The 573,165-nt window shown below is 40.0% G+C and overlaps 3 protein-coding genes, 1 non-coding gene and 2 pseudogenes across 4 annotated transcripts; 1 reads left to right on the top strand and 5 right to left on the bottom strand.

The window, feature by feature from the left end:
* Positions 1-4,448: 4,448 nt before the first annotated feature.
* KCNMB4 (potassium calcium-activated channel subfamily M regulatory beta subunit 4) lies at positions 4,449-79,772 on the top strand. The gene is made up of 3 exons (XM_052640759.1): positions 4,449-4,784; positions 37,965-38,092; positions 79,251-79,772. Exons 1-3 carry the CDS (start codon positions 4,449-4,451, stop codon positions 79,417-79,419), a joined length of 633 nt encoding a protein of 210 aa, XP_052496719.1. The 3' UTR covers positions 79,420-79,772.
* Positions 9,686-11,025, bottom strand: LOC128048382 (protein Mdm4-like; annotated as a pseudogene).
* On the bottom strand, positions 58,489-58,560 carry TRNAR-ACG (transfer RNA arginine (anticodon ACG)). Its single transcript has one exon. It is a non-coding gene; the product is annotated as a tRNA-Arg (tRNA).
* A 29,233-nt stretch (positions 79,773-109,005) lies between the features above and the next one.
* PTPRB (protein tyrosine phosphatase receptor type B) lies at positions 109,006-229,984 on the bottom strand. Its single transcript, XM_052639583.1, has 34 exons — positions 229,930-229,984; positions 228,301-228,696; positions 218,471-218,721; positions 195,605-195,878; positions 182,191-182,466; positions 181,245-181,496; positions 179,188-179,451; positions 176,030-176,299; positions 174,408-174,668; positions 169,402-169,668; positions 165,507-165,770; positions 161,331-161,594; positions 160,535-160,798; positions 159,472-159,735; positions 155,508-155,777; positions 152,136-152,399; positions 148,418-148,681; positions 147,198-147,479; positions 142,595-142,873; positions 141,912-142,061; positions 139,073-139,316; positions 133,728-133,834; positions 129,590-129,689; positions 128,397-128,480; positions 128,279-128,296; positions 128,077-128,158; positions 127,391-127,481; positions 126,595-126,671; positions 124,212-124,346; positions 122,848-122,970; positions 122,278-122,441; positions 120,492-120,627; positions 112,409-112,529; positions 109,006-110,269 (listed from the first exon to the last, which is right to left on the bottom strand). Exons 1-34 carry the CDS (start codon positions 229,982-229,984, stop codon positions 110,247-110,249), a joined length of 6,636 nt encoding a protein of 2,211 aa, XP_052495543.1. The 3' UTR covers positions 109,006-110,246.
* Positions 229,985-231,470: 1,486 nt separating this feature from the next.
* On the bottom strand, positions 231,471-507,364 carry PTPRR (protein tyrosine phosphatase receptor type R). The gene is made up of 14 exons (XM_052640206.1): positions 507,295-507,364; positions 479,525-479,823; positions 362,792-362,905; positions 359,973-360,128; positions 351,084-351,194; positions 338,236-338,498; positions 289,771-289,957; positions 286,883-286,967; positions 279,860-279,939; positions 279,296-279,433; positions 265,404-265,514; positions 263,927-264,084; positions 255,908-256,021; positions 231,471-231,849 (listed from the first exon to the last, which is right to left on the bottom strand). The coding sequence occupies exons 1-14, from the start codon at positions 507,362-507,364 to the stop codon at positions 231,756-231,758; spliced, it is 1,980 nt and encodes a 659-aa protein (XP_052496166.1). The 3' UTR covers positions 231,471-231,755.
* LOC128049222 (uncharacterized) lies at positions 433,135-433,255 on the bottom strand (annotated as a pseudogene).
* Positions 507,365-573,165: the final 65,801 nt, after the last annotated feature.

Below are 573,165 nucleotides of genomic sequence, written 5' to 3'. Positions count from 1 at the left end.
AAGAATTAAGAGGAGTAAGTTCAGCTCAGTCGCTCAGTTGTGTCCAGCTCTTTGCGACCCCATGGACTGCAGCACCCCAGGCTTCCCTGTCCATTACCAACTCCTGGAGCTTATTCAAACTCATGTCCATCGCATCCGTGATGCCATCCAACCATCTCATCCTCTGTCATACCCTTCTCCTGCCTTCAATCTTTCCCAACATCAGGGTCTTTTCCATTGAGTCAGTTCTTCACATCAGGTGGCCAGAGTTTTGGAGTTTCAGCTTCAGCATCAGTCCTTCTAATGAATATTCAGGACTGATTTCCTTTAGGATTGACTGGTTGGATCTCGCAGTCCAAGGGACTCTCAAGAGTCTTCTCCAACACCACAGTTCAAAAGCATCAATTCTTTGGTGCTCAGCTTTCATTATAGTCCAACTCTCACATCCATACATGACTACTGGAAAAACCATAGCTTTGAATAGACGGACCTTTGTTGGTAAAGTAATGTCTCTGCTTTTAATATGCTGTCTAGGTTGGTCATAGTTTTTCTTCCAAGGAGCAAGTGTCTTTTAATTTCATGGCTTCAGTCACCATCTCCAGTGATTTTGGAGCTCAATAAAATAAAGTTTTTTCACTGTTTCCATTATTTCCCCATCTATTTGCCATGAAGTGATAGGACCAGATACCATGATTTTAGTTTTTTCAATGTTGAGTTTTAAGCCAACTTTTTCACTCTCCTCTTTCACTTTCTTCAGTTCTTCGCTTTCTGCCATAAGGGTCGTGTCATCTGAATATCTGAGGTTATTGACACTTCTCTGGAAAATCTTTTTCCAGCTTGTGCTTCATCTAGCCCAGCATTTCGCATGATGTACTCTGCATGTAAGTTAAATAAGCAGTGTGACAATATACGGCCTTGACATACTCCTTTCCCAATTTGGAATCAGTCTGTTGTTCGATGTCCAGTTCTAACTGTTGCTTCCTGACCTGCATATAGGTTTCTCATGAGGCAAGTCAGGTGGTCTGGTATTTCCATCTCTTGAAGAATTTTCCGTTTGTTGTGATCCACACAGTCAAAGGCTTTGGCATGGTCAATAAAGCAAAAGTAGATGTTTTTCTTGAACTCTTGCTTTTTCAATGATCCAGCGGATGTTGGCAATTTGATCTCTGGTTCCTCTGCCTTTTTGAAACCTAGCTTGAACATCTGGAAGTTCACAGTTCACACACTGTTGACGCCTGGCTTGGAGAATTTTGAGCATTACTTTGCTAGCGTGTGAGATGAGTGCAATTGTTTGGTAGTTTTAACATTCTTTGGCATTGCTTTTCTTTGGGATTGGAACTTTTGGGATTGAAAACTGAACTTTTCCAGTCCTATGGCCACTGCTGAGTTTTCCAGATTTGCTGGCATATTGAGTACAGCACTTTCACAGCATCATCTTTTTGGATTTGAAATAGCTCAGCTGGAATTCCATCACTTCTACTAGCTTTGTTCGTAGTGATGCTTCCTAAGGCCCACTTGACTTTGCATTCCAGGATGTCTGGCTCTAGGTGCTTGATCACACCATTGTGGTTATCTGGGTCATGAAGATCTTTTCTGTATAGCTCTTCTGTGTATTCTTGCCACCTCTTCTTAATATCTTCTGCTTCTGTTAGGTCCATACTGTTTCTGTCCTTTATTGTGCTCCTCTCTGCCTGAAATGTAGATGCCGTGTAGGGCCATCCAAGACGGATGATGGCTGAGAGTTCTGACAAAACGTGGTTCACTGGAGAAAGGAATGCCAAACCACTTCAGTATTCTTGCCTTGAGAACCCCATGAACAGTATGAAAAGCCAAAAAAGTATGAAGAAATGAGTAAAGAGCAGAAGGCTAGATGCCAACAGTTTCTTCAAATACTTTTAGAATAATTATAAAGAAGGAAAGTGACTAAATGCAGAACTTGAAAAAAATGGATTTAAAAGCCTTTAAGAATTTAAGAATATTTTCTGTTGTTTGTTCTCTAGATTTACTTGGAAGACCATCTTGCCTCAGTTTTGAGGCAAAGGTTACATTCACACAACTCTCTGAGCTTTAGAATCATTGAAAAGTGAATCATATTCATTAAATTATTTTTAGACAACCCCATCCCTGTGTTTCATGAACAGCTATAGGAATTAATTCTGCCTCAAGGTTAAGTTGCTCACCATATCAGAGCTATGAGATCCAAAAAATCTAATCTGTTCACCACCGCCTCAAGAAGGCTTTATAATTATAACCTACTGTAGGAAAGAGATTCACACTGAAAATCTGTAATCTTAGGTTAATATGCTTCAACTAATAAACTCACTTTTTCTTTCAGGTAGTGTGTGTAATCACTAACAATTGTCTCTATGCCAACAGAAAGGGAAGAAAATAATAAAATAGTCTCTCAAAACTTGAAAGGTATTAAAGTACAAAGAGTCTTCCTGACTTGGAAAATTTCCAAACCCTGCATCTTCTTAATTTATTCAGAAAAACACTTGGGGTCTTCCTGTAATTAAATTTGCTTTTACCCCTTGCTTGGAAATACCACATAAAGGAGTGCTTCAAAGTAACAGATCAGGACCTCAGTAGAAAAGTACTATACCAGTAAACTAACATTTGAAATCCAAGAAAGAGAAGTCAAGAATTTGGTGTTTCCATATTCATCAGGAACGGAATATGAATATATGACAGAATTTAATTGAGAATATATTCATTTGGGACTTGCAAGTCAAGAAAAAGACATGTTTATATGTTTTGCCAAGTGAATACTCTGATGCTTCAAAATGTAGGTCGAAATAGTTCTCCAAGTTTGATATTTTGATAGCAGTGTGATTTTAAAAAGATAATCTTCTTTTTAAAAGTCAAGAAAAGAGCAGAGACTGAGGTATGCACAGGCGAGGTGGGGAGGTGGCATGGAGGGAGCGGCAGAAAGAATTAGGAGAGCAGGGCGCAGCTCTAGAAACGGTACCTGTCCCAGAGTGGGTCGGCACGCCGCTGTCGCTTCGTACAGCGCTCCTGGAAAGCTCATCTACAAATTCCGAGATGGGCCAACGGTGGCAAGACTCCTGAGGATGGAGCCAGAACAGAGAGGATTCTGCTCTCGGTTTGGAGCGAGAAGACGGCCCTTATGGGGAACATGGTGTCTCCTTCCAGGGCTGTAAGCCTCTGCACTCGCTCCCTTGGGTCCCTACTCAGTCAGCCCCAGCCTTGGGCACATAGAGTTGGGGTCGGCCCGGCTGCCCGAAGACCTGCATTGCAGCGTGGTCCACCCAGGACCCAGGAAGCGAGTTTCCTGGGTCGGGGAGGGAGGATCGCAGGCTCCTGCCCCCCACGCGCGTTGCCTCCACCGCAAACTCCGTCTGAGTCAGCCTGTTTCACTTCTGACCTGCTGCCCTCCAGGACCGGCTGGGGTCGGCGAGGTGGGCGGTGTCGCGGGTGGGGGTGATCGTGGGATGCTCCCGGGCAGTTGGGAGCGCCGGGACCCCGAAGCCGGACGGTTACCGCGCTCGCCCGAGGGAAGGGGGCCGGCGGCAGGTCACGCCTCCCGCGCTGCGGCGCACGCGCCCGCCCCAAGCATGGGAACCGGCGGCCCGGGTCTCTCTGGGGCACACGCACGGGCGCACGCCGCTCGCCCCGGGGGCTTCCATCCCTGTCCGCCTGGTGCCGGCGGCCAGTCTCCTCGAGACCGCACGCCTCCCGGCCGCTGGCTCGCCGCTGGCTGACCAGTCCCCCCTTTGGAGTTCAAAATTCCCGCCGCTCCACTTGCACGGCACCGTCTCCCTCGTTTGTTTTTTGTTTTGTTTTTTAAACTTTCACTTCGTTAAGTTATATTGATCCTAACCTCTTATCGCTGATGTCCCTCCCAGGGGAATGTAACGAGAATCCCGGGCGCCAACGCCGCGATCCCCAGCGCCTGCCAGCCCCTCGCCCACGGGAAACGCCCCGGGGCGGGGCGGGAGGAGCCGGGTCGGCGGCGGGTGGGGCCCGGCGGAGCTGCCTCCCGCGCAGGGGAGCCCCGGGGCTCGCCTCAGCCCTGCAGCTTCTGCCCTCCGGGCACCTGCCAGGCGAGTCCGCGGAGCGGCGGCCGGCGGGCGATGGAGACTGGGAGCCACCGGGCGAGAGGAGGCGGGGTGGGGGAGGCGGGGAAAGCGCGGGGGCGGAGGCTGGCAGGGGGCGCCGGAGGCAGGAGCCGCCCGTGCACTCCTCGCGCCCGAGGGTGCAGGAGGCTCTGAAACCTCGGCCGCGCTGCGAGCCTCTAGGGCTCGGGCGGCGGCGGGGAGGTGGAAGGGGGGCGCTGCCGCCGCCGGGGGGCGTCGCCGGCCTCGGCCCCTTTGTTCTCGCGCGCTCCCCCTGGCCGCCCACTCCCCTGCTGTCGTGCGGCGGCGGCTCCTCCCGCCGAGGCAGTCGGGCTCGGCGCCGGGGGCGGGAGGGGGCGGGGGGAGCGCGCCCGCCGCCGGGAGTGGGGGGCGATGGCGAAGCTCCGGGTGGCTTACGAGTACACGGAAGCCGAGGACAAGAGCATCCGGCTCGGCTTGTTTCTCATCATCTCCGGCGTCGTGTCGCTCTTTATCTTCGGCTTCTGCTGGCTCAGTCCCGCGCTGCAGGATCTGCAAGCCACGGCAGCCAACTGCACGGTGCTGTCGGTGCAGCAGATCGGCGAGGTGTTCGAGTGCACCTTCACCTGTGGCGCCGACTGCAGGGGCACCTCGCAGTACCCCTGCGTCCAGGTCTACGTGAACAACTCCGAGTCCAACTCCAGGGCGCTGCTGCACAGCGACGAGCACCAGCTCCTGACCAACCCCAAGGTAAGGACGCCCCAGGAGGATTGCCTCGCTCCTACGGAGATGCTGGGGTTTGGGGGAGCCTCAGTGTTAAAGCCTGCGCGGGGTGGCTCGGAGTATGCAGACGTTACCAGGAGGCGACAAGACGTCGCGGACTATGCTTAAACCGGGAGTGAGTACACGGCGGAGCCCGGGCCCCCCCGGTCCTTCAGGAGGGTTTGTGTGCAGCGACCTGTGATACCCGGAGGCTTTCTTTACACACCTGTCTTGCCTGGTCTCAGATTCTGAGGCCTTGGCCCAGCTTCGGTTCGGGCCCTACCGGACGGGCTTTGCAGAGATGCGAGGAGCCGAAAGTTAACTTTTCCTCAGATTAAATCCAGTGCGTAGCGGGGATACCACCAACTCCGGCGCATGGTCAAGGTCCGAGCTCCCATTGGCCGCGTCCAGAACTCGCCTTTGGAGGTTGCAGGGGGTCCTTTAGCCCTTTGAGAGGTGTTAGAGGTTTCCTTACCTTTTCACTCTAGACAGATGTTTTTAACTTGGGGTACAAAGATGAGCTTTCGTGGGTGGACAAACGACGTGGAATCAAATGTGAAATTCTGTGGAGATCCATCTTGGGCGGGTACTGTGGACTCCTAGTTGTCACGAAATAGATTCTCAGAAGCGTCTAGAGGAAGCCTAGGTTCTCCGTGTGTCTAAGAACAATTGGGAGCCATCTGGGGAACGGTAAAACTTTCTGAAAATAGAAAAGCCTCCGTGAAATGTACCGAATATGCCTGCCTTGGCAACTTTTTCCGTTCTCGCAAGCAAAAAAGAAAAAAAAAAAAAACCTGGTTAGGACTCGAGGGATGGAAAGCAGAGAAAGGGAGACTCAGAAGACCGTTCCCAGTGGAGAAAAAACTTATAAAAAGCAGTGTCCTCAGTCTGTGAACTAGTTGAGCTTTGTAGTACACCTGCTTTTGCAAGAAGGCTTTTCTTTCTTTTGTTTTTTTCTTCTCTTGGCCTTTTTTCACTCTTCTGATTACTTAACTATCAAAGAAAAGGTATGTATCTTCTTTAAAGTTACTGACATCTTCCCAGTTTGTTAGAGCAGTGCTTGAAGATCAAGAAAACTGTCCAAAAGGGAATGAGTCTTGTGTACACAGGAAAACTTTTGTTGCATGTGACAGGATATAATTATAACAATCCAAAAGAAGAATCCTATATCAATATTTTTCAAGTATTTAAAAATAAGCTTATCATTTCTCTGCAGCAAAACTCCCGTTCTTGTCTCCTAAATAGTTAATTCTTGAATTTGGGACATTTTTAAAAGAGAATTCCTTTAAAAAAAAAAAAAAAAAAAAAGAATGACTTCTCTTAAAAAAAAAAAAGTGCTCTTGCTGACAAAGGAAGAGTATCTTAAAAATGAAGATAATAAATGAGTAGTAAGTATAGAAATACAGAATTTAGAGTATAAACTTCAAAGTCTCAAAGAAGCAATCAGATCTCAAAGACAGATGTTTTAAGTTAGGCAGCTCAGTGCTCAGTAATTTCAAAACAAATTGCAAGGCTTTAGGAATGTCACTTTTTTTTTTTTTTCAAGATTAAGCCATTAATATAAAAGAAAGGTGTAGAGCAGTAGTAGTGATTTAGAAATTATATGGTAGTTTAACATTTAGAAGGTGTTATAATTGGTGAAACATTGCAGTTAGTTTAAGATTGTGGCTCAGGCACTAATAAATTATATATACATATTCCACTAAGTAGCTAATACCTAATCAAGACTTCGAGAAGATAGAATTTACTATACAAAGAATGCTTCACAGTTTCCAGGTAATTTTGTAGAATTTGGCTGAAAAAGTAAATTTGGATCATTAGGACATAGATTATTAGGACATAGGTTGCCCACTCCAGTGTTCTTGCTTGGAGAATCCCAGGGACGGGGGAGCCTGGTGGGCTGCCGTCTATGGGGTTGCACAGAGTCGGACATGACTGAAGTGACTTAGCAGTAGCAGTAGCAGTAGCAGTAGCAGCAGCAGGACATAGATTTCTAAATCACTTGGAAAGAGTGGTAATGGCTTATATGTAATCCTAAGATTTGATCTCTTTTTGTTGCAAATAAGCAGTTTCCTTCCTGTGCCAGTTTGGATCCTGGCAATGATTACTTTGAAGAAATATCTGAACAAAATAAGATTTTTTTAAAGTAAAGCATTAAAGAAATGACAGAACTGGAGAAAGATACATTAATGTTACAGAAAATGATCCCATTCGATTTAGTCAAGTTTTCCTCAGCCAAAGCAGTATATATCTCTTTATCCAAATTATGATTGCATTGGACCATTTATAGAACATTAGACATGTTCTTTTGGAGTCACCTTTCCACTTTTGAGCAATGAAATGCTCAGTTTGGAAATTCTGGTAAGCAATTAGTGATGGAAAAATTCAGTGTAACCAAAATATTGTGCCAGAGCCCATCACATGAGCAGAATGTTTCCACCGTGCCCTTGCAGTTAAGCAGTACCCACCACCAAGGGCTGTTGCATCTTGGCTACCCAGGAGTTACCTCTTTATTGAAGGTCTGGGTTCCCCATCCATTCTCTTTGCAGAATGTCTAGATTCCCTACAGTGTATTGGATCCTGATCACCTCCAACCTTCTCTGCTTTATGACCCACTGCAACAAGAAGCCATTTGGGAGATCTCTTCTTAGAAAAAGAGAACAAGGGCTTTCTCCTCTCCCATGAGTTTACTACATTAGTTATAGTAAAAAGCAGGGAAGGGGAAAGAATAATGCAAATATATAACTTCTTATGCTGCAGACTACTAAAGAGATAGTGTGAATAAATTTGACCTTTGACTAATAATTTATTTAAAATATCTTTAAGTCCTATTCAACTTATGTTTTGAAATGTATCCTTGTTTCCAAAGCAGAGACTATATCCAGTCATGTAATGTAGTTCAGTTCAGTTGTTCAGTTGTATCTGACTCTTTGCAACCCCATGGACTGCAGCATGCCAGGCTTTCCTGTCCAAGCTTACTCAAACTCATGTCCATCGTGTCCATGATCCATCCAACCATCTCATCCTCTGTCATACCCTTCTCCTCCCGCCTTCAATCTTTCCCAGCATCAGGGTCTTTTCCAGTGAGTCAGTTCTTCACATCAGGTGGCCAAAGTTTTGGAGTTTCAGTTTCAGCATCAGTCTTTCCAATGAACATTCAGGACTGATTTCCTTTAGGATGGACTGGTTGGATCTCCTTGCAGTCCAAGGGGCTCTCAAGAGTCTTCTCCAACACCACAGTTCAAAAGCAGCAATTCTTTGGCGTTCAGCTTTCTTTATAGTCCAACTCTCACATCCATACATGACCACTGGAAAAACCGTACTTTGACTAGACAGACCTTTGTTGGCAAAGTAATGTCTCTGCTTTTTAATATGCTGTCTAGGTTGGTCATAGTTTTTCTTCCAAGGAGCAAGCGTCTTTTAATTTCATGGCTGCAGTCACCATCTGCAGTGATTTCGGAGCCCAATAAAATAAAGCTTTTCACTGTTTCCATTGTTTCCCCATCTATTTGCCATGAAGTAATGGTACCGGATGCCATGATGTTAATTTTCTGAATGTTCAATTTTAAGCCAACTTTTTCACTCTTCTCTTTCACTTTCATCAAGAGGCTCTTTAGTTCTTCTTTGCTTTCTGCCATAAGGGTGGTGTCATCTGCATATCTGATGTTATAGATATTTCTCCCAGCAATCTTGATTCCAGCTTGTGCTTCATCCAGCCCAGCATTTCACATGATGTACTCTGCGTATAAGTTAAATAAGCAGGGTGGCAATATACAGCCTTAACGTACTCCTTTCCCGGTTTGGAACCAGTCTATTGTTCCATGTCCAGTTCTAACTGTTGCTTCTTGACCTGCATACAGATTTCTCAGGAGGCAGGTCAGGTGGTCTGGTGTTCCCATCTCTTGAAGAATTTTCCGCAGTTTGTTGTGATCCACACAGTCAAAGGCTTTGGTGTAGTCAATAAAGCAGAAGTAGATGTTTTTCTGGAACTCTCTTGCTTTTTCGATGATCCAACGGATGTAGGCAGTTTGATCTCTGGTTCCTTCAAGTAATGTAGTACTTCATGTAATGTAGTACTCAAGTCAGTTATCCTAATTATCAAGTCAAGTCCTAATTATCCACAGGGCAGTGAACTGCTCTTTGAGTTGACCACTGCAAAAAAAAAATCTAAATTTGGGGTCAGCTTCCTCTGACTACGGTTCTTATCACTGAATTATCTCTTTGTGACTAGCTGTTGTGTATGCTAAGGGTTTTGGTTCTCAACCATGACAATCCATTAGAATCACTGGGGGAACTTTATTTTATTTTTTCAGCAGAAGGGAACACTTTATTGACTTTATTTTTTGCTAACTACACCTCAATTTCTAAAAGGTGCAAAAAGTCGTATGTACTTTTTCAAAATTGTTTTTTGAGGTATGTTAGCAAAAATGTTGGATATCACTGTTCTAGGCTCTTTACAAAAATAATCGTTTCTCTGAACCACACAACATAAAGTAATCTACTTTATACATTGATAGCTTTGATATATTTCTAATAGCCACCTTGGATTTTGATGCCCAAGAACATTCCCTACCAGAAAAGAAAGTAAGAAATTAAATTAAATAAAAATGAATGTATTTCTGTCTGTACTGCTCCCTCCCAGATCCTCATCTTTGAAGACAGAATGATTAACTTCTCTTTTAATGTTAATAGTCTCCAAATTGATAATCTAGTTCTAAAGAACTCATTCTCAAATTCTATAAGTTTAGAGGTAAAAATGTCCTAGAACATAGAAGTTCACATGAATAAATGAAAGTATGAAATGGGTCACCCTGCGTAGAGATGCTCAATACTGACATTTGGATACATGACCAGCTCTGTTAATATCTGTCTGTAATTCACTGATTCAGCTATGCTACAAAAACCTTCATAACCAAGTGAATCTCTTTCTTGCAAATAGGACAAGAAGCCCCAGCCTTCTTTAGTCTTCTGGCACAATGGAAACAAGTGACAAGATGGCCTGTCCTCCCGTGAATAATGTTCCCGTTTCGTGGTCTTTTCTCACACAGACTACATGGCTTCAAAAGGTTCTGGCAATCCTCCATGTTTCCTGTATCTTTCCTCTGTTCAAAAAGGTTATCTGATTGTCCTACCATGCTTGATATGGTCTCTTGGCTTTCAGAACTATGAGCCAAATCCAAGAATTCCACCGAGTTGCAAGGATCAAAATGTTTCTAGCTTTCTTCCTTTATGTATGTATCTTTAGGTCTAACAGCTGGAGCTGATACAGTTCTTCTGCAGTCAGGGACATCAGTTCCTTCCCTTTCTTGCTTTTCAGGTATGGCAGTGATATCAGATGTGGAGAGAGACTGGGTTAACTTACAACAATCTGAATACCAATCCTTCCTCAAGGCCCAGCAACGAAAACAGTACTTCTTGCTTGGAGAGTTAAATTTCTTGTACTCAGTACACTACCACTCACCCTCAGAGGTAACTTCTATATCAGTATCGTCATTTATGGATTTAGGGTCCTCAAGGTCATCATTTTTTCCCACTTCAATCACCTGTTTGTCTCTCACTTTCCCTACTTCTTCACTTGTTTGTTCAGGATCAGCAGCTTCAACTTTTATTCCAACACCAAATTGCTCTGACACTGACTCATTCAAAAACCACAAGTCATCTGTGGTGTCTGAAACAATGGCAGTACCTGTATCCTGATTTGTCTGTAAATCAGTTGAGCCATTACTTCTAGGTATATAGTTATTTCTCAGGTTTCCTAAAAGCCGCCAAGGCAAACCAGCTACATCCCACTCCTCAAACCTGAGGTCCAGTCTTGACGTCTCTTCTTGAGTTAAATTTGCTACCAAGTCTTCATCTTCTCTAGAATTTCTGCACTTATACTGTGAGGTAGGCAGCGTGGGAATATTGCCTTCTTCAGTTCTTTTCCTGGAATTGGAACTTTCCTCTATACTTTGCTTCAGTTGATCTTGACCTGGAATATCCATACTGTGCTGTTGTGCGATAGCGAGAGTCTGAGCAGCATCTGTAGTAGCAGTAGCTAATGTGACAAGATTCTTTCTTAGCATATCATAGAGAGGGCTCTTTAACAGTGAACATTTTACCTTGTGCACCTGCTGCTTGCAAAATCTTCAAAAGAGGCAGTTTTGGTCGTACCCGATTGGTTTGTTCTAGAGATCCTGCCAGCACTGTCAGATGCTGAACACTGGGCAGAGGTGGAAAATGACGTCATTTTGGCAGTGAAGTGACGTGAAGTCTGCTCACGGCTGTTCCATGAGTCGCTTTCCACCGAGCCTGGCGGGTATGGGGGTGTCACTCAACTGTCCCTAAGGTCTTAGCAGCATTTTGAAATGGCGAGTAGTCTGGGGGAACTTTAAAAAGAAGTTCAGATGCCTGCGTCCAGCCTTTAGAGATTCACACTCAGTCTTTGGTGTGTCCTGGGTATTGGTAATTTTTAAAAAGTTCTACAAGTAATTCTAGTCTGTAGACGGAGTGAAAATAAACACTGGCTTAGAAAATATCTTCATCTGTTGTTCAAGAAAAGTAAAATAAGAACCCAAAGGATTCATCATGATTAATATTTGTGTGTTTAGGTTAAAAGATGGTACTGATGCTACTGAATATAGAGAGTTGGTATGAATGGAAGGACTCAAATTCTGAAGGAAAAGAAGAGAATCCTTTAAAATTAGTTTAAATGAAATGAACTTACGGAGTTCCAAACATTTGCCTTTGCCTCATTGTAGATATTGGATGGCCAAGAAAAGATGGATTATTAAAACTGGCCTCTTGAAAGATCAGAGAAAGTAGGTGATTAGAGGCTGTATGTTTTATTTTTGAGTTTTCTTTCTCTGATAAGAAAAACCTAAAAAGAGAGGACAAATGTCTATTTCTAAGAAATCAGTACTACTAAAAACCTAAGAGAAATGCGTTGAAAAGAAGAAAAACTTAGAACAGAACTGGAAGAGGCTTCAGGCTCTAAGAATATCCCCTGAAATTGGATGTAATTAACTATAGGCCTTTGTGGCTTAGTCACCTTCTTGGTACCCTTCTCATCCATTCTAGTGTGCCCCTTCCCCCAACACACACACTCCCTGTATAGACAGTAAGGCCTGCTGGGGTTAATTTCTGAGCTCCATTCTTGAGTCAGATGTTCAACGTGATATACTTTGTGCTCTAGGGAGTCCATCATGTCAAAATTAATAAAAGACTAATCTGAATTGTGACAACTTATCTGTAGCCTTTATTTCTCCATGAAAAAGTGACTTACTGTGGTTGTTTTTCCTCTGGTGATAATATGAAGTAATATTGGGGATGTACATCAAATTTGAGTCCACAAATACTTCTTCAGCATCTATTATGATCAAAGAACTGGGCAAGAAATGAGAGGATGTACAAAGATGAGTTCATTTAACAAATATTTATTAAATGCCTGCTTAGGTTCTAGGTGTGTTTCTAGGTTTTAGGACTGGAATAGAGATCAAAAGAAGATTTCTGGAGCTTACATTTTGGTGGAGTGACTGACAAGAAATCAATTCATAATGTAATGAATTGATAATGATTGATAGATGGGCAAAGAAAATTTAAGCAGCATAAAGGTACAGAAAGTTATGGAAGGAATGAGAGCTGTTCTTTTACATAGGATGGCCAGGGAAGGTGGCTCTGATGAAGTGATATTTCCACAGAGACCCAAAGGACATGAGAGGGTTATCAGTGACCTAAGGGACATAGAGGAATGAATCATGTGGCTCTCCAGAGAAAGACTGTTCCACAAGCTGCAGGAACAGCAAGTACAATGGCACCGAGGCAAGTGTGAGGAATAGTGAGGACGACGGTGAGTGAACAGAGAACGGTGGGGGATGAGACGAGGGTCTCAGAAAACTTTGTAAGGACTTTGAATTCTAGTCTAAGTGTGATGGTGAGTTATTTGACACTAGGCCGGACCAAGATATAATCAGACTTAGACTTTTAAACAATTTGAATGATCCATCTGGATGCTGAGATGAGGACAGAATTTGTATGGGGGGAGAAGTGTTTGTGTACACACGCATGCTCACTTGCGCACGGTGAGAGCATCAGAGGCAAGATTGGAAACAAGGAGTCCAGTAGGACCAACAAAAGGTGGTGGTGACTTAGATCAGGGAGTAGCGTTGATAAGGCCCACTGATGGACCGGATGTGAGGAATGAAGGAGAGAAAATGAAGATGGCTCCAAGGCCTGTGGCAGTCACAACTGAAAGAGAGGTGGTTTTATCATTATAAATAGAAAAACTGAAGGAGGAGTAATTTTGGAGGTCGGACACAACTGAGCACACACACACAAACACACTGCATGAAAAGCAGGTGTTCAGTTTTAGATACGCCTAGTGGAGAAGGCACTGGCAACCCACTCCAATACTCTTGCCTGGAAAATCCCATGGACTGGTAGGCTGCAGTCCATGGGGTCGCTAAGAATCAGACACGACTGAGCAACTTCACTCTCACTTTTCACTTTCCTGCATTGGAGAAGGAAATGGCAACCCACTCCAGTGTTCTTGGCTGGAGAATTCCAGGGATGGCGGAGCCTGGTGGGCTGCCGTCTATGGGGTCACACAGAGTCGGACACGACTGAAGTGACTTAGCAGCAGCGGCAGCAGCTAACTTATATTGGAGAAGGAAATGGCACCCCACTCCAGAATTCTTGCCTGGAGAATCCCAGGGATGGGGGAGCCTGGTAGGCTGCCGTCTCTGGGGTCACACAGAGTCGAACACAACTGAAGAGACTTAGCAGCAGCAGCTGACTTATGGGCTTCTCCGGTGGTGCAGAGACTCGGGAGATACAGGTTCAATTCCTGAGTCAGGAAGATCCCCTGGAGTAAGAAATGACAACCCACTGCAATATTCTTGCCTGGAAAATTCCATGGACAGAGGAGCCTGGTAGACTACACTCCATGGTGTTACAGAGTCGGAAACGACTGAACACCCTTGGAGGCAACTGATGTACACTGAGGATGAATTCTTGAGTTTCTGCCCTCAAGGAGATCATTACCTAGCAGACGAGATAAGAACACAATAACTATCAAACAAAGCAAAACATCATGTTCTACTGGGAGGTGCAAAGAATATGATAAACATCTAAAGGGGAATGACTAGGGGGAATGCTTCCTGGAGAAGGAAGCATTTGCCATGAAATTTTGAGAATGAATAGAATTTTTATCTTGGGAGGAAAGTTGAGGAAAAATGAAGAGAACGTCAAGGAAGAGAAGAAGGCCAGGAGCAAGGCTCTGGAGCTGTGGAGTATGAGGTGTGTTGGGGAACCAGCAGGTAGACTGGTGTGGCTGGAACCTAGGGGCCAAAGAGCAGAGGTCTGGGGAAAAGGTGTGCATGCATGCTAAGTCACTTCAGTCGTGTCTTTGCAACCCTATGGACCATATCCTGCCAGGCTCCTCTGTCCATGGGATTCTCCAGGCAAGAGTACTGGAGTGGGTAGCCATGCCCTCCTCCAGGGGATCTTCCCAACCCAGGGATCGAACCCATGTCTCTTAGTCTCTTGCATTGGCAGACAGGTTCTTAACCACTAGTGCCACCTGGGATAAGGCAGGAGAGTAAATTGGGGCCAGTAATGTAGAGGTCCTTGACAGACAGGGTGGGTTTAGTGAACACTGGGAACCCATGGTAGGAAGAATCTATGCCTATCTATCAAAGATGGTCACATACTAATCCCTAGAATCCGTGAATATCTTATGTTATACAGCAAAGGGGAGTCAAGGTTGCAGACGCAGTTAAATTTGCTAATCAGCTGACCTTAAAATAGGGAGATGTGCTGGTGGGCTCTAGAATCACAAGCACCCTTAAATGTGGAAGAGGAGGTTGGAGTGATGCAATGTGAAGACCACTCAACTGACTGTTGGCAGCTTTGAGTACAGAAAAGGGACATGAGCCAAAGAATGCAGGCGGGAAAAGGCAAGAAAATGGATCCTTTCTTAGAGGCTTCAGAAAGGAGTATAGCCCAGCTGGTGTCTTGATTTTAGCTCAGTGAGACCCATTTTGGAATTCTGTCCTCCAGAATTGCAAGTTAATACATTTGTTTTGAGCCACTAAGTTTCTGCTATAGCAGCAATAGGAAACTAACACAGAAGCCAAGTAAGGCTTTTGAGTAGGTGACTAATATGATTAGATATTTGAAAGCTTGGTCAGATTATGTGCACCTATTACAGCTCTTTGCAAACAATCTACTCTGCAGACTGCTAGGATCTTCCTGTCTGACAGTACTTAACCATGAGCCACCTCTGGCATCCATTTGTGGATGCTGTTTATGAAGGTCTTAATTATTTGTAAGAACTCTCAAATTATGTATCTCAAACTCTAATCAGAAACTTTTTACTTTTACATGAGAGGTTTGTAATATTACAATATATTTCAGTTTAAGTTTTGGGGAAAATGCATATATTTTCCATTATTACAAACTTACCTCAGAATTATAAAGCTTTTTATAAGTTGTCAGTTTTGTTTATCTGTACTGTTTTTTAATACTCATTTATGAGTGAAGATGTCACTCGTTTTATTTACCTTGGGTTTAAATTTTTTTTCTCTGTCTTAAGCAGAATTTCTTATTAACAATTGAGTTCCTAGATAAACAGTACATTTATATTACAATTACCATAAATACTCACAGTATAATACTGAACAGAATGGTTTTCAATATTACATATGTTTCTAAATGTTCCTCATGCTGTGCTTTTGGTATTCTCTAAGACACATAAACTAATGTGTAAAAATTTGTAATTTGAGTTGTGGTAATATCCTCTTTTCTTTTAAAATAATTGGTTATAAAATTGAAAACCATATGTTTATTAAATTATTTAAATCTGTGACCATTTTGGTAAATAAACTAATCAAATATTTATTTCATGTATTTGCTTGCTTGGTTAGCAGAATCCAGCAGATTGGGTCACTGAGAGTTCTCTGTACCTCGAAGCACATGTGAAGAAATATCCATTCATCTAACTGATGCAATTGACCAAATGGACTTTGAAACCTTATCTGATGTCCAATATACCAGTTATAATTTAACAACATTGTAGAAGCACTTGATGTTGTATCTCATTAGTGGAAATTATCAATCAGTTCAGTTCAGTTCAGTCACTCAGTCATGTCTGACTCTTTGCGACCCCATGGACTGCAGCACGCCAGGCTTCCCTGTCCATCACCAACTCCCAGTGTTTACTCAAACTCATGTCCATTGTGTTGGTGATGCCATCCAACCATCTCATCAATATATCCTGTAAAATTAAATTCTAATCTCGGAAGTTTAATACTTTTTTCCTGTGTAATAAACACATTTATGTAATTGTCCTTATCAACACAACTTTATTTTAAGATAATTCTCAAGAATTAAAAGCCAGAAAATAATACTGCTTACTGAGACTAAAGTCTTCCATTCTGATTATAATTATCTTCTATTTCCTTTATTACAAGGATAAAAATGGCAAAAGAATATCATGTTTATCTCTCTAAAACCAGCTTCTGTTCTAGAATCTTTTGTTTCTAGCAATGGTATCATTATTCTCTGGTATTAATACTTTGTCTGATTTTTACTGCCACTGTCTGGGTCAGTTTTCGTTCCAATCCCAAAGAAAGGCAACGTCAAAGAATGTTCAAACTACCACACAATTGCACTCATCTCACACACTAGCAAAGTAATGCTCAAAATTCTCCAAGACAGCCTTCAACAGTACGTGAACCATGAACTTCCAGATGTTCAAGGTGGATTTAGAAAAGGCAGAGGAACCTGAAATCGAATTACCAACATCTGCTGGATCATTGAAAAAGCAAGAGAATACCAGAAAAACATCTACTTCTGCTTTATTGATTATGCCAAAGCCTTTGACTGTGTGGATCACAACAAACTGTGGAAAATTCTTCAAGAGATGGGAACGCCAGACCACCTGACCGAGAAATCTGTATGCAGGTCAAGAAGCAACAGTTAGAACTGGACATGGAACAACAGACTGGTACCAAATCGGGAAAGGAGTACATCAAGGCTATATATTGTCACCCTGCTTATTTAACTTATATGCAGAGTACATCATGAGAAACACTGGGCTGGAAGAAGCACAAGCTGGAATCAAGATTGCTGGGAGAAATATCAATAACCTCAGATATGCAGATGACACCACCCTTATGGCAGAAAGCAAAGAGCCTCTTGATGAAAGTGAAAGAGGAGAGTGAAAAAGTTGGCTTAAAACTCAACTTTCAAAAAATGAAGATCATGACATCTGGTCCCATCACTTCATAGCAAAATAGATGGGGAAACAGTGGAAACAGTAAGATACTTTATTTTGGGTGGTCCAAAATCACTGCAGATGGTGATTGCAGCCATGAAATTAAAAGACGCTTACTCCTTGGAAGAAAAGCTATGACCAACCCAGACAGCGTATGAAAAAGCAAAGACATTACTTTGCCAACAAAGGTCTATCTAGTCAAAGGTACGGTTTTTTTAGTGGTCGTGTATGGATGTGAGAGTTGGACTATAAAGAAAGCTGAACACCAAAGAACTGCTGCTTTTGAACTGTGGTGTTGGAGAAGACTCTTGAGAGCCCCTTGGACTGCAAGGAAATCCAACCAGTCCATCCTAAATGAAATCAATTCTGAATATTCATTAGAAGGACTGATGCTGAAGCTCAAACTCCAATACTTTGGCCATCTGATACTTTGCCACCTTTTCATTGGAAAAGACCCTGATGCTGGGAAAGATTGAAGGCAGGAGGAGAAGTGGATGACAGAGGATGAGATGGTTGGATGGTATCACTGACGTGATGGACATGAGTTTGAGTAAGCTCTGGAAGTTTTTGATGGACAGGAAGGCCTGGCGTGCTGCAGTCCATGGGGTCGCAAAGAGTCGGACACAACTGAGCTACTGAAGTGAACTGAACTGTTCTGGTCAAAGATATTACAGTTTTCTTTGGTTATTATGATATATTTTCACTGATCCCCTTTTTCTAGTTAATTTCTTCCTTCAAATCAGTGATTCTCAAAGTGCAATCAGTGGACAAGAAACATCAGCATTATTTGTGAGCTTGTTAGTAATGCATATTCTCAATACCCGTCCTAAACCCACTGAATCAGAGATTCCACCCTAGTTTCTGATTTAGTAGTTCTGTGTTGGAGTCGAAGAATTTGTATAGCAGAAAATAACTACCAAGCTAATAGGTGGGGAAAATGAAGTAATGTAAAACAGTAAGTTTAGAAGAATGCAATAAAAGAGAGTAAAAAGGCTGTAGACAGGTAGAATAAATTTTAAAAAGTAATAATCTACTCAATGTTATTTGGCAGCCTGCATAGGAGGGGAGATGGAAGAGAATGGATACCTATATATGTATTGCTGAGTTCCTTTGCTGTCCACTTGAAGCACTGAAGAATTGATGCTTTTGAACTGTGGTGTTGGAGAAGACTCTTGAGAGTCCCTTGGACTGCAAGGAGATCCAACCAGTCCATTCTGAAGGAGATCAGCCCTGGGATTTCTTTGGAGGGAATGATGCTAAAGCTGAAACTCCAGTACTTTGGCTACCTCATGTGAAGAGTTGACTCATTGGAAAAGACTCTGATGCTGGGAGGGATTGGGGGCAGGAGAAGAAGGGGCCAACAGAGGATGAGATGGCTGGATGGCATCACTGACTCGATGGATGTGAGTCTGAATGAACTCCAGGAGTTGGTGATGGACAGGGAGGCCTGGCGTGCTACGATCCATGGGGTTGCAAAGAGTCGGACACGACTGAGCGACTGAACTGAACTGAACTGAACTGAACTGAAGCTATTATAAGATCATTAATCGTCTATACTCCAATAAAAAGTTAAAAAATAAGATAGAGTTAAACCCAAATTTATAATTATATTGAATAGAAATGGACTAGCTCTTCCAATTTAAAGGTAGAAATCACAGACTGGAAAACACACTATACAAACATCAATACTTCCATCAAAAAAATGAAGAAAGAAAAACTGGAGTACTTGTATGATATGAAACACTGGAGACTTTGAAACAAAAATGTGTCACTAGAGCTAAAAAGAGACATAGTTATAAAAGTTAATAAAATATAACGATTCTGTACTAGGATGTACCTAAAATACTAACTCAAAATACATAAAAACAGAAAAGTAAAATAGAAATATATAGAAATATCTTGAGGGAGAAATATACATGTCTATCACGATGAGAGATTTTAGGACCTTTCTGTTTCTAACTGATAAATCTCAGACAACAGTAATATTAAGACACCTCCAACAGATTTGAGTAACATGTTTAACAATGGACCCAAGTGATATTTATAAATTAATATATCCAGTAACAGCACAGTGCACATGGTTTCAAGTGCCCACATAAATATTTCCCAAAACGGATCACATTTGGGCTATAAAGCAAGCCTTAACAAATTTCAAAGGAGTGAAATAATGAACATTATATCCTCAGTGAAATTAAGGTAGAAATGATTAAATTTTACTGAGAGGCATAGATAGTATAGGAACTTCATCAGTAAAAGTGTGAGATTATGAATACATGATACCTGAGCAATTTTTAAGGAATCGCCACACTGTTCTCCCTAGTGGCTGTACTAGTTTGCATTCCCACCAACAGTGTAAGAGGGTTCCCTTTTCTCCACACCCTCTCCAGCATTTATTGCTTGTAGACTTTTGAATCGCATCCATTCTGACTGGCGTGAAATGGTACCTCATTGTGGTTTTGATTTGCATTTCTCTGATAATGAGTGATGTTGAGCATCTTTTCATGTGTTTGTTAGCCATATGTATGTCTTCTTTGGAGAAATGTCTATTTAGTTCTTTGGCCCATTGCAGAACTGTTTGTAGTAGTGAAAAAATAGGAACAATCTAACTGAATTAATTAGGATATTGGATGGGATGCTTTAATAAGAACCTAACAAAAGTAACCTAAACAAACAATCAAAAAAAACCCTAAGGAAGTACCACATCCTAAGTTGTTCCAGTCGTGTCAGACTCTGACACTCCCTGGGCTATAGCCCACCAGGCTCCTCAATCTGTGGGATTTCCCAGGCAAGAAGCTGGAGTGGGTTGCCATTTCCTCCTCCAGGGGATCTTCCCCATCCAGGGATCGAACCCATGTCTCTTCCATCTAAGGAAGTACTAGGTTTTTTCTTTTGTAAATGTCTGAGCTTGTAAGCAGCCTATGGGGCTAAACCATTCTAATCTGGAAGGTCATTCAAACACCCTGTTTCTTACTGTCTTATTGCTCTTAACATGTCCCTTAACATGTTTTTCCTAACTTGCATCACATCTGCCTTGTGGGCAGAAAGAAGAATGAAAGAGGAAAAATAAAGGAAAGACAGCTTCCTGTAAAAAAGATATATTTCAAATATTGTAATGTTTGCCCTTTTAATGTGTACAGTTTTTTGGTATGTTCACAAAGTTGTGCAAGCATTATTGCTAATTTCAGAATATTTCCATTGCTCCCAAAGGAAATCTCATGCATATTATTTCTCACTCCCAATTCCCCCAACTTGGTTGTGATATATAATTCTTTTTATATATTCCAAAACTTGGTTTACTAGCATTTTGTTGAAGATTTTTGCCTCTATATTCATAAAGTATATTGGTCTGTAGTTTTCTTATGATATCTTTGTCTGCTTTTTGGCATCATAGTAACAGAATGAATTGGGATGTATTCTCTCCTTTTTCTTTTTTGTTTTGAGAAGAGTTTATGATATTGCACCATGGTCAAGTGGGATTTATTTTAGGAATGCAAGCTTGGTTAAACATAATAAAATCAATACAGCATGTTAATAGGATAAATGACAGAAATCACATGCATATATATATGCAGAAAAAAGTTGACAAAATCCTTTCATGACTTAAAACATCAACAGACTAGGAATTGAAGGGAACTTTGTCAGCCTGATAAAGGGGAACTATGAAAAACCCACAACTAGTATCATACTTAATGATGAAAGACTGAAAATTTCCCTCTGAGATCAGAAACAAGATGAAGATGTCCATTCTTCCTTCTCCTGTTCGACATAGTACTGGGGGGTTTTGGTCAGGACAGTTAGGTAAGAAAATGAAACAGAAGACATCCAGATTGGAAAGGAAGAAATAAAACTCTCTCTATTCACAAATCACATGATCTTGTATACAGAAACTCCTGAAAACTCCAGCAAAAAGAAAAAGCTACTGGGCCAAATAAATTTAGCAAGACTGCAGGATATAAGATCAATGTGCAAAAATCAATTGTATTTTTGTTTTTGTTAAGCTTTGATTTGTAATAGCTTTATTGAGATCTTCATAAAGATACATCCATTTTAAGTGTACAATGTCAGTATTTTTAGTACAAGTATAATTGTATTTTATACAGTAACAATTAACAATACAAAAGTGAAATTAAGAATACAATTCTACTTATAGTAGCATCAAAATAATGAAACAATTGGAAATATATTTGACAAAGTTAACAAAACAGTGTAAGACTTGTACCCTGAAAACTACAAAACACTTGAAAGAAAGAACTAAATAAAGATAACTTTTGTTCATAAATTGGGAAACTTAGTATTGTAATGATGGCAACACTTTCCGAATTGATCTATAGATTCATCACAATTCCTATGGAAAAAAACTCAGTAGGATTTTCTTTTTCAGAAATTGACAAGCTGATCCTAAAATTCAGATACAAGTGCAGAGGAGCCAGGATAGTCAAAACAATGTTGAAAAACAAGAACAAAGTTGGAAGGCTCACACTTTCCAATTTCAAAATTTACTTGAAAGCTACAGTAATCAAGACTATGGCACTGGCATAAGGAATAGATTCCAAATCTATGGAATAGAGGTGAGAGTCCAGAAATAAATGCACATGTTTATAAGTAATTGATTTTGACAAGGGTGTCAAGAGCATTCAATAGGAAAAAAAACAAAGTCTTTTCAACCAGTATGCTGGAACAATTGTATATGCACATGCGAAGGAGAGAAGTTGGACTTCTACTTCACATCATAATACAAAAATTAATTCAAATCGATGAGAGACCTGAGTGTAAGAGCAAAACTAAAAAGCTATTGGAAGAAAACACAGTTGTCAATCTTTGTGACTTTAAATTAGGCACAGTTTCTTAATAGGATGCAAAAAGCACAAGCAACCGAAGGAAAAATAGATAATTGGACATAATAAAAATTTTTTAAATATTTGTGGTTTTGTGCTTTGAAAGATACTATCAAGAAAGTGAAAAGATAACCACAAAATGAGAGGAAATATTTTCAAATTATGTGTCTAGTAAGGATTAAATATCCAGGATATATAAAGAACCTATACAACTCACTAACAACAGTAACACAAAAACAACCCAATTTATAAATAGACAAAAGTTAGAAACGGATATTTTTCCAAAGAAGTATACAAATGAGCAACAGGCACATGAGAAGATGCTCAGTATCATTAGTCATAGCATGCATGTGTGCTAAGTCACTATGTCACGTCCAAAGTGTGCACAGTTGTGTCCAGCTCTTCACAACTTTATGGACTGTAGCAACTAGCCTCCTCTCTCCATAGGATTCTCCAGGCAAGAGTACTAGAGTGGGTGGGCGTGCTGTCCTGTAGGGAATTTTCCTGACCCAGGGATCGAACCCTAGTCTCATGTCTCCTGCACTGACGAGAGGATACTTTCCCACTAGTGCCACCTGGAAAACCCTCGTTAGTCATTGGTGGTGCTGTAGTTGCTGAGTTGTGTCTGACTTTTGCAACCCAAGGCCTGTAGCCTGCCAGGCTCCTCTGTCCATGAAATTCTCCAGGCAAAAATACTGGAGTGGGTTGCCATTTCCTTCTCCGGGGGAATTGACCCAGGGATTGAACCCAGGTCTCCTGCATTGCAGGCAGATTCTTTACCAACTGAGCTACAGCGGAACCGCCCCCCGCTTAGTCATTCAGTTCAGTTCAGTTCAGTTCAGTTCAGTCGCTCAGTCGTGTCTGACTCTTTGCGACCCCATGAATCGCAGCACGCCAGGCCTCCCTGTCCATCACCAACTCCTGGAGTTCACTCAGACTCGCGTCCATTGAGTCCGTGATGCCATCCAGCCATCTCATCCTCTGTCGGCCCCTTCTCCTCCTGCCCCCAATCCCTCCCAGCATCAGAGTCTTTTCCAATGACTCAACTCTTTGCATGAGGTAGCCAAAGTACTGGAGTTTCAGCTTTAGCATCATTCCCTCTGAAGAAATCCCAGGGTTGATCTCTTTCAGAATGGACTGGTTGGATCTCCTTGCAGTCCAAGGGACTCTCAAGAGTCTTCTCCATCACCATAGTTCAAAAGCAGCAATTCTTCGGCACTTAGCCTTTTTCACAGTCCAACTCTCACATCCATACGTGACTACTGGAAAAACCATAGCCTTGACTAGATGGACCTTTGTTGGCAAAGTAGTGTCTCTGCTTTTGAATATGCTATCTAGGTTGGTCATAACTTTTCTTCAAAATCACTGCAGATGGTGACTGCAGCCATGAAATTAAAAGACACTTACTCCTTAGTCATTAGGGAAATGCAAATCAAAACTGCAGTAAGATACTTAGCCCACCAAGTGGCCATTAAAAATTAAAAGACAATAACTTGTGGAGAAAGACAGTAAGGGTGTGGAGAAATTAGAATCCTCATACATTGTTGATAAGAATGTAAAAGATTTGTAGCTGCTTTGGAAAACAGTTGACAGTTCCTCAAAAAGTTGAACAGAATTACCATTAGACCCAGCAACTCCATTCCTAGGTATATACCCAAGAGAAATGAAAACACATGTCCACAGAAAAACTTGTACATGACTATTCATAGTAGCATTATTCTTAATAGCCAAAAAGTGTAAATAAATCATATGTCCATCAACTGATGAATGGACAAATAAAATGTGCTATATTCATGCAAGGAATTTTATTTGGCTATAAGAAGGACAGTAAAGAATATGCCTGCAATGCAGGAGACCCAGGTTCAATCCCTGGATGGGGAAGATCCCCTGGAGAGGGGAATGACTACCCATGCCAGTATTCTTGCCTGGAGAATCCCCCGGATAAAGGAGATGGCACGCTACAGTCCATAGGGTCACATAGGTTCGGACATGACTGAAGCAACTAAGCATGGATGTGCAATGTTTATCTGTTAATCCCAAATTCCTAATTTTTCCCTCCCCCCTCCCCCTGAGGTAGGATTTCTACTCCTAAGAATCAATGCCACACTTGTTAGCAAAATTTAATGAGCATTGTATATAGTGATTTAAAAAAATGGGAGATGATGTCTGTTGATTAAAGGTGAAATAGATGAAGATGCAGCCAAGAAGCACTGCCATCAAAAAGGATAATGCAGGGTATACTCACTAATAGTGAATGAGGGAAGCAAATGCGAAATACAGTTTTTACTTTTATGTAATTTGTGGGAAACTGTTGGGGAGGGGAGCAAAGGAGAAAGTCCAGTGGTAAGAGTTCTGGGTGGTAGGAGTCCAGGAGATTTTTTGTTGTTTTTTTAAATTAATTTTTATCGAAGTGTAGTTGCTTTAGAGGACTCCAGCAGTAAAGAATCTGCCTGCGACGCAGGAGATGCAGATTCGATCCCTGGGTCGGGAAGATCCCCTGGAGGAAGGCATGGCAACTCACTCCAGTATTCTTGCCTGGAGAATCCATGGATAGAGAAGCCTGGAGGGCGACATACAGTCCACAGGGTTGAAAAGGACTGGGCAACACTGAAGCGCCTGAGCGCACGCACACGCAGAGTTACTTTACAGTGTCGTGTTAGTTTCTGCTGTACAGAATCCGCTATATGCATACAAATGCCCCCTCTTGTCTTAGATTTCCTTACTGCTCAGTTCGCCAGAGCATTGTCACGTTCCCCATGCCGGGTGGTAGGTTCCCATTAGTTATCCATTTTATGCATAGTGGTGTGTACATGTCAATCCCAGTCTCCCAATTCATCCCACCTCGCCTTTGCCCTTTGATATCCATATGTTTGTTCTCTCTGTCTGCATCTTTATTTCTGCTTTGCAAGTTAAGTTCATCTGTGTCCGTTTTTCTAGATTCTACACATACAGGTGATATTATACGATATTTGTTTTTCTCTTTCGGACTTAACTTCACTCAGTATGACAGTCTCTCAGTCTGTCCACGCCTCTGCAAATGGCACAGTCTCATTGTTTCTAATGACCGAGTAATACAGTTTCATTGCGTCTATGTACCGCGTCGTCTTCATCCACTCTGTTGATGAACATTTAGGTTGCTTTCACATCCTGGCTATCATAAATAGTGCCGCAGTGAACTTTGAAGTACATGCATCTTTTTGACTTACGGATTTTCCTCTAGGTTTATGTCCAGAAGTGGGTTTTCTAGGTCATCTGGTAGTTCTGTTTTCCCTGGAGCTCCTGTAGGCAGTGCCCTGCCACCCGTAGGCACACACAGAAAGAAGCTCCTGTGGCAGACCCCCCTGTCTCCATGCACACCCTCCAACAATGGCCCCTTGCCTCTCTAGTGGGAGGCTTCTTCCCGGACTCCCTCATTTGTGGTGCTCTACAACCTAGCCCCTTCAAGCCGTCTTCACACAGTGAACCCCAGTCCTCCCCCTGGCATCTGACCTTCGAAGCTGAGCCTCAGTACTCAGCCCTCACCCGCTCCACTGGGCGAGTGGACAAGCTTCTCAGGCTGGGAAGTGTGGGTCAGCACCCACGCTCTATGCAGGTCTCTCTCTGCTTTGCCCTCAGCACACTTGCTGCTGCGCTCTCCTCCAAGACTCCAAAGCTCCCTCTCTGTCCCCACCAGTGAGGGGACTTCCCAGTGTGTGGAAACCTTTCCTCCTTCACATCTCCCTCCCAAAGGTGCAGATCCCATCCCAATTTCTTTCTCTGTCTTTTTTTTTTTTTTCTTTTGTCTTACCCAGTTACTTGGAGATTTTCTCTTTTGAAAGTCTGAGGACTTCTGCCAGTGTTCAGCAGATGTTCTGTGAGAGTCGTTACACACGTAGATATATTTTGATGTATCTGTAGGGGAGAAGGTGAGCTCCATATCATACACCTCTGCTATTTTGATCTGATCTCTGAATGTTATATATTTTTAAATAGTAATTTTCCAAATAAAATTTATTGGCAAAATACTCAAAATTATTCTGAAAATATTTAATTAAAAATTATAATTTTGATGGGATGAACTTTTAATTTACAAAAACTGTGAAAGTCCTAAAAATATAGGTAAATATTTACATAATTTTGTCACTGGACAAAGCCTTTTAAAGCAAGAGCAAATATGAAATAATACACTTTTTTAATGACACAGTAAGAAAAAAGTTAACATATTTTTCAAAAATATTAAAATTGAAAAAAAAATGACCAATTTGGGAGAATATTTGCACTATGGTAGAGCAGTGATTCAAAACTCATTACGTGAAGAGCTTTTGGCAATAAATGGCTTTCTCTTCAGTGGGAGACTTACAGATGTGATGGTTAATTTCCTGTGTCAACTTAACTGGGCTAAAGGATGTCCAGATATTTATAAACCGTTTTTTCTGTAATGAGAGACATTCCAGAAATATTGCTGTAAAATGAATTCTCTGAGGACTTCACTGGCGTCCATTGGTTAGGATTCCGGGCTTCCACTGCTAGAGGCGCGGGTTTGATCCCTGGTGGGTGAACTGAGATCCTGTATGCTGCATGGTGTGGTTAAGAAACAAAACCAAAACAAGTTGCCTGTTATTCTATACTGATTCCTGAATACTTGGATGAAATACTATGCTAGTAGATTTGAAACCATAGGATGATATGGTGATTCTCTAGGATAATACAAACTTCCAAACTAAAACAACCTAGTAATGATTTTTTCTTTTTCAAAGTAGACCAGTTACTAGGGAGGAAATAGAAAAAGATCTCAATAGAACTACAAGAGGACTCCTCTGTCCCAATCCCTTTTGGCATCCAGAGACAACTATATTTCACTTTTCTCTTTTTCCATTGTTTAAATCCATGTTCAAACAATAGTCTCTCCACTGTATATATTTTAGACAATCACCTGCCAATGGTTGAATCTGAGCATTTAACTTTCTTACACCATCCCAGTCCATCTCATTTTTCAGCCATTCATCCCTCAGATATCATAGTTTTGGGCCAAATTAACATGGAGTGCTTAACATTATTTTAACTACATAATGTTCATTTTTATTGCTACTTTTTCTTTATGCGAATAACCATGCTTTTAATATTTTCTTACTTCCTTATGTACCTTTCTCTTACTTTTACAAAATTCTCCCACAGAATTGTAAGACTCCTTTGTATACTGTTTTTCACGTATGTGCTATGCTAAGTCACTTCAGTCATGTCTGACTCTTTGCAACCCTGTGGACTGTAGCCCACCAGGCTCCTCTGTCCATGGGATTCTCCAGGCAAGAAAACTGGAGTGGGTTGCCATGCCCTTCTCCGGGGAATCCGCACCACCCAGGGATAGAACCCTCGTCTCTTATGTTTCCTGCACTGGGAGGTGGGTTCTAGTGCCGATACCTGGAGAGCCCATATACTTATTCATAATGTGTAACTGTTTCATACTACTTTTTCTCTTTTAAAACACTTTCCTCTCTGGACTCCTTCAGCCTACTGCCCCAAACTGTGCTGGCTGCACCGTGGGCCTGCTGTGTCTCTCCTCTATTAGGTATTCTGTTTCCTTGACCCTATGCCATTGTCTGTATACCTTTGCTTTGGTGAGACACATCTTCAGGTAGCTTCCCGAGAAAGGGTGCATGGGAAATACAACTTTTGAATCTTATGTACTGATCAGAGTTCTTTTTCTGAGGCTGTAAGATACTCTAATCAGTTTAGTCAAAATGCAATTTATTATTTATCTATTGCCCATAAATCAGTATAGGCCTGTATGTCCAACATCATTCCTTTAAAGAGAAATCAACGATTAGAAGTTCTGCTCAAAGTTATGCTAAACTGAGGTCAAATGTTTTCTTCGACCAGAACTGGTCACAGGCTTTAAACACTCTCAAGCCCACTGCAGAGTACTCCTAGAGGGATGAAAATCTTGTTGTTGTTCAGTCACCTAGTCATGTCCAACTCTTTGCAACCCCATGTTCTGCAGTATGCCAGGCCTCCCTGAATATCTTAGTCTGAGAAAAATAAGCCAAGATTAACAACTGCACATTACAATAAGTTGAGAAGGCCATGGTACAAAAGTGAAGAGGTGTCGGGAATGCAAAGCATTTTCTTATGACTCTTGTTTGCCTGCAGGAGCTGCGTTAGCCCTGAAAACCCCACCTCTATGTCTAGGTGGGTCGAATAGCCCAATATACAGTGAATGACATGGTGATTGGACATTCCATGCTTAGGCATCAGTAACAAACCAAGAGTTTCTTGAAAGGAGAATAGCAATTTGTCAAAGAAAGCATGGGTTTGATTTACACTATGAGAACTCCACAGGCTCCATCTATCCCTCCCATCTGGCACTCCTTGGATACCATTTGAGGTCCTGGGCCACAGAAGTCAATGAAAGGAGCAGGTTCTCCTGCTCTGGCTGCCACTGAAAGGGGTCAGGTTTGTGGATTGCTCAGTAAGGGATCAGAGGTACAGTCCCAAATATGGGTAAGTGTTTCCTCCAAAATGTCAAGGGTCCATCAAGCACTGTTCCTCTTAGTTTTAACGAGTGAAAGGGACAGCAATCTGTTTCACTTTGGAGGAGACATCCAGAAATTCCCTGTGCCATGATACCCCCAGAGGCATCACTTAGGTAACAGACCACTGCATTGCCCACCCTCTGGCACACCTGTACTTTACCGAGGAATCTAGGGCACTTTGTACTCCCCAATTTCTGATATCAGCAGTGTGTATCATCAGCATGATATCATCCGCCTGCAGTGCAGGAGACACAGGAGACCTGGGTTCAGTTCCTGCATGGGGACAATCACCTGGAGGGGGAAGATGGCAAACCACTCCAGCATTTTTCTTGGAAAAGCCCATGGACAGAGGAACCTGGCGGGCTACAGTCCAGTCACAAAGAGTCGGACACAGCTGAGCAACTACACAGGAGCGTGTATCGTTTTTATTATGATCACAAATTTTGTGGATCATAAATATAGACAGGGCGTAATGGGACAGTTTATCTCTGCCCTGTGATGTCTGAGGTTCTAGTAAAATACTCGAAGCCTGGAAGCAAGAACCATCTGAAGGCTCATTCACTCACGTATCAGAGAGTTGATGTTGGCTGTTGAGTGGGGGGCCTTGGTTCCTCTCCACACAGGCTTCTCCGTGGTGTCTTTGCATGGACTACTCTGGGCCTTCGCACAGCATAGTGTCAGAACTCCAAGGGCAAGCATTCCCAAGAGAAAGATGCAGGCAGAAGCTATGCCCTCTTTTTCTGATTTAGCCTTGGAAGTCACACAGCATCACTTCCTCTGTAATCACAGACTCAACCATATTCTAGGGAAGGGAAACCCACGACACTGAGTAGAGGAGGGTCAATGTCACATTGTAAGAGCATGTAAAATAGGATAGATATTGGTGGAGCCATCTATGGAAAAATACATTCTGCCACAAATAGGAAGCATCAATTTTTCATCACCACTATTTATCAATTCTGGTTCTAGGGGACTTACCACAGACAGGACTTGTTGTTTTCATTCATGCAGAAATGATGGTTGTTAATATTTTATTTTATACACACACACACACACACACACACACATATGTATATACAATGAATCCCAGGTGGCTCAGTAGTAAAGTATCCACCTGCCAGTGTAGGAGATGCAGGAGATGTGTGGGTTTGATCCCTGGGTTGGTAAGTTCCTCTGGAGGAGCAAATGGCAACTCATTCCAGTATTCTTGCCTGGAGATTCCCATGGACAGAGGAGCCTGGTGGGTGGCAGTCCGTGGGGTCACAGAGAGTTGGACATAACTGAGTGACCAAACACACTCACATATACACACATTATGAGGCATTTCTGAAGGCATGCAAGAGCATTTAACACATTTCATTTCAGTGTTCTATATGGTCATAAGAGGATTGGCCATCTCAAGGATTTTAAATTATCAGCATAAGCCATTGAACACATCTTTACATATACTGCCATGCTTATTATAAATAATTATTGTTGAGCATCTTCCAGATTAAAACTTCTTGTTTGGGTCTGACTTCTATTGAGATTCAACCTCTATTTTTTGGCAAAGACACTGCATTTTTATTTCCTGACTTTCCAGCTGAATGAAATATTTTCTCTTGAAAATGGAATGTTATTCCAAACTTTTTTCAGTTTTCATAATGTCACCAACTTTAGCAGTCTATTTGAATCCAGAAGTTAAATAAATAATGTCAAATTACAAAAATGCAGATGTAGTCTCAACACGTAATAATACAGTCCAACTAAAGGAGAGTTGGGGGCAGGTGGGAATACTCTGTGGTGGGTAGTGAGTTGTGTTTTACAGAAACTGGTAAGGCTAGAACAATTCTTAATGAGTAGTGAGTGGTTCAGATAATTGGGGCATTTTCCAATGTCTTCTTCCATGTCCCTCACCTTCAAGCACATTAGATGATTCAGTCTTTCTGGAACATCCATAACATTCCATTTCTTCTTCTTGGAATGTCCCCTTCCCAACCTATTCTCTGAGAAACAAACTCCCATTCAACCTTAAAGACACAATCATGTTGTCTCTTTTGTGAAGCCTTCTATTTCCCCTCAAAGCCAGAATTTTCACTTCCTCTTTTGTAACTATAAAGCACTATTACTGCACTACATGTTCCTGGGAAGGGAGGAAGAAGAGGGCTAGGGAGTAACATCTAAGCTTTGTATCCTGTACTGAGCAATCCAGAATGGTTTAGTGCGTAAATGATCAATTCCCCAAACCTGTCATTCCAAGGAAGAAAGAAAGCTGTTAAAAATGCAGGTTCCTAGTGCCTCGGAATGAAATTCTCAGAAGGGTGGATCTTTGGACAGTCTAGGGGTCTGTGGGACCATTCTTGGATGAACCCTATTCTAGGCTGGGCACCGCTCTGTACCTGTCCAGCCTGCTCTCTCTGAAGAGCTCATTTTAGCGCCCCTTTGTTCTTAGCCCTACTTTTCACATTTTCTAAGCCATTTATTTGGCCTTTGGATTCCTCCATAAGATTATTTCCATTTAGCTTTCAGATGTGTGTGCGCATACTGGAACCAACTGCCCTAGAATTTAGCTTCAGTTCAGTTCAGTCGCTCAGTCGTATCGGACTCTTTACAGCCCCATGAATCACAGCACACCAGGCCACCCTGTCCATCACCAACTCCTGGAGTTCACTCAGACTCATGTCCATCGAGTCAGTGATGCCATCTAGTCATCCCATCCTCTGTCGTCCCCTTCTCCTCCTGCCCCCAATCCCTCCCAGCATCAGAGTCTTTTCCAATGACTCAACTCTTTGCATGAGGTGGCCAAAGTACTGGAGTTTCAGCTTTAGCATCATTCCTTCCAAAGAACACCCAGGGCTGATCTCCTTCAGAATGGACTGGTTGGATCTCCTTGCAGTCCAAGGGACTCTCAAGCGTCTTCTCCAACACCACAGTTCAAAAGCATCAATTCTTCGGCGCTCAGCCTTCTTCACAGTCCAACTGTCTCATCCATACATGACCACTGGAAAAACCATAGCCTTGACTAGACAGACCTTTGTTGGCAAAGTAATGTCTCTGCTTTTAAATATGCTATCTAGGTTGGTCATAACTTTTCTTCCAAGGAGTAAGCGTCTTGTAATTTCACGGCTGCAGTCACCATCTGCAGTGATTTTGGAGCCCCCCCAAAATAAAGTCTGACACTGTTTCCACTAGCTGACACATAATTCTGTATGTGTTTGTTCAGTTAACCTACATTCATAAAGAATTTGTGTTTGCATGCAGTGCACACGTTTGCAAGCAATTAATGAAGTCATGAGGCATGTGAAATATTGTAGGGTTTATAAATGACTCATTTAAACTTTTTATTCTACAGAGCTTTTTTTTTTTTTCTTTTTGGCTGTTCAGTTCAGTTCAGTTCAGTTCACTTCAGTTGCTCAGTCGTGTCCGACTCTTTGTGACCCCATGAATCACAGCACGCCGGGCCTCCCTGTCCATCACCAACTCCTGGAGTTCACTCAGACTCACGTCCATCGAATCAGTGATGCCATCCAGCCATCTCATCCTCTGTCATCCCCTTCTCCTCCTGCCCCCAATCCCTCCCAGCATCAGAGTCTTTTCCAATGAGTCAACTCTTCACATGAGGTAGCCAAAGTACTGGAGTTTCAGCTTTAGCATCATTCCTTCCAAAGAGATCCCAGGGCAGATCTCCTTCAGAATGGGCTGGTTGGATCTCCTTGCAGTCCTAGGGACTCTCAAGAGTCTTCTCCAACACCACAGTTCAAAAGCATCAATTCTTCGGCGCTCAGCCTTCTTCACAGTCCAACTCTCACATCCATACATGACTACTGGAAAAACCATAGCCTCGACTAGATGGACCTTAGTCGGCAAAGTAATGTCTCTGCTTTTGAATATGCTGTCTAGGTTGGTCATAACTTTTCTTCTAAGGAGTAAGTGTCTTTTAATTTCATGGCTGCAGTCACCATCTGCAGTGATTTTGGAGCCCCCAAAAATGAAGTCTGACACTTATTTCCCTGACCAGGAACTGAACCTGGGCCATGGCAGTGAAAGCAATGAATTCTAACCACTAGACCCCAAGGAATTCCCCCCCTTTGTTTTAAGTGCTTTTCTGATTGTATGTTTATATTTTCAGAAATGTCATTAAAACTATACACCAGAGCTGACACAGAGAGGTCTTACGGGATTTCAGAAAATAGGAAAGTATGGTATTAAATATAATTAAATCTATGTTCCAGTAGATAATGTTTTAAGAATTCATTTTCTAACCAAATTTACTTTGGAAATTATTTAATCTACTAAACCCATTCCAATATTATGTCTTTCAATAATTACCTCCCTAACCAAGTCAAGTCAAGAAAGAAACTGGAACCAAAACAATGTCTTCATTTCTCTTTCTTAGGTAATGCCTAACATAAGAACCCAGCCCCCAGTGTTTAGTTAAGTAGATGGTGTGTTTTGTGCAGTGGTTTTTTTAAAGTGACTCAGTAAAGGAAGAAAGTGAATTTTGCCTACTCTGCCCACAGGATTGAAACGCAATCCTCAAGACACATTACAAAGAACCCACTCAAGAAGTGTTCTATTAAAATACAAATTCATTGTGGTAGGCTGAAAAAGAATGCTGTTATGAATCTTGATAAGCCCTAAAATAAGATAATGTAAAATAAGTGATAATGCATACATAATCAGATATTTCACTTCAAGTGATGATAGTTTCTTCCCTTTATAAACTCCCTGAAAGTTTTTACATTAATACACTCAGAATAGCCCATTCAGTTCCATCAATTTCCTTCATGAATGCAAAAGTCACATTTCCTTTCTAAAAGATAGGCATTAAACAAATATATTTTATCATGTACCTCTTTTTCTCCTGACTTTTTAAAGAGAGTGATTTCATGCAATTTTAGGCAGCAAATGACACAGCCTCTAGTGAAGGTTATTTGGGCAATAATGGTATTAGAAGTTGGGAAATGCAGCCTTTGCAAATGAAAAACAAGGAAAGGTCATAACAGCATGAAGAAGTTTCTCCAAGGGAATGCTCAGTGTCCTCCATGACCGAAGACGTTGTGTCTATAAATTCACCTAAGTGAAATTACATCTGTGGCACCAAAAACCAACCCTGAAGCCAAATTGAGACAGGAGGGAACAAGCAAAGACTTACAATACATTTCTCTGAGAATGTACGGGAAACCAAAGGGCTGCAACCTCAGCCCGCCAATCCACAGGAGGACTTCACAAAGTCCATTCCCAAGAAAACATTACACTAGTTCTCCAAGAGAGGGGTGTGGAAGTCGGGCCATCTCCCTGACCACTAAATCAGGGGGCTCCAAAAAGGGAAAACTGGGAAGCCCTAAAGTGAGGCACTGTGGTGCAGTGGTTGAGAATTCTCTGTAGGGAATTCCTCAGCAGTCCAGTGGTTAAGACTCTGCACCCTCACTGCAGAGGGTCCCGGTTCAATCCCTGGTCAGAGAACTAAGACCCCACAAGCAGCAAAAGAAAAAAAAAAAATTTAAATTAAATTAAAAATAATAAAATGACTCAAGAAGCTCAGGAAAAAAAGAATTCTCTGTAATTTGAATCCCAGCTGTTCCATTTACCATTGTAATCTAAGAAAAGATTTTTTTTTTAAATTTTTAATTTTTTTTTTTTGGCTGTGCTGGGTCTTTGTTGCTGCTCAGGCTTTTCCCTAGTTGTGACAAGTGGGTGTTATTCTTTAGTTGCAGTGAGCAGGTTTCTCATTTCAGCGGCTTCTCTTGCTGTGGAGCACAGGCTCTAGGTGCAGGAGCCCAGTAGTTGCTGCTCCTGGGCTCTAGAGCACAGCCTCAGAAGTTGCAGCACGCAGGTTTAGCTGCTCCATGGCACGCTGGGCCAGGGATCGAACGCGTGTCTCCTGCATTGGCAAGCGGATTCTTCACCGCTGAGCTATCAGGGAAGCCCTTAGGAAGGTTTTCTGAAACCCCTCTGTCCCTTTGTTTCCTCATCTGTAAAATGAGGGTGATTATAATATTTGCTCATTTGAATTGAATGAGATTTGGATTAATTAAATGTTTGACATATAGTCAATAAATGTTAACCATGCTGGTGATAGTGATGATAATGGTGATAACACACACATTGTTTGTGCCCCTCCTCCAAAGGAGAGAGATTTATGAGGATGCTATTTGGTACCAGGAAAACCTTGAACAATTTGAACAACCCAGAAAAGAAAATCTCTATGACTGATTTTTGAATTCTTTTTTCTGGAACACTGCTTTGAATTTTCACTTATACCTTATTTTAAAATTCTAACAATCTACACTGATCCACCAAATTGAGAAAGAATCTAAAGCAAATCTGAGTTAGGCTTCATAGAAATTTTAAAGACCAATTAAATGGACAATCAAGGTATAACAAAAGAGATAATAATGATTTTTAAGAGCGCTAAAGTTTAGCCTTTTAACAATTTTCCCAATTTTCCTTTCAAGGAGATGTGCACTTTAGAAGTTACTGGAGTATTGTAAACTCATTATTTAATCTATGATACTCTTTGGAAAGAATGCAGTCCTTGGAAAAAATACTTAAATTTTGATCACAGCTTATTTTCCCCAATGTGAGAGAGTACTTTGCTTCCAAAAATCCATCTATACTAGCTCAAAGTCTCCTAGAGGCAATAAACGTTCCTTTTATCCCACATAAAATCACAACATACCTAATATAAAACTTTACGCCCTCAGTGAAAGTTTTAGTCTGACTTTTTCAGAAATGTGTAGCTGTAATTCTCGTGGTCAGACTACAGAGCTGTCATTCAGTAGAGACATTTCTTTTAAATCCACTTCTTTCCACCTCCTCCCAAAAGTGAATAGTAAAGTTTTCAAACTGAGATAATTACAGAATTTAAAAATCTGCTTTAATTACACTTGGTTGTTGGTTATTATTCCCCAAAATGTTTAGCTTACCTCTTGTTTTGAGTATCAGTTGTTTTGTTGCTAAATCACGTCCGACTCTTGCAACCCCATGGACTGTAGCCTACCAGGTTCCTCTGTCCATGGGATTTCCCAGGTAAGATTACTTGAGTGGGTTTCCATTTCCTTCTCCAGGGGCTCTTTCCAACCCAGGGATCGAAACTGCATCTCCTGCATTGGCAGGTGGATACTTTATTGCCGAGCCACTAGGGAAGCCCTGTGTTGAGCGTGCCTGTTGCAAAAAGAGCTCTGATGAGTTTTTCAAGTTTCACACCTCATGGCTTCTACCTCCAGATCTATAAACTTCTGTTCCTACAAAGAGCATAGTCATTTGACACAAGTACTCTCACTTCATAAACTAGTTGACCATGATACAGAAAATGAATTTTTAATAGAAGGAAAGGAGACATCTGTCACATTATAGGAAATAAGAAGCCCTTGATAAACATTTTCCTAATGTAAAATACATGTCTCCAAGTAAAGACTAACCACACTTGTCCTCCTTGCTGGCTGGAATGGTGGTTTCATCAGGCTTCCTGACCATCTCCCCAGTGGGCAGGATCTCTTCTGGAGAAAATACGCAACAGTGTTTGCAGTCCTGCCTTCTTGCTGTATCTCCAAGGAGAGAATCACAGAGATATAGAGCTAGAATTTATTTTGGAGACTTAGCAGATTAGGAAAAATGAAATTCAGAAAAAAAGTAATTTACTTCAGGCCCAAACATGTAGCAACTGATAAGACTGAAACCCTATCTAACGGTCTCCATTGCTTCTAAGCCCAACTGCTGCTTTGAAGAGCTCAGGATTCGTAATTTCGCAGAATTTTCTAGCTATATATTATTGTTATTAGTAGAAGTGAAACTATATATGCAGAGGGTAAATATGCATTGAGACAATATTTGTACAACATGAATTTTGTTACATATAATAGAAGAATATTTTAAATTTAAATAAATAAAACTTTAAACTTTAATCTAAGAAATTTTAAAATATTTAAAAAATTCATTTAAAATTTAGTTTTTAAAATTAAAAATTTAGTTTTAAACATTTTAAATAAAAATATTTAAAATTTAAATGAAATAAAATTTAAAACGTGTTTATATATACTTTAAAATGTTTAACTGCTATAAAAAAATATCTTCCTCTTCTTGAATAAAGATGTATCCACATGTGTTATTATTAATTAATTTTACCAACATTTCTGAAACTTCCATGTTAACCAGGTATAGTCCTAGGTTTAAAGATACAGAAGAGAAAATAATAGCCCTTGTCCCAGCTTGCCAACAAATTGGAGAGGCTGACATAAAACAGACAAGCATGATACTGTGGATTCTACATGGCAGATTTGGGAGCAAAAGCTTCTGTACGACTACATCCCAGGCTTGAGTGAGAATGAGGACCAGGCAGGGACCAGATCATGGAGAGCTTTGTACATCATACTAAAATGTTTGTATTTTACCCCCAAATGGCTAGAAGACATTGAGAAAGTAGATGCTCTAAAATCATGTGACTCAAATTTTTCTATAGAGCTAGTGGATTTTTTTCTGCTTCTTAATACTGAACACCTTGACACAACATCCGAGAGTGGAATGTGATGAGTCACCAGACTCTAGTTGCAGCTATAGAACTGACGGAAATCTCAGTTTCCTGATCTGTAAGGTGGGGGTCATTATAGGGCTGTTGTAAGAAGTAGCGGAAAGGCTACTAAACATTTATTACCATGTCTGGCATAGTAAGGACTTGCCCTGTGGCTCAGCTGATGAAGAATCCGCCTGCAATGCGGGAGACCTGGGTTTGATTCCTTGGTTGGGAAGATGCCCTGGAAAAGGGAAAGGCCACCCACTCCAGTATTCTGGCCTGGAGCATTCCATGGACTATATAGAGTTGGACATGACTGAGGGACTTCCACTTCACTGGCATAATAAACATTCAATAGCTGTAAACTGGCATCGTCTTCGCCATGATCATCATCATAAAAGACTGAAATGGAAAAAATGGATTAGAATGCTAAGGGTTAATTCTAACATCTAGGGTTAAGAGCAGTCTTCTAACTCTGCTGAGTATATTGCTTCAAGTAATAAAGTCCCTTCACAGAGAACTACTTTGTCAGAGGCATGGCTAGAAAGGGCAACAGTTAGCAAAATGCGCTGATTATGTAATTGAGATGAACTTTCCCTTTGATTTTGCTGTTCAAGAACATGTAAGAAAAGAAAACGAGTTTCATCGGCTGAGATCAGTATCAGAGGAGAGCTGTGTGCTTGCTTTGTTAGTTAAAAGTAGAAGAGGAAAATGTCAAAGTCCGCTGGAGACTGGGGATAAAAATCAACTTTTGTGTTACCTCCCTTTATTGATCAGCAGGCCCATATTATGCTTTCAACCCACTAGTAGATTGTAACTAATTGTTTATAAAGTATCTTTATAGTGTAATGGCTGAAAGTTATTGTTGGCTGTATCTTTATTATTGGAATACTTCCTGTAATTGCGCCAAATTCAAAATTTGAAATATAGTTTAGCAATTCCAATTTGGTTAAGTTGAAAATTAAGTAGGTCAAATTAGATTTACCATAAGCATAATGCCATCTATCTAATAAAAACAGCCTATATTTCAATATTCTATAGAATAATAGGTTTACTTTCTGTGTTCTGTTTTGTTAGTGCTCCTATATTCCTCCCTGTAAGAGAGAAAATCAGAAGAACTTGGAAAGTGTCATGAATTGGCAACAATACTGGAAAGATGAGATTGGTTCCCAGCCATTTACTTGCTATTTTAATCAATTTCAAAGGTAAGCGAATATTTACATGTGCATATTAACATTGTTTGTAGCCTCAGTAGCTAATTATATTAATAAATCATAGGTTGTGCTCACTTGACAAAACATACAACATGGAGACAGATAGTCTCGGCTCTTCCTAGCATGTAGTTAGGGTAGCCCCTTCTTACTCTATAGGATGGGGGCATGTAAAGAACCTGCTAGCCAAAAAAGATGAGAACTTGTATCATGCATCATAGAGTTTACCCTCTGGATACACTAAGAGAGTGCCTTTAGGTCGGAGGACGGTATATTAGGAGTGTTCTCCCGAATCATTTGTGATTAATGATCACAAACTGAACAACATTCAGATTTATCGTCATTTTGGGCTGCATCAAATCTTATCTTTCTTTTCCCTTTCTATTCTGACCAGATATCTTCAAATGTTTCCATCATTAAAACTTTACTTGACCTAGAGAGAACTCAAGTTATAGCATACAGCAACAGTTCCTTGAACTAGAATACTCCAGTATCCACCCAGATTAATCATAGTAATTTGTTCATCAAATGTTGAGTATTCTCAGCTCTTTGCTGTCCCTCTCGATTTGGGTGTTCCACACTTAAGTCAGACTTTCTCTCTTCTTCCCATAATCCCTCTTAGTGAATGGCACTATAGTCTACTCATTTACTGAGTCTAGAAACTTTGAGTAATTCTTAACTCACTTGTCTCTTTTATGCTCTATAACCTATATTTATCATCCTGTTGATTTTATCCTGTATAAACTCTTTTGTGTCTTCCCTCTGCCACTGTTTTAGTTCAGATTCATGTTATTTCTCATGAATCTGAGAGCACAATAGTCTTCTAACTATTAACACAACAATAGTCTTCTAACTAGCCCTTCTACTTTCACCCTTTGCCCCACTCCAAGACATTCTCCACATTGCTGCCAAGACTGTCTTTCTTAAACTTGGAAGCAAGAACAGGCAGGTAGGATCTACACCTGAGGCATGGATATGGCAGAGTCTCCTAATTCATGTAGAGGAAGGAGGTACATAAAAGGGGCAGTTTGTAGAACATCCAGAAGTGCCAGCTACAAGATATACCTCTCTGTGCTATCTAGAGCTGTTTCTCAATCCTCACTGTCCTAACTATACCAAAAGAACTTAAAAAAAAAATGCATCACAGATGAATTAACTTAGAATCTTTGGTGGTTGAACCTATATATTAACATTTAAAAAATCAATTCTAAGGATTCTAATATACGGTCAGGATTGAGAACCATTGCTCTATCCTCTCACCCATAACCCTCTACTGGAATTGTTTGTATGCCCATCTTCCCAACCAGATTGCCTACTGGTTAATGGTATGGACCATATCTTCTTTGGCTTTGTATCCCTAGTACTTAACACAGTGGCTGGTTCTCAGTTAAGAAATGTTTGGTGAAGGAATGAATCAATGAACACAATGTGCCAGAATAATAAGGAGGGTTCTTTGCTTCCAAGGAATTAGACTTTCTTGGGGGAAACAGAGCTTATGCAATGTAAAGGCGCAATAAAGGACAGAAATGGTTTACTTATCAGAAGCAGAAGATATTAAGAAGAGATGGCAAGAATTTCATGCAAAGTATGATTTCATCAGTTAGAAATGAAAGGGAGGAAGACCTTGAAGATGGGGTGGCTGTGATAAAAAAAAACAAGTTTGACAGTATAAGTTACATGCAGTGCGTAGGTTATATATAGCAAGGAGTGGTGAATTTGTAAGCTGGAAACGTAGCTTAGGGTTAGATTTCCAAAGGGTCGTAAATGCCATGTTAAGGAGAATGATCTTTGTCATTTGGGCAATTAAAATTTGTGAAAAGATTTTCTTTTTTTGAACCAAAGACTCACTTGAGTAGATCTCTGATATAGAAAGTAAGGGGTGTGAGAGTTGAATGTGTATTGGAGAGGAAAGATGGCTGAAAGCAAGGAGCTCCAGCTCAGAGATGGGGGGGAAGGAAGAAGAGTACTGAGTGAAAAACGTAGCATTTCTGAGTGGCTACCTGTGCCAATCATTGTGAATAACATTTTGGTTAGATCACTAAATTTCTTATAATAGTTCTAAATACTGGCCCCACTTGACAAGTGGGAAAACTGAGTCTTAAAGACTCCAGCTGAAGTCTTGAAGTGAAAAAAACAGAATGCAGCTTGAAACCAGCTCATCTGATTCCCTGAGCTCCTTCTGTTAGCCATCTTCTTATCCCAATAAAGCAGTTTGAGAGTAGCGGTAGTGGCAGTAGCCCATGGAGGGATGTATCAGAAAAGACATTTAGAATCACAGTCAACAGAACTTAGCAGCCATGTGAGTGATGCGGAAAAGGGAGGTATCACATTTGACTGAGTGTGAGAAAAGGATAGTCTAGCTCTGACTATGCTGAATTTGAGAGTCTCAAAATATCCAAAAGAAAGAGGTAGAAGCACAGACTTTCAGTTCAAGAGCAAGAAGTCAGGGTCAATGTTATACGGATCTGGGAATCGTTGGCACCCAAGCCACAGTTGAAGCAAAGAGAAAGAATGCGCACTGGGAAAGAATGCGCGCTGGAGTGAGGAGAGGAATGTGGGCAGAATCTTGGGATCCTCTGTGTTGACGGTATGAGGGGGAGGAGATGGAGAGAGAGTGGCCAGATGCTGAGGGGAAAGTGAACAGATTTGGAAGGGCGAGTGTTTTAAGGGGAAAAGAATAATCAGGACCCACTGCTGAGAAGTCGTCAACTGTGGCAGCTCCGAGTGTGTAAGTGATCTTTGTGAACACGGGTTAGGCACTGCCTTAAAGCGAAGGGTTTGCAATCACTTTGTCTTAGGCTGAGATGAGCCTGTGAAGGCTTTACCAAGTACAGACTACTTTTTCAAGAAGCTTGCCGTGACTGGAAAAAGAATTGGAGGGAGGAGATGAGTAATTGAGAGGGAAATAGGAATGGGTACAGAGAAATGAGATGGAGTATGGACTAAAACTGCTGAGGAAGAAGGAAATATTGACTACACATAGGAAATACGGAAAAAGGGAACACTCCCTGAGGAAAACAGGGGAGGAATGAAATACAAAGGTGATGTGGGGATATGTTTTTCAGTGAGACGGGGAGCCCAGCCACAGGAAATAGGCCCTAGCAGTCAAGACAGTTTGATACTGAACCCACCACAGTCTGCACCAGGTGATCCTTTAGGCTCCCAACCCCTGGACCCGAAGCTGGTTTCTGAACGTGCATGACCTTGAGCTTGCAAAAGGAAGCCAAGAGGCACCCCCTCCCACGGGCTGTGCTACCCAGCTGCTGGTCATCTTGGTAACTTGCCCTCACTCCACACTCAGGTACCAAGTTTTCTAAAGGCTTCCTCCTCCAAATAGGGCTGCCTTCTGCTAGGGCACAAACTCTGAACATCCTCAGTACGAAATCAAACAGGACCATTCCCTGGCATGCTGAGAATTATCTGTAAAGAACTCACCCTGCATTATGCTGGGTTGGCCAAAAAGTTTTGGGGGTTTTTCTGTAACATCTAATGGAAAAACCTGAATGAACTTTTTGGCCAACACAGTATATCAATTATAGTATATCAACTTCAGTAGTGGTACATTTAAATTCATCATTCCTTCTTTGGAACAGATACCCACTCCCCATCCATCATCTCACTGCCCAATTTTCAAATTGTTGGGGTATAGACAGAAGTAGGGGTGGTCTCTCACAACTCGGAAGCACTCCAGACATGATTTTAAGTGACTTCGAGAAAACAGAAGTTTGAAGTTTGGCTCTTTTATCATGACATTTGCAAGAGGAAACAAGAGTGCCGGTTGGAGGTGTGAAAAATGGCAGCTCCTTGGTGCCATCTACTCTTAGTACTCTTTTTACTACCGCAAAATATGCAATAAAAATAGACTCACTGTAAAGACTCCCAGATGCTCTTGATAAGGTGAACTTTATATTTAAAGTAACCTTTAGATTTCACTCAAATGCAGGATTGGGGAGAAAATTTACCAAGAAGTTTCCGTTTTCAAGAAAAGGATGTTATTTTTAAAATCTAAGACAAAGATGATTGGAGTCTTAGGTTTCCATTGTTGAAGGCTTATTTAGGTGAGTTACACTAAGGAATAGAATCTGCAGTGGCCAGAGCAGCCGTCAGTAGCCATGCCTGCCCTAGAAGGATGGTCCCCATGCAATCACCCCTTCCTTCTGTGCCACCCAAGAAGCACAACATGGTGTGGTGACTTCATGCCCAGGGCTCGTGGAACCAGCCCCTGGCTGCCTCTATTCATGATCTTCCCATACACCCTTTTGGCTCTATGACTCCTTCAACCTTGAAGCATCGAATCTGCATACAATGGGTAGATTTTTATTTTACACCCTTTACTATAGGCAAGGTCACAGTTACTTTCCCTATATATTTTTGTCTCTTGTTAGCCTTTCCTTGGCTTATCTTTTCTCAGCAAAACCCTAGCAGTGCCCACTTCTCTCTCTCTCTCAAAGCCTCTCAGTAATGTCCGGCTCTTTGCCACCCCATGGACTGTAGCCCACACGGCTCCATGCCCCCTTTCCACAGTTTTTTCTCTTTTGGCTGTGCTGGGTCTTCATTGCTGCGTGGAGTTTTCTCTAGTTGCGGCGATTGAGGGCTACTCTTCAGCGGCAGTGTGCAGGCTTCTCGTTGCAGTGGCGTCTCCTGTTGCGGAGCACGGACTCTAAGAGCTCAGGCTTCAGTAAGTGTGGCTCCCGGGCTCTGGAGCACAGGCTCAGTAGTTGTGGCACACAGGCTTAGTTGCTCCGAGGTATGTGGGGTCTTCCCGGACCAGGAATGGAACCCGTGTCTCCTGCATTGGCAGGTGGATTCTTTACCACTGAGCCACCAGGGAAGCCCACCAAGTTTGTTTTGAAATCTCCATTCAGTTGCTCGAAAACATCTCTGAGTCTCACTTAGTCTTTCCATTCAATTTTCCTCCCTCATCTTTGCCTTCCCCAGCTTCCCCTTGACGAGGACATGTCCCTGGAAAATGGGCACTCATTCCTTAATTCCCTTTGGATATAGAGACAAGGAAGAGTGGTCCGTCCTTAGTTTTTGAACTTTCCCTCTTAAGGAAAGCATTGTGTTTTTCTATACGGGTTTACTTTTTAATACTTAATTTTTTTGTCCTAAGTGGATTATAGTTCACAGAGGGCACAGAGTAGGCTTACACATGCACATGTGTGCACCCCCACACCCCCACGCGCCCCACTCCCCCCCCCACACGCAATTGTCAAATGAACAGGTCCAGCCACTTCACCCGTGAAGCCTTGAATTCATTCTCAGTTGGGGCCCTCACTGTTTTCCATCTAGATTGTTGAAGTGCCCCTCAACTGGTCTTTTAGGCCTGGCCTTTCTTTCATCAGTCATCTACACTACACTAAGTTTTGTTGTACTTCATTTAAGTCTTACTTGATTTTGTCACAGTCCTTGATTAAATTTTTCTGCCTTCTTATTGTTCATTGGATGAAGACTGTGCCCTTCCAATTCCAGGTTCAACTTCTGCTGTTTACTCACATGTCCATAAGCTGGAAAAAGAAAAACAGACGTGATCCATGCCTTCATGGAGCTTATAGCCTATCGTCACATTAGATAGATAATTGCAAAGTGGAGTAAACACCATGAAGGAAAAGCCAGGGATGCTGCGATGAGATCTTATAACAAGGTGGGGAATTTCAAAGGCCTGTATGCATAAATCATAGTTAGGTGGAGACCAGAAGATGGTCAAGAGTTAGGTGGGCAAAAAACAAGGGGAACAGTATTTCAGAATGAGACACCACTGTGTGCAGAGGTTCTGAGGCAAGAAGGTTTGGTGAGTTTTAGGACCCAAAAGGCCCCCATGACAGACGAGCTGTTAGGGAGACGAAAGTGGTGAGTGTTGATTCTGGAGAGAATAGGCAGGGTTTACATTTCTCTTAAACTCAGTGAGTAGCCAGTGACGGGGAGTGGTGACCTGACCTGATTTAAAAGTTTGCACATTCATTCCACCTAGGCCAGTCACCTCAGAGGGCGCCCTGTTTCACATACACATTCATGCCTTTGCCCTGTCTCTCTCTCCTTCCTTCGGCTTTTCCCTTTGGTAGGAATTAGCACACTACAGTGGTAGGGAGGCTGAAACTAGCCACTTTCTAACATGTGGTATGTTACTCTGTCCTATGTGTGCCCCCATTCCCTTTGTAGAGGGAGAAATAATAAGGTTATTATGAGGTTATCAATGAGATGGCACATGCCTAACCCTGAGTAATTCCTATGGAAGTGTTTGCCATTTTTATTTTTGTTACTATTAAGACTTGCCTCAAAGGCCACTGTGTAAACTTCTCTCACCTTTTCAGGTATAATCAGTCCCTCTCTCTTCTGAGTTCCTACAGGGCTATGATTGCTTTTATCTCTCTGTTAGAGAGTTGGCTGAATATGTCTCTTTCTCCTTGGATAGGTTATGACTTCCTTAATGCAGCAACCATGTGGCCTTAGGTGTCTGGTTTACATTTCTTCTTTACCACTTAATAACTATGTGACCTAGGGTAAATTGTGGAACTTCTTGCTCTTGATTTTGTTATCTGTAAAATGAGACAACATGGTCTGTCTTAAGGATTTTACTTTTTATTTGTTTATTTTGGTAATGATCATATCTGCACAAGAATGAGTACTTGGTATATGTATATGCTTTTCTTTCCTTGCCCTTTAAATTTCTAACATCAATGGTGGAAACAACTAGTCAGAGCATAGCCTAATTATTCACTGATTAGATGCTGAGTGAGATCTTGAATGAATACATAATAGAAATTTGATTAATGAGTAAAGTGATGGAACACACAAAAATAACTCCAAGGAAAGAATTCTATTGTGAAATAAAATAAATATGTTGTACTTCTGATCCTGAACAAATATATCCTAATTTTTAAGTTCACCCAGAGTATGTTTGTCCTGTGATATATATTTTCCAAATTCAATTTGTCCTTAGCATTTTAGACAAAGATGAACAAAATGATCTGAGCTAAAGTTGAATAGAAAGCTCTTTAGAGTACAGTTTGAAAGTCATAGAAAAGGAATGCTCACTTACTTAGGGCTTAGTTTTCTTATCTACAAAATTTCATAGATTAAATGATCTCTAAGAGTCCTCTAAGTTCTCAAGTTTTATGATTTTGTAATTCCCTGATTCTGAAGGTGTGTACAATACAATAGCTTAAAATGATGGATCAAATCCTAATGGTGAAAGAGAAAGAAAATTAACAAAGAACCAAATGGTTAACAGTCTGGAGCCATTAAGTGGAGGAGCAAAGTGTCCTACCTCAACAGTAATTGAGTTTCATAATGATGACACTGAGTCATCAAAAAAGTTAAATTTGGTTCAATATACTCTCTTTAATAGGTAAGGAAATGTGTAATGGCACTTTTAGAAAGATGTTACCAATTATATTTTAATATATATATATTTTTTAAACAACAAATATTTATTGGTATTTCTCACAGTTCTAGAGGCTGAGGAGTCCAAGACAGGTTCCATAGTGTCTGGTGAGAGCCCTCTTCCTGGTTTGCAAATAACTCTCTTCTTGTTGTATCTTCACGTGGTGGAGGAAGAGAAGACTCTAGTTTCTTCCTCTTCTTTTTTTTTTTTTTATTATTTACACATTTCAATATTTAATTTCCTGTCTCCATTACACAGATTTTAGTATGCAGATTATTGGTTTTTATTCAACTTAAAAGGTTAAACTTCAATTATTTGGAAGAATCACTTCTGTGAATACCTACCTCCTTCCCTTGAAATAAACAATATTGTTTTAGGGAGTCCAAAATCTTCCTGCCACAAAATAGCTAATCACTCTTCTATCATGGTATTACCCTTCCCAGTGTCCTCGATTTCATCCATTGAATTACCATCATTTTAGTCTATTACTCTTAAAAAATTTTTTTTTTATTGGCGGATAATTGGTTTACAATATTGTATTGGTTTCTGCCATAGATGACAAACAAACATGTGAAAAGATGCTCAACATTGCTCATTACTAGAGGAATGCAAATCAAAATTACAATGAGGTATCACCTCACTCTGGTCAGAATGGCCATCATTTAAAAATCTATAAGCAATAAATATTGGAGAGTATGTGGAGAAACAGAAACCCTCTTGCACTGTTGATGGGAATGTAAATTGATACAGCCACTATGGAGACAGTATGGAGATTCCTTAAAAAACTAGGAATTAGAACTACCCCCATGGCTCAGTGGTAAAGAATCTGCCTGCCAGTGTAGGAAACTTGCAGGAGACAAGAGTTCTATCCCTGGGTCAGGAAGATCCCCTGAAGGAGGAAATGGCAACCCACTCCAATATTCTTGCCTGGAAAATTCCATGGACTGAGGAATTCAGTGGGCTACAGTCCATGGGATTGCAAAGAGTTGGACAGGACTGAGCACCTGAGCACACATACCCTATTACTCTTTTATTCAAGTATTTATTAATGACTAGCCTTACACCAGGTGATGGTAATCAGATATAATAAGACTTAATTTCTGTCTTCAGGGAACTCACTGAGTACTATGAAAGACCAACATGTAAACAAACACTTGAAAGGTAATTTATTCAGTGGTAAGTGCCATAATTACACACACACACACACACACACACACACACACACACACACACAGTATAGTGCTTAGACCTACTTGAATGGAGAAAAGGAGTGGAGAGAGAAAAACCTTCATAGAAGAAAGTCTGAATTGTGTTTTCTTAAAAAATGAGTATTTTCTGAATTGTATTTTCTTAAAAAATGAGTAGGAATTTTCCAGATAAATGAGTAGGAATTTTCCAGATAAATGAAGGCTGAGGAAATTGGTCCTGAATATTCCTAAAGGAAATCAGTCATGAATATTCATTGGAAGGACTGATGCTGAAGCTGAAACTCTAACACTTTGGCCACCTGATGTGAAGAACTGACTCATTTGAAAAGACCCTGATGCTGGGAAAGGTTGAAGGTGGGAGAAGAAGGGGATGATAGAGGATGAGATGATTGGATGGCATCACCGACTCGATGGACATGAGTTTGAGTAAGCTCCGGAAGTTGGTGTTGGACAGAGAGGTCTGGCGTGCTGCAGTCCCTGGGGTCACAAAGAGTTAGATAAGACCGAGTGACTGAACTGAACTGAAGGAAAGAGATTTTGGGTAAAATAAAGAATGTTCAGAGGCATGAAGATTTGAAATGTCATAGACAACTGAATGAAATGTAAGGCTCAACATATTCTTGGAGAGTACATTTAGGGGAAAAGTGATAGGTGAACTCGAAGAGGGTGAGTCAGATAGTGCTCTGCTTTTGTGGCATGCTGAGGTTTTAGACTTTACTCTGTATGCAGTGGAGGAGCAACACTCACGTTTGTGATTTAGGGAGACCAGTCTTGTGACTGCATGGAAGATAGACAGGATATAAGGTTAAACAATTTGGAAATTATTGAGTCAGTCTAAACAAGGGATGAAAAGAGCTTGGGCAAAGGCAGAATTAGTGGAGGAGTGAAGGAGGGATTGGGTATAAGACTGTATGGAAGTGGAGCTCACAGACTTAGAGATACACCTGTGCATGACTGGGAGTCAGATTCAGAGGAGGATGGATTGCATGACTCTGGTTTGCTGTCCTGGGTATTGGAGGCAACATCAGTTAGGGGTCTCTGGGAAGACTTTTGCTTTCCTAATAGAAGCACCATCCCCTCGTGTTTCTACTACTTTTGTCCTGGCAGAGAATTGGTAGAAGTGGCTTGATGGCAGAAGTGCAGAAGCCATATTCCAACTTTGAGGTGATATGAATCAAGGTGGGCATGCATATGTTATAAAAGATAGAGCAAAAAAGATAGAAAAAGTCAGCTCTCCCACACCATCATTGAGTAGCTGCCCCTGCCCTGGCCCACCTACCTCTGGATTTCTTATTATGTGAGAGTAATAATATATGTTTATATATATGTCTCTGAATGCATTTATAACCAATATGGTGAAAAATGATTGGTCAGTTATAGTTGATTTTGGCTATGTCTTTGCATCTGTTTTTGACTTATGAAGCTCTAAAACCAGATTTCTATTTTTGGCAATGCTTCTCGTCTTGCAGGATCTAGTTTCCCTATTGAGGATTGAATTTTGGCCCCCAGAGTGAATGAACTAAGTCCTAACCACTGAACTGGCAGAGAATCTGCCAGGTTTCTTTTTAATATATTTATGGTTGAGTTTAATTGTTCCAATGGCTTCTAAGCTTTCCTTTCATTTTTTTATAAGACAAATTAATAAAGAAATAAACTTATTTTTACTGGTAGACCCCTTAGGATACAAATGGGGAGAAATGTGCATATAAATGTGGAAAAGGATATTTTGAATAAATTATATAGGGAAATTTTATTGACTTTTGGATGAATTACTACATACTAGACTTATTTAACAAAAATTTAATTTTTAATAGAGCTTTTTACTTTGGTTTTCTGTTTACTCTGAAAAATATTTCTTATAATCTTTCATTAAATAAGAGACTGATTCGAAAGTTGTTTTTTTTTTAAGGAGTATGGCTTTCTTTTTAGACATTAAGTCCAATGATATATTTTTGAGTCTTAAAAATTAACGCAATGAATCTGTATTCTTTTCTGTGTACATTTGTGTCTGGTTCCAATTGAAAGCTCTGTTTGGTCACAAAACCTGTACTTTTTTAAAAACAAGCAATGATTTCTGTGGCTTCTCTAGCATGCTATAGAATATGTATGGAATTCATTTCAGTGTTCTTCCAAAATCTGACATCCAAATGGCCATACATTACTTAGGATATAAATTTGAGAGTCTGTTTTCTGATGGTTATTCAAAGTGTTCTTAATGCTTGCAAATTCATCTCCTAACAGTTTTTATCATCATGGCAGTAAAGTCAAGAATTTGATGTTATTAAATCACTTTTCATTTAAGATAGTTTATGCAGCTATTAAACAAAGTCCTGAGGGTATTTGGGAGGAAAACTACAGGAACCAAAGGACAAGTAGGTCACAGAGAGCAGTGCCGTCAGAGGGTGGAATGCAGGGCAGGGCTGTGCGTCAGGAGACTTGAGTTCTATCCATAGCTCTCTTCGTGACTCGGAGGATGACCTTGGGCTACTTACTGAAGAGCTCTTGCCTCAGTTTCATCTTGGACAAAATGGGAGCAGAATAAGCCTCTCACTAACAGAAGCAGAAGATCTTAAGAAGAGGTGGCAAGAATACACAGAAGAACTATACAAAAAAGATCTTTATGATGCAGATAACTATGATGGTGTGATCACTCACCTAGAGCAAGACATCCTGGAATGTGAAGTCAAGTGGGCCTTAGAAAGCATCACTACGAACAAAGCTAGTGGAGGTGATGGAATTCCAGTTGAGCTATTTCAAATCCCAAAAGATGATGCTGTGAAAGTGCTACACTCAGTATGCCTGCAAATCTGGAAAACTCAGCAGTGGCCACAGGACTGGAAAAGGTCAGTTTTCATTCCAATCCCAAAGAAAGGCAATGCCAAAGAATGCTCAGACTACCACACAGTTGCACTCGTCTTACTCACATGCCAGCAAAGTAATGCTCAAAATTCTCCAAGCCAGGCTTCAACAGTACATGAACTGTGAACTTCCAGATGTTCAAACTGGATTTAGAAAAGGCAGAGCAACCAGAGATCAAATTGCCAACATCCACTGGATCTTCGAAAAAGCAAGAGAGTTTCAGAAAAACATCTACTTCGGCTTTGTTGACTATGCCAGAACATTTGACTGTGTGGATCACAACAAATGGTGGAAAATTCTTCAAGAGATGGGAATACCAGATCACCTGACCTGCCTCCTGATAAATCTGTATGCAGGTCAAGAAGCAACAGTTAGAACTGGACGTGGAACAACAGACTGGTTCCAAATTGGGAAAGGAGTACATCAAGGCTGTATATTGTCACCCTGCTTATTTAATTTATATGCTGAAATGCTGGGCTGGATGAAGCACAAGCTGGAATCAAGATTGTCAGGAAAAATATCCATAACCTCAGATATGCAGATGACATCACCCTTAGAGCAGAAAGCGAAGAGGAACTGAAGACCCTCTTGATGAAAGTGAAAGAGGAGAGTGAAAAAGTTGGCTTAAAACTCAGCATTCAGAAAACGAAGATCATGGCATCCAGTCCCATCACTTCATGACAAATAGATGGGGAAATAGCAGAAACAGTGAGAGACCTTATTTTGGGGGGCTCCAAAATCAGTGCAGATGGTGCCTGCAGCCATGAAATTAAAAGGCGCTTTCTCCTTGATAGAAAAGCTATGGCCAACCTAGACAGCATATTAAAAGCAAAGACATTACTTTGTCAATAAAGGTCCATCTTGTCAAAGCTATGCTTTTTTCCATTAGTCATGTATGGATGTGAAAGTTAGACTATAAAGAAAGCTGAGCACTGAAGAATTGATGCTTTTGAACTGTGGTGTTGAAGAGTCTTGAGTCCCTTGGATTGCAAGGAGATCCAACCAGTCAATCCTAAAGGAAATCAGTCCTGAATTGGAGGGACTGATGCTGAAGCTGAAACTCCAATACTTTGGCCACCTGATGTGAAGAACTGACTCATTGGAAAAGATCCTGATGCTGGGAAAGATTGAACGTGGGAGGAGAAGGGGATGACAGAGGATGAGATGGTTGGATGGCATCACCAACTCAATGGACATGAGTTTGAGTAAGCTCTGGGAATTGGTGATGGACAGGAAAGCCTGGCATGCTGCAGTCCATGGGCTTACAAAGAGTCAGACATGACTGAGCAACTGAACTGAACTGAACATGTAGAGGGTATCAAATCTAGGCGACATCTTCTAGCCATTTACTACAACCCAGAGTGACTCTCTAGCCATTTTTTTGAAGGTATTAATAGTTTCCATTCTCTAACAACTTGGTGATAGTATATGTCACGTCCCCTGAAGCAACCCACTCCATTTCCCAATGTCTTTAGTTGTCCATAATTCATTTAAGGAAAATACCTAGAATAGGAACATAAGTAGAGATGGATAGGTTAGAGTTTATTAAGGACTCGGGGGAAGAGGAAAAGGGGAGTCATTGCTTAATGGTTACAGAGCTTCTGTTTGGAAATAGATAATGGTGATGATTGTACAGCATTGTCAATTTAATTAATGCCACTAAATTTTATACTTCAAATGGCAAATTTTATCATGTGTGTATATATGTGCTTAGTCACTCAGTAGTGTCAGACTCTTTGCGACCCCATGGACTGCAGCCCACCAGGCTCCTCCTTCCATGGGGATTCTTCAGGCAAGAATAGTGGAGTGGGTTGCCATGCCCTCTTCCAGGGGATCTTCCTAATCCAGGGATTGAACCCAGGTCTTCCGTGTTGCAGGCAGATTGTGTGTGTATATATATATATTTTGTGTGTATATATATATAAAACATATATATATATATGTGTGTGTGTATATAAAGTAAAGTGTTAGTCACTCAGTCATGTCCAACTGTTTGCAACCCTATGGACTGTAGCCCACCAGGCTCCTCTGTCCACAGGATTCTCCAGGCAAGAATACTGGAGTGGGTTGCCATGTGCTCCTCCAGGGAATCTTCCTGACCCAGGTATTGAATCCGTGTCTCTTTATGTCTCCTCCATTGACAGGCAGGTTCATTACCACTAATGCCACCTGGGAAGCCCCCATATATATATGTATGTATGTATATGTATGTTTTAACCACACACACAAAAAAACTTCATCCTGGTTAGCACTATGGTCTTGGAAGGAAGGTAGACCATATTATCTGAATTTACAGAAGAAGAAACAGCCTTTAAGGTCATACTACCTGGGAAGAGCAGAGTAAGGATCTGAATCCGAGTCCTTGAGCCTCAGACCGAAGGCGTCCTCCGTTCCACATGCCGTTGCTGTGGAGATTAGACTTGTTCTCACTGCTTGTGATGCTGTTCTTACTATTGCTTTGAGCTGGCCTGTACAGAGGAAGGCAAAACACTTCTGCCCCCATTGTTCAACCTAGAGACTAAAACTCAGTTAATGAGGCCTGACATGGCATTATTATTATTTTGGAAGCAACAACACACTGTTGACTCATACAGAGCTTATGATTAATCAAACTTACTTGACCCACATCTGTTTTATACATGCTACTCTTGAAGTCTCTCCCTATACTCATTTCTAACATTTCTCTGTAAGAATGATGTTCTGAATTTCAGTGCAAGAATTTTATATCTATATAAATACATACCATTGCTGTTTTCCTGTTTGTTCCATTCTTTTATGATTATTTTGAATCTTGATTCTGGAACACAGTTGTTATTTCTTCCATTGAAAAATGTTATTCTAATTTTAAACCTAAGTGACTTCAATTTTCTTATGCAAGTTATTGATAAAAATGCTGGAAAATACTGAGTCACGGACAGAGATGTGACTATTTCCCTGGTAATCTGGCCCTCTGTCCTTACCCAATCAGTAGCCAACGCCTTCATATAGTGCTTACTCTGTTCCAGAAACAGTTTAGGTGCTTTACACATTGAATCTCATTAAATCTGCACAGCATCCATATAAAGCATTGTTGTCATAGTTTTCATATTCTGCATAAAGGAATGAAACACAGAGAGGTAAGGCAATTTGCACAGATCACACAGCTAGCAAGTAGCAGAACCAGGATTCAAACCTCTGTGGCCCAGGCTCTTATGCACTCTGCTATACAGCTGCTGACATCAGCCAGGATTCTAGCCCATACTGAGGTCGGATAACATCAGGGACTCCATGGAATCTTATCAGTGACATTGCAATTATAACATTCTTTAATTGTACCATTGGTGGCAAAATAATCTGAAATGGCAGACAAGGGAACTTGTGCCTTTGCATGTGCTGCGTCCTCTGCCAAGAAACTTGTACTCCATACTCCTCTTCTTCTTTTGTGTTTGCTCAAATAATACTTCTCTTTCCCCAGACACGTGGAAGTTCTCCTTCCCTTTTATCGCCTCTGCATTTGTACAAATGCATTTTGAAATATATCTCAACAGTAAACAAACAACAGACATTTACAGAGCACCTGGAGTATGTGCCTGGCATTGGTCGATGAGAATACAGGAGCAGACAGTGTCCTGCCCACAGGCTTACCGCTAACTCATAAGAACCGACACACAGGCACCGCCCTGGGGCTGGCCACGCTGTGGCTGCTGCAAGTGTTGTTGAATGGCTGAATGGAAGGGAACAGAGTACCGGGAAATTCATTTAAGATACTCAGATGTGCACCTCCAAACTGTGTTTGAGATTAAGAGAAGGCTAGTTTACTTGGTGAAATTTTAGGATCCCCAACCTGTACCTGTGTGATTCAGTTAGCTGAGGCTAAATTGCAATGGGATAGCAACCTGAAAATCTTAGTAGCTTATAACAATGAGAGTTTATCTTCTGCTTACAGTGCCTGTCTGTCTGGGGCCCCATGCAGCTTCAACCCCTGCCTTTATCACTGCAGCACCCCAGCTGAAGGGGTGTCCCCCTCTCTGGGACGTTAATATTAGTCTTGTGACAGAAGAAAAGAACACACGTTTCCTTAGAAATACTCATGCTGAAAGTTTTTAGTGATTTTCAAACTCTTTATCATGTTCAGTCCAACAACCTGATGGCTGTGTATGTGTACTTTCTTGAATCTTGAAAATCACCTGCTACCAAGGTAACGTTAAGTTACTGGCACATCCAAGAGAGACTTAATGATTGCCTGATAGGGTCTTTTTAATTTCTCAAGTTTAAAAACTTCTACAATTGTACTGTAAGTCATAACTTTCATTGTTATACACACTTCTTTATAAAACTTTTGTCCTCCAAACATATATATATATAATAAGCAATTTACTAGTTAGGAAAAGAGCTTGACAATTAATTTAGCTAATTTTACTGGGCTGAACTATTACAATATCTCTTCAGTGCACTTCTACCAAGAAAAATAACTGCATTACAGACTGCAACAAAACAGAACGTAAAGCTATTATTCATGTACTCTTGACTGTATAATTTAGGGGTTAGGTTGAAGGATTCACTGCTAGCCTTGATAGAAATGCTAGCCTGTTTCTATTTTCCAACATGCAGCAGCAAAGTATAGATCCTCTGTGAATTAGTCAATTAAAAAAATAACTGTTTAGTGCATAATACATTTTAATGAAATGGGTTTTTAACAGTTGGGAAACTTCTAGAATGACAATATTATAATAGGCAGTAACCCTGTTTCCTTCAGCTTTTGTAATAATCAGAAGGACTTGCAGTTCACTCTTCCCCGACCCGGGGTGTATTTGTTAGATCTTCTCTTCAAAACTGCCAAAATAATGAAGCGAGGCTGATGGGAGAGAGGTGGAAAGGAAAAGAAAGTGTGATGACTGGCTGATTTTTCTTCATTGAGGATCTAATTATAGGGAATTGGACTTCACCTGCTGCTGCTGCTGCTGCTAAGTCACTTCAGTCATGTCCAACTCTGTGTGACCCCATAGATGGCAGCCCACCAGGCTCCCCCCAGTCAGACATTAATCGTGATTTCTTGAGAGTAAGTTGTGAAATGAGTTACAGGATCCTTTTCCGAGGTTTGGAAAAAGTAGAGTGTCTGTTCATCTGCTTGGGCTCATCTGGTATTGGCTTTATTAGGTCCTGGCAGCATTTCCAAGCATGCTAGTCCTGAAGCAGCGTCATAGGAACAGCAGCGCTGGTAGGCTTCTCAGGAAGGGTAATGAGACCAAGCAGGGCTGGAGCAGATGAGTCGAAGGAACAGGAACCACTAATGACAGTAGTTACATGCACATATATTGGTTGGACAGGCTAGAGATAGATTTTTAAATAACCAAGCATGAAGGGAAGAAAAGAAATTTTGTGATGACAAAAAGCATAGTGTACACGATCACTCTTGGAAATTATCTGGAAATAGTTGGCACAGTTGGTAAAAACACAAGCAAATACACTTGACTGTTTATGCAACTACATCGATGGTATTTATAATTCCAAACAAATATACATGGCCTTTGAAAGAATTCCCATGAAGTCTAGGATCCTGCCCCCCATCCCCCCATCCCATTTCCCCATCCCCCAGATTTGCTTAACTTAAACTCTGTGTTGCTGGATTTTCACTCCCTTCTTATTCCATTGACATTTACCGAGCTTTCCTTTTGAGCTTAGCTCAGTGTCACGCTCTTCTAGGTGTGGGAACCACTGGAAGAAAATCCAGGCTTTGTTGAGTTGGGCAGACGTCCTGAGATCACGCTTTGTGGGGGCGTTTGCATTCGAGCTGAAGGTGGGTGAGTGAGCCCTCGTTGCTCTGCCTCTCCTTCAGTTTTGCTAGTTAAGGAACCCCTGCCATCTTGATTGTGTATCAGAAATCATGGGGGCAATGTTTTCTCTACTGCCCTTTAAGTGCCACTGTTCAAACTGTATACAATATGCCCAGCATATTGTAGATGGGAAGAAGACACATTGACATTTGGGGAGATTCCTTACCTGCCTCATTTCCTTGAGACCAAATTCTGAGGCTCTTGCCAGCCTTACAAATACCCGATGGGATCCCTGCTTATATGCATATCTCGGGTGCATCAGAATGTTTGTCATCTTCTCCCTGGAAACGGTTTCTCACACCCACGTTGCAAGTGTGTGATCTGAGATTCTGTCTCCTGCTACTTCTCATGTCCTCTTTGCCTGGAGGGAGGGCTGCGAATATGATTCAGCTTAGGGAAATGATACAAAGTATGGCTGTTAAAGTGATCTGTCAAAAGAGTCCTTTTCTATGTGTGCAGTTACTATGCTGGGTGCAGCCAAGTCTTCCTTTACCTGAAACAGCAGAGTAACTTTGAATATGAGAATCTCAGAATCACGAAATCAGATGGCCTGGGGGACACTAGCTCAACTGTAGGCCTTTGGATATCATTTTATTTCATTTCAAAGGGGAGCCTCTACCCTGTTTTTGAAGATTTTGAAAAAAAAGGCACTTAATAAAATCTGTGATTTTTTTTTAATATAGTGTTTTCAGCCTTTTCTATAAAGAGAGCTTCTCTTTCTACTTTGGTATTGGCTTCACAAAGTGACTAAAGAGTCCTGTTACCTGTCAGCAGGAGGAATATTGAGATATCCTGGTTAATCAGTACTGTTGTTCTTAGTCCCTCCCAGTCCCTGGCTTGCTAGGAAGTCTTGTTTGTATCACTGAATGCTCAGGCATGCTAGATCACAACAAGCATCTTTTGATGTTTAAGAATTAGTTAGTCCAGGCATTTCCCTGGCAGTCCAGTGATTAAGACTTCACCTTCCAATGCAAGGGGTGTGGGTTTGATCCCTCATCAAGGAACTAAGATCCCACATGCTGCACGCCAAAAAACCAAAACATAAAACAATCTATATTGTAACAAATTCAATAAAGATTTTTAAAATAATCCACATCAAAAAATTATTTTAAAAACTATTAGTCACTCTAAATAAGAAATTGAAAAGCCAAAGAGCATTTTGACCATTGGCATCATAAATCAACATTTCTAATTTCTAAGGATTTCTCTCCAGGAGTAGGCATTGCTGAAATGGAAAACAGGTTCTGAGAGACTTCCTTTGGAACCATAAAGGCCCACTCTTCAACTTCCCCATTTCTGATTAAAATCTGTTTAATATGAGATTAAATCATTAAATATGAGAAAAATAATTGTATGGAAGAATGCATGCTTTTAGGAATGTGTTGGATAGAAATTATGAAACTGTTTTTATAAACTAGAGATAAAAGGACCAGAAATCAACAATATTAACATGACATGATCAAACTTATGCACTTATTATCTCTGAATTTCTCTGGAAATTCTACCTCAGTTTTAAAATTCAGAGCTTTGAAAAGACTTGAAGGAAAGATAATGGAGAAAAAGTTCAAGAGGGTCAAATTTATAATGTGGTATGGCATTGTAGTTAAAATTAATACAGAGAATTACTCATGACATTGTTTCATGAAAGACTGAGTAAAGAAGAATCAAGAATCTTTGGACACATTTGATAAAGTGTAAAGTTGAAAGGAAAACAGAAAAGATGTATTATTTTATTATTATTAATGTATTAGTTGATGTGGTATTATATTAATGTATTATTAAGATGAAATAAAGTTTATAAAAAATAAGGAGGCAGTTCCTTAGGGAGGATTAAAGTGGAGGATTGAAATTTTTGGAGCTCTATTAATGATTAGGAACAGTGGGTACTGGGGGATGTGCTGGAACTCCAGGAAAACAGTGCAGGAAAATGGTGTGGATGCAGGAAAGAGAGGTGTTTTGTAATATCTTTCGTCATGTGTGTTTTGTGTGTAAATGCCTTTGTCATAAAAGAGCAAATGTTGAAAAAAATGAAAAAAGTAGATTTTTTTTTTTTTATAATTCAAGTTGGGATATTAGAAAAGAATTTATTCTTTAGTTTTTTTGTCTTGTTTTTAACTTTTGTTTTTTGACTGTGTCACATGGCACCTGGGATCCTACTTCCCCGACCAGGGATTGAACCCACGCTCCCTGCATTGAAGTCTTAACCACTGAATCTCCAGGGAAGTACTCCCTCGCCTTTTTAAATAGTTCCTTCTGTTGATGATTTAATTCTGAATGACTAATTGGGGAAAGGAATAGATAATTTATGTAACTGTCTAAATAATGGCCCCTAAAGATATCCACAGCGCTTCCCAGGTGGCACTAGTGGTAAAGAACCTGCCTGCCCATGCAGGAGACATAAGAGATGTGGGTTCCATCCCTGGATCAGGAAGATCCTCTGGAGGAGGACATAGGAACCCATTCCAGTATTCCTGCCTGGAGAATGCCATGGACAGAGGGGTCTAACGGGTTACAGTCCATGGGGTCACAGAGAGTTGGACACGATTGAAGTGACTTAGCACACATACATGTGAAGATGTCCACATCCTAGTCTCCATGGATTTATGGTACCTTACCTTGTTACCTTATGTTACCTTGTATAGTAAAAGGGACTTCACAGATGCAGTTAAGTAAAGGGTCTTGAGATGAACGGTTTATTTGCGTTATCTGGGCAGAGCTGAATTGACAGGTCTTTATAAGAGAGTGATGAAGATCCAAGGAGTGGCATAAAATGTGACAGTGGAAGCAAGAGGCTGGAGTGATGCTGAGGAGGGGCCAGGAGCCGAGGGATGCGGGGAACCTCTAGGAACTGGAAAAGGCAAAGAAACGGATTCTCCCCAGAGCCTTCAGAAGGAACAGCTCTGCTAACACCTCCGTTTCAGCACAGGGAATCAGAGTTCAAACTTCTAACCTGCAGAACTAGAAGGGAATGAATTTGCATTGTTTGAAGTGAAGTGAAGTGAAGTCACTCAGTCATGTCTGACTCTTCGCGACCCCCATGGACTCTAGCCTACCAGGCTCCTCCGTCCATGGGACTTTCCAGGCAAGAGTGCTGGAGTGGGTTGCTATGTCCTTCTCCAGGGGATCTTCCCAACCCAGGGATCGAACCTGGGTCTCCCGCATCGTAGGCAGACGCTTTACCGTCTGAGCCACCAGGGAAGCCAAAGTGAGAGTGAAGTCGCTCAGTCGAGTCCGACTTTGCGACCCCATGGACTGTAGCCCACCAGGCTCCTTAAAGCTGCTAAATTTGTTAGAGCATCAATAGGAAACATACTGGTAGTAATCTGTAGATAGTATTAAGGGTAATTATCTTTTACAATGAATGGCTATGAGCCTCTCTTCAATTCTAAAGCTTTTAAATTGCCCCAAGTTTCTAAAGATTTTGAATCTGTGTTGTGTTCTGTGGATTGACGAATTCATTTCTCCAAGTTAGGGAACTTGGGTATGGCCTTGGTTTGAAGCTTTAATAGAAAATCTCAGTTCAGTCTCCTTCCTGTGTGTCTCCTTCATTCTTCATACAAAAATTTCACTTCTGACCACTAAATGTATGTGGGTTTTTCCCCACATCAAGCAATTTTCCACCATTCCAGCTGGTGTCCTCCAATTTATTAATAACTCAGTTCTGACATTATATACTTGGAGACAGAATCAGAGCCCAAAGGTTAAGGGCTCAATAGCACCAGATGGCTTCTAGGCCGCTTCAGATGCCAATTATTAGTAGGTCTTACTTTTTCACTCTCTTCTTTCACTTTCATCAAGAGGCTCTTTAGTTCTTCTTCATTTTCTGCCATAAGGGTGGTGTCATCTGCATATCTGAGGTTATTGATATTTCTCCCAGCAATCTTGATTTCAGCTTGTGCTTCTTCCAGCCCAGTGTTTCTCATGATGTACTCTGCATAGAAGTTAAATAAGCAGGGTGACAATATACAGCCTTGATGTGCTCCTTTTCCTATTTGGAACCAGTCTGTTGTTCCATGTCCAGTTCTAACTGTTGCTTCCTGACCTGTGTACAGGTTCTCAAGAGGCAGGTCAGGTGGTCTGGTATTCCCATCTCTTGAAGAATTTTCCACAATTTATTGTGATCCACACAATCAAAGGCTTTGGCATAATCAATAAAGCAGAAATAGATGTTTTTCTGGAACTCTTGCTTTTTCGATGATCCATTGGACGTTGGCAATTTGATCTCTGGCTCCTCTGCTTTTTCTAAAACCACCTTGAACATCTGGAAGTTCACGGCTCACATATTGCTGAAGCCTGGCTTGGAGAATTTTGAGTATTACTTTACTAGCGTGTGAGATGAGTGCAATTGTGTGGTAGTTTGAGCATTCTTTGACATTGCCTTTGGGCATTGGGAAATTGGAAGGAAAACTGACCTTTTCCAGTCCGATGAGATGGTTAGATGGCATCACTGACTCAATGGACATGAGTTTGGGTAAACTCTGGAAGTTGGTGATAGACAGGGAGGCCTGGCTTGTTGTGGTTCTTAGGGTTGCAAAGAGTCAGACACAACTGAGCGACTGAACTGAACTGAACTAGGTTACCCACAGTTTCTGTGTGTGCATGCCAAGTCGCTTTAGTTGTGTCCAACTCTTTGCAACCCTATGGACCATAGCCTGCCAACTCCTCTGTTCATGGGATTCTCCAAGCAAAAATACTGGAGTAGGTTGCTATGCCTTCTTCCAGGGGACCTTCTGAACCCAAGGATCGAGCCCACATTTCTTAAGCCTCCTGTGTTGACAGGCAGGTTCTTTGCCACTAGCACTAGCTGGGTTCTGTTGTTGTTGTTCCGTCTCTAAGTCCACCGCATGGACTGCAGCACGCCAGGCTTCCCTGTCCTTCACTATCTCCTGGAGTTTGCTCAGACTCATGCCCATTGAGTCAGTGATGCCACCCAACCATCTGTCACCCCCTTCTCCTCTTGCCCTCAATCTTTCCCAGCATCAGGGTCTTTTCCAGTGAGTCGGCTCTTTGCATCAGGTGGCCAAAGTATTGGAGCTTCAGCTTCAGTTCTTCCAATGAATATTCAGGGTTGATTTCCTTTGGGATTGACTGGTTTGACCTCCTTGTTGTCCAAGGGACTTTCCAGATCCACAATTTCAGCCTTCTTTATGCTCCAACTCTCACATCCATACATGCTGCTGCTGCTGCTGCTGCTGCTGCTAAGTTGCTTCAGTCGTGTCCGACTCTGTTGCGACCCCATAGACGGCAGCCCACCAGGCTCCTCTGCCCCTGGGACTCTCCAGGCACGAATACTAGAGTGGGTTGCCATTTCCTTCTCCAATGCATGAAAGTAAAAAGTGAAAGTGAAGTTGCTCAGTCATGCCTGACTCTTAGCGACCCCATGGACTGCAGCCCACCAAGCTCCTCCATCCATGGGATTTTCCAGGCAAGAGTACTGGAGTGGGGTGCCATTGCCTTCTCCCATCCATACATCACTACTGGAAAAATCATAGCTTTAACTGTACTTGGAGTCTGACTTGGCTACAAATCAGGTTTCTATGACCTCCACATCAGGCTTGATTTGCTAGAGTGGCTCACAGAACTCAGGGAAACACTTACTTAGATTTACCAAGATGACATCTCATTGTGGCTTTAGTTTGCATTTCCCTGATGATTAATGATGTCAAGCGTCTTTTCATGTGCCTATTGGCCATGTTTTCTTTTAAAAAGTGTCTGTTCAAGTCCTCTGCCCATTTTTAATCAGGGTTTCTGTTTGTTTGTTTTTGATGTTGAGTTGTAGGAGTTCTTTGTGTACTTTGGATATTAACCCCTTGACAGATATATCACTAGCAAATATCTTCTCCCATTCAGTAGGCTTTTGTTTTTGTGTGTGTGTGTGCAAAAGCTTTTTAGTTTGGTGTAGTCCCATTTGTTAGTTTTTCTTTTGTTTCCCTTGCCTGAGAAGCCTTATCCAAAAGAAGTGTTGTTAAGATCCGTGTCAGAGAGCATACTCCCTGTGATTTCTTCTAGGAGTTCTAAGGTTTCAAGTCTTACGTTTTAAGTTTATGGTGTGAGAACATTGTCTTTTAGCCATTTTAATCACAGTGTCTCTCAGCGCGAACTTCTTTGGATTCCTCTTGTTGGGACTTTGTGATTCTTGTACTTAGATGTCTGTTTCCTTTTATAGTTAAGGATGTTTTTAGCTAATATTTCTTCAAATAAGTTTGCCCCATTTCTTTCTTTCTTCTCCTTCTAAGACTCCAAAAATGCAAATGTTAGTTTGCTTGATGTTGTCCCAGAAGTCCCTTAAAATATCCTAATGTTTGAAAAACATTATTTTCTTTTTCTGTTCAGTTTGGGTGGTTTTCACTACTTTGCCTTCCAGGTCACTCACTGATCTGTTCCTCCGTATCATTTTGTTGCTGTTTAGTCACTAAGTCATTTCCAACTCTTTGCAACTGCATGCATCGTAACCCCTGCCCCCCAGGCTCCTCTGTCCATGGGATTTCCCAGGCAAGAATACTGGAGTGGGTTGCCATTTCCTTCTCCAGGGGATCTTTCCAAATCAGGGATCAAACCTCTGTCTCCTGCACTGCAGGTGTATTCTTCACTGCTAAACCACCAGGGAAGCCTTCTGTATCATCTACTCTCCTGTGGACTCCTTCTAGTGTATTTTTTCTTTCAGCTCTTGTATTCTTCAGCTCTGTGTGGTTCTTCATGTTTTCTAATCCTTTGTTAAGATTCTCACTTGGTTCATCCATCCTTCTCTTGAGTTTGTTGATCTCATGATCATTACCTTTAAATATTTGTAGCTTGCTTTCGCCACTTTAAAAAGTTCTCTTTCTAAGGTTATATCTTATTCCTGCATTTGGAACGTATTCCTCTGTTGCCTCATTTTACCTCATTCTCTGTGTTGATTTGTATGTATTAGGTAGGTGGGTTGTTTCCTGATTGTGGCTCAGCTGGTAAAGAACCCACCTGCAATGCGGGCGACCTGGGTTGGGAAGGTCCCTTGGAGAAGGGAAAGGCTACCCACCCCATGGCCTGGAGAATTCCATGGACTGTGTAGCCCATGGGCTTGCAAAGGGTCGGAGCGACTGAGCAACTTTCACTTTCAGGTAGGTGGGTTGTTTCCTGATTTGGAAAAATGGCAGTATGTAAGACATCTCATGAGGTTCGATCCTCTGATCCTAGGAAATTCTATCCTGTGGAAGAGAGGTCCTAGGAGGTCCTGTGAGGTCCATGAGGTTTGATGAGCCACACCCCTATCTAGCCACCAGAGCTATACTCTGAGTTACATACATCCATCTGCTGTGATAGGGCCGACTACTGTGGATGCAGTGGTAAGTGGGGCTAGCCCCACCCCAACTGACTGTCAGACCCTGCCTTATAAGACAGCCATCCTGCCGTGGAGGACTCGGGGCTTGCCCTGGCCTGCTGGTGGGGACATACTCCCCTAGCAGTAATAGGCTAGGGAAGACTCCAGAACGGCACTCACCAGCACCAATGTCCTCATGGGAGAATGAGCTCCCCCAGATGGCTCCTACCAGTGTTGGTGTCCCCAGGGGTAGTTCCAGTTGCTTTCTTCTTCTCCAGGAGGCTCTCCAGGACCAGCAAGTGGGTTTTTCTAGGTTCCTTTCAAAGCACTGCCTCTGTGCTGGCCCTCATGGCACAATATTTTTTTGTGCATCTTTAAGGACAGAGTCTATGTTTCCTATAGTGCTGCAGCTCTCCTGTGGTCAGGTCCCACTGTCTTCACTGCCAGATGTTCTGGAAGCTTGTCTTCTCAGTGCAGGACCCCCAAGCTGGGGAGCTCAGTGTGGTGCTCAGACCTCTCACTCTTTGGGAAGAGTCTTTGCGACTGTGATTATCTTTCTGTTTGTGAGTTGTCTACCCGAGCTTGTTGGAGAAGGAAATGGCAACCCACTCAAGTACTCTTGCCTGGAAAATCCCATGGACGGAGGAGCCTGGTAGGCTGCATTCCATGGGGCCATAAGAGTCGGACACGACTGAGTGACTTCACTTTCACTTTTCACTTTCATGCATTAGAGAAGGAAATGGCCACCCACTCCAGTGTTCTTGCCTGGAGAATCCCAGGGGGACCTGGTGGGCTGCCGTCTATGGGGTTGCACAGAGCTGGACATGACTGAAGCGAATTAGCAGCAGCAGCTGCACCTGAGCTTGTGGATTTTGACTGTGTGTCAGCTCCATTCCTCCCACCCATCTTGTGTGGTTCCTTCTTTATATCTTAAGCCGTGGAAAATCGTTTCTGCTTGTCTTCACATTGTTCTCATGGATGGTTGCTCTGTAAATAGTTGTTATTTTGGATGCTTTGGGGAGAAGGTGCGCTCAGGGTCTTCCTACTCCACCATCTTGGCCAATGACACTACCCTGTTCTTTTATTAAAGAATTGAGTATCTTTTTCATATGAAAAAAAATTTATTTTTATTAGCTAGTTGCTTTTATTTTACCTATGGGTCTTCGTGGAGTTTTTTGGCTATTAAAAAATGTATATTCTATAATTGGATCATTCATATTTTCTCAGTAATTTCTATATTTCATGTCTTAGAAATTAGGGTTGCTAAATTTAGTGAACTGAAATACAAGAAACCTAGTTAAATTTTAATTTCTGATAAACAATTAGTAACTTCTTAGTATAAGTAAGTCCAGTAGAATACTTGGGACATATTTGTATCAAAAAACTCCATTACAAAGACTTTTTGTGTTTCTCATTCCAGTGTTATTTTTAAACATTCAGGTGTTCTTCTAGAGCATTCATGGTTTTCAGTCCAACTGGAATTTTTCTTTTCTTTTTTGGTAAAGAATAAGATGGAGAACCAATGCCTTTTCCCCAAATGATCAGTATTGTCCCAATACAATTTATTGAATAACCCATCTTTCCCATGGTGATTTCTTTTTAATGGCATAGCTTTTCACTTTAAAATTGGAACTACCAAGTAGGGTACACAGGTAAGAACTATTATGGGAACAGTTTGTCTTAAATAGAATGTAGATGTCTTCCTTTCTCTAGTTTATTTCTGTTTAAATCTTAAATTTAAGCACTCTGGCCAGAAAACACAGCTCTGTGTGAAATAAATAGCTTACCTGGTAATTCAGAGGCCCACAAGCCAAATTACCCCAAAGAACAGCTTTTCTTAGGAAAAGCTCAGAGGAAGTACTGGGCCAAAACCGTCATCCACTTTACAGACTCATCCTCTTTGGTGCTGTCAGGGAGCTGAAAGTCATGCTCTCCAGCAGTCACAGTTGCAGGTACAGGTGACTCTTCCTGAACAATTCACAGAGGTGGGTGGAAAAGGAAAGGATTTCATGCAAATGTAATGCAGTCTTAGGTTTCTGCCTTAGAAACTATCTGGATAGTTTAAATTATTTTTCCATTTTTTAAATGGAACAACACAAAGGATCTAAACAAAGACTTACTGCATAGGACATGGAGCTCTGCTCAAGGTTATATGGCATTCTGGGTGGGAGGGGAATTGGGGGGAGAATGGATACATGTATATGTATGGCTGAGTCATACTTCGCTGTTCACGTGAAACTGTCACAATATTGTTAATCGGCTATACCCCAAAACAAAACAAAAAGTTTTTTTAAGGAACAAAACAAACAACAAAAACAGAGGATTTGTAATTATGCCAAGCTGAATGTAGGATAAAATCAGTTCCTTGATTTGCCCTTTTTAAAGGCAAAAAGTAATAAGCATCCTCTTGGTTTGCAAGTCTTGACAGTAATTCCTCTTTTTTTCTTGAAAATGCAGGAGAGATTTTCTCAGGCAAGGATTATCCCTAATGACTTCAGGGTTCTTAGACTCAGGCTGCAAAAATAGACAGATGTACAAAAAATAATTACTACCTAGTGTGAATAAAAACTTAAAAGAAGTTTTTTACTCTGGGAGCACAAGATTGCCATGGTTTTCCTAGGCCTCTACTTTAGAAGAGCTGGATTGAGACAGTTACTTGTCTGGGCTGCATCTGTAGGGACAATCATTGTAATGAGTAGGAAAATGTTTGCTAAATAAACCCAACCACTATAATAATTTAATGTTGCTAAATGATGGCTTGGGATAAATTTAAGGGATAATTTCTATTTGTGTTCCTAATCAAGCAACTAGTGTTACTGATTTTTTTTCCCCTTGCATATCTCTATTCAAGATACATATACCAGAATGGAAAGTATAGTTGACCCTGAACAACACAGGTCTGAACTGCAAAGGTCCACTTATACATGGATTTTATTTCAATAAATACTGTGGTACCATATTATCTGCAGTTGGCTGAATCCATGGATGAGCAACTTGGGATAGAATGGCTAACTGTACAATTATATAGGGATTTTTGACTGTGTGGGTATTAGTACCCCTAAGCCCTGAGCTTTTCGGGGGCAATTGTAACAATTAGCTTGTTAAATGAATTCTCTTTCTTGTCTTTCTTTTTTAAAAAATTGTTTTGGCCTCACTGTATGGCATGCAGGATTTTAGTTCCCCCACCAGAGACTGAAACCGGGCCCCCTGCAGTGGAATCACAGAGTCTTAACCACTGGACCTCCCAGGAAGTCTTCCTCTATCCTCTTTCTTCACACTGCTACCTTTAAGCCTGTCTGTATAGGACTGGAATGATGACTACAAGGGGCAAAGAAGCCTGAAGGAAATGAGGTTATCTATACCAAAAGGAGGAGAAGGCAATGGCAAGCCACTCCAGTACTCTTGCCTGCAAAACCCCATGGACAGAGGAGCCTGGTAGGCTGTAGTCCATGGGGTCGCTAAGAGTCGGACACGACTGAGCGACTTCACTTTCATTTTTCACTTTCATGCATTGGAGAAGGAAATGGCAACCCACTCCAGTGTTCTTGCCTGGAGAATCCCAGTGACAGGGGAGCCTGGTGGGCTTCCATCTATTGGGTTGCACAGAGTCGGACACGACTAAAGCGACTTAGCATGATACCAAAAGGAGTTCTAATTTGATTAAAAGGGTTTGCTATGACTTCAGCCTGGGAGTCTTAGACTGAAGAAGATATTTGTGGAAGATATGTTACTGCCAACATTTTAAAATCATTTTCTGAGCTGTGTGCCTCAAATTTGTAATGACAGTCATTAATGATACCACCTCTTATGGAATGTTGAATGTTCACTATTAGGCAGCTATCTGCCTACATACCTCGTGTGCATTATCTCATTTACTCCTCAGGAGAACCCTTTACGGTAGATATTATTATACCCATTTTACAGGTGAAAAAATTAAGACTCAAAGGTATTAAGTATTTTTCTTCAGACCATGTAGTTAGCAAGTTATAAAGCCCATATTTAAGCCCAGGATTTTCTAATTCAAGTTCATATGCTGAAAGATGGTGCTATATTTGCAGCTTTGCGTAGAACTCTCCATCAAGGTGGACTTAAAGTCTAATCTTCCCTATTTATAATTAATGTAACCCTTTATTGCTCCAAAATATCACACCTGCCTGTTTGCTGAATATCCTGCCAACGCTCAGTGCAGATTTTTCTTTCTGAAAAATGCAGATTTGAGTCTGGATGTAATTTCCTCCATGAAGAATAGGCAAGCTGAGGAACAACTCTTATACAATTAAACATTACTGTTGGACTTCCCTGGTGGTCCAGTGACTAAGACTCCGAGCTCCCAATGAAGGGAGTCCATGTTTGATCCTGCTGAGTGACTTTACTTTCACTTTTCACTTTCATGCATTGGAGAAGGAAATGGCAACCCACTCCAGTGTTCTTGCCTGGAGAATCCCAGGGACGGGGGAGCCTGGTGGGCTGCCGTCTATGGGGTTGCACTGAGTCAGACACGACTGAAGCACCTTAGCAGTAGCAGCAGCAGTGAAGACCGATGATCCCTCACGGCACATCTAAGACCCCGTGCAGTCAAATAAATAAATATTTTTTAAAAAAAACATTACTACTCCAGACAACCTAGAAGGATGGGATGGGGTGGGAGGGAGGATCAAGGGCGAGGGGACATATGTATACCTATGGCTGATTCATGTTGATGTATGGCAGAAACTAACACAACATTGTAAAGCAATTATCCACCAATTAAAAATAAAGAAAACATTTACTTCTCTAAGTTCATCTAATTGGAGAAAACAGCTAAGAAAATATAAGGATGTTTACCCATTCCAGTGTTCTTGCCTGGAGAATCCCAGGAACGGGGGAGCCTGGTGGGCTGCCGTCTATGGGGTCGCACAGAGTCGGACACGACTGAAGCGACTTAGCAGCAGCAGCAGCAGCATAACACTTATAGACCTATAATCAACCTTTCACCCTAATAGATGCCATCTCTGGAGTAAAGCTGTGATGTCAATAGAATACCTCTCAAGCTTTTAAAAGCCCCTTAAAGGACTTCCCTGGTAGTACAGTGGATGAGAATCCGCCTGCCAGTACAGGGGACATGGGGTTGATCCCTGGTCTGGAAAGTCTCCACATGCCATGAAGCAATGAAGCCTGTACACTTCAACTGTTGAGCTTGTGCTCTAGAGCCCAGGCACTGTAAGTACTGAAGCCCGTGCTCCACAGCAGGAGAAGCCACGACAATGAGAAACCTGGGCACCACAGCTAGAGAGTGTTCCCTACTCGCTGCGGCTAGAGAAAGCCCACATTCTGGAAGGAAGATACAGAGCAACCAAAAAAAAAAAAAAAAGCCCATATCACAATATCGTAGCTGAAAGCAAGTGGACAAAGATGGGCTCACCATACAGCAAATCACCCTAAAGAATACTACAAAGGGTCTGTATTCTGGTCCCCGTTTCCTACTGTAATTTATAGCAATAACTTGATACAGCTTCTGGATCAGCTGTTCAGGTGCCTTCCTGAGATTGTATAAGAAGATATACAATCATTTATAAGAGAGGACAATTAACATGCTTTGTCCTCTCTTGCCAAGTTCTTATGTTTGCTTCAGACAGTAACTAAATAAACACATTGGTTAATTACTCTTAGTAAGGACAGCTCAACTATGCCAAAACCAAATTCAGTGTTTTTATTGGCTAATCTTCAACATCTATAGGTAGAAAGCAATTTTTTAAAAAATCACTAATCAGTGGATCAAGTCAGTTTCTTCATGGGGTACATTTTAATTTGGTCTTCTAGATGGCACCCCACTCCAGTACTCTTGCCTGGAGAATCCCATGGACGGAGGAGCCTAGTGGGCTGCAGTCCGTGGGATCGTAAAGATTCGGACACGACTGAGCGACTTCACTTTCAATTTTCACTTTTCACTTTCATACATTGGAGAAGGAAATGGCAACCCACTCCAGTGTTCTTGCCTGGAGAATCCCAGGGATGGTGGAGCCTGATGGGCTGCCGTCTATGAGGTCACACAGAGTGGGACACAACTGAAGCGATTTAGCAGCAGCAGCAGCAGCAAGCACAGGTTATAGAGCCATGTGCTCTGAAACTTGAAACATTTGAGTTTCAATGTTGCTGAAAACAGAAACATTTAAGAATACCCACATTAAAGTTTCCCAGATTAGGTATCAATGATTAAATAAGTTCCTACCTGAAAATCTTGTGTGCCATAGCCACCTCGCACCTGTGGCAATTCAACTGAATATTTGGATTGTTTTTATTTTATTCATTTATTTATTTTTGGCCATGCTGCACAGCTTGTGGGATCTTAATTCCCCAACCAGGAATCAAACCCAGGGCCCACGACAGTGAGAGCACCAAGTCTTAACCACTGAACTGCCAGGGATTTATATCAACTGAATATTTGTCTATACATTAGAGACTTTTATAGAAAACTTTCAAACACTGAAGCCCAACTTCATGCAAAGTTCTCTGGGAATGAATACATGTCAGGTTCTTCAGTATTAGATATAAAATGTGTTGTCACTTCAATGTCAGGAATCTAACCTGACAGAAGACTCTCCTTTCAACCCATAACCGAGACTGCTTTTCAGTGATTTCAGTCTTGAATGACTTGCTCTTGTTATTGTGGAAAACCAGACTGATACATTTGATATTTAAAAAACGTTGTTGGTAGGAGGTGTGGGTATGAGTGACTGCTGCTGCTGCTAAGTCACTTCAGTCGTGTCTGACTCTGTGCGACCCCAGAGACGGCAGCCCACCAGGCTCCTCCATCCCTGGGATTCTCCAGGCAAGAACACTGGAGTGGGTTGCCATTTCCTTCTCCAATGCATGAAAGTGAAAAGTGAAAGTGAACTTGCTCAGCCATGTCCGACTCTTATGACCCCATGGACTGCAGCCCACCAGGCTCCTCTGTCCATGGGATTTTCCAGGCAAGAGTACTGGAGTGGGGTACCATTGTCTTCTCCGGGGTATGAGTGACAAGGAGGGCTTATCGGAGAGTACAAAGAAACTTTGGCAGCAAGGGATACATCTACCAGCTTGATTTTGGTGATGGTTTCACAGGTGTATACTATGAAAATCATCAGACTGTGTACTTTAGGTGTGTGCTGTTTAGTAAAACTGGGAGTGAAATAATGTTTAGGTCATGTATTACCAAATGTGAGTAATCATCAACCTCACCTGAAAACTTATTTAAAACCTCAGGAGAACTGAGACCTTGAAATCAGTGTTTGAAAAGCCCTAACATGGTTTCATTAACCAGCTTTGTAAACCTGCTGTTAAGGGACTTTAAATGTGTTATACAGATTGCTTCATGTAAAAATGCACACAACCTAATTTATGGAGGTTAGCCTTAGCAAAAAGTTCAATCTGGTGAACTGACACATTTCTTTTTTTTAATATAATGACAATGTGTAACTCATCTCTGTTCTTTTTTCCTTGGGCACTGGGATGCTCAAGAGGTAAGTTCTACTTATGCTTTAAGGCAGGAGCTTTTCTTAGCCTGGGATTTCTGTTTTATCTCTATCCTAATTACATTGTACTTGTTCTTTACTGTCAATTTAAAGATTTTATTGTATTTAAGTTTTTTTGTTTTTATTTTTATCTGTTTCAGATTTTTTTTTTTTTTTCAAAAAAGTAGGTCATGTTACCAATAATAAACAAGATTTAGAGCAGGAATAGATAGAATCTCTTCAAAAGGTTCAAAAGATGAAATCATGACCTTTTTTATGTCATTTGGCTATGCTGCTATACCAGAGGCCTGGCATATATGAACTGACATTATGCCTGCAGAATTATTCTGTGATTGTGATAATGGTGAGGCATTTGTAGACTTTGAAATGAGATTTCATCAAAATACTTAAGTGCAATTTTCAGTAGTGAGGTAGCATATTCTTTTTCATAAAAATATGGGTAAAGCTTGGCAACTAAAATAATTTCCAATGTTTATTGTATACCTGATGTGTAAATGTACATAATTGATACACGCCTATTCTAAGAAAGGTTCAATGAGTGCTCTAAAGATTCACAGAATTTTGCAAGATAAATTAGAAAGGTGTGAAGAAAATAAGACAAAGCATGAAAGGTCTGATTGGCACCAAAAAAGTCAACATAGTCTTGCTGGAGATGGGAAAATTTTAATGTTCTGGCGGCCCATATGAAAAGGAAGTTTCTGTGCTCAGATAAGAAGTATGTGTGATCGTAAATCTAGAAAGATCTCTGTTTCCTATAAGATCTTCATGGAGAAAGCACTTTGAAGGAGATCGTCTTGTCTTTCAGTGGGGACTGTTACCATCATGTGATGCTGCTGCTGCTGCTAAGTCGCTTCAGTCGTGTCCGACTCTGTGCGACCCCACAGATGGCAGCCCACCAGGCTCCTCTGTCCCTGGGATTCTCCAGGCAAGAACACTGGAGTGGGTTGCCATTTCCTTCTCCAATGCATGAAAGTGAAAAGTGAAAGTGAAGTTGCTCAGTCGTGTCCGACCCTTAGCGACCCCATGGACTGCAGCCTACCAGGCTCCTCTGTCCATGGGATTTTCCAGGCAAGAGGACTGGAGTGGGGTGCCATTGCAGTTCGGATTTTTATGTGAACTGGTTAAGATAAGTTTAAGAAATTTTCCACTCCATTAAAAAAAAGAGATTATCAACATTCTTTCTCCCTGTTAGCCAAAAACAAGCATTGTGGGGTGGAAATCTCCTTTGGTGAGACAAAGTCAAAGGGAATCAGTTTTTTATATTGAGCATGATAGACACCAAATCTTTGTCTTCCTGTCTGGTATCGCTAGGTCAGTTGCTAGGCTATAGGATGCTTTTTTACCAGTTACAACAAAGGACCACCCCCCTAACCCTAGGCAAATCTAGCATTCAGATCTAGATTTCCACCCCATCTCTCCTCCCATAGCCAGCCCTCCTGCTCCCCACTCCTGTCTTATCTCAGGGCACCTTTATTGTATTTAAAAAAAACTTTTTTTAATGTGACCACTTTTAAAGTCTTTATTGAATTTGTTACAGTATTGCTTCTGTTTTGTGTTTTGGTTTTTTGGTGGCAAGGCATCTGGGATCTTAGCTCCCTGACCAGGAATCTCACCTGCAACCCCTGCGTTGGTAGGCAAAGTCTTAACCTCTGGACAACCAGGGAAGTCCCCCAGGGCACATTTTGTGCAGTGCACATGCGCAAAAGTATGAGGCAGTCATGAAAATGGACTGAAGGATCAATTAGGTAGTTTCAGAAATAGCCAGCTAAACAACCTCATGTTTCACCCTCATTTTTTTTAACTAATAGAATTTTTCACAGTGCTTATTAAACTTTATTAGGTATTAGAATCACATAGGAGCTTCTTAAAAATGCATATTTCTGTATACCACAACCTCCAATTCTGATATACTGAACCAGGGATTGAAACCCAGGAAGCTACATTTCAACAAAAATCAAGGTGATTCCAGTTTGAGAAAAGCTGGCCAAGGAGTAAGTAGTACAGGTTTAAAAATCATACTGATAGAGTTTCAAATCAGTGTGTCATTGTAAGTTGTGTAAACTTGGGAAAACTAACCTTTCCTTCTTTATGTTCATTTTAATATTTATTTTTTTGCCTGTACCAGGTCTTAGTTGCAGCATGTGAACTCTTAGTTGCGGCATGTAGGATCTAGTTCCCTGATCAGGGATCGAATTTGAGCCCCCTGTATTGGGAGTGTGGAGTCTTAGCCACTGGACCACCAGGGAAGTCTGGGAAACCAATTTTTCCTTGCCTCAGTTTCTTTGATTGTAAAGTGTCAATTAAAAATTCTTCCAACACAGGGTTATTTTAAGGATGAAGTCAGATTAAATATTCTACCAGAGTACCTGGAGGGTAGTAAGCACATAATAAATGCTGGCTACTGTTTTCACAATATACTTTCAAAGCTCTATTCAGGGTAAGTCCAACCCTTAGGAAAGTATTTTTAAGGGAACGCACAGACAGCACTTACTCTCATTTTATGGTATTTGTCTGCACCCTCCTCGGGGCATAGAAGTGCTTTCATTAGCATCTCTATACAACCCCAGAGAAATCTCTTGCTTACTTCTTTGAAGTCTTCAGATACAAAGTAGTCATCCTTTTTTGATTTTTTTAATTTTTTGCTTATTGCCTATATCTTCATCAACATGCTGATTTTAATACATAATATTCAGATCTCATCAAGCCATTTATCTAGTTTGCAAATGCTGAAAATAATGATTCTTTTTTTTCCCCAATGTTTCCCTTTAGTCTCACTATTATGGAATTATGGAAAGCTGAATTCTAAGTCCAAATCCCCTGGGGAATAATTTTTGATAACTCATTTGAAGTCTGCCTCATAAAATTGCAGGTAGCTGGGGCAGAGTTGGGGGTTCCCTTCCATTAAGGCACTAACTGCCCAATTTGAAAGAGCCAGACTTTATATCATGAAGACCATTTAGAGATAATCTCAGTAAAACCTAAAACTGAATGTGGACTTAAGCATTACTCTGCAGAGAAATAAGTTTTTCCTATAGTGGAGGAAAAACTGTTTTTCCTTATACCCATCTTAGGTTCCTTTCTTGTGTTTATGTGCATGTTCAGACTCTGACTCTTTGAGACACCATAAACTCTAGCTCACCAGGCTCCTCTGTCCATGGAGTTTTCTAGGCAAGAATACTGGAGTGGGTTGCCATTTCCTACTCCAGGGGTTCATTGTCTGGGGCCCTGTAAATTAACCTGAAAAAAGACTGATTAAACAGAGAAGTCTAGTAACATGCGCACCATATGTATGCAAGGGAGCACTCAGTGGTGAGATTCAAAGAGATGGTTAGAACTTGAGCTTATGCATCTTTAAAAAAAAGGAAATGAAAGCAATAAATGATTAGAGAAGTGGCAAGATGAAGGAGAAGGACCTTGAGTTTCTAGGGCAGCATATTGTAGGGAGGTAAATATTTGAGGAGCTAATAGAAGATAAGTGCTGAGTTAATAAAGTTCATTTTATAGATTCCATTGGTGCCATCCCTGGGCTATTAGGGTCTAGAGTTGTCTCCAGTGATTAACTTCTGTCCTTCCAGGAAGAGAAAGGAGGGGGATACCTTTACAAATTTATGTCCTGCTTTCAGGCAAACAGGGAAAGTGTGGAGAGCTTTCCTTGAATATGATTCTTCTCAGTTGTCTTCATTTCAAAATAATCCTTATGCTAAAGTAGGATGTTCTGTACCCTTCATTCCCATTGAAGGAGACCGTGGAGCATTTTAGGACCATGTGAAACGGAAACAGATACTAGTTATTTTTAAAGACACCAGGTACATTTTTATATAATATTTCTACCTCAAAGAAGGCTTTTGAAGCATTTACAAATTCAACATGGCTAACTCAAGTGAATGATGTTGTTTTGTCATTTGAAATATTAAAATCAAATTTTCCCCCAAGGGCTTTAGTAGGTGTGGAATGCTAAACAGTTTTTAAATAAAGCAAATATCTGGGTCCAGCAATTTCCAGTTATTGTTTCTTTCCTCCTTTTATTCATTCTTTTTCTCAAAACTATGTTTCAGAAATATGTTTAATGCTTCCAACCACCTTTCATCTGTGACTGTTTTCCTGGCTGAGTTGTACAGTACAGTGGTGCCCCTTACCTGCAGGTGGGGGATATGTTCCAAACCCCTAGTGAGGGAGTACTTCAAAGTAAACCCTATACAGCTATGTTCCAAACCCCTAGTGGGGGAGTACTTCAAACTGAACCCTATATATGCTATGTTTTTTCCTATACATAATACCTATGGCAATTGTAAATTAGGCACAGTAAGAGAATATCTGAATTGCCAGTGTCACTACTCTTGTGCTTTGGGGTTAATATTAAGTAAAATAAGAGTGACTCAAACACAAGCACTGCAATATCGTGACAGCAGATCTGATAACCGTGACAGCTACTAAGTGGCTATCAGGTAGGATATTCTGGACAGAGGAATGATTTACATCGTGGGTCGGACAGAGCAGGATGACAAGCGATTCTACCATGACACTCAGCACAGCACACAATTTAAGGCTTATGGATTGTTTATTCTGGGACTTTCCATTTAATATTTTCAGATCTCAGTTGATTCAAGGTAACTGAAACTATGGAAAGCAAAACTACAGGTAAGGGGAGGGGACGCCTGTACTGTGGTAAAGGATTCAACCTCAAGAATAATGTCTAGAAAAAGCATAGAAAAGATACTGGATTATTTTACTAGAAAATTCGCTGCAAAACACATTAATTATGGAAATCACATGCAAATTAATTAAACAGCATTAAAAATCCAAGTCCCCTTCCACCAACCTCCCCCTTTTTCAACTATTTCAGCCATGTATAATTACATGGTCCATGGTGTTAAGTACATTCACATTACTATACACTCACCTTTTGATGAAAACTCTAGATCATCTTTGTACAAATCTGCATGAGTAGAACAATCCAAGAAAGAAGGGGAGGGAAGTAGAGGGGAAAGGAAAGTAAGAAGGCAGCTAGGTAGGAGGAAAGGTAAGAAGGAAGGGAAGGGACTTCTCTGGTGGTCCAGCGGTTAAGAATCTGCCTGCCAGTGCAGAGGACGTGGATGGGTTCAATCCCTTGTCTAGGAAGATCCCACATGCTGCAGAGCGATTAAGCCCATGCACCACAACTGTTGAAGCCTGCCTGCTCTGGAGCCCATGTGCCACAACTGCTGGGTCCATGTGCTGCAGTTACTGAAGCCTGTGTGCCTAGAGCTTGTGCTCAACAACAGGCGAAGCCACCGCAATGAGAAGCCCGCACACTGCAACTAGAGAGCAGCCCCAATTCGCCACACCATGCAGCAATCGAGACCCATGCAGCCATAAATAAATCAGAAAGAAGGAAGGGAAGAAGGAGGGTCATCCCAAGGTAGCTTTAGCTTTCACTTGCCTTACGCACTTAGATGGAGAGTTTGACAGCTGTGAGCCCTCATAGCTGAAAAAAGAACCATGGCAGTGCTATACGTGGGATTTCAAAGACTGTAAAATATGACTCAAACTGTGTTGCACCCTATTTTTGGGCCTAGGTCTCTACTTTTTTACATTGAAGGCTTGAAGTTTGTTGAAATTTTGCATGGATAACAAGACTGCAATTGGGATGGTTTTCCCCTGATCAGTGGGAAGTTGTTACTAAGCACCTTCTATGTTTAGAACAACAGACAATGACACAGTCAAGGGTCTTACAGGAGTAAAGGATATGCACATTAATATAAATCACAAATCAGTGGTAGCAGAAGTCTTTTTTTAAAAAAAACTTTTTATTTTATGTTGGAGTATAGCAGATTAACAATGTCCTGATAGTTTCAGGTGGAGAGCAAAGGGAACTCAGCCACACATACACATGTATTCATTCTCTCCCAAACTCCTCTCCTATCCATGCTGCCACGTAATAGTGAGCCGACTTCTCTGAATGGTAGCACAAGTCCTGAAGACAATGTTTTGGTACCAGAATTCAGAAAAAGGAGTAACTTCTGCAAGCTGGAATGATTTTTGCTTAATTGTTACAATGACTCTGCATTCACTTAGTTCAAATTGTAATTGAAATCAAATGTCAATAAAAATCTCACTTTGTTTATAGAATTTGAAACACTATGCACAAAAAAGGGCCAGAATTATGTAATTTCAAAGCCAATCTGCCAAACCAGTGTTATTAATGCTACATGATGACTGCACTGTAGATAGAAGAGACATACCCAGCATTCTTTGTCAGTCTTCTGGGAAAATAGGTCTTGAATTATGAGAGCTGTGATTAGTGAGAGCGCCTCAGGAATGCCTTCTGTTAAATGCACTGCTTTTGTACTCTAAAGCCTCTGATGTTCTTGAGGGCAATTAGACTGATTTTACTGGATTATTTTATTTTCTAGTGGAAGCATTGCTACTCCAGTATAATGGGACAAACTTTTCCATGGACAAAATAGAAATATTGGGTTGGCCAAAAAGTTCCCTCAGGCATTTCTGTACCATTTTATGGAAAAATATGAACGGACTTTTTGGTCAACCCAACACCTTGAAAATGTAAACCTCTTGTATGAAAGCAAAATTCCCAGTATCTCTTTCTAAGTGACCAAAGATGACATATCATGGTTTGTGGAAGATATTGTTACTTCATGTGAATGAGACCAATGTTGGAATTGCAAAAAGAACCCCCACATTTTAAGCTATGTTGTTAAGACTTTGCAAAATTTATCAAGAAAGTGGTCAGTAGTTTCAAATGGGAAAATGCATTAAATCCAACTATTCACTGTTTGTTCGTGGTGAAGCTGACCCAAAGACTACACCATAGGTCTTCATGACTAAATTCAGATAGTGACTTTAGTTGACTTTTTTAAAATCTATGTGAAGGTTTTGTTAGAGGGTATGAGTGTTGATGCATAATTATTGCTTCTAATCTTTGATTCTAGCACACTTACACAAGTGTTTCTTTTTTAAAATTAATTTATTTATTTTAATTGAAGGGTAATTACTTTACAATATTGGGATGGTTTTTGCCATTCATCAGTATGAATCAGCCATGGGTACACCTGTGTCCCCCCATCCTGAACCCCCCTCCCACCTCCCTCCCTACCCTATTCCTCTGGGTTGTCCCAGAGCACTGGCTGTGGGTGTTCTGCTTCATGCATCGAATTTGCGCTGGTCATCTGTTTTACACATGGTAATATGCATGTCTCAGTGCTATTCTCTCTAATCATCCCACCCTCGCCTTCTCCCACAGAGTCCAAAAGTCTGTCCTTTACTTCTGTGTCTCTTTTGCTGCCCTGCATATAAGATCGTCGTAACTGTCTTTCTAAATTCCATATATATATACGTTAATATACAATATTTCTCTGGAGGAGGGTACAGCAACCCACTCCAGTATTCTTGTCTGGAAAACCCCATGGACAAAGGGTTCAGTCCATCGACTGCAAAGAGTCGGACATGACCGAAGTAACTGAGCACATACAGTATTTTTCTTTCTCTTTCTGACTTACTTCACTCTACATAACAGGATCCAGTTTCATCCACCTCATTAGAACTGACTCAAATGTGTTCCTTTTTATTAGCTGACTTTTTGTGTAAATTAAGACCATTTGGCAGTTACATGAAAAGATGCTCAACATCACTCATCATCAGGGAAATGCAAATCAAAAGCACAATGAAATATCACCTCATACCTGTCAGAATAAATCAAAGAGACAAAAATAATAAGTATTGGTAAAGATGTGGAGAAGGGAAAGGTTCACATACTGTTGAAGCCTTGCTTGGAGAATTTTGAACATTACTTTGCTAGCATGTGAGATGAGTGCAGTTGTGCAGTAGTTTGAACACTCTTTGGCATTGCCCTTCTTTGGGATTGGAACAAAAACTGTTTGTGTACTGTTGAGGGGAGTGTAAATTAGAGCAACCGCTATGGAAACAGTATGAAGTATGGAAAACAGTATGGAAATAGTATGGAAATATTTCCTCAAAAAATAAAAATTAGAACTATCATGGATTGCAGCCATTTTGACTGGTGTGAAATGGTACCTCATTATGGTTTTGATTTTCTCTGATAATGAGTGATGTTGAGCATCTTTTCATGTGTTTGTTATCCATCTGTATGTCTTCTTTGGAGAAATGTCTATTTAGTTTTTTGGCCCATTTTTTGATTGGGTTGTTTATTTTTCTGGAATATTGTAAAGTAAAAAATAATAATAATAATTTTTTTAAAAAGAACCATCATATGATCCAACAGTTTCATTCCTGGGTATTTACCTGATGAAATTGAAGACACTAATTTGAAAAGATGTATGTACCTGGCATGTTTAATACAGCATTATTTACAATAGCCAAGACATGGCAACAGCCTGTGTCCAACAATTGGAGGAACTAAAGAAAATGTGATTTTATATATATATATATATAGTACATATAGTGGAACACTATTCAACCATAAAGAAACACAAAATCTTGCCTTTTTAGACAACATGAATGGACCTTGAGGGTATTATGCTAAGTGAAATAAGTCAAAGAAAACCAAATGTCTTTATATGTGTCATGCGATTTTACTTACATGTGGAATTATATCTACATATGTCAACACGTATAAACAACAAAAACAACAAACAACCAAGTTTATAGATTTAGAGATTAGATTGGTGGTTTCCAGAGGTGGAGCGTTGGGGAGGTGGGCAAAATGTGTGAAAGGGTAAAAAGCAAAACATCCTTTGGGTCTGGTTTTGTTTGACAGCGCCAGCTCATAAGTAATTTTTAGACTGAGTCAGCAGACGTTAAAGGATGAGTGAGAAAATGGAATATGTTAAGCAACTAAGAATGGGGGAAAATAATAGAAAAAGAGATCGCTGCACTTTTGACATTTCACATGTAAATTGCATTATAAATAATATGCACCAGTTACTTGATTCAGGACCTCAGACCTTTCTGTAATGGATTTGAAGCACAAAATACAGTATTTATAGCCAGCGTGGAGTCTTCATTTTCCAGGATGGTGATACCCTTGGGGCTAGAAAGCAAGCTGAGCTCCACTTGTGAAGAGTTCTGCCATGCCCAGGCAGTTGACTGCTCTTTCTTTCCTCTTCTCCACTGTCTTGCAGACCAGACGACGTGCTCCTGCATCGCACGCATGACGAGATAGTCCTCCTGCACTGCTTCCTTTGGCCCCTGGTGACGTTCGTGGTGGGTGTTCTCATTGTGGTCCTGACCATCTGTGCCAAGAGCCTAGCAGTCAAGGCAGAAGCGATGAAGAAGCGCAAGTTCTCTTAAGGGGAGTCGGCTCGTGGGAAGTGAAGCCCAGCAGCTGCTCTCGTCTGCACACATCTACCTGCAGAGCCTGCTTCCCGGCCCAGGAGATGGAAGGGGCTGTGAGAGGTCTCCGAGAGGCTTCCCCTCAATGACAGCAGAAGCAGGCACAACTGGAAGACCTGGAACCTCATCGATTGTTTTCCACGTGTCGTAGCAATAGCTGCAGGGTCAAGCTCTGAGCTGTATGGAGCATCTGTTTCAGAAGATCCTATAGAAGTTAATTTTCTTCGGGGAAGTAACAGTATATAATTGTACAGTGTAGAATACAAACTATTATGATTTATGCTACCTAAAAATATTAAAGTAGAGTGGTCTGTGTTCTTTTCTAGTTCCTTTTTTATGCTTTGAACACCAGGGTTTTAAAAAAGGGTCTTATGGGTTTCATTTGATTTTGCTAGGTGAAACTTTTACTTGGACACAGGGATTCCTGCACAAATCTTGACCTCACAATGTAACCCCCAGTCTCTAGTATGAAAGAGTACCTTTAGACTCCTATTTGAAAAGGAAAAACTGCATTGTTAACTCAGTGTCCAGTCACTTCTGTGACTCTCCAACAAGGAACCCTCAAAGAGGAAAACATTCTCCCTACACTCCATGTTTCTCACCAGATTATTTCTTAAGTTACGGAGGTGATTCTGAACAAGGCCTGTCCCAGCTCTAAGAGCACTGTGCCTCGTTATTCATCTGTTCAGGTTATTTTTGATGGATTTTTGTCTCTCTGCAGTAGAATGTACATGATGTGAAGGACACATTTCAGCTTAGTTAAATGCTGTTTTCATTTTTCTTTTAGGTCAGGAAAAAAAATGATCAAAATCAGTTAATTTTATTTTCTTTGTCCTTGCCTTGATGTTTTCAGTTTTAAAATGAGAATATTGCTGCAGTTGTTAATGTTTGCCTAGACAAGCCTGGAGATGCAAGCCAGCTCACATCACTCTGCTGCTGAGCTCTTTGTGCCTTTATCAAAAGTTCATGGAGGAGACAACACTTCTTTGCATCTGTTCATAAACTCAGATTCCAAATATCAATCACATCTAAGTGACTATCTAAGCTCCTCTATTTATTTACCATGTAGAATCAAACCTTTGCTTACAAGAGATGTACAAATTTTTGGTTGAGGAAAAACTGACAACATACACTCTATTTGCTTTCTTCTTATATTCTTCAGACGTGTTTCTGTTAGAATAAAGCCAAATTGGAATGTAAGGACAAGCTTCCCTCAATTATTTTGCTCAGCATTCTAAGAAAGATACTAGTGGCTTGATGATTTCCTGACTTTGGGTCCACATAGCAATGTTTTCTTAAATTTAAAACTCGACTAACTGAAAGAACCATTGTCATCTGTGGAAGACTAGGGTGTTGGATGAGTAAGATATTTTTCTTCCATTTCAAGTGTTACAGATTTCACTGTGAAAAAAGCCTTGAACACACTATTTATGACATCCTTTGAGGCAGCTACAGTGCCTTGACTTCAATCCCAGTTTTCTGTTGCAGCATCCCCGTTGTCTCAGCAACAAAGTGAACCATTCTGAAGCACAGAGTAACATGAAACTGGGCCTCAGAGAAAGTCAACGTCTTTGCATTACATTGTGGGAGATATATTGTGTAGATGAAGTCTCTTTATCCATTTTATCTAAATCCAATAATGTGTAATTAATTGATTACAGGGAGTTGATAAAAACAGTGCGTGAACATACGTGTTGGTAAGGGAAGTTGATATATATTGATGTGAGTTTTTATTTACCAGTTTTTTACTCATCCATTTATATTAAATAAATGCTTCTATTTAGGCTCAAAGAGTATACCTGGTTATATTCTGTAGGTTGATTTTTGGAAAAAAGGAGAAGCACGCTGAATTACTGAGTTCACATATAGTTTTAAAGTCTTCCTTGCTTGTAGCCAGTTAAATTTGAGGTACTCTATTTATACTTATCATTAAAGATAAAATTCAATGGAACAACATTTTTAAGATCACAGAAGACAAAGAAGCTTAAACTTCTTAATATTTCAACTCTCTTTTTTGTAAATATAAATGAGGAAATGGTATAAGCTGCTGGAGCAGAAACCCCCAAATATGATGACTCATGTAAGACAGAAATTTCTTTCTTTCTCATATGGCAATCCAGACATAATTGAGAAGTCATCCAGGTCAGGGAGGGCAGGTCTGTTTCTTAAGGTAATGCAGGAACCCAAGTTTGTCTACTTTGTCCTCTCATTACCAAAGGTGTTATTCATCTCGTGGTCAAAGCTGGCTCAAAGATACTCACCCATCCTGCAGACCATGAAAAGCGAGCAATTTGGGAGCTAGCTATTGGGTTGACCAAAAGTTCATTCTGGTTTTTTCATAAGGTATTAACCTTTTGGAGAAATCTGTACAAGCTTTTTCGGCCAACCCAAAGCTTCCTTTTTAGGAAGTTCCAGCCATCACTTTGCTCATAGTCCATCCGTGAATACTGATTACATAAGTATACCTTGCTTCAAGGAAGACTGGGCCATGTTGTCCCCAGCTAGAGGGACATATGTCCTATTAAAGCTCCAGGTAAAAAGGAAAAGGGAAGAATGATACTAGAGTTAAAGACAGGAATGATGGGCAGCTGTCAGTAGCCCATGCTACAATGAAAATCTGGGCAGGGATGACAAAGATCTGCTGCCCTGGCAGATGTACAGTCCTTGGTTAGACCTTTCTCTCTGGGAGAAACTCCCTTGTCCACGGTCCTCTCTGGCCTCTACTTGGACTTCTAGGGGATGCTTGCTCATCAGACTCCATAGCCACATCTGAAGCTTTTGGGAGGCATCACAGCTATTGCAGGCCCTCACCTGCTGGTGCAGATTTGTGGAGTAGACCTAGATTTCTTTAGAGACTGAACCGATGTAGATTTTTCAAGTTTATAGGGTTGGTGTTTAATTGACTGCAGTAAGGAGTCTGACTCTGTTTTTGATGTTGGGGTGCTAACACCTTTCCCTTTCTGCTCCTCTTTTCCTTTCCCCTTCTGCTCCATATCTGGGCAAGCTGATTAGTGAGCCTGGGTACCCCTTCCTTTGGACTCGGTGGGAAGTTCAAATCATACAAGCCCTGGCCTGCTCGCAGGAGCCCTCTCCCTGCCCCACACCCTAAGAATAATAAAGCCAACCCAGTCAAGTCATTTTTGGATCTGCTTGGGAACTGCTCCACTCTCCTAGAAAGTCTCATTCATTATGTGAATAATAAACCTTTTCATTCCCTCTTGATGTGTGTATGGTTATTAGTCTCAACATTCAAACCAAATTTTGGGTAATGGGTTTTCATGTGGCCTCTGAAGGGGTGCTTACAACATTGGTGATGAAATTTCATCAAAACATGGTTTTTGGTATTTTTGCTTTTAGTTTTGTTAGTTCACACAAGAATATTCATAGCCAAAGAGCTACTCTTGTTATGCTTCTTAAGGCAGCAGCATCTTATTTACTAGTTTCTGTGCTTGGCCCACGTCTCCATCCCTCAATTGAGTGGCAGCCACTTTGAAGCCGTCTGGAAAACCGGGTTTACGTGAGAATGCAGCACCCTTTAGCTGGTCTTTTCTGCTCAGCTGACTTCCGTTGTCTGGCCAATAATATTGGGATACTCAGTGGAGACTTTTAGAGAGACTGCATAGTAATTTGCTTTTTGGTGCATAGAAACGGTTGGGCTGCAGGGTATGGTCTTAGTTCATAAAACAAGGCTGAATTACCTACTTGTAAGTCGTTTTTCTTGTTTCACTATTTTTCGTAGTTCCTTGCCAAAAAACAGCAATAAAGCAGCCAATGCACATCATCACTCTTTTTTTTTTAAATTAACTTTGTTGTTGCTTTAAATATTTATTGATTGATTTATTTCTGGCTATACTGGATCTTTGTTGCTGCATGCAGGGTTTCTCTAGTTGCAGAGAGCAGGGGCTACCCTAGTGGTGATGCGAGGGCTTCAGTAGTTATGGCTTGAGGGCTCCAGAGCATAGGCTCAGTAGTTATGGTACCCAGGCTTACTTGCCCTGCGGCATGTGGGATCTTCCCTGACCAGGGATCAAACCCTTGTCCCCTGCATTGCAAGGTGGATTCTCAACCTCTGGACCCCAGGGAAGTTCCACTCTGCTTTTTTCTAACTACTTGCCCCAATGCTATAGGTTTGCCTTTTAAGTCATCACAAGTGCCAGTTTTATCTAATGGTTAGCCAAAGCACAACAAGGGTCTCTAATTTTCCATCCTGTAATATCTGTTTCCTTGCTGCCTGGCAACAATACATAGCCACATATTTTGTTATGACAGGGATATAATTTACATTGCCTTTCTCTCTTTTTTTATGGAGTATCATTGCTTTACATTGTTGTGCTAGTTTCTGCTGCACAACACAGTGAATCAGCTATTATACATGTACCCCTTCCCTCTTGAGCCTCCTTTCCATCCCACCTCCCCCGCCCCCACCCCTCCAGGTCATCACAGAGCACTGAGCTGAGCTCCTTGTGCTACACAGCAGCCCCCACTAGCTAGCTATTTTCCACATGATAGTCTATATATGCCGAGCCTAATCTCCCAATTCATTTCACCCTCCCCTTCCCTCACTGTGTCTACACATCTGTTCTCTCCTAGAGTCTGTCATACAGAGCGAAGTAAGTCAGAAAGAGAAAAAACAAGTACCGTATATTAACGCATGTATGTGGAGTACAGAGAAACGGTGCAGTTGAACCTAGTTCCAAGACAAGAACAGACATGCAGACATACAGTGCCTTTTTCTGAATGGTCTCATCTGACGATCCCAGCTGGTGATTCCCACATCTATTCTCTCCTGCCCTTTCCTCTTTGGAGCCCCGAATGTATTTGCAGTGGCTCCAATGCATTCTTTATTAAGCATTGTGATGGGTAGACAATGCAATGATGACAAATAATGCTGGTGGCTCAGATGGTAAAGAATCTGCCTGCAATGCAGGAGACCCAGGTTTTATGCCTGGGTCGAGAAGACCCCCTGGAGAAGGAAATGGCAACACATTCCAGTATTCTTACCTGGCAAATCCCATAGACAGAGGAGCCTGGTGGGCTACAGTAAATGGGGTCGCAAGGAGTCCGACACAACTGAGCAACTAACACTTTCAATGTGACAAAATATTACCAAACAATATGGATAAGGAACCATTTCCCGGCTCAGATAATTTGTCCAGAAAATTTACTGAAATAACCAATCCATTGTAACAACGTTTTCCTAACATCTCAATGTTCCTGGCACACGCTCTGCAGTTCAGATGTACCGGTCCTGTCCCACGACTTAGACCTTGCTTTTCACCATGTTTGTAAATCTGTTTTTCACTCATCAGATCTGAGCATAAATACTGATTTTTCCTAGAAGCCTTCCCTAAATCCTGTTTAAGTAGATTTCTCCTGTCATCCTCTTCCTCTCCATCCTTCTTTCTTCCTTTGTAGTACCTATTACTGCTTATACTTATCTCTTTACTTATCTATTATTTTTCTCTTCCATTAGATGATAAGATCCATAAGAACAGTGTTGGTGGAATAATTCTGCCCATGACTGGCATAGTGCCTGACACATTAAGATGCTAAATAAATGAATAAGTGCTCCCCAGATCCATTATGTCCTTTGTACATACTGTTTCCACATCCTTTCCAACAAGAAACTTACTGATCTTTCTATCCATAACAACAATGATAATAATGCCCAATTAACTCTTATTAAGTGGTTTCCATGTGAGTCTAAATGCCTTATCTAACATCTTTCTAAGTTCTTCATCAAAGCTGCGCAGAGTACCCAGGGCATAATTAACCCTGGAAAAAATTAAAATTAATGAATAAACAAATAACTGTTGCAGTTTTAGCCTTTAAATGAAAAGTTATAAAACAGACACAATAATGTTTTTGTATATAAATATAATATGTGACCCGTTAAACAAATGAAAAGAAGAATAATCACTCCATTCATTATCAAATTATCCTAAAACTGAAGAAGCTTATTACAACAAGTATTTATTATCTCATATCATTCCTGAAAGTTAGGAATCAGGAAGTAGCTTAACTGTAATTCTAATTTATTCCTGGTGAAATCTCATCACTTAGGAATATAAGTGCATGGGTTAGGATTATAGTGGAATAAACTCAGAAGCAGGGGTCCAGCAGAATGATAGTGGGGAGCTTCTGATAAGAACACAATTGTTCATTAGACAGGCACCTTAGAACAAAAAGTGAGCAAATTTCAATCATCTGTGTTTTTTGATTAACATGAAGAAGCTTCCAAAGAAGTCATTGGAATAGATTTTAAAATTTTATTATTATTTAAAAAAATTTGGCCTCACTCTGCAGCATGTAGGACCTTATTTCCCAGACCAGGGATCAAACTGGCACCTTCTGTGTTGGAAGGTGGAGTTTTAACCACTGGACCACCAGGGAGGGGCTTCCCTGGTGGCTCAGTAGCAAAGAATCCACCTGCAATGGAGGAGACGCAGGTTCAATCCCTCCGTTTGGAAGATTCCCGGGGAGATGGCAACCCACTCCAGTATTCTTGCCTGGAGAATCCCTTGGACAGAGGAGCTTAGTGGGCTACAGTCCATGGGATCACAAAGAGTTGGCCATGACTGAAGTGACTTAGCACACACCACCACCAAGTCCCAGGAATAAACTTTTTGATAGTGCTCAGTTCAGTTCAGTCGCTGATGCGATCCCATGAACTGCAGCACACCAGGCCTCCCTTTCCATCACCAACTCCCGGAGTTCACTCAAACTCCATTGTCCCAACTCCATTGTCCATTAAGTCGGTGATGCCATCTAACCATCTCATCCTCTGTCGTCCCCTTCTCCTCCTGCCTTCAATCTTTCTCAACATCAGGGTTTTTTCAAATGAGTCAGCTCTTCACATCAAGTGGCCAAAATATTGGAGTTTCAGCTTCAACATCAGTCTTTCCAATGAACATCCAGGACTGGGTCCTGGATGGACTGGTTGGATTTCCTTGCAGTCCAAGGGACTCACAAGAGTCTCCTCCAACACCGCAGTTCAAAAGCATCAATTCTTCGGCACTCAGCTTTCTTTATAGTCCAACTCTCACACCCATACATGACTACTGGAAAAACCATAGCCTTGACTAGACAGACCTTTGTTGACAAAGTAATGTCTCTGCTTTTTAATATGCTGTCTAGGTTGGTCATAACTTTTCTTCCAAGGAGTAAGCGTCTTTTAATTTCATGGCTGCAGTCACCATCTGCAGTGATTTTGGAGCCCCCCAAAATAAAGTCTGACACTGTTTCCACTATTTCCCCATCTATTTCCCATGAAGTGATGGGACCGGATGCCATGATCTTAGTTTTCTGAATGTTGAACTTTAAGCCAACTTTTTCACTCTCTTCTTTCACTTTCATCAAGAGGCTCTTTAGTTCTTCACTTTCTGCCATAAGGGTGGTGTCATCTGCATATCTGAGGTTATTGATATTTCTCCCAGCAATCTTGATTCCAGCTTGTGCTTCATCCAGCCCAGCGTTTCTCATGATGTACTCTGCATATAAGCTAAATAAGCAGGGTAACAATATACAGCCTTGATGTACTCCTTTTCCTATTTGGAACCAATCTGTTGTTCCATGTCCAGTTCTAACTTTTGTTTCCTGACCTACACACAGGTTTCTCAAGAGGTAATAAAAATGCTCTGAGTGTGTTAGTCACTCAGTCATGTTTGATTCTTTGTGACCCCATGAACTGTAGCCCACCAGGCTCCTCTGCCCATGGAATTCTCCAGGCAAGAAGACTGGAGTGGGTAGCCATTCCCTTCTCCAGGGGATCTTCCCAACCCAGGGATGGAACCCAGGTCTCCTGCATTGCAGGCAGATTCTTTACCGTCTGAGCTACCAGGGAAGCCCAAAAGTGCTCTGCAGGGGGAACCAAGTACCCACTTAGCCCTCTACTCTTAAATTCACAGGTTGAAATTTCTTTAACTATTGAATGACAGTTTTGCAAAGAAATTTTTGATAATGGACTGTGGGAGAAGAAAGTTTTTCTCAACACTATTAGGGTCCTTGGTTGGGTCTGAAAATTAAACTGACAAGACAGATTAACACATTTTATCAAATTTTTACATGGACCTGAGAGCCTTCGCAAAGGAATGAAGGCCTGAGAGGTGACTAGTGCAGGAAGCTTTTATAGCTTTTAGACAAAGAAACAATTCATTTGTGAAGAGTTGACAAGACAAGGGGATTTGGGTTAAATGTAGTAAATGATGAATGATAACTAGGAAGATAAGGGTTAGCTTAACAAAGTTTGTTGGTGCAGATTTCTTTCTCCCAAATGTCTTCCTTCTTCCTGGTACAGGGAGGGTACCTTTTATAAGGGAAATTTATATCTTGCTTTTAGGGGAGAAGGACAAGTGAAGGGGAGGTCAGAGTGACCTTCTTGCTTCTGCTGTTTTCTCAGACTCTTTCAGCTCAAGACACTTAATATGCCAAGGTGCCATAGCACATCCTGAATACCAGCTGGATGCCACAATAGCAGCCTGAAATTTGGTGGGTGAGAATATAGACATGCTTAGGATCTTGGAGTCATACGTAAAATAGCCTTTCCTTACTTCCCTGTGATACTCAACCCAAGTGTTATTTTATCATGGGTTTACATATTTTAGACTTATAAATCTGTGTTATGAGTACAAATCTGCTTTCTTTAGTAGTTCCTTAGTTTAGATTGAAATATTTAATCCTACTCATCCTTTCCTGGAAAACTCAGCAATATGTCTTGACAGTTATGCTTCAGTGATTTAATGAAGTACCCTCCTGATTTTCTTTTTTTATAAGACCCTGCCTAGGACATTTTGGATCTTAACTTTCCTTGCAATTCTATTACTCAATATGTGGATGACCTCTTATTAGATTCTGAAGATGAGTTGAGCCCTCTTAATTAACTTCATTAATCTTCTTAAGAGTTTTAACTCAGAAAGGGCTTTAAGTTAGAAGGAATGTTACAATTTTGTCAAAACAAAATATATCACCTATGACAAGATCTATCCTAAACGCGGATTTACTGAGTTACCCTCATTTTGGACAGACTAAAAACCATTCAAAAATTTTCCAGGCCAATTATTCAGACTTAATTCAGAGTAAATTAAGAGGATTTCTGAGGTGTGATAGCTATTGCAGGCAGTTAGTTACCAGCTGTTCTAAAATCACCAGATCTCTTTGTGATTTAATCAAATTATTGGAAATAAAATCTCTGCCTTGGAACCTAAATGTGAGCTGGCATTTTGTGATTTTAAAATTAGCTCTTCAGATGCAAACTATTATATATAGGATGGGTAAACAAGGTCCTACTGAATTGTACAGGGATCTATATTCAATATCCTGTGGTAAACCATGATGGAAAAGCAAACGGAAAAAGAATATATGTGTGTATATACATATATATATATACACACACACACATATGTATACACCTCAAGTGCTTTGCAGAAATTAACACAGCATTGTAAATCAAGTATCAGTTCAGTTCAGTTCTGTCGCTCAGTCGTGTCCGACTCTTTGCGACCCCATGAATCGCAGCACGCCAGGCCTCCCTGTCCATCACCATTTCCCGGAGTTCACTCAGACTCATGTCCATCGAGTCCGTGATGCCATCCAGCCATCTCATCCTCGGTCGTCCCCTTCTCCTCCTGCCCCTTATGACCAACCTAGATAGCATATTCAAAAGCAGAGATATTAATTTGCCAACTAAGGTCCGTCTAGTCAAGGCTATGGTTTTTCCTGTGGTCATGTATGGATGTGAAAGTTGGACTGTGAAGAAGGCTGAGCGCCGAAGGATTGATGCTTTTGAACTGTGGTGTTGGAGAAGATTCTTGAGAGTCCTTTGGACTGCAAGGAGATCCAACCAGTCCATTCTGAAGGAGATTGACTCTGGGATTTCTTTGGAAGGAATAATGCTAAAGCTGAAGCTCCAGTACTTTGGCCACCTCATGCAAAGAGTTGATTCATTGGAAAAGACTCTGATGCTGGTATACTTCAATAAAATAAATTTTAGAAAAATAAAGTGATTAGTTTTTTGGCATCTTCTTACCCTGGGTCAGCTTAATATCTTAAGCCTTTCTACATAACCATGCATAAACAATTTGGACAAACCCTTATCATTTTGACTCAGTTTCATGTTATTTTTCAGACAGAAGTTTGCTATAGTTTTTCTCTTGACCCTGTGTTTTAAAGTTCAACTTCCTGGTTGTAGGTTAATAGTCACTGCAGGTAAATTGGTAGAAAAGTGAAGTCACTCAGTCGTATCCGACTCTTTGCAACCCCATGTACTATAGCCCACCAGGCTTCTGCATCCATGGGATTTTCCAGGCAAGAGTACTGGAGTGGGTTGCCATTTCCTTCTCCAAGGGATCTTCCCAACCCAAGGATTGAACCCAGGTCTCCCAAACTGTAGGCAGATGCTTTTACCATCTGAGCTACCAGGAAAGAAATTAGTAAAGGCTACTGCTAACTAAGTCCTCCTTCCTTCTCATGATATACAATCATTGTCACCTACTAAAAAGACACTTTATTTCTTAGCAGGTAGACTTACCTCACATGAAATTCTATTATTTTCTTCCTCACTCATTTTCTTCCTTGATAGTAATACTTGAAATCCTGCTAGTTTCCTTCTTTTGTCAGAAGGAATAATTCATGACTATCTAACCTCTGTCCAAGACCAGTCCATCCCCTGAACAAATAGATTAGAAACTCATCTAGAAAAGTCAGAGTTAACCTTGTTGACAAGTCATACCTTCCAAAAGAAAAGAAAAGAAAATTATTAAGCTGGATATGCCAAAACAGATCCTAACTCACTCCTAAAAATAATGACCCTTTGTGATCAATCTCAATCAACTCTTTTCGGCCCCATGGACTGCAGCCGGCCAGGCTTCTCTGTCCATGGAATTTTCCAGGCAAGAATCCTGGAGTGGGGTGCCATTTCCTTTTCCAGGGGATTTTCCCAACCCAGGGATCAAAGCCACTTCTCCTAGGTCTCCTGCACTGGCGGGTGGATTCTTTACCACTAGCGCCACCTGGGAAGCCCAATGATCCTTTTTCCCAAGGACCTTTCACTGGAACCAAAGTCAACGAGAAGGTGGAATTCATTGTACTCACCAGGACTTGTCAACTGAGCAGAAAAAGGAGTGTTAAGTTAATAGCAATGGCAGGAAGTATAGAATGTTTTGGAAATAACAAAACAAAATGGTGGGAAAAGCAAACAAAAATGGTTAAAAGACTAAGAAATTCTAAAGTGCTCTAATGTTTCTTAAGGAGGTAGAATGCCATATAAAAAGGATTAACTTGAAGGTTAATAGAAATGCACTACCAGGTTATTATGCGAGACAGACATCTAAGAATCCTGTTTCCATAATGCACCAGAGGGCCAAATCTTTGGAGAAGTTTTACTGGCAAAACAAACAAACAAACAAAACCTCCCGAAAACAAATCTATTACAAAATACCAGGGATTGGCTCCAAAATTGGGAAAAAAGCTCCTTTATTAAGAGCAATAATCAAGATTTATCTCATGACCTTCACCTTCAGTTCAGTTCAGTTGCTCAGTCATGTCCGACTATTTTCAACCCCATGGACTGCAGCACACCAGGCCTCCCTGTCCATCACCAGTTCCCAGAACTTACTCAAACTCATGTTCATTGAATCGGTGACGCCATCCAACCATCTCATCCTCTGCCGTCCCCTTCTCCCACCTTCAGTTTTTCCCAGCATCAGGGTCTTTTCAAAGGAGTCAGTTCTTTGCATCAGGTGGCCAAAGGATTGGAGTTTCAGCTCTTGCATCAGTCCTTCCAGTGAATATTCAGGAATGATTTCCTTCACGATGGATTGGTTGGAGAGTCCAAGGGATTCTCAAGAGTCTTCTCCAACACCACAGTTCAAAAGCATCAATTCTTCAGTGCTTAGCTTTCTTTATAGTCCAACTCTCACATCCATACACGGCTACTGGAAAACCCAGAGCTTTGACTACATGGACCTTTGTTGACAAAGTAATGTCTCTGCTTTTTAATATGCTGTCTAGGTTGGTCATAACTTTTCTTTCAAGGAGCAAGCATCTTTTAATTTCATGGCTGCAGTCACCATCTGCAATGATTTTGGAGCCGAAAAAAATAAAGTCTGTCACTGTTTCCATTGCTTTCCCATCTATTTATCATGAAGTGATGGGACCAGATGCCATGATCCTAGTTTTCCAAATGTTGAGTTTTAAGCCAACTTTTTCATTCTCCTCTTTCACTTTCATCAGGAGGCTCTTTAGTTCTTCTTCACTCTCTGCCATAAGTGTGGTGTCATCTGCATATCTGAGGTTATTGATATTTCTCCTGGCAATCTTGATTCCAGCTTGTGCTTCATCCAGCCCAGTGTTTCTCATGACATACTCTGCATATAAGTTAAGTAAGCAGGGTGACGATGTACAGCCTTGATGTACTCCTTTCCCGGTTTGGAACCAGTCTGTTGTTCCATGTCCAGTTCTAACTGTTGCTTCTTGATCTGCATACAGATTTCTGAGGTGGCAGGTCAGGTGGTCTGCTATTCCCATCTTTTGAAGAAGTCAAGTGGGCCTTTGGAAGCATCACTATGAACAAAGCTAGTTGAGGTGATGGAATTCCAGTTGAGCTATTTCAAATCCTGAAAGATGATGCTGTGAAAGTGCTGCACTCAGTATGCCAGCAAATCTGGAAAACTCGGCAGTGGTCACAGGAATGGAAAAGGTCAATTTTCATTCCAATCCCAAAGAAAGGCAATGGCAAAGAATGCTCAAACTACCACACAATTGCACTCATCTCACACACTAGCAAAGTAATGCTCAAAATTCTCCAAGCCAGGTTTCAACAGTACGTGAACTGTGAACTTCCAGATGTTCAAGCTGGATTTAGAAAAGGCAGAGGAACCTGAAATCGAATTGCCAACATCTGTTGGATCATCAAAAAAGCAAGAGAGTTCCAGAAAAGCATCTACTTCTGCTTTATTGACTATGCCAAAGCCTTTGATTGTGTGGATCACAACAAATGGTGGAAATTCTTCAAGAGATGGGAATAGCAGACCACCTGACCTGCCACCTCAGAAATCTGTATGCAGATCAAGAAGCAACAGTTAGAACTGGACATGGAACAACAGACTGGTTCCAAACCGGGAAAGGAGTACATCAAGGCTGTACATCGTCACCCTGCTTACTTAACTTATATGCAGAGTATGTCATGAGAAACACTGGGCTGGATGAAGCACAAGCTGGAATCAAGATTGCCAGGAGAAATATCAATAACCTCAGATATGCAGATGACACCACACTTATGGCAGAGAGTGAAGAAGAACTAAAGAGCCTCCTGATGAAAGTGAAAGAGGAGAATGAAAAAGTTGGCTTAAAACTCAACATTTGGAAAACTAGGATCATGGCATCTGGTCCCATCACTTCATGATAAATAGATGGGAAAGCAATGGAAACAGTGACAGACTTTATTTTTTTCGGCTCCAAAATCATTGCAGATGGTGACTGCAGCCATGAAATTAAAAGATGCTTGCTCCTTGAAAGAAAAGTTATGACCAACCTAGACAGCATATTAAAAAGCAGAGACATTACTTTGTCAACAAAGGTCCATGTAGTCAAAGCTCTGGGTTTTCCAGTAGCCGTGTATGGATGTGAGAGTTGGACTATAAAGAAAGCTAAGCACTGAAGAATTGATGCTTTTGAACTGTGGTGTTGGAGAAGACTCTTGAGAATCCCTTGGACTCTCCAACCAATCCATCGTGAAGGAAATCATTCCTGAATATTCACTGGAAGGACTGATGCAAGAGCTGAAACTCCAATCCTTTGGCCACCTGATGCAAAGAACTGACTCCTTTGAAAAGACCCTGATGCTGGGAAAAACTGAAGGTGGGAGAAGGGGACGGCAGAGGATGAGATGGTTGGATGGCTTCACCGATTCAATGAACATGAGTTTGAGTAAGTTCTGGGAACTGGTGATGGACAGGGAGGCCTGGTGTGCTGCAGTCCATGGGGTAGGAAATAGTCAGACACGACTGAGTGATTGAACCGAACTGCACTGAACTGAACTGTAGAAATAAAAGGTGATATAGCAAGGAGGATACTCGAGGTTTCCACACTGTCCCATACATCACAGACCAAGAAACACCAACAACACTGTAGAATTCTCATTATTTCCTAGTATTCTCCTTTCTGAGATAGCATACCTTAAATGCTAACTCCATATTATAATATCCAAAGTTACTCTGAAATTTAAAGAGGAAACAGATGATGTATAAATGTGTGAATAAACCTTCCAAGCCAAAAAAAAAAAAAAAAAAGTTTAAAGAAAAAAATCCTAGAGAGGTTTACTTTCCCTTTATAATTATTGGATGAAATGATGTAGCTGATGTCTTCATGTCTTCACTAGGTGAGCGGGCTGCAGTGTTTTGTGTGGTGCAGGGTGGAAGGATGTACTGATGGGAAGTGATGCGCTGGTAAATGTTTGACACTCAGCCAGGGGTGAGATAGATGCCCTCATTCACAGGATTTACTGACATCTGTGGAATAAATCCACCCACCATGGCTGATTGTAAAGCCATCAATGTGACATTGCTGAACTCAGAATTTGAGAGAGCTATTCAGTGGCACACTGTTATAGTTTTTCAATCATATAGATCTAGCAACAGAAATAACCTGAAGAGAAGGGATAATAGTAAAAGGTGGTAAAATAATGAGGAAGCAATGAGCTTTGAGTGTTTCTTGCCTTTGTTTTTAATATGATTTATAGTTTAATAGATTTATATAAGTTGCAAACTTATATAATTTTTAATAATGGCTGTGTTTAACAGCTGGTTCAGAACTTTACATTTGGCTCCCATGGACTCAAGCTAAGCACCTCTATGAGAAATGAGTGTGTCCGTTTATCTATGCTTCCCCAGCCGTGAGGTATTTTCAGTTCTTATTGGCCCTGTTGGTTATTTCAGAGCTGAAGGCTCAATCTTCCTCCCACTTTTTCTTATAGGATGGATCTTACAGAGGCAGGGAAGACTTTGTCTCTAATATAAACATGCGGTACTATTGAACCTCAGTTGCAGGCAAAATTTAATGTCTCCAGGTGGGGCAAAGTTCGGAGAAGGCAATGGCACCCCACTCCAGTACTCTTGCCTGGAAAATCCCATGGACGGAGGAGCCTGGTAGGCTGCAGTCCATGGGGTCGCTAAGAGTCGGGCACGACTGAGCGACTTCACTTTCACTTTTTACTTTCATGCATTGGAGAAGGAAATGGCAACCCACTCCAGTATTCTTGCCTGGAGAATCCCAGGGACAGAGGAGCCTAGTGGGCTGCTGTCTATGGGGTCGCACAGAGTCGGACACGACTGAAGCGACTTAGCAGCAGCAGTAGCAGCAGGGCAAAGGTGGCAAGTTGGACTCTCAAATGCACTCTTCTAAAAGGGTGTTATTACCTCCAGCATCTGAGATTTCAGGTGGGAGGGCAAGAAGGAAGCCTGAACTATTACTACTCTAGTCAGGTGCTGAGACCATTAGGGGATGATCTGTGTAGGGACAGAGCAATGGCATTTTCTCAGAGTCATGTGGACCCAGCTGCTCAAATAAATTAATGTTCCAATTCAAATGACTCATTTTTTAGGAACATTAAGTTCGCAGCCAATTTGCCAATAAAAGAAAACTACCACCTCATTTTTCTAATTCAAAGAGTAATGCTTAAATTTTATGAGTTATAAATGCCACTTTTCAAAGGACGAATTGAGACATACAAAGGTGGCGCTGCAGCCTCGTTGGCACCCTGTTCAGCTTGGCCGCCATGTTTTCCAGGAGGGTCAGGGTACCTCCTACTGTCTCCTGAGGCTTACAGAAACTTTTGGTTTTCCTAGGGAAGACTAAGGGAAGACATGGTATCTACTTACAAATATTTGAAAAGCTGTCATGTAAAAGAGATTAGAATTTGTTTTACAAATTATCGTAGTAGTAGAAATAGGGGCTCTGAATATAGAGGCTTGAGTTTCAGTTTTAGTTTCATCATTTACTGGTTGTATGACCTTGGACAAATTTTATAAACTCTCTCAGTCTCAGATCCATTATCTGTGATTTAGAGTACATTAGTTTCCCATCACTATTGTAACACATTTTCATGAGTTTGGTGGCTTTGTTGTTGTTCAGTCGCTCTACTGCTGCTGCTGCTGCTGCTGCTGCCAAGTCGCTTCAGTCGTGTCCAACTCTGTGCAACCCCATGGACGGCAGCCCACCAGGCTCCCCCGTCCCTGGGATTCTCCAGGCAAGAACACTGGAGTGGGTTGCCATTTTCTTCTCCAATGCATGAAAGTGAGAAGTGGAAGTGAAGTCGCTTAGTCATGTCTGACTCTTCGCGACCCTATGGACTGCAGCTCACCAGGCTCCTCTGCCCATGGGATTTTCCAGGCAACAGTACTGGAGTGGGGCCATTGCCTTCTCTCTCTGTCGCTCAGTCATATCCAACTCTTTGCAACCCCATGGACGGCAGCATGCCAGGCTTCCCTGTCCTTCACTCTCTCCCAGAATTTGCTCAAACTCATGCCCATTGAGTTGATGATGCCAACCAACCATTTTATCTTCTATTGCTCCATTCTCCTGCTCTCAATTTTTCCCAGCATTGGGGTCTTTTCCAATGAGTTGGCTCTTTGCATCAGGTGGCCAAAGTACCAGAGCTTCAAATTCAGCATCAATGCTTCCAATGAATATTTAGGGTTGATTTCCTTTAGGATTGACAGGTTTGATTTCCTTGCAGTCCAAGGGACTCTCAAGAGTCTCCTCCAACACCACAGTTCGAAAACATCAACTCTTTGGCACTCAGCCTTCATGGTCTATCTCTCATATCCATACATGACTACTGGAAAACTGACTTAAAACAACCTAAATTTGTTATCTTACAGTTCTTGAGGTCAGACTCCACAGAATGGGCTTCGTTGTGCTAAAATCAAAATGTCAGCATGGTTGCATTCCTTCTGGAAGCTCTAGGAAATAAGCCACTTCTTTTCTCAGCTTCTGGAGCTCACCTGCATTCCTTGGCTCATGGCCCTTTTCTTTCATTTTCAACATCAGAAATATTAGACCAACTTCTCACACTGATATCTCTGGTTCTCTTTACCTCGCCTCTGTCTTCAATTTATAAGAACTTTTGTAGTTGGGCCCACCCAAAGAATCCAAGACAGTCTCTCCATCTCAGGGTTAGCTGATTAGCAGCTTAATTCCATTGGCAACTTTGATTCCCCTTTGCCATGAAAATTAAATTGAAATAATGTGCTCAGTCACATCTGACGCTTTGCAGCCTCAAGGATGGTAGCCCACCAGGCTCCTCTGTCCATGGAATTTTCCAGGCAAGAATATTGGAATGCATTGCCATTTCTTCCTCCCTGGATCTTCCCAACCCAAGGATTGAACTCCTGCCTCTTGTATCTCCTGCACTGGCAGGCGGGTTCTTTACCACTAGTGCCACCTGGGAAGCCCCGCCTTTGCCATGTAACCTAACATACTCATATTCACAGGTTTCAGGGATTAGAAAGTGGCTATTTCAGTATCCATTATTCTTTCTACTAAATGAGGATAAAAATATCATGAGTGTGGATCTAAAATTGCATGCAGGTGAGAAATCATTCACATTTTGAAGCAAATCCAGACTAGAATCAAGTTCAAAACAAATCCAGACTTAGGTAAGGAGACACTCTATTCGAAAAAAAAATATTGCCAATGGTGAGTCGGGTGGGGGAGAGATGGTTGTAATGGGAGAAGTGGATCATTGCAAGAGGAGTTCCATCCATCAGATTTGCAAGCATCACAAGTGCCAGGCAGCAAAGGACTTTTCTTTTTACAGAGGAATAAACCAGGCTGGAAAGAACTGGGTGTGGGGAAGTGTGCTGAGCTGGTGATGGTGTAACTAGACAGTTGATCGGAGAATGTTCTGTCCTGAGCTCAGCCTGTTCTCAGGGCAGCCACTCTGGAGGGGTTGTTTGCTGGCTCAGCAACTTGAGTCAGTTATTTATTTCTCTAAACTCATTTCCTCATTGTGAAGTTGTGCAAATGCAGAGCTTGTCAGCAGGCTTTTGTTCTTGAACCCAATTGGTCTCAAAATTCTGTGCTCTCTTCCAGAGAAAAAGACCAATGACTACAAATGAAAACTCAATCTTTGCAAAGTCCTCTTTAAAGCTGAATTCTGTTAAAAAGCTACAAACTTATTTTCTGATCATTATCTAGTTAATGAGATGAAACCACCCTCAGAGAATTATATGAAATAGCTTTCAAATTTTTGCTTCACTATTTTTCATAACACCAGAACATAGTATGAATGCATTGATTTAGAAGCTCTGTTAATGGGGCCTAGTTAAACTGTGCTTTATTAATATTTCTCCAGGTGATTCTGGTGGTGGTTTAGTTGTTACGTCATTTCTGATTCTTTTGTGACCCAATGAACTGAATCTTGTCAGGTTCCAAGGTCTGTGGGATTTCCCAGGCAAGAATACTGGAGTAAGTTGCCATTTCCTTCTCCAGGGGATCTTCCTGACTCAGGGATCATACCCATATCTCTTGCTTGACAGGTGGATTCTTTACCAGTGAGCTACCACTCCAAAGCTTGAGAACTGCTGGTAGAGTGGTTGACACTAGCTTTGAAGCTGGATTGTCAGGGTTTGAATCCTGGTTCTGCTGTTAATTGGCTGTGTTATTAAGGCTTGATTTCTCATCTCACAGGGTTTTCGGGGGGGACTGACTCAATTAAAATGTGTGAGAAAGCAATGAATGATGCCCAGCACTTTGTTGAAATGCATCTCTTTCTATTATATAATTATTCCATGCTCATGCTCAGTCATGTTCAACTATTTGCAACACCCTGGACTGTAGCCTGCCAGACTCTTTTGTCCATGGGATTTTCCAGGCAAGAATATTGGAGTGGGGTGCCAGTTCCTCTTCAAGGGACCTTCCTGACCCAGGGAATGAACTTGCATCTCTTGCATTGTAGGTAGATTCTTTACCTGTTGAGCCATATTGTGTTATTATCATTACTATTATAATAACATCTGAAGTCAATCTCATATTCATTCACCTGGTGCCTTGGAGAACTTGTTCTGGAAACTATGAAGTCTCAGGGGGAAGACAGAACAAATTATTTTGACATAATATGCCATTGTGCATGAAAAATGGAAAATGTTTCTGTGGGTACAGAAGTAACCCTAAGTTGGAGCTGAGTTTCAGAAGACAAGTTTGGGAACTGGTCAACAGCCATCTCGGGGTCAAGAGAAGGTCACTGCCAGTTTTTGATACTTCTGGTATAATAAAAAAAAATTTAAGTTTAGAAAAATGTCTAAAGAGGTTTATAGAAATTGTTTAAATCACAAAATAATGAAAGGATTTCTTTAAAAATATTTCTTTATAAAACACTCCCAGCAGATTGATCTAATAACAGGCCTGAGTTGAAAGTTATCTGAAGCTTGTCTTCATCTCTCACTTCTGTCTGCATCTCTGTGACTACATTTAACTTTATGTGTAGACAAGTCAGACTTCCCCAGCGGCCCAGAGGTAAAGAATCCGCCTGCAACACAGGAGACATAAGAGATGCAATTTGATTCCTGGGTTAAGAAGATTCCATGGAGGAGGGCATGGCAACCCACTCTAGTATTCTTGCCTGGAGAATCCCATGGGGGGAGCTTGGTGAGCTACAGCCCACAGGGTAGCAAAGAGTCAGATATGACTGAAGCAACTTACACACACACAAACACAAGCACATAGATAAATCAAAGGGCTATGTTTGCTACCCTTTGTGAGGGTGAAGCCTGAGCTAATGACCTTCCTGCCCCCTGTGCTGGGTCCTGGGTTTCAGAGAAGAGGTAAGAACTATTTCAGGGAGGAGACAAAGAATATATCAGAGCAAAAATGTATAGAACAGCAGCATGCACCCTAGAAACCACAAGGGTTTGAATGATAAAATGTAAATTGCAGGGAGAAGAGGGGCTACATTTGCAGCTGGGGAAGAAGACATGGGCCAAGTCATCAAAGACTTTCTATGGCCACAATTATCTTGTGGATAATTGAGAGTCACTGGTCAGTTTCAGGAGGACCATGGTTTGGGGCTTCTCTGGTGGCTCAGCTGGTTAAAAATTTGCCTGCAATATGGGATACCTGGGTTCGAACCCTGGGTTGGGAAGATCCCCTGGAGAAGGGAACGGCTACCTACTCCAGTATCCTGGCCTGGAGGATTCCATGAACTAGACCATGGGGTCACAAAGAGTCAGACATGACTAAGCGACTTTCACATCACATCACATGGTCACTTTCATATTTTAGATCAGTCACTCAGATGGCAGTGTAGAAGGGGGACTGGAGTGCCAGACAGAGGCACAGGGACAACACAGAGGACTTCTGCATTTGCTGGGGTGATGAGATATGAAGCCAGGCAGACAGCGATCAAGAGAAGGGTTAGCTATCTTGTATCTAGAAGGTTAATAGAAACAGTAACACAGAGAAACTGCTGATGACTTCCTGTCCTGGAGGTGTGGATGGAGAAGACAAATGGTCCTTGAAGCTTAATAAAGTCACACAGCTTTTAAGCGGGTCTCAGTGTACTGCTCTACCCCAAACCCTTGGCATGTTGTCCCACCAAGTGTGTGCACGGCCTTGAGTGCTGAGGCCCTGGGAAATTCCAGTGGAGCCAGGAAGACTGTCCACTTCTTGGGCATTGGTTCCTTTGTTGAGCTCTGCTCATACCCTTTTGAGTATGCCTTCCATTTCCTGCCAGACCTCTGTCTGTTGGACTGATGCTATCTTTACCCAAGTGAAGGTGATGAGTGAGCATTCAGTCCCACCTGCCTTGCTCATGGCTAGGGCTTGGGGGATGGAGTAGAAGTGGCACCTTTGAGGTCTTTGCTTCCCTGTCCTTCATTCCTTCTCACTCTTCACGTGCTTGCTTTTTCAGCCTTGCTTATTCTAAATAGTATCATAGGTGGTTCAGGGGTTAAGAATCTGCCTTCCAATGCAGGGGATGTGGGTTCAGTCCTAGACTGGGGAACTAAGATCCTAAATGCCATGGGGGAACTAAGCCTCCATGAAGCAACTACAGAAGCCCAGCACAGACAAAAACTAAATAAATAATAAAATAAATAAATAAACAGTGTCATAGAGGCCTGTTCCTGTTCTCCTTTCTCTGCTGGTTCAGCAGTCATCTAGGACTGAACTTTGTAGCCTCTGGTTGTTAGAATCTTTGAGAGTTTGCAGCTGCCTTTTAAGGCATCTTCCCATTTCTTTCACCTTATTTAGGGATTCCTCCCTGTGGTGACTTCCTGTTCTTGGTGTCTCCCATTCTGTGTTGACCTGCCATTTCTACATGGGACAGCCAGTATCTCTTTGCCCTAAGAATTTACTGCCACCTTGAGAACTGTTTACTAGCTTTTCCTGGGCCCCAGAGGGAACAGATAGGATGGCATTTAGGGTCCATGATGGTGCTATCACGTTCAGTCTGCAAAACTGGGAGGGAAATAAATGTCAAGGCTATTGGACTCATGGTCCTTTGAGCAAGAGTCAGCAGGGTCAGGCTGGAGGAAAGTGATGTGCAGCACATAAATGAGTCTTTGAAGCTGAAGTGAAAGCTGGAGGCTCAACATTGAATTTGAGCTGTGGGGGTTAATCAGCCTTTTCTCCAGCCTGTGGTATAGGAGGAAGTGGTTATGAACACAGGCTTCAGAATTACGCTGTTCCTGCTCAGTGTTAGGCTCTGACATTTGCCAGCTCTGTGACCTAGGTCCAGATATTTACTCTGAGTCTCTCACCTTCTGTGTGCCTCAGTTTCTATATCTGTAGAATGGGAATAATTGTAATCCCTGCCTTATCTACTTTTTCAAGAATTAAATGAGATACCGCAGGTAAGGCTTTACAGAGTGCTACCTGGGACACAATAGTAATAGTTGCTAACATTTATTAACTGCTTTTTATGTGCTAAGGGTCAAAAATGTTACACATTATTCTTCTTCTTTGTCACACAGGGTTTGACAAAATTTCTTCTCAAAGAATTAGATTTGACTAATAAGAAGCTGCAAAGCAAAGAGGCTCCACACAGAACAGCACGTGTCCAATCACCTGGGAGGCTTGTTATACACACATTGCTGGGCTTCACCCCCAGAGTTTCAGATTCAATAGGATTACGGGGGCGTGAGTTTGAGAATTTGCATTTGTAACCAGCTGATATCAGTGCTGCTGGTCTGGGAACCAAACTTTGGAATACTCCGGTAGAGAGGTTTGTTGTTTAGTCCCCAAGTCATGTCCTACTCTTTTTGACCCCATGGACTGTAGCCACTAGGCTCCTCTGTCCATGGGATTTCCCAGGCAAGAATATTGGAGTGGGCTGCTGTTTCCTTCTTCAGGGGGTATTCCTGACCCAGGTATTGAACCCAGTCTCCTGCCTGGCAGACAAAGTTTTTACCACTGACCCATCAGAGCACAGAGGTTAAGTAGCCACATTTTGAAGTCAGAAAGATTCACCTTGGAAACTAAGTAGGGGGTAGTGTGGGGCCTTGGGCAAATTACTCTCTCTTTAAACTTCAGTTTCCTTATCTCCAACGTTAAGTCTGATAACTAGGCTGTGTGAAGAGTTAAATTAGATGATGCTATATTTAGTGCATCGTATGCATTAGCTATTGTTCCTATTCTTCCGCTAAGTTTTGGGCAATATCTTGGTCTTCTCTGTGCCTCTGCTTTCTAATCTATAAAGTGGAAACAATCATTGACTGATAGTATATGATGGGCGAAGGCACTCACTAAGATAATAGCCTGGAGTCAAACTTTAAGTAATAACCTAGAGATTAAACATGCAGTCCCTGGGACTTCCCTGATGGTCCAGTGATTAAGAATTCACCTTCTAACTCAGGGAATGTGGGTTCCATCCCTGGTCCAACTCACTGGAAAAGACCCTGATGCTGGAAAAGACTGAGGGCAGGAGGAGAAGGGCATGGCAGAGGATGAGATGGTTGGATGGCATCACTGACTCAAAGGACATGAGTTTGAGCAAGCTCTGGGAGATGGTGAAGGATAGGGAAACCTGGGGTGCTGCAGTCAATGGGACTGCAAAGAATCAGACATGACTGACCCACTGAACAACAACAGGGAACTAAGATCCCCCCTGCCCCGGAGCAACTTAGCCCAGCACACCACAACAAAGACCTAGCACAGCAAAAAAAAAAGAACAAAAACAAAAGTGAAAAAAATGAAGTCCCCATCTATAGCACTTTAAACAGAACTTAGAATGTCTTCCTCTTAAATGAGAAAACCCTCTGTAACTGCAAGGGGTCTAAGACTCCCAATGTCACCTTCATAGCTCTCACCTTTCTCTGTACTTTTGCCTTCTTCCTCCCAGTTTTCCACCAGCATGGGCTCATTCATGTTCTTCTGTCCTGTTTCATCTTTGTTTATTGCTGATGTGGTATTCTTCGCAGGTAGACAGTTGTTGACCCCTCCATCCCACCCGCCCCCCCGCACCCCCCCCTCCCCGCCCTGTCATCTGTCATGAATGGGGAAGGAGTACCTACTTGGGTGAAGACTGGATCAGGGGTCATTGGAAAGTTCTTTAGGAATGAAATATGGCTTGAATCTTGAATTTATGACTCCTACAAATGGTATTTTCTGATGGAGGTTAGATTTAGGAATGCTCCCAAGCTTCTGAACGTTTCCTCTTTAAACGCCCTTTGTTTCTGTAGCTGTCTTGTCAGCTTTTTGTTTTTACTTTTGTTGTTGTTTTTATTTACCTCCTTGGCAAACCTTCAGACACAGAAACTTCTTGGCCGCCAACAGCTAGCAGCAGGGTCACAGAGACAGGAAACATATTTCATTGTTAGTTCTTTCTTAAAGACTGAAACAGATGCCAAGTTTCTTCCTGGGGTCAAGAGCTCCAAGAGCAAAATAATTTAATATTAAGATACTCTACACAAAGGTTCTTGTATCATTACAATAAACCCTAGGATAAAAAGGGCAAGCCTTATCTAGATCTACAGTTCTCTAAAATAATGATACAATATTCTTTGGGAGATGCTGGGTTGGGGAGATATTTTAGTTAAGCTTGGCCTTTGGCAAGTGTTAACTCCTACACAGAACCATCCCTGCATGGTTTTCTCTATTACTCAAGCTTGAATTTTACCAGTTAATTTTTATCCTTGTATTATGAATGCTCCTTTTACTGGCAACATCAAAAGCTTTGCCAATTCTTTCCAAATCTAGTGGTAGAAATTTTGGGGGTTTTAGGTGGTTTGATTTTATCAGCTTCAATAAAAAATGTTTTATAATACTATTATGTTTTTTAAAAAGCATGTTTTTCTCCTTTACTGTTCAATAGTACTTCAGCTTTAAGATGGTGATAACTTTTGCTAAGGTATGACTCTAAAATATAGTCTGAGATTTGTTTGGCAAATGAGTGTCTCCAAACATAAAAAATTAAAGCAATAATCACATAAAATGTTGAAAGTTCCACTCAGGGTTCTGTCTCAGTGTGCAAAATGGCAATTACATGCCCTGGATCTGAGAATCATTCTTCTTCATTTTTTCTATATTTACATGTAGGCAGGTCCACCCCCACAAGTGATAGGAAGATAGGATTTGGTTCTAGCATTGTCCTATTTTGCTCTATAATCTTAAACTTGGTCTTGGTTTCCATCATTGTCCATCCTAAAGTGGCCCTTTCAGTTCTAACACTTTATGATTGTGGAGCATACTCCAGCAGAATTACTAAGTGATAATTTCATATGCTCATATTTCCTTTTCCTTTAGGAGTAAATTCCATCAAACAAACAGCTACTTTGGGAATAACAAGGTCAAGCCTCAGAGGTCAAATTATTTTTGCTAACACAATTTGAATCCAGAAATTGTTTCTAAATGAAGGATGGATTTGATTTAATGGTTTTACATGTAAATCTGTTATGGTACTTTTTTTTTTTTTTAAATGAAGATTTCTATAAGTAAGTTGTAGAAAAATGAAACACTGGAGTTGTGAAGGGCAGTGAGTTTTTTCAACTGAAATATGAAAAAGTAAAAAAAATAAAAAAGGCAAAATAATGATTCTGGAAATAGACACAGCAGCTCTTAACCAAATGTCACACCACCCGCTTATGTGTGAAGTGCCTCTAAAGGGCTCAGGGGATCCAGCTGGGGCAGCGCCTCTGAGAATACACAGACACTGTTGGTGATAGATGACATTTTGGTTACCAATGAATTAGAGAACTGAAACCAAGAATTTAGCTGGAGACAGTCAACCAGAGAGTCTATTATATGTTCGTGATACCCTAGGTAACCAACTAGGAATTCACAGGAGCAAAGGTTAAAACAACCAAGTTCTTCATGATAATGGCTTGCAAGATTTTTCTCATTTAGAAGCAGTCACTTCTGACCTTTCTCCTGAGCAGTCAGATGACAGAAATTGATAAATGAGATACAGGCAAATAGAAGACAGAACATTTTCCTTCAACAAATAGCAGTTTTATTCACTAGTGGGAAGGTGTTTATGACACTATATAGATTGTTTTTGGCCACAGTTACAGTATGAAAATATATTAAGTGAATACATAAATTAAATACAAAGACTATGGAAGCGCTTTCTTTAAACAGAGTTGGTTAGAAAATACAACAATTTGGAGAGGTACTATCATAAGAAAAAAACAGAACCATTGACTGCCATTTTAAATGACCAGATTTGCAGACTAAGAAAACATAATATAAAAAACATAAAAAGTGCTCTATTAAAGAACATAACACATTCAATTGCTAGATGTATTTGCCTTGTTTATTTAAGCTTCACACAAATCAAGGAACAGCCAGACGAGCCTCCATGAACACTAGCGTTATTAGATACTGACTACCTAAATACCCAAAGTACTGGGCCAGGAGCAATTTCCACTCAAAAGGTATATGTTGAATGTCTATGAGTTGTGTACTAATTTCTATTAGGTGGGAGTATAAAAGAGATCAAAGACTTGGTTCTTATCCTTGCAGAATTGATCAGCCTGATGGGTCCTACCTGGGAAACTAAAGATTAAGGACTCTTGAGGCCGGAACTTTGGTGCACCTTGTGTTCAGGGTGGTTGAAATCGGGAGATTTCATGAAGGCCACTGGAGACTCTCACTTCAGCTTGCAGGGGAAAGCCACCCAACTCTATGGCACACTCCGAAAGCCACAACTGCACGTGCTCCTTTCTGTGGGAAGGCTTACTTGCTCACTCACAAGATGTTATGAAAACACAACATCTCCAACATAACAGAAAGCTTACTCTTAGGATGAAGATAGTTTTTCTTAAAAGAAATTCCTTACTGCAGAAAACAGCCATAACTAAACTTTCTTGTGAATATTCTAGAAGAAACATACTACTTTTGTCTGACATTATTCACCATTTCAACAGCTTATTTTGATATCTTACATAAGATCATGTACACTGGCATATAGGTTACAAAAATCATTTTTGGTAGGTCTGTTAATAGAGCTTTTTATTTCCATTACATAAGCCTTTATTTTAGGAGCATTCACCAACCATTTTCTTATGTCATGAATGCATCTATATAGACAACCTTTTAAAAAAATAAAATGCCTTATTTTTGTGGCACATATTTATTCCTAGGGAGCCTCCCTACAAGTCAAGAGTAGTCTTTTAGTCAAAAATATTTCCATTGCTAGAAACATTTTTAGAACAGAACAGATTTTTGCTATTATCATGGCTGCATTAAATGTTACCCTGCATTTTGACTAAAATGGCCAAACATTTCAAAGGCACCATCCATTAAAATAATCTAAGGTAGTGTGTTCAGAATTCCAAACTCAGTTTTGTCAAACACCTGGTCAATTCACAAAACTAAATGAATCAACTCAATTGCTTAATCAGCTATATTATCTGGCTGACATAGTCCAAGTGAATCCTTCAAAGGATAATGCATCTTAACAGAAGCATATGACATCCCCAAGAAACAGTCTGGACACAGAAGGAATGCTATTTCTTCTTTCTGATGATGTCTGCTTAGATCCCCTCTTTTCAAACATTTTTCCTTCTTTGTATTATTTCACTCATTTTCTGCAGTCATAGTTTATAAATTTTCCCTTGAGTGAAATAATCTTTGAATACTTGATATGATTTGAAATCTCAGGTTAAAAATACTCTGAACCTTAACAGAACATTTGGGCTGATAACAGCCTTTTCCACTCTGTCTCATTGGAATGAGGTACCATTGAAGCCTTGCTCATAGCCACTTCCAGGAGGATCCTTTTTGCCACTCTCGTGAGTCATCAGTTACTTCGATTTCCTCAATGAAATGGAATGTGGAGAATCCTTGAACTGCTACATCAAACAAGCAGCTTATTACCTCCCCCCCCACCCCCAATCAGGTCAGATTTGGTCTGGCTCATTTGTGTGAACTAAAACTCTAGAGCACCCCAGAGTTGGTGCTTAGATTCTGCTACTTGCTGTTATTCAGATCTGGCAGGTTTATTAATTTAGGATTCCAGCCGTAGAGACCCAGAAGCCTAAGTGAATGAGAATTTAGTGCATAGTCAACAATTTTCTTCCAAGAGGTAAGGAAAGCGTTTAAATACAAGAGCCTGGATCCTGAGACACTAGAAGAAGCAGAGTGTGAAGTATGAGAGGTGAAGCCTATTTTTGTATTGCTGGACATCTGCTTAGCGGTTTCATATTATTTTCAAATGTCATTTTGGGCTTTATTCCAAGAGATAATAAAATTAATTAAAGACCCTACCAAATAAAACTGTCCCCAATATATTGTGTGCTGTGGCCATTTTAGTGTTCAAAAGTGAAATCATTATCATCTCTTCTAAAATGTGGAGACAGAAAAGACTATGACATACCAATGGGTATGAGGAGATAAGGTGAACAGAAAATAAAATGACCTTCTACTGGGAAAGCAAACATATTCAAAAAGGAGAAGGGGAAATGTAGTGAAAAAGAGGGGCTTGGAAGTGTGAAGTGCTGCTGAATTTCCTAGGACAAGTGCAGACCCAGAAAGGGAGAGGAGCCTTGGAAAAATCTGACTCAAGAGCTGAAAAATTGGCTGCTATCCAGAGAAGACAGAATAATACGAAATTGATTTAATGAGTAGAGATTAAAGGAGTTAATTATAAAGGACTTGGATAAATAATTATTAAGATGCAAGACAGGAACCTTCCAAGATGTGATCGCTCAAAAGCACTTTGAAGGCTTGATGATTAAAGTGTACTGCACAGGTGCACAGCCAGGATGCCCAGCGCGACAGGAAGTGGAGTGTTTACCAAGACGTAACACATGATGGGGTTTAATTAATTGAGCTGAATGTCAAGGAAACCTGTTTTTCCCTCCTCCTAAATTTAATAAATAGATCAACTAGATTATGTATTTAGTCTTTGATGGCGGTGGGAGGGAAGACAGTGAACTATTTGTTGCTAAGGAGATTTAAAATTAGACAGGTGGAGGGTAGAAATAAATTTGTCCTGCATTACACTAAAAGAACATACAGTTTTCCCTTGTCATGTCCATTTCCATAACTCTGATTCCACCCCAGATATGCCAGGGTATGTACTGTGACAGCCGTGTAGGTTTGCTTTGGTTTTAATTCTTGATTTGTGCAATTAATTGCTTTCTTTCTCTTTTTGGTTCGGAGATTTGCTAGAGAAGCAGAATCAGCGCTTGCCAGTTTGTGGCCCAAGGAAGGCTGCCACTGCCCTGCTTCTAGGTAATGCCACTGCCTTGCTGAGGCCCTCTTTCAGGTTTAATTGAAAATAGTAACAACAATCCCACCATTATCACTGTGATGTATTCTCTTTATTGAATAGAAATGTGTAGTTTCTAGGACAGTGCCTAGCAAGTTGCAGGCATTTAAACTTTCCTAAATGAGTGAGAAGCCAAAAATGAATTTCTTTCCATGTAGTTGGATGTGCTTCGTACCCAGTGATGTTGGCTTAAAATTCTGGTTTTTAAGAATTTATTGCTTTTTCTTATTAATACAGGGAAAGTTATTCCTAATAGACATATCATCTCATATATCTCCGATCTTTATTTTCACTCCAGTGGTACCTCTGCCACACTTACATGTATGTTGTTCCTTTTCATTTCTAGAAGAGCCATCTGGTTTCCTGAAACAGGATCAGACCCTAACACTGTCATTTCACAAGGCATTGAGCATGATAACACTGTGAAGATTTGGAATCCTCTTCCCATTCATTCTTATAAAGGTTTTTCCTGTTTCCACAAACTTCAAGAAGCCCTGGAAATTTTTCCATTTTGGGTGTAGCCTTAATTTACTACAACTATATTAGGTATATTTAATGATTTTTCCACTTACTATGGCAATTACACCCATTATAGTACTTATGGGGCTCAACAGTTTGTAGCAAAAAATATACATTTTGAAAAGAAACATACTCTTCCTGCAAATGAAGCTATGAGACCAACAACCTGGATCTCTAAATCTTAAATTTATTACAGAGAAATCTGTAGTGAGAAAAAGGCAAACATTCCTGACTCATCTCTCAGGTAGCCATGATGATACCATACAGGTGTGTTTCAAATTTTCTCCAGGAAGACCCTTGGAACTGGAACTTGGAGAGGGCAATGCTCACTTTTTGACTCACTGAAATTTATGATAGGCAAAATTGGTCAACTTGGCAGAGTATGAGTGCCTTTTATAGTAAATGCAACTGAAGGTGACTACTTGATATTTTGACCTCAATGATTTACTAAAAAAAAAGGTGTCTGGGAAATTTTATACTAGGCACCACTGAACGTTTGTTTCAGTATTTTTTAAATTAGTGATATATGATGTTTGTGGATATTTCTCTAGAGGTATTAACATTAGGCCCTTTGATCAGTAGCATAATATGTCACCACAATCTTCTTTTAATGGGAAATCCAAGTATGACCAGTGCGATTTTGACTTTTCCAGGAGTGCAGCCTCCTAGCAATGAGACAAAGATGAGTGTGTGTCCACTGGCCAAAACACACATCCCAGTGTGAGATGCATGCTCACACACAGCATACTGTGGATGCAGTGGAACGGTCTCCCATGGCTGCGGATGGTGCTTTGCATGTTGACTGTGTTTCCAGTCAGGGCAGCAGGTGGCATGCCTCTGGATAAGAGGAATTCATCACTTCTGTTCTGGTCGTCCTCTCTCAGAACCCTCAGCCCGGCAGCCTGGACTTGCCTTGCAAGTTACGTGGCCCCTAAGCTGACCACGTTGGCTTGGAGCTTTGGCAGGACAAAGGGGAGACACTAACCACATGAGGCACAAACACCTACTTCAGCTTTGGTGCTGCTTAATCTCATCTCTTCAACCCTTTCTTTTGATTGTGATATTATTACATTGTTACATATATTAATTGCTTTTGGATCATCTTTGGGTCCCAGCAATGCCCTCAAACCAGCTGTACTCTCTGCCCTCTCCAGCCCTACCCTGTATCCTGCCCAGTAGGTATCAAAACTGGCCTAGGGGATCACCCCTGCAACCACCTCCATACGCTTTTTACCACTTGTCCTGTTATACAGGGTGAATTAGTTTAGGTAGAACAAGCCATGAACACTTTGGTGTGGAAAAATAGTATTATATAAAGCTTAATATTAAACATTATGAAAAATACATATTTACAGAGGAAACTACAAATTACAACTATGTACAATAATATCTGTTACCTTTAAATTACATAAAATCTTTAAAATTCTCCTGATTAATAAATTATACATAATATCAACAGAAATAGCTGGCACCTCTGTAGGGCATGAAGCAAGTTTTTCTTTTTTTTTAAATAAAATCACACAGTGAATAGTTTTGATCCAGGAGATCTTCGGGTGCATTCTCAATGCCTTGAATAGCCTGAATCTGAAAGGAAAGACACTGGAATTAGAGGCTGTAGCGGGGTATGTCATAGTTGTTTGTTCTATTTATGAAAATGATGAATGGCAAATACTAGCAGAAATGACGGAAACTCAATATGGTTAGGATGAGACCATCCCTGTGGGGACCAGGTCACTGCATTCAGGATTGTAGATTACTAGAACTGGAAAAGACTAGTGATTCCAGTCTAACCCTCTGGTTTTCCAGATGAGCCCATAGGCCCAGAGTGGTACAGAAATTCACTCAGGGCTACCCGGCTTGTGAATGCTAGCTAGTTCCAGAGCTAGGACCTGAATCCTAACTTTCAGATGCCTGAAGCTAACCATACCATAATTAGCTTCCTTTAAACGCACCCAAGATCACACTAATAAAAGACCCTTAAACAAGCCAAAACAAGACAAGGAAACTCCAAGATCCCCCAGAGCTTCCTCTATCCTGGGCTTCTTAAAGAATCTCACATGCAAAACCTATTAATTTACTATCCTGATAAATTAGGGGGTAATTACTTACAAAACAAAAGGATTATCTGATTTACAAAGAACTCATTTAAATAGCAGCCCTCTCATGTATGTGTGCTTTACACACTATTAACTATTTAATATATTGGCTAGGTGGGTGGGTACAGAGAACTAGATAAAACTGAAGAGCATTTTGAAATAGAGATAAAAGAGCTCTGAAATAATGTTTGTCCAAAAGAAAAAAAAAGATCTATGGGTGGACATTGGTCCATGTGGCAAGAAACTGAAACTTATGCTAACAACCACAGAATGAACAATCTTGAAGTGAACACTCTAGCCCCAGTCAAACCTTCAGATGACTGTAGCCCTGGCCAATGTCTTGACTTATGAGAGACCCAGGACCAGACCACTCAGCTAAGCCCCTTCCAAATTCCTGATCTACAGAAACTATGACATAATAAATGTACAAGTCAGCTAACAAATTTTGAGGTAATTTGTTAGCTGGAAATAAATTACAATGTAACTTCAAATTTGCAATTAGCCAGTGTGATAAAATAGATTTTAATGATGGTCCTGAGTAGGAAAAAGCAGACCCTTCACATGTCAATTAATTATTGTCTGATCAAAGCAGTGTCTTACAAAGTTTATACATTTTCTTCTACTGAATTTTTCATTTAAAAATTACATGTTACATGCTTGTTCTATAAAATTTAGAAAAAACATAAAATGGAAGAAAAATGAAATGTTATTTTACTGCTCAGAGAAATTTCATTTACTACTGTGATATATTTCTTTCTCTCTGGCTTCCCGGGTGGCTCAGTGGTAAACAATCTGTCTACCAATGCTGGAGACATAGGTTCGATCCCTGCATCAGGAAATCTCAAGGAGAAAATGGCAGCTCACTCCAGTATTTCTGCCTGAAAAATCCCATGGACAGAGGAGCCTGGTGGGCTGCAGTCCACAAGGTCACAAAGAGTCAGACACGACCAAGTGACTGAGCATGTGTATTTCTCTCCAGTCTTTTTTTTGGTTTGTTTTTGCCCCATGTGCTGTTTTTGTTTGTTTAACATTCTGCATTTCTTACTTATTTATGAGAAAATCTATACTATTATAATATCCTTAAAGATATCATTCTTAATGACTGCATTGTGTTCCACTCAGTGAATGCACCACAGTATGCTTAGTCCTCCACTGTTGAACATTTATGTTTTTTTCACTCAGACCTTTAACTATGAAAAGCTTCACACATAAAGCTTTTTCAGTACTTAGGGTGGTAGTAGAAATACTGGGTGACAAGAACGTAATAAGGACCTTCATACATATGGCCAAGTTCTCCAATGGGATTTTACAATTTGAACTCCCAGTTGCTATTTCAAAGCATCCTCTTTAGTAGTAAGCCTTATTCCTTAGATGTATTAAGCCAAGTCCTGAACAGAGGGCGCCCCAAGCCTAGGAGGAGATACCACGTGAAACCTGTGCTCCACCGTGGGGGTTCCCTCCCCACTCAGCCTCTCTTCCCTGTTGCCACTTTTTGAGGGCCTTTCCCTCAAACCTTTGGGGAGAAGAAATGATCAGTGTGTGTTAGGAAAGCGTGAGGTTTTTAATGGCTTCCAGATAGACTGTGTTTTGCTAAATAAACTTATAAAGTAGAGCAGTAAGCTCCTACCTCTGTGATACTCTGGATTCACATTTTCGTAGATTGGAAACAAAGGGTTTTCTTGTTCACTCCGTAGCTTCCTTGCTCTGAGAACATCTCTTACACACTGATGTAGGTACACATACTGACACTATGAAAAAGCAGAAGACATGTCAGAGGAAGGCAGATTCTCAAGCATAAGAAACTTGAGGGACACTACTATATATAAAATGGATAACTAATAAGGACCTACTGTATTAAGCATAGGGAACTCTTCCCAATACTCTGTAATGGCCTATATGAGAAGGAATCTAAAAAGCAGTGGATATGTGTATACGTATAACTGATTTACTTTGCTGTACACCTGAAATTAATACAACAAATGTAACTCCAATAAAACTGTTTTAAAAAAAATTTTTTTAAATGACAAGATACTTATAAAAGAGAAAGACAGACAAGGGACTCTTACCAAACCTCAACAGTAATGGGATTCTATAATGGTTAGCAAATTTCATGATAACCCTTCACTAATGGCTTCTAGTATGTAGAAGAGTGACTACTTTCTATTACCACAGAGAAGAGAATGATGAAAAAGGGCAGAAAGGCAGTGTTTATTCATCTTTTTTAGGTACATGCATATTTATAATATGTCCTATGAGGGCCAACAACTATGTCTGACCATAGTAGGTCCTCCACAAATAGTTATTAAATATACAAAATGAATGCCAAACACTGTGTTATGCATTTTATATGAATTATTTAATTATTTTGACAACCTCATATAGTAGATATAATCATCTATATGAATAGAAACTAAGAGAAGATAAGTAACTTCTCCAAGGTCACACAGCTAAGAAATGAGATCCTAAGATTTAATCTGGGTATGTGAGCCCAAACTTTGTGCTTTTTTCATTACATCAATTTTCTTAGATGAAACCTAAAATCATTGCATTATTGAATGTGAAAATAATGTCACTGCATACTGTGCTGTTTCATTCCTTTTTGGTGGGGGTGGTATGGTGAGAAAAAAGAGGTTGTACAATAGATGTGCATATCTTGGTTCTCAGTATCTGAGTCTGACTCATTAAAGAATCTCAAAGATGTTGGCTTACTGCAGAAAACCATAGAGGCTTTGCTGTTGTTCAGTTGCTAAGTCATGTCCAACTCTTTGTGACCTTCTGAACTGCAGCATGCCAGGCTTCCCTGTCCTTCACCATCTCCTGGAGTTTGCTCAAACTCATGTCCATTGAGTCAGTGATGCCATCCAACCATCTCATCTTTTGCTGCCCCTTCTCTTCCTGCCCTAAGTCTTTCCCAGCATCAGGATCTTTTCCAATGAGTCAGGTCTTAGCATCAAGTGACCAAAGTTTTGGAGCTTCAGGTTCAGTATCAGTCATTCCAATGAATATTTAGGGTTGATTTCCTTTACGATTGACTGGTTTGATCTCCTTGGTGTCCAAGGGACTCTCAAAAGTCTTCTCCAGCACCACAATTTGAAAACATCATTTCTTCAGTGCTCAGCCTTCTTCATGGTCCAGCTCTCACATCCATACATGACTATTGGAAAAACCATAGCTTCGACTATGTGGACTTTTGGCAGCAAAATAATGTCTCTGTTTCTTAATACACTGTCTAGGTTTGCTACAGCTTTTCTTCCAAGGAGCAAGGGTCTTAATTTTGTGGTTGCAGTACCATTCGCAGTGATTTTGGAGCCCAAGAAAATGAAATCTGTCACTGCTTCCACTTTTTCCCTATTTGCCATGAAGTGATGGGACCAGATGCCATGATCTTTGTTTTTTGAATGTTGAGTTTTAAGCCAGCTTTTCACTTCCCTCTTTCAACTTCATTAAGAAGGCTTACACAGTGAGAATAGCCCCACCTGTTAGCTATCTGGGAACTACTTTTTTTTTTTTTTCCTGTCCCTTTGGAGAAGTTGTGTTCTCCTTTGTGCAGTTTTTTTTTTTTTTTTAACATTTTAGATGTTGGAAATGCTTAAATTCTTTACAAATAGAGTGACATTTTGAAATATTTTTATTCACAGTCTGCTGATAATGGTTCTGTTTAAAAAGATAAGAATTCTTATAGTTCAAATTTCTAATCTGCTTTGATATGTTTCCTTGGGTCAGAATTTGAGCAAGAAGTTAACCAAATGTAACGTATAAAGTCAGTTATAAAGAACAAGACAAAATTAGATTTCAGCCAAATTTTAAGCCATGAAATTTGGTCATATATCAGATTATTTTCATAAAAAGAGTCATGGAGCAATTCAGCACATTGTCATTTCAACCTGTTTGAAAGCAAGTAAAACGTATTGGGTTGGCCAACATGTTTGTTTGGGTTTTCCATAAGATGTTATGAAAAAACCCAAATGAACTTTTTGGCCAACCCAATGATTATGTTTGTGTGAGAAAGTGACAGATTTTGTGTTACTCTGAAGCCTAATCAGACTCTTCTAGGTTGGAAAAGAAACTGGTCTCCTCTGGATGTCTGTTTGTGCCATTTACCAGGGCACAATGATGTGGGTTGGTTGTTCCTGCCCTAAATCACCTTTTGGGTAAGGAGCGTGGTGTATCTTGTCTGTGGTTTAGAAACTACCTTTGAAACAGAAACAAATATGGAAGAGTCAGTGTTTCCGTGACCAAAAGGACACCATAGAGACCTTCCCTGACCACAGAAGCTCAGCCACAGGCAGCTAAACGTGTGCACTGGGCTCCTTTCCTTACTACCAACCAAGCTGCGTGATAACGGAATGAATGTGTGATGTTAGCGCTCAGCCTTGGGCTCTCCTTCCTCAGACGAGGACTCTGGGCTTGCGGTCTGCCACCAGCTGGCCTAGATAGAGATCTCAGTTTCTGCATCTGTAAAACAAGGAGGCAAGGGTCTCTTCTACAGCTAACTTCTTTTGACCACTGAAGATTTATATTAGATTTTGTGATGCTGTCAATTAGATGGATATCAAAAAACATTCCTAGACTCTATGTTTAAGGTGATCCATGTGGTCAGTTTTAGAGTATTTTCAAGGTTTGAGACACAAAGGGAGACTATAAATCTGTCTTCAGCAATGACCTTTAAAAGTGGACAGGTATTTATTTTTATGTGTTGGCACTAGGCACTGTCCCTGGGTGCATGGTCATCTACTCAAGGGAACCCATCATCTAGGTCTGGTATCATCATTAGATTAGAACATTTCAGAGAAACAAACCAATCATAAGTGATGTCTGTGCTAATATTAATAATGATCCTCTGCAATCCTGCTCACAAACTCAGCTTACTTGTTATGAGTATCTTATGATCTTGAAAATTCGAGAAGGGTACTCTCCTGAAAACGGTTGTTTGTACAGGCAGTCATTTTCCTCATCTTGAAAACTACCACATTAGAGACTGACACTTCCCTCATTCCTCCCATCCAAAGCATAAATCTCATTTTAAGTTCCAGTTGGATATTAAATGAGTTTGGGACCTTGGAGTTTGGCTGCGAATGAGTTCTCGTATGCTATGCCTTATTAATAAGTTCTTCAACAATGATCTACTCTGGGCTTTGAAACCAGTTAATATTCATTAATTTGCCTTGTCTTAAATATAAATTCTTCTTTTCCCAACAGAATACCCCTTTGAGAATGATTACTTCTAAAACCTTTCAGTTTGTTAATGTGCTCCCCACTTTATTCTTAATGAAAAGTAGACAAAGTCTAATGTATGAATTTCACATCATAAAAGCTCATTTTTTCTCTCTGTCCAGCAAGCTGGTGAAGCCTTAGTTCCATTCAATTTCACCAATATCTGTAGTATGAGATAATATTTATAGGATTGTACTTAGAGCCTTTCATGGTCTCTGAGTGCACAGTTTAGCAGAGGGGCAGGTATGTGAACAAGTAAGGTGATAAACATAAGACAGAATTGTATATAAGGCTTCATACATGAAAAGAAGCCATCAGGTTCACTTTTGGAGGAGGAAAATATAGAGCTAGAGAGAAAAGGTGACATTTGTTAAGAATTTGAGCAAAGAAATAGGACATTCCAAATGATATAAATTACACAAAAGTGTACATATATTCTGGAAACTGTGAGCAGTCTAGTGTAGTTAAAAGGTAGGGTGCATAAGTCATGGGAAACTCCCAGGAGAATCCCCCAAATGTGCACTGAGTGCCACAACATTCCACCGTTTCCTCCTCATGGGAAGCAGATGACATTGACAGATGGTGACTATCAGCTCTTTTTCTTTAACAAGAGCATTTGAGTGTCTCTCTCAGAATCAGGCAGGAAACATGCCCCCAAGTTAGGCTAAAAGGAGGAGGGTCACACTCACAAATCCCTTATCTAATGTCTTTTATTTAAAGGCCTTTGCTCTTTAATATACTGATCAAAACTTGCGAAGCTCCACACCCCTTTGTCTCTCAAATAAAGCAGAATAAAGTTGATGCTGACTCTCTCTGTGGACCCAGAAAAGAAATACAAGGGATGTCAGAATGTCCTTTTTCTTTGGCTGAAATCATCACTCACAGGGGCTCAGCTGTGGCTTGCACCCCTCTGCCCTCACTCTCATATCCAAGTGAGTGGTATTGGGTCTGAGTGTCTGAGACTGTAGAAGGAGCCCACCTTCAGCAGAGCCTTAAAGCAAGACAGATAATGTCTGGATATTTTTTGGGATTTTGTTTGCTAGAGAAAAAAGGAAAGAGAAAATTTCTATCTTATTGAAATCTTTATTCAACATGATCAAAAGAATCACTGTTTCTGGACCAGAGAAGGAAAACTTCCTTAATTTTTATCTTAAAAGAGTGGGGGTGGGTGTTATTATGACATGAAACTGGTGAAGTAAGTTGGAGCCAGGTTCTAAAGAACTTGAAAATCATTTTAAAGCAATGAAGAGTTTTCCACAATTTTTATGCAGGGGGCTGACACAGTGACAGAGCGCTTTGTTGGTGGCAGTGGTGATAAAGAGCTGTTAGAGCAGAAGCTGGGGGCAGGAGACCCATGAGCAGGCTACTGTGAAGGCTCACTGGGAGGTGATAAAGGGCCAGGCAAGGGCAGAGAGTCTAGAACAAGAAGGAAGATGCTGAGTAGAATGGACAGGGCTTAACGATTGCTCGAATGTGTCTGTGGGAACAGTGAGATCCCCAGCCTGGGCAAACAAGTGAAGGTCAAGATGAATGGCAACACCATCACCTAAAACTAAAAGAAGAAACAGCAGAAGTGCTTCTCTTGTTTGTTTTTCAAAAAAAATGACTATAAGACTTCCTGGTGGAACTGTCCATGAAGCAGGTACTTGGGTGAATGCTGGGGTAGGAGAATGAGATCTGGGAGATCTGAGCAGGTATGTGGTTCCCGAAGCCATGGAAATGGAAGAAATATGAAGAATGAAGATGGGGAGAAACAAGAGTAGTGCCTTGAGTAGAGACTCTTGGGAACTTGAACACTGAAAAGGCAGGCTGAAGAATAAGAACCTCAGAATCCCCAGAGAGGTTAGGAGGAGGAAGGGGAAAGGATAGGTGAAAGAGGAGTTATGTCCAAGGAGGAAGAGGGAGAGCTTTGGTACATTATGTTGCCCCTGCCCTGGATGTCAGCCAGTAATATTTATAGTAGGGTGGGGTTGCCTGTTCTTTGCCGAAATGCATCTCCAGAGTTCTGGGCAGGTGTACAGCAGTGATACATGGCCCAAGAAGCCTCTAAAAATAGCTATGGTAGCCTGAGTCCCCTCCCCCAACACCTCTTAAGATTATTTATAATATGATGATCTCCTCCTCTCCAAATCACAATGAAGTATGGCTTGAGTTTGTGAAAATGAAAACAAATTTGTAATGGAACATTGATGCCTTGACTTTTTAGCAACATGATTGTAGGATATTTGTTCATTTAATAGATTTTAAAAGAATATTGAGGCTAGAGCAAAGGAAACAAGTTCCTACCCTCTAGGAACGTGTAGCCTTGTACAGAAAGTTGAAGGAAAACAATTATTATATAATGTGATGTAATTCTACAACACTTAATGAAAGAACAGAACTAGACAGTGGTCATCAGTGGCTGCCCAGACCATTAAGCGAAAGGCTGATTGGAAATGTTATAGTGGATGGTCACTGTCAGTTTCATCAGCACAGGGAAGAGACACAAACAGGAAGTGCCTCCTGATGTGATGAACAGGAAGTACGCAGGACCACCCATGAAGCATGTGATGGTAAAAAGGATCTGAGACTTAATTAAGCCTCTAGATCCAATGAACTGCTGACAAAAATTATGAAAAATAGAGGATTATATCACCTTACATTATGAAAAATAGAATACATTATGAAAAAGCAGTCAGCCACATTTACAATGTAGGAAAATCTATGGAACAAATGAACTGATTTCTTTAACAAATAAATGGCACAGGAAACAAATCAGAGGGAAGGTTATTATAGATTAAAAGAAATTTAGAAGAGGCTTCAACTAAATGCAATGTATGGACTTTTTATTCTAATGCAAACCAAGTGTAAAAAGCAATTTTTGAGATAAATTGGGATATTTAAACATTGACTAGATATTGGATGATATTAAGGGATTATGATTAAAACTGTCAGGCATGATAATGGTATTGTGGTCATGATTTTTGAATAAGTCCTTAACTTAAAAAATATATATAACTGTAAAACATATATGGAATAAAATATACATTATTAATAATATATAATATTAATATGTATGTTTTAAGATACACAGTATTTAAGGAAGAAATGATGTGAAAAGTAGGATTTCCTTTAAAACAGTGCAGTAAGTCATGGGGTAGGGGAACAGTGTGTGTGGGTTATGAATGGAAAAAGAACAAAGAATACTGATGACTGCAGAAACTGGGGTTTGGGTATGGAAATTCATTATACTATTTTCCTTACTTTCATGTATTTTTTTTAAAAAAAAACATAATAAAATATTTAAAATGTAGTGCAATAATTGTTATAATGAAAGGACAGTGGGGATAGAAGATCCTGGGTGTGGGCACTGCCCATAGGAGGCAATGATGACAGTGTTCTCCCAAATGTGTTACATAATATGAGGGTCTGCAGGATATGAATATGTTCTGCACAAGAAGAGGATGTGGGGGTCAAAGTGGTTTTAGGAACAGTGGGCTCAACAAAGCTCAAGGGGAACCTTTGCTATGGGACATCTCCATTCTGTGGAGCGGGGCCACCTGCAGTTCTCATGCGTCCCATGACTCTGCCAGGGCAGAGCAGCACACAGAACTTTCCACCTTTTTGAGTGCAGGCATTTTTTTAAAAGTAGAAGATTTTGCACAGTTACTTGGGAAACAGGAGGGCAGGAGAACTTGGCCCTGGTAAGGCAATGATGCAGGGAGGGAGGTTTGTTCTGTGCGGGGACACAGATTTGACTCTCAGGCTGCAGGCCAGGGCACTTGGGAATTAGGACTTGGGACTTGGGATTCTCTAGAACAGGCTTTAAGTCCCTGCTCAGCTACTTCATAGCTGTGCAAAGTCCTTTAGCCTCTGAACTTATCCTCTATTCTGGAAATGGAAAATAATTCTCTCTTATCTATGTTTTTGTGTGTGTGTGTGTGTGTGTGTGTGAAAATCTAATGAGATGACATGTTTAGAAATACCTTGTAAATGTCAAAGGACTATATAAATGGAAGCATTTATCCTCCACAATTAATGTCAAAGGACTATATAAATACAAGCATTTATCCTCCACAATTAATGTATACTCTTCAGTGTCTCCAGAGATGCGGGTGCAGCTGGGGTGGGCTGGAGGAGAGAAGAGATTAGAATCTGCTTCCTTTTTACTAATTGAAGTTCTTGGGCTCAACCACCAGCCTATCTTAAAATGATCTTCAAGATGAACTAGCTGGTTTTCCCCCATGTTCATATATTGATTTCTTTTTTTAATTCATCTTTCCTCCTACCCACCTAAAGAAGATGGACAACTAGTTCAGTAAAGATAAGAATACACATCATCCTCAAGGTCACTGAAATTTCTTTTAAAATAAAAAGTCTTAGAAAACATTGATATTCAATTCTCTTTCTCCTCTTGATGAATCATAGTTCTTTCCCTTTATCAGATTAAAGCCCTGAACATTTGGGGGCGGAGGGAGACAGACAGGGTGATCTGTGTCCTTCAGCTGAACTCTTACCTCGGTCTGGACCATGTGAACCCTGTGAAGTCTTAGGTCATGCACAGCTCCATAAATGTCCACAGAATCTTTGGAGTCTAATTGCTGGAGGATTCGATCCAATGCAATAAAGGTTCCAGTCCTACCCACACCAGCACTAGAAAAGAGAGTGAAGAAAGACCCCCTTTTTCATTAAACTGGACTTTCTGAACTGCGTCCAGTGACTCTAGCACAATCTTTCCTTTCCCTTCCCTTCCAAGTTAGAGAATATAGGATACTTCTTTCTCTCAATGTGCTCTCTCAAAGAAATAAAACCCAGGGTTCTGAACTTCCATCCTTTCCTCCCTTCTTCCTCCACCTCTCCATTCCAGCCAGGGTAAGGATTTGCTGTGTATCATTTTCAAGCATGCTTCCATACTCTTCCTACATTCATGTAAATCTATACACAATATACTCATTTAATGTGTTTCCAAAATTTCCTAAAATGGTACTAAACAAGTTTTATGTATTCTCATGTCAACTTTTCTACTCAATATTGTTTTTGAGATTTGTCTACATTTGTTACATGTAGACATAATTTCTTTTACAGAGGTCATAAACCACCGTTCCCTACTGATAGACAATGAGATTGTTTTAGTTTTTCTCTATTACAAATTGTATTGCAGTGAGCATCGTCATGCACACGTGTGGGATTTCTCAAGGGTTGATATCTAGAAGCAGAACTGCTGGGTTATAGTGTATGAACACCTTCAGCTTCACCAGGAATTGTCAAATTGTTCCCTAAAGTGATGGCATAACCTGGGGGGTTTTGATGCATGTATTTATAAGATAAAGAAAAACAGGTTTTCGGTGTTACTGGGTGAAAATGCCTGCCATTTTCAGAATGCAGGAAACTCTTGAAAGTCTCACATTCCTATAAAAAGCATCATGGTTCCGATGACATATAAAAGCAGGGCTCCTAGGGTGCTGGGCAGATTGAGAGAAAACAACTGCGCATGACATTTCTTTTACTGTAGCAATTCCCTGCTCTTTGTTTATTAGTGCCGTTCAGTTCGGGCTGTCCAAGTGTTTCTGCAAACATTAATTAGCTAAACACTAGGCTCCCCAGGGAGAAAGAGAGTGAGAGACTGCTTGTTAGGTTGATTTTATGGTTGTACAGGCTGAAGCAAAGAGAAGTCCAGAGAGTTGGGAACACATGTACACCCGTGGTGGATTCATGTCAATGTACGGCAAAACCAATACAGTATTGTAAAGTAAAATAAAGTAAAAATAAAAATTAAAAAAAAAAAGAAGTCAAGAGAGAACAGAAATTTAAGAGTGAAATTGGATTGCCACAGATGCAGTGCTACTCCATGGGAAGGTGAGAGCCGTGATCTTAAAGGCTGGTTATGGTTTATACAGGTGGAGGAGAGAGAGGGGGCCACTCCAAGGAGAAAGAATGGCAGGAGGCAGGGAGGACCATGAGCAGTCTCCTCCCCAGCTAAAGGGGGAGATGAGTTTCTGGGAACTTGGATTGAGGGGGTGAGATGGGGCCCAATGATGAGGGACCTGGAAGTCACATAAGGGCTTTGCACTGGATACAGTAGGAAAAAAAGCAAGAGGGAGAGAAGGGGATGGAGAGCCAGAGAGAAAAATGGGAGGTGAAGAGACGGCAAAGGAGTGAGGTTGGGGAGCAGTGGGTGGAAGAGGGCGTAAGAATACCTGCTGGGCCCAGGCAGCCTGGTTGGGCACACAGACCCTCCACCCTCCCCCTTCCCCACGCCTAGACACCCGGCTGCCATACTGCCGGCTCGGGGTGGAAGAGTACCTGCAGTGCACCACAGTGGGCCCGGCCCCGGGGGTCCTGTCGATGTAGTCCCTGACAGTTCTCACAAACTGGATCAGGGACTGGGTGCTCTCCGGGACACCATGGTCTGGCCATACCGTGTAGTGGAAGTGGCGGATGAGTCTGTGTGCATCCAACTGTTCCTCCTGGAAGAGCAGAGTGGTAAGAAGGGGAACGGCTCAGGGCAAACCTTCAAACCTGACAACCGTGCCCGGGCAGGGATTCCTAGGAGCCAAACTACAGGAGAGGAAACCAGCAGAAATGGGATTCACAGGTCTTCTTCACCTTCCTATGTGGCGCTAGTGGTAAAGAACCCACCTGCCAGTGCAGGAGACAGAAGAGACGTGGGTTCGATCCCTGGGACGGGAAAATCTCCTGGAAGAGGGCATGGCAACCCACTCCAGTGTTCTTGCCTGGAGAATACCCGTGGACAGAGGAGCCTGGAGGGCTACAGTCCATGGGGTCACAGAGTCGGACACGACTGAAGCGACTTTAGCACATACTTCATCTTCCCAGCTTTGTTAGTCAATGAAGTCAAACGAACAAACATACGCTGCATATCCGAAATTCCCGGATGGTCCACTCAGGCAGCACGGATTCCGACAGCATCTGCAGAATGAGGTCCCCATAGTAGAGGGAATCTTGGTCCGCTGGCCAATAATGGTCACACTTTACCTAGAGGAAGACAGGCAGAAAAAAAAAAAAAAGTGAATCTGGAAACGCGCTTCTACCATGAACCTGAACTTTCCCTCCTGGAAATGTCTTCCTGGGTTGGAATCCAGGGTCAGCTGCTAAAGCAATTTGACCATCTGCTTTGCCCTAACCTGCTCATGGGCAGGGCTGAAGCCGGGCTGCTGCTCCCAGTGAGGGAGAGACATCGTCAAGGGGCAAATCCCCCACCTTTAGATTCATTTCCCTTTCGGGTTCATGTTCTGGGGCTTCAGTTTTTGTGAATTTTCTCAGCCTTTCAATTTCATGGACACATAAACCATGTCTTACAATTTCTTGTGCTCTTTTATTGTTTGTTTTTGCTTTGTTTTGTTTTCTGAAGAAAGATCTAGCTGGGAAGATGAAGGCGCTGTCTCCCTGACCCTTTTTTGTCCATGTTTTTCTGTTGTTCCAACCTGGATCCAATGCCATGGTTCAGGTGATCTTTGAAAAGTCAGAACATTTAGCTAAAATCACATTCACAGGTGAAGACAGGAGAAAGAGTATTGTGAACATATATAATTGTTAAGCACAGACACTGGGCAATTCATGTAATCTTTCTTTTTAACCATCAACATAACCATATAAATCATTTAATCAGATAACTATTTTACTTTGTGTCTGCAGACACAGCCTAAAATTCACTACTCCTTACTTCCTGAAATTAGGGGTAGAGCCAGTGACTCTGCCAACATACCTCTTCTCCCCATACAACAGAGGATGGTGCTGGCAAGAGGCCAGGTAATCCTTCTGCATCCTGAACACTTCTGATAATCCCACTTGTTCAGTGGAAACATCTTTGACTGAAACTTCGGATCCAGCATCTGAATGCAGCATCACCTGAGTTTACTACAGAGCTTTTTATAACTGAGTGGCTTTAATTCACTAACAGTGTTCTTGTATGATCCCTACTTGGTTTTCATGGGGTTTCTTTTAAGATTTTTTTTTTTTTTTGATGAGGACCATTTTTAAAGTCTTTAATGAATTTGTTACAATATTGCTTCTGTTGTATGTTTTGGGGTTTTGGCTGCTTGGTATGTGGGAATTTAGCTTCCTGACCAGAGATTTTCCTACATTGGAAGGCGTGGTCTTAACCACTGGACAGCCAGGAAAGTCCCTGCGGGGTTTCATTTCTATGGGGCAGGGAGTCAAACTCCATCCAAGGGGTGGGAAGCAAGGTTAGTATGACAGGAAGACCGTGTACTCACTCGGCCCTTCTCCACACACTGGGTCACCATGACGATGTTGTGAACATTCTGTTCCCACGCCATTTTCCAGAAGTCATCCTTGGTGCCAGGAAGAGGTCCCTGAGTTGCGATGTATTCTCTCCTGAAGTTGTTGCCCTGCAATGAATTTACAATATGGGGACTCACAAACAATGGGCCTCTTCAGAACTCTAAACATAAGGGGTTAGCTCTGTAGATTAGGTGAGATGTAAGTCTTTGCCAGGTCCCTGATTTGAAAAAGAGATACTAACGCGTGGCAAGGCTTGGGAGCAGGAAGGACAAAGGCCGGAACACTGACCTATTGTGAAGAGCCAAGGTCTTTTTTTATTAGGTTGGGTTTATTCTTAAAGGCAATGGAGGACTTGGGCCATCATTTAGAAACTACTTCACCCTCAGTTATGTGTGTGTATACACAATGTGGATTGTCTGAGGAACTGACGATGAGGCTCTTGCCCTATTTAACAAAGAAGAGTTTTACTCATTTTGGATACTTGGCTTTGGGATGTTGGTAAGAGCTAAAATGCAAAGGAAATTGAAGGGAAGAGAACCCAATGTTTATTGAGCATCTACCCTATCACAAGCTCTGGTGGTGGTTTAGTCGCTAAGTTGTGTCTGACTCTTTGTGATCCCATGGACTATAGCTTGCCAGGCTCCTCTATCCATGGGATTCCCCAGGCAAGAATACTAGAATGAATTGCCATTTCCTTCTCCAGAGAATCTTCCCAACACAGGAATCGAACCCAGGTCTCCTGCCTTGCAGGCAGATTACCAACTGAGCTACAAGGGAAACCCATGACAAGCTGTGGGTCAGGATTTTCACAGATCTTACTGAATCGTAACCATAGCTCTATGAGCTAGGATATTTTCGCCCACATATCCTGCATTCTAGCAACACTACGGTATTACTTGCAGATCCCAGCTGAAGCTCTTTCTCCTCTTGTCATTCCCCTGGGCCTCTGCTCTGTCACCTCTGCTACCCCCACCCCAATCCCGCCGACCCAAACACAGCCTCTCTTCTGGCGAATCCTTATTTATCCTCCAAGTCTCAGCATGTTGCCTGCTCTACTGAACTTTCCTTTATCTTCATCTCTGCTGGAGGATGTTTTCCCAGAAGCTCCTGTGGCAACCTCTAGCCTCTTGCTTATTCAGAGAGGGATCCTCAGACCAGCAGCAGGGGATCATCAGGCAGCTTGTTAGAGATTCAGAATGCCAGGTTCCACCCCAGTCCTGCTGAATCAGAAGCTGCATTTTTTTTCCTTCTGGCATGTGGGAACTTAGTTCCCCAACCAGAGATCAAACCCACTCCTCCTGCCATAGAATGCAGAGTCTTAACCACTGGGCTGCCAGAGAAGCCCCAATCAGAAGCTGCATTTTAACAAGACCTGCAGATGATGCAGGTGTGCGTTAATGTTGGTGAAGAACCGCTCTATCCCGTCAAGGGCATCGCCTGGTCATTTTCTGATGTTCCAACTCTGCTGAGAGTTCCCTGGGGTCAGGACTCCATCAGACCCTGTCTCTGTACACAGCACAATGTCCAACTTACAGTTAGCACTTCATTATATAGTGCTTAGGGCTTCCCGGGTGGCTCAGCAGTGAAGAATCCACCTGCAATGCAGGACTCACAAGAAGCCATGGCAACCCATTCCAGTACTCTTGCCTGGAGAATCCCATGGACAGAGGAGCCTGATGAGCTACAGTGCATAGGGTCACAGAGAGTCTGACATGAGTGAAACGACTTAGCATCCACACATATAGTGTTTATGGAGTGAATGGAGGATTATTTAAGGTAAATATTATTCTTAGATTTTTTGGAAAAGGAAATGAAGGTCCAAAGGATTGACAAAACTTGCCCAAGATCCTAGAGTTAGCAAGGAGCAGTCAAACGGGATCTACCTAACCTGAAGCTTTTTCCACTGGAGGTGCTGTAGGAATCTGGTGAATTGCTAGCCAGAATCTGAGCCCAGAGGTGTGACACAGCCTTTGAGTTGTGTCTGTGGTTTTTAGAAATCCAAATAACTTTGAATTAGCTTCCCTAGCTAGGCCGCCTCAGCTGTGGAGCTTCAGCTTCCTTAGTGGAGCTCTAATCTTGACTAAGGGCTGCAGAGAGGAAATGACCTTTGAAAATGCCTCCTGGGCCCATTATAATCCTGTGTGACTATAGCCATTGGGAAAGCTGGGTCTTAGCAGCAATTGACTAGGACAGCCTGCATTTTATGGCAATCAGACATGGCCATTTGTTTTTTTCTTCTAAAACATCCATGTTTCCAGACCTGAGAACAGTGGGAGTGTGTTGGACGAGAGGTGTCTCCAGCATAACCTCCTGTCAAAGCCTCATCCCAGTTGCTATGGCCCCAGGTTCACTTACAGGGATGTAGCTGGCATTGATGTAGTCAGAGCACGGGTCATCATCCACATTGGACAGCTTCACTCGAGAGGAATCATCTGGAAGGAAGTTTATTGAGAAAGATGTATCAGTGAGCCATGGGGTGATTTTTCTACCGTTTACAGATCGCTTTGCATTTGACGTGTGCTAGCTCTGACCTCCCCCACAACCCCCCATGGGAGACAGTCTCAGCTCCATTTTGCAGGTGAAGCTCACACAGAGTTGCACAAGTGGCCCAGAAACATACAAGCAAATGAGCCAAATGCTCTTTTAAGTCCATCTGTGCTTCCCTCTGTAACACTAACAACATTTGCTTGATGGAGTGGCCAGCTTTTTTTTTTTTTCCTTTTCATTGTTGTAACGAATACAATTCAGAAAAGCTACCTTCAATTGCTTCACCCAATTAGATAAGGATAATAAGAATAATATATATCTTTCTATATGAAATAATTGCTAACTAGAGACTTTAAGTAAACCCAGGTTGACCCTTACTGTTAACCCTGTTATAGCTCTTAACCCTCCAAGGAGAAGCATCAGGACCATGTGATGAAATGTCAACAGCATAAGAGGTTTCTCTCTCACAGCCAGAATTTCAGCTGGCTGTTACCCTCTGGAGAGAAGTACAGTAACGTCCAAGTCATTTGTTTTTAAAGACATTTAGAGCCTCAGATCTCCCATATCTAGCTATACCATGTTGCTTTAGCCCCATTTTTAATCACAGAAAAGGAAAGAAATGGCGAGAGGAAGGTGGTATTACAGATTTCAACACAAAACTTACAGGGCAATATATTGTTGTATCGATTTTTCCCTCTGTTCTCCGGCAAGAGTGCAATGTCACATGATTGGTTTCGACCCACGTCTTTTAAATCCTGTTAGGTCAAAAATTTGCATGTGGATAATGTAAAACAGAATATGGCAAACCGGACAGTCCTTGAGATACATAATAATATAACAATGTGTTACACTAGCTGCATTTGTGGAATGTCTCCTATTCGACCAGGGGCATCGGCTGTCATCCCCACAACAGCCCCAGAGGAGGTGGTCTCATCTCCATTTCACAGAGGAGGCTCAGAAAGGATAATTCACTTGCCTCGGGTCACACAGATTGCAAAGCTGGGAACTGAATCCAAAGCCTGGGCACTTTTCACCCAACCACATTATCTCCTAAGCAAGCAAAAGGCCAGGTTAAATAACTGACAGCATCAGTTTGCATTTGAAGTCTGTTCATTCTTCTTACCATCCGATCTGTGTAGCACTTTGCTGGTTATTCTGGAGATCAAACTGGCTTCTAGAGACTGGGTGGTATATTGTGCAGGGAATGGATTCAGGCATAGAAGAACACTCAGTGAGACCCTAAGTGCCATTCTAACTCCTGAGCCCAATTGGGATGTGATTCCACAGTGAAGGCTGAAAGGAAATTCTGCTAAGAACCAGGGATGCTAAAACATTGCATCTGAGTTGTACCTCGTATTCCTTGGATAGAAGATAGTTGGAGTCAGCCTGCAGCTTCATGAAGTGCCCTTCAAACTGATTTACTTTTATTGGGCTATGGTTAAAAACATAACAGAAAGAGAAGAAAATTACTGAAGAACAGGGAAAATGCCTTACCCAGCCCCAGTTATATTTCAAAAGCAGACAATAAAGTAATTAATGAGCTCTTTCTTACCAAGAAGTTTTCCTGTTACTGTGAAGAGAAGCCAGAAGTAGAAAGATCTTGTTAGCAAATTTCATGTAAGGCAAGCAACTCCTCTTTCAATAAATAAAGTGAAGGAAAATGTGCTCACCCTTTCTGGCCCAAGTTCAAGTGGACTGACAGTGGTCGATCCCGACGAATGCTCAGACGGGCAGAGGGCCTTTCTCGACCATGGCTGAAACACAAGGGAGAGGACTGATATTTTGATTATGAAATAATTTAAACAGATTTCTCCGTCTATGGTAAGGCTGGGCTTGCTTAGTCGCTTAGTTGTGTCCAACTCTTTGCAACCCCATGGACTGTAGCCTGCCAGGCTCCTCTGTCCATGGAATTTTTCAGGCGAGAATACTGGAGTGGATTGCCATTCCCTTCTCCAGGGGATCTTCCCAACCCAGGGATTGAACCCAAGTCTCCTGCGTCTCCTGCCTTGCAAATGGATTCTTTACCCGCTGAGCCATCAGGGGAGCCCAGATTTTTCCACTTACGGTAAGGGTGTGCATGTTTGTACAAATATGGATTTTTCAGTACATGTATATTTTACACTCAGCCAACATCCCTTTGAGGGAGGGAACAGAGAGGAAGAACATAAAGAAACAGATTTTCCCCACTCAGAAACAGATCTTTGCAATAGCTGAAGATGTGTCTTCTGTTTTTGGCTACAGGTCATAATCACTTCCCACACTCTCAATAAAGCTTTCCTTTGGGAAAAAAAAAAAAAAAAAGACACACACACAGTAAACCTTAGATGCAAGACACGACTGCAAAAGAGAGGACAATGTGCCAAAGAAATTCTCTAAGGAAAGAGGGCATGGCATTGGGACCACACATGTTTAGTTCTTTTTGCTCCCTTCTTAGCTTAGCATGGCGGATAGGAACCACAAAACTGAGATGGCACCCATACTTTTGAGAATAGTTCAGAAAAGCATTTTGGAAACATTAATTCATAGACATCTCTGTCTTCACAAGGTAAACCACACACATACCCTTGCCCTCCCCCCGCTCCCCCCCCTCCCCGGCCGCCCCGCCCTTGCCAAAGGAGCTATTTCACATTCAAATGAAGATACAGATGGCCCCTCATTCCTTTGGTAAGGATAAGACTCAGCAATGGGATGCAAAAAAGTGAGTCATGGTTCTAGGGTTTGACTCTTGTTTTTCTTAAGAAACAAAGTGACTTAACCTGGAGAAATTAAATGATTTCTCCATTCTTACTTTTCAGGCGAAAGAGCATTTTCAGTTGCATCTTTAAAATTGGGAACCCAATTACCAAGGGAACTTGGTACTCACCTGGCTTTCCGTCTGCAGATGAATAAGGCAACAACAGCGACAAGCATGCCAATTAAGAACAGACCAGCACTCACACCTTCAATAACTCCAAACAGAGGCTCTACAATGATCCAGAGGGCAACAAGAAACCCAGGTGGGAAAATTAGTGTTAAAAAACCAATAAAAGAGCTATGGGAACCCGTCTCCCTAGTGATGTTATTGTAGAAGAATTCAAATGATGCCCACATTAAGGCATTTACGGTCATTTAGTCACTAAGCTGTGTCCAGCTCCTTTTGTGACCCCGTGGACTGTAACCCATCAGGCTCCTCTGTCCATGAGACTTCCCAGGCAAGAATACTATAGTGGGTTGTCTCCATGGTATCTTTCTGACCCAGGGATCAAACCCATGTCTCCTGCATTGTCAGATAGATTCTTTACCACTGAGCCACCAGGGAAGCCCAAGGCTTTTACTATCTAAAGCTTAGGAGTATACAGCTGAGAAGATGAAACATGAGCTACTACTATGTAATGGTGGGTTGGTCATTATACTTTCAAAATTAATGATGTTCAGCTTATAAATTAATTGGGACTTCATTTGTGCTTGTATGCACAGCTTGGGGCACTTGAGGTAAAGGCCAGGAGTTTGCCAACAAGGTTAAAATGCTATTTCATTTGTTACACAGCATCTGGGACATTAGCAAATCCAGTGAATTGCTCAATTATTTTAATGAAATTCCATGTTTATTAAATGATCTGATATTGTCACTAAGAGTTTATAAGAAGGTAGCCCATTTTAAAAACAGTTTTTGAAATGTACTTCACATTCCATACTATTCACCAATTTAAATTGTACAATTCAATTATTTTACATTCAATTTTGTAACATTTTTATCATCCCACTTTGCCAACAAAGGTCTGTCTAGTCAAAGCTATGGTTTTTCCAGTAGTCATGTATGGATGTGAGAGTTGGACTGTGAAGAAGGCTGAGCACCAAAGAATTGATGCTTTTGAACTGTGGTGTTGGAGAAGACTCTTGAGAGTCCCCTGGACTGCAAGGAGATCCAACCAGTCCATTCTGAAGGAGATCAGCCCTGGGTTTTCTTCGAAGGGAATGATGCTAAAGCTGAAACTCCAGTACTTTGGCCACCTCATGCGAAGAGTTGACTTATTGGAAAAGACTCTGATGCTGGGAGGGATTGGGGGCAGGAGAAGGGGATGACAGAGGATGAGATGGCTGGATGGCATCACTGACTCGATGGACGTGAGTCTGAGTGAACTCCGGGAGTTGGTGATGGACAGGGTGGCCTGGTGTGCTGCGATTCATGGGGTTGCAAAGAGTCGGACACGACTGAGCAACTGAACTGAACTGAACTGAAAAGAAACCCCATGCCCCTTAGCAGTCATTCTCCATTCCCTCTCTCTAGACCCTGGCAACCACTAATCTACTTTGTCTTCATAGATTTGCCTTTTCTGGACATTTCGTATAAACTGAGCAATAAACATGCTTTTTTGTAACTGGCTTCTTTCACTTAGCGTGTTTTCAAGGTTCACCCATGTTGTGGCATGTATTTCATTCCTTTTTATGCTGAATGCTGCCACTGCTGCTGCTAAGTTGCTTCAGTCGTGTCCAACTCTGTGCGACCCCATAGACGGCAGCCCACCAGGTTCCTCTGTCCCTGGATTCTCCAGGCAACAATACTGGAGTGGGTTGCCATTTCCTTCTCCAATGCATGAAAGTGAAAAGTGACAGTGAAGTCACCCAGTCGTGCCCGACTCTTAGCGACCTCACGGACTGTAGCCTACCAGGCTCCTCCGTCCATGGGATTTTCCAGGCAAGAGTACTGGAGTGGGTTGCCATTGCCTTTTCCATTTATGCTGAATAATATTCTATATTTTGTTTAGCTATTCAGCCATTGACGGACATTTGGGGTATTTCTATTTTTTTTTGGTTATTTTAAATAACGCTGCTATGAATCTCCATATACAAGTTTTTGTTTTCATTTTTCATGGGTATATACTAAAGAGTGGAATTGCTGAGCAAGGTGTAACATTATGAGAAACTACAAAATGTTTTCCATAGAAACTACATCATTTTACATTCTACAAACGATGTATAAGGGTTCAGATTTCTTCATATCCTTGCTAACACTTGTTATTATCTTTTTGATGATAGCCATTCTAGTGGGTGTGAAGTGGTATATTATTGCAGTTATGATTATGTCTAATGATGAGCAACTTTCCATGAGTTTATTGGACTTATGTGTATCTTTTTTGGCAAAATGTCTACTTGGAACCTTTGTCCATTTTTAAATTGTGTTGTTTGTCTTTTTATTATTGAGTGGTAAGTGTTCTATATATTCTGGATACTTGACCTTTATCAGATACAAGATTTGCTAATAGTTCCTCCCATTCTGTGGGTTATCTTGTTTCACTTTATGGTGTCCTCTGAAGCTCAAGAGCTTTTAATTTTAATTAGGTCCCATTTATCTGTTTTGTTGTTGTTGCTTATGCTTTTGGTGTCACAGCTAAGAAACCATTTCCTAACTCAAGGTCACAAAGACTTCCTCCTATGTTTTCTTTTAAAAGCGGGATCATTTTAGCTCTTACATTTACGTCTATGGAGTAATTCATTTTTGAAGTGCATTTTAAGCACTCGGATTTGTTTATTCAATGTTGATTTTCAAGATTTAACAAATCAACATAATCATCTTTCTTTTAAAGTGGTTAATATTCTTTTTTTTGGATATCTGTTTACTATCTTTCTTTACTGGACTACATACAATTTTTGTTGTATAACAATAATTTAAATAGCGAAGAATAATGTTTACAAATCCCATAGTTAAACATTAACTTGTAAGCAAACACATCTAAATCCTCTTAACTGTGTTCTGATTCCTTTTTGGTCTGAAAAGTGGGAGATTATCCTATATTTGGCATAAATAGATGGGAGTGTTTGTGAGGCTGAGTCATCTTTTGTCATGCAGCATGAGAGACTGTTTTAGCTCTAAAGAAGAACTTCCTGAGACCAAGCACTGTGAAAGGCTGGGTACAGGGAAAGGCTGGACAGACAATGGTACCAAAGAACAATGTGCTAAAAAATAAATCTATTCTCAGCATGTTGGAACTATTCCAAATCAGTGCAGTGCAGAAGTTAAGAGGTCAGGCAGAAAGTGCTAGAACCCAGCTCTGCTATCTTGGGCAAGTTACATAAACTCTTGCTATCGCAAATCCTCACCTTTAAAATGGGGGATGGTAATAATATCTACCACAAAAGGCCGTAGTGAGGATTAGATAAATTATTCTAAGCGCAATGCTTAAAACTGCAGCTCCACAGAGAGGACAAACAGTCAATATTAGCTATTATTATATTCAGGGGCTTCCCTGGTGGCTACCTGGTAAAGAATCCACCTGCTAATGCAGGAGATACAGGTTCGGTTCCTGGGTCAGGAAGATCCCCTGGAGAAGGAAATGACAACCCAGTCCAGTATTCTTGTCTGGGAAATTCCATGGACAGATGAGCCTGGTGGGCTGTTGTCCATGAGATGGCAAAAGAGTTGGATAAAAGTTAGCAGCTAAAAAACAATGTTATTCAGGCTTTCCTTCTGATACAGTTTAGAAAAGTTTCTTTCAGAAATTTATGTAAAGCCAAGTTAACATTTTTTTTTAATCAGGTAAAAGCAACATATAATAAACAAAAGGAAAGAAGTTCCTTCTAGTCTTTTTTTTTTTCCTATGCGTTTCTATGTATATATTTCATATCCACATTCCCATTTACAACTTGAAAGCTTTTTATACCTACTTCTGTTTTGGCCTGTGTCAGCTCTTCATCTGAATGTTCTTCATCCACTATTTTTTAAAAAATTCATTTTTAATAGATAAAAAAAAATCTGGTACCTCTTTCTACCTTCTTGACAAGATAAATCTCCTTTCAGTCCACTCTGCTACAGAAGTTGTGCAATTTCTCTAATCTACATCAAATCATGATCATATACGGATTACGTTCCAAGCAAAAATAAATGATCCTCCCAACAGCCAAGTCCCCCAATCTCTTCTGGGTTGAGAAGCAGGGAGTCTGAGGTCTAGCCTCTTACTAGAGGCTCTTGTAGGTGACGTGGTGGTTGGCAGACTATGTCAGATGGATGAAAAGGTTAGCCTTACCTGACTCAGTGGTGATGGGCAAAGAGAAAAATGTGTCTGAATAGAGTGGTTTTGTGAATTCCTTCAGGTCCTCATCAAATAGCTGGGTGAAAGCCCGAATGCTGATTCTGAAAAGAAAACCAATTTATTTAAGTACCAATTAGTGACTGACCACAGTAGGGCTGACTGGAGAATGTTTTCAAGGAGAAACCGGGTGGTCATCTGGTCGATATGCATGTAGGAGAGGGTATGAATTATGAAATCAGAAGGCCCTGGCATCATGCATTCATGCATCATTCATCAAATATTTATTGAGCCTCTACTGTGTGCCAGTGCCTGTCCAGGAGCTAGATATACAGCAAAGAATAAGTCCCTATCATCTCAAGGTTTACATTCTTGAATATAGAACTGAGCTTAGTAGGCTGAAGTCATAGGGCAGCGTGGGAACAAAAAATCACTTTCTAACATCTAGAGTATGAGCTGCCACATAGGTAGTGAGCTCCCAGTCACTGAGGGGGTTTAAGCAGAGACTGGAGAACCAATTCTCAGGGGATCTGTAGGATAGCAGCCTCACAACTAAGTTAAAGATTGGCTTGGGCAACCTCTTGAGCCCATTCTAACCTGAAGTTTCCCAGACTGTAGGTTTACTGAGAGTAACAGGATTGGTCTATAGGGGGAAACTTTTTCTAGGGTTAATTTAAATCATATGAGAATGAATGAATGACTCTTTTTTCCCTTAAAAAAGAAATCTAGATTTGCTTAACCCATGAGTATCTGGGCACATCCTGTAATAATGCTGAAGCAGTACCAGCATTAGCCAGCTGGAATAAACTGTTCTGACCTTTTCCCCTCTCCTTCTAACTCATGCCCAGGTCTAAGTATAATCTCCTCAATATCATCAAGATTATATTGATCAACCACGTCTATAATTTCCACATCTAAAAGACACCTTCCAAGCCAAAAGTGGTACTTTCAGGGATAACAGGCTATTGGTGGAGGTATTATGCAATGTCCCCAGAGAGTAACAAGCAGTCAACATGTACTACATGGAGGGGAAGGAGCTGGTGCGTGTTGATAGTGTAACAATGCTTTGGATGTTGAAAAGAGTCTCTCCAAAGAAAAGAGTTTCTTTTATTTGTATGGTGATTTGTTAAGTGTGAAGAACTTTTACAAACATGATTCTATCTGACCATCTCTAACCTTTCCAGTGGATTTGGAACCTGAAGCTTGGGGAGATTCCATTTCTCACTCAAGATTATAGAGAAAGCTGGTGAAAGATAACCAAACTCAGGATTTTCTGACTCCTAGTCCAGATCTCTTCCTCTTGGCTTAACTTTGGTTTAACAGCAGTGACTTCTGTTGGAGGGCTGTAAAAGGGCCTGGGCTGGGAAACAGGGAGTCTGAGGTCTAGTTCTCACTATCGCTGATTAGATGAATGGTTCCTAAAGTTCTTTATGATTCAGTTTTCTCATCTGTGAAAATAAAAGCACTGGGGGTGTAACAACCTTGACAGGTTCTGCTCTGGAATTCTAAGATTCAAAGGTGCAAATGCAAAACACAAAATGGGTCTAGATGAATCAGGGCCTTTAGGAACCCAGGAAGGAGATAATACAAGAGCTCACTGCATTTACTACAGCTCTTGCAGTTACTGTAGGCTTGGCTTAAAATTAGGCTATCAACAGGAACTCTGCCCTTAGAACCCTTCCAGTAATGGATGTCACAACCACATTCCCTAGCCCAGCACTTAGCACGCATCTGGAATCTTGCCCCATCCTATCTTCTCATTTTTGTCTTCCTTACTACCCCTCGATATGACCCTCACTTTGAAACTTGATTATTTGGGTTTGTTCTTCTCTAAACAATTTGTGTATTTCTGCCTCTGCACTATGACTGTTTCCTGAACCGTGAATCTACTTTTGTCCCTATATCCACATTTTCAAACCCTTCCCTACTTTTCAGTAGCCAGCCAAAATGATACCTCCTTCAAGAAGACTTTTGGACCTTCAGAGCATTTATTTACCTACAGCCCTCTTAGGTCCTTCAACATTTCTGCTATATTTTATAGACAGGTCTTCTCTATATGCATATAAGATTATTTTAATGAACTGATATGTAATGGTGAGTTTTTCAACTTTAAATATGTCCAGAATCAGAGTTCTACAAAGCTATAGATCATGTGGTTCAATTTCCTTCGTTTGAGGAAAATGAGCTCAACAGAAGCAGATTATCTGATCGTGGTCACATTGCTATTCTATTTAGAATAGAAAACAAAGCCAGATCAGCACTTCCCCAACCTCTGTGCTGTTTCTTGCCCATCATGATGTATCCATTCTCTTCCCATATGGAACAACACTAATCATATACCCAGATAACAGGAACCCAACAATGAATGGGAAGACATTAAACATTTGTTGGTATAATAAACTTGCATATAAGTTAAACCTAGTATTTTCCATTTCTTGGCAATCCTGATTTTTATTTTTCCATGTTCCTTCCTGTCTACCTATTCTCTCTGGGAAAAAGATGCCTGATAGCACTGCGGGTCACTATGGTGATTATCATTGTGAGACAGGCATAATTCTGCCAGCACGGAGCCTGGGTTCAGCAGCTACCACACAGGTGGCTACTCGGCATATGGTTCTCCATGCTCATATCAGGTATTATCTGCCTGGCATGCTTTTCACAGGAGTGAACTAAATACAGAGAGAGGAAAGCTGTATCCTGGAAAACACATTAATGCAGCAGGAGTTGATTAAGCTATAATCAGAATGTTTAACTTTTCATAGAACATCTTGGCTCATTCCCCTATTTGCTCATAAACATTTAATGGCATCTCTTTTGTGCCAGGTACTTCCCATATCGTTTTGTAACCAATATCATGTCTGTCTCCACAATTTAGTCTGTGAGCTTTTGCAGTCTTGTGAAGAAGGTGAAAGTGAAAGTGTTACTCACACAGTAGTGTTCAACTCTTTGCGACCCCATGACTGTAACCTGTTAGGTTCCTCTGTCCATGGGATTCTCCAGACAAGAATACTGGAGTGGGTTGCCATTCTCTTCTCCAGCGGATCTTCCCAACCCAGGAATCGAAGCTAGGAATTTCCTGCATTGCAGGTGATTTCTTTACCGTCTGAGCCATCTGCCATTGCAGGAGATGCAAGAGATGTGCGTTCCATCCCTGGGTTGGGAATATTCCCTGGAGGATGGCATGGCAACCCACTCCAGTATTCTTGCTGGAGAAAATCCCAAGGACAGAGGAGCTTGGCGGGCTATAGCCCATGGGATCGCACAGAGTCGGACATGACTGAAGCGACTTAGAACGCAGACACAGAGACTGGGCGCGTTCAGTGGAGCTGAGGGCCCCACTGCCCAGGTGTGGGTTATCAGGGGTAGCTCAGGGCTAGTTGTGGGTTGAGCTGGCTTTTGAAGTGTATGAAGGAATTCATCAGTCAGACAAGAGAGTGGAAAGCTTCCCAAATAGAGTAAAAAGAATGTGTAAAGCCTCAGAGGTATAAGAGAGACACGTCCGATTTCAGGGAACTCTGAGGAGGGAGGAGTAGTAAATGGGTGGAGGGTATCAATACTTGGAGCGAATGGTGGGGGACAAAGCTGGTGGGCAGGTGGGAGCGAGAAAGCTGGGGCTTTGTGTGCCCTACTCTGGGATCTTCACTTGCTCCTAGAAGTGAATGGGAACCACTGAAGGACATTAATCTGGAAGGGACATGACCAGGTTTGACCTGTCATCTATATGACTCCTCAGGATAGTCCTGTGATGTTTTGCAGATGAGAAAAGTGAGGATCAGGGAACTGAAATGCTGTTTACAAAGTGACACAGTTAAACAGTGGCCACACTGGAAGCTGAATGCAGGGGCTCTTCCTCAGACCTTGGCTGCTGTGATGGACAGGAAAGAGTGTGCTGGGTAACCGGGCCCTGGTCCATGCATGAACTCTCTCTAGCTTCTTATTCTCTTTCTTAAATGTGGTAATCACTCATCTTCTCTCCTCTCTCAAAAAGCAAACAAACAAAAACAGCTCAGCTTTCCAACTCACAAAGAGAAAAGAGCCTTTGGGAGAAATTTCCTCAAATTTTCCAGAGCCCAGTTGACCGAGGGGCTGAGGTTTCTTGATTCTAATAAGAACTAAAGTATCCTGGCTTTCTGATCTCTTTTATATTTCTCCTTTGCTCTGAGATCTCGTCTCCTTCAGGTAGGCTCATACAGCTTCTTCTTGAAGCAAACATCGCTAGTGAGTTTGTGTGTGTTCACTCTGGAGGTGCCAACCTTGGTTGGGGCGCAGTAGCACTTTTGTGGTGAGTCCTGGGTGGAGGTATCTATGCGGAATTACTGTCCAAAGGGAGCCATCTGTTTTAGGCAAGATGTTGGCTTGACCGTGCTGATGCAAGGGAGGGGTGAAGAATGTTCTCGGGTATGATGCCATGTCACTGTCTCCTTTCAGAGCTGGCAGAAAGGTTTCTGCTGAATTCAGGGGTAATACTCAAAACATGTAAGGGTTAATTAGACCTGGACCCTGACCAACCAGAATGGACACTGGCCCATAGAGAACCTGATTGGCTGCCATCTGGCTGGACATCAGGTCTGCCAACACCTAACGGAAGGCACATCGTCTGCAAAAGCAGTAATCCTGGATTCCTGCAGTCTTGTTTCCAAGATGGCAGCCTACGTTCCCTATCTCTTGGGGACTCAGGTGTGGGATGCTGTGTATGCTTATTCTGCTTTCCGGGAACATGGTGTACATGAAGGGTACGGCTAGTTCCTACAGCTGGAAGGGCCTGTTGGCTGTAGGAGTATTCCCTGAGGCCAAACCAATTAGCTGCTCCTTTTTATCTGCCATCTTACTGGGAGGAGAGGGTGCTTCCATTCATTAAGGGGCCTTTCCCTTCAACAGTTCTGTCTGGACCAAAAAGAACATTCATCTTGTTATGCCTTAGCAGACAAATAAATAAGTGTAATTCCAGTCCTCACTAAAAGTGGGGAAAAAAAAAATCTCATATTTCTTGAGTCTCCCTAAACTTAATCTTTATACATGGACATTTTCACGGGTGTTAACATGGTAAATAAATCACCTGATTCATCCTAGAGAAGTTTTAGGAGAAAGAACAACCTATTAAAAATCCTCAATTCTTCATATAATGAACTGGAGCTTTTGTACAAGGCCAAAGGCCCTCTTTACCCATTCCCTGTGAATGGAGGCAGGAATACAACCTTTATAAATTAGCCAGTAAAATGCAGAGCACTCTTGTAATGTAGGTCATTAATCTACAGGAACTCATGGGCATCAGACGCCCCGACAGCTGAGCGCCCAGTGATGGAGCACGTCCCTCCTGGTGAAATGATGGTAATACATCTAACCTGTAGGCCGTGCGCGGCTTCAGTGGCCCGTCACAAAATTTTTGCTGATTGGGATCACATTTTCCACCCAGGCTCTCCATCTCTGCTCCAAGCTTAATGTTGAAACTCTTAGAGTTGCTGTCAGGACTTTCGGCACATTTGCTGGCAAAGTAATCGGTCTGATACACCCGAATGGAGGCGTTGTGCCTGTATTCCAGGTAGGAGGGCAGGGGGTGCTGTGGCTCTGGCTTCAGCTCGTCATTGCCTGGAGGAAGAACACTCACAGTGAGGGACTGACTTTCTTGTGACTTCAGGGATTTCTAACTAGGTTTCTGAGGTTACCTTCCCCACCCACTATATCCCTAGTCATCTCTGGAGTGCAGACTTTGTGATACCGAAGGGTGCTGTGAAATTTTCCCAATGAAATTAATCTAATTCACTTTTTCTAAAATAAATAAAAAATTAAACATAAATAGTGTATATACGACATTTTATATATGCATATGCCAAACACAGGGGCTTCCTGGATGGCTCAGTGGTAAAGAATATGACTGCAGTGCAGGAGACACAGGTTCAATTCCTGGGTCAGGAAGACCCCCTGAAGGAGGAAGTGGCAACCCACTCCACTATTCTTGCCTGGAGAATCCCATGGACAGAGGAGCCTGGCGGGCTACAGTCCATGGGGTCACAAAAGAGTCAGACACGACTGAGCAACTGAACAGCAGCAGCAGCGGGAGATACACCAACACACACACGCACACACACACACACACACAATCATTTTTCTAGGAAATAAAATATGCATATGTGAAAGGGTGGCTCATGCATCAGACGGTAACGTGCCACAACTCCAGAAAGTTGGGTACTCCCCATTGTGAAAGTCAACCCACTCAACAAGCTCTCTACTTGCCAATAACCATTGTAGCTGAGCGAATAAGGAAATCCCTGTGACCTGGGAAATGGGGAAAAGATAAGAGAAATCAGGTCTGAGGCCAGCGCAGTCGCCCTACATGCATGCTTCCTGCACCACGCCCAGTCTGATAACTACTCCTTGTCCCGCTCTGTTATCTTGAGTACAATTTAATCCTGGCTCAAATCTGGGCCCTTGTGCAGAACACTTCCCAGAACTCTTCTCCTGTCCACCCAGCTGCTGTGTGTTTTGGCAGGGCAAACTCACTTTGATGTTGGCCAGAGGAAAGCATAATTAGGAAGAAAAATATTAATAGAGATTGGATCCCATGTACAGTGAACTTTAAGGAGTGATATGGTGGGGGTTCTTTGTGTCCTGGACTCTTGTTTGATAAAATTTGCTCAGGATGAGTGGCTCTCGGAAATATTATCTTGTTGGACATAGTTAAAAGGAAGGTTGCCTTGAGGGAGAGTATATATGCTATAAATGACACTTATGTGAGCCGGTTTGTTATCTTAGATCACCAGGGGAGCACAGCCCATCTCCATGGACATCAGTCGTTGAAACCCACCTGGCTGGAGAACACAAGGCTAAATTTTGGGGTGTTATTTTTTTTGGCTGCTGACATATTTAGGTAGCAAAACACTATCTTCATTGCAGCCTACTTAAATTTAAAATCTCTTCACAGTTCACCTATTTATCTCCAACTACTATGTGTGAGGAAATCTGGGATGCAACACTGACCCTTGAAATTATTGAATCAATTATGCATAACTGGCTTTAGTACAATCAATAAAATATAAAAGTACATGTGTGCTGAATCACTTTAGTCATGTCTGACTCTCTGCAACCCTATGGACTGTAGCCCCCCCAGCTCCTCTGTTCATGGGATTCTCTAGACTGGAGTGGGTTGCCATGCCCTCCTCCAGGGGATCTTCCCAACCCAGGGATCGAACCCACGTCTCTTACATCTCTTGTATTGGCAGGTAAGTTCTTTACCACTAGTGCCAGCTGAGAAACCCTAAAAGTACCTAGTGAGACTAAAATACCATTCAGCTCCAACATTTGTCATGGCAGGTTTAAACCTTCCCATTGCCCACCAATGAGTTAAAATATCAGGGATGCTCGAGAAACTCCAGTGCGGCATCTCAAACAATTATGAAAAATATATGACATGCAGGATATATTAATATCATTCCAGACACAAACATCTGTTGTGGAGAAATAACACACAGGACCTCAGTGGCAAAAAACAGATAGGGACATGTGTGTCCCCAGATGCAAACAACTGAGGATGATCTGATAGATGCTGATGTCATAAGCACTAGAGCTCTTACTTGGTTGAATGGAATGTTATTTTAAGAATCACCTAGAATTTGCCTGTTACATAAGAGTTAGGTAACACTGAATAATTTAGTAGACTAGATAATGAACCATATTGAAAATTCAGTAGAGAAAGGAGGGATGCTTTTCATGATCATTTTTTCCCTCTTTCAAGCGTTTGAGCATTTTTGTGAATTGGTGAGTGGTTTGGGAGTATATGATTGGTAGAGGTATTCGAGACAGGGAGTGGGGAAGACAGACAAAGCACGTTACTGCTTAATGGCAGAATAATGGAGCTGAATGGGACTGAATGAGTAGTAAAGACTGAATGAGTCAGCAAATGCAATGCATTTCCAACAGTGCCGGCAACAGCAACAAGCAAATGATGGTTATTGTGATTATTGATATAGTTGCTATTATTACCCATTTAATAATTAAATCCTGCAAATAATAGGCTTCCAGTAGGTTTTCTTTTTCTTGTTACATCTCACTGCAATCAGCAGAGATACAGCGAAATGATATAAAAATTAAGTTTTCTTCTTTTAAAAACTTGTCACAGAAGGAGCCCCCACAGCTGACTTTCGAGAAAGTAATCCTGTGTCTTGGAGTTAATTCATGATCACTTACCATCAGCCTCTCTCACCACCACTGTGAAGTATTTCACAGCTCCATTGGCGTCGCTGAACCAGCTGCAGTTGAAAGTAAAGTTGATGGAAGATTTGCTAATTAGCACATCCTTTTTATTCACACGAATATGTGGAGGTGGAGGAGGGGGGCCTGGAAGAAGGATGGGAAAGGAACCAAGAAGGGTCACAACTATGCTTTTGAATATAAAATATTAGTGAGATGAAGGTTTTCACTCACCTACATCAGGCTGCACCTGTGTCGTGTGTGTGTGTGTGTGTGTGTGTGTGTGTGTGTCTCTAACGCTTGAAATCAAGGAAACCTCCTCCTCTCCTGAAGGGAAGCCGGCAGAGGAAGTGACTTGCCGGTGGCACATTGAACATAACGAAAGAGGCAGCTCCTCAGCAGGATTTCCTGGAGTTTTAGCATCAGATTGCTTAAAAGCTCTATTATGGCTCTTTCTACATCAGGCAAAGAGATGTATTTAAACACTAATTCATTCAGGTTCTTTAAGACCATTTAACTTGTTTGCTGCCAGGATGCTTTACACAGAGAAATGTTTATACTTTTCAGAGCCTTTTAGTCCTCTTCAAGTGACAACAGGACTCGCTAATGTGGAAGTGAGCCACACACACGCGAACAAGGGTGATGGAAGCACAGAGGAAGGCACATCCAGGGACACTTACGGTCTATCATGGTGATGGTGCTGTCTTCAACCACCTCGCTGGTCATGCCGGCCGACTGCACCTTGATAGACACCAGGTACCTCTTATGAGGTACCAACATCATGATGTTAAGCAGAGATTTTTCTTTCTCCAGCTTTCTGGAGAACTCAACTTCTTGAGTGTCCATTTTCCGGCACTCAATGCTGTACCCATCAAAGTCAGAATCGGGAGGGATCCAAGAACAGGCAATGGCTGTAGAGTTCTGAGGGCGGCAATGCAGGTTCTGTATCTTGTCTGGCTCTAAATAAAAGAGAGGGAGAGACACTTCACAACTCTGGGAGACACATTTTTAGTTCCTTTGACTCCAGCTAGCTCAGAGATCTAAATAAATAACTCTCGATCTTCATGTGAACAGCTTTTCATAGGTCTCCAAGGCAATTTCTGCCTACTAGGCCGCCTCACTTTGAGAAACAGTGAAAGTTAAAATGCTGTCCCTTTAGAAAAATCCACCAGGTGCCAATGTGATTGCAAACATAAATGTAAACAGGGACCCTGAAACCAAGCGTCAGATAGAAGGCAGGAGTCAGACAGAAGGTGGGGCTGAGTAGCCTAGAGGTTAACAATGCAGCCTGATCTGCCTGAATTCAAATTCTGTTTATCAGCAATGCAATCCTGGGCAAGTGATTTAACATATCTGTGGCCCACCTGTAAAGTGGGGAAGTTAAGAATATCTACTTCTTGTGGTTGAGCTTCCCTCCTGGCTCAGTGGTAAAGAATCCGCTTGCCAATGCAGGAGATACGCGTTCATTGTCTGAGTCAGGAAGATCCTCTGGAGAAGGAAATGGCAACCCCTCCAGTATTCTTACTTGGGAAATCCCATGGATGGAGGAACCTGGTGAGCTACTGGCAGTAGGGTTGCAAAAGAGTCAGACGTGGCTTAGCAACTAAACAACAGACACTTCATGTGCTTGGTGGAATGACTCAATGAGTTGAAATGTGCACAGACACCTAGCACAGGGGCTTGCGTGGTAACTGCTCAATAAATTTCAGTTCTTTTTTAAAGATTTATTCTATTTTGGGCTGCACTGGGTTTTCTTTGCTGCACACGGGCTTTCTCTACTTGAAGCAAGTGAGGGCTACTTTTTAGTTGTGCTGCACAGGCTTCTCTTTGTGGTGGCTTCTCTTGCACTGGGTCAGTAGTTACGGTGCACAGGCTTAGCTGCTCCACCTTGTGTGGGGTCTTCCCAGATCAGGGATCAAACCCATGTGCCCTGTGTTGGCAGGCGGACTTCCAACCACTGGACCACCAGGGAAGTCCAGATGTTAGTTCTTACAATAAGGACAGTAAGAAATGGCATTGCTGCCTTGCTACCTTCTATGTCTGGCTTCTGTCCCTCTCTTCCATTTTTGCCTGCCCTTCCCCACTCACATGCCATACTCCAGGCACTGAAACCTCTGTGGTTCCCCGCATACACCAGACTCTTCCACGCCCCTGTTTCATGGCCCTGTGCATACGGTCATTCACTTTCTTCTGCCTGACACAGTGCCTGACTCAGGGGGGACTTGAATTGCAGCTGATTTTATTTGTTCTTGTGAGTGACACACCCATAAAGAAAGATTCAGTCTGAAAGAAAACCAGTCATATGACTGTGCAGGTTAGTAACCAACCTGTTATTAACAAAGGCTACCCCGTTATGTAAGATCTTCTGGGAACTACGTGTAGACCTACCTGGCACTCCCAGAGCCACACCCATTGCTCTGATTTGGAGGACAGCCCACCTTCTCCTGACCCCTACTTTGTTACAGAAGTTCTTGTCCTCAGTAAACACACAGCATTGGTGTGCCACTGAGTGAAGTCTTGTTTCATATCAGGGCCTATCTATCTATTGATGCTTTTGAAATGTGGTGCTGGAGAAGACTCTTGAGAGACCCTCAGACAGCAAGGAGACCAACCAGTCAAACCTAAAGGAAATCAACTCTGAATACTCACTGATGCTGAAGCTCCAATACTTGGGCCACCTGATGCAAAGAGCTGACTCATTAGAAAAGACCCTGATGTTGGGAAATGTTGAGGGCAAGAGAAAGAGGCAGCAGAGGATGAGATGGTTAGACAGCATCACTGACTCAATGGATGTGAATCTGAGCAAACTCTGAGAGATAATGAAGGACAGAGGAGCTTAGCGTACTGCAGTCCATGGGATCACAAAGAGCTGGACACAGCTAAGTGACTGAGCAACAACAATCAGGGTCTACAGATGTGAGATGAGTCACCGCAGGTCAGATGAGGATGATTTAGGGGAAAAACAATCAAACGGAGAATTTTTCAGAACAGAGGAAGAATTGGCCTTTGAGGCAAACAATTTTGAACTCCCTTCAAACCAAGTCACAGCTGAGATCTAAAGACATCTCTCTTTCAGCTTTGGAGAAAGTCTTTTACAACATCCAGCCTAATCCATCATTCTGATAATTTACACAAAGTATGGAAGTATATGGGAATTTGCTTCAATTTGATCTCTTCCTTCAGCTCCTTCTCTCTCCTTTTTACCTCTAAATCCTGCTTGTCTACCAAGACTCAGGTCAGGTCTCCATTTCACTAAGAAATGAGTATCTACTGCATACAAAGTGCCCTTCTAGGGTCTGTGAACAGTATAGAAATGAATAAGATATTAGCTGTAACCTCTCGGAAAGTGAGATGAATCCTAAACATAATACAAGGTAGAAACGAGATAGAGAAAAGGATGCTCTATGGAGTAAGAGACAACTTCCTGTTGCTGGCGTTAGTGCTGGGCAGGACTTAGCAAAGCCTTTCTGGTAGAGACGACACTTCACCAAGATACTGGGAAAGAGGCATTTTAGGCAGAGACAACCATGAACCCGGGCATCAAGGGTGGGTGGAGCCATGCACAGTGTTTATCACGGCTGGAATGTTTTTGCAAGAAATAGGGCACTGGAAAGATTTTACATGAGAATTCTCAACGTCTGTTTTGTTTAATCCTCTGTTATCTTGGGTTTTCTGTTGCTGCTGCTGCTGCTGCTGCTGCTGCTAAGTCGCTTCATTCGTGTCCGACTCTGTGCGACCCCAGAGATGGCAGCCCACCAGGCTCCCCCGTTCCTGGGGTTCTCCAGGCAAGAATACTGGAGTGGGTTGCCATTTCCTTCTCCAATGCATGAAAGTGAAAAGTGAAAGTGAAGTCACTCAGTCGTGTCTGAGTCCTAGCAACCCCATGGACTGCAGCCCACCAGGCTCCTCAGTCCATAGGATTTTCCAGACGAGTACTGGAGTGGGGTGCCGTTGCCTTCTCCCCAGAGCCAAACCTGATCCTAACTAATGCAATCCTCAAAGTTCACTCTGACACTCCCCATAAAACTCATTATCAAGTCCCTCTTGGTGTTGGCTGCTCTCCTCTTGAGGAAGCCCCATTTGGTAAATGCCTCTCTTACATGCTAGCATCTAGGACCGGATATAACTCTCCAGATGTGATCTGACCAGCCCAGCCTCAACTGAGTTCTTAGACTGAACACCTGGGATTCAATTCCACAGCCTACAGTAAGTCACTGAAAACTCTTCCTGATCTTGCTATAAATGAAAAGTCTTAGTTCTTTTCCACATGTTTCTCTCAACACACAGTTATCTGATCCCAAACTACTTTTTGGATAAAATATAAAACACAAGCTAAAACTATTGTAGCATTAATGTTTGTTGAATTAACAAAATAGCTACTGGCTTAAATTTCTAATTTTCAGCTTTGTATTTTATCAATAACCAATAACTATCTGGCCTGATCTCTGAATCTACATTTACTGGGTATCATTGAGCAATAAATATTTAGATTGAGGTTCCTATACCAAAAACTTCTGTTTCTTTATTTGTGGTACTTATCTCAAAATGCCTTGGGGAAGAAACTGATATGTATTTTATCAGTGAGGTATTTTCATCCTTAGACTTTACAGCATTATGCTCTAACCAGTCCCTCTGCTTCTAGTTTGCCCCTTTCAATCCATTCTCTGTACCACCCCCACAGTGACTTTTATAAAATGCAAATCTATTATATCTCAGCCAAAAAGCCTTCAGTGGCTCCAATGGATTGAGGTTCAAAGTCATTACCATGGCTCACAAGACATTTCATGACCTGATTTTCCCAATCCTCACCTTTTATCTTCTGGTCAACTGAACTCCTTTCTATTTCTGTCTCCTGCCTGGTTTTAGAATCTTTTATTCTCTCTACCTGGAATATTCTTTACTTCTTTCCTCATCTCCACCTGCAAGTCTTACTCTTTCCTTAAGTTTTGATTTGGATGCTTCTCCTTCTAGGAAGTTCCCTTGTATTGGGTCAGATGTCTTTGCCGTGTGCTTTTCTAGGGCCAAATACTTCATCACACCCAAAATGTCCTTTTAATGATAGTACCTCCCACTGAGTTGTAAGCTCCATGAAGGCAGAGACGATTTCTTCTTGTTAAAGCTGAATAAATGAATAAGTCTATGTAGAACTTCTGTCTGAATTCAAATCTAACCAATTCCAGGTAAAAATGTGGATTTAAACCAATCCCCAATGCAATAAGATGTTGGAACACATACTTCCTCCCCATTTCATCTGAGAACCAAGAGTAGCAAAACATGTCATACTTGTCCTCACAGATCCAAAAATTGGTTTGCTGTAGGTTTTCCAGGAATCACCACTGACGGTCTTGACGCTAAATTGATAAGATCTCCCTGGACGGAGACCATGCACGATGCGTCCTTCTGATTTTCTGTTGCTGTAGGGGTTGAAGACTGTGATGGCATCTCTGGGGAACCACTGCAGCTCAAAGTCATCATAGTCTGTCCAGTCTGGTGGGCCTTTCCAGGTGACGGCCAGTGATGTGTTTGTGACATCAGCAAATGACATAAGACTGGGAGGACTTGGGGCTATACGTACGAGAAAGTGAAAAATCACGCAATTATCTCTGCACCAGACACAAATAAGATAGCTGAGTGACATCAGACATACTTTTAATGTACTTTGTAGGAAGAGGTAATATGATACCATAATAATAAAAGCTTCCATTTATAGTCTTTACTATGTGTAAGACACTGTCCTCAAATGTTTTATGTACATTTTGTTTAATTTTTATAATCAGTTGTTTTTTTTTAAACAGGGTGCTATGGAGCATGAGTGTGCCCTGAATGGTTTATAAGTGTGAAAGTGAAGGCCAGAGTTAACAATTACATCCAATTGAGAGAGCCTTGTTCATTGATTCCAGGGTGGCACACAGATATCAATGTTATCTGTATGTGCCCAAGAAATATTTAGAAAGCTCTGCTGGACTTCCCTGGTTATTAAGAATCCACCTGCCAATGCAGGTGGTTCAGTCCCTGGTCAGCAAAGATTCCACATGCTGAGAAGCAACTAAGCCCTGAAGCTGGTGGGTCCTAGAGTCAGTGCTCTGCAACAGGAGAAGCCCCCACAATGAGAAGCTGAGAAGTCTTCATACCACAACTAGAGAAAGCCTGAGTGCAGCAACAAAGACCTAGCACAGCCAAAAAAATAAACCATTGCTCATAGTAATTTAATGATGATATATATGACCATCCCCATTTTACAGATAAGAAAGCTGAGGCTTAGAGGTGCTCAGTGACCTGCCCAGGTTCACATAGCTAAGTTGGAGGAGCTATGTCAACTACCCAGCTGTTTTTTACCCAAAGTCTGTCTCCTTTATCCACTCTACCATAGACCCTTCCCAAGTTCGGGGCTGAACACATAGCACATCGCTGATTTGATTTCTTATTAATAAGATCACAGTTAAAACATGCCTGTGGAAGCCACCTCCCGCCAGGGCTTGGCCACTGGTAACTGAGCTTCTTACCTGTTCTGCTCTCCCCCGTGGCCCTGTTGCTGAGATCTCCACTGTGAGTTATCACACACAGAGTATACTTCCTTCCGGGAACGAGGCCATGAAAACGCCACTCTGTCAGGTCCTTGTCTTTCCAGTTTTCCTTCTTTGTGCCATTGGGGTTATAGAGAATCAGTTCATAAAAGTCAAAGTCCCCAGGGGCTGGACTCCAGCTGAACCAGAGGCTGTCTGTCATGTTTTGATTGGATCCTTTGAGGTTACTCACAGTGGCTGGGACTTAAACAGAGGGAAAACCTTTACTGAAAACAAAACAGCTGGAAACAAAAGCATCTGGCCCCACAGATGAACACGTGAGCTATGCTGGGCGTATGGATGAGCAGCACCTATTGCAGTCAGATCTTGCTTCTATTTCAGGTCACCTGAGTTTAAGAGCATGTGATCTAGAGACTTGGCACAAATGAAAATAAAATTTAAAAAAGCAAAATAGGAGATGACCTCTATTAATATATGCTTGTTACATGTCCTCTGATAAACATATAAAGTGAAATTTTTAGAAATGATTAATTAAGACAGGTCAAATAGTTTATAACTTAGCTTACCAAAAACCCTGAAAGTATTCATAAAAAGTCCCTGCCTCTTCCAGTCTGGCTCATCTCACTCATGGCCACCATCCCATAATACCCTTCTCTGGGCCACTTTACTTCCTCTCCATCCTCTTTTAGGCTTTCAGTTCTTTCTTCCCAAAAACCTATACTGACGGAACCTCAACTGGGAAAAGAAGTGTTGACAGTCATTTCTACCACAGTATAAGTTAGTCAGACTGGTACCTGTCCCATGGGTATGTAAGTTTCGTGATTCCTTGGAGAATGAAGACTGTTGTTCCTGTTTGGAGGAACTTTAAACATTAATGGGCAGATCAGGGACCATGTGCATAGGCAGATGGCCCTGAAAACAGTAACACCTAGGCAATTCTACTTATGGCTCATCTGCTGCTATTTTTAAAAAATTCTTCTTTCTTTCTTTATTTTTGGCTATGCTGGGTCTCTGTCGCTACACATGTACTTTCTCTGCAGTGCTTGAGCTTCTCATGGTGGCAACGTCTCTTGTTGCAAGGTGGGCTTCAGTAGCTGTGGTGCATGGGTTTAGTTGCCCCGTGGCATGTGGAATCTTCCCAGGCCAGGGATCGAACCTATGTCTTCTGCACGGGCAGGCTAACCACTGGACCCACCAGGAAGTTCCTGCTGCTCTTTTCCATTCCCTCAGAAGACAAACTGAGAAATCCTGATGGGTGCCTAGAATGAGCTCTTCCCACGGTTCCTTCCACCTCGAGGTCTCAGCTGGAAGCCTTCTCTGTTTAAAGTGGTCTCTAAGTCTAGTCTTGCCAAGTCACTCTCCATCACAATGTACTGCATATTTCCTTCAGAGGATTGAAGGCATTCCAAAATCAGCTTCCTTTAACATCTGCCATCCTGCCCCTTCTCCCTCTTGGTAAGGAAGACCCCTATGAAGTCAGGGACTCGTGTAAGTCTTGTCCGCTGTCCTAGTCCAGAAGTGAGCTCAGTGCCTGGCACACAAGAGTGCTCAAAAATGATTATCAATTGAGAATGAGAGTTGAATAGAAAAATGAGACAATAGACTCAAAAGAGGTGGCAAGAATACACAGAACTATATAAAAAAAGATCTTAATGACTCAGATAACCACAATGGTGTGATCACTCACCTAGAGCCAAACATCTTGGAATCATCACTATGAACAAAGCTAGTGGAGGTGATAGAATTCCAGCTGAGCTATTTCAAATCCTAAAAGATGATGCTGTGAAAGTGCTGCACTCAATATGTCAGCAAATTTGGAAAACTCATCAGCAGCCACAGGACTGAAAAAGGTCAGTCTTCATTCCAATCCCCAAAAAGAACAATGCCAAAGAATGTTCAAACTATCACACAACTGCACTCATTTCACATGCCAACAAAGTAATGCTCAAAATTCTCCAAGCTAGGCTTCAACAATACATGAACCATGAACATCCAGATGTTCAAGCTGGATTTAGAAAAGGCAGAGGAATCAGAGATCAAATTGCCAACATCTACTGGATCATAGAAAAAGCAAGAGAATTTCAGAAAAACATCTACTTCTGCTTCATTGATTATGCTAAAGCCTTTGACTATGTGGATCATAACAAACTGTGTAAAATTCTTAAGGAGATGGGAATACCAGACAACCTTACTTGCCTCTGTGAAACCCATATGCAGGTCAAGAAGCAATAGTTGGAACCAGACACGGGACAATGGACTGGTTACAAACTGGGAAAGGAGTATGTCAAGGCTGTATATTGTTACCTTGCTTATTTAACTTACATGCAGAGTACTTCATGTGAAATGCCAGGCTGGATGAAGCACAAGCTGGAATCAAGACTGCTGGGAGAAATATCAATAATCTCAGATATGCAGATGACACCACCCTTATGACAGAAAGTGAAGAGAAACTAAAGAGCCTCTTAATGAAGGTAAAAGAGGAGAGTGAAAAAGCTGGTTTAAAACTCAGCATTCAAAAAACTAAGATCTTGGCATCTAGTCCCATAACTTCATGGCAAATAGATGGGGAAACAGTGGAAACAGTGACAGACTTAATTTTCTTGGGCTCCAAAATCACTGCAGATGATGACTGCCTCCATAAAATTAAAAGATGCTTGCTTCTTGGAATAAAAGCTGTGACAAACCTAGACAGCATATTAAAAAGTAGATACATTACTTTGCTGACAAAGATCCATATAGTCAAAGCTATGGTTTTTCCAGTAGTCGTATATGGATGTGAGTTGGACTATAAAGAAGGCTGAGCATGGAAGAATTGATGCTTTTGAACTGTGGTGTTGGAGAAGACACTTGAGAGTCCCTTGGACTGCAAGGAGATCAAACCAGTCAGTTGTAAAAGAAATCAATCCTGAATATTCTTTGGAAGCACTGATGCTGAAGCTGAAGCTCCAGTACTTTGGCTACCTGATGCAAACAGCCAAGTCCTTAGAAAAGACTCTGATGCTGGGAAAGATTGAAGAAAGGAGGAGAAGGGGGACGACAGAGGATGAGATGGTTGGATGGCATCATCGACTCCATGGACATGAGTTTGAGCAAGCTCTGGGAGACGGTGAAGGACAGGGAAGCCAGGTACACTGCGGTCCATGGAGTCACAAAGAGTTGGACATGACTGAGCAACTGAACAACAACAATGGAGAAAGTAGATGCAGTTTCTTATGGGAAACCCAGAGATGCTTCTTTTGCATTTTCCTGGAACGCTTGTGTTCACTGCATCTAGTGCTGTGTTTCTGATTCACAGCGGTCATTGCTTTTTGTCCCATTTGTAGCTGCCCTCCTTCGCACCTGCTCTCCACTCCATCTATTTCTTGTACAAAGCTGAAAGGCACAGTTTGAATTGAACCCAATGTATTATAACCCTCTTGTAGTGGTTTGCTGGCAAGTGGAGGAGCCAGATGCATTTTTCCACCAAACTCTAATGAGGTAAACACACGGTGGAAACAACGCAGAAACAAATGCAGAAACTATTTTGACATATAAATCAAATGTCTGATTTAGGGTTAGAAATTTCATATAAATGTCACAAATTTCATATAAAGCTACACCCTGCGTAGAGTAGGAAACTAAAATCAAATCAAGGAAAAGCCAGTGAGTACTGTGACAATTTCCCTGCTGTTCATTACAGATTGAGTCCAGGTCTTACCTGTTCTCCCAAATATGAAAGACTCATTTGACAGCTCCCCACTGTGAGTTACAATCACCATTCTGTACATTCGACCTTGTAGCAAGTTCTGGAAGGAGAAGCTCTGGACTTGCGGGTCAACTTGAGCTCGATCCTTAAGAGTTCGATCTGGGTTGTACAGAAAGATGTTGTAGGAGTTGAGCTCCCCCTCTGAGGGGGTCCAGCTAAAGGACAGGTGTCGCGTGGAGTTCTCTGTGATCCTCAGATTGGTGACAGCTGCTGGGACTAGAAAAATCAGAAAGCAAAAGAGTGAGACTGAGTTTTGGCACATTTCTGACACAGCCCCAGATTGACGGCTAGATGGGCACACTCCAACAAGAAGCACAAAACATGTGGTCCCTTCTTTTGAAAATACCTGACTTCATGGAGACTCCAAAGCAAATAAATCTGAATATTGTGAACTATTGATGCTGGAACTGTTAATGTTAAAAAACAAAACTTCAAGAGAACAGAAAAAAAACCACTAATGGAATACTATACTCAAAGACATTTTAAAATATTTGTAATATTTATAATATAATTATATAATATAATTTAAATATAAAATATATTTATATATTTTATAACATTTATAAAATAAATGTTAGTCTGACTTGTGTAACTAAATGTTTTTCCAATACTAAGAGCTAGATCAGAGACAAAAAAAACTATCCCTGAATGCCATCTGAGAGCTAAAAAGTGACCACTGGAGGGAAGAGCAGAGTGGAGGAGAGAGTGAGCAGGCAAGGAAAGGAAAATCAAGCAGGAAGAAAATTCTTTTAGGGATATAGGAAAGAGATAGTGGAGGACAGAGGAGCCTGGTGTGCTACAGTCCATGAGGTCACAAAGAGCTGGACTTGACTGAACAACAACAATGGGAAAGAGAAGGAAGAGGAAAAGCCAAAACTATATATATGAAAAAAAGATTTACATCAGGATTTTGCAGTCCCTTTGCCCTTCCTGCTGGCAAGGTGATCGAGTGCCACCAGGAGCAACCTGCTTCCAGACTGTTGGCACGGATGCTGCCTGACACCCAAGAAGTCTTAAGATGCCAGTGGAAATGACAGGACACCTGTCTCAGTTTCTCTTGGGTCCTCCACTCCAAACACTTTCTCAGGCTCTTTTGCTTTTCCCCTCTCTTTATGCCAGATCCTTAAAAGTTGGTATTTCCCATGGTATCATCCTCTGTCCCCTTCAAAATCCATAATATTAGCTCAGCAATCAATCCCAGTCACTTTATAGATTGCTGTGGTCTGCAAGTTTGTGCTCCTCTCTCCCCCCACCAAATTCATATGTTGAAACCTAGCGGGTGTAGCCAGTGGGAGATAATTAAGTTTTAAGGGTGGAGACCTTGTGAGTGGGATCAGTGCCTTATGAAGGAGACCACAGAGGGTGCTCTTGTCCTCCCTGCCACGTGAGGACACAGTGAGGAGGTGTCCTCCCTAAGCCAGAAAATGGGCCCTCACCAGACACCGAATCTGTTGGAGTCTTGACCTTGACCTTCCAGCCTCCAGAACTGTGAGCATTAATGTCTGTTGTTCAAACCATTTAGTTTATGGTATTCTCAGTACAGAATCCTGAACAGACTAAAACATGGAGAATTTGCCTAGAATTTTTATCCCAGTCTTTGTCCCCAGCTCACTTTTCTGAGGTGGGTCCCTATTTTCAATGACCTATTGCTCACCTCTCTCTACACATCATCCAGACATCTCAAACTAGTCTGGAACTGAGCCCTGTGTCTTTTTCCCTGACACTCTCTCTTTCAGCTTCTCTTATCTCAGTTAACAGAATCATCTTCCACCAGATACCCCATGGAGAAACTCTAGAATCTTCTTCTCTTACACTCCACTCAGCCACTCGGTGCCATCTTATCGAACACAGGACTATTTCTTCATTGTATCTCCTACTCTTCATCAGGCCCCTGAGTTAGTTTAGCTCTGGACCCTTACTGTTTCCATGGCTGCCATCAGCTTAGGATCCCAGTCATCGCTCTAACCCCTCCTCCCACTCTGCTATCACTCACTGCGTCTGCCAACAGTGGCCTCATCGCTGTTCCTCCAACTGGCCTCCACCCTCCCGCCTCAGGATCTTTGCCTTCCTGTTTGCTCTACTTGGGGATGGGCTAAGTAGCTCAGTCATGTCTAACTCTGTGTGACTCCATGAACTATAGCCTGCCAGGCCCCTTTGTCCATGGGATTCTCTAGGCAAGAATACTGGAGTGGATTGCCACTCCCTTTCTCCAGGTGGTGCTACTTGGGGATACTTTTCCCCAAATGTCTATACCATCCTCTTTCTCATTTTTTAAAAAATTTTTACTCAACTGTCACCCTCTCAACAAAACCTTTCAGGACTGTACTATCTAAAATGTTAAGCTTCTAACACTTGCTAACCCACTTTCCTGCTTTAATTTTCTTCTCAGTGAAAAGTGAAAGTTGCTTAGTCATGTCCAATTCTTTGTGACCCCAGGGACTGTAGCCCACCAGGGTCCTCTGTCCATGGGATTCTCCAGGCAAGAATACTAGAGTGGGTAGCCGTTTCCTTCTCCAGGGGATCTTTCCAACCCAGGGATTGAACCCAGCTCTCCTGCATTGCAGGCAGATTCTTTACCCTCTGAGCTACCAGGAAAGTCCTTTCAGACCTAGGTACTTTATAAATAATCATTAGACCAGTGGTGCTGCCTGAATAATGGCTCCCAAAGACATCCATGTCCTGATCTCCAGAACCTGTGAATATGTTACTTTCTGTGGCAAAACGGACTTTGCATGTGTGACTGAGTAAAGGATCTTGAGGTGACAAGATTATTCAGGATTGTCCAGGTGGTGACCAATGGAATCACAAGAGTCTATAAAAGATGGAAGAAGGAGGCGGAAGAGCAGAGAACTTGGAGTGAAGTCACTCCTGGAGGAAATGTGAGTGACCTCTAGAATTGAAAAGGCAAGGAATAGATTCTTCCCATAAGGTCTCTAGAATAGAAACACAGCCCTTCTTTGACCTGACACGTTGAATTTAATGCCATGAAGCTTATTTTCCGATTTTGATCTACAGAACTGTAAGATGATATATTTGTGTTGTTTGAGCTACAAAGTTAGTGACAATATATTATAGCAACATTAAGAAATGAACAGAGCCAGTTTTGATGAAGAATCTTGAATTGGAGTGCGGTGAGCTGAAGGCTGTGTGAACAGGCCTTCAGCTGTACACAGGTGTGGAAGTGGCAGATCACCGTGAATGTTCCTGCTGTGTCAAGAAATAGACTTCATCTCCCAATGTTACTTCATCCCTTTGAGTCCGCGGTTCTTAAAGAATGACAGACAAGGATGTATCTTGCACAAAACAGTAAGCTGTGTGAATTACCTGTTCGGCCTTCTGTTTGGGCTTCCTTGCTAAAGAGGCCTCCGCTGACAGTTTGGATCTGTATCTTGTACTTCTTTCCTGGTGTTAGGTCTTCAAACTTGTGCTGCTTCGTGCTGGCTGCCTCTGATGTGTTACTTAGGAGGATCCCATTTTCACTCAGAAGTAGGATGTCATATCTTTCTGCCATGCCAACAGCTTTTTGCCAACTTACTATTAAGGAATGACTACTGTATGCATTGTCTGCAGTTATTCCCTGGACAGATGCTGGGACTGCAAAAAAAAAAAAAAAAAAAAATTAGAGAGAAACAGGTTCCATCACTTAGGGCAAAGTAATCAATTGAGAAAAACTTCCCTAAATCAACTGCAGATGGAAGATAATGCCTCATGGTTGCATTGACACTCTTCATGTGCCCTTCGGAGAAAGTGTTGGTCTGGCCAAAAAGCTTGTTCAGACTTTTTGTAACACCCTATGGAATGGACTTTTGGGGCCAACCCAGTATTTCTTGATCTGAATTATCTACATAACTGCTTGCTGCTGCTGCTGCTAAGTCACTTCAGTCGTGTCTGACTCTGTGCGACCCCCTAGATGGCAGCCTACCATGCTCCTCCGTCCCTGGGATTCTTCAGGCAAGAACACTGGAGTGGGTTGCCATTTCCTTCTCCAATGCATGAAAGTGAAAAGTGAAAGTGAAGTCGCTCAGTCGTGTCCGACTCTTAGCGACCCCGTGGACTGCAGCCCACCAGGCTCCTCCGTCCATGGGATTTTCCAGGCAAGAGTACTGGAGTGGGGGTGCCATTGCCTTCTCCACCATATAACTGCTTAGATTCTCTATTTTACCCCCTCTGATTTAGAGAGGATCTTGAAGTCAAACAAGTAGAAAAATTAGTGAGAGTGACACTAAGAGATATGCAGAGTGATACGTATCTAAGTATTTACAAAATGGAAGAATGCTGAACAAACTTACATTAAGTGAATATAGTTTGGATGACTGAATTATGTTGTTTAGACTTTCCTTCCCAAGGTTAACTCAGGTCAAAGCTTCAAACCTTGACCTAAGCACTAGCGTATAAGTCTTTGTCCTACGTCTTCTGATGTGCAAGGCCAGATAGTATTGTTTATTAATAATATTTAGTGTTCTATGCTTATATTTTTTTCTCATTCTACCCCATCTCCTCAAGAGACCTCATCCACTCCCATGATTTGAACTGTCACTCATGTGGTGATGACTCCCAGATTTAAACTCAGTTCAGATCTCTCTTCTAGTTTTGCCAATGACATTCCTCTCTGGATGTTCCACGGACTCCCAGCTCTCAAGATGCCCAGATCGAACTCCTCATCTCCCTTCCACCACCTCCTTAGTGCTCTTTGTTTCTATCTCTTGGTCCAAGTCAGAAACTTGACTTGTCACCCTCACCCTTCGACATAATCAAGCATGAGTCCTGTCATTCCTGCATCTTAAATCTTACATCTTTTGGGTCTCTCCACTTCTCTCCTCCTCTACTACACTAGCGTAGGACACTGTCATTTCTCACTCACACCACTGCAAGTGTCTCTTGACCAGAGTTTCCTCATGTCCCACTGCTCCAAACTGCACTGTTTGGCAGATTCTCAGAGCACACAATGCTGATGCCCCTTCATGCCTCTCTGTAATTCTATAACCTTAACAATGAGGCCCTTGGCAATTAGGTCCATCTACCTACTTGGCCTCATGGCTCACATCTTTATTCTAGAAACAGTGGTGTGTAGCTCCTCAAATGTGCCATGCATCCTCTTCCCTCCAGGCCTTTGCTTTTCTCCTTGAACCAGATCAACATATACTTCACCAGGATGATTTCCTAGTGTCTTTTTAAATGTTACTTTCTCCTGGAAGCCTTCCCTGACTCTTTTTTCCCCCAAAAAATATTTATTTATTTATTTGGCTGTGCCAGGTCTTAGTTGCAATATGCAGGATCTTTAGCTGTGGCGTGTAGGATCTAGTTCCCTGACCAGGAATTGAACCCAGGCCCCCTGTATGGGGAGCATGGAGTCTTAGCCATTGGACCACCAGGCAAGTCCCCCTGACTCTTCTTGTTCGCTTCTATAATATCCCATTTTTACTTTACTTTTAACAAGTATGGTGTTGTACTGTAATTGCCTTTTCACTTCTCTGCTTCCTTCTCTAGACTGTAGACTTCTTTGGTCAAGGGCTCTATTGTGCTGTTAAGTTCCCATTTTCTAACATGGTGCTTGACGTATAGTTGGAGATACATATGAAACAGAGACAGCAGGGCACAGTACAGAGGCCCAGGCCCCACAGCTAAATAAATGGTCATGAGGGTAGAAGATATCTAGCACATAGTGTGTCGTGGTAGAGAGACCATAAGGTTTGGAGTCAGAGACGTGAATTATAGTTCTAGGTCTTATTACATGTATCCTTGATAATGTTTCATAAACTTTCTGAGCCTTACTTTCCTCACCTATAAAATGAAGATAATGATCTCTACTTTGTAATGTGGCTAAAGATCATTATTATTATTTTTTAGATTTTTTTTTAATTGATGTGGACTGGACCATTTTAAAAGTCTTTACTGAATTTGTTACAATATTGCTTCTGTTTTATGTTTTGGTTTTTTGGCTCTGAAGTATGTGGGATCTTAGCTCCCTGACCAGGGATCAAATCTGCACCCCTGCATTGGAAGGTGAAGTCTTAAACACTGGACCACCAGCAAAGTCCCGAAGGATCATTTTAGATGCCTGGCATTTACAGGGCGCTTCTAGCTTATTTTTGTGTTGAAAGGACTATATGAATAGTGTTATTAATATAAATGCAGATGGTGACTGCAACCATGAAATTAAAAGATGCTTACTCCTTGGAAAAAAAGCTATGACAAACCTAGACAGCATATTAAAAAGCAGATACATTACTTTGCTGACAAAGTTCCGCCTGGTCAAAGCTATGGTTTTGCCAGTGGTCATGTACAGATGTGAGAGTTGGACAATAAAAAGAGCTGAGTGCCAAAGAATTGATGCTTTTGAACTGTGGTGTTGGAGAAGACTCTTGAGAGTCCCTTGGACTGCAAGGAGATCAAACCAATCATTCCTAAAGGAAATCGGTCCTGAATATTCATTGGAAGGACTGATGTTGAAGCTGAAACTCCAATACTTTGGCCATCTGATGTGAAGAACTGACTCATTGGAAAAGACCCTGATGCTGGGAAAGACTGAAGGAAGGAGGAGAAGGGGATGACAGAGGATGAGATGGTTGAATTGCATCACTGACTTGATGGACATGAATTTGAGCAGGATCCAGGAGTTGGTGATGACAGGGAGGCCTGGTGTGGTGCAGCCCATGGAGTCACAAAGAGTTGGACATGACTGAGTGACTGAACTGAACTGATTAAAATATAAATAAATGGTCTTCCCAGGTGGTGCTAGTGGTAAAGAACTTGCCCGCCAAGGCAGGAGATGTACGAGATGTTCAATCCCTGGGTCAGGAAGATCCCCTGGAGGAGGACATGGCAACCCACCCCAGTATTCTTGCCTGAGAATCCCATGGACAGAAGAGCCTGGCAGGCTATGGTTCATAGGGTAGCGAAGAGTTGGACATGACTGAAGTGACTTAGCATGCATTAATATAAATAAACAATATTATTAATTTATCACAAATGAAATAGATGACATAAGCGTATTTTTCTTTAAAGAATTTATAGAAAGGAGTAAACTTTAGAAAAATGCATAGGTTAGAAAATCAGCTATTTATACTCCTTGAGTGAGAAAAAAGTCTATTCATATGATTTGGTTTCTAATTACCTTTCATTTGCTTTGAACATCTCTATTGAAAAAGGAAAATGCAAAGAAAAAAATATGAGAAAAGCTCTTGAAACCACATTGAACAGTATAAATTTTGTGGTTTTGAATTTGGATATTGTCCATTTGTGAATGGCCCTGGAGAACTATCTGGCCCTTTCCCAGGTGGACACTTACTTGTCCGCCCAAGCGCATCGATCTGGTTCTTCTGGGACCCGCTGACAGAAGCGATCACAATCCGGTACTGCTCGCCAGCCTCCAGCCTCTGGAACGTGTGCTCAGAGACATGCTTGAGGACAGTCTGAGACTCGACCATTTGATTCTGCCTGAATGCTGACACCACATAGGAATCCACATCACCCCCACCAGGAGTCCAGTTCACTGTCAGGCTATCTGTTGCTCCACTGGGAGAAATGTGAATATTTTTGACCACACTAGGAACTAAGAAAAGACAGTAAATTAAAAAAAAATCACTTAGAGAATGAGTTGTGGAAATTTTCAACTAAAATTTTCATGCTTCCTACCTTTGGCATCTACTGAAAGAATACATACGAAAAAACTGCTATCAGTCTACATTTTTCTCTGCCTTTTCTGCATGAACTGAAGTTGATAGGGGAAATTTAGAGGGACTTTAAGGCCAGTGAGTGGAAATGAAGAATGCAGTTATACAGAGGGTGCTAGTTAGACTGTCTGGGTCCAAGTCTTGGTTTCCTCATTTACTAGCTGTGGGACTATAGGCAAATTACTCAACGCCTGTAAGTTTTAATTTCCTCATCAGAAAAACAGCAGTGATAATAATAGTAACCAGTCCATGAAATTGTTAGGACTGAACAAAATTTACACATAAAGTTCTTTGCTGTGGGTCCAGTTCACAGTAAACTCAATAAATGTTAGGTGTTATAGCAACACTCCCAATAGAGTTCCAAAGAAGGAGTACACAACCAACCAACCAACCGACCCAGTTATTTCTACTTAATTTGTATGACTCCTAGGCAACAGCTATTCACATCAACTCAATGCTTTTTTTTTCAGAAACTTTTTCTTCTTCCCTACGTCATACTTCAGTTTTGTTAAACCAGCTTGGACAACATCATTGTCACTATCGAGATAAACTTCTCCTTTCTTGCCACTCCTTCCTCACCGCTTAGCCCTTCAAATCCTCAACCAAAACGCTTGGCTACCCAGCATGCTAAATACACAGCTCTATCTAGTCAGGTTCGAGAGCCAGATTTCCAATTACCTGTGAAGCCCTCAATGAAGGCTGACTGCTGGACGTCTCCACTAATCGTCAAGACAAGAATTTTATACTTGCGCCCTGGTGTGAGGGAGGTGAATCGATACTCAGTCGCAGTGCTGACGAGGTGGAAAGGAGGAAATACTTTCATATCGTTGAAGAGCAGCTGGATCTCGTACTGGTCGACATCCCCATCAGCTCGTGTCCATGTCACCCAAAGGTCCTCAGTGCTCCTGTTCTTCAGCATGAGATCCTTAACAGCCTCTGGGACTACAAGAAGACATTTCGAGAAAGTGACTGATTAGAGTTTACTCCACAATAATTTATGAATCACATTCACAGAACTGGCAAACATCTCTGTTCCCCAAATAAACCACGTCAGCAACTTCACGCATAATTAAACAAGAAAAATTGGAAGCCACTATTAAAATTGAAATTTTTTTCCTTACATAAATCTTATATGCTAAGTGTTGGTAGAATGTAATTATAAAATGAGTTATGATCTCAATCATAAGAGAAAACAAGAAGTCTAGAACTTTAAATGCATGATGCAGAAGGACAGGGAAGAAAAATGTGAAATCTGGCCTTCCTGCTTGTCCACTATGCTTGCTTTTATCTGTCAATAAATGTTCTGTGATTACAAGGTCCTGGCTTGGTCGAATGATGTTAGTTCCAAGTGAGACTAACTGGGAATATAATTTACTGATCAGTAAGTAGATAAAATGCAAGGTTCAGATAAATTATATACTCAATGACCTTTAAAGTCCCAACCAGCCATCAAATTTTGCATCTTTCCACTTACTTGTTCTTCCATTCCCTTGTTCACTGGCTTCATATTGTCCACTTTTTGTACTGACAGTAACACTGTACAACCGTCCAGGGACTAGTTTAACAAATATACACTCATTTTCAGACTTGGGAACGCTTTTTGTTTGAATGAAGTTGTTTTTGTTTTTAATGGTGACTTCATAGTGATCAAAGTCTCCAGAGGCATGTACCCAGGATACCTTTAAATAGTCACTCCTGGCCGAGTTGCTGATACTGACTCCCTGGACCTTGTTAGGCACTGAAAAAAGAGAACAGAAAACAGCTAGATATAGAATGATTCTGAGGGAGCCACTGATCACAGATGACAATCTCAGATGATAAAGGAAAGGGAGTAGATTTTTACTGTGTGCATTTAAAAGAAAAAAATCTTAGACCTTCAGATTACAAACTTCTGGAGAGGAAAGATGGTTACACTATTTGGAATGATTAAATGGATCTTTTTATACAGAACCTGATGAATGAATTCTAATCCTATTGTTAGCCTATACAAAGTGTCAAGTACAAGATGGAACATTAAATGTAATAACTGATGATTAATATGAATGACAGTGAAAACATTAATAATTCCAGCATACCTTGGTAACTCAATATATGACAATAAGTTACCAACATGAGTATAAACAATCCAAAAGAAAATGGAAGAAGAGGAAGGACATGTGGTAATTGATACATGAAAATATGTTCAGCATCACTGGTGATCAAGGAAATGCTAGTTAGGGCCATGGTAAAATACCATTTTACATACATGTGGTTGACAAAATTTAAAAACCTGATAAAACCCAGTGTGAGAGAGGGTGCTCATTCACAGAAGACTGAATGAATGAACTGGTAAATAAAGACAGTGAAACAGTATATGGAAGTCATAATTAATTTTTCTTAACTCAAAGCACAAAAATCTAGATTTCTTATCCTTAATAGCAAAACACAAAATATGGATGAATTTAATATTAAGTGAAAAAAATCTAAGTCCCAGAAGATTACATATTGCATGAAAATACCTATTTTATATCAAAACAACTGAAAATTTAAAAATATATATAATTTTAGGATTACATAAATAATAAAATTGCAACATGGAAGGCAAGAGAGAAAAATGAGAGTCAAGATGATGGCTATTGTGGGATGGATAAGTGAGGAGGGAATCTCATGATTTGATGTAGATTATTAAGTCCCTAGCTTTTGTTCTGGGTAGTGCTTTCTGATGTACACATTAAATTATTAAAAATTATTAATTAAATGCCTAAAAAACAAAACTGGCAAAGTGGCAACTGACACATAGGACCCTGAGCCAAGAATTATGATTAATTCAATTTTGTGCAACTGATGTTCCCCATAACTATATAAATAAACGATACTATGAACCTACAGTTTTCCTCTTAATTGACCGATCAATCCATGAATGCTTGTTAACAGGAGCACTGTAAAATAAGCCAATTCTGTATTTAGAGCATGATATCATGGATATTCTGTTTTTTTTATTTGGAGCTGTATTTTAATTCAAAAATAGGTCCCAGATGAATTACTATTTGGCATAACTGGATTTTATAAATATTAATGAGAAGGAGAATTGAGACGAGATATGAACTCAGTCGGATCCAGGGTGCTAAGCTCTACCTCAATGCCACCAGGTCTCTGGATCTGGGCAATCTCTGTGTTTGGTGTATGTCAAGGGATTTCTGCTCTGATCACATGCTAAGCCTATGTCCAAGTTTTCTCTCCCATGCTTCCCCGAGCATGAAATGATCCAGAAATTTTAATATTTTGGTATCTAAGCTACATTTTTCATGATGCTTCTCACATCGACAAGTTGCACTACTATCCTTTGTTGGCTTATGTGTGCTGGGCTTTATATTGGAATACATCACACTCCAGATGTGGAGCAAGAGCAGGCATGCTTTCTTTCCCCAAGATGTTTACCTGGAACCAATCAGCATGTTGCTAGAATTTAGTCATCACAGACTTATAGAGAATACATTCCAGAGTGACGCTGTTTGTATGAGCTAAGAAAGGTTGATGATCCAGGCAATTTACTGAAGACAAAGCAACTCTTCCAGGGAGAAAAACTAGGCTGAATACCACGAGAAGTCAATAAGGGGCTCTCCAGGTGGAACTGAGGGTAATTTGTGAGAGATGCCTTGATGCACAGTGAGATGATGTGGTATAGAATTAGAAATACTGACATTATGACCAGAAATGTAGAACAGGAGCATTAGAAAAGGAAAACGGCATTGAGACAATCAGCCAAAATCAACAAGGCAACAACTCAGACACGATACTCCAGTTAAACTGATTTGTCAGGGGCAATGGTCTACCTTGATTAGTCATGCGCCAAATCCAAGTTCATGCTGATAAAGAATCAAAAAGATGCTTTGAGTAAAGACTCACTTTCTTGCATTTAAAAACAGTCTGAGCACAAGACCTTGCAATATGGAAGTCATGGACAGGGAACAGTCATGAACTGACACCAAGGGAAAGAAAAGGGTGAGTGACTGGATGACATATCCTTTAATTTCTGGCAATTTTTAGGCTCCAAGTTAAATCAACATAGAACTCTGACATGAGGCTGCTTTGTAAATAGAAATCTGCTTTTCAGACCTAAGACAGTGTTGTGCTTATCAGCATAATTAAACTTTGAATCATTTGAGGGTAAGGACTATCTCTTTATATCCCTGACTAGAGCTTTCAGAGAGAACGTGATGTAATGGAAACAGCCCTCGAGTATGGTTGAGCTTGGGTACTGGTCAGCCATGTGACCTTTAGGAAGCCACAGTTTCTTTCTGGGGCTTTATCTCAAATGAGAAGGAATTAGACTACTCTTTGCTAGCAGCTAGCATGCTGCAGCAATGTGAATTGGTGGTTCTTAACTTTCTGAGGTTACAGAAATTGTAAGACTCTGATAAAACGCCATCCACTCTCTTTCCAAAGAAATGCACATACTTCTCTTGTCCCCAACAACTTCACAGAAAATTTTGGGGGTACTACTTTCCAAAAGTCTACCTAATAAAGCACTGGGTAAAAACCTCCAGTCTAAGTGATTTCTGATTACTCATTCATCAAACATTCACTGAGTGCCTGCTACTAGGCTCGAGATTTTGTGCTGGGGCATTAAATGATATTAGTTGTCCCAGATCCTCATGGAAAACTGACATTTTAAAATGTAAATATCAGCCCATAGCTCAGCAGGAAAGATCTGACAAAACATTAACAGCACCTTAAGCAGTAATCACAGATGTAAGCCCCAGGAGGTATAAGTAAATTGGGAAAATGGTATCTGTCTAAATTTAGTTCTTTATAGCACAATGAAGACCAGGCCTTCAATGCCTTTGCTAAGATTTTGCTTCTAGCCTCAGAACTATAAAGTTTCAAATTTTCACCTTATCTGGAAAAGGATTAACCAACAGACATTTCAGGAAGAATTTCAGGACAGAGAACATTATAGGCTCTTGGGTCATTCAGAACTGAGTTTAAAATCCAGGATGTGAAATGCCCTGGCTGTTTAACAAGTTAAATAACTGGGCAAGTTACCTTGGACTTTGGTTCAACACTTATCACAGCCTGTAAGATGGGAATAATAACAACTACCTCAATAAGGACTTTATAAGGATTAAATTAGTGAACATATATAAAGCCAGAGTCTAGGAACCAAAAAGCACCCCCTAAACAGAAATACTTGCTACTATATCTAAATATACTATGAACTCTAGCCACAAACATTGTGTTCATCTTATTCTGAAGGTATCATGTGCTCACATAAAGAACTTGTTGGGTCAGAATATGAGGACTCTATAACACTGTTGTGATCTCAGCAGTCTTTAATCCCGTCCTTACAGAATTGCTGCAGATCTGTATGTCCTGAGGAGCTTCCCAGGTGGCACTAGTGGCAAAGAACCCGCCTGCCAGTGCAGGAGACATAAGAGATGTGGGTTCAATCCCTGGGTCGGAAGATCCCCTGGAAGAGGGCATGGCAACCCACTCCAGTATTCTTGTCTGGAGAATCCCATGGACAGAGGAGCCTGGTGGGCTACAGTCAATGGACTCACAAAGAGCTGGACATGACTGAAGCGACTTGGCACACACACATGCATTCCTGATGCCCTGAACCACTTAGGCGGCTGGTTCTTAGAGAGTCTGTATCTCATGAAAGCCTCACCTGTCCGTTCTTGGCTGAAGGAATGACTTTCATACTTGCCGCTCCTCGTAGTTATGGTCACGTTGTAGAGGCGGCCTGGGGTGAGGGAGCTGAAGGAACATTCACCGACAGACTTGGCAGTCACGAGGGACTGGACCACCCTGCCGCCGTGGGAGAGCATCACCACATAGCTATCCACGTCTCCGGGAGCCGGCAGCCAGGATATGCTGAGGTAGTCACTGCGGCCAGAGTTGTTTACCGTTACTCCACTCACACTGGAAGGGACTGGGGTTTTAAAGAGGGGGAGAATATTTAAAAAGAAAAGCACAGTCAAATTGTGAATCATTTACTGCGGTCAGCACAAACGGCGTGGACTCAGATCTGATTACCTAGGAAGTGTCAAGGAAGTGTAAGGATTTCACGTTAGCTTTGGGAAGCTGAGAGTTCTTACCTCAGAAGGCTAACCCAAATGAAAATGCAAGAAGTCTTTTGGATGCCTCATCAATATAAGGATGCTGCTATTGAATTTTCATGGTGTGACTGTTTGCAGAGTATTTTAAGTGGAGGCATTTTTATGTGAGTGTGTCAGGACGTTCCCTTTGTAGGACAGGGAACAAACATTAACATCTTAAATGTAAGAGCTTGAATCCAAACCCATTGGTAAAGAAAAGAAGTTTGAGGGGAAAGGTACTCAAGATACAATGGCTTTTCTAAAAGTCTTACTTAGACACTGGATAGCTTCGATCTTCTTGTGATTAAGTTATTTATTTCTGGGGTGTCTAATCATGAACACAGGTGAAGGGGTTATATTTCCCTTTGCAAAGCATCTCCTGCCCTCTAGTGGTGAGAAATAAACTTTAACATCTATTCCGTAAGCAACTAGTCTTGTGGGCACAAAGACCTGTCGTGGAGATAATGACTTTTTTGGTGTCCACCGTAATTGTACAAAAATAGAAAAGATGCGGATGCCTTCCAGGAGTTCCCCAGCTACTAGTACAGTCTGAACATTAATCATTGTGATGCTGAATAATAGTTATTCCCTGTATTAGAAGTAAGCACACAAGAAATAGTACTGTCAGTAGTGAGTTTCAGAATAAAACATTATAGTATATATGAGCTCCCCTGCAGTTTTCATCATTGGTTGACTGACTTCAGGTAAATATTTTCATATAGTTTCATAAAATCCGTACATCACATATAATTGATGGGATTTGGCTAGATGACCTCTGAGAATCCTTCTTATCTAATATGCTCTGACTTTGTGATTTAAGCCCCAAAGTCTTTTTTACATCTATAAGCACTTATCTATCACCAAAGATATAAACAGCACTCTATTGAATAATTCTGCTGACGCTGTTCCATGTATATGGACATTTCCTAGATATAACCTTGAACTTGTAGCCATATTATTTGTGTATTGATGACTTCCCTCCTTCCCGTCCTTCTTTTCTTTATTTTCTGTCCTTCCTACTATCTGCACATCACATCCCTTGGTAGCTCTCAAAATAACTATCCTTGTTTTCCAAAACTGCTGGAAATATTTGCAACTACTAACATTTTATTAGAAAAGATATAATTATCAAAAATATTACCAAAAATTCATGGTTTAAAAAGACAAATACAAAATTAAAAGACAGATATAAAACTTATTTTTCTTTAGAATTAGCATTTTTTCAGGTTATAACTAGATTTGTTAAATACATTTGATATTTTAAATTTTAAATATTTTGCCACCTTATCTAAGCTGGGAGGTTATATATATATTTAAAATCTGTAGAAGTAAAATGAATTATTTCAACCTTGACTAATACTTCAGCAGTTTGAATAGATGGTAATGATTATCAAGGCTTTAGCCACCGAATTATTTTTATAATCTACCATGTTCAAAATATACTAACCAAAGCACCTTTCAAAATTCTCATTATTGTGTTTCTATAGTAATATCCCATTTTCTCCTTTTTCATTATAATGTCTGCGCTCAATGTGTTTGAATAAAATAACTGATGCTTATATTTATGCATATCTTCTCTCCTAAAAACTTTACAATCATTTTTCAAATAATTTCTTGTTTACTTTCTGCATACTTCTATTATATAATGTTGGCCAAATGCTGATACCTCTGTTGCCATTAAAATATAGTATAAAATAATTACAAGTCCTATTTATCAAGTGATCTCAGACACCAAGCTATTTTATTATAGCACAATAAGCTGGGTAGCCCTTGGGGTATTTTAAGATGGGAATTAACCTATGTAGCAGAGTCTGACTACTTGCTCACCAAACCATTTCCTTTTCCTCTTGGACACATAGCTAGACTAGATTGCCCAGCCACTCCTGCAGTGCAGTGTAGTCATACAAATGTTCCCGTTAAAGGAATGTGGGTGGAAGTGATGTGTTTACTTCCAGCTTTGGTAGTCTTTCTCCTCCCTATAACCTCTATCCTCTGGAGAAATGAAGAGACCTCCGAGGATCTACAGGAAGGAAGAACCACAGATGGTAGGACCCTGGGTCCCTAAATTACTGCTTGGAGAAGAACCAACCAAAAGAGTTGTCCAATCAGGAACACCTACATTGTACAGTTGTATAAGCAGGAAATAAGTCAGTGTAATCTGACTAATGCAACTGCAACTCAATGGGAAATGGATGCAAGTTCCTTCTCAACTCTTCTTCTCAACTTATTTCTCCTTCCCCATTCTGATACCTGGTGTTGGCATGAATTACTGGGGATGGAAGAGAAAATGAAGGATGGAGAGCTAGGGCCAGAATCTAGGCCTCTTGATCCCAAACTAAGCTTTTGGGTCCCCCAATCCAATTATGCTACACTGATGGATAGTGCCAAGAATCACTAAAGGAGAAGAAGGAAGATATCGGGAAGAATAGCATCAGTTGCCACAGAATGACAGAAAAGAGCAGACATCAGTGAATTTCTACCTAGACAAGAAATATCTTTTCAGTGACTTAGTTGATCTTTTGGGAGAGTTAGTGAAGTTAATGGTTCTTGGATTCAATAAGCAGATGAGATTCATGATTTTAGAAAAGGACATAACTGTGGATATAGGCTGCTGATACACAGAATCTGAGCATTGGAAATACAGAGGGATGAGCCTGACATCCAACTTCTTATAATCATATGAAATTAAATAGGCAAAGTCACTGACCTGATTCTGAGGTCACTAATAATTATTAAAGCTTCTATTGGATTTATTTAACTGTTTTCCTTTCTAAGAAACTGGAACATACATTTTATATTGTATTTACATTCTTTCTTTGTGTTGTGTAGAAAATTATATTCCTTTCTTTGGTGCTGCAACTCTGTCTGACACATATTGCCATAAGATATAGATTTGCTTACTTAGCTCTCTGCCCTATTTGACTATGAGCTCTTTAAGGTCAAGGAACACTGTTTACTGTAGGTGGCATACAGTATTAAACACTGTTTAATGTTGCCCATGAAAATATATGGGATTAGGGAATTTTATTAACTTTCAACCTCAGAAGTTGGAGACCATTGTTTTTTTCTGTCTTTAAACTAAGAATAAAAAAGAGAATGGAAGATATGTTTTTTTAAAAAAGTTTATGACTTGCTTACCTTAATCTGACATAAAAATTTCAAAGAAAATCAGCTGGATGAAGGAATAAACTTAGGCAGCAAATGACTACTGTGTCATCATTAAGGTTTTCTAGGAGTTCTGACACAAGTATTGGAGATTTTAGAAAATTTAGCATTCATTCTCTCCTCTCTCACTCATCCTCCAGTTTCCATTCCTGGGAGATCACCATGTACCGTCTAAACAGTATTGAAACTTGGCTTTTAGGAAGGTCTGAGTTGGGTCTGTCTTTAGGATGTTTTAAGGCTTCTAGGATATACTCTGGAGGTTCCATGTGCTCAGATATCTGTAGGTCACACTCTTCTTACCTGTCCTTCCCTCCACCACCACTTGTCGGGAAGAGATCCCTCCGCTTACTGTTGTTACCACCACGGAGTAGAGGCTGCCTGATTTGAGCGAGTGGAAGCTGTATCTGCTAGTCTCACTGGAGACACTTTCATTTTTGATGACCACATTTTCATGGATCAGTAAAACTTGGTAGAACTCTATGTCTCCCAAGGCCTGGGTCCAGTTAGTAAACAGACTGTTTGTTGTCCCTTGGTTGGCCACATGCAAACCAGTCACTTGGGCAGGCACTAAAACAGAGCAGAGAGGGAAGAAAAAACAGATGACACTTCATTACCCTAAGGAAGTGTGACAAAAAGGAGTAAAAAATGGAGGCAGTTTTGAAAATGCTAATATATATGCATATACTTTGATATAGACAGTCAGCTTTATTTCCTGTGACATATGGAGAACTAGTCCCCTACAGAGACTCTAGCATTCTGAAAAAGCTGCTTATGTGGAAAATCAAAATTATTTCATATCCAAGGATAAGATGTATGCCTATTAAGTATTTTTTATTTTAAATTTTAAATAATAAAAGGGTGCTATTTTTGACAATTGCTTACCTAATGGGATTTCACCTGTCCCTACTCAATGAGAACTGAAAGTCACATTATTTACGGGATGGTTGTTATGGGGTGGTATTGGGAAATCCCTTCAATCTGATGATTAGATTGTAGTCTAGGAAGCTGGTAATTCTTTACTGGCACATTCTCAAGAGGCCCATTCTTATTATACATGTTTGAGTGAGTGAAAGTCGCTCAGTCATGTCTGACTCTGTGACCCCACCGACTGTACAGTCCAGAATTCTCCAGGCCAGAATACTGGAGTAGGTAGCCTTTCCCTTCTCCAGCGGATCTTTGCAACCTAGGGATTGAACCCAGGTCTCCCGCATTACAGGTAGATTCTTTCCCAGCTGAGCCACAAGGGAAGCCCTGTTATACATGAAAATGTTACAATAATATAAGTTATAGTATTAAATAATAATAATAATGATAAAAACTGAATCAATTATCAAAAAATGTAATTGGCCTATACAACAGTGCTAGGAAAGAGTCATTCTGGGGTCCAAAGCCTGATCTGTCTCACCTGTGAGCCTGTGCCCTTTACCTAATTAACAACCATTGTGATTTTTAACCTGCCTATTAACAAATCTTTTTACACAGATCTTGAAGTTGGCACTTGATAAACATTTCCTTTGTGCCTCTTCCCAGAATTATGATAGATAAGCAAAGGGATTAGAACCTTGGCACAACCTTTCTCAGAAATCACTGACTTTTTGATTAAAATATAAACATATTCATTAAAATATTTTACTGTACATGGGTTGAAAGATTCAATTCTAATTCTAAATTACCTGTGGAAAGCAAAGAAATTATATGCCAAAATAATTTTGAAAAACAAAAATAAAGTTGAAGGACTAACATCATCTGATTTCAAGACTTCTAGAAAGCTACAGTAATGACGACAGTGTGATGTTGGAAAAAAAAGTAGACAGACAGACTAACAGAAAAAAATTGAGGATCCAGAAATAGGCCATGTAGACTGATGTTTTTTTAAAGATGCAAGGGCAATTCAATAAAGAAAGGAGAATCTTTTTCAACAAAGAGGATTACAACTACTGGCTGTTCATGTGCAAAGAAAGAAACCTTGCTTCATATCTCACATATATACAAAAATTCAAAATTGATAATACACCTAAATTCATAACCTAAAACTATGAAACTTCTAAGAGAAAATTTTGATGACCTTGTATTAGACAAAGATTTCTTAGATATGACACCCAAAGCATATTTATGGAATAAAAAATTGACAAATTGGACGTCAAAGTTAAAAACTCATGTTTTGCAAGACACACTAATAAATTAAGGAAAAGACAAGCCAGAGGAGGAGACCAAGATGGTGGAGCAAGAGGACAGAGAGCACAGCGAAAAAGCGGAGGACTACTCTCAACTGAAAAGAAAGAGTAAATCCCTGAAAAAGTGAATGAAACAGAAATCAACAGTTTACCAGGCAAAGAATTAAAAACATTGGTAATAAAAATGTTAACTGAATTAGGGAAAAAGTTTATCTAAACAGTGAACATTTTACCAAGGAACCAGAAAATATAAAATAGATCCAACCAGAAATGAATAACTCAACAGCTGAAATAAAAGGGGGGAAAAAAAACACTAAGAAGGAATGAGGAGCAGACTTAGAACACATAAGTCAGCTAGAAGACAGAATAATGTAAACTACTCAGTCAGAACAAAGAAAGAAAGAAAAATAATTTTAAAAAATGAAAGCAATTTAAGAGATGTCTGGAATAACATTAAGTATTCCAATACTTGCATTATAGGGGTCCCAGAGGTGAAGAGAGAGAAAAGAGGATTGAAAATGTATTTGATGAAATTACATCTGAAGACTTCTCAAGCATGAAGAAAGAAACAGATATGCAGGTTCAGGAAGCACAGAGGGTCCCAAATAAGATGAACCCAAATAAAGCCACAAGACATAGCATAATTAAAATGGCAAAAGCTAAAGAGAAAATTCTAAAGGCAACAAGAGAAAAATAAAGACTCATACACAATGGAATCCTTATAAGGCTCTCAGCTGATTTTTGTACAGAAATATTCCAGGCCAGAAGGCAGTGGCATGATATATTCAAAGTGCTGAAAGGGAAAAACATCTAACCTAAGATTGGATGATTATCAGTTAAAATACCCAGCAAAATTATCAGTTAAAATAGAAGTAGAGATAAGCAAAAACTAAAGACAAGCAAAAACTAAAAGTTCATCAATACTACACATACCCTAAAAGAAAAGTTGAGGGGTCTTCTCTAAATAGAAAACAAGTAAGAATCTATAGGAAATGAAAAACTCCCACTAAAAGAAGGCAAATATATAATAAGAATGAAGGGTCAACCACTTAAAAAGCCAGTATGTACATTAAAAGACAAAAAAATTGTAAATGCGACTATAATAACAATATACAATTAAGGGATCAGCAAAAGATGTAAAATATGGTATCAAACCCACAAAATGTGGGGTAGGAAAGTAAAAAGCATGGGTATTTCAGAATGCATGTGAACTTAAATGACTACCAGTCTAAACCAAGCAGATATAATTATAGGTCAGTACATACGTGAATCCCATGACAACCACAAATCAAAAAGGATAAAATATCAAAGAGTAAACTTAATCAAGGAGGTGAAATATAGTCTGAAAACTATAAAAACATTGATGAAGGAAACTGAAGATGATACAAAGAAATGGAAAGATATCCCATGCTCTTGGATTAGAAGAATTAATATTGTTTAAAATGGCCATACTACTCAAAGTAATCTATAGATTTAATGCAATTACTACCAAAATATCCATGACATTTTTTACAAAGCTAGAAAAAAAAATCCTAAAATTCACATGGAATCACAAAAACCATGAATTATCAAAGCAATCTTGAAAAACAAGAACAAAGCTGGAGATATTAAGCTTCCAGAATTTAGATTATACTAACACATAGATCAATAGAACAGAACAGACAGCCCAGAACTAAATCCACACACTTATGGCTATTTAATCTATGGCAAAGGAGGCAAGAATATACAATGAAGAAAAGATATTCTTTTCAACAAGTGGTGCTAGGATAACTAGACAGCTACATGTACAAAAATGAAATTAGAATATTTCATCACACTATACACAAAAATAAACTCAAAATTGATTAAAGACCTAAATGTAAGATTGGAAATCATAAAACTTCTAGAACAGAACATAGGCAGAACACTCTTGACATAAATTGTAATAATATTTTTCTGGATTTGTCCCCTAAAGGCAAGAGAAATAAAAGTAAAAACAAATGAGACGTGATTAAACTTAAAAGCTTTTGCACAACAAGGGAAATCACTACAAAAACACTTTCATTTCTGGCACAACCATGAAAATCCCCTCAATAAACACAACTGCACATGCTGGACAAAACATAAAAATGTAAATATATGAATGAGTTGTCAAGAATGTAATGAATTCTCAGAAACCTATAATAAAGTGAGAGAGGTAACTGGATAGCTGAAGCAGACTTTCACCATGAGGGCACCTTTCAAATATAAACCTAAGCTTTGATTTTATAGCTTTGCTGGAACTATGAATAGGACTTTCCCAGGGTGAGGAACCTCATAGGTGACTCTGCATAATACTGAATCCTGAAAGCTTACATTCTAAATGTAAGTGAAATAAATATTTTCTCCCTGTTCCCCATGTACTTCAGCCTCCTTAGTATTGGGAGAAAAAACTTCCACTGAGAATTCATCACATTTTCAGCGAGTTTGCAACCCAACTTCATAAAACCTGGGTGATCAAAAACCTCAAGCTGATAATTTCGATTAAATGTCTGAGTTGCTAGAGATCCTGTGCACCTGAAAGAATCTCAAGAAAAGAAAATTCTTTCTGAAACCTATCTCAAAGAATTCCCACAAAATAAAAATCCAAGATATATGAGTTTAAAGTAAAGATCACAAACATTTGAGGAAGTAAAGCACCATGGGCAAAGGCAGACAACTCGATAAACAACAGGACTGAACTCCTGATGATTTCAGATACTGGACTAATCAGACATAGATTGAAAATGAAAGTCATTAATTTACTTAAAGTAATAGAAGCGGGAGAATGGAAAAGCAACTGAATACAAAACAGATTTGAAAGACAACCAAAGAAAATATTTAAAAGTGAAGAACATAACAATTAAATTTTAAAACTCAATGGGTGGACTTTCAAATAGATCAGATAAAACTAAAAAAAGAATTAATAAACTAAAACTAAGACCTGAGGAAATTATCCAGACTATAGCCCAGAGAGCAAATATACGGAAAACATGAAACATGAATGTATAGATATATACAATGCCCAGTATGCCCAGTACTGAATAGGCTCTTAATGAACATTTATAAGATGAATGTTACATAATTCAGCAGACAGGATACTTTTAAAGTCTAACATTTATTTTAAAATATCACCTGTTCTTCCTTTTGTTAAAGATGAATTTTTGAGGTCTCCACTAATACTGGTGACTGTAGCTATGTATTTTCGTCCAGGCACCAGGTCAGTGAAAGTGAATTCTTTGGCATCTCTGGGAAGCAACTTATGGACGAGTAAGAGGTCTCTGTCGATGAGTGAAATGATGTATTTCTCCCATTCTGCTGCAGGGGTCTGCCACATGATGGTCAGTGAGGTTTCATTGGCATGTTTGACACGAAGATGAAGGACAGCCAGGGGAACTGAGAAAAAAGCAGTAGACATTTGGGTCATTTGGGTGCTGGAGGAGACTCTTGAGAGTCCCTTAAACTGCAAGGAGGTCAAACCAGTCAATTCTAAAGGAAATCAATCCTGAATATTCACTGGAGGGACTGGTGCTGAAGCTCCAACAGTTTGGCCACCTGATATGAAGAACTGACTCATTAGAAAAGACCCTGATGCTGGGAAAGACTGAGGGCAGGAGGAGAAGGGGATGACAGAGGATGAGATGGTTAGATGGCATCATTGACTCAATGGCCACGAGTCTGGGCAAGCTCTGGGAAATGGTGAAGGACAGAGCATGGTGTGCATGGGGTAGAAAAGAGTCAGACACGACTGAGCAACTGAACAAGAACAATGTCTGGGTCATTGATTTACTCGGATACATTTGAGTATTCTTTAGAGATCTGCTCCTTTCTACCCACAGGAGTGTTCTAGTCGAACATTTCTTTTCTGAATGCTTATAAGCATTTATCAAAAAAAAAAAAGAAGCTAATCACAAAAAACGTTGTTTGTGTAACATAACCAGAAATAAGGATTCAAAAGAGTACTCTTGGAAATTACTGGGTCATTTATTTTTGATCATCATCCAGGAGATATTAACAGTTGGAAAATGAAGAGATGACTGGAAGACACAGTTGGCAAGCTAAAGACATGGTCCTTGGTCCTTTTCTTTGACATTCTTCTAAGAACACTGCATCAGTGTAGTTATTTCCTTATTATCACGCGAGACTAAGAGAGAATATATTTGAATTTCCCTCTAAGTGTGGCATATTCCACACCACAGGGATTTTCATAGAAACGTTGAGCTTAGAGGTCAACTCTCTTACTTGAAAATTGAGGAAATGGACTCAGAGAGGTTGTGACTTGCCCATGGAATTACAGTGTAATGGTGACAGCAAGAACACTGAAATCCATGTCTTAGAAACCTCACTCTCCTCTGCCCTAAAATCTGAATATATCCCTCATTGCTTTAACAACTCTTTTGTGGTACCTGAAACTCTCCCATTAGTCAGCAGTGGGTCAAGGCAGTGGTTCTCTAACACTAACTACCAAGAAATAGTTATCAAATATCTACTTTGTGGGGAGGATTCACCCAGATTGTTTCCTTATTCTTTTGATGTTAAAAAAGGTCTTTCTTTTATACAATGGACTTACTAGCGGAAGTGATTTCTGTTGTTCTAATTTGACAAAATTAAACATTACCAACCTATTTCAGTCTACCAGTTTAAAATGTCTCAAATCCAGGGAATGCTGGGGTAAGATATTGATGGTTACCTGAATTACTTGGATGAAGGTCCAAATTAAGGTTCTGTCAGTCATTAACACCATAATATTTGCGTACCTGTCCTGCCTTGGCAACGCATAGAATTCTTCAGATTTCCGCTCTCAACAGTGACTTCTATCTCATACTGTCTTCCCGGTATAAGCCCCACGTCAGCTATGACATAGTGTGTTTCCTCCTTTCCCACGGTGATGTTGAGCAGCACCGAAGAATCATTCCAGAGCAGGATACGATAGCGCTCCCAGTCTCCAGCAGGGGGCGACCAGCTTACCACCAGGGACTTCGTAGAACCATTGCTGTTTGCCTCCAGTTCCTCAACTTTCTGTGGAACTAAACAGTGAAATGATGTCACAAGGAGATACCAAAATCCAAAGGTAAGGATACTTGTTCACTTTTCATGGCAGACAGTAGATAAGAAACCTAATAGTAGCAATTCAAAACATTTCTATCTCCTCCTGATGTTTGTGAATTGCAAATGAGTCATTTGGAGCCATCTGACATGTGAGACATGTTTGCGAAAATCATTTTAGCAATATATCAGTAGTGTGATCTTCTGTAACACTATTAATAACCTGGTGATACGAATGCTGTTTTTTTTTTTTTAATTACACACCAGCCCTAGAGACAATTGATATTGCTTCTAATGACAGTGACACTGATGGATATGGTATCTATCAGAAGATAGTGGTCACAAAACTTTCCTTTCTTTTCCAGTTGAAAAGATTAACCTTCTAGCAATATAACTCTGATCTTATTATTCCTTTGCTCAAAAACATTCAAGGTTTCTCCATTAACTACAGAATAAAACATCAAGTCTTTGTTGCAGAGTTTGTAGCTCTCCCAAGTCAAAGCCCAGTTCCTGCCAGTCTTCACCCTGACGTCTCCTTGCAGGGCCCCTCCCTGATTCCCCACTAGTGAATGCTGGCCTCCAGTTTCTCATCCTTAGACCTTAGATCGCCTGGGCTCCTCTGCCACTGTGTCTTTGTTTTTATTATTCCCTATACCTCAAATGCCCTTCCCTCCTTTCCCTCTTAACTTGCCAAGAGCTTCATATTTTAAAAATCCCAGTTAAAGGCCATTGCCTCCCCAGAATCTTTACTGATCTTCTGAAAGAGAGCTTCTCATTTCTTTCTTACCACATTTATGGCTTTTATCTGGCATCTCCAATAACATAGACAATGGACCCTGGAATCAGACAGCCTGGTTTAAACTCCATCACTTACTGGTTGGATGACTATGGACAAGTTATTTGACCTCTCTGAATTATCTATAAACTGGTGATAACAATAAGGCATCTAGTGATTTTGGTGAAAACTGAATGAAATAATGCTGTATTCAGTCAGTGCCTGATCCATGGAAACATCAATATAATTACATCATTAAAATGTAATATTTTTAAAAAATTGTGTGCATATTCTACCTTTGTGTGATTAAAATATAACTTCCTTAGAAACAAGGGTTAGCAAAGTAAATATTGATATTTCAGAATTTTCAGGCCATATATTTCTATTTTTCTTTTGTTTTCTTTCTTTTTAAAGCTGCTTTAAAATGTAAGAACCACTCAGTTTGGTGTTGCACAAAAATAGGTCACAGACCATATTTGGCTGAAGGACCATCTTAATAACTCTGAAAGTGCATGATACTATAATTTATACAAGGAAGGCACTGCATAAATGTTTGGTGGCATAATAAAATAATTTATGGAAAACATGGTTAAGACTCTGACGCTGGGAAAGATTGAAGGCAGGAGGAGAAGGGGACGACAGAGGACAAGGTGGCTGGATGGCATCACCAGCTCAATAGACATGAGTTTGAGCAAGCTCCAGGGTATAGCAAAGGACAGGGAAGCCTGGTAAACATGGGGTCACAAAGAGTTGGACACAACTGAGTGACTGAACAACAAACAACAACAAAGCCCTCATTATAAGAGTTGATCAGAAATGTTTTATTGATTAGTATCAGTTCTAATTCATTTATGCTACTGAAGTAGTGTGACATGAAAGAGCACAGGGCAGAGCCAGTAATACAGACTGTTCAGAAATCAATCCATATCCATTTGCTTAAAAAGCTCATAAAATGCAATCAACCCTCTGCTTGACTCTGCACAGGGGGCCCTCACTCATAGGCGCTCTCAGTCTCCACAGGAATTATGCAGACTATACTCCCCAAGGTGGGGAACTTTCCCTCTGCCTTATTTTGAGAAATCCATATGCAGGTCAGGAAGCAACAGTTAGAACTGGACATGGAACAACAGACTGGTTCCAAATAGGAAAGGAGTACGTCAAGGCTGTATATTGTCACCCTGCTTGTTTAAATTATATGCAGAGTACATCATGAGAAATGCTGGGCTGGAGGAAGCACAAGCTGGAATCAAGATTGCTGGGAGAAATATCAATAACCTCAGATATGCAGATGATACCACCCTTATGGCAGAAAGCGAAGAAGAACTAAAGAGCCTCTTGATGAAAGTGAAAGAGGAGAGTGAAAAAGTTGGCTTAAAGCTCAACATTCAGAAAACAAAGATCATGGCATCCAGTCCCATTGGTTCATGGCAAACAGATGGAGGAACAGTGGAAACTTTATTTTTGGGGGCTCCAAAATCACTGCAGATGGTGACCACAGCCATGAAATTAAAAAATGTTTACTCCTTGGAAGGAAAGTTATGACCAACCTAGACAGCATATTGAAAAGCAGAGACATTACTTTGCCAACAAAGGTCCTTCTAGTCAAGGCTATGATTTTTCCAGTAGTCATGTATGGATGTGAGAGTTGGACTATAACGAAAGCTGAGTGCCGAAGAATTGGTGGTTTTGAAGTGTGGTGTTGGAGAAGACTCTTGAGAGTCCCTTGGACTGCAAGGAGATCCAACCAGTCCATCCTAAAGGAAATCAGCCCTGAATGTTCATTGGAAGGACTGATGTTGAAGCTGAAACTCCAATACTTTGGCCACCTGATGCGAAGAGCTGACTCATCTGAAAAGGCTCTAATGCTGGGAAAGATAGAAGGTGAGAGGAGAAGGGGACAACAGAGGATGAGATGGTTGTATGGCATCACCAACTCAATGGACGTGAGTTTGAGTAGACTCCGGGAGTTGGTGATGGACAGGGAGGCCTGGAGTGCTCATGACTGAGCGACTGAACTGAACTATTTTATCCCATTCTAAGATGGATCAGAGAGTGATTTGAGCAACTAAGGAATTTATGGAGCCTTAGACTCACCTGTTCTGCCCACTGCTGTCTTGTGAGCAGATAATTCACCAGACACACAGCTGATGGTGACTTGATAAAGTCGTCCAGGGGCCAAGTCTTTAAATTGACTTTCAGTAATCTGGGATGCTAATATTCTGGATTGTTTGATGGTCCCTTGGTAAGACAGGGTAATGTTGTAGAAATCCACATTTCCGGAAGGCCTTTGCCACTTGACTTTTAGAGAAGTCATAGTGCCTTCATTCGTCACCTTCAGATTTGAGACTTCCATGGGGGCTAATTAGGAAGAACAGGAAAGAGATTTTATTTCAGGATGTCATATCACTCTTATGGCCAAATTCTGACCTGTATTTTAATCTCTACAAGCCACAGTCTCTGCTCTGAAGAAAATGACTTCACGATGTTAAAAAAAATACTACAAAACCAAAGAAAGGTTGTCTGGTTAGTGAACAGTTCTGTCTATCTCACTAAGCCTAGAGGCCTTTAGCTTAATGATGGCTTGGGTCAAAAAAACTTAAAATGGTCTTTTCCAGTTCTGAAATTCTTTAAGTGGACTCCTCAAAGAAGTCGGTCATCTGCCTAATTTCCACCCATCTTTTTTATGTATTTAATAACAGCAAGTACATAATAAATAGATTGGTTGATTGATTGGGTATCATAAATTTTTGTGCTAAAAGTACTTTCTTTTTTATATTAAATCATGATAAAGCTAAAGCTTAAGAGTTGTCCTATTATTTCATCAAAGGAAATGATAACAAAGAGGAGATACTTTGGTGAATATTTTTTCTAACTTTTGCCTATGCTATAATTTTTGGCTTCACTAATGGCATAATATAAATTAATAATGTTTCACTAAAATAACAGATATAGCACACTGTTTTTGCACAGGCAAATTAGAAATGTAATTGCTCTTGATATACATAAATAATAAGATATATAGTACTTTTTTTGCTAATATATATATATATATATACACTTTTTTTTTCAAGTGTGATATAAAAATATGTAAATATATAGGTGTCTTCAAATATCTTTCCTACCAACCTCCTATAGTTTCAGGAACTCTCCCCACTAGAATAATGTCTGCTGCTGCTGCTGCTAAGTTGCTTCAGTCGTGTCTGACTCTGTGTGACCCCATAGATGGCAGCCCACCAGGCTACCCTGTCCCTAGGGTTCTCCAGGCAAGAACACTGAAGTGGGTTGCCATTTCCTTCTCCAATGCATGAAAGTGAAAAGTGAAAGTGAAGTCACTCAGTCGTGTCTGACTCTTAGCGACCCCATGGACTGCAGCCCACCAGGCTCCTCTGTCCATGGGATTTTCCAGGCATTAGTACTGGAGTGGGGTGCCATTGCCTTGGGCACTACATATTTTAGAGTTTCTCTTAAACATACATAGCTTCCCAAAGGAGGGGATTTTTTAACACAGTAGACTGACTAGAAGCATTAGAATCCACTTGAATGGAAGCTCCATGAAGGCAAAGACATTGTCTTTCTTGGACACTGTTGCATCTACAATGTCGACTATATCGTTTGCACCTTACAAATACTGATTAAAAGAACAAATGAATGAGTATGTGTGTATATACACGATTCATTAAAACTTAGCAGAGCACAGATGAGCTTTCTTGCTATGTCAGCCTATGCAAACAACTATAGAATTGGGTCTCAGTAGATGCTTCATAGAAGAGAAGGTTTGGGAAATGGCTGGTTCACAGGAGTAGGTGTTTGTATAGCACTGAGAAGAGTAATCCTGGTTCATTGTGAGTGATGTCACAAAGGCAGTGGATGCTGGTTTAAGAGAAGGAAGTAACAATCCTTAAATAAAAAGAGAAGCTGAGACTATATCCATGATTAATTTTGCTATTTCATAACGCTGCCAAGGGCTAGCCTAAACTTTAGAATAAAAGGGAATCCCTCTTTAAGTAGAAATATGGATACATATTAAGGTCTTTTATAATTTATGGATTTTAATTTGTCCTATACTGCCACTATTCAAATAATAAACCTTATTTATTAAAGATTTCTTTGAATTGAGCTTATTACTGTACAGAAAAGCTAGGGAAACTTACTTGTCCTGGCTGATTTCCACCTGTAGTTTTGCAGCCCTGCAGCGTCACTAACAATGGTGACATTATAGAGGTGACCAGGCGTCAGTCCATGAAAAGTGTAGAAAGTAGTGTCCACAGCATTACTATGAACTAGAATCCCTTTATCCATTAACATCAGCTGGTATCGTTCCACGTTCCCAGAGCCACGTGACCAGGAAATCAGGAGCGAATTAGTTTTCGCCAAAACACCAATGTCTTTCACTGGGGATGGCACTAGTGGGATAGAATGCATTTCCAAAGTGTTATTCATAATTTCCTTATAAAATATATAAACACATTTTATTTGAAACCACACATTCATTTTTGCTTCTCTGTAATTTGTGTAATAACTAATGAAAATAGCACCCTTGACATTTTACTGGGATCTGGATTAATGCTCTTTTCAAATCCCACAGCCTAAAGCTACATCATAGTGTACCTATCTCCCCCATTTAACAGGTATCAAGGTAGATTTTGCCAATGGAGTATGATGTGGCATAGTAGTAAAAAGAAAAGAGAAAAGAAAGAACTATAGAAGATGAAAAATTGAAAGAGCAACAAAGCAGGAGAGAAAATCAGTGGCGAGTGAATGATAAGACAGTGTGTTATGGAAGGAAGTGGTAATGTGCCACTGATACTGAGAGGCATGGGTTCAAGCAAAGACTTGTTAGGAAATATCTTCATTTTGGAGAAAGTTCCGGTCCCAGAGAAGCTCCATGACTTGTTCAAAATCACCTGGCAAGGTGGCAGCCCAATCCCACCTCCTTGTTTCCAGTCCAGTCTTTCCTCTATATCAAACAGTTTCGTTGTCTGTCTGTCTATCTATCGTTGATCTCACGGCATTCTTACTGCTTTTTACTTCTTACTAATATAATTTCAAAAGGAGTATAGACTATTAACTACTCAACTACATGTAAACAAATCTTACCTGTTGATCCATTGGCATACATTGTAGAGGAACGTTTATCCCCAGAAATAGCTGTGATGGCAATTTTATACTTATTACCAGCAGTGAGGTTGAAAAACGTGTATTCATTTCGTGAAGCTCTTTCTTGAATTTGGGCCATCTGTATCTTTTGGTTATCATCAAGTAACTGTACCTCATACCAGGTGACTTTTCCCGAGGAAGGAGTCCACCAAACATGCAAACTGGTAGAAGTTGTTTTCTCTTTACTGACTTCAAACCTAGCAGGAGGTAAAGGATCTATGGGGCAAAAACCAAAAAGGAGAAGGTGGCTTGAGGACTGTTGCAGATGCACTCTTACCTTGCTACAATCCAGACTCAGTTTCCTTCAACACTTTCAGAACTCTGCTGCCCATGATATGAATGGGCATTTTACACTACTTCCAAACCACTGCAGTTAAAAACGGAATCTACCTTAGCTATTAGTCATATAAACTCCTTTTTTTCTAATAAAACTTTTTTGTTTCAACAGCTCTGAGCTTGGAGATCCAAGCAAGGTTACATTTTCTTTGGCTTGCAGGTTTTGCATTTTTCAAACATTGACAAACATCCAGGCTCTTCCTGGATAAATACTGAAAATCTCAACAGAAAATATAGATATTAAGAAATAATTTTAAAATTTCTGCTAAATGTTCTCTTTTTTAGGTTGTGGGGCTTAGGGGCTTACATTTACAAAACTTTGGGTTGTTCTTAGATATCAGAAAATCACAAAAGATACAAACCTGGTAATGAAGCCAAGGTTAGGTATGTTCACCAAAATGAATACTCCCAACAACAGGGATTCCCTGGGACTTCCCTGGTAGTCCAGTGGTAAAGAATCTGCTTGTAATGCAGGGGGTGTGGGTTTAATCCCTGGTCGGGGAACTAAGATCCCACATGTCCTGGACCAACTAAGCCCATGCACCACAACTAGAGAGTCTGTGCACCACAAGGAAAGATCCCACATTGTGCAGTGAAGATCCTGTGTGCTATAATTAAGACCCAACTCAGCCAAATAAATATTTTTAGAAACTGGGATTCCTTATGTCCCTAGATTTTTTTAAACTTGAGTTCTGGGACATTTTGGAGCTGCCAGAACTCTTAGAGCAGACAGGAATGGGTTAGTCCTGGACCTGGCTGTGCACTTAATTTCAGTTCTCAAAGCCATGGGTCAGTTTGAGGAGTCCTGTTTCCTGTGTACTGAATCTTCACTGTAGAACTTAAAATAGGATGACCGGGACATCTCCAGGTTAGGAACTAAGGGAATAAGATTTAGAGAGCAGATGATGCTGTGTGACCATCTGAGTAATGAGGCTCTCCTCACCCTAAATATGGGGAGAAGAAATGCTGACAGTGACGTATACAACGTTTTCAGAAATCCTACCTGGCTTTTGTTTTAGGAAATGAGCTCAAGATACTGGAGACTAAATTTCAAGAGGCAGGTTAACTGTTTTAGTGGCATGGCAGAGTGATCTCAGTTCTTATCTACCACCTGGTAAATTATATTTTACTCACGAAATAAGAAATTCTAGCATCTTCCTAGAACAGTATATGTTTTAAGAAAGTCTTCACTTGTCATTAGCATAAATACAAATAGGAACAAGGTAATCTTACTCTATATTCAAAAGGCATTTATAGCCAAACAGCTCAGTAGACTGTGGGTCACCCAGAGATGTCACACATAGGCTAAATACAGCCAAGTCAAGGCAGCAAACTTTGGGACTCCACAGCACAGGTGAGCTAGGAGGCCAAGGTTCTATGGTTTATACCCCAGCAGCACAGGTTCACAGCTGCTAAACAGTGTAGACTCTAGAGTCTTGAATCGGGTCTCCCGCTTTGCAGCTGTATAGCAATTCCTTCACCTCCCTGTGCCTCAGCTGTGTCCTCCACGCAATGCTGATAACAATACTATCTTTTCAGTAGATCTGTTATGAAGATGAAATTGAGTATTTTATCTAGAGAACTTAAAAAAGTGTCTGGCACATGGTGTTCAATGTTTGCTGTTATTTCTATTACTATTATTCCTCTTCTAGTTGGGACAATCTTGTCATAGAAGTAGTGGCAGAGAGAGCAGGCTTTGGAGTCCGAACTCCATTTCTCCCCCTGTCTGGGGAGCATAACAACAGTACCTATATTCTTTAAATGTTTGGAGGAATCACAAGATATACCAGAGACTGCACCTGGTATACAATGTATTCTGTCTATGAGATCATAAAAAAGAAATTTTCTCCGAATCACTGACAGAATGGAGGCAAAACTGGAATACCATCTTTTTAAGAGACTAAACTGATAATAGCATTAATTGCTTTTCTTAAGAAAAAAAAAAACTTGGAAAAATCTTATCAATTTATTCCCATGAACTAACTTTCTAACCCTTAAGATAAAATTAAAAAAAAAAATTCCCAAGATGATTCTCATTTATGAGTTCTTGAGGAAAAACAGTATGGGTTTGTGTCTGTGTGTATGTGTGGCAATATTATTTAAATTTTCTACCCTACATAACAATCTACAATTAAAGACACCATAATAAAAGGAAAGAATACAATTTCCCCTCACAAAAAGTTTTCTTGTTATCATGAGATTCTCATAACCCGAGAAACTCAAGAGCAACCTTGTCATAGCCAACGGAGGTGATGCGTTTTTGCTGAAGAGGCATTTTAAGGACAAGAACGAGAGAAAGAGATGCTTTCCAATGATTGTTCAAATGGGATCAATACTGTCACCTACATGCACAGTGCAGCCAGGTAAAGGTTAAAGAAAGTAATGTTATGATCCTTATGATATAAACACATATAATTTGCAAAATAAAAGCTATAAAAAATGAATTTTAAGGTTGCGTGCCTAGAGGGTGAAGTTCAGAAATGCAGGCTTTATCTAATCTCTCTGAGCCAGAAAACAAAACAGTCAACCCTTTGTACATCCGCTAGAACAAAGAAACAATGAGATTGGGAAGTGCCTGGGCTGCAAGAACCTGCACTGGAAACAAACACTTAAAACCCCATTTATGCTGTGATAAAGGCCTTTGCTGGCAGAGGTCCACTATTGCTATGCATACAGCAGGAGTGCGATAGTTTTCAAACTTTTCAATCTAAGACCAAGGAACACTCTGCTGTATTAAATTTTTAAAGTTTTCAATATTTTATTAGAAACAAATTAGATACTTCCATCAGGATGCTAGTTTCATCAATCTCTCTATCTGTCTATCTATCTACCTATCCATCTATATATCATCTACCTATGTAGGTAAGTATCTATCTAGATATCTAGATAGATATATGAAAGAGAGTTTTTTTATTTTATTTTATTTTTTTACTTTACAATGCTGTATTGGTTTTGCCATACATTGACATGACTCCACCACAGGTGTACATGAGTTCCCAACCCTGAACTCCCCTCCCACCACTCTCCCCATATCATTTCTCTGGGTCATCCCAGTGCACCAGCCCCAAGCATCCTGTATCCTGTATTGAACCTAGACTAGCGATTTGTTTCTTACATGATAGTATACATGTTTCAAGGCCATTCTCCCAAATCATCCCACCCTCTCCCTCTCCCACTGAGTCCAAAAGTCTGTTCTTTACATCTGTGTCTCTTTTGCTGGCTCACATACAGGGTTATCATTACCATCTGAAAGAGAGTTTTAATGCTATTTGAAAATTTAGTCATATGTCTGTAATATTATCATATGAAGATCATATGTAATTAGAAAACCCTACTTGACTTATATAATTTACGCTGATGGCTAAAAGTTATCAATGTATACATGTATGCATGTATAGTCTTTCTGGTTTTTCCATCCACAGCTCTCATACATACAGTAACCAGTGAAGTATTATTAAGCTATGAGAACTATTGGAAACCATAAATCAATAATTTAATCTCAATCAATATATCAAAATTTATCATTAGCCATAAAATTAAGACATCTTTGTATTTCTTGGTTCCAGACAGGCCTGAAATGTGGAGTGAGTGCCAAATGCAAAATTCTGCAGTATTCACCTGCTCAGTTTCAGTGAATTTCATTATCAGGAAGCCCTAGAATTTCATAAGTAGGTTTGCTATCGATCTGCTTTTGCTGATAAAGTTTAGTCAAATGCCTGAACCAAAACAGATTCTTCCTTTTTTTTTCTTTTTTTTTAAATTGACTTAAGGAGAGAGAAAAACCCTTATGTATAAAATGGAAGTGATATCTAAAAAATTCTTTGTATAGGCCATGAAAGCATTATTATCTATTGCTATAAGAATTTGAGGAGTGTTTAGAATTCAAAATGTTAGTATGTATTTTGGAAATAAATTTAGCCTTATAACAAGAGAGCAGACAATTCATAAGTTAGTGTCAAAAGCTTTTTTTGAAATCATATAGCACAGAGTATACATGCATACGATCTGGTCATTTACAATGTGCTTTGGAGAAGATGAGAGGCATTAAGTGACTCATTTACATTACACAGGTAATTCAGCTGAGCTTCTAACATCTGGCTCCCAGTGAGTTCTTTTCTATCACACCTTAGTTGTTCCAGGGTGGAAAATGATGACCATGAGTCTCATGGTCAGTATAACAAAAAATCAAACCAGATGTCTAAGAAAAATAATAGACAAATGTACAGAAGCTTCATTTGATGAAGCTTTGATGATGGTTTGGATACTGTAATACAGAAAAATGAATAACAACATTAATAAAAGCTAAATCTAATTCCACATACAGGAACATTCTATCAATTTTTAAAAATTATTTCGTGTGTCTATTCCTTTTTCTCTCCTACTGCCTTAACCTGGTATTCCTTGTGTTGTGTCGGATTACTGCAAGTGTCTTGCTTATTTTCTGTCTTTCTCCCACTATTGCCAAATAATTGCTTTGTATATCTCTCCCATCTGCCATCCTGATTTCCAAGGAAGCACCAAGAATTCTTCATGAGATGAAGTCTGAATTTCTCCACAGAAACTCAAGGTCTTCTCAAGCAGGATACTATCCTCCACCCACCTCTCCAACACACACCTTATGTTTTAGCACTAACTCCAGTCCAAGAGATCTATGTGATTTTATGTGATTACAGAGTCAACTTCTGTACCTTTACAGGAATTATGATACTATTCTAGTTAAAAGCAGGGTGGCTAGGAGACCAGAAGCTGCACTTAGTAGCCCTCTACATAAAACGGTGTGAACATCAACTGTTCATATAAAGTAATTGGGAATTTTATCATGGAAACCCAGTAAGGGTGAGGCAAAGCCACAAAGCATTCCTCGGTACAGGTTTTTGAAAATAGGCAGAAGAAGAAAATGAGAAAGCAACTGCTCTCACAATCTGTAGTTAATTAAATACACTTATAAAGAGGAAGAGCTTCCCAGGTTGCACTAGTGGTAAAGAACCCACCTTCCAATGCAGGAGACATGAGACTCAGGTTTGATCCCTGGGTCAGGAAGGTCCCCTGGAGGAGGGCATAGCAACCCACTCCAGTATTCCTGCCTGGATAATCTCGTGGACAAAGGAGCCTGGCGGGCTACAGTCTGCAGGGTCTCAGTGTGACACAGCTGAAGTGACTTCGCACGCATGCATAGAGAGGAAAATCTCTTTCAAAGGGCTTCCCTGGTAGCTTTGTGGTAAAGAATCCGCCTGCCAGTGCAGGGAACACGGGTTCGATCCCTGGATAGGGAAGATCCACTGGAGAAGGAAATGGAAACCCACTCCAGTGTTCTTGCCTGGGAAATCCCATGAACATGGGAGTCTGCTGGGCTACAGCACACGGGGTTGCAAGAGTCAGACAAGACTTAGTGACTAAACAACAGCAACGATTTTATTTTACTTTGTTGCAGTTTGACTATAGTCAGCTTTTTGACTTAGAAGATGATGTATACCATATTATGCTAATAAAACATTTCATTTTATCCACTTTATACACTAGACAGAAAGTTCAGGTAGTAAAGAACTTTCAAAGTTTTAACAGCCTTAAAATTAAATCAGGTTAGAAAATTATTGCATCATGATTAACAACAGTGAGGAATACCATATTATTTGGCTTCTGAGAGTCTACAGCTTACTCAGGCATATAGGACATGTGAAAAAAGCTAAACGCAAAGGTGACCTATCAGGGAGGCTGACTTTGAGGTCACACTATACCTGTGTTCAAATCCCAACAATGTCACTTCAAACAGTGACTTTAGGCAAGCCACTTATCTGCACCGAGGCTAAGTTTCCTCATCTGTAAAATGGGACACCTGCTTTACAGAGTTGCAGTGTTAGGAGGTAATGGAGGCAAAGTGTTCGGCACAGCCCAGGCATGTGGTGAGGCCTCAGAAAATGGCACTTGCTGTGAGTACTGCTACTGTTCTTGCTGTTCAGGGTAACAGGTCAGTGTCAATGCTGAAAATGCAAAAGGGGAATGACATTCGAGGATGAAGATCTCAGAGGTGGGCTTCATGAAGGAAATGAGCTTGAGCAAATTGGAAGGTCAAGCAGGACTTAGAAATCAGAGAGAGGAGAGGCCAATGCAGAGTGAGAGGGCAGCTGAAGCTGCTGCTGCTGCTGCTGCTGCTGCTAAGCTGCGTCAGTCATGTCCGACTCCGTGCGACCCCATAGACGGCAGCCCACCAGGCTCCGCCGTCTCTGGGATTCTCCAGGCAAAAACTACTGCGCTGAAAAGCTCACTTCCATTGAGTATTAGAGAACTGTGTCAACACCGAGGGGACCCTGACAGCTGATAGAAACTTTAATACCCTCAGGATATCCTTCAGCAGTCCCACTCTTCTCTTTGATATTAACAGGAGAGGTTTTCTTGAGAATTCCCTGCGGTCCAATGGTTAACAGTCAGTATTTTCATTGCTGGGGCCCTGGGTTTGATCCCTGGATGGGGAACTAAGATCCTGCATGCCACACAGTGTGGCCGAAAAGCAAAACCAATTGAGATTTTCTCAATATTATATGAATGCAGTATAAAGGGAAGTCCTTTTGCTCTTCTTCCAGATTGCTGCCCAGAAGTCTCTCTTACGTCGAAATTCATGCTCTGTTGCTTGATATGTGCTTCTGAACCTGGACATCCCAGTACCAGGAATTACTGTTAATATTAGGTACGATATTGATACTGTGGTTATGTTAAAAATAATGCTTATCATTCAGAAATGCATACCGAAATATTTATAAATGAAATTAAACAATGACTTGGGCTGTGTTGATATGATACATGGTTAGGGAGTGAGTGGGGATATAGATGAAACAAGATTGTCTGTCAGTTGGTAACTGTTAACAGTAGGTGATGTGTAAGTATATGGTTGTTCATAATACTATTCTGCTTACTTTTTATGTATGTGGGTTCTTCCATTCAGAAGAAGAACAAAATCAAAACCCCCAACCCCTGGAAATCTGTATGTGTATCTACCATGTTAATTTCAGTTGCATAGATTCCCCTTTGTTTATATACATTCCTACATACAGAATGGCCTTGACTTCTCCTACAGTTTTAAAGAGTAGTCAGTAGTCAGAATCCCCCCAGGGGGATTCCAGGGAATTGACGTCTGGGAATGGAAGACATAATGAATTTTCTTCCATTTTGTCTGGGCAAGTTAGATTTTACTTTTTGGTAATGTGCAGAATGCCATGCCTACCTACAGAAGTCAGACTAATGGCAGAAGCTTCCACACACACAAAAAGTCACATTCAGAGAACTAGGTTGGTCCATTTCATATATGGAACTCAACTTGGCCTTAAAATTCCTGAAATAAATGCATTGCAAATGGCTGATTCCTAATACTGAAGCCCATCACTAGAAGTACAACACAATCAAAATCAATATTATTTCATCACACTAACACACTTTTAATCATTATTCTACCCTTGAGTAGGCTAAGTATCTATAGATTTAAAGTATTTTGTAATATATTTTCTTCTCTTTAAAAGTTGATTTGAAAAGTAACAACAAACTATCACAGGTAATTTGAAAGAACAAAAGCCAACTTAAAAATTATATCCATTCTACAGAGGAATAGACAGAATAGGAGTAGGAGTTGGGGCCAGTAAGTCAGGTTTCAAGGTCTATGTTTGTTAACAGTATGGGTTTGTGATTAGTTAATTCTTATGAACATCAATCTCATCTCCAACCTCAAAGTAATAACAGGAAACATTTCACACTTAGTATGTGACAAAAACGGTTGTAGAATTTATGTCTGAAGCAAAACCTCAAAACAACCCTATGAAGTGAGTGTTACTTTTATTATTGTCCCCATTTTAGAGATTAGAAAAAGTGAATAACTTGCCCAAGGCAACTTGGTTAGTAAGTAATGGAGGCAGCTGCTTTCAGAACTCATCTCTTAATCACTGTGTAACCTGTGCCTCATGACACTCCCTCCACGGGATTGCCATGTGGATATAATTAAACAATATATGTTTAAATATATTAAATATATATATAAACAATATATTTAACATAAACAATTTTTATATATTAAATATATATATAAACAATCAGTTAAATATATATATATTTTATGCTTTTACTTATGAAACAAGGTAGATGAAAGTATTTTAAATACTATAGGAATACAGGACAAATATTAGAGTATTATTTTCTTCTTGGGAAAGACAATAAATATTTCTAAGCATTATAGAATTAACCAGGCATAAAAAGAAACGGTTACCAAAATCTTAATGCCAATGAATAATAGAAAAACTATATCATTATCTCTTGAACTTCAGTATGCAATGATTCACTTTGATGTTTTTTTAAAATCAGATACCCTAGGCTCTACTTTTAAATTCATTGCATATGAGGTAGAAGCCAACAATTTGCTTTTATAACAAACCCTGCAACAGATTTTAGTGCCATAGGTTACAGACAGTGCTGAGAAATAATGACCTGTGTTCAAAGCCACATGAGTGTTATGAACTGAACTGCATCTCTCTAAAATTCATATGTTAAAGCCCTAACTACCAATACTTCATAATGTGACTGTATTTGAAGATAAGATCTCTAAAGGGGTAACTGAGTTAAAATGGGGTCTTTAAGGTGCCTCCTACTCTAATATGACTGGTGTCCTTATAAGAAGAGGAGATTAGATCACAGGCAACACAGATGAAGGGCCAAGTAAGGACACAGTGAGGTGGTCATCTGCAAGACAGAGGAGCCCTAGAAGAAGCTTGCTGACAACTTGATCTGGGACTTCTAGGCTCTAGAACCATGAGAAAATAAATTTATTGTTAAAGCCACCCAGTCTGTGGTATTTTGTTATGGAAGCCCTGGTAAACTAATAAAACGTTGAGGTGGAAATAATAACTGACATAGAAATTTGGTAATTAAAGCTTTTCTAAAAGTTAAAAACACAGGAGCTAATTTTAAAGAGCTAACTTTTTTGCCTTTTTGATCTAGGCTGATTAGCAGGGTTTCCCAGGTGGCGTTAGTGGTAAAGAATCCACCTGCCAATGCAAGAGATATAAGAGACTCAGGTTTGATCCCTGAGTTGGGAAGATCCCCTGGAGGAGGGCATGGAAACCCACTCCAGTATTCTTGCCAGGAGAATCCCTTGGACAGAGGAGCCTGGTAGGCTATAGTCCATAGGGTTGCAAAGAGTTGGACAGGACTAAAGCGCACTAGGCTGATTGATAGGAACCTGACAGTGACTAACAAGAAAGTATATGAGACAAAGATATTCTTCCTATAGGTAAAGTTCCCTACCATCAGATTACTTCCCTGGGCTCCATAACTTACCTATAACCCAAGGAAAATAGACCATATTTTTACATACATTCAGCTTTCCTGGTGGCTCAGACAGTAAAGCCTCTGCCTGCGATGTGGGAGACCTGGCTTCAATCCCTGGGTTTGGAAGATCCCCTGGAGAAGGAAATGGCAACCCACTCCAGTACCCTTGCCTGGAAAATCCCATGGACAGAGGAGCCTGGTAGGCTATAGTCCATGGGGTCACAAAGGGTTGGACGCAACTGAGCAACTTCACTTTCACTTTCTTTATATACATTTCCCCCCTAAAGTATTAATTTCATTTTATAATATTTGTCTATCATCTATTTATTCATTCATAGGTCCACCCATTCATCTCTCCATTCATCAATCCATCTTTCCATCCAATTAATCAATATTTACTGAATGCCTACCATGGGCTAGATGCCATTTTAGGTCCTGAAGAACTACTTCTTATTCATGGAAAGATAAATATTCCCCCAAATTTCTAAATGAAAACTCTACAGTTTCATGTAAGCAAACACTAATGTCCTTAGGATACTTTAAGGTAAGGAAATAAATAATCCCCAGTCCAGGGGATTTGGGGGAACTGGTATCTGAAAGGAGAAAAGCCACAGTTCAGCTTTAGAGAGGTCCAGGCAGAATGATCAAGTTTGGCCAAATCTTCCAATATTTTAAGGTAATCAATATGTCTGGTATTTATATGAATTTTCAGCTCAATGCTGGCGAAATAATCTGAATTTTTCACAAACATTACATGAACCAAACAAAATCTATCGAAATAAATTATGCAGATAACAAATATTGAAAACCTCCACACTTTTGCGAACACTGGGTCCTCAGAGTCTAGATTAGAGGCTGTGCACTGGTGGCCCCCGGGGGTGTCAAAGAGCCTAAATAATAGATTTTGTTTGGCTCACATAATGTTTCGACACCCCAGAGGCTACCAGTTTGCAGCCTCTGATCTACATTCCGAGGACAGAGTATTAACAGAAGTCTTGAGGTTTTCAAATTTATAATCTGTTTCTAATGATTTACAACTAGATAATTTGGCTTTCAAATTATTACAGTTCTTGCATTGATTGTTTATGACCAAATACATCCAAGAGAAGCAGAGCAGGGTATTCAACAGGAAGAAGTGGTAAAGCTCTGTCACCACCCTTATCTTGAACTTCTCTCACCTCTACTGAAGACTACAAGCACAGAGACCATGCTTTGTCATCTTTATTAATCACTACCTGGCCTAATTCCCTACAGTATCCATGCCTGATAAATGTTTGTTGAACTGAATTTGAATCCACATTGGTTTTCCGATTCTAATTTTAAATTTGGAGTGAAAACTGACTGTTGCTGAAATAGTTCCTATTTAGTTAAATTTTATTTTAAGGTCATGTCTACATTACTAAAATAACTATTTTTAGATAATTTACCAGGAAAAATAACCAGACAAATCCCACTTGGAATGACACAGAGATAATCTAAGCAACTGGTCTATCTCCAGCCATATCATGCCTTGCCCTCACTCTATTTTACTCTATAATGATAAGACAGGCATTACGGAATAAGAAAAGGACAACGTATCTGAATGACTTTTTTGGTCTGAAGTTACATTTCAGACTCAATATTATGCGACTAGTTGATCTTGCTTTTATAACAATAAAATATGATTTGTGGCATTCATCTCTGTAGCTTACCAATTAATACTAGAGGGATACCAGTACTTTCTCTGAACTTAGAATCAAAACTCACATATGTCCTTAAAATATAGAAAGCACAAAAAGTGCTGACAAAAAATAAACAGCAATCAACCAAAAATATTCTCTGAAACATTTGTAAAAATATCTTAATTAAAAATATTTAGTTAAGTAAATTATTTTTAAATATAGAGAATCATAAGTAAGGTTATACCATCATACAAATAACTATGAAAAACTTATCATTATACAAACATCACCATTGATCAAATTTCATTCTTCACATTTAGCACGGAGCTCATAAAATTTGTGGTGAAAAGTCTATTTGTAGTACTGTAAAAGCTAAATCCTTAAGGAAAATGATGGACACTAAATGCTAACAACTGTGAATGCTGATTGTCTTTTTTTTAAATTCAACATTATCAGTAAAATGCAAATATTTCTGACATTTCACAAATGTCTCTGGACTTGAAACACATGCACTAATTAACTCTAAACATATTCTAACTAGTGACACCACAGTGAGTTCATTTTTATCAATTTTGTTTTTCCAAAAAAGTAAATCCTCTGGGTTAAATCAATGTATTCTTGCTTAATGTCTTCATCTTTTCTCCTTTAAGCTTCTGAAGGCTCACCTGTTTCTAAAAATCATTCTGTTCCATTCAGCACAGACACCTTATCAAATGTAAACAACACATCATAAATTCCACAGTATTAGCAATCTGAGTGTTCATGGAACTACCTTCATATACCAAGAAATTAAGAACTTTACAACTAAAAAACCCAGCCACTAAAACTTCTGTAAAATGTTCTTATTATGTCAATGATTTTGGACTGTCTTTGATTCTATATAAAAACACAACCGTGTTCTTAACAAGTGGTGTCTCTTTTCAATTCAAGTTCCTGCAAATCTCAGAAAATATCTTTCATCTGAAGTAACTGGGCAGTCTTAATAAGAGAATAATTAATTAGCTTATCATATGAATCTGTTTACATTTCCTGACTCTGCTGTAACAGCCCTGATAACTCACCATTCTCACACCTCTCAAAGGACTATAGCTGAAGAAGTGATCTTTGTTCAGGCTGAAAGTGAAAGACTAGCGAGGAAAACACGTTTCTAAATTTAACTTCTGGAATTTTTCAGTTAAATTTGACTTTCTGGATGAAAGTCAGGTTTCTCTATGGCAACAAATAAAGATAATGTTAAGAGGAAGACTAATAAGGTCATAAAACATGGAAGTCATTAGCGGATTTACAGCATATCTGAGGGTGACTCTGGGGATTAATGAGGTAACATGCACAACAGCCCCCGCCTAAGTAAGCTGTTGGTTGGAACCTGGACCTCAATGACCAAGTCTAATACTCTCATTTTACAGATAAGAAAACTGAGGCAGGAAAGACACTCTTACCATGCATGGAAGGTTTTACCAAAAGCGAACAGAAAATGATTGATTTAAGTTGCAGAGTAACCAAAAGATGTTCTTTGATATTGTATGGTTTTAGTTACTCAAGTGATAAAAAAATTAAAATTTTCACATCTTAATTTCAAGGGACTTTTTCTAATTTCCCCCTAAGAATGATTCTATCCCTGATTATTTTTATGTTCTGTTTCCAAAAATAAAACTAAGTTGAGGAAAGTCATATCCCTAATCACTGCACTTCCGTTATTTATTCTAAAAATACTGACTTAAAATTATTCCAGGGCTTGACACTTCAATGTGTTGGAAGCTCAAACCCCATCACTTGAACAAACTCCCTCCACAGCCCACTTATTCTCTCTGCTGCTCTCCCTGTTTAAGTGGCTAGTTCGCTGTTTTCAGCACTAAGGACATCTCTGAAAGTCAGCCAAGCTGTTTCTTGCCAGATCTGAGGAGACTAGAAATCTTTGTCAATAGTTCTTACAGATGTTTTTACCTTTATTATCATTACTTTGTATGCCTGGAACTCAAAGGAAGCATTGGCTTGAAAAGGCAGGTCTCAGCCAGGAGTGGCCTGGACTTCCAGCTGCACCTGTCACTTTTTACCTGTTTGCAAGACCATAGTTTTCTTTTCTCCATCCAGAGACATAATAGTGAAATTATAGATGGTTCCTGCTTGTAAATCCTTGGAGTTACATCCATAGGTGGTGTTGTCTATCCGTACAGGGTGGCACCACGCGACCCCCGACGTGTCACTGCTGTAGGTGAGGTTAAAGTTACAGGGGAACGCCAAAGTTCTCCACTGGAGAGACACGGACCGGCTGGAGACCCTGGACTCTGTCAAGGTGAAGTTGCATCTCACTGGCTCCCCCAGTCCAGTCTGCAAAGGAACCAGAACAATAGCTGAAGCCCACCATCTATCCCTGCCCAGGGACGAGTCCGTAGCAAGCTCCCCAAGCTGCCTCCACTCACCCCTGGCCCCAGCCTCAGCCCATGCATCCTTTCGCCCTCCAGTCAAGAGAAAAGAAGTGCGTGGCCACTTTCCCCCTAACTGCTTTTTCTCCCGAGCAGCTGGAGAGAGAAGGTGGCTTTTTGCCTTCTGTGGCACGAGTTGTTAGGCTGGCTGGGGACTCAGAAGAGGATCACCGTTCCCCAAGCAGAGGAAGAAATTCTTCCACCTCCCTCTCCAAAACGCAACCCAGGAGACCAGAGAGCGGAGTGAGAATCTGGTCCTCGGCGGGGAGGGGCGCGTCCGCCCGCGGGGACCTCTTCGCGGCCCCTCACCTGCAGCAGGCTCAGCGCGGTCCACAGGGCCAGCCCGGCTCCATGGCTCCGCATGGCGCTCGGCGGTTCCCCCAAACTCTATTGCCGGGCTGGGACGCGCCGCGCGGCCCGACGGCCGGCGGAGCCCGGACCACTTGTTGTGCGCACTTAGCGCGCCCCGCGGGCGCAGAGCGCGGGCCTCCGGGCTAGGGACGCGCGGGGGCCGCCGCAGCCGCTGCTGCTGCTGCCGCCCCGGGCGGGCTGCGGACGCGAGAGGCGGCTGGGGCCGGCAGCGCGCCGCCCTTCCCACGCTGCCATTCTGACCCGCGCTGCCTCGCCCCGGGCCCCGGCCGCGGACTTCCGCAATCAAAAGGCAATTTCCTCGTCTCCCGGCAAAGGAACAATGCGCTGGCGAGGGAGGGAGCCCCGCGGAGCAAAGGCTTGAGGCTGCCAAGGGGGCACGAGGTGGGCCAAGCTGCCCCCGCCGCCCCGCGCCGCCGCCTCCCCCTCCAGGGGTCCCGGCCGCGTCCGCGGAGGTCTGCCTCCTTCTGCCCCGACTTGAACTTTTTTCCCACTCTGTGGTCCTCAACCCCACCGTCTTCACCACAATCTGGACTCGCCCCTCTCACTTTCCAGCTCCCCACCCCGCCCTCTTCCTCCCCCCACACCCTGCGCCTCCCCCTCCCTGTCTTCCTTCCTATCTTCCTCATCTGCTTTCTCCAGGGTCTCTTTTCCCAGGATTAAACTTGACCACAGCAGATTTTCCTAGGTCGCCTCACTCTTTCCTAAAGCCTTTTATTAAAGTACTATTGCCTTTCTCACCTCAAAGCATTCATTTGTCTCAACGCGCATCCCCGACACCACCAAGAGAAAGACCCTAAAATGGTGGTGTCCATTGTCAACTTGGCCAGAGGTCTGTGCCCTCCCCAAGTGATATGCAAATAGTGCTAACCAAGAACATACATAATCACCACCATTTGTTCAGCCCACAAGCAAAGCAGTTTCATTACGGATGGTTCAGTAGTTAAAGTCGTTTTCATCTGTAATTGAATATAAGAAAGCAATATGAACTCTGGTTTGAGGGAAATACCTTTAATGGCCCAGCTCCCCATATATTACAAAAAAGCAAAATTCACTTAGTTTCAAGCACTAACTTTGTGCTAACTTTTAGCAGTTGCCTCAGTACCTGAGTGATCATGTATCTGAAAAATTTTAAAGTTCCCAATAAACGAAGAGCAAATGGCAGTCCACTCCAGTATTCTTGCCTGGGAAATCCCATGGACAGAGGAGCCTGGGGATTTATAGGCCATGGGGTCCCAAAGAGTTGGACAGGATTGAGAGACTAAACACAGATGATAGTAGCAAAGTATTGCAACAAGCTTCTAATGTTTGGTTACTTTTCTTTGAGTGCCATCTCTGACAATTGCTAAGAGGAGATTTTCAAAACAGAATGGTAGAGCTACATTAATGGGAAAGATGATATTCTTTTCTTTTTCAAATAGATTATACATAAATGTATATTATTGACCATTATATCAAATGTATCTACTTTGAGGAAAAAAAGGAAAAAAGTGAAAATTATTTCAATTCTTTCAGAAATCATGTTTTCTTTTGTTTAATTAGTGAAAAAATGAAGTTTCTACTCCTTGGAAGATTCTATGGGTTGTTACTCTGCAGCTAGACTGCTGCTGCTGCTGCTGCTAAGTCGCTTCGGTCATCTCCGACTCTGTGCGACCCCATAGACAGCAGCCTACCAGGCTCCTCCGTCCCTGGGATTCTCCAGGCAAGAACACTGGAGTGGGTTACCGTTTCCTTCTCCAATGCATGAAAGTGAAAAGGGAAAGTGAAGTCGCTCAGTCGTGTCCAACTCTTGGAGACCCGATGGACTGTAACCTACCAGGCTCCTCTGTCCATGAGATTTTCCAGGCATTAGTACTGGAGTGGGGTTCCATTGCCTTCTCCAGCAGCTAGACTAGAGATCTCAAATCTCCTTTTCAAGTCACGAATACTCAAAGAAGGTCAAACCTAAAATATGTATGTATTTTTGGGAAAGTGGAATTTTTCTTATTTATTTGCCCAGGTCACTGGGCTTAATAAAGAACCTTTACCCTCCATATTTTACCCCTCAAGTTCAATGGCTATTCACAGCCTAGCATGCCTTTCAGCATCATCAGAGACACTCCTCTCCTCTCTCCGCATTAGATACTGTAAACCTACAAGCTGCCTTTGGCCTTTACAGGAGTCTTTTTGAGCTTTATTCCTTTTTAACATCACTATTTCCCTTTCTGGTGTATTCAGAAAGCAATGTGATTTCCTTGTCTGTAAAACTGGAATAATGCCTACTCTAAATACTTCCCGGAGATATTATGAAGAATAAGATTACATGTGTTAAAGCACCTTTGCAAACTTTAATGTGCTGCCAGTTAACCTAGTAACAGACTGCATCCAAATCACACACTTCACTCTTTTTTAAGTTCATCCATCGCATAGGATCCACTTACCTAACTTCAGCTGCCCATCCTTCTTCGTCTTTTCCAGTGAGGTTTTTGCAGTTTTTTTCATAGATTGGCCCCTCAATTTGGAATCTTTCCACTCCAATTTACTAAATACTCCTCTTTCCTTTGCACAAAACTTCACTAAATCTTATTTTTAAGTTCTCCACACTTTCTCATTCTTTATTTAAAAAAAAATACTACAATTCCAACTTACTGTACCCTATCAGTTAACTTCAAAATTGTATTTTTAATACATAATATACTGTCTGAATATGATGCTATATACTGCCTTATAATAGAGGCAACTATACAAAAAAAAAAAATGAAAAGGACTAGTCAAACAAAGCAATAACAAAATATCCCCACCACACTCTTCAAATGCTTCTAAACTCTATAATTAATAGTGACCTGCTAATAATAACCCTGGGGATAAGAATTAGGAAAAGGAGGAGCAATTTCTTTAAGTACAATGATTTTATTATTGATCTATCAAAGAGAGACATTGTACATTTAAGATTGTGTGTCTTTTATCTATTTTGGTACCAATGTGTATGAAGAATTACAGCAATCTATGAAGGAAAGGACTAGGAGTCAGAGATTTTTTTCCCAAAGATATATAATTACTATTTTGTTTTGTTTTGTTTTGAGACTCTTAAGGCTCATGGCAAAGCCCCCAATTAATTAGTGGGTCCTAAATAACCCATAAAAATGAATATATTATGAAACAAGGAGAGAAAGTTTAAACTCAGGTTTTTACTGATTACATTTTAAAGGCTGATTTTCCTTTTAGAAACCCTTATATGAATATGAAAAATTAGAGAGATGTGTAGTAGATTCAAGGCAGTAAGGGACTGGGAAAATCTGCCAGATAACATCTTTTACAAAAGGAGTTTATTTGAAACTACTGTACAAAGTATAAATAAAAGAATTCATTTTCTTCTTTGTTCTCATCTTTGTTTGGAATTCCTCACCTTCTTTGAAGCTATTTATCCTGTTTAATTAGTGAAGAACAGAGCCTGGCACACTGCAGTCCATAGGGTCACAAAGAATCAGACACGACTTAGCGACTAAACAGCAACAAATCCTGTTTAATGCCACTGCATTTGCTTTATACCTTACTGCATTCCAGAAATTCGTAGTCAGCCTCTGTAACTTTTCAGGGAGAACTTGTCTGCCACTATGAAATCTTTCCCAGACTGCATGGGAAGGGTGGGGCTGTTTTTTTTTTTATTAGATATATGTCTAAAATCAAACTGTTGGTTAAACAGCTGCCTTTTAAACAAATAGTCATAACAATTAATGAATAATTTCTCTAAGTGGCATTCATTATGAATTCATAGATGATAGCATGATTCTTTTCACGTTATGAATATACATGTTGAATGATACAACTGATCATCAGGGGTCCTGGGGCCATGTTTTGAGAATTGTTACTTTACATCCACGTTTGAGCAGGGTGCAGAGAAGTTTGAGGGGATGCAGGGAGAGTGGATTGGTAAATCTGATTGGTTAATTCAAAGTTCTCACTCATAACCTGAAAGGTCTTTCATGACCTGGCCTCTGCTCACTCCATGCCTCTCTCTTGCTTGCCTCCTATTCTCCAGCACCCTGAGTCTAATAATCCATTTACTCATTCATTTAGCAAATACTGACTGAGCACCTACTGTGTGCCAAGCCTTGTTATAAGTTATGGAGACACCCTAAGGAGCTGACTCTTTTCTGCCCCAGGGCCTTTGTGCTCGCAGCTTTCTCTTGGAACACTCCTGCCCACAAGCTCTGCTTAGCTATCTTCTCAGTCTTTATATCTCAGCCTAAACACATCCCTGTGGGGCCAGACCCTTTCTGACCTCCTGGGGTTAAGTGTGCCGTTATCAATTTTCATCTCAGCAACCCATTTATTTAATTCTGCACATTAATGACACTTGGTAATAATCTAATTATTTATACATCTGTATACTGTCTGTCTTCCCTGGCCATGCAGAGAATTCCTTGTGGGCAGAGTCTTTGTCTGTCTTGCTCCTCTGCATGGAACTTGGCAGTATGGTGGAGTTTCAACAAGTATTTTTTGAATGAGTAGATGAATGAATGAATGAGTGAGTCTTTGTAGCTGCTCAATAAATATTGTCATCTGAATAAATACTTTAAACAAGCCCTTCTAGACATGTTCCTGCTATATACCTCAAAGATCATCTTGAAAGGCAGGGAGTGTGAGAGAAGAGAGAAGAAGAGAAGATCGATTTTGAAGAAAAAGAGGTGGGAAAAGATGAGTGGGAGAAAAAGAAGAAAGGGGAGGGAAGGAGTAATCTTTAGGACAGTGGTTCTCAAAGGCTAGAATCAGCATCATCTGAGGACTTGCTAGAAACACAAAATCTTACGGCTCTACCACAATCTGAAGAATCTGAAATATTCCGGTGGAGCTCAATAATGTGCGTGTGGTGTTTAACAGGCTTTCCTGCTTTAGTTGGTGAGAAAGAGCTATCCAAATTCCAAAGTCTTAGATTGTCAGTCCTGAACACCGAATCCTGAATCAGATCATTTTATATTAAAGAAAGTTAGTGATACTTCATTCTTTTAAATTTCACTGAGCTCTCTGGTTACAAGAAATATATTGGCGGTTTAAAAGGTCTTGAACAGTTTTAGAAGGTGTCAAGTAAAGTGGTGACATAATATATAATATAGTATATATTTTATATAGTATATTTACAATACGTATTAGATGCACATTTTGATATTTAACACTTCTCCATAAAGTACAGATGCTAAAGGGAAAATGATCAACATGCAGCGAACAGCAGATGACAGGCCAGTTCTGATGCCTTTTTTATGCAGCTCTCATGTCTGTTTCCTCAGAGATTTTTAAAAAGAAGAAAGCCTAGCAATTAGGGAATGTATCAATTAAAAACAATTACAAGATGGCAAATCCTTTCCTCTGTTTAAATTTGAACTGGCTCTATAAGTAAATGACAGCAGAAGTGAATACAATTTTAACCTGCCACAGGTGTCATGCATTTAAAAAGGGGTTTACTAAAATTTAGGTAAGATAATTTTGATAAACAGTTTTCTGAAAAGGACCGTGACTTTTGTGTTTAGAGATGCTATTTTGGGATGCTTACATTTCAGGGAAGCTTTCTAGCTTCCTAGATCCTAACCTTACTAGGTCATAGGTCTCCAGGAAAATGGAAACAAATAGAAACATTTGGAAGTGGTTTAATGAGGAGGTGGACTAAATGAGAAGGTACATGTTGTATGACTAGCACTTCCTTGGCTAAAGGGCACAAGTGTTAGACAGTGTGAGTAGTAATAATAGTATATGAAAGCAATAAATCATGGATGCGAGCACCCAGCAATGCTAGGGAATGACAAAATCCACGAATGAGAATGTCCTTCTGAGCACATCCAAATAATAATAAACTACCCTCTCTATGTCAATCCCATACCCAAGAGGAATTCTTCAGTAGATCGACACAAAAGACCTTCTCTGGCTGCTCTGACTGTTGGCCATGCCAAGATTTTTTTTAAATCCTGGAAGGGAGGGGTGGGAGTGCCGGATGTGTCTCTAGCAGCAGCCCCATCATCTCTCCCAGACACATCTCTAAGGTTTCCTGGTATTTTTTTTTTTTTCCTACATAAATTTCTCACCCTCTTCCCTTCCCCCACTTTTTTATTTTAATCTAGAGGAAATGGGCTTTGCATAGCTTTTGTCAGAGCTTTATAACTGTACACAGAATGACTTAAAGCCAGATGTGACTGTAAACGAATCACTTTTCCAATCTCAAGCGATTCTGTTGCATCTTCGTTCCCACGTTTCACGTGCTGTCACCACACCCGCGGAAATGAATTGGCTCACACATGCACCAAATCAAGAGGTTAATGTGGCCAGTGGGGATGTCTGTATGGGAGTGACTGCTATACATTCCGCTGTCAGGAGCTAGGTCATGATTCTCAAAACATGGCTAACACTGGCTTTAAGGAAAAGAAGAACAAAACCAAAAATCACACATCTCGTCTCCCTTAGAAAGAGATGACTGGAGGGTAAGGGGTTTTTTTCTGTGTATCATATTAGACTGTTGACTAAGATCATGTGTAGTATGGGGGCTTCCCAGGTGGCACAGTGCTAAAAAATCTGCCTGCCAATACAGGAGATGCAGGAGACGCAGTTTTGACCCCTGGGTCGGGAAGATCCCCTGGAGTAGGAAATGGCAACTTGCTCAGATATTCTTGCTTGAAAAACTACATGGACAGGGAAGCCTGGTGGGCTGCAGTCCTTGGGGTTGCAAAGAGTTGGACACAACTGAGCAGCTGAACACACATCATGTTAGAACATTATTTCTCAAGAATTCTCTGGAGGTTGTAAACAGAGGACTCTATTTGGTCAGCACATATTCCTTTTCTGGCTTTTATAGTGTGATCTTAATACTGTTTTTAAAAAATGGAATAAGCAGATAATTTTGAGAAAAATAGGAGATATTTTTCATGGTAAAAAGTCCACATTTTGACTTTTCATTTAAAACAATTAAAAAATGGAGGCTTGCTGGGCCCCCATCCTGCCCACCTCTTCCATATAGCTTTCCCATTCCACCCTTCTCTATTGGATGAGGCAGACACAGGGCATCTCAGAGTCCTCTGAATGTTGGAGCTGACAGTTACCATAGTGAAAAATCAAAGGGGCCTTACCACATTTTTCAAAAATACAATGATAAAACCATCAGCTACATTAGAAAACTCTTGAAGGAAGAAGTCTTGGCTCTTTGTTATCTCCCCATGCCCATGTTGTGGAGACTCAATGACTATTCATTTATCTAACACAGTAAATATTCATATTTCACCACTCAACAAGGACACGGCTAAGTATTGGGGAATCTTAAAATAATTGTATTCTTCAGTTGTTCCATTGCAGATGTGGAACCCTCAGTTCAGTTCGGTTCAGTTCATTTCAGCTGCTCAGATGTGTCCGACTCTTTGTGATCCCATGGACTGCAGCATACCAGTCCTCCCTGTCTGTCACCAACTTCCAGAATTTACTGAAACTCATGTCCGTTGAGTTGGTGATGCCACACAACCATCTCATCCTCTGTCATCCCCTTCTCCTCTAGCCTTCACTCTTTCCCTGCATCAGGGTCTTTTAAAATGAGTCAGTTCTTCGCATCAGGTGGCCAAACATTTGGAATTTCAGCTTCAACATCAGTCCTTCCAGTGAATATTCAGGACTGATTTCCTTTAGGATGGACTGGTTTGATCTTCTTGCAATCCAAGGGACTCTCAAGAGTCTTCTCCAACACCACAGTTCAAAAGCATCAATTCTTCGGCACTCAGCTTTCTTTATACTCCAACACTCACATCCATACATGACCACTGGAAAAACCATAGCCTTGATTAGACGGACCTTTGCTGACAAAGTAATGTCTCTGCTTTTCAATATGCTGTCTAGTTCGGTCATAACTTTCCTTCCAAGGAGTAAGCGTTTTTTAATTTCATGGCTGCAATCACCATCTGCAGCGATTTTGGAGCCCAAAAAAATAAAGTCTGACACTGTTTCCACTGTTTCCCCATCTATTTCCCATGAAGTGATGGGACCAGATGCCATGACATAGTTTTCTGAATGTTGAGCTTTAAGCCAACTTTTTCACTGTCCTCTTTCACTTTCATCAAGAGGCTCTTTAGTTCTTCTTCACTTTCTGCCATAAGGGTGGTGTCATCTGCATATCTGAGGTTATTGATATTTCTCCCAGCAATCTTGATTCCAGCTTGTGCTTCTTCCAGTCCAGCATTTCTCATGATGTACCCTGCGTATAAGTTAAATAAGCAGGGAGATAATATACAGCCTTGATGTACTCCTTTTCTTATTTGGAACAAGTTGTTCCATGTCCAGTTCTAACTCTTGCTTCCTGTCCTGCATAGAGGTTTCTCAAGAGGCAGGTCAGGTGGTCTGGTATTCCCATCTCTTTCAGAATTTTCCACAGTTTATTGTGATCCACATAGTCAAAGGCATTGGCATAGTCAAGAAAGCAGAAATAGATGTTTTTCTTGAACTCTCTTGGTTTTTTGATGATCCATTGGATATTGGCAATTTGATCTCTGGTTCCTCTGCCTTTTCTAAAACCAGCTTGAACATCTGGAAGTTCACAGTTCATGTATTGCCGAAGCCTGGCTTGAAGAATTTTGAGCATTACTTTACTAGCGTGTGAGATGAGTACAGTTGTGTGGTAGTTTTGAAATAGCTCGACTAGAATTCCATCACCTCCACTAGTTTTTCATAGTGATGCTTCCTAAGGTCCACTTGACTTCACATTCCAAGATGTCTGGCTCTAGGTGAGTGATCACACCATCTTGATTATCTGGGTCATGAAGATCTTTTTTATATAGTTCTTCTGTGTATTCTTGCCACCTCTTCTTAATATCTTCTGCTTCTGTTAGCTCCATACCATTTCTGTCCTTTATTGTGCCCATCTTTGCAAGAAATGTTCCCTTGTTATCTCTGATTTTCTTGAAGAGATCTCTAGTCTTTCCCATTCTATTGTTTTCCTCTCTTTCTTTGCACTGATCACTGAGGAAGGCTTTCTTATCTCTCCTTGCTGTTCTTTGGAACTCTGCATTCAGATGGGTATATCTTTCTTTTCTCCTTTGCCCTTTGCTTCTCTTCTTTCCACAGCTATTTGTAAGGCCTCCTCAGATAACCATTTTTCCCTTTTGCATTTCTTTTTCTCGGGGATGATCTTGATCCCTGACTCCTGTATAATGTCACGAACCTCCATAGTTCTTCAGGCACTCTGTCTATCAGATCTATTCCCTTGAATCTATTTCTCACTTCCACTGTATAATTGTGAGGAATTTGATTTAGGTCATACCTGAATGGTCTAGTGGTTTTCCCTACTTTCTTCAATTTAAGTCTGAATTTGGCAATAAGGAGTTCATGATCTGAGCCACATCAGCTCCTGGACTTGTTTTTGGTGACTGTATAGAGCTTCTCCATCTTTGGCTGCAAATAATATAATCAATCTGATTTTGGTGTGGACCATCTGGTGATGTTCCTGTATAGAGTTTTCTCTTGTGTTGTTGGAAGAGTTTCTATGATCAGTGCGTTCTCCTGGCAAAACTTTATTAGCCTTTGCCCTGCTTCATTCTGTACTCCAAGGCCAAATTTGCCTGTTACTCCAGGTATTTCTTGACTTCCTACTTTTGCATTCCAGTCTCCTATAATGAAAAGGACATCTTTTTTGGGGTGTTAATTCTAGAAGTTCTTGTAGGTCTTCATAGAACTGTTCAACTTCACCTTCAAGGGGCATAGGCTAGGATTACTGTGATATTCAATGGTTTGCCTTTGAAATGAACAGAGATCTTTCTGTCATTGTTGAGATTGCATCCAAGTACTTCATTTCAGACTCTTTTGTTGAGGTTTTGTGGAACCCTCAACATGACAGAATTCAAGAGTACCTAGTACCTAAGCCTTCAGATAAACTAGTGCCTAAGCCACCTCTGACTCCACGAAAGATCTAATCCTTCTGGAATTATCCAGAGGTCATTGGTTTCAGACCACCAAGATCAAAACTCATAGCAAATCATCTATTGTGGCATTCTCTTGTCAACTCTGCTGTCCTGGGCTGGAATCACAGCCTTGTGCAAAGAGGCGCAAGAGTAAATGTTCACAGATACAGCTGAAGGGCAAGCACCTGATAAAGCTGCACTGGCAGTGTGTGCTCATTGACCCAGGTCTACTTGAGATCCAGATAAGAAGAGCTCTGACCAGAAAACAGGCACCTCCTGTGTACTTCCCAAACAGGCAGTACCCCAGTGGTGACCTCATCTGGATTTAGCAGTGGTAGGATTCTGTTGCCAGCTCACCCAAAGAGTGGGAAGAATCAAAAAAATTTTCCCTTCAGAGACATTCCCTAGAATTCATGGAGTTTCCCCTTTCAGTGACTTTTCACCATATTTCATAATAACTGGTTTTCAAAGCTGTTGTCCTGTGAGTGGGCTATGTGAGTAAAACCAGTATGTAACTGGGGTAAATTGCAGAGATTTAAAGAACTTAGCAGTCTTTCCCAGAGCATCTTTATCTTCATACTTATCAGCTGGCTCACCCACCAGTTCAGACCCCTGGATTTACTGTTCTTTCTCGCAAATTCATCATCATTTCTCATGATGTTTGCTATCCTCTTCCCCAACCCAATCCTCTCTCCTTCTGGTCCTTGAAGAAGATGGACAGGTCTTCTTAGGTCTGAGCCACTGGTCTACCTCTAACTCAAGAGCATCCCTTGGATTCTGCCCTATACAAGCCCTTAAGCAAATCACTCCTTTTATTTTTTTTAACTTTTTTTGTTTTGAAATAATTTCAAACATATGGATAAGTTGTAAAAATTATAAGAGTGAGTACTATGACATATCCTTACCAAGACCCATTCATCTTTTTCTAAGATTCTGCCACAATTTCAGAGTAAACTGCATATCTCCTGAATGAATTGTTTAATATCAGTAAAGACATCAAATTTAAGAAATGCAAAATTGATATAATGCTTTAATCCATAATCCATATTTCAGTTTCACCAGTTGACCCAAGCATTCTTTTTGGCATTTGTTGTTGCTGTTTTTTCTCTAAGAAGGATCCCACCCAGGATTCTGTGTTATATTTAGTTGTCAAGTCTCTTAATCTTCCATAATCTGGAACATTTCCTGTCTTTAAAACCATCCTTATGACATTGACCTTATTGAATAATATGTCAGTTATCTCTATGGTATGTATTTCCCTCCATTTGCAATTGTTTGATGTTTCCTTATGATTAGATTCAAGTTATAGGTACCTTGTCAACAGAGCTGTTCCTCTTCTCTTGGGTTCAGTGTTTTTTCTCTAACAGATTAATTATTCAATTATTTCCCAATGGATCACAAATATAACTGCACATTAGAATCCATGAGAAGATCTTTACACTCTGATGCTGAGGTCCTGTGTTGGTAAATTCTAATTCAATAGGTCTGAGGGAGAATTTGAGAATCTGTATTTTTTAAAAAGCTTCCTAGGTGATTCTGATGTGTAAGACCAGGACTGAGAGCCACAGACTTCCCATCTCAATTTGCACATCCCGGCTTCTCCTTCAATCTCACTTTCCTTCCTTTGCTACATTCTCTCCCCTCTGCATCAACCCTCACCTGGGCTCCTCCTCATCTGCCAAACGGAATCCATGTGCTAGACAAATACTGGGAGGTTAAAAAGCTCATGTCAATTCACATGCTCTGTTTTATGGGTTGCATTTTATGTGCATGTGACTCATATTGGGACAATATATGAACACAGCCTTTTGGTGCACCAAATGGAGAGTCAGGCAAATCCCCTATAATTAAAAGAAAATGAAAGGAAAGAAAAATCCTAGAGATTTTAAAGCCAGAGAGGGTTGAGTGAATCATAAGCCATATTATGCTATTGGCACATAACAGTCCACGTTAGCGGGGAATCTGAGAGAACTACAGCCCTTTGTCAGAATTAGACTTAAATGATGCCAATTATAAATTAGGGTTGTCAAGGACACATCCCTCCCACAATATTGTACCCCCTTGCATGAGCTCCTGTGCTATGACCAGTCTTAGCATCTGTTTATCTTTTCTCCTATTCACTCTAGACAATCTAAGAATCTCTTGATTACAAGGAATCATTAGGGGATGGTTTGGAATGTTTCTTTTTACTGTATGTTTGCACTTCTGCTTCTAGGTTTTTGTCTCAGAAAAGGGGAATGTTATCCCATTTTTAGTTGTGGCCACAGAGGAGTGGGGCAGTGGGGAGGTGCCCCTGTGTTTATGTAACATGATAAAGGAGTTGACCCCAGACTTGCTAGGGGGGGGTTTTTTTTTTTTTTTTTTTGCATTTGTCTCCTCAATTATTTGGAGACTCATGTTGGGCGGTGATGTCTCTGAGGGCCAAATGAAAGGAAGCACAGAGCCATTAAACCTGCACCAGCACCACAATGGCTATTCATGAACTGAGGAAATGTGGTCCCTTTCGCAGGCCTGGCCAGGGCAGGATGGCGGTGGGGGAAAGAAAGGGGTGTGTCTCCAAACAAAACTGATGGGTGCTTAGTGCAACCAGCCAGTAACATTTTTAATGCATGTTCAATGCTTCATTCCTTTGAAAGCATTGTCACGTGATAATGCTAGCTCATCTGGTTCTTACAACAACCCTGTGACATAGGCAGGGTAGCAAAAATGAGACAAAAACAAGATGCTAGTGTTAATTTCTAAATTAGTCAACATTACTGAATACTTACTGTGTATAGACAACGCACTAAGCCCTTTTCTTAATCCGATTGTAATCTTCATAGCTGTTTTATGTGGCAGATAGAGTACCTTAATTATCCTTATTTTAAAGAGGAAGCAAGTATGACTTGAGTAACTACTAGTTGATACCACTTGGATTTAAACCAGGTTTCTCTGACACGAAAGCCCTGGCTCTTTACCACTTTATCAATCCATCTCCCTCAAGGTCACATGGCTGAGAGACGATCCAGATCAGTCCTTTCTTGAGAACCCACGACTCAAATGATAAATGAACTCTGCTCAGAGTTTGAAGAGAAACACAGTTCCGTGGCCTGCCTTCTCTTCTTTTGAAGGCCATTTCTGCACATGTAATTTCCGCCTGCACCTCATGCTCAGGGCCCCAAAAGATTGACTTCCTGCTACCTCCACTCCTGCCTGTCTCTCCTTGCCCATAGGAAATGGCTAATACATGAAGGGTGAGCCTCTGGCATCCACCTCTAGCCTGATCTACACCTGGGCTTGTGTACAAGGACAGAGTATATCTCTGTGGATGTGGCACACAGGGGTGCCTGGATGAAGGTATGTGCAGGGGCTGAAATCCAGCCAGTGTTCCAATATGGAGCCTCGTGCATGCCTGCTAGATCCATGTGCCTGGAAATGCCTTTTTTTTTTTGAATGAACACAAAGAACCTGGAGTCCAGCAGCAGTTCAGTGTCTTCTCAGGTTCCACTTACCCACCCTGGGCCCCCTTCCTTCAAGATTGTACACTTTGCTAAGTTACAGCAGAAGACTGAAATTAGATGCATTAATTCTGCTACTTGATTATTTAGCTTTTATGGCACCATACCCTCCCACCCACTGACTTCCCAGGTGGCTCAGATGGTTAAGAATCTGCCTGCAATTCAGGAGACCCAGGTTCGATCCCTGGGTTGGTTTCAATCCCTGGGTTGCGTTTGATCCCTGGGTTGGGAAGATCCCCTGGAAAAGGGAATGGCTACCCACTCCAGTATTGTTGCCCAGAGAATCCTATAGATAGAGGAGCCTGGTGGGCTACTGTCCATAGGGTCGCAAAGTGTTGGACACACCTGATCGACTAATACTTTACTTTCACTTTCCTCTCACCCCATCATAACACATGCACAAAAGTGCCATCAATGTGGGAAACTAAGGCATTTAGTGAGTCCATGAGAAAGATATTGTGGATGAAGGATGAGATTTATCTAGATCAGTTGTTCTGGAATTTAAAAGTACATCCATGTGACTTGGAGGGTTTGTTAAAACAAAGATTGCTGGGCCGTACACTCAGAGACTCTGATTCACTTGGTCTATGGTAGGGCCATAGTCTCTGCATGCCTAACAAGTTCTGGATCTGGTCTCCATACTTTGAGTACCACTGAGCTAGACTGGACATGGAACAACAGACTGGTTCCAAATAGGAAAAGGAGTACGTCAAGGCTGTATATTGTCACCCTGCTTATTTAACTTCTATGCAGAGTACATCATGAGAAATGCTGGGCTGGAAGAAACACAAGCTGGAATCAAGATTGCTGGGAGAAATCTCAATAACCTCAGATATGCAGACGACACCACCCTTATGGCAGAAAGTGAAGAGGAACTAAAAAGCTTCTTGATGAAAGTGAAAGAGGAGGGTGAAAAAGCTGGCTTAAAGCTCAACATTCAGAAAATGAAGATCATGGCATTTGGTCCCATCACTTCACGGGAAATAGATGGGGAGACAGTGGAAACAGTGTCAGACTTTATTTCTTGGGGCTCCAAAATCACTGCAGATGGTGATTGCAGCCATGAAATTAAAAGACACATACTCCTTGGAAGGAAAGTTATGACCAACCTAGACAGCATATTGAAAAGCAGAGATATTACTTTGCCAACAAAGGTCCTTCTAGTCAAGGCTATGGCTTTTCTAGTGGTCATGTATGGATGCGAGAGTTGGACTGTGAAGGAAGCTGAGCACCAGAGAATTGATGCTTTTGAACTGTGGTGTTGGAGAAGACTCTTGAGAGTCCCTTGGACTGCAAGGAGATCCAACCAGTCCATTCTAAAGGAGATCAACCCTAGGATTTCTTTGGAAGGAATGATGCTAAAGCTGAAACTCCCGTACTTTGGCCACCTCATGTTGACTCATTGGAAAAGACTGATGCTGGGAGGGATTGGGGGCAGGAGAAAAAGGGGACGACAGAGGATGAGATGGCTGGATGGCATCACGGACTTGATGGATGTGAGTCTGAGTGAAAACTCCAGAAGTTGGTGATGGACAGGGAGGCCTGGTGTGCTGCGATTCATGGGGTCGCAAAGAGTTGGACATGACTGAGCGACTGAACTGAACTGAACAGAACTGAGCTAGATATTTCTTGACTCATACCATAGGCAAGCTTCTTATTCCATCAACTTTGTCCTTGTAAAGACACACACAAACACACAGACACACAATCACATAATACTGTAATGGTAACAATAATAGCAATAGCTAATATTAATTGAACACTGTTTTCCAGGCAATATTGTAGGCACGTAATACAGATTGATTCCCTTAATTCATGTCCAGGATAAGAAAAAGAGAGTCTTGAAGCCAAGTACTGGCTCAGGTTTACAATCCTCCAAACTGACATAAGAGGATGTGAGGAAAGAGAAGGAAAAGGACAAAGGCAGGGAAAAATCTGCTCTGAAAAGAACCAATTTAGGACAGCTTTGCAGGAGCATCAGTGAGTGATGTTGGGTTCCAAATCATTTCTTTCTTGGCCTTCATCTTCATAAATAGGAGCTCTATGCAAGAGAATAAGGTGACTAGCTGGGCAGGAGTGTGTATGTGTGTGTCTACTCTCCTCTTTGCTCTGCTACTGTTTAACCATGGTGAGTCCTTGGGTGAGTCCTTGCCTCTTTAAGCTGCTGCTGCTAAGTTGCTTCAGTCGTGTCCGACTCTGTGCAACCCCATAGATGGCAGCCCACCAGGCTCCCCATCCCTGGGACTCTCCAGGCAAGAACACTGAAGTGGGTTGCCATTTCCTTCTCCAATGCATGAGAGTGAAAAGTGAAAGTGAAGTCACTCAGTCATGGCCGACTCTCTGCAATTCCATAGACCATAGCCCACCAGGCTCCTCTGTCAGTAGAATTCTCTAGGAAAGAATATGAAATGGGTTGCCATTGCCTTCTCCAGGGGATCTTCCCAACCTGGGGATTGAACTCGGGTCTCCCGCTTTACAGGCAGAATCTTTACCATCTGAGCCACCAGGGAAGCACAATAAATACTATGGTAGATTGTTTAATGACCACAGATTCATCTCACCCAATATGTGCCCCTTTTCAAGGAGACTTTGCAGCTCTTTCCCATGAAGAAGTGATTTCTACCTATCCACCTCAGTCTGGCCTGGCTCAGGATTCCATTGACTGATTGAATGTGGCAGAAGTAATGTGTGGTCACAGACCCTAGGCCTCAGTAGGCTTGTAGCTTCCACCTTTCCTCTCTTGCAAAGCTTTCCAAAACCATCCGGTAAAAAAGCTGGTATCATCTAATGGAGGCTGAGAGGCCAGGTAGAGAACCAAGCATGCAGCTAGTTCAAAAGCTAGCCATGGAAGAGGCTACTGTGAAGCTTCCAACACATCTCAGCCCCCATGCTGAAGGCAACTGCAAGAGTGAGCCTGGGTGAAACCAGCAAAGGATGCCTCCAGCCCCACCATCCAACTAGCAAAACCATCAGAAATAGTAAGCTGTCATTGTTTTAAACTACTAAGTTTTGGGCTTGTTTGTTACACAGTGATGGAAAATAGATACAAGCACCCACCTCCCAGAATATATGAAAGTACTTAGCATAGTTGCTGGCAGACAAATTTTAGCTATTACTTGTTATCCCCTGGACTCTCTTCTTTGTAGATAGTGAAGCATCTCTTCACGTTTCCTTCCTCATTACTCAAAGGAACTCTTGATGGGAGAAAAAACACAAAAACATCCCACTTTCTCATTTTAAGTTTTCTGTGACAGCCTACCCTCCATTCCCAGTCCTGTGTTCTAATCCCAACTCATCCTTTGCTTGTAGATCTAGAACATATGGTTACTTCATAAACGGGAGTTAGTAGTGATGTCATTGCCTTTCCAAGCAAAAAATCTTACTATTTCAGTTCTTGTTCTTTCTTTGCTAGATCTCTTTCAGGTCAAGTGTGCTAACTGCTACCTAGTGGCTACATATGTATGGGAACAAAAGGAATAACAGATAATCTAAGCACGTCACTAATTAAAATAACAAGTAGGAACCAGTGTCTGTTTCTGGATGAAGACTGCATTAAAAATATGAGATGTTCATCAGTATATATCCAACTTCCACACATGTGAAAATTAATACAGAGCTCTTATACTGTCTCCAGTACTCTTGCCTGGAAAATTCCATGGATGGAGGAACCCAGTGGGCTGCAGTCCATGAGGTCGCTAATGGTCGGACACGACTGAGTGACTTCACTTTCACTTTCTTACACTGTCTAAGTCATTTATTCATTAGGGGGCAGCAGAGGATGAGATGGTTAGTTAACATCACCAAGTCAGGATGCACATGAGTCTGAGCAGCTCCAGCAGATAGTGAAGGGCAGGGAAGCCTGGTGTGCTACAGTCCATGGGGTCACAGAGTCACTTAGCGACTGAACAGCAACAGAGTACTGATCCTGTGCTCAGTGATTTTGACGACAACATGCTCTCTATGTGCCTCTGTAACACCACCTTTGGTTTCAGACGCCCCACAAAGTCTGGCAGATAGTAGGTGCTCAATGAATTAGCATGGAATCATGACTGGATTGAAGTGATAATAATTCCGAAGTTTCTTTAAAATACTGATCTTGGGTGAAAGTTGGAATCATGTCCAACTTTCCATCCTGTCCCATCTCAGCTCCTCCATGCCCATCCCTTCCTCCCTCCTCCCCACCTGTTATTAGGTTAATTCCTGTACTCTGTGAAGCTCAAATCAGATATTCTGTCCACCAGAAGACGTTACTTAAAACCTCCGCAAGGCCAGGAACCTCTCTTTTGTATTCCACCCAAACCCAAGTAATCTCCATCCCCCTCATCACCGCAGCAGATGGTGAGTTTCTTCAGGGCAACAACCTGTCATTCACCTTTGAGTCCCAGTAAATACAGCAACCACAGCTATTACTTCTTAAGTGCTTACTAAGGATCAGGTACTGTGTTAAGCATTTTATAGGCCTTCTCTCTCCCAGTCCTCACAATAGCCCTAAGAGGTAGAGATTCATTTTAATAGATGAGGAAACTGAAGCTGGTCACTAGCTAGTAAGAGGAATTCAGGCCTTTGACTTCAAAGCCTGAGTTCTTTTTTTTTTTTTCTTCACTATTTTTTTTTTAATTTTTATTTTTACTTTATTTTACTTTACAATACTGTATTGGTTTTGCCATACATTGACATGAATCCACCACGGGTGTACATGTGTTCAAAGCCTGAGTTCTTAACCACTGTGTTTTGATACTAGTTAAGTTTTCAAGAAATATTATTATTTGTTGAATGTATGAACATTTTCCAAAGTCACTAGACAGTCATTTTTTTTTTTTTTTTTGGTGGGTGAGGGTGGAGAGTTGAAGAGTAATTGAGAGATGAAACAGGAGAAATTACGAAGGAAAAAATGTGTATATAATTAGTCCCTGAATAAAATTCTCTCTCTCTCTCTCACTCTCTCCTTATATATCATAAAAGAAACATATTGAACACTAGATACACATAAACTTCCAACACTTGGTGCTTCATCTGGAAGCTCATATAAACCTTAGCATGAATTTCCCTTAGGAAAAATTAAAACTCAAGAGACAAAAAAACCCAACAGAGTGTTTATCACAATCCAAGGCTGCAAACCCAGCTCTGGGCTGGATCACATGAGCTCTGTAACACAGGACTGGGTTGCTCCTGGAACTCTAGAGCTGGCTGTCCTTGATTCATCCCGGTAAAGCTCAGCCACATCTAGGAGCTTCCTATATGTTTGTTTCACAATGGTAAAACTTGGGCAAAAATGAGGCAATATTCTTTTTTGCTAAAATACAGCCTTATAGTGTTCAGGCAGATATGTTTCTATTGATTATAGTTTTTATTTGGCATGTGTTTTATTTGATGCCTTTTTTTTTTTTTTTGGTACTGATCTTTCTCTCTCTCTCTCTCTCTATATATATATATATGCTTGCTGTTGTTGTTGTCGTCTTGCCACTAAGTTGTGTCTGACTCGTTTGTAACCCCATGAACTTAGCCCTCTAAGCTCCTCTGTCCATGAAATTCTCCAGGCAGGAATACCGGATTAGGTTGCCATTCCCTTCACCCGGGGTTCTTCCTGACCCAGGGATCTAACCTGCGTCTCCTGTACTGCAGGCAGATTCTTTAACATTTGAGCCACCTGCTGCTGCTGCTGCTAAGTCGCTTCAGTCGTGTCCGACTCTGTGCGACCCCATGGGCTGCAGCCTACTAGACTCCTCCATCCATGGGATTCTCCAGGCAAGAGTACTGGAGTGGGGTGCCATTGCCTTCTCCATTGAGCCACCTGGGAAGCCTATAAGTTCTAAGTAAGTTCAGTCGCACAGTCATGTCTGACTCTTTGTGATCCCATGGACTGCAGCACGCCAGGCTTCCCTGTCCATCACCAACTCCCGGAGCTTGCTCAAACTCATGTCCATAGAGTCAGTGATGCCATTCAACCATTTCATCCTCTGTTGTCCCCTTCTCCTCCTGCCTTCAATCTTTCTCAGAATCAGGGTCTTTTCTAATAAGCCAGTTCTTCACATCAGGTGACCAAAGTATTGGAGTTTCAGCTTCAACATCAGTCCTTCCAATGAATATTCAGGACTGATTTTCTTTAGGATTGACTGGTTTGATCTCCTTGCAGTCCAAGGGACTCTCAAGAGTCTTCTCCAACACTACAGTTCAAAAGCATCAATTCTTCAACACTCAGCTTTCTTTATAGTCCAACTCTCACATCCATACATGGCTACTAGAAAAGGCTTATATATACGGATAAAAATAGTACATATATACTGATATCAACACACACACACACACACACACACAGCCTCTTGATGAGGATGAAAGAGGAGAGTGAAAAAGCTGGCTAAAACTCAACATTAAAAAAACTAAGATCATGGCATCTGGTCCCATCATTTCGTGACATAGAAAGGGAAAAAAGTGGAAGCAGTGACAGATTTATTTTCTTGGGCTCCAAAATCACTGTGGACAGTGACTGCCACCATGAAATTGAAAGACACTGTACCTTGGAATGAAAGCTATGACAAACCTAGACAGTGTATTAAAAAGCAAAGACATCACTTTACTGACAAAGATTCATATATTCAAAGCTATGGTTTTTCCAGTAGTCAAGTATGGATGTGAGAGTTGGACCATAAAGAAAGGTAACCACTGAAGAATTGATGTTTTCGAATTGTGGTGCTGAAGAAGATTCTAGAGAGTCCCTTGAACTGCAAAGAGATCAAACCAGTCAATCCTAAAGGAAATCAACCCTGACTCTTCATTGGAATGACTGATGCTGAAGCTGAAGCTCCAATACTTTGGCCACCTGATGTGAAGAGCTGACTCATTGGAAAAGACCCTGATGCTAGGAAAGATTGAAGGCAAAAGAAGAAGTGGGTGGCAGGTGAAGAGATGTTTAGATAGCATCACTGACTCAGTGGACATGAGTTTGAATAAACTCTGGGAGATGGAGAAGGACAGAGAAGCCTGGAGTGCCTGGGGTGCCCCGTGGGGGTCTCAAAAGAGTCAGACATGACTTAGGGACTGAACAACAGCAACATATACACAAAATACACACATCAGAACAGAAAAAAAGTAGGTATAAATATTCAAGCTCAGCTCTAAGAATCCTCTTATAAACTGGTGTTAGAATGCAGTTTTAGTCAAGGCACATTCAGCCAGAATGAGAAGGTGCTTCACCAGAAAGTGTTCAATTTCCCAAGCAAGCAGTGAAACTGTCACTGACATCAGTGGTTGAAAGGGCTCAGGGCTTGGAGATTTAGGGAGACCCCAGGGCCAGTTCATGATGACACCCTTAAGTAACAGCTCTCCTGCTCCTTTTCCCTGTCTTTCCTTCCCACTTTCCAAGCCCAGATATATCTGAAACCATGAAGATCAAGCTTGGAGAGGTGAGTATATAGCTGGTGAGATGTGAGAGAATTTGAAGATACTCCCTTTTCCCCTATTTCAAGACCAAGCTTGGTGGGGTGATGGAAGGGAGAAGCTAACATTTCAATTGAATTTAGGGTTTGAGTTTTTTCTTGAAATGCTATTTATGCTAATAGGCTGACAGTGATTATTGAGCTTTAAATTGATTAAAGAGTGTCCAGAAAAGTCATGAGGCCTTCTGAACTCTTCAGAGACAATGCAAGAAATAGGCTGGAGGGCAGATTTATAGCACTGGCTCTATTTGTTTTGCAATCAATAATGAGGTATGGGTTCACTAGCCAGGAGTCATGTGCAATTTTAATTTCTGCACAATGCAAAAGAAAACAGAGCACTAAAATGGTTAAGTCACATGCATAGTGTTGAGCTTTTACTTTCTTTAAATTACTTGGGTTGCTTTTGTGTGTGTTGATGTGCTCAGTCATGTCTGACTCTTCGTGACGCCACAGACTACTGGCAGCCAGCCTCCTCTGTCTATGGAATTTTCCAGGCAAGAATACTGGAATGGGTTGCCATTTCCTCCTGCAGAGAATCCTCCCGACCTAGGGATCGAACCCACTGTCTCTGCATCTCTTGCATTGGCGGGTGGATTCTTTACTGTTGCACTCCCTGGGAAGCCTTCAGGTTGCTTATTATGAAACAGCTAAATACTGCCAAATGAAACCTTAGCTTTTAAAATGTGCTTTAATTACAGCTATTGTCTAAAATGATGGCCTAAAACCCTGAATGGAAAGCAAAGCCAAAGAGGTGAACACCTGAAATGGAAACGCTATGTGAGCAGATTCTACAGCCGTGTCCTGGCTGCTCCTCAGCCATTTACCTGTCCTCTTGTGGATGCTGATGTAGAATTGCTATGTGACTCAGCTTATCCTTGTCCATCTTCACAAATCTGTTATAATGATTCCTGAATCTTCCATTGCTTTGTGACTCTCTCCCCTCCCTTATAAGCATAAATGATTGTGACCTATATGCAGGGGGACCTGCAAGTTACTGACTGTAATTTTTACTTCCTGATTTTAATTCTTGTAAGACTATGAACCCTGACTTCAGTTCAGAAATGTGGCCAGTCTACAGGAGTTATAATTATCTTCAGCTTATAAAGGGGTAGCCATTTAAATTCTACCTCCAAGATTGTCTCATTATGCAAAATGCCTTCATATACAATTAACAACAAAGACACAGAGTACCTCATCACCCACTTGAGTAGCATTATTTCCAGCAAAGCCAGTCTTTTCAAGCAATGGGCTTTCTGAGGCCCTCCCAAGACACACTCCATACACTCCTTTCTCCTCACTTACCTCTTCCGTGGTGCTGGAGAAGGGTGGAGTAGTCCAGGGAACCCAAGATGTCATTCCAGCCATCCATAGACTGGGATGCTCCCTCTGGCTGCTGTTCTGGCTGTAGTTTTCCGGGGTACTTCTGGTGAAGGCCTCGGTGGTATTTCTAATAATGTGTCCCGGGCTATATGGAAGTGCATTAAAAGTAGTGGGGGTCTGGGGAGGAGCTGTGTTTCTAATGCTCCTTACCGAGACTTCAGTTCCTGGGCCAGCTGAAGTAAAGAAAGGACAGGAGCTAAAATTACCCTCATGTTCTATACAGTCTTCATATAAAAACAGTTTTTCTTAGAAAAAGACTGCTTTGACAATGGGCATGTATTTTTCAGTTACACGAAAAATAGAAGATAGTTGGAGTGTGACCATACTCACTTGCCCTGTCTGTGTCACCTGTCTTTTATCCATCTCTCCAGTTTACAAGGTGCAGGGAGAATTATGGAAACTGTGCTATCACGGATAAACACAAAAAGAGGCTCAAGATGGAAAAGGTCTTTTTATAATTTAGCAAGATGTAAATATCAGCTGTTCTCTTAAATGTTAATAAAATAACCATGACCATTAAGCATCTTTTCCTTGAGATGTGGAGGATTGTTCAGGGTACCCTGTATATGCGGTTGCCAGATGTAGCAAATAAAAATATGTGATGCCCAGTTAAATTACTATTTCACATAAATAACCAAAGGCTCAGTATATTTAATATATCCTCAATATACAACATTACAAAGATTATATTATATTGTATGCTAGGAATATGCTTATACTAAAAATTGTCATTTATCTGAAATTCAAACGTACCTGAGTATGGTATATTTTATCCAGCAACCCTACCTGTACATCTACTAAAGCTTTGATAAATGTTTGGACATTCTCCCTAGTTTCTGTTTGCTTTTATCTTCCTGAATTCTGTGCCACTAACTATCACTGCCATTGTGCCTGGCATATCTAGAGATGTACTCATTCCTGGGATGTCTTCTATAGGACAGATCCAACTGTACTATTAGTAATATGCCTTTACAACAGACTCCAAGAAGCAGTCTTAATTCTGCACTATTAATTGATTTAAGTGCTAGAATGTCCTTTTACACAGATACTATTGTTGGAATGCAAAAAACTCTATATGTGGAGATTAGTATTTTGGCTATTTCGAGCTTTGGCCAGTGTCAGTCCCCTGAGTTGATTACTACCTAAAACAATTTTAGCTCTCATATCCTCAGAAAGAAAAAAGGTTTAATGGTGAGGTGAGGGCAGAGACAAGCTTCCATATACCTAGCATGTAATTACGTGCCTTCGCATGTCAACCTATGTTTACTCTTCTTCACTAAGCAGCAGTTGGTAAGTTCTCTTCTTGAGAACTATTTTTTTTAGTCAGTTTATAGAATTAATTCAATGGATGAAACAAGACTTTCCTCAAGTTAGGCAAATGATCAAAGCACTCCTGAAATTTCTTTTGCAAATAACATAGTTTATCACCATTGCAAGTAGCTTTGGGATGGATTTCTTATGGACAAAATTCTGCTCTTCTGTAACTGTCTTTAATTAACCTTCTAAATGTATTTTTAAAACACTCCAAACCAAACAAGTTCATTTTCCAGTTTAGGACACCACCTTTTTCCAAAGAAAGAACCTACAGAATATTCAAGTCTGGTACCCCTTCATTTTGTGTCTATGTTTTAACTTGTGCTATTTAAAAAAACAGGAAGGAAACTTTAGTCTTAACATTTAATTTCCAAATTTTGTGAATTTCAAAACAAACTTTGTTAGGCATCACAATCTCCTTTGGAACTTGCTGGAATATTGAAGCCTTACTACCCCACTCCCTACCTCCAAATTATGACCCAGTATATCTGGCGTGGGATTTAGCACACGCATTTCTAATACATTTCTCAGGTGTAATATACATCTAAGTATATAATTTTGTCCATATGTACAATATGAGCCAAAGCTGAATTCTAATCATGTCTTATGTGGGAATTGAAGAATTATGAAGCGGATGAAAAGAAAGAAAAATCCATCATAGAAATATATAAGGTGATTAAAATAATTTCACCTTTCCATTGCCTGAACTCTTTGTTGAAATGAGTGTTATGAAATTATACTAAAAATAGTAGATCTCTGTGTGTTTTGGGTTCTATAATTCTTCTGATGTTCTTTTAAAAGATATATACATTTTACAGTTTATGAAATAACAAGATGTGTTTTGACAAATGCAAGGAAAAGTTCCTACACAATGGAACAATATGTTGAAGCTATTTTTAAAAAGCTTTATTGTACCATTGCTATTACATTGTTTCCACATTATACACAATTCCTCTTAGAACACAATTCAAAATAAGGCGGACCATCCTAGGTCCAATCTAAGAACTTTAGTACTTAATGTAGAAAAAATAAAGCTTAGCACTTAGAGCTCACCTATAAGATGATTTGCAATGACTATGTCATATCAAGACCATATTTCTAATGAATTTCTTTAAAAAGCAATATGCATTTTAATTTATTAATTCATCTATGATTGCCTCAGAAATAATCAATAATAGAAATGGAATTTTTGTATAATGATAGTGGAGACAATACACACTTTGTTAGTTTCCCTCTTTTAAATGATTTAAAAAAAAGTTCAAGCATATTGAAAGCAAGAACTTGAATAAAACTCATTTTGAAGATATAAAATTTAAATTATATTGATACTTTCTATTCTGTAGGAAGATGCCAAATGTAATGTGCCCTTTAAAAGTGGGAAAGCAATCTGGAAAGGAGATAAATGAAACAGAAGATACCTTAGAAAATTGATTATTTGTATATATATATTTATACATAAATATTTAAATTGATATACAAGATATATTAAATAAGATTTGACTAGAATAAGGTGAAAGGTCTGGGCATTATAATATTCTGAATAATTATTAGAAATGTTAAAATGAATAAAATTTCAGAAAATGTAGTCAATGAAATAAAGAATACATTTAAAAATACACACGCCTAAAATTTGAAAAAGTGAGTTAGAAAGTAAAAAAATTTGAAAAGAGTACCAAAGATGGAGAATTTACAAAAAATAGGAGGCATAACAATCAAGAAGGCATAATCAGGGGTTATTTTTTTTTAAGAAACTTAAAAAAGATGCAAGATTAGGAAAAAGTAAAATTAATAAATGGAAATTGATACCAAGACATAGGACAGTAAAACATCAAAGCATAGCATAATAAAAAATTTAGATTAAAAAATGAAAGTTTAGCCAATCAAAGAAATGCTTTTCAATAGCCAATTACTACTCAACTACTGTACTATGGTTTGTTATATGACGAGGAATCTGGTTTATCCTAATGTCCCATGTTTTCTTTTGGGAAAATGCACACACAAACAATGGAAAAGGATGAAATGGTGGTGTAGAAGGATGGAAGGATAAGAATGGTTTATTAGTTCATGGCTATGAGGCTTTGGGGGAGACATGCTCAGCCAGAGCCTAAACAGGGTTAGGGCAAAAGCAGGTGGAAAGTGGGTGAATAACTTGGTGTGCCCAGGGCTGGCTCATCTGTTAGGCACAACACAAACACTGCCTAGGGCTCATGATTTTTAGGGTCCATCACATGATTTAATTTCTTTGAAAATAATTTTTAACAAAGAATGTTCAGGGTCAAAGAAAATGTAAAATTTTTTTCACACATTGTGAATAAATGAGAATGCTAGGACCCATGATAATCTATTAATTTATTTCATTTCTTTTTTCCCAATGGAGGAAGGAACCCACAAAGATGTAAGAGCACAGGACCCATGAAAGTCATATGCAGCCTTGGGTGTGCCCTGGTAAGTTTAATGATGTGTCACAGGCTGAAAATCGTTGAGCAACTCCGGATGCTATGTTAGACATTTTTCAATGATCATAGAAAGCATATATTAATACTCAATGACCAGATGATTTTCAATGATCATGTAAATAAATGGTTAATTGCAAAGTCTATGTTGTTATAATGATGCAAGGAGGAAACTCTAAAATGTCTGTGACAGCCAATTTGGTCAGAGTCTGTGTATACAAAGACACTTTCTGTTTTGCTTTGTTCATTTCCCATCAAGCTCTCTGTATTTACAAGCACTACTACCAATCACTAGAGGAAATAGCTGCTAACACCCAGTGTCCCAAGAGCATATATGATTGCTTACCTAGTACAATGCTTATGCATTTTATACCCTCATCCATATGACTACAATGAAACAATTACTTTAACCAGCAGGTATATCAAGCCAGCCAACAATACGATTTACTTCAGCAGTGAGATCTCAGTAGTGATTTTACTAACTCAGCCATATCAGGGACACTTGAAAATATGTCTGGAAAAATTTGCTTGTCCTCAGACAAAAATGAAATCTGAATGAATGAATCTGTAGCAGATGTGGAATAAATGTTGATTGGTTGGCTGACATATACAATGTTACTCTTCATACAATATGAAACATCTTAGTGAAAGTAACAATTTTAGACAGTCATCCTGGATGTTTATACTTGTAAGGAGACTTGGAATTCCTTGGAAAAGGTATCCAAACCACAGATGGAATTTTGTACTCTTCATTTGGAAGTCCTAGAACTATTTGAGTGTGGTCTACCGTCAGTAGATTGGTGCTGGTGTTGTGGAACCCCTTTTCAAGTTTAGAATGTTTTAATTTTCCTGTCTTAAGGATTATTTGCTTAGATATGCTTGCAGATATGTAATATCCCTTGAGAAGATTTCTCTGTTACTCATGTAAAAGAGGGGGCCCAATGAATGAGTTATTTCCCATATCGTGTAGGTCCATAAAACTTCAATAATTCGGTCCCCGTAACCTGTGTTGTCTATTTGTGGGGCTAAGACTTTTCTTGTTGGAATAGATAATACTGTAACTGTTAATGGCTTGGTGGGTTTAAAAATTCTGCTTGATATGGGAAGAAGAGAAAACCAATAATCAGGACTTCATTAGTGGTATAAAAATATCCTTAGCTTTCCTTAATTGTTCCTATTATTCTGATGTGCATGCTCAGTCGCTCAGTTGTGTCCAGCTCTTTGTGACCCCATCCACGGGACTTTCCAGGCAAGAGTATACTGGAGTGGGTTGCATTTCCTCCTCCACGAGATCTTCCCAACCCAGGGATCAAACCCTTGTCTCCTGGATTTTCTACCACAGAAGAGCCACCTGGGAATTATTGTAATTCTGATATTTAACACCTTTTAGAAGTTGAGACACATTTAGCCAGCACTTGTTGACCATGGGAACCATGATTACCTTAAAAGGAGATAAAGATTTCTAAGTTATGATTCCTGCTCTAAAGAGGTTTATAGCATAATAGTTGAGTCTTTCTAACTTTTTTCTTTTGCATCTCCTGTATATACAAACGACTTAGTCATGGAGAAAAAAAATGTTTAACTGAATTTTAAGTGAACTTTCCTAGGAATGTACAAGTACCGCTCGCCCAAAGTGTAGGCTGATATAATTTTCCTTTTAGTTTATAGGATTTTTCCTAGCAGGAAGCCCTTAGGAGTGCCATCTTTCAAGAGTTTGTAAATTAGAAATTTGGACCTCAGAATGCATTTTTACTCTCAGAGCAATAATAATCTTAAAAAGTCAAATGTGTCATTATATAAAATTGCTATATGCTTGGGAGTAGAATAAAATTTGGTTTTTCCTTATTGCTTTATTGATGATTGCCTTGCGTGAATTTATAGAGACTGAGAAATGATGCACAAAACATTTCTAAATGCTATACTCAGCACAGTGACTCCAAAGATGTGGCTATACGGAGGAAATATTTGAATCTGTCAATCACTTGTTTTATTGACATATTGCTGAAGGTAAGATGGTTCCCAGAGAGCTGGATATCTGGCAACTGACTGACAAAAGAATATATAGGAAAAAGGAAATTTTGTCATTTTAGCCAGATATATTGGCATTTTGGAAGCAATGCTTTTTATTACTCTCTACTCAGAATAAGAGCTATAAGGCTCTAATTTAAAAAATTGATCTTAAAAGTTTTTTTTAAAATAAGAGTCTGTCTACCATATACATTATTTTTTTTTTGTAGGAGGGGATCCAAAATGAATTTGTGTAGTATATTCTTTAAGGGTAAACTTAAAATTCAGAGGGAATGGTAAAAAATCTACATCCATCTTTTCTTTAACTTGGTAATCTACTATGATCCTGGTGATCCTGGTTCTACATAATCTATATATTCTTTTTAATTGGATTCCCACGAATTAGGTCCCATTAAACTCTATTCTGGGCTTCCCTTGTGGCTCAGCTGGTAAAGAAGCTGCCTGCAATGTGGGAGAGCTGGCTTCAATCCCTGGGTTGGGAAGATCCCCTGGAGAAGGGAAAGGCTACCCACTCCAGTATTCTGGCCTAGAGAATTCCATGGACTCTATAGGCCATGGGGTCGCAAAGAGCGACAGGACTGATCGACTTTCACTCACAAACTCTATTCTATTTGTTCCATAAATGGTTGTTTTAAGGGGTTTTACAGAAATATATGAAAAGTTGAAAAGATAGGTTAATTTTACATTCCTCTCCTAATAAAAATCATTGCAGTAGCACTGATTATTTGAGGAAATCTGACCCTAGTACAGTTTCTTCTCTTAAAAACCTTCTTATTAACTTTTGAATCTAATTTTGACCCACTTTGGAAACCTATTTGATTCATCCTATTATAGAGGGGCTTGAGTAAAGGAGAGGAAGAAGAAAAAAGACATCTTAGAATGAAGCACAGTTAAATTATGACAAAATTCAGTGGGCATTCAAAGAAATGTTTAAAAAATTTAAGAAGTATTGAGTTAGAAAAAAACACTATCATTTAATGTGACACCCTGGCAAGAATATATATTGGAGGAAGGGATATTTTTTTTCTACTCACACTCTATTATAACCAACTATTTACTTATTTGCCTTCCCATTATCCTAAGGAGCAAGATATATTTAGTGATTCTCAGGTTTGGCTGCATATTGGAAGTATTTAAAAATATAATTCCTGAGTTAGTTGACCTAGAGGATGAAGCCAGGATATTAATACTATTTCACGTTCCTATTGTATTCTGATGTAAAGCTTGGGTTGAGAATCACTGGTGTAGGGTACTTCGGTTACTAGCACAAGTTCTGGCACCTAGTAGGTAGTAGAGAAATATTACTTAAATACTTGAATGGCATTATGAATGTTTATTCTATGAAACAAATAAGAAATATGTAGCCCAGGTTTTGACCTTCACAAGTATGCTTTTACTGATGAGCCTAATAAAAACAATACATCCTCTGCATGAACAACATGCATATTTGTGCTACTTAAAAGTATAGTATTTATTAACTCTTAAGAAAAGGCATTGGAGTTCATTCATTACAAACATCTACATGAAATTTAACATTTCACAATGAACTCTCTAGAAAATCAGTGAGTGTTCATGCTGTGGGTCAACCAATATCATTCTGTACAGTTAGAGAAGAAAAAAGTCTGTTGGCAAAAGTATATGTTGCACCTATGTATATTCAAATATAAGATACTTTTTTGTATTGGAATTGTTCATATTTTAACTCTGCTTTTTCTAGAGGTCCATTTTTTTCCCCCAACACACATTATCAGGCATTTTGGATATGGCATGTTCAGTGGTTAACTGCAAGTAGTCTATTATATCTGGTTTACTTTTGAAATGAAATATATCATTAGACATGTTTTGTGTGAAGGTTAAAAGAAATAGTTTTTCCATGGATTATCTTCCATCTTGAATAACCCATATCTATTGAATTCATATGTGCTTTTTAAAAGTTCTAATGAAAGAATATTCTTCTAAGGTTTGATTGGGAGTTGGGGAGGAATCTCACTGCTTGGGTATAACCATACACCATACAACCGAAATATTTACAATGTTCCTGTGTTGTTTGGCTTCCCTAGTGGCTCAGAGGTTAAAGCGTCTGCCTGAAATGCGGGAGACCCGGGTTCAATCCCTGGGTCAGGAAGATCCCCTGGAGAAGGAAATGGCAACCCACTCCAGTACTCTTGCCTGGAGAATCCCATGGAGGGAGGAGCCTAGTAGGCTACAGTCCATGGGGTCGCAAAGAGTCGGACACGACTGAGCGACTTCACTCACTCACTCTGTGTTGTTTAGGATAGGCCTAGCTAGATGAACTACAGGAAAGGAACTGTTTGGATGGTGCTATGTGATGTATTCTCCCTGATAAAGTTGAATTTCATAATTAAATTTTATATTTTCTATCTTATTCTCATATCAGAAGTTTTTATAAGAACAGATACTCTTCTTGTACTGTAGAAGAGCCCATTTAATTGGCACCTACTTAGATGTTTAATTTATCAAGTGAGTGAGTGAGTGATGTAAAACTGTTCAAAGATCAGTGTGGTGAAAAAACTCATATAAGTCTCAAAAATTAAGACCTAATAAAAAGATTTAAATGTACAGTGGATGCTGATCCTGAAATGAGGCTATGAATCAAAATTATTTGGGGAACTTTTTAAAAAACATCCAGTATCTTGCCCAAATATAGGTTTCTTGGAATCAAATCTTGGAAACAACAATAAAGGAAGAAATGATAGCAATGACTCATTTTACTCCTTCTTTACACCAGGTGATTCTGAATGTAGCCAATTGGGCAAGAATCCTATGGATGAGCATTTGGAAACTACTATAAAATGGGACATATATTGGACAAGGTATCAAGAATTGGGTCTCAACAAAGTCCTACTGTATAGCACATGGAACTCTGCTCAGTGTTATGTGGCAATCTGGATAGAGGGGAATTTGGGGGAGAATGGATACATATGTATCTATGGCTGAGTCCCTTCACTGTTCAGCTGAAACTATCACAATGCTGTTTGCTAATCAGCTATACTCTAACGTAAAAAAAAAAAGGTAAAAAAAAAAAAAACAACCTGGGTTCTAATCTATACCTCTGCTTCTTAATTATTTGGGACAATTCACTTTACCTTGACAAATTTTAATCTTAAGGAAGGGCTTCATTTCTAGATAATTCTCCAGTTATTTATAGCTAGTGTGTAGCAATTCTTTTATCCTCCATGACTTCCTAAAGCAAACCTCTAATAAAGGAGTAAAAAAGCAATAAGATGATTAAGTAAAATAGAAAATTAAGCTGTATCGACAAATAAAAATTCCTAGTCTAGGACTGAACTGTATGTTGTACCAGAAATTTATGCATGTGTATACAAGTTTTGATATGTCCATCATCTAGGTTATATTCATCAATGATCAACAAATTAGAAGATTCTATGGCTGCACATTAGTTCATAACATTTCAAAGATACTGCCTCCAGAAAAACTACCCCTAAACATTAGTACAAGAGATTTGCAAAAGCATAACTTATTATCTTCCCAGTTTTATCAAGCACCATTTTGATGTTCTAATAGCTCCTCATAATCAGAGAACAGAAGTGTCTACATCAGCAAAATTATTAATTTCCTTATCATTGCCTTTAGTTATTACCTGTGTATGCTATACACAGATTTACATTCCCATATCTAGTAATAAGTGCTTAACGTTTGACACAAAAGAGAAGCTCAAGAAATATTTGTTGAATTAATAGAAGAAGCAAGAAAAAAAAAGGAAGGAGGCATGAGAGATAGACAGAAAAAGGAAAGTTGGGCTTATTTTAACGAAGATAATGAAGTTTTCCAAGTTGGTGTGTACCACACAATCCATTTCCATTAGCTTATGAATCTTCCATTAGAATTTTGTTGGAGCATGTGGACTTCCCTTGAATGCAAAACAGCAAGATATTTAACAGAACTTTCAGAATCAATTCTGAAAGAAGAACTCACCTTTTTTAGAGCAGAGGCTTTCATTGACTGGCTTTCCCTCCTCGTTGACATCTATTTTCATCCAGCTATGGAGGTACTTTCTGCCCTTCTTGACCACTACCCTGGAGCCTTGTTTCTTGAGAAAGAGAGAGGCATTTTCCACCTCAAGGAACCCTTCCTTCTCATAGCAAGTCCATCGAGGAGCCTGGGAGCAGGGGGCAAAGATGGCGGCCCGGCCAGGGCCACCAGAGGAATTGGAGATGCCCAGGCACAGAGCAGATTTAACATGAAGGAGCTTTCCATCCTCAGTCCACATCCACTGCTGGTTCTGGTTTGTCCTACTGCACAAGTCCATGACCACTCTCTTATTTTTGAAAAGACACTGTTGTTTCTGGACATGGACAATCTGAAAACCCTCTGGAAGATGAGAAGCTCATCAAGTGCTATGCAGCAAACCATAAAACCCACCAGAAAACAAAGCAACCCACCCACAAATCAGCCTGGTCAAAATACAAGGTTTACTTATCTTTTGCAATTGCTATCATTTAAAGTGAATAGTTCCAGATTCAACACATGTGATTTAAAAATCCCAAAGCAAACAATGCAAAAATGTCACACTTAGCTTCTTTTCTTTTCCTTTCACATGGTTTAGGGAAGAAAATACGCCCCCATTGAAATAATGAAAGGAAGCTTGGAAAAGAAACTAAACCATCCAAAGAATACGGTGAGATATTTTAGCCTAAATATTTAAATGCTAAAGTTATATAAAATCCAATTCCCATTTTAACCATTTCACTCCTCCCACCTCACCTCCATTCTCCACTCTAAAGAAACACTCCATTTTCCAATTCTTAAGTTACCACTGCAATAAGTGTTTGTATACAAATGGATGAGTTTGAATACAGTTTTTGAAAATTAAGTATATTTATCCCAAAATAAAACAAAATTTTCCCTTTTTATAAGCACATTCTCCTAGCTAATAGTAACTAATTAAAGTATTGATTACACAAATCAAGTTTTTATAATACTATAGAGAGGAATTTTTCTATTTTGTGACAGTATCTACAGTCTTCCCTCAAATGCTAATAAGAGAAAACTGAATACCCAATTGTTAAACATCAGATTAAAAAGTGAAATATTTAGGCTCAAAAGCCATCTTCAAGGTGCTTTTACTTAATTTTCTCAGCTATTCCATTAAAATATTCAGACGTTCCAAATAACAACTCCCAAATAAAACCCACCACAGTTCCTCAACTCCCTTTAATTATATATATTTTCTTTATTTAACACAAAGGAAACCAAACTATAACTTGACAGAGAAAAAGCAGAAAGATGCCACAGACAGTTGCATAATAATATGTTTTCCCCACCTTGGGGTTGCTTTAGTTTCTGCTGTTCAGATGCCATTTCAGGAGCTGCCTGAGGCATTTGGAGGACACCAGAGGAGGCCATTTATTTTCTTTTGGGGAGAAATCTCAGCAGTGTGGGCATCACAGGCTCCTTTTATTCCCCCTCCTCATCGTCTCTGGCTAAACTGCCATGGAGACCTGGCTCCATTTCCGCTTTGTTTCACACACTTCTCAAAGGACAGAGACTCCTTTGCTGGCTATTGAAGAAATGCCTCAGGAAACTTGAGGCAGACCCACTCACCTGAGTTCACGAAGATGAAGCAGGTAAGAATCGCCATGTAAAATTCAGCCTCCATTTTCCACTTAACGACTGTTCATGCTTTGCTTGGGGGGAAAAAAAATTCTCCCAGATAAGAGAAGCAAAGACTAGGAAGGAAATGTGCCTTCATGGTGGGGGGAAAAGTCAGTGACGAGCACTTCCTCCTATTGAATTGTTTGGGGGAAGTTTTACACCAGTTGTCCTTTTGTCTGTTTCCTTAGAAAGAAGGGATTATGATTACTTCTCTTTTTTTTTAACGTCAAAAAAAATTCCAGCCCCCAGGAGCAGAATGAAATGTGTAAGTTTTCTTCTACCATCCCTTTGCCACACGACTAAGCTCAAGAGGGAAGAAAAGAATTGTAATCTTAGGTAATTCAATGTTCCTACAGCATTACATCTCTTCAGGTGATGTGATTCTGCCGAACAAACACCAACCACGTAATTTATGAGGGTCTCTGACGACGGATATGAAGACATAAACATGTACTGTGTGTATAATGACAGCTGGAAGTCTATCGAGGAAAACCACATAATGATGGCACTTCTAGATCACTATCACTCAAGTGATGGCAATACTACATTTTAAAATTGTCGTCTCTACTGGGGAGAGGCAGACTAAAATTACACCCATCACACTGTTGACTTCAGGCTTTCCCCCAAAGATAATGGTCTCTCTCCAAAGAAGAAAAAAAAGCACATGCCTTACTCAGCATTTAGTATTAAGAGTAGTTTATTGGCAGTAGGAAACAAAGTCAACATAGCTGCATTAAAAATTCATATGTGAGCAGAACATCTAGTGTTTGCTGAGTGTAGTTTTTTTTTTTTTTTTTAAACTTTGTCTCTTGAGGAGTAAATCGTTTCAGAGATTTAAGGATATCCATGGCAGCATCCTTTTAAAGAACCACTGGAAATGGGACAGGTTACATCAATTTCAAAGGCATCTGCCTTTTACTGGGAGAGAGATTTCAGGTAAACATTATATTCAAAAATTCTTTCTTAGTAAAAGAGAGACAAGTATTTAAAATTCTTAATACATCATAGTTGCTACAAATTTGTTTTTCCCTTTGAAAGTAAAATGACTCACAATGTAGAAATACAGTGGATAGAATTCTGAAGCAGAAACCACCTCAATGCTCAATAGTAGAGAGTAAATACATATATACCCAATGACAATCATTGTGCTCTGTAATTGTTTGATAGGAGGTACTGATAAATACACATTTAATAGGTAATATTTCAAGACACATTTCCATATAAAATAGTTACTGCTTTTGATTTTTTTTCAAAAACATGGACTTATTTGTTAAAAATCCATCATCAATCACTTGCAACTTTAGCGGCAAGATTCTGGTAACTGAGAAGGAATTAGCACTTAAAATAGGAACAGTTTAACAACTGACAGTCCATTCACAAGACAGATTTTGCAAACATTAAAGCATCTAAACACACAATAATAATTTCTTCAGCAGCTCTTCAAGGTATCATCTGATGGCATATATTTCATACATATATTCTGTGTGGCAGATAGTCAATACAGACCAAACAAATTCCTCCTTAGTAGTGTGAGAAATCAACCAAACCTCCATCAGCAGAGGACCTTCAGAATAATTTAGGGGATGCTTACAAGTGTATTCATATACACAAGAGGCTGGAGGACTTGAATATGTTGCCATCTTTCACAATCCATGCCCTGACTTGGCTTCATGGCTTCTCTTCCCTTCCACTGCAGGAAGCTCCTTCCAGAAGCCTTGAGTGGGTAATCAGCTAATCACCCCTAGAGATCAAAGGTCTGCTAAGTCTTCAGAGAATCACTGGACAGTCTCTGCTGAAAGTCTGCTCTCGTACAGGCACAGAGCATGATGCACAAATTCATACTGCTCACTGGTTTGGACCATTCCACCCCTGCAAGGAAGAGATAGTATAAGTTATTGCTAACATCCCACCATCTCAAGTAATGCAGAGACCACATTCAAGTGAAAGTGCTGTGCCAAAGACACACAGAACAGTTGGCATGGTAATTCCTTTGTTGTCCCTCTTTCCTATGTCCAGATGACCTGATAGATGATTTTAATATGCTAATATATATGAAGGGATTAACAAGTGTCTGCTACACAGTAGGCATTTGATTAATTCAACCAACATCATTATTGGGGAGGCAGTACAGCCTTATGGTTAAGTACTTGGACTTTGGAACCAGACTGTCTGAGTTCAAATCCCTCCGATGCCTGTCTTAGCAAAGGCAAATTGATCTTGGGCAAGTTCCTTAAAATGCTTTTATCTCAGTTTCATCTGCTATTGAAGTAGGAGAATAATGGGATTATTCTCACAGGATTATTGCTAGGGTTAAATAAATTCACTTCTATTTGGAGTGTTAGTATTACTTCTAATGTGCCTTATCATTCTTCTTATGTTATACATATTTATGCACTTGGATTTGATTGATGTAGGTTTACTAAACAAAACTCAACTGTAAAATGTTGCTCTTTCTACAAGTTTAAAGAACTACCTTGCAATGGTATATTTGAGTATGTTATGGGGAAAAAACTTTTGGGTGTGGTGTGCTGGGTATTTAAACACAGTGGCAGGAGATCCTTAAATGAGTTGGAAAAAGAGAATTGGTTCTTGCTTTTCCCCCTTAGTTAATGTCACTATCATCACTAGTTATTCCATGTACCATATGTTTAAGATTAGTGGAAGGTACCTAACTTCATGAGAAGTAATAACACTGCTCCTTATACGTTTATACATAAAGGAGGCATATTGAATTTTTTTTGATAATGGTTCCTTTACCTAGCAAAGCTGCTATAGTTATATAAATGTTATTTTTCCTGCTCTCTGAGTAACTGCATCCCTATTAGTAACTATGTGAAGTCTTATAAAGTCTACATAACTCTATAACCAATACTACAACAAATTTTAAACTTATTAGTTCTTCCTAGTGGCTGTTGTTACCATTCGAAATAATTGTTTTTAGGACTTTCAGCACTTCAACTTTAAAAATGAGATATATTGCTTCACTATAATGTGACTTCTAGTTAATGGTAATAGCTAAACTTGGGCTTATATCTAGGTTTACTTGCCCACTTCTATAAATATAAGCTTACAAAGTATTGAAGCAGTAAGATTTCACCCTCTTAAACAGTAGTGTTAAGTTAGAAACACTTCATCCTTCAGAACTACACTAAACAGGTCAAGCAATTCAGTTCAGTTCAGTCGCTCAGTCATGTTTGACTCTGCGATCCTGTGAACTGTAGCACGCTAGGCCTCCCTGTCCATCAACAACTCCCAGAGTCCACCTAAACCTATGTCCATTGAGTCGGTGATGCCATCCAACCATCTTATCCTCTGTCGTCCCCTTCTCCTCCTGCCCTCAATCTTTCCCAGCATTAGGGTCTTTTCCAATGAATCAGCTCTTTGTATCAGGTGGCCAAAGTATTGGAGTTTCAGCTTTAGCATCAGTCCCTCCAATGAACACCCAGGACTGATCTCCTTTAGGATGGACTGGTTGGATCTTCTTGCAGTCTAAGGGACTCTAAAGAGTCTTCTCCAACACCACAGTTCAAAAGCATCAAATCTTTGACACTCAGCTTTCTTTACAGTCCAACTCTCACATCCATATATGACCACTGGAAAAACCATAGCTTTGACTAGACGGACCTTTGTTGACAAAGTAATGTCTCTGCTTTTCAATATGCTGTCTAGGTTGGTCATCACTTTTCTTCCAAGGAGTAAGTGTCTTTTTATTTCATGGCTCCAATCACCATCTAGAGTGATTTTGGAGCCCCCAAAATAAAGTCAGCCACTGTTTCCAGTATTTCCCCATCTATTTCCCATGAAGTGATGGGACTGGATGCCATGATCTTAGTTTTCTGAATGTTGAGCTTTAAGCCAACTTCTTCACTCTCCACTTTCACTTTCATCAAGAGTTCTTTAGTTCTTCTTCGCTTTCTGCCATAAGGGTGGTGTCATCTGCATATCTGAGGTTATTGATATTTCTCCCAGCAATCTTGATTCCAGCTTGCGCTTCCTCCAGCCCAGCGTTTCTCATGATGTACTCTGCATACAAGTTAAATAAGCAGGGTGAAAATATACAGCCTTGACGTACTCCTTTTCCTATTTGGAACCAGTCTGTTGCTCCATGTCCAGTTCTAACTGTTGCTTCCTGTCCTGCATACAGGTTTCTCAAGAGGCAGGTCAGGTGGTCTGGTATTCCCATCTCTTTCAGAATTTTCCACAGTTTATTGCAATCCACACAGTTAAAGGCTTTGGCACAGTCAATAAAGCAAAAATAGATGTTTTTCTGGAACTCTCTTGCTTTATCGATGGGATACCCAAATGATGTACTTGGTAATAGAGAGGCAAATGCATGATTTTTTTGGCGACTGCAACTCATTGGCAGAAATATATCATCATTCCTTTTCCATAGAACTGCACATTTTGTTGTACTAAAGGCCACTTTCTGGTCAAAGTGTTCTTTGATCCTAAGTCGACAACAGGAGTAGCCAGCTGAGGTGATGACTTTTCTCAGCTGGATGATGACATCTGGGCACACCTAAAAACAGCAGGTGTCCGGAAGATGCTGGCTTAGACTGTGAGGCTTGGGAGAGCCAGCCACAGGAAATATTGAGGCCGCTCTAGGGAGCTGAGGGGGCACCTCCCTTCCTTTGGCGTCTGCATAGCCCATTAGGCTCCCTCTTTAAGCTGCAGACTGTCTATGGAGCCTTATACATGCTCAGTCTCCTGGGCTCTGGGTCTGTGAATTTCCTCTCACCATTTACTTCACTTTGAGACAAGATTTTCCCCTTCTTATATGTTCTGGTGAGCACTGGTATCTACATGTCCAACTGTTGAATGAATGAAGGTCAAGACTAGGTTTAATCACCGTCTTACCCCAAAAAAGTCAGCAGTGTAATTTTAAGGCTTGGAGTATACTTACTATGACATTCAGTTAACTAAGTCAAATGTTGTTTCTGCCAGTGAAGGTGGAGAAGATGTGGAAACAAACTCATTAGTTTCAGGCTAGCAAAACTCTTGTGGATATCAAGGCTTAAGGGAGGTGTATGAAAAGTGAGGTTACTTCTCACTTGTTTTGAAAAATAAAAGGGAAAGATTCGGCATCTGAGGGATCCTCAGAGGGCATGCATTCCAACTGCCAACAAAATGCTACCTTTCCAGGAGGGAGAGGTCTACACGGTAGATGGTCAGCTATTTTCTGCCGGGGGGTAGTTAGCTTTTGCCAAGGTTGGCAGGAAAACTTTTGAAGACATCAGAATGAATCTGCTCCTCTTTAACTTTCACCCGCCCCATTGGTTAAACTGAAATAACCCTAAAAGCCTTAAGGTTCCTCTTAAGAGTCATACAATAGCTCTCTAAGTGTTGGAAAACAACCATCAAAGTCTCATAATCTTTTCTTCTCTAGACTAAACATCCTGTGGTCACTCAATATTTCTATGCAGCCTGGTTTCCCTGTCACTCCCCAGTCTAGCCTCCCCTTTCATAGGCTGTTTTTATCAAGTATGACCTTCTTAGAGTGTTGTGTCTACTCCCAATGAGATCAGGTCAGTGGGAATATTTCCCTCTCTAGCTGCATGTTATAAACCAAAGAGTCTGCTTCTGCAGGTATACTGGGTGGAAAGATCCTGCAGTGCCTACCGAGTGCCTGGTGCTCAGCAAGTATTTTAGGATATTGAGTTAAGGTTTGGGTTAAAGAAAAAGCCCACAGTATTATTTCTGAATGTGAAAATCACAGCTCTCTTCCATTTTGTACTTATTTTTTTTCAGACTAAGTGCAGAACTTTGTTTATTCCTATTCAAATTGTTGATTTCAGCACAAAGTTCTTATTTACTGACATCACTATTTCTATCATTCAGTATATTAGCCTTTATTTCTCACCCCCAGATTGGTGTCTCCCAGATAGTTAACAAGCATGCCTGTGTCTTTTTATCTGTCATTTATAAAGGAGTAGAAAAAGACAGGGCCAAGACAGGGTCTTGACTACAAGTAATTTGATATCATGTGATATACTGTCTAATTCCATTTCAAAATTATTTCTAACTAGATTTTAGGTCCTTTAAGAGCAGGCATGATGTTACAGTTTATGCATATTTCCAAAAGTGGAAAACATTTACTAGTCTGAAGTAAATACTTGTCAAGTAGGTTACTGAGGCCAGGCTGTCTCATGTAGTATGAAAACATATAAGCTCTAGCATAAAAGAAGGGAAGGGGCATCACAGTTAATGCATTAACTGGAAGTTGACTCAAAAGCAGGAACTGATTACAATCATCTTTTAAAATATTATTTCCAATTACATGTATTGGTATGTAGAACACTGCCGATCTTTTTAGACCTTAAATTCTAATAATTTAACCTGCAGATTTTATTTATCCTGTTAATGGACAAATACAGTCTCTTATAGGCTGACCATAGTGCCTAAAACAAAATATATTTATGGAATAAATGAACATAGCAAGATTAATCATGAACCCTTAAGAGAGCCCCGTACTAATTCAGCCTCCAGGAGAACTCTGACTCAGATTGCAGGTACTTTTCGGGTCAGACAGGGCTCCAAGGACTTGCTGAGGTCTGGATCTATATTACTGATGCAACGTTTCTGAGCAAGCTGGTCTTTAAAGGTAAGAAGCAGGAATTCTCTTTTTATTACTTTAAAAGGCATCATCCAACATTTTCTTTTTATTATGTTAAAAGGCATCAGTCAGTTCAGTCGCTCAGTCATGTCTGACTCTGCGACCCCACAGACTGCAGCATGCCAGGCTTCCCTGCCCATCACCAACTCCTGGAGCCTACTCAAACTCATGTCTATCCTGTTGGTGATGCCATCCAACCATCCCATTCTCTGTCATCCCCTTCTCCTCCCGCCTGCAATCTTTCCCAGCATCAGGGTCCTTTCCATTGAGTCAGTTCTTTGTATCAGGTGGCCAAAGTATTGGAGTTTCAGCTTCAGCATCAGTCCTTCCAATGAATATCCAGGACCAAGTTCCCTTAGGATGGACTGGTTGAATCTCCTTGCAGTCCAAGGGACTCTCAAGAGTTTTCTCCAACACCACATAAAAGGCATAAGCAAACTCAATTACCAAGGCACTAAATAATCCTTGATCTCCAACAGATCATAGTTAAAAACTCAACCAAGGTTAAGAGTTCCATGGTGATCAAGATGATGTTTCCGTGGAGAAAGGCTGTCATCAGTCAGGCAGCATGCCAAAATCACCACCATTACCCAACATACTGAATTTAAAGCACTATCTCTCCTTGGAGAATCCTGTTTAGATACAAATCTTTTCCTGGGGGGTATAACACATTAAGGTACAATCAGTCAGTTCAGTTCAGCCACTCAGTCGCGTCCGACTCTTTGAGACCCCATGAATCGCAGCATGCCAATACCTATTGCCAAATGGGAATTAGATTATCAAAAATGAGTAAGTGCATATAAAAGCAGGGCAAGGCAACCCAGTTAACCATGAGAGCCATTGTGAGTTTGAAAAAACTTGAGATGCCAAAGCATCAGGTTCATTACCAGTAGGGACCAAAGAGTGTTAAGAGGTAAAAAGACATCATACACTGTTGTCAAGACAAATTGTCTCCACCACTTATTAGCTGCTTCACCCTTATTACATAATCTTTGCTGTGCTGTTTTCTCATCTGCAAAATAATGAGTAATCATCTAACCATATCTGCTTGATAGTACTGTTGTGAGAAATAAATGAACAGTCCATTTAAAAATATTTATTACTATACAGCTAAGCACGTGCAGATACCATAGTGTTAGCTATTTTTTGGTGCTATCTGGGCTGGATGGTAGGCTATGGACTGAGCCCTCTGAGGACCTTATAGAACTAAGAGCACATCGGGCAGAAGACTGCTCTGCCAGACTGCTCAGGCTGGGCAAGCCTAGATGTGCTTAGTTGCTCAGTCACGTCCAAATCTTTGTGATCCTTTGGACTGTAGCCCACCAGGTCTATCCATGGGATTTTTCCCACAAGCATAGTGGAGTGGGTAAGCGTAGATGGAAGAATTCAAATATGTTTTTAAATAGGAACCAGCCTAGAAGTCACCTACTAGTGAAGAGGCACCTACAGTGGAGGTACATGACCTAGTAGAAAGAAGGAAGCCTGGAGTCAGACAGATTTAAGTTTGAAACCTTGAATTCAAACCAGCTACATGCTTTTGAACAAATCACTTATTCTGTCCCAGCTGAATTTTCCTGACCTGTAAAATGAAGTTAATGGCAAACCTCATCAGGATCGTGAGGATCAGATGAGTCAGAGCCTGTCAACGTCTAGCCAAAGGCTATTCACAGAATTCCCAGGAGCCCAGGGTTCTACCACAGTGTCTGTGTGGGGAAGGAGGGTGTCCTTAGACTGGTTCCTAATTCCAGTTTTGACCAAGGCATTTCTCTTTACTCTTTCTTCTTTCTTTCTTTTACAAATTATTGTTATTGGTTTTCCTTATCAGTGTTTTGTGGAAGATTTTGTCTTCCCACTGTTTTGTTTCCCCCCCAAAACCACTGGTTTAAAACCGGTTTTAAACCGGTTTAAAAACCACTGGCCTGGCAAAGAGTGTTTACCTAATAGGCTTCAAAATTTGCAAGGTTTAAATGAGATAATCCACAGAATGCTTAGCACAGTTGTGAAATGAAAACATCTCCTGCCATATCAATAAACAAGCAATAACATAGCCAACAGCAATTTCTGGCCTCCAAATGTGAATGAAAGTGAAAGTGTTAGTCGACCTCATGGACTGTAGTCCACCAGGCTTCTCTGTCCATGGAATTTTCCAGGCCAGAATACTGGAGTAGGTTGCATTCCCTTCTCCAGGGGATCTTCCCATACCAGAAATTGAACCAGATTCTTTAACTTCTGAGCCACCAAGGAAGCCAAATGTGAATGAGGGCTCCTAAAACTGTGACCTCTCTGATCCCCTCACCTCGCTCCCTGCCCCACTGAGGAGCTGGGGGGGGGGGGGGGGGGGAGGGGCGCGCGGGGGAGGGGCGCGCGGGGGAGGGGCGCGTGGGGGGGGGGGAGGGGCGGAATGAAGCAGCTATCTACCACTCCTCAAGATGAACGAGTAAACAGGATTTGGCTCCAGATAGCTGAGGTGCCTAAGGATGGAATGAATTCAGTGAGCCCAGGGGCTTGCAGGTAGATGTAAGAGATGTGGGTTCGATCCCTGGGTCAGGAAGATCCACTGGAGGGCATGGCAACCCACTCCAGTATTCTTGCTTGGAGAATCCCATGGACAGAGGAGCCTAGTGGGTTACGGTCCCCAGGGTCACAAAGAGTCAGACATGACTGAAGTAACTTAGCAGCAGAGCCTTGCATCTTCTCAAGCGTAGATTGCTAAATTCCTTAACTTGATATCTGATCTTTGATGTTCGGACTACCTGCTCCCTTCGTTGTAAACTTGTATATAGCCTGACTCCCCTTCCACCTTCTTGGAACAGTTTTCTCAGAGCTACTGAGATGCTGTCTCTGTGGGGCTGGGAGTCCTAAGCATTCCCACCAAATAAAATAACTCTCTACTTTCAGGTTGTGACTGTATTTTTTAGTGGACACAGTGGCTGTCACTTAGTGAGTATTAAATAAATGTCACATAGTCTATTTTTTATTCTTTTGGTAAATGCTTGGTTAACACAAACCCTTAGGGTGATCACGCACCTGATTTGCTTGGGACAGACCCAGTTTACTCCTGCTGTCCTGGTCTAATTATTAATAAAGCCTCCTTTTCACCCTCAGAAGTACGTTGGTTTAGACAAACTATCTTTTCATTCTAATTATGCCCCGCTTTGGAAGAAAGTCACTTCTATTGCAAAAATGGTGTTGGGTGCAAGGCTCTGATTTCTTTGAGGCCACAGAATATGAACAGTGTGCATGGCCAGGCCAGAAAGAACTCAGACCAACTGCCCTTCCAGAAATGTCAGATAACTCAAGTCACATCAGCCCTGCCAAACACAAAAATCCATATCATCTTGGTCTCCATGCACAAAAGCACGTAGCCATGTCAGCAGAGAGTAATCTCAGGTTAGAAGGGAAAAAACTGTATATTTTTTCCCCTTTGCTCCTGGGAGGGTGTGTTGAAAAAAAAAAAAAAAAACAACGCTGCCAGATGCCCAGGAGAGAGATTTGGTTTTTAACATGTTAAAATTGTGACCTTTTGTGACTATTAACTCACACATACAAAGAGCAACAAGCCTTTCCTGCTGCACCGCCCAGCGCGTATCCGGTCTAATCAGTAGACAGAAGAAATTCTGCAGCAGTGACTCATTTCTGGGCTAACAATGGAACTGACGCTCCTTGGCTTTTTATTATTTTCAAATCTGGAATTCTTTTGGTAAAGTTTGGTACAGTAAATTTAGAACAAAAGGTGTGGATGATAATGTGCCTCCTGGGTAAAGCTCTTATAGCTTGGGCATGAGTCAAACACAGCTAACGTTTGGAGCTGAACTCAGGATATCTTGGACAGACGTTTTCTCCATGTCTAAACACCATGTCATTTCAAGGACTGAGAATGTAAACTAAACGTTTTGATTGATTCTGACCAGGTATTTTGAATGTGGATGTTTTCTCTACAGAGTATTTGTAGGGCATAAAAGCCAACACAAGTCAAATGATAATTTAATGCCCTAGCAGATCTTGAGTTCCCCATATTTTTTTTTTCCTTAAAGCTGGTCAATTTTCTTCTGAACATCCAGGTTAACACTCAGTTGAATCCTAGCTGAGAAGAAGGAAAAGTTGTCCTGACAACCATTTGGAAGATTCGGTTTGCATAATCTGTTTTACAAGAGGACATCTTGTTACGGCCTAGGAACTGTGATGTCAAGGAAATCCAAACCAGGTTTTAAGCTTTATCTTCAAGTGTTCTTAAAATAAGTAAACTAAAGTGTTCAATTCCTGATCTTCCAATGAGATTGTTGAAATTCACTAATTAAGGGGATCTCTGTGATGAGTCGGGGTTGCAAAAGGTTATGGTTCAATGCAAGACAAAAGTTAACAACAACAACAAAAAAAACTAAGAGGTGGAAATTTTAGCTTTGGAATTATTTTAACCAAGTTTTGGAAACAAAGAATTTTCTGGGGACACATATCAGCTAAGGAAACTGATGGCATATGTATTCCTCCTCTTAGGTTGTTATAGTTAAAAAAACCCCATCAAACTAAAGTGATTAATCAAAACATTTAAACAATGATATGACGCACACTGGAAGCATTTTTCTATCCTGTCTGGGAAGCCACAAGTAAGGACTTTGGATGTCATTACAATTTAAGGTCCCCAAGGTAAGGATGTACAAAGACAACTGCAGATTTCACTACTGACTCTCAAAAGGGAGGATTAGACAGATTGTTTCCTGTTTCTGGGGAAGGAAAAAAGGGGGGAGGGGGAAGAAGAAAAAAAAAAAGCCTTTGAGATCACAAATTATTTTATGTGTTTCACTTCCCAAACTCTGTTTTCAAGTTCTTCCAGAGTTCAGAGGTGCCAAGTGGGATGAAAAGAAATACAATGAGGAAAAAACTGCCTGACGTCAGCCTGCAATGGAGCACATTCCTTTCCTCCCTGCCTAGATGTTTTTCAATGGTCACATATGGCTCCTTAGTCATTCTCCATAAGCATATGAGGCAGTCTCTGAGTATCCTAGGCCATTTTATTACTAGGTATTATTATTTCTTTTAAAGGACAAGTATCTCTCCTACTCAATGTGTAAATGACCTTCATCACTATCTCACACCACAAACACATCATCTGAAGTGAAAGCTGCTCAGTCATATTCGACTATTTGTGACCCCATAGACTATATAGTCCATGGAATTCTCCAGGCCAGAATACTGGAGTGGGCAGCTCCTCCCTTCTTCATGGGATCTTCCTGACCCAGGAACTGAACTGGGGTCTCCTGCATTGCAGGCAGATTCTTTACCAGCTGAGCTACCAGGGAAGCCCAAAACATGGTATCAGTTCAGTCGCTCAGTTGTGTCTGCCTCTTTGCGACCCCATAAATTGCAGCATACCAGGCCTCCCTGTCCATCACCAACGCCCAGAGTTCACTCATGTCCATTGAGTCGGTGGTGCCATCCAGCCATCCCATCCTCTGTCGTCCCCTTCTCCTCCTGCCCCCAATCCCTCCCAGAATCAGAGTCTTTTCCAATGAGTCAACTCTTCGCGTGAGGTGGCCCAAGTACTGGAGTTTCAGCTTTAGCATCATTCCTTCCAAAGAAATCCCAGGGCTAATCTCCTTCAGATGGACTGGTTGGATCTCTTTGCAGTCCAAGGGACTCAAGAGAGTCTTCCCAACACCACAGTTCAAAAGCATCAATTCTTCGGCGTTCAGCCTTCTTCACAGTCCAACTCTCACATCCATACGTGACTACTGGAAAAACCATGGTTTTTGACTAGACGGACCTTTGCTGAAAAAGTAATGTCTCTGCTTTTGAATATAGGTTGGTCATAACTTTCCTTCCAAGGAGTAAGTGTCTTTTAATTTCATGGCTGCAATCACCAGCTGCAGTGATTTTGGAGTATACATAAGCCTAAATGAATCTATTATGGCAGGCTCTAAATATGGTGAAATCTGGTTGGTTTAGCTTTAATAGCAACTGGAATTCTTAATTAGGTGGTATCGTCACAACAACTTAGTGATATTTAGTAAGATAATAAGGGCTTTCTAAGTAATAAAATAGGATAATTTATAAGCACTAAGATATTCAAAGTATAACCATCAGGTTGAGGTCCATGAAATATTCTACTCTTAAAAAGAGATCTTTGCACCAGAAACAGGTTGGAGACCTCTGATAAGTACCACTTCTCCTTCTACATACGGAGACTCAGAGGCCTAGAGTGACAAGTGGTCACACAGGAAATTAGGGACAGAGCTAGGACAAGCTTCAGGCTCCTTAACATCTGCTCCAGCAATCCCTGCCACCTTTCTCTAGTTGTTGCCTGCTTCCCAGTCTCACCAGTGTGTGTGTGTATGTGTGTGTGTGCATGTGCGCACACGCATGCTCAGTCCCTCAGTCGTGCGTGACTCTTTGCAACCCCATGGACTGTAGCCCATCAGCCTCTCCCGTCCATGGACTTCCTACACAAGAATACTAGAGCAGGTTGCCATTTCCTACTGTCGGGGATCTTCCCACATCAGGGATAGAACCCCTGTCTCTTGTGTCTTCCTGCATTGGCAGGCAGATTCTTTACCACTGTGCTACCTGGGAAGCCCTGAGATGCACCAGCCAGTGCTCTGTCCCAACTGCCTGTTACCGACTTCATCTTTTAATCAAAAATGAACACAGTGGCAATGAAGGAATGATCCATGAATGCACTTCTAAATAAAACACCTGTGGGTGCCCAGCACTGAATTTGAACTCCCATTTGGAAAAAAAAAAAATCCTATTTTAGTTCAAAATATGCTCAAAAGTATTATTAATAGGAGAATCACAGACTCATGGATCTTCAGGGAGAACTATAACATCTATTAATAGATGTTGCCCAAAAGCCAATAAAAATAATATCTTGCCAGAGAATGAGGAATCCACCAAATGGCTTCATCACTGTTGTTACACTGGAAGCATCCATTCAGCATAACACACTCATCTCTAAATCAGACCATTTGAATTTATTGCTAAAATGCAGACTTGTGATCTGAGTACAAATTGCCTGTTTATGTTATGTTGAATAACAATGATCAAGCATTGTCATTACTTTTTTGTTTTCTTTTGATTAGGTTTTTGATCCTACTCAATCCTCAGACTCTTGATTTATCAGTCACGTAACCCATTTCCAGTATCCAAATCACTTTTTTTCTTTGCTGTTACCCAGGCCTTGGGCTTCTCAGAGGAGGCAGGTAAAAGTGGTGGGGGATAAACTATAAAGAAGATGTAGTGTCCAGCTTTGGATCACTAGTGGATAGAGGCTGTTGTTAAAAAAGGTATGAGAGGATAGGAAAAATCTGGTGGAGCTTGAACTCTCAAGAGTTCAAAATATTAGCCTTATGATATATTGATTCCATCTTTTGTAGCCCTTTTATACTAAGCTAGATGCTCCAATTAGTCAGTCCTGCCCTTTCCTTCGGAGAAGGCAATGGCAACCCACTCCAGTACTCTTGCCTGGAAAATCCCATGGGTGGAAGAGCCTGGTAGGCTGCAGTCCATGGGGTCGCGAAGAGTCGGACACGACTGAGAGACTTCACTTTCACTTTCCACTCTCATGCACTGGAGAAGGAAATGGCAACCCACTCCAGTGTTCTTGCCTGGAGAATCCCAGGGACGGGGGAGCCTGGTGGGCTGCCGTCTCTGGGGTCGCACAGAGTCGGACACAACTGAAGCGACTTAGCAGCAGCAGCAGCAGCCCTTTCCTTTCACCTTTTTAATGGTCTCCTCCCAGGCTTACATTCCTCTGCCATCTCTAGTTTTCTCTTTGGCACCAAACTTGGAAAGAACAGCTTATATTTATTATTTTATAATTTCTTTCCCTTTCATTTAGATAGTCTCAGGAGGTGTTACGTGGTCAAATAAATGTGAAAGAGCGCTTCAAGTAAGTGAAATGGATTACCATGCTGGGGGATGCTTTGTATCTTTTAACACTTTAATACTTTTTGTGACTATCCAGGTGGAGACGGGTTCTAAGAAACATAGCATAGAGATTTTTTCCTCAAGATTGAGAAACTTTTAATTATTTATTTATTTTTTGCCTCAGTATAGGCTAATCTGTACTGTAGCTAATCTGACATGTAGCAGGTTCTCAGAGTTTAACTAATCATTAAAACATGACCTGAGGGACTTCCCTGGTGGTCCAGTGGTTAAGAATCTGCCTGTCAATACAGGGGACATGGTTCGATCCCTGGTCCAGAAAGATTCCACGTGGCTCAGGGCAATGAAGCCTGTGCACCACAACTCCTGAGCCTGTATGCTGCAGCTGCTGAAGCCTGCACACCTCACGCCTGTGCTCTGCAAGAAGAGAAGTCGCCACAATGAGAAGCTCAAGCACCACAACTAGAGAGAGTCCTGGAGCAGCAGTGAAGAACAAGTGCGGCCAAAAATAAAATAAAGAGTTTTTTAAAACCTTTACCTAAAAAAAGAGAGGCCCTGAGAAACATAGTCTGGAAAAATCTGTTAAGCAATCCATCTTGCTTTACCCAAAGTGGGGGCTTCCCAGGTGGTGCTAGTGGTAAAGAATCCACCTGCCAATGCAGGAGATGTAAGAGATACAGATTTGATCCCTGGGTGGGGAAGATCCCCTGGAGAAGGAAACGGCAACCCGCTCCAGTATTTTTGCTGGGAGAATCCCATGGACAGGCAAGTGGAGCCCGGCGGGCTATAGTCCACAGGGTCACAAAGAGTTGGACACGACCGAGGCGACTCAGCATGCATGCATGCTCCCCAGGCACCTGATGCATGTTCAGCAGTAATGTTCAGTAAACCTTTGTCAAATACATGAACGCATGTGTGATTCAGGGGGACTGCTCGCAGCAGAGATCTTGGGTGAATGTTCCACAGCACACAGAATTCACACCCACTTACAAACACCCACCCTGAAATATCCCTTGACAGGGGCGACTCCATCGGTTTGACACGCTCAGTCACATCAGCCTCTCTCCCTGTCCTGAGGAAGACCCTGTGTTGGTTTCATGCTCTGCTGTCACCATCTTGAAAGAGTTAATCATTTTTTCAAATAGGGCTCCACATTTTCATTTTTACTGGTCCCTGCAAATCAGGTAGCTGCTCTTGCGAGAGGTGTCTTCTGCCTCTCACCTTCACAGTGCACAGAGCTGTCTGGCAGTCTCAATGGCAGAACCTCTTCTGGGGCCCTCTCTTCAATTCCCTTCATCAAAACCTCTGTTCTGAATGCCTTCCTCATGTGTGGACTTACACTCTCTAGCTAACATACCCTAAGCTGGAAAAGGCTAGGTCACCCTGTTTAATGTGTTAATGGCAACCTACTCCAGTGTTCTTGCCTGGAGAATCCCAGGGACGAGGGAGCCTGGTGGGCTGCTGTCTATGGGGTCGCACAGAGTCGGACATGACTGAAGTGACTTAGCAGCAGCCAGGAAGATATAGGGGTTTCCCTGGTGGCTCAGAAGGTAAAGAATCTGCTTGCAATGCAAGAGACACGGGTTCAGTCCTTGAACTGGGATTATCCCTTGGAGAAGGGAATGGCTACTCACTTCAGTATTCTTGTCGGGAGAATCCCGTGGACAGAGGAGGCTGGCGGGCTATAGTCCATGGGGTCTCAGAGAGTGGAACATGACTGAGTGACTAACACATAGACACTTCTCACCTCTCAACTCTAGGCTCAAGAAACTTTAAAAGAATAGCTCTTTAAACAAAAAGATTGGCTCTCTAATAGTAGTGTTTTAGACATTTGCCACACAGAGATATTTTAGGCACCGTCTATAGATAGATATTTTGGAACAAGGCAACATCGCTATGTTCCTGAAATTATATTCTTAAGACAACTGCTGACAATATCACTCTATTCATGAAACAGCTGTCCTTCATGTTAACCATTGTTTTAAAAATTGTGGTGTCACTGCATTTTTCATTGACAAAGAATTTTCAAAGAGCTATGTTTTTGTGTAGCAATTTTGCAATAAACATACTCCAAAAACTTATTTACTTTTAATCAAGAGTCATACCTTGAGTTAGAAATCAGAAGTCCCAGATGCCAAAGAGGTCTACTTTGCCAATTTTCTTAGCTAAATTTTATCGGACTTATTTTTTAAAAATGAGGCTAAAGAATATCTGTTTTCTGACTCTTGTGTTCATTTTTGGAGTTAAATGAGATGTGCTTTGATGACTATGGTGGAATGGTCATGCTTAAATAAATCTCTGTAATTAATAGCACATTTGGGAATGTCTGAAGACACACCCCAAACTGAAGGTAAGGATGACCACAGAGACCAGGATTGCAGACAGGTTTGAAGAACTGATGAAGAACAATAAGCTGCAAAAGCAGGAGGGCAGATATTCAGATTTTCTAAAGCCAGTTTTCCATTTACTGACATAAGTTAAAACATGGTCAACAGCAGCAGTCACCTATAAATTGGGAATTTTGAAAATGAAATATGACAATAAATGGATGAAATAATGAAGCAAGACACAAGAAGTATTGGAAGAAGTTGGATGGGGTCAAAGAAAGAAGTGAGGTTTTCTGTTTTGCTTTTTATAACAACTAAGAAAGTGCAAATTGTATTCATTTCACATGCTAGCAAAGTAATGCTCAAAATTCTCCAAGCTAGGCTTCAACAGTATGTGAATCCGAGAACTTCCAGATGTTCAAGCTGGATTTAGAAAATGCAGAGAACCAGAGATCAAATTGCCAACACCCATTTGAACATAGAAAAAGCAAAAGAATTCCAGAAAACATCCACTTCTGCTTCATTGACTTAACTAAAGCCTTTGATTGTGTGGATCACAACAAACTGTAAAAAATTCTTCAAGAGATAGGAATATCTGACTACCTTACCTGCCTCCTGAGAAACCTGTATGCAGGTTAAGAAGCAACAGTTAGAACTGGACATGAAACAACAGACTGGTTCCAAATAGGAAAAGGAGTACGTCAAGGCTGTATATTTTCACCCTGCTTATTTAACTTATATGCAGATACATCATGTGAAATGCTGGGCTGGATAAAGCACAAGCTGGAATCAAGATTGCTGGGAGAAATATCAATAAGCTTAGATATGCAGATGACACCACCCTTATGGCAGAAAGTGAAGAGGAACTAAAGAGCCTCTTGATGAAAGTGAAAGTGAAGTCACTCAGTCATGTCTGACTCTTTGCGACCCCTTGGACTGTAGCCTACCAGAATCCTCGGTCCATGGGATTTTCCAGGCGAGAATACTGGAGTGGGGTGCCATTTCCTTCTCCAGGGGATCCTCCCGACTCAGGGACTGAACTCTGGTCTCCCACATTGTAGGCAGACAGTTTACTGTCTGAGCCACCAGGGAAGTCCTGACGAAAGTGAAAGGAGAGTGAAAAAGCTGGCTTAAAACTCAACATTCAAAAACGTAAGATCATGACATCTGGTCCCATCACTTCATGGTAAATAGATGGGAAAAAAATGGAAACAGTGACAGACTTCATTTTCTTGGGCTCCAAAATTACTGCAGATGATGACTGCAGCCATGATATTAACAGATGCTTGCTCCTTGGAAAAAAAGCTATGACAAGCATAGACAGCATATTAAAAAACAGAGACACTAATTTGCCAACAAAGGTACATCGAGTCAAAGCTATGGTTTTTTCCAGTAGTCATGTATGGATGTGACAGTTGGACCATAAAGAAGGCTGAGCACTGAAGAACTGATGCTTTTGAACTGTGCTGTTGGAGGAGACTCTTGAGAGTCCTTTGAACTGTAAGGAGATCCAACCAGTCCATCCTAAAGGAGACCAGTCCTGAATATTCATTGGAAGGACTGATGCTGAGACTGAAGCTCCAATACTTTGGCTACCTGATATGAAGAACTGACTCATTTGAAAAGACCTTGATGCCAGGAAAAGATTGAAGGCAGTAGGAGAAGTGAATGACAGAGGATGAGATGGTTGGATGGCATCACTGACTCAACTGACATGAGTTTGAGCAAGTTCCAGGAGACGGTGAAGGACAGGGAAGCCTGGTGTGCTGCAGTCCATGGGGTTGCAAAGAGTCGGACACGGCGGAGCGACTGAACAAAGGAAGTTCACAAGAGAAGGAAAAAACAAGAAAACCTATATTAATCCAGAGAATGTTCAAACTACCACACAATTGCACTCATCTCACATGCTAGCAAAGTAATGCTCAAAATTTTCTAAGCCAGGCTTCAATAGTACATGAACTGTGAACTTCCAGATGTTCAAGCTGGATTTAGAAAAGACAGAGGAACCAGAGATCAAATTGCCAACATCCACTGAATCATAGAAAAAGCAAGAAAATTCCAGAAAATCATCTACTTCTGCAGATCAAACAAACTGTGGAAAATTCAAGAGACAGGAATAGCAGACTACCTTATCTGCCTGTTGAGAAATCTGTATGTAGGTCAAGAAGCAACAGTTAGAACCAAACATGGAACAACAGACTGGTTCCAAATTGGGAAAGGAGGTATATTGTCAAAGCTGTATATTGTCACCCTGCTTATTTAACTTATATGTAGACTACATAATGAGAAATGCTGGGCTGGATGAAGCACAAGCTGGAATCAAGATTGCTGGGAGAAATATCAATAACTTCGGATATGGAGATGATACCACCCTTATGGCAGAAAGTGAAGAGAAACTAAAGAGCCTCTTGGTGAAAGTGAAAGAGGACAGTGAAAAAATTGGCTTAAAACTCAACATTAAAAAAAGTAAGATCATGACATCTAGTCCCATCATTTCATGGCAAATAGATGGGAAAACAATGGAAACAGTGACAGACTTCATTTTCTTGGGCTCCAAAATCAATGCAGATGGTGACTGCAGCCATGAAATTAAAAGATGTTTACTCCTTGGAAGAAAAGCTTTGAAAAACCTAGATAGCATATTAAAAAGCAGAGACATTACTTTTCCAACAAGGGTCCATCTAGTCAAAGTTATGGTTTTCCCAGTAGTCATGTATGGATGTGAGAGTTGGACTATAAACAAAGCTGAGTGACAAAGAATTGATGCTTTTGTACTGTGGTTTTGGAGAAGACTCTTGAGAGTCCCTTGGACTACAAGGAGATCCAACCAGTCAATCCTGAAGGAAACCAGTCCTGAATATTCATTGGAAGGACTGATGCTGAAGCTCAAACTCAAATACTATGGCCACCTGATGTGAAGAATTGACTCATTGGAAAAGACCCTGATGCTAGGAAAGATGGAATGCAGGAAGCAACGGGAATGACAGAGGATGAGATGGTTGGATAGCATTGCTGACTCAATGGACATGAGTTTGAGCAAGCTCTGGGAGTTGGTGATGGACAGGGAATCCTGATGTTCATGGGGTTGCAAAGAGTTGGACATGACTGAGCGACTGAACCAACTGATGTTAATCCTACGAAGGAAGGAAGGCAAAGAAAAGACTTTCCAAGGAAAATTTCAAGGAGATGATCTGCTTCATAAACAACAGAAGCAGCTGCTTAGGATTTATGTAGGAGGGATCTTGATGAATAAATCAGTTAGTATGATTTTGAGACATGTATTGGCAGTAATTCAAATCCAGGGGTTAGGGAACCTATATAGTTTAGATCAGCAGAGAAGCAGAATGTTTTGAAACTCCTACCTGGAACAAAATGACAAGCCTTGTGGGAAGACCTTGGTATTCATGGGAGGCCAAGGCTAAATTTTCTGCCTATTTGCTTTAGGAAGGAAGGAGTCGATGAGAGGAGGCATTGTGATAAGGTTTAAAAAATGTATTTGTGATTTTCTTCAAAGTTAGAGGACAATTTGGTAGACTTGACAGAGTAAAGTGACTGGGAAGTAGAAACCAAGGTGGATGTCAGGCTACAGAAGCAGATAGGGGAGGAGGGATATAGGGGTGGGTGAATAGACAAGATCTAAGAGGCACAAGAGCCTAAACAATGAACAAACCAAGCCCCCTTTATTCAAGGCATTGTTTCAAATAGAGTCAGATCAAGGGCACGGATGTGAACTGGAGTCCCTAGGGATCTGTGGATCCCATGAAGGAGCCTTGTTTACAGAAGCACAAAGCTGAAGAGATTAAAGTCACTCCAGGAGCAGCTCCAGGCTGAGTGGGTGCTGTCCCTCACTCTCTAATGTAGGGTCTCTCTTCTTGGTGAAGGTAGGTCCCAGAGTCTGAAGTGAAGCAAATGAATCCTATTCCAGTTGGGATGCGTAGTAGTGGATAGAAACAACGCACTTTCAGGAAACTGAGACAGTAAATATAAGAGGAGGGGACAGAGAATTGGAGCTGATCTCACGTACAAAAACATTTTTGGAAGCTGTTACATGTGAGGCTTCCCAGGTGGCGCTAGTGGTAAAGAACCTGCCTTATAATGCAGGAGACAGGAGAGACTCGGGTTCTATCTCTCCGTTGGAAAGATCTCCTGGAGGAGGGTATGGCAACTCAATCCAGTATTCTTGCCTGAATCCCACGGACAGAGGAGCCTGGTGGGCTACAGTCCATGAGGTCACAAAGAGTCATGACTCTTTGACTGAAAGACACAACTGAAGCAACTTAGCATACATGGAAAGGCAGAAGTGGGGAAGAGGGTAGAGAGAGGGTAAGAAACCTGACTAGGGGACTTCCCTGGTGGTCTACGGGTTAAGACTTCCAATGCAGAGTATGTGGGTTCAGTCCCTGGTCAGGGAGTGAAGATCCCACATGCCTCACAGCCAAAAAACCAAAACGTAAATAACAGAAACAATATTATAACAAATTCAGTAAGAATTCAAAAAAGAAACATCAGTACATCACAGGTGTAATCTCATCTTACTCTTACCGTAACCCTGTGAGGTATATATTATTATTTCCATTTTACAGATGCATGCCCAGGTTCTTGCTGTATCTATTGATAATAACTGTGGCTAACCTTGGTTACATGCTTATGTGCCAGCCACTTTACAGATTACCTTTTAATCCTTATAAAAACATAAGAATTAGATATTATTATTACTTCCATTTTCCAGATGAGAAAATCAAGGCAAGGAGAAGTCCTGTAACTTGCCCAAGGGCACACAACCAGGCAATGGTGGGAGCCAGGATGCAAAACCAGGCAGTCTGTTAAAGAGTCCATAACTGTAATCACCATGGGTAACAGCCTCTAACAAGCCAGTCAGAGTTAAAAGAAAAATAGAGGGAAGATACACTTACAAAGATGGAGAAATGATTATTTAAAAGGAAAGAAAGAAGGATAGCAATGAGGAGGGAAAACCTCATCCCCAAAGGGAATTTGAGTTTTCAATTTTTAGAGATCAGTTCAGTTCAGTTCAGTTCAATCTCTCAGTTGTGTCCGACTCTTTGCGACCCCATGAATCACAGCACGCCAGGCCTCCCTGTCCATCACCGTCTCCCGGAGTTCTCTCAGACTTAAGTCCATCGAGTCCGTGATGCCATCCAGCCATCTCATCCTCCGTCGTCCCCTTCTCCTCCTGCCCCCAATCCCTCCCAGCATCAGAGTCTTTTCCAGTGAGTTAACCCTTCGCATGAGGTGGCCAAAGTACTGGAGCTACAGCTTTAGCATCATTCCTTCCAAAGAAATCCCAGGGCTGATCTCCTTCAGAATGGACTGGTTGGATCTCCTTGCAGTCCAAGGGACTGTCAAGAGTCTTCTCCAGCACCACAGTTCAAAAGCATCAATTCTTCGGTGCTCAGCCTTCTTCATAGTCCAACTCTCACATCCATACATGACTACTGGAAAAACCATAGCCTTAACTAGACGGACCTTAGTCGGCAAAGTAATATCTCTGCTTTTGAATATACTGTCTAGGTTGGTCATAACTTTTCTTCCAAGGAGGAAGCGTCTTTTCATTTCCTGGCTGCAGTCACCATCTGCAGTGATTTTGGAGCCCCCCAAAATAAAGTCTGACACTGTTTCCACTGTTTCCCATCTATTTTCCATGAAGTGATGGGACTAGATGCCATGATCTTCGTTTTCTGAATGTTGAGCTTTAAGACAACTTTTTTGCTCTCTTCTTTCACTTTCATCAAAAGGCTTTTTAGCTCCTCTTCACTTTCTGCCATAAGGGTGGTGTCATCTGCATATCTGAGGTTATTGATATTTCTCCCGGCAATCTTGATTCCAGCTTGTGTTTCTTCAAGCCCAGCATTTCTCATGATGTACTCTGCATATAAGTTAAATAAGCAGGGTGAAAATATACAGCCTTGACGTACTCCTTTTCCTATTTGGAACCAGTCTGTAGTTCCATGTCCAGTTCTAACTGTTGCTTCCTGACCTGCATACAGAGTTCTCAAGAGGCAGGTTAGGTGGTCTGGTATTCCCATCTCTTTCAGAATTTTCCACAGTTTATTGTGATCCACACAGTCAAAGGCTTAGGCATAGTCAATAAAGCAGAAATAGATGTTTTCCTGGAACTCTCTTGCTTTTTCCATGATCCAGCAGATGTTGGCAATTTGATCTCTGGTTCCTCTGCCTTTTCTAAAACCAGCTTGAACATCACGGAGTTCACGGTTCACGTATTGCTGAAGCCTGGCTTGGAGAATTTTGAGCATTACTTTACTAGCCTGTGAGATGAGTGCAATTGTGCGGTAGTTTGAGCATTCTTTGGCATTGCCTTTCTTTGGGATTGGAATGAAAACTGACCTTTTCCAGTCCTGTGGCCACTGCTGAGTTTTCCAGATTTGCTGGCATATTGAGTGCAGCACTTTCACAGCATCATCTTTCAGGATTTGAAACAGCTCAACTGGAATTCCAACACCTCCACTAGTTTTGTTCATAGTGATGCTTTCTAAGGCCCACTTGACTTCACATTCCAGGATGTCTGGCTCTAGATGAGTGATCACATCATCATGATTATCTGGGTCGTGAAGATCTTTTTTGTACAGTTCTTCCGTGTATGCTTGCCACCTCTTCTTAATATCTTCTGCTTCTGTTAGGTCCAGACCATTTCTGTCCTTTATCGAGCCCATCTTTGCATGAAATATTCCCTTGGTATCTCTGATTTTCTTAAAGAGATCTCTAGTCTTTACCATTCTGTTGCTTTCCTCTATTTCTTTGCATTGATCGCTGAGGAAGACTTTCTTATCTCTTCTTGCTATTCTTTGGAACTCTGCATTCAGATGCTTATGTCTTTCCTTTTCTCCTTTGCTTTTCACCTCTCTCCTTTTCACAGGTATTTGTAAGGCCTCCCCAGACAGCCATTTTGCTTTTTTGGATTTCTTTTCCATGGGGATGGTCTTGATCCCTGTCGCCTGTACAATGTCACGAACTTCATTCCATAGTTCATCAGGCACTCTATCTATCAGATCTAGGCCCTTAAATCTATTTCTCACTTCCACTGTATAATCATAAGGGATTTGATTTAGGTCATACCTGAATGGTCTAGCGGTTTTCCCTACTTTCTTCAATTTGAGTCTGAATTTGGTAATAAGGAGATAATGATGTGAGCCACAGTCAGTTCCTGGTGTTGTTTTTGTTGACTGTATAGAGCTTCTTCATCTTTGGCTGCAAAGAACATGATCAATCTGATTTCGGTGTTGACCATCTGGCGATGTCCATGTGTAGAGTCTTCTCTTGTGTTGTTGGAAGAGGGTGTTTGCTATGACCAGTGCATTTTCAGAGAGGCTTTATTGACGATTTTAGTAATAATGGAGATGACAGTAACAAAGTGAACATTTATTGGAAGCCTTCCTATGTGCCTTTATATCTATTTTCTCATTGAATTTTCAGGATAATTCTTTTGTCTGCATTGAAATTGCAGGACCTAGTACACAGTAGCAGCTCAATAAATATTTATTGTGTGACTCTCAAAATGTGACTTTTGTGGTCTCACTTTTAGGAAACTCTAGGTCATAGGGCTAAATTCTAGGAGGCTCAGCTTCTGTGACTCTCGTGTTTTATTACCTCACAGCATTTATCTGTCTGAAATTATCCGGTTTATTTCCTTGCTGTTTATTATCTCTTCTCTCTCACTGTTAGCGTGTAAACTCTAGGAGAGCAGAGCCTCACTCACGTTGTTTCAGTACTTGCAGCATCCAGAACAAGGCCTTGCAGTTAGAAGGTGGTTGATACGCACTTGCCATATGAATGAAGAGAACCCACAGCCGAGCTCTTGAGACAGCTCTTCTCCCACAACAGCACAGTGGACTCCAGAGCAGGCGGGTCCTCTGCTCACGTGCTTGCAAGCACCTTCCTCCGTGCCTGTTGTGAGGGAGCATCTGCCCACTTTCTCTGTCACTCGCCCGCCATTCACTCAGCCGTTCACTTTCCCAGGTTTAGTTTTGGAGCGAGCAAGAAAAGAAATCGCTTGTTTGTTCTGTTTTCAGTGCATAAACAGAGACCATCACCAAGGTTATCAAACCATCTGTACCTGAAAATGACTCTCTCACCACACACCCATTAGGATGACTACTACTACGAAACAAACAAGTTGGAATCCCTGTATACTGTTGATGGGAATGGAAATGGTACAGCTTCTGTGGAAACCAGTGTGGCATTCCTTGAAAAATTAAAAATATTACCGTATGCTCTAGGCTTCTCACTTCTGAGTATGTACCCTAGAGAATCTCAACTCGCTATTTGTATACTTGCAGCATTATTCACAGCAGCCAAAAGGTGGCAGCAACTTAAGAGCCCATGAACAGATAGCTGGATAAAGAAATTATGGTATATACATACAATGGAATATTATTCAGCCTTAAAGAGGAAGGAGATTATGACACATGCTACAATATGGATGAATCTTGGAGATACCATGCTAAGCGAAATAAGCCAGTAACAAACACACGAATACCGCATGATTCCACTTATATGAGGCCCCTCATGAGTAGTCAAATTCAAAGAGTCAGAAGGTGAGTGGTGGTTGCCAAGAAACTGGGTACAGAGCTTTGCAAGATGAAAAAAGTTTAGAGATTTGTTGCACAACGATACGAATATACTTAACACTCTGAACTGTACTATTAAAAATGGTTAAGATGGTAAATTTTGTCATGTGCATTTTTCACAATTAAAAAAGGGTGAGTGGAGAAAAAAGATGACTCTTGGTAGTATGGCATATGCCTCATTCTAAAGGAGCAAGATCCTAAAGAGAAGGACTCAGTGAATTCAAATGAAAATGCAAAGTCCCTGTGAAGGAACAGAGGTGGAAGTCTAAGAGCTACCACTATAAACAACCTGCATAAGGACAAGGAGGGTTAAGCACAAGTTCTTGATTTTGGGTTCCTGAGGGTCAGTGGTGCAAATAACACTTTCTTTGATGACTTTTTAATATAATGTACATTCTTAAGCATTTTACACAAATCTTTACAGAGTTAGGAGTGTGATTAAATCAGGTTGTGATGCTGCTGCTGCTCTGAAGTGTCTCTTGTTACATCCTGCCAACACTCACCTGTCCACACGAAGCTGGCAGACGATGCTCAGCGCGTCCACAACTCCTTCTTCTCTCAACTGTCGACAGCCAATGGATGTAGCAATAAAACACCCCGTCCTGCCTATCCCTGCACTGAAAAGAACAGACAGCGAATTAAAAGGTGCAGGGAAAATAGAAGAGATAAAATATATTCCTTTAACATTGAAAACAACCATTAGGATCAATAATAATAATTATGATAATAGCAGCAGCTCTCGTGTACTGAGTGTACAAACCTGGCCCTCTGCTAAGTACTGCAAAAGCATTCTTCCTTTTAGGTCTAAGAAGGAGGATGAATGGGATCGAGGGAGGTGGTGGGTGGAAAGAATAGTGAAAAAGGTACCAGCTGTTCTACAAAGAAGAACTAGGGCCTGAAATTTAGTAAGGTATGGGCAGTAGCAAGGAGGGGAAAGACCTACATACATGACAAAAGTGAGCATGGAGGAGTGGAGCTGAACAATGAGAAAAGCAAAAAGTCAAAGGTGACTCGCCCGGAGGACTGGAAGAATGGCAGTGTCATTGAGATGCAGTGGGAGTTCTGGAATGAGGTCTGATTTGAGGAAGAGAGTAGAGGCTTTGGTCCTGGATATAATAATGTGGCTGGGGCTTCCCTGGTGCCTCAGATGGTAAAGAATCCGCCTGCAATGCAGGAGACCCGGGTTCAATCCCTGGGTCAGGAAGATCCCCTGGAAAAGAGAATGGCAACCCACACCAGTATTCTTGCCTGGCGAATTCCACAGAGGAGGCTGGTGAGCTATAGTCCATGGGGTCGCAAAGAGTTGGAAAAGACTGAGCGACTAGCACACACACATACTGATGTGAAAGATGTTAGTGAACAGCTGAAGATTCAGTTCAGGTTAGGAGAGAGGATGTGGCTAAAGGCACATATTTCCAAGTCTTTTTTTTTTTTTTTAATCAAGGTAATAGCTGAACAGAAATATTACCTGTCATGGAAGGTTTACTCGTGAATCTCTTTAGATGGCAAGTTATCAACTTGACAAACTTTCTCTGTCTCTTTCTCTCTTTCAGCAATTTTAACCATCTTTATGTAAATTTCTTCCAAATCTACACTTAAGTTCCCCAAGTTTCTCCTAAACTCTAGATTAGCATTCCACCTCCTAGCTGGCACTTCTGCTGTTGCTATTTTACACTTGCTGCAGTTCAGTGTCTCTAAATTCAATGTATCTAAAACAGAATTAATTATCTTTTTCCTCAATGGCATTACCAAGCAGCCACAAGTTTTCCAGCCTAGAAATCTTGGAGCCATCTTCAACATCTCCCCCTCTCTCACTTCCCACATCCAGTCTGTTACCAATTCTTATGTTTTCCACCTCCACTGAGCTTTTGGGAACCATGCTTTTCTTTCTATAAACTGTGCTCACGTTTTTGAAATCTTACTTCATGATTAACGATGATCTCATCTTGGTTTCCAAGTCTCAAGACTCTTCCTGGGCTAATTCATGATATACACAGTTGCTAGGTTCATCTTTCTGAAATAGGAACCTGATCATGTTACTCAATACTCAAAAACTGTACGGGCTTCCCAGGTGGCTTGGTGGTAAAGAATCCGCCTGCCAATGCAGGAGATGCAGGAGACACAGTTTCGACCCCTGGGTCAGGAAGACCCTCTGGAGCAGGAAAGGGCCATCCACTCCAGTATTCTTGCCTGGAAAATTCCATGGACAGTGGAGTCTGGTGGGCTATACCCCAAAGGGTCACAGTGAGTTGGACATGACTGCACATACACAAGCACCAGCAAAAACTGCAGATGGTCACAGTACAGAGTCTAAGCACGCTTCCATGGTATTCATGCCTTACGTAATATGATTGGATGAACTTTCAAGCTTTTTGTCTTTCTGTTGTTGACTTTGTACCCTTTGTGCCATTGTTTTCATTTGAATCTTTGCAAAACAACCTTTTCTTTTTGGCTTCCTTTTTGAGTTAATGATACTTCTCCAGTCAGAAATGCCCACCCTACCACCTTTTAAAACCACAAACATGGGTCCTTCTTTCAAGATCCTGTTCAGCAGTATTCCGACTTTTAGAGACTTTGTTCAAATCTCATAGTTTGAGTATAGCTCCCCTTTCAGCTCTCAAATATGGGCTTCCCTGATGACTCAGTGATAAAGAATCCTCCTGCCAATGTAGGAGATGTGGGTTTGATTCCTGGGTTGGGGAGATGGCCTGGAGAAGGCAATGGCAACCCATGCCAGTGTTCTTGCCTGGGAAATCTCTTTACAGAGGAGCCTGGTGGGCGACAGTCCATGGGGTTACCAAGAGTTGGACTCAACTTAGCGATGGAACAACAACAGCAGCACTCAAATAGCACTTATTTCTCGGACTTGGCACTTGTTTCCTGTTGAATATGGGTACAGAGGAATTCAGAGGAGGAATGCATCCCTTTTAGCGTAAGTGTCTAAAGAGAGTTTGTATCAATAAAGAGACAGTACTTGAATTGTACCTTGTGAATGGCACGCATTTTGGTTATCATCAATGTGACAGAATGTTCCACAGGTGAGACTGATATAGGGAAAAATTTGCAGCAGAACAGAAAATAAGATGTGTGACAATGAGTGGACTAGTTTGGCTAGAAAGAGAAAGTTACAGTAGAGGAATAGTGGGAAAGAAGGCTGGGAAGGTACAGTGGGGTCTATAAAGGATTATAGAAAGCTAAGAACTGGTCCAAGGAGCAGTGGTTGTGCGGGCGCAGGAGGGCCTAGAGGAGCTTTCACACATTGAAGGTTAGGAAGGGCGGTGGTGAGGAGATACCCCTCGTCCAAGCTAAGGAACAGCAGCTGCACTTTGCTGGAGCAGCCATGAAGAGATACCCCACACCTAAGGTAAGAGAAACCCAGGTAAGATGGTAGGTGTTGCAAGAGGGCATCAGAGGGCAGACACACTGAAACCATACTCACAGAAAACTAGTCAATCTAATCACGCTAGGACCACAGCCTTGTCTAACTCAATGAAACTAAGCCATGCCCATGGGGCAACCCAAGATGGGCGGGTCATGGTGGAGGGGTCTGACAGAATGTGGTCCACTGGAGAAGGGAATGGCAAACCACTTCACTATTCTTGCCTTGAGAACCCCATGAACAGTATGAAAAGGCAAAATGATAGGATACTGAAAGAGGAACTCCCCAGGTCAGTAGGTGCCCAACATGCTACTGGAGATCTGTGGAGAAATAACTCCAGAAAGAATGAAGGGATGGAGCCAAAGCAAAAGCAATACCCAGCTATGGATGTGACTGGTGATAGAAGCAAGGTCTGATGCTGTAAAGAGCAGTATTGCATAGGAACCTGGAATGTCAGGTCCATGAATCAAGGCAAATTGGAAGTGGTCAAACAAGAGATGGCAAGAGTGAACATCGACATTCTAGGAATCAGTGAACTAAAATGGACTGCTGCTAAGTCACTTCAGTCGTGTCCAACTGTGTGCGACCCCATAGACAGCAGACCACCAGGCTTTGCTGTCCCTGGGATTCTCCAAGCAAGAACACTGGAGTGGGTTGCCATTTCCTTCTCCAATGCATGAAAGTGAAAAGTGAAAGTGAAGTCGCTCAGTCGTGTCCAACTCATAGCGACCCCATGGACTGCAGCCCACCAGGCTCCTCTGTCCAGTGGATTTTCCAGGCAAGAGTACTGGAGTGGGGTGCCATTGCCTTCTCCTAAAAATGGACTGGAATGGGTGAATTTAACTCAGATGACCATTATATCTACTACTGCAGGCAGGAATCCCTCAGAAGAAATGGAGTAGCCATCATGGTCAACAGAAGAGTCCAAAATTCAGTACTTGGATGCAATCTCAAAAACGACAGAATGATCTCTGTTCATTTCCAAGGCAAACCATTCAGTATCACAGTTATCCAAGTCTATGCACCAACCAGTAACACTGAAGAAGCTGAAGTCAAATGGTTCTATGAAGACCTACAAGACCTTTTAGAACTAACACCAAAAAAGATGTCCTTCTCATTATAGGGGACTAGAATGCAAAAGTAGGAAGTCAAGAAACACCTGGAGTAGCAGGCAAATTTGGCCTTGGAATGCAGAATGAAGCAGGGCAAAGACTAATAGAGTTTTGCCAAAAAAATGCACTGGTCATAGCAAACACCCTCTTCCAACAACACAAGAGAAGACTCTACACATGGACATCGCCAGATGGTCAACACCGAAATCAGATTGATCATATTCTTTGCAGCCAAAGATGAAGAAGCTCTATACAGTCAACAAAAACAAGACCAGGAGCTGACTGTGGCTCACATCATTATCTCCTTATTACCAAATTCAGACATAAATTGAAGAAAGTAGGGAAAACCGCTAGACCATTCAGGTATGACCTAAATCAAATCCCTTATGATTATACAGTGGAAGTGAGAAATAGATTTAAGGGCCTAGATCTGATAGATAGAGTGCCTGATGAACTATGGAATGAGGTTTGTGACACTGTACAGGCGACAGGGATCAAGACCATCCCCATGGAAAAGAAATGTGAAAAAGCAAAATGGCTGTCTGGGGAGGCCTTACAAATAGCTGTGAAAAGAAGAGAGGCGAAAAGCAAAGGAGAAAAGGAAAGATATAAGCATCTGAATGCAGAGTTTCAAAGAATAGCAAGAAGAGATAAGAAAGCCTTCCTCAGCGATCAATGCAAAGAAATAGAGGAAAGCAACAGAATGGGAAAGACGAGAGATCTCTTCAAGAAAATTAGAGATACCAAGGGAATATTTCATGCAAAGATGGGCTCAATAAAGGACAGAAATGGTCTGGACCTCACGGAAGCAGAAGATATTAAGAAGAGGTGGCAAGAATACACGGAAGAACTGTACAAAAAAGATCTTCACGACCCAGATAATCATGATGATGTGATCACTCATCTAGAGCCAGACATCTTGGAATGTGAAGTCAAGTGGGCCTTAGAAAGCATCACTATGAACAAAGCTAGTGGAGGTGATGGAATTCCAGTTGAGCTATTTCAAATCCTGAAAGATGATGCTGTGAAAGTGCTGCACTCAATATGCCAGCAAATCTGGAAAACTCAGCAGTGGCCACAGGACTGGAAAAGGTCAGTTTTCATTCCAATCCCAAAGAAAGGCAATGCCAAAGAATGCTCAAACTACTGCACAATTGCACTCATCTCACATGCTAGTAAAATAATGCTCAAAATTTTCCAAGCCAGGCTTCAGCAATACATGAACCATGAACTTCCTAATGTTCAAGCTGGTTTTAGAAAAGGTGGAGGAACCAGAGATCAAATTGCCAACATCTGCTGGATCATGGAAAAAGCAAGAGAGTTCCAGAAAAACATCTATTCTGCTTTATTGACTATGCCTAAGCCTTTGACTGTGTGGATTACAATAAACTGTGGAAAACTCTGAAAGAGATGAGAATACCAGACAACCTGACCTACCTCTTGAGAAACCTATATGCAGGTCAGGAAGCAACAGTTAGAACTGGACATGGAACAACAGACTGGTTCCGAATAGGAAAAGGAGTACGTCAAGGCTGTATATTGTCACCCTGCTTATTTAACTAATATGCAGAGTACATCATGAGAAACGCTGGGCTGGAAGAAGCACAGGCTGGAATCAAGATTGCTGGGAGAAATATCAATAACCTCAGATAGCAGATGACACCACCCTTATGGCAGAAAGTGAAGAAGAACTAAAGAGCCTCTTGATGAAAGTGAAAGAGGAGAGTGAAAAAGTTGGCTTAAAGCTCAACATTCAAAAAACGAAGATCATGGCATCTAGTCCCATCACTTCATGGCAAATAGATGGGGAAACAGTGGAAACAGTGTTAGACTTTTTTTGGGGGGGCTCCAAAATCACTGCAGATGGTGACTGCAGCCATGAAATGAAAAGACGCTTCCTCCTTAGAAGAAAAGTTATGACCTACCTAGATAGCATATTCAAAAGCAGAGACATCATGTTGCCGACTAAGGTCCGTCTAGTCAAGGCTATGGTTTTTCCTGTGGTCATGTATGGATGTGAGAGTTGGACTTTGAAGAAGGCTGAGCACCGAAGAATTGATGCTTTTGAACTGTGGTGTTGGAGAAGACTCTTGAGAGTCCCTTGGACTGCAAGGAGATCCAACCAGTCCATTCCGAAGGAGATCAGACTTGGGATTTCTTTGGAAGGAATGATGCTAAAGCTGAAATTCCAGTACTTTGGCCACCTCATGCGAAGAGTTGACTCATTGGAAAAGACTCTGATTCTGGGAGGGATTGGGGGCAGGAGGTGAAGGGGACGACGGAGGATGAGATGGCTGGATGGCATCACTGACTCGATGGATGTGAATCTGAGTGAACTCCGGGAGTTGGTGATGGACAGGGAGGCCTGGCATGCTGCGATTCATGGGGTCGCAAAGAATCGGACACGACTGAGCGACTGAACTGAACTAAGAACTTTGGACTTCATCCTCTAAAACAATGGTACTCTTTTTTTTTTTTTTTTTGAGAATATGTTGAAAACAATGAGTTTTCACTCCCCAGAAAATTCACTTAATGTACTCAAATCTGTTCAAGTCATTTCAAGTTCACTGGCCCCTGTAGGTAATCCACAAATCCAAGATTAGGAAATTTTGCTCTAGGCAATGGGAAGCCTGTGTGAAGCTTTGAGCAGAGACTCCATGTGATGAAAGAGGGTTTTATGCACATCATCCAGGAGGAGTGCACAGAATAGACTGTAGTGGGGGTGGAGCATGGGGAAGTGGGGTGTGTATGTGCAATTAGCTGACTTCTTCTAAAATACATGGATGAGGTCATAAGGGCCTGAACTTGGGTGGTTGGGCAGGAAGTGATGATTATGGCAGAAGCTTTGAAGGGAAAGCTAATCTGGTGACTGATTAGATATTGAGGCTGGAATTGAGAAAAGGGCCAAAGATAACTGTCAACATTTGATATTGAGTGGCTGGAAAAAAGATGGTCTCATTCTTAGAAATAGCAATCAGAAGGGGAGCTGGGTTTAGAGGGGAAATGGTTAGTTCATTTTAGATATCCTGACTGTTTTACGATTTTGGGTGTGGGATAGTTCTAGCTCTAAAGTAAGTTAAGTTTAGGATAAGGCCTAAAGTTAGAAACTAGATAATGACACATTGGGCAAATAGACATACAGTAAATTTTACTCTTAATTAAACCACAAAGATTCAAAAGAAGGCTAAAATCATAATTTAAAGTAATATACTTTGTTTATTAAAAACATCACCAAAATCTATCTTATAAGACATAAGGGGATCAATAAAGTCATGCAAATTTTTTTTGAGAAAGTATGGAGAAAAAACAACCAGTTATATAAATAACTTTAAAATTTGTACTTTGGTCTGGGCACATTAGCAGGAAAACAAGGGGAAGAGGTATAAGTTAAAGGATAAGAACTTTAAATTGGACACGAGTCAAGGGAACCACTAAAATCGGTGCCTCTTGTCAGCCCAGCCTCCAGGACCCCATGTTCTGGTAACAGCATTTTGTTTTCCTCTTGGTGAATTACCACTTGCCATTTAACATTTCATAAATTTATTTCTATCTGTTTTTCATGAGGTAACTTTTAGAACAGTTGACTGGTTTTCACCAAATTCGGCATAATAATAATAAATGTTATCAAGATACAATCCTAGTAAAGTTCAGGGGCATCTCAAAACAAGAAAAAAGCTGTTGATAATTAAAAAATCATATGTCTTTCCTAGCACACACGAGCCTAATGAGACTAAATGAATCCACCTACATTTCAAGGTCGAGGACTGAATCAATAAGATCTCCTGTTCCCTGAGTGATTCATAAGTGAAATTTTCTCCACTGTATGACTGCTAAAAATATGCTAATAATGGCACTTCATTTCTGACAAGTATCACTGTGGTCAAGAATCAAGGGGGAGGCTAATTAGTTTCAATATCTATTCAATTTACCAGCAAAGTCAGAACCAGGAAGTCAAACCCAACTGCCACTTGCTGTATGACTTTACAAAGAATAGACCGTTACTGAGGCAGAAAGGACAGCCCATCCCTTACCTGCAGTGGACCACCACAGGCCCTCGGCCCGCGGAGGCAAGTCTGTCTTCTTCCACATCCAGCATGAGCTGCAGAAGGGGCTGGGCACTGTCTGGAGTCTTGTGATCGGGCCATGAGGTGTACCAGTAATGTTTCACACGTTGGGTGTGACTTCCTTGCTGAAAATAGAAATAGCCACCAAGCGCTTCATTTACTTGTGGAACTAAAAGGCATCCAAACCACAATACCAAACACCTTCTATCACAGCCATCTTGCTTGCTCCTCACTTCTAGGTGGCAATAAAATCTAGGAAACTTTTGAAGAATATTCTTTCAACCTGAGAAAAATTTACTGTAAATATGCTGATGTCAAAATCTGACAGTCTTGCTTCAATTAAATGAGAAATATATATATGATATATATTTAATATAGAAAACATATATATGCTAGACATGTTTGTAATTTGTGATCATGAACATAATGGTAGATGAATAAATGGCCAAGAAAGAATTGAGATATAGTGTGTTCCCTGGTCTTTGAATGCTCCTGACAGGTTATTATAAATATATTGACCAGTATAAGAATGCTTAATTTTATACTCAGTCACTCTAATGATTCTACACTCACCCTAAATACCAGTTTTTAACAGCAGTGAGGAACCCCTGTAGGAAAGGAGTGACAAAGGAGGGTCCATGCACATCATCTCAAAACCAAGTTGGGGCCTGGTGTAGACTACGCACTAGTTGAATACATGTTGAAGAACAGGTTTCTCTAAGTGCCTTCCTATCATGAATTTCCCATTAAAACCCATCAGTGCAGCTCTGTCTCTACTTTCTTCTTCTTTGTGATGATTCTGTCCCAGCAGTGGGGTTCTAGATAGAACTGGAATCTTTGGGATGCTTGCTGTCTAGAAGAAAAACGACCAACTATACCATGGCAACATCCCTCAGCATTTGCTGTCCAAAATTTAAATAAGATAAATTTTCTATGACATAATCTGGTCTGGGAAAGTCCCTATAAATGACTGTAACTCCAAGTTTTGGAAGATCTCAACAACACTTCAGGCTTTTCTTGCCTCCCACAACCACCCACGAGCGCAGATTTTCCCTTTCACAGTTTCCAGGCCTTCCTTAAATCTGCTGAGACAAAGTGACATTAAAAAAAGAAATCACGGCAACATCTCCAGCACGAGCCTTTAGTCGTTTAGTTAAAGGCGTTCAAAAGGTTAAATCAGAGGTGTTATATATATGCAAATTAGCAGACCATAGCACCCTACTTAGTGGATTTCTTTAATGTCTACTTAAATTAATTATTCCACAGAGTGATAGTAGCTGACAACAAAATACATAAGGGAGTGATTATACTTTCTTCTTGATCTTGACTTTATTTAACTTGTTCAAATTGAATCTGCAGTTCTTAGGACAAAAAAAGTTCAAAATAAAAATGCAATCCTCTAACACCTTCCACTTTGTAGACAGCTACAGCTCCATATTCTTACCTTTAAGACAAGGTTTCGAACAGTATAGTTATCACATTCATTTACACTGATAACCAGAACCTCAACTTTTCCATATATTCCTCTCTTTTCTGGCCAATAAAGCACACATTTCTGGAGGAGGGGAAAGAAGAACACAGCAAATATTAACGGTTTTCACTGGCCTGGAAGCATTTTTCATTCAAGCATCTCAAAAGTTTCTATTTAGTTAAATAAAATAAGTCAAGTATCAATTTTAAACATTCTGTAAATGAGCTAAAACCACCAAACTATACATTTTAAATGGGTAAATTTTATAGTATATATATATGCATGTGGTGCTCACTTATGTTCAACTCTATGCAGCCCAACTCTTTGTAACCCACCAGGCTCCTCTGTCCATGGGATTTTCTAGGCAGGAATACTGAAGTGGGCTGCCATTTCCTCCTCCAGGGGATATTCCTGACCCAGGGATTGAACCCACATTTCTTCTGTCTCCTTCATTGGCAGGAAGGTTTGTTTATCACTAGTGCCACCTGGGAAGCCCATAGTATGTATAGTATATATTACACCTTTTTTAAAAAAAAAAAAAAAAACAACCCAACACTATTGCTGTTGATCCCATACAAAAAAATAATTAAGGCAAAATTTCTCAAATCCCCACAGAGAAATTAAGGGCTAATTCAGAACTGAATTAAGAATTAGGAAACTAAGATCCAAATATTAAGAGTTTATCATGCGATGAACAAGGTGAAAATAAAATGTTCTCCCCTATGATTGAGGCAAGTCACATTTCCTTGGGGCTTCCCTCGTGGCTCAGATGGTAAAGAATCTGCCTGCAGTGCAGAAGACAAGGGTCCAATCTCTGGATAGAGACGATCCCCTGAAGAAGGGAATGGTTACCCACTCCAGTATTCTTACCTGGAGAACTCCATGGACAGAGGAGCCTGGCGGGCTACAGTTCATGGGGTCGCAGTAACTGGGACACAGCTGAGTGACTAACACTTTCACTTTTTCACACATTTCCTGCTTCATCAAACTAAAGTCTCTAGTAAGAGTATCTATAATGTGTTAGATGCCACAGAATGCAGTCTCCCCTGTATGTAAAGTAGATATAATGACCATTAATATATCTGTGGTACTGTATTTTCCAGGACCAATTGCCTTTTCACCTATGGGATTTGTTGAAATAAATGTATGGCAAAATTATTTTTCAAATTTTTATGAAGGATCCTCTTTGAAGCATTTAATAGCAGTAATAACAATTATATTGCAAGCAAGAAAACATAATATGATGGATAAGGTGCAAGCTTTGGAGTTAAAGAGCCTGGGACCAAATTTTGGTGCTACCATTTATCTGTGAGTCCATAAACAGGGAAACATAAACTCTCTCTGGCCTCAGTTTCCTCAAGATTTAATACATGCAAAGCACTTAGGACAAAGCCAGGCATACAGTAAGCATTCAAAACTTGATATTATTATTATTATTGTTATTATATTTTACAACTACTGGATTAAGGGATGAGTTTTTGATCTAAAGGGATTAGATCATTACTTAAATATGCCTTAGCTCATGCATCAAATATATTATTTTTATGACATCATCACATTATTTAAAAAACTACAAAATGAGTTTCAAACATACATATAAATTCATATTATTTATTTTTTGCCTTTTAAACAACCACAAAAGAACCACTACTTTTTTACCACATATTTTAATGTCTAAGAATAAAAGTGTGAAAGTTAATGCTTTATCTTCAGTGCCCAGGGAAGTAATTTAATTTTAGAAATTTTGTTTAAATAGAATTCATCATTTTCTTTCAAACACACATGCATATTGATGAAGAAATTCTTTCACTTATTGCCTTTGGTTAGGGACCTTTCAGTCCTCAGGACGCTTGTTTCTTTATGTCTATGTCCAAGGCATATGACCACACTTAAAAATAGTTAAGTTCTTATAGATTTAAAAGAGCAACAGCAAAAAAATTACAGAATTACAGAACTAAAGGAAAAGACATGTAACATATCAGAAACACACCTCTGGGGCTCTATCATGCTAAGTACCAAATGCTCTATGTGTTAGAGCCACAAGGAAGTCACTTCATCTAGTGAAATCATTGTTTTTCATCCACTACAATAAAAACACATTTGCCTACTCTACTTTCTGGTCCTTTTCCAAACAAAGTAAATCATTTTCACCTCTATTTCCATGCCATTCCACCCCCAAGACTATCAAGCAATCAGGCTATCAGGCTTAGTCTGGCTAATATAACATTAACATTTAAAAAAAGAGAAACCTTCAGCACAGGGAATTATACTCAAAATCTTATAATACCTTCTAATGGAAAAGAATCTAAAAGAGAATCATACATATATCTGTATAACCGAATCACCTTACTGTATACCTGAAACTGACACAGCACTGTAAATAAACCATATTTTAATAAAATTTTTTTAGAAAAATAGCAATCTTTAAAAAATAAAGCAATTTATTTCCCTCCTCAATTATGAATTGCCAAATGTCTGAAATTTCCCCGATTTGTTAAAGATAATCATACTAACCAAATTGCCTGGTTGCTTTCAATGGAGCATCAATTATTTCGCTGCAAGACCCGAGCTATTGTGTGACTTAAAACCCTTGCCTCCTGGATGAATCCAAGAAGAGTGACAAAGAATCTTGCAAAAGGTATTGAACAAAGAAAGAGGCATTCAGTGGCCCAGCAGTCAGGCATATGTGCCCCATTGTCCAGGATCTGGCCTGAGTAGCAGGCCTCTCAATGAGAAGGTGGCTCTTGAAACTGGTAAGAAAAACTGCCAGGCAGGAGCTCTCAGCTTGCACCCTGACTCTTAACAATACAATCCAGGCTTGTGCACCTACTTGATAAATGGAAGCACTGCTTGCTTCTCTCCTGAGCTTGCCGGGGCCCTCTCGAATGTTTTTCTTGACTCTTTACCAAAAATGCAATTGGCAGCCGGCTCCCAGTAGACAATGTAATGTGACTTGTTCATTCAAACAACCCTTAATTAGCATCCCATCTCCTTTCTGAGATACAATAGCTTATTTTTACACACTGAATACATTTTTCCCCTCTTTAAGGAGGATGTAGAAAAAGAGACCAGATAAGTGTGGGTGCTTTTGAATATGAGGTGACCGAGAGCTGCAAATGTGGTTGTTTCTAAGGGCATCAGTTCACATTTGAATTATTTTTGTGAGTAGCTTTTTAGGGTTTTTTCATTGTGGTGTTAACAATGATATGAAAAAGAAAAATGCAAGGAAGGAAAGTGCTCTCTTAAAGATAATATTGTGAAATCACACTAATTGTGTGTAATTCGAAATAGCACGCTATGTAGCAGAATATAACCCCAAATCATCACTATTCTGTTAGCTGGGCCAATTCTTTCAGTAAAATTATCTATTAATTCCAAGAATTCATAATTTGGAGGACAAAGAGGTTTCCAGAAGGTTATGTGTCTCTTGTACAAACAAGTAATTAGTGAACCTTGACTGTAAAGATCCTGGACATCAACCAATTTTTCATCATCAGTGGTTTACAGCAAAAGTAGAATGCAGTGCAAAGCAATGCAAACCCATATTTTTATAATCTATTATTTTCTTTGATCATCCCTCTCACTCTCACCACATTAGGGTTATTTGTGTATAAAGAAGAAGCAAGTCTAGCTAATATATTAGTTGCCTGAAAAGAAAATCTACTTTTAAATTACTTTCTTTTTAAATTCTATGCATTTAAAATCAAAGAAATTTTTGCTTTATGAGCTAAAGATGTATCATCACATAGGAAGTGGCTCTAAATAAACAAAGAGATACTTAGTTGCAGTTGGGTTATATTTGCATAAAAGAGAATGGATCAGATTGTCTAGAATTATTATGGTTTTAGTTACTCTAATTTGTAGTATTCCACCTAATATTACTAACATAGATGCAGCAATTTAATAATAAAAGCATCTTTACCAAAATATGTCATTGAATCCCTTCCATGATCATTTGTGTTAAGTAGAACAAAGAGTAGATATTGTTATTGTTATTATTTTTTTTATGGTTTTACAGCTGAGAATACTGAAGCTCAGGTGTTTTGGTAGGGGTCTCTGAGAACATCCTCTTGGAGCCAAGACCCCTTGAGCAAATATTACTTTATAAACTCAAGCTTCTGTGTTTGGATTTTTGCTCCAATAACCAACTCTTTTCTATACCATTAACCAATACTCTCCCTTCCCTCTGTGAAATACACTGATATTCAATGGAACACTGAATGCCCTCCATCCACTCTCTCAATGGGTCCAGTACTTTCTGTCACTGTGCTGAGCTGTATGTTAGTAAGTGGTATTTGTATTCAAACCTCTTAAGGACAGCTGCATTCATTTAATGAAACTTTACATAAATTCATGAAACATGAGGGTAAAAAGAAAAAAAAGAATTGTTCCATGAAATAATTGTGTGAGTTAATTAGGTTTTCATGGAACGGGGGGAAGTGGATCAGTAAAGAAAACTGCATGCAAATCAGGTACAGGTGAGACATATAAAAGGGCAAAGTTTGGAAATATAGACAGAATTCTGCATTCATATGGTTTTATAAACTTTTCTATGTTCTCTCATCTTAAAGAAATGGAAATGGGACATTTTAATGATATATAAACGGCAGGAATTATACAAACTACATGACCTGGAACCAATATTAAAAATAATAAAAGACTGTCCCATAATAAAATAACAAACAAATCTGAATAGGAACAACTGTACCTGTTTTAAGACAAAATAAAAGAGCTTTTTGCTGTGTTTGAGTCTCCACTCTGACGTTTTTGCATTAAATGTGTCAAATAAGAGGGCTTCTAACTATAGTTAGAAATAAACCAAGTTACAGCAATTGAATGGAGAACAGCTGAATTAAAAATTAGGGTGCTGAGTTATACCTGGAATGTAAGCATGTTTGAAAGAACAGGTGAGTAATATTTCTTAGGGACTGTCAGCCTCAGAAGTCCTGGCCACTCTTAATTGCTTGTGCAGTGTAACTGTCCAGCCCCCAGTCATTCAGAAAATGAGCTGAGGCTGCTGGGCAGTGCTGAGCAGTGCTGGGTCAGGCTGCTTCTCTAGAAGCCGAATATCTAATTCTGATTGTCCAGAACAGCTGAATACCAGTCAATGGGTCTCCACTCTCCTTCAACATGACCCTCCCTGACCTTGTTGACAGACACTGACTACGGGACTTTGTTTGCTCATTTATTTTCATGCTTGGTACAAAGAGTGAGTCCTCTTGTCCACCCCACACTTCACAGACTGACCTCTAACTTGAGCATGACTCCCCCATCACAGTTCCAATCCACACTTTCAAATTGTCCACTATTTTGAATGAATAGACCTTACACTTTTTCTTTAAACTAAGTCAAAATGCTTTATCCTTCTCCTCTTTGCTTCTTAGAATGGTTAGAGATTTTAAACCAGGACTGTAAGTAATCCCAGATACTGTTCTCTGGCTGCAATCACTGCCTGGGCTAGAACTTTCTCCCTTCTTATCTTAACTAGGAAGACTTGACGAGGGTATGTAGAGAGGTGAGAAGGAGGAGTTGGGAGTCAGATTGCTGGCTGTTTGGCCTGGGCAGATTGCTTAACTGTCCTGGACCTCGGTGTCTTTCACTGAGTTTTACAAATAAGCTTATTGTAAAGATTAATTTCTAAGCACACTGTTAGTATTCTATAAACATTAGTTATTTGGAAGATCAAACAGCCCAGTTTCTAGACTTTCTAGGTATATTTGATGAACTTTCTAGATTATCTAACTTAAACTCTAATTTTTTAGCTAATTTTAAATAGTTGAGAAGATGTACTTTTATTTCATGGATTTAGAATATAACATAGTATAATTAACATTTAATTACTAGTGTTTTATCAGGAAAATCTATTTTCTCTTTAAATGTACAGCTTAAAAAAGATCTACTTTATTTTTAACTATAATTTACTTACAAATCAATCATTTCTACCAGAATACCCACCAGATTTCACAATGAAACTTAAGGTAAACATGGGATATACTTGATTAATATTTATATTGTAAAAAAACACCTGTTTTGGATGTATTTAATTAAATAAAGTCATCTATAGTAGCTGTGATTTGACTTAAAGATTCTTATAGGCTGCCATATATAAATTTTAAAATCATCTCCTGATCTCGGTGTAAACTGTCTTCCATCTCTCTTACCTTACCATATGTTTTCTCCACTCCTCATAAGACCTAACACTGTACCTATATCTAATATTTTAAGTTTTTGTTTCTTGTTTACTGTGTCTACTCTTTTAGATTGTAGCTTCATGAAAGGAGGGATCTTTGACTATTTTGTCAATAAAGATATAATCCAAGTACCTACACTGGTGTTTGATGGTTGATAGTTGATAAATATCTGTTGAATGAATGTATACACACACACCACTGGATGTTTTGTAAAGAAGAACTAAGTACCGAAAGTCATCAAGGTTAGCTGGAGAGTTCTAGATGCTAAAGGTAAAGGTAGTGTAGTGTCTGTCCATGGAATTCTCCAAGCAAAAATATTGGAGTGCTTAGTTACTTTAGTTGTGTCCAACTCCTTGCAACCCTATGGAACTTAGCCCACCAGGCTCCTCTGTCCATGGGATTCTCCAGGCAAGAACACTGCAGTGGGTTGCCATTCCCTTCTCCAATGGATCTTCCCAATCCAGGGATCAAACCTGGGTCTCCTCATTGAAGGCATATTCTTTACCACCTGAGCTACAGGGAAGCCCAAAGGTGATGATACAGTTAGATGTATTTCTGGGAAACACATTGGGAATATATTTTTTCAAAAGTTCTTATCATTTGGTCAGGTCATTTCACATCTAAAATTATAAATTAATAATGAAAGATGTGGATAAAAAGATTAGAAATAACTTTATCTATTAATAAGGAAATGATTACATACATTTTAGCATCCATACAGTGAAATTCTAGCAGTCATTTAAAATCATGTTTTTGATGAGTTATTAATGATATGGAAAACACTCATAACGTTAAAAGCAGAATATACAAAGAATACAGAACCCTCTTTCATTCTCTATAGTCTTCAGCAAAATGTAACATTCCAGGCCCATCTCCCTTCACTCCCTACTATGCTCAAGCCACACCAAACTGCTCAGCATGCTCTGTGTGTCGTGTCTGCCTCTGTGCGCTGTTGCTTTGCCAGGTTTATGTTACTTGTGCACCTGCTTACTCTGTAGGTCCCTACTGAAAACTGTAAGGCAGCATAAGAGCTATTTGGACAAAGAAATGTAACTAAAATGAATCTTATCCATAATTTTATCAGTTAGAGAAAGGAAGAGAATGAAATTGGGGAATACTTAAAATACGATTTCTTTATTTTGCTTTTGTGCTGAATAGGTAAATGGGCAAAATGAGGTTTTTAAGTATTTAAGTCGCATAGCTGAACTCAGATGAAAGATGTAAATATTAAGACAGAATATGGCAGTGTTAAGTACTCGAGAGAAGTATTTTGTTAGGCCAGATCACCAAGTAATGCCCTCACTTCATGAAAGATAATTTGGTGTCTTACTCCTCCTTGAAGCCAACCGTGGGTACTTTGTCTTTTAATGCCTTGCATCCGTATTTATGGGCTTCCCAGGTGGCTCAGATGGTAACGTATCTGCCAGCAATGTAAGAGACCTGAATTTGATACCTGGGTTAAGAAGATCCCCTGGAGAAGGGCATGGCAACCCACTCCAGCATTCCTGCCTGGAGAATCCCGGGAACAGAGGAGCCTGGTGGGCTATAGTCCACGGGATCACAATGAGTCAGACACGACTGAGCAACTAACACTTTACACCCTTCTTTAGCCCATTTATTATGTTGGGGCAAGATGAGTGCATGAGCTTTGGAATCAAATAAACCTAGACTAAAATCACTTAACTTTGAGACTATAGGCAATGATTTAACCTCTGACCTTCATTTCTCATCCATAACATAGGTATAGTAAATCTTGCTTTGTAGAGATAGAGTGAAAATGAACTGAATTAACATATGAACTGTGCTTACTATGTACATTCAACAAATGGCAGTCGGTGGAAAATATCTTCCACTGTACACAAAATATGACCAACATTCATAGCCACTTCTTTCTTAGCAGAAAGTCTGAGCTAGTCTGAGGACTTTGGAAATATAGAAGTGCTTCTTGTACTGTTTAGACTGATCTAACTCTAGCTTTTCAGGTTTTAGCTGCTGTGTCTTCTCTAGTAAGCAATAGTTCATGTTAAAAGTTTGAACACTGTGTTTTCAATGTTTTATTTCTTTCAAGAGGAATTCCTTCCTTGAGATTTACGTAAATGAAGAAATCAAACTTACCAGCAATAAAAATTGGTTCTCCTTTCACACTATAGATGAGAATTGATGTCAGCTTTATTTAAAACTTTTTTGCCTATTCTTATTTAATAAAGTAACTATGAGAATATTGTGATTATTGAATAAGAGCTGGCAATTATTCTTTTATTTATTTATTAGAAAGTAGAAAGGTTCATGAAAATACAAAGCCTGGGAATTTCTAAAGATAACTCCACCCTCACATATTTTTGGAGGAAATGATTTTTGTCTATTTCAAACAATGACGCTTAACACAATTGAAAGTTGGCACATTTTTGGTAAACAGCATCTTCCTGGCAGTGTGAAGTCTACTGCCTATTTCTTTTGAGCCAGACTTTTCAGTATCATTTTGATTTGTAAAACATCAAAATTTCTTCCATAGTACTCTTTGTACATCTTTAGTAAATCTGGATGGAAAGGAATTTTCATTTCAATTTAATGAGTAATCAATAATAACAGAAGTCAAAATCTTTATTGCAATATTCGGAATTATGACTGGCCATGGTAAAATACATGTAGCAAATTGCACACAGAAGAGTAACATAATATATCAATATTTACTTTGATATTTCCAGAATATATATCTCAGACACTTAAAAAGGCAAGAGGCTAAAAATGATAAGAAAAAATAATACCTCTTCCATTTCTGAATTATGCAACCAAAGTGAAAAATAAAAACCTCAATCATCCTTTATGTGGCCATTATTTTTTCAAAAATTCTGGCTTTCAACAGATCTACTTGACTCTCCTATGGAGAACAAGAATTCTGAGAATGGTACCAACAGGTTTGTGTGCTAAGTTGCTTCAGTTGTGTCTGACTCTTTGTGACGCTATGGGCTGTAGCCCACCAGGCTCCTTTGTCCATGGGATTCTCCAGGCAAGAATACTGGAGTGGGTTGCCATTTCCTTCTCCAAGGGATCTTCTCAACCCAGGGAATCTTCCTGACTCAGGAAATCCAACCCTGTCTATCTCCCGCATTGGCAGGTGGGTTCTTTACCAATGGTGCCACCTGGGAAGCCCACAGGTTAGCTTCAGGTTTAATGCACTTGAAAAGGAAAGAACAAGATGGGCTCCATTTCTTTGTACATTCACATTCAGAATGGAGATGTCTGAACATTGTCAGTTAACCAACTCATTGTCGCTTTGAAATACCTATTTATCTCATACAGCAGTTCTCTTAGAATGACAAACTTTGGTCTTGGGGACAGAAGGGAAGAATATAACTGTCTGTTAGGGCTTTGGCAGGTTTGCCAATTATTCATATTATCTCTGTTGGCCTTTAAAACATGTCACATCTTACTTAACTTCTAGGGAATTCTTACTCATAATCTTGGCTTCTTCTGTCCTGTCCTGATGAAAACTGACTCAAGAACGAGTTACAGCACCATTGGCATATCTCTGTCTTTTTGTCTAAGGAAACAAATATATCATAACATGGGAGGAATGAAATGCTCAGGACAACAAAAATTATAATTTATCTTACACAGTTACTAAACCTATTCTCTAATCCTTGTGGGATATACGCTTTGCCAAGTATTTAGTCATTAATAAATATGCAACAAATGTTTTCAGTGGAAAAAAAACTTGTTTCAAAGCATTTACATCCTTATATTTATGTAATCGCATAAATCACAGTGCTTTTTCTATGTTAATTTTGTATGAGTTTATTTTTAATACAAGAAATAGAATTAATAAAGGTATGAATGTTCTTTGAGAAAATACATCATGACAATCTATTCAGAAAATGGTAATTCCAACCAAAATGGGAAGGAGTTCAGTCTACTCAGATCTAGGAAGCATTGCTAAATCTTGAGTGAGTTCTAAGGTGTCTGTGATTTCTGCTCATTCCTTTGTGGGTATTATTCTGCTGATTTTTGGCTTCTGCTGTTACTATTGAGAAGCCAATTGTTAGTCATTCTGGTTGTTAAAACAATCTCTACAGTGTTTTTCAGTTCCACAGATGTGTCCACTTGTGGATTTATTTTATTTAAGTCTAGGTTTTACTGTGAGAGATCAAGTCTTTCACCAGTTTTGGAAAATACCTAGCCATTATTTCCTCAAGTATTACTTCTTTTCTTTATATTCTCCCTTTTCTTCTAAAATATCCATTAGACATACATTGGATATCTAAATACTGTCCTCTGAAACTCTGTTTCACATTTTTGATCATTTTGATCTTCTAGATAATTTCCTTAGCTCTGCTCTTTGTTTTTTTTTGATTTTATTTTTTTTAATTTAAATTTTTATTTTTACTTTATTTTACTTTACAATACTGTATTGGTTTTGCCATACATTGATATGAATCCGCCATGGGTGTACATGAGTCCCCAGTCATGAACCCCCTCCCATGCTTTTTAATCCAGTAATTATTTATTCAACTGTGTCCAGCTTGCCAATCAACTTATCTCATGAAGTTTTTTCATTTTAATGTCTGTATGATATTTATTTCTAGGCCACTTTGGTTTGTTTTTAAATCTTCCTAGTCTTTCTTGATAGTAAATTGTTCTTTTGTCAAGTTTTTAATTTTATATTTTGTATGTTTAATTATAAAAAAGCCTATATTTATAGTTTCTATTGTTTCAATTTCTCATAGGTTTATTTCTACTATTTCTTGTTTCTGATTTTTACTTATGTTGGTTATTTCCATGTGTTTCTCAGAAGTTTGACTTCTGAGTTTATATTTGCTGGGCTTTTTCCCTTGAAATTCTGTGTAGTGTTTGCTGTGAAGATAGCAGAAGACTTTGTAAAGTGCCATACCAATCCAGTATTACTTTTAATTTTTTAATTAAATGAATATAAACTAGTTTATAAATGATTTATATACATTAAAAATTATTATTTTATATTAATTACTTACCATTTGGTGCTTCCTAGTTTTTGAATTCTGAATACTCAAGAGTACCTTACTATTGATCCCATGAGAAGGCCAGACTTTGATAGATTAATTTTCTGTTATAATCCTATTTGGAGAAGGCAATGGCAACCCACTCCAGTACTCTTGCCTGGAAAATCCCATGGACAGAGGAGCCTGGCGGGCTGCAGTCCATGGGGTTGTGAAGAGTCAGGCACAACTGAGTGACTTCACTTTCACTTTTCACTTTCATGCATTGGAGAAGGAAATGGCAACCCACGCCAGTGTTCTTGCCTGGAGAATCCCAGGAATGGGGGAGCCTGGTGGGCTGCCGTCTCTGGGGTCGCACAGAGTCAGACACGACTGAAGCGACTTAGCAGCAGCAGCATAATCCTATTTTGGTAGGCAGGTTTATTTTTGTGGTTCACCCTTTCACTGAAAGTATAGCCCTTGCAGGTACTCACTTGGTGGAAGATCTCAATTCTAAGTCCTGGCTCCTGCAAGCCCAAAGCTTTGTCTCCAGTTCTTATATTATCATGAAAACACAAGTAACCTGTAATTCTCTGGTTTTATGCATTTTATTCAGTTTTTTACTACCAGAATTTACTTTCTCCCCCAAGCTCTGCTATGCATGTCATATCATATTTCACTCAGTATGACTGGTTTTTCAGATTATCTAGCTTGCCATATTACATTGGAGAAGGAAATGGCAACCTACTCTAGTATTCTTGCCCAGAGAATCCCAGGGACAGAGGAGCCTGGTGGGCTGCGATCTATGGGGTCACACAGAGTTGGACATGACTGAAGTGACTTAGCAGCAGCAGCAGCAGCAGCAGCCATATTACATAAGTTCTATTTATATTTTCATGGGTATAAATACACAGAGAATGTACCTTTAAAACTTGAATTTTTTTCCTGCCATGAAGGTAAATTGTCACAGATATTAAACAACTGTGCAGAACTTGTCAGTGGCTTATTATGTTGACAAGTTGATATTGGGTGAAATAGCTAAGAATATTAAGGATTATTTTATTATGCCACTTTAAGCTGTCATATAAGATTCAAGGAAATGCATACATTTAGTAAACATATAGCTAATGTAGTATATAACTTCATCTACTGGCCAAAAATATACTTTTTTCCCAGGATAAATTTCAGCAAAAGATTCTTTGTCTATTGTAGCAAAAATGGAAGAAAACAACAAAAGTTTAAAAGAACTTTAAGTTGCTGTTTGCAGACCTGAGTTTTCTACATTAGCAGCATGGTTATACTATGGTCGGTGGTTGCAACTCACCATAGGAGTAAAAGGGAAATTTCCATTTTCTTAAATTCTTATTGTCAGGGTGAGACGCGGGCAGAGTAATTTTGATCAGAAAACAAACACAAATACTGGCTAAAATCAGACTGTAAATTATCTCAATAAGATGTCATGAAATATAGGCAGTGCCTAGGATAGCACTCTTTGGGAATTACACAGTTTTATTTTTATGATGCAAAATACAGAAAGCATATTCTATAAGCTAGATCCTTAGAAAAGTTTACTAGTATGGATATGGGATCTAATTTTGTCCCTTTCTTGGATTTTGTTTTATGAAAATGTTGAGAAAGTTGTTTGGTTTGGTTAACTTCAAATCTTTCTCCAAATTTCACTTTCTCAGTGAGGTGTATCCCCCTGTATGATACCTCAGCTTACTCTTCTTCTACTGCTGCCTACAGCTCAGACACCCAGTCCCCTTATCCCACTCTACTGTTTTTTCCTACAGCATCTGTTCCTTCTAATATGCTATATTCTTATGAAATTCTGCTTCTTGCTTTTTGTCTGTCTCCTCCTCACTAGAAAGTTAAAATCTACCAAGGGCAGGAATCTTTGTGTTTGTTTACTAATAAACTGCCAGCAACTAAAATAGTATCTGGGGCTTTCCTGGTGGCTACATGGTAGAGAACTCACCTGCTGATGTAGGAGATATAGATTCGATCCCTGGTCCAGGGAGATCCCACAGGCTGCAAAGCAACTAAGCCCGTCTGCCACAACTACTGAGTCTGCGCTCTTGAGCCCACAAGTTGCAACTACTGAAGCCTGAGCACCCTAGAGCCCGTGCTCCACCACAAGAGAAGCCACCACAGTGTGTGTGTGTGTGTGTGTGTGTGTGTGTGTGTGTGTGTGTGTTAGTCGCTCAGTCCTGTCTGACTCTGCGATCCCATGGACTGTAGCTCTCCAGGCTCCTCTGTCCATGGTGAGAAGCCCACAAACCACAGCTAGAGAGTAGCCCCCGCTCTCCTCCACCAGAGAATAGCCTGCACAGCAATGAAGACCCAGCACAGCCATAGAAAAATAAGTAAATAAAATAGTATCTGTCACTTAGTAGGTGCTCAAAAATTGCTCATGATGTAAATAAACAATTTTTTATTTCCCTGTTATAAATCAGAGTGATGATTCAGGGCCCCTCATTTCCTTACATAGATATATGGATACAAGTGTGAATGGTGTATGCCAAGCACATTGATTTCACTGAAAGAAAGATATCATTCATAAGACACCAATTACCATTTTGGGGGAGCATAAACTGACCTAGCCTTTAAGTGTCTTAACATCTTAAATTTGTTAGGAAGTATATGGTAATTTTCCTTAAACAATCTCTGTTCTAGAGCAACAGAAAAAATACAATGTTCTGCACTTGGGAAAAGGTCATACCTCATTTTTTTCCTTGAGTTTTGTGATCATAACAATTACGGGACTGTCCTCCTGCCAAACCATCTGCCAGAAATCATTCACGGTGTTGATCATGGGGCCCTGTGTGGCGATGAATGCTTTCTCTTTGCCACTGTAGCCCTAGTTTGAGAAAAAAAAGAAAAAATGTTGGCTTTGAAGTCCATGCCTTGCACTGAAAGTTTAGGTGAAAGATCTTCAAAACAGAACGACTCTGCAGGTCCAAAAGCTACACACTTTCGAGGCTTCATTGATTCGAGCACCACCACTCTGGCGGTTGTTCTCCCAACGAGTCGAGTGCGCACATGGTACTGGGGGTTGTGAAGCGCAGTCCTCCCCAGAGCACCTCAGAGGGAGCACCGTAGCCACAGACACACAGGAAGGGAAGACCTACTGGCATTGATTATGACCAAGTGAGCAAAACAAAACTTGCTAGCAACCAAGTTAAATTAAAGTTAATCTATTCTGAGGGGTTTAAAAAAAAAACAACCCAACAATTCCAGACAGTAAATCAACATGCTTATCAGAAAGAAATTTAGATTTACTTACCCTAATATAATTAGCATTGATGTAAGTGCTCAAAGAATCAGTGACATTTTTCGGTCTTAAACATACTCTACTGAGGGGATCTAATGAAGAAAACAAGAAAGAATAGGTTAACCAGACTTACTCTTTTAAGTTTCTTAGAATGTCAATGGGGCTTCCCTGGTGGCTCAGATGGTGAAGAATCTGCCTGCAATGCAGGAGACCTAGGTTCCACCCCGGGGTCAGGAAGATCCCCTGGAGAAGGGAAGGGCAACCCACTACAGTATTCTTGCCAGGAGAATCCCATGGACAGAGGAGCCTTGCAGGCTACAGTCCATGGGGTCTTAAGAGTCAGACATGACTGAGCACATCTATCGTCATTTTTCTGTGTGTACACAGAGTACATACTCTAGTCACAAGGGCTGAGGGCAATCTCCCAACTACTCCATATTCTTGCAGATTCTGTGCTTTTGCACATATTGTTTCCCTGCCGTCTCTGCATGGGCAAGTCGTCCTCATTCTTCAGGGCTCAGTTCAAGAGATACTTCCTTCCTGAAGTCTTCCCTTGTCTTCCTGGCAGAATTAGGCATTCTCTTCTTTGCTCATGCTGCTTGAATTTTATTTTAGTATTTAACATCTTGTATTTTAAGTGTTTCAATTCTTTCTTGCCCTCAATGGATTGCAATGAGCCCCTTGAGAACAAAGGCTGTCTTTAATTAACTTTTATATCTTTTGTGATTTCTACTTGATATGTGGCTCAGAGTGGGTTTAATATCAGAATTAATTTCAATTGGAAAGAGTTAAAATAATGCTTTTCTTCCAGATTTTTCTCTTTTCATAGCAAAGGGGATGAGAAAACTTCCATTTATTTTCAGTATCCACTGATTTTAAAAGTTTCCATGAATGGCCTAAACCACTCACACTTGAAAAGAGGCCCACTTCCTTCAGTTTTTATAATGCCTATGATGTATATGATTTACTGAGAACTCAACCCCAAAATTGCTTAGAAGCAGGTTCCTTGTCAAGCTAAGCTAACTTTATGTTGAAAATTAGTAATTTACAGTATTTCCAAATATTTAGAGATTTTGAAATACTTTAAAAAACCCCAAGAATACAATATATGATGGAGTAGGAGAAAATGAAAATGAATTGATGCTTTTTTAAAGCTAGTTTGGTCTAATAAAAAGCCAAGTATTAAAAAACAAAATTTTGTCATTGTCCTCATCATGTACTATTGTCCTCATCTTTACTGTTATAATTTCATTCATGCAGTGCATGAATTCAGTGTTACACTGGACACTGATCACATTCGCTCCTCTCTCCTGCTCTTCTCTTTTTATTTCCTTTGCTTTCTTCCTTCCATTCTTTTTCCCCTCCCTTCTTCCTTACATCCTTTTCCTTCCTCCCTCCTTCCCCCTCTTCTTCTTTCTTCTTTCCTTCTTGTTTGTTTTCTCCTCTCTACAAAGTATCACACACACACACAGGTCTGGTGTACAGAGCACATGAAAGTCTGCCCTCTTCTCCATCTCTTTAAAATACCCCTGGAAATCTTAAGCCTTCTATTTAATAGACAAAATGATACCTGGATCCTGATATTTTGATTAGAATCATATCAGATTTTGTCAAAGGTTATACTGGGCTAACTCAGTGCACATGAATTTGAGCAAACTCGAGGAGACAGCTGACAGAGGAGCCTGGCGTGCTGCAGTCCTTGGGGCTGCGAAGAGTTGGATATGACAGCAACTGAACAACAACATGCTTGTCTGCAGATTTCCTCGTCAGGAAGAAATGTGCTTAAGGTTTGAAGTCAGAGAGGAAGCTATTAGATAAAGCGTATCACTGCTAGTGATGGACAAAGGCAGAGATGAGAGGAATAGGATGGTTCTCAGAGATGAATTCAGGAGAAGTGGGAGATGGACGGATGGGTAAGGACTGGCCACACCTTCAAGGTAATTGGGAATCGTCTTCAAATTTGTTGTGGAAGAGAGAGAAGAATCTAGGCCTGCTTTGTCCAATATGGTAGCCACTAGCCATGTGTAGGTAAATTCAAGTTGATTGAAACAAAGCAAAATTTAAAAGTCAGTTCCCTGGGACTTCCCTGGTGCTCCAGTGGCTAAGACCCCACACTCCCAATGCAGGCCGCCCAGGTTCTATCCTTGATCAGGGGACTAGATCCCACATACTGCAACTAAAGAGCTCGCATGTCGCAACCCAAGATCCCACGTGCTGCAACTAAGGTGCAGCACAGCCAAATACAATAAATAAACATTTTAAAAAATAAAAATAAGCTGCGTTAAAAAAAAAGTCAGTTCCTTGGGTGCACTCACTTTATTTCAAGTACTTATTGCCATACGCAGCTAATGACTATCTCGTGGAAGATAACGGGCTTCCCAGGTGGCGTTAGCGGTAAAGAACCCACCAGCCAGTTCAGGAGACCTAAGAGACACAGATTCGATCCCTGGGTCAGGAAGATCCCCTGGAGAAGGAAATGGCAACCTACTCCAGTATTCTAGCCTGGAGAATCCCATGGACAGAGGAGCCTGGCAGGCTAGAGTCCATGGGGCCACAAAAGAGTCGGAAGACTGAAGTGACTGAGCACGCAGCACACACGGGAGATAGGGAACATTTCCCTCATTGTAGAGCTTTTGTGGACAGTGGTGATTTTGCCAGTGCAGTGATGGTTATTATGTGAAAATAGGGCTCTTTAGTACTCTGTTTCTGAAACTGTAAATGTTCCCATAGTTAGGGTTCTTATTTTCTGGAATTGTTTCTGGGATTAATGATGAATTCACTAGGAAGATAAAGAAAGGAGAAACTAACATGTGCTGAGGGTTTACTATTTGTTGGAACTTTCCAAGCCATTTCCCACATATGATTATGTAATTCTTTCAACAGCCTTATAGGGTAGTATGACTATTACTATTTTTAAGGGCAAAGAAAGGCTGGCACAGAAAGATGAAGTAGCCTGCCATAAACTGTAAATATTTTCGCCAGGATAGGAAATCAAGTCTAACTCCAATATTCTGCTTGAGTCATACAACTTGTTGCCTTAATGAGTGGTTCACTGATTTGCATATCTACTCTGTTTCAGGCACATAATAAAGTAAAACAGAAAACATAATGTAAGTAGGAGACATTAAACTTTACATTTTTAAATAAAAAGTGATGACCAGAGTAACTAGGATTTTAAAATTTGATTTATATTATTTCATAGTTGTACAAATAAACTGCATGGAAGAAATATACATAAAAATTCTTTGTTGTACAAATAATTTCACACTGATATCAGTTTTTTTCCCATTGCTCTTGTAATTAAGACATAAAGATATTCTCATCACTAATATTTGTTTATATTATAAAATAATTTGATATAAATTTGACATAAGCACTTTAATCTGCCACTTAAGAATATTCAGAGCCAGGCTGACATTTTACATAGAAAAAAAAAACAGCTACATTTTAGTTAGTTCTTGGCCATCCACATTTCTGCTGCAAAGCATCCTCCAAATTACACAGTCTCACTAATATGCAAAAGCTGGAAGCTTTTAAACTTAAGAGTTTGTTGTAGGTTAAAAAATAAAAACAATATAATATTTAAAAGCTTATGCATTTAAAAATTATTTTATGTAATGATTGTTTCAAACTTATCCCATCATATAGTCTAAAATAAACCATAAACAGCAGATTTTTATATTCATCGCCATCTTTTCTGATGATTTTCCAACCAATGATGTAACTTGTCCATGCTATATTTACTAGATTATATCTTGCATGACAGGGGGTTGGGTGGGGTATTCAGGCTACAGACATTTTCAACAGAAAATCCGTCATTTGCAACATCATTTGTCAGCACAGGTGCCCTGGTTCAAGTGACCCACCCAGTTCTGGGAATGGAAAAGCTGACACAGGACTATGAAGCAGTTGTCTGATAGCATCTGGGCAGGAAACAGAGAAGGCTGAACTTTAAAATAGTCCTAATAATTTCCAAATCCTTCTGAGATTAGGTGGTTAAGTATAATAATCACAACGCATGTTTATGCCCTACTTACTTATGTTTGGTAAATTTGAGATGAAAAAGCCTGAGAGAGATACCAGATGTAACACACAGCACTTTCATTCCCTTCAGCCAATTATAGTTACAAAATATCTTTCAACAATAACTGTATCTTAGGTAAACAGGTTTAACTATAAAGACCAGTTAAAAATATGTTACTGGGAAGTAACTATTACAATGTATTTCCAACTCTAACAGAAGGGGAAGCCCATGAACACTATTAATGGTAATTCTTGCTCTATTAGCATAAGTATGGAGAATTTGGAGGTTTATGAATGAAATAATTAACTGAATTATGAAGACTCTACTATTTCAATGTTAATACTTTGAAACAAACCTTTGGGGCTCCATCTTTCCAGAGTTATTGCTGAGATGTCTATGGGTTTTGTCAAGATCCCAGCTCCATCTGTTTGTTTAGTGATTGACAATATTGCTTCCTCGCCAAAGTATTTTTGCCTTTGGAGGCAGAATTAATTACTCCGGCCTCATACAGCACTTGGGCAACACTTCCATTCTGGCTGTTGTTGTTGTTGTTTAGTTGCTAAGTCATGCTCTTTGCAACCCCATGGACTCTTACATTGGACATAATTACTCATTTACATGTATCTTCTCTGGTCCATGACCTCTTTGATGTTATATGATTTTCCTTATTCTTTCCTGGTTCCTGGCATTTAGCTCACTGCTTGACATCGATAAATTTCACAGAGTTAAATTTAATTTTAAAATAGTCTAAGCAGTGTTTCTCAAAGTGTGATCTTGGTATCACCTACATCAGAATCACCTGTTTGCTAGAAGTACAGATTCCTGGGCCCAACAGAACCCATTTAAACAGAATCCCCAGGGTGGAGCACAGGATGCCACATTTTTAACAAGGACTTGGGTGATTGCTACGCATAATGAAGTCTTTCCGTAAAAGCACTTTTTTTTTTAGACATAATTCATACACAATTCACTTGTGTGAGGTGTACCATCACAGAATTTATTTTTATTTGTTTAATTCACAGAGTCGTACAACCATCAGTGATGAAAGGCATGTGGGCAGATGTGTTTGGGTTTGAATCTTGCTTCTTTAATATCTATAAATCTCAGTTTTCCTCCTCTGTGAGAAAGGAACAATAATATCTTTCCGAGTTATGAGAGTAACACTGAGCACTTTATCATGTGCAAAGCACTGGGCTTTACAACAGCCTTGTGAGGTGGATATTACTACTTTTGTCTCGCAAATGAAGTTAAGGAATTTACCCAAGGCCATAGAATAAGCGCTGCAGCTGGATATGAACCCCAGCAGTTTGGCTCTGTAAGCAGCCCTATAGACTCTTCTGTAAGGATGCGAGATAAATATTTCTAGCAAGGGCAACATTTTCATTATCTCCCAAACAAACTCCATACCCTTTTCTTTTCTTTTCTTTTCTCATGCCTCCCAACACTTGACAGCAACTGTAGTTTCTGTCTCTACAGGTTTGCCTAACTGGACACTTCACATGAATGGCCTCATGCAATATGAGGCCGTGATGGCTTCTTTCACTTAGCATGATGTGTTCAGGGTTCATTCAAGCCGTAGCATTTATCAGTACCTCATTGCTTTTTATTGCTGAATAATACTGTATTCATTAGGTGATGAATATTTTGGTTGTTTCTACCCTTCGAACTATTATGAGTAATACTGTTCCAAACATTTGTGTACAGCTTTCGTGTGGACACATGTTTTTATTTTTCTTACATATATACCTAGGAGTAAAATATCTGAATCATATAGTAACTTTAGGTTTTACCTTTTGAGGAATTACCAAACTGTTCTTCAGTAGCTGTAGCTACCGTCAAAGTATGAAGTTTGCAGTTTCTCTACATCCTTGCCAACTCTTTCTACTGTCTTTTTTAAAATTATAATCGTGTGGATATGAAGTGGTATCTCACTGTGGTTTCGATTTCCCTGATGCCTAATGGTGTCGAGCATCTTTTCATATGTTTATGGGCTATTTGTATATCTTTTATGGAAAAATGTCTATTCAAGTCCTTGCCCATTTAAAAATTGAGTTATTAGTCTTTTTATAATTGAGTTATAAGAGTTCTTTATTTATTTTAGATACAAATCCTTTATTAGGCGTATAATTTATAAATTTTCCTGCCATTTTGTGTCAGTGTCATCTTTTTAGTTTTTTGATGGTACCCTTAGAAGCACAAAACTTTTTAATTCTGACCAACTTCAATTTATTTTTTCCTTTTGTTGCTTATACTTTGGATGTCATATCTAAGAAACCATTGACGAATTCAAGGTCATGAGGATTTACATCTGTTTTATGTGAAAAGTTTTATAGTTTTGGTTCTTACATTTAGAATATCCATTTTGATCTTATTTTGAATTAATTTTTGTATGTTGTGTGAGGCATTTTATTTTATTTTTTGCATGTGGCTATCCAGTTGTCTCAGCATCATTTATTGAAAAGACTATTCTTTTCCCTTGAATTATTTTACACCCTTAGTGAAAATTAATTGACCATAATGTGTGCTACAGTGAAGTTTAGAACCATGTGTCTACTGGAATTGTGAGAAGACCATCATAATAAGAGTAATACAAGATAAAATTATTAACCTTAGCCCATTCTGATGATTATTAGCTTTTTTCTTTTTCTGGCTGCACCACTTGCAGGATCTTAGTTTCCTGCTGCTAAGTCACTTCAGTCGTGTCCGACTCTGTGCAACCCTATAGATGGTGGCCCACCAGGCTCTCCCGTCCCTGGGATTCTCCAGGCAAGAACACTGGAGTGGGTTGCCATTTCCTTCTCCAATCTTAGTTTCCTGACCAGGGATTAAACCTGGCCTTAGCAGTGAAAGCACTGACTCCTAACCACTCCACCTCCAGGGAATTCCACTTTAATGATTATTAGTCTTGAGCTGTGTTTGCAATTCCAAATTTGGCGTGTATGTGGAAATTGTGAGGATGGGAAATGTTGAGGGAGGGGTACAATGAAAACTATTGAATTCAAGAAACTTACTTGGCAAAATGGTCTTATAGCGATTTTTGGTTCCATGACGTGGAATGTCAATTTCTTTGGGATCCACAAAGTTCATTGGTATTTCCTGCAAAAATAAGTGATATCAAATACTGTATCTAATGCTGCCACAAAGAAAATCTTCACGGGGGGCCATCTGATCCAGAGCTCTATTGGACTTCAAAGTCATTTATAAAAAAACAGACTAACACCTCTGGTTTGCCAACACCCTTCCTTTCCTAAACACATCAGCTGCACCCTGACAAGCTGACTCTAAGAAATGGCTTTGTGTGTTAGATAGTATTATTCAATATGTAGTTTTTAAAGAGGCATAGAAAAGTTTGGTTAGGTTTTAAGAATCCTGTTCTGACATAATTGCTGGAAATTTATAAACAGCTGGCTGAAAATTTTTTTAACAGTGTATTTAGATTTCTTCCAATCTTTGTGTAGATTTAATACTAAATTTTTTTTATTATGATAGATTCTGTCTTAACATTAATTGTGACTCTTTTAGGATTATGAAAAACTTCCCCTCAAACAGTAAATATAAAGGGCATTTTTGTTGATTTAAGTAATAATGATATGATGCATTTTTGTATTAAGAAATGGTTTTTAATTTTACTGTTCCATTTCTCGTTGTAAATGCAATATTTGTAGTGAAGGGCATTTAGACACTGTCTTCTAGAAATTAACAAGAATACAAATATATTTATTAAGTCAGAATATATGCCAAATGATGGAGGAGGGAACAATTAGAGCAAGAGTCACTCTATATGTTAGACCTCCTAAAAGGTGAGCATCTGATGCTGACTGGAACAAAGGAAACAATAAGCCAAAGTTTTCAAAAGTTTCTAAACAAATTTTTAAGGAGTTGATTATACAAAATGGTATGTTCTCTAACTTAAAATTCTGCAGAGGATTGCTTAAATGTAAATTAAAATGCCTTTTATCCCTGGATCACATAAAATAATATTTTTGTTACCTACACTTTCTCAAAAGAAAATAAAACTTGACAGCCTAGTATTCATTGAAATGAAAGAACTTATCTACAAATGTATTTAAATTGTCCTTGTTTTCAGGCAATCTGAAAATTCAAGAAAAGCCTGACTACACTATGAATTTAATACTCGGTCCATAGAGAGGAGTAGCTTACTTTAAAAACATCATTTCTGAAACTTGCATTATTTTAGATATTTATAATATATTCCTGTTCTTTGCTCCAACTAAATAAGTTCACAGTTTCAAGTTACCAAAGTAAGCAAAATTGTTGACTGTTCAATAGAAACCACTTGTTCATGCTTAGTAATTTCAAACAGGTTAGTCTGTTTTGGCAAAGCTGTGATTGGCTCCATTCTTCCCATTCTTTCTTGTTTTCTGACACACACAATTTATCATCTTCCAGCATTCTCTCTCTATTCCTTGTTGACCTCATCTTCCCTTTCAGGGAAGTAGTCTATGTTAAAGGCTTATCTCATTGAACAAAGAGCTATCTGCAGTCGAGAAACATACCTTTGGGCACTTACATGATCATTGATTGGCTTGTTTATCCTCCCAGGTTTCATTTTTTTCATACATAAAGAGATGACATACTATAAAGTCTAATTTTAAAACTGCATGCTTAGTATTTTACATTGGACACTTAATAGGTGATGAAAGTAATGGATCAAACCTATGGCTGGCTCAGGAAAGGGTGGTTGCAAACATCTGAGTAACACCTCAGAGTGTTCAATTTATTATACCCAATGGATATGGCTTAAAATGTACAACTGCTTTAAGATGCAAGTGGTTCTATAAAATGGATATTCCCCTTGGGAAACAGTTCAACCTAAGAAGGTCTAATGTGTCTCCATGCTCTCTGGATAAAATGTGTTTTATGCATTAAGTTATCACCAGCAACAACAATGGGTCATCATCATCTTTAGCTGAATGAAACTCACCATAATTTTTAGCCTACATTCAGTCTTCCTTTTGTGTTTCTTATTTCATTAAAAGGCACTACATGTACCCTGTTGCTAAGTCTAAAAATGGGGGTGTCGTTCCTAACCTCCCTTTTTCTTGGCTGACTTACCTCATTAAGGCCACTTCTTGTAGACTCCTATAGACTCTTCCAATTTTCACTGCTACTTCTTTAGGTTTGAGTAATCACAGCTTCACAGGATAATCTCTAGAGTCTCCAAAATACCTCTTTCTAATGCAGACCCTACTGCTGATAGTAATTTTTTAGAACTTTTTATTTTATATTGGAGTATAGCCCATTAACAATGTTGTGATAGTTTCAGGTGAACAGCAAAGGGACTCAGCCATACATATATATGTACCCATTTTCCCTGAAGCTCCCTCGCATCCAGGCCTGCCACATAACATTGAGCAGAGTTCCCTGTGCTATACAGTAGGTCCTTGTTGGTTCTCCATTTAAAATACAGCAGTGTGTACCTCTCGATCCCAAACTCCCTAACTGGATAGTAATATTTTTTAAACACAAGATAAATCCAAACCTTTAGTAACATATTAAGTCTTAGATTTGTTTTATATCCGAGGCTCAATTTTTGTTACTTCCCACCTTAATTTTAATGCTCCTGTCAAATTGAACAATTTAATTCCCCGAATAGTGACAAGCAAGCCTGCTCTGTCATCCTGGAATGGTCAGCTCCTTCTTGCTACGTCTTTGCCTGGCCAACTTCTATACCCTCTGCCTTAATTTAGGTATTACGTCCTAGTTTGAACACTCCCCAGTAGTTGATGAGATGCAGGGTGGACCTGAAATCTTTGCACTTAACCTTTAGAACTGTAACCATTTTACTCTGAGCTGACAGTGTCATTTTAGAATGTGCCTCTGGTGGCTAGAATATCAAAATGGCTCCTGAAGAGTGAATAACAAACAGCAGGCTTACCATGAATTCACTTTGGAGTAAATGTGAACTTGCCACGACGTCCCTCAGCTGTGACCTTGTGAGAATTCGGCTGGCTGATTGCAGGTACTCCATGGCTACCTTCTCCCGCGGGGTTGGTATGGCCACAAAGGGTTCAACATTGCCCAAGCTACTCATGTCCAATGTAAGAGATACGTTGGACCCTCGCCTACATTGGAGGAAAATGCTATTAGGTTTAAACACTGTACGGATTGTTTTCAGCAGATCAGTTTGTCTTCCTGGATATACACATAATTCAGTGAGAACTATTATAGAAATAAGGACCTTCTTTTAGGGTACCATAATTGATGATAGCAATTACTGTAGCTTCTCTACAGCAAACTGACAGTTTTGTTGTTGGAGAAACCACTCTGAACTGAGAAAATGAACTATAGTTTATTAAGGGATATAGCTGCTATGGAAATAATAAGATGGCTAATAAATGAATAAGATGGCTAATAAATTGGGTGAAAAATTTAGGAAAAGTAAACATAGCATTTGAATTGAGGAATAAGATGTAACATAAGCCTATTTTATCTGTATATCTGAGAGTCCAGTATAAAAATTCTGTACCCACCCTAGCTAATATTTTTGATATCAATATACTATACTTTATGATTTTACTAAACACAGGAAGCTCAGAGGAGAAAAACAATCTTTTTATTTTAGTTCTAATGATTGCCATTGAAACAGAATTTAAAAGTTCAAAATGTATTTTTTAATAGTTTCTGGTAAATTCCTAAAAGGTAACTTTTTCATTCTGTATACATACGTATATATGTTGTCCTATATGTATGTAGGCATATATGTATGCACTTACATATGTATATATTTAATTCTGTAATAAACTTACAGTAGGAAGATCACAGACCCTTATACTAAATTACAATTGAACCTCTCTCTGTGATTTCCTTCTTGTCGGGAGGCAAGGTGTGGTTCTTTCAACATATAAAGGCTCCCTGTGTCCTGAACAGAAGGTGTGAGTGCCTCTTACTAACATTAGCTGCATGGAATCAAACAGCATGTGTTGAGGGTCAAATAGCACATTAAAGTGCTGCACTCAATATGCCAGCACATTTGGAAAACTCAGCAGTGGCCACAGGACTGGAAAAGGTCAGTTTTCTTTCCAATCCCAAAGAAAGGCAATGCAAAGAATGTTCAAACTACTGCACAATTGTACTCATCGCAGACGCTGGCAAAGTAATGCTCCAAAATTCTCTAAGCCAGGCTTCAATAGTATGGAAACCAAGAACTTCCAGATGTTCAAGCTGGATTTAGAAAAGGCAGAGGGACCAGAGATCAAATTGCCGACATCTGTTGGAACATAGAAAAAGCAAGAAATTTCCAGAGAAACATCTACTTCTGCTTTATTGACTATGCCAAGGCCTTTGACTGTGTGTATCACAACAAACTGGGGAAAATTCTTAAGGAGATGTGAATACTAGACCACCTTACCTGGCTCCTGAGAAATCTGTATGCAGGTCAAGAAGCAACAGTAGGAACCAGACACAGAACAACAGACCAGTTCCAAATTGGGAAAGGAGGTATATTGTCAAGGCTATATATTGTCACCATGCTTATTTAACTTATATGTAGACTACATCATGTGAAATGCTGGGCTGGATGAAGCAAAGGCTGGAATTAAGAATGCCACGGGAAATATCAATAACCTCAGATATGCAGATGACACCACCCTTATGGCAGAAAGTGAAGAGGAACTAAAAAGCCTCTTGATGAAGGTGAGAGAGAGTGAAAAAGCTGACTTAAAGCTCAACATTCAAAAAATGAAGATCATGGCATCCAGTCCCATCATTTCATGGCAAATAGATGGGGAAACAATGGAAACAGTGACAGACTTTATTTTCTTGGGCTCCAAAATCACTGCAGATGGTGACTGCAGCCATGAAATTAAAGGATGCCTGCTCTTTGGAATAAAAGCTATGACCAATCTAGACAGCATATTAAAAAGCAAAGATATTACTTTCTTGACAAAGGTCCGTCTACTCTAAGCTATGGTTTTTCCAGTAGTCATGGACAGATGTGAAAGGTGGACAGTAAAGAAAGCTGAGTACCAAAGAAGTGATGCTTCTGAACTGTAGTGTTGGAGGTGACTCTTGAGAGTCCCTTGCACTGCAAGGAGACCAAACCAGTCAATCGTAAAGGAAATTAATCCTGAATATTCATTGCAAGGACTGATGCTGAAGCTGAAGGTACAATACTTTGGCCCCCTGATGTGAAGAACTGACTCTTTGGAAAAGACCCTGAGGCTGGGAAAGATTGAGGGCGGGAGGAGAAGGGGATGACAGAGGATGAGATGGTTGGATGGCATCACCGACTTGATGGACATGAGTATGAGCAAGTTCTGGGGATTGTTTATGGACAGGGAAGGTTTGCATGCTGCAGTCCACAGGATCACAAACAGTCAGACACGAATGAGCAACTGAATGACTGAGAGTCAAGGTCAGAGAGTGTATTTAAAGAATTTTTAAATTTAAAGGGGACTGAGATGTGTGTCCCCTGAAAACAGCAGAATGGGAAAGACTAGAGATCTCTTCAAGAAAATTAGAGATACCAAGGGAACATTTCATGCAAAGATGGGCTTGATAAAGGACAGAAATGGTATGGACCTAACAGAAGCAGAAGATATTAAGAAGAGGTGGCAAGAATACACAGAACTGTACAAAAAAGATCTTCACGACCAAGATAATCACGATGGTGTGATCACTCACTTAGAACCAGACATCCTGGAATGTGAAGTCAAGTGGGCCTTAGAAAGCATCACTACGAACAAAGCTAATGGAGGTGATGGAATTCCAGTTGAGCTGTTTCAAATCCTGAAAGATGATACTGTGAAAGTGCTGCACTCAATATGCCAGCAAATCTGGAAAACTCAGCAGTGGCCACAGGACTGGAAAAGGTCAGTTTCATTCCAATCCTAAAGAAAGGCAATGCCAAAGAATGCTCAAACTACTGCACAATTGCACTCATCACACATGCTAGTAAAGTAATGCTCAAAATTTTTCAAGCCAGGTTTCAAGAATACGTGAATCGTGAACTTCCAGATGTTCAAGCTGGTTTTAGAAAAGGCGGAGGAACCAGAGATCAAATTGCCAACATCTGCTGGATCATCAAAAAAGCAAGAGAGTCCCAGAAAAACATCTGTTTCTGCTTTATTGACTATGCCAAAGCCTTTGACTGTGTGGATCACAATAAACTGTGGAAAATTCTGAAAGAAATGGGAATTCCAGACCACCTGACCCGCCTTTTGAGAAACCTATATACAGGTCAGGAAGCAAGAATTAGAACTGGACATGGAACAATAGACTGGTTCCAAACAGGAAAAGGAGTATGTCAAGGCTGTATATTGTCACCCTGCATATTTAACTTACATGCAGAGCACATCATGAGAAACGCTGGGCTGGAAGAAACACAAGGTGGAATCAAGACTGCCGGGAGAAATATCAATAACCTCAGATATGCAGATGACACTACCCTTATGGAAGAAAGTGAAGAGGAACTAAAAAGTCTCTTAATGAAAGTGAAAGAGGAGAGTGAAAAAGTTTTCTTAAAGCTCAATATTCAGAAAACTAAGACCGTGGCATCTGGTCCCATCACTTCATGGGAAATAGATGGGGAAACAGTGGAAACAGTGTCAGACTTTATTTTTGGGGGGCTCCAAAATCACTGCAGATGGTGATTGCAGCTGTGAAATTAAAAGACACTTACTCCTTGGAAGGAAAGTTATGACCAACCTAGACAGCATATTGAAAAGCAGAGACATTACTTTGCCAACAAAGGTCCATCTAGTCAAGGCTATGGTTTTTCCAGTGGTCATGTATGGATGTGAGAGTTGGACTGTGAAGAAAGCTGAGCGCCGAAGAATTGGTGCTTTCGAACTGTGGTGTTGGAGAAGACTCTTGAGAGTCCCTTGGACTGCAAGGAGATCCAACCAGTTCATTCTAAAGGAGATCAATCCTGGGTATTCTTTGGAAGGAATGATGCTAAAGCTGAAACTCTGGTACTTTGGCCACCTCATGCGAAGAGTTGACTCATTGGAAAAGACTCTGATGCTGGGAGGGATTGGGGGGCAGGAGGAGAAGGGGACGACAGAGGATGAGATGGCTGGACGGCGTCACTGACTCAATGAACATGAGTTTGGGTGAACTCTGGGAGTTGGTGATGGACAGGGAGGCCTGGCGTGCTGCGATTCATGGGGTTGCAAAGAGTCAGACATGACTGAGCGACCGAACTGAACTGAACTGAGGTGTGTGTCAGGTGATCAAATTTGGTGCCAAGTGGTTATTGTCCCAGGGAAAAGGAAAGCTGGCATATACAAGCCCAAATAAACCCAAGGAAAGAGAATACAAGCAGATAGTTCAGTTCAAGTTCAGTTCAGTCGCTCAGTCATACCGTTGTATTCAGTGCCCCTGACCCCTCAGTAGGCCACTGTTGACCCACGCCTCTGCCAGAGACTCCTGCACACTCGCAGGCACGTCTGGCTCAGTCTAGCATACTACTTCCTTTAAATGGTGTTTAACATGTATGAAGTACTACATCCAGAAACGCTGAATTGGTTAGGGCTTAATTTTAAGAAACGGAAAATTATTAGAACACACAACAAAAAATTCATTAAACAAAAATATATCAGTTCTTTCCTCTTATGAATCTGCTTCCAGTTGCAGCTTTGGTGTCGCTCTACATTTTGATATATAATGCTGTCATTTTCATTAATTTCTAACTGGTTCGTAGTTGTAGTTTTAATTCTTGCTTTAACTCAAGGGTAATTTTGCTGTTTGCCCACTCATTTTCCTTATTAATATCTAGTACATGAAATGTACATAGAAATCAGGATGGACTAGATTTCTAATTATTGGAATTGCTTGATGTTTTCTTTGAGACAAAAACTATAATAAAATTTTCTAAATATTTCATACATGCTTTTACTGGCAGCTGGTTTGGCTACTATCCATGGATCTATTGATAAATATGTCTACATATCATATATATGTACATATATACATATCTATCACATTATATATTATATTTTTATTATTATTAAAAATACTATTCTGATCTATTTTTTTCTTATTTTTTTCCTACTGGATTTCTCATAGCTTGAAATAGATATGTGAGTCTTTCACAGAATTGTGTTTGTTATATCTCATTATATTTCTAATAATTTTTTACTTTATATGTTTCAGCTACTATGTTGTTTGAAGAGTTCATAAATATAGTTTCACTGTAAGTTTATCAACATTAAATAAATAATTTCTCATTAATTTTATGTCTAGCCTCATATCTGTCTTTTCCCCCCAGTTTTATTGAGACACAACTGATACATCAGTTCAGCTCAGTTCAGTTGCTCAGTCGTGTCCGACTCTTTGTGACCCCATGAACCGCAGCATGCCAGGCCTCCCTGTCCATCATCAACTTCTGGAGTCCACCCAAACCCATGTCCCTTGAGTCAGTGATGCCATCCAATCATCTCATCCCCTGTCGTCCCCTTCTCATAGCATTGTATTAAGTTTAAGGCATATTGCATAATGATTTGACTTACATATATTATAAAGTGATTAACAATAAGCTTAGTTAACATCCATTATCTCGAATAGATACCAAAAAAAGTTTTTTCCTGGTGATGGGAACTCTTGGATCTACTCTCTTAAAAGCTTTCAAATATACCATAGACCAGCGTTAATAGTCATCATATTTCACATCACATAGTTAGTACATGTTTATGTTATAACTGAAAGGAGAAGGAGACGACAGAGGATGAGCTGGTTGGATGGCATCACTGACTCGATGGACATGAGTTTGAACAAGCTCTGGGAGCTGGTGATGGACAGGGAAGCCTGGCGTGCTGTAGTCCATGGGGTCGCAAAGAGTTGGACACGACTGAGGGACTGAACTGAACTGATCCAATTCACACTCCCCCAACCCCTATATCCGGCTTCAAAATTTAATATTGACTACCTGCCTTTTTTGAGCATGTTCCTAAGAAAACTTTTCTAGTTCCTGTTATTATTTTTAACTCTTCTGAATCATTGTATTAGGGATTAGGGGATAGCATAATGGCCACCCCATAAAATGATGGCTGCTCCCACCAGGTTTGCCTTTTTGGTGCCTGTCAGTGGTGACTGACAGAGCTCCTGTGTTTCTGAGTAGGAGATAAGTAGTTGAGAGGGAGCAAAGGGTGGTTCTACATTCAGGCCAAGAATTTTAATCTATTTTTAGTGGGAAAGTGGTTTTAAAGTTTCTCAGTCGAGTTCTTTTGGCCTTTAGATTGCAGAAATTCCTAATTCTGATAATAGTTTGCCTATTGGCCTTAGATTTTACTATATTTGTAAGAATTTGACTTTGCTGGTTACATAGATAGTTGAGTAAGGAGCTGGGAGAGGTGGCTTAAGGGACTTCTGATCAGACGCCATTTAAAACCACTATTCTGTTCAGTTCATTTTCATCCCTAAAACACAGAAGTGTCTGCAACCTGCCAACTGAGGAACACTCAGTGCTATTAGATAATGGTTTAGTAGAAAGCAAGGTCTCTTCCAACAAGAGTGATCAGAGCAGATGTATGAACAAGAATGAATTGAGTTGGGTCTTGAAGATAAAAGATAAATTTTGAGTAGACAGTTATTTCAGAGACAGAGTCTGGCAGGAAAACAAAAGTGTGGGAGCAGGAAATGATAAGGCATCTTTGAGAAATCACATATCAGCAGTCTGAACTAGAGTTCTGTTGTGTAAGATGTATTTTGGAACTGGGGGGCAGGGTCATGTAGCAGAGCTGAGAGAGAAGCAAGAGTCACAGAAACAAGAGTATAAAAAGACTGCCTGAATCCAAAAAAGAGAGAATTCAGAGCATCGAGTTATATCAGCTTCTGTTTTGGCTTCTCACGGCATACTCTGCGCAAACGTGGAGGATTAAACATCTTTGGGATCCTTGTTTTATGTCCTTTTGATCTAATGTGCAAAATTTGTATACTGCGGCTGATTCATGTTGATGTATGGCAGAAACCAACACAATATTGTAAACCAATTATCCTTCTATTAAAAATAAATAAATTAAAAAATTTTTTGTACAGATTCTGTGATAAACTGAGAGCCAAGAAAGCATTTTCATACAAACTGACTTGGTCAGGAAGAATGACTTTTGTTTGGCAAGGGAAGGAAGAAAGGAAACAAATACTATTTCTTAAACATCTACTACTTGCCAAGCACTGTTCTAAGCATTTTCACATATGATACCTCAACTTTTAGAGCAGCTCTCTGAGGTCTTAATTTCCCTCATTTCATAGGTGAAGAAATAACTAATAGGAACACGATAGCAGACTAAAGATTCAACCCATGTTAGAACATAGAACCCAAGCTCTTTCTGCTTTGCCACACAAAAGCAAGATAAGGCGGGCACTTTGTGTTAGTCTGTGCAGTGCCCTATGTAGAGCTGGGGTCAGTTGCTGGTAGTAAAGTCAGGATTGATGCTGCTAAGTCGCTTTAGTGGTGTTTGACTCTTTGCGACCTTATGGACTGTAGCCAGCCAAACTCCTCTGTCCACGGGATTCTCCTGGCAAAAATACTGGAGTGGGTTGCCTTGCCTTCCTCCAGGGGATCTTCTCGACCCGGGATCAAACCCACATGTCCTATGGCTCTTGCATTGCTGGTGGATTCTTTACTACTGAACCACTGGGGAAGCCCAAAGATAGGATTATTGAAGTATAATGTGGAAACAGTATAATTTTCAAGTCACAAATTCAGTCTCTACAGTCATGCTTGTCTGGGCTCAAATCCTGCCTCTCCCATGAGCTCGTGGTGGACTTTTGGTCTGGCTAGACTTTGTACATCTCAATTTCCTTCTCTTTTTTGATATAAATAATTCAGTGTACCAACTTCAGAGGATTATTATAAGGGTTAATCAGATAGTTTAAGTAAACTGCTTATAAAAAGAGATGCTTGGCCAGTGTTTAATTTGGGTCGTAATGAATAAAGTTCTATATAACGCTCACCTTCTAATACTTCTCTAAGTGATTTGTTTTAAGAGATCACTACAAAAACTCAAAAATTGTTTTACTGAGGTTAACTAACATTTTGAAACCAACAGAAAGAATCTATACTTCGTCACTAAAGCAAAACACATCCTTCTTGATAACCTTTTTCTTTTTTTCATTTTATTATGGCAAATCCGTTTCCCCTGAACCCTAGGCAGTTCCAGAACATTTTACCTCAACATCTCAGACATGTCTCAAAGTTTAATTACGGAGTCAAACTGGCACAGGCTGTTAACCTTATAGAAAACACTTTCCACAAAACACAGGCCTTATCGTGAGGGCTCTTGTACCCTGGCCATAAAATACTGCTAGAGGATGTCATGAGCTTGGAAAAATCTCCACTTTGGTTAACTCTTATTTTTGAGGAATAAACAATATTTAGGTCAACTGAAATATAGAGGAATTAGGAAATAAAATCAGTAGAATCAACTTAAAAATGTATACATTTCTTAGTCATGTCTCAGATCCATAAGCCAAATGGTAAGACATGAGACCAGAATCAGAAAGACATTTCAAAAAGAAGACAAAACAGATATAAGAAATTAAGAGAAAATTTAAATTAAGGGACAGGAAAAAAGTCTAAAAGATTTAGAGAAAAAAATCAGCAGAATCAACAGAAATAACTGAAGGAAATCTGGCCCTTTAATAAAAACTGATGCGGAAAACTAAGAACACAAAGTCTTATTAAAAACTTTGTCTCTTTTTTTGTAACATAACTCTGGACAAACTGTTTAGACCTTTTTTATGTCTCATGATTGCTCTTGGACAAAAGGGAACATAATAAAAAGCGTTATCAAGCTCCCACTGTAGCACCAATTTTTATTTATGCCAAAAAATAAATAAGAGGGAGGAAATTCAAAAGATACCGATGCTAACAATTGAAGGAAAAAGCAAATTCTTAAGGAAAGGTAAAAGGAATGCAATAAACAGCATGTTAATTACAATTAAGTAAAAAGGAAAACTTGTATAAATATTATGGACCAGAGCTACACATTCATTTCAACAAGAGAATATAAATAACTCTGTTGAGATTTTTCAATTTTTGCTTTGCTGCTCCTCAAGACCAAGAGGTGAAAAGAAAATGCAAGCTAAAAATACAAGAAGTTGAATGTTGGACTAACTCAGAAATGAGGCATTTATTTCCCTGGTAGTTGGGGCAATAGGCTGGGTTTTAGAAGCTGGATTTTGGCAGAAAAGGCAGTTTCCAGTATTGTGACCATACTCTAGCCCTCACATATGGCTGCTCTTTTTGCAGTATTGCGACCACCAAGAACACTAGACTTCCAGCATGGCCTCTCATTTCACACCCAGTAAAGAATGGAAATGGGAGTAAGAGAACAAAAAGAGACAGTGATCCTTTTGCCTGGAGTCCAGGAAGATGTACTTCTGAAACTACTAGATTATGAAATTATGTTTCAGTGGGAAATGGTGGCAGCTGCTTATCTCAAAGTACTTGAAATGGGAACGGAAAAATATGCATCAAAAGATTATAAGAACTTCGTACAGAATGAAGGCAAACAGCTCTTTGAGAGCTTTCTCAATCTTATTTTTTTTCTTGGTTCTGTCAAAAATAAGCAAGATTTTTTCAGAGCTGTCTTTATCAGTATACACATCTAATTCAACTTGGTGAGAAGCAAGAAGTTGAACACCGAAGTCTTCTCCAAATCTGAGTCTGAGACCTTCAGGCCAACCTGTTCATCATGTGTTATAATCACAGTGATCACAAATAAACTATGCTTGATTGTAAGTAAGTAAGTAAAGTCACTCAGTCGTGTCCGACTCTTTGTGACTCCGTGGACTGCAACCCACCAGGCTCCTCAGTCCGTGGGATTCTCCAGGCAACAATACTGGAGTGGGTTGCCATTTCCTTCTCCAGGGGATCTTCCCAACCCAGGGACTGAACCCAGGTCTCCTGCATTGGAGGCAGATGCTTTAACCTCTGAGCCACCAGGGAAGTGCTTGATTGTAAAGGTGATCTTAAGATCCATGACCACCAACTTGATTTTTCTTAGTTCACTTTGCTCATCAAATTTGTCCACATATTTAGTTTTCAAGAAGATTTCTAATAAACATGAAAGAAAAAGAAGTTTTAACTCATTTGAATAGCAAAGGAAAAACATGGAAATAAAGAAATAGAATTCCTTTAGATTGACTGGCCTCCACAGTTCTCTGAAACTCCAGATTCTATGATTTTTAAGTTCCACGGGTTATGATAGTAAATGAATAGTTTGCTGTTTCCCTCCATTTCTTTACCTTCAAATAAATTATATATAGTGCTAACCCTCATCCCGGATCATGAAGGCAATTAAAAACAATAGAGGATATGGATGCTAATTTTAATTTTAATGCTAATTTAAAATGAAAGTGAAGTCACTTAGTTGTGTCCGACTGCGACCCCATAGACTGTAGCCCACCAGACTCCTCTGTCCATGGGATTCGCCAGGCAAGAATACTGGAGCGGGTTGCCATTTCCTTCTCTAGGGGATCTTCCTGACCCAATTTAAACTGTGACTTACATTCAGAGCTCTTGGAAAATTAAATGGTGACATAAATATAGTATTACTAATATCTACAAGCTGAAATGAATGATTAGGTATTGCGACCATCTATAATAAAATTCCCCAAAGGAAAGACATATGTTAAGTATGAAAGACACCAGACCCAGGAAGATGACAAATCAATTTTGCTCTGAAGTAAGAAGAAAAATCTTATAATGTAGAGAATATTTTTTGGTGTGAGAAATGATTGATTTCCCTACTTGAAAGCACCTATTTCACTAGGTAGAATATTCTTGTTCTTTTTGAGGGATTAAATATTTTTAATTCATACAATGATATCTGACCTTTTACATACGTACAGCATGAGGCAAAGTTTACTACACCCTTTTTTATTATAAAAAGTAAAAATCAAAACAATCAGTAAAAAAAATAAATTGAACTTGTTACATTGTTCTTTGAACACTGACCTTGGAATCTGAGTTTCAATCAGTGTTCTGCAGTTCACTTAAGCTTTTTCAGCCTCAGACTCCTTCATTTGCAAATGGGGATAATAATAAAACACATGGGACTGGTTCACAAGATAAAAGGTAAAGAAGCAAAAATATGCAAACATTTCTAGCCTACTAAGTGGCACATAATATATGAATGACTATAATAGTTAATAATGGTAACATGGGAGTTCTTATTGCACTCCATGCCATGACTGCCTGGGAGTAAACGGCATATACTGATACACGTTTGAAGAAGGTAAGCTCAGGAAGCTGGTTAGTGATGGAGAGTCAGTAGCAGCATTACATATGCAAAGTCAGTGGTCACCTAAGTTGGGACCATTTTTCATTCTGCAAGCCCTTAAAATTCTTACCGCTTATCCTTAAAATTAATAACTTTTTTCAGATTCGAAAATAATGCATCATCACTATAAAAATTAAAAATATAAATAACAAAAAGAAAACTATCCTATAATACAAACACTAAGAGTAATTGTTAATAACATTTGAAGTATCTGTCCTTTAAGTTTTATACATGTAACATGCATGAAAAAGTCTAGATTTTTTTTTCTACATATTCATTATGACTTGCTTTTTATTTAACTAAACATATTTTGAATGTCCTGTGTCTTCAAATTTACTTGAACATTAATTGCAAAGATTCCATAGTACCCCACTGGATGGATGTATCATAGTTTACTTAACCAATACCAGAGGCTTCCCTGGTGGCTCAGACGGTAAAGTATCTGCCTACAATGTGGGAGTCCTGGGTTCAATCCCTGGGTTGGGAAGATCCCCTGGAGAAGGAAATGGCGACCCACTTCAGTACTCTTGCCTGAAAAATCCCATGGATGGAGGAGCATGGTAGGCTACAGTCCATGGGGCTGCCAAGAGTCAGACATGACTGAGTGACTTCTCTCTCTCTAACCAATACCTTGTTTTTGGACAAGAAGTTGTTTTCAGATGTTCACCATTATAAACTGGACTGCAAATGAACATCTTTAAATCTAATGTTTGTGTATTTCCATGGGCTTCCTTGGTGGCTCAGCTGGTAAAGAATCCACTTGCAAGGTGGGAGACCTGGGTTCGATCCCTGGGTTGGGAAGATCTCCTGGAGAAGGGAATGGCTACCCACTCCAGTATTTTGGCCTAGAGAATCCCATAGACTATACAATCTATGGGGTCACAAAGAGTTGGACATGACTGAGCAACTTTCACTTCACTTCATGATTGTTTTTTAGGTCAAGAAGTCTTAAAAACTAACTCAAAATCTCTGAGTTTGGATAAATCACTGGATAGAAGGAACATGGAAGAAGCGTGACGACTGACTCACGCTCACTGACGCTGAATTAGCTCAGACCCTCTTCATATCTTGCTCTGATCTATGTAGTAGATTCCTAGCAAACTTTCCTAACTAAAATCTCCTAGTCCAATACATTTTCTTCCAGATTTCATCAAAATGATGTTTGACACACTGGAAATATGATAATAAAACCCACACATAGCTGCCCTTGGACATAAAATGCTTTCTCATTTATTCCCTGTGCGTTTCCCCAGCCTCATCTCCTCTGGCATCCTTATCTAGATCTGTGCTCCAGGCAGGTCAATCAACCTACCACGCTGCTTTCTATGCCTGAAATGGGTTTGCCCCAGCTTTTTCAGATCCAGTTGCCCAAATGCTATGGTCTCTATCCTTGGAATCCTCTTAACAATTTTTTCCCCCAAAATGTCTCAGTAATATTATATTCACTAGAAAGGATTTACCCTAAAGTGTAAATTCCTTGAGGGCAAAGAATTTGACTTTACTCTTCCCTCTGTGTCTAGTCTTAAACACACATGGAAAGCAACATGTTTGTCATATGCATGCATAAATAGTTGCAAGGGAATTGGTGAGGGTAATGCTATGTGTAGTCACTGTGCTCTGCTAGCTTTTCCAACTCCCTGAAAGCAAAGGAGGTGGGGAATGATGTTAGACAGGAATTTGAAAATTTAGAATGGAGAAGCCAAGCTTATCTAGGCACAGTAAACATTACAGTAGGTATTTAGTTTGAGTCTTAATGAATATCAGTGAAGTCTGAGCATTAATATCCTAATGTGCTATGGTGATTCTGTTGGTAGAAGAGAAAAAAAAAAGTAGTGCTTTGTCTTGTATCCAAGTATGATTAATTTTTTTACTCTTTTTTTGGCATTTGTTATTGTTTTGACTGTCACTCATGGTGAGGAGGCTGTTTCCCTTTTAACAAAAGAACAAAATGATGGTAGCTCTAATTTTAGTCCCGAAGTTTAGTTTTTCCAAGCTCATACATTAAGAAAAGATGATGCTGAGGAAACATTAATAAGCCTCAATTAATAAACCATCCTTTTTGAAATGAAATATCTTTCTTTGAATTTTAGCAGATTTATGTACAAAAACATACACACACAACACACTCACACAATGATGGTTTCTAAGTAACATAGTACAATTAATAACTCTGTGTCACTTTAAAGCAACCAATTACCAAAGAACTCTTTCAGTAATGAACATTACAACTGAATTAAATACATTCAATTACTTTCAAGATCTCATATGACACACATGATTACAGTGATACATATAGCCCATGTGAAATGCCAATCATCAAAAAATATATATACATAACTTCTCAGTATCTTCAGCTTTTTTTTTAAACAACATCTGGTGGTTCAACCTAAGTTTTAAAAACCAAACTCTACAATCCTGATGGAAATTGGCTGCTTTCTAGTTTAAGACTATTTTTTAAGTTCTAACCAGCAACGAAGGCATAATTTTATACCTCAGTGGTACACTATGAAATAAAACTATAAACCAACGTATCTGACACTGCTAAATCTGTATGTAAGAGAACTGCAAAAATGTAGTAAGACTGCTTTTTCACCTCTGACTGCAGCTAGAGTGAATGCTTTTTTTTTAAATTAAAAAAATTAGTTTATTTTACTTTTGGCTGTTCTGGGTCTTTACTGCTGCACAGCTCTTCTCTAGCTGCGAGAGTGGGGCCTGCTCTCTAGGCGCAGCATACTGGCTTCTCTGGTTGTGGAGCACGGGCTCTAGGGCACTCGCGCTTCAGCAGCTGTGGCACACGGGCTCAGCAGTTGTGGCACACGGGCTTAGTTGCACAGTGGTATGTGGGATCTTCCTGGACCAGGGATCGAACCCACATCTCCTGCACTGGCAGGCGAATTCCTTACCACTGAGCCACCGTGGAAGTCCCCTAGAGTGAATGTTGATAGTACATCTCAGGAAAGAAAGTTACATAGAATATTCAAATATTTTTCTGTCTGTTATGGAATAGTATCATGCATAGGAAGTTTTAGGGGCAGAAAACATTTACATATTTTTAAGAACACATTACTTTATACCAAACCCTTGAAATTCTTTTTAATCATTGGAGGAGAACATTTGTAAAATTGAAATTTCACAAAGAAAAGCTTCATGTTTAATGGAAGGCATTAGATATATTGAAAAAGTAATTAAATTTAAAGCCTATCTGAAAGCTTCCAGAAGTCCTTCTCAGTTACTTGATGTAAGAAGCAGATGTTTTAAACCATTCACTGGAGCCCATCATGCTCTCTTTTTACCTAAAGTGAACTCAGTCAAAATTATGAAAATCTACTGCCTCCAGAGCTTCCCCAAATGTTTACCCAGGAACAGTAATTTATTTAAATATACATTCCTGTGTTTGTTCAGTGTTCATTTAAAAGTGCACCACCCAGCAATGCAGTCATGGGCTTTGGTCAGTTCAAATGTTCTAGGAATAAACCAGGATGACGGTGGCCATCTAAAATCACTGGCCTTTCACCTTGGAATTTAGGAGTAGGGAGTTGTTTCCTCTTGGCCAGAGAAGAGTAAATGACTTTGCAGGGTTACTCTGGGGCCATGGACTGTATCTGAAGTGTCACCATTTCTCAGGTGGAAGGAACACCTCAATTACCTGGAAGCATTGTGTTAGTGAGAAATGAAGAGGAGTGGCACTTGATCACGATGATCTCATTCTTGCCAATGTAAATACACAATTATGGTATCAGTCATGCCTAGTATAAGGATAGGTGTTTAAATATAAATTATTGAACTGGGATTTCCCTGGTGATCCAGCAGTTAAGACTTGGCCTTCCAATGCTGGGGGTGGAGGTTCGATCCCTGGTCAGGGAGCTAAGATCCTGCAGGCCTCATGGCCAAAAAACTAGAACATAAACAAGCATTTTAACAAATTCGATAAAGACTTTAAAAATGGTCCATATCAAAAAAAAAGATCTAAAAAAAAAAAAACCTCCAAAAATAAAATAAATTATTGAACAGTGTTGCTAATTGCTCAATAAAAAACTATACAAAAAAGACTTTAATGACCCAGATAACCATGATGGTGTGATCACTCACCTAAAGCTAGACATCTTGAGTGTGAAGTCAAGTGGGCCTCTGTTCATCAATATGAACAAAGCTAGTGGAGGTGATGGAATACCAGCTGAGCTATTTAAAATCTTAAAAGAGGATACTGAAAAAGTGCTGCACTCAATGTGCCAGCAAATTTGGAAAACTCAGCAGTGGTCACAGGACTGGAAAAGGTGAGTTTTCATTTCAATCCCAAAGAAGGGCAATGCCAAAGAATGTGTAAACTACCGCACAATTTGCACTCATTTCACAAGCTAGCAAAGTAATGCTCAAAATTCTCCAAGCTAAGCTTCAACAGTATGTGAACTGAGATGTTCAAACTGGATTTAGAGAAGGAAGAGGACCCAGAGATCAAATTGCCAACATCTGTTGGATCATAGAAAAAGCAAGAGAATTCCAGAAAAACATCTACTTCTGCTTTATTGACTACACCAAAGCCTTTGACTGTGTGGATCACAACAAACTGTGGAAAATTCTTAAAGAGATGGAAATACCAGACCACCTTACCTGCCTCCTGAGAAATCTATATGCAGGTCAAGAACAAACAGTTAGAACCAGACATGGAACAATGGACTGGTTCCAAACTGGGAAAGGAGTCTGTCAAGGCTGTATATTGTGACCTTGCTTATTTAACTTATATGTAGACTACATCATGCAAAATGCTGGACTGGATGAAGCACAAGCTGGAATTAAGATTGCTGGGAGAAATACCAATAACCTCAGATATGCAGATGACACCACCCTTATGGCAGAAGGCAAAGAGGAACTGAAAAGCCTTTTGATGAAAGTGAAAAAGGAGAGTGAAAAAGCTGACTTAAAACTCGACACTCAAAAAATGAAGATCATGGCATCCGGTCCCATCACTTCATGGCAAATAGATGGGGAACAATGGAAACAGTGACAGACCTTATTTTGGGGGGGCTCAAAAATCACTGCAGATTGTGACTGCAGCCATGAAATTAAAAGATGCTGGCTCCTTGGAAGAAAAGTTATGACAAACCTAGAGCCCATTTACAAGCAGAGACATTACTTCGCTGACAAAGGCCTGTCTAGTCAAAGCTGTGGTTTTACCAGTAGTCATGTATGGATGTGAGAGCTGGACCATAAAGAAGGCTGAGAGCCAAAGAATTAATACTTTTGAACTGTGGTGCTAGAGAAGACTCTTGAGAGTCCCTTGGACAGCAAGGAGATCAAACCAGTCAATCTTAAAGGAAATCAGTGCTGAATATTCACTGGAAGGACTGATGCTGAAGCTGAAGCTCCAATACTTTGGCCAACTGATGTGAAGAACTGACTCACTGGAAAAGACCCCGATGCTAGGAAAGATTGAAGGCAGGAAGAGAAGGGAATGACAGAGGATGAGATGTTTGGATGGCATCACTGACTCAATGGACATGAGTATGAGCAGGCTCTGGGATTTGGTGAAGGCCAGGGAAGCCTGGCGTGCTACACACCATGGGATTGCAGAGAGTCAAACACGACTGAGCGACTGAAAAACAGTGATTGAACCATGTTGCTAAAACTTAAAATAAGCCTTTCCCCCTCAGGTAACTGGGATTTGTTGATCTGATGCCACTCATAATAATTCATTTTTATTTCTGGGCCTTCTCTTCTCTACTGTCAGATGGAGTAAGTGCAAGAGCTTTAAAACAGAATAGCCATTCACCCAAGAAGAGATATCATGCATATCAGATGAAGCAAAGAGTTCTTTGGATACTGTGCTTTATTATCTTTATGATGTTCGAGGAGCAGATGGACTGGTAAAAAATAAATATTTCTGGAATGCAAAATGCCATACACATTTTTAAGAGTGAACTGAAATTTGTCATGTAAAGGATACTTTTATACTTGTGGTAGGAAATACATCCCTTTCCTTTTCCATAAATAAAAATGTTCTAAATTAGCACATTTCAACCAATTCAAATAAAGTGAAAAAATGTCAGAAGCACCATCCAACTAATTTTCTAGAAATAACCAACACTTTGATATAAAATTAAAGTTATATATTTTCTCCTTTTTTATTGAGGTATACTTTACAAACTTCAAGTATGAAAGCTCAGTTGTTTAGTGCACAGTTCAGTAGTTTTTAGTCTAGTTTGTGTGTTGTGTAAATAGCACAATAATCAATTTTTCAGCTGTCCCTTGAACAACACAGGAGAATCCGTGTATTTATTGAAAATAAAATCCATGTGTAAGTGGACCTGTGCAATTGAAATCTGTGCTGTTCAATCGTCAAGTGTATAATGTTTTTCTCAGCCACAAAAGGACCTCTATGCACTAGCAGTTACCCCCCATTCCTCCTTTTCCAAAGTCCCTGGAAACCACTAATCTACTTTCTGTGTCTATGAAATTGGCCTATTTTGGACATTTCTTATAAATGGAATCATAAAACATATGGACTTTTGAATCTGACTTTTTTCACTTAGCAAAATGTTTTCAGGGTTCATCCATGCTGTATTGATAGTAACTATCACCCAACCAGGCCATTCTGAAGGAGATCAGCCCTGGGATTTCTTTGGAGGGAATGATGCTAATGCTGAAACTCCAGTACTTTGGCCACCTCATGAGAAGAGTTGACTCATTGGAGACGACTCTGATTCTGGGAGGGATTGGGGGCAGGAGGAGAAGGGGACGACAGAGGAGGAGATGGCTGGATGGCATCACCGACTCGATGAGCATGAGTCTGAGTGAACTCCGGAAGTTGGTGATGGACAGGGAGGCCTGGTGTGCTGCGATTCATGGGGTTGCAAAGAGTCGGACACGACTGAGCGACTGAACTGAACTGAACTGATCAGTACTTCATTACTTTTTAGGGCACAGTATATTCTATAGTATGGCTACATGGCACTTATTTATTTATCAGTTGATGGACATTTGGATAGTTTCCACTTCTGGCTATTTTGGATAATTCTGCTAGGCACATTCAAATTTTTTTTGGTGTGTGGCCATATGTTTTCATTTCTCCTGGGTATATATGTAGGAGTGGCATTTCTTGGTCATATGGTAACTCTAGGTTTAACTTTCTGAGAAACTGTCAAATGTTTTTCCAAAGTGGCTGCATCATTTTACGTTTCCACCAGCAATATATGAGAGTTCTAATTTGCCCACATTCTTTCCAATACTTGTTACTGTTTATAGTTTTGATTAAACCCATCCTAGTGGGTATGTTAGCAACAGTTAGAACTGGACATGGAACAACAGACTGGTTCCAAATAGGAAAAGGAGTACGTCAAGGCTGAATATTGTCACCCTGCTTATTTAACTTATATGCAGAGTACATAATGAGAAAGGCTGGGCTGGAGGAAGCACAAACTGGAGTCAAGGTTGATGCGAGAAATATCAATAACCTCAGATATGCAGATGACACCACCCTTATGGCACAAAGTGAAGAAGAACTAAAGAGCCTCTTGATGAAAGTGAAAGAGGAGAGAAAGCCAAGAAAAAGTTGGCTTAAAGCTCAACATTCAGAAAACAAAGATCATGGCATCTGGTCCCATCATTTCATGGGAAATAGATGGGGAAACAGTGGAAACAGTGGCTAACTTTATTTTGGGGGCTCCAAAATCACTGCAGATGGTGACCACAGCCATGAAATTAAAAGATGCTTACTCCTTGAAAGGAAAGTTATGACCAACCTAGACAGCATATTCAAAAGCAGAGACATTACTTTGTCAACAAAGGTCCGTCTAGTCAAGGCTATGGTTTTTCCAGTAGTCATGTATGGATGTGAGAGTTGGACTATAAAGAAAGCTGAGCACCAAAAGAATCGATGCTTTTGAACTGTGGTGTTGGAGAAGACCCTTGAGAGTCCCTTGGACTGCAAGGAGATCCAACCAGTCCATCCCAAAGGAGATCAGTCCTGGGTATCCATTGGAAGGACTGATGTTGAAGCTGAAATTCCAATACTTTGGCCACCTGACTCATTTGAAAAGACCCTGATGCTGGGAAAGATTGCAGGCAGGAGGAGAAGGGGACGACAGAGGATCAGATGGTTTTATGGCATCGTCAACTCGATGGACATGATTTGGGGTAGACTCCAGGAATTGGTGATGACAGGGAGGCCTGGCGGTTCATGGGGTCGGTCGCAAAGAGTCAGACACAATTGAGCAACTGAACTGAACTGAAGTGGGTATGTAGTGGTCTCTCATTTGGTTTTAACAGCATTTCCTTTAAGACTAACGATACTGAGTATCTACTTATGTGCTTATTGGTGATTTGCATATCTTCTAGGGAGAAAAGTCTATTCAAATCCTTTGCCCATTTTTAAACTGGATTTTTTTTTTAGAGTTGGGTTGAAAAGTTGTTTATGCATTTAGATATGAGCCCCTTATCAGATATATGATTTGCAAATATTTTCTATTGTTTGAATTGCTTTTTCACTTGTATGACAGTATCTGCACTGGTTAATTTCATGTGTCAGCTCGACTGTGCCAGGGAATGTCCAGATATTTGGTCAATCACCATTCTAAGTGTTCTAGGGTAAGACTAACATTTAAATCAGTTGACTGAGTAAAGCAAATAGCCATCCATAATGTAAAGTGAAAGTGAAAGTGAAGTCGCTCAGTCGTGTCCGACTCTTTGCAACCCCATAGACTGTAACCTACCAGGCTTCTCTGTCCATGGAATTTCCAGGCAATAGTACTGGAGTGGATTGCCATTTCCTTCTCCAGGGGATCTTCCCAAACCAGGGCTCGAACCCAGGTCTCCCACATTGTAGACAGATGCTTTACCATCTGAGCCACCAGGGAAGTCCATAATATAAGTGGGCCTTATCTAATCAACTGAAGGTATGAATAAAACAAACAGGTTATCTTCTCCAGTTAATAGAGAATTCTTCTTGTCTGACAGCCCTTGTACTAGAACATCAATGTTTTCCTGCCTGCGAACTTGAACTGAAACCCTGACACTTCCTGGGTTGCAAATCTGCCAGCCTACACACTGGAACTACATCAGCTCTCTGGGTCTGCAGTATGCCAGCTCACCCCATGTGTGCTAAGTCGCTTCAGTCGTGTCCGACTCTTTGAGACCCCAGGGGCCTCTGTCCACGGGATTCTCCAGGCAAGAGTACTAGAGTGGTTTGCCCTCCTCCAGGGGGATCTGGTTACCTTGGGATCTGCCCAACCCAGGGATCAAACTCTCATCTCTTATGCCTCCTGCATTGTCAAGTAAGTTCTTTACCACTAGCACCACCTGGGAAGCCCACATGTATATGTACAGACACACACACACACACACACACACACACACACACATCCTATTGGTTCTGTTTCTGTGCAGAACCCTGACTTATAAAGTCTCCTTTGAGACACAAACATTTTTATTTCGATGAAGTTCAAGCTACATATTTTTTTTCCTTTGGTTGTTGTGTTTTTGGAGTCATAACTGAGAGATCATTGCTTAATCCAAGGTAACAAAGACTTACACCTATATTTTCTTCTAGGAGATTTATAGTTTTAGTTCTCACATTTAGGTATTTGAGATGCAGTAAAGCAAAAGAATATATACTTTGGCACCATTTTATAGATGGAGTCTATGCAAAATTATATTATATGTTGTTTATATATTTACATATTATCTATAATATATACTATACAGTATGCTTTATATGAGGTTTATATATATTAAGTAAAAGCATTAGAATCGCTACAGGAATGATTAAACACCTAGAATACTGATTGCCTTTGAGGGATACAGAGAGGAATTAGATAAGTTAAAAGCAACCAGCATTACTAGATATTTATAATACAATGATTTATTAAGTAAGTTTGATGTTCACAGGTGTTCATATTGTAATATTGTATATATCTGTAAATGAAATATGTCCTAATAAAGAAGCCAGTGTAATATCAAGAATCACATGAGGGATGTCAACTTATAACTATGTCTACTTGGCATGGGGCTTCGCAGGTGGCAGTAGTGATAAAGAATCCACTTGCCAATGCTGGAGACATAAGAGACATGAGTTTGATCCCTGAGTCGGGAAGATCCCCTGGAGGAGGAAATGGCGACCCATTCCAGTATTTTTGCAGAAGAAACCCAGGGACAAAGGAGCCTGGTGAGCTACAGTTCATGGGTCTCAAAGAGTTGGACATGACTGAGCCTCTGAGCCACAAGCACTACGCGGCATAGATTGAAATTTATTTTGTCATTGCTTGGTTATTCTTAGGTAGAGACTCAGTGCTATTTTCTGGGTCTTAAAGGCTGTGGCTACTTACATTATTATTCAAATAATGTGGTCACTGTTTTACTTACATTCATTTTATGTTGAATTAGATTCCTGCCAGGAGAATCCCCATGGACAGGAGTCTGTCAGGCTGTAGTCCATGAGGTTGCACAGAATCAGACACGATGGAAACAACTTAGCACGCACAGACTATCTATGCTTTACATACCTATTAATTCAAAGAAAGCAATAACTTATCTGTTTTAATTTTTAAAAAATTAATAAAATTAATGTGTACTTACAGTAAAGTTTTCAAATAAGAAAAGAGAAAAAATGTCCCTTCCTCCTTGGTTCTTCCCATCTCCTAATTTTTGGATCTACTTTTCAGACCTCTTCCTTATTCAGGTTCTTATACACAATTTCTGAAATTATCAATGCATTTACAAAGATAAACACATATATGGTTTTTAAAATAAATCGAATCATAAAGTTCCATATAGTTTTTCAATTTTTCTTCCATTTTTTATTATATATTAGAAAGCTTATCCAACTAGAGTAACAATGTGGATTTCACAAATAATAAATATATAATGGTATAGATTTATTGATGAACATCTAATGATAGATATTTATCTCCAAATTTTTTGCTATTAATAACAATATTACAATGGACAATCTTGAACTATATGTTTATTTATGCAAATGTGTTTGTGGGAACAATTATGAGAGGTATAACTAATATGTGTCTACTATAGGTCAAGTATGGCAAAAGACTAGAATGACTTTAAATACCAACTAATTGTGTCATCTGAGCATGTTAAATGGTCCAAGCTAAACCAGTGACACTTCATTCTGAAAATGGTCATTTCTGATGGTTAGAGAGGACTTAAGAAACATATGAATGAGTCTGCTTATTGATAGATGCTTAGCAAGGGGATAACAAGGTATAGAGTCACCAGATTTAGCAAATAAGAAAACACAGGATGCCCATTAGATTTGAAAAATAGCTCTAACTGTCAAATTTTTGTAGTTTAATGAAAAAAATTAGATACTGACATTTAGGGTATCCTCACAAAGTTACTACAAGAGCCCAGAACAAAAACACTATAATATAGGACATATCTTACATATATAGAATGCCTTCCTACACTACCAGGGCAGAAACATAACTGACCCAATTCTGTTCCTTGGCTGCATCCATTGATCTCTTCTGTGTACGTCAGATCTATAGATGTGGGAAGGGAAATAAGAATTAAGTACTGGGAGATTTTTAAGACCGGCTAGAAACAGATTGTTTTTTGTACTTATCATAATGTTTTTCATTGATTTTAAAGGGAAAAAAGTAGTATTTGCTTTTGCTGGTATTCTAAACAATTATAGAATGTAATAATGGTAATATAAAATTTATAACCTAATAATATAAAACTTGATTTACTTGTAATAATGCTTTTTGATTTCTGATATGAATAGGGATCCATGCTAAGAAATGAAAAATAAAATCTTCTTTTTAAAAATGCCACACAGCTATAAGTACTTGAAATGTCCCACAAATTATCTGACTCAGAAGAGAATGAGTTCTAGAAAATTTATTATTTTGACTCGAATTTATATTATTTGTAGTATTTTGAATTCTTGTCTGTTGAACATTTGGAACTATAAAGTACTATAAGCCTTAACACTGCTAAGAAAGAGTTATATAAAAAAGACAAATGGTCCACTGCTTTATATACAAACATACACCCTTTTTGTATCTTACCATTTTGGGTTGAATATTTGGTAGAATATTTTGAAAAGTTGGATGGCACATTAATTCTTTGTACTTCATGAAAAGAAAATTTATTCACTCTAAAAATAGTCTTCAGCAATTTAAATATTTGAGTTTGAATTTCAATATGATGCTGCTGCTGCTGTGAAATATTTATGAAATGTAAGAAATGCAATTATAATGGGGAAATAAAAGAATATATAATTTTGTAGATTAAAACATTTATAAGCAGTTTGCATTTGTTTGATATATTGTTTAAAAATATGAAGTCCTTTGAACTTTTTTTAACTGTAATTTGTCTGAATTATCAATGTATACATTTTCTACCGATAATTCTCCATGTCAAATGAGGACAGAAAACCAGTCATGAGATAAAAATGAGGCACTTAAGACAATCTGTTCCTGGAGTTCAGGTCCACACCTAACAAATTCCAAAAGTTCTTCAGACCTCAGCAAGTCAAAATACACTACGGAAATCATTTGTGACAAGAACTCTTAGGCTAAGCTTTAAGTAATCAGTATCTGCTTAGGACAGGAATCACCCAGTATCCTGTGGAGGAAAACAGCTGACATGAAGGCCAGTTCAGCTTTCCCTCTTATAATCACGCTTTCTAATGTACTGCCAATTCACTCCTGGACTGCCCTCGATAAGGCCTGTTGCATTACGGGAATCCAGGGTTCACAGATGCAAACTTCTCAAGGCTCCCCACCCCCATCTTTTCCTGCAGATCATTTCTACAGTGAAATTGTGCTTTTATCACAGAAATCCCTTCTAAATGAAAATCCTAATGAATCATGAAAATCTCCCAGATTTAATCACATTACTGTTTTGTTGGATGGGTCGTGTGAGAGAGCAACAGATCCTCTTTTTCAAAATTGAAAATTCAAAGGCACAGGCATCCACCTTCTATTGCTTCCATACAACATACATCTTTATCGCTGCTAATGAAGAAGAAATAAAATCCCTTCCAGTTAATTCCAAGCCAGAATCTTTTAAAGGTCATGGACACTGTAGCTGGGCAATCTGATCCAGTGCATCTGCTGTCTGAACAAATTCAGGGACTGCCTTCTACAGTAGGTGATAAGGTACCTCTGGGAAGGAAGACTGCTGAGACACCATAAGCTTTAGGATCGGATGATCCTAAAGAGAGGATCTGGTCCTTTCCTTGTTTATTTGATTTGGCTTTAAATCTTAAGATGGCAACATATATCGTAAATAAACTATACTTTAATAAAATAAAATAAAAGCATAAAAAATGCTAGATATTCCTCAAGCAGGATTTTTGAAGACAGAGAAATGATCTGCTTAAATGTCTTTTGAACAAAAGCAAGAGCAGGTCAACCTGCTATTGACCCAGAATGTTCTTCTGTCTGTTGGTGGCACATAGGTGCCACCTAGGGGTAGAAAGAGGCACTACCGGCTCTTCTCCAAGTGGGATGCATTTATGAAGGCTGGGTGGAATAAACAATTCAGAATGTTTATATTTCTCCTCTAACAAAACTGAATACAGTCCAACCATGAATACAGAAAAGACAAAAACAGAAGAATTATGGGATACCTGGAGCATCAGGGGAGGTAGGTGATAAAAAAGAGCGTGAGCTTTGGTGGTGGTGCACAGACCTGGGCTCAGTCCCATTTCTGCAGCTTGTGGGATCTACGACATGTATTATGTGTCTGCATCTCAGGACTTTCCAAGTGTCACGTGTGGTAAAGAAACTGCATGCCAATTCAGGAGATGCAAGAGACACAGGTTTGATCCCTAGTTCAGGAAGATCCTCCGGAGGAGGGCAAGGCAACGCACTCCAGTATTCTTGTCTGGAGAATCCCATGGACAGAGGAGCCTGGAGGGCTACAGCACATAGGGTCACAAAGAGTGGAACATGACTGAAGTGACTTAGCATGCACATTCACATGTTTCAGTTAAAACTGAGACCATAAAACCCACCTCTCTAAGACAATCATGAGAAGGAAATGACTACATGGTTGAGAGGCATCCTGTACATACATAGTACGTAGCAGCTGCTCAACAAATCTGAGGTATGACAGAGCCATATCCAGGCTTTTCTAGCTTCTGGGACATTTTAAAAATTGACTTCACTTTCACTTTTCACTTTCATGCATTGGAGAAGGAAATGGCAACCCACTCCAGTGTTCTTGCCTGGAGAATCCCAGGGACGGGAGAGCCTGGTGGGCTGCTGTTTATGGGGTCACACAGAGTCGGACACGACTGAAGTGACTTAGCAGCAGTAGCAGCAGCAACATTAGACCATGAAATGTTATCCTATATATAAAGACACCCAATAAGTGATCTTACTTCCCCCACCCCCTTACCTTTGCCACAACAATTTTTTCTATCTTGGTTCAGATGAAAGCTCAGGCAGCATTCTTCACTAGATAGGGTTTGCCTATACAGAGAGCCACTCCACAATAGGACTTCTATTCTAAGCAAGCCAAGAGAGGTTTCATTACTTAAAACGCATGTGTTATGTAAACAGGATCATCCAGAAAAGCACACTTGCCATAAGTTCCCCAAAGAAATGCATTTGCAGATATTTACCCATCGCTATCTCTGTTGTTCGGATGCCTTACAAAAGCTCTTACTACACTACACACTACGCCAAACGCCCTAAAGCTCCCAGTTTAGTAGGTTAGAAATGATGCTAAAGAGCCAAGGGAACAGTTTTGATTATGGTCAAAGTCAGCTGGCATTGTACATGGTGATACTGCTGCCCAGGAATAGACACTCCTCTATCCTGATCTAGCATCTGAGGAGGGGCACCCGACACTATTGTGGGCAGCCAGTCCCCACCCTTGGGCACACTCCTTTCCACTGCTGATGGAAATGCAGATGGAAAGAAGACCAGGCACACAGCAGATTGTTCCTGTTCAACTAGACTGTCACGCAAATCAAAAGGGAACTAATATGACGGGGAGGGGAGAGAATTGCAAATGCTTTTCAAATGCATTTTAGATTTGCCACAGTATTCTATTAGGGGTCTCTACCAGCTAGGGCTTTCCTGGTGGCTCAATGGTTAAAAAAAAAAATCCACCTGCCAATGCAGGAGACCTGGGTTTGATCCCCTGGAGAAGGAAATGGCAACCCACTCAAGTATTTTTGCCTGGAAAATCCCAAGGACAGAGGAGCCTGGCAGGCCACAGTCTATGGGGTCACAAAGAGTTGACATGACTTACCAACTAAACAACAACAAAAACCAGCTTTATTACAGGACCTTGGCAATTGCTTAAAAATACTTTATTTCTTTAGTTTTCCTTCTACTCGGTTATTGGTAAAAAACCAGGATTATGGCTCTGCAAAATGATTAGGATTCAAAACACTGCAAAATATTTCCAGCCCTTCAACTTTATTTCATAGACCTACCCTCTCGAAGGAAGATATTTTAGTGAAAAAGTAAAACAAGTGAATCAAAACTCCTCCTGCTAATGCATCAGGAAAGTAATCTTTGGCAGGAGAGCTGGAAGACATTGAAGTGGCAGGGTTAGGAAGGGGAGTGAACTCGCAACAGGCAGGCTTACCAATTCTGTGGTGACTCAATTGCCTGAATCAACCCCAATTTTAAAGGTATCCAATTTTTGGTATGGAAGTATTAGGAAAGAACAAACTAGCAGAATTTGTTCTCAAAGGAGACGTGGATGTATTTCTACCTTTTGGGAAACTTGTCCTGGTTATGGACCTACCACGGACACTTCCTCTCCCACCCACTTCTTTCCTGCTTTCTTACCACCACAAGCCAGGGTACTTTTAGGTCTTGTGCCTAGGACTTGCAAATGCCTTGGGTGGATAAGAATGCTCTTCCTGTGTGAGAACACAAGACATTTTAGGAACAGGAAATGCCTATCTGGTCCAACATACCTGCCCTTTTTAGGTTTATCTTAATCTCACCTTCCTGCATTTTACCTTCTTTCATTTTCCTGCACAGGAACAAAAAAAAAAAGGATTTCTTGTACATTTCTCATGGGAAATCTTTACTATCACTAGACATGATAACATCTGACATCCATTTTAGTATCACCATCTTTAATGATTTCTAGAAAATAGTTTGCAAAGCAAGTAGACAGTTGACAATTTTTCTTTTTATAGAATCATAAACTGTGAGTTTGAAAGAAGAAGTTGCAAAGAAGACAGGCTTTGAGTGATGGGAAGGTCATTGGGCTTGATTTTACACCTAGCTTCTAATTGTGAGTTCTGTTATTTGTCATGTTCTGGGTACCAACATTTGCTTTCAGTGTACTTAGTGATAAGGGGTATGTTTATATGCAACAGGACTTACTATGGAGAAAAGATGCAGGTGGTTGATCACCAACAGCGGAGACCTGCTAAAAAGCTTACCATTCTGAGTCCTTCCTTGTTCCCTGTTCGACATTTCATCTCTGGAATTTACAATAGGGTGAGGTAAGCAGCTGACCATCACAAAAAAGGTGAAATATTTATTTAGCAGATGTTCCATTACTTGAGAAAATTCACATTTTCAATGAAAAAGACAAAAGATGGGCCATCTATGCAAGTCCTTACAAGGGATTCTTGGCAGCATTTCTCTTTAGAGTGTGCAAGTTTTATGCATTGGATTTTTAGTTTTTAACCATGCAGGTCAACACACAAATCACTGAGAAGACACCAAAACTGTCTGCCAGATGTTGATCGCTGATTAATTTGTCTTAAGTTCAGCCAAAAGGGAAGAAAATATGATGGGTGGAGCATGAACAGCAAGCACAATCAACATCTGACCAACCAGGGTTTCCTGTCACCTTGGGAACAAAATTGATTGGCACTGGTTTCCTGTGTACAAAGTTAAAAACCAGTAGCAACTGCAGTAACAAGAATAAACTACAGATAAGAGTCTTGGAAATTAAATCAAGTCATATCACTGAAACTTCAGCTTGAAACTCTGAGCAGAAAAGTCCTAAAATAACTTTTGAGGGGATTGTTTTTTTCTCTTAAGTTACTTTATATTTGAAGTACATTGACTTCCAGTTTTGCCATTTCTGGAAGCTTGAAACCATTAAAAAGCACACAAAAATTAAAACTTATGTTAGGGGCCATATATTTTCCCCAAGATTAAACATTTCTCATCATACAAAAGACAAAATTTTACTAATGCACCAAAGTCAATTTTTCTTTCAGTTTTTACTCTATCTTGACTTATATTTATAGCTTTCAGGGAGCAGAGGAAATATTTTCTATAAGGACAGTCCAAGTGTACATGCAGATTAAATATTAATATTATTTGTAACTTAAATGTTCAAAATCTGCAATTATGGAAGGTGAAACAGAGTCAATATAGAACCAAAGCATCAACGTCATTCACTTTTTCTGCTTGTATGTAAGTTTTTCTTATTCCCCTGGCTGCTGTTGCCATCAGCATTAAATAGCATTCTTACTGCAATTGTATGTGTTTGGTCCAATAAGGTTCTATTTGCCTCTAGTGTGTATTCTAAAATTTTATTTCTTATTGCTTTATTCATTTACTCACAAATACTTATTGAACATGAATACTCCATGTATCTAAAAATATGGAGACTCATCTATAAACTGAGGATATAACAAATTAGGCAGTATGGTTCATTTGCTTTCTATTTTTAAGAAATTGCAGTCAGAGACTCTAAAATGTTAGACAAGAACCCAAAAGGATAGGGACAGATTGTTGAGGGCTAATGAAAAAGGGAGTAGAAATGTTTTCAAAATATATTATCTTTGAAAGACACTTTACTTTGAAAATTGTAAGAAATGATCATCTCTTAGTTGAAAGAGATGTTTTTGGGGAAGTTAGTTCATATCTTCCTCTTCTATTTTTCCAATTTCAGGATCATTCTCAAAATTCATCCATTCATTATGTAAATATATAGGTAAATTGTAAAATATTTCTCATCCTATATCTTAGAATTCATGTTATTACTACCAGCATCCTGGTTAAAGTGGGTTATGGGGTTAGACTGGCTGGGGATCAAATTCAGGTTCTGTACCTTAAGACTGGGTGATCTTGGTCGCTTCTCGGCCTTCTGGCTAAGATTAAATGAAGACTGTGTGATCTTGGCCAAGTTACTAACTGGAATGTACCTCAGTCTCCTCATCTGTAAAAATGGGGATACAACTAATACATTTACTTCATCAGCTTGTTGTGGAAATTAATTGAGACAGTCTATGTGAAACAGAATAGTGCTCAGTACATGGTAAGTGCTATGTAACTCTTAGCTGGTATTATTAATATTATTATGCCACTATGCTGCTACTGATGCCATTTCTGTTGCCAAGACAGCTGCTACAATCACCACAGCTTTCTCTGCAGTTACAACCACTGTGGTTATGGATTCTCTTGTTACTGATATTGCTAACTCAGCTTTGGTAGCTAACACTGCTACTGCTGCTGATAAAACTACGGTTGATGCTTGTTCTTATTCCTGATGCAACCTCTGCTGTCACAGTTACCAGCGATTACTAGAGGTCTGGTGTGTGTGAGGATGTGTATGTGTGTGCATGCAAGTCTAGAGAGATATACAAAAAGTGTTAATGGTGGTTCCCTCTGGTGGCGGAACTGACCATGAAATAACTTCTGTGCTTTTGTTTTGGCTTAAATATGCTTTCATCACTTCTGCAGTAAGAACATATTATTTGTATAGTACATAAAAAATTGAAAAAAAATTAATGAGTTGGATAAACATTGATTTCTCATATCTACCAACATTTTGCACAGCCTCAAGGTCAACACTATCTTTCTGAGAAAGGAAGGGTGTCAACTGTGTACAAAAGACATCTTATATATTATCCCGTTATAAAGTCAGCATGAAGAGACTGGGAGACATAATGTATTTGCCATCTAACTATGTCCTAAGATCACATAAGACATTTAGTCACTGATTTATTTTGCTTTTATCTTTATCTCATGTCAAACCTTTCCTCATTTATCTTTAAGAAGAGATAATTTTGATAAGAGGAGAGATCTTTTGTATGTTTTAGCTTAACTGCTCCAGGAGAATGCCCTTGGGTTGGCCCATAGCTCAGTTTTGAACAATTATCCTGACATTATCCTGAAAACAATCCCCTCAAGTTATACTAAGAATAAATAAAGCACAATGGAGTAAAATTATCCACTAAATCTAGGGAAACCTTTATATTTTAGTCAGGAAATCTAAATCTTTTCAGTGTATTACATTTTTATGCTTCTGTCACTAAATATTTTCAGATTCCCCAGTTCTTGATTTGGGAACTGAATACTGGTTAAAAAAAAATGTACAACAGCTAAGTTCGGTGAGTTTATATAAACTGACAATTGTCCTTGTGGTACAAACCATTTTAATAGAATAGAGAAAATTGTGGGAAAGAATGGAAAACATTCAGAACAAAGTGATTATTTTTAGAATAATAACATAGCAATACTTAATTTATTTATTGTTTTCCTTACCAACTGTCCTGAAACTTTAAGTATTAAAGTTTCATCTGACTCTGAGACAGATGAGCAAATGATGACTTTATTTCTGGACTATCTGTTAAGTTCTAGGATGAATGGATTCACCATTCAGGACTCCAACAAAACTCTGGTTGAAGGCAGACTCAATGAGTTTCTCTCTCTTTGCTAAGGGAGGGTCTTCTAGGACCTGTCTAAGCCTAAACAAGGGAATCATAATTAAACAGTATTGCTTCTTATATAGACTCATCTCAGAGACTGATCATGAAGACAGGTGGTTTTCAACATAACTTTTAGACATTGTCCAGGGGACCCACGCTGAAGCCCAGTAAGGAATGATGCCCCCACCCTTCCTCCTCCTCTTGCTTCTCCTGCTTCCCCAACCCACTACCCCTCCTCCCTTCCCTCTCCCCCTCCTCATCCTTCTACTTCTTTTTAAAAAGGTCTACTCTATCTTTTTGCTTGTATTTTGGTCAATTGAATTCAGGAACATTTCATCAAAATTCCAATTCAATACAACAAATGTCTATTTGTTGTGTCTATTGTGAGCAAGACACTATAACACAAAAATCAGGCTTCAAATTTGGGTAGAAATTTAATGCCCTAGAAATGTATGTACAACAGTTGACAGCTTGGAGTCTGAAGCCAGATCACCTATATTCTTTTTATGGTTCCCACGACCAGCTTGAGCAAGTGACAAAACTTCTTGGGGCCATGTTCCTCATGTTAAACAGCGGTAATAACTGTAGGACTGTTTTGTATTTGAGCTACACACGTAAAGCATTTGGAACAGTGCCTGGAATGTAGTAAACACTCAATATAATGTTAACTGTTATTACTGTTGTCATTGTGGGATAGCTTGCATTTAAAAAATAAGGTTCTTTCCTACTATTTCCATTTCCTCTTTTCAATTTTTTATTTTTTCAAAATTTTGGTACATATAGGGAAGATCATGGGGAAGAATTGGCAGGATGGGATTGGTTTTGGTAGAAATAATATATATATATATTAAAATTCTTACCTAGTGTTAAAGATGCCACATGTTTATTGCTGCATATTTGATCATACAAAAGGCTTCAGATAGCAATATAATAAAGAAGAAATCTTGAAACTGTCTCATAAACTTGTAAGGGCCCCATGTTGAATGATATTGAGTTCTGGGTCCTAGTCTTAATTTTTCCTTTCTCAGAAGATTAAAATACTCAGACACTTATTGATACAAAAGTCCTTCTGGAGAGGAGTTTTTGCTGAACATTAAAAAACTGAATTACTTTTGAGAAAAGGTAATTAAAGACTTTAATTATAATCATAAGATAAAATGTCAATTTTAGAATGGGTTATAAGGATAAAAAAATCAGAATATTTAACTTCTAAGCATAAATGACACATAATGTATTAAAATTAATCATAAAGAAGTACAAAAGAAAACTTCACAAAAGAACTTCTAAGAGAAATTATTACTTTTTTTTTTTTTTTTCTGCAATCAGGTTTCCATGTGGCCAATGAAAAATGTATCTGAGAGTAAGCAACAGTTTTCCTAAGAGTTATTTCTGGATTTATATTCATTATAAACAGCTCCGTGTGCACACTGCATGCTCAGTCACTCAGTTGTGTCCGACTCTTTGTGACCCCGTGGGCTGTAGCCTGCCAGCTTCTCTGTCCATGGGATTCTCCAGGCAAGAATACCGGAGTGGGTTGCCATTGCCTTTTCCAGGGGATCTTCGGGACTGTAGCCTGCAAGGCTCCTCCATGGAATTCTCCAGGCAAGAATACTGGAGTGCCTTGCCATACTCTCCTCCAGGGGATCCTCCTGACCCATGTCTCTATGTGCTCTGCATTGAGAGGCAGGTTTTTACCACTAGTGCTACCTGGCAAGCCCTTAGGGGAATATGATGTAAAATTATGTTTGGGAACCACTGTTCTGAGGTTTCTCTCAACTCTAAAATGTGGTATTTTTGCCTTTTCAAGAATGCCCCAGTTCTACTATCACCACCACCTACTTCCAGACTATCACCATGCCTACCACACGGCTACTGCCACCAGCAGCGAGTGGAGATGAGAGAGGGGCCCAGCAGAGCACGCATGTGCGTGTGTGCTTATTCGCGTCTGATTCTGCAACCACACGGACTGTAGCCCGCCAGGCTCCTCTGTGGCATTTCCCAGGCAAGAATACTGGAGTGGGCGACCATCTCCTTCTCCAGGGGATCTTCCCCAACCAGGGATGGAACCCACATCTCTTACGTCTCCCACATTGGGAGGGAGATTTTTACCATCTGCATCACCTAAGAGGGGGGAGTCAGCACTTGTTAAAGTCTGATGTGCCCCAGGTACCTTGATAAGCAATACAAGCATTAATGGTGTAAGATATCATCCTTACCCTAAGGAGCCTACAGCTTCGTTCACTAAATGACACAGTGTAGTATTTTGAAGGATGATAATGTGTGGGGTCATATAATCATATGTAAGCCATGTTTTATTATTTTACTTATTATTAATATTTTTAGGCTTTTGACGTTCTAATGCCATTTGACCTTGGGCATATGCTCCCACCTCAGGGCAGGATAACCCATAACAAACGTCTTTCGGAATGACTCTTATTGACACCATAGTCAAGATTTCATGAGATACCCTCCCCACTTTGATCTTACGGGCATAGCTGTAGAATATTGCTTGGGAATTTCTGTCATACACTGAGGAGTACATTTTCACTCTCTAAGTATACTGTTGTTTCAGTGCTCCCCCTACAGGTCATATACGGAAGGGTTTTTAAAACAGAAATTAGAAATCTTGGGGGCACTACTCACACATTTGCTGAGAGCATGGCTCTCAAGGATTTCACATTTGATGGAGGAACCAATTGCTCTAATAATAGCTCTGCGTGCATTCTTCCAGAATACTTACCAACCAAGCTCTTGGACTCAATCTGCCCAAATCACAAAATACATAAAATCTGCCCCCATACCTTACATATGCATGAGGCTTTATCACTTGCATTCTTGAATTCTCACCCATTCATCTGGAAAGAAATTTACTTGCTGTATTCTAAACTGCTCCAGTCGGAGAAGGCAATGGCAACCCACTCCAGTACTCTTGCCGGAGGAGCCTGGTAGACTGCAGTCCATGGGGTCGCGAAGAGTTGGACACGACTGAGCGACTTCCCTTTCACTTTTCAGTTTCATGCATTGGAGCAGGAAATGGCAACCCACTCCACTGTTCTTGCCTGGAGAATCCCAGGGATGGGGGAGCCTGCTGGGTTGCCGTCTCTGGGGTCGCACAGAGTCAGACACGACTGAAGCGACTTAGCAGTGACAGCAGCAGCAAACTGCTCCAGTACCTAAGTCCTTCTCTTGTACAAATTTTGGCTAAAATAAGAGCTTTTTCCTATTAGTTTCTGCCCATGATATATTTAACCCTCCATGAATTATGAGGATGGAGTGGGCAATAAAACACTTTTAAAGATACTACACTTTAAAGGCTGGTTCAAGAAATAAAATGTCTTCTACAAAACAGTGATGGCAAATCAACCATTATCACCGTGGTTGAGATCATAAGGGTCACCTGGAACAAGAAGTTGGCTGAAAGGATCTTCCTTCTGCAAAATGCCTATGATTACTTTTAAAAAAGAAGGTTAACATTTTAAAATGTGTAATAAGAAAGTAAAGACAAGGATAAGGATAGTCTTGGATGGATAAGCACCCATCCAAGCTCTACAGAATATTCAAACATGAAGAAATCTTGCCTCTCCTGGAAAAACTTTCAATCTCGTGATCTGAGCTCTCACGGATTTCTAACCTGTTACTTCACAAATGTGGACTCATTCAACCACATGATGTTTCTTGTTCAAGGGTTATGATGCATATTTGTGCTACAATAACAGGTTTGGGGTAGAATCTCTTTAATTTTACAAGACTCTTCATTAAACAGGAGCAGATAGTCTTAAAAAAAAAATTGAAAAAGCTCATTGGTCACCATAAGTGGTTGGAGAAAGTAAGCACTCAAGAATGAAATGGCAAGTGAGAAGCTTCCTCTGTGCTGGGGCTTTCTAGAACTAAAGGGACATTTCATAGCTGAAACATGAATAATGCTAACATTGGATCAGGTAACCAATATTTAAAGAACCCCTACTATGTGTGTGAAACTAGGAAGTAAGGAAACAGATGAATGAGCTCTTAGGAGACTCGATGTGTGCCTGTGTGTGTGTGTGTGTGTGTGTGTGGTGTGTTTAAAGATATTTTATTCCCAGAGGTCTTTATTTTTTTCTATGGATAGAGTGAGGGAAGAAGGAAGGGAATTTAAGGAGGACAATACAGATCTATTAAAGGTGTCCTGAGGAATGAGAAAGGGAATGATTGAGAAAAAGACAGACTGGAAAAAGGATGCAGTGTTGAGTGTCTGTCAGAGACTTATGCGGCCAAGGATACATGTGTGAGGTCTATTCCTTCAGGCTATATAGCAAGTCTTTGCTGTACTTTTAATGTATTCACTCTCATAGGTCCTTTAGCACTTAATCGTTTTTACTCAAATTATTGCTTCAAGTGGGTTGAAAATTCCAATTTGTCTTTTAGAATCTGTGGGTAGACTAAAGATTCTATCAGGAGAAGAATGTCATTTTGAATATTTAGTAACAAGATGCCAACTTAGGGACCAAAATTCAACAGCAAATAAAGCGTAACAAGAGTGAAACTAATGAGTCGGGAAACCATACTCAGAGCAGGAGAATGAGGGTTTTTATGTGTCTGTTCGTGCCCCGTGATGCAGTGTGAGATCCAGGACAGACAAGAGGAGTCTCTCAGCCCCTCGTGGTGGTTCATGAGGCCAGAAATTACAGAGGACTTCTGTCTGGAGGCAATGGAGGAATGATGGGGATCATCTGTTTTTTTTTTTTTTTTCTTTTTGAAGTATTTCTTTCCATAGAATAAACCTAATTTTAAGAACTTGTTTCTTTTTCCACATTGTGCATGCATGCTCAGTTGTGTCCGACTCCCTGCGACCCTGTGGACTGTAGTCCACCAGGCTTCTCTGTCCATGGAATTTTCCAGGCAAGAATACTGGAGTGGGTAGTCATTCCCTTCTCCAGGAGATCTTCCCGACCCAAGGACTGAACCTGAGTCTCTTGTGTCTCCTGTATTGGCAGGTGGGTTCTTTATCAGCTGAGCCACCAGGAAAGCCCTTTCCGTATTGAGACTGACAAATATTTAAGGAACATGTAGTATGTATCAGGCATTGTGCTATCAACACCACCAAGTGGGGAAATCAGAATCCAGAGGAGAAAGTTGGGGGTGGGGGGTGAGGCAGGTAGGATGAAAAGGCTGGAAAAGGGAAGAAATACTGAGGCTTGTATTCAAACCTCTGATTTAAGGGAGGGAAATGGCTCCTAAATATAAGAATTCATATATTATAAGACATAGTAGGCAATAATAATTCCATCTGACACATTGTCTTTAAAATTACCTGTGGATTTAATGAGAAATGAAAATGATTGGAAGCTAAGCATTTTTAGAAAGCATATCATATTTGAGAACATTCACACTAATTTGTTCTCAAGTTACAGCTCTTTCTCACTAGGTTGAGACCTTTTTATAAAGTATCTGCCAAAAAAAGATTAGGCTTCATCTGACAGAGAGGACATTAAAGTCATTATGGATTTTTTTTTTTTTAACAAAAACAAGAGCCAGCTTCCTTTTCTCTAGATGAGACTAATAATCGCTTCAACATACAGTTATCCACTGGAGGGCACTATTTCCCCATAGTACTATCAATACAATCAGATGGACTGGGCGGACTTCAGAACCTATCAGAAAACAGAGCCCTGCCACCCGGTTTAAATTATACCCAGATAATCCAGTAATCGTGTATGGATGTGAGAGCTGGACCATAGAGAAGGCTGAGCACCGAAGAACTGATGCTTTTGAACTACGACATTGGAGAAGACTCTTGAGAGTCCCTTGGATTACAAGGAGATCAAACCAGTCAATTCTAAATAAATCAACCTTGAATGTTCATTGAAAGGACTGATGCTGAAGCTGAATGAAGCTCCAATACCTTGGCCACCTGATGCAAAGAGCCAACTCATTGGAAAAGACCCTGACGCTGGGAAAGATTGAAGGCAAGAGGAGAAGGGGACGACAGAGGACAAAGTGGTTGGATGGCATCACTAACTCAATGGACATTAGTTTGACCATATTCTGGGAGATAGTACAGGACAGGGAAGCCTGGCATGCTGCATCCATGGGGTGGCAAAGAGCTGGATATGACTGAGCGATTGAACAGCAAACCATGATGAATTGCTAAATGGAAATGACACTTTAATGTCTGTAATATACTTACAGGTGAAAAACCAAACCAATCCATTGGCTGAAAAATAATTTTGCTAAAGTCATCTCCTGTGAGTGATCTGTGATTTTTCAGTGTGTTTCTAAAAGAGGTCATGTATCAAGAGCTGGGAAAATCTGATGAGAACAGGGTAGAACATCACCTTACAGGAAAACAAATATTCATACAGTCCTTTAAATGCAGAGAGTAGGACCCCGAGCTGTACCTTTATGACACATTTCAAGTAACTCTAAAAGCAAACGACTTTGCCTACAAGCTAAAATGTCCTGACACAGTAACCGAGATTCAGAGCTGGACTCTCTCAAAATAGGAAGCCTAATACTCTGGGAATTGTCTGTGCCTGCCCTGATTAAAACACTTCTCCAAAAAGGGCTATTTTACCTAATTCTGTCAACCTGTACACCAAGATCTGTAACATGGTCTGCTAACAAAGACTAGAAATCTGACTTTACAGAAAGACAAATATCATGTTATCTCTTGTATGGGGAATCTAAAAAAATTAGACAAATGAACTTACTTACAAATCAGAAGCAGACTCACAGACTTAGAGAACAAACTTAACAGTTACCAAGGGAGAAAGGTAGGGGAAAGGGATAGGTTGAGGTAGGGGAAAGGGATAGATTGAGAGTTCTCTATACATAAATAGAGAAGCAGCAAAGACCTACTGTATAGGGCAGGGATCTCTGCTCAATACTCTGTAATCACCTAAATGGAAAGCAATTTGAAAAGCAGTGGTGGTGGTTTAGTCACTTAGTCATGTCTGACTCTTGCGACCCGATGGATTGCAGCCTGCCAGGCTACTCTGTCCATGGAATACACCAGGAAAGAATACTGGAATGGGTTGCCATTGCCTTCTTCAGGGGATCTTCCTGACTCAAAGATGGGACCCATGTCTCCTGCATTGCAGGCAGATTCTTTACCAATTGAATCATAAAGGAAGTGCTAAAGAGGGTTAAAAAAAATAGATACATGTATATGTACCACTGAATCACTTTGCTGTACACCTGAAGCTAGCCAACATTGTTAATCAACTATACGCCAATATAAAATAAATTTTTTGTTTAAAAGCAGTGCATTTAGAACTCTCCACAGTGAAACTCTAATTTAATCACAGAAAGAGAAACTGCTCAATATGAGCCTCAAACAATTATACCACACAACCTCTTCTTGAAGGTCAGGACAAGAACTCTGTTGAAATGCTATCATTATGCTGCTTGGGGGAAGCACATAATTCTCCTTAAAAATAGGTCAGACCCTACAGAATGGCTTTAAGACTTCCCAGAAGCCTGCTGGAATTTGTATCCCATAGTGTGAGTGGACACAGAGATCACCTAGTAAAGCTGGAAGCCAGTGTCAGGATCAGGTTTCAAGCTCATAGATGTTGAAGAATGGGGTGGGATGGTGTTCTGAGAAGCCCTTTTTACTTGAATCTCAGGATGAGGCAGCCTGTGGGAAGGGTGGTCTGGTGGATGAAATGGCAGTAAGAGGACCCAATGGGACTTACTCTGTTACTCTGCCAAGGGCCATGAGTGGGGAAGAAAGGAAGGTGGAGAGGGGAAAGGAGCTGTTATAGTGATTGTCAGTAGAGCTACTTCCACGTCTGTACTCTTGGGACTTATTCACACAGGCTCAAACCTTTCAGTCTGCTTGGAGAGAAGCTAGGTCTGTGCTTGCAATAAGTGATGGCCAATTTTTACCTTTTTAGGCAGAATGCTGCTACACTTAAGTCCTTAAAAATATATCTTGATTTCTGTTCTACTCTTCCTGGGTTGTAGCCACTGTCATTTCTTTCATTTACCACTATTAACTTTTGCCTCATTTTCCATAAAAAATTTAAGGCAGATTTAAAAACTTTCGCCTCCATCCTTTCAGTTGCAGTGTTTTGTTTTTTTTTTTAAATAAAGAACCATATAAAGCTTTGTTCTAACCCTTCAGAACCTCATTCTACTGTTAGAAAAATGTGATTGTGCCTGTCCTACAGATAAAGAAAAAACCTGTTTGATGTTACCCATTAATGAAGGGCTGCAGCATGTTTCCAAAGCCTCCCCAGACACGGACATCCTCATAAAAACATTTTATAAGGATATGATTATAAAATAAGAGAAGTTTAAAATGTTATCATCTGCATCATCTAGGAGGATGTAAGGACAGAGTGGATATGTGCAGATTTTGGAGCCAGACTGTTCAGATTTAACCCTTCCACTCCATCTTTATTTCTTTGTGACATTGTGCATGATATTCAATCTCTCTCTGTTAGCTTACCTGCAAGAAGGAATAAAAATAGTACCTGCCTCACGGGATGCTGTGAAGAGTGGAGGAGATAAAATCAATACATTAGCCTGGTGGTAGGCAGCATGTGGTAGGTGAGTGGTCAACATGCTACCTTTCATTATTCGATTTCTCTTCCCATGCAGGCACAGTGGCTGGTGACATGGACTTACTTATTATTCAGGCTGTTTGAACAATAGAGACCTCCCTGCCACAACCCTTGAGAGCAGTTTTTGACTGGAGTTTTCTGAGCTGCTGCCTCATGTCTCCCTTTCAGACTGCTTTCTTTACAATATTCTTGTTTGCCACCACTGTGGTCCTTCATGTTGGATTACCACCAGGCTTCTGGAGTGGGAGCAACCAGATGCAAGGAAAACCTGCAGCAGACAGTGAGTTTCTAGACTGGCCATGAAATCGTTATCTGCCTTGAATATTTTGAAACTTAATCTCATAAAACCGAATTCTAGAGGAATTCCCTGGTGGTCCAGTGATTAGGTCCCATGTTTAAACTGCCAAGGCACAGCCAATATAGACATACACAATAAAGCTGAATTCTACAAGATTTAGAAGCCAAAAAGTGTTCCAAAAGCCAAGCATGAAATTTGTTAAGAGGAATAACAGCATGACACTCCATAAACATACTGATTTATAATATATTTTTCACTTATTTTGCATAAAAGATAGGAATGTGCCACACCCCCTAAACTTCTCCACCACCTCCCCTCCGCCACCACCACACACACACACACACAATATAGGATCAGTTAGAAGATCATTCTCTGGAGCCAGACTGCATGGATTCGAATTCTGTTTGTCATTTTCTCATCCCCAGAAATTTACTATTCCACTATTTTGGCAATAATGTAAACTCTGTTTCCTGACTGTAAGGAGGGGATAATAAGTCCCTCGTGAGGATTAAATGAGAAAGTGCATATAAAGGGTCACTACATCTCAACGAGTTAATTTCATTGATGTTACTTGGAGTTCAGTAGGATTGATCTCTAAATGGTTGTTTGTTATGTTATTATCTTCATATTGTCAGGCTGAGCCAATGAATTGTGGCTGATAGACCGTGTTCCATGGTACCGGGTTCTAAATTCCACTAGAACAAATAGTGTTTATTTGAAGGAGGCTTTATGGTATGTGCACAACAGCCTGGAAAGATCAAGGAAACCGGGAGTATAAACTTGGCTCTGTTGTGACTGGTGTCATCACCTTTGGTGAGTGGAGGAACGCTCTTGGTTCCCCACCCAGATCACCTTTACTAGGCGGGTGCCTGCACCTTCTTCTCCCCAGCTGCTGGGAGTATTGACCGAGGATGACACACAGCTGCCTCTTCTCTGGAGATGCCCCCGGCTGATGGGAGTGGCCTAGTCCAGCAGTACCCAGGAGTAATGCCTCCACCATCCTCAGGTGGCCTGAAGTCAATGGCTGACTGACATGGGGTACAGATGCCCTCAAGGTGGAACATCTCACATTCCAGCTCTCCCTGTGTGATCAGGCTGCGGCCAGACGTCAGTGGAAAGCATCTCTTTGCTTTCCCTGCTTTCCTTTAGGCTTCTCCCAGAAGCTCTCTCTAAATCACTTGGGACAAGAATCCTTGTCAGGCTGCTTTTAGGGCATAGCTAAGTCACTTCAGTCATGTCTGACTCTTTGTGACCCTATGGACCATAAAGCCTTCTAGGATCCTCCATCCATGGGGATTCTCCAGGCAAGAATATTGGAATGAGTTGCCGTGCCCTCCTCTGGGGGATCTTCCCAACCAAGGGATTGAACTCGCGTCCCTTTGTCTCCTGCACTGGGTAAGCGGGTCCTTTACCACTAGCGCCGCCTGGGAAGGAACCTCATCTAACACCTAAGAAACGACCAAGAAAGGAGATTCTGGCTCTCAGCTTCACCAAACAGAAAATGAGGGAGTTCAACCCCTCTTTCACTCATGGGTCCATTTGGTGAATACAGATTTTAATTTCTAGAGTATTTTTTATGCTTTGTACCCTGATGCTCAGTTGTATACATTCTACACTTTTTCCTTTACTTTATATCTCCAAAGGGAGATCAGTTGAGGAACAATCAAGTATGTGTCTCCTAAGTTAAGGGCTTCCCTGGTAGCTCAGCTAGTAAAAAAAATCCTCTGGCAATGCAGAAGACCCAGGTTTGACTCCTGCGTTGGGAAGATCTGCTGGAGAAGGGATAGGCTACCCACTCTAGTATTCTTGGGCTTCCCTTGTGGCTCAGCTGGTAAAGAATCTGCCTGCAATGCCGGAGACCTGGGTTCAATCCCTGGGTTGGGAAGAAGCCCTGAAGGGGGGCATGGCAATCCACTCCAGTATTCTTGGCCTGGAGAAACCCCATGGACAGAGGAAACTGTCCTTATGGACTGGTTACAAGTCACAGTCCTTATGGACTGGCCACAAAGAGTCGGCTGAGCAACTGAACACTGCACAGCATTCCTATGTTAAAATTTTTGAGCACTGAAATGTCTCTCTGTAGGGGAGGGCAGGGGGTGGGTGTCAAGACATTTCCCTTGCTTCAAGGAAATGACAGTAAACAAAGGCTTTGAGTTTAGGTGTAGAATACTCAGCATTCTCTTGATGCCTGCGTTTCCATTGCTTCCTCCACTGCAGACATCTTTCCAGCTCTGAAAGACATCTCCCAGGCTCAGCCAGGTTGCAACCCCTAACAAAACCTTTAAACTCACATACCTGGGTGCTTTTTCATCATTTGCACAGTATTTATGGACACCAGAACAAACCATGCTGTGGTACAGTGTAAGAAAAGTTAGAGAATGAATGTCATTGGGTGTCAGTGACCCTAGGGGGTCTAGGGAGACTTTGATTATGATAGGAAGAAAACCTCCATTAACGCCATACGCCTACTGGCCCATTCACTCATTTCTGAGGCAAATTTAAGTCAGGAGTGAGAGTGCCTTGTTATAATGAGTCCATCCTTCCTTTCTGGACAGTTTTCTAATTGCCTTCGCTCGCTTTTTATTTCTAATAGAAAATCAGATGAGAAAAATGAGGAAATAATGTGAATCTACCTGTTGATTTCCTTCCCATAAAATTGGCTCCATTAGTCACACAATAGCCTAAAGGAGAAATCTGCAGAAAGTTCTATTTACAAGTTCTCTGTCTTCGTACAGAAGAAAGTGTACCATTCTAAGAGCTGCGTGTGATCTCTTGTTTACTGGGCATTTGGAAGCTGGCAAAAACCAGCTATAAAATACAGTTTCCTTGAGAGGGACAAGAGAAGAATTTGAAGAGGACAGGAATGGGACAAAGGAAGAAGGAATAGGAGCTAACCGTGGCCTCCTGCTGAGCCAGCCTGTGGTGTTGGTTGTCTGGCTCAACTGTCACAAGACCTTTGCACAGCATGTGCTATTCTCATTACTGGTGAACAAGCAAGTTATACACGTAGAAGGTGTGGAGCAAGCACCTGAATGTAGCTCTCAAATTCATGGACTCACGTGGGAAATGAATTTCTTTGTTAGATGAGAATTGATTCAATTTAATATTAATCATTAAATAGTATTAAGTAACCAAATTTATAAACAGGATGAGAAAACCTCTAAGTCAAGCAACAGTTAAAAATATTTATGATGTTGAATAGCAGGTTCAACTGTATCAATTCAGTTTAAAAGAAGTTTCAACATTCTTAAGTTCAGAAATATAACTGACTTGCTGCTGCTACTTCTGCTAAGTCGCTTCAGTCGTGTCCAACTCTGTGTGACCCCATAGACGGCGGCTCACCAGGATCCCCCGTCCCTGGGATTCTCCAGGCAAGAACACTGGAGTGGGTGGCCATTTCCTTCTCCAATGCATGAAAGTGAAAAGTGAAAGGGAAGTCACTCAGTCGTGTCCAACTCTAGCGACCCCATGGACCGCAGCCTACCAGGCTCCTCTGTCCATGGGATTTTCCAGGCAAGAGTACTGGAGTGGGGTGCCATTGCCTTCTCCAATAACTGACTTAGTACAGGCTTATGGAATGAGATCAGAGAATGAAAAATGAAAACAGTACTAGATTTAATTTTTCTTCTTAAAAGAATAATATCATTTTGTATTGATTGGGTTTTTAAATTTTTATTCAAAAACTTTTTAAAAATTAAAAAAATAAATTGTCTGCACTACATTGCACATGGGATCTTAGTTCCCCAACCAGGTATTGAACCCATGCTCCCTGCGGGGGAAGCAGTTTAACTGCTGGACCACCAGGGAAGGTCCCTATATTGATTGTTAATTTTATGGTATCCTTTGAAAAAAGGTGGAACAGATACCATCATACCTATTTTGTAGATAGGGAAAACTGTACCAAAAGGACTTAATTAACCTTTTGAGTCACTTATTTAGTAAATGTCAAGTAGTATTAACACAGAGACCCAGCTCAGTAGTTTATCATAGACTGTTTTTATGGAATTTTTAAAATAAATATTTGAGCTCCTCATATGTAAAGGAGCATTCAGTTCAGTTCAGTCACTCAGTTATGTCCGACTCTTTGCGACCCCATGAATTGCAGCACGCCAGGCCTCCCTGTCCATCACCAACTCCCGGAGTTCACTCAAACTCATGTCCATCAAGTCAGTGATGCCATCCAGCCATCTCATCCTCTGTCGTTCCCTTTTCCTCCTGCCCCCAATCCCTCCTAGCATCAGAGTCTTTTCCAATGAGTCAACTCTTCTCATGATGTGGCCAAAGTATTGGAGTTTCAGCTTTAGCACCATTCCTTCCAATGAACACCCAGGACTGATCTCCTTTAGGATGGACTGGTTGGATCTCCCTGCAGTTCAATTAATTAACTCCATAATAGTTTTGAAGTGTTTACAATATATCGTGCCTACAGGAACCATGGAACACACAGGAATATGAAACACACCGAAATATCTTGAGCCTGTACCTGTCGTTATGACTCTCACAAGCAGGTGAGGGGACAGGACAATCTATCAAAACCCCATTTCAGTCCTTTTCTAAATGATTCTTTAATTAAAATCACTGCTAGAAGTGTGGTACATGTTGAGAACGCAGAGGTGTTAAAAAACACTGTGGGCTTCAGTAGGGGTCATGGCCAAAGGTAGAAGGTAAGTTTTGTGTTGGGACCTGGAGACTAGAGATAGCTGTAAGGAGGATGAGGAGGAACCAGGTGAACAAAGGTGCACACAGACAGGGACATGGCCCACTGAGAACAGACTACAGGGTTTATTTGGGGGCATTGTGGTAAATAGAACATTCCGAGCCAGATAGTACAGGACTTCTAAGGCTCATCAAGGTGGTCTGTGCCTTATCCTGCAGGCAAAAGGGAGATATTGAGTGAGGATTCATACACACCAAAGTAACATAATGCAAGTATTGTTATAGCAAGATAAATCTGAAGAGTGTATAGTATGAACTGAGGGAGGGAAGAGAATTATCTCAGACAAAAATGATGAAATAAAGTCATATATGTGAAATATATAATCCCATTAGCCTTAATGCCATTTTTATAATCATAGGACATAATAATGCAAATATAAAGTAATGAGAGCTAGGTCCAGGGTGATGGCTACAAAGAGAGGAATTGAAAATGAGGAAATACAAGTAGTAAGAATCAATATGACCCGGTGACTAGTTGGAAATAGAGGAAAACAAGGGGACTGCTCTGTCCCTCCCCTTATAATTCTTTAATCTGCATAATTTTCAGGGTATACCCTTTGTACTCAGTCAAGCATATTCAATTAGTCTCTATATTTCCCTTTATTTTTAATTTAAAATTATATTCTATTATCAATTATGTCAGAGGAATAGATTCTCCCCCTCAGGGATGAGAGATTTATATGGTATGACCCAAAAGATTTTTGGGGACAAATGACTCATAATGCAGCTTTTATGATCTCATAGTGATTTTAATGAAGCCAGACTTTCACGCAATAAACAGAGGATTATTATTTCACTTTGGGATCAGGAGATGGAAGGCTATAAAACACAAGGCTATTTTAAAGGCACCATTAGAACATATAAACATAAATTATGTTTTAAGGCTTAAAATTCTCAGGAGAGTTTCTACTATACGGAACACTGTATATCTCTCATCTTTTACCACTCTTAAAACCCTCATCACTATGACATCTTGGCAAGGGAAGTATGGTAGAAAAACAGGATGAGAATAGAGACAATGGAATAAAGAAGGTGTTTCCCTACAAGAACTGGCTGTTAACTTGAGAATTATTCAATACAACATTCATACATTCATTACAGCATTTATTGACAGGAGCTCTTGCTTTTTAGGAATTATGTTCTATATGGAAGAGACAAATAAATCATATATGTGCCCTAAAGAAGCTTAGAGTTTATGGGGTAAGACAGATGATTAAATGAAAACATTTACCTAAGAAGTTTATAAATACTATATGCACTTAAGATTATGGCACTAAGATAGAGGGGCATGGGGGAGAGGGAACTGAATCCAGGTTGGAAGGTGGGTGAGAGGAAGAAGCAGAAGGAGGTAATGACTTTCAAGAGAAAGTGATGCTTGAATTGCCTTCTCCATATTCCTTGCCTATTCCTTACCTCCACTCCTCACCCCAGGACCACTTGTCTCTTTTCTGGGTAGTCCAACCATACACAGGTAATCCAAGACAATTTTCCTCTTCTCTTACTGCCTTTTACATGGTTGATTCCTAAAGAAGTAGCTTCAGCTCAATCTACCTCTGATGAAACTCTGAAGTTATGGGGAGAAAGTTCATCAGTGCCTAAAAGTAGCCACTCAAGAACTGGAAAACTAATGTCTTGGAAGCCAAAGGAAGAGAGAGTTTCAAACAGGAAGTGGGCATTAATGTTGGATGTAAAAAGAAACAAAACATGTGCTTTGATTTTGGTGGTTAGACCACTGACATAGTTGGCAAAAAGATATGAGAGAAACAGTGAGGATGGAGGCTTACAGATCATAGAGGCACCAAATAAATTGCCTATTTAAGACACATCTGAGAAAGGAAGAAGAGATAAAAATCAGAGGAGGGACTGGATGAAGGGAGTTTCTTTGATACAAAAGGGAACCATTTTCATGCTAAGGGTATTGCGTCAGCAAAAATGTTGCAGTTGAACATAGACGAAGAAATTTGATAAAGTGATCAGGGTGGGGAGGGAGGAGCTGGAGCCCTTGTGGGGAGAAGAGTTTTTTCCTGCTCAAGGCAGGAAGTGGAAGGCAATGGGTGGGGATGCAGGAAAGTCTGTAGACCAGGAGGCAGGGAATCCACTTAACACTGATCACACACTTAGTATCCAGAGTCCCCCACGTAGACCACAAAGAGGAGCAAGACACCATCCCTGTGCAATCCTTTCTTAAACATTCACTTCATTCAAATGAATTAATGGATACTTAACTTTCTGCCCCTTGAAATTCAAACATGCCCAGCAGTAGCCTACAAAGGGCAGGATACTGGAAATAGATTCTCCCCAGAGGACTAAACTGCTGACCTTGCTCAGAACTGGTGGTGCATGATGCTAATAAAAATTAATCTGATTTTCAGTCAGTTTTATTATCAACTTTAAATCATCTTTGTGACCCCCTTATCACTTTCATCTGACCAGATCTTTTCTGCCACCCTGAGCTTGCTATACCACTGCTGCTCAGACAACTTCTTCAAGGTTTCTCTTTGAAGCAAACATAAAGGCATGAAACTAATTTAGGTAACAAGCATAGAAAAGCCTGAAGGAAGTGAAGAAGTCAAGTTTAGCTCCTTCATATGCAGAAGAAGAAAGCAAGACCCAGATAGGTAAAATGATTCATCTGAAATCACTCAATCCAGAAATGGCAGAGCTGGGTCTGAAGTCATTCTTCCGGTTGGCCTTAGGGAGAAAGTTCATCTTGTCTGCCCTTTAAGATTGCAGCCCAGACAGCAATTTGGTGGCATCTAAGTAAGAGAATGGTCCATGTAGACCCAAGTAGATTCATAAGGAAACCAAGTCTTCTGGGGGTGGAGGTAGGAAGAATGACTTGATTGTTCTCCATTTCCCTTCCATGATGGAGTCAAAGTACTCTTTTATAGAACTCTGGCGATCACTGCAACAAACTCCTTTCTTTTCACTTCATTTATTGTTCTTTGATAATGCTTTCAAAGAAATTTGAATTACCCACTTGGTCTTTTGCAGTTCTTAAAGCCCCAAACTATATTTTCTGAAATATGGGGTATATGTGTGTGCATGTGATAAAAAATACAATCAAAATTTACATACATGATCTAAAAACCTAAGGCAACAACCAGGACAGTGATAGAAAATGGAGACCCAGGGAAACCAGCGGAGGACGAACCTGGGAGAATGAACCTTGAGAAGCTCTCAGTTCCCCACCACCCTAATGTGCAGTGTTGGGTATAATAGCAATCATATTTCAAACGTAAGCACAAAGCTTCTTATTTTAAGACATACCATGGGAAAGCTTTACTTAATATTTTGAGGAAGCAAAGAATTAGCCCCTCATTTAAATATTTTGCATATTCTAGTTTTCCTATTTAAATTTGCTTTCAATGGGAACGTACCAGTACAAGTATATCACAAAGGCAGGTAAACAACAAAAATAACGTCATGAAGCTTGAGATATTTACTGTTTGTTTGGCTCAAGGGAAGCAGAGATAAAACTTTATAAAAATTTATTTGTAGTATAGACTCTTTCTACCTTCCTATAAGAATGTGGTCTTTGGTGGGAAATACTCTATTATATCTAATAAATATTCTTATTCCCATACCTTCTATCTACCAGAGTTTTGATGACAATTAAACATGATAGTGTTATGTGTGAACAGTGGCCTTTAGAAGCACTCAGTAAATGATTATAGAAGCTGTCCTGTAGTTGAAGAAGACTCGACTTGGGTCTACACCAGACCCAAGTCTTATCAAAATCAGATGTGACTAAAAGATTATTGGTAACACAGCTAGACTCTTTTAGGGGACAAGAAAAACCACTTCCTCCTAGTGTTCATTTGGTGGTGAACGATTCTACCCGGTATGCCAATCATCTCTAGTTCTATCCTTCTCAGTTAGGAATACTCAAAAAAAAAAAAAAAAAAGCAACCTGTCAGGGGAATCTAGAAAAAGTTCTTACCTCTCCTGAAGTCCTATGGGCTTCATTTTGAAAGGAGAAGGGCAGACAGAGGTGGTAGCTTTGATCTCAGGAGTGTATCGGCCTTGAGGGTCCACAACCACATTCAGTACCTTTGGTGCCTGTTCAGGCTGGACCATGCTGTTGGCTGTCTTGTCCTCAGAATGCGAAGGCTGTAACACAATGGGTGATAGGTGGATCTCCTGATTTTTCTGTTTATCTTGTCTCAGGGAAAGCTGAAATTTTTCTTTTAATCTGTAAAGAATCTATGGAAGGAGATACAAAGAATTTCCATCAGTTTTTCAACAACAGAATATGATCTCCATCCCAACTTAGAAGACAAGCCAAAGTAAGTGAGCAAAGTTTCCTAGGATGATTTCTCAGTTTTATACTACTGAAGATTTTCTTCAAAAGGATACAGTTTGTTTCCAGTTATGGAGTGCAAAGGGCTTCTCCGGTGGCTCAGTGTTTAAAAATCCACCTGCAGTGCAGAAGACTTCAGTTCAATCCCTGGGTCAGAAAGATCCCCTGGAGGAAGAAGTGGCAGCCCATGCCAGTATTCTTCCCTGGAGAACCCTATGGACAGTGGGACCTGGCGGACTACAGTCCACAGGGTTGCAAAGTGTTAGACACGACTGAAGTGACCGAGAAAACATGCACTCACAAGGAGTACAAACATATTAAACATATATGTCCATGACTCTGCTTTTCAAATAGAACTCGAAAGCAAATATGGCTAATTTTATAAACATATCCAATGTCAGTTTGATCACATGTAAACTCTAATTTAAAATGACTGACATGGAAAACTTATAGAAAGAATAGCCATGATATACAGACTTCTGACATTTATAGAGAGATCTGCAACCACTACAATGTGTAAGAAGAAAGTCTCATAAAGTATTAATTAAAGCATAGCAGTGCTATAAGCCACAAGTTCTTAATGTAGGTAAATATCTGCATTAGTCACATATTGAGTATCTAATAAATACTTGAAAAAATTAAATTTTAGGGCACATGTGAAAGGATAATTTAGAATTATCTGATTTAGAAAATCAGAATTTTCTTTTTTACTTCTTGCTCCTTTAAAATTTTAATATGTGTTGGAAAAAAGCCAAAGTGTTATGTTCCTTCATTCTCAGAGTTCTTTCTGGAATGGATAACTCAATTCAGAAAGTTTTAAAACTTTTAAAAGAATGGGATTGACTTTGCTGGGACACGCCAGTGGACCAAATTGTGAAGTGAGCAAGGTTTGTCCTTCCTGTCCTCAGGCTTTCCTTTTCATAAGCCCCTTTGCCCCCTTTTTTCTTTTCTTTTAAAAATATTAACTTTATATTTTATATGTATTAATATAGTTTTTTCAGTTTTACTAAGATATAGTTGACATATAACATTGTATACATTTAAAGTTTAAGATGTACAGTATAATGGTTTCATAGTTTTTTCTCCTTTCTTGATGATAACTCCTCTACTTCAATTATAAAAAAAAGAATCAGGATGAAACAAAAACACAACAGTCTAACACGAGAAGGTATTAGACTGAAATTAAGAAGAAAAGAATTCAAAGAACTGAAAACTCAGCAGCAGGGCATAAATCTTCTTTTAAGCAATAAAGAACAGAACTGACAATGCAGAAAATACAATCAGTGGTAGATATGACAAAGCTGAGAGTCTGCATGGAATCTACAGCAAAGGAGAAACGAAGATGAAAACAAGAGAAAAGATGGGATATGGACTTCAGAGAAGAGTTATGGTAAATGATAAACCAGAATAAAAGAGAGAAGCAAATATTCAAAACTATTTTTCCGTGCCTTGTGTGAAGTACAAAGTATTCCGTTGCGAACAAAATAGACTGTATCCTGTTTCTATGGAATTTAGGGATATGGAATGAAAAAAATTCTTAGTTTTTTTTTAAAGTATGTCAATTAATGTGAGAAGAAAATGGAGCTATTTTTATGATTTTGAGAAAAAATGCATATTAGAGAGGATATATGAATCCCATACCTAGATAAACTGATATTCATGTGAGTAAAGCCAGCAGGAACAATTTCTCAAATATGCAAGGTTTCATAAGATATATTACCTGTCTGCTGCTGCTGCTAAGTTGCTTCAGTTATGTCTGACTCTGTGTGACCCCATAGACGGCAGCCCACCAGGCTCCCCCGTCCCTGGGATTCTCCAGGCAAGAACATTGGAGTGGGTTGCCATTTCCTTCTCCAGTGCATGAAAGTGAAAAGTGAAAGTGAAATCGCTCAGTCCTGTCCAACTCTAGCGACCCCATGGACTGCAGCCTACCAGGCTTCTCCATCCATGGAATTTTCCAGGCAAGAGTACTGGAGTGGGTTGCCATTGCCTTCTCCGTATTACCTGTCTGCTGCTGCTGCTAAGTCACTTCAGTCGTGCCTGACTCTGTGCAACCCCATAGACGGCAGCCCACCAGGCTCCCCCGTCCCTGGGATTCTCCAGGCAAGAACAGTGGAGTGGGTTGCCATTTCCTTCTCCAACGCATGAAAGTGAAAAGTGAAAGTGAAGTTGCTCAGTCGTATCTGACTCTTAGCGATCCCATGGACTGCAGCCTACCAGGCTCCTCAGTCCATAGGATTTTCCAGGCAAGAGTACTGGAGTGGGGTACCATTGCCTTCTCTGATTACCTGTCTACCCTTCCTGAAAAAACTTTACTCAGAGTCATGAGAGAGATGACTCCAAATGAAGAACTGAAGAAATAGAAATTGTAATATGAAAGGGAGCCCTGGAATTATTTAAATGTAGAGTGAAAAATAAATTTATGTAGTTCCAACATCTCAGATTGTAATAACAAGAAATAAGTTGAAGGAGGGCAACGAAATTAAAAAAAAAAATGAATGAACATATTTTTAGTTAGGGATACAGAGGGAATGGAGGTTAGGACTTTAGGAGATTAGGAAAGAATGGCCTCCTTCTTTCTCTGGCTACAGGCTCCTCTAAGGAGTCTGGAACCTCAGCTGTCCCACCCACCTGTGTGCTTGGGACAAAAGAAAGAAAAGGTCACCACCGTCCCAGCGTCACTGCACAAAATTATGGTAGAGACTCACATCTAGAGAAGACCTCTATGATAGCAGAAGCTGAGAAATTAGGATTCAAACATTTTACTCCCAAGTCACAACATTAATTTGGAAGACTTACTTAAACTCTGTTCCTGATGTTTCTCTCTCTTTTGTATCTTGCAGCTGTGGGTCGTTGGGCACATTCGTTTCTTGACCCCTCCCAACCTGAGGGTCATCACTCACTAATAAAATGAGGATTATACTAGCATCCCATAGAGCTTTAGCGTCTAATGCGGGAGACCTGGGTTTGATCCCTGGGTCAGGAAGATCCTCTGGAGAAGGAAATGGCAACCCGCTCCAGTATTTTTGCCTGGAGAATCCCATGGACGGAGGAGCCTGGTGTGCTACAGTCCATGGGATCGCAAAGAGTCGGACACGACTGAGTGACTTCACTTAACTTAACTTACATGTTCACAATGTTCAGCTCTTAAATGCAACATTATCAGTGTGTTCAATAACATACATACAGGTTTTATATATTAAAAAAAAGAGATCCTTCTGACCTAATTATACATGAAAGAAATTGAAGTTTAGCTAACTAATGTGGCTGCTCCAAAGTCAGCAATTAGTTGTGGGCAAGCCAAACTCAAGGCCCCTCTGCTTCGAAGGACTGATCACTTCCCACCCCTTATGTGCATGCTCTTTGCCACACCATCGTTCTTAAAGATCAACTCTGAAATCACCATCTGCTGCCCATGTGATTCTAGCAATGGGTTTGAACATCACCAAGTCTAAGAGTACATCTTTGTGCACTGAAAGTTCTCTCTGGGACTTCCCTGGTGGTCCAGTCACCAAGACTCCACTCTCACAATGCCAGGGACCTGGGTTCAATCCTTGGTCAGGGAACTAGATCCCACATGCTGCACCTAAGAGTTCACAAGCTGCAACTAAAGATCCCACATCCTGCAATGAAGACCCTGTACAGCCAAATGAATAAATAAATAAAAATATTTAAAAAGAAAGTTCTTTTAAGGAAAAGGACTATGCAAAAATGAGGTATAACTAGAAATGCGTATTATAAATCAAACTGCCAGGAAATTAAGGAGAGTCCTTCTTGCCTTTTATGTCAGTTCACTTTTGCATAACGTGGTAACTTTTATACTGATGGTATAAAAGTTGACTATGGAACGGTAAAGCTAAATCTTGAATTTTTGAAACAATGGGTTCTAAATATTCCTGTGACAAATATTATGCATGAGGAAAAAAGATGTCCAATATTAAGTGGCATGTAATTACTTTCTGTAGGATAGAAAATACTGAATATAATGCCTAAGGACGGGGAGATGTTTTTCAACTTGCTGCTTTTCAGTTTCTATAACCTTCAAAAAGCACTTTGTCAACATTCTGCACAAACAAAACCCCCAATAGAACAATATCAATCAGATGACATGTATGCATTAAGATAAATACATAATTACTAAAAGATGAGGAAATTAGAATTTAAGTTGAGACAGCTTTTTATTTTTTAATAGTAAGTTATTCTCCTGAATGAGAAAAGAAACAGACATATATTTACAAAAATCTATTTAATCAAGGATAATGCATATATTGTATATTCTAAGCTTTTTCACAGTCAACTATAATACATATTGGAGAAGGAAATGGCAACCTACTCCAGTACTCTTGCCTGGAAAATCCTATGGCTTCTCCATCCACAGGGCTCGCAAAGAGTGGGACATGACTGAGCAACTTCACTTCACTTATAATACATAAATCAAAATATTCACTTGTCTGTTTACATTAGAGTTTTGGAGAAGGATATTTCAAAAACCGAAATGAGAAGGACTTCCCTGGTGGGCCAGTGGCTAAGACTCTGAGAGCTCCCAATGCTGGGGGCCCAGGTTCAATTCCTGGTCAGAGAACTGAATCTCATATGCCACAAGTAAAGATCCCACTTGCTGCAACACAGACTCAGCAAAGGCAAATAAATAAATAAATATTTTTAAAATGGAAATGAGAAAGCCAAGAAAATGTCAGCCTTCTCCCTACTTCCACGACAGGTGTTAGTGGAAAATTACTCTGGTTCAAAGTCCTTCTATACCATTCATGAGCTTATGTTCTTGGTGGTGAACCTTGCCACATATTTTGCAATCATTTCTTTACTTCATCTCCGGTTAGAGGTCACTTTTTAAATCTATATCTGTGTAGTATGTGTAAAAACTGATTTCTACATCTTTAATTAGGGGAAGCAGAACCTGGAGAATATACAATACTCCTAAGACACTGTTTAAATATTTAACGGAGAGAGCTGGTCTGTCTGACAAAATGTGAAAAGAATTGGAGAGGTTGGTACCTGGCCTATAGAGCAGTTGTCATGGAATTAAGCTCTACAGAAGTGTTTCCCAACCAGCAGGAATCTTGCCCTGCTGGGAGACTTGGCCACATCTGGAAACCTCTTTTGGTCATGGTACTGGGCCTTCCCAGATGGTGCTAGTGGTAAAGAACCTGCCTGCCAATGCAGGAGACATGAGACACGGGTTTGATCCTGGGTCAGTAAGATCCCCTGGAGGAGGGCATGGAAACCCACTCCACTATTCTTGCCTGGAGAATCCCATGGACAGAGGAGCCAGCCGGGCTGCAGTCAAGGGGGTTGCAAAAAGTCAGACACAACTGAAGCAACTTAGCATGCACACACGTACAGCGTGCACTAGGGTGTGTGCAGGGTGACACTGGCCTCCAGTGGGCAGAGGCTGGAGAGAATGCTAAGTACCCTACAGTGGACAGGACAACCCCCATTCCTGATAGAATTATCCAGGCCAACAAGTCAGCAGTGCTGCTGTCAAGAAACTGGTATAAGGGACCTTAAAAATCACCTGGTATAGTAAGTCACTTCACATTTAAAGCCAGAGTGGTTCAGTGACTTATGGCAAGTTAGAAATGAAGTTTAGAATCCAGGCTTCCTGACGTATGCCTATAATCATGCTCCACTACAGTGTCTTCTAAATCCCCAAAGATCTTCCTCCCCATCTCTTTCCCAAAGCCTCTGAAAAAGTGTTGTCAGAAATTTTTCTCTGTGCAGATTGAGATCTGGAATATACCATATGCATGTTTCTCTATATGAATGCACTTTGTTTTCAAACTCCACCTAAAAGCTTGCCGTTGGAATGGCAAGTCAATATAACTTTCCCTTTAAGAACTTGCTGTTTAAATCTTGGGATTATCAACACACTCATTTGATCATTTGAAAGAAGAAAGAGAATGGAATATTGAATGAAAGAATCTATAAAAATCAAAACTATTGCAGGGGAAAAAAAGTAACAGGAGGAAGAGAACCAGAGAAACCAATGAGAGGAAGCTTAAAATAATCCTATAAAGTTATTTTGCAGCTTATAATTTTCATTTTAAAAATCTTATTCAGTTGTACAGCTTAAACTTATGCAATGTTAGACGTCAAATATATTTCAATAAAAAAACACATAGGTGACTAACACACAAAACATCTGTTTGGATTAAAATATATTTAGATCTTAAGAGCATGCCACCAACTTAACAGTCCTAGCATTTCTCCTTTGCAGTAGTTTATAGTTAGTTCTGAAACAGTTTATTCATTTCTTTCAGTTGAATAAAATGTGAATCAATTGTTACTACATTACAGAAACAACACTGTGGGGGCAAAGATGGCACACAGTCCTAGCTTCGGAATTCACAGGCTTCCAGAAGAGACAGATGTGTAAAAATCATGTCCAGTACCAGACACTAGGTGTAAAAACAGAGCCGTGTCGACAGCAGGTATGGTAGTATGCACTTATTACGTCTGCCTGAGTTGAATGTCTCTAATTAACACAGACATTGTCATTGCTTTCTAGACTCCTTTGTGGCCGAAATAGATGTTCACAAGACAGAGTGACAGGATTGGAAGAAACTACAGTGTGATCCCTTTACATATAAAATCACGGGCAAGAACCCAGACTTTTAATCCAGATAGACTTGGATTTGAATTCCAACCTCTCCTCTCAGACACCCACACACATATACCCACATACTGCTTGTTCTTGGTCAAGCCACTTATCTTCTCTGAATCTTGGTTTCCTTGTCAGCAAAATTAGGAAACTAAAATACATTGTGTTTATACATAAAGTCTATAATTAATAAATTTTGGTATACTTAAAAATTTGCTAAGAGGACAGATACTATGTTAAGTGTGCTTATCACAATACAAAATAATAATAAATAAAAAGGAAAAGAGAAACTACTGGAGCTGATAGATACATTTATGACATAGATTATGGTGATGGTTTCATGGGTGTATACTTATCTCCAAACTCATCAAATTGTTTACATTAAACATGTACAGCTTTTTGTATGTCAATGAAGTGTGTTAAAAATATATTGTTTAGTACCAGGCAGTAAGTACAGTTAGTACTGCCTGGAAGAAACTAGTTATTATGGTTGTTATATTATTTTTGTTATTATTGAGAGGGTTGTATTTTGAGCTGAATGGTTTCTATTAATACAGAAAAAAAACCCAGAAAATTAGTTTGAGAGATATGTCTACTTTGGAAAGTGGTTCTGTAACCAAAGCACTCCAGCTCGGAATCTAGTCCCACTTCCTGAACCACTAGGAATTACATGTAACATTAGAAAAGTGTGGCTATATATGTTCACCTTCGACATGTATTTTCTTTGTGATGTTCAGGCTATCTTATGTTCAGGTAGTCCAATAGAGAGCTTCCTTTGTCCACTACCAAGATCATGACTAGACAAACATTTTCAATGACATATTGATGGTTCTTCTATGGGGCTAACAAGGCAGAGATTTTATTGTCCCAAGCATCTACTTTTTATGTGTTTTCTAAAATCGCTTTCCAGGTCTTCTCAGGTGGTGCAGTGGACAGGAATCCACCTGCCAATGCAGGGGACATGGGTCCAGTCTCCAGTCCAGGAAGATCCCACGTGCTGCAGAGCAGCTAAGTCTGTGTGCCACAACTACTGAGCATACGCGCTGCAACTGCAGAAGCCCGAGCATCTAGAACCTGTGCTCTGCAACAACAGAAGCCTTTGCAGTGAGAAGCCAGTGCACCGAAATGAAGAGCAGCCCCAGCTCGCCACAGCTAGAGGAAGCCTTCATGCAGCAAGGACGGTCCAGCACAGCCAAAAACCAAGAAAATAAAATTGCTTTCCAGTAGCAATCTGATCTGTAGACAGCTCTACCTAACTGCATAAATACTTCTGCACTTGTTAATAAACTTCTAAGTGCACTGGAGATGTAATGAAGGTGATAAACTGCATTCTTTCTATTATTTATTCCAGTTTAAGAACTAATTCTTCTCAGTAATATATTCCTCCACCTAAAACAGACTGAATGGATTGGAAGTTGCCCACACGTTTTTCCCTGGAAAATTGTATTTGTCTATTTGCTGTGCCACCCACTCTGCATTCACATTTGAGAGGTGCTAAATAAGTCACACATTTGAAAATGTCATGTGTGTCTAATTTTACGCCTGGCAACATACTTTTTTTTTTAATTTTAAGGAAAGTAAACAATATGCCATATTTCAAAAATTTTGCCAAGCCTTGTTATTGTTACAGAGCATGTAATCCTCCGTGACAGCAATTTACCTATATAATTTCATAATAAAACCACATGCTTTTTATTTCTATGATATGAGGAAGGCTTGGACACAAATAATGGCCTTTGATCTTTCATAAATATAATTAATGCCAGAGGGAAATTTCTGAGTTATATCTTTTCCTTTGCCATGGAATCAACAAAATTATGGGAAACAGAAACCAGAATATATTTCTTTGAAAGTTACAAGAGCGATAGTGTAACTATTACAGAGAGATCCAAGGGAAAAACTTACTTTAAATCAAGATCATTATCAAAAACACTTGAACATGTACAAAGATAAGCTTATTTTAGAGAATCGCATTTGACCAGTCTTCCATGTAAACTTGTCAGTGGTTAAGTTGTATCAGATAAACTTAACTTCATTTTATTACTGTGTAACAGGTAGTAGTTATTTTTCTATCAATATTAATTCCTTTCTATACTGCTGATTCCCCTGCTATTTTTTAAAGTGACCCTTTCACATTAAAATGGAAGATCCTGTTGGAAACATATCATTCTACTACTTTCTTTCATTTATTCAAAATCTACTGGAATACAAATCAAAAGTGCTTCTTCTGTCTCACTACTCCCCATCTTGAATGGATTCCTCTCCCAGGAAATGGAAACACAACCATCCAGATTGTCAGTCAAATAACCTGGGAGTCATCCTTCGTTTCTCTTTCTTCCTCCCAGAGAATCAGTACACAGCAAGTCTTTTCAATTCCACCTACAAATAAATCCCAATCCTTCACTCCTCTCCATCTCTACCCCCACCCCTTAACTCAGGGCCACCATCATATTTCTCATCAGGCTAATACAATACCTGCTCCAACACTTCACCCCAAGTTCTATCCCCAACCACTCTCCACTAGCAGAGACTCTGATCTTTTAAGTCCACAAATCAGATCACATCGAAGCTCTGTCTGAAACAGCTTCTGCCCTTCTCCTGGAAGCCAGAGAGGACTCCTGCCTCAGCTTCAGCTGCTCCATTCCATGCTCCACCTGTCACATCCTTTGCCAGGGAGGCCCTGTCCCTACTTTTTCAGATATCTCAGTTGTCTTTGATTGCTCTGCTCCACTCATTCAGTATTATCTCACCATGAGCTCTTCATCGCACTTAATGCTTTTGATTCTTTACAAAATAAGCAAACTTTATTTTTTAGGAGCAGTGTTAGGTTTATTAGAAATTGAGCAGAGAGCAGAGCTCTCATATTGCCCCCTTCCCCACCTCCCTCAACAACTTCCCTTATTACTAACATCTTGTATTCGTGTGGCATACTTGTTACTAATTAACTCAACATTGATACGTTATCATTAACTGAAGTCTAGAACGTAGGGTAGGGCTCACTCACTCTTGATGCTGTACGTTCCATGGGTTTTGACAAATCCATAATGTCACGTACGCATTACTGTAAAATCGCACAGAAAAGTTTCACTGCCCTAAAAGTCTTAACTACTCATCTCTCCCCCGCAACTTCTGACAACCACTGATCTTTTTACTGTTTCTATCGTTTTGCCTCTGCCAGAATGTCATATACTAGGAATCATAGAATATGACCACTATTTAATTTTTTTAAAACAGCAACTGAATTATTGTCTCTGTTGTCTTCTGGAGAATAGGCACCATGAGCACAGGGACCTTATCTTGTTCCTTCCTTTGCCCAAAGGTCCAACAGGCTCACAGTGAACCCACTGCAGGAATTCCTGGATTGAATGAATTGATGAATCTACCTACCAGCCCTGAAGGGAGCAATTGCCTACACACTTTTGAAACATTTCATTCTCGGTTTCTTCCGGCAACGTTGGAGCAGACTTAGAGTTTTGAATTTTACATGGATGCTTTGCAGCTATTGGGAAAAGAAGGGTCAGTTTTTCCCTGGCCCCAGGGAGTTTAATGTGTGGTGACTACAGGTTCTATTGCTACTGGAGACCAATATGTAGGGTGGGAATTTATCCAATCATGTTGGATACATGGGGATCCACCCTGAGCTAGAGATACAGAATTTGAAGCATATCTAACAAGTTAATAGCAACCTCTGCTCTGACTCCCTCAGGCCTCTAGTGCTCACGAGCTGCTCAGGAATCTGCTTTCCCACTTTCTTCCTTTCACCCTTGACTTTGCTCTTCTGGATCTTAAGTGTTTACTTCCGGAAAAAGGCAGCTTCCCAGATGGCACAGTGGTAAAGAATCGCCTGCCAGTGCAGGAGATGCAGGTTCTATCCCTGGGTAGGGAAGATCCTGGAGAAGGAAATGGCAACCCACTCCAGTATTCTTGCCTTAAAAATCCCATGGACAGAGGAACCTAAGGGGCGACAGTCTGAAGTGAAGTGAAGTGAAGTGAGTCACTCAGTTGTGTCCAACTCTTTGTTACCCCAAGGACTATACAGTCCACAGAATTCTCCAGGCCAGAATACTGGAGTGGGTAGGCTTTCCCTTCTCGAGGGGATCTTCCCAACCCAGGAATCGAACCCAGGTCTCCTGCATTGCAGGCAGATTCTTTACCAGCTGAGACACAAGGGAAGCCCAGAATACTGGAGTGGGTAGCTTATTCCTTCTCCAGGGGTTCTTCCTGACCCAGGAATTAAACTGGGGTCTCCTACATTGCAGGTGGATTCTTTACCAACTGATCTATCAGTGCTACAGTCCATGGGGTCACAAAGAGTCAGACATGGTACAATCTCCACTTGAATCTCTCTGTATCCCTTTCTATTTTCCTTTCCCCCAATGTTCCCAGCAGAAAAATACTGTAATTGTGACTTATAAGATAGAGGACAACACTTGAGATTTCCTCTATTACAAAAAAAAAAAAAAAAAGAACCACATATTTTAAAACACAATTAACCATAACAAGAAACCATATCCTATACTACCTAAAAAATGTCCAGAGGTGTCTGTCAAAATTTCTGTAAAACCTCCAAGTTTCATTAAATTTTTTTACCCGTAACCTCCACTATTTAGCTATATAAATCTGTGTTCTTATTCTTAAATTATTCTTTTGTTGATCATGTCACAATTTGTAGAAATCTTCTTTCTGACTGCCTGACCCATAGGAGATGCTTCTGAATTCATGATGATGGGAACTCTAGGGTGACTAGAAACTTGCTACTTTCTAAAGCTTAGATTCTAGGAAATATGCCAATCTTTAGCCTATTTAAGGCCTTAATCGTTTTTTACCCTTCAAGTTTAGACCCACTCAGCCTCTATCTTTCCAAACTGAGCCCTAATCTTTCTAATATAAACCCCTTCCCAGGACAAGGAGCACAAATAAACAAAACCCATTAAGACACACGGCAACACTGTTGACTGCTGCAAGCATAACTGGAGTGATGTCTTTTGCAGGGGGCATTTAAAAACTAAGGAGGGAATCCTTTTGGAAATGTGCAAAATTAAGAAGAACATAGCACACAGGAAAAAAGATATTAAAACCCATTTATAAACTTCAAATATTTTAAGCTATATCACAGAATTTTCAAAATAACAATATTTTGTCATTCTGTCAGAAAGGTAACTGTTAATTCATTCAACACCAAGAAGCACTGCCTATTTTAGGGTGTTTAAGTTTATTTGGAGTTCTGTTTTAAAAATTTTGAAATATACTCTTAAAGGCTTCATATCTATAACTGTCATTTACAGAGCTATTTGCAGTGTATGCTTTTATACTTTTACATTATTCTTTCACCTAAGAATTAGTTGATTATGGATTGTTTAGCCTTTTAGCCTATAATCATCTCATTTTCATGCCTGGAATTTCATAGAGTGCTTTCAAGGCCCATTAAAAATAAGAAAACCTCATTTTTACTCATTAAGAAGTAAATTTACCCCAAGACATATTTCTTTTAAAATTTTTCCCAACTTGCATAAAGATGATATAAAAGAAGAAATAAAGTAAGTCCAAAGTGCACCCATGAGGTTTAAATGACTTTGAGGGTTTCAGTGACCTCGGTAAATCAGTTTCTGAAGCTTCATTCTCAGGGTTGATCAAGTTACTAAAAGCCTCAGTGCAATTATAGCCTTATTCTGCAGGTCAGAATCCATAATTCCATAGGTTTTCCCTTAGCTTTCACTCTGCTGTTAGATGTGAAATATTCGCAACCTAGCAGGATCAGAGCCTTGCTTCTGTTCCCAGTCTTTCCAACATTCTTTTTAATGGCAGTGTATTCAGTAATGTCAAATGGTGGGCTCAGTAAAACATAAAATATATAAAGAAACAAACTTACCATCAAACACGTTACTATAATAACAAAGATGCTGAGAAAAATGACAACAGCATAAAATCCTTCTTTGCTCCAGATTTTGTCCGCTTCATGCTGCCCTTGTAAAACGTTTTTCTTTGAAAGCAAAACAGAAAGTCCGACGTTAAATGAGAGCTTGAGGAGACTGGCATTCTTATCAGACACTAAACATATTTTTAGCTTGATTCCATCCAGTGTAGTAGAACACACCTACATCCCCTGCTGCCAGAGCTGCTTCTCAAACTGATCTGAGACATCGGATTGCTGTTCTCATACATTAAGACTACTTTATCTCCTGTATAGGAGCAAGCATGCCCGACATGGCATACTGGGCCCCAGCCTTTGTTGATGCCCCTCGAGCTCTCTCTCAGAAACTACCTGGTTCGTAGGTGAGAGAGTTCTGCTCTTTTCTGTGTTGAGGAAATTGTTTCTGACGCTTTCCTTACTGTTTTCAGACTCCTCCCACAACACCAACACCCTGATTTATGTGCTGTAATACTGCTCTCAACTTTTAAACAAAAGTGAAACAGGTGCAGTCTCATGATGCATTCATAAACAGAGCAACAATGTCGAGATCATTTCCTTCCTTTTTTCATGAAATCTTTTTTAAAAATCCAGTCTATTTTGTCAAAATCTGATGAACGTACCACTTTAACCATATAAATTGTTAGGACTTTATATTTTACTGAAATCAACGGAGAGCATCAAAATATCTAAAATTATTTGGTAGGTAATAAAAGGAAAATAGTTTTATTTATTTGTTTGTTTATTAACAGCTTACTATTAGAGGGGTGAAAGGGTAGAGAAATAGCATGAATAAAATGTCAATGAGTGATTTAGTTTAATTTTACCTATTCTTTTAAAAATGCATCTACTAATATCACATCTTATAATGCAATGGAGTTTTATAATTTATATAAATTATAATTTTATATGTTTTATAATTCAGTGAAATTTACAGATTTAGGTTAAAGAAAATTTAGCTGGAAACCAAATGATCCACAAATAGGAAAAACATATAAAGCTAAATCAAGTTGAATGCTCCCACTCATCTAAAATTACATTTTGTTGAAACCTGATTTTTCTTCCCTTTAGTTGAGCTGTCTCCAGTGATGAAGAAAGCCCTGAACAATAAGATAGTGAATGATGAAAAACCACAAAGAGAGTGGCTCTGGAGAATGAGAGGTCATCTTGAGCATTCCAGAGGCAGATGAATTCCCAGCTTAATGTAACCACTGCAATGACTTCAGCCTATACTACGTGGAAAAGAAGAACCACCCAGCTGATCCTAGTCAACCTATAGAATCCTGAGAAAGAAATAGTAATTGTCTCAGAAAAAAAAAGTCTTCAGCAAAACCTGTTCTTGTAGGTGTCTGAATTTTGAAATCATTGTTATTTATTTTTCAAGACTTAAAAAATGCACTCCAAGTTTGTAAATTAGACAAAAGAAATATTTGCCTTTTGAAAAATATTTTATGAAAAACTTCTATCCTGAAACTCAAGTGAGTCTTGGTGGCAAGTTGAACAAAACAGAACAGAAAGGATCTTTGAGTTCAATTGTGGTTATAACTATGTGAGGAAGACTTCTATTGCTTGAAGTAGCTTAATTTCCCTTTTTTTTGCTTGTAAAATATACTTAAATTCACTGTAATACTTTGCCTTGTTTAAGACAGAGGCAAATTTATAGATGCAATCATGTTTGGGAACACATGTAAGAATTAAAGATTTTAAAATTAAAAAAATAAAATAAAAAAAGAAATGATTAATACATGTTTTTAAAATACATGAGTGGTAAGTTGGAGAATCTGAAAATGCTTGCTTGTTAAATAAGTAGAAACTCATATGTCCTCCTAAAAAGGAAATCTTGGGTTCAAGTGACAACTTGTCTTAGCCAGACCATATTTGATTCCAATGTCTTTGAAAACATAGCTAGAAACTAACAGAAAAGTAAACTCTTGTAGAAATCAAGTATAAATATGGAAATGAGCTTTTTTTTTTTTTTGCAGGCAACTAAATAGCATCTATTGCTTGGTATAAAAGCAAAGCACTTAAGCCTTCAAGTAGGCAGCATAAACTTGTCAAATTTAAGTGTGAGGATTTGAGCTTTAGTTCATATAAAATTTGGATTAAAAAGGAGTGGTTAGGTGGGTGGAAAAGAGATTTTGTGTTCCTAACCTGATTTGGTTCATCTTTTTCCTGCTATAGTTCAACACCTCCTGGAACATCAACATGTTCTTTTCTGCTTAAGACAAATCAACTATGATTTCTCTTTTAACCAAAGCCGTAACGATGGAGGAATGAACTTCCCACCTCCCATCCCCCTACCCCTAGTTAGAAAGACACATGTTTTGAACTCCTAGAACTTAGTCACTGCACTTTCTTGGTAAACATATTTCCTTTGAGTCATGCTGGTCCTACTGAGCACTACTATATTTGTACAGAGATCTAAAAACCTTGATAAGGGCAGGGTAGTAAATGAAAAAGTTTGTAGTTAAGATCCACAAATCATAAGATTGTAATTTATGAAATCTCCAGTCTAACCTTTGTATAAGGTTACCGTGATGCCTTTTACATTTTGACAGGGGACCGAGGGTTCAATGATTCAGAGGCTCCACGGCCAGGTCACACCAATGTACTGTATTATCTTTACATCTTATTTCACAACCATATCACTTTCCCTTTAACTCTGTGGCAGTGGAAGAAGCTGCTGGGTTTTGCTTTATTTGATTATTTAAAAGGTGGGTGGTTTCCTATACTGACAGCAATGACTTCTTTACATCCTATTTAATAATTTGATGCATTATAATTTGCTTTTTTTAAAAGAAAAACAATTCTGACCCCCAATACTGGGAAATATCTCCATTGCTAAGAAAGATAATATAGAGACTTTAAGAGTTATACCTTTTTAGAAAGGTGAAGCACAGAGAGTAAGAATAAAATGGAAATGTTACAAATTAGCTGGTTAATTAATTGACTTAGGCAGATTAATGAGATGTAGCATATAACACTTCATCACTTCCTGGCAAACAGATGGGAAACAATGGAAACAGTGACAGACTTTATTTTCTTGGGCTCCAAAATCACTGTGGATGGTGATTGCAGCCGTGAAATTAAAAGATGCTTGCTCCTTGGAAGAAAAGCTATGACCAACCTAGACAGCATATTAAAAAGCAGAGACATTACTTTGCCAACAAAGGTCCATCTAGTCAAAGCTGTGGTTTTTCCAGTAGTAATGTATGGATGTGAGTTGGACCATAAAGAAAGCTGAGCACTGAAGAATTGGTGCTTTTGAACTGTGGTGTTGGAGAAGACTCTTGAGAGTCCCTTGGACTGCAAGGAGATCCAACTGGTCAATCCTAAAGGAAATCAGTCCTGAATATTCATTGGAAGGACTGATGCTGAAGCTGAAGCTGAATATTTTGGTCATCTGATGTGAAGAACTGACTCATTAGAAAAGACCCTGAAACTGGGAAAGATTGAAGGCAGGAGGAGAAGGGTATGACAGAGGACGAGATGGTTGGATGGTATCACCAACTCGATGGACATGAGTTTGAGCAAGCTCTGGGAGTTGGTGATGGACAGAGAAGCCTGGTGTGCTGCAGTCCATGGGGTCGCAAAGAGTCAGACATGACTAAGCAACTAAACTGAACTGATCATATAACAATATGATTTTGTTACATAAATGCCAAACTTCCACCATATCATGCACAAGGTAAACAATTTGGTATGCATGATCTGACCCATGTTAACACTGATTGTATTCCTTCTTGTCACTGTATGGCTAGGACTATATAACTGTTTAGACAACTGGCTAATGTCTAAGGGAACAATCACCAAACTCATGAATTAGGTTTTATATTTATTTGGTATGATTTTTTTCTCTTTGTGAACAGTCCAAGAAGGTATCAGTCATTACCTTGAGCTTTTATTTAAAGAAGATAACATCCTCCTTTGAAATATAAGACCTGTGAAACTAGGGTAATTTGCAACTGAACAACAACAAAATCTTAAATCATTTTTTTCACTATCAATGCAGAATATACTGCTTCAATAGACATTTAATTAATTTTATAAACACATTTAAAAATAGAAACTAAAATAATGAATTTAATTTTATTTCCCTGAGATTTAACTTATTAGGCAAGAGGAAGTTTAGTTTTCAATCTTTCTGAGCATCTTTAAACAATAATTGAGGTCCTACACTGTTCTAAGTATCATATGAAAATATATAAAAGAAAAAATGTCTTTGTTGCTCAAGAAACTTAAATTCGAAATAAACACAGATGAATAAGTGAAAAGAATTCTGTTTGGTATTTGTCTATGTTTACCAAGGGTCATTTCTGATTTAAATAAAATCAAACAAATAAATAAATGGCAACAACAACAAAAAAAACACACCCTTCCCTGGAAGTAACTAATAAAAGTGTAGAAATGGATGCTTCAAGACAGCGTTCATCATGTTCTGTAATCAAGGTAAAGGATGAAAACCCCAAATACCAGTATTCCTTTTTTTTGTTCTGATAATAACCATGTTACCATAACAGGGCTATAATTTGGGGATTAGAAATGTGAAAGAATGGGTTGAGGCTTAAGCTGTTTATTATACATGAACCACAACACTGAATAAAGAAGTGGGGAAATTTGCAGAATACCTATCAACTTAAAGAACTATCAACAAATGCTCTTGCAGAGCCTCTTGGACTGTTTGTGTCTGAAGCTCCCAGCAAGGGCCTGTGAACGATGAAGATGGCTCTCTCCTGGCTGCAGTTAGAGCTTCTGGTCAGAGGGTATCACTGGGCCCATTCTAGAAGTGCCAGAAGGAAAGGCTGCAACAATCCACCAGTCCTTGATGAAATGTTCCTTATATCCAATTAAAACACATCCTAGTCTCCTGTAATATAAAAATTCCCATATTCTAGATTTCCTAGATTGTTCAGTTCAGTTCAGTTCAGTCGCTCAGTCATGTCCGACTCTTTGCGACCCCATGAATTGCAGCACGCCAGGCCTCCCTGTCCATCACCAACTCCCGGAGTTCACTCAGACTCACGTCCATCGAGTCAGTGATGCCATCCAGCCATCTCATCCTCCGCCGTCCCCTTCTTCTCCTGCCCCCAATCCCTCCCAACATCAAAGTCTTTTCCAATGAGTCAACTCTTCGCATGAGGTGGCCAAAGTACTGGAACTACAGCTTTAGCATCATTTCTTCCAAAGAAATCTCCTTCAGAATGGACTGGTTGGATCTCCTTGTAGTCCAAGGAACTCTCAAGAGTCTTCTCCAACACCACAGTTCAAAATCATCAGTTCTTTGGTGCTCAGATTTCTTCACAGTTCAACTCTCACATCCATACATGACTACTGGAAAAACCATAGCCTTGACTAGATGGACCTTTTGTTAGACTCCCACAATTCTTTCAGACAATATCATATTTTGATCATCAAATACACTTTCATTATTCAAATGCAGTATAGGCTTGTGGTCTACTGACAGCTAACAGTTCTGTGACAGGCATTCAGGCTAGACTGCTTGCCTTCACCAGGCTAAGGTGTGTTGCGCCTCAAATATATGATTTTAACTACGTTTTGGTATGATGAGCTTCCCTTGGTTCGCAAATCTAGATGACTCACTAAGCTGCCATATTCCTAAAGCCTTCAGAATGTCATTTAAATGCAGAATAAAGCACCAGAAACAATTATTCACTGAAAGCTTATGGGTGTGTGTGTGTGTGTGTGCGCGCGCGCGCGCTCAATCGTGCCTGACTCTGCAATCCCATGGACTGTAGCCCGCCAGGCTCCTCTGTCCATGGGATTCTCCAGGCAAGAACATTGGAACAGGATGCCAAGTCGTACTCTAGGGGATCTTCCCAACCCAAGATGGGTAGCAGTATAAATTAATCTAATGGTCTTTTTTAAATTTTAGAGATGAGTTGTTCAGAGCAAAATGTGTACAAGTCAGTCTGTGAGGGGCCTGGACTATGGGCATGGAGTTTGGTTTGATGTATAAAAGGGAGCCTCTTCAGGGTCATGTGCGAGGGCTGGGGAGGGGTCTGGGTGTCTGAGCTCACGTTGATTCCTTCTCCTGGTCTCTCTGAAGTACGAAGTGTCCTCTTTTTCTCAAAACCCCCACAGCACAGTACGGTTATGTTTTCGTAGCCCTGTGTTCTCCTTGCTTGACTCTTGTCACCCTGTTATGAATAGAACTCACCAAAAGCAAAAATCATATTTTATTTGTGTCTTCGTTTGCTTATGCATTTATTTTTCTGACTTTGGACACCACCTAGCCCAGTTCTTGGCTATTTTTACGCCCACTGTATGCCAGGCCCTGCATGAAGGCCCTTCTGTGTACACAGAAGATGAAGTGGCACATGCCCTCAAGGAGCAACAGTGTAGAGATGGCCCTGAAGGCCAACAGGGGATACGTCTTTGTACTAAACTCAATGAGAACACAAAGCCGGCAGCCATGCCTGTGGAGGCACAGGGGAAGGCTTCACTGTACAGTGGGCTGATCTTGAAACACGAAAGATGTGTAGATGTATCAACATACACACAAGCCCACGGAGAGAAGAAATGGTGTGCAGTGTCCTGGTGCCCATTAACTTTGGATTTGCTGAAGTGTAAACCAAAGAGGTGTTGTTCAACAATAATAAAGCTCTATACACAAAGAACCATATATCACAGTCAGAAATTCAGACTTGATCTTGCAGGGTTTAGACATGGGCGAATTTGCTTTTAGAATAATTACTCTGGTGGCAAGAAAGAAAACACTGTGTATGTGTGTGTACGTGTGTGTGTTTGTGAGTGTGTATGCTTGTATGCATGTGCGTGCATGCGTGCGTGTGTGTGTGCGTGTGTGTGTGTGCGTGTGTGTGTGTGTGTGTGTGTGTGTGTGTGTGTGTGTGTTGGGCTTGGTGGTGGAGAGAGCAGGGAAGAAAACAACACTAAATGCAGGGAGGCCAGCTGGAGGTTGTTGTTACAGTCATGGTTCAGTGATGAAATACATTTTCATTCTGCATTCAAATTATATTTGTTCAGTGTCTACTCTGTGATGACTTCCATGTATTTTCTTACGTTTAAAATTTTATTCTTATTTCAAGTTTATGAGATGAGGACTGTACCCAATTTTTTTTCTTTTCTTTTTTCGTTTCCTTTTCCTTTCTTCCTCCTCCCTCCTTTCTTTCTTCCTTTTTTCTTTCTCTATACTCATGTAGTATATGAAGAATCTGAGTCTCAGAGAGGCTGATGCTAGGTAAAGACAGACTGAATTTCACAGAGACTAAATCACCCAAGGTCACACACACATTTTAAATGCTGGCTTTGGGATTCAAACTCAATCTTGTAACAAAGCTTTTTATACCACACTTGACATTTGCTATAATGAGAGGCGGTGCGCTTCACTGCAAAGGGAAATAGACTAGGAATAAGATATCTAGATGCTAAATACTGCTTAATACTTCACTTGTTTTGTCACCTTGATGAAATCACTTACTTTCTATGGGCCTTACTCTCTATATCTTTGAAATGCCCATATGTGTTCTCTCAATGTCTAATTCTATGATTCTGTGAATTTAATTATGTTTATTTGGGATGATGTTTATTCTAGCAAATTTGTTAAGAGTGGGACACAGCAAGGTGAAGTAAAAATGAGACTGGGTTTATTTAGGAATGAAAATGGTGGAGGTGGTAGGGGAAATCTGAAAAGTGCCAAATTTAGAAAACACTGTAAAGGAAATATTCGTAGTTCTAAAGACTGGATTTCTCTCCAATTAAAAAACCACGTTTCATATTAATCCCATGGTAGGCTTCCCTGATAGTTGGTAAAAAATCCGCCTGCAATGCAGGAGACCCTGGTTTGACTCCTGGGCCGGGAAGATCCACTGGAGAAGGGATAGGCCACCCACTCCAGTATTCCTGGGCTTCCCTTGTGACTCAGCTGGTAAAGAATCTGCCTGCAATGCGGGAGACCTGGGTTCAATCCCTGGGATGGGACAATCCCCTGGAGAAGGGAAAGGCTACCCACTCCAGTATTCCAGCTGAGAGAATTCCATGGACTATACAGTCCATGGGGTCGCAAAGAGATGGACACGACTGAACGACTTTCACTTCACTTTCACACACACGTGGAGTTCCCTGGTAGCTCAGTAGTCAAGAATCTGACTGCCAGGGCAAGGGGCAAAGGTTTGATCCCAGGTCTGAGAAGATTCCATATACTGTGGGGCAACTAAGCCTGTGCACTGCAACTACTGAGCTTGCACTCTAGAGCCCACAAGCCACAACTACTGGGGCCCATGCACCCTAGAGCCTGTGCTCCGCAACAGGGGAGCCACCGCAGTGACACGTCCAGGCATTGCAACTAGGGGAAGCCCACGTGCAGTACAAAGACCCAGCACAGCCGAAAGGAAACTACTTTATTTCATTTAGAATTCCAAGGGGTCGCAAAGAGTCAGACACAACGGAGTGACTTTCACTTCATAGTGGGAAAAAGTGACCATTTTGACAACAAAAACACTGAGAAGCAAAACTGTTGAGGAGGAAAGATATCAGGGTGTTTTTTGGAACAGCTCAGTAATAAGCAATCAATTGACAAATATATCTAAATGACTTTTCTTCTGGACATTTTGTTGAATAAGTCAAAATAAATTATAAGGCCATAAAGATTGGAGAAGAAATTGTCAAAAAGTGAAACTTTGATATGAAAATGAACTTCCTTAAGGAATAAAAATACACAGAGTGAAATCAGAGAATTTTGACCCTAAGGGAGATTTCTATATTATCAGTTAACACACAATCAACAGCTTTCATCTCAAAGTTTCCTAGAATTGGGTTGTGTCACACTAACTGTGCAAAATTTTAAATGAAATATTCCACGCAACAACCTACCTCAGGGGAGACGTCTGTAATTCCAAACTGGGATAAACTCTGATGCAAAACATTGATATTGAGGGAACGCAGCACTTCTTCAGATGGCAGAGCATCAGAAAACCCTGCTTTCCGATTTATGGGAGATACAAATAGTTCAACACTGTTCTTCTTTTCCTAGGAAAAGTAGATTATTTGTATATGTTAGTAGATATGTGAAGCAAGTCTGGGAAATATTTTTTGCTTTTCCTCTAGAAATATTAAAGAAAACCAGAACCTTAGATTCCTAAATGGCATCTTGGAGATCACTTTTATTAAGTATTCTTTTGTACACTTAAAATTAGCAGCCCAAAGTCCCACATCTTCAAATGGCCTTCTTTCAATTAGTTAACATGTCTAGTTTTCTAATTTTATATTTCACTAGATGCTGGTTTATTTTCTTTTCGATACTATAATTTTTGAGATATATTGTTTAGATGTTTCCTGAGAAATTGTGTTTAAAGAAGTATTTCAAAATTGAATGAACTAAGCAAAATTTGATTTAACAGTACAATTATTAGACATTATCACCCCATCTTATAACTTGCATTAATGTGAAGACTGGACTAACTAAGGAAGGCGATGCTGTCTTTGAACTTACTTCCCTGATCCTGTTTTTCACCTTAAATATGTCACACTCTTAAGATCTATTGTTCAGTAGAAATGCAAGTGTTATGCAATGATATCATGTTACTTTCCTATTAGTCTGACCTCATTTGCTGAGACAGGGTGAGAGGACTTCTTACCATAAATGGCTGATGTGCCACACACCCATAAGAAACAAACACAACACAAAATGATGCTGCCATCGATGGATTCTCTTTCACAACTTACGCAAAACACTTATAAAGAAAACTGTGGTTAGGTTTTCTTTTCAATACACAGAGTTTTATCCTGCTAGAAAACTTTCTTTTTTTTTTTAAAGGAATATTTTCTTTGAATGCAATTTATCAGACATTCACTCAGGTATAAAATGGAGGACAGCTAGCAATCCAGGGAAAAATGTTTCTGTGTTTGCAGCAAACAACAGACAACAACTGGATATCACATAATGCTGATGTGAAAGATGTTGATAATAATTCAAATAGTTTATGATCTAATAGCAACGATAGTAGGGAGAGACACTTGTTTTGTACTTGTCATGCTTCCCTGTGCCTTAAACCTGTTACCTCCAGGACAGAGGTATTATAGTCATTTCATGTTGTAAATGAAAGAAACTAAGTAACCTGCCTTAGGTCATAGAGCTGGGGCAAGGCCAAACTGGAAATGAAATAGAATTCTGGGTCTGTCTCCACAGCACTTGCTCTTAATCACTATACTGTGCTTCCTCAGGTGTCATCATAACTCAAACTATTACAAAAACTACTCTTAGAAACAGACATGCATAAATGCTGCTAACATTCTCTGAAGATATGCATATCCCTCTCTAGGTGTGGCAAACCCCTCTTTTACCCTTTCAGAGAGCCATTATACTCTTTAAATCTACACACATAAAAGTATATCTAAGATATCTAAGTACATATATATATAAAATCTAGATCTAAGACATCTATAATACCTCACTTCTCACTTGAGTTAGGTACACTCTGGATATAAATAACTTCTTTCAAGGTAATGAGAAATGCTGTATTTCTTCTTCTATTGTTAAAAACTTAGTTTTTTTAAAAAAATCTTATTTAGTCCCAGAGATTAGCTGACTCACAGAATAAAAGTTATTATGGGGATGAACGTAATTCACTTGCCACACAGGAAAAAGGAAAAGAAATAATAATTCTAAACCAAAATTAAAAGCAAATTCTTCTCCATATGTGGAAATGCAGGTATTGATGCAATATAAAACTGGGCCCGAGCAGGAGCCTAAGAATTTAGGGCAAGGAGAATGAGAAGTCCTTGCTTGGGTTTCTAAGGCAGCAGAAATTAAGAACAACTTTAAAACTGTAAAATATTATTCCAAAGTCCCTTTTCACAGGAAGCTTTGATAATATGCTTTTTACAAAGAGAAAATCATAATATTTTAATCTGCCTTTCTTTTGCTCACACCCACTTTCAAGTACAGATGGGAACATGTAGTTGGATGATATCAAGGTCCCTAAATACTGAGGAGAGAAGGAAAAGAAAGGATATGGCTGATTGATAGGTCTAAAGTGGGCCTAATAGAAAAGATCCCTTGGGCTTACTTCATCCCACTTCAATTACCCATCCAAGTTTTCTCTTGACTTTTCAAAACTATTCTTGCATTCTCCTTGGACTGCTGTCCTTCAGGATGGTTCTTCTTCACTCTTTAATCAAAATCCTCTGCCTTCGTGTTCACTATCTTTTATCCTCCTATACCTAAAGGGATTTTAATAGATGCTGTCTGGAGACAGAGTCTTGCCTGATACAAAACATTTCTCTCTTAGGGAGAATATTTTGGGAGGAGTGTCAAGTTGGTGAGACAGGTATTTGGGGCCTTTCTATCTTTACCTACCAGGGTAGCTAGTCTTGAACTATGAGAAAGTTGACAAACATTCTCTGTAATGGACCAGATAACAGATATTTCAACTTTCAATTTAGACAGATGATCTGTTACAACTACTCAACTCTGCCATTGTAGCATGAGAGAAGCCTTAGACAATATGTAAACAAATGGCTATGGTTTGTTACAATAAAACATCTTTGACAAAAACAGGTGTTATGCCAGATTTGGCTCATGGGCCATAAAATGAACAGCATGGGTGTTCTTTATTATTGTTCATTATTCTTGAGCCCTGCAATAAAGATCAAAGCTTATACTCCAGAAATGCGAAATGTAGGTATCTTACAATGAGGCGATTGATATGCACTTGCTGGGGTAAGAGTCCTAAAGCTGCAGCTACTCCTTGGCGAAATATCCGAAGCAAGGTTATGTTCAGCCTGTTTACATCCATTTGCAGTGTCTGGAAAATAAAAATTCAAATTATAGTAAATATTTGATTTTCAACATTCAGTTCCTGATGGATGACTGACCACAGAAATTCCTGTGACTCTGAGAAATTCACAGCCGTGGTGCTTTATTTTATTTTTAATGGAGATAAAATTATAGGGACGTTTTACATGAAATTTTAAATGGTGTTAGTTAAGAAGATGGTACATTGTATAATAATGTGATTTGTCTAGTTATAATCAAGAATTCATATGAATGATCAATTCATAAAGAATTTCACTGAAACGTGTACTGATTTATTTTGCTTTAAGTCCAGATGATAGAATGGAACATGCAGCCAAGTACATTTCAATAATCCAAGCCAGAGGACATCTTTAATTTGTGTTCACACACAGTCACAGAGAGGAAGATTCTGTGTAAGTTCCATTAACACCAGACTTGGCAGTTTCTCTATAGAGCAATTTGCTGCCAGTGCAAGGCAGAAGAATGAGCTGCAATGATGCATTTTCAAACTCTGGTAAAGAAATCAATGGAACTGATAATTCAGTCTAAGGTAAATAATTCTTATTCAATTGCTTGGGCACACACTCTTAATTTTCAAATAGCTTTGGAAAAAGACAACTAAGTATTTAAGAATTCCTAAAATATAAACCAAGGTATGTAATTAATACTACATCCTTAATTTAAGCCATGGGTGCTGTTATTACATTCAAAATCAGTTAACTATGTATTTTCAAAACTGCATCATAATCACTTGAAACGGATGCTCTGCAAGGTGGGGAAACAAACCTTATAGGCATTTCTTATTTTATAACGCTTAATTCCCTAATTTGACCATAGAAGATTAACAGTAACTGTTAGATGACTGCAATACCATCTGTTCTATAAAATGAGGTGCAGGTCTATGTACACACTTTTGTGATTAAGCGATTGGCTTTAAGTGTAATCTACTGGAGTGTAAGAACTCTTAGAGGACCTTCTCCCAGTTTGCTGTGGAAGAAGAATTAATACTGCTTCAATAGTTTATAGCTTTGTTAGGAAATAGTAACTTCTCTATACATAAAGTTGGTACAAAATAAGTGATTGGAAACTGGACCAAATACTCATTGCTACAGGTGGCGCAGTGGTAAAGAACGTGCCTGACCGATGCAAGAGATGCAGAAGACGTGGATTCAGTCTCTGGGTCAGTAACATCCTTGGAGGTGGAAATGGCAACCCATTCTAGTATTTTTGCCTAGAGAATTCCATGGACAGAGGAGCCTGGTGGGTTATAGTCTCAGTTCAGTTCAGTTCAGTCGCTCAGTCATGTCCGACTCTTTGCGACCCCATGAACTGCAGCACGCCAGGCCTCCCTGTCCATCATCAACTCCCGGAGTTCACCCAAACCCATGTCCATTGAGTCGGTGATGCCATCCAGCCATCTCATCCTCTGCCGTCCCCGTCTCTTTCTGCCCTCAATCCCTCCCAGCATCAGGGTCTTTTCACATGAGTCAGCTCTTCGCATCAGGTTATAGTCTACGGGGTTGCAAATAGTCAGACACAACTGAGCATGCACACAAACACATACACAGAAATCAAAGGGAGTGGGGGAGGTCAGAAGAAGTGTACTGGTTTCCAGTCAAAATGTACACCCAGCTGAAGTTTATACTGCTTTTGCTCCTTCGAGTCTTTTAACACTTGCATAGGGGCAGGGGCCATAGGGCTTGGTCATGCTGGGTAGCTGGAAGACTCCTGGCAAAAAACAGAAATCCAGAAAAGGGAAGAACTATTGAAAAACTCTATCCAAAACCCCAACTATAAGGTACAATTTGCTTCTCGGGAGGGGAAAAGGAGAATTTTGCTGGGAGTATGTAGGAAAGCTACATTAATGCCATCAGTAACATACACAAAAAATCAAACAAAAGCCATTTAATGATCCACAGTTGTTTGTTATGTTATTCTCTGTGCTTTTCTATGGTTTAAAAATGTTTCCTATATACAAAAATACACGTTGATGCAGTGGTTTCCTAGGTGGCACAGTAGTAAAGAATCCGCCTGCCAATGCAGGAGACACAAGAGATGTGGGTTTGATCCCTGGGTGAGAAAGATCCCCTGGAGGAGGAAATGGCAACCCACTACAGTATTCTTGCCTGGAGAATCCTATGGACAGAGAAGCCTGGCAGGCTACAGTCCAGGGGGTCACAAAGAGTCGGACACGACTGAGTGACTGAATACACATGCTTTGATGCAGAAAGTAAAACTGAAAGATGAGTAGGATATGGAAATGCAGTAATGAGAAAAACCCAATACTTTTAAGCACACTTCATATTTTATGAAAACATGCTTTATGGAAAATCCAAAAGATTAGAAAAACTAAATCCATCTGGTAGCTCTGAGAAACAGAGACTTCCTCTTATCTAACAGCTTACTTTCAGCTCTGCAAAGCTGTGGAAGCTGCCAATAGATATTGGACCTTGCATTGGAGACTGTTTACTCCCCTTCCTCTGGAAAGCCCAGAGATGGGTTCCTCTGTTACTGCAAACACCGATGAGGAGCCACCGACTTCTGGCTCACCAGCAGTGTTTGTCAGGCAGGGTGAGCAAGCAGGCACAGCCCTTGATTCCCATGGGCATGATTTGGAGCCAGCAGTCTATGCTGAGAACTGCAAGCCAAGGGGGTTGTGTACGCACTTGAGAGCTCAATTCCCAGGGCCATGATTAACTGGAAGCTTGTAGCTGTGGAAACAGTATCAAAGTCTAAGTTTCTCAGATTGAAATGGCAAATGGATGTGAAATGGGAACTCAAGGTTTGAAATCACTCAAGATGGCAACATTCCAAGAAGGTAAAACTGTGCCTTTGAAACAGAAAATTTAGACTCCCTAACTAAAATGAAGAAGTGAGTTGAAGTAACTGGTTAAAACTCCAATCATCTGGTTCATTGGATCAAATATTTGAATAATTTACCTCAGTTCTCTGCTTGCCTGTGAAAAGCTGAACTGATCTCAGAGCACATGCAAGTATTTCTGACTATTCACCATAAAACAGTAATTTTAAAATACAGTACCAACAACAACCACAAAATGTATTGGAAGGCCTCTTACATGCCAGACATTATATACAATTACAATTGGAGAAAAAGAAAGGGTTCTAGACAAAATGAAAATTTTATTTCAGGGAAAATAAATATGACTTCCTGTAATAAGAGAATATATGTTACCTTCTTCCTCCTGGAGAGATGCTAGAAACACAGAGCTTTTTCTCATCCTAATATGTTAGATCATAACAGCTATGACAGAATATAAATTTCCATGGCAATAACAGTGTCACAACTTCAAAGTTACCATATAACAGTACAAGATATATCTCAGTCTTATTCTAAACCCATTTGGTCATTTAACATACAAATGACTGAAAATGTTAAGTTTAAAAGAAATTACAGCACTCTTTCCAAGTACAAATGCTAAGCCATTTCACAGTAATGAATGATGAAAATAGAGTTATTATCCCAAACAACTGAGTATTATTATTGATATTACTAATATCTAAACATATAAAAAATTGAACATGGTAAAAATTCAGAGATTTCAAGCTCTATTTGTATTTAAATTTATTGGGCTTCCGCCTTGCAAAGAGATTCCTGAGTCAGTTCCTTTGATCTGGGACCCTTGACCCCTCCCCCAGGTCTACTTTTTCCCACAGAGAAAATACCCCTGTGTAATATGAGTTTCTTTCTTTGGTCACCAGACAGTCTACTAAAGCATTTGATGCCTATGAGTCTTAGATATAAATCAATTTGAGGAAACTGATTAAAATGTAACACCTGAATTTATGTACCAGCATTATGTTTAAATTGTAAGTATGTGGCTAGCTTTTAGTTACTTATATTTAAAGGACAGTTGAATTACTTTTGCCTGGGGGGGGTCAGTTTTCTAAATGTTAGTCACCTCTTGAAGCTACTAGGCAGCTTGGTCTGTCATCTGATCACCCGAGTAAGAGTCAGGACCACACCTAGTGACCCTAGTAGGGGAGGAGGGCCAAAGAGAGGTCCTCAGAGCCCTCACAGAAGCCCAGTTCCAATTCCCAACAGCCACGAATGAGCCCAGCTTCCTTTAGGACAAGCCTGTCAGGAAGGCTCCACTCACCCCTTCCTAACTTTAATGTGTGCTCACTGCCACCCAGGATCTCTAAGCTCATTCTTGGCAAGGAGTTTTCCCTTTACGGCCAGCAGTTGGAATGTCAAGTGATTCCCAAGCACAAAAGCAAAAGTTTCTCTGTCTCTGAACAGAGAAGAAAACCTTGACCTATTGGAGGAATTTTATACATCACTCAATCCCTTCTTTTAACTGCCTACTGTCCTCTGCTGTCACTTACATACTAATCATTTTTATTTCCGTATTTCATGCTCCCACCTTTCTTAGAGTCCTACACCTGCAGCCTTCCACCTGATTGTTCCATTTATACCTCAAACACTATATTACTCAAACTGAGCTTAATGTTTTCCCTCTCCTCATCCACAACCAAATTTACTTCTATTTCTATATTTAATAAAATATAATGCTGTCAGATTTCCATGACCTCTCTTTCCCTTCCCTTTGCTTGCATCTTTCAGTTCTCTGACAATATTCTATGTTGAACTTTAGTTATTTTTGCTTAAATTTTAATAATAAAAATTCATATTACAAAAACTTTAAGTTACAGAAAGATATAGAGTAAAAAATGGAAGCATGCTTGCGTTAGCTTCTCCTAACTTTTCATTCCAATCCTCAGACACAACATTGCTATTTCTTGCGGTACTCTTGCAAATATTTTCTATGCATATAGAATGTAAAACAATGTATATTTTTTATATACCATGTTTATTATTATTAAATACAAATATTGTCCATAGCTTGCTTTATTCCACTTAATATATATTTAACTTATTAAATATATTCTAGATATATTTCTGTATTTACAATATATATTGTCATTAAATATCATATTTTGAGTTTCACCTAATAATTTCTTACTATAGTTTAGCTGATCCCTTTGACTTTTATTATTTTAATAGATCTAAATGTATTTTATGTTATGCTATCTTTTAAACTTTGTTTCTATACCTCCTTAGTTTTCTGTCTTTTGTTAAGTGGTATTTTTGTTTTTTTTGGTCATTCTAAATTTTTTTCTTCATGTGCCTATGTTCATAATATACATATTGCATGATAATATATTTAAATCTTTATTTATTGATTTGAAAACTTCAGAAAATATTTATTAATTGCTGCTATGAAAAGTGAGGACATGTACATCTCTTCCCATCAATTATCATGATCATTTTCCAGTTCTTATAATTACATTATTATTTTTGTATTGTTATATTTGATGATATTTATGTTTTTATGTAATACAGACTACTCACTAAACCTATTGTCTCCTCCTGGTATCTTAGCCCATTTATATCTTGGTGGAGCCATGTAATAGTGCTCACCAATTAATGTAAATAAAAGTGAAGTGACATTTTCAGCCTGAGGCAGTCTTCTCTACCCTCTCTCTTCCCTCTGTTTATAAGCTGCATGGGTCCAGCGTGACTCTGAAGACTGTAATGAAATCATAGAGCCATACAAAAGAAGACGCACAGGACCTGATCACTGCATGGAGCAGAGGTCCCATTCAACACTTGTTAAACAGCGACATGAGTTAGAAACAAACTTTTATTGCATTAAGTCACTAAAATATTGGGATTTTGTTAGCATTATTTACACTAATGGACATATTCTGTAATTAATAATTTTAAGGCTCTATAGTATTAGTTACATATTCATAGTCAAGATCACGATCAGCTCTTTTTCAGAAGGGCATACCATTCCTGAATTCTTTATTTTGATGTATTTCTAATTTAGCCATATTTCATTATCAAGTAGGTTCTTTACGGCAGGCTTCATAAGCACTATGTTTCCTCCCATGTTATGTGTTTGAAAATGTAGTTATGGTGCCTTTAACAATAAATTACAACTTGGTTGAATATTAACTTCTTGATTCAATCCTCATTTTTATTTTTTGCCTTTGAACTCTGCTGCTGTTATTCCAATGCCTCTTGGCATTGAAAATTGCTGTGAAAAATGCTCTGGCCTGAGGCCAGCCTGTCTTGTAGATAACTTGCTTTTCTGCCTACAATCTCATAGTAGTCTTTATTTTTTAAAGTGAAAAAGTTTCACCAGGATGTTTCCTTGATTTGATAGTTTTTGCAACATAGTATGCTCTTGATGCAGAGAAGGCAATGGCACCCCACTCCAGTATTCTTGCTTGGAAAATCCCATGGATGGAGGAGCCTGGTGGGCTGCAGTCCATGGGATCGCGAAGTTGGACACGACTGAGCAACTTCACTTTCACTTTTCAGTTTCATGCCTTGGAGAAGGAAATGGCAACCCACTCCAGTGTTCTTGCCTGAAGAATCCCAGGGACGGGGGAGTCTGGTGGGCTGCCATCTCTGGGGCTGCACAGAGTTGGACACGACTGAAGCGACTTAGCAGCAGCAGCAGCATGCTCTTGACGTCTACACATCCCAGATGTCTTGTTTCAGAAGTATTTCTTCCTATTACACATCTGAATGGTCTTTCTTCTAAATATTTTTTGGTTCATCTTTAAGGATACTAATTATGCAACTTTATATTCTTTCTTTTTAACCACTTTATGTACTTGTCTTCTCTTACCACTTCTTTATCTTTAGTTCATCAAAAACTTCTCAGGTCTACTCTGTGTTATGTGTTTTCAATAGAATTTAATCTAATTATTTGGTTTCTAGTGTGATTTTGATTCTGTAAAGTATGTTTTATTATTATCTTCATTTATCTTCAGAATTCTGTCAGTGTATTCTTTGCGATGTTTCAGATAAGATACATTCTCTCTTAACTGTTTCAGACGGGAAATGGCACAAAACTTTCGTTTATAGCTTCCTAATCTTCTCTATCCATTTTTAAATCTATTTTTTCCCAAAGAGTTCAGCTTCCTTTCTCTTTTAACATCCTCCAATGACTTTCTATTACATTTAGAATTAAATTCAATTACATGGCTTACCAGGCTTTACTTTATTTGGCTCCTGTTCCTCCTAAATGTCATCTCATGTCTCTCCCTCAAGTCACTCCACCCTTTTTTTCCAGCTCCTTAAACAAGCTGTGCTCATTCGCACATCATGGGCATGGCATCTGCCTGCCCACTGGATCGTCATTCAACATCACTATATGGTGGGTCCTTCTGACCTTTCTGCTCTCAGTTTAAGTGTCGTCTCCTCAGACGGGTTGTCCTAGCCTGGCCAATCCCTATCACATCACCCTGCTTTATTTTCCGGATAGCATTCCTCACTATCTTATAGCTTCTTGCTTCTTTTTTTGTTGTTTGCTTATTATATACCTCCCTTCACTAAAATGAGCCTGGAGGAGGGCATGGCAACCAACTCCAGTAATCTTGCCTGGAGAATCCCATGAACAGAGGAGCTTGGCGGGCTACAGTCCATGAAGTCGCAGAATCGGATGTGACTGAAGCAACCTAGTATGCATGCATTCACTAAAATGTGAGTGCCGCCCTTGTGGAATCTTGCCTTTCTGGTTCTCTGTTATATCCCCAGGACCTGGAATAGTGTCTGGCACTTGGTAGGTGTTTAATAAATCTTTGTGAAGTGAAGGAATATGTAACTCATCACATTCAACATTGTGTAGTTACTATGCTTGACCCATGAGTAGCACTCGCTTGAAAGTTGTGGGTCCACTTACACACTTATTTCTTTCACTGGATATGCACCCCAGCACTACACAAAGCAAGGGTTGGTTGAATCCAAGGATGCAGAACCTCAGATATGGAAGGCCGACTGTAAGGTTACATTTGGATTTACAACTGAACATTGGGGTCGGTTCAGCTAATCTTCACATTGTTCAAAGGTCAAAAACTGTAATTGGGTGGAGCTTCAATGCTGGGGCTTCCCAGGTGGTGCTAGTGGTAAAGAACCCACCTGCCAAAGCAGGAGACATTAGAGACACAGAATCGATCCCTGGATCGGAAGATCCCCTGGTGTAGAAAATGGCAACCCACCCCAGTATTCTTGCCTGAAGAATCCCATGGAAAGCGGAGCCTGGTGGGCTTTGATCTTCACAACTGAGTGCACACATACACATGCACACACATACACACACACACACACACTGACTACTACACCATTCGGGGGGGGAAAAATCAGTTTATTTCATCTAACCAATTCTTTGAACCTTGTTTCTAACTCACAAAATCAATATCAGCTTCCTGAGTTGTGTGTTATACTGTTTGTAAACAGCACTTAATCAGTGTGTATATTTCTTGTGACTAATTTGAAGAGTTTTAAACTTTATCTTTCTAATTTTAAAGACCAAATATGCTCATGATAGGAGATTTAGAAACTTCAAAGAATTAGGAAAAAAAATATTATTCATAATAGTTTATTCCATCACCCTGAAATAAAGCTTGTGGTGTTTTAGTGTTAGCTTTTTTCTAATATGTAGGTAATATAATGTAATGTGCACATATATTATATATATCAGTACAGTTCAGTTCAGTCGCTCAGTCATGTCCGACTCTTTGTGACCCCATGAATCGCAGCATGCCAGGCCTCCCTGTCCATCACCAACTCCCAGGGTTCACTCAGACTCCCGTCCATTGAGTCAGTGATGCCATTCAGCCATCTCACCCTCTGTCGTCCCCTTCTTCTCCAGCCCCCAATCCCTCCCAGCATCAGAGTCTTCTCCAATGAGTCAACTCTTCGCATGAGGTGGCCAAAGTACTGGAGTTTCAGCTTTAGCATCATTCCTTCCAAAGAAATCCCAGGGTTGATCTCCTTCAGAATGGACTGGTTATGTGCATATATAATACATAATCTAATATATATTATATATCTAGTATATAATCATACAAATATGTATCCATTTTAATGTGATGCTATAATTGCCATGTCTCTATGCCTTTTCTCTTCCCATAATGTTAGGAGGAAACACTATTCCCCAACCCTGATGTTTTATTCTGTATGGTGACATCTCAAATATAGTAATATTCCTGGTTCCTCCCCTCCTCAATCTCCCCAGGGGAGGGTAAGTGATATGTAATTGGTGCACTTGGAATGAGACACTGGGGCATATGCAGCTCTGTACTTCCTTTAGGCGTCTGCTTACCTGTAAAGACAATACAACCTGGTATGCTCTTTGCAAATAGTAAAGGAAGTTGGGAAGGCTCTGTCCCTTCCAGAGGCCCCAGTTGCCCAGTACTCTTGTGACTGGTGGGTGAATTTGCTAAAGAAGGAGAGGCAGGCACAGAAGTATACTGTCATGCTCCTAAGTCACAGTCCAGCAGCTCCATCAGCAATGAAGTTACATTTTTTATCTTCACAGGTCTGTTTCCTCTGTCTTCCTCAGGCAGGAGAAGGGAGATGCTATTTCTTGTCCCCCTCAAACACTAATACATGGTGCAACAAAGCTATACATTACATTGTACCCCATTGCCCACAGCCACAAAAGGCAAAATGTCTCAACAACTATTTTTGTAGTTGGCCTTGATTTCAGCATGGATATTTACAGGGGTGGCAGGGTTCAAGGACAATCAAGTATATAGTGCTGTGGAGTCAAGAGCAGTTTGTGAAAGAGGTTTGTCAATACTGCTGGATGCTGCTGAAGGTTAAGAAAAATGCAGACCGAGGAAAGGTTCTTGGATTTGTTGATGAGAAATAATTGGTGATCTTCAAGTAATGAATCTCCAAATGTGGTTCATGGTCCATTGGGAGGCCAAGTGAATCCTCACTGGAACTTATTTGAAAGTGCGGGATCACTGTGTAGATACATGTGTGCCTGGGGTACAATCCCACAGACTTTCTTTTGTCCTAGGTATGTGTGTTCAGTTGCTCAGTCATGTCGAACTCTTTGCAATCTTTTGGACTATAGCCCACCAGGCTGCTCTGTCCATGGGATCTTCAGGCAAGAATACTGGAGTGGGTTGCCATTGTCACCTCCAAGGGATCTTCCCGGCTCAGGGATAGAACCTGAGTCTCTTGCATCTCCTGAATTGCAGGCAGATTCTTTACTGCTGAGCCATCAGGGAAGCCTTCTTCTGTCCTAAAGGGTCCCTTAATGAGTTTTTAAGAGTTAGTACAATTTGATACTCATAAACTAAAGTTAGTGTGTTATGAATGTATATTGAGACTTTGGTAGGGAAGGTGGGGTGTTAAGATGTGATTGGATACTGAAAAAACAGGCAGAACACCAAGGCCAGTTTTTTCTGAGAACAAAGAAGACAAGATGGTAAATAGATAGAAAAATCTTTTCCCTTCAGGTGGTAAGAATTTTGACCTTTATACTACAGCAATCATGCATCATGTGACTTTATCTTTCTTTTTAAGATCTCTACACTGTGATGAGCTACCTCTTTTAACACAGGACATGCCAATACTACTTTTAGGCAGAGTAATGTTTTGTGAGATTTTGAAAACAATTACAATGTCAGATTCATGAGTTTCTCATATCCTAGACTCCGTTAGAGCTGCTGCTGCTGCTGCTAAGTCACTTCAGTCGTGTCCTACTCTGTGTGATCCCATAGACGGCAGCCCAACAGGCTCCACCATCCCTGGGATTCTCCAGGCAAGAACACTGGAGTGGGTTGCCATTTCCTTCTATGGGCTGCTAAAACAACTGATTAGCTAATCAGTTAAAACAATTTATGAGGAGCTAAATGAAAATTGGTAGAGAGTGAGAAAATGTATCTAAATTCTTATTTAGAAATGAAAGACCTTGTGGACCAGGGAGGTGTTCAAGAGCTTCTTGAGTTATGTTCTCACACATTTAAAAGCTCTGGAGTACTCGGTTTTCTAATAGCTAGAGAGAATGAATATGACTTAAAATAATTATGAGTTTGGAAGTTGCACACAGGTAAGCAAACACCAAATAAGAAAACTTTGCCACAGTATAGTATAATAGTTAAGAGCATGGTTAGTAAGACAGATTTTGATATATCCTGGGCTGAGTGACCTTGGTCAAATTACTAACTCTCTCTGAGCCTCAGTTTCCTCATCTGTCAAATCGAACGTGAACGGCATACTTTTCACAGGGCTTTTGAAGATCACCTGTTATCAAACATAAAACAGCTAGAACTGATAGATAAAAAGTGCTCCATAAACTTTGCTTAAAAATATGGATTGACTGTACGTCAATGTTAAAAACAATGAAGTGATCTACTTCTCTGGATACTCAGCACACGGGTGAGGAGCAAATCTGCTGACTAAATGAAGGTCTTATACTTATTTCCTGGAACAGTAATAATATTAATATACTAAGAAGTGGCCTGATTGGATTTCCAGTGCTTACATTTACTGATTTAACAATCAAAGGACTTTGGCCAAAAGTCAATTAGGAAATCTAGGTCAGAGGAAAAAGCAATGGTCAAACAATTTGGTTTTGCTAAAGTGACATAATTTTGGAAGAATACATCCATGAGGTTTAAGGTTAAAATAGCACATTTTAAGAAGGGTTCTTTGATTTCAGAATCTCTACTTCCGTTCACTTCCTGCTACACTCTTCCTAACCATGGTTGTGTGAACCATCAACTCAGATCCAAATTGTATAAAAGACTCCTTATAGCTACTGAATCAAATATATATTCATGATCCTTTTCTTGTTTCTCTCTCTACTACTACAAATTAAATATTAACAAGAAACAGTCAAATCTAGGGATTTAGATTGGAATCCGTACCCTACTCGTTTGAAAAGCTTTTTACAACCAATTTTTTCTTCATTTCATTAATCTCCCTTTTCTATTTTAATATTACCTCTTAATTAGTGCTCCCTTTCACATCCTCTAATAACATTCTTGTAAAAAAAAATCTTTTCTTTTGCCTTTAAAGACTCTTCTGTTGGAATTTCACTGATGGTCCAGTGGTTAAGACTCTGAGCTTTCACTGAAGGGGGCACAGGTTCAATTACTGGTTGGGGAACTAAGATCCTTCATTTCATATTCCTTGTGGCCAAAAGAAAAAAAGCCTCCTATAAATTTAGCAATGAAGTTAAGATTTTAAATACATTGTTCTTAAAACTTTAAATTCTATTTAATTTGGAGTAAGCCCCCATCTTTATAATGAGCTATTTTAAAAAATCATGAAATGGTGAAGGTCTTGACTTTTCCGAGTCAATGGAGGAGATGAGGCTTCCAAAAATTACAAAATAACACTTCATATACTTTTATGATACTATCATTCCTATACCTTGTGACTTGGTGTCCATTTACACTTAGAAAAATATTTTAATAAAAGTCACAGATACATCTATGGGTAAGATAGAAGAAAATAGAGTTTTAACACAGTTCTTTGGAGACAGGAGAAAAATCACGATTCACCCACAAATAGATATTACTCTGAGTACAGTAAACAAATATAATAGCAAGTTACTTGCTTTTAACAGAAATTTCAAGTCTCATTATTATAAGCTCCAGTCAACAGAAATTTCCGTATTCAACTCCCCTGATTATGTTTTCTACCTTGTACTGATTATTGTTTCTTCTCCATTATTCTTATTCCTGTGTTGCCTTTTAACCTCCTCTCTGTTGTTACTTCCCCTCCCTGTCCTTCAGCCATCTCTTTTGCTGCAGGCAGGCACAGTAACCAAAAGCTTGAATGGAAAATGGCAAGAATCAAGGCCAGGCAGAAACTCTACAGACAAAAGCCCAATGCTCAGACGAATGTTGCCTGAAAAATGAGGTCAGACTAATTCAGGTTTCTACATTCAACCCCGTCAGGATGAACTCTAATCATCACAGCCATGACGGCTCCATTCATGCAGCTTTTCTGAAAAGACGGAGGAGACATCTGACCACCGAATGCAGTAAGAATTGTGATCAGGCTGATTTCTAAGTGGCATTTAGGGATGCTTGGAAATAGACATTCCAGGGCAAAGTAATAATCCTTTAACTCCTCAAGCACTTTGCTTCCCAGTCAGAAAGAGATGCTTCCCAAGCCATCAAGCATATAAATAACCACCTTAAAAAATGAAGAAACTAACAATCATTATAGACCCCGGATGCTTTATCCATCTGTGGGTTGAATAGGGAGATTGTCCCCTTTTATTTTTATGGACTTATGTGCAATCAACAGGAATATATTCTTTGGGGACTTCTGACTTTTTTCACATGTGAAATCTTGATCTGTGAGTGGCAGGGAGGACCACACAGGCTCTGAAATATCAGTCTGATCAACAGGGTGGTTTGTGGTCTAACATCCCTGGAAGGATGTTATAAATTTCCTTTTATTTCTATTCCCTCCATGAAGTAGTTTATGTTTCACTTCAATGACTGTAATAGGATTCTCTTTCTCACTCTTCTGGTGAACCACCTAATTTCCCAAGAAGTATGGTAAAATAAAACGAAGTTTATTGGCATGTGTTCTGGAATGCAAATAAAAACTCTGCGATTTAGTGTCCTTTCAAAACTTTTATTCTCAGGAATCTTGATTTTTCTGACACAGTGGGAAGTAAGAATTTTCTGCATAACTAAAAATGAATAAAGAGAGAAGGTGGAATAAGTTTTAGTCAATGTTCTTGTGTTTTTTTTTTCATCTGTGGAAGGAGATGGCAAAATAATAAGCATATAATTTCCCACAATGTGTTATTTTGGTGATTAGAATGCTGAGAATCATCTCATTTCTGGAAAATAAAGGTTCTGAGTGATGTTGTCTGCAGCATAACTTTAATGCACAGCATGACTGTGCCAATTTTATTCTGTTATTACTTCTCAATCTTCTTAGTGATACTCCTTATTTTTTCCTTTCAGCATAATTGGGGTGATGATATTTATTAGGATTGCTTTATCTCTGAACTAATTATTAAATTGCTGGATAGAAGTACATGGATTGTTCAGAAAAACAAAGGAAACTATATATATCTTATTCCTCCTTGTTACAGCTAAATATAGAAATGGCTGATTTCTCTATTTCATACAACACAATCTAGCATCAATTATCAACTGGATAATTCATGCCAGCAATTTAAAAATAAGTTTAGGACTGTGGAAGCTGTAGGGAAAGATATTTTGGTGTGCAGAATTAAAAAGCCATGTATCCTTTAAAGCTTTAATTTCTATTAAATGGCAGATTTAAACATATTATTCTCCTTGTATTAAAAGACATTAAAAGAAAATCACTAAAAAATTTTATTTCTCTTTAGTCTAAAATCTTGCTGCTAAATCCTAAGTCCTTCTTTGGAATGATTGCCAAACCATCGTTTGGCATTATGTCTTCATGTTTCACACGAGAAACATACTTTAAAAAAATCTGACAGCCTTATATTTTGTGGCAAATAAAGGTTGATTTCTTGAATCAAATGATATATTTGGGGCATCTTGATGATTGTTTTCTGCAACATTGAATCAGACAGGAAGATAATCCAATTTTATGATTAAGATGGATGAAAACACCAGATGTACTGTTTTCTGACATTGTTATTCATCATCACAGACAACAGATAAAATCAGAAGAATCCATAATTTTGCACCAACACCAAAATCACTCTATTATCTTTAAACATTCAACCTAAATTCTTATTTTTAATCCTTGTACACCCAGAACTTTGTATAATGCTTAGAATACAATGGGAACTTGATACATTTTTTTGAAATAAACTTAAGTGAACTAAATATTTTGAGACTTTTCACCTGAGGATAGCACTTTCTGTACAGATTAGCTAATGAATTCATACATAATTTTTAATGAGAGCCCTAATTCTTATGAGGACTGCCCAGCTTTCATAATAAGGTTCTTGGTTTACTGGTAGAAAACAACAAAGCTGAGGTCCCGGCTGGGAATTAGACAGAGGATATCTCCTGTCACCAACTGTTGTTTATTGGTCCCCCACATCCGATTACAATGGAAGATACTGACTAGTCTTTTCGTGAAGTCTGCAAACAAAGGCAGGGTCCCCAGGATGTAGTATGATAAACTGTCTAGATTTAGTAAGCTCGCCTTTCCTTTTCTAGTTATCATAAATGCAAGGGGTCATCTTTTCCCCCAGTGTCAGTGTGGGAATTACACCAAGCAAAACCAAGGAAATAGCTGCCCCACTCAATACCTTTTATGGAAATTTTCCAAGTGGATGTATTTGTAATTCCATTCTTTTTATGACAGACACAATATTTTGGGGGAAACACACATCTTTATTTTTTATATCACTGCATATAAAGAAAATATGTATTTCCCATAGAATATTTTCTAAAACTGGGGGAAAGGCCTTTAGCTTAATAATTTTTTAAACTTTTTATTTAATATTGGAGTATAGCCATTTAACAACGTTGTGAGAGTTTCAGGTGGACAGCAAAGGGACTCAGCCATATATATACATGTATCCATTCTCCCTGAAATTCACCTCCCATCCAGGCTGCAGCATAACATTGAGCAGAGTTCCCTGTACTAGACAGTAGGACCTTGTTGGTCTGGATACAAATTTTTTATAAGAAACTTCTTGTAATGGTGGTAAGGTTTTTACTGTTCAGAGATATTGAATAATTGCATAGGATTTTCTTTTAATTTCAACTTTGAGGCTAAAGCTATTTCCCTAGGTATCACAAAGATTCTCTGCTGACTCACTCATATGCGTGCGCAACAACAGCTACAGACAGAAATCTCAATATTCAGCCTCTTAACCTAGCACTGTTAGTGTCACAAGATTCTCTTACCTGTTTGGAAATTGGCTGGATGCTGTGTCAAGTTCAGTTTCCATTTGTACTCCTCTTTGTGTTATTCCTCACCTCGGAGAGCCGAACTAATCAGAAAGCTTTCTAACCTGGTGTACTGAGAGGAAGCCCCATTTAGTCACCTGGAGGTAACTGCCTGGCGCTATTTCGAGACGTTGCAGATCCCAGGCCTACTGTAGCAGCCTGTACATTCCCAAGAGATAACTCAGGTGCTTTCTGTTTCAACAGTTTATAAGAACTGAAATGCATAGGGACTTTTTTTTCATGACCATTTGCAAAACTATAATATGAGAACTCTATGGACTATAGACAAGCTATATGAAGGTTTTTATTTTTTTTTTTCTGCCCTTAAAAATATATATATGTTCACAAGGTATTTTCATGAGCAAGTTCTTCTAAAAGTTCCACTGTTTTCTGTAAAATTTCCTACTCGTGTGAGGGACTTTATAGATATCTCATTGCAGCTGTCACCAGGACTTAGAGAGCAGGCATTGTTATTAATCTTTTAATTGATAGGGAAATTAAAGTGATTAAAAACAACTCAAGTGATGAATGTGGTGTTCAAATATAGGTTGGTCTGATTCCATAACTGATTATTTTTTACCGTTATACTACATGCACAACTTTATGCTGAAGGATATCAGATAAAAGATTGTTTTTATTATTATAAGTGAAATATATGGTTTAAAAAATAGGAGGGAATGAAGACAATTTTAAGGTATGATCTCTGTTTTTAAGAAGCTAACAGTTTGTTAGAAAAAATGTTGTTGAAACAGTATGGGGATTCCATGAGTTATGGCCACAAGATAATGCAAGCAAGATTGAAATAAATGTTAACCATTTATACATTATGAGTAGAACAGGAAATTGCTTTTTTAAAGCAATGGGGCAACATCAAGGTTCTTAAAAATGCTCATGATCTTTGATTCAGTAATTCCCTCCCTGCATATTTATCTTAAGGAAATGATTTCCATGAATAAAAAAGAAACAGATACAAAGATTTTCTTTGCAGTATGTGTGTGTGCCCTCAGTTGTGTTTAACTCTTTGCAACCCCATGGAGTAGGGCCCTCCAGGCTCCTCTGTCTGTGGGATTTTCCAGGCAAGAATACTGGAATGGGTTTCCATTTTCTGCTTCAGGGGATCTTTGCAACCCAGGGATTGAACCCGTGTCTCTTGGAACTCCTGCACTGCAAGCAGATACTTTACTGCTGAGCCACCAGCGAAGCCCCCTTTGCAGTATTATAGTAAAAAATCAGAAGCAACTTAAATGAACATTGGTGCAAAAGGATAAATAAATTATGGTACATCGATGGGAGATAATTATTGCATAATTCTCTTTCTCGTTTCTGCATCATTAGCTAACCCTCTCTATTGTGTCTTTCTAATTTGTCTTCATGGGGTTCTCAAGGCAAGAATAGTGAAGTGGTTTGCCATTCCCTTCTCCAGTGGACCACATTCTGTCAGACCTCTCCACCATGACCCGCCCGTCTTGGGTGGCCCCATACGGCATGGGTTAGTTTCATTGAGTTAGACAAGGCTGTGGTCTGTGTGATTAGATTGACTAGTTTTGTGATTATGGTTTGTGTGTCTGCCCTCTGATGCCTCTCGCAATTCATGGGGTTGCAAAGAGTCGGACACGACTGAACTGAACTGAACTGAATTTGTCTTCGAATGTGCTAAACAAGTCAAACTGAAAGATCTCCTTGTCCAGCTATCACCCCTTTTCATTATGCTCCTTTCAAACAAACTTCTAAAAAGAATTGTCCGTGTCTATTGTGTTCCGTTCCTCTATTCTGCCTCCTTTATTTCTATACTGGCTCCTGCTACATTAAGCCAGGATTGCTGTACCAAGTGGTCAGTTCTCAGTCTCCATCTTGCTTGACCTATGAGCAGACTTTGGCACAGGTGATTCGTTCCTCCTCCCTGATGTTCTTTCCTCACCAGGCTTCCATGATGCCACACTTTCTTAGTTTTGTATCTCATTCACCACCTCTCCTTTTCAAGGCTCCTTTGCTCACTTCTCTTCATCTTCCTGACCTCTCTATACTGGAGGGCCCAGTCCTCAATTCTCCTGCAATGCCAGAGACATTTGGGTTTGATTCCTGGGTTTGGAAGATCCCCTGGAGAAGGGAACGGCTATCCATTCCAGTATTCTGGCCTGGAGAATTTCATGGACAGAGGAGCCTGGCAGGCTACAGTCCATGGGGTCGCAAAGGGTCAGACACAACTGAGCGATTTTCACTATGCTGTGTACCAGAAACTGTCATAGTTGTTGGTCAACTACACTTTAAAAACAAATAAACTCATGAAAAAAGAGATTGAGTTTGTGGTTACCAGAGGTGAGGGCAGGGGGAGGGGAAATTCAATACAGGTAGTCAAAAGGTACAAACTTCCAATTATAAAATAATATAGGGGTGTAATATACAACATAGTAAATATAATTAACAGTTTGTATGTTATATGCAAAAGTTAAGAGAGTAAATCTTAGTTCTCATTGCAAGGAAGGTATTTTTTCCCTATTTCTTTCGCTTTGTACCTGTATGAAATGATGAGTGTTCACTAAACTTATGGCAAGCATTTCATGATGTATGTAAGTCAAATTATGATGTTGCACACCTTAGACTTATGCAGTGCTGTTTTTCAATTATACCTCCAAAAATTGTGAGGAAAAAAATAATAATAAAAATAAAAACCATCTAGAGTTCCTTCTTGATCTCCCTAATAGCATCCTTCCTCCCCTCCTCCATCCCCATCTGTTCCACCCCAGCTACCATCTTCTACTACTCTTCCTCTTATTTTACCCTTATTTGGGTAAAAATCTCCCAACACAGCGAACTCCTCCTCTGCTCACAGCTTTTGCATTGCTGTCTCACTGTTAGAAACTCTTTTACTGAGATATATGTAGGACTCACACCCTCATTTTACTCAGGTCGCTACTCAAACACTACCTTTTCAGGATGCCTTCCCTAAACCAGAACTATTTTAAAATATCATCTTGCCTGTTATTTGTGCCTCCTTACCCTGCCTTACTTTTTATTTTGCAACAGTTTTCATCATTGATATATAATACTCTCTCCCAACTAGGAAATCTTAATCAAGATAGCTATTTTGCTTTCTGATTAACCGCACAGTCTAGACAATGCCTAGCTTATGGCAGAAGCTCAATAAATATCTTTTGAATGAATAAAGCAGATTCATAATTTAAGATCGCTGCTGCTGCTGCTGCTAAGTCACTTCAGTCGTGTCCAACTCTGTGCGACCCCATAGATGGCAGCCCACCAGGCTCCACTGCCCCTGGGATTCTCCAGGCAAGAACACTGGAGTGGGTTGCCATTTCCTTCTCCAATGCATTAGATAAGCATAAATGCAAAATGTTCTTGTTTAGTCGTTAAGTCATGTTCAACTCTTTTGTAGCCCCATGGACCAAAGGACCAGGCTTCTGTCCAAGGGATTTCCCAGACAAGAATACGGGAGCGGGTTGCCATTTCCTTCTTCAGGAGATCTTCCTGACCCAGGGATCAAACCCTCATCTCCAGCATTGGAGGCGGATTCTTTACCACTGAGCCACCAGGTAAGCCCTAAATGAAAAGTATGTATGTTTTAGAACTACATAAGTACGTTAAGATTCGTAAAGTGATACAAAGATATTAAAATAATTGTGAGCAATGGTTTTTGAACAAATAGTTATAATGTTGCACTAATTCCCGGGATTTTTTTAATAGACCTTCCCTCCCCTGAACCCACTGAAATCTTTAATCCCCAAGATTTTTAAAATATAAAATCACCATGTATAGTTGGGAAATGACATCAGTGACAGTTACAGAAAATGCAGTTGCTCTTTTTGAGAAATGACTAGCTTCAGCCACATATCTCAGAGGAAAAAACCACAGGGATATCAGAGTTAATATCATTCACGTACATTTGAACATTATCTCCTATTCGGCACAGCACACCAGATAAGTGCAGCAATTCAGAGTCAGAGGGTCTGGCTCTTCCACTTAATAACCAGATGACTTTACTATAGTGACTTAACCACTATCAAGGGCAGTGCTTTGGAGACTATTTTTCAGAGTAGTTTTTGGTTCACAGCAAAATTGAGTGGAAGATTTTCCCTATATATCCTACTGCCACACACATCCCTAGCTTCCCCAATTAAAAACATTTCTCCCCTGAACTTGAACCCCAGAATAGTACACTGATTGTCAACTGATAAACCTACATTGACACATCAGTTCAGTTCAGTTCAGTCGCTCAGCTGTGTCTGACTCTTTGAGACCCCATGCACTGCAGCATGCCAGACTTCCCTGTCCATCACCAACTCCCAGAGCTTGCTCAAACTCACGTCCATAGAGTTGGTGATGGCATCCAACCATCTCATCCTCTGTCTTCCCCTTCTTCCCCTTCTCCTCTAGCCTTCAATCTTTCCCAGGATCAGAGTCTTTTCCAATGAGTCGATTCTTCCCATCAGGTGGCCAAAGTATTGGAGTTTCAACTTCAGCATCAGTCTTTCCAATGAATATTCAGGACAGATTTCCTTTAGGATTGACCGGTTGGATCTCCTAGCAGTCCAAGGGACTCTAAAGAATCTTCTCCAACACCACAGTTCAAAAGCATCAATTCTCTGGGGCTCAGCTTTCTTTATAGTCCAACTCTCGCATCCATACATGACTACTGGGAAAACCATAGTTTTGACTAAATGGACCTTTGTTGGCAAAGTAATGTCTCTGCTTTTAAATATGCTGTCTAGGTTGGTCATAGCTTTTCTTCCAAGGAGCAAGCGTCTTTTAATTTCATGGCTGCAGTCACCATCTGGAGTGATTTTGGAGTCCCCCTAAAATAAAGTCTGTCACTGTTTCCATTGTTTCCACATCTGTTTGCCATGAAGTGATGGAACCAGATGCCATGATCTTAGTTTTCTGAATGTTGAGTTTTAACCCAACCTTTTCACTCTCTTCTTTTACTTTCATCAAGAGGCTCTTTAGTTCTTCTTCACTTTCTGCCATAAGGGTGGTGTCATCTGTGTATCTGAGATTATTGATATTTCTCCCGGTAGTCTTGATTCCAGCTTGTGCTTCATCCAGCTTGGCATTTATGCATGATCTACTCTGCAGGGTGACAAATACAGCCTTGACGTACTTCTTTCCCGATTTGGAACCAGTCTGTTGTTCCACGTTCAGTTTTAACTGTTGCTTCGTGGCCCGTATACAGATTTCTCAGGAGGCAGGTCAGTCAGGTCACTGACACATCACTATCATCTAAAGTCCATAGTTTACATTAGGGTTCATTCTTGGTGGTGTACATTCTATGAGTTTTGACAAATGAATAATGACATGAAATCACTATTATAGTATCACAGAGTATTTTTATTGTTGTAGAAGTCCTCTGTGCTTCTTCCATTCATCCTTGTCATATTCCTAACCACTGATCTTTTTATGTATCCATATTTTTCCTTTTCCAGAATCTCATATAGTTAGAATCATGGTCTGTAGCCTTTTCAGATTAGCTTATTTCATTTAGTAATATGAATTTAAATCTCCTCCATGTCTCTTCATGACTTGCTGGTTTATTTCTTTTTAGCACTGTGCTGTGTGTGTGTGCTTAGTCGCTCAGTTGGGTCTGACTCTTTGGGGCCCCAGGGACTGTAGTCCACGAGGCTCCTCTGTCCATGGGGATTCTCCAGGCAAGAATACTGGAATGGGTTGCCATGCCCTCCTTCAGGGGATCTTCCCAACCCAGGGATTGATACCAGGTCTCCCAAATTGCACACTCATTCTTTACCATCTGAGCTACCAGGGAGGCCCAAGAATACTAGAGTGGGTAGCCTATCCCTTCTCCAGGGGATCTCCCCGACCCAGGAATCAAACCAGGGTCTCGTGCATTGCAGGCGGTTATATTTCGGGAAGGCTTGAATGCTATTTAATTGTCTGGATGTACCAAATTTTATTTATCCATTCACCTACTGAAGGATATCCTCCAAGTTAGCTTCCAAGTTTTGGCAAATATGAATAAAGTTGCTATAAACATCCATGTGTAGCTTTTTGTGTTCCATGTACCCATCCTAGAGGGCTGTTAAGGGGACTGATTGAAGCTTCTATGAAGTTTATCATGTTGTCTGGAACCTAGTAGTCATTCAAGAAATATTACCATTAATTACTTTGCTATTTTTAAGCTGAGCAGGTATTTCTCTTTATTTAAATCCCGTCTCAAGAGAGGGATTTAAGGACAATGGACTTGGGTGCAATGGAAGAGGAGGAGAGAAGAATTTAGGTAGACTTATTCCAGAACTCTGGGGAAATTAAGCTTGAAAAAATGAAATGGTTGGATGGCATCACCAACTCAATGGACATGAGTCTGAGGAAGCTCTGGGGGATGGTGAAGGACAGGGAAGCCTGGTGTGCTGCAGTCCATGGAGTCACAAAGGGTCAGACATGACTTAGTGACTGAACAACAGCAAAACAGAATATCATTTTGGGCGCAGACATTACCAAGGAACACACAAGCATGGTAGAAGAGAGGCAGTATAGAAATCCCCTTCCTTTGGTGTCACACAGAACAGAGCTTCAGCCCACGGAGGGCTCGTGCAGTGAATCAGGTCACATGCATCCTCAGTCAAGAGACACGGGAGCTTAAGTATCAGTAGCAATCAGACAGCAGCGTCCTCAGTGCAGCTATCAATGGCATCAGCATCACTAGAGGAAGTCTCGATATAGACACAGGCAGATATCACCGCTGCCAACAGCTGTGGCTACTTGGAGGCACAGGAAACCCCAGAGCAGGTGACCCCAGGAGTGAGGGCAGCAGACATCTGTCCTGCACGTGTTATGCAAAACCAAAAGAACAGTACTTATGAGAAAAGGTTGATGTCTTCCAGGAAGTCTCAGTAAATATGAAAGTGGGAGAACTGAAGAGGTTGGAGTTAAGGTGGTAGTCAGAGTTCAGGTGTAAGGTGGGCCAAGCAGCAAGTACAATGTCCGTAATCTCTGTTATCACTGTTATAATGCAGGTCTTATCACTGTGCTGGTAAGGTGAGGGCAATACAGGTTTCTTCAGACATTTTTGGTTTGCCACAAACTCCAACATGCAACTCTCTGTCACTTTTCAACTACTTCACTCTTTTTCATCATTTGGATCTCAGTTTAAATGATACTTCCTCAGGGGTTCTTTTGTTACACTCCCCAAATATAAATTAAACTTATTTTCCAGGCTGAAATTGTTTCTAAATATGACAACTATTATAATGAACCACTCAAAGTCTCTAGAAAGTTCAAGCAAATAATCAGTATGTTGGAACAGCTTCCAACAGAATAATAAGAGATGAGATAAATCTTTGATGATTTTCTAACAGACCACAAATGAAAATTTCACAGTAACTCCAGAATAAATTGAAATAAATTCTCATCCACTGAATGTATGAGACTAAATTCTCATTTGTGAATGGTGCTAAGCTTAGTCGCCAAGTTGTATCCAACTCTTGCAGTTCCATGGACTGTAGCCTGCCAGGTTCCTCTGTCCATGGGATTCTTCAGGCAAGAATACTGGAGTGGGGAGCTGTTTCCTTCTCCAGGGGATCTTCCCAATCCAGGGATCGAACCCAGGTTTCCTGCATTGCAAGCAGATTTCTTTACCAACTGTGCTATGAGGGAAGCCTGACATTTATGATTAATTCATCAAAATTCTTCTGACTATGTTATTTTTCAATTTTATTTTTATCATATGATAAAAGTATAGCCACATCATTTATTATCCATACACTTCATTAAAGTGTATATATAATTTGTTTGCATTGCGTCAAATTAGAGAACCAAAATGAGAACCTCAAAATTAACCATTTCCTTTACTACAATGCACTGACAAAGTTTCATGATTTGTTAACATCAGTAGAATCATTCCTCATATAAAAGGAAAACAAAAATCTGAAGTATTAAGTGTATCTTATTTGATGTGCTTTCTTTACAGTGTTGTTTCTGAGTACTGCTGTTTGCCATGTATTTTGAGGATGGCAATTGCTAAACAACAAATGTCCAAAAATATTTTATTGAGTCCTGTATTTCAAACTGTGTTTAGAAAAATTTTAATAACAAACGATCTGTCTTCTAGTTCATCTGAACATCCTGACATAGGCACAATAAAAGTGTGTTTGTTTGAACCTCATCAGAGTATACAGATTTTTTTTATGACAGTTTTCTTAGGCTTGTGAAAAACATCGACTCTGTGACTATGAATTACATCTTACAAACTGCCAATTTGTACCTCCAAAGTAAAAATGGTTATGTGACTTATGAATATGTTTTTGTTCAATATGATCAGTAGTTTTATCAGCGCTGAAGACAATCATGAAAACTAAGGGAAACTACATGCAGAACAACAAATTTGTTAGGCTCTCACCATACATCTGGAAATGAATTACTGAGGCAGAACACACCTCTTGCATTTGAGAATTCACATTGTTAGGGGGTCATACTGGGCACTAAATAAACTAAGAACTCACGTAGCTAAGCGCTGAATAGACGGGGTCTCCACATTTAGAAAATTTCATTTAATTCTTAAAATTTTTCGCTAAGTTGTCTAACCAGAATCATAAAGAATATATTATAAAATAAGCAATAACTAATGAAGGAGTATGAAAACGTCATGTCCTTCTCTTTGCTTTCTTTCTCTTCCCTTTTTCTTTTGAGTCTGCTGTCTGTTTGGTTTCCCAGTCTTAGGGTGGATGTTTACTTGATTCACTCAGTAAATATTTACTAAACTTCTAACCTATGCCAAGCACTGGATACGTTGGACATACGATGGTTATTAAGGCTGTGCTCTCATCCCCTGCTGTGTTCTTGAGAATATTTTTCCTCTTCTCTCTTCTGCATTATCAGTTCCTTTCTCAGTACTGGACTGTTCCTATAAACATATAAATATGTATAAGATACATATATAAAAATATGTATCTTGAAAATTAAACCTTCATAGAGTCCACATCTTTCTCTATTGATTGCCCCACTTCTCTGTTCCCCATCACATGAAATATTGGTTAGCCAAAAGGTTTGTTTGGGTTTTTCTCTAAGATCTTATGGAAAAACCTGAATGAATCTTTCAGCCAACCCAGTACTGTCAAGCAAATTTTCTATAGTCTTTGCCCCATTATTATCTCTATTTCACTCTTCAAACAAACACTCACATCTAACACTGACCCCCAACAACTGAAAGAAACCAGTCTTGTTAAGATCATCAATGACCTCTATATTGTCAGGTCTAATAGACACTTCTATATCCTAATCTAATTTTCAGAAGCTATTTGGCACAGTGGACTTTTCTTTCCTTCTTGAAACTTTCTTCTGTTAGCTTCTGTGGCATCGTATTCTCTCAACTTTTCTTCGACATCAATGATTTTCCTTCTCATTTTCTTTGCTGACTTTTCTTCCGCCCAGCTTCTAAATGACGATGAACCTTAGGGTTCCTTCCTGGACACCTTCTATTTTCTATCTTACTCTTCCTTTAGGAGCTATTTCCTAGCCCTAGGCTTTGCACACTCTCTATGTGCTGCTGCTGCTAAGCCACTTCAGTCGTGTCCGACTCTGTGTGATCCCATAGACGGCAGCCCACCAGGCTCCGCCGTCCCTGGGATTCTCCAGGCAAGAACACTGGAGTGGGTTGCCATTTCCTTCTCTATGTGCTGATGTTTACCAAATGTCTATCTCCAGCCCACCTCGTTACCCTGAGTTCTACAGACTCCGATATCTAACTGCTACCCAGTATCTCCATCTGCATATCCAAAAGGAATCTGAAACGTAATATTCCGAATTTGAGATTCTGACTGTTCTTAAGCCTGTTATTCTTTGAACTTTCCCATCTTAGTAACTGGAACTACTAACCATCCAATTGCACAAGATAACAACTTGAAGCACCTGTGAATACTTTCTTACCCACCACACACACTGTCCTCAAGATCTCTCCATTCTGCCTCCAGATACACAAGAAATCTTCTCATTTTGATCTATTGTCAACACCAAGTTTAAACTTCCATTATCTGTGTCTTAGTACACTGACATATCCCTGTTCCCATTTTTGCTTCTTTCCAACTCATTCTTCACAGAGCATCAAGAAAGATCTTTAAAACTCTAAATAAGATCACATCTATTCCATACAAAAATTCTTTAAGGCTTCTTTCCCATTCTTTTTAGAAGAAAGTTCCAACTTCATACCTTGGCCTACAAAGCCCTACACTGTCTTCAACTCACTTCACTAATCTCATCTTCCTCTTTTTTCAATGCTCCCACCACACTGGCATTCTCTCTGCTTTGCAAATGTTTTTTACTGGCTCTTCCTTCTGTTTATAATGTTGTTCTGCCAAATCTTGAAATTCTGCATTACTCTCTTTCAGTTCTGGTTCAAGTGTCTATCTTCATGGTGGTTATTTTCTTCATCTTATCTACAGAAGCCCTTCATTCTCATCCTCAACATAGTCTCTGTGTTTCTTTCATAGGTCTTATTCTAATTTCTAATGACTACACTTATGAATTCTCTTTATATATCTGTCTGAAAGTTAGCAATTTGAGGAGTAAGTCAGATTGGCTGCGTTCAACCCAGTGTCCATCACAGTTCCTTGCACATAAGTAGGCACTCAACAATTTTTTTTGTTAAGCAGATAAATGGAAGCAAACAGTAGATACCAAAGAGTGAAAGGAAATAAAAAATAACAAACAGTTGTCTAAAGACCTTGGTAAAGAAAGCATAAGGGGCTCCAAGAGCATCTTTTAAGGGCACCTAACATTTCAAGGCAATGCCAAAGAATGCTCAAACTACTGCACTACTCATCTCACATTCTGTCTATGGGGTTGCACAGAGTTGGACATGACTGAAATGACTTAGCAGCAGCAGCAGCACACGCTAGCAAAGTCATGCTCAAAATTCTCCAAGCTAGGCTTCAGCAATACGTGAACCATGAACTTCCAGATGTTCAAGCTGATTTTAGAAAAGGCAGAGGAACCAGAGATCAAATTGCCAACATCTGCTGGATCATCAAAAAAGCAAGAGAGTTCCAGAAAACATCTATTTCTGTTTTGTTGACTATGCCAAAGCCTTTGACTGTGTGGATCACAATAAACTGTGGCAAATTCTTCAAGAGATGGGAATACCAGACCACCTGACCTGCCTCTTGAGAAACCTATATGCAGGTCAGGAAGCAAAAGTTAGAACTGGACATGGAACAACAGACTGGTTTCAAATACGAAAAGGAGTACGTCAAGGCTGTATATTGTCACCCTGCTTATTTAACTTCTATGCAGAGTACATCATGAGAAATGCTGGGCGGGAAGAAACACAAGCTGGAATCAAGATTGCCAGGAGAAATATCAATAACCTCAGATACACAGATGACACCACCCTTATGGCAGAAAGTGAAGAGGAACTAAAAAGCCTCTTGATGAAAGTGAAAGAGCAGAGTGAAAAAGTTGGCTTAAAGCTCATCATTCAGAAAACGAAGATCATGGCATCTGGTCCCATCAATTCATGGGAAATAGATGGAGAAACAGTGGAAACAGTGTCAGACTTCATTTTGGGGGGCTCCAAAATCACTGCAGATGGTGATTGCAGCCATGAAATTAAAAGACACTTACTCCTTGGAAGGAAAATTATGACCAACCTAGATAGCATATTAAAAAGCAGAGACATTACTTTGTCAACAAAGATCCCTCTAGTCAAGGCTATGGTTTTTCCTGTGGTCATGTATGGATGTGAGAGTTGGACTGTGAAGAAAGTTGAGCACTGAAGAATTGGTGCTTTTGAACTGTGGTGTTGGAGAAGACTCTTGAGAGTCCCTTGGACTGCAAGGAGATCCAACCAGTCCATCCTAAAGGAGATCTGTTCTGGGTGTTCATTGGAAGGACTGATGCTAAGGCTTAAACTCCAATACTTTGGCCACCTCATGTGAAGAGCTGACTCATTGGAAAAGACTCTGATGCTGGGAAGGACTGGGGGCAGGAGGAGGGGACAACAGAGGATGAGATGGCTGGAAGGCATCACCAACTTGATGCACATGAGTTTGAGTGAACTCTGGGGGCTGGTGATGGACAGAGAGGCCTGGCGTGCTGCAATTCATGGGGTCGCAAAGAGTTGGACACGACTGAGCGACTGAACTGAACCAAACCTTTCAATCAGGAGAAGAAAAGTGTAGGGTCCATTTATCATTCTAACCACACCTGAACACTAATTTTATCTTCAAAGAGCCTCCAGTGTACGTATAGACCCAGTTACACAGCTTAGCCATGCAGTCTGTGTCTATATGTGGTGAATATCATGCATGGCATGTGTGTCGTATGTGCATGCAGGCGTGCTCAGTCACTCAGTTGTGTCTGACTCTTTGTGACCCTGTGGACTGTAGCCCACCAGGCTCCTCTGTTCATGGAATTTTCCAGGCAAGAATACGGGTTGCCATTTCCTCCTCCAGGGGATCTTCCTAACCTAGACTCATGTCTCCTGTGTCTCCTGCATTTGCAGGTAGATTCTCCATCACTGAGCCATCTGGGAAGTCCATGTTATACGCACCTGCATTAAATAAAACACACACAAATCTAGACACAACACACCAGGTATTATTTATAATTGTTGTTCTTAATTCCTCATCAGAAGTTAAAGATTGTGACTGAGGTCAAACATCACAAATTTGGTTCCTCTATAATAAAAGTTTATCTTCATATATTGAATCTTAGTAAGATCATGTATGAAAGAAGTTGAGAGCCATTAAAGAAATTAAATATGTACTTCTTATAATAAACAATGTCCAGGTGTGATATTTATATTTCTTTGTCATTAGGGATAATATAGCACTAAATTTTTCATACCGTGGATATATTAACACATGTTCTCCTGGATATATATAGGTTTCATAAATATCTTAACATTTTGCTAAGTAACAAGAAGTCAACTCTTAGAAAATATCCCTGTTGACAAGAAAAAAAAATATTCAAATATTTGACGTGTAAGTCATTTCAAAAAAGAGATAGGTTTTCATAAAATAAGCCCAGTTCAAGCCCTGGTATGTAAATTTACAGCACCTCAAATAACCCACATCACGAGCACTTTGTCATGAGGCAAAATCTCAGAGAGCAGCTCGTCAGATCACTTGGCCAGTCCTTTTAACTAGCAGCTCATTGTAAATAACATTGTAACGTGATTAAGAAGAAGCTGAGGGTCACAATGATAACAAAATAAAGGAAAGCCTAATAAGTTCTTGTTTCTCTAAATGCCCAGGTTACCTACCCACTTGGAGGTATAGCAAGTATCTGGAAAATGATCCCCAGGTTGGAATATGCTGCTAAACTGCACATTTGGAAACTTCAGCAAATATGGTTATACACATTGGTTTGGCTGTTTTTGCTAAAACAAAAATCCAAAACCTAATAAAGAATTGCTGTTGTTGTTCAGTCAGTAAGTTGTGTCCAGTTCTTTGCAATCCCAATGGACTGCAGCACGCCAGACTCCTCTGTCCTTCACTATCTCCTGGAGTTTGCTCAAATTCATGTCCATTGAGTCGGTGATAATATCTAACCATCTCATCCTCTACTGCCCCCTTCTCCTTTTGCTTTCAATCTTTTCTAGCATCAGGGTCTTTTCCAATGAGTCAGCTCTTCACATCAGGTGCCCAAAATATTGGAGCTTCAGCTTCAGCAACACAAGAACAGGAATAATAAAATACCTGAACACTGCCTCCCTCTTCAAACTTATCTAAACCAGTTTTCCCCTTGCCCAGTACTTTTCAGACATACTATTCTTTCCATGCTGTGGCTGTCCAGTTTGATTGTGAAATCCTTGAGTGTTTATGGAATAAGATACAGTATCATAGAGAAATAGGAACTGGCTGACATACTAGGCCTAGTGATTAGGGAAGAGAAGGATGGTGCTAAGGGGAAGAATAAGGCAAAACTTGACTATACCAGGTTTTATATCAACATTACCAATAATAGCTAATGGTTAGGTGGCACTTGCTATGTTCCAGTAACTAGAAGTGCTTACCCTTAATACAGTGACCTAGTTAATCTTTGCAATAAATTCATGAGGTAGGTACAACTACTGTTCTCATTTACAAATGAGGAAACTGAGGCTCAAGAGTATTAATGATTTCCCAAAGATCACATAGTTATTAAGTCATGCATATTCTCCCTCTCCACACACACAACACATACAAACACACACAGATGAGATTCATTAACATAGACTATATTTAAATTAGTTTGAATGGCAATTTTTAAAAAGAACTACTGTGGTATAGTAGAAGGAGAGTTGAATGAATATATATATATATATAGTTGATGCATATAATATATATTATAAAACATAAAGATTTAGGTTATAATCCTGGATCTTCCACTAATTATATGAGTTGGACAGTCACTTTGTCACTTTGTATCTGTGCAGTTCAGTTTTCTTAGGTTTAAATGGATAAAGTTGACTCTACACTCCTAGATTGCACCTTGTGATGGTTAATTTTACATGTTAATTTGATTTGGTCACAAGGTACCCAGATATTTGGTTGACTGTTACCCTGGGTATGTCTGTGCAGATGTTTCTGGATGAGATTAACATTGCATCTGTGGACTGAGTAAAGCAGATTGCTCTTTCCCACATGAATGGGCCTCATCCAATTCACTGCAGTCCTTGAATACAACAGAAAGGCTGAGTAAGAGAGCATTTGCTATTTCTGCTTATAAGCTTCAAGCTAGGACATTGATCATCTTCTGCTTTAGGACTTGGACTTGGACGTTTAGAACTTACGCCATTGGTTTTCCTTGTTCTTAGGATGTGGCATTCATTCTGGAACTACCATCAACTCCTCTAGGTCTCGGATTGCTGACTTCAGATTTTTGAACTTCCTGGCCTTCATAACCATGTGAGATAATTCTTTATAATAAATCTAGATATGACTCCTATTGGTTCATTTTTTTTTTCCAGAGAACCCACCACTGCTTCTGCTGCTGCTGCTAAGTCGTTTCAGTCATGTTCAACTCTGTGCGACCCCATAGACGGCAGCCCACCAGGCTCCCCTGTCCCTGGGATTCTCCAGGGAACACTGGAGTGGGTTTCCATTTCCTTCTCCAATGCATGAAAGTGAAAAGTGAAAGTGAAGTCGCTCAGTCTTGTCCAACTCTGTGCGACCCCATAGACGGCAGCACACCTGGCTCCTCCGTCCATGGGATTTTCCAGGCAAGAGTACTGGAGTGGGGTGCCATCGCCTTTTCTGGAACCCACCACTAACACACCCAAATAATAACAATGACACTCAATGATAAAAAACAGTTTTTTTCAGATTTCTTGTGATAGAACTTTTTCTTGCACATCCTCCTGGAGTTTGTAGAAAGTTTTGGCTGTCATCCTATAGACTGTGAGGATAAAAACAGATGGTGTGGGGGTGTAGCAAAGTAGACTGTGGTTACCAAACCAAGAGAATATTTATCAAAAACCTGTAAGAGTCAGTTTGTCTTTAACCCATAATGCTGAACAGAATACTTATACAACCAAAATAACTGTCAACCTTTTACTTTAGCTTTCTTGTCTGACAGGAAAGAAAAAATATTAGGTTACATGAGCTTCTCTCTGAAATGAACTAAATAATACTCAACAACTATTGAATTAGTCACAAAACACAAGCAACACCAACCTGAAACAGCTGTCTTTGCAAGCATTATTTGTTAAACTGATACAATTTTACCAAGAATAATATTCTCACAGATATCTCTTCATGATTGGTAAAATATTGTTTCATTTACTCCATTAAGCAATGATAAGCAAATTATACTGAAGAGTTGTGTAGAAGAAGCCATATTTTGTGAACTGATGTATAGGTATAGGAATTAGGTATATGACACAACACTTCAAGTGGATTTGCATGTTAACAGCACTGACTGGGCAGTGAATTTGCAATTAGTTTCACATGTACTGTTATACATTTTGTAAATACCTGTTAAGATAATAGTTAAGAAATAAGGCATGGAAATATCTTATTTTACAAAAAAAAAGGCCTGAAAGAGAAATATAAATGTAACTACACAGGGCAAAATGACCTACTTCAACTCATGCGAATGAATTAAAGTTTGGGTGAATTAGCATCATGCAGATTTGGTTTATATTACTTAGCTACACAGAGTAAAATCTAATTTCATAAGGCTAAACTGTTAATTTTGTCTCCAAACTAAAAATTTAGAAAGATACCTATCATATTTTATAAAAGTAAATTTTTGATTTGGGGTCGTGTTGGAGTTTTGTCACAGAGCACTTGCTGTCTGCCTGTGTGCCAAGGAGTATGGTCATGTTAAACTGCTGCTTTGTCCTTATAGTCACTCAGTGCCCTGCAAATGTTATCACTTCAACACCTTCTGACAAACAGAATTCAAATAATTATTCTGCACATGGGGAGTTAGCAGTTTCAGATCACAGAGATAAGAATAGTGAAGCAATAACCAAAGAAGCACTCTTTAAAGTTTCCAGGTCAATCAGTTCAGTTCAGTTCAGTCACTCAGTCGTGTCCGACTCTTTGTGACCCCATGAATCGCAGCACACCAGGCCTCCCTGTCCATCACCAACTCCCGGAGTTTACTTAAACTCATGTCCATGGAGTTGGTGATTCCGTCCAGCCATCTCATCCTCTGTCGTCCCCTTCTCCTCCTGCCCACAATCCCTCCCAGCATCAGAGTCTTTTCCAATGAGTCAACTCTTTGCATGAGGTGGCCAAAGTACTAGAGTTTAAGCTTTAGCATCATTCCTTCCAAAGAAATCCCAGGGCTGATCTCCTTCAGAATGGACTGGTTGGATCTCCTTGCAGTCCAAGGGACTCTCAAGAGTCTTCTCCAACACCACAGTTCAAAAGCATCAATTCTTCAGTGCTCAGCTTTCTTCACAGTCCAACTGTCACATCCATACATGACCACTGGAAAAACCATAGCCTTGACTAGATGGATCTTTGTTGACAAAGTAATGTCTCTGCTTTTTAATATGCTATCTAGGTTGGTCATAATTTTCCCTCCAAGGAGTAAGCGTCTTTTAATTTCACGGCTGCAATCACCATCTGCAGTGATTTTGGAGCCCAAAAAAATAAAGTCTGACACTCTTTCCACTGTTTCCCCATCTATTTCCCGTGAAGTGATGGGACCAGATTCCATGATCTTTGTTTTCTGAATGTTGAGCTTTAAGCCAACTTTTTCACTTTCCACTTTCACTTTCATCAAGAAGTTTTCTGGTTCCTTTTCACTTTGTGCCATAAGGGTGATGTCATCTGTATATCTGAGGTTATTGATATTTCTCCTGGCAATCTTGATTCCAGCTTGTGTTTCTTCCAGTCCAGCGTTTCTCATGATGTACTCTGCATAGAAGTTAAATAAGCAAGGTGACAATATACAGCCTTGACGTACTCCTTTTCTTATTTGGAACCAGTCTGCTGTTCCATGTCCAGTTCTAACTGTTGCTTCCTGACCTGCATACAAGTTTCTCAAGAGGCAGGTCAGGTGGTCTGGTATTCCCATCTCTTGAAGAATTTGCCACAGTTTATTGTGATCCACACAGTCAAAGGCTTTGGCATAGTCAATAAACACGTTCAAATGTCTAGAGCTGGAGACTAAATCTCAATGGAAGCCCCAAGAAAAGGCAGTATATAAATTAAAGTAGACAGAGACCAACATGTATTTCTTTCCACACATGTGAAGCTTGAACCTGATGGTAAGAAGATCTCTGGAAGATTCACTGGATGACTGGATAGATACTTTTAATCCAATTCCTGTCGGGACTTCCCTCGTGGTCCAGTGGTTAAGACTCCATACTTCTACTGTAGGGACCATGGATTTGATCCCTTGTCAGGGATCTAAGAGCCTCCATGCTGTGCAGTGTGGTCAGAGAGAAAACAAAACAAAATACTATTTCAATGGAGTCTAATGTGGGAATTCTGGAGTCATGCCAAGAAGACAATAATGGCGGTGAAGAAACAGAATGAGAATCACGTGGAAGGAAAAAAAGGACAGGATACTGTCTGAGTAAAGAGAGATTTTTCTACCATTCCTTATCATCTATCAGAAAACAGGGTAATTTCTTTTCTCTAAGTGCAATTAAGTTGTTTCTACATATTTGATAAACTTTATAGAACTGACAAGCATTCTAGAGAAAAATTTTTCATCCTTCTTTCTGACTACCATTAAAGTGTGTGCGTGTGTGTGTGTGTGTGTGTGTCTGTGTGTCTGTGTGTCTGTGTATGTGTGTACACTTACATGTATGGCCAAAACTAGGGTAAGAGGCACTTAAGGTACAAAATATAAGCAGGCATTCACAGTCAGGGCTGAGTTGAGGTCAAGCATTGGGCATTTTGGAGATTAGAAATGGGTTTAAAATCAGACAGTCAGCTTGCATGACCCCGAGAATGAGTGTCTCCTTACATTTTGTGCCTAGAGTGCCTTACATGCCTGCCCCTGGACCTGGCACTGTGTGTGTGTGTGTGTGTGTGTGTGTGTGTGTGTGTCCTAACTCAAAATTTGGGTCTGTAATTAGCAGTAGGCTCTTTAGTTAGGTGGGTTAGAGCTATTTTATTTTAACATCTGAAGACCCTTGATGTTAGCTACTTAGAAAACAAGTAAATTTACCTACACTTAATAGCAGTACGACATGATTATCTGTATGTCTTGACAGTTGAAGAAAGTTTGCTCAAGGCCACACGGAAAATTAACAACAGAAATGGGACCAGAATCAGTCCGCTTTTGGGGTCTTTGCTTTCACCACCACCACCCACCACCTTCACTTCCAAAGATAGACTGTTGACAGCCCTGATGAATGTGTGAACAGGCTGGGAACCACAGGCCATGGCACTGCTGTTTGCAAAAACTGGCATTTCAAGATTATTGCTTTCACAAGAAGAAAGCTTTTTTGTCATTGTAAAATAATTAAAAATTAGTATAAAGAAAAAAATTAAGATCATATTTTCCCTAAAATAAAGCAACTAAGAGATGAGATTTAAATTCTGGTAATTTGACTCTAGAGCTTGTGCCCTTAACCTTCATGTTACAGTGTGTAACTGCTGTTGTCATGTCTGACTCTTGCAACCCCACGGACTGTAGCCCGCCAGGCTCCTCTGTCCATGGGATTCCCCAGGCAAGAAAACTGGAGTGGGTTGCCATTTCCTCCTCCATATGTAGTAGATATTTGTTGTTGTTTAGTCACTAAGTCGTGTGACTTAGTGACCCCATGGACTGCAGCACACCAGGCATCCCCTGTAACGGATATACATATGTGTAAAAAAATGGAAACAATGATACTTTATTATCTTGGGCTCCAAAATCACTGTGGATGTTGAGTGCAGGCATGAAATCAAAAGACACTTGCTCCTTGGAAGAAAAGCTATGACAAACCTAGACCGTGTATTAAAAAGCAGAGACATTACTCTGCTGACAAAGGTCAGTATAGTCAAAACTATCGTTTTTCCAGTAGTCATGTAAAGGTATGAGAGTCGGACCATAAAGAAGACTGCATGCCAAAGAATTGATGCTTTCAAACAGTAGTGCTGGAGAAGACTCTTGAGAGTCTTTTGGACTGCAAGGAGATCAAAGCAGTCAATTCTAAAGGAAATCAGCCTCGAATATTCATTGGAAGGACTGATGCTGAATCTGAAGCTCAGATTTGGCCACCTCATGAGAAGACCTGAGTTACTGGAAAAGACCCTGATGATGGGAAAGACTGAAGGCAGAAGAAGGGGACGACAGAATATGAGATGGTTGGATGGCACCATTGACTCAATGAACATGAATTTGAGCAAACTCCAGGAGATAATGAAAGACAGGGAAGTCTGGCTTGCTCCAGTCCATGGGGTCACAAAGAGCCGGGCACAAATGAGTGACTGAACAACGAGTAAACACATGTAATAGATACACACATACAAGGTGTAACAGATATACATAGTAACTCCAATGTTAGAAAAATATGTGGTAAGATAGTGTGTGTAGGTTCTGGCCAGAAATAGAATGTGGACTGTAACTGAGCTGAAGCCAAAATTTATTTACATAATAGATAGATCCTGATGCTGTTGTGGTCCCTCCCCTGGCTAAGCATATAAAAGGCACTGAACCTGTAGTTCTGGCCTCCTCAGATCTGGTAGGTTTCTTACCCCAATAGGCTTGAGTTGACCAACAACTACACACATGATTTCATTAAGGTTTAGGGAGAAACTGGGGAGCTACGGCTATTCATTTGCTTCCTAATCCTGACCTGCTTGACTGACCTGTTCTATCCCTGACCTGCTTGAATGCCTGCTTGGGAGTCCTCTGAAATGAAAGCCAATTTGAACTGAGTTGAAGTCATCATTCTTGCCAGTCTTTGCATGTAGGCTAGGAGATTGGGTCTCTCTTACCTCATCCTTCCCAATACAGGACAATAATATTTAAAATAGTGGGCTTTCCTGGTGGCTCAGATGGTAAAGAATCTGCTTGCAATGCAGGAGGCCCAGGTTTGTTCCCTGGGTAGGGAAGATCTCCTGGCGGAGGAAATGGCTACCCACTCCAGTATTTTGGCCTGGAGAATTCCATGGACAAAGGAGCCTGACAGGCTATAGTCCATGAGGTTGCAAAGAGTCGGACACAACTGAGTGACTAACACACACACACAATAGTGCAAAAGAGGGACTTAATATAGTTAAGGTGACTGGAGATGATCCCACTACCTCTCTTGATGGGAGGGGACTTGAGGGGTAGAACTTCAGTCTGGAAAGGGGTGAACAGAAGATTTCAGTAGAATCCATCAGTTCAGTTCAGTTCAGTCGCTCAGTCGTGTCTGACTCTTTGCGACCCCATGAATCGCAGCACACCAGGCCTCCCTGTCCATCACCAACTCCCAGAGTTCACTCAGATTCACGTTCATCAAGTCAGTGACCATAGCAGGAGACTAATGCGTATAGAAAGAGCATGTTGTTTGGGGGCAGCAGGTGGATGTGATAAGAAACCCAGTTTGACCAAAGATATCTTCATATACGCAGGTATAGTGGAAGGAAAGAATGCCCTAGCTAAGCAGGTTAGGTACAAATAATTGAGAGCTTTACTGCCAGGCTGTGCAGTTTGAGTGATTTTGATTTTGTAGTTCTGGGAAACCACTGAAAGTTAAACTATTTGGCAGTTTATAAATGAATCTCAAAATTCCTTTGTAAATTCTTAGCATACAACTTCCCAATCAGCACATTTATGCATCCCTAGATCCATACTTTTTGCCCAATGCCCATACATGTCATGTCATTTTATACTTCTTCCTTGTCCTTTGTTTACTCTATTTTGAATTGTTCTGTAGCCTGCAACTCCTTTACCAAGTCTTATTTATCCTAAAAGTCCCGGTCTAGGTACTACTTTCATGATATCCTTACTCCAAATCAGAAATTGCTCTTTTCTTCTCCTTACGGATGATTTCTGTCTGCCTTGCCTAGCTGGTCTGTGTGGGGATATTATAGGGAGACTGACCCAGTAGCAATTCTCAAGTCTCTTCTTTCTCCCCTACCACTTCCCACAGAGGGCCTGGAAAAACTAAGTGCTTATATCTGAGCCTTCTGTACAGCTAAGTGAGGTCACATGGCATGTTTCTGATCCACAATCAGGTTGCATAACAGGTAACCTTATGCTTCCTTATAAAACTGTGAGGCACCAGAGGGGAGCTCTCTGTGTCCTCCTCATGCTTTAAACATTGACGTGATACTCAGAGATGGGGCAGTTACCTTATAATCATGAGGTGGGACGCACAAGGCCAGAACATATGCCACGGAAGGCAAAGTGAAGGGATGGGACATTGTTAAACCATTGTGTCTGATCAAGACTGCGTATCCATAAACTTCTTACATGTGAGAAACTAAAGTGATTTATTGTGTGAGCCTCTGTTAAGCTGAATGTTTTGTTTTTTGCTGCTGAGGCACTCAATGTAATTCCTTCTTGTTTGCAGTATTCCCCTATATATACATCCAGGTAAGCATCTGCTATGTTTATTAAACCCCAAGGATCCATGCTGAAGTTATTTTCAGATTCTGTCCCAATAAAAACATCATTTAAAATTAATGAACAAACAAACAAACAAACAAAAAAAATTAATGAACAATTTCTGTGGTTAAATGGGATGTTTCAAAGCACACGCTGTCCCTAGAATTTATTTTGTAACTGTTTTCAAATTTTGAAGGGTGGAACTACCCAGTATATTTTCTAATTTTGAGTAGTAATACTAAAAAAATTAGTCATTGGGATATAATATCATTACTTCCATGGAGGTCTTTTTCCTTCATTTCCAAGTATGCACAAAAATTAGTGGTGAAATATATAAACATCTTTTAGAGTAATCATCTAACTTTTCAACAATTACTTGAGTATAAGTTTTAAAGGATTGTTTTCTTGAATGTTGACTTAATGCAACAATGCTGTTCTTATGTAGAATGAATATGAACTCTATACCAAAATGCATGTTGCCTGGAAATGGTTGCTGAGAAAACATTTCTCTGATCAATGTGTTTGGGATTTAAGTAGTTTCTCAAGTCGAATGAGAATGTCTTGTGGTTACAAAGTACTTATCATTTAAATGACAATGGAAGTCTCAGTGTCAGGCATATTTCTTTTCCTTTAACAAATAGCATAATTATGTGTCTGTCTTTCACAGAAAGACAAAAGTTCTCTGAGCCAATTAGATTTAAGACCTTGTAGGTAAGAAAATCAAACTTAATTGAAACGCACTCTGGCAATTCTATGACTGCATATCTTGTCAGTATTAACAAGGAGTATTCTTCTAAAGGGTAATGCATGTTAATGAATGTGCAATGAGGCATCTTTAAAAAAGTCATTGTGTCCGGTATTATTAAGATATGTCAGAGACAATGGGGATGGGGAGATGAAGATTCACTATATTTAAACCTCACATCAATAAAAGCACAAGATGAAAAGGGTATCTTCAGCATAGATGGAAGATATTTGCATTTGATGGACACAATTACGGCTTTGGAAACAATGCAAAATTGACAATGAGAGGCTCTACTCTGAAATAATAATTTCAGGGGACATATTATGAAGTGACAAGTGCCTACAAAATATGATATCTTCAACTTCATTTTGGTTGGATTTTATGTCAGAAGTTCAGTGAACATGTCCCCAAATGTGAAATTCTTCAGGCAGCTTTAAAGGAAAAATGAAAACAGAAATTATATATATATATATATATATATATATATATATATACACACACACATACACATATATATAGTTTGACTGACTGAATAACTGAAAGTATGCATTTTCTAATATACTTCTGTGGTTCCTTTTTTTTGGCGGGGGTGGTATCTGCCTACAAAATATTCAAAAGCACATGCTATGCTGTTATAAAGTGCTCCCGTTTGAACAACATTGTTAGGCAGAGGTTCAGTTCAGTTCAGTCATTCAGTCATGCCCAACTCTTTGCGACTCCATAGACTGCAGCATGACAGGCTTCCCTGTCCATCACCAGACAGTGATTTCCCAGAGCTTGCTCAAACTCATGTCCATCAAGTCGGTGATACCATCCAACCATCGCATCCTCTGCCATCCCCTTCCCTTCCTGCCTTCAATCTTTCCCAGCATCAGGGTCTTTTCTAATGAGTCAGTTCTTCACATCAGGTGGCCAAAGTACTGGAGTTTCAGCTTCAGGGTCAGTCCTTCCAATGAATATTCAGAACTGATTTCCTTTAGGATGGCCTGGTTTTATCTCCTTGCAGTTCAAGGGACTCTCAAGAGTCTTCTCCAACATCACAGTTAAAAAGCATCAAGTCTTCTTCAGCGCTCAGCTTTCTTTATAGTCCAGCTCTCACATCCATACATGACTACTGGAAAAACCATAGCCTTGACTAGACAGACCTTTGTTGGCAAAGTAATGTCTCTGCTTTTTAATATGCTGTCTAGGTTGGTCATAGCTTTTCTTCCAAGGAGCAAGCGTCTTTTAATTTCATGACTGTAGTTACCATCTGCAGTGATTTTGGAACCCAAGAAAATGAAGTCTGTCACTGTTTCCATTGTTTCCCCATGTATTTGCCATGAAGTGATGGGACCAGATGCCATGATCTTAGTTTTCTGAATGTTGAGTTTTAAGACAGCTTTTTCACTCTGCTCTTCCACTTTCATCAAGAGGCTCTTTAGTTCCTCTTAGTTAGTTAAGTCGCTCAGTCGTGTCCGACTCTTTGCGACCCCATGGACTGTAGCCCACCAGGCTCCTCCGTCCATGGGATTCTCCAGGCAAGAATACTGGAGTGGGTTGCCATTTCCTTCTCCAGGGGATCTTAGCTTTCTTCAAATTATTGCAAAATTCAGGTAGAGATTGGCCTCCATGCAAAACATGACAGAAATCTTAGCTTGTCAGCCTAGGTAATTCTTGTCTCCAAGCCATCCATTTTCATTGTATATTGCCAGGTAATTGAAGCAAATGTAGATTGTGCTGGATAATTTTGATTATTAATAACAATATTAGCATTCATGGAACCCTTTTGCAGGCATTGCTTCCCTGATGGCTCAGATGGTAAAGAATCCGCCTGCAATGAGGGAGATCTGGGTTCTATCCCTGGGTTGGGAAGATTCCCTTGAGAAGGGAACGGCTACCCACTGCAGAATTCTTGCCTGGAGAATTCCATGGACAGAGGAGCCTGGTGGGTTACAGTCCATGAGGTTCAAAGAATTGGACATGACACCGACTTTCACTTTCACTTTTGCAGGCACTAGTTCACTGAAGTTTCTCAACACTCTATTCAACAGGTTTCATTACCATGTCCCCCCTGCAATGAGGAAGCTATAGATGAAGTGCAGAGATGTGAGTGACTTGCCCAAGGTCTGACAGCAATAAGTAGTGGACATAGGGCCCGACTCTGCTACTAGACTATTAACCATTACATTGCCTTACAGAGATTTTAGCTGATTTAAAAAAACAAAAAACCTGTATTTGCCTCATTGCAAAGCAGCAAGTATAGCAAAATTTCAATGGGTTCACTTAGTATTGACTAATACTTACATCAAGATTTTCCTATTTTAGGCATTATTTCATTTTAGCTTTTCAGCTCAATTTATTTTAATCAAGATCCTCTAATAAGATACACTGTCCAGTGAGGGATCATCAAAGTGATCTCTTTACTGTGTTTTAAGGATAGTTTAAAATTCTCCTTCTCTTCATTGGTTGACCTTTTTGGCTCACTTTTTCTTTTATTCTTTTCCCCAATTAGGGAAGCCACAAAATCCCAGAGGTGATATATTAGAAAAGCTGGCTCACAGTATTGTAAAATGATGTTCCAAATGTCAGTATTTGTACAAGAGACCCTGGCAGCAGAGAGGGTAAATGAGATGCTTCAGTGATGCATGAAGCATTACTATGGGTACGCATGTTACCCCTCAAAAGGCAAGCTCTAGATATATACCAATGCAAATCATTCCAGAACAGGAGAGCTCTCATGGAACATTAACATTGATTTAGTATCCCAGGCAGACGACTTGTGAAAATGAGTGACTCTCTAAAGTGCTTCAGAGCAGAGGAGAAAGAAAAATCTGCAAGCCCACTCCATCTAATCCTCCAGGGATCAGGTTTATTTTCTGCTCCATGACCACCTCTAATAATATCACAGCACTTTTAGAAAGGATGGATAGGATTTCTGTAACCCACATCTCCCATCTGAGAAACCGCACTAACATTAACTATTAATGGCAAGAAGAAAATAGGCTTTCTCTTGGCAGTCTATCACAATGAGTTGGCAGCTTGAGAAGCAGTTTGGTATGTGTATATGTCCAAAGGATATTATGTTAGGGGTAAGAAAAGCATACTTTTCAGAAAGTGCCCTTCTCATGGATGAAACTAGAGCTAAATGGTTTCTCCATTATTATTGCAGATGCATTTTCACAGATCATGGACAGATTAAAAAATTCACTGAATAGAGTCAGCAATGAGAAAGTTACACCACCTACTTTCTGGATCTATAAAATCAGCCCTTAGTTTAAAAAAAATATTTTATTGAGTATTGTTGATTTATAATATTTTGTTAATTTCTGCTGTATAGCAAAGCAATCCAGTTATACATATATAAATCAACCCCTAGTTTAATTGCTTCATTATTTAGATGTTCTTCTTTCTAAAAATCATTATTTGGACACAAGTTAATTTTAAATTTTAGAGTCTGGGAGAAAGAATTTCAGCCTATTTTTTGATATAATTTGTTGCACTTAAATTGTTACTTAATTTATTTAAACTAAAACACATACACACTCAATTCTCCCATTTATTCCACCCCATCCTCTCATCTCTGGCAACCATCAGTCTGTTTTCTGTATCTACAACCTTAGTGTTTTATTATTTTCTTTTTTTTTAAAGTTTCATATACGAGAGATTATAGAATATTTTCTTTCTTTGACTTTTTTCACTTAGCACGAAGCCCTTGAGATCCATCCATGTTGTTGCAAATGACAAGATTTCATTCTTGTTTATGGTGAATAATATATACATATAACACAATTTCTTTACTCATATAACTACTAATACTCATATAAGTTGTTTCCATGGTTTAGCTATCACAAATAATGATTCAGTAAACATGGAGTGCATATAGCTTTGCAAATCAGTGTTCAGATTCAGAAGTGGAATTCGTGGATCATATGATAGCTCTATTTTTAATTTTTTGTGGAACCTCAGAAAAGATGAAACTTTCTGAGGCAGAAGGAAAAAACACCAGAAAAACATGGGAGGAATAGTTTTCAGAGCTCACACAGGATGGGAATAGTTCCTGTTTCCACCAGCTAGAGCACCAAAACCTAAAATACACTGAGAACTGGACAGAGTATTCAGAATGGTGTTACCTCAGCAGTGGGGCAAGGTTAGTCTTGGGTCAAGGTCCACAAACTTTCCCTATTAAAGTTCACATAGTAAATATTTTCGACTTTATAGACAGAGGCAAAACCAAATATATTTTGTACATCCTTACATAACAAGAGACAAAACTCCTCACTGCACTCCCTGTTTGACCAAGATGGGCCATCGCATGTGGCAGGCATGCTTTATGTCTAATTGCCATCTGCCAGAGACATTCTCAGGATGAAAACACTAGTCTGAGAGGAAAGGTCTGTTTAGTGTGCAGTGTTATGAACTGAATATTTCCGTCCCTTCCTCCCCAAATGGATAGCCCTCAGTGGGATGATTTTAGGAGGCGTTCTCCAATATCCTTGACTGGAAAATTCCATGGACAGTAGAGCTTGGCTAGTTACAGTTCACAGAGTTGCAGAGTCAGACATGACTTAGCAACTCAACAACACTGAGGTAGAGGACAGCATGAACATTCTAAGGACAGAAACTGAAGGTATAAAAAAGAGGCACATCTCATTTCTAGAGATAAAAATTACAGTGTCTGGTGTGAAATATATGTATTCCTTGAATATTTTTCTGACTCCCCCTAGGGACTCCAATAAATAAATGTCAAACCAATAATTAAATATCAAAACACCTGAAGCTGTCCCACACCTAACTGAGGCGCTATTCTTTTTTTTTTTTTTTTTTCAATTTTTTCTCTGAGTGTTGCATTTTGGATAATTTCTATTGCTATGGCCTTAAGTCTGCTAATCTATTCTTCTGCCTGGTCTAATTTGCTTTTAATCCCATTCTTTGTATATTTTATACAGATTTAGCACCATGTAAATTAAGACTGTAAGGGGAACATAGAACTTCTGGTAATTTGTATGAGCTAAGCAGTTCAGGTTGCTAATTCTGACCAAAATTATTGGTACTGAAGCTGGGGAAATGTTGTCGCTTATTAATCCACTAACATTCATTCAATAAACATTTGAACTCTGTTTTTCGCAAAAGCACATTAAGTATATATAAAAATGAACACTAGCCCTGCCCTCAGAGACCTAGTAATCTGATTTCCTTTCAAGTGTTATGGCTAAAACAATTTTAAAATTGTTTGACAGACACACATGTTGATTTTAGCTGTTTCTTCCTCATTTCCTCATCACATATTGCACTGAACATGGAATTATTGCTAATTTAGAAGAAGTGCTCTTTTCCTGAGTTATCTATATCTTCTTAATGTGTGAAATCATTCTCTAGGCGCATGAGGTGGGTGGTAACGCTTGCAGTAAAAATAGTTTTCTGCTCAGTCACTTCTTTAATTTATCATTCTTTATCTCTAGCACAAATGTTTCCTGAAGCTTCTTATCTAAAATTTTATTACAAGTAAAAATGTAACAGTCATGTGGGAGAGAACAAATATTTACAAGCAAGTATGACATGAATGAGCATACCCCCAAAAAAATGACCTTTATAGAGGTGATATACAAATGTGAAAATGAATTTGACCTTTAAACAGACTTATACAGTGCAGTACTAGTCATCACCATAAAAATCATAGTCAAGAATAGATAATAAAGCAGGGAAGAGTCCAGCCTCAAAGTACTGAAAAGCACAGTACAAGGACGAGCAAGGGGTCCAATGAAGCCAATTGGATCAATGAGATGAGCCAACAGAGTCAAGGAAGAGGTTATGAGAAATTTTATTTATATTCATTTTACGTGGGTTTTTTAGAGTTTTCTTTTTGGGTAAGTTGTATAATATATATACAACACTACTACACTAGTATACACTTCTTACGTAAATGTGCATGTGTGAAAGTTGCTTCAGTCATGTCTGACTTTGTGACCCCATGAACTATAGCCCGCCAGGCTCCTCTGTCCATGGGATTCTCCAAGCAAGAATACTGGAGTGGATTGCCATGCCTTCCTCCAGGTGGTCTTCCTGATCCAGATTGACCCCAAATCTCCTGCATTGCAGGTGGATTCTTTACAGTTGAGCCACCAGCTCTATTATATAAATAAACATATATCAAGGAATATATTAATTCTTAAACTTATGGGTGTGCGACAAAAAATATTTGGAAACTCAGGTCTAGACAAGTTATGTTTAAATAGTATTAGAAACATTACCCTTTTTTTCATACAAATGCATATTTAAATCCCCCAAATAAAAAGGTAAGGATAATGTAAATATTTTTAAACATATTAAAATAAAAACTGTTTATTTTCCAACTTAAAAATTCTAACATTTGATTTTTACAAAATCAATAAAGAAACTGATGGAGCTATTTGATTTGAAGTGAAGGATTATGGATAGTTGTAGCATTTTATCAGTCTCAGCTTCTGGATGTATTTCTATGGATTTTGCAGTACTCGTAGACAAGTAGCTATGAATAATCACAGACTAACAGCTTATCTCATCCAGCACAGGTCTTTGGTAGATCCTCAATACTACTGGCACTGCTAAGTGGGTGGATGAACAATGAATGAATGAATGTTGGGATGTCTTTAATTCAACAGAGTTAGCAGGAGAAACCTTAACATCTACACAAAAAGGAGCCCAGCAGGCCGCACATGTTAATGCGATTGTGGGCTGCAAACTGTCAAAATTCAGCATATGTACTGGCTTTAAAAATAGTTTAAAATTTATTTTAAAAGCTTAAAGTATATGAAAAAAGCAAAAATGAAAGATTTGTTGACCCTCTGCCCTAGTTTTCCAAGGAAAGCAATAAAAAGCCCACTAGTCTGAAGATTCCTTCCTTTCCTTTTCTTTCTTTCTTTTCCTTCCTCCCTTTCTTCCTTCCCTCCTCCCTTTCTTCCCTCGTTTCATCTTTCTTTGCTATAAAGAACATCACAGACCTATTTAGCAATGAATAAGATGATATATTAGGTAATAGTATTAACATTATTTTCCCTGCTTTTAATAATTATTCTATGATTAAGAAAGATAATGTTCTTATTATTAGAGACCATATATTGAACTATTAGGGTTAAAGAGCTCAACATGACTACAATATATTCTAAAATGGTTCCAAAAAGTTTAATATATTTTAAAGTTGATATCTACAACTTAAACTAGCATGAATTGTTTGCTCAAAGAAATAACTGTCAGGCATCATTCTTCTATTATTTTGGTACACAGTGATGCTTGCTAGACTGAGGAAAGACTGAGGGGGGATTTCAAAGGAAATGCCAGTTCAAATGCCAGATTGATTTAAAGGAGGCCAGGCTGTTCATAGAGTACCATATTCTCTAATAAAGGAGATGGATTCAAAGGATATATTTGAATCACACACATATCTTCGTTTATCTACCTAGGAAGAGAAAGGAGAGGGTAAGGGAGAGAGAGAGAGGGAGAAAAGAGAAGGGAGAGAGAGCATGATAAAGTCAATGTAAATGTTAACAACGGGGGAAACTAAGCGAAGGGTATACGAGAGCACTGTTCTCCTACTTTTCAAGGAATCTGAAATGATTCGTAAATGAATAGTTACAGAAGACTGAAACTGACCATCTAGGAGGGACTGATACATAATGGGGTTGCTATGATTTAAGATTTTGAAGTTTCTCTACTTAAATCTTACAGTGATTGGAGTTATAGTTGCTTCATAGCCCTCATGCTGCCCTAAGGCCTGTTTCATCTTGCCTTTGGAACACTTTACCAAGAATCTCTGCCGTCACCCCAAAAGTGTGGGTGTGCTAAGTTGCTTTAGCCGTGTTCGACCCTTTGCGACCCTATGGGTTGTAGCTCACTAGGCTCCTCTGTCCATGGGATTATCTAGGCAAGAATACTGGAGTGGGTTGCCATGCCCTCCTCCAGGGGATCTTCCTGACCCAGAGATCGAATCTGAGTCTCTTTTGTTTTCTGCATTGGCAGGCAGGTTCTCTACCACTGTTGCCACTTGGGAAGCCCCACCCCAAAAGTAACATACTAAATGAATTTAATATATGTGTATTAAAGACATTTTCATAAAATAAAATAATAATAATATATACCTCATTGATCTGATTGGTAAAACAAAGACCAATTTTAGATTAGTTGCCTATTCTCCATTTTTGAACATGAGAAGTGATAGGGCTTTATCCAAGCTTGTAACTTGATTTAATTGTACAAACATATATTGAACAAGATCTCCTTTATGTAGTGAATCCACAAATGAAGAGGCATGAACCCTGACTTCAAGGAGAGCACAGTCTTCCACAGAAAAGGAAGAATGAAATGGATAAAGAATAAGCAGGAAAAAAATTTGGCATTGGCCAGTACTTTTTGAAAAGTGTTTTCAGTAATTTTTGCGAAGTATTTATGGTCAAGGTCACAAGCAGTGTCAGCATCCAAGCAGATACACCAATGAGCTGTGATAAGAGGGGTTCCTGGAAAACTTCAATTGTTCCAAAATGTCACTTCAATTTATTTCACATTGCTCGAGGTTTCTACTACATAATGCCAACGTTTTATAGGATGTAGACCTTTAAGTCATCATTCCCTGGTAAGAACACTCAAATCTTTTCCTCTTTATGATCTTAGAAGAGAATTTTAAGGCCAAGGCAGTTTGATAGGGGAGATGCAGGTCACTTAAGGGAATAGGATGGAAGAACTGGGTGGAGTCCTGGAGTAAACGGAGTTCAGAGACCCAGAGAGGAAAGGATGGTTGAGAGTACATGTGGCCTCTTCATAGTCTGCTTTCTGTCAGATTGTACAGTGGCATTAGAATTAAACAGTCCAAGAACATAAATGTGTACACTTTCTGCATCATAGCTCCTCTGGAGGCCTCATCCGTGGGCCCTGTCTGTAGCCTGCCACCTCCAGTTTTACCAAGAATCCTGTTGTGTCGGTTTAGAGAGAATTCCCACCCTTGATACATCATCACTGTCAGTATCTGATCCATTTTTTCACCCCCACAACGTCTTCAGCAAGAATCCTGTTAAATAGGTTTAGCAAGAGTCCCTCTATCTTCAATGTCCCCCAGTAGTAAGATTCTATCCACTGGCTTCTCACTGTGCTCGGTGGCCATAAATCCTCAGTCGTCTTGGTTGTCTGTGGAGTTGAGCCTGGTTGGCAATAGTCTTGCCATGTATCAGTAGTCCCAGATAAAGTCTTCCTTAACTGCTCTAACAAGTGTCAGAAGAATTTTTTCGCTAACAGTCCAAAAAAAATGTCAGTTCATAAAGATTAAGCAAGATACCAGGCATTATCCATACTAGACTATTTCCCTCAAAGAAGGAGATTTTTATCTTTCAAGAGACATTTCAATATTTGTCAACGTTGCTCATATACATGAAAAATATGTTGAAAGAGATCACTGCTTCTTTCCATGCCTTAATCCTGACTCAAGAATAAATTTGGTATACTTAAGAATGATCATGAAGACTAGTGAGGCTGGAGCTTACTTGATGAGGGGAGAATAGTAAGAGAAAATCTGTAAAATATTGAGTGAAATATTTATTGACATAGCTGATTTCTGTGGTTAATGTATCAAAAATTAATAGAAAAATCAATATTTACATTCCAGGAAGCTCTCACTTATTTAATAAGCATTCATTGAGCATCACTGTATACAAGGCATGGTGCTGAGCACTGCAGGAAATACAAAGGTAAGGCTGCTTTTGACAAGGTGACAATTTAACCCTGGAGCCCAGGAAGTGGCATAAAACTTGAACAGACTTGAATTATCCATTGGTATCCATACAAGTGAGCGGTAAAGACAGCAAATGTTTCCCTAGAAAATGCATGGAGTTGGCAAAACAAACAAACAAGAGTTATGCTTTTCTACATCACAGAAATAAACAATTCATGCTGCCAGGAGAAAGACAAGTGGAGATTAGTGCCAGAACCTAGGTTTAATTTTCTCTCAGTTGAAAAAAAATGAATTTTAATGCTCATGAAAAACATGTGTCATGCACTGTAAAGGCTGAGCCAATTCATAATTTCATGTCTCTGGTATCAGACACATGGTGGGGATGTAACTGAGGATGAAGCAAGAGATGCCAGGATTCTGCATGCAATTAGAAGCCAAGTGTGGTGCCTCTTTTCTTCCAGTTCACATTTATATAAATAGCTCCTCCCTCCTTTCAGAACCCATCTGAATGAACACAGAGGAAGGAAATTTAATGGCTTCCTCCATCAATACCGAGGCCGGATTGTCAATAAATAGTCTCTGAAAAAAAAAGCATTTTAAAAATGCTCTTTTGGCCTTTAGAAAACCGCCACCAAGAAAAAGGCGCTGACTTCATGTGACTGTAATTGACTGAAATGTCCTTTCATCTCTTAATTCATTGGCTGATTAGAGCATAATGCCAATAAAATTAAGGTCATGGGGCTTGATCCCTCTTTAGACCAATTTTGTGGGTGTGTGTGTGTTTTTTAATCCTTGGGTTTAAAGGATTTCCCCTAAAGCCCAATTCAAGAAAATAATAAAGTAAAAACATTTTGAGCTCACTTCCTTTTTACCCTAATTTTCCCTCCCTTTGCCTATGTTTGTTGGCAAAACAACACACACACACACACACACACACACACACACACACACACACACACACACAGAGTTGGTGTTGTTTTGTTTTTGAAATAACATGGCTGATGCTATAGAATTACCCAGCGTTTAAAATGATTTGTTCAGCTAGAAAAAGAATGGAACAGCAGAGGTGATGCTGTGATTGCATATGACACTTCTGCACCTTTAACAATGAAAGAAAAGGATGGTGAGGTACTGAAACACATTCTAAAACTGACCCACAGACAGGGCAGATCAGGGATGCAAACCACTATCTGGAAACCTGGACCTTGCTGTCACTTGTCACTCAAGTTAGAGCCTGCAGCCTCATAAGACCACAGGTTTCCCAGGTGGCGCTGCTGCTGCTAAGTCGCCTCAGTCGTGTCCAACTCTGTGCGGCCCTATGGACAGCAGACCACCAGGCTCCTCTGTTCACAGGATTCTCTAGGCAAGAATACTGGAGTGGGCAGGTGGCACTAGTGGTAAAGAATCTGCCTTAGGTGCAGTAGATGCAGGAGATGAGGGTTCGATCCCGGGTCAGGAAGATCCCCTGGAGGAGGAAGTGGCAGCTCAATTCAGTATTCTTCTCTGGATAATTCCAAGGACAGAGGAACCTGTCGGGCTCAAAGAGGTCTTTGGGGGTTGCAGAAAGTTGGGACATGGCTTAGCGACTGAGCATAGCACAGCTCACGGACCACAGTTATCTCAAAGAAAATAGAAAAAGGGATTTGCAGGAAAACTGCCCTGACCTAGTTCTGACCCAGTGGCAGAGTAATCAGCTCCTCCCCTCATACTCCCACAGCATCCCATATTTATTTTATGTTAGTAGTATATATATATATTTTTTTTACCACTTACGCTTACCATACTTCCCTCCTAGCTCTGTTTGGCTTGAAGCTTCATCTCCCTCCCTCTGGTTCCCACTGGCAACGGTGAAGGCGAGGATCTCCAGGAGAGGACCAGAGAGGCCTGACCCCACCTAAGGGAGGTGGCGGCTTTCTGTCCAGGCCAGGGCCTTGCCCAGCACAGATAACACCACTCAGAGGCCTCAGAGGCCAGCAGCCCCTGAGAGAGGGCCAGTGAGGGCACGGCTAGCCAGAAAGGGGCTGCCTCTGCTGTCCTGTCAGCAGCTGGATGTAGTATTCAGCCTGTGGGCCCCAGTTCCACTGTCTAGGCGGCCATGCGGGTGAGGGGCAGGGCTCTGTGGAGAGACAAGCAGTGGGGCAACACAGCAGTGCAGGCAACTCCTCTACCGGCGAGAAGCTAACGCCACCTCCGTCGACAAGTGTCCTCCGTAACCCTTAGTGTCCCTGGAGCTTCCAGTACCAGACAGCACTGCCCTTGGCAAGCAGCTCCTCAGTTCCATGTCCTTCCCCTGCATCCTCATAGCGTCCCTGCTGGTGGTTTAGTTACTAAGTCGTGTCTGACTCTTATGATCCCATGGACAGTAGCCTGCCAGGCTCCTCTGTCCATGGGATTCTCGAGGCAAGAATACTGGAGTTTCCATTTCCTTCTCCAGGGGATCTTCTCAACCCAGAAATCAAACCTGGGTCTCCTGCATTGCAGGCAGATTCTTTACCAACTGAGCTACAATATATTTTCCAGCTTAGTCCTAACTCACTGCACAGCATTCTCTGCTATACTGTCTGATGATGAGTCTCTTGAGCCAGGGGCTGTATTTTATTTTCTCTGGTGCCCCAAGGTCTCACCTGTGCCTGGCATATAGTAGTCACTCAGCAAAGATTTTTTTTCATTTGAAGGAATACATACCTTTGAGTAATTTAAATCTTTAAAAAAGGTAAGGGATGATCATACAATAAACTTTAATGCTTCCACTGGGAAACTTTCATGGCTAAAAGCAACCACGAAGGGTATTCAGTAAAACTGAGTTTGATTATCTCAAAAAATAATCCCTGGGTCAGGAAGATCCCCTGGAGAAGGGAATGGCTATCCACACCAGTATTCGTGCCTGGAAAATTTCATGGACAGAGGGGCCTGGGGGGCTATGGTCCATGGGGTCGCAGAGTCAGACAGGACTGAGCTACTAACACTTTCACTTTCTTTCATCTCAAAAACTGATCATACTGTTTTAAGTACTCTCTCATGTATATGATTGAGCCTGATTTCCACACAATGCTTGGTTCCTAAATGGATTGCTCTCCCCTGGGGTAGGTAGGCCTGATCTCAGCGGTGGCCTGGCCACGGGCGGCAGTGTGGCTGGTGATGTCAGCTGCTGAGTCTTACTGTTTTCATGTCCTCCTAGAACTGGAGAGAGGAATTGGCCACAAATATTTGGCTCTGTCTCCACGAGGGGGCATCTGTGCACAAGTAAAGATGAAAAAGCACCACTCCCTCAGGACCAAAGATGGCTCTCACTCAAAGCCCTAACAGTAGGCCACTAGAACTAACACTCACTAGCATCATTCAGTGTTTATTCAGTTTTCTTCAACTATTCTAAGTGCATTATATGCATTTAGTTCTCATATATACAAGATCCATCAAGGACTAATGGTGTATCAAATATTGTAATAAGTCCATTCATGGAATGTATATGAACAATGGGCTTCCCAAGTGGTACTGATGGTAAAGAACCCACCTGCCAATGCAGGAGACATAAGAGATGCAGGTTCAATTCCTGGGTCAGGAAGATCCCCTGGAGGAGGGCATGGCAACCCACTCCAGTATTCTTGCCAGGAGCATCCAATGGACAGAGGAGTCTGGCAGGCCACAACCCATATGGTTGCAAAGAGTCAGACACAACTGAAGTGACTTAGCACACAATATGAACAATATTATTACTCCACTTTACAGTCAAGGAAATGGAACAGAAAGGCTAAGTTACTTGGTTAAATGTACCTAGACAGTAAATGATGGCGGCAGCACTCCACTCCAGACAACCAGTCCACTCCAGACAGCCTGGCTTAAGAGTGCTCACTCACAAATCATTGTATTATCCTGTTGCTAACAAAATTGTACCCAGTACCAAATATATGCCTCATAACTCTACAGAGTCAGAATCAGCCACTGACCATCTAAAATGTGGATGCATGGGCCTTGGTTCAGTGCTAATGGAGAGAAGAGGCCTGGCACCGCCTTAAAGCAGTGGTTGGTTTAGTCACTGAGTCGTGTCCGACTCTTGCGATTCCATGAACTGTAACCTGCTAGGCTCCTCTGCCCATGGGATTCTCCAGGCAAGAATACTCGAGTGGGTTGTCATTTTTCTCCATTAAGCAGTGGAAGGTAGTGTTATTTGGTCTTTCATCAAATCCCTTCCCTATCAGGCCTCCATTGGAATAAACCTCCCATTTATTCTCTGTCCTATGGTGGAAAACCACACCTCTCCACCCACTCGAGTATTCTTGCCTGGAGAATCCCATGGGCAGAGGAGCCTGGCAGGTTACAGTTCATGGGATCGCAAGAGTCGGACACGACTCAGTGACTAAACCAACCACTGCTTTAAGGCGGTGCCAGGCCCCTTCTCTCCATTAGCACTGAACCAAGGTAAAAGACCTTGTTACGGCCTCTCTTGCCCTGTGGTCCTTTGTGGGGTCCCTCCCATTGCCCTGTTGAATATTTGTTCTGGAGGGCAGGGCGTGTGTGTATATCTCCCTCATCATCTCTTTTTCAATCTAGAAAAGATATTATACATTTCTTTTTGTTAAATAATAAGCTTTTATAAGTATATATCCCTTGATTTAAAAATATTAATGATCAATCTTCTTTTTCAGAAATTATTTTTCTACCAGAAAGGATTTCAAATATTTTTTATCTGGGACTTTCTGAAGTCCTGGATGAATCCCTACTAGAAAAGAAGGAGTGGGAGAGACAAGGTGAAAAGAAGAGGAAGGAGGTGATAAAGGAGAGAAGGAATTGGCAGGAGAGAGAAACTGTCAGTGGTATCAAAATATTAGGTTACTACTGAGAAAGAGGCTGAAATTTTGGTAACACCTTTCTATCAATTCATCTGGAAATGGAATAGTAGTGCTAATAGGGTGTGGAAGAGAAGGAGTGAGGTGCAAATGGAGCGGTGATAAAGGAGAAGGTGAGAAGAGGGTGGGAAGGGCTGGGCACTCACCCCCCTCCTCTCACACCAGCATAGGGGTGGTGCTAACACCAAGAGCAACTCGCACTAATGAGCCCTGCTATCTCATCTGCTCCCTGACTCCTGCTTGGGAACTCCTTGAAATTTCTGTTTAAGAACACTTGAGAAACACCTTCCACAAATCACATAGAGCTAAGAATCCAGTCTTTCTATTTCGCATAACAAGATGTATATGGCTAGGCACAATAAGCTTTCCACAAACAATTCCAAGTTAACATATTCTGTCCTCTTGACCTCAAAAGCACATTTTATTTTATTTTATTTTTTAATTTTTTGCTGGAGAAGGAAGGCTTTATTTTTCCTTGTAGCAAGCAGGGAGAACACTGGGGATTCTTCCCAATGCAGTGTCTCCAAAACTTACATCATTTTTTTAATCGGAGGATAATTACTTTACAATAAATACTGTGCTGGTTTCTGCCATACAGCAACATGAATCAGCAATAGGTATAGATATATAGACATATGTCCCCTCCGTCTTGAACCTCCCTTCCACCTCCCACTCCATCTAACTCCTCTAGGTTGTCAGAGAGTACCGGATTTGAGTTCCCTGCATCATAAAGCCAATTCTCAATGGCTATCTGTGTTGCATATGGTGATACGTATGTCTCAGTGCTCTGCTCTCAAGTGGTCCCACCCTCTCCTTCCCCCACTGTGCCCACAAGTCTGTTCTCTATGTCTGTGTCTCCTGTGCTGCCCTGCAGGTAGGCTCATCAGCGCCGTCTTTCTAGATTCCATATGAACGCATTCATGTATGATGTTTGTTTTGCTCTTTCTGACTTACTTCACTGTGTATAACAATTGAAAAAGACATATGCACCCCAATGTTCATGGCAGCACCTATTTACAATAGCTAGCACTTGGAAATAACCTAGATATCCTTCAACAGATGAATGGCTAAAGAAGACATGGTACATATATACAATGGAATATGACTCAGCTATTGAAAAAAAGCATACTTTAAACTTGTCAATTTATGTGCCGAAAATTTTGATTTGAGAAAAAATACAGTCAACATAGACTGATCACATGAATGCTTAAAGAAAAGAGCATTATCTTGTTATTAACAAAATTGCACCCAATTTCAAATATACGCCTCATAATTCTACAGGGTCAGAATCAGTCATCAACCATCTAAAATGTAGGTGCATGGGCCTTGGTTTAGTGCTAATGGAGAGAAGAGGCCTTGGGCTGCCTTAAAGCAGTGAAGTTAGTGTTATTTGGTTTGTGTAACACTTGGAGTTCACTAGTTCTTTGCTCCAGATCATGTTCAATTTTCTGCCAAACACTCTCCACTGACTCTCATTAGGTCCAAAAGAAAATCTTAAAATCCTTGCCACACCTCTCAAGGCCAGGTGGGATCCGATCTCTACCCTTTCATCACCACCTTCTAGTCATACTGGTCTGCTTTTCATTCTGTGAACTTGCCAAGCTTATTCCTGCCTCGTGGCTTTGGCCCTTGTTCTCTCCCCTGGCTAGACTGTTTTGCTACTTGAAGCTTTTCATGGTGAGCTTCTTCTCATGGTTCAGACCTTGATTCAAAGTCAGCTCTTCAGGATGTCTTCCTCTGTCACCATTTCTAAACTAGCACTAACCTACCCCACTCCAGACACCTTCTTGGGCCCTTCTCATGGCCTAGGATCATCTTGTTTACATAGTTAGTTGTTGATTATCTGTTTTCCCTATCATAATGTTAGTTTCAGTAGGGCAAGGGTCCTTTTCTGACCAGAATCTAAGATAGTATCTAATTCAAAATAGGTACCTAAGAAACAAAGATAAGTAATAAATATTTGCATGATAAATGACTAAATCAAGGTGTATCTCTTTTCCTTTGGTAATCAAACACATTGTAAGGTACATAGTATACCACAGAAGTAAATGAAGAGGGCAAGAGTAGCCTAGCATGTGACTATCTCTAACAAGCTCATTTCTGTCTCCACATCCTTTGCCCACTCTTTTCTCCCTTTCTTACTCTTTTTAAAAAAAATTATTTATTTGTTTATCTGGCTGTGCTGGGTCTTAGTTGTGACTTGTAGGATCTTAAGTTGCAGCATGAGAACTCTTAGTTATGGCATGTGGGATCTAGACCACTGACCAGGGATTGAACCCCAGTCCCTGCATTGGGACCGGGAAGCCTTAGCCACTGGACCATCAGGGAAGTTCCTCCCATTTTTCCTCTTGTCTTTACAGTTTCTCAACCTCTGAACTAATAGAGAAAACATTTGGGAAAACATTTCTTAAGCCCACAGTGTTTGCTATATAACTGTTGCAGTACTCAAAGCTTAGCTTTAAGTGACTCTCTCTCAGGAGAAGAAAATGCTTTCAAATATGCACTTTGGTTTTCTTTTTCTCTCTGCATTACTCTCATACACCACCGGCTGTACACAGGACAGATTGCTCACATGGTTGCATTCCCATGCTTAGCTTTGACCATGTTGGCGTTATTTCTTAGTCTATAGAACTTTTTGTCACCCTGCTTATTTAACTTATATGCAGAGTACATCATGAGAAATGCTGGGCTGGAGGAAGCACATGCTGGAATCAAGATAGCTGGGAAAAATATCAATAACCTCAGATATGCAGATGACCCACCCTTATGGCAGAAAATGAAGAAGAACTAAACAGCCTCTTGATGAAAGTGAAAGAGGAAAGTGAAAAAGTTGGCTTAAAGCTCAACATTCAGAAAACTAAGATCATGGCATCTGGTCCCATGATTTCATGGCAAATAGATGGGGAAACAGTGGCTGACTTTATTTTTCTGGGCTCCAAAATCACTGCAGATGGTAATTGCAGCCATGAAATTAAAAGACGCTTACTCCTTGGAAGGAAAATTATGACCAACCTAGATAGCATATTAAAAAGCAGAGATATTACTTTGCCAACAAAGGTCCGTCTAGTCAAGGCTATGGTTTTTCCAGTGGTCATGTATGGATGTGAGAGTTGGACTATAAAGAAAGCTGAGCACCAAAGAATTGATGCTTTTGAACTGTGGTGTTGGAGAAGACTCCTGAGAGTCCCTTGGACTGCAAGGAGATCCAACCAGTCCATTATGAAGGAGATCAGTCCTAGGTGATCGTTGGAAGGACTGAAGCTGAAACTCCAATTCTTTGGCCACCTGATGTGAAGAGCTGACTCACTGGAAAAGACCCTGATGCTGGGAAAGATTGAGGGCAGGAGGAGAAGGGGATGACAGAGGATGAGATGGTTGGATGGCACCACCAATTCAATGGACATGGGTTTGGGTGGACTCTGGGAGTTGGAGACGGACAGGGAGGCCTGGAGTGCTGCGGTTCATGGGGTCACAGAGAGTCAGACATGACTGAGTGACTGAACTGAACTCAAGTACTTTCTGACACTTACTGTTTGCAAAGTACTTCATAACAATTTTTATAACCTAGAAGAATGTAGCTAGCTTTCTGCATTTATTCACTTTGATCTCCTCTAAGTCTGTCAACAAATGCACAGCGGCACCAAAAGCAACATTAATCTTATTATAAATTTTCATGGAATGAATCAGTTAAGGATAACTATTGATTGTGCACTGTGATTAAATCCTTTATTTTTCATATTTTTGGGGAACTTGAAAGCTCCTGATATTTACTCATTTGAAAGAAACATTTTTGGATTCCTTCTGTATTCCAGGCACCAGGGCTGGGGACCCTGAGGACACGAAGTCTAATGAGATATGTGTTCCCCATATCTTCAAGGATCTTGTAGTCCAAACCAATGACTATCGCACATGGAGACAGATGGAGACAAGTGTCAGGAGCTATAGAAACACAGAACGTCAGCTCCCCTCAGACATGTAAGTTCCACTCAGGCAGGGAGTTGTCTATTCTGTATATAGCGTCTAGAACTGGTACATTATAGTCACTCAAAAACTTGATAAAGGAGTGAATGAATGAATTAATCTAAATCCGATTGTGCAGTCAAGTAAGATTACTTAGAAGGAAGATTGAGAAGGAGTCTTCTTGAGAAAGAATGATAGGCAAGAACATTCTAACTTCCCCTCCTCTTACTTTGCTTTGAGTTATTCAGGGCTGAGGGAAACCCTCAGGCTATTACAAACCACTGTGTGTGGTGACGTAAGCATCTATGAGAACAACTTGGGTATAAGTGAAAGAGAAGAGTGAAAAAGTTGGCTTAAAGCTCAACATTCAGAAAATGAAGATCATGGCATCTGGTCCCATCACCAGGGAAATAGATGGGGAAACAGTGGAAAGTGTCAGACTTTATTTTTGGGGGCTCCAAAATCACTGCAGATGGTGATTGCAGCCATGAAATTAAAAGATGCTTACTCCTTGGAAGGAAAGTTATGACCAACCTAGATAGCATATTGAAAAGCAGAGACATTACTTCGCCAACAAAGATCCATCTAGTCAAGGCTATCATTTTTCCAGTGGTCATGTATGGATGGGAGAGTTGGACTGTGAAGAAAGCTGAGTGCCGAAGAATTGATGGTTTTGAACTGTGGTGTTGGAGAAGACTCTTGAGAGTCCCTTGGACTGCAAGGAGATCCAACCAGTCCATTCTAAAGGAGATCAGCCCTGGGATTTCTTTGGAAGGAATAATGCTAAAGCTGAAACTCCAGTACTTTGGCCACCTGATGTGAAGAGTTGACTCACTGGAAAAGACTCTGATGCTGGGAGGGATTGGGGGCAGGAGGAGAAGGGGACGACAGAGGATGAGATGGCTGGATGGCATCACTGACTCGATGGACGTGAGTCTGAGTGAACTCCAGTAGTTGGTGATGGACAGGGAGGCCTGGCGTGCTGCGATTCATGGGGTTGCAAAGAGTTGGACACGACTGAGCGACTGAACTGAACTGGGTATGTACACATTTATTTACATTCTCTTTAAATCTGAATTCTGTGTATATCGATGGTTGAGTCTAAGGTTTTCTCCCTCACATATTGCATTTCAAAGACAATTGCAATATTATTTGGCATAAGAAAATGTGTCTTGAAAAACTAAGAAAAGTTGTCATCAAGTCTCCCCTTTCTGAATGGCACTTTTGGACTGAGAAGTGCGTTTTGAGTAGGGACACAAATGAGGACCTTGACCTCTCACTCATAAACCAGTCTTCTAAGATGCCCTGCCCTCTGTGGTCACCATTATCAGTCAGTTGGTGTTGACTGAGAGTTTCATGGGTTGATGGTGATCACGCCTATCCATGATTTCTTTTCTTATAATTTAAAACAAATTGTATAAAATTGGTGTGCCCTTTATTTTATTTTTTCCAGCTGCATCATATGCATGAGAGAATTTTGCTTCCCGATCAGGGATCAAACCTATGTCACCTGCCATGGAAGTGGCAAGTCCTGGCCACTGGACCGCCAGAGAAGTCTCACCCATGACTTCTTAAGAACTAAAAATGATTTTCTATATTATCATAACACTTATAATGTGCTTCTGGAGAACAAAGTTGTGTTACAATTAGCAGATATTTTCCTCCTCCTATTTAAGCAAATAAAATTGAGGCTCAGATTGATGAATTGATTTGCTGAAGATCACAAAGTTAGACAGTGGATGGGCTGGACCTTGGTCTCAGAATTTGGGTTCGGGTCTAGTGCTCATTGTCCGACTCTGGAAGTGCCAATGGAGCCACCAAAGACATAGAGTGAAAGAAAGAGGAGCGTGAGGTCCTGAGGTTAAAGATCTATGCAGCAGGGCATTCTGGCCATCATAGCAACTGGATGTAACTGTGGATGACGTATTAGTTAAAATAGGATAGGTGATGATTCAGTAACAAAGGGCTCCACATGTTCAGGAGCTTTATTGATAAAGAATTATTCTCGCTCATGCACCTCATGTACAAAAGATGCACCCATGTACAAAGGATGCTCATTATAATATTTCAGAGACCCAGGCTGAAGGAGGCTTCATGTGACATGCTTCCATAATCTCAGAAGCAAGAAAAAGAGCACAGTTTACAGTGCAAAGGCGCTAAAGCTTTAGAGCAGAAGTGGATTATATCGCCTAAAGCAAGTCGCGTGGCCAAGTCTGCCATGGAAGAGCAAGGGATCTCGTGAAGGGTAGTACAGTCTACTACAGCTGCTAGAGCAGCTTCTGTTATCTTTTAAAACTGTAACATCTGTGGATAGCAACTTTGCCAAACCGGCACCTCTGAATCTGAAAGGCAATCACTGATCTCTCACCTGACCGGGCTGTCAACATTCTGTGCTTCTGCCAGAGGTCATCTTTGTGCAAGGATATGATCACTTTGCCAGAGAGAAAAAGCTGCCATCAGGGGTTCTAAGGTCTTTTTTGTATCCAAATGCGCTGTCTGGAATGGCGAATCAAAGTAACTATGAAACATTTTACACATAGCCAGCCGCTAGGCTAAGCTCTGTGAAAGATATTCAGTACCTAGCGCAGTGTCTAATTTATACAGTGTTGATAATAGCTAATCCACACCTAGCCTCTTTTTAAAGACTTCACCTGTTTTAGCTTTTTTAAGTTCTCACAACTCTTAAGAAAAAGTTACTGTTATTATCCCCACTTTACAGATAAGGAAAAGGTGACTGGCGCAGAGAGGTTAAATAACTTTAACCTCGAGTTCCCTTAATGAATAGTGATTTGAATCAACAAAGCCCACACTTTTAACCCCACTGTGTAAAGCTGAAAATGATAAATGTTGAATATATTAATTAATTCTTCATTTTAAATTTGTGACTTGGGGGATAGGAGTAGGTTTAAAAGTGTTTTGTTGGCAATTCACCGGAAAGCACTATCTCACTTTTTTGGACCCAGCAGACTTAATGGGCTAATAATCATCAATCAATAGCCTAGGTAAAGTCTCAATTGAGTTCTTTCAGATATTATTTTGGCATTCTCTGTAACAAGGAGCCAGACTGCAGAGAAAAGTGAAAGGAGGTTCTTTGAGCCCACCCATGGAGAAGATAGAATCAGAGGAAATGAGGGTTTCCCAACCCTCCCTTCAGCTGTGGAATGCTCTGGCTTCACTCTGGGTGAAGAATTCTGTTGTTACAAATGCTACAAAATAGAGCAACCCACACAAGTGGTACCATTTTCGTTTTGGCTGGTGTTCTGCAAAGCTGGCTCTCGGAGGACAGATGGCAAGCTGTCATTTCAGGCCTGCTTTTTGGCTCACCTGCATGTAGCCACATGAAGCTTTCTATTTCTTAAGAAAGCATTTCTTTCCTCAGGTCATATTTATAGTCCCTGACACCTCATTGCTCCTCCTAGATCTCTTAAAGTCTTAACGATCAGGAAGTCTTCCAACATGGATCTTCCCACTTAAATCCCAACAACGTTTCTGCTAGTAGCACCCTAATTCCATTCAAACCTGATTCTGCCTGCTCTTGCTCACCAACATGTTTAGTTTTAATGCTCACATTCTGAAACAAAATCTTTCTTGCCCAAATTTAGCGTCTCCTCCAAGACCTAAATAGATACAGGCAGATCTCAGAGATATTCTGGGTTTGGTTTGAGGCCACCACGATAAAATAAGCATTGAAATGCAGTGAGTCCCATGGATTTTTTGGTTTCCCGATGCATATACAAGTTGTATTTATGTTATACTGTAGCCTATTAAGTGTGCAATAGCATTATGTTCTAAAAAAACAATGTGCCTACCTCAATGAATAAAATACTTTATTGCTAAAAAATGCTAACCATCATCTGAACCTTCAACAAGTCACAATCATTTTGCTGGTGGAGGGTTTGAAGTATTGTGAAAATTACCAAAATGTGACACAGAGACACAAAATGAGCCAGTGCTGTTGGAAAACTGGCACTGACAGTCTTGCTTAATGCTGGGTTGCGACAAACTTACAATTTGTAAAAAAAACAAAAAACAAAAAAACCTGAGTATCTGCAAAGTATAATAAAACAAAATGTAATAGGCATGCCAGTATAACTTTATCTTACCAAATTTTCTATTCTCAATGCCTGGAATAGAATTAGAGGGCAGAATGTCTTGCTCACTACAGCAACACTGTTTATTTAAGTCATGGCAATGCAACTGTCCCATATGCTGGAAGCTTTATGATTCATTGGTAGATGAATTCGTAAGCTTTTGCATTTCTGTAGATCAGGGGTTGCAAATTCAAATGCCAACAGTGAGCAGACACATAAAAACAATGAAGAAAGTGAGCAGGGCTGGAGAGTAGAAGTCAGAAACAGAGTTGAGGTTCTAGCTACAGGGCCAGCAGCTTGGAGCTCTGGCCAATTGTTGCTGTGTGCAAAAGCAGACTCCATGCCGCCAGAGATGATTTTTCTAGAGAAGTTTAAAACTCCGATTTTTAAAACTGTGAAAATCTGATTTTTATTTTTAATTTTTTTTCTATTTTTTTGTTGTTAAAGTTTTAATTTTATATTATAGCTAATTAACAGTGTAGTGATAGTTTCAGGTGAAGAGCAGAGTGACCTAGCCATACAAATACATGTATCCATTCTCCCCCAAACTTCCCACCCATCCAGTCTGCCAGATAACATTGAGCCAAGTTCCCTGTGCTATACAGTAGGACCTTGTTGGTTATCCATTTTAATATAGCAGTATGTACATGTCCATCCCAAACTCTTTAACTATCCCCACTCTGATGGTAACCATAAGTTCATTCTCTAAGTCTGTGAGTCTGGAAAGCCTCTGAGTTTTCAGTGTTACCTGAAGTTGAAAAATATTATGGGGAAAGGACTTTACAGGCAGAGAGAATTTGAGAGAATGTGGTATGTCTGAAATTAAAGCAATTTCATGTACTAGGGTGTACTGCATGCTAGGCAATAATGGAAAGTGGGCTGGAAAGTCATGTGGATTTTATCCTGCAGGTGATGAGAGTATATGGAAGGATGTTAGTGGTTATATGGTGCAGATTCACCTTTATATTTGAGTGGTTAAGAGGATGAGTTGAGGAGAAAACTGGGGTTGGAGCAGAAGTCAGGAGGATGCCACACCATTTCTGGGGAACATGTCGAGGATCTAACGTACACAGGGATGCAGAGGACATACGGACTTAAGAATTCGTAGGAAGAGAAGTAGCAGGAAGTGGTGATGGGGTCAAAGTGGTAACGAGGGAGAAGCAAGGACACAGGCTGCCAGTCAAGTTTCTAGGTTGGAAAAATGAGTGGGGAGTGACTTCTGTCATTCCCTGAGGCTGGAAATATGGGACAAGAGTAAGCATGGTGGATTCATGGTGTGGGGAAGAGGAGGTAACAGGTTCAGGGTTTGACAAGTTCTGTATGATATGCTGTGAGGTATTCAGGTGGGCTGGAGACAATTTCTGAGGAGACATCACTGTAAAAACTGCTTGAAGTCCTGGGAGTGGAGGGTGAGACAGGAAATACCTTGGGATCAGAAGCTGGAGCACAACAGCCTTTAAGGTAGGGAGTTGAGGATGATGACTTAGGGGTTTAAGGAAGACAATCAATGAAGACAATACTCTTACTTCCATCTCATTTACCCTTGGAGACTTGGATCCTACAACCAAAAAGCCTCAGTAGGCAGGAGAAAGCAATACTTCCCTGCCCCTACACATTGCAGTGGTTTGGATATCTAAGCTGACAAGTGGCGAGCTCACTTTGCATGTAGCAATCCAATGGAAAACACCTGATGGAACAAATGTGACATCCAGAACGTTCCCTGAAAAGGCCCCAGACAGGACAGACTCAATACATGGAAGAAGCTTTCCTGGGACTGCTCAGTCCCTCCCATGCATTTCTTCTTCAAACAGTCACTGCAGCTACAAATGTTATCACACTGGGAAAAGGATGTACAATGACTTTGGCTTTGACTCCATCAGCAGGCTTTCTAGAGACTCAGGCAGTTATTGACTTTTGAATCTGCATTCAGAAATTGTGGGCACATTGTGGGAAACAGAAACCTCATCTTCTGCCACAGATGTCAGCCTCATGGAGCGTGGGCTAAAGTGAACTGCAAAATATCACCTGACACTGGGGCACCAGACATACCCGGGCTATTACTGTGGGACTCCAGTAGCTCCACAGCACCTTGGTGGCCTTTAGAATATGGTAACTATTATTGAAATGTATTTCTAAAAAAAAAATTTTACATTTACCGATATTATCTTTTACAATTTTTTAAAATTTATGTTATTAAAAAAATGTTTTAATGTTTTCTAGGGCTACAGGCTTTTGCTCCATTTTTATCGTGACAAGCTTATACATGTGTGAGCAAAGCTCCACTGAATGACAATGTTCTGAGCCATCTCTCTCTGCATATCCTCAATCTTTCAGGCCACCTAACTGAAAGTTTTGATACATGAAGATCTTTGTTCAATCTTTTCAACTGACAAAATCACGTGGGTAATGTAAAGTGCCGAATTAGCTCATTTTCTCAAATTAGTTTGATGTTGGCACCTAGTAGAGAAACTATTTGAGTGATTCAAACCATTAGAACTCAAGTGATGGGAATGTAAGACTGATCAGGGCAGGGTTTTCCTTTCTTTTATTCATTGCTGCTCCTTCAATGGTTGGAATCATGCTTAGGATCCAGCAGGTCCTTGATGTACAGTTGTTAACTAATAGAATGAATTTACTCCCAGATAATCCTTAAAAGTAAACCATAGAAAAAGAACATTTTTAAGGAGGAAAATTATATTTGTCATTCTGCATACAAGGTATCTATCCTGATTACTTGCTTCCTAGCTAGAAAATATTTCTTTAGCATCTCTTACTGGAAGTGATTGATGCTAAAAGTTAATTTACAGTCAAACATATGTCAATAGTTAGTTGAAGGGATGACTTGGAGAAAACAGCATTGGCTTGTAGTCAAAGACAAGGCTGTCTCTGAACTGAGCACCATCCTGGAGAAGCTGGCCACAGACCCTTGGCTGAAGTAGCCTATCAATCTTGCTAATTGCTCCTGGGTAAACAAGCCAGAAACTGGGAGCTCTGCCCACTGTGAATCTGGAGACAGAGAGGAGGAGCCTGAGTGGAGATATGTGGGGCCTCTTTCCCCTACTTTTCTCCACTCACTTAGGAAATCCTATTGCTTTCAGGCCTCTTTCATTCAGAAAAGTAAAATTTCCAAGAATTAGATCCAATTCACCTTCTAAAAGCTCATATGTAAGTTTGATCAAAGCTAGAGCAAAAGCTAGTGATACTGTTACCACACCAAACTTGAGTCTGCTTGCCTGTGTGCAGTAAAGCCAATCTACCGACACTGGGTTATGGTGAAGAAAAGTACAGCATTTATTGCAGCACACCAAGCAAGGAGTCCAAGTAACTAGTGCTTAACAGGCCCAAATTCCTTGCATGGTGCCCTGTAATAAACACTGCACTTTCCTTCACCACAATCTGATGTCGATAGATTGACTTGGAACTATTGTTTTCACTATCTTTAAAAAACATTTTGGTGTTCATTTAATTTTGTACTACTAAAGGACTTTCAATCTGTGAACTTCTGAAAGTCTTAAGTTTAAAAATTCTCTTTCTACTCTTGTATTGTGTGTTAGTCACTCAGTCGTGTCTGAGTCTTTGCAACCCCAATGGACTATAGCCCGTCAGGCTCCTCTGTCTATGGAATTCTCCAGGCAAGAATGCTCGAGTGGGTTGCTATCCCCTTCTACAGGAGATCTTCCTGAGCCAGGGATTGAACCCAGGTCTCCTGCACTGCAGGCAGATTATGAGTGATGAGAGAAGCCCACTCTTGTATATGAATATGCATGTATTTTTGTTTCCTCTGACTTGGTACAAACTCATCTTGTATGTGGAATTTGTGGAACTGGTTAGCCAAATGACCAGAGTATTTAATTTATTTCCTTGAGCATTTTCCAAAGTAAAGCAACTTTGTTAGTGAAAAAAAAAGAAAGAAAAGAAAAAGGTAAGAAGAGATAAAAAGAGACGTAGCTCTAAATGTAGGTCAGTCAGAAATCCAAGACACTGGATTTTGCCCAAGGATTTATCCCTAGGTCCAGTTCTGGCTTTCTCAAGTGAAAATCCCCCCACTTGGTTATGTCTTTCAATCAGTAAGACAAAAGCTGCTGGGCTATGTAATCTCTGAGTGTTCTATTTTTTATCTTTTACATTGCTGAAGTCATTGGCTGCCTTCATGATTAGTTACTTTAGATGCCTTTAAGCACTGATCAGCTACTTCATATGTCTTAATTTGATGGAATATTATGATCTCTCCATTAGAAGTTCAATTTATATCTTTCTTTTGCTGACTATTACAAAGAAAGCTATTGACTTGGAAATGCTCTTCCTCACTATGTTCCTAGAGTCTGGGCCTCATTTTCTCAAAATTCCTTTAAAAAAGAAAAAAACATTATAAGACGCCAACAAAACATCTTAAAAATATCGAGAATAAGTAGTCCATGGAAGGTGGTAGCTTCAGAGGTTCATCCACGTGACTGCTAATCCTACATTACGATTGATGTGCTATTGTAAATGAGGTTTCATATTGACTACCTAACGCAGATTTGGTCTCAAATCAATCTAATCTGTTTAAGTAGAGCTACTAACTCTTTAGCACAAGTTTTATCTCCTCTAAAGGTCAATAAAACATAAAACCTGTTGACGTCATTCTTTCTTAATGCATTTTGGCAAAGGATAAAGCTTGTGGATGCTGTCTGCATAAAAGTGATTTATGTCATACATTATTGATTGAGATTATCTGGGAGTGAAAGAGAAGAACTCGACTATTTGAGATCCCAGATTATTTGGTGGCCAGGAAGGTGACCACTTAAAGACAGAATGTAGGAGTGACAGGCAACCATAAACCAAAACTGATATCCCAAGAATACAGTGGAAAAAGACTGTAAACTGGTAGCAAAGGCAAGTGAAGTAGCAATGGGCAAACAGAAATACACAAAGGAATACAAAGGGAAAAATAGGCAGCCAGAAATAGGTCAAAACCGGGCACATTACCATAGGAATAAGGTGAAGGTACACATACAAAGGTCTGGGCCAAATCTGGTTTTACTGGTAAGGATTGTTCTAGCTCTCTGCGCTGAGACTGCTGATTACTCCCCCAATATCCAGACTCTCTATTTGCCTTAACTAATAGGATCCTCCAAATTTTCGCTGAACATGTAGCCACCTGTCTACAGAATACATTTCCCAACCTCTCTTGCAGCTTTGCTATGTGACTCAACTCTAGCTAATGAGAAGTCAGCAGTACAGTGTGCACCTTTCTGCATACCTTTGAACAGAAGCTGTCTGTCCTCTGCTTTATTCCCCGCCTATGGGCCAGAATGTGGATTTTGTGATGCTGAAGATGCTGTGACACTGTGATATGAATGCATAGAATCGTCTCCTAAAGTAGGGTGGGATGGCAAGAAAGACACAACATGGGTCTCAGATAAGCTCATTTGTTGTTGTTGTTCAGTTGCTAAGTCGTGTCCAGCTCTTTGGGACCCCATGGACTGCAGCATGCCAGGCTTCCCTGTCCTTCACTATCACCCAGAGTTAGCTCAGACTCATGTCCATTGAGTTGAAGATGCCATCCAACCATCTCATCCTCTGTCTTCCCCTTCTCCTCTTGTCCTCAATCTTTCCCAGCATCAGGGTCTTTTCTAATGCACTGGCTCTTCACATCAGGGGGCCAAGTATTGGAGCTTCAGCTTCAGCATCAGTCCTTCCAATGAATATTCAGGGTTGATTTCCTTTAGGATAGACTGGTTTGATCTCCTTGCAGTCCAAGGGAATCTCAAGAGTCTTCTCTAGCAATTTTTCAGATGAACTCATAGATCAGAACTTTTCTGCCCACTTGATATACCTATCAGGCTAGATTTCTATAGGAAAGAAAAGTAAAACCATTGAACTGATATCCTAATTCACTCGAACTTTTTTTACTCCTCTTTATTGTGTGTGTGAACATATATGTCTAAAAGACATTTGATACATCATTGATCATTGAACATGGTTACCACAAGTCAGATGTCTTAAATCGCTAAAGATTAAGGAAAAAAAATCTTAGGAATATGTAATTGCAATATATGTAATATGTAGCAATGTAATATGTAGCAAATCTTAGGAATATGTAACTGCAGCATATGTAATATGCTTCATCTGTGAAGCTATACAGGCTATTTTTAAACTATTATCAGTTCAGTTCAGTTCAGTCGCTCAGCCGTATCCGACTCTTTGAGACCCCATGAATAGCAGCACGCCAGGCCTCCCTGTCCATCACCAACTCCCGGAGTTCACCCAAACTCATGTCCATCGAGTCAGTGATGCCATCCAGCCATCTCATCCTCTGTCATCCCATTATCCTCCTGCCCCCAATCCCTCCCAGCATCAGGGTCTTTTCCAATGAGTCAGTTCTTCACATTAGGTGGCCGAAGTATTGGAGTTTCAGCTTCAGCACCAGTCCTTCCAATGAACACCCAGGACTGATCTTTAGGATAGACTGGTTCGATTTCCTTGCAGTCCAAGGGACTCTCAAGAGTCTTCTCCAACACCACAGTTCAAAAGCATCAATTCTTCGGTGCTCAGCTTTCTTCACAGTCCAACTCTCACATCCATATGTGACCACTGGAAAAACCATAGCCTTGACTAGACGGACCTTTGTTGGCAAAGTAATGTCTCTGCTTTTCAATATGCTGTCTAGGTTAGTCATAATTTTCCTTCCAAGGAGTAAGCGTCTTTTAATTTCATGGCTGCAATCACCATCTGCAGTGATTTTGGAGCCCAAAAAAATAAAGTCTGACACTGTTTCCACTGTTTCCCCATCTATTTCCCATGAATTGATGGGACGGGATGCCATGATCTTCATTTTCTGAATGTTGAGCTTTAAGCCAAATTTTTTACTTTCCTCTTTCACTTTCATCAAGAGGCTTTTTAGTTCCTCTTCACTTTCTGCCATAAGGGTGGTGTCATCTGCATATCTGAGGTTATTGATATTTCTCCCGGCAATCTTGAGTCCAGCTTGTGCTTCTTCCAGCCCAGCGTTTCCCACCTAGTGTAATCGTATTGGTATTGATTTGGGGTATCTAAGTCAGGGGGATAAAACATTCCATGAGATATCATTTTATGGTCTGCAAATTCCTTTCTTTTAATGATATTAGAGTACCATAGATAGTTAGCGAGTAAAATAAGTGATTATTGAATTATCAACCTTGTGATAGGTAGAAAGAACCTGGTTATGATATGGTTCTGAGCTAACGCACTTGATGACTGATTGATTGTGCTCACATGTGAGCAAGGTATAGAGTTTGGCTTCCCTCCACTGGGACACTGGTTGGTACTCTTATTGGTACTTAAAATATCTTTCCTAGAAGCAGATATAAACCACTATCAGTTCAAAACCAACATATCTATGCCATCCTGCAATATTAATGCCCTCTTATTGGCTTGCCTGTTGTCCCATAAAAAGTGATCAAGTCTTTGGATTCTGAAATGTGAGTTAAGTAACTACAGTCACTGGATTTTGATATTCTGTTTGTTCCTGAATGCCACTGTATTCATTTAATACTGTTGCCATAACAAATTACTGAAATTGAATGCCTGAAATAATACAAATTTATAGTATAGCTTTGTAGGTCAGAGGTCTGACATGGGTTTCACAGGGCTAAAATGTGTCTACCAGACCACATTCTTTTCTGCAGGTGCTAGGGCTGGGGCGAATTCATTTCTTTTGCCATTTCCCATTCTAGACGACCTCATGTTCCTTGTCTTATGGTTTCCCCCTTTCATCTTCAAAGGTGCCAATGGCACACTGAGTCCTCCTCACACTGTAACACTCTCCCATTGCTTCTCCTCCACTTTTAAGGACCTTTGTGATTTCATTGGCCAGAATAGTCTCCTCATCTTGGGGTCAGTTTATTAGCAAACTTGATTCCATCTGCAACTTTATTTCCCCTTTGCCATGTAAAGTAACACATACATAGGTTCTAGGAATTAGGACATGGACATTTTTGAGGTATTATTCTGTCTGCATTTCTGAGTTAAATGGATTAATTTCTGAGTCTTTGATTGTAGCCAGCTGCTTCTTCCACTAGAGGCTTTCCAACACGGGATAGAGATTTACATGATTCTGAACAATTGGTGTGACAGCACACAGGACAGTGAAACATGGATCATCGTTGAAAACTGTGGGGAGAACCCACTGCAAATTCCGCCCCCTTTAAGAATGTTTGAGGCCTTGTTGGGGAGGCAGGCGCTGTCCTTGTGTCTCCATTTGAATATCCTTCACCCCATATCTTCCCTGGTGGCTCAGATGGTAAAGAATTTGCCTGCAATGTAGAGAACGGGTTTAATCCCTGGTTGGGAAGATCCCCTGGAGGAAGGAATGGCTACCCCAGTACCCTTGCCTGAAGAATTCCATGGACAGAGGAGCCTGATGGATCTTCACTTTTCACTTCTGCTACATAGCAGGAGATTAAGGTTAATTAAATTCCAGCATAATTCCTCCACTAGAATTATCAGAACAGGGGTTAGATTTAACAGAGATACCACGAAGTCACTATGCATACAAATATACTATGATCAATATGGTCAGATTATCTTCTTATCTCGAATTTTTACAAAGCTTTGTGTTTTTGATTGGCTTTACCTCAGAGATAAGAGACCCTTACAATCAACTTATTTTGTGCTCTCAGTAACTAAGCCTTCTTTGGTTGGTTTTAGAGAAATCCCTGTACTGAGCCTTTTCTCTGCCACAGAAGAGCCATTCAGTGAAAATTCTATCTCAGCTCAGTTGGACTCAGACTGCAGTGTACCAACAAAATATCATAATGCGTAAACAGCTACAGCCACCCTTCACCTGAACCACCCATGAATCAGCAGTAGAGTTAAGACGCAGTGCCTCAATATGCTAGACGACAAGATCTAATCTTAAACTTATTAATATGATACGGGTAATACAATTTCCTGTAGAGGTATCACATAATTTTCCATATTTCTTAGAAGAAAGAAAGTGAAGTCACTCAGGCATGTCCGACTCTTTGCTGCCCTGTGGACTGTAGCCCACCAGGCTCCTCTGTCCATGGGAATTTCCAGGCAAGAATACTGGAGTGGGTTGCCATTTCCTTCTTCAGGGGATCTTCCCAACCCAGGGATTGAACCCAGGTCTCCCACATTGCAGGCAGATGCTTTACCCTCTGAGCCACCAGGGAAGCCCTCCAAAATGGCAGAAGGTAGTGGAACACTATGATGGACTGTAGCCCACCAGGCTCCTCTGTCCATGGGATTTTCCAGGCAAGAATACCAGAGTGGGCTGCCATTTCCTTCTCCATAAGCCTACAGCACCCAGTATTCCCAGGCGGTCTCCCATCCAAGTACTAACCAGGCCCGACCCTGCTTAGCTTCCGAGATCAGAGGAAATGGGGCGTGTTCAGGGTGGTCTGCTGCTGTTGCTAAGTCACTTCAGTCGTGTACGACTCTGTGCGACCCCACAGATGGCAGCCCACCAGGCTCCTCCGTCCCTGGGATTCTCCAGGCAAAAATACTGCAGTGGGTTGTGATTTCCTTCTCCAATGCATGCATGCATGCTAAGCCACTTCAGTCATGTCCAACTCTGTGCGACCCCCTGGACAGCAGCCCACCAGGCTCCTCTGACCACGGTATTCTCCAGGCAAGAGTACTGCAGTGGGTTGCCATTTTGGCCGTAGGCTTATCTCCATTTGCATCACGAACTGAATATCCCTCATCCCCTGGCTGATTCTCTCAACCATGACTTGGGTGATCTCCCCCCAATTATTAGTATCTCTACAAGGTGACTCTTGCAACGTGACTCTGATTCTAAGTACCAGAGTCCATAGGAAAAGCTGAAAACTAGGACATAATTGCAAGATGTGATGCTTAAAATTGGGTAAAGTAAGAAAACCTTTGTCCATGGAGTTGAAAGCCTATTGAAAACAAGGTAAGGATTGAAAGTGTACAATAATTCTGATTTTTACACAACACAATAATATCTTAAAATATTTAAATGTAAAACATTCACATTCCAAATGTTTCATGTAAGCTGAATAAAAGTAAAGACGACTTTCCTCTCAATTTAATAAAAATTTCTGATACCAGATTACTACTTATTTAATTGCTCACGGCATTAGTTTTCACCATAAATTCAAAATCCAATTAACATTTTATTAATGAGAGTATGTGTATGGGCACATAGTACTTATAAAACAATTTACTAATACTCTGCAGATAAGCCTTTCTGTTAACATTCCCCCAGTGTTCTATTAGTATTAGCATTGCAATTTTCTTTATCAATACTCAAGTCTCATAGCTTCAAATTTAATTTTACAAGTTTTCAAAAACAAAATACAATGTTAATATTTCCCCTGAAGGAACTTAGAACCAAATTTCCTCTTTAAAAGCACAATAAAGAAATTCCTATGGAAACGAAAATATGTTGTATTTGTAAACAACTGCTACCACTTTTTATGTAAGACTTCTTAATTTTGCTTTTTTATATGAATATATTTTACTTTTTCCCCATAATTCTCTGTAAGGAGCACAACAGATTATAATGAACATAACCAGATCTGTAAAATCATTGAATTGGTCAAATACCATTCTTTGGGAAATCTTTGTCTAATGAAGACCTTAGTATCTATTTAATCTTGAGTTGTTCCCAGTATTGGATTAGATGACATGCTTTCTGGATTTATTTTATGAATATTAATTTCCTGTGGCTACTGTAACAAGGAACCACAAACTTGGTAGTTTAAAACAACAAAAATGTACTCTCACACAGTTTTGGAGTTCAGCATTCTGAAATTAAGGTGTTGGTCTGACTGCACTCCCTCCAAAAGTTCTATGAAATGATCTATTCTTTGCCTCCTCCAGCTACTGGCAGCTGTATGCATTCCTTGACTGTAAGCCGGATCGCTCTTGTCTTTGCCTCTGTGATCATACTGCTTTCTCTTCTCTGTGTCTTCTGTCTGGCTCAAATCTACCTGTCTTTCTCTTACAAGGACACTTATCATTGGATTTAGGCCTATCAGGGTAGTCCAGGATTATCTCAAGTTGAGATTCTTAACTTAATCACATCGGAAAAGACCACTTTTCTAAATAAGTTAGCATTCACAGATTTCAGAGATTTGGTGTAGATATCTTTTGGGGGGCTATTATTTAGCCTTCAATGGCAGATATTTAAAATTTTTTGCTTGAAATATTCTAATTCTTCTGCCTTATAATTCTACTGTTTTTTTCAGTTTGTTTAAAGAAATAGAACTAATTCAAGAAAAAGTTTTATATATATACTCTACTTAAATATTTACAGAAATTTGTTCGATTAAGTTTGGAAAACATATTTTACTCCAAGAGTTAAAAGAAATCACTCACAAAATTAATGAAAAAGATGAAATACTTGTACTAAAATATGACAATTTTCTGTCTTTGTATAATTGACTGTTATACTGAGGGCAGAGGCTGGCAAAAAAAAAATTAACATGTTTGAGTTATTTAAAAAAAATACTGTCTTGATTGTTGAATTAAGGAATATAAGGCATGAACTAGATCTTTATGTGTTCTGCAGTCTTACTACTGTTAGTCTTAATGCTCTTCAGTTATGGTTATCTTACCCCAGAAATGTATATTGCAAGCTGAACAGTCTATTTTCTTGGGCTCCAAAATCACTGTCGATGGTGACTGCAGCCATGACACTTGCTTCTTGGAAGAAAAGCTATAACAAACCTAGACAGCATATTAAAAAGCAGAGACATTACTTTACTGACAAAGGTCCATATAGTCAAAGCCATGGTTTTTCCAGTGGTCATGTATGGACGTGAGAGTTGGAATATAAAGAAAGCTGAATGCTGAAGAATTGATGCTTTTAAACTGTGGTGTTGGAGAAGACTCTTGAGAGTCCTTTGGACTGCAAGGCAATCCAACCAGTTCATCCTGAAGGAAATCAGTCCTGAATATTCATTGGAAGGACTGATGCTGAAGCTGAAATTCCAATACTTTGGCCACCTGATGCAAAGAACTGACTCATTGGAAAAGACCCTGATGCTGGGAAAGACTGAAGGCGGGAGGAAAAGGGGATGACAGAGGATGAGATGGTTGGATGGCATCACTGACTCGATGGACATGAGTTTGAGCAAGCTCCAGGAGTTTGTGATGGACCGGGAAGCTTGGAGAGCTGTAGTCCAGGGGTCACAAGGAGTCGGACATTACTGAGCAACTGAACTGAATTGAAACAGTTTATAAAAGTTTTTATTGATTTAAAACATTTAAAACTATTTAACTTTCTCCTGAAACATGGCGTGGCTAATAGTCATTGAATGTTAATTGAGTGCTAGAACTCTCTGGAGGTGAACATGAATGTCTAAAAAGGCAATGTGGATATTATGTGTTCACAAAAGCTCTCAAACATTATCTCCATAATTAAATGCTCTTCAAGGAACTCCCCAATTGCTCTGTAAAATATATGGAGCAAATCTCAAGGGCTGCTAGATGCTGGTGATAAGTGGATTCAGTTCTAGCAGATCTGTGTGATTCTGCACCAACTCATTGTCTGCTCACTAAAAGTCAGTCGGGTGTGTTTCCAAACCTGTATGTGCCAAATGCATTTACTATTGTTACTGCTGTAATTTAGGAACTCTTATGTAGGATGGTTAAAATGAGTACTGAAATCCAGATAGCTGTTATTTCTATGAAAACTACGCTGAAATTTTTGAAAGATTCAAGACACATATATTGCTAAAAAGAATACCTGTCAAATTAGGTTTAGGTTAGACAATTGTACTAGGCTAGGAAAAATTATATAATTCTAGAAGGATTCTGTACTCACATTATATCTTTCAGGTTCTCACTCCTTTTTATTTGAAGCACAATTGATTTATAATGTTTCAGGTATACAGCAAAGTGATTCGGTCACAGATAGTTACTAGGTAGATAGAGAGATATGACCTTTTTTAGATTGTTTTCCATTATAGGCTTTTACAAGATATTGAATAGAATCCCCTGTACTATACAGAAGGTCCTTGTTTATCTATTTTATATATAATAGTAAATACAGTAGTGTGTATCCTTAACCTCAAATTTTCAATTTATCCCTTCACTTTCTTTTCCCTTTAGTAACTACAACTTTGTTGTCTGTATTTGTGAGTCTATTTCTGCTTTGTAAAAAAGTTCATTTATATAATTTTTAAGAGTACATATATAAATGATATCATACGGTATTTGTCTTTCTCTGGCTTACTTTATTTAGTATGATAATCTCTAGGTCTATCCATGTTGCTGCATATGGCATTATTTCTTTTTCTCAGCGGCTGAGTAATATCCCACTGAATACATGAACCACATCTTCTTTACCCATTCATCTGTTGATGGACATTTAGGTTGCTCCATGTCTTGGCTATTGTAAATAGTGCTGCTATGAGCATAGAAATACATGTATCCTTCTGAATTAAAGTTTTCTTCTTTTCTGGATATATGCCCAGGAGTGGGGTTGCTGGATCATATGGTAATTAAAAAAATTTTTTTAAGGAATCTCAATACTCTTTTGCATAGTAGTTGCACCCATTTACATTGCCACCAACAGTATGAGAGTTTCCTTTTCTCCACACCCACGCCAGCACTTATTATTTGTAGACTTTGTGATGATGGCCGTTCTGACCAATGTGAAGAGTACCTCACTGTGTTTTGATGTGCATCTCTCTAATTAGTGTTGTTGAGCATCTTTTCATGTGCCTATTGGCTATCCATGTGTCTTTTTTTGAGAAATGACTATTTAGGTCTTCTGCGCATTTGGGGGGTTATTTGTTTTTCTGATATTAAGCTGTATAAGCTATTTGTATTTTGGAAATTAAGTCCTTGTTGGTCACATAATTTACAAATATTTTCTCTCATTCTGTAGGTTGTCTTCTCATTTTGTTTATGGTTTCCTTTGCTGTGCAAAAGCTTTTAACTTTAATTCAGCCCCATTTGTTTATTTTTGCTTTTAGTTACAGTACTCTAGGAGATGGGGCCAAAAAAGTATTGTTGTGATTTATGTCAAAGAGTATTCTGCCTATGTTTTTCTCTAGGAAGTTTTATTATAGTATCCAGTCTTACATTTAGGTAGGTGTTTAATCCATTTTGAGTTTCTTTTTGCAAAAGGGGTTTTCATTCTATTTTTAAAAACACTAAAATAGGAAACTAGATATAAAATTTGAGTCTGGTTTTTATAAGATAACATTGTACCCTAATCAGTGCATTCATAATAAAAAATGGTCTAAGGTTATATAGTTGAAACTAAATAAAATAAAATAAAACTAAAAGGTACATCATTTTTATCATTATCTACTGCAATTGAATTAGTTAACAAATTATCAGTTTTGATTACATTATATAAGAAGGTTCATACTAGATTTGGACTTGAATTACATGATAATTTTAGTTGATTTAAAATTTTTTCATTCAAATCGTCTGGAAAGAGTAACTAGTAGACAAATATTTACACAAAATAAAAAATAAACACAGTTTATATGTACAATATAAACCTATGTTTCCTACTAGCTATGGTAGCAAAATACCAGATAAGTATCAATCATGTTGTATACTTTTAGGGAAGTAGAATTTAGTTGCAGGTAAGACCACAACAATAACATAAAAAAGAACAACAGTCAATACATAGAGGGCAAAAGTCTGAGTTACATTTTTTCAAGCATAATAAAAGGAAGGAAAAAATAGAAGACTTTGTGGGCTACTGGAATCAGACAAAGTTTCAAAAAGGAGATCGGATCTGAATTGGACAGTGAAGAAGGAAGACTGGGGAAGTTAGGGAAGACAGCTGGAGGGAATTGGAAAAGCAAAGGTCAAGAGGTAAAAGTGAGGATATTAGAGACTTCCCTGGTGGTCCAGTGGCTAAGACTCCACACTTCCAGTGCAGGGAGTACAGGTTCAATCCCTGGTCAGGGAACTAAGACCCCACGTGCTGCCTGGCACGGCCCCCCATAAAAGTGAGGATAGTATATGAAAGAGCAGTAAGGGGCCAGCTTGAATGAGTGCATTTGGTTCAAGCTGTCATTAAAGTTTTGAAAATCATGAAAGCAGATCATGAAAGCTCATGAAGCTCATTTCCTTCCTCTAGGAAGATTTCACTGGGAGGTGAGAGTTGAAAGAATAAAAAAGTGCAGAGAGAAAGCAACTTGTAGGTGTGCACAGGAAATTTCCCCCCAAACACAAAGCTCTATAAAAATGAGTGGAAACATTGGAAACACTTATCTTGGTTAGAAAAACAAGTCAAAGGGGAAAAAAAAGGAAAGAAAACAAAACTGATTTATAAGGATTGCACTGTACAGAATCTGAATATATATTTATAATACATCATCTAAGATAGGAGACTGAAAAGTCAGAATCACAGCAGGACAATTTAGAAAGGATTCCTCTACAGGCTTAGAGCAATGACATTTAGCATGCTTTTCTGTATCCCTTGAGGATGACCTGTGTTCTTCTTTAATTATCTTTAACACACACACCCACACACATAATGCTAATATTTTTCCACTAACCTTAAAAGGTCACTATTTCCTTTAAGGACTACCCCAACCACACCATGAATCTTAGGTCTTCACTGGCTAAAATGCCCAAGAAAAGTTTGAAATCCAGTGCTGTGCTTTGTGCCTAGTAGTTCTATAAATGACCACATGAATAGAGCCTCGGCAGCTAAGAGAAAAATGGAAAGTAGAGAAAGAAAAGAAAGCAATTCACTTAATCTTGGCATCTTGCCCTGTGGAGTCAACACCACTGATGAACTGTCTGGTGGCCTATCTTTTCTATGATTTTCTAGAATAAGCTTATGAATCTGCCTCCCTGTTCCTGCCTCACCAAGAGATGAAACGCCAGTTAACAGGATTTGTCAATAATGGGCTTTAGATCTAATCCTCCCACAACCATAATGCTTGGAAGCAGAGAATTTCTGGATTTCAAACTCTGTGGCTTCAAGTACCGGATGGACATCTCAAGAACCTAGAAAGACTCAGCAGAACTGGGAAATTTGGCTGGATTTTCATTTTAAGAAGTATTTATTCTATTTTTTTTTTCCCAAGACAGTTTAGAAATAGTCGGAACATGTAATTTGTGTTACTTGATTTGCATAAACATAATGATTTTCAGTGAAGATAATTTGCAGTCAGTTGATTTTTGGAGTACTCCATCCTTTCACTGAGATTCTGAAGAGAAAATTATTTCAAATGAGTGTGATCATAAACTATTATTACCTAGAACTAAAAATGCATATGTGTCATGGGGTCATTACAATGAGTTACAAGAAATGCCCACTCATATTACATATAATGGGAAAAAATGTCTTTAAAATGAACAGAGTTCAGATGTTGACTAGAGCAACCATCAAACAACTCTTAAAAATAAAATATAATGATTTAGTGTGTAGACAGCTGTACTGGCACTGAGTAATCTCCATTTGCAATAATTACCCGGTTCTGTGATCAAATTTCCTTCTCTCAGTACTATTCCCCCTGGATATTGATATGCTCATCTGTGTTCATGCAGATTAATGGATATTAAATTGTAATGATCAGATTAGAGATTTGTCTGATAATTTAAGAACGGAAATGTACTTTGAATGCTATTTAGTTACTCTTAGAGTTTGAATAATGTAAAATATTCATTTACAATTCAGATTATTTACAGCTACATCAAACACTGGGGCAGAATATGTGATAGATGCTTAGAATTATGATTTGAATCTGAGAAAATAATTTTCAAATAAATTTCTGTGTAGTGTCCATTCAACAAAATATAATTAACATTAAATAACCCTAACTGGAGAAGGCAGTAGCATCCCACTCCAGTACTCTTGCCTGGAAAATCCCATGGATGGAGGAGCCTGGTAGGCTGTAGTCCATGGGGGTGCTAAGAGTAGGACACGACTGAGTGACTTCAGTTTCACCTTTCACTTTCATGCATTGGAGAAGGAAATGGCAACCCACTTCAGTGTTCTTGTCTGGAGAATCCCAGGGACGGGGGAGCCTGGTGGGCTGTCGTCTCTGGGGTCGCACAGAGTCAGACACAACTGAAGCGACTTAGCAGCAGCAGCAGCAGCAACACTCATGGGGAATTCTTAATTAGGTATTTCACAAATATTTACTGAATAAAGGCAAGTTCTGACTATTTCATCTTGGTATAAGTTAAAATTTTGTGACCTAGTCCACAACTGTAATCACCATCCATAATTTTGTGCTTATATGAAAATATGCCTTTAATTCTAAACAACTGACTCATCAATGAATTTTGGGGACATAACATACTTAGCCTTAAGAAAAGAATACACAGATATTATTTAATAGCTGCTTAATTATTTAGATGCATGTTATTGGAATACATGTATTAGTTATGACTTAAAACATTTCCAAAGGTAGTTGATAGGTATAAGAAGGAAATTTTTGATCAAATTAAGAAAATTTCCCAACAGGCAGAGCTGACCAGTTAGACCCACTGCTTTGGATAGGAGTGGCTCTCCCATTGAAGTAGATTCTTAAGAACAGGTCAGATAGCCTCTTAGCAATGACAGTATATAGAGAAACTCTGTCTGGAAAGAGCATTTAGACTTAGTTGCTAAGGCTTTGCCATTTTCAGTTGCCAGAATAAGCCTTTGGGATTGTCTGTGGGTTTTATTCAACTCAGCTACCAGTTATTTTCATTAACATAGCGTTGACACTTATTTGTGTGGTAACACATCACCACATTTGAGAAGAGGGACATCTGGTGGATGAAATAAGCAAAAGAAGAGGGGTTTTAATTTCATATTTATATTTTAACTATTTTTGACATTTCCACTGATTTTTTCCGGGAAAAAAATTATCAATCTATCTATATAAATATATAGCTGACAAGTTCAGTTCAGTTCAGTTCAGTCGCTCAGTCATGTCTTCGTGGACTGTAGCATGCCAGGCCTCCCTGTCCATCACCAACCCCTGGAGTTTATTCAAACTCATGTCCATTGAGTCGATGATGCCATTCAACCATCACACTCTCTGTCGTTCCCTTCTCCTCCCGCCATCAATCTTTCCCAGCATCAGGGTCTTTTCAAATGAGTCAGTTCTTTGCATCAAGTGGCCAAAGTATTGGAGCTTCAGCTTTAACATCAGTCCTTCCAATGAATATTAAGGACTGATTTCCTTTGTAGCAATAACTATTTATAATCAGGTGATTTGGGTAAGATAATTGTTTCATCTAGTCCTTTAATATTTATCAAATTAATGCCTTTTTAGTAATTTTTCTTTCATCAATTCAGATTAGGCTCTTTGAAGATGAGTTTGCTTGTAAAACATAAGCGTGTAATCTTCTTGGCTACCAATTAAGATTTGTTTTTTTTTAAGCTCAGTCATTCAGCAGAAGAAATGGCATACACACAAACAGAAAATACCCAATTGTCTAAACTATAAATACAACTGTTTTATTTGTCTTTACTGAGATATTCATGTGATTTTTTTGGCTCTCATAAATTTGAAATTAATTTAAATATTCAAATAGAGTAATACATTTCTCTATGGGAATAAGGTAATTTTGTATCCACTAAAGAAAGAACAAGATAGCAGCAATTTAGAGGCAGCTTGCCTGAATTAATAAAATGAATCCAATTCTATTGACTAAAATGACTACCCAATTCTTTAGCGGTATTTTTCATCATTAATATCTACACATATATAAGCAAGTGCTAGGAGCATCACTCTTGAGAGCAGTGTGCTATGTGCTAAGTTGTCTGGATCTTTGTGACCCCATGGACTATAGCCTACCAGACTCCTCTGTCCATGGGATTCTCCAGGCAAGAATACTGGAGTGGGTTGCCATGCCCTCCTCCAGCGGATCTTCCTGACCTAGGGATCGAACCCCTGTCTCTTATGTCTCCTGCATTGGCAGGCAGGTTCTTTACCGCTAGCACACCTGGGAAACCCCTGACATTCTATTCTCTGTATCCACAAGAGAGAATACTGAAGGCACTTAAATATATGGTGAGTGAATCTCTTCACATCCATCTTAGCTGGGAGTGATTTCACCCTTCCCTGAGCACTCAGAGCTCTATGACTGTATACTTTTTTGGGGAATAAGAATTGATGTACCTCTCCTTCCCATCCATTCATTCACTCACTCATTCATTCATTCACTTTCAATGCCAGGCTCTGTGCAAAACACAAATGTATTTTGCAAGGTATCTTCCTTCTATAGATCTTCAGGTATAAGAAGGAAGATACCATCCCTCTGTTGCTTTGGACAAAATACAACCTCAAATGTATTTTGTAGAATACATGCTGCTGCTGCTAAGTCGCTTCAGTCGTGTTTGACTCTGTGCGACTCCATAGACAGTGGCCCACCAGCTCCCCCGTCCCTGGGATTCTCCAACCCACTGGAGTGCGTTGCCATTTCCTTCTCCAGTGCATGAAAGTGAAAAGTGAAAGTGAAGTCGCTCAGTCGTGTCCGACTCCTAGTGACCCCATGGACTGTAGCCTACCAGGCTCCTCCATCCATGGGATTTTCTAGGCAAGAGTACTGGAGTGGGTTGCCATTGCCTTCTCCGGTAGAAAACATGGATAAGTTAGTAAATTACTAACTTTTCTGAGTATTTCTTCTTAACATATTTTAACCTCATTCCCTCCCCTTTTACTTCAGTCTCATATACTGATTTCATAAAAGTTATAAAAATCATTTAACATTTGTTGGGCATTCATTATGGTCAGTCACTGTCCTAAATACATATGTCATTTGATTTAATACTCAAAATAACCTTATAAAGCAGAATTTCTAAAAACATTAAATACTTATTTTTTAAAATGAGGAAACGGAGGTTAGGTAATTTGTCCAAGCTAAGCGAGCTGGTAGGTAACCAAGCCAGTGCTTGAACTCAGGTAGTTTCCAGTCCCAGAGATGGCTCTTTTAACGACTGCATCTATCGTAACTCTATTAATGGCCCTTTGGAAAAACACGCAGACACAAAACTACAAATTAATTAAGTAATTTTAAATACCAGTGAGAATGAAAATGGATAGTATGGTTATTTTACAAAAATGTTTAAGTATGCTAAAAGACAATCCAGGAGATGGAAACAGGAAGAGCATTCAAAGTCCTATAAGAAAAGCCAGAAAAATGTAGCAGGTAGAGGTTAAGAATGCAGCCTTGGGAAGGAGTCTGGGTTCACATCCCAGACCCATTACTGACTAGATGTGGAACTTTATAGGTAACTACTTAACTGCTAATCTGCCCTTGTTTCTCTAATCTGAAAAGAGGAAGGATAAGAGAACCCACTCTGGAAGTATTTGTGAGGATTAAAGAAGTTAATATGTATCAAATACTCAGAAGACGACCAGCACGAAATGGCACTGATACTGTTATTGCTGTATTTCATCATGTTGAAAACACCCTCCATCATACAATGACATATTTTTTGTGTAACCTGATAGAAAAAGTGTTTATTATAAAATGCAAGATGCCATCACGTTGGAAACACATCATAATGTCAGAGATGTTGAAATGCTTTTTAAAAAAGTATGTCTTAAAATTGATGAAACACCATTTTATTATTATAGACAGAATAGAGAAGAAAAAAGAAGCCATTTGAGAGAATTAAATGTTTGAGTACATTAACAGTTTCTTTTTTTTTTCAATACTAATTTTTACTTTCTCTTCATTATTTTTTCAAATATTTTGTGCCTGATCATCAGCTTTTAGTCTCATTGATGTGGGAATACTACTTTTGCTTAGATTTAAAAGTTAGTTGCTGGTCCAGTGGTTAAGACTTCGCGCTCACGCTGCAGGGGGCACAGGTTCAATCCCTGGTCTGGGAAGTAAGATCCTTCATGCTTTGTGGTGTGCCCCACTACTTCCCCACCTCCTGCCAAAATTACTTGCTGTACTCAGTCCTCTGAAGAAAGATAGAAGGCTCTAGAAGGACCATAGACAATGTCTGAGTGTACGAATATGAAGGGGTAAAGAGTTGAAGAGTGTGCGGATACTTAGGTTTTTCACATCGGTATCCAAAACTACCTGGCAAATATGAGAATCAGAAAAATGTAAGGGGTTGAAAAATTCAATCAGGTATCAAAACGAGTTGTCAGACTTAAGAAAAACTCATTAATCAGATTATTCATTCAACAGATATTAAGTTAACCAATGTGAACTCAAGATGTTTTATGTGCTACGTGCAGGATATAAAAAGAACAAACAAACAAATAAGGCATTATCAATTACAGGAAGAAAAATACCTAAGAGAAATTTTAAATTAAAAGTATGTTTAAAAATAACATAGTTAACTGTGACTATAACATAGCTTTCCTGTTGCTGGCATAATGCTCTCCTGATTAATAGTATATTATTTCCTTTTATACTGTGATTCCTATCAGAAATACTTAGCACTCATCCAGCAGAAATTGGGGACCTACTCAGGAGAGGCTCATTCCACATTGAAGTTAAGCTAAGGTCCTTCATGGAGCTCAAGTCAGCCCCAGAGGAGGCGTCAGTTAGGTTGTGAGAATTGAGAAGAGGCAGAGTCAGTGTGGCGGAGTGGAATAGATATTAGACTAGGAGTCCAAGTATTATAAGTAAATTCTAGGAGCAGCTTTATAACAAGCTAGTTGTGTGTCACTGCAAATTACCTTATCTTTCTGGGCTTCTGTCCCCTTGTTCATACAAAGCACAGACTGAATTTAGGACTTTAAATTCCCTTCCATCTTGCACTCTTCAATTTTCTGATATTGTTTTACAGGATGAGAGAGGCAGGGAAGTGGCTGCTGTCAGATGCTAAGCTTGGAGTACATGCTTTATGATTTATCTGATTTATTGGTGGGATCTTAGGGCTCTTAAAAGAAGGTCTGTCCTCATGGGATATTACCTTGGCAAACACATCCTCTATGGACCTGATAACAATTCCTGACCACTGTTCTGGAGCCCGCTGCCTCCACGCCTTATCTCATTTATTCCTTGCTACAGCCCTCTGCGGTGTGTGTTATGACTTTCATTTTATAAAGGATATGCAGAAACACAAAAAGATTATTAATAATGATAGTAACAATTATTTGTGCTTACTGTCTGCAATGACTGCACTAAAGATTATTCGTATATTAACTCACCCAATCCTCACACCCACCTTATGAGGAAGAAAACTGAAGTCGCCCAGTCTTGTCTGACTCTTTGTGACCCCATAGACTGTAGCCTGCTAGGCTCCTCCGTCCATGGGGTTTTCCAGGCAAGGATACTGGAGTGGGTTGCCATTTCCTTCTCCAGGGGAATCTTCCCAACTCAGGGATCGAACCCAGGTCTCCTGCATTGCAGGCAGACTCTTTACCGTCTGAGCCACCAGAGAAGCCTCTGAAGAAGAAGGGTCTTCTCTAATTTCCAGATTCACAGCTGAAACATCCAGTGATTAAATAACCTACTCATTTGAGACAGGCTGGGTCCTGGGACCTGGCACCCTTCACTGAATTGCTGGAGCCTGCACAAACACCTCTTGGAGCAACAAAATACAAAGAAATTATAAGGGACTGCAAACAACTGCTTGCATGTATGTACAGTGGGGCAAAGTATGAACAATAAGATACAAAAGGGCCAAAATTCACCTGCTTCTTCTCAGGCGCCAGGAGCAAAAGTCTGGTACCATGCGTGATTGTTGCACACAGTACCAGGAAGGTGGTGGGCAGACCACTTAGGCCAACCCTCTGTCTGACTGCCTATCACCCACCCTCACCCCCTTTAAGGGTCTTGTTTGCCCCCTGTCAAGGAGTGAGCGAGGGCACCTGTTACTTGATTCTCCTCCCTCGTGCTATAGCACGAGTCCCAGTAAAGCCTTGCCTGAATTTCTCATCTGGCCTGTTAACAATTACTGCTGCATAAAGAGTCCAAGAACCTGGGTTGGTAACAATGTCATATGGTTGGTAGTAAAGAAACAGGATTCATACTTCAGCAATCCAAGTGCAGAATCTAGTACTTACCCACTGCACGTTCTTCTTACAAATAGGCAGACAACTAATAAGAAAAGTAGGGAAGCCTGTGGCTCAGATGGTAGAGAATCTGCCTGCAGTGCGGGAGACCTGGGTTTGATCCCTGGGTTGGAAAGATCCCTGGAGAAGGAAATGACAACCCACTCCAGTATTCTTGCCTGGAGAGTCTCATGGACAGAGGAGTCTGGCAGGCTACAGTCTATAGGGTCGCAAAGAGTTGGACACAACTGAGCGACTAACACACATGATAAGAAAAGTAGGAATTCAGAATTGACTCCAAAACATAGACTTTTAACATCTATTAAGCAATATTGCCTTGTCTCCTTGCCAGACCACATTCTTCTCCTAGTTTATCTGTGTCTCTGGCCTTCCCATATAAATTCCCTGGTAGCTCAGACAGTAAAGAATTAACCTGCAATTCAGGAGACCTAGGTTCACTCCCTGGATCAGGAAGATCTTCCAGAGAAGGGGATGGCTACCCACTCCAGTAGTTTTGCCTGGAGAGCCTCATGGACAGAGGAGCCTGGAGGGTTACAGTCCATAGGGTCACAAAGAGCTGGACATCACTGGGCAACTAAGCAGACACTCTGGGCTTCTCACCTACCTTTACTCAGTTTTGGTGTCTGACCTGACTTATGACATAGCACCAAACCCAATTATGCTTTTGCTTCTTGTATAGGACTCTGTCGTCCATTGTGCTCACCCCAGAACAAGATGGCATTCTATCCTATCCCTGGCTTTTGTTTCTGACATAGCATGAGAGTTCTTGGCTATCAGGCTTGCTATAGGACCAAACTCAAGTCAGCCAGCAATGCCCTTACCAAATATGAAACATATTGATCACAAAGTCTTATGAACAAAGTTTACTATAGACCAACAAGGGGGAATGATAACAAGCATAACATTCCAAGTTTACAAGTGTTTCTATCCTTCACTTTTGTATATCAGAAAGTAAAATATAGCGCTCACTCTCTCTCTCTCCATCTCTGTATTTTCAGAGTGATTCAACAATAAACCTCTAAATTTCCAATAGCTAAAATGTCATTACTATCACTATTGGAGTAAGAGTTCTATCAAATCTTAAAACTTGGAAACATCTGAATCGTTTCTGTTCTTTTACATTCTATTAATAAAATTGCATACTGGTGATTAGTGATAATTATTTTGTAGCCATATATTGGGAAGGAATTACTTATCCTCCCCTTCCCTTGCCTTGATTACATACAATTCCCCAGCTTGACTGGTAAGGATTTCTTAGGAATCTCATTCAACCTCTGTGTGATACTGAGTGATATTACAAGCTTGCAAAGAGAAGTGGAATTACTAACAAGGAAAATGCAGAGCAAAACCAGCTGCTCCTACCAATGTAATCTAGCAATCTACATTTTACAAAATCAGAGTAGCACAAGGACATACACTGCATTTCAATTTCATGGGTCTACTCTGTGCCAAGTGCCCTTTACATCTTTTTGACTGAAGTAGTAGGTGCATCTTCACGAGACCCTCAGAGTCTTCAATGTCCACAGAAGCAAGCATATGCTCACTGCTGCATATGCAAACAAAGCACTCTCAGCTCATTTATTCAAGCTCCTTAGCTCACATTTCTTTGGTAAGGACTACCAACCGATGATTTGTTTTCTGTTTCCTTTTATGAATCATACAAAATCTGACATTGTATCTGGGCACTGGAGTGTAGCGCTCGCCTCTGGATCCAGAGTGCCTGGTCTGAATTTCAGCCCTGCCACTTGATGACTATATGACTGGGCAAACTACTTAACTCTTGGTGCTTCCATCCTCTTATTTATAAAATGCAGATGGCGAGATAGCACCTCCAACTATAAGAGTCTGTTGTGAAAATTAAACAAATATTTGTAAAATACTGAAAAAAGCAGTACATAGATATACAGTACATAAATATTAGCTGTTATTTTTAAACCATGACGTATACTAATACAGATGGGGTGCAAACTCAGACTAGTTCTGGGGCCAGAAACTTAAAATAAAGGACTTAGGATGGGGGCCCAGGGAAAAACTGAAGGGTACATACTCTACCTAAAATCTTCCAAATTCTAACTGTGTTTTAAAGCACTGTAAAATCCAAACAAAGCACACCTGCTGTTAAACTTGGCCCTGTATAGAGAAATGTGGACTAAGGAATTCTTCCACGAGGACTACAAAAAATATTCTAGCCCCCTGCAGAATTAAAGAATTTCAGTTTAAACTTAAAAAAAAAATTGTTGTGATGATTGTTTTTTACATTCAGGAAGATGAAACTATAAAACCATCAAATGTAGGATTGCAGCTTAGACACCAACCCAAGAGCAATAATCATTATGTAATATCAGTAAAAGGGTTTGCTAGTGTAACTCGAGCTGGCAGTGCCAACCTTAACTAGGGCAGCTGGGGAAGCTGTTGAGGAAAAGCACTTTTGAAATGAAGTAACTTCTATAACATCCACAGTCGACCGTGACTGGTAACCTTGGGGCCATGAGAAACACTGTAGGAATGCAAACTGATCTGGGGAGTGACTAACAGCCCACAGCTCTGTCTGCTCTGCAGACAGAAACCACCAAGAAGGCTGCAAGGCTCGAGAGGAGGAACATGGGTTTAGCAACCAGAAGTCGTGCATCCCAGCTCCAGTTAACGGTCAGTCTTGAGTAAGCCTCGTTGCCTCTCAGAGCTTCTGTTATCTATAAAAAGATGATCAGTTTTGTCCTGACTACTTCATTGAGATACTTTAAATATCAAGTAAAATCAGGGTGTGAAAATGGTTTGGCGACTGTTAAGTACTGTATGAATATAGTTGTTTTTTTTTTAAGGATTTCAGGCCAAATTCCATTTAAACAACAAGAAAGCACTGCCTGTGGAAACCTTCATATAACAATGTGTTCTAAGACACCGCCATGTCCTATCTGCACTGGAAATACTTGATACAATTGAAGCTATGACAGGCAGTTGGAGATAATCCTCTGAAGTTGCTTGTAATAGAATGAAATCTGTGTACTTTAGCAAAAAAGAAGAAAATTTTCATCCATAACCCACAGTATTTTTCACTCCCAATATTTTTTCTCTTCAGGCAACTATTTTAAAACAATTTAGGAAAGGACATACTTTAAAAAAATTATTTTCAAGACTCAGTTCTTTGAATTCATTCATATTCATGTGCTCATTGAAACTCAAGTATCATGAGTCACTTAAAGGCCCAGGCTCTGGGAATATATTGATTAAAAGATGTAACCTTTGCATGTAATTAGTGTCATTTATGGTGAGGAGACAGACGTTGTTGGCTTTGCCAACAGTGGCAGGCCAATTGCAAACGCTACAGTGAAGGTGCGTGAAAGAAACAGCAGGAGCACAGGGAAAGGCCATCCTGGGGTATGAGGAGTGAGAAGGCATTTTCCAGGCTGGTAGATGCAGTCATATATACAAAAGGGCAAGTAAGAAGGAGCGTGGTGGCTTCTCGCCATGAGTAGTTCAGTTCAAGTAGAGCACAGGAATGTGAGACTGAGAGGGGACGGAACTGGATGCATTTTCAGAGCCGAAATGGTGGAAGACTGCACGTGGTATATAAGCAGTATTTAATGGGGAACTCCTGAAGACTTTCGAGTAATATGCACAGATTGCCCATGAGAATAATCTCTTGAGCAATAACAGAGATCACATCTGAAGTCAGGAATGCCAGTTTGCAGGTTATAGCTCTAAATGAGCAGGAAATTATAAGTCCTTAACCGTTAAAATTGCAGTTAGGGTGGCAAAGCGTATATGGATTAGAATTACTTAGAGCTGGTGTTCAATGTGAGATGGAGTCGGCAAGCAAGGTGGGGAGGAGAGAGAAAGAATCTACTGTCATTCTGTAGTTATGTTTTGGGCAACTGAGTGGATTTTTTTTCTTTTTACCAAAACAGGGAATAATAATCATGAAAATGGGAGAAATACAAGGGATATGAATTTAGAAATACATGGGACTGACTACCTTTGAGGTACTTGTGTAACATCTGAAGGGAGATTTCGATGAAGGAGTCGAATGATCAAATAATTGTAAGTGGTGGTTCATTCTGGGGCTGTAGAGAAGAATCTGTTGTGGAGATATACATTTGGAAAGCCATTAGCAAATAGGTATTTGATATCTTGGCTTTCCCTAGGTAGCACAGTGGTAAAGAATCTGCCCTGCTAACACAGGAGTTGCAGGTTTGATCTCTGGGTCAGGAAGATCCCCTGGAGAAGGAAATGGCAACCCACTCCAGTATTCTTGCCCTGGAAACCCCATGGACAGAGGAGCCTGGTGGGCTGCAGTCCATGGGGTCACAAAAGAATCAGACATAACTCAGTGACTAAACAAACTGTACTTTCCAGTGGCTCTATGTACAGATATATATTGTCGAGCAACTCTCACCATCATCCATCTCCCAGATTTTTCACCTTCCTACCGAAACTCTATCCTGACTGAGTGACTGAACACACACATACACACCCACACATCTTGAGTGAAAATGATATCGAATAGAGATACGTGTGTGTATTAAGTTGCCTCAGTCGTGTCTGACTCTTTGCAATCCTAAGGCCGATAGCCCACCAGGATTCTCTGTCCACTGGATTCTCCCGGCAAGAATACTGGAGTGTGTTGCCATGCCCTCCTCCAGGGGATCTTCCCAACCCAGGGATTGAGCTCATGTCTCCCGCATTGCAGGCAGATTCTTTTCCATCTGAGTCACCAGAAGTTTGGGAACACATAAAAGTCTAGTTAAGTTGATAAGATTTACATTAGGGAGACAGGGAAAAAATCTACGCAAAACCTAGAAAGCAAGACCACTGTTTTTTGACAATAGGATGCTAGATAAAAGCCTGTGGGGCACAGAAGAGGAGACAGAAGGAGCCGGAGGTTGGTGGCATTTACTACGTCACGGCAGCTGCGGAGCGTGCTGCTCAGATCTCCCTTCAAGAGAAAACCTGCTGCTGACCATCTCCAGCTGCTGTGCTTTCACCAGAGGTTCATGCGGAGGTTATTTTCTGGCCTTACCACTCCAGTCAACCAACGGGCTCAGCAGGAGCAAAAAAGCCAGGCCCTTCCTGCCCAACACGGGACTCTCTAGACAATCTTTTCTATGGGTGCTCATTCCCCATCAGCCTGGCTGAGCCTTTCTCAGAGCTGCACTTCAGTCTGAGGCTCTTCTTAGCCAACCCTGCCTTATTACCCTCTCTCATTTCACAGGGGTGGTCCTACAAACTCCTCTGTTCTTTTACTCTAGTTTCCTAGTTAATTCTCACTCCAATTTTCCACAAATACTATTTCTAAAATTCTTTTATTGTTCTCAAAAGTTCTTTTCTCATCAGTGATATTAAATCAGACAGAACTCGCCTAGAATCCCACTATCCTACCATACTGGTGCCCTATCATCCATTGTGGGCTCTCCTTGGTCTTTTATAGTGGTTCTAATTAAAATCATGTTCTTTCTTCTGCTGCTGCTGTTAAGTTGCTTCAGTCGTGTCCAACTCTGTGTGACCCCATAGACAGCAGCCCACCAGGTTTCACCGTCCCTGGGATTCTCCAGGCAAGAACACTGGAGTGGGTTGCCATTTCCTTCTCCAGTGCATGAAAGTGAAAAGTGAAAGTGAAGTCGCTCAGTCAGGCCCAACCTTCGAGACCCCATGGACTGCAGCCTACCAGGCTCCTCCATCCATGGGATTTTCCAGGCAACAATACTGGAATAGGGTGCCATCGCCTTCTCCAGTTCTTTCTTCTGCAGAGGAACAAACCCTCTGCCAAGAGCGCTGGCTTCTCAGAAATGCTGCACTAGCCCCTTTCTCTTGATTCAGTCTTAATCTCTTCATCGCTCATGATTGCTTTCCTTTCTGTATTAGAACCTTGTTGGGAAAAATGTTTCCTCTACCCCTCTAGGTTCTTCTGGCTAGTTTAGTGATTAAATTGCCATAAGGCAGATTAGGAGGAGAAAAACCACACTTTAATTTCATATGTAGAAATATGAGACACAGAGAAATGGCCAAAGCAGGCAGCTTTTATACCTTTAAGACAAAGAAATAATACATTTGTCAAGAACTGACAAGATAAAGAAACTTAGGCTTGGGTACTCGTTAATGAAGAATCTAAGTGAAGTTCATTCGCACAGCCTTCTGGACCTTGAACTCTCTATCTGTCTGGTGATAAGAATGCATTTCTATCTCCTGGTGAGGAAGAGTACCTTTCACAGGAGAGATTTATTTCCTACTTTCAGGGGGACAAAATGGGGAGGGGGGATCAGTGTATTCATCATGGCACATAACAATGTTTTATAAGTATTCATCAAATAAATGAGACTCAGATGTGGTAGGATTTAGGACAAGACTATAGCAAACTAAGAAAGTTCCATACAAGAAGCTCCTCTTGGCCTAGTAGGAAATGAAAGGTGAGATATCCACATGAGGAGAAAATGCCAGCTAGAAAGAAAGACTGAAAGAGATCTCACAGCAGAGTGTCTAAGGGCATTTATTAACATTACTGTTAACCAATTCCTTGCCATGGGTTTCTGTACAATTATTTTCACATGTGGTCTTTCCCATTCCTAGAATTGATAAGTATTTAATTTTGAAATTCCCAAATGTTTTCATATGTCTTTAAAGTTGAACTTGAGAAACTGCCTGGCAAATGGAAAACAGGAGAAGCTTTTATAGAGGTCATCAGTCAGGTTGTGAAATCTATAAAACCATAAGGCTGGGCTGCTCTGCTCCAAATATCCTTGTGGAGATTGAATTCCAATGGCATCCATGCAGATCTCCCAAAGCCTTGTGGAATGACTGGGATTGATCTCAGTCTGGGCTGTGTTCTGGGTTACACTGTACCCCTTTAGGTCACACAGAGACCTTTGTTTAGTCTGGGGTTGGGTAAGCAAATTATGGTCCTCTGCCTACAGGAGTTATGATCCTGTTGAAGGGCCATCAATCTCTTTCATTGTACAAGAACTCCTCCAAACACATCACTGTACCCATAACCAGGTGGCTTTAATTGGCTACTGCCTTCCAAATCTAGTTCTTAAGGAATAAAATTTGGATTTCAAAACCAGGATGTAAACTTAAATTCAGAATAGGGTGATCCTCAGACTGTCATGCTCTTTTAAGGAAGAATTTTAAACAGAATGACATCTGGCCAGAGGGTGGGGGCACAAGGCAAATAAATCAGGATTGCTCATGATCAGACCTTTCTTTCCCACACCAATCCAGTCAGCATGACAAAGTTCATGTTTAGTGATGGAGAAAGTAGGGCGATTGTCCACAATCCCCGTGGGAGAGGTGAAGCAGTGTGCAAAAATTTATAAGTGCTTGAAAAATCTCCAGGGCTTACTTAAAAAGCAGTCTTTTTCAGAACTTCGCAGCCCTGGAAAAGTTACGTTTTGGTGACATACATAAGCCTCAGTTTCTTCATCTGTAAAATGAAGAGACTTTTGTACAGATGAACAGGTATTACAACTAGTGCTGTTTGGTGTGCAAGAACTAGTAGAATAATCATTTGTATTAAAGAAGGGAATGAAGATGGTTAGGGAATTCAAAGGGTAAAAACTAAAGAAATTATATAATTAACTTCAGAATAATAAAGTATACCAGCCAGTCTATCTGTTGCTTTATTTATCAAAGAATTTTATTATTTCTTAATAAAATTAATTTTAATTAATCAATTAAAAGAGCAATTAATTGATCTTTTCTTTCTAAAAAAATCAATTAATTGATCTTTCATAATAGTATCTCATTTGGGATCTAAAAAATGTTCAACTTTATTGCAGCAATTGATGAGTAAGTAAACATAAAAGGAAGATAGAAATATGATGGCATGAGGACTGGTCTAGTGTGAAGACTGCTACAGGATATGTCTTTTTGTCAACCAATTGACCTATGCCCTACTTGGGGTCTGGGCTTCCCAGGTGGCACTAGGGGTAAAGAATCTGCCTGCCAATGTAGAAGATGCAAGAGATATGGGTTCAATCCTTGGGTTGGGAAGATCCCCTGGGGCATGAAATGGCAACCCACTCCAGTATTCTTGCCTAGAAAACTCCATGAAAAGGGGAGCTGGCAGGCTACAGTCCATGGGGTCGCAAAGAGTTGGACACAACTGAGCACATGTGCTCATCTAAGACTACTTGGGGCCTAACACTATTTTTTTGTCTTGCTATACAATTATAGCTCACAATAGCTTATACTGTATCTTACTAGCATTGATCAGAATGAAAATAAAAGATAAACAATGTGCACTGACCAGAAGATGACTATAATTAAATAAAACCCCACGACTCAATATGACTGTGTATGTTTAAAAAACCAGGCTCTCAGCCTCCTAAAATTAATTAACTCCCTAATAAAAGTTGTCTGCTATCAGAATTACCAATTTACTTTTTTTCAACAATAAATCCATGCCAGTTTTCAATTAAGATTCAAAAAGTCAAGTCCTGATGAGCAAGGAAGTCATAAATGATTTATGAGTGTCCTACTTTCATGTAATGTTACATCTATTATTCTACTTTAATCCCCGAGCATGCTTTTTAATTCGTAAAAATTTAATGTCAAGGCAATTGCATAAAGATTATACCCACTCTGAAGGTAGTTATTCCAGGAAGCATATTAAAAAACCAAGAATGCAATCTTTACAAATTTAGCAAGCTGATTCCTAAAATGCCCAATTAAATATTAACAGTTTCTTTTTATTTGACATCCTTTTCAGTCCAATGAATCTAATGAACCAATTGCTATCATTTATTTTTGGTTTATAATAGGGTGAAGTACCTCCGGGTGTTTTTCTTATTTTTTTTTCCCATTTAGAATGGAAGGATTCAGGCACATTCACATATTGAAAAACATTCAACACTAAAAACTGTTGAGTCCCAGTTCTGTTCACTGGGAGTTTGTAGCACCTGAAGCTGGCAGAATTCTTGGTTCTTCACTTTGGCCACACGCTATTTGACAATCCCTCCTTCATTAAATTCTGCTGTCATGCTAGGATCCCAGACTAAGGCAACGTTCTGGGCAAGTGTTTTAATGATAGTCTCTCTGAGTTAAAGACAGATGAAGCAAAGTTGTAAGGGTACAACAGATAACTTCAGAGCCCTCCCAAAATAGCCAAGCCTCAGTAAAATGTTAACTGGGAGCTGGAAAATCAGGCACTGAGGTTCTCCTCCATCTCTCAGTGGCTGCATTATTTCTGCCTAATCATCTTGCATGTAGCCTGACTGGGAGTCTGTCCCTAATCCCAGTATGATCCATTTGCTCCAGCATCTGCTGCCAACTGTAGAGAGACTGTTTCTCTTGATTTGAGTTCTCAAAACAAAAACACCCTAGAGGGCTAGGTTGATTTCTTGGGAATACTCTTTGCAATTGGCCATGTCATAGGTTCCCGGTCAGGTTAAGGATAGGGAATCCTTGGCTTAGAAATCTTTCTGTGGTCCCATCATCTGTAGCCAGGAACAGAGCATCATATGATAAATAAGTTAGCTTTTCCAGGGCTTGTGGGAGGGCATGAACTTGTCTCTATCAGGACTACAATTGCTAACTCATTTAAAGATGCAACATTCATTCATAACTAAGTTCACATAAATGTTAGCTATCATTACCAATGTCACTCATTATCATCATTTATTCATCCATTCAGTAAATATTTATAAATCACTTATTGTACACCAGCCACTCTCTGAGACTGTGGACATAAAGAGAATGACTGTCTTTTTGTGGAATAAACTAGAGTCTAAATTTTAAGAAACTGATATACTTATGAAACAGTCTTAGGAAGAAGAAAAGGAGGGTCACTTTTCCCAGTAACAGGTAGAAAATTTTGCCTCCAGTGAAATGGAAATATTAAACTGATGATTAGGAATGCTTGGCCCAGGTGTTCATGTTAGGCTGAAAAAATAAACATCCAAAGGGAGGATCCAATCTGCAAATATCAGGATGCTGCTGTAGGACAAGATCATTCTCTACCTTGCATGGATACCCAGGGATTAACACAAAGTGTTCTAGTACAAATAAAGTTACTTCCCTGCCCTAAATGACTGAATAGAAGTTCTCTGATATGCATGTTAATGCTGTGGTTTGAGAATCGTTATTGTACATTCAGATACTCAAACTGCACAGTCCAAGTGGTTAAAATAAATGAGTGAAAAGGCCAGTGTAATTCATGATCAGACAGTGACAGGGACTAAGATGAATGGGAGAGACATACTCTGTCTAAAGTGGAGAAGTGGAAGCCATTATGCAGCCATTTGAAAACATGGCACTGTGATGCCAGATCTCCCAATTTTTAAATACTCAAAATGCCAATTTTTGTAGAGAACATGCAACTTGAGAAAAAAATGCACATTCAAAATTTATCTACGAGCTGCATCCAGATTGAGGATACCAAATTGCAAGTCCTGTTTGACAGCAAGAAGCCCAAATTGGCTTCGCCACTCACACTCTTGCTTTGAGGAGGTATGCACGAGGGCAACTCTGAATTCTGTGTCTTGCGAGATGCTGGGGCAGTCCTGAGCTGTCCAAGTGGGATATCATTACCAGTGGAGCAATCACCAGGAACAGCGGCTTTGGTATGCTGAATAATGGACCCCCGGTGATGCCAACATCTTCATCCTATGAATGTGACTTTACAGAGCAAAAGGTTATTTGCAGATATGATTAAGTTGAATATTTTGAGATGGGAAATTATTCTGGATTTTCCAGATGAGATCAGTGTAATCACAAGAGTTCTATGAGAGATAGGCAGGAAAGTGAAGGATGGCTGGGTCAGAAAGATGCCATTGCCAGAAGAAGGTCATCAGTCAAGGAATGCAAGAGGCCACTAGAAGCTGGAAAAGGCAAGGAACTATTTCTCCCCTAGAGCCTTCTCTAGAAGGAACCAGCCCTGTAGACTCCTTGACTTTATCCCAGTAGGACTGATTTTAGACTTCTGACCTCCAGAATTATATGATAATACAAGAGTGTTGTTCTAAGCCACTATGTTTTTGGCGATTTATTGCACACCCGTAGGCAGCTAATACAGCAACATGGAACTTCCCAAGGAGTCAGGCATTCTCTTCTGGACCAAAGAGAATGCTGTGGGAGAGTTAGAGACAGAATTTTTCACAGATCCAGGCCATGAATTTCAGAGCTTCCTAGCACTAAGGGAACCTACTATCTATTAGAAAGCCCTTGATTTTCCTTGCACAAATAATTCTCTTGCTAGAGCCCAAGGAAGATAGTTACCAGTCATCTCCAATCTTGATCAGACCTTTCCCAAAGCCCACACATGAGAGGAAACCCAGAGCCACATGGTGGAAAGAACACTATCTTTAAAAGTCAAATGAGATACGTTCTGTGTGACAACTTCTGTGAGCCTCGATGTCATTATCTGTAAAATGAGAATAATAATATGACACAGATTTAGGAACTAGAGGGATGAAAAGCCTCTACCACGGCCTTATGAATAGTGGGAGCCCAATACATGGTTATTCCTTTATTGTTACCCTATATTCTCTAGATTCACCATGATCACAACGTTGAGTTTTCTACATATCCTTAGTGAACCAGCAGCTCAATAGAAACAACAAAAAAACCTTTAATTCTGGTCTTCATACTCTATTCCCTCAAAGACAGGGGTAACAGATACTCCCATCACTGTGAACATAGTACATTTAGAGTACAACCTCCTATCACTAGAATATTAGAAGCATGAGAGGCTTCTAGAAAAGTCCACTGTCCTTAAGCCATCCTGACAACCATCATGTCCAATACACACAGTGTGTTACTGCTGCTGCTGCTGCTAAGTCACTTCTGTCGTGTCCGATTCTGTGCGACCCCATAGAAGGCAGCCCACCAGGCTCCCCCGTCCCTGGGATTCTCCAGGCAAGAACACTGGAGTGGGTTGCTATTTCCTTCTCCAATCCATGAAAGTGAAAAGTGAAACTGAAGTCACTCAATCGTGTCCAACTCTTAATGACCCCATGGGCTGCAGCCCACCAGGCTCCTCTGTCCATGGGATTTTCCAGGCAAGAGTACTGGAGTGGGGTGCCATTGCCTTCTCTGCAGTGTGTTACTAGCACCTGTTAAAGAAGGATTTAATTATTGCAGCTTCAGACTACATGCTTAAGGCATTCAGCAGCCTTCAGGCTTTGCAAAGATTCACAGTGACATTTCCAGCAAGGTTTTCACAGTTTTATTGCATTAACTGAGCAGAGGATATGTAAAGCAGGGTGCACTCACAGATTTGATGTTGAAAAAAAGCAGGTAAAGGACATGAACAAATTTTGGAACAGATTAAAAATACAACCAATACTTGGGATACAGAGGTTCAGTGGATCTGAAAATCTAAAATCAATGTTACAAACCCAAAAGATTTTAGAAGTCAAGCAGGAAACCCAAGGTGTTAAGGATGAGGGACCTGCCATCTGTAGGATTCGGTGCAGACTGAGCAGCAAGTTCTACTTGAAAGCTCTGTCTTGGGGTTTCCATCAAAACCCTGGAACCAACAGACTCCTCTGTAGGCTGGCTTCAGTTCACAGATTTGGAGCATGTGCCCCCTGCGGCTAAGGGATGTTTGCTGAAAAAGTCAACAGTAACAAACTCAGTCTAAAGGAAAAGAAGGCTATGGAAGCTATTTGTTTTCAGAGCCACCCCTACAACAAATCACCATCACTCCTCTTAGGTGTCCACACCCTGTACTTCCCATTCTGATTCCTCAGACCTCCCCAGCCGAAGGCCCATTTTAGCCTAACCATGCTGCAGTGCATGGGGTCACAAAGAGTCAGACATGAGTGAGTCACTGAACAACAACACAAGAATATTCCAAGCCTAGGTCACTCTCTTGTGGACAAGATTATGTATCTGAAGCCTCATTGATTCCTTGAGGACAAGGCTGGGAATCCACAGCCCCACATGTACAACAGTATACATCAAGTCAGGATCAATAAGGCATGCTGCATAAATACATTATTTGGTGGTGCTGTCTAGAAAATGTATATGGGGAATATCTCAGTACCTAGGTATTGCTAAAATATCAAGACTCTATTCACCCCAGATATCCTGGGAATTCAGTGCCGTTATTTGAGATTTTTTTTTTCTACTGGTGGAAGTGTAGACTGTGTAGATGCTAGTGTATATATTTTGGAGCAGGGATTATTTTATCACCTTCTATCACCACCTTGGCTTCATTTTCATAAAGACAATAATAATGGTCAGTAGAGAAGCCTGGAAGAGTTCAGAGACGTAACAGCAGAGCTTTCAGAGTGGTACTTTTGAACTTATTTTTGAAAACATAGACTTCATATTTCTGAACAAAAATCAATGGATATAAATTGAATAATCTGATTTTTTAAAAATTTGAATTCATATAGCTACAACCCACTCCAGTACTCTTGCCTGGAAAACCCCATAGATGGAGGAGCCTGGTAGGCTGCCGTCCATGGGGTCACTAGGAATTGGACACGACTGAGCGACTTCAGTTTCACTTTTCACTTTCATGCATTGGAGAAGGAAACGGCAACCCACTCCAGTGTTCTTGCCTGGAGAATCCCAGGGACGGAGGAGCCTGGTGGGCTGCCGTCTATGGGGTCACACAGAGTTGGACACGACTGAAGCAACTTAGCAGCAGCAGCAGCAGCTGTTTCATAAGGACCATAAACAGAATTGACTGGAGTGATATTTAAATTTTTTTAAGTTAGATTTATTTTTTTAAGGTTATTTAAAATGTGGGTATAAGTAAAACTTTACGTTCAGACATAAACATTTTTATTTCATGTTTGTAAAATATTTACCCTTATTTCTATACAAGGTCATATAGTGACACATAAAATAGGCTTCATGAAGACAGGTGGGTTCAGTGCATAGACACTGGAAAAGATCTGCCTGAATTTGACTCTTTTCTCCACGATATATTGCCCATCTTAAATGTCTTTCAGAAAAAATGATTGCAGAAACATCCTGATGTTTAACAAATCAACTATCCCATTCCTTTTGGGCAAGGGTAGAGGTGTGACAATGTGTGTGTAGGGGGAAGGGGGTTTCATTCATGTCCAATTCTTTGCACCCCAATGAACTGTAGCCTGCCAGGCTCCTCTGCCCTTGGAATTTTCCAGGCAAGTATACTGCTACCCCAGGGGATCTTCCCAACCTAGGGACTGAACCTGTGTCTCTTGCTTGTCCTACACTGGTAGGCAGATTCTTTATGCACAACCTGGGTAGCCCTAGAGGTGTGACAATAAAAATCTCAAAATAAGTTTGGGAGAGGGCCCGTTCATAGATAGCATCTCAATAAATGGTGGCTATTATAATCCATCCAGAAATTCCTACTACAAGGAATTCAGCACTCATCTTTAAAACAATTTTGTGGGAATCTTCCTGGCAATCCAGTAGTTAAGACTCTGCTTTCACTGCAGGAGATGTGAGTTTGATCCCTGGACAAGAAATGAAGATCCCACATGCCACATGATGTGGCCAGAAAATAAATCAATAAAAAATAAAAATAAAACAATTTTTGATATCTGACATTTGTGCATAACACAATTATTTCAAAATGTTTTCATACACATTGATTCATTTGCTCATCACCAAAATCCTTGTGAAGGAAACAGAACAGACATTAATATCATAATTTTTCATGAAAGAAATTGAGATTCAGATGATCTGGCTCAAGATGCTTTAGTCCTTGATAAGCTTTAAGTCTCTAGCAAGACATCTCATATTTCTGAACTATCTGCAAAATAAGTGTGTTAGACAGGTAGGTGGTGTGTAAGACTACTTCCTCTACTAGTACTTGTATAAATTTAAAGATCAAGTGGTTGAAACAACTAAGACTTCACTGGGTGGTAAACTGATCAGGCTGCCCACTTGTGTCAGAGATTTTACTTGAGATTTTACTCCCTCTTGCTAAGTGCCTAGATGTGATGGAACCATGAGCAAACGCATGCCAATCAAGAAGCCTGAGACAGCTGGGTGTCTAGTGATTTCATTTACAAAGAAAAAGTGATTGCTGATTGCATAGGAACCAGAATCCTTTTTTTTTTTTTTAATAAATTTCTTGGGAACTAGAATTCTTAAAACCATTTTCTTTGGAGTAATCTCATCCTGTAGTTAAGCTGGATGAGAGGCCTAGTCTTGAACAGAAGTCAGTTTTGTTGACTCTAAAATCAAAGCAAAAAGAATTGAAATGATCAATGAAAAAAAGAAAAGTCTTTAAGATAGCTGAAGGATTTTCTAACTATGCATGAACCTATGGAACCAAAATATTTGGAATCTTTTGACAAAGACTCCATTCCATGGGAGACTATTGTGTGTATAGGAACACACCCAGCATGCCTTCTCTCTCCTTTTGTGAGCCACCTTTGCTATCTTCCACTGCGGTCATTTATCTAGGCTACAATTTTACCATGAGACTACCCCAGGGACATGATAGGAAAGAAAATAAATGTTCCCAGACAGGAACATTCAGAACATATAAAGACCAGAGTCCATAAATTTCAGTGATGCAGTGGCAGGATGCAGGAAGAGTGAGTGACAAACAGAATTTGTCATTAAAGAAGCTGCCAGTATGTCGTGATGGAGGTGATCACTCTTTTCTAAGCTGGTGACCTGAGGTTATACATTTTTCTTGCTATGTGATAAGCAGGTTCTGAGTTTATTAATACTCTAAGCAGACTGACAATGGTGTCCAACAATTTTAAATCATGGAATCCAAGCTTTTTACTTGACCCTCATTAACTAACTTTTTGGAAAATAAATTTTTCTTAAGAATTGAATGATTATGAAGTTATCAGACAATTCATAAATGGTATTCTTTGGGTCTTCACTGAGAGTTTATTGACTGATGTTTAAATATTATGGGCAAATACTCTTCTGGTTTTAAAATTAAACTTTTCAAACATATCAGAGACAACCCAGTAGGTGGGGTAGAGCCATGACCCCTAGAAGCAGGCACAGGCAGTGACTGAGACATTCAGAGAGGAATCAGGAAACTCACAAAGCTAACATACCACACCACGTCATCAAGGAAGTCAAAGGATCTGGAGTCATCCAGAAAGGACAGGTTATACTTGATAGCTTCTTTAAGAAACCAGAAGTAATAATGAGATATAAATTTATACCTGTCATTCACAATAATTAAGACTGATAACATTGTTGGTGACAAGGATGAAAGGTGGTACTTGTGTACTTATGGGTAGAAATGCAAATTACTATTGTCTTTTGGGAAACAAATCTTGCTATATAGTACTTCAGCCTGGCAATATCACTTTTGGGAATCTAGTCTGTAGAAATAAAAGGGCTAGCGTGTAGAAGCATATGTACAAAGATCTTTTTATAACATTATCCATAGGGCCAAAAATAAAGGTGGAACAATGTGAATTACTGTGAATAGAGGAAGCACTGAATAAATTATGGTATAACCACATCATGAAGTAGTATGGCCATGGAGTAGAAAAGTTTTTCATGAGTTATCAGTGGGAAAGAAGGGGAAAAAGAGCAAAGAAATATTTATAACATTATACCATTTTTGTGGAACATAAAATGACAAAAATTTCAACATAGGTATATGTCTATATGTACATATATGTGTGTGACTGTGTATGTGCATGCCTATGTACGTGTGTGTGAATTCTATAAGTATAAAAAATGAATAAGAGGACACCCACTAAGTTCTTAGTATGAATAACCAGAAGAATAAGAGGGTTCAACAGGAGATGAAGTGGGAGAAAAGAAGGAGGAGAGGGGAAGGAAGACAGAAAAAATACTAAATAAGAATTATTACAATAAAAAATGAAATGATTTCTCAGGCAGACGCTTTAACCTCTGAGCCACCAGGGAAGCCCTTCCCTATGCATGCATAAGCTTATCCCATACAAAGAAACTAGAGAAAGATAAATGAACAAATTAAACCTGCCTTGTAAAAATGACCATGATATCTTGTTAAGTGGAAAAGAGAAAGCCACAAGAAAGTTACTTTTTAAAGAAGGCCAACATAAATGTTTGAACGCAAAACAATTAAAAATTTGTACAGCAAAAGACATCATAAAAAAGAAAAATGAGAGTCTAGAAGGAAATCTGTGCAACACATATGGCAGACAAAGGGATTATATCCCAATAAACAGAGCTTCTACAAATTGTTAAGAAAAAGATAATTAACTTGATACACAAGTTACAAATAAGCAATTGCATGAGAGGCAATCCAAATAATCAATACACATGAGAGACACTCAATATTTTACACTGTCATGGAAGTGCTAATGTAAGCAAAGCAACCATGAGGTGCAATTCTTTCCCCTACCAGTCAGCAAAAATTAAAAAAAATCAGCAACCAACTGCTACCAGAGAGATTTTGAATCAGTCAGATACATTACTAGTCAGAGGGTAAACTGCTACAATTATTCAGAAAATAATAATTTGATAATATATTAACTAAAATACTCTTGTAGCAAACAATCTCTCTTTTGAAAATCTCATATATATATATATAAATGAACAAAATATATTTAAGTACATACTATATATATAAGCACACATGTATTATATACATATTATAATATATTACATACACACATACATATTATGTATTCTTTTTTCTCTAAGAGTGCATATTAAAGACATTTATTGCAGCAATTTTGCTGTAGCAAATACAAAACATATAAAGAACAACTGGTTGTACACTGAGTCTGAGGCATAGTTTAAGAAAATATGGTAGATGCAACCTTCAAACTTTAGAATTATTTAGAATTTTTCTTCTAGTTAGAATATTTATTCTAATTAGTCAAATTTATATCTAAAGGCTTTGAGGTATATCTATGACCTGCTACTATTAAGAAAAGCAAATTGTAGAGTATGACCTAGTTTTTCAGAAAGTAATTAAAAGCACTATATACCCATTAAAAATAGAGAAATGCATAATATAAATTTTAAAAATTCACAATCTTAATAATTATAAAGGTAACTTTCAATTACATAGAGTATGTGTTTATATGTATGGAGTCCTTATTACCTGATCTTTCCTAATAAATTGGGAATAAATTATAAGGTTATTAATAAATTATTAATTTGTCAATAAATTATTCTTCATTTGGATTAATAACACCTTTAAAAAATTTTTTTCTGTAACAGAAACTACTGACAGTACAGAAATGTTAAGATCCTGAAGGCAATTAAAACATTATTTTCTTCAGAAAATTCTAGGCAAAAAGAAGTCACTGCATCTGGGAGCAGGTGATGAGAGGTGAACGTGGAGCAGGTGTTAGCACATTCTGGCTGACGGAAAAGATGGTGAGGCTTTCTGTAGACAAGAATAGAAGGTGGGAGTTTCATAAGACATGGCCCACGGCAACATGAAAAGCTACCAGCAGGAAAGAGGTGTGGGCTAGCTGTGAGATTGGAGCTGAAAGACAAACGTAGTAATACGACAGGTTTCCAGGCTCAGAGGAACTGAAGTACCGGTTGACTGAACAAGCAGATACTCAGGGAAGGAAGACGATGTTAAGAACTTAGGTAATTAGCAATGGAAGTTGAGGAGGGCTTTAGTCAGGGTGACCACATGTGGCTGTGTGGGCTGTGTGATGCACAGCTTTGGCTGATGCTGTTGGCTTAAACTACTGTGTGAGGGATACCTTCTAGGTTTGTATAGCAAGGCAAGAAGCCCATTGCGGTACTGAGGTTTTACCGCAAGATCAGAGTAGATCAGCAACAGAACTGACAACCTACTGATTACCATCATCCCATCACTCTCATCACCATGATTGCGACAGCAGACATTACGGCAATGTGTTATGCTTTACACAATACATTCACTGGTCCTGGAAAAGAGCCGAAGAAGGTAGCCAGGTCACGTATTAAAATTGCCATTAAAATGAAAAATCAGAGACTCAGAAATGTTCATTGACTTGCCCAAGATCTCAATGGCAGTCAGTGGCAGAACAGTCGTGTGAACATAGGACATCTCTCCTAAGGGAGGAAGGGAGAGTTAGGGAGTTTGGGATTGACATGTACACATGTCATGCTAGATTTAAAATGGATAACCAACAAGGATGTACAGTATAGCCCAGGGAACTCTGCTCAGTATGATGTAACAACCTAAATGGGGAAAGAATGTGAAAAAGACTAGATACGATACATGTATATATATAACTGAATCACTTTGTTGGACATCTTAAAAATAAACCCAACATTGCTAATTAACTACATTCTAGTATAAAATGAAAAGTTGATAAAACAAAAAAGAAAGCCATTGTGTTCCTACTGGCTCAAACCACTCATGTTAAGAATGAATATTGGCCCATGACATTGGGTTAGGCTGAGGCTAAGGGTCTGCTGAGCAGTAAGCCAAACAGACCATTATGCACATTGTAATTTTTAACATAAATTATATTTCCTTATATTTTCAAACCCAAGGGTTAAACAAATTCTCCCTATAAGGGAGAACGTGTAACATTCAGACTCAACTTGTCCATACTGATTGGCTATTTCCTTGTCGTGACTATTTGTTTAGAGAAAATATATCACACAAAGGATTTGTGGCAGCTTACAAAAACACAAATATCACAAAATAAAATTGAATAAAAACTAAGGAAATGAGGAAATTGAATTAGAAAACGAGTAAAGAAAAGTAAACATCCAGCCAAGAATGAGGTTAGTTCACAAAATAAACAAGGCACTCAATAAAGTTCTATTTGCTAGAGGTGGACCACAAATTTGGCTCTCTGCTTTCCAGCTGTCAAGGGAAAGAGGGAAATATGATTCACAGTATTTAAATGATAAAAGCCAACCAAGGGCTCAGGAGCAATACAAGTGTTCTTGGTACTGACTAGAAAGTTGTTTTTTTCCACTGTCTCATATAATGCTACTAATGTGTGTATGTTAAGTCACTTCAGTCATGTCTGACTCTTTGTGACCCTATGGACTGTAGCCTGCTAGGCTCCTCTGCCCTTGGGATTCTCCAGGCAAGAATACTGGAGTGGTTTGCTATGCCCTCCTCCAAGGTATCTTCCCAATCAAGGGACTGAACCTGCGATCCCTTATGTCTCATGTCTCCTTCATTGGCAGGTGGGTTCTTTACCACTAGCACCACCTGAGAAGTGCAGTGCTAACAATTTGCTGTGTTGTGCTGCTCAGTCACTCAGTCACGTCTGACTCTTTGCAACCCCACGGACTGCAGAACGCCAGACTTCCCTGTCCTTCACCATCTCCAAGAGCTTGCTCAAACTCATGTCCATTGAGTCAGTGATGCCATCCAACCATCTCATCCTCTGTCAACCCCTTCTCCTCCTGCCTTCAATCTCTCCCAGCATCAGGGTCATTTCTAATAAGTCAGATTTTCACATCAGGTGGCCAAAGTATTGGGGTTTCAGCCTCAGCATCAGTCTCTCCAATGACTATTCAGGGTTGATTTCCTTTAGGATTGACTGGTTTGATCTCCTTCCAGTCTGAGGCACTCTCAAGAATCTTCTCTAATACCACAGTTAAAAGCATCGATTCTTCAGGGCTCAACCTTCTTTATGGCCCAACTCTCACATCCATACATGACTACCGAAAAAACCACAGCTTTGACTAGATGGACCGTTATTGGCAAAGTAATGTCTCTGCTTTTTAATATGCATGTCCAGCAAGCGTCTTTTAACTTCATGGCTGTAGTCACCATCTGCAGTGATTTTGGAGACCAAGAAAATAAAGTGTCTCACTGCTTCTATTGTTTCCCCATCTACTTGCCATGAAGTAATGGGACCAGATGCCATGATCTTGGAATGTTGAGTTTTAAGCCAGCTTTTTCACTCTTCTCTTTCACCTTCATCAAGAGGCTCTAGTTCCTCTTCATTTTCTGCCATAAGGGTTGTGTCATCTGTACATCTGAGAGTACTGGTATTTCTCCTGGCAGTCTTGATTCCAGTTTATGCTTCATCCAGCCTGGCATCTCGCATGATGTATTCTACATATCAGTTAAATAAGCAGGGTGACAATATACAGCCTTGACGTACTCCTTTCCCCAATTTGGAACCATTCTGTTGTTCTATGTCCAGTATTAACTGTTGTTTCCTGACCTGCATACAGGTTTTGCAGGAGACAGGTAAGGTGGTCTGGTCTTCCCATCTCTCTAAGAATTTTCTACAGTTTCTTGTAATCCACACAGTCAAGGCTTTGGTGTAATCAATGAAACAGAAGTAGGTGTTTTTCTGGAATTCTCTTGCTTTTCCTATGATCCAACAGATGCAGGCAATTGATCTCTGGTTCTTCTGCCTTTTCTAAACCCAGCTTGAACATCTGGAAGTTCTCAGTTCACACGTACTGTTCAAGCCTCACTTGGAGAATTTCAAGCATTACTCTGCTAGCATGTGAAATGAGTGCAATTGTGTGGTAGTTTGAACATTCTTTGGCATTGCCCTTCTTTGGGATTGGAAAGAAATCCCAAAGACCTTTGTCAGTCTTGTGTCCGCTGCTGAGTTTTCCATATTTGCTGGCATATTGAGTGCAGCACCTTAACAGCATCATCTTTTAGGATTTGAAATAGCTTAGCTGGAATTCCATCACTTTTACTAGCTTTGTTTGTAGTGATGCTTCCTAAGGCCCACTTGACTTCACACTCCAAGATGTCTGGCTCTAGGTGAATGAAGCATCTTACTATGTGTCAGGCATGATGTGAAGTGCTTTGAATGTTTTATCTCATTCAATTCCCACACGAATTCTGTAAGATGGCTATTGTTAGTATCGATTTTTTACAGATGAGGAAAGTGAAATATAGAGATGTTAAGTCACCAAAGGAAATACAATTCATAAGTACCTAATTTGGGATTCCAACCCCATTCTGTTGACTCCAAAGTTATGCTTTGTTGCAGCTTCCATTTGGGAGCTATACTTTGATCCAATCCCTAAGTATTTCTGGATATACAATAGAATCCCTGAATATCCAGTCCAGTCTAGTCCCACCACTCTCTCCCTGCCACATAACTTCATTTTGTTTTATTCACTGCATTTATCACCATCTGAAATATGTTCAGTTGCTCACTCATTTTTATTGGTTTTCTCCTATCAGAATGCGAGCTACACAGCTGTAATGATATTGTTTACCTTGTCAACTCTTGCATCTCCAGAGCCTACTTTACTGCCTAGGACATAGGAGGTACTCAGTGATTTTTTTGAATGAATGACTATTTCAAGGAGCAAGCATTAGGTGTTCATTCAAACCTTTCGCATGTCTGAGGATCCAGTTATCCCTACTTATTCTCATTTCCTTCTAGATACCACATACTCTTCTCTTGTCTCCATGGCTTACCTATACTATAATAGTTATGAGAAATATATTGGTTTCTGTAACTGGCTGTTTTTCATAATCCAGTTTATCATAGATTTGATTTAATTAATTTGATCTTTTAATTTTAAAAATTACCTGTAAGTATAAAGATGATACCATCACCTGTCATACATGAAGAAATTTTGAAACATTTATTTGCCCATAAAAAGAAGACTGCTGATTTCCAAAAGTCTAAATTCAAAGAATTTGCCCAGAGGCCCATTTCATACACATTTTGCCATTTATTGCTCAAAACTTTCTATTTAAAATACAGACCAGCTCTAAGCAACTTGATGGCTTAAAGCACAATAAACCAACATGTTAAAATAACTTGTTCTGATTAAAGACCTAATTCTAGTTGCCATGTTTTCAGGCAGGAAAAATAGACAAATTCTTAAACTGTGCAGCTTCACTAGGTCAATAATGAAAGCATGAGAAAATCAGAGGCCTTTCTGAACTATAGACACACAAACATACAAAACCCCAAGATATTCAAAATAATTGAATGCCATTCATAAATACAATCCAGGAAATCTGGGATTAAGACTCTTAGCCATGATTATCTTGATGTATATCTCAGTGTTCTCTCCAGCTCTCTTGGAATTTGTATCGCGTGACTGCCATTTCCAGAAAAAAAAGGGCAGACAAATCTCACAAACACGTCTTTCCTGTAGTCTTAGGAACTGTGAACATCTGTCCTAGCCCTCAACACTGGGTCTTTTTCTTCTTATTTGATTGAAGTTTCTGTTGCTAACTTACTGTTTCAGTTAAATGACTAAATCATATGAAACCACAGGCTAAATTGAAAGATGTAAAGTTGATGATTTCCTCTTGGTTTATTTTTCTGGATTCATATGGTCCAAGTATAGCAGATAGGTAAGGAAAGAGCAACTTGGGATATGAATACTGGCTGGGTTGTACTTTCACTCTTCAGAAAGAAAATTTGGAAACATGTATAAAGTACAAGATGAAAATGCAATGATAAATGGCTAAGGTGATGTGATATTGTGATTTATAATAAGAATAAGTATTTTGGTCTTCATCCACAGTTTCTGGCACCCTTACAGTTTCCTATATAAGAGCAGCAGAAACATCTTTTGTTACACAATTTAGTTTTTTTTTTTAATTTAAATTTATTTTAATTGGAGGCTAATTACTTTACAATATTATATTGGTTCTGCCACACGACAACATGAATCTGCCACGGGCATACAGGTGTTCCCCATCCTGAACCCCGCTCCCACCTCCCTCCCCTTACCATCCCTCCGGGTCATCCCAGTGCACCAGCCCCAAGGATTCTATTTAGTTTTGTCTCCAGTTCCTAAACTAACTCAAGTTATAAATGTGAAATGGGTATATTTTGTTATTCACATAAACCACACCTGGGTTTACATTAGTGAGGTGACTTTTGGACCACTCATCTTTCTAAAGATGAAGGCAGGTTGCCAGAAGAAATAACCTCAGGGAGAGATGGATAGGACTTTCAGTCCAATCCCCAAACCTCTGGGGCAGGGAGAGGGGCTAGGAGGCCCAATCAATTACCCATGGCCCATGAATTAGTCAACCATGCTTACATAATGAAGCCTCTACAGATATCCCAAAGAAAAGGGTTCAGAGAGATTGGTGCTTGGAGAACAGTGCACCCAGAGAGGGCAGGGAAGCTCTGCATTTCTTCCCACATTCCTTGTCCTTTGCCTCTTTCCAGTTGCCTTTTCACAAGTTATATCTTTTTATAATAAACTGGTAATCTGCTAAGTAAAATGTCCTACTGAGCTCTGTGAGCCACTCCAGCAAACTGATCAAACCCAATAAAGGGTTCAAAGGAACTCCAATTCACAGACAGTTGATCAAAAGCACAGGTAACAACCTGGACTTGTGATTGGCACCTGAACTTTTATAGGACTAAGCCCTTAGCCTGTGGGATCTGATGCTCTCTCCAAGTAGAGAGTGTCTGAACTGAATTAAATTGGAGGACACCCAGCTGGTGTTGCAGAATTGCTTGGTATGGAAAACCTGCCCTCTCCTCAGATATGGTGGCCAGAAATGTCATAACCAGAGTACTGAGAATGTGAAGAGTAGAGGAGTAACAGAGGAGGATTTTTTTCCTTTGCATTTTGATGTTAAAAGTGGGATTTATGAGACTTTCCTGGCGGTCTAGTGGTTAAGACTTTGCCTTCCAGTATGAGGTATGTGTGTTGGGGAGGGGGTTCAATCCTTGGTTGGGGAGCTAGGATTACACATGCCTCTTGGCCAAAAAAACCAGAACATAAGCAACAGAAGCAATATTGTAACAAATTCAATAAAAACCTTGGAAATGGTCCACATTAAAAAAAAAAAATCTTAAAAAAAGTGGGATTTTTCATTTCAGTTCTGGTTCACGAAAACATGTGATTTGTGGGTGGGTGGGGGGTATGGATCAAAGGGCAGGGGACAATGACCATTGATTCCCTGGTGGCCATGTGGTCACCCACAGAATGAAGCAGCAGCTGTGCTGTGCTCAGTTGCTAAAGATAAAAGTTACCAATGAGGAAGCTTCATAACGTTGCTCAAGGAGACAACCTTCCAGAGGCTTTTAACTCATGTTTTCTTAAAACAAGAGAAAGGAACAAATTGCTTCTACCCTCTGAGTTACAGGGATCATGGAGAAAGAACGAACTCATTTGCTAAATGGGGCCAATCTCATTATTTACTGGCAAGGCCAGATGCCCAGAAAGCCCAGTTAAATTATCCATCAGCAGTTAGATTTTAAATAAAGCATTGTACAGTAAAACAAACAAAACAAACACACAAATAAGCATGACATATAGGCATTCATAATTAGAGAGAAACAAAGAAAGAAAGAAAAAGGGACTAAGTCGCTCCCAGAGAGTGCAAGACCACAATTCTTAACAATTGGTAACCTGAAGGGCAATTCTTAGAGACCTGACAAGTAAATATTTGCTCAAAAGAAAATATAAATCTCTTTGTTCATCTGCAGATTCTATTTGTTTTTACATTACTGAAAATTTTGGACTGACGAAAAGAGTTTTTAGGTTTCAACACAATGAGACACAGCACTTTCCATCTTCCTCAATGAAAAGTCCTGAAACAGAATATTTTTTAATATGCTCTTAACAGGACATCCTTTTTTTGTCCTGCTAACTTCATTGACTGCTTTAAATATTTCCCTTGCTTAAGATTTAAGGTCTATGGAAGACATAATTTGGCCAAGTGGAAAAAAATCGATCTTATGTTACAATTATATATCGAGTTCATAAAGAAAGCACTTTCCCTTAAGATGAACTCTCAAAATTCTCTCAAGACTATTAAGGAGGCAGTTGCAATGGAAACAAGTACTATATTTGATATACTCAACATTTATTTCTCCTTTCGTCTTAACTTACTGAATGTATTGGGGATATACATCAGTACATAAAAACTGTGAAATCTATTACACAATGGAAGTTTTAGCAGGCCCTGATGCTGGAAAAGATTGAGGGCAGGAGGAGAAGGGGATGACAGAGGATGAGATGATTGGATGGCATAATCAACTCAATGGACAAGAGGTTGCGTAAACTCCAGGAGATAGTGAAGGACAGGGAAGCCTGGCATGCTGCAGTCCATGGAGTTGCAAACAGAAATAACTGAGTGGCTGAACAACAACAACAACAAAAATAATGCTTTATAGTTATTAATATGAAGATATATCATGGAATTTCATAGTTTATGCAATACAAACTAAGCAAAAAATTTGACAAAATCTTACATATCCTGATTGCATATTTGGTAAAATAGATTTATATCCATATATATTGAAAAGATCATATAGATAGACACGCATATCAAGACAACACTGTTATCTGCTAAGGATTATTTTTACTTCCTCTTTTTTCCTTCTCTATATTTCTAAATATTCTGAAATGCTATGAGAATATATTACTTCTGGAGTTAAAACAAACCCATTACTAAATATCCAATGTCCAATTAGCATGAGAATTAAATCAGTTCTCGTAAGACTTCCCATCATTCTAATGTTGGGTCTAAATGATCCAAAACAAACAGATGTACTGAGTGGCCCAGTGTTGAAACTTCACATAGATGTTGCCTAAGCTTGACCTCTATCATTTCCAAAATGTGTTCCAGCATTCTCCTTGCTGCTTTAGTAGCTAGAAATGGAGAAAAGCAACAGATGGTGACAGCTGTGACTGTCAGGGTGCCAACCTCGAGAATGGGATTTCTACTTCAAGATGATTTTGCAGGGGTACAATAATATCTGGAGAATCTAGGCAAAAAGCTTTCCAAAATGCAAATGTTTGGGATTTTAAAAGAAAGGCAATTATGTAAGATCTTATAGTTTAATATGAAGGCTTTTGTTTCAGAAAAGAGTAAAAAGTTAACTAAATATCTGAAGTAGACTGCAGAATTTCTTTTACTAGACTTTCTTAAAATCTAATGTTACATTATAATTCATTTTATACTATTATCTGTGGAGCGGATCTTTTACCTTTTAACCTCTGGCTCCAACATGAACATCTAGCTATCAATGAATGTATTTCCAAGGTATAAAAATTAACATTATCATTAGCTTAAATAAAATGTAATTCATAAAGTCACATTCTCTATTAGGAAAATTTACAGTACTTTCCCAAAGCAAACCAAATAACTTCTGTTAAAAATGAAAATGTTTGAGTTTTAAAGTCAGGCAAATTTGAATTTTGCCTCTAGCACCTTTTATTAATCGTATAACTTGGAGAAACATTGATTTAGGGTTTTGATTTTTTTGCCTGTAAATTGCCACCAATCATGAGGGCTTTTTTTAAGGCTCAAAGATTCTTTATTGACACAGTTTCTTCCCCTTTTATGATATATGATGCAATTTCTGCAGTAATATGGTTTTAGCATGCAGCTACCTTTCCTGAAGTTTATATGTCATCTTTCTGGAAGTTTACAGGTAGAAGTACATAATAAGCAATAGCATAATAAAAAGATTCTCCAATTTTGCTTTGAAGATTGTGGCACCCACGCTCTAAGAGAGTCCCCAGTGATTTCAAGCCTTCTGCAGTTTCATCCATGAAAAGGCGGATAAGACCTAGCAACCGATTATTTTTTAAAATTTATTTCATTAAAAGTCACATAATATAAAACATATATATTAACCATATGTAACTACATTTTGGACTTCCCAGTGGCTCATTGGTAAAGAATCTGCCTGCCAATGCAGGAAATGTAGGAGACATGGGTTCGATCCCTTGTCTAGGAAGATCACCTGGAGAAGGAAATAGCAACCCACTCCAGTATTCTTGCCTGGAAAATTCCATGGACAAAGGAGCTTGGCAGGCTACAGTCCATGGGGTTGCAAAGAGCTGGACACCACTGAGCACACACAGCACAACACAGCACTACCATAAATAAAATAGATGGTAAAAATATGCTGTATGACTCAAGGAACTCAAACCAGGGCTCTGTAACAAACTAGAGGAGTGGGATGGGGTGGGCGGTGGGAGGGAGGCTAAGATGGAGGGGACATATGTATATCTATGTCTGATTCATGTTGATGTATGGCAGAAACCAACATAATATTGTAAAGCAATTATTCCTCAGTTAAAAATAAAGTAAAAAAAGCTCAACATTAAAAAAAAAAAACATGGTAGAGATTTTTCTTTGAGTTTTTTTATATTCATTTTCTTTAGGAACTTGGGACTAGTTCTCAGGACTGCATTGGAAGACGTTACATTGCATTAGGCTTTTGTCTGCATCTATTTAATATTTTGGACTTGGTACTTACTATCAGACCCTGAATATGCTTGACACACAATAATTCGTAATTTTCCCAAGGCCTGCATTTACTTCCCACCTTCTGTGAGCTTGCCCACCATGACCATCACTCCACTGTCTGCAATCACTTAGCCCATGCATGAATGCAGCCATCTTGGTCCCCACCATATAAGCAGTCACTATCAAGAAGTATGGAGAAGGAAATGGCAACCCACTCCAGTATTCTTGCTTGGAGAATCCCAGGGATGGAGGAGCCTGGTGGGCTTCCATCTGTGGGGTTACACAGAGTCGGACACGACTGAAGCGACTTAGCAGCAGCAACAGCAGCATCAAGAAGTATGGGCTTCTCAGATGGTGCTAGTGGTAATGAATCTAACTGCCAACCCAAGAGACATGAGACACAGGTTTGATCCCTGGGTTAAGAAGATGCCCTGGCGGGGGAAATGGCAACCCACTCCAGTATTCTTGCCTGGAGAATTCCATGGAGAGAGGAGCCTGACAGGCTACAGTTCATGGGGTTGCAAAAGACTTGGACACTACTGAGGAACCAAGCATGCATACACGCATCAAGAAGTATACAGGCTAGAGTGGTTTTCATAAGTTCAGAACCTTCTTGGGATAAAATATCCTGGGTCCAAAAGATTGCGCTAAATCATAGTCCTCATAGGCAAAAAATCTGAGTGTTAGGACATAGCCCAAGCACCTTTATTTAATTTTATCCTACATCAGTGTATTTGTTGCTTGTTTGGGCTACTGTCAGTGTGACTTTAGTCATATATTTTTTGGTACAAGAATCATATTCTTGAGGACAAGTTGTAAGCTGTCGTATCCTCATTATTTCTTGAAGGCACTATCATGTCTTAAAAAAACTGGAGTCCAGGTCTTCTGCTTTCTCATACATTTAGCTGCTCTCTGGCATCCATTCTGCCTTTACTTGTTAATAGTGTCCCAATTTTTTATCAGGTAACCTCCCCTCTTGTAAACAGATGGTGGGTTTTTAGGGATGCTCTACAGGTGAGGCATATGGTTTTAGTTTGAGATAATGTGCCTTATTTCATTAGCTGGCCACAAACTGTTCAGGGATGAAGTAAGTAAGTAACTTAATTTAGTCAATAGTCTGGGTAATGGTCTGGGTGAGTGGTGAGTGAGACAAGAAGCTTTGGGATTCTAGGAATCCCATAGAGACCATCTTGGGCTCCTGGAGACTCTCCATCATCTTCTGTGCTCACAAAAGTCTTCCCCCTGCCCCAAGAACTGCCGCTTATCTTCTCCTTCTCCTCTCCCTCCCTCCCCTCCTTTCTCCCTCCTTTTCTCCCCTCCTTCCTTCCTGTCACTCTCGGTTTCTTCCTCTCCTGTCCTCTCTCCTCCCCTTTCCCTCTTCATCCCCTTCTCGTCCTCCTTCTCCTATCTCTTTTCCTTCCCTCAAATCCATTCTGTGGAGTAAGCCATAACCTTACTAAATAATCCCCACCCTTTATATTCCAAAACCTTCCTATTCCCCAGTCTTCTCATACTTTGCCCAAGCTAAAACCTTCTTCACTCGGCAATCTACGCTGAACTTGCTGAACTGGAAAAGCCTGCATCTTCTACGCTTCCATTTCCCCTCACACCCTGACTTCCCTCTTTCTTAATGAGGTAGCCTTGTGACCTGATGTATATTGATGGAATTCTCAGCACATGTTTGGCTAGAGTCACTTTTTTTTTTTTTTTTTACTCCTACCACAGCCTTGACCTTGAGGATATTCATATTTCCTCTTTGTACAAAAATCTGAACAGCTTCTTAATTGAGCTTCTGGAACATAGTTAGCATGCTTTAGGATAGACATTCTAATTGTGCTGTCCTCTCCCTGGAATAAATAAACTACAGGTTTTCCTGATTATAAAAGAAAGAAAAAAAGGAAAAAAAAATCATTTGGAGACAAATGTTTTCTGAAATGCTTTGTGCCAACAATTGGGAATAAGAAAAATAAGAAGGATACATGCAACTTTCAAAACCTTGTTAAATTTTTTATTTTAAAATTCACGGTCTTAAAGACATCAGGAATAAGTGAAAGAGAAAGAAACAAGTGATCTCTCCTCTGAGCTAGGAAGTCTTAAAAGTTATCTACATGTATATTTTGGAAGTTGGGAGTAGGTTTTTACCCTGGCCAAAAAAAGCTGCAATACTTTTCTCCAATTCAGGAAATGAATACTCATTGATACTACTCATTTTAGTATAAATTAAGCCACAAAATAATTCTTTGGTATCACTGCAATATTTTATATATGTACATATATATATATATATCCACACACACATATACATATGTGCAAACATATACCAATTACTCCACCAAAGTCATTCAGCAGCTGAAATATCTCCCTTTCACTACATATGTTCCATTCCTAACTCTCCTTTCTGTATAGAATGAACCATCAAACCAGCTGATAGTTGATTAAATGTTGACACTCTGCTTTTTGAGCAAGCTGAAAATTATTGATTTATTTAAAAATAACCCTACTTCCCTGGTTTTCCTAGTAAATCACCATGTGCATAAGTAATGTAAGTGGATTACAGGAAACATTAGCACTAGCCATTGTTGTTGCCAGCTACCAGAGCCACAGCATAGTTAGAGTCTAGACCAAAAGAGGTTAGTGAAGGCTAATGCAGCAAAATTGCCTATTGCCTCCATGTCATCATCACCCCAAAGAAAAAGCACAGCTTCTTCATGGATCTCTAAACCACAGATGGACTAAAAGTGAAATGACTTGCCAGAATTCCTCATTGATGCCTTTTATCCTCCATAATATTAAATTAACTCGACAGTACATGACATCAGAAGATAGAACAAACCTCTTGATCTGTAATTCATAGTGACTTTAAGAGTTGATAATGATGAGTGTATGATGGTCACTAGAGGAAACCTCTCTCCCGAGTCCGAGCATTAGCACAGGCATAGAGAGATCCAGCGACATCACTAACATCATTTGTCTTCACTCAATAGACACAGTGCATGGCTTTTACCTTCAGAACATCTGTTACTCATGCAAATGCAGAAACCTTGCCTGAATTTTTCAAGCAGCAAAATGACCCACATTTTTTTCTTAACAAAAGCTCATATTATGTTCTCAGTTTCTGATTTTTTTTCTTTGGTTACCAACATTCCTCCCAGACATTTCCCAACCAAAACAAGAGACTCCATTTCATTTGTAGATACCTCAAATGATGGGTATTTCTAGATGCTCAAAATGATGGCTGGATCATAATAAATATTAAGAGCATGCTAGTTGAAAACATCAATGAATGGATTTTTGATCCTCCATACTTAGTTGTCATATGTGGTAGATAAAAAAGTAAAGAAAAGGAAAAAAAGCTTATTAATTTTCATTACATTAGGCTTATAGCTGCTACTGCTGCTAAGTCGCTTCAGTCGTGTCTGACTCTGTGCAACCCCATAGACGGGGGCCCACTGTCTCTGGGATTCTCCAGGCAAGAACACTGGAGTGGGTTGCCATTTCCTTCTCCAGTGCATGAAAGTGAAAAGCAAAAGTGAAGTCACTCAGTTGTGCCCAACTCTTAGCGACCCCATGGACTGCAGCCCACCAGGCTCCTCTGTCCATGGGATTTTCCAGGCAAGAGTACTGGAGTGGGGTGCCATTGCCTTCTTCTCTCTCTAGGCTTATAGAGAGGTTGCCAAAATGCAAACATGGTTTCATTGAATCATCTTGCCTTAAAAGTCAACATATTTGGTTATGTTTGGAGACAGAAATGCAATCAACACTCATTTAGCTACTACTTTGTGGTTTTAATGTGAATCCTTCTATCGTAATTTTAAACTTGAGAGGGACTGTAGTTCAAATGCTCTGTCAACCTTAGCATAAGTTTATGATACTTCCAGAAATTGGGAACCTCTGGTGTAGGTTATAAATCTTAAGAATGCAAACAATGGACCCACTACATCACCTTGATTAATAAAAGGTGATGGTTATTTAGTGATATTAGGAATATTATCCATCAAATACTTCCCAACCACTTTATCTATTCCAGTTAGAAAACTCCCCTCTTTCATCATCACTTCTTCCCTTTCAGGGTCCCTTCACTTCTTACCACTTCTTGACCAGAAGATCTTTAATAAATACTATGTATATATATGGGCTTTCCTGGTGGCTCAGTGGTGGAATCCACCTGCCAATGCATGAGATGCAGATTTGATCCCTAAGTTGGGAAGACCCCCTGGAGAAGCAAACAGCAACCCACTCCAGTATTGCCTGGAAAATCCCATGGACAGAGGAGCATGGTGGGCTACAGCCCACAAGGTCGCAAAAGAGTCAGAAATGACTTACGGACTAAGCAACAACAACAATTTATATATACAAACTGAGACTCCGTCTACTTAGAGCAAAGTATCACAGAAGGCAGGAGGCTTAGTGCAGGATACGATCCAAAACTGCAGGATACGAACCAACATAAGACCTCCTAATACACTTTTTTGTTCAAATTATAAAGTACCTACTGCGCACCTTGCATTGGGCTGTGCAGAGAAGATACAGACAGAGTTTCTTATTTAATGAGCCTACATTCAAGAGGAAGCCAACAGATAATAATCAGTTAACAAAAAGGAAACCCCAGAGAATAAGAAATGCTATGGTAAATAGTCATTGAGCTCCAGTGACAACTCATCACCATTAGGCTTCCTTTGTTTGAAAGCATCAACCACAGAGGAAAGCATCAGCATCAGTCAAATGCAGTACTTACCACCACAATCACATTTGCTGCTGGGACTGGGCGGTTTTCCACTTCAAGGTCTTGACCAGCCATGGCCAACAGATTGAGAGATGGGTCATATGCAGGTTTAGGAAATGCTGAATTAACAATTTGGTGGTGTTTGCCTATTTGAGCTTCAGAAGAGGAATGGTAGTTATATTTGTGTATCTTTTGTGGAGCTATATCCAGGCTCTTCTCAATGTCTTGTGAGTGGTGATAAATGAATGCTGGCTTCCCATTCTTCCTCTGACGAATTGCCCAAAAGTGATCATTATTTCTTGCAAGGCATCCTGAAAGGGGGACGAAGTAGAAGCAAAAATCAAAGACCTTCTTCACTGAGCTGAATAGACTATCTGATAAAGAGAATTAACCTGTTTAAGACTTGTGAAGGCTTTAGATCAGTTACTCTTCATTTTCATCCCTATTCCGTTATCCCCAATAAAGAGAACACACTTGGTGGTATGGAGGCATGTCAGAGCTTTTGAGTACACAGAAGGGTATAGTTTGAAGAAGTCCTATATTTCAGATATTCTAAAGCATCTTTTAGTCAGGAATTTCCTCCTTTATCTAAATGCACGGCTCTATCACCTTGTTGAGCAACTCTTCCTGGATGTCCTACCTATTCCTCAAATGACAACCCTTTATATCATATTCAAGCTTTCCTCCCTTTAATCAATAGCATTTCATACAATTCTTATTTCATACTTCTTTTATCCTGCTGATGTTTTATAATCAACTGTGTGTAATTTTTAATACTTGTAGACTATTTGAAGCTGACTAACGGCAGAAGTCTGAGTATACTCATTGTGGTAGCAACTCCCAGTTGTATAATATCCATTCTTCCCTTCTTACTTAGTAATATGGCCATCCTGATAAAGTAATACATTCTCTTTTATTTCATCTGTTATGCAAATATCCATTGACTTGAATGGCTCTTTTGTTCTTTTTATCATCAGCCACAGAAAGAAACAGATAACATATACATGTAAGTCTAAAGAGTGTCACTAGGTGACACGCCAATTAGAAAAGCAAGCTTAAGATCTTCTATATAAGATGACAAGCAGATTGAACAAATCACAACATAATAATGCCATCCACATTGTACCTAGCGACCTAGGCACCACAGATTTTCCCTCAGGATGCCTATGACAACAATAAGCTGTAAAAATGCTCTCCCCAGAAGATGACATCCCTCTTTTTATAAGAATTCTGGGGTGTCTTGAATTCTTACCAAATATTTATAGTAGAGAAATTGCTAGTTTTATAGCTTTCTTTTCCATCCAGCCTCTGTGACCAGCATGTATTTACAGCACTTTCAGTAACGTTATTTTACCATTATGCTCTCAACTCTCACTTAGGGATAAGAAGACAGGTTATTTTTTTCAGTAAGCTCAACTGCATTCACCATGATGTAATTGTTTGGAAATTATTGGGTCCCAGTGCCTTTAGGCTTTTAGATCATTCCAATCACAATTAAATTCCATGTGAATTCTGAGACAGTATAGAAACTAATCCTCATGTCTTCAATCCTCAGCATGCTGAATAGACTGTAACTTTTTAGAAAAAGAAATCAATTTACTATAATTCACCAACAATGATGATTAGACAGTATGACCTTGAAATAACTATTAACTTTGTTTCTCTGAATGAAGTAGGAATTCCTCAGATTTGGAAATGACACTGTCATTAGGAACATATATAAATGAATATGGTCCTTCGCTGTTAATATTCTTGTTGTGCTTTATTAATGGAGAATGGTGATAAAATGTTTTAGAGATATATTAACTTTCTGACCACAAATGTTTGTTTAAATTTTACTGAAAGTGATTTAATAAATTATATAGTAGTGTCCTACAGTAGGGGTCCCCAGCCTCCAGGATCTAATATCTGATGATATAAAGTAGAGCTGATGTAACAATAACAGAAATAAAGTACACAATAAATGTAATGCACTTGAATCATCCCCAAACCATCCCCCACCAGGCCTGTCCATGGAAAACTCTCTTCCACGAAACTGATCCCTGGTGCCAAAAGGCTGGGGGCTACTGTCCTACAGTGTTTCAATACTATAGGTGAAGTTTCCTCCCTCCCCTTTTAGAGGACTGAGTCTGACATTGTAGAGAGCAACAACGGAGTGGTCACCTTAAGGCTAAGAAACAGAATGGAGATACTATTTTTATCTTAGCTGACTTTGTAAACATGCCTCAGTTAAAGATGGTCCCTTGTTTCAGAAAAGGCATATTGCACACTTGAATGAATTTAGGTTTCTCACCTGAGGGATTTGTTCTCCTACCAAAAAGAGGGATTATAACCCTATCTAACAAGATAGTGCTATAGAAATAGGCATGTTAATTAAAAAATTAACATGCAAAAAAGATTGGAAGTCCTTGCAAGATTTGGGAAGAGAAAAAAGGGGGAAAAAAACATGGTAGGAGATGGCGAAGAGTTTCACTAAGAAAAAGAAGTAGCTCAGAAGATCAGAAAATGCAGATTTATGAGAAGGGGAAAAATTAATGAAGAGCTGAGAAATTTATCTTCAGTCTTTCTTTTTATATGATATCAGGCTTCCCTGATGACTCAGTGGGTAAAGAAGCCACCTGCAATGCACAAGACACAGGAGATGCAGGTTCGCTCCTGAGAAGGAAATGGCAACTCAGTCCAGCATTCTTGCCTGAAAAATCCCATGGACAGAGGAGCCTGGCAGGCTATGGTCCAGAGGGTCACAAAGAGTTGGACACGACTGAGTGGCTAAACACACAATATGTGATATCAATAGAATAGGTGATATCAATAGAATAGGTGAGTCCAACTAATAAGGTCTCTTGTACGAAAATAGGCCTACAGAGAAAGATGAAAAATATCTAATTTTAAGTGCAATTGAAACACAACTAGAATCTCCCAGCCATATCCAGTTATAAATGTGAAAAGACTCAGTCCTGCCTTGTCCCTGAGTAATGAGAACCAAGCTGGCATCACTATTAGGAACCCCACCAAAGACATTAGGAAAGAAAAAGTTTTTCAAAGTGTTATGCTTAGATCCCTGCATCAAAATTACCTGGGATATTAAGACTCAGATCCCCATATCGCAGACTCTTTGGAAAGGTAACTTACAAATCTGGATTTCTATCAAAATTTTCTCACATTCCAACTCTGAAGTTGAGGACCACCGAGTTAGTATTTGGGATAAGTTTTATTTTTTTGTCTTCAAATGTTACCTCTCTATCACCTCTTTCACTTCAACATTATGACTATATTCAGGTAAACATTTTGGAAATTTTAAGATTCAGATGTCTATTAAAGATCAAAGTGGAGATGTTGAATTAGAAATTTAATAAGTATATACTTCATGGTTGGAGAGAGACATATTTGTAAATCATCCAGTATGGATAATCCAGCCAAGTGACTGGAGATTCCTTGAAAAGAGAAGAGTATATAGGACAGAGCTCATGGTAGAATTACAATATTTAGAGTCAAGAAGCTGAATGAAATAGAGCCAACAATGACAAATGAGAAGGAACGGTAGTGAAGAAGGAGGAAAATCAAGGAAGAGTAATTCCTAGAAGATTAAGAAAGAAAATGTTTTAGAGCCTGTATGTATTATAAGGTCTTAGGAGCAACTGAAAAATCAATCTTATAGTGATGTCTCTAGAAACTTGAATATAAATGGAATTTCCATGTGTTTCCAAGTAAGGTAAGTCCCACTGAAGACATACTTATCGACTTAAAAAAATTACAAAGCACATAGGGATTACCGCCATGAGAGAAGGTCAGAAGATGGAGAAGTGGGTAGATTCTTAACTAAGAAAGAAAAAATGAAAGAGAAAATTGGAGGGGGCTTCAAAATAAGTTAATTAAAACATCCAAATAGAAAAGAAAATAAGAATAAGGGATTTGAGGCAAAGAGAACTGGCATGTTTCAATTCAAGCAAAAATCATAGAAATGAAAAATATTGTAACTGAAGAAATGCAATACATGGGTTAAACAATAGACTAGACACCAATGAATAGAGAATTGGTAAGTTGGAAAGGTTTAGGTAATAATTCAGAAAGCAGCACAGAGAAATTAAGAGCGGAAATAAGAAAAAGAAGGTTCCTTTGGGACTCTAAGACCCATACCTACTGGCATTCATGCTCATTAAGAGTGAGTGAGACCTCGCTTGTGATGGGATGTCCTTTCTGTGATTCGGCTAAAAAAAGATGACTTCTGTGCTGCTGGGAGACTCCTTTTGACTTTGATGAAGCAAGTTGTTGGAGAGGTCCACGTGAAGAATGAGGCTTCTAGCCAAAATCCGAGGAAGAACTGAGGCTCTCAGTTGCAACAGCGATTAAGGAACTGAATCCTGTCAGCAATCATGTAAATAAAGTGAGTGAGGTGAAGTCGCTCAGTCGTGTCCGACTCTTTGCGACCCCATGGACTGTAGCCTACCACGCTCCTCTGTCCATGAGATTTTCCAGGCAAGAGCACTGGAGTGGGGTGCTATAAGCTTGGAAGCAAATCTGTCCTCAGGTGAGCCTTCACCTAGGAGCCTAGCTCAGGCCAACACTTTAACTGAAGCCTAATGAGAGACCTTGAAGCGGAAGTCTCCGGTAAGCCATGGCCAAATTTCTGCCTCACAGAAACTGAGAAATGCTAAATATGTGTTGTTTTAATTTGCTAAATTTTATAGCAATTTGTTATGCAGTGATAGGAAACTAATGCCAAGACACTGAGTGATTTTTGAGGATAACATGGTACATTGCAAAATACCTTTAATAGCATTTAAAAAATGAAACATTAGGAAATTGAACATTTTATAAAATTTAAAGAGGGAAGTGATAATGTAAAATTTATATTTCTCAGAGATCACTCTGGCTGTACAATAAAATGGACTGGGAGGAAGCAAAAGTAAGTGCAAATGTACTGGGTAAAATATTTTAGATGACAATAGAATAGCCCAGACAAGGTGGCAGGCAGTAGGAAGACAAAGCAGAGGTGAATTTCAGAAGCCTTAAGATATAGGAATTGATGAAAAAATAAAAAGGAATAAATTCAGTAACTGAGTTAATGTTGTAGGAAGGAACGAACAGTGGATATTGAAGAATAATTCTATTTCCAGTTGGCAGTTCACCATATAAGGGTGTCCTTTATTGAGACAGGGAAATGTGATTCTGTAGTGCCTACAATATATAGAAATGGAAACATCTAGAAAGAAATTACATTTGTTTGGAACCCAGGAGAAAGTGCTGGACTAAAGATAAATACTGAAAAACTATAAGCATACTCAAGGAAAAGTGAGTGCCAGAATGATGAGACTACCTTGTGGAATGAGAAGAAACATGAGTCTATAGCAAAGATTCAGAAGAAGCCACATTAAAGGAATATTTGGCAGGAGAAGAAGAAAAATTAGAGATTGTGGAAGTACGGAAGTCGTGGAAAGAGTGTACCAAGGGGTCTGTGATTGGCAGTGTCCAGTGTCACTCACAGTCTGAGAGTTGAAACAACTCTGAACACTTGCATAGGATTTACTGACCGAAACTTCATCAATGGACAGCTGACCCTGGATATTCAGAGCACCAGACTCCACACGGGAAAGCTCTGGGTAGAGCATTAGAAATACAAACCATCCTCCACTGTTGAGTCTTTGAAAAATAATAAAGTAATCTTTAAGGACTTAAAAGGTTAAGGAAGATTCTGAACCTGGATAAGATGGAGCAAACACACTCTGTCTTGTTAACTATAATAAACAGAGCTATAAAATCTAAACAAAATGTATAAAACAGCTTTCTGAGGACTCTGGGAAGTAAACGGTAGCAGAGCAATTAGGGATGATGAACAGAATTCAAAATTCGTCTCTCCTTGCCTTCAGTATTCTCTAGCCAGCCCATAGTGTACACCAGAGTATAGACAAGGATAGCTCCAGGAGAAAATACAACACCATAATTTGTGAGACACAGTCAAAGCAGTGCTTAGAGGAAAGCTTACAGCATAAATGTTTGTATTAGAAAAGAAGAGAGGTCTCCAATCAATAATGGAAGCCTCTACTTTAGGAAACCAGAAAAAAAAGAGCAAAATAAATGTAAAGTATGCAAATGAAAAGAAATTAAGAAGTTAAAATGAGAAATAATTATGCTGAAAATAGGAAACAATAAAGAAAATCAATGAAACAAAAGTTTATTCTTTGAAAACATCAATAAATTGATAAAACTCTAGCAAGACTGACAAATAGAGAAGACACAGATTGCCAGCACCAGATGAAAGAAAGAATATCACTACATACCCAGTAGACATGAAAAGGATAATGAGAAAATAAATGTGTACAACTCTTTGCATCTATATTTAGCAAGTTAGATGAAATGACCAATTCAAACCCTAGAAAATAATGAAACTCACACAAGAAATATGTTACCTAAATTGTCCTAAAATTATAACAGAAATTGAATTCCTATTTTTTTCTTATGAAAAAGAAATCTTCAAGATCAAATGGTTTCACTGGCAAACTGAAACACTTAAAGAAAAAATTAACTTCATTTATATATAACCTCTCCCAGAAAATAGAAGAAAAAAGAACACTCCTCAAAGCACCTTATGAGGCCAAAATTACTCTGATAACAAAACCAGAAAAAGATCCTACTAAAAAAGAAAACTAAAGACCAAATATTGCTCATGAATATATATGGAAAAATCCTCAACATATTAGCAAATTGAATGCAGAAATATAAAAGATAATACATAACCAAGTAAGGCTTATCCTGGGAATGTAAGGCTGCTTTAATATTTAAAAAGCAATCAACCTAATCCATCATATTGACAGTCTAATGAAGGAAAACCATATTATCATACCAACTGATGCAGAAAGAGCATTTGACAAAATTCATATCAACTTACAGTGAAAAAAAATAAGCAAACCAGAAATAGAAGGGAACTTCTTTAAACGTGTAAAAGACACCTACACAAAAACTCACAGCTAACAATATGTTTACCTTCCCTCTCTTAAGAATAGAGAACAAGACAATGACACTCATCACTTCTATACAACACTATACTGAATGAAAATCCTCTTTATTGCCAGTAAACAAAGAAAAGAAGTAAAAGGTACACACAGTGGAGAAGAAAAAATAAAATTGTTCTATTTGTGGAAAGGATGATTGTCTATCTATAAAATCCTAAGGAACTCATCAAAATTTTGATACCACAGGTGAGTTTAGCAAGTGAATAGACTGTAATATTAACCTATGAAATCAATGGCATTTCTATAGCAATGTACAACTGAAAACTGAATTTTAAAAAATATTTACGAGAGTTACAGAAAATAAAATACTTAGGTATAATTCTAACAAAATATGTACAGGATATATATAGTGAAAACTACAAAATGCTGAGAAAGTAAAACAAAAAGAATTGAATAGACATACTGTGTTCATGAACTGGAAGGCTTTATATAATGAAGATTTAATTATCCCCAACGACAATAAAAATTCAAGCAAAACTTTACACATATAATAGATTGATTCTAAAGTAGAACAAGCAATTTTAAATGAAGAATAAAGGTGACAGAATACTACAGCCCAATTCTAGGACTTACAATAAAGCTACAGTAATCAATATGATGGAGTATTAGCAAAGAAAAAGGTAGATAAATCAGTGAGACAAAACAGAGTTCAAAAACAGATTGATGCATGGCAAAACCCACCACAATAGTGTAAAGTAATTAGTCTCCAATTAAATTAATTAATTAAAACAGATCCAGAAAAAATGTCACCATCTGATTTTTTTATAAATATGTAAAAACAATGAAGGATAGTTTTTTCAAAATCATATTGGAACATTCGGACATTCATTTGTAACAAAATGAGTCTCTATACAAACTTCATAGAAATGAACTTAATAAAGATCACAGATCCAAATATAACATACAACTATAAAACTTCTAGGAGAAAATACAGGAGAAAATCTTTATAACTAGGGTTAGGCAGAAAATTCTTAGAGATGTCACCAAAATCACAATCCATAAGAGAAAAAGAATTGATCAATTGGACTGGATTAAAACAGAAAAATTTTTGCTCTGTTTAAGACACTGTTAAGAGAATGAAGCAGCAAGCTAAAGAGTAGCAAAAAATAATTGCAAATCATATACCCAACAAGGGACTTGTAATAAGAGAAAATAAAGAACTCAAGAAATTTAACAGTAGGAAAACAAACCAATTTAAAACTAGGCTAAAGATTTGAACAGACACAAAGTCAAAGATACATGAATGGCAAAGAGGCACATGAATATTACCCCAGTAATGAAATACATATTAAAACTGTGATATGATAACACTACATATCTCTTAGAATAGCTAAAATGAAAAATACTAACAATACTCAGATAGTAAACAAACTTTTGCAGCAACTCTATGCATAATTGCATATGAGTGGAATATAGAGTGGAATCAACTCAAATGTCCTTCGATTGATGAATGGAAAGCAAACTGATACATCTATACAATGGAACATTGCTCATCAATTAAAAAAATGAATTATTGATCTGCAAAACAATTTGGATTACCCTCAAAGGCATTAGGCTGAGGAAAGGAAGACAACTGCAGAAAGTCCATTTATAAAACATTCTTGAAAAGCAAAAACTAATACTGAAAAGAAAAAACTAGATCAATGATTATTAGGTTATCAGTTGAGAAGCAGGGGGAGTAGAATGAAGGAGTTCTTTGGAGTGACTGAACTTTTCTGTATACAATATGATTACATGAATCTATAGATAAGTTAAAATTCATTGCACTAAACTCCAAATAAAGGCAATAGATTATGCTATATAATGCTTTGTAAGCTACCTTTTTCATTCAATACTGTATCAAAACATCTTTTCTCATCACTAAATGTTTATCTATCTCATTAACAATGATTGATAATGTACAGAAAGTAATTTCAGAGTTGGGGGTGGGGAGAAAGCTAGATGTAATTGGATTGAGGATCAATTGGGAGATAAATGAGAAATAACATGTATAACAACTCTTGCAACAAACTTCAGTGTGATAAGAGAGTTCAGTTCAGTTCAGTCGCTCAGTCGTGTCTGACTTTCTGCGACCCCATGAATCGCAGCACGCCAGGCCTCCCTGTCCATCACCATCTCCCAGAGTTCACTCAGATTCACGTCCATCGAGTCCGTGATGCCATCCAGCCATCTCATCCTCTGTCGTCTCCTTCTCCTCCTGCCCCCAATTCCTTCCAGCCTCAGAGTCTTTTTCAATGAGTCAACTCTTCGTATGAGGTGGCCAAAGCACTGGAGTTTCAGCTTTAGCATTATTCCTTCCAAAGAAATCCCAGGGCTGATCTCCTTCAGAATGGACTGGTTGGATCTCCTTGCAGTCCAAGGGACTCTCAAGAGGCTTCTCCATCACCACAGTTCAAAAGCATCAATTGTTCAGCACTCAGCCTTCTTCACAGTCCAACTGTCATATCCATACATGACCACAGGAAAAACCATAGCCTTGACTAGACTCTGGACCTTAGTGAGCAAAGTAATGTCTCTGCTTTTGAATATGCTATCTAGGTTGATCATAACTTTCCTGTCAAGGAGTAAGCGTCTTTTAATTTCATGGCTGCAGTCACCATCTGCAGTGATTTTGGAGCCCCCAAAAATAAAGTCTGACACTGTTCCCACTGTTTCCCCATCTATTTCCCATGAAGTGATGGGACTGGATGCCATGATCTTCGTTTTCTGAATGTTGAGCTTTAAGCCAACTTTTTCACTCTCCTCTTTCACTTTCATCAAGAGGCTTTTTAGTTCCTCTTCACTTTCTGCCATAAGGGTGGTATCATCTGCATATCTGAGGTTATTGATATTTCTCCCAGCAATTTTGATTCCAGCTTGTGTTTCTTCCAGTCCAGTGTTTCTCATGATGTACTCTGCATAGAAGTTAAATAAGCAGGGTGACAATATACAGCCTTGACGTACTCCTTTTCCTATTTGGAACCAGTCTGTTGTTCCATGTCCAGTTCTAACTGTTACTTCCTGACCTGCATACAGATTTCTCAAGAGGCAGGTTAGGTGGTCTGGTATTCCCATCTCTCTCAGAATTGTCCACAGTTTATTGTGATCCACACAGTCAAAGGCTTTGGCATAGTCAATAAAGCAGAAATAGATGTTTTTCTGGAACTCTCTTGCTTTTTCCATGATTCAGCGGATGTTGGCAATTTGATCTCTGTTTCCTCTGCCTTTTCTAAAACCAGCTTGAACATCTGGAAGTTCATGGTTCACATATTGCTGAAGCCTGGCTTGGAGAATTTTGAGCATTAATTTACTAGCATGTGAGATGAGTGCAATTGTGCGGTAGTTTGAGCATTCTTTGGCATTGCCTTTCTTTGGGATTGGAATGAAAACTGACCTTTTCCAGTCCTGTGGCCACTGCTGAGATAAGAGAGTAGCAGTGTATTAATACACAGAAAGGGAAAGTAGGGTTGAGGGATTTTTTTTTTTTTCACTATAGGAGAAGTCTGAATGCATTTAATCCTTAAAAGGAAAGAGCTAGTTGAGAAGGAGTGGATGGAAATATCACTAAAAGAAAAACAGATGGAAAAATCAGTAGACTGAACCTCCCCAGCAGACTGGAGGAGTTGGGATCCAGAGTACCATCAGGGGGATGAGCCTTGGATTGGAGGGAGGTATTTTTTCCATTATAATATGGGGATTCAGGAGAGGCAGGAAGATGAAGGATGTTAATGGATCTGGCAGTGGAAATTGAGCAAGTTTTCTTCTGACAGTTTCTATTTTCTCCATGAAGGAGATGAAGCTATCTCATAAGAGAGAGAGGATGAGAGAGTGAAGATTGGAGATTCCAGGAGAATTGAGAAGGACGGAAAAAACGTCTTGTAAGGAATGAAAAAGAAAGTAGATATAAGATGAGTAGTAGGATTCCTCATCTTCACTGAGAGCTCAGTGACAATTTTTTCTATTTCTAAGGGACAGAGCTCCCTGACAGAATAGTGACTAGCTCGTCGAAGATACTTAACTGCATTTAAAATAAAAGTACGTTTATCATAGGAACGGCATTTACAGGACAATAACCAGTTTTGATGGTCATAAAATTCCGCAATTGAAATTTCATTCTGGATATGACCCTGATAATCTCTGAAGAGATCCATAACAAAGGAAAGAGAAAATATCTAAAATCACAATGTGATTTTATGATTATGTACATTATGATTCATTATTTCAAAATCAACTTTAGTAACTCTGGATGCATAAGGTAGAATGGCCTCACATACACTCTCTCAGAATAAATCCTATGGATGGCAGCTGTTTAAATCAGTGTCAGTGCCTTGGGAAAGGAACAAAGGATGAAACAGTGGTCACCAAAGAGACCTAAAAAAGTGAACAATCAAAAACGGGCAACTTTGTTTTCTGATCATTTTGTAAAAGGACAATCATTGTTTTTCAAGGATTGCCAGCACTTTCTTCTCTAGAAAGGAGATGCAAATGGATAACATCAAGGAAGTCCCTCGGGAATGTCTACATGAGCCATGACAAGGTTCTCATTTGGTTTGTAAATGCCTCTCAGGAAAAGTTAAAAATAGATAAGTACCAGTAAAAGTTTACTTAGAAAATGCCAATTAATCGAACTGAGAAAGGAAAGAAACATCCTTTTAAAAAGAAGCAAGGGTTTAAGAGGAGAGAGACGTAGACTGCCCCTTTAACACCCCCATGCCCTGTCTATCAGGACTTGAGTTATGGGTCCTCAACCTCTCTGAGCCTCAGTTTTGATCCCTGGGTTGGGAGGATCCCCTGGAGAAGGAAATGGCAACCCACTCCAGGACTACTGCCTGGAAAATCCCATGGACAGACGAGCCTGGTAGGCTACAGTCCATGGGGTCGCAAAGAGTCGGACACGCCTGAGCCACTTCACCATATTCACTATAACCTCTCTGAGCCTCAGTTTTCTCATCAGAAAACGAAGGTGGTTCTTGTATTACAGGTCTACAACCAGATTAGAACTGTACTTTACAAGAGAGCACAGTATATTCTTTAAGTTCAGTTCAGTTCAGTCGCTCAGTTGTGTCCGACTCTTTGCGACCCCATGAATCGCAGGCATGCCAGGCCTCCCTGTCCATCACCATCTCCCGGAGTTCACTCAGACTCGCGTTCTTCGAGTCAGTGATGCCATCCAGCCATCTCATCCTCTGTCGTCCCCTTCTCCTCCTGCCCCCAATCCTTCCCAGCATCAAAGTCTTTTCCAATGAGTCAACTCTTCTCATGAGTTGGCCAAAGTACTGGAGTTTCAGCTTTAGCATCATTCATTCCAAAGAAATCCCAGGGTTGATCTCCTTCAGAATGGACTGGTTGGATCTCCTTGCAGTCCAAGGGACTCTCAAGAGTCTTCTCCAACATCACAGTTCAAAAGCATCAATTCTTCGGTGCGCAGCCTTCTTCACAGTCCAACTCTCACATCCATACGTGACTACTGGAAAAACCATAGCCTTGACTAGATGGACCTTAGTCGGCAAAGTAATGTCTCTGCTTTAAAGTGAGCCTCAATTCAGTTAGATTTCTCATGGCGCTGATTTTTCTCTATAAGGAGGATTTTCAGAAGTGCTATCCTTGGATGGAAGGAGTCTAACATTAAAACAATGGCAACCCACTCCAGTATTCTTGCTTCGAGAATTCCATGGATGGAGGAGCCTGGTGGGCTACAGTCCATGGGGTCACAAAGCGTCGGACACGACTGAGTGACTTCACTTCACTTCACTTCACTTCACTTCCAGTTGTTCTGTAATACTACTTACTACTGTTAATGCTAACCCATGAAGTCACCACGGCACTAATCTCCAGTTAGAAGCACCCACAGTACCAACACTGAATCTGTGAACAAATACAGCCTTCCCAAGATGCGGCAACTGAGGTGTATTAGGATAACCTTCCAGGTATAACAGACATTCACTCGTACTAATCTTATCAGCAAGGTACACTAGTGTTTTGAAAATTCCATTATGGCTCTGTCTATATATATTCACATAAAGCTAATTTTGCAAAATTCAGTTTGTGTCTTATTATGTTCTTACAACATGTGTTATATTATGTATGCATATATTTATATGTGCACACACTTGTTTTGTATCCTGATACCAAATAATCAATTTGATAAAAAAAAAAGTTCATCTTCAGACCAGTAAATGAATCATAAAAAGTAAAATAATGCGTGCATGCGTCCTTAGTTACTTAGTCGTGTCTGACTCTTTGCAGCCCCATGGAAGAGCCCTCCACATTCCTCTGTCCATTGGATTTCCCAGGCAAGAATATTAGAGTGAATTACCATTTCCTTTTGCAGGCAATTTTCCTGATTCAGGGATGGAGACTCGTGCATACCGAGTCTCCTGCATTGCAGGCAGATTCTTTACCCACTGAGCCATTGTTTCTAAAAGAGAACAATTATAAAAATTTTAATTGAATTATATACATAAAAATTTTAAGCAATCATGGGCCCTCCCACGATTACCATGATTTACCAAAAGGCCCTCCCTTTCGGTAAAGGAGCTTGTTACCAAAAGAACACTCCCTTCCAGAAATGTTTTTTTCTAAAATCTGGTCTATGCCCTAGTCTTTAAGATATAAAAACATAATTCCATGAGGAAACTCTATGTCTTCTCCTAACATTATTTAAATGCTTCAAGTGTTTGACCAGTGATATGTCTAGTATATCAATAATAAAAATTTAAAAAAAACACCACAGTAACTAGTCTTATTTTTATAGAACTGCTTCTATTTTTTTCTATGTAGGAAAGGGCCTGAATCTTACCACAATAAGGAAAGATTTTTATTAAGGCATCTTGTCAACTTTTCCTGCATGTTCTTTGATATAAACACTCCTTCATATTTCCTCAAATATCCTGTTAGAACTAACAATGGTTCCTACTCCCACTTAGAGCCCACTGTAACTACTCTGGGAGTCCCTCCATTCTTCCTATTTAACTCTTCCATCCAAAGTTGAGCTGCACGACAGAAAACTCTATCTGGAAGCCACAGAAATGGACAGTCATTTCAGCAAATATCCACTGTGTGCCACGTGCCGGTGGTAAAATTATAATGAAAGGATTTCATGTTTCCCGGGTTTTGCCAAGCTTTAGTAGCCATATGTTTCATCTGATAAATCAGTATTACAGAGTGAAATTTAATACAATTCGGGCAGCACCCTTGGGGCAGTGTGACTAGACAGAAGTCATAAAGAAATGAGATTAAGACCATGGCCTCAGACTCTGCTGGAGGAAGTGAGATTTATATTGGCTCAACAGAAGCAGACAGATGCTCCCCAGTTCCTGAAGAACTGAGTTGAAAGATGCTTGGAGGAGAGGTTGACAAGAGTGAAAGCTAATATCTCTTCAACTCTACACAGCAGTTAAGAGAAGATCTTCATCAAGATACGCCCTCTTGGGAAATGCAGAAGCGGGGAAAAATGATCATACAGCTAGAAAGCTAAGTAACACTAGCCTCTGCAGAAATCATAGAAATTGAGTTCCATATGCATTTATAGAGTGATAAAGCTCTAAATACACTTGTAAAATGTAATTTTTATGCCTCATTGTTATGCAAGCATTTAAAATATTGGTATTTATAAATATAGAGATTATAAACTATTATCATCTTATTTATAGCAGAATTCTCCAAATGACTTGAAAGCTGTACTTCAATTGCAAGGAAAAGAAAAATATCTGTTTTAAGAATAATTCTCATAGTAGATTAGGAATTATATTTAAAAATAGCAAAATGAATATTAGAACAGATAAAAAATTACAATATTTTCATAGTAATGACACTGTGCCATGCTGTGGTCAGTCGCTCAGTCGTGTCCAACTCCTTATGACCCCGTTGACTATAGCCCACCAGGCTCCGCTGTCCATGGGATTCTCCAGGCAAGAATACTGGAGTGGCTTGCCATGCCCTCCTTCAGGAGATCTTCCTGATTCAGGAATCAAACCTATGTCTCTTAAGTCTCCTGCATTGGCAGGCAGGTTCTTTACCACTAGCTATACCTGGGAAGCCCCAGTAATGATACTACAGAGAGTAAGAAAGGAGGTCCATGGTGGCCACTTGAAGAAATCTTGTCCTGGTCTCCTCTGCCTGTATTTAGGGATTTGAGGAGCACAGGGCACTTGGTAGGTCCTTCAGGTCAACACCTCTACTCCATCCTGTCCTGGTCCCTTCATCCATCACTTGAAATTAACACCACTGGTCAAAGGTACTGCTTTCTCAGCAGACACCGCTTTTTTTTTTCACTGTTCTTTGAAAAAAATGAACATTTGCTAGGGAAAGACCATACAGTTAACAGCTATTTTTATCAGGAGTAGATCACTGTGTCACATCTTTCCTAAAATAGTGCTAGTGGAGAAGAGACCCCTCTTGAAATGGGAAGTAAGAAGAACACACTTTCATTGAGGTGGAGAGGAAGGAGAAGGCAAGAGGTTGAGATTCAGCCTGAGCACGGAGCTCCAGAGAGTGAGCTTCAAGATGTCAAGGGCAGGGTTGGGGGAAGGGAAGGGGCTGCCAGCAGCAGGGGCTGATGCCTTAGGCTGAGGTATGGGAGACCCAAAGCACTTTTACTTCAGGCTCAGGGTAGGACTGGTTTGGAGGCACAGTCTGTACCCATGGTGAATTTATGGTCGACTCAGCAGAACTTAACGCTAGGGGAGGTAGGTTGCTTGATCCACAGAATGCATATATAGCAACTCTGATTTCATGAAGCCCACTCCCTCCCCTCCCACATACACACCTCAAAGGTATATGGGCAAGGCTCTCACAGTGGAGTATGCAAACCATGCAATTCACAGAGTTTGCAAGGTGTCCGTGGACATGCAGAAGGTTCAACATTAGAAGTGGGATATTTTGGCTCCTGTTGGATGTTGTGAATTCAGGTAGTTTGTAGAGTGAGACAGCAGGAGGGGTGATGCTACAAACTCTACCCCAAACCTAAGACTGAAGGTCTTTACCAGAGGTTGCCCATAATTGCAGCACCTCTGGTGGCTATGGAGTTATTTTTCCCTTATGTTCTCCAGTTTGGAAAACAGCATTCATTGCTTCCAACACTAGCTTACTAGTTATGAGCAATTTTTAATTCATAAGGCAAAAGTTTACTAGTATTTTCTTTTTAATGGAGGTACAAAAATTAGATTTTCATGGCAGGGACTCTTCACAAAAGAAGGCTTCAGAGTGAATTTCTTTTTAATGGGCAATAGTCAAGAAGGCAATGGCAACCCACTCCAGTACTCTTGCCTGGCAAATCCCATGTATGGAGGAGCCTGGTAGGCTGCAGTCCATGGGGTCGCTAAGAGTCGGACATGACTAAGCGACTTCACTTTCACTTTTCACTTTCATGCATTGGAGAAGGAAATGGCAACCCACTCCAGTGTTCTTGCCTGGAGAATCCCAGGGACGGGGGAGCCTGGTGGGCTGCCGTCTATGGGGTCACACAGAGTCAGACACGACTGAAGCGACTTAGCAGCAGCAGCAGCAATGTGCACACTTTTTCCTTTTCAAGTATGGAACCTGAAATATAGGACCAATGAAAGTTTTCACATGCTAATATGATAATTCTCACAACTATTGCCATTGAATATATGCAGTGTTCCAGCCCCATGCTGTGGGCCTTATGAATTAGCTCCTTAAATCCTTAAACCACTCTATGGGGTAGTTACCATGGTATTAGCCTTTTATTCTGATAAGAAAAGGGAAGGACAGGGAATTTAAACAGTAAATAGCAGAGATGGGATTCAAGCCCAGGAAGTCAGATTCTAGAGCTTAATTTTTCTATTTTTACTTTGCTACATGAATTAGAGTATATTTTTGCTGTTTCTGTAGTACAAGCATACCATTTCAAACAAACTTTCTATCCTAAAGGGTGAGATGATTATACTATAGAAAGCATTTGGGATAGAGATTAGTATGTCATAGGGGTTAAATAGACCTAGTGGCTCAGACAGTAGAGAATCTGCCTGCAATTCAGGAGACCTGGTTTCAACAGAAGGGAATGGATACCCACTTCAGTATTCTTGCCTGGAGAATTCCACAGGCAAAGGAGTCTGCTGGGCTGTAGTCCATGAGGCCACACAGAGTCAGATATGACTGAGCAATTAACTTTCACACTTAGCACATCACAGGAATTTAGGAAATAGTCATTTGTATTTTCCTTCTTTTCTTATAATGAAATCTATTTGTCTCTTCCCTATAAATCCAATGTTTATCTAGAGAGGAGACCCTTTTGTTATATTTTCATAGCTTCAGTTAATGTTCAGATTTAGGAATAACAAATAACCTGATAAATGTTATAATCCAAGCTCTCTAAGAATCAGCCACTCCCATTTTGAGGAAATAAGTCACTCAGAAAAGACCAGTGGACACCTGGGGGGAATCTTGATGCTCTGGAGATACAGAGGGACCCAGGAATGCCAAGAGCCCTGCCCAACTGTACCAGACCTGTGAGAACCTGTGAGAATTCTCCTAGGGAGCTTCTTAACTGCCATGGAGTGTTCAGAGGCACTGAAACAGCCAACCCACCACGAACATAACTTTGCATATTGGAGGTTAGCACCATGAAAAAGTTTCCATAGTTGAATTCTGATTTTTCTGATGGGTTGCAGCTCTCCCAGGGAGCCAGACTGGAGCTATACATGGTAGGTCACCTGAGATAAAATCAGCAGGATAGAATCCTTAGATCAAGTGGGGCTGGGTAGCAAGGTCTGGGTGTTAGGGAGTGATGAGTCGTCCCTTGAACAGGCGAAGGCTGTGCTTGACAATCCCCAATAAAATGTCTCCCCGTCTCCATGTCCCTCCTTGCTTTCCCTTTAACTTCTCCAGTGCCCACAGAACCATGGGCAGCCTTCCATGTGGACCTGGAGCCCAGTGATCTAGAAGTTCCATGGGCTACAGATAGCGAGCCGGAGAGTGGCAGTCAGTCAGTAGAGGAGAAGTCTTACGAGAGCAGCAGTCCTAAAGGAGGTTCTTAGAGCTATGAGTTGCAGCCTTGGTCACACGTCTGAACTTCTCACTCTGCATCTGTGCCAGTGAGACTAGTTAGGGAGGAAGCTCCGAGGACAAGTCTGGGCTATCTGCTAAGCAACACAGTGAAATAAGAACTAGATATGTCAGACCTGTGGTGTTTAGGAAAAGGTGAAAAGGTTATCTATTTTCAATTACCATGAGGTAAGCCCAAGAAAAATTTGCATTTTACTAATATATTCACTTTAAGGATTTGCTGAAGACATGATAGATAGATAATACATTTAGATGCTTATAGGTAAGGCATTAGGAGACTTAGGGGAGAGCTGAATTTGGAGGAGGAGAAGTATGTTAAACTATTTTATTGAGGGGTTTGGTGTGGGGTGTTGAAGAGGGACTAGGAGAATGAGATCTGACATCCTGGGCCTGGCCAGGCTCTCTTCAGCCTCTCAGTGGCCAGAAGAAACAGGTGGATGCTTTGAAGCTTCAAAATCCATCACAGACCTGCTTAGTAAGGCTCAGACCAAAGAGAGAGGAATTATGCAGACAAGATCCAACTGAAAAAGAGATTGGGATCCAGAATCTCTCTTGCACGTGTATACTTCTCTAGCATTGGCTCAAATACAAAAAGAATGAGAAATTGCTCCAAGATACCGGTTGATCATTTAGCATCGGACCTCTCCCAGCCCTAGTCAAATAACACCTAACACTTACATGGCACTTACTAAGACAGTACAGTCTATTTTACATTACATTATCCTATTTAACACACAATAACAACTCTATAATACATGGTCTCCATTTTTAAAAGAAGAAATTGAGATGTGGAAAGATCAAGCAATTTACTCCAAGTTATAGAGAGAGAGTAGGGATTCCCTCATAGCTCAGTTGGTAAAGAATTGGCCTATAATGCAGGAGACCCAGGTTCAAATCCTGGGTCAGGAAAATCCTCCCTGGAGAAGGAAATGACAATCCGCTTCAGTATTTTTGCCTGGGAAATCTCATGGACAGAGCCTTGGGAACTTAAGTTCATGAAGTTGCAAGAGTCGGACACAACTTAGGGACTAAGCCACCAGAGAGACAGTAAGTGACCACGCCTGGATTTGAAACTGATCACCATATACACGCTCTTATCTGCTACAGTATTCTGCTAAGCATTATCTAAAAATATGGCATTTTCTCCTTTGTTTCAATTTTCTCTTAACTTTTCTGCTTAAGCTATTTCATTTTCTTCCAGGGAGAATAAAAATACTGTCTTGAATCAACAAGAGACCAAGAAAGTGAATTACTTTAAAATCACAATCTATAAATTTATATTTATAGATTGATGGCCTTGTGGACTAACTCATCATGATATAATATTTGGCATAGTTTGTATTGAGCCTCTTCCCCAGGTAAGTGAAAGTATCCCAGTACTGGGAGCTGACTTTGTGTAGTTATGCGCATCGCCTCATTTCCCCTCCAGTCTCCGTCAGGAATTGAATCACTACTGTAGTGAAATAGCAGAAGAGTTTTACTCTGTACATGTTGCTGCATAGGCCAGTAAATCACTGTGAGATACTCTTACTCTGTGCTCATTCACTGCTCTTTTTCAAAGAAACAGTAGTTTAGGCTGTCTTAAGCTCTTCTGCACATTTAAGTCAGTAAATGGACATTGCTTCACGTCCGAACTAAGACAGAAAATAGTTCAAGCTCCTACTGAACTTGGCATCTACTTCAGTGTAATTAGACATATTGATCTAGACTGCTGTTTCAGGTAAACAGTTTTGTTTTGTTGTTGGTCCCTGTGGTTGAAATTTTCATGGATATCAACATCTTAATAAAATAAAATCAAATAAGGTTTGATTATGAGAAAAGTCTAGATTGTCATTATAAGTAGAAAATTATCTAAATGGAAAGTGCTACTATTCACAACATAAATTTGCTAATTGTCATTCTGTGGCAAATATCTCAATAGTAGACACTTACAGCTACATTGTTTGGTGAGCAGGAATTAGGAAACCTGATCTTAAAATAATATTTTACCATTAAAATGTTTCAAGCTATTAAAATCCTTCGTGTTGAGAAATATCAAAGCTATTCTAAGTGTGTCAGCATTTGTAAGTGCTTTGAAGATGAAGAATGCATCTATGGCCAAGTAGGATCTTTAGAGGGAAAAATGGCTTTCTCTACCTTTTGAACTAGACTTTACAAACAGCTTTTAAGAGATTTAACAATATATTTACCATGAAACATAACATCCATGTTATCACTAATAATAATGGCAATAAATGAGTTTTTGATGTGTGACCCCATCATCTCAGAAGAAGTGACATTTTTATTATTCATCAACCACTCTCCATTCTTCAAGTAAAAGCACAGCTCCCATAAAGGTTTAATAAAGACTTTATCTATACATAAAAAAGAGAAAAATTGTATAAAACCATCCAATACTCAGAAATTTTCTGTGATGGTTTGGATTTTGGTAGGGGGAGCAAAGGAAGGTTAGATTATTTTTTATTTCTGCTTATTGAACCCACTGCCTCAAACTCCCACCAGATTTTAAATGTGTAGGTGGCTCATGTTTGTTATTTCAGATAGCTGATCAGTAATCAGAATTAATTAAGGGTTCTGGGTCCATTCTTTAATGCACAGCTATCATGTTATATATCTTGTCTAATTCTTTTCTCTCTTTAAAATGAACACATTCATCTCACTCCCATCCTAAAGTAGTACTAGAAAATCATATAGGAATGTCTATCCATCTAGGAGGAGTTCAGCACACAACATCACTAGAATAAGCCTCATGCTCACAGAACACAAACTTATCTTAAACAGAATATGTTTAAATGAAAGCTATTCTGTCCCATTTCCACTGCTTTGTAACCAGTAAACATACATTTGATTGAAAGGGCAGTAGTAAAGTCAATTCTACTCTTTATGATCATGAAAGTGAGATATAATCTCTTTGTAAATATAAATTAATCAAAATTTATTTTGCCAAATACATCCTGAATATATTTATTGGGTGCAACATTTATTGATGGTATACTGGATAACAAGCACAGTTCTATTAATATATTATTAGTATACAGAGATAAAAGCTACAATTCTCTTGTTGTCCTCAAAAAAAACCAAAACAAAACTCAGGTTAAGAGCATTAATAGTGAAATACACAGGGCCTCAAAGGAAAACCTAGGAAAGCTACTTGGATGAGATGGTGTTTGAGGAAGGGTTCTCAAAGTAGGCAATGCTCAACTATGATTTAAAGTTGGAGAAAAATTATCTAGAAAATGAAGCAGAGTTGGATACTTAAAATAAATAGAACAGTATGTGAAAAGGATGAGAGGCATGGCAAACCAGTGAAATTTGCTTTTAGTATGATAACAGTGGGCAAAGCAGAACACGATGATAGGAAATAAGGATGGAGTTGGGAAATACCTGATAGTAAAAGACTTCCCCATGCTAATGAGTCTGAGTTTACCCTAAGAGAAAAGGAAATGGCTGTATTAGAGAATACAAAGTGAGAATGTGATCGAGTATGCTTTTTCCCAGTTGTACCAGGCTTGGGTGACTGTTGGGGACTCTCATGTTATTCACAATGATAGAATATATAGAAATAAAAGAAGTTGTTACGGGAAGTGCTGAGCATTAACAGCCAGATTCCTGATACTTGTGGGATCTCCAATGACTCCTAGAAAATTGTAGTGATAGGACTGGAGAACAGGAGAAATATCTGAGATAGAAATATGGATTTCAACTTTGCTATGTAGGCCTGGATGTAAACATCCACAGAGAAAGTATACAGGGATAAGAGAGAAAAAAAAAGACCTAGGACACATAAATTCTACAGAGCACTAACCTATTAAAGAATGCTCAGAGAAAGACCTAAAAGTGCAACTGAGAAATGACTAGTTAGATAAGAGAGAAGCTATTGAGGAAACCAGTGGCTATCCATGGGAATCAATGAGAAGAATTTTCAAAGTTAGATTCAATCTAATCTCAATATTCATTGATAAGGAAAAGATATATTACCACCTTAACTATATGGAACCATAATTAGAGTTGGGGAATTTGCTGTATGACTCAGGGAACTCAAACTGGGGCTCTGTAACAACCAAGAGGGGTGGGATAGGGAAGATGGGAAGGAGGGAGGGGACATATGTTTATCTATGATTTACTCATGTTGATGTTTGGCTGAAACCAACACAATCCTGTAAAACAATCACCCTTCAATCAAAAAATAAATAAATTTAAAATTAAGAAAAAAAGATTAGAGTTGATAGAAAAGTAGATGAGAAACAGAGAAGAAGTCTGAATGATAGATAATACATTCATCATTATCTGGGTTATGGATAATACAATCCACAATTTTACAACGTGCTAGTCAGGGTGTCATTTCCAATAGAATAAGCAGTCTCCATGGTTCTAGGAATGTGTGGTCTCAAATATACATACATCTATCTTCTTAAGTGCTAAAGATGCAGACATTATCATAGCCATTCCCATAGGTATAAAGCATTTTACAAAGAATTAAAAATATAGCCAACTAACAAGGCATTTGGGCTCTTACAGCATCTGGCAATCAGCTGGAAGGACTTTGCCACTGAGTTCATCGATAGTTAAAGCCCATCCCCAGTTGCTCTTCATTTCCCAAAGTAGCAAAGTCTGCTTGAGATTGTATGTCCCCTGGGTATGTGAGACTTCTGGGGAGCAACTTAATTTTTGGGTAAATGAGCTCTGCTGAAATCCATTCTGGAAGTGGCTAAGTTGAGTAGGTGCCTTGCATGAGTGCCAAGAAGAAATTAAATGCAAAAAGAGGAGACTAAAAATATTACTGTGTTGTTTTTATTTATTCAATGTATTTTTCTAATCTTTAGTAGCTTTTATGCCCGGCACTGCTTCTCTCCCAGTGCTAGGATGGGCAGGATCTGCTATAGAAATAGCAGTAAACAAAATAGACAAATAGCTGATAGCACTTATGAAAAGTGAAAGTGAAAGGCGCTCAGTTGTGTCCACGCTTTGTGACCCCATGGAAGTCCATGGAATTTTCCAGGCCAGAACACTGGAGTGGGTAGCCTTTCCCTTCTCCAGGGGACCTTCCCAACCCAGGGATCAAACCCAGGTCTCCCGCATTGCAGGCAGATTCTTCACCAGCTGAGTCACAAGGTAAGCCCAGGAATACTAGAGTGGGTAGCCTATCCATTCTCCAGTGGACCTTCCTGACCCAGGAATTGAACCTGAGTCTCCTGCATTGCAGGCAGATTCTTTACCAACTGAGCTATCAGGGGTTATATGTGGAATCTAAAATAGGACACAAATGAACATATCTAGGAAACAGAAACAGACATAGAGAACAAATCTGTGGTTGCCAAGGGGGAGAGAATTGAGAGCTTGGAATTAGCAGATGCAAACTAGTATGTATAGAATGGAGAAACAACAAGGTCCTACTATATAGCACAGGGAACTATAACTATATATATTGAATATCCTGTGATAAACCAGAATGGAAAGGAATATGAAAAAGAGTATCTATATGAGTTACTGAGTAACTCTGCTATACAGCAGAAATCAACACACCACTGTAAATCACCTATATTTCAATAAAATTAATAATAAAAATAAATCAAGGAAGGGTATTGGAAGATTTGAGGGGTGATGAAATATTAATTAGGATAGTCAATGAGGGCTTCACTGAGAAAGTAATCTTTGAACAAAGACTGAAAATTGAGGGATTGAGCCATGGAAATATGGAGAAAGGATAGTTCAGGCAAAGAAATAAAACTTTTTGGGAGGATGGGCAAGCACTTGGTGTCTTCTTGGAATAGGGAGGAGACCACTGTAGCTGGAGAGAGACAAAAAAGAGGAAAGCAGAGAGATATCAGAGAGGTAATATGGAAGAGAATAGAGCAGACCCCTGGCCAGTGTTAAGAACTATGTTGAGTGAAAAACTGATTCTGGAACTCTAAGGGACTCTTCATTGAGAAAAGATATCTTAAAATATCATTTTCCTATCTGTCTACCCTTTCTTTTTAAAAAATATTTTATTTATTTATTTTGGCTGCATTGGGTCTTAGCTGCAGTACAGAGCACACAGGCTTCAGTAATTGCGGTGCATGGCTTAGTTGCTTCATGGCATGTGGAATCTCAGCTCCCCAACCAGGGATTGAACCCATGTTCACTGTATTGCAAGGCAGATTCTTAACCACTGGACCACCAGGGAAGTTCCTACCCTTTCTTTTGAGTATGGGGTTTCTGCCAATGACTTCCCTGATTCTCTTAGTTCCATCACAGGAACTCTTGCTTCTCAAAGACTAGAAGACTAGGCACTTCTCTGAGAATGAAGAAGCATCATCAGAATCTACATTGAAAGTAGTCTCTGTGTCATTCAGAAAAGCAGGTAGTAAGAACCATACAGAAATTTGAAAGAACCATTTCCAGAGCTCGAAGAGAGAGTAATGCATTGAAATCAACTTGTGTTTTTTTAGCAAGACATTCACTAGGAAAAAGAAAGCTTTCCCATGAGGATCTTCAAGATACCCCAAGACATTTACTCCTTTGTAACTAAAATATTATCAATAAATATAATCTCCCATAGTTCTTTGGGCAAAGAAAGAGAAGAAACACTGAAGGAAATAAGCTACCTGTGGCTCTTCCACGTAATTATTTTACCATCCAAATCATTGAATACCTTGTAGTTGCCTTCCTGGATATTCCTAAAGTAGTCTTTTCTAGTGAAGTTGATATGTTATGTTGTTTCACAGAGGTGTAAGGAATGAGGACAATTAGGGAAAAAGAATCTGGCACCACTATCTCAGTGGTAGCCTCCCAAAGAGTGTAGGATTTTACATAGCGTGCAATCACAGTCCTGGAAACATGGGGTTTTTACCCTGACTGTACTGTTAACTGGCACTTTAAAGTAATAATATCTACTAGTTACTGAATCATAGTTTTCTCACCTGTATAGTAAGCAGCTGGGTGAACAATAACTATCACTTTTTCTGTTAAGGTCTACAAAAATCAGCTGCCATGGATAGAGTTGAGTCCAGGTTCTCTGATAAACTCCATGCTCAGTAATTCATTACAGTTATCTTCTCTACAGATGTTAATTACACAGCATTGTACCCCTCTTCCTCTTTTTGCTCCCATAGACATTGCAAACAGATCGCAATACTTTTCCCTGTTAAGTCATCAGAACTCAGGGTTGGTCAGAATGTTTTGTTTTTTTTTTTTTTTTTTGCATAGTGACTCAGGCGATCATGACCAAACAGTTGGAGAGGGTACTCAAGGTGAAAACAGTTTGCTACTTTACCATTAGGAGAATGACTATGGAAGTTAACAGTTTTTAGTATAGCTACGAAAAGCACTCACATCCTGGCAGCCAATTTCTCCCATCCTGAAAGAGGTCTAACCTATCATTAGTTCTGCCAGCTTACCCTGGGCACAACAAAACAGATCAGTTAGCTTTTCAGCCAAAGAGGCTTGACTACACAGAATTCATTCTCCTTCTTTATAAAGCCCACTTTCCCCCTGAGAGGAGAGCTTTCGGTAAGAGAAGCCAAATGAGACATTCAACAAGTAGAGACTATCACTGACTTCTTGATCTTTGTCCTTCCACTCACTCACCTTTTTATTACCCAAATCTACAGGAGCTGAGATCAAGAAAGCTGATTCGTCTCAGTTCTAATGAAAAGTCCTAACAATGTTATTTAGATAACTGTGATGAATTTTAATCTGATGACAGCTTGTGACCCACAAATTGCTGTTTAAATTAAAATGCATTCAAAATGAAACTGGCAAGACAACCACAATATTAAACTTGCAATCTGCTGTGGAAAAAACACCTATCAAAAGCACTACATTAAAAATATGAATGCAATTAATTTCTATGTGGCATCTTACAACTGAAATCTGGAGATAGCCTTCAATGCCTTGTGACTAAATTCAATTGATTAATCATCTTCCTTTTTTTCCCCCTCAAATTAAGAAGTCAAAGTAGAGTTGGATTGGTTTGTCTTGGTAATACACCCTTTGGCAGAGCTCCAGGTATAATCTAGGGCTACAGACTTCTAGGTTTCTCTTTTGATGAACAGAAGTCCTCTATTTCCTCATCCCAAATGTTCATCTACAACAAATTTATAAATGTTTTCCACCTGCTTCATTTTAAGGTTATTTATAGCTTTTAAGTTATAATTACTCAAGATACATAAAATGTTATCTTTAGAAATGTTATATATTAGTTTTAAAAATAACAACACTAATATTTTTCATAGATCAGTTCAAATCATTCCTAAATTTGATAGGAACTGAGGATATTTTTGGTAATAGCTATTTGTCTCAGGGCTATAATTAAACAATAATGTAAATAAAATTCAACCCAATGTGTATGTTTTCATCTCATATTTTGACATTAAAGAATTGTATGCAGTAATAAAGGATTTACTACAACTGTTTGCAAATAATTTAATGACCATGTCATAGCTATATCCCGGTTTTCAAAGTGCTAAAGAACTACTGAAAATTCCACAATATAACATCATAATTATAACAATTAACATGGGTACTTAATTATAGCCTGAATGTTCCTATACATTACTTGTTCAAGAGATTCACAATACATTAAAATAGCATTAGCTAGAAATAAGGAAGTACCATCTTTCACTCTCACAATTGCCTACACAGAAAAGGACTCACCCACACTCTTTCTAAAAGATACCCCAAAATTGCAATTTTATATCCATTATCTTCATGCACTATCTCTGAACTGTAGTATATACTCAATAAAATATTGCTTGGAAAAATGAATGAATACGTGTGATTGGATGACAGGCAAACTCGGGGAAAATACCTGTTCTTTGATTGCTACAGGGATACTGCACGGACAACTGCTGTCGCAGTACGGCTCCCAAAATCTCTCTACCATATTTTATTTTGGTTCATGTGTGTGTAAAAATGATAAAGGATTCAGTCCAGCAAGTCCCTGTATCAGATCGAGGCTGCATGTATCCAAAAAGCAGGATCTATAGCGACATTTTATGTACAATTCCCCAGGTACTTCCTAAGGTTTGCTTCCAAACGAAACCTGATACTGGTTCTGATATCAACTATATTTATATCCGGGAATCAGTCTCACTGTCATTTCTTTCTATACCTCATCAAACCCGTCCCAGGGACAGTGCCTACCCTGCGGTTGTCAGCTTTGAAACTGTGATTGGTTTTCTGTCTGGTGCCCTCGGAACCTGACCATGATGCTGAAAGAGACGAGAGAGTCCTATTTTAAAGCTTTCGTCCGTCTTATTGGTTTAGAAAATTCGACTGACAAGAGCTGGGGCCAAAGGAGCCTGGAGTGGCATCGTTAATGGGAACCGTGTATTTCGATCTTTGGGGCAGAGATGTGGTCCATCAGGTTACAGCCAATGGATCCCTGTGAGCTCTCGCTAAACCGAGAGACCTTACGGAAGTAGCCGCTGCAGTAGAAAATATTACATCCAGTAGGGAGTCTTGTCAGCCTCCTGAAAAACGGGCAGTCAAGTGCGGAGCTTAGAAACAAAATCTGGGAGTCTAGATGGAGGGGAGGGGTGGAGGAAGCAAACCTGTATTCGCATTGAAAATGTTCATACGAGGTCAGGAAAAATCAAGGGCTGATTTTAGCTTAAGTTTTCGGCCTCCGTCTTCCAACAGGTGCAGGACTCCCTCGCCCCTACCGTGTCAGCACTGTCCTGCTTTGCCTTTCTAAGGGTTTCCTCGCGAAGCCAGCTTTCCCTAGAGTCCTGGAGCATGTGCAGTCTCCCGGCGCATCCACAGCTCTGCCGGGCAACCCCTTACCTGCAGCGTGAAGACTAAGAAGCAGGCACAGCACAGGGAAGCCGACCGCTCTCCGCATAGTGCTTTGCATTGAGTGGCGGAGGAGCAACTCCGCCACGACCCCACTTCAGGCAAAGTGGTGTTGGAAAGAGCCCCCGCCGAGAGTCCTCTGGTCTCCGGGAGGCATTCGCAGGTCCTGGGCTGGGGCTGGCAGAGCGGTGTGTGGCGCGAACAGAAGCAAGCACCAGCTTCTCCACCTTAAGAGAGGAGGGGAGGAAGAGGAGTGGGAGGCGGCCGCAAGCCGGGCGGCGCTGGGCGGGGGCCGAGATCGCGGGGAGCCGCTACAGCTCGGCCTTCTGGAAGCTCCGCAGCCGCGGGGGGGCGGCGGGGGGAGGAGGTGGGGGGAGCCAGCCCTGGAGCCCGGGGCCAGAGCTGTACGAGCAGCAGCCCCACCGCGCCGCGGCGACTGAGCATGCCCGGTGCTGGCCCTCGCGCCGCACGCACAGAGTTTCAAAGTGGAATTCCACTCCTCCGGGTCTTAGCTGCTGCTGCGAGGGAAGCAGGCTCCACGGCGCGGGGGTGTGGGGGAAGCATGCTGAGACTGTCATCAGGGATCCAGTATCTGTCCAAAACCTGGGAGTGGGACCAGATGAGGGCCAGACTTGAAGAACCAGAGGAGACGGCCTAAAAAAGTGTCAGCCCCCCACCTCACCCTGTCCCTTCCCCAAATCTTGGTTTACACGTGGACATAGCTCATACATGGGAGCTGACGTTCTCTGGGCCTCCGAGTGCCAACCTCTCCAGGCTGCCCATGGGAACAGAGTGCAGGTGTTGCCAGGGGGAGAGGTCATGAGGCAGCCTGCTGAGTATAAGCAGTGAACACGCATCCTGGGGGTGCCTTCTTTCTAACACGATCCCCCTCTCCCGTGTCTTCAGCGGGGTCCCTGTTTTTCAAGCTCAAAGCCTATGACCACCGTAGTGGCCTAAGTTAGGCCATACTTAGAGACTGGTAGGACATACCCATGTAACAGAAGAGAGGAAGACATCTTTTTGTATTTTGGAGATATTATCCTTTGTCTCCACTTTACTAAGGTAAAATGTAATGGTATCACCCCTGTAACTAGACTCCTCCTGTCCAAGTCTGAGTCGCTAGGAAGGCTGTAGCAGTCTGTCTAATATAGGTGTTGATCCCCCTCATTGGGGACACTGAGTGTGGAAATCCTTCTATTAGTCCAGGGGCTCATTACTCCTGGTCATGAAGTCCCTTGGCCAGATTTCTCTCCCTTAATTAACCCAGGAGCTCTGACTTTTCTACCTCTGTGTCTTGGGATACTGTGGCCCTTCCCAGGTTACTCCCACTTGCTTCACTACCACACTCAAGCTTGCAAAGGTCTAACCTTGATCTCATTTTTCCAGAAAGCCCTGGGCTAACTCCAGATTACAGTATTTCTCTTCCACATGTGAATGTATATACAACCTTTGCTTAGCAACATCACATATTTTTCTTTTATATTCATTCATCTGTGGTTCATCTTACAACATAGCTGAGGGGCCTTAAGAACGTCTGCATCTTTGTATCACTGAAATTGAATAAAGTCATTCTGGGTAAATAAAATGTATGAATAAGTGCTTGTTGAATTGAACTGTGTATCTCTTCAATGCTTTCTTTCTCCATCCTCTGTGGACTGGGACAACTAATGGGAAACATGCTACCCATAAGAGTTTCAATTAGAGAGGATGTCACAGGATCTGAGCCTAGGCAGTATCATTTCCTTTATAATTTATTTCATCTCTAGCACTGAGAGACAAGGTCAGGAACTGCACGCCACTAGTTGCAAAAAGGTGGAGAATGAAATGTATTTTTGATAACTTGTCAGGACTTCTGTGCTGAAAATCGAGCTCTGTGCAGCTTTACTCTCCCCACTCCACCACTTCCCCACATGGGTGTGTTACGTACCATTTCTGTGGCAAAACCATTTCACCCCAAACCTCCCTAGGCTACAACCTCTTTCCTTACTCTGGATTCACTTTTCCCCAGTCTCCTTTCCCATAGCATATATCGGTTTCTAACATACCAGAAGAATTACTAATGGCATGGAATGGTCTATCATTCATTATCTCTTTCCTTAACCCCACCCCCTTCCCACAATGGAATCCAACCTCTACAATGGCAGTTATCTTTGACAATTGTATTCACTGATGTATGCCAACTGACTCTAACAGTGCCTCACACAAAACAAATGATCAAAAATAAATTAATTAAAAGCAACTAGTTGATAAAATTCAATAGTGACAGTTATCCCAACTCTTTGGAATTCTTACTAGATATTTGAGATAACTTATTTATCTATGTTTAAAAATCAGAGGAGTAACTCTTCTCATCTAACATCAGGTCCTAGAATTGCTGAAGGGCTGAGAGTCAGGAGGAGTAATTGCAGCCCAAGTACAATGGGTGTACTTCTATTATTCCTAATAAAAAAAAAAATTACCAAACTCCATAGATCTCCAAGAAGAAAATGCACATTCGGTAAGGAAGGAATATTACTGTAATGCCCCAAACCCCTTGCTTTCCCACAGATAATTTCAACATTTATTTGGGGGATATTTAGAGTTTCAAATAATATAATTCACTGTGACTTTGCCAACAAGCATTCAGCTAGCTATTTATTTTGCCCAGGGGTGGAGGTAGCTGAATTATTAAACTGTGCATGAAAATTCCCTTCACAGCAAAATTTCCAGTTTCTAATTCAGGATATACCACTAGAATAGTTCAGTACAGTAAAAATAACCTCAAGTGAGATGTAATTTTGGTGACTGGACAGTAATTATTAATTCACTTGAAAAAGATAAAGGAGAAAGAATTTCATATTCCTTGGTGAGTTGACCTAATATACTTTCAAGAGATTGATCCCGTGACATGTGAAGTCAGAGTATAATAAGTAAATCAGCCAATCAATGAAAAGCCAACCCCCTTAATTCTTTGAGACAGATTCGCTGCTTTCCCTTGACTCGGCGATCTAACACCAGTGAAGGCAATTTGGTGTTGCGGAGAAGAGCCTCTGTTAGTAAACTACATCCAGTTTCAGAAAACTAGCTCCAGTTTAAAGAAGTATGGAAATTACTATGAGAGAGCCAGGCAAATTATTAATAATACTGGATTACAGAACTATGTCCTAAAGGAAATCATTTACATTTTGAAAGAGAAACAGAAAATTACTTTCATGGGAAATCTTTTCACCAGAAAATGCACCATCTCTGTTTCCTATGAAGTGAGAGTCAGGAAGAATTTATACGGGAAAGAAGCCTTTCAGAACATGCCCTCAAACTGAATATAACCACTATGAGCCTCCACATTAACATGTCTATAAATGGATGGAAACCATTCATACTGGCCATCTTTCCCTAGGACACTTAAAAGAAATTGGATCTACTGACTGTAAAAGTTTCTTCTTTAAATTATTTAGATTATGATTATTATTTAAATATGAGCGTTAACCTTGATTAGCGCTTCTGTGTGCCAGGCTGCATTCTAAGCATATGAATTTCCCACTTAAACTTTACAATATCCCTGCAAGGAGGTATTATCATTATCTCAGTTTAGAGATGGTAGGGCTTTGCTGGTGGCTCAGTGGTAAAGAACCCACCTTTCAATGCAGGAGACGTGGGTTTGACCCCTGGGTTGGGAAGATCCCCTGGAGTAGGAAATGGCAACCTACTCCAGTATTCTTGCCTGGAAAATTCCATAGACAGAGGAGCCTGATGGTCTATAGTCCATGGGCTTACCAAGAATCAGACACGACTGAGCGCACTTAGACAAACATCAGAGAAGCCCCTTGCCCAAACTCAAGTAGTAGGTAACCAACCAAAAGACAAATTGGTAGAGTTAGGATGCACAATCAGATAATTTGTTACCAAACCACTACAATATACTACTTCATATATAATCAGTGTAAATAGTGACATTTGTAATTAACTGATTAGAATTAGGTCAGGGCCAGAGCAGAAGACACTGATCCTATATCTGGCAATAAAGCTCTGTAGCGAGAAACACCCATAGGAGATTGTCTGCAAATGGATGAGGCAATGCTGTGGCAGTGGACTCTAAGGTCAGCATCTAGTGAACAAAGATAGACAGCACCCACAATCACGCTTAGGAGAACCTGTAAGACGTATGCTTACAGTAAAGTAGAGCAGGAGAGAGATGATCTCTCCTTGAAGGGTGGAAGTGGGGGCAGGGATGTGTAGCGGGCAAGAAGCTATTAGTGGAAAGCAATAAACAAGCTGAGTCTTGCTGGATAAATAAGTTCTAACTGTTCCATATGAAGAGAGAGGTTGTGGGATTGTGTGAGCCGGGAAAAGAGGCATGAAATAGTGAAATGAATGCAAGGAACTTCTGAGTGTGTACAGGAGCAGCAAGTGACAGTGACCACGTGTTATTGAGACCTGTAATGTGTTTACCCTGCCCCATGCTTTTTAGCCATTTTGTCAGTCACAAAGTTCATTTCCTTCGCCTGAGAGATATCTATAGATGAGAGGGGAAAAGAAGAGTAGTAATTTATTTACACAAATTGAAGGACTGGAGGTGAATTAAGCTGCATTCAGAGTAGAACGGCTCAGAATCCAAGAGAAGGAAGTAGAAATTTGGGGGCAAAAGTACATTCAGATGAGTGGCTTCACCATTAATTTTTAAAAATAGTTTTCCAACTATGAAAAAGCAGAACAATCTACCCTTCTGTGTAAGCACACAGGGAAGAAAACAGCGAGATAGAAAGGGCACCAGGAGTGAAGACGAAATGACTAAAATTTACAAAATACATATTTTCACACTCTTACAAGAGCTCTGGGAGATGTTATTTTCCTTTTTGAGGAAAGAAGGAAACTAAAACTCAGTAAGGCTAGTAATTTGCCCATACATCCAGCTAGTAAGTGATATGGCTGGGATTACAATTCAGGACTGGTGACCCTAGTACTAGGTTTTAACAACTCTGTTGTACTGATTCCCTGATTAATGGAAAGAACTAACTTCAAGACTTAAATGGAAAATGTAGTATTTTAAAGGGGTTTCCATGGTGGCTCAGATGGTAAAGAATCTGCTTGTAATACAGGAGACTTGGGTTTGATCCCTGAGTTGGGAACATCTCAAGAAACAGATTTCATCAAGAGGATTAATGACAATTAAATTTTATGACTTAACAGAGCTCTACTTTTTTTTGAGTTTTAGCTATTTCAAGTGTTTGATACACACACACACACACATACAAATACATAAAGACAGCAATATGTATTCTAAGAAAAAATTAGATACCCAAAATAAGATATATAGTCTTCTATAGCTGTCTTAGTATAATACATGCTTCCCTTGTGGCTCAGCTGGTAAAGAATCAGCCTGCAATGCATGAGACCTGAGTTTGATCCCTGGGTTGGGAAGATTCCCTTGGAGGAGGGAATGGCTACCCACTCCAGTATAATACAAAAAAATCATAGTAGAAAGGCTATAAGTACTGATAGATTCTGCTCTTGGTTCATCATTAAAATTTTATTCAAGATGAAGTATAAGCTTTCCTGGGAGCTAGCTAGTAGTCATCTACTCTGGCACTGCAAAGGTCAGATTCAGCCAAGATGTCGGTAATAGATTTGTAAACTTCTGACTCTCTGCATTAGCTCTCTGTCCATCCCAAGACACTAATCAGGATGCACTTACCCCATCCATCATCCTGAGCAGCACACAGATGTGAGAACCCCCAGTGTCAGCTTAGACCAGCTACTTGGGGCCAGTCAAATACATTTTTTGCATTGTTTGATCATTCTTTAAGATTTCCTTGAATGAGGCCATTTTGGAACAATTCATTCACCCAAAGGCCCAAGACACTAAGAAGATTCAAAGAATGTAGCTATGGCTTGGTTAAATCATTTAATCTGACTCCATTCCTGTTAATCATTTTCTACCATAACTGTGAGATGATGTGAAAGAATATCTCCCAAACATGGGCCTCCATGCCTTTCTTACTGATTGCTCACTCTTAGAAATGAAAAGCCATGGTTCTCTCTGTCTTATAGTTCCTTATTGCCCTCATTCTTGCAGCTGTATGCCTATAGAAGAGAAGATGGTAATTTATCAGTCTAAGATTTAGTGTGGAGAAACATTTTTAGATTAAGATGTTCCTTTGTAAAAAACCTACACCTCCACACATGGAGAGGAAAATTAGAGGAAAGCTTAGTAAAACTGACTGTAATATGATCATCCATGTCCTCAAATAATTAAGCAGTCAGTCATCTGTCCATGGCCATGATTTTGACTTATTCAACAGAATCCAAATGTGCCAGGACAACACTAGCATCATTGCTCAGAGAATATACTAGGAAACAGTATTTGAAGTCAAGTTACAATGGGATAGGCTACATCACATTCATTCCCCAAATAGTGAAATAATCTGCTGATATTTCGTTGATACCTTATTTGACCTCAAATAATTTAAAGAAAACACACATTGAGTACCTGTGATGATCCAGGAAGTGTTTTTAGTTCTTAGGATGTATTATTAAGCCCCAAAGACAAAGATTCCTGTCCTCAAGATGCTTGCATTCTAGGAGGAAGAATTACACATTTAACAGTAAATATAAGAAATAAATAAATTATATAATATGGTGAAAGTTGATAAGTGCTTTGGGGAAAGGAAAAATACATGGAAGTATGGGAAATTAGGAGAGTGAGGGTGGGGTCAAAATGAGTACAAGGAGTTTACCAAATTAATAGGATATTCAAGATAAGCCACGTGGTGAAGCTGAGCAAAGATTAGAGACTTGAAGTTGGTGAAAGAGTTGTCAAACAGATACCTCGTTAAAGAACTTTCCAGGAGGAGGGACCAGCAAAAGGCTCTGATTCCATAGACAGCTTAACCAATCTGGAAAACCACACTGTGTCAAAAAAATTTTCCAGCATGCCTTTAAATATACTATGTATGTAAAGAGAAATACAGTAAGAAAAATGGAAATTAAACTAAATGAAAATTTCTTCATAAGAATTTTTAAATTAATTCTAGTTGCATTGATTTCAAATTACAGTAAGATAACTCTGCAAATAACAAAAACTCAAGAGACGGCAACTACCCAATGGACATAATCATATGAAATTCCACTCTTTATTTCATGCTATTAGTGTAAAATAAACATCTTATTAATTAGAAATGTGGGTGCATTTCTAATTAAAAATGCATTAATTAAAAATTAATTAGCACATTAATTAGAAATGCATGTGTTGATACTTTATTTATCCTAAGAGACTTAGAGAAAAAAATTTGTGAACTACTTTATATTAAACTACCAACAAAAGAATCAATCCAATGTATTATGGATGAGAAATCTAAGCAGAAAAAGAAAGAGAAAAATACCCTAGCAAGCATTTTTGTGTTCTCAGTTTCTTCCTTGGCAAATGGTATCAAAATACTTGAGCTAAATACTATCCAAATGCTGGAGAATAAAGATTTTGCAAATGTCCTGTTTCTTAGAGTAGCTTAATTTTGATTTTTTGTTGTTTGGGATAGAACAGAAGGTAACCTCACTTTACATTTTAATAAAATATCTTTTTCATTCAAGTCCATATGACAAGGGCTCATCCAAATACTACTTCATGGTTAATACAAAAGGAGAAAAATATAAATAACCTCTCTTGAAAGAAGTCATCTGTATCCTCTGATCTTAGAAGTACTGTGCTTTAGAAAAGAAAGTAAATAATCTAGCCTAGATTTTGACTGCAGAGCTTAAATCAAATTTTATATTTGATCTGTTCTAAATTGATAATCACAAAGATTGAAAAGTATACTCCCTTCAAAACCAAATTCAATAACAGAAGTGCTGTGGTCAGGCGCTCAGCTGTGTCTGACTCTTTGCGACCCCATGACTGTACCCTGCCCGGCTCCTCTGTCCATGGGATTCTCCAAAAAAGAATACTGGGATGGGTACCAGTTCCTTCTCCTCTAGAGGATCTTCCTGACCCAGGATTTGAACTTGCAGCTCTTGTGTCTCTTGCACTGGCAGGTGGATTCTTTTCTGCTGGTGCCACCTGGGAAGCCCTCAGTAACAAACGTGGAAATAAAACTAAATTTATCTTTGAATTAGCCATAATTAGATAGCACTCTAACTTTAACACACTATTTGTAGGAAGTGGGCAAAAACAGACGCCATATTTCTGAAATTTACCAAATTTCTGAAATTTATTTAGATTTAAATAAAGTTTAAATTAATTGTCTTTAGAGTTGAACATTCTAAATTATGAAAGTAAAAGCATCCATTGAACAATAGACAATATGGAAAGAAAGAAAAAGGTGTAGTCATGGATTTCATTAAGTGGAGATAAACAGAGGTAACATTTTGGTACATAGAATTCCCTTCCACTCCCACACTGGGGAAATATGAGTCTATGCATCCATGTGTTTATAATTATTACTAACTTTAACAAAATTTATATGTCAGTAGCATCAAACTGTGGATTTGGACACTGTTTTTCCCCCTAATAGTATTCTGGGAACATATTACCATGTGATTATTTTTAATTGTTGCATAGTATTGCACTATGACATTCCATTTTGACTTCTCAGTTTTAGAGTTCTTCCTCAATTATTGTGAGCTGCTTAGAGAGTAAGAAATGATACTCCCTTAACCTGCAAAATATTTGGAAACAGGTATAGGAGATTGAAAGTTATAATATTTCTAACATAGCCATGCAGTACTAGCACTGGTGAAGCCGCTGCCCCAGTCAAAAAGGAAACTCTAAAGTGTCAAAGCCAGGTGTCAGGAATGGGATGTCACAGATTATGAGTCCTACCTCAACCTCCGGCAAATTAGGAAGAATCAAAATGTGTACATTCCATTCAGACTACTGCCTTTCCTAAGAATGATGAGTAAAGCAGGAGATGAATGGACAGTATTTGTTCCTTTTTTCTTTATCCTTGGATAACTCAATCAGCTGACTCTGAAATTACCATAACAAAAAGTATTATGGGGTAAAAAGACCCGTAAAGTGAATTGTATAAATAGGAGCTATAAGTAATTGTGTATTTCCTTTCTATTTAAAAATATTATTTTTGCTTCTGGTTTCTTTTTAAAATCTGAACAGTATAACTACCTTCTCACGCTTATTACCTTCCTGCTCAAATGTGATGACACTCATGATTTTGTAGTTCCTAATCAGAGCTTTAAACTTACTGTAATATCCATAAACAATAGGCAGCATTGTTTAAATTTTAATGTTAGTTAACTGGCATTATATTCTATACTGTTCATGGAGTTCTTGAGGCAAGAATACTGAAGTGGTTTGCCATTACCTTCTCCAGCGGATCATGTTTTGTCAGAACCATATTCTGTGGGATTATAGTGAATATTTTATCAGAATTAAATTCTATAAAGCTCAATTTTTTTGCATTTTCCCCTCTATTAAAAATAAGTTTTAAAAAATGTTTCAATAAATCTTTGCATATGTTTTTCAAGCGTGTTTACCACAGCTTGTCTAAGCCACACACATAAAAGTTAAATTGCTCACATATAGGCTATCACTATGTAGTGTTGATAGTAATTTGCATTCACAACAGCAACGTATGAGAATCAATTTTGCTATAGCCATAGTTTTGCTATACCCATACATAAGCGTCATATTTAGCAATCATTTTGCCCAATCAATACCTATTAAATAGTGTCTGATTTTTAAAACATCTTTTCTTGGTAGTTAGCACAACCATTTTATTATTCATTTTTTGTTTGTCCCAACCAACCTAGATAGCATATTGAAAAGCAGAGACATTACTTTGCCAACAAAGGTCCGTCTAGTCAAGGCTATGGTTTTTCCAGTGGTTATGTATGGATGTGAGAGTTGGACTGTGAAGAAAGCTGAGCACCGAAGAATTGATGCTTTTGGAACTGTGGTGTTGGAGAAGACTCTTGAGAGTCCCTTGGACTGCAAGGAGATCAAACTCCAGTACTTTGGCCACCTCATGCAAAGAGTTGACTCATTGGAAAAGACTCTGATGCTGAGAGGGATTGGGGGCAGGAGGAGAAGGGGACGACAGAGGATGAGATGGCTGGATGGCATCACTGACTCGACGGACGTGAGTCTGAGTGAACTCTGGGAGTTGGCGATGGACAGGGAGGCCTGGTGTGCTGCGATTCATGGGGTTGCAAAGAGTCAGACACAACTGAGTGACTGAACTAAGCTGAACTGAAGCCTCTTTCCATCACCTCCACTAGCTTTGTTCGTAGTGATGCTTCCTAAGGCCCACTTGACTTCACATTCCAGGATGTCTGGCTCTAGGTGAGTAATCACACCCTTGTGATTATCTGGGTCTTGAAGATCTTTTTTATACAGTTCTTCTGTGTATTCTTGCCACCTCTTCTTTTTTTTTTTTTATAGTTTTTTATTTTTTTAATTTTAAAATCTTTAATTCTTACATGTGTTCCCAAACATGAACCCCCCTCCCACCTCCCTCCCCATAACATCTCTGTGGGTCATCCCCATGCACCTGCCCCAAGCATGCTGTATCCTGCATCAGACATAGACTGGCGATTCAATTCTTACATGACAGTATACATGATAGAATGCCATTCTCCCCAATCATCCCACCCTCTCCCTCTCCCTCTGAGTCCAAAAGTCCGTTATACACAGCTGTGTCTTTTTTCCTGTCTTGCATACAGGGTCGTCATTGCCATCTTTCTAAATTCCATATATATGTGTTAGTATACTGTATTGGTGTTTTTCTTTCTGGCTTACTTCACTCTGTATATCGGCTCCAGTTTCATCCATCTCATCAGAACTGATTCAAATGAATTCTTTTTAACGGCTGAGTAATACTCCATTGTTTATATGTACCACAGCTTTCTTATCCATTCATCTGCTGATGGACATCTAGGTTGTTTCCATGTCCTGGCTATTATAAACAGTGCTGCAATGAACATTGGGGTACATGTGTCTCTTTCAATTCTGGTTTCCTCAGTGTGTATGCCCAGCAGTGGGATTGCTGGGTCATAAGGGAGTTCTATTTGCAATTTTTTGAGGAATCTCCACACTGTTCTCCATAGTGGCTGTACTAGTTTGCATTCCCACCAACAGTGTAGGAGGGTTCCCTTTTCTCCACACCCTCTCCAGCATTTATTGCTTGCAGATTTTTGGATCGCAGACATTCTGACTGGTGTGAAGTGGTACCTCATTGTGGTTTTGATTTGCATTTCTCTAATAATGAGTGATGTTGAGCATCTTTTCATGTGTTTGTTAGCCATCCATATGTCTTCTTTGGAGAAATGTCTATTTAGTTCTTTGGCCCATTTTTTGATTGGGTCGTTTATTTTTCTGGAATTGTGCTGCATAAGTTGCTTGTATATTTTTGAGATTAGTTGTTTGTCAGTTGCTTCATTTGCTATTATTTTCTCCCATTCAGAAGGCTGTCTTTTCACCTTGCTTATAGTTTCCTTTGTTGTGCAGAAGCTTTTAATTTTAATTAGATCCCATTTGTTTATTTTTGCTTTTATTTCCAGAATTCTGGGAGGTGGATCATAGAGGATCCTGCTGTGATTTATGTCTGAGAGTGTTTTGCCTATGTTCTCCTCTAGGAGTTTTATAGTTTCTGGTCTTACATTTAGATCTTTAATCCATTTTGAGTTTATTTTTGTGTGCGGTGTTAGAAAGTGATCTAGTTTCATTTTTTTACAAGTGGTTGACCAGTTTTCCCAGCACCACTTGTTAAAGAGATTGTCTTTACTCCATTGTATATTCTTGCCTCCTTTGTCAAAGATAAGGTGTCCATATGTGTGTGTATTTATCTCTGGGCTTTCTATTTTGTTCCGTTGATCTATATGTCTGTCTTTGTGCCAGTACCATACTGTTTTGATGACTGTGGCTTTGTAGTAGAGCCTGAAGTCAGGCAAGTTGATTCCTCCAGTTCCATTCTTATTTCTCAAGATTGCTTTGGCAATTCGAGGTTTTTTGTATTTCCATACAAATCTTGAAATTATTTGTTCTAGTTCTGTGAAAAATATGGCTGGTAGCTTGATAGGGATTGCATTGAATTTGTAAATTGCTTTGGGTAGTGTACTCATTTTCACTATATTGATTCTTTCGATCCATGAACATGGTATATTTCTCCATCCTTGCATTCCTATACACCAATAATGAGAAAGTAGAAAAAGAAACTAAGGAAACAATTCCATTCACCATTGCAATGAAAAGAATAAAATACTTAGGAATATATCTACCCAAAGAAACTAAAGACCTATATATAGAAAACTATAAAACACTGATGAAAGAAATCAAAGAGGCCACCTCTTCTTAATATCTTCTGCTTCTAATAGGTCCCTACCATTTGTCCTTTATCGAGCCCATCTTTGCATGAACTGTTCCCTTGGTGTCTCTAATTTTCTTGAAGAGAACTCTAGTCTTTTCATTTTATTGTTTTCCTCTATTTCTTTGCACTAATCACTGAGGAAGGCTTTCTCATCTCTCCTTGCTATTCTTTGGAACTCTGCATTCAAATGGGTATACCTTTCCTTTTCCCCTTTGCTTTTCGCTTCCCTTCATTTCACAGCTATTTGTAAGGCCTCCTCAGACAGCCATTTTGCTTTTTTGCATTTCTTTTCTTGGGGATGGTCTTGATTCCTGTCTCCTGTACAATGTCACACAGTGGAGTTATTTCTCCACTGATCTCCAATAGCGTATTGGGCACCTACTGACCTGGGGAGTTCATCTTTCAGGGGATGAAGATAGGGGAGTCCTATCTTTTTTGCCTTTTCATACTGTTCATTGGGTTCTCAAGGCAAAAATACTGAAGTGGTTTGCCATTCCCGCCATCCATAGTTCATCAGGCACTCTGTCTATCAGATCTAGTCCCTTAAATCTATTTCTCACTTCCACTGGATAGTCATAAGGGATTTGATTTAGGTCATACTTGAATGGTCTGGTGGTTTTCTCCACTTTCTTCAATTCCAGTCTGAATTTGGCAATAAGAAGTTCATGATCTGAGCCACAGTCAGCTTCTGGTCTTGTTCATGCTGACTGTATAGAGCTTCTCCATCTTTGGCTGTAAAAAATATAATCAATCTGATTTCGGTGTTCACCATCTGGTGATGTCCATGTGTAGAGTCTTCTCTTGTGTTGTTGGAAGAGGGTGTTTGTTATCACCAACGTGTTCTCTTGGCAGAACTCTATTAGTCTTTGCCCTGCTTCATTTGTACTCCAAGGCCAAATTTGCCTGTTACTCCAGGTGTTTCTTGACTTCCTACTTTTGCATTCCAGTCCCCTATAATGAAAAAGATATCTTTTTTGGGTGTTAGTTCTAGAAGGTCTTGTAGGTTTTCATAGAACTGTTTGACTTCAGCTTCTTCAGCATTACTGGTTGGGGCATAGTCTTGGATTACCGTGATATTTAATGGTTTGCTTTGGAAATGAACAGAGATTGTTCTGTCATTTTTGAGACTGCATCCAAGTACTGCATTTTGAACTCTTTTGTTGACCATGATGGCTACTCCATTTCTTCTAAGGGATTCCTGCCCAGAGTGGTAGATATAATGGTTATCTGAGTTAAATTCACCCAGTCCAGTCCATCTTAGTTTGCTGATTCCTAGAACGTTGATGTTCACTCTTGTCATCTCCTGTTTGACCACTTCCAATATGCCTTGATTCGTGGACCTAACATTCCAGGTTCCTATGCAATATTGCTCTTGACAGCATCAAACCTTGCTTCTATCAACAGTCTCATCCACAACTGAGTGTTGTATTTGCTTTGGCTTCATCCCTTCATTCTTTCTGGAGTTATTTCTCCACTGATCTCCAATAGCATATTGGGCACCTACCGACCTGGGGAGTCCATCTTTCAGGGGATGAAGATAGGGGAGTCCTATCTTTTTTGCCTTTTCATACTGTTCATGGGGTTCTCAAAGCAAGAATGCTGAAGTGGTTTGCCATTCCCTTCTCCAGTGGACCACATTCTGTCAGACCTCTCCACCATGACCCACCCATCTTGGGTGGCCCCACAGGGCATGGCTTAGTTTCATTGAGTTAGACAAGGCTGTGATCCGTGTGATCAGATTTGCCTGTTGTCCGTGATTGTGGTTTCACTCTGTCTGCCCTCTGATGCCCTCTCTCAGTGCCTACTATCTTACTTGTGTTTCTCTTACCTTGGACGTGGGGTATCTTTTCACGGCTACTCCAGCAAAGCACAGCTGTTGCTCCTTACCTCAGAGGTGGTTTTAGAAAAGGAAGAGGAAGCAGAGATCAAATTGCCTACATCTGCTGGATCATCAAAAAAGCAAGAGAGTTCCAGAAAAACATCTATTTCTGCTTTATTGACTATGCCAAAGCCTTTGACTGTGTGGATCACAATAAACTGTGGAAAATTCTGAAAGAGATGGGCATACCAGACCACCTGACCTGCCTCTTGAGAAACCTGTATGCAGGTCAGGAAGCAACAGTTAGAACTGGACATGGAAAAACAGACTGGTTTCTAATTGGGAAAGGAGTATGTCAGGGCTATATACTGTCACTCTGCTTATTTAACTTCTATGCAGAGTACATCATGAGAAACGCTGGGCTGGATGAAGCACAAGCTGGAATCAAGATTGCTGGGAGAAATATCAATAACCTCAGATATGCAGATGATACCATCCTTATGGCAGAAAGTGAAGAAGAAGTAAAGAGCCTCTTGATGAAAGTGAAAGAAAGTGAAAGTAAAGTCGCTCAGTCATGTCTGACTCTGCAACCCCGTGGACTATAACTTACGAGGCTTCTCCATCTATGGGATTCTCCAGGCAAGAATACTGGGATGGGTTACCATTTCCTTCTTCAGGGTGTCTTCCCGACCCAAGGATCAAACCTGGGTCTCCCTCATGAGGCAGACGCTTTAACCTCTGAGCCACCAAAAGTTCGCTTAAAAGCTCAACATTCAGAAAACTAAGATCATGGCATCTGGTCCCATCACTTCATGGCAAATAGATGGGGAAACAGTGGAAACAGCGGCTGACTTTAGTTTTCTGGGCTCCAAAATCACTGCATATGGTGATTGTAGCCATGAAATCAAAAGACATTTACTCCTTGGAAGGAAAGTTATGACCAACCTAGACAGCATGTTAAAAAGTAGAGACATTACATTGTCAACAAAGGTCTGTCTAGTAAAGGCTATGGTTTTTCCGGTGGTCATGTATGGATATGAGAGTTGGACTATAAAGAAAGCTGAGTGCTGAAGAATTGATGCTTTTGAACTGTGGTGTTGGAGAAGACTCTGGAGAGTCTCTTGGACTGCAAGGAGATCCAATAGTTCATCCTAAAGGAGATCAGTCCTCAGTGTTCATCAGAAGGACTGATGTTGAAGCTGAAACTCCAATACTTTGGACACCTGATGCGAAGAGCTGACTTATTTGAAAAGACCCTGATGCTGGGAAAGATTGAGGGCAGGAAGAGAAGGGGACGACAGAGGATGAGATGTTTGGATGGTATCACCAACTCAATGGATATGGGTTTGAGTGGACTCCGGCAGTTGGTGATGGACAGGGAGGCCTGGTGTGCTGTGATTCATGGGGTCACAAAGATTCGGACACAACTGAGCAACTGAACTGAACTGAACTGAAGCCTCCTTCCCTTCTTCCTTTTGGATTACTGAACTATTTTTAATAGTCTATTTAAATTTTTAAAATTTAAACTCCTTTTGAATTTACTTATTGGCCTTTTAGAGTTTCCCTGGTGGCTCAGCGTTAAATAATCCACAATGCAGGAGACATGGGTTTAATTCCTGGGTCAAGAAGATCCCCTGGAGAAGGAAACGGCAACCCACTCCAGTATTCTTGTCTGGGAAATCCCATGGACAGAGGAGTCTGGCGGGCTACAGTCCATAGTGTCACAAAGTGTTGGACATGACTTAGCAACTTAACAACAGCACTGGCCTTTTCAGTTCAGTTCAGTTCAGTCGCTCAGTCGTGTCCAACTCTTTGCGACCCCATGAATCGCAGCACTGGCTAACTCATTTTGTATCATTTCTTCAATAGTTACTCTAGGTAGTAAAATGCACATACCTTCCATTAACAACCTACTTAGAGTTATTATTCTGCTGCTATTTTAAGTAAAGAAGATTTATACCCAAATAGATTCCTTGGACCTGCCCTTCTAATTCTCATATATATTACTTTTATATACATTGAAATCCATTATAAACATGATAATTTTTGCTTTTAACAGTAATACATGTTTTAAAGATCTTAAAAAATATAGTCCTTTATATTTACCCAGATACATACCATTTATCCTGCTTTACTGATGTTTAATTGGTGTACAAAAAACTGCTCATGGTTAATCTTCTAAGTAACGTGGGGTGTTTTTTTTCTTGCTTTCAAGATTATTTTCTTTACTTTTGAATTTCAGCAGTGATGTGTCTTGGCAAAGGTTTTTTTGTTTGTTTTAGTTTATAATATTTCTTGAATCTATAAATTTATAATTTTGTCCACATTTAGGAAAAATTTTGCCATTATTTCTTAATATACATTTTCTGCACCCGTTTTCTCTCTTTCTGTGATTCCAATTACATGATTTTGATTTTGATCATTTCCCTGATAGAGAATCCACCTGATAAAAAATCAGCTGGTAAAGAATCCTCCTGCAAGACCAGAGACCTGGGTTCGATCCCTGGGTTGGGATGATCCCCTGGAGAAGGGAACGGCTACCCTCTCCATTATTCTGGCCTGGACAATTCCACGGACTGTTTAGTCCATGGGGTCGCAAAGAACTGGGTATGACTGAGCGACTTTCACATTCCCTGAAGTTCTGCTCATATTTTTTTCCTCTCAGTTCTTTAGATTGTATCTGTTTTTCTACTGTAATATTATAGCAGCAAACTCCACTCACTAGTTCTTTGTTCCAGAAGGACTGCATGTTTCTTAATGGAGTTCATGATGCCCTCTCTGCTAACTGCCACAAAAATGAGTAGTTTACACTGTCTATGCCATTCCCTTCAAAATGTCACCTCTCCTCCACAATATACCTGGTTTTATCTTTTCTCCAGTGCTGTAAGTTCAACTTCTTTTGCATCTTTTTTCACTGTTAATAGTATCTGTGAGAGTAGTGGTCCAGTAACACCTGGATCAAACCAGAAGCATAACTCAGAATCTTTACATTGTGTATTTATGACAGTCCTTCAGTGGTTCCAAATACATGTAATCTCTCACTTTTCAACTCATTGTCTTACTCAAGGTTTATTATTTGTCTATATTGTGAATTAAAGCCCAACTGCAGAATATAATAACACTCCTAATCTCCCTCTTACTCCATAGCACCATATCCACCATCATTCTAAACTTCTTTCCCAATGTCAGCTTGTGCTTAGTACCTTGACTTCCATTTCCCCATTGAGTTTTGTTCTTTGGGGATACTTCTTTCTTAATTTTAAATTTGGCAGTACTTTAAATTTATTTGTCACAATTTTTTCATCACTTCTAGGCATTTTCTCGAAGAAGGCAATGGCACCCCACTCCAGGACTCTCGCCTGGAAAATCCCATGGGCGGAGGAGCCTGGTAGGCTGCAGTCCGTGGGGTCGCTAAGAGCCAGACATGACTGAGCAACTTCACTTTCTCTTTTCACCTTCATGCATTGGAGAAAGAAATGGCAACCCATTCCAGGGTTCTTGCCTGGAGCATCCCAGGGATGGGGGAGCCTGGTGGGCTGCCGTCTATGGGGTCGCACAGAGTTGGACACGATGGAAGCGACTTAGCAGCAGCAGCAGCAGCAGGCATTTTCTAACAGAAGGGTTAGGAAGAAGTTAGCTTAATCAATCATTCTGTCAGAATGAGAACATGATCTTTGTCTTCTATCTTATAAAGCAGATATCTTAAAGATGTCTTATAAGGTAGAAGCAGTATACATGTATGTATATATATATAAATATATATACATATGTTTGTCATAATAAGCATTGTAACTTGGTAGAAAATATAATAATGATGATGTTAGTGATTATAACTTCTACTAAAACAAAAGTCTTTGCCTCTATCCAAATGCTGTTTTACAAAACCGCAACATATAAGGTACAGTTCAGTGCAATCACCGTGGTTTGCCACTAGTTCATACCGTCAGCAGTGCATTGTTACATAAGTACTAGCATGAAAGCAGGCACAGGTCACTCCATATTAGGCAGCTGAATCAGGAACTGTTTCTCTTCTTGAATTGTCCTCAACAACTCTAAATACACTGAACAAGCATATAAAAGTGAACTCAGTTAATCATTACCTTCTGCTTATTTAGTAGGCCTGAAATGGCTTCTAAAAATTAATTATAAATGGCAACCCACTCCAGCGTTCTTGCCTGGAGAATCCCAGGGATGGGGGAGCCTGGTGGGCTGCCGTCTGTGGGGTCACACAGAGTCGGACACGACTGAAGCCACTTAGCAGCAGTAGCAGCAATCGTAGTGGGTTTCCTAGGTGGCACTAGTGTCTTCTGCCAGTGCAGAAGACTGGAGAGACCTGGATTTGATCTCTGGGAAGGGAAGATTCCCGGGAGGAGGGCATGGCAACCCACTCCAGTATTCTTGCCTGGAGAATCCCATGGACAGAGGAGCCTGGTGGGCTACAGCCCATAGGGTTGCAAAGAGTCAGACATGACTGAAGCGACTTGGCAGGCATGCAATCATAGTTATGTGTGTTTGGCTAAAAGAGGCCAAAGACTTTTTCAAAATTTAGAGCAAATGACTGGGTATGTTTATTTGGGGGATGGAAATGCTCAATACTAAACTGTATTTCTAAAAAAAAAAAATAAAATAAAAAAAAAACTGTACTTCTTCCATAATTTCACCATTCCTGTTTTATTAAAAAGAGTGAAATTCCATGTCTATAAAATGTACCAAAATGCTGATCTCGCTTTTGGTGAATCAGGATTTGATTTTCTGATGCCCTACTCACTGTCTGTGCTTGCCAGTTTGTTTCTCTCTGTCCTGTCACCACAAACACATCATTTGCCTTTGTCAGCTATTTCATAAATATGTGTGTTTCTTGTTACTGAGAGATCAAATAAGCAAGAAGACATGGATCAACAAAATGTCACTTTATTCTCAGAAGAGAAGAACATTTCAAAGCAGGGTAATCACCTTGCATAAAAAGTATATCCAATAAGTGGTTAATATCTAAAATATACAAAGAATTCATACAACTCAAAATAAATTAAAAAATTGGATTTAAAAATGGGCAGAGGACCTGAACAGACATTTTTCCAAAGAAGACAAACAGATGGCCAACAGGCACATGAAAAGATGTTCAACATCGTTAACTATCAGAGATGCGTAAATCACAACCACAATGAGACATCACTTCACATCTGTAAGAATGGCTATTATCAAGAAGACAACAAATAAAAAGTGTTGGTGAAAGTATGGAGAAAAGAAAGAGAACCTTCATGAACTGTTGGTGGAAATGTAAATTTGGTACCACTGTTATGTAAAACATATGGAGACTCCTCAGAAAGTTAAAAAATAACAGTACCATATAATTTAGCAAATCCTATTCCTGGATATTTATACAAAGAAAACAAAAGCACTAATCCAAAAAGATCTATGCATCCCAAATGGTCACTGCAGCATCATTCACAGTAGCCAAGATATGGAAGCAATCTAAGTGCCTATCAGTAGATGAATGGATAAAGATATGGTGTGTATAATGGGACACTATTCAGCCGTGAAAAAGAATGACATCTTGTCATTTGTGATAAAACATGGATGGACCTGTTAGGCTAAGTAAAATAAGTCAGACAGAGAAAAATAAACACTGTATGATTTCACTTATATGTGGAATCTAAAAACAAAAAAATGAAGAAACATAATAAAACAGAAATAGAATTATAGATGCAGAGAGCAAACAGATATTTATTAGAAGGGCAGGGAGTAAGAGAAGAAAAGAAATAGAGGAGGGAGATAAAGAGATACAAACTTCAGGTTGTTAAATAAAAGAGCCATATATATGAAATGTACAGTGTGGGGATTATAGTCAGTAGTTATAGTTAATTAATATAATATCTTTATATGTTGACAAGTGGTAATTAGACTTATCATGATGATCACTTTAAAATGCATAGAAATATTGAACCACTATGTTGTGTAACATAAGCTAACATAGGGATGTAGTTCAAGTGGACTTCATAAACAAATAAACAAACTGACAAAAAATGAGATCTGATTTGCGGTTTCCACCTGTGGGAAGTAGGGAGGAGGGGGAATTGAATGAAAGCAGGTAAATGGTACAAACCTCCAGTTATAAAATAAATAAGTACTAGTGATGTAGTGTACAATATGATTAATACTGCTGTCTGTTAATGTAGGAAAGTGGTGAAGAGAGTAAATCCTAAGAGTTTTTAATCATAAGGAAATCTTTTTCTATTCCTTTAGTTTTTTTTTTAATTTTTATTTTTACTTTATTTTACTTTATGATACTGTATTGGTTTTGCCATACATTGACATGAATCCACCACGGGTGTACATGTGTTCCCAAACATTAGTTTTTGAATCTATATGAGATGTTGGATATTTAGCAACTTATTGTGATAGTAATTTCATGATGTATGTAAGTCTAGTAATTATGCTGTATATATCTTAAAATTACACAGTGCTGTAGGTCAATCATATCTCAATAAAGCTGGAAAAAAAAAGAGTAGCATGAGCCTTGCCTTGAGGTTAATGTACCCGACCATTGGCAGCCACTGTGATCTTCAGTGTGTCATGCAATAATCTACTGGTCATTTGGGAACACTTCACAAGTAGGCATTTGCTGAGTGTCACACTACACATTACTTGAAGAAGTTTTCTGAGGAAAGTTTTATCTTGAGTTTTGGTTTAAAACCTTGTCAAATGAGTGAAAGGACCATTTAACATTTTAATATTTGGATTAATGCTTTAGGGACTGATTTTGAAATTCTTGAAACGAGATCCTCAATGCTTTGTAAGTTTCATGGTTAAAATGTTGTTTTCACTGATCAGATGGAAAATGAACTCATGCCCGATAATTCTCTGAGATTTGCTGATGTGATGTTTTACAAAGTTCTAAAAAACCACAACCCAGGAAAAGTCTAACCAAGAAGTAGAAATATAAGTAGGTGCTGAGGTTCCATCGCTGATGTGTTGGGTGTTTTCTTTATTTCCCCATCCTATCCCACCTATTGTTAAAGGATCATAAAGATAACCTCTTCCTGAAATTCTCATATATAAGATGGATTGCTGCACAAACTTTGCCAGAGGCAGGTTACGGTATTTCCCCATAATGAACTTTGAAATATTGTTTCACCTATTCTTAAAATATCATGCATGATTTTTATAAATGAGTTTCATTTATGAAACTTGACTGTGAGTGAAAGGAAATAACCGTATAATAGGCATAGCATAACAAGAAATTACTTGGGTTCTTCTCTTCTCAAAAGAAGAGAGGAAAGAAAAATATATATTGCTATTTGATTACAATTATACCCTATCTATGCTGAGTAATTTTAATGGTGTCTGATGAGTCAGATCATAGTCACCACCTAACCAATCCCTTAACGTCCAACTCAGTTTCCATATCATGCATGAAATCTTTACCCACTTCTCAACATATAGTCACCCCTTCCTTCTTTAGTTCTTTTTGATCCCCCCTGAACTGCATACACCATTCACTATACTAGTTCTCGAGTGAACCCCTCAAATCAAGGGCAAGTGCACTCTGATTCACGCATGTTCCTGGTGCACATAAAACCCTCATCACACTGCCTGATGAATCTGTGATCGCTCCTCAGTTTAATCCCAAACTAGACTAAACTCTTCGAGGGTAAAGTTCATGTCTTATAGCTGTAAAATTCTCAGTGCCTGTCCTAATGCCTGGTATACAATTAATAATCATACCTATCTTCTGAATGTATACATTATACATGATATTAATGTATACAAATTCACAAAATATATATGTGAATTTTGTGAAACATGCAATATATGCAATTAAATAAAGATTATGAAATATCTTATACCCCTGGTATACTGGTTGCACTATTACGTTCCTTCAGATTAAGAACCATACTTTACCCTTCTTCTGTATCCTTACCCTAAAAAGTATCAGAAATAAATTCACTAAACACTTTGAAAATTGAATAATGACATATAATTATGAAAAACCTCAGAATTTAAGTCTTGATTCATGCGTCCATAATGATGTTCAAAATACCTCTCAGTTCACATCAGGAAACACTGAGGTCTTAACAGTTGTCAGGCGCTATGCTAGTCACTTGGCTAGAAGAATGAAGTCAAAAAATAAAATAAGCAGGTAGCTCCTAGGAAGCTTATATTAGGGTAAGATGACACATAGGATATTGTCATAAGCACTAAGGATAATACAGATGTATACTTGATATTTTGTGAGCATGGAGGACCACTTATTCTAACCTTGGGTTAATGTATGACTCCAAGAAGAAAATAATACCTTGAAAGATGAGTACGTAGTAGCCAAGAAAAGAAAGATAGACATCCTTCTTAAATGGATCAGAGCAAATGAACACACAAAATGTTAAAGGAGTATAAAGCTTGTTAATTAGAGTATGAAATATGAGCTTAAAAGTGAAAAGAAATTCCATGTAGAGCAAGATTGGATCAAGACATATAATTATTTACATGCCACTCTAACCAGATGGTGCAGTGGTAAAGAATCCGCCTGCCTATGCAGGAGACACAAAAGGCTTGGGTCAATCTCTGGGTCAGGAAGATCCTCTGGAGGAGGAGATGGCAACTCACTCCACTGTTCTTGCCTGGAAAATTCCATGGACAGAGGAGCCTGGTGGGCTACAGTCCATGGAATTTCCTGGCAGGTTACAGTCCATGGGGGTCACAAAGGGTTGAACGTGACTAAGCGACTGAGAATGTACGTACTAAGCATCTTACACTGCATCCCACAGTCAATGGAGAGTTTGTAAACGTCTTGAGGGCTGGAGTGATGTGCTAAGGTGTACACTGTAAGGACATCACTTCAGTTGTGAGAGGGATTGATTATGGAGTTGGAGCATGACTGGAGTAAAAGAAAACAGGAAGCCACTGAAATTGTATAGGAAGAGATGATAAAAGCCTCTACTTGGTTAGTAGAAGTAGGTATACAGTGGAACAGAAAGGGTGCACATTCTAGAAACATCTGAAGATATAATTGGTATCACCTGATGAAGGATTGAAGGACAGATATATAAGAGAGAAATGAGTCAAAAATGACTTCTGTGCTCCTGGAGAGGATCAGAGCACCCACCAGGAAAACAAGAGTAGAGAGAGCAGAGATAATGGGTCCTGTCAAATGCAAGTGTACAGCCTATATTTAGACTTCTGTGACTGAATCACAGGGAAGAGGCTAAAGCTGAAGGCAAGAGCATACAGGTAAAAGATAAAGACATCATACTGAATCAGGTAACTGATGAGCAGTATGTGAAGACCAAAAAGCAATGGATAAGACAATGAAGTCTGAGTAACATCAATATTAAGGAGAAGAGAGTTGATGAGGGAAACATTACCTGGCATGAATGCAAGATGAATGTCAAGTCTTAGACAGCATCATTAACGAAAACCAGTATCACCAGGCAGTCACATTCCATGGGGTTGGACATGATGTAGAGGCTAAACAACGACAACAACATCACTAGGCAGTAAGATTTTGTTTCTCAATGTGAGCATTTGTGACATTTCTCTGTTATACCTGGGATTCCCTCATAGCTCAGTTGGTAAAGAATCTTCCTGCAATGCAGGAGACCCCGGTTTGATTCCTGGGTCAGGGAGATCTGCTGAATAAGGGATAGACTACCCACTCTAGTATTCTTGGGTTTCCCTTGTGGCTCAGCTGGTAAAGAACCACCTGCAATGTGGGAGACCTGGGTTCAATCCCTGGGCTGGGAAGATCCCTTGGAGGAGGGAAAGGCTACCCACTCCAGTATTCTGGCCTGGAGAATTCCATGGACTATATGGTCCATGGGGTCACAAAGAGTAGGACTGGACTGAGCAACTTTCACTTTCACTTCCTGTTACACCTTGCCATCACACAGTTCCTATTTCTCATAAATAGCTTTATAAAAATGAGACTGTCTGTAAGTCACTAAGGGTGCACTAAGTCATAAGGCATCACAGAATGAAGAAGAAGTAGGAGCATTTGTTCACAACTGCAACCTTCCAGTCATGCTGGGAAAGCAGAGAGCAGGCCTGTGGAGGTACATTTACCAAAGAGGTCATGCCATCGCAGTTAATGGAAAGTCACAGATGGTGAGATGTACGTGACGGGCGTACTCTCCCTGAGACATTTTGGGCAAACTGATGCTCTTGTAGATGGCTGTTTTGACTATACCTGTGAGGACCTTAATACTGTGTCTTGATGTATATTTGATGTGAGTTTTTAATGTATCTTAAAGTCTCTGCGCAGCTATACTCTTTTCTGTACCCCCAAAGGGATGTTATTTGCGAATCTTATTAAAAATTAACAACAATCTATTTCCCATGCTCTGTCTGTCATAGATGAAGAATGGCATATGTTGATAAGCACAAGGCAGTCATTGATTTCTGGGCGCAGACACACTGGAAAGCATCACAAATCGTATGATGGGACCGGCAAGACTCAGTGATTTATCTAAATGAAGTTCAGAAATTAACATGTCAATAAAACTCTTTGAGGGCTATAAATCCAGAAAGCTGCATTTTTCTTTCAAAGGAGGAAATATATTATTCTATGAACTGAGTTCCAATTTATATATTTCTGAATGTATTTGCTTTTTATTCAGGCTTTGTATGTTAGAACAAAGCCACTCAAGTCAGCACCACACCAGTGATGGATTCAGAGTTTGAGAAAAGGCAGGTCAAATGAAAATTCACAGAGAAAACCTTCTATTGCTACAGAATCCTGGTTGCAACCGACTATTGTTAAAGGTATTCAATTTATATCTTGCTACCTTATAAAAGTAAGAATGAGGCCCTTCCCATCAAAGTAGAAACAAAATAAAAGCTTTATGAAACACTGCCTAAAATTCTGGCTTAATTTTTTCCATCACACTAATATCATAAAAATATTTGATTAATATATTCTCCTCTGTTAAATTCAATATAATTCCCAAAGAAAATGTGAAATTCAGGGCAAGAGAATGATAAAGAAGAAGCAGAAACTTTAAGAGGCATTGAATGAGTTATTTATTCTCTATAATCTCAATTTCCTCATCTGCAAAGTGGAATTCTCTGTTACTAGTAGGAGAACTGCATTATATAATGAATATAAATAAAATTCAATATGCAGCTTAATTTATACAGAACAGATGATTAAGAATGGTTACAGGATTATTATTATTGTTATTATTATTATGGAGTTTGAATTTACACTGATTCACTACTTGTAAATTCATTTTGTCATTTACTAGCAGGTGACATGCGAAGAATCAAAAAGTGAAGGACGTGGAGACAACCTAGAGGTCCAACAAGGGAATGAATAATCAAGATGTATATATTTATACACACAATGGGATATTACTCAGCCATGAAAAGGAACAAAATTGGGTTATTTATAAAGATGTAGATGGACCTAGAAACTGCCATACAGAGTGAAGTAAGTCAGAAAGAAAAAAACAAATACTTATATTAATGGATATGTGCAATCTGAAAAAACTGGTACAGATGATTTTATTTACAAAGCAGAAATGTATACACAAATACAGAGAACCAGCATATGGCACCAAGGAAGGATGGGAGGTGGGATGAATTGGGAGGTTGGGGTTGACATATATACGTTATTGATACTATGTATAAAATAGATAACTAATGAAAACCTACTGTGTGGCATAGGGAACTCAAAGCTCTGCGATGGCCTAAATGAGAAGGACATCCAAAAAAGAGGGAATATATGTCTACATATAGCTGATTCGCTTTGCTGTAGAGAAAAATCTAATACAACATTGTAATGCAACTCTACTCCAATAAAAATTTTTTTGAAAGAATAGTAATGAGGGAAAAACAAAAAATGGACTAAATAATATTCATTAACTTTATTTTAAATTAGAAAAATATTGGGAAAATATATATTTTATATCTATATATTTATACATCTAGGCTATACTCAATTTAGTGGAGAAATATGTTTTATAGAAACATAGTATTAAAAGGCACTTCATAAGATATAGAGTAATTAACACACCCTGAAAGATACAAACTACCTTCCATCCAGAGAGAAATTCTAATCTGCCAATAGTATTAAGTCTTCACATAGAAAAATGTAGAATATTTGCATTTATTTTTTTCCACAAGAAAGAAAGAAAAAATAAAATTACTGCAATAATTATTTATTATTATAGTTTGCCAACCTCATTCTTTTCAAGGATATGTGTGTTCAGTGTTGCGGCTTTTCCGTCGTGTACATAGAATATAGCCACATTTTCTGTAAATTAAAGTGCTTCTCCTTTAAGTGAGAGTTCATTACATCAACATGCATCATTTTTCCAGGCGTTTTGCCACCTGAACAAAATTGAGAAACCCCAAGCTAATGTATGAGGATGGCTGATTTTAAGAGTAAACTATAAATCTCCAGCAATAATGGAGTACATTGAGTTTGAAGGACTCCAGTGGAAGATATGATAAAGTTAGTTGGTAGAAAGAAGGTATTGTCAAAACAATGGGTAAACAATCATGATACAGTCCTTGGATACTTTGAAAAATACTTTCCTCATATAAAAAGGTATTGACTGGATGCATGCTGGTAACCCACCAGAAGAGACAAATGCCAAAACAAGTGTTTATAACAAAAAAAATCCCCAAAGCACCATGAGGGAAAGATCCAAATACTCACTATTTATTCTTCATGAAAACCTGAAAATATGATTTAATTTTAAATGGGAAAGATGAAACATTTAAGGTGGTACTATCCCAAGAAGGCGGCCTTTAGCAATCAAGCAGCCATTGTTAAGAATGCATTCACACATGCAACCCACAACCCACACTTAATGAAGCATGTGTTTTGTTCCAATCCCTATCCTGGGCACCGAGGATGCAGAGGTGAACGTGATGTTGCATAAGGTGGCAGCACTCTTAGCATATCTGGAAAACAGACAGGCAAGTCAGTTACTGAACAGGGACTTAACTGATGCGGGGTCACCGAGGATCACCTCACTCTTGGTGCGGCGAAATCAGAATGCTGCCAAGAGGAAACGACACTTGAGCTGACTTTGAAAGACATGTACAAACCCCTAGACTGAGAAGACAGTATTGAAAACATTTTAATACACAAAGACTCAGAAGTATAAGAGTAGATAGGAGATGAGGAGGATAACAATCAGTGTTCCACTGCAGAACATGCTGCGTTGAGTAGGAGAATGTCTGTAGGAAGATAACAGGGACCCAGTTTGTATAAAAAAGTGATTCAAATATGTCTGGAGTCTAGCTCCTTCTGGAGGGCTTTCTCCAGGGTTCTCTGTTTCCTGGCACAGCAGCAGATGTCAATAGTGTCTTTTATCCGTGGCTTGCAATACTTAGGTCACAAGAATAAATGCCAGAATCATCTTTGAGAGGAAATGACCAGCAAACTTTGAGCCAGAAATTTGTCTAAAAGCAGCAAGAGATCTTGAGCCAATCATGAGAAGCCAAGATCTAAAGCCAAATGGGAATCAGAACTACACAGATGAGTGCAAATAGCAGGAGGGCAAATTGGTATCAATCAGGATCAGTTCTGGAGGAAGCTGAAAAATCCATGGTGGGATGCTTCAGCACTCTTGGCAGTTTGTTTACGCATAGTTAGCCTGATGATCCACAGTAGACAAATTATCTGGCACACAGAAGGGTCTCAATAGAGTGTGTGATTGTTATCTATGTGCATGCTCAGTTCTGCCCGACTCTTTATGATGCCAAGGGCTGCAGCCCACCAGGCTCCTCTGTCCATAGAATTTTCCAGGAAAGAATACTGGAGTGAGTTGCCATTTCGTACTCCAGGGGATCTTCCCAACCCAGAGATTGAACCCACGCAATGCAGCATGTCCTGCATTGGCAGGCAGATTCTTGTCTGTTTACCTACGTGCCCATAGGCAGGGGTTCAACTTAGAACCAAGAATCTCTAAGGACAGGTGGTTTTTTAGAATAACTTACTAGCCATACCAACCAGTCCATCCTAAAGGAGATCAGTCCTGGGTGTTTATTGGAAGGACTGATGTTAAAGCTGAAGCTCCAATACTTTGGCCACCTCATGTGAAGAGCTGACTCACTGGAAAAGACCCTGATGCTGGGAAAGATTGAAGGCAGGAGGAGAAGGGGACAACAGAGGATGAGATGGCTGGATGGCATCGCCGACTCAATGGACATGGGTTTAGGTAGACTCCGGCAGTTCGTGATGGACAGGGAGGCCTGGTGTGCTGTGGTACATGGGGTTGCAGAGAGTCAGACATGACTGAGCGACAGAACTGAACTGAACTGAACTAGCCATACAGGTATCTTATCCCTTTGAAATAATTATCTTTCAGATTGTCACTGTATATCAAGTTCTATTTTAATACCCAGACTAGATTTACTCTGAACTGAACTGAAATGGAAGAGCCCTCCAATGCTGCCTCCCCACCCTGCCCACCCCACCCCACCCTCTGGAAGCTCAACCAAAACCGTGGAAGATCAGTGATATCTATACATTTCTCAGTTTCAATTTTTAAATGGACCAAGCAGTTTAAAAAGTGATAACAATATAAGCACCAGGCTCCTCTGTCCATGGAATTCTCCAGATAAGAATACTGGAGTGGGTTGCTGTTTCCTCCTCCAGGGGATCTTCCCAACCCAGGAATAGAACCTGTGTCTCCAGCATTGCAGTCAGATTCTTTAACAACTGAGTTATGAGGGAAGTCATATCAGCCATATATCAAAATTAAAGTAAACAGTCTTATGTAAAACAGTAAACTAAAATTAAGAATACAAACAGATTTTATAACAAGATTCTGACACCACCCTTATGGCAGAAAGTGAAGAGGAGCTAAAAAACCTCTTGATGAAAGTGAAAGCGGAGAGCGAAAAAGTTGGCCTAAAGCTCAACATTCAGAAAACGAAGATCATGGCATCTGGTCCCATCACTTCATGGAAAATAGATGGGGAAACAGTGGAAACAGTGTCAGACTTTATTTTTTGGGCTCCAGAATCACTGCAGATGCTGACTGCAGCCATGAAATTAAAAGACATTTACTTCTTGGAAGGAAAGTTATGACCAACCTAGATAGCATATTCAAAAGCAGAGACATTACTTTCCTGACTAAGGTCCGTCTAGTCAAGGGTATGGTTTTTCCTGTGGTCATGTATGGATGGGAGAGTTGGACTGTGAAGAAGGCTGAGCGCCAAAGAATTGATGCTTTTGAACTGTGGTGTTGGAGAAGACTCTTGAGAGTCCCTTGGACTGCAAGGAGATCCAACCAGTCCATCCTAAAGGAGATCAGCCCTGGGATTTCTTTGGAAGGAATGATGCTAAAGCTGAAACTCCAGTACTTTGGCCACCTGATGCGAAGAGTTGACTCACTGGAAAAGACTCTGATGCTGGGAGGGATTAGGGGCAGGAGGAGAAGGGGACGACAGAGGATGAGATGGCTGGATGGCATCACGGACTTGATGGATGTGAGTCTGAGTGAACTCCGGGAGATGGTGATGAACAGGGAGGCCTGGCGTGCTGCGATTCATGGGGTCTCAAAGAGTCGGACACGACTGAGTGACTGAACTGAACTTATAACAAGATATTGAGGAATGCTTTACAAAGCATTATCTTTATGACATTGAAAAAAAAAACCAAGGTATATTCTATGATTAACAAATTGGAACAAAGAATTTTTATGATTTAAAATGGGTTTGCAGCCTTACAGATTATTTGTATATGTAAAACAAAACCATGGAATTTTGAGAGCTGAAAGAAAAGAGATTATCTGACTCAATCCCTTGCTATTATGAATGGAGACCCACAAGATGGCTTACCCTAGAGTTCTTTTCGTGTAACTCTTTTTTCAGCACTTAATGATACACTAAAATCAGGTATATCAGAGTCTTTATTTTCCTCAACTATTAAGTTCTTAAGTATAGGCATTGTGCAAAGGTGAATATCTTGGCATTGCCCTAATGCAGCATAGAGAGAAAGGCATTTGATATAAAGTCAATGAATATTTGTTGAATGAATGAGTAACTGAATGCATGCTGCTCTGTGTATGTAATCTACGTATAACATGTAGAATTGCTATCTCATTCACTAAATGCATGGGTTTCCCAGGTGGTGTTAGTGGTAAAGAATTTGCCTGACAATTCAGGTTAGATGTAAGGGATGCAGGTTTGCCCTCTGGGTCAGGAAGATCCCCTGGAGGAGGGCATGGCAACCCACTCCAGTATTCTTGTCTGGAGAATTCCTTGGACAGAGGAGCCTGGCAAGCTGCAGTCCATAGGGTCGCACAGAGTTGGACACAACTGAAGCAACTTAGCATTCATTCATGGATCACTAATGTATATCTATTCTGTTCCTAATCTAGGCTAGACTTCATCCTAGAATGCTTTGCTTACTGATGGATACCAGGTACCAGATTTTGTTCCATGTTTCTAAATCTAGATTTCTTAAGACTGAGAAGCTCCTGTGGTGTCAGAGGTTTCCCCATCTCTTATTCCTAGAAGCTTAACAAAGTTATTTATCCATCAGGATCTTACCTTTTTCAGATCAGTTCTGAGGACTGGTTGATTATGGTTTCATCCCAGCTTTAGGATCTTAAGCAAAGCTAAATTGTTTATACATAGCCCTTCATATTTTTATGACAAAGGTTAAGAATTTGTTTTGAATGCATGAAATTGCCCTACGACGAGACATGCTATCAGCACTAACTTAAGTCAGTTTCCGGCGAATGTGAAAACTGATGAAGGTGGTAATCTGAATTCACATTTTCTTTGATTTGAATCCACCTCAAAGAGGCCAGATTGAACCATTAAGCCATTCAGAAAAACAGTCTAAAAGACATAATCCACTAGCCAACGTACTTTGTAAACAGATAACCAGAGATATTGGCATAACACTAAAAGAATAATCGACGGTTTATTTTTCATTAGATTTTCTTGCAAGAAGTCTTGATGTGAGGGGGTCAGTAGGGTGTTTATTCCTCAGAGTTTACAAAGAAATAGGGTTGTGTGGGCTAAGCATTACTGGGATCGTGAGTAAAACTCACAATATACTCTCTGCCAGTAAGAAAGGGGAGAGAAGCTGTTGTTAACAGTGGGAGTCATACATAATGGTACAGCAAATTACTGTCATTCCCTCGCTTCCATATTCCAGAGAATTCACTATGCAAAGTTCTGAGAATGCTGTTGAATAAATGCTATCAAGACAGAATTTTCAAAGAATTATCTCTGTGGCAGAAGACACAATGGCAATTTTTTTGATGCTTTCATTTTTTTGTTCTTATTTTCAATAGAAAATGAAAATTAACAAAATTTTCATTCTTCGTACCACAATTTAAATTTCTTCCCTTTGAGTGAAACTAATTTCTGTACCTGTTGGTTATTCATACTGTATCAGAATAATTACAGGAAAAAAAAGCCCATCTGTCATTATTCAATGCTCTAGATGAAAAAATTAAGTATCTCTTTTTTAAGAACATAAACATATAAAGTATAATTGGAACATATTCTTTAAAGAAAAGCTTAAGTTTTCTCTAAGTCATCTGTTTTATTCTCCTATGAGATTGTATTCATGTTTCAAAAGTCTTATTCTTTGGAGTGTTGAATAACTTGATAAGTTGCTATTATTTAAAGCATTTATTAATTTAACAGATTTGTAATAAGTTGACTGAAGAATTTAAGTCCATTGAAGTATTATGATGAAATAGATTTCTTAGTTCTAGTAGCTGCCCTCCACTAGCCTATGCTGAACCTAACCTTCCCACTAGGTAAAAGAACTCTTCATAGTATCCTGGGTCAGATTCTATAATGTTCCTGATAACTATTGATGTTATAATAGTCTCATTTCAATATTTAAGCCAATATTTAAAACCACAACACCAAACTCTATAAAGCTTGTCTTTACCCAGTGTTTCATGCCAACAAGACATGATCTAGGCACTCTGCCAACGCTATTCCCTGACATAACACTGTGGAGTAAATGCTTTTATCATCCGCACTTATAGATGAGGAAATTGAGGTTCACTGTCATGGGAAATAGATGGGGAAACAGTGGAATCAGTGTCAGACTTTATTTTTTTGAGCTCCAAAATCACTGCAGATGGTGACTGCAGCCATGAAATTAAAAGATGCTTACTCCTTGGAAGGAAAGTTATGACCAACCTAGACAGCATATTCAAAAGCAGAGACATTACTTTGCCGACTAAGGTCCATCTAGTCAAGGCTATGGTTTTTCCAGTGGTCATGTATGGATGTGAGAGTTGGACTGTGAAGAAGGCTGAGCGCCGAAGAATTGATGCTTTTGAACTGTGGTGTTGGAGAAGACTCTTGAGAGTCCCCTGGACTGCAAGAAGATCCAACCAGTCCATTCTGAAGGAGATCAACCCTGGGATTTCTTTGGAAGGAATGATGCTAAAGCTGAAGCTCCAGTACTTTGGCCACCTCACGGGAAGAGTTGACTCATTGGAAAAGACTCTGATGCTGGGAGGGATTGGGGGCAGGAGGAGAAGGGGATGACAGAGGATGGGATGGCTGGATGGCATCACGGACTCGATGGACGTGAGTCTGAGTGAACTCCGGGAGCTGGTGATGGACAGGGAGGCCTGGCGTGCTGTGATTCATAGGGTCGTGAAGAGTCGGATACGACTGAGCAACTGAACTGAACTGAACTGAACTGAGGTTAAGTTACTTGCACAATTTGCATAATAACGAGCAGCAAGTGACCTGAGCTGCCGAATTTCCAGTAGAATACAGTACTCAATTAGTAAAGGTTTCATATCATCATTTTATGACAGTTAGATCATTTTTTTAAATGAAAGACACTGGTAATTATCTGGAGTAACATTCTTTAAACATGCATCTTATAATTTATATTTCCCATGAGGTTCCATACAGTAAAAACTTATAAACTCATTTTCTCCCTCAAGAAAAAGGTCATATCTCAGTTTTTTCAAAACACTTTGATATGACCAATTTCTAACATCCAATAATTATATACATCGATAGATCAGCAATGTTGCCCATTATATTAAGTGATTTAATATGTGAACAGTATTAACTGTAAGATTCCTTATTTACAAGTTGCATAGCTGGACATACTAAAGGCCCTTGGACCTTAATTGCTTCAGTTCAGTTCAGTCACTCAGTCATGTCTGACTTTTTGCGACCCCATGAACCGCAGCACGCCAGGCCTCCCTGTCCATCACCAACTCCCGGAGTTCACCCAGCTCTTGTTCACTGAGTCGATGATGCCATCTAGCCATCTCATCTTCTGTCGTCCCCTTCTCCTCCTGCCCCCAATCCCTCCCAGCATCACAGTCTTTTCCAATGAGTCAACTCTTCACATGAGGTGGCCAGAGTTTCGGAGTTTCAGCTTGAGCGTCAGTTCTTCCAAAGAACATCCAGGACTGATCTCCTTCAGAATGGACTGGTTGGATCTCCTTCAAGTACAAGGGACTCTGAAGAGTCTTCTCCAACACCACAGTTCAAAAGCATCAATTCTTCTGCGCTCAGCTTTCTTCACAGTCCAACTTTCACATCCATACATGACCACAGGAAAAACCATAGCCTTGACTAGACGGACCTTTGTTGGCAAAGTAATGTCTCTGCTTTTGAATATGCTATCTAGGTTGGTCATAACTTTCCTTCCAAGGAGTAAGCGTCTTTTAATTTCATGGCTGCAATCACCATCTGCAGTGATTTTGGAGCCCAAAAAAATAAAGTCTGACACTGTTTCCACGGTTTTCCCATCTATTTCCCATGAATTGATGGGACGGGATGCCATGATCTTCGTTTTCTGAATGTTGAGCTTTAAGCCAACTTTTTCACTCTCCTCTTTCACTTTAATCAAGAGGCTTTTGAGTTCCTCTTCACTTTCTGCCATAAGGGTGGTGTCATCTGCATATCTGAGGTTATTGATATTTCTCCTGGCAATCTTGATTCCAGCTTGTGTTTCTTCCAGTCCAGTGTATCTCATGATGTACTCTGCATAGAAGTTAAATGAGCAGGGTGACAATAGACAGCCTTGACGTACTCCTTCTCCTATTTGGAGTCAGTCTGTTCCATGTCCAGTTCTAACTGTTGCTTCCTGACCTGCATGTAGGTTTCTCAAGAGGCAGGTCAGGTGGTCTGGTATTCTCATCTCTTTTTTGCTTATTTGCTTCTTTTCCAAGTTATTCAAAGAGGTATAGCAGGATTTCTATTTTTTTTTTGTGGGGGAGGGGCATTTAATAGTCATTCCAGAAGTACACATTTCCTTTTTTAAAAATTTTTTAACAGAGTACAGTTGATTTATAATGTTGTGTTAGTTTTATGTATATAGCAAATGGAATCAGTTGTGTGTATACATATACCCACTCTTCAAAAAAAAATTTTTTTTCCCATATAGGTCATTACAGAGTATTGAGTAGAGTTCCCGGTGTCATACAACAAGCTCTTATTAGTTATCTGTTTTATACACAGTAGTGTGTATATGCCATCCCAATCTCCCAATTTATCGCTGTCTGCCCCACCCCATTCTCTGGTAACCATAAACATGTTTTCTATTTTGCCACATTGATTCTTTTTTTGAACCTGTGTTTTCCACTTCCCCTGGTTTTTGTTTGACTTCTAAAGCATTAGCAATTATTAGACATCCACTTAGCTTGTCATTTGACCCATTGTTTTTATTTCCTTGGCTATCAGTTAACCTTCAAAACCATGTCATCTGGAGTTGCTGATACGTATATTTCCTATTTTTATCCAAGTATTCCCTTAGCAGATTTGTTGCAAACTGATCTATCACGTTCCTTTTCAAAAAACCTTTTTATCTTATATTGGCATAGTTGATTAACAACACTGTGTGAGTTTCAGTTGTATCTATTCTTTTTCAAATTCTTTTCCCAAGGCTACATGATACTGAGCAGAATTCTGTGGGCTATACAGTATGTCCTTGTTGGTTATCCAGGTTCTTTTTTGAAGACCAACTTAGAAGCTACCTGTGTATCTCCCTTCCAAAATTCTCGTGGTTTATTTTTTCTATTCTTTTGATAATGCATTTACCTCTGTTTTGCAGCTCAACTCTGCTTCAATGTATTTATGAAAGCCTTTCTAAGTATCCTTAGCATTAGATCATTTTTCATTGAACAATACTTGACATTAAATGCTATATGACTTGGAACTCCCCAAAGAATTTGAGAATCTTAGCAAATATGAAAATTTTCATGTTTATCTTTGCTAAAATAGATCACAGGTATGTAACGAGATCCTTTCAACTAATGCCCATATGGTCATGCAAAGTTCAGATTACCTTAGCAAGTTTTTTTAGGGAAAACAAGTCTAATTGTTGCTATAACTAGGGGAATGGGACCCTCAAATTTAAGATCTACTTTATCTAAAATTTCAGTGTCACTACTTACTTGCCCAATAAATTTTCCAGACCATTTGATTAAAATGCAATCTTTAGAGCTTGGACTGTTAATCTCTACTTCACTTTACTTTTTGACCACCATCTGAATAACTGTCCTTCAAGCAAAGGTACACTCAAATAACTGTAACAGACATTTTTAAATTCCATGATTTTAAATGTGATTGGTGTATATAGAGTTTTCCATGTAGAAGATATTGAAAAAGCAGATGGGAAAAACGAAAGTTGGCCAGGTTATCAACTTTTTTTAATAGACTTTTTTTTAAGAGCAGTTTTAAACTCACAACAAAGTTTAGTGGCAAATACAGAGATTTCCATACATTCCCTCCCCTCATACAGCCATAGATGATTCCCCCTTATTAACAACTCTCTCCAGAGTAGTGCATTTGTTACTACTGATGCTCTTATATTGGCATATCATGACCACCTAAAAATCATAGTGGATATTAGGGTTCACTCTTGGTGCTTTACATTTTATCAGTTCGTACAGATTTATAACAGCATGTATTCACTGTTATAGTCTCGCACAAAGTAGTTTCACTCCCTAAATATCCTCTGTACTCCAGCTATTCATCCTTCCCTCTTCACTCATCCCTGGCAACCACGGATCGTTTCATTGTCTCCATAGTTTTGCCTTTTCCAGAATGTCGTATAGTTGGAATCATATAGCACGTGGCTGTTTTCAGATTGGTTTCTTTCACTTTGTAATATGCATTTACGTTTCCTCCATGTATTTTCATGGATTGATGGCTCATTTCTATTTAGTGTTGAGTAACATTCTATTGAAATATTCCATGAAATTAAAAGCCACTTGCTTCTTGGAAGGGAAGCTATGATGAGAAGAAGAGACATCACTTTGCTGACAAAGGTCCATCTAGTCAAAGCTATGGTTTTTCCAGTAGCCATGTATGAACGTGAGAGTTGTACCATAAAGAAGTACTTCAATAAAACAGTTTAAGAAACAGTAACTCTGAGTAATCTAGATATTTCATTGTACTTCTATAAAAAGAACGGGAAATACTTTTTTAAAAAATTGGGCCTTATATTCACTTTGCTGTTGCTCAGTTGCTAAGTTGTGTCCAAATCTTTGCGGTCCCATGGACCGCTGCCTTTTCATACTGTTCGTGGGGTTTTCCAGGCGAGAATATTGGAGTGAGTTGCCATTTTCTTTTCCAGTGGACCACATTTTGTCAGAACTCTTCACTATTGCCCTGTCTGTCGTAGGTGACCCTGCAGGGCATGGCTCATATCTTCACTGAGCCATGCAAGACCCTTCGTCAGGGCAAGGCTGTGAAGTATAAAATAGACAGCTAATGAGAATCTACTATATAGCACAGAAAACTCTACTCAGTACTCTGTGGTGACTTACATGGGAAGGAAACTCAAAAAAGAGGGTATATATTCATATATATATACATGTGGCTGATTCACTTCACTGTACAGCAGAAATTAACACAACAGTGTAAAGTAACTAACTATACTGCAATAAAAAAATGTAAACAAAATTAATGAGACTTGCATTTCTGTTTAAAGGCATTAGAATGAGCACAGCTCAGCTAGAGATACATGAATCTTCTAAAGCCTTATGAAGTACTCAAAGCATAATTCATGAGATAAGAAAATGATGAACGAGAAGATGGATATTAGCTGAGCCTACTGTGGCCATCATTTCACAACACACATCAATCAAAACTGTCATGTTGTATTCCTTAAACTTATACAGTAATGTATGTCAATTATTTCTTAATAAAGCTGAAAAGTGAGAAAATAAATTTCAAAATTAAGAAACAAAAAAATAGGTTTTTTGGAGTCATTTAGATCAGCCCTGTGAGAAGCCTTCTGCCTTCAGGGGGCTTCTAACACCAATCTCAAACACCAATCTCCCTTCTGAAGTTTCAGTGTTCCCTCAGTTCCTATGTGCAAAGTTCAAAGTCTCTGAAATGGTACACAGAGGTGCTCCTAATCTGAACCCTGTAAATTGCCCTCTCCTTCTCTTATACCCAAACACTTCTCCATCTTAGGTATGCAGAGTCATTTGTGATTATTTCTGTTCATCACCTCTGCACACGTTGTCCTTTTCTGACTGCCTGGAAAACTCCCCAAATCCTCTGAGAGGTAACAGGAGTGTTAACTTCTCTAGATTGAATCCTAATCAGGGAGGGCACTTGAGCACCTCCCCTGAAAGACTTTCTTCTTCTGGACCCTGGACCTGCTTTCCCTGCCCTGGAGCCTGGCCCAGCCTGGCGACCCACTACGCCGAAGCCCCACAGTGAGCTATATGTGCCTTAAATAATTTGTGTCATAACGGCGGACACCACTGAGCAACTGAACAAGGACTCACAAGGAAAACTTTTACGGTTGCTATTGCAGGGAATGGCCACAAGGAGGCAGACTTTTCTCAAGCACAATTGTGATTACCTGGGAAATGAAAGCTTTTGAGTTTTAATTCAGGGCTGTAATTTAATGTTGAATGTACCTGAACAAACACCCAAAAGTTTTTGTGCTTTTCCTGAGTATTCTTTTTCAAATTAACCTTTATTCCATATTATAGTAACATTGATACACAAACTGATGTTTGTGGCAGGTGAACTGAATATATTTTCAATTTTGCTGTTATGTTATTTCTGCTTTCTCACCATTGTACCCTGATTAAATTCTAGAGACATAACATCTATTTCTTTTTAATTTACCATCTAAGCCACTGGGGAAACCCCTCATCTGCATTAGCAGAACAAAAGTAATACCACCAAAGTTAGAAATCTGATTATGAAATAACATGCTCCAAATTATTTGAAAGTAGTTAGGTCTTTCTTTTTGAAGAACGAGTTTGAAATAAACCAAACTTTGGCCCATCTTGCATTTTTGTGTTAAAATAGCAGAGGTATTTGAAACATTCTTTCCATTTATTTTGAACTCTTCTCTGAGAAATTAAACCACACAGCCCTTTTGCCCATTAGGTTCAAGCAGTCTGATAAAAGAGAATGAAAAAAAAAAACAAGACACCTCAGATGTCTTAAGAAAGGCTGGTAAGTGATTTGTCTCACAAGAAACTGCGAGGCTTGAGCTCACTGCTGCTGATGCATAATACACCTCATAAGCATGGAAGGATCACTGATATACATACATGTCACTGAGCATAATCTTCTATTAACCAGAAACCAAGGGTTTCAGGAGCTGTGACAGGAACCTCTCACCTCCCACTGACTCTGAATCCCTGTGACTTCCTGAGCTCCTTGAAAGTGAAAGTCGTTCAGTCTTGTCCGACTCTTTGCGACCCCACAGACTATACAGTCCATGGAGTTCTCCAGAGCAGAATACTGGAGTGGGTAGCTGTTCCCTTCTCCAGGGGATCTTCCCAAACCAGGGATGGAACCCAAGTCTCCCGCATTCTGGGCGGATTCTTTACCAGCTGAGCCACCAGGTAAGCTGAGGAATAATGGTGTGGGTAGCCTATCCCTTCTCCAGGGAATCTTCCTGACCCAGGAATTGAACTGGGGTCTCCTGCATTGCAGGCAGATTCTGAGCTCCTTACTTTAATGAATTCTATCCCCTTGCACTTCCTCTCTGTTCACTGATGGTGACAATAGCCCACAGAGCAGAAGGTCTGATCCGATAACTGACTACGGGCTCTTCTCTTCCCTTTCCAGTCCTGCCTTTGCACCTCTTTCTCTTTTCTCTGCTCATTGCTCACCTTTGCCAAATCATTGGGAGGCGGTGGACAGGCATCATTCTTCATCCAAAAAAGAACAAGTGAAAATGCATTGCTATCCCAGTAGGAACATTTTAATTTAGACATAAGAGCAGCTCACAATGAATACAACTTGTACAGTTTTCTGTAGATTTGTTGTTGTTCATTCACTTGATTGTCTGACTCTTTGCCACCCCATGGACTGCAGCACACCATGCTTCCCTGTCCTTCCTCATCTCCCAGAGTTTGCTGAAGTTCATGTCCATTGAGTCAGTGATGCAATCCAACAATCTCATCCTCTGCCGCCCTCTTCGCCTCCTGCCCTCAGTCTTTTCCAGCATCAGGGTCTTTGCAAATGAGTCTCCTCTTCGTATCAGGTGGCCAAAGGATTAGAGCTTCAGCTTCCAGCATCAGTTCTTCCAATGAATATTCAGGCCTAATTTCCTTTAGGATTGACTGTTGCTGTCCAAGGGACCCTCAAGAGCCTTCTCCAACACCACAGTTCAAAAGCATCAGTTCTTTGGTGCTCAGCCTTCTTTATGGTCCAACTCTCACATCCATATATGACTACTGGAAAAACCATAGCTTTGACTAGACAGATCTTTGTCAGCAAAGTAATGTCTCTGCTTTTGAATATGATGTCTAGGTAGTCATAGCTTTTCTTCCAAGGAGCAAGTGTCTTTTAATTTCATGGCTGCAGTCACCATCTGCAGTGGGGCCCAAGAAAATAAAGTCATTCACTGTTTCCATTATTTCCCCATCTATTTGCCATGAAGTGATGGGCTGCTGCTAAGTTGCTTCAGTCGTGTCCCACTCTGTGCAACCCCATAGGCGGCAGCCCAGCAGGTTCCCCCGTCCCTGGGATTCTCCAGGAAAGAACACTGGAGGGTTCTTGGAATGGGTTGCCATTTCCTTTTCCAATGCATGAAAGTGAAAAGTGAAACTGAAGTCGCTCAGTCCTGTCAGACTCTTAGAGACCCCATGGACTGCAGCCCACCAGGCTCCTCCGTCCATGGGATTTTCCAGGCAAGAAGTGATGGAACCAGATGTCATAATCTTGGTTTTTTTGAATGTTGAGTTTTAAGCCAGCTTTTTCACTCCCCCCGTTTCACCCTTACCAAGAGGCTCCTTAGTTCCTCTTCGCTTTCTGCCATAAGGGTGGTGTCATCTGCCTATGCTTATTATCTTGATTCCAGCTTATGCTTCATCCAGCCCAGCATTTCTCTGATGAACTCTGCATAGACGTTAAATAAGCAGGATGACAGTATACAGCCTTCAGGTACTCTTTTCCTGATATGGAACTGGACGCTTCCTCCGCCTCCCCCTGTGGCCCTTAGAGAGAAGTGGCTACCACTTGAGGGAGGACCCAGCAGCTCTGGAAAGGTACAGGTGATCCGGAAGTGGGGCCTCCCTCCCGCCTTCACCTGTGCGGCCGGACCACACAAAGGCAGATGCCCCAGCTCCAGCCAAGCCTTCCGACGCCCGTAGCGCTCATGACACTCTGCCTGCATTCTGCAGATGCCGAGCTCCCAGATAACCTGCCCCAAGCATCTCATTAAGAGAGAGAGTGAGAAAAACTCTTTCCTAAGCTTCTAAATTCTGTCAGGAGGCAGACGGTGATGATGGTAGCATCCTCACAACTGAGCTTCTATCCTCAGCCTCTCCTCTAAATGTGGGATTCTCCCCACTAAAGTGTGGGATTTCAGTTCTCCACTCAGTGATTGAACCCGAGTCCCCCTGCGTTGCCAGGTGGATTCTTAACCACTGGACCACCAGGAAAATCCCTGAAAATTTCACTTTTAAAAACTGATAAGTTTGATTTGTGAAAGTGAAAGTGAAGTCTCTAATTCGTGTCCGTCTCTTTGCGACCCCATGAACTATAGCCTGCCAGGCTCCTCCGTCCATCCATGGCATTTTCCAGGCAAGAGTACTGGAGTGGGTTGCCATTTCCTTCTCCAGGGGGAGCTTCCCGACCCAGGGATTGAACCCAGGTCTCCCGCATTGTAGGCAGATGCTTTTACCATCTGAGCCACCAAGAAAGTCCAGAAATGTTAACTTGGTTCGCTGTGCCAGGTCTTCATTGCAGCGTGTGGGATCTTCTTCCCTGATTTGTGGTGATGCCTGAATGTACAGTTGAGTGCATTTGCCAAGTCACACGGTTATTTCAACAGGTTTTAGACACACACAGCACAAAGCACAAAGCGTGTCTTCATACATCTGCAGAAAGCATGCACTCTTACCAAAACTCTGGCTTACAAGTTTCAAAGGGATGACTGTAAAACTGTCTTCCACGACGTCGTGAGAATCACTACCAGATTCTCAGCTACACTTTGACAGCATCTTCATTGTTGCCTTGGGGCTCTTGCTAATGCTGAGCACAGAGCAGGTCTAATTCTTCAGCGGACCGTTCTTGCATGTGCTGAGCCCTGTCTCCGCAGCGCTGGGCAGAGACAGCAGCATGCCTAGCTCTTCTTACTTCTCTGAAAGGCATTATTACAGCCTTTCTCAACTGTGTCCTGATTTAAAATAATCTAAAATACTTCTCAAAATAAAGTCATAAAACAATTACCTGAAGAAGATGAATTTTTTTTTTCAAAAACATACATTACAAAACTCTATTTAGTCATCCTATTTATGGATCAGTTGGTGAAAGTTCTTGTGAGATATATACAACAGTAACTGACACTGTTTTATTAATACTTAAACTGATTTATTAATACTTCAAATTAAAAGCTATGTACATTAGCCCTATTTTTGATTTGGATCAAGTCAGCTTGAAGAAATCAGATTATTCTTTATCAGATTGAAGAAATTAGTAGACCAAAAGAGAAAGGATGTTTTTATTTACTCTCTAAGACTCTGTACCTTTAGTTCTGATATTGTAAGAAAGTACTTTCTGTATTAGCCAAAGTAGTTCTTCAGACTCCAGACTCTAGCTTTTTGAGCACATTAGGTATAACCTGTTTAAGAGAGAAAGAAGCAACAGGAAACGGATGTTCAGGAAAACTTGGCACAGCATGAATGGCTGTTGCGTTTTGCCCTGCCCCGTTTTCCATAATTGTTTCCTGGGCTCTTGACTTCCTATTGGGAAATGTGGCTTTTGAAAAAAGTAGACTTGCCTTTTCTGATTGATTAAATGAAGTGGGAAAGGAGAAAGAACTGACTCTTTGAAGGTAGACATCTGTGAAAACCCTTGGCAACTCTCAAAGGTGTGGGTCTTTTTATTTGTTAATAATAACACTTGATTTATGTTTGTTAAGTCAGAACAATTAGGTTTCTATTTTAATGAAGGTACACAGTGCTCTTTGTACTTAATCTACACAGAATATTTGAAAATGGCCTGTTCAGTGATTCCAGTGGAAAATGTTGGCCAGAGGAGGCTCGGTGAGGCATGATGGGGGGAGGGGTGAGCTGCCCACTTGGTCTGTGCTGAGGAGGGGCAGGGAGCTGGCTGTGGTTTCTATTTCAGCTTCCACAGAAAAAACAGCAGGCCAGTAACCTTGGCTTAGGGCGGGGGTGGGCGGCGGGGAGCTTCCCAGGTAGCTCAGTGGTAGAGAAACTGCCTGCCAATGTAGGAGATGTGGGTTTAATCCCTGAGTCGGGAAGATGCCCTGGAAAAGAGAATGGCAGCCCACTCCAGTGTTCTTGCCTAGAGAACCCCATGGACAGAAGACCCTGGTGGGCTACGGTCCGTAGGTCACAGAGAGTCGAACGTGACTGAACAACTGAACAGCAGAGAGCTGCCAGCTCAGAGGCACTCACACCGTACCTGACAGTTGGCATGTGAACTCAGTCAACACCGTGAACTCGCTTATCATTCTAATGCATTCCAAGGGTTCATATAGTTAATGTATCAAAGACATTTCACTTTTAATTTAGTTTTTTGTTAAATTATAGAAATTTATCTTCAGAAATTGAGATACAAGTGTAACTTTTAGAAAACTTTCAGAGAAAGATTACATATTTATTGTCAGAAAATATTGCACTTTCTTTTAGTCCCAACTTTTTTCAGCCTTGTTTTGTGTAGCTTTTGGTAACTCTTGTCAGTAGTAAGACAGTCTAACTTACTTTGAGGACATAAATAAATCAGAGGGAAGACAATTTTAAAATTACCCTGAGAGGAAGAAAATTGAAGAGGACTGTTCATTTTCCTTTGAAGTCTGCTCTGTTATATATAAGATACTCAATGAGACACAGATGTATAGAACAGTCTTTTGGACTCTGTGGGAGAGGGAGGAGGTGGGATGATTTGGGAGAATGGCATTGAAACATGTAAAATGGCATATATGAAATGAATCACCAGTCCAGGTTCGATGCATGATACAGGATGCTTGGGGCTGGTGCACTGGGATGACCCAGAGGGATGGTATGGGGTGGGAGGTGGGAGGGGGGTTCATGATGGGCAACACGTGTATACCCATGGCAGATTCATGTTGATGTATGACGAAACCAATACAATATTGTAAAGTAATTAGCCTCCAATTAAAATAAATAAATTTATATTAAAAAATAAAGAAACATTAAAAAAATAAAAATAAAAACAAAACAAAACAAACATTCTGAAGCAATTATCCTCCAATGAAACAATTTGTAAAAAAACGCTTTAAAAAAACATTCGGAAGCAATTATCCTCCAATGAAATAAATTTATTTTAAAAAAAGAAAAAAGACACTCACATGTAGAATGCTCTGGGGTGAAACTGAAAGCAGAAATAACTCATGACATTAATGACGTGTGCTCACACAACCAGATTATGGACTGTAGCTCAGTAGACTCCTCTGTCCATGGGATTCTCAAGGCAAGATTACTGATGTGAGTTACCATACCCTCCTCCATGGGATCTTCCCAGCCCAGGGATTGAACCTGGGTCTCCTGCATTACAGCAGATTCTTTACCATCTGAGCCAACAGAAAAACCACAAGATTATCTACTGTCATCAATTTATAGAGGGTCGTTATCTGTAGCTCCTGAGAATTTATGATCAAGGGGAAAGGCGCATACAGCTCACAGAGCTTGCTCAAACTCATATCCATCGAGTTGGTGATGGCATCCAACCATCTCATCCTCTGTTGTCCCCTTTTCTTCCTGCCTTAATCTTTCCCAGCAACAGCATCTTTTCAAATGAGTCTGCTCTTTGAAATAGGTGCCAAAGTATTGGAGTTTCAGCTTCAGCATCAGTCCTTTCAATGAATATTCAGGACTGATCTCCTTTAGGATTGACTGGTTTGATCTCCTTGCAGTCCAAGGGACTCTCAAGAGTCTTTTCCAACACCACAGTTCAAAAGCATCAGTTCTTTGGCACTCAACTTTCTTTATAGTCCAACTCTCACATCCGTACATGATTACTGGAAACCATAGGTTTGACTAGGCGGATCTTTGTTGACAAAGTAACGTCTCTGCTTTTTAATATGCTTTCTAGGTTGGTCATAACTTTTCTTCCAAGAGGCAAACATCTTTTAATTTCATGGCTGCAGTTATCATCTGCAGTGATTTGGGAGCCTAAGAAAATAAAGTCTGTCATTGTTTCCATTGTTTCCCCATCTATTTGCCATGAAGTGATGGGACCAGATGCCATGATCTTAGTTTCCTGAATGTTGAGCTTTAAGCCAACTTTTTCACTCTCCTCTTTCACTTTCATCAAGAGTCTCTTTAGTTCTTCTTTGCTTTCTGACATAAGGATGGTGTCATCTGCATTTCTGAGGTTATTGCTATTTGTCCCAGCAATCTTGATTCCAGCTTGCGCTTCATCTAGCCTGGCATTTCACATGAAGTATTCTGCATATAAATTAAATAAGCAGCATGACAATATACAGTGTTGACTTATTCCTTTCCCGATTTGGAACCAGTCTGTTGTTCCATGTCCAGTTCTAACTGTGAAAAGAAGCAACTATGTTGCTTCCTGACCTGCACACAGATTTCTCAAGAGGCAAGTCAGGTGGTCTGTTATTCCATCTCTTGAAGAAATTTCCAGTTTGTTGTGATCCACACAGTCAAGGCTTTGCATAGTCAATAAAGCAGAAGTAGATGTTTTTCTGGAACTCTCTTGTTTTCTCAATGATCCAATAGATGTTGGCAATTTGATCTCTGGTTCCTCCTCCTTTTCTCAATCCAGCTTGAACATCTGGAAGTTCATGGTTCATGTGCTGTTGAAGCCTGGCTTGGAGGATTTTGAGCATTACTTTGCTAGCATGTGAGATGAGTGCAACTGTGCAGTAGTTTGAACATTCTTTGGCATTGCCTTTCCTTGGGACTGGAATGAAAACTGACCTTTTCCAGTTCTGTAGCCGCTGCTGAGTTTTCCAAATTTGCTGGCATATTGAGTGCAACACTTTCACAGCATCATCTTTTAGGATTCGAAATGGTTCAACTGGAATTCCATCATCTCCACTATCTTTGTTCATAGTGATGCTTCCTAAGGCCCACTTGACTTCGCATTCCAGAATGTCATGCTCTAGGTGAGTGATAACACCATTGTCATTATCTAGGTCATGAAGATCTTTTTTGTATAGTTCTTCTGTGTATTCTTGCCATCTCTTCTTAATATCCTCTGCTTCTGTTAGGTCCATACCATTTATATCCTGTATTGAGCCCATTTTTGGATGAAATGTTCCCTTGGTATCTCTAATTTTCTTGAAGAGATCTCTAGTCTTTCCCATTCTGTTGTTTTCCTCTATTTCTTTGCATTGATCACTGAGAAAGGCTTTCTTATCTCTCCTTGCTATTCTTTGGAACTCTGCATTCAAATGGGTATATCTTTCCTTTTCTCCTTTGCTTTTTGCTTCTCCTCTTTTTGCAGCTATTTGTAAGGCCTCCTCAGACAACCATTTTACCTATTTGCATTTCTTTTTCTTGGGGATGGCCTTGATCACTGCCTCCTGTACAATGTCACAAACCTCCGTCCATAGTTCTTCAGGCACTCTATCAGATCTAATCCCTTCAATCTATGTGTCACTTCCAGCATATAATCATAAGGGAGTTGACTTAGGTCATACCTGAATAGTCTAGTGGTTTTCCCCACTTTCTTCAATTTAAGTCTGAATTTGGCAATAAGGAGTTCATGATCTGAGCCACAGTCAGCTTCTGGTCTTGTTTTTGCTGACTGTATAGAGCTTCTTCATCTTTGGCTGCAAAATATATGATCAACCTGATTTTAGTATTAATCATCTGGGGATGTCCATGTGTAGAGTCTTCTCTTGTGTTGTTGGAAGAAGGTGTTTGCTATGAACAGTGTGTTCTCTCGGCAAAACTCTTAGCCTTTGACTTGCTTCATTTTGTACTTCAAGGCCAAATTTGCCTCTTACTCCAGCTATCCCTTGACAGCCTACTTTGGCCTTCCAGTTCCCTATAATGAAAAGGTCATCTTTTTTTTGGTGTTAGTTCTATAAGTTCTTGTAGATCTTCATAGAACTGTTCAAGTTCAGCTTCTTCAGCATTAATGGTTGGGGCACAGATTTGGATTACTGTGATGTTGAATGGTGTGCCTTGGAAATGAATAGAAATCATTCTGCCATTTTTGAGATTTTCAACAATTAGGACTTTATTTTACCTCTACTGTTTAATTATTCTCTTTAATTTCAGTATGCTCTTATTTCTCTGCATGACTGTATAATTATAAAAAATGTAATTGCCACTAGTTAATAAAAGGTACCTAGTGCATTTTCAAAAACCTTCCCATGCAACTAGTACTTTTTAGAACTATTTTATTTTAATCATAAATGAAGTTTTTAGTCTTCAGCAGTGAAAATGACAGTGATAACTTGAGAACTTAGGATTTAATTTTAAGCATACTACTTTACAACATAAATGGAAAATATGAAAATGAAGATGAAAATGAAGATTTTTGTTTTATTTTAAGCACATCATTACTCAGATTGTTTTCGTAGTACTCTTGTGACTCATGAAGTACTTCCGTAATGAAGAATATCTGCTGTGAAATGGTCAAGTGTTTGGTACTTTTATGTTTATGCTATGACAGAGGACCTTTTCAAAGGTCAGCCATTTGAGGTTAGTATCTGAGGGCTACCTGGCTTAATCCTTCTTTATTTTTGTATTTACCTATGATTGTGTCACTGGACTACTGCAAGGACATCCCATGATGCCCATTATCATTATTAAGGCACTTTACATCCATCTTAGTGATGAGTTGCTTAGCAACTGACTGGTTGATGAAACCTATTTGATCTCCTTTGCCTTTTCAGAATATGTCGGGAACTAAATGGAATAGGTTTGATTTTTCACAATATTTTAGCATTCTACCATCTCTGAAGGTTTGTAAGCAGTTTTATTTATCAGTTCAGTTCAGTCGCTCAGTCGTGTCCGACTCTTTGCGACCCCATGAATCACAGCATGCCATGCCTCCCTGTCCATCACCAACTCCCGGAGTTCACTCAGAGTTGCGTCCATCAGGTTAGTGATGCCATCCAGCCATCTCATCCTTGGTCGTCCCCTTCTCCTCCTGCCCCCAATCCCTCCCAGCATCAGAGTCTTTTCCAATGAGTCAACTCTTCCCGTGAGGTGGCCAAAGTACTGGAGTTTCAGCTTTAGCATCATTCCTTCCAAAGAAATCCCAGGGTTGATCTCCTTTAGAATGGACTGGTTGGATCTCCTTGCAGTCCAAGGGACTCTCAAGAGTCTTCTCCAACACCACAGTTCAAAAGCATCAGTTCTTCAGTGCTCAGCCTTCTTCACAGTCCAACTCTCACATGCATACATGACCACTGGAAAAACCATAGCCTCGACTAGACGAACCTTAGTCGGCAAAGTAATGTCTCTGCTTTTGAATATGCTATCTAGGTTGGTCATAACTTTCCTTCCAAGGAGGAAGCGTCTTTTCATTTCATGGCTGCAGTCACCATCTGCAGTGATTTTGGAGCCCCACAAAATAAAGTCTGACACTGTTTCCCCATCTATTTCCCATGAAGTGATGGGACCAGATGCCATGATCTTCGTTTTCTGAATGTTGAGGTTTAAGCCAACTTTTTCACTCTCCTCTTTCACTTCCATCAAGAGGCCTTTTAGTTCCTCTTCACTTTCTGCCATAAGGGTGGTGTCATCTGCACATCTGCAACCACAAATGCCAAAGAAGCTGAAGTTCAACTGTTCTATGAAGACCTACAAGACCTTTGCTTTTGAATAGATTTTATTTTTGTTCTTTAAACCCAGACTTCCTTGAATAGGTTTTGTTTTTGTTCTTCAACCCCACACTTCCTTGCAAATTCCATTACTTGGAAGTTAATTATAACTTTTACTATATCTTCAAGAGATATTATTCTTAATACTTGAATATTTGTTTCATATATTAGCTATTAGAGAGCTCAATCTTGATCAGTCTTTGTAACTAGTCAATTAAATTATGCTATGTTAGATTATTGGTAAATAGGTGTGATTTCTATCTCCAGCAAAAGGGTTTAAAATTCATCTGGAGCCACACAGCTTTATACTACACTTGGTGTCTCAGTTGGTAAAGAATCTGCCTGCAGTGTGGGAGATCCAGGTTTGACCCCTGGGTTGGGAAGATCTCCTGGAGAAGGGAATGGCAAGCTACTCCAGTATTGTTGCCTGGAAAATCTCATTGGCAGAGAAACCTGGCAGGGTACAGTCCATGGGGTCACAAAGAGTTGGCCATGACTGAGAGACTAACACTTTAATTTTCTAACAAAGAAAGGCAGTGTTTAATAAGTGACCAGCAAGTACAGAGAGTTCAGAAGTTCAGGAAGGAAGCAAAAATCATCTCCTTGATGTTATTCAGGAAAGGATAACCTTGATAGATTTCTTGGATACCGTACAGGGATAAGAGAAGGCAGATCTTTCTAGATGGAGAAAATACAGCATTCCTGAATTCCTCTTAGGTGTGCCGAAATGCATAAAGATGGCAACATTTGTAAAGGCATTGATGTTTTTCTCTTAAACCATTCTAATGTGATTAGTATGTAATTTAAAGTAGAATGCCTATCTTTTGCATGTGTTACATCAATGGATGGCTTACCTTATTAAATACCACACAGAAAAGATGTCTATAGCAAAAAGACTTATAATGTTATAGTTGGAGTTATAGATATTCTCTACAAAGAAAGAATGTGATCCTTCAATTCATATTTTGAGTTAAACCATTGTTTCATTCAGTTAACAAGTGGCTAGTAAGTACCTCAAAGAGACACGGCTGAGCACCCATTCACACTTCATAAACAGAAATGGAGAAGCAACGTAATACAACAATGCTTATGGCACATTTAATACTCCCAGGTTGTTAGTCATATGATTCCATGTTTCACTTTTACACCTGGAATACATTGGACATTGATATTTTTTTATGCTGGGTTTCAAGGCAATTTTTTCCCCTATAGTGAGCCAATCAACCCAGAACCATCATTAAAAAGTCACTCTTTCCATTACACTGTCTCTGTTATCATAAATCAGGTAATTCTATGTATGTGTGTATTTCCTTCTAAATTCTCAATTCTGTTCCCTTAGTTGGGCTTTCTCTCCCAATTTCCTACTGTGTTAATTATTTTATAATAAAAATTCTCCATAGATGATGATGTAAATTCTCCAGCTTTGTTCTTGCTTGAACATGCTAAACCCTTTGACTTGCCATATGATTTTACAGCCATCTTGATAATTTCCACAACAACTTCTACTGGGATTAAAAAAAAATTACTGGAGTATATTCTACAGGGATTTTAATTAAGATTAAGCCTATGGATCAATCTGGGTACAGCTGATAGCTTTATAATATTGAAAATTTAATCCACAAACCTGATATATCCATTTATGTCTTTAAATGTTTCCCCTTTAATTTTCTTAGTGCAAAATAGTATTTTGTAGTTTGCAATCTAACTTATACTAGATTTATTCCTGTTTGGTCTTTTACACAGTTTTGGTAAATCATATTTAAAATTCTTTTGTTTTCAACTTCTTTTTATTTTTATAAAGAAACACAATAGATCACTGACCTATGACCAGGGATCATCTTAAATTCAAATTTATTTAAAAAATTGTTTGGATTTTGGACATCATCATATTGTATACAATATGTGATGGCTTTGTATTTCTTACTTTTCAGTTCCTATGACTTTCATCTCTTCTTTGTAGCCTAATTACACTGGTTCAAGTGTAATTCTTAATAGAAATTACAGTGGTTTCCCCCTCTGATCTTTAACATGATAAATCGCACTGGTTGCATTCCTAAAGACAAGCCACTCACTTGAGAAAGTGAAGAGAAACTAAAGAGCCTCCTGATGAAGATGAAAGAGGAGAGTGAAAAAGCTTAAAACTCAGGATCATGGCATCTGGTCCCATCTGTTCAGTTCAGTTCAGTCGCTCAGTTGTGTCTGACTCTTTGTGATCCCATGAGCTGCAGCACGCCAGGCCTCCATGTCCATCACCAACTGCCAGAGTCTACACAAACTCATGCCCATTGTGTTGGTGACGCCATCCAACCATCTCATCCTCTGTCGTCCCCTTCTCCTCCTGCCCTCAATCTTTCCCAGCATTAGGGTCTTTTCAAATAAGTCAGCTCTTCGCATCAGGTGGCCAAAGTACTGGCATTTCAGCTTCAGCATCAGTCCTTCCATTGAACACCCAGGACTGATCTCCTTTAGGAGGGACTGGTTGGATCTCCTTGCAGTCCAAGGGACTCTCAAGAGCTTCTCCAACACCACAGTTCAAGAGCTTCAATTCTTTGGCACTCAGCTTTCTGTATAGTCCAACTCTCACATCTATACATGACCACTGGAAAAACCATAGCCTTGACTAGACAGAACGTTTGTTGACAAAATAATGTCTCTGCTTTTTAGTATGTTGTCTAGGTTGGTCATAACTTTCCTTCCAGGGAGTAAGTGTCTTTAAATTTCATGGCTGCAATCACCATCTGCAGTGATTTTGGAGCCCCCCTCAAAATAAAGTTAGCCACTATTTCCGACTGTTTCTCCATCTATTTGCCATGAAGTGATGGGACTGGATGCCATGATCTTCGTTTTCTGAATGTTGAACTTTAAGCCAACTTTTTCATTCTCCACTTTCACTTTCATCAAGAGGCTCTTTAGTTCTTCAATTTGGCCATAAGGATAGTGTTGTCTGCGTATCTGAGGTTATTGATATTTCTCCCAGCAGTCTTGATTCCAGCTTGTGTTTCTTCCAGTCCAGCATTTCTCATGATGTACTCTGCATAGAAGTTAAATAAGCAGGGTAACAATATACAGCCTTGATGTACTCCTTTTCCTATTTGGAACCAGTCTGCTGTTCCATGTCCAGTTCTAACTGTTGCTTCCTGACCTGCATACAGGTTTCTCAAGAGGCAGGTCAGGTGGTCTGGTATTCCCATCTCCTTTAGAATTTTCTACACTATATTGTGACCCACACAGTCAAAGGCTTTGGCATAGTCAATAAGCAGAAATAAATGTTTTTCTGGAACTCCCTTGCTTTTTCCATGATTCAGCAGATGTTGGCAATTTGATCTCTGATTCCTCTGCCTTTTCTAAAACCAGCTTGAACATCTGGAAGTTCATGGTTCACGTATTGCTGAAGCCTGGCTTGGAGAATTTTGAGCACTACTTTACTAGCGTATGAGATGAGTGCAATTGTGCAGTAGTTTGAGCATTCTTTGGCATTGCCTTTCTTTGGGATTGAAATGAAAACTGATCTTTTCCAGTCCTGTGGCCACTGCTGAGTTTTCCAAATTTGCTGACATATTGAGTGCAGCATTTTCACAGCATCATCTTTCAGGGTTTGAAATAGCTCCACTGGAATTCCATCACCTCCACTAGCTTTGTTCATAGTGATGTTTTCTAAGGCCCACTTGACTTCACATTCCAGGATGTCTGGCTCTAGATGAGTGTGAGAATTCTTTCATTCTCCAGAAAGAATGAAGGGATGGAGCCAAAGCAAAAACAACACTCAGTTGAGGATTGTACTGGTGATAAAAGCAAGGTTCAATGCTGTCAAGAGCAATATTACATAGGAACCTGGAATGTTAGGTCCATGAATCAAGGCAAATTGGAAGTCATCAAACAGGAGATGGCAAGAGTAAACATCCACATTCTAGGAATCAGTGAACTAAAATGGACTGGATTGGGTGAATTTAACTCAGATGACCATTATATCTACTACTGTTGGCAGGAATCCCCTACAAGAAATGGAGTAGCCATCATGGTCAACAAAAGAGTCCAAAATGCAGTACTTGTATGCAGTCTCAAAAACGACAGAATGATCTCTGTTTCCAAGGCAAACCATTCAATATCATGGTAATCCAAGTTTATGCCCCAACCAGTAATGCTGAAGAAGCTGAAGTTGAATGGTTCTATGAATTCCTACAAGACCTTCTAGAACTAACACCCTGAAAAGATGTCCTTTTCATTATAGGAAACTGGAATGCAAAAGTAGGAAGTCAAGAGACACCTGGAGTAACACGCAAATTTGGCCTTGGAGTACAGAACGAAGCAGGGCAAAGGCTAATAGAATTCTGCCAACCAGAACACTTTGGTCATAGTAAACACCCTCTTCCAATAACACAAGAGAAGACTTTACACATGGACATCACCAGATGGTCAACACTGAAATCAGATTCATTATATTCTTTGCAGCCAAAGATGGAGAAGCTCTATACAGTCAGGAAAAAAAAAAAAAAAAAGACCAGGAGCTGACTGTGGCTCAGATCATGAACTCCTTATCACCAAATTCAGACTTAAATTGAAGAAAGTAGGGAAAACCACTAGATCATTCAAGTATGACCTAAATAAAATCCCTTAGACTATACAGTGAAAGTGAGAAAAAGATTTAAGGTACTAGATCTGATAGACAGAGTGCCTGATGAACTATGGATGGAGGTTTGTGACCTCGTACAGGAGACAGAAATTGAGACCATCCCCAAGAAAAAGAAATGCAAAACAGCAAAATGGCTCTCTGAGGAGGCCTTACAAATAGCTGAGAAAAGAAGAGAAGTGAAAAGCAAAGGAGAAAAGGAAAGATATACCCATTTGAATGCAGAGTTCTAAAGAATAGCAAGGAGAGATAAGAAAGCCTTCCCCAGAAATCAATGTAAAGAAACAGAGAAAAACAATAGAATGGGAAAGACTAGAGATTTCTTCAAGAAAATTAGACATACCAAGGGAACATTTCATGCAAAGATGGGCTCTTTAAAGGACAGAAATGGTAGAGACCTAACAGAAGCAGAAGGTATTAAGAAGAAATGGCAAGAATATACAGAAGAAATGTACAAAAAAGATTTTCACGACCCAGGTAATCATGATGGTGTGATCACTCTGATCCCATCACTTCATGGCAAATAAGAGGGGGAAAAGTGGAAGGAGTGACAGATTTCATTTTCTTGGGTTCCCGAATCACTGCAGATGGTGACTGCAACCATGAATTTAAAAGATGCTTGCTCCTTAGAAGAAAAGCTGTGTCTAACCTAGACCACATATTAAAAAGCAGAGACATCACTTTGTGGTGAGCAGAACAATCTGAGACTCAATAAAATCCCTTTGGGTTGTAAATCAGTTCTTTTTTCACTTTCATTTTATTTTGCCTAGAAGGGACATCTTGAGTTATTGTCTTGCTCTGTCTGGCTGAGTTCCCTTAGTGTATGAGTATTCTAGATCTGTCCCTGTGGCTACTGTAAAGAAAGTGCAGGCAGAGAAAAGAGAGCAAGCCTGCAGTCAGGCAAAGAAAAGGGAAATTATTGGAGGGAATCGAGGGGGTAACTGACCCTTAAGGAGAACCATTTTCCTCCCTTTTTGACAGAGTCTTTCTTACACCCCACCAATGAAAAATTCCCTGAAAGGAGGTGGATTTTTAGCCTGTAGTTGAGTCCAGTGGTCACATAGGTGGAAGTCTGGAATCCAGTGGCCTCGTAGCCTTGAGAAGGTAGGTGTCAGCAGGAAAACAGAATGCTGTTTGGGCAATTCGGTCGGTCTCAAGGGTCACTGCGATTTTATTCTTTGTTTGCAAGGTCAACATCATGAGCCTTATCTACCATGAGCCCCCATGTGGACCCTGTCATTCAGCCTTTTTGATTTGGGACAAGGGCTGAAGGTCAATCTTCTGTAACTGCTTCCCGCGGAACAGGGGTGTCATGGAGGTGAGATGAGAAAAGCCTGGAATGTGGGTCAAGGGGATTTGTGTGGGGTCAAAGTTTTTGTTAATTTGAGCGAGTTAGAAGTAGCCCATGGATAGTTCGGTTGGTGAAGGCTCATAAGTGGTCCTGAAGAAATTTTGAAAAAAGATGCATGAAACATGGGCTAAAAGTTAAAATAAGGGTAAGTAGAAGAGGGCCTAGAAGAGGTAGGACCCAAGGCATCCAATTCCAATTGCTTAACCAGTTTTCCCATGAATTACTGAGGTGTTGATGTACTCTTGAGGCCCTGTTTGTCAGATTTCTGGCTGTTTCCTTTACAACCTGGCAGCTCAGCTGGTGAAGAATCCGCCTGCAATGTAGGAGACCTGGGTTTGATCCCTGGGTTGGGAAGATCCGCTGGAGATGGGAAAGGCTACCCGCTCCAGTATTCTGGCCTGGAGAATTCCATGGTCGCAAAGAGTAGGACATGTCTGAATGACTTTCACTTTCTTCCTTTACAATGCCTGATTTGTTGGCCTAGAGGCAGCAAGCTTCCTCCAAAAATAGACACAGGCCCCCTTTTTCTGCCATGAGAAGGTCTAATCCTCTTCTTTCTTGGAGGACCACAACTGCCAGGGAATCTAGCTGGTCCTGGATAGTGATAAAGCTGGTAGCTATTTCTTTTAGCTCTCAGTGAGGTCTTTAGAAAGGCTTTGGTAGTAATTTAAAGAAGTTGTGAGTCCTGCTGTATCTGTTCCAATCCAGCAGCTATTTCTATAGTTATTAATACAGGAATGAATTGAATCGCCTATTTAGGTCGATTATGAATTAGTCGGATAAGGAGGGTCTGTAAGGAATATGTAGTTTCCAGGTTATGCCAAGGGATTGGGTTACTTGTTAAGTGATTTGGGAGATAAAAGCTAGCCCATTATTGGATTGGAGAGAGAGTGAGAGGCCAAAGTGAGGGACGTTTTCTCATATGAGAATCTGTGTTACTCAGTTTCTGGGGCAGTTTCTGATCTCATAGGAAAAACCTCAATCCACCCTGAGAAAGTGTCTCTGATAGTGAGTGTGAGTTTTAATTTTCATGAGTGAAGTCAATTGGCCAGTCCTCTTCTGGGATATGCCCTCGAGCCTGATGTGTTGGAAATGAAGGAATAGGCTTTAGGGTTGCCTGCGGGGAGACTGAAGACCAGATAATGCAAGAGGGAGTGATTTGTTGTAGGAGTGAAAGAAGGTTAGGATAGGTGATAAGAGGTCTTCAGTTCAGTTCAGTTGCTCAGTCATGTCTGACTCTTTGTGACCCTATGGACTGCAGTACACCAGCCTTCCTTGTCCATCATCAACTCTCGGAGCTTGCTCAAACTCGTGTCCTTCAAGTCGGTGACGCCATAAGAGGTCTTAAGAGGTGACAAAGAGGTTTAGTGCCTGATGAATGTCCGTAAGAATCTGTGTGGCCTGAGATTGGGGAGGGACATAGCAGCCCTGTTTTGTAACCAGTCTCCTTGTGGCTGTGCTCCCTTTGGTAATAATCGTGTGTTTTCTTCCGGGAGGTGAAGCGGCTTTATGCTGGGGATTACTATGAGTTGTTGTGCTGATAATCGGAGTGAGGCTCGCTTTACTTCTCTGTCTGAGGTGTTGTTGCCCTGTGAAATGAGCTCTGAGGCCACCTGGTGACCTTGACATGCCTACTTCAGTTGGCATGTTGGCTGCCTTTAAAAGCTGGAGTATAAGCGGGAGTGTTAGTTATGGGAGAGCCTTTAGTAGATAGGAGGCCTCGTTCCTTCCAGACGGCAGGATGGAAATGTATGATGTGGAAAGCATATTTAGAATTAGTGTACGTGTTTGCCCTCTTATTAGCTGTGAGGGTAAAGGCTCTAGTTAGTGCAATAAATTCTGCCTTTTAAAATTTTTATTTATTTTTTATTGAAGGATAATTGCTTTACAGAATTTTGTTGTTTTCTGTCAAACCTCAACATGAATCAGCCATAGGTATACATATATCCCCTCCCTTTTGGACCTCCCTCCCATCTCCCTCCCCATCCCACCCTTCTAGGTTGATACAGAGCCCCAGTTTGAGTTTCCTGAGCCATACAGCAAATTCCCATTGGCTGTCTATTTTACATATGGTAATGCAAGTTTCCAAGTTACTCTTTCCATACACCTCACCCTCTCCTGCCCTCTCCCCATGTCCATGTCTGTTCTCCACATCTGCTTCTCCACTGTTGCCCTATACATAGATTCTTCAGTACCATTTTTTCTAGATTCCATTTATATGCATTAGAATATGGTATTTATCTTTCTCTTTCTGACTCACTTCACTCTGTATAATAAGTTCCAGTTTCACCCACCTCATTAGAACTGACTCAAATATGTTCCTTTTTATGGCCCAGTAATATTCCACTGTGTATATGTACCAAAACTTCTTTATCCATCCATCTGTTTAGGGACATCTAGGTTGCTTCCATGTTCTAGCTATTGTAAAGAGTGCTGCAGTGAACAACGGGATACGTGTGTCTTTTTCAGTTTGGTCTCCTCAGGGTATATGCCTAGGAGTGGGATTGCTGGGTCATATGGTGGTTTTATTCCTAGTTCTTAAAGGAATCTCCATACCATCCTCCATAGTGGCTGTATCAATTTACATTCCCACCAGCAGTGCAAGAGCATTTCCTTTTCACCATAACCTCTCCAGCATTTATTGTTTGTAGACTTTTTGATGATGGCCATTCTGACTGGTGTGAGGAGATATCTCATTATAGTTTTGATTTGCATTTCTCTAATAATGAGTGATATTGAGCATCTTTTCATGTGTTTGTTAGCCATCTGTATGTCTTCTTTGGAGAAGAGTCTGTTTAGGTCTTTTTCCCACTTTTGTTTGGGTTGTTTATTGTTTTGGTAAAGTTCCACCTTTTGGGAAGATTGTCCCAAGGAAAGAGGTTGGGATTCAATAATTTTGGTGTCAGAGACAATTGCACATCCAGCTACCTTTTTCCTTTTGATGTCATAGAGGCGCTGCCATCAATATACCAAGTAAAGTCAGGGTTATTTAAAGGGGTTTAGGAAATGTGGGAGAAACAGGGCATCAGGTCTTCTTATGCCTCTTTGCAAGTATGGATGGGGAGGCTCAGAAGAATTAGGGATAAGGGTGGTGGGGCTGAGAGTAGGACAGTGTTCAAAGGAGAACTCGGGAGATTCAAGAAGAGTGACATGAATTAGCCGGATGAGTGAGAGAGATAGAAGGGTCGTGGATTTGTGGGAAAGTAAGTCTCTAAAGTCATGTGGTGAAAGAATGACTGTGGGTGCTCCAAAAGTAAGCTTTTTACTTTCCTGAGTGAGGAGTGCAGCTGCTGCCAGAGTACGTAGGCAGGCCGGCCATCCTTGAACTGTGGATCTAGTTGCTTTGATAGATAAGTGACAGGGGTGAAGGAGGGCCCTGATTTTGTCCCAAAACTCCTAGGGCAATTTTCTCTCTCTCAGTAGTGTAGAGTATAAAGGGCCAAGAAAGGTCAGGAAGTACGAGAGCTGGGGCTGAGAGAATGGTTTGCTTAAGGGTCTTAAAGGCTGAATGGATATTTGATTTTAGCTCTAGGGGTGCTGAAAGATCTCCTTGGTTGGCTTGATACAGGGGTTGTGCCAAGAGGGTGAAATTAGGAATCCAGAGGTGTAGATATCCAGCTAACCCCAAGAAGGACAGGATCTCTGTTTTTGATGTTGGAGTGGTAGGGTGGATATAAGGGGCTTTCTATCAGTAGTAGTATATATTTTGGTTGGTAATAAAAGGGCTCTAAGATGGGTGACTCTAGGAAGAGAGAGCTGAACCTTGGTGGGAGACACTCAATAGCCTCAATCGGCTAGAAAATTGAGGAGTTGTATAGTGTGCTGTTGAGAGTGTGTAAGCGAAGGACTACAAAGGAGGAGCTCATCCACATATTGGAGGAGAGGTTAGGTCTGATGCTAGAGTTTGGCCAAAGAAATGAGGGCTACCACGAAAATCTTGAGGGAGGACTGTCCCCATCAAATGGTGGGAGCAATGATTGTCTGTATCAGTACAGATAAAGGCAAAGAGGTCTTGAGAGTTTAGGTGTAAAGGAATGGTAAAGAAGGCATCCTTGAGGTGTAGAACTGTGAAGTGGGCAGTGGAAGAAGGAAGGAGAGAGAAAAGAGTATAGGGATTTGGAGCTATTGGGTGTAGGGGGATAAAAGCTGCATTGATAAGTCTCAGGTCCTGAACCAGTTGATAGGAGCCATTTGGCTTTTTGATGGGTAAGATAGGGGTGTTATAGGGAGAGTGGCTTGGGCACAAGAGGCCCTGAAGTAGGAATTTAGTGGTGATAGGCTTTTACCTTTGATGTTTTGGGGAGATTGAGTACTGTGGTTGATTGGGGGATTTAGAGGCCTTTTTGAGGCGGATATGAACTGGAGCATGGTGAGAGGTGACAGATGGGTTGTCTGTATCCCAAACTATGGGGTTTATGGATGAGGAGGCAATGGGGTGGGGGAAAAGAAGTTGGGGTTGAGGAGCAGTAGCCAGGCTACAGATCAGAAGGTGGGTTTGTGATCGTAATAGAGGCTTTGAATTTTGAGAGAAGGTCTCTCCAAGAATAGGAGTGGGGCTACTGTGCGTAGTGCTGCAGTGCTAGTCGGGGCTCATGTGCCTCTTTGAATGATGGATTTCTTGGGATCTAGGCCCAGACGTGGGAATGTCAGATCCTAGACCTCGCCTCTCTTGATAGTATATTTTTAGGCATTCAGAGACTGTCCATTATACTAGGTGTTGTGAGTGTGCCTTCCCACCTACTGTGTAGGGGCGTTCCCTTTCCTCAGGCTCTCCTGCCCTTAGTGTTTGTAGCCTCCTGAGGATGCTCTGATGGGACTTGATTTCTTGTTTTAATTTTGATTTGCATTCCTGCAGTAATTAGGGATGCTGAGCATCTTGTCCTGTGGTGGAGGTTTGGGTCTTTGTTTTCTTCCGTGAATGGTGTGAGGAAAATTTATCTGTGGCAGTTGGCTTCCTGAAAGCCGGTTGTGTTTGGAATTTATTTCTGCGATTCCTGCCCCGGGGCATGTCCCGAGGACAGCTGAGAAACAGAGATGCCAGTAAGCGCTGGCAGCAGCAGCAGCAGTAGTAAGCGCTGGAGGTGCAATTGTAGTTACAGAATGTGTCCACAAGATGGCAGCACTTTCCCCGGGCCACCTCTGGTTCCTTAGGCAACCAGAGTCAGGGCACCTTGGCTTCCTCGGCTGTGAATTGGAGTGGAATGTGCCTGAGCAACAAATTAAGGGATTGTGTCTCACTTCTTCCCCCTAAAACTTCACCCCTTCCCTTCAGATTCATTCCAACCGGGGCCACAGCTCCCTGCTGAGGGTCCTAGGAGGCTGCACTCTCAAAAAGGAAGCTTGAGTTGGGAACCGCAGCACCAGAGGTCCTGGGGGCTAGGTAACATTTCCAAGATTCTGGAAAATAGAGGTCTGGGTCCCCATTCTTTGGGAGCACTAGGGACTCTGATCTCAGTCAGGAAAACCAGAGAGAAGAGGTTTAAGAGGGGTCTCAATTAAGGGCTCATTGCTTGGCTGTCTCGACTCCACTCCAATCCAGCGGTGGGACCCAAGCCTACTCAGGCTCCAGGGATAGAATAGCAGTGCAGATCAGGAAGGTTGGAGGGAATAAACAAAGCGATGCTTTTATTTTCTTTAATTTCATGCCTATGCTATGTTGGAGCATATTAATTTTGTGGTTTTCTGTTTTCTGTTTGCCTGATGCATTTATGACATATGCATACAGCATATCTGTATTCTTTTCCCATAGAAGTTTTTTGCTGAAGGTCAGCATAGTTCCCTGTGCTGATCATCAAGTCCTGGTGGAGTAGCTAGTATAGACACAAATTTCTGTGTATGTATTTTGCCCAACATTCTAATCAACTCTTTGGCCTTTCCTTTTTTAATTTTTAAAAATTCTGGTGTTTGAATTCTCAGAGTCAATTTTTGTGTTGTAATTTAGCTCCTTTTTATCTCTTTAAATTTTGCCTAGAAGGGACATTTTATGCTCTTGTCTTCCTCTGTCTGGCTGATTTCAGTTAGTATGTGATTCTCCAGCATCCATTTCTACTGCTACAAGTGGAATAATTTCATAATTTCATTGCCAGATTTTCATGGCTGAATAACCGTCCGTTGTCTATAAGTACCAGGCCCTTTTTGAGCTTAATCTATCAGTGGACATTTTGCTGGTCTTTGTCTTGGCTCTTGTAAGTAGTGCTGAAGTGAATGTTGGGGTGATGTGAATTTTGAATAATGGGTTTCTCAGGATATAGGTGGAGAAGGCAATGGCACCCCACTCCAGTACTCTTGCCTGGAAAATCCCGTGGATGGAGGAGCCTGGTAGGCTGCAGTCTATGGGGTCACGGAAGAGTTGGACACGACTGAGCGACTTCACTTTGATTTTTCACTTTCATGCATTGGAGAAGGAAATGGCCACCTACTCCAGTGTTCTTGCCTGGAGAATCCCAGGGACAGGGGAGCCTGGTGGGCTGCGGTCTATGGGGTCGCACAGAGTCAGGTACGACTGAAGCGACTTAGCAGCAGCAGCAGGATATAGGCCGAGATATGGGAATGTCAGATCCTAGGGTTAGCGCTCTTAATTTTTTTTTTTTCCTGCTCTGCAGAGGCTGTCAGTTCTAGTGGCTGTTGCCAGTGATCGTTCTGCCAACCATGTGGGGATTTCCTGTTCCTCTCTGCTCTCTCCCACATATATCATTTGTAGACTTGTGAGAATGGCCATTCTGACTGGTGGAATTTGATTTGTTGTTTTGATTAGCATTCTTGCTGCAATAATTAGGGATACTGAGCATCTTGTCTTGTGGTGGTTAGGGTATTTTTTCTTTCTTTTTCTTTTAGTTAGGCATGTGTGGAAAATTTACGTTTCTATTGGCATCTTGCAAGTTGGGCGTGTTTGCAATTTATTTTTCTAATATTTACCTCAGGACCTTTGTTGAGGCAAGCTGTCAGTGACAGCATCCCCGGCCCCCTGTGAGACTTTGGTCAAGTTGTAGTTACAGAAAATGTCCATAAGGTGGCAGCACTTTTGATGCTTACTCTGGTTCCTGGGGCAAACAGAGCATTAGGGAAAGTCGGCTTCCAGGATTGTGAAATAAAGTGGAATGTACCTGAGTAAACGTTTAAGGGCTTGTGTCGCACTACTTATTTCCCCTAAAGCATCACACACACACACACACACACACACACACACACACACACACACACACACACACACATCGCTTCCAGATTAATCCCAGCTGGAACCACAGAACCTTGCTGGCTCTGCTTCAGTGCCTAGGAGTCTGCACTCTCAGAAAGAAGGCTTGAGCTGGGAACTCCAGCATCAGGAGACAGGGAGGTTAGGTGACTATTGCCCTCAAGGTCTCCGAGGACTTGATCCCACGCGGGTCTCTGGTCCCAACCGGAGCACAGCGGACTATATAGGCTTAAAAAGGGCTCAACGAGCACCCTGCCAGGCTGTCTCAAAAACATAACAGTCTAGCCTGGAGACCCAAGCCTGCACAGGCTCCAGGATGGATCACACCCAAAGGCAGGGAGATGGGAGGGAATAAAGCAGGCACAGCTTTTCTTTTCCTTTAACGTCATGCCGATGCTGTGTTGAAGGACAGTAGATTCGCAGTGTTGTGCTTGTCCTCAGTGTACAGCCGCCTGATTCTGGTAAAACATATTCACGGTGTATCTCTATTGCATTTTTGAACTTTTTACCATTGAAGGTCGACAAGAGTGCCAAGCATCGGGTCCTTGTGAATTATACATCTCAGATACACTTTTCTGTGTACATAAAGAAAGGAATTTAGGAGGTAATTTTTGTGGATTATCTCTTAGAGATACAGATTGCTGTCTATATGTGGCAGATAGAAAGGATGGAAGGGGACAAACTGTAGATTATATATTACAATACAGATTTCTTGTGTATGTGGGCATGGACATCCTAATTCATTCCCAGGCCATCACTTATGTTTCTCTGGAACCCTTCCTTTGACTTTGAATTCTCAGAGTCTCATTTTGGGTTGTAAGTTTGTTGCCTTGTATGTCTTCTTTTATTTTGCCTGGAAGGTACCTCACATACCATGATCTTCCTCTGCCTGACAGACTTCCCTTAGTGTGTGATCCTTCAAGGACTATCCCTGTGGCTACTACTGTCTTAACAACCTAATTTCAGTGATGGTTTTTTATGAGTGAAAAATAGTCTTCTGTATATATGTACCAGACCTTGTTTCAGCTTTAATCCCTCAGTGGAGATTTTGCTGGTAGTGTGTCTCAGCTATCAGAAGCAGTGCTGAAGCTTTGCTGGGGTGTCCAAGCCTTTTGATCAATGGTTTTCTCAGGGTATAGGCCAAGGTGTGGGAATGTCAGACCCTAGTTTTACTCTGAGACTCTTTTTTCAGGCATTCAGAAACCATCCATTATACTGACTGTTGCCAATGTATATTCCCAGAGACAGCTTAGGGGGATTCTTTTTCCTCCAGGCTCTCTCCCACGTTTATTGGTTGTAGATTGGTTATGATGACCACTGTGACTGGTGGGATTTGATTTTCCATTGTCGTTTTGAATGGCATTCCTCCAGCAATTAGGGATCCTTAGTATCTTGTCCTATTGTGGAGGTTTGAATTTGTTTTGGCTTTTTTTTTTTTTTTTTTTTCTTTTTTCCCTAAAAGTTGTCAGGAGAATTTGCTTTTAACAGTTGGGTTATCGAAAGTCAGCTGTGTTTGGAATTTCTCCATTATCCACCCCAGGACATTTCCTGAGGTGGGTAATGTTAATTTCTGTCATCAACAGAAATCCAGCCCTCGTGATTTGAGTTGCCAGTGAATACTGGAGAAAATGTAGTTACAGAAAATGTCTACAGGGCAGCAGCATTATTCAGGCCTACCTCTGGTATCTGGGGTAACCAAAACCTTAGGGAAAGTTTGCTTCTTGGCAATGAAATAGGGATGAGTGTTCATGAGCTAACCTGAAAGGGCTTGAGTCTCAGTAATCTTTCCCCCTAAAGCATCACACAAACAGCCTGCCCTGGCTAATCTTTCCAGGACCACAGTATGCTGCTGATGGTGCTTAGGTGCTAGTGCTAGGAGGCTGCACTCTTAGGAATGAGGCTTGAGCTGGGATCCCCAACATTAAGAGAGGTCGAAGCTAGCTGAAATGTGCTTACAAATCGCTTGAGGCCTTGATGCCATGAGGGACTCTGGTCCCAGCCAGAACGTAGGAGTCAGTAGACCTTTAAAAGGATCAACCAAGAGCACCCTGCCGGGTTGTGTCAGTCACCTCCAGTTTAGCAGTGGGACCCAAGCCTGTCCAGGCTCCAGGGATGTGATAGCATCCCAAGCCAGGGAGGTCAGAGATAAGAGAGTAGGCACTGCTTTTCTCTCCTTTTCTTACCATCTTGTCGATGCTGCAGTGCAGTACACTGAATTTGAAATCTTGCGGTTATTGTCAGTGTACAGCTTCCTGAAGCAGGCGTACGTATTTATGGCATGTGGTGTATTTTTTTCTCTCTCTCTCTTTTTTTTTTTTTGTCCATAAAAGGATAAGAAGAGTGCTGAACATCAGGTCCTTCTGAATTATCTATCTCAGTTATACTTTTCTGTGTATAAATAGAAAAACTTTTCAAATGAGTCAGTTCTTCTAATCAGGTAGCTAAAGTATTGGAGTTTCAGCTTCAACATCAGTCCTTCCAGTTAATATTCAGGATTGATTTCCTTTAGGATGGACTGGTTGGATCTCCTCGCAGTCCAAGGGACTCTCAAGAGTCTTCTCCAACATCACAGTTCAAAAGCATCAATTCTTCAGCACTCAGCTTTCTTTATAGTCCAACTCTCACATCCATACATGACTGCTGGAAAAACCATAGCCTTGACTAAATGTAACTTTGTTGGCGAAGTAATGTCTCTGCTTTTTAATATGCTGTCTAGGTTGGTCATAACTTTTCTTCCAAAGAGTAAGCGTCTTTTAATTTCATGGCTGCAGTCACCATCTGCAGTGATTTTGGAGCCCCCCAAAATAAAGTCAGCCACTGTTTCCCCATCTATTTCCCATGAAGTGATGGGACTGGATGCCATGATCTTCCTTTTCTGAATGTTGAGTTTTAAGCCAACTTTTTTCACTCTCCTCTTTCACTTTCATCAAGAGGCTCTTTAGTTCCTCTTCACTTTCTGCCATAAGGGTGGTGTCATCTGCATATCTGAGGTTATTGATATTTCTCCAGGCAATCTTGATTCCAGCTTGTGTTTCTTCCAGCCCAGCATTTCTCATGATGTACTCTGCATATAAGTTAAATAAGCAGGGTGACAATATACAGCCTTGACATATTCCTTTTCCTATTTGGGACCAGTCTGTTGTCCCATGTCCAGTTCTAACTGTTGCTTCCTGACCTGCATACAGGTTTCTCAAGAGGCAGGTCAGGTGGTCTGGTATTCCCATCTCTTTCAGAATTGTCCACAGAATTTTTCAAATGGACCATGTTATAGGTCTTAGACAAATCAGTGTCACAGCTCAGTGTTACATCTCTATTTTATTTAGAAGACAGCAGGACAATCCATCTTCGAGGTGTGAGGGCACGTTGATCCAAAGATGTGAAGAGAAGAGCGCCCCAGTGCATGGGAAAGAGAGAGAGAGCTGGCTTTGGCTCCTCTTTTTATACGTTTTTCTCTCCCTGAGCCTGTCCTGTGTAAACTGGGCCAGCCAGGATTGTTGTTTGTTTTACCTGAGGTCTTCACTCCGGTCCTTGGACCTTCCTCTGTTCTATTTTCACGGGCTTTTCCCTTCCTTATCTTTTAGCCACCACCCTTTAGGACTCCTTTTCCCTATTCTACCTACCTAACCGATGGAAGGGGAGAAAAGAATATTCCTTGTGGATTATCTATTACAGATTCACATTTGTTGTCTATGAGGCCATTCACATATTTTATTCCCCTGGAATCCTTTGTTTATCTTTGAATTCTCCGTGTCTCTTTTTGGATTGTAAAATTTTGGCCTTGTATTTCTAATTTTATTCTGCTGGGAAGGTACATCCTATACCACAGTCTTCCTCTGCCTGACTGACTTCCCTTTGCCTATGATCCTTCAAGGTCCGTCCCTGTGGCTAACAGTGTCTTAATTCCCTAATTTCAGTAGCTGTTTTTAAAGAGTGAGAAATAGTCCACTGTATATATGTACCACGTCTTGTTCCAGCTTGAACCTCTCATTGGAGATTTTTCTGGTTGTGCGTCTTTGCTGTTGGAAGTGTAACCCAGAAGGGTTAATTTTCAATTTGCACTACATCTGCTTCTGTGACTTTAACCCGTTTTGTTACTGTAAGCAAACAAAATGGCCTGCAACCTGAGCCGCCCTCCTGTGAAGGACTGGAGGAAATGAAACTAATACATTCCCCTGCCTGAGGCTTGCCATTCTGGGGGACATTTGCAAAGACTGAATAGTCTTCTTTCTTTATTACCTCACCTCCCTGCCATCTCTGTTGCTTTAAAGGACCTGGCAACCAGGCCCTGACAAGATGGTTATTTTGGGGCACTAGCCTGCCTTCTTACTCAGCTGGCTCCCTAATTAAAGTCTCTTCTTGCCTCAACACCTCATCTCTCAAGGAATCAT

The sequence above is a fragment of the Budorcas taxicolor genome, chromosome 5, assembly GCF_023091745.1.
Source record: "Budorcas taxicolor isolate Tak-1 chromosome 5, Takin1.1, whole genome shotgun sequence".
NCBI classification, from domain to species: Eukaryota; Metazoa; Chordata; class Mammalia; order Artiodactyla; family Bovidae; genus Budorcas; species Budorcas taxicolor.
This window is presented reverse-complemented; position numbering and strand designations above follow the sequence as displayed.

Bases quoted from the DNA above. Each gene is read 5' to 3' on its own strand.
- KCNMB4 (XM_052640759.1), top strand. From the start codon at position 4,449: ATGGCGAAGCTCCGGGTGGCTTACGAGTACACGGAAGCCGAGGACAAG. The intron at 4,785-37,964 runs GTAAGGACGCCC...CTGTTTTGTTAG, and splicing joins AGCTCCTGACCAACCCCAAG to TGCTCCTATATTCCTCCCTG. The intron at 38,093-79,250 runs GTAAGCGAATAT...ACTGTCTTGCAG, and splicing joins TATTTTAATCAATTTCAAAG to ACCAGACGACGTGCTCCTGC.
- PTPRB (XM_052639583.1), bottom strand. From the start codon at position 229,984: ATGGAGGCTGAATTTTACATGGCGATTCTTACCTGCTTCATCTTCGTG. The intron at 152,400-155,507 runs GTAATTCACACA...TGATTTTTCTAG, and splicing joins CCAAACAGAAGGCCGAACAG to TCCCAGCAGCTGTCACCAAT. The intron at 142,874-147,197 runs GTATGACATGTT...TCTTTTATTTAG, and splicing joins TTTTGGATCTGTGAGGACAA to AGCCAGACAAGATACAGAAC.
- PTPRR (XM_052640206.1), bottom strand. From the start codon at position 507,364: ATGCAAAGCACTATGCGGAGAGCGGTCGGCTTCCCTGTGCTGTGCCTG. The intron at 360,129-362,791 runs GTAAGATACCTA...TACTTTTCCTAG, and splicing joins TGCATATCAATCGCCTCATT to GAAAAGAAGAACAGTGTTGA. The intron at 286,968-289,770 runs GTAAGCCTGCTG...TTATTTTTGCAG, and splicing joins TACTCCAAAGTGAATTCATG to GAAATACCAATGAACTTTGT.